Source organism: Hyperolius riggenbachi, chromosome 10, assembly GCF_040937935.1.
Source record: "Hyperolius riggenbachi isolate aHypRig1 chromosome 10, aHypRig1.pri, whole genome shotgun sequence".
Classification (NCBI taxonomy): domain Eukaryota; kingdom Metazoa; phylum Chordata; class Amphibia; order Anura; family Hyperoliidae; genus Hyperolius; species Hyperolius riggenbachi.
In genome coordinates, this window is record NC_090655.1 from 150997743 (window position 1) to 151552443 (window position 554701).

The following is a 554701-nucleotide window of genomic DNA, read 5'->3' on the forward strand; positions in this document are numbered from 1 at the left end:
CCGTTTAGCGGCGCGATAGCGGCGGTTTAGCAGGGGCACACATGCCCCTGCTAACTATGAGCTCTGAAGCGAGATTTATTCTTGCTTCAGAGTCTCTTTAACCACCCTGGCGTTCTGATTAAATCGCCAGGGTGGCTGCGGGAGGGTTTTTTTTAAATAAAAAAAAAAACTATTTCATGCAGCCAACTGAAAGTTGGCTGCATGAAAGCCCACTAGAGGGCGCTCCGGAGGCGATCTTCCGATCGCCTCCGGCACCCAGAATAAACAAGGAAGGCCGCAATGAGCGGCCTTCCTTGTTTTGCTTATATCGTCGCCATAGCGACGAGCGGAGTGACGTCATCGACGTCAGCCGACGTCCTGACGTCAGCCGCCTCCGATCCAGCCCTTAGCGCTGGCCGGAACTTTTTGTTCCGGCTACGCTGGGCTCAGGCGGCTGGGGGGGACCCTCTTTCGCCGCTGCTCGCGGCGGATCGCCGCAGAGCGGCGGCGATCAGGCAGCACACGCGGCTGGCAAAGTGCCGGCTGCGTGTGCTGCTTTTTATTTGATGAAAATCGGCCCAGCAGGGCCTGAGCGGCGACCTCCGGCGGTGTTGGACGAGCTGAGCTCGTCCAGACCGCTCAGGTGGTTAACCTAAAGAATTGAAGTCGCTTTGTTTCCCTGTACAGCAAGTGTTAAAAGACTTCAGAGGCAAAATGAAAAATCTATGTATTACTCACCTTGGGCTTCTTCCAGCCCTGAGCAGCAGTCTCAGTCCCTTGCCACAGCCCCAGTCCTCTTTGGTGTACCTGCTGACCGCCCGCAATGAGGACAACCCCCGGCAGGGATGGCTCTTCTGTGCATCCACGTCATCTGGCGCATACTGCACACAACTACAGCGCAGGCGCAGTATGCACCAGATTACGATGCGCGGGCACAAGTGAACGCGCAGAAGAGCTGACCACACTGGCGGGTCGCTATCATTGTGCACGGGCACACCGAAGAGGATCGGGGCTGCAGCAAGGGACTGACTGCTGCTCAGGACTGGAAAATGCCCCAGGTGAGTAAAACAGATTTTTCATTTCACCTTGGAAGTCCTTTAAGGTGGCCATACATCAGGAGACTTGGCGGCTGATTGACCAACCAATACAATTACAATCAGATGAAAATCAATGCCGCCAAGTGCATGCCAGATCGACAATGCAAACAATTTCAGGCCTAAATAAATTGGGCACAGTCGATCAGACATGATGCAAGAGGGCGGGCCATCGTGGTCAGTCGGGTGTGCGGCAGTAACGGCAAGCAATATAACTCCTGCCATTAATGTATAGATGTGTGTAGGTGTATTTATACATTACCTGTCCTGTGTCGCAGTGCCTGTCCTCTTCTGAATCTGCCGCTACACTTTCCATACACGCTGCCAAAGTCATCACACATGCCACTCTGTCAGTCTTCAAATACATTTTTACCTATACACGCTGGTCACAGGACAGGTAATTTAGAAATACAATTATACACAATTACAAATTGGTGAGGCGACAAATGCAGCAGGCTCAGCCGATTCTTGAGAGATTTCATGCACAAATTGGATCGGGAATCAGCCTGCAGTGTATGAGCAGCCAACAAATCTCTCTCTAATCAGGGTTGATGAGAGAGATTTGTCTCTTGGTCGAGTCTGCCCACCATTGTTAAAATGTATGGGCACCTTTAACCACTCTGCGACCGCCAAACGCAGATGAGTTGCTGCACAGTACCTCCCCCAGGACCCCCTAACACCGATTGGCATCAAGAGCAGAGGGCATAGATTAGCAGGGAATGTACGCACATATATCCCCACTGAGATACAGCTTCATAAACATCCGCTGCCAGCCACGATCAAAGACGAAAGGCTGCAGGGACAAAAACTTCTTTTCTTTCCCTTTTTTTTGTACAGCGCTGTACTGGGGACAGCCCTGTCACTTGGCTGTCCCCTAGAGTGGCTCATAATCTGATTCCTCTCATAGGCAGATGCCTATGAGCGGTTATCGTAGTGCTGCATCTTGGAGGGAAGGACTTATAAAACTTTTTTTTACATAATATAATAAAATAAAAACTCATCACAGCAGCAATCAGATGCCACCAACAGAAAGCTCTATTGGAAGATTCATTTGTGTGCTAAATTGTATGGCCATGCAGTGAACTGTTAAAGCTGCAGAGTGCTGAAAGGACCAATATTGCGAAATTTCTAAAAAAAATTAACAGTTGTAACATTCACGCTGAAGTGAATGTTTAAACAGCAGGGGGATTTATTTTTTAAACTAATTCCTAACTCTTCACTATCCCTTCTAGCATTATTTCCAGAATACACATTTATTTTTTTTTTTTTTTTTAGAAATTTAGTGGTCCTTGAATTGTAAAAAAAATGGCCTGGTCACTAGAGGTGTAAGCCTGTGTAAACTAGTTCTGTTATCTATGAGAATGAGGCAGTCAAACAAAAGTCGAAGGACATAAAGTGCTGCACCTTCAATAACCGTTTCACTACATGGCCATGCAGCAATACAAATGGGAGTGTCTTGTCTGCGGAGTACTGAACAGTGACTTTGGCTAATCATCTAAAATGCATAAGAGGTTAGCTTCCCCACCACCCTACCATTCTAAATGCTTAAGATGATGAAAAATGTCTGCTTTTCACATAACATATTTTAATTTAAAAGTACAAGATGCCTAACAGTACAATACAGTAAATCATTAAATATAATCTGGTAACATTTAAATACAGATTTGCTTTAAAGCCCCACTAAACCCTGCCAGTGACTGCTTCCTAATACTATGGTGAGACTGCGAAATGTCTTTTTTATGGAAAACATAAAAAAAAATGGGACTACAGACCACACAACTGTGGAAATGCCCATTTGGGAGCATACCAGACTGCTGTAGTGCATTACATGCAGCACCCCAAGCTCCCATTCACCTGCATTAAGATGGACACAGGAGACAGATCACTGCAAGCTACCTGGAAATGGCGATCACTACAAAGGTCTGATGTGCTCCAACTAGTCCCTTCCAGTGTTGTGCCCTCTGCATTCCCGATTTTTATTGATTTAAAATGATACCCAGCAATTAAGATCTGATTACCATTAAGGATGGTCGATGAGATGTAAATACCAAATCAATGCAGGATTATATATGCCAATTTATGCAGCCTGAAATGGGCCAACTGAATACCACCATAATGGGATTGGATTGTTTATTTTCAAGGTGAATACATTTCTATAATCCAGCTTCAACTCAGATTAGCATTTCATTGACCACCCCTTACCATAGCAAGGAATGGAGGGCAAACAAAGTCAGCAATTTTGCAGCAGGGACTTACTAGGGCTTTAAAAAGTGACAGTGACTCATGTTGATCAGGCCTGCATAGGGCTCTCAATGGGTGTCCAAGATGCATTCCAAAGTCTTTCAAAAACAGTGTTGGAGGATTACATCATATCCATGTTATCCTTCTTCAAAGTTTTCTTTATCTTCCACAAAGTAGTAAGTCCACTTCAAGGCTAATCCCCATGACTAGATTGCCCACAAAGACAGAAAGCAGTTCATGTCACAGATAGTAAATTGGCTCTGTGCAGTCCAAGAGGTGTTTATAATGACAGCCGTGAGAACGATCCTTTGATGTGTTCCCAGTTGTTATATAAAGCATAAAAACTTGTGAGAGCCAAACCAGCAAGTCCACCACGTGCCACTCCTCGTAATCCAGCTGTGGGAAGAAAATAGATTAAATTATTCAAACTGATCAAAATGTGGATTCCCACAAAACCACTAACATAGGCAGTACAACTCAGCAAATGCATACCCTTTACAAAGAGGGCCCTTTTTATACTGGCACATATTTTGCGGCATTTTACCGCACTGCTACCACAGGGCAATCAAAGTCAATGAGTACTTTCATATTACTTGCAGTGCGGCGGAAGTGCTCAATTTGACGCACTTCCATAACTACGTTGACGCGTGTATCTGCGTTGACACGCGGTGGACTGGAAGTCATGCAAGTCTATGGCAACGCAGGGATTTTAAAAAAAAATGTTGGCGGTGACGCACCAATGTTGCATTTTACATTACACTTCTGTGCACCCGAAACAGGAAGTGACCGCAAGCACGTGTCACTTTCAGTTTGGCCGGATGCCAGAAGGGAAATACTGCATAGTAACGCGGCATTCCCTGAAGGCCTGTTTTTTATGGCGCGGCCACTACGCTGACGCCAATACGCAGCCGGCCTGAAGCATTCTCGTCAGTGCAAGAACACAGTTTTCATTGATGTTGTTACATAATCACACAGGCTTGAACTCGGCTGAGGTGATCTTTGTCTGCCACAGCTGACTAACCAGTGCATATACACACAGCTGCCTGCTTAGCAATCCCCTGAGCACTGCATGCTCGCATTGTTCTTCATTCCCCCAGTAAACTGCTCCATCTCAGGGTGGCCACTAATGATCCAATCTTTTTCATCCAATCTTACCAAATCTATGTAGTAGAAGAGTAAACTGATGGAATATATTAATTGGATACTATAGGCAGTTCCCTTATATTAGATAGAAATGGTAAGATTGGATGAAAAAGATTGGATCATTAGTGGCCACCATTAGTCCTTCTGCCACAATATTCCCAACAACAAGCCCTTGTTGGCACTCTTCAGGGGTACACGTTTTGAAATAGACTGGAGGATGGTGTGGGAAGCCTCTATACCTATTTCCCAGAAAATAAAAAAAAAGTGTCAAATTTTTGCTCCAAAAGATGTGCTAGGGATTATTTTCAGGGGATGTCGTATTTCTATCCGGAAGTGTCTCTCAGCAGAACATTTCCTGTTACTTTGTACTGTGCGTCGTCCTGCCTTCCCCACTGTGCCGCCTCTTTCTCTGCTGCTTCCGAAAGTATGCCCCTGTACTGATCAGGCACCTGCCCTATCATTCTTGCACACAGCTGATAACCTTGCTGTGTGCTGGGATGACAAGCCTGGTGCCCGATCGGCACTGCTCTATGTCCCCGCTCACTGGCTTCCTCTTCCTCCTCTTTAGCTACCACTAGGGCTTATTTTCAGGGAAATACTATAAAGTAGAATCCCTTTATAGTAAACTCCAAGGGACCAGGAAAAGTAGTTTATATAATGTATGACCAATTCTGATGTAGTAAACAGAAGCCTTTCCTGGGACCTATGACCAATTCTGATATAGTAAACGGAAGCCTTTCTTGGGACCTGTTTACTATATCCAGAGGTTTACAGCTACAGTTTATAGCAGAATTTACTATAACGAGATTCTACTGTAAGTATCCAGAGGGTTCCCTCTAAAGGCCCATACACACGTTGGATTTTCCCGGACGGGTCGTTTGAACGTCCCGTCGTTCAGGAAAATCCGATGTGTGTATGGGCCTTAAGGCAAGTTTTTTTTTTTCTGTTTTTACTTTGACGCCTCAGGTACATTTTAATGCTAACAAACCTTAAGTGTTTTTTTTTTTTTTTTATCTTACAAGATATTAAAATAGAAAACCCCACTTCGTAATGTAAAATGATTGCCAGACATTCCAGGGTACAGAATTATATTTAAACACTTTCTGTAGTAGGTCAAGTAGAATATTATCTGGTTTGTTCCCCTTTACAGCTGCTCAGCTGTACTTTTCACTTAAAGGCAACACCCAGCCTGGATATTTATCACATGCTGACATAGCTAAAAAGTTCCTATGTTTGGTGATAAGCCATGTCTAGAAAGCCTTGGTTATGGCTGTCCTTATCACTGGAACAAGGAGCAGTGTGTGCAATATACAGCTGTCTACGTGCAATCATATTTTGTGTTCATGCTGAGTAGACAGCAGCTGCAGCAGCTATGAAAGCAATGAAAAAAAATGAAGTGACCATAAAACAATCACCAGTTATCTGAACTGAGTAACTTCTGCCTATAAAAAACTTACAACTAAAGGGGCCCATACACTCAGCCGATTTTTGGACGATCTATCAAAATCAATCGATTTGCAATCGACCGATTTCAATCGATCTGGCAGGCTGGAAAATCTAGGTCGATCTGTTGAGATTGCTTATCATTTTGCATTGGCCCTAATGGAAATCTGATGGCAAAAAAATGCCATCAGATCGATTTTCAATAGATTTCAAACTGAAATCTGTTGGAAATCTGTTCCTAAACACATCAGATAGATCAGAAATCTATCTGATGATCTATCTGCTGCTAATCTAACAAGTGTATGGCCACCTTAAATGTATGCGTTCCCTTTACATGTACTATGCCCTGGTATACAGGAAATAGATGGACAGCATTGCATTGCTTCACATCAGCTGTTCTCCGGTGATGGCCGACAACATGCACCAGTGCTGCTATTGTAATTATTATTATTTATTGTATTTATAAAGCGCCTATGGTATTCAAGGCAGGGGGATGTGCTAAACAGAATCAAATAATGTACTACAGCACTGAATATCATGTGACCTGCAGCAGATCCACCTGGTGAGGATATGAGCGTCAGTGAGTGTATCACTGTCCAAGGCCACTTGTGCATATAATAAGCACCTGTGCTAACACAGCCCAGCAATTTACACATGAACATTTCACAATCAATTTCTACAGTTCTCTGCTGTATCCAATAAGGCTATCCTACCTAATAAAAAGGCAAGTGTCCTGGCGTCCCATGTCCATCCGTCAGTGCTTTTTGTGCACTGCGCATGTGAAGGGACGCAGAGACACTGCTGAGAGCCAAAGGAGGACGAGGCCAAAAGGGGTGGGTGTGTGTGCGTCGCACGCAACGGGTGCGCGGTGCATTAGGGACAGACCTAACCCGTTTTTAAACAGGCTAAGTCACTAGTGTATCTGTAATTATTGCCAGGCAAATGTACCTGCATGCCATTTTTAATAGATTACACATTCAGACAGATGAGAACATTAAATTAAAAAAGATGATCAAAAACTATGGTGGGGGGTAGGGAAAAGGGGACTGGGTGATCTCTGACAGCCACAGTTTTGCGCTACATTGAAGAGACACTGAAGTGTCAGAAAAATCATTTTTTTAATTTAAAAAGTGTGAATGGAAACCGCATTTAATGAGATACTTACCCATGGAGAGGGAAGGCTCTGAGTCCTATAGAGCCTTCCGGCTCCTCTCCTGATCCCGTCGTTCCGGTGCTGGCTCACCCGGTAGCAGTATTTGACTAAATCAGTCAAATACTGCTTTACCCAGCCGAAGGAGGCTTCAGAAGTCTTCAGGGAGCCTGAGCGCTCCTGAAGAAGGGCGGCCCTGTACAGCGCCTGCGCAAGCACGCTCTCCACGCTCACGCCTGTGCAGTATGATGAAGCTGCACGTCTTTGGGAGGACACTGCTCCCGAGGACTTCCAAATAACCTTTCGGCGGGTGATTGAAATGGGGGGGGAGGGGGGGGAGCCAGCACAGGATAGAGAGCACCGAGAGAGGAGACAGAAGGCTCTATACAACCCAGAGGCTTCCCTCTCCTTAGGTATTTGCTTCATTTTTTTTTTTTATTTTTTTTTTTTGTAAATGCAATTCCCATTCACCTTAACATGCTAGCCCTAACTAAACAGCCGCATCCCCGCCGCTAAAATCTAACTAAATCCCCCCCAACTCCCCCCTCCCTCTCCCCCGCAAAATCCACGACTGTCTTGGTCGTGGATTTTGCTGCTATAGGAGGAAGAGCTATTATCCGCAGCTCTGCCTCCATTCGCATCTATCAGCAGCGGATCTCCGCCTCTCCCCCTCAGTGAAGGAAGACAGAGGGGCGGGGGAGAAGCGGCCATCCGGGCTGACAGGCGCGCTGAGAGAAAGAGCTGTGGCTCATAGCTCTGCGTCCCACAGAAGCGCTGCCCGGATTGCCCCCGGGGGGAGTTAGGGGGGGGATTTAGTTAGATTACAGCTGCGGGAATGCGGCAGTTTAGGTAGGGCTAGCATATTAAACATTTTTTAAATAAAAAGTTGATTTTCTTGAGACTTTAGTCTCTTTAAAGTGAACCTAAAGCCATAAAAAAAAAAAAAATGAGATGAACTCACCTGGGGCTTCCCTCAGCCCCCTGCAGCCGATCGGTGCCCTCGCAGCTCCGCTCCGATGCCTCTGGACCCGCGGGCGACGACTTCCGGTTTCGCCGTCAGACAGGCATAGGAACGCGAGTGATTGTTCGCGTTCCCAGCCTGTATATTGCCCCCTATGCTGCTAAGGAGCCGCAATAGCAGCATAGGGGGCGATATACAGGCTGGGAATGCAAACAATCACTCGCGTTCCGGTTTCGCCGTCACCGGCCGACAGGCATGGGAAGTCGGCGGGTCCAGAGGCATCGGAGCGGAGCTGCGAGGGCACCGATCGGCTGCAGGGGGCTGAAGGAAGCCCCAGGTGAGTTCATCTCTTTTTTTTTTTTGACTTAAGGTTATCTTTAAGCACCACAGAAGATTCTCAATTGTTGCATCTGATTAACATTTCATCAAATTTCTGTTCTTAAATAACAATGCAAGGAGTTGACCCAAGTAAACTATATCAGGGACAGATTGTTCATGTTACCTGATTTATGAAAGATAAAATTGAATGATCTTAGTTTATGATCACCTTGATGTACACCGATTGCATTTTTTATTCTATCGAGGGCATTTATAGCCACTAGATTCAGGTAAACATGCTGTAAGTAAGAGCTAAATGAAAATGTTCCAAGCGACAAATATTTTAAACATGTGAGCCATTTGAGTTGCAATAAAGTGTTTGCATACTCGGCACATTCCCGTTGTACCACAGAGGCCCTTCACCTACATATGACAGGTTTGTTAACTGGTATCTACCTTGGTATGCAACCATAAAAAAAACCTGTGCCCTGCCTTATTCAACAAATAGGAAACCTTTCATTGCAATAGAAAAACATTTTTTCATAATGCCAGGTTTTAAAGCACTGAACAATAAATGAGCTGACAAGTGTATCAGCTCTAGGCCTGGGACCCATATGCAGCGGTTTTCTAAGCACTTGTGATTTATAAAGTTCTTGCTAATGTAATTATATAGGTAATTTAAAAGAAAAAAAAAAAAAAAAAAAAAAAACACATCACTCAAGTGGGAACACATCCAATTGTGCATTTTGGGGTGTGTTTTCAGGCATGCATTTTTTGGGAAAGTAGTGTAGTTTGTATCTTTTTTGAACGCTATGTGGAATCGCATATGCCTCCAGAAAACCTAACACCATAGACTATTACATGCATTTTTAACGTTGCAGATTTTCCCCAAGTGTGACCCCTGCCTAACAGAAATTAATATTGCAGCAGTGATTATAATTTGCGGGCCCGTTTCCACTATCGCAAATCTGCATGCGTTTCCTGCATGCAGATTTGCACAGCCAATACAAGTGGATGGGCCTGTTTCCACTTGTCAGTTTTGCTGTGCGTTTTTCTGTGCAGGATTTTTCTGCACGGCAGAGCCCTCAGAATTCGCCTGCATGTGGAATGCAGGCGAATCGCACACAATGTATTTAATAGGGAAATCGCATGCGTGTTCCCCATGCGTTTTTTGCCGCAAATTCGCATAGGTATCAATGTTAACTCACACAGGCAGTGACATGGTTAAAATCGCATATACCCTCACCTATGTGAATTCGCATGCGAATTTGCGGCAAAAAACGCATGTGGAATCGCATTCGCATGCGATTTCATCAGCGGTGGAATCCAGGCGATTCCGCACCGCAATAGTGGAAACGAGCCCTTAGTGCAAATAAGTGTTTCATAACCATAGGTTTTAGTTTAAATGAAATCTATTGGAAAGCTCTCTGGTCTGACACCAGCTCTCTGGTCTGACACAAAAACTGATCCATGTTCTCTAGAACAGAGGCTTAAAAACAATGCTGAGCATTAACTGGAAATTGCCAAACCTCTAGCAATGCAACTCATCACTTCTCACTTCCTTCTGTATAGTAGAAAATAAACAATTGGAGGAAGATTCAGTTCCTTATGTAGCTTACAATATCAGCATGCAGGGAAAACTCACTGACAAAATGAAAAATCCCACCAATGACAACTCCCCCCACTCCATTATTTCCTATGTACTGCTCCGTTTCTTCCCAGCTAAGGCCGTATTTACATAACACCATATGCACAGAAAATTATATGATGCTAGTAATATTCCACTAACAGAATTGGTAGTAGTAATATAGTAAAATCCCTTAATAGTAAACTCCAAGAGACCTGGATAAGTAGTTTACTATACAGCAGCGGTGGCGAACCTATGGCACGCGTAGCATAATTTGCTGGCACGCCACCGCTGCTTATGAACTGGCCGCAGCGCCTACTAGACGCCGTCGCGCCAGTTCATAGCCCGCAGCCCCGCAGTCTCCCGGGAGGCAGACCAGGGCTACGGCAAGATGGCTGCCGAAGCCCTGTACTGGAGACTATTTGTGTCTTCAGTACAGGGCTTCGGCGGCAGCCATCTTCCCGTAGCCCTGCACTCTGCCTGTCAGCGGCAGCGCGGGAGACTCAGCTGCAGAAGATCCGGGGAAGATGCGCACCAGAGCCCAGCCGAGAGGGAAGACTTGTCAGGTGAGTACATTACTTGTTTTTGCAGGTGAAATGCGGCCCGCTGCGTATGTTTTCTGGTGAAATGCGGCCCGCTCCGTTTGCTTTCTGGTGAAATGCGGCCCGCTCCGTTTGCTTTCTGGTGAAATGCGGCCCGCTGCGTTTGCTTTCTGGTGAAATGCGGCCCGCTGCGTTTGCTTTCTGGTGAAATGCGGCCCGCTGCGTTTGCTTTCTGGTGAAATGCGGCCCGCTGCGTATGTTTTCTGGTGAAATGCGGCCCGCTGCGTATGTTTTCTGGTGAAATGCGGCCCGCTGCGTATGTTTTCTGGTGAAATGCGGCCCGCTGCGTATGTTTTCTGGTGAAATGCGGCCCGCTGCGTATGTTTTCTGGTGACATGCGGCCCGCTGCGTTTGTTTTCTGGTGACATGCGGCCCGCTGCGTTTGTTTTCTGGTGACATGCGGCCCGCTGCGTTTGTTTTCTGGTGACATGCGGCCCGCTGCGTTTGTTTTCTGGTGACATGCGGCCCGCTGCGTTTGTTTTCTGGTGACATGCGGCCCGCTGCGTTTGTTTTCTGGTGACATGCGGCCCGCTGCGTTTGTTTTCTGGTGACATGCGGCCCGCTGCGTTTGTTTTCTGGTGACATGCTGCCCGCTGCGTTTGTTTTCTGGTGACATGCGGCCCGCTGCGTTTGTTTTCTGGTGACATGCTGCCCGCTGCGTTTGTTTTCTGGTGACATGCTGCCCGCTGCGTTTGTTTTCTGGTGACATGCTGCCCGCTGCGTTTGTTTTCTGGTGACATGCTGCCCGCTGCGTTTGTTTTCTGGTGACATGCTGCCCGCTGCGTTTGTTTTCTGGTGACATGCTGCCCGCTGCGTTTGTTTTCTGGTGACATGCTGCCCGCTGCGTTTGTTTTCTGGTGACATGCTGCCCGCTGCGTTTGTTTTCTGGTGACATGCTGCCCGCTGCGTTTGTTTTCTGGTGACATGCTGCCCGCTGCGTTTGTTTTCTGGTGACATGCTGCCCGCTGCGTTTGTTTTCTGGTGACATGCTGCCCGCTGCGTTTGTTTTCTGGTGACATGCTGCCCGCTGCGTTTGTTTTCTGGTGACATGCTGCCCGCTGCGTTTGTTTTCTGGTGACATGCTGCCCGCTGCGTTTGTTTTCTGGTGACATGCTGCCCGCTGCGTTTGTTTTCTGGTGAAATGCTGCCCGCTGCGTTTGTTTTCTGGTGAAATGCTGCCCATGATTTTCTGCTGAAAAGTTGCACACATTGCGTTTATTTTCTGGTGTCTGGGGTAACTGTTGCTGCATTTATTATTAAGGGCTCATTCACACCATAGAACGTATGCACGAATGCAATTTCATGCATGCGCTGCCAACGCAGTGATCGCACGGAATGCACATTGTGGTGTGCTAAAGCGTGGACGTCGGCAGCTGTACCCATCGGGGAAACGTATGCTTTGTGCGTTAAAATGTTCCCAGATGTGTTACAACGTAACGCATGGGAACGCACACCTGTAGTGTGAATGGTAACATGGAAGTCTATTGACTTTCATGTTACCATATGAATCTTACATTATGTGCGTTGCGTCAAAACTGACCGCACAGCACAGTGTGAATGAGCCCTTAATGGTCATAGTTAGCTATATTTGCTGCTTTGAGGTTACGGCGAGTATAAATAGCATCATACAGCTTCTGCACACCCATGATGCGAATCCTCGTTTCACCACATCATGGCGGAAACACTGCTTTCTTATGCCTCGCTGTTACATCATTACGCTAGCCCCGCCCATACAATATCATGGCCATGCCCATTTTTCACCGGGGCGCTCTGCGCGCGCCGCAACCCCTTCCCCCATTGGCACTCGGAGATAAATAAGTCGATCTTAGGTCGCAGTTTGGGCACTCTGCCTCTGAAAGGTTAGCCATCACTGCTATACAGTATCATAAGTTTACTATATCAGAATTCATCACATGTATATTTATACAGACACATGGCCTGGACCTGGGGACTGAGTTTACTATAGCCAGAGGTTTACTATATCCAAGTTTACTAGAACGAGATTCTACTGTAGTCTAATAAGATAATTGGTAGCCTGTTGCTCTATACAGAAATGGACATACTGTAAATGGGTAAAAGCTGTGCACTTCCAGACTATTGCCAGACAGCAATGGGAAGCCATCAGCAGTTTCAGAAAAGCACAGTGCAACTTCACAGAGCTTATATGTCACCAGCCAGCGACACTGAAGTCTGATGGTAAGCAGCAGCACATCTATCTGCCAGCAGTGTACACAGCCACAGGTATGGAGGAAAACCTGGACAGCTGATAGCTGCTGGGGCCTCCACACAACACACTTTTGTGCCGAGGATCTGTTAGGTAACAGCCCACCGGGTTGACAGAAATAACATGAACCAAGGGAAAAAACAAAACAAAAGCAGTACACCTCAGTAGGGAGTTGAAGGGAATTGTTGGAAGAGGAACTAATTAAAAAACAAATAAATATACTTACCCGGGGGCCTCCTCCAGCCACAGCTCCATCCCCGCAGGTGGCCCAGGGTCCCCTTCCGGTGCAAGATGCTGACCTCTGCAGGTTGGCAACCACTGAGCGAGAGTGGTCACGCTGACATCATGTGGGTTGTGCGGCGCAGAACAACTACGCAGTACACTCCAGGTGACATCAGCGATACCACGAGCGGCTCTCACATAGGCACAGTGGATGCCGACCTGCGGAGGGTCAGCATCTTGCACCGGAAGGGACCCGGATCACCGGTTGGAAGCAAAACTGCGGAGAGGGCACAGGACGGGTGACGGGCTGGAGGAAGTCCCGGACATGTAGATTTTTTTTAAAGTTATTTCTGCCTCGGACATTCCCTTTAAAGACCCTGCAGTCAGCTACATTTAGGGCTATCAAGAAGATTTCTGTGTCCTAAATGGAAAAAATGAGCCATACCTGGAGATTTGTACAGCATCCCAGTCATTGTGCCCGCTGCTATAGTGTTCAGGTCATCTTCTGCACCTCTGCTCTTCTCTATTATGACCCCAAAGGCACTGTACAATAATGCTGAAACATGAAAGAGCACTTACATTTAAACATTTTGATAATCCTGTAGAATATTTACAAAGTAATTCAATGGCAAAGCTTTAATCAACCACTTTTGCTAAAGTATAAATTGTGCAATACCAGCAATTTTGTAATTCCAAAGCCCTTCACTAGTGTCCCTTTATTGAGAATCTGTAAGGGGGGAAAAATTAACCATATAGGGTACTTAACTTGGGACAGACTTGGGGATCAGCGCTGACAAAGCCCCCGAAACTTCGGGCAAAAAGCTTGTTTGCAAGCGTTGTAGGGGCTTCAGTGCACAATAATATTTACCAAGGCTTGCTCCTGCACTGCCACATTTCTCCTTGGACTGCCAGAAATGGAGCCAGATCTGATCCAGATCGGGCTCAGCTATTTCCGCTGGAGCCCTAGGGGAAGCTTGTACTGTGCAGGAGTGAGGATTGATAAATATTGCTGCATGCTGTTTGGGGGCTGCTAGCGCTGGATCCCTGAGGCTGAATTGGACAGGGGAAGCTTCATTAGGATCCCAAGTACCCCCCCCCCCCCCAAGCAGATTCTTCTTTACATGATCCCTTCAAAGCAAACTTTATGTTTGGATACTTACCTTCTCTTTTGGATCCTCCAGAGGCTTTCCCTGGCCTCCTCCGCCAGACCATTTCATCACCGAGACTCCCGAAAATCGGGGCAGCACTGGGCAGAAAAAAACTGAGCCCGATCAGGTCAGAGCTACTGCGCAGGCACAGATAGCTTTTGAATGTGCAGTAGAACTAACCCGATTGGACTTGGCTTTTACCACTGAAGCTCGAGCAGGTCCTTGCTACTGAGCATGCCTGAGCCGTTGGCCAGCCGTGGAATGCAGCACTAGAATGGCTCAGTGGAGGGGGTTGGGAGAAGCCTAGAGGACCCAGAGGCTTCCCTCTCCTGAGGAGAGTACCCATTTGGAGCACTTTTGTTCCCTACAGGAAAGTGGAGGGTGAAAGGAGAATGGTGTCCTCATGGGTGGAGGGTGAGTAGCTAAACAAAAAGAAACTGGCTGGGGAACGGTCGGGGCTCAACATTCCTATTTCCCTTGTGCAGCATGGGTGGATGGGTGCAGAGGAATGAAGAACACACACACTGAACTGCCACCTGAAATGATCACAGAAGAGTTGCTCAGTTAGCCTACACAACTCTTAACCCCCCCAAAAAAATGATTTTTAGTACAATGCAGTATGCAGCACAGGTTACTATATACCAGAACAGTCATGTGCCAGTCTGCCATTTTCTTAGAATGATGAAAGTGTAAAATATGTGCCTCTCAGCCAGCTGCCATGAATTAGTGTAGTGTCCGCTCTGATGATCCACTGTGGTCCGGCTGCAGTCCGGGGCAGATGTGTTATCCCCACAGGCTATATGGAGAATGCATCTGCACTCAAAGCTGTGGAGTCGGAGTTGAAGTCGAAAAAATTTCGGGTACCTAGAGTTGGGGTCAGTGATTTCACAAACTGAGGAGTCTGAGTCGGCAGTCGGATGATTTTGTACAAAATCCACAGCCCTGGTAAATATTAGACTAAGGAGTCGGAGCCATTTTGGATACCCGGAGTTGGAGGTTTCATAAACTTCAGTGTGAGTTGAGTTGGAAGATTTTTGTACCGACTCCACAGCCCTGCACTTTTGGGATTATCGTGGACAGAAATGTGCTTACTGCAACCAAATCCATTGCAGAGCGACAAGTGTGAACGACCACTACATATAAAATAAGAGCTGTTCACTGTCAGTTTTGTGGAGAACGGACCAAAAAAAATAAATTTGTTCTCTGCTCAAGTGGGAACACATCCTAATGAACAAAGGTGTAGAGCAGAACAGAAGAGGATTGCTTTTTTTCTTCTCAACGCATTGTACTTTTTGCTTAAAAGCAGGCCTGTATGTGCATGGTTTCCAATTCATGTATAGATCTGCAGCTACCGCATTGATCCTGGGAGTTTTTCTAGAAAGTTTGACAGTACAGAGACTATTAACTCTTCCTTAGAGGCAGCTCCTTATCTAAATCGATACTTGTGCAGAAGTATGAAAGTGTTGGTGTTTAAATTCAGAAGAGCTTTTCAAATTCACCCGAATGCCACACTTCCTCACCCTGTCTGCAGGTTCAAGGCTGAATGGTGCTGAAGAGTTTACTCACTTCTCAGTGCATTTAATTGCGAGAAAGTATCGGAATCATGTGAAACACACTGTGACGTGCAAGTGACTCTTGCAGGTTCACTGCTGAATGGTGCTTAAGGCCTCTTGCACACTGCATGCATTTCCGATTCAGATTCCGCTTTTTAATCGGTTTTTACATCCGATTCTGATTCAGATTTTTAATCTTTACTGCATGCTGCGTTTTTTGATCCGTTTTTCTGTTGAATGTATTCAGGGAAAATCGGAATCAAAAATCGGAATCAGAATCGGAAAACGGATTTGCAGTGTGCAGGGAGCCTAAGTGTGGTGTTCAGGTGAATTTAAAAACAATGTTCTGAATTCAAACATAACACGAGCATGTATAATAATTGGGTTCCTAGACTGAGAGAATCTGTCATTAGAAAGTTACCTACCTTCACAAAACATGACATTTCTTGTCACCCAAAGCTTCAAAGTGATTGGAGCTTCACATTTCTTTAAGGTGAATGCAGTAAGATGAAAGTACAGCGATTGCTGCCACAATCAAATTGCACCTTTATAAATCAATCTACTTGCGAAGAAAGAAGTTACAATCTGCAATCAGATCACCACGTCTTATAAGTATTTATGCTTGTTGGCCCATTTTATATAGAACAGGTCACAGGCCACCCACTTGAGTGAGGATACTAACACAGAGTAATTTCTAGAGAAAACTATCTGTTAAAAATTGGATGTAAAGTGTGAGATGCTGGCTCTGGTGTTGGAAAGACCTTTGGCACTAGAACAGAAAACAGTGTTGTAATGAAAGCCTTAACCAAACACAGCTGGTGATATGACCACAGCATGTCCTAGGGCAGTCATGAGAGCATCACACTGGGTCATGCAGGGCAAAGGTTTAAATAAAGCCATCCCAGTGCAAACAGACAAATCCAGGTTATACTTACTAATGTTCTCCTACCTAATGCAAGAAACATAAAAGATGTATGCTTCCAAACTAGCAATAAACAAACAAGTGTTCAGCGCACTCTCAAGGAAGCATGCCGTCACCTAATACTAGTGCCACACTACCAGAACGGAGAGTGTGGCAGCCAGTATAGAGTGGCGACGCCTTTATCTTCCAGCGGTGTAACACAGTCCCAGGCACAGGGCGGCACTGGACAGCTGACTACCGCTGGCACAATGCACAAGCTTAGGATTAGAACACTTACCTAAAGACCCCAGAGTGTTGGCCCACATTGCACCTTGCCTGGTGACCATGTTTAGAATTCTAAACAGAAAAACAGGATAAAAAAAACACAACCATTTAGAATGAACCTTTTACTTTCTCACACACCCTACAGCAAGCTCACATTCTGAAACCCAAGACTTTAGTCCAGCTGGTTTGCAGTATCCATGTAAAAACATGTACTTCCTGTTTTGCCACAAGAACAACTAAAATCGCTAGGCATAGGGTGACTAGGAGCAGCACACAGAAGGTAAGCGGAGGAAGGAGGCAGCCAGAGCAGCTCAGTAAGGCTAGACCTGTGTAACTTTACAGATAAGTAGAGGAGACAGATAATTCTATTCCACTTAGTTCACAACCGCACTCTTTTTGAATTCACTCTGCATTAAAGGGAAGGTCCAAGCAAAAAAAAAAAAAATGAGTTTCACTTACCTGGGGCTTCTACCAGCCCCATGTAGCCATCTTGTGCCCTCGTAGTCACTCACTGCTGCTCCAGTCCCCCGCTGGCAGCTTTCTGACCTCGGAGGTCAGGGCCGCATTGCATACATTTTTACGCATTCCAGCTAGTGCAGGAACAAAAATGTATGCGTTGCACCACTAACGCGTAAAAATGTATGCAATGCGGCCCTGACCTCCGAGGTCAGAAAGCTGCCAGTGGGGGACTGGAGCAGCAGTGAGTGACTATGAGGGCACAGGATGGCTACATGGGGCTGGTAGAAGCCCCAGGTAAGTGAAACTTTTTTTTTTTTTGCTTGGACCTTCCCTTTAACCACTTCCCGACCGCCTAACGCACAGGGGCGGCCGGGAAGTGGAGCCCTGAAGGACCGGCTCACCCACAGAGGCGGCGGTCCTTCTAAGGGCATGGGCGGAGCGATCGCGTCATCCGTGACGCGATCCTCCGCCGGCGCCTGTCACCGCTCGCCCGCCGGCTATACGGAAGCGCAGGCGGGATGTTAACCCCGCGATCGCCGCATACAAAGTGTATAATACACTTTGTAATGTTTACAAAGTGTATTATACAGGCTGCCTCCTGCCCTGGTGGTCCCAGTGTCCGAGGGACCACCAGGGCAGGCTGCAGCCACCCTAGTCTGCACCCAAGCACACTGATTTCTCCCCCCCCTGCCCCAGATCGCCCACAGCACCCATCAGACCCCCCCCCTGCCCACCACCCAGACCCCTGTTTGCACCCAATCACCCCCCTAATCACCCATCAATCACTCCCTGTCACTATCTGTCAACGCTATTTTTTTTTTATCCCCCCCCCCTGCTCCCTGCCCCCTCCTGATCACCCCCCACCCCTCAGATTCTCCCCAGACCCCCCCCCCCCAGACCACCCCCCCTGTTTACTGTATGCATCTATCCCCCTGATCACCCGTCAATCACCCCCTGTCACTGCCACCCATCAATCAGCCCCTAACCTGCCCCTTGCGGGCAAACTGATCACCCCCCCACACCAATAGATCGCCCGCAGATCCGACATCAGATCACCTCCCAAATCCATTGTTTACTTCTATTCTCTCCTCTAAACACCCACTAATTACCCATCAATCACCCCCTATCACCACCTGTCACTTTTACCTATCAGATCAGACCCTAATCTGCCCCTTGCGGGCACCCAATCACCCGCCCACACGCTCAGATTGCCCTCTGACCCCCCCTTATCAATTCACCAGTGCATTAATTACATCTGTTCTTCCCTGTAATAACCCACTGATCACCTGTCAATCACCTGCCAATCACCTATCACCCATCAATCACCTCCTGTCACTGCCACCCAACAATCAGCCCCTAACCTGCCCCTTGCGGGCAAACTGATCACCCCCCCACACCAATAGATCGCCCGCAGATCCGACATCAGATCACCACCCAAGCGCAGTGTTTCCATCTATTCTCTCCTCTAAACACCCACTAATTACCCATCAATCACCCATCAATCACCCCCTATCACCACCTGTCACTGTTACCCATCAGATCAGAACCTAATCTGCCCCTTGCGGGCACCCAATCGCCCGCCTACACGCTCAGATTGCCCTCAGACCCCCCCTTATCAATTCGCCAGTGCAATATTTACATCTGTTCTCCCCTGTAATAACCCACTGATTACCTGTCAATCACCTATCAATCACCCATCAATCACCCCCTGTCACTGCCACCCATCAATCACCCGCTGTCACTGCCACCCATCAATCACCCGCTGTCACTGCCACCCATCAATCAGCCCCTAACTTGCCCCTTGCGGGCAAACTGATCACCCACCCACACCAATAGATCGCCCGCAGATCCGACATCAGATCACCACCCAAGCGCAGTGTTTCCATCTATTCTCTACCCTAAACACCCACTAATTACCCATCAATCACCCCCTGTCACTGCTACCTATCAGATTAGACCCCTATCTGCCCCTAGGGCACTCAATCACCCGCCCACACCCTCAGAATGCCCTCAGACCCCAGCCCTGATCACCTCGCCAGTGCATTGCTTGCATCTATTCCCCCCTCTAATCACACCTTGAGACACCCATCAATCACCTCCTGTCACCCCCTAGCACACCTACCCATCAGATCAGGCCCCAATTTGCCCCGTGTGGGCTCCTGATCACTCGGCCAAACCCTCAGATCCCCCTCAGACCCCCTTCCGATCACCTCCCCAGTGCATTGATTGCATCTATTTTCCCCTCTAACCACCCCCTGAGACACCCATCAATCACCTCCTGTCACCCCCCCCCCCCCCCCCTAGCACTCCTATCCATCAGATCAGGCCCAATACAACCTGTCATCTAAAAGGCCACCCTGCTTATGACCGGTTCCACAAAATTCGCCCCCTCATAGACCACCTGTCATCAAAATTTGCAGATGCTTATACCCCTGAACAGTCATTTTGAGACATTTGGTTTCCAGACTACTCACGGTTTTGGGCCTGTAAAATGCCAGGGCGGTATAGGAACCCCACAAGTGACCCCATTTTAGAAAGAAGACACCCCAAGGTATTCTGTTAGGTGTATGACGAGTTCATAGAAGATTTTATTTTTTGTCAAAAGTTAGCGGAAATTAATTTTTATTGGTTTTTTTTTCACAAAGTGTCATTTTTCACTAACTTGTGACAAAAAATAAAATCTTCTATGAACTCGCCATACACCTAACGGAATACCTTGGGGTGTCTTCTTTCTAAAATGGGGTCACTTGTGGGGTTCCTATACTGCCCTGGCATTTTAGGGGCCCTAAACCGCGAGGAGTAGTCTAGAAAACAAATGCTTCAAAATGACCTGTGAATAGGACGTTGGGCCCCTTAGCGCACCTAGGCTGCAAAAAAGTGTCACACATGTGGTACCGCCGTACTCAGGAAAAGTAGTATAATGTGTTTTGGGGTGTATTTTTACACATACCCATGCTGGGTGGGAGAAATTTCTATGTAAATGGACAATTGTGTGTAAAAAAAAAAAATCAAACAATTGTCATTTACAGAGATATTTCTCCCACTTAGCATGGGTATGTGTAAAAATACACCCCAAAACGCATTATACTACTTCTCCTGAGTACGGCGGTACCACATGTGTGGCACTTTTTTACACCCTAAGTACGCTAAGGGGCCCAAAGTCCAATGAGTACCTTTAGGATTTCACAGGTCATTTTGCGACATTTGGTTTCAAGACTACTCCTCACGGTTTAGGGCCCCTAAAATGCCAGGGCAGTATAGGAACCCCACAAATGACCCCATTCTAGAAAGAAGACACCCAAAGGTATTCCGTACGGAGTATGGTGAGTTCATAGAAGATTTTATTTTTTGTCACAAGTTAGCGGAAAATGACACTTTGTGAAAAAAAACTATTAAAATCAATTTCCGCTAACTTGTGACAAAAAAATAAAAACTTCTATGAACTCACCATACTCCTAACGGAATACCTTTGGGTGTCTTCTTTCTAAAATGGGGTCATTTGTGGGGTTCCTATACTGCCCTGGCATTTTAGGGTCCCTAAACCGTGAGGAGTAGTCTTGAAACAAAAATGACCTGTGAAATCCTAAAGGTACTCATTGGACTTTGGGCCCCTTAGTGCAGTTAGGGTGCAAAAAAGTGCCACACATGTGGTATCGCCGTACTCGGGAGAAGTAGTATAATGTGTTTTGTGGTGTATTTTTACACATACCCATGCTGGGTGGGAGAAATACCTCTGTAAATGACAATCTTTTGATTTTTTTTTTTTTACACACAATTGTCCATTTACAGAGGTATTTCTCCCACCCAGCATGGGTATGTGTAAAAATACACCCCAAAACACATTATACTACTTCTCCTGAGTACGGCAATACCACATGTGTGGCACTTTTTTGCAGCCTAACTGCGCTAAGGGGTCCAAAGTCCAATGAGCACCTTTAGGCTTTACAGGGGTGCTTACAATTTAGCACCCCCCAAAATGTCAGGACAGTAAACACACCCCACAAATGACCCCATTTTGGAAAGTAGACCCTTCAAGGTATTCAGAGAGGGGCATGGTGAGTCCGTGGCAGATTTCATTTTTTTTTTGTCGCAAGTTAGAAGAAATGGAAACTTTTTTTTTTTTTTTTTTCTCACAAAGTGTCATTTTCCGCTTACTTGTGACAAAAAATGATATCTTCTATGAACTCACTATGCCTCTCAGTGAATACTTTGGGATGTCTTCTTTCCAAAATGGGGTCATTTGGGGGGTATTTATACTATCCTGGAATTCTAGCCCCTCATGAAACATGACAGGGGGTCAGAAAAGTCAGAGATGCTTGAAAATGGGAAAATTCACTTTTTGCACCATAGTTTGTAAACGCTATAACTTTTACCCAAACCAATAAATATACACTGAATGGGTTTTTTTTAATCAAAAACATGTTTGTCCACATTTTTCGCGCTGCATGTATACAGAAATTTTACTTTATTTGAAAAATGTCAGCACAGAAAGTTAAAAAAAATCATTTTTTTGCCAAAATTCATGTCTTTTTTGATGAATATAATAAAAAGTAAAAATCGCAGGAGCAATCAAATAGCACCAAAAGAAAGCTTTATTAGTGACAAGAAAAGGAGCCAAAATTCATTTAGGTGGTAGGTTGTATGAGCGAGCAATAAACCGTGAAAGCTGCAGTGGTCTGAATGGAAAAAAAGTGGCCGGTCCTTAAGGGGTAGAAAGCCCTAGGTCCTCAAGTGGTAGAGAATCTGTAATGTAAAAAAACCCTCTGGGGGATACTTACCTCGGGAGGGGGAAGCCTCTGGATCCTAATAAGGCTTCCCCCATCCTCCATCCCTCCGTTCAAGCGCCGGGACCCCCCAAAGTGCAGCGAGGTAAATATTTACCTACGGCGATCCTGCGCAGGCGCACTAGGGGCTCTCCATTAGGGGAAGGCAGAAATAGCCAAACCCGACCGTATCAGCTCTACTGCACAGACGCAAGTCCTTTGCGTCTGCGCAGTACAGCGGATACGATTGGGCTCCAGCAGACGCCGGAGAGATACATAGAGGGTGCACTTCTCTTGTGCAGACTGACCGCAACTGGCTGAAGTTACGGGACCCAGTACCGGAGCTGGAGAAGGCCGGCGGCGCGGGAGCAATCCATACGGATGGGGCTGGAGGAATCCCCAGCTATGTATAAAACTTTTATATTATCTCATCTCCGGTACACTTTAAAGTGAAGGTTTTGGAGTGGCCATCTCAGTCTCCTGACCTCAATATTATTAAAGGTGCGTAGACACGCACTACCAGTGGCAACGACAGGTCCGTCAGACCCTCCCGCTGGGCGGACTTTTAGCTGACAGTGCGTGTGTACGCGCTGTCGGCAGACTGATAGGGCCCTTTTCCACTAGAGCGATTGCTGAATCGCAAATCGCTAGTGATTTTTAAAATCGCTACGGTTGTTACTTTATCATAGAAATCACGAGAAGTATTTTCCACTACAGTGATTAGATTTGGAAATCGCAAATCACAATCGCTTTCTGGAGCGATTTTTACAAGGATAATGCAATGCAAATTAAAATCACAAATCGCATAACAGAATTAATGAAAAATCGCAATCGCTGGCGTTTGTGCTTGCGATTGCTAGTGGAAATGGGCCCTTGAGGCTGTTTTTCAGCGGATCGTTCAGAAACAGCCTTATCTGCCAACAGTGCGTACACACACTTGCTACTGTTGGCTGAACGTCTGGCCAGCGGGAGGGTCTGACGGGCCCGTCCTTGCCGCTAGTAGTGCATGTGTATGCACCTTAAGCCACTCTGATGAGACCTCAAGACAGCCTAAAAATGTATGGGAACTGGAGGCTTTTTGCTTGGAAGAATGGGCAGCTTTACAAGAGCCTCATTCACAAAAAAATTCGAGCTGTTTTTGATGTTAAAGTAGGTACACTACACACCATACAATTTTCTGTTCGATTTACCTGCCAGATCAATTTTCCGATAAATTTCCGTTCACTTCTTAATTGCAATCGATTTTTCAATCGATTTCCATAGATCGGACATGTTGGAAACAAATCGATTCGGTAGGTAATTTTAACAGAAAGTTGTATGGTGTGTACCTAGCATAAGATCTTGGTTATGTAAACTTTTGATCAGGGACTAGTGTTCTCCCTAGATATTTTTTCCAGCCGGGTGGCATGAAAAAGTAGCCGGGTGGGATGCGACTGGGGAATGCAGAGCGGGTGCAACTCGACTTAGGGCGATGACAAAAGAGGCAAGCTGATGATAGCCGGGTGTTCACCAAAATTAGCCGGGTGGAGCACCCAGCTAAAAGAGCCTGGAGAGAACACTGGGTAGTTTGTGTCGCAATGATTAAAAAAGTTAAACAGTTGTTTGACAAATAAATGGCATCAGCCACTAACCACAAGTAAAAGAAAAGTTTGTGCTATCATTCATTTTCTATGAAAAACTTAAGAAATCATGAATTCTGCCAAGGTATGCAAACTTATGAACACAACTATATCAATAGTTTAGATTTTAGCAATGCCCCCCCCAAGGGGATATAAGCAAATTAAACATTTTTGATGCACTGCACAACTTTGTCACCAGTAATAAAGATAAACTTCTTTATCCCTGGATATTGTAAGTGAATTTTATAAACGATGTACACTTCCAGACTAGCACCAGCCTCAGAAATCTGTGGCCAGTGCACTCTCGAGGAAGCACAGCACTACATAATACCAGTTCCACATTACCAGGACGGTGAGTGGTACATGATATAGAACAGCAGTGCGTTTATCTGTCAGCGGTGTAACACCATCACAGGCATGACATGGCACTGGACAGCTGACAACCACTGACACCAAGGATTCCCTATATTATAGGTACTGAGTTATTGAATAGATAAAGTGTGACCAGGCTGAAATCAAACAACTTATTAGGAATTAGGTTTTCAATTAGATCCAGCAATTCTTTGAAAGCTGCTGTTTAGCAGCTACATAGTTGGATGGATGCAGCAACCTGGGGAAGGTACTAAACCAGGCCACAAAAGTCTGAATGACGCCGCAGACCTCCAGATTTTACGCTATTAGTATACACCAGTCCACAAAAGCTTGCCAAAAACGTCACAAAAATCACAACACCAAATGCATTTCAACTGATGTAAGCTCTCTCACTCTTGCTTCTTGGAATTTGTTACACATTTTATTCATATTACTTTTGACAGTTATTACCAACTCTATTTTGTACCAACTCTGTATTTTGAATATTGGTGCATACCATTGTCTATTATTTTGTACCCCATGTTTGTTTCTTAATTTGTACAGCACACCATGGAAAATATTGGTGCTTTATAAATCGATAACTGGTAAATATGGATCATTTGTTGCATGAAGAGGTAGAGAAGCAGATGCTTTAAGTACACCTGTAGCTGGAAAAATAAAGAGCTACACACTTATGTCAGCGGAGAAGGGGGGGGGGGGGGGGGGGAAGAGTGGAGGGAGTCTCCACTGTAGGCAGAAGGGTCGCACTAAATCACGTATGAGCGCAGTGGCACTGTGTAGGCTCTAGTGGGTTTGTGTCTGCGCCGGAGCACAGAGCCACTTATGCATGGATTTAACCTCCCCCCCACCCCCTGCCCAAAAAACCCGAACTACCAGCTACTGCACAGGCCATAATTTGCAAACGTGCAGCGTGGTTGCGCTCATACATGGAGGAGGGTGCGTCCGCAAGCAATCTTCAACATTAAAGTCGATGATTGTTTTGAGGGTCACAGCTCATCGCATGAGGGGCATTCAGATATAGGGGAAGCCTCTGAACGATCCAGAGGCTTCCCCTACTGAGTTAAGTATCTAACTTTCATTTAAAGAGGAACTCCAGTGAAAATAATGTAATAAAAAAAGTGCTTAATTTTTACAATAATTATGTATAAATGATTTAGTCAGCGTTTGCTCATTGTAAAATCTTTCCTCTCCCAGATTTACATTCTGACATTTATTACATGGTGACCTTTTTACTGTGGGTAGGTTAAGTAGCTGCTGCTAGCTGTTTTGGCAGTTGGATACAGCTGTAAACAGCTATTTCCCACAATGTAACGAAGTTCACAAACAGGAAACTGCCAACAGTACCACGGTCCTACGAGCTTCTTGTGGGAGGGGTTTCACCACAATATCAGTCATACAGCGCACCCTGATGGTCTGTTTGGGAAAAGCAATAGATTTCTCATGTAAAAGGGGGTATCAGCTACTGATTGGGATAAAGTTAAATTCTTGGTTGGAGTTTCTCTTTAAATTAAAAAAAGGACTGAGCAGTACAATAAAACAGGCAAATTAACTTATCTGGGGCTTCCTCCAGCCTCTCGTAGTTGATGTCCCTTGGCGTCCTCCGGCTCCTCCCAGCTCTGTTAAAGCAGCGACGTCGGCAGAAGGCATGAGCCAGTGTGCACGTGCCGTAGGCACTCTGCCCACGCACAGTTCATTGCTTTAAGAACTGCGCATGCGCAATCGCTTATAGCAACGGGCGTGTGAGCGAGATGGGCCACAGATGCGCACTGGCCCATGACTTTGGCTGAAGTCGCGGCTGTAACGGAGCTGCTGGAAGCAGAATGGAGGGAGCACGGAGGACGTCAAGGGACAAACTACGAGGGCTAGAGGAAGCCCTAGGTACGTTTATTTGCCCGTTTTAGTGTACTGCTCTTGAAAAACTATCCATTGATATATTAAAACAACATTTTTAATTGAGAAAAAAAAATGAGCATTTTTAACTAAAAAGGGTTACAAAAATGGAAGTGACATTTCTCAAAACTAGATTAATCTGGAACTCACAACTTTCTGAAGGGCATTATATTCAAGGACACAAATGTCTGACTGCCATCTGCTGGCAGCAAGTAGAATTACTACAGACTGCCTAATCCGAAGTACACACTATTTGTTTTAATAGCATGAACATTTTTAAACTGCCTAAGATCCAGGGCTTTGGAGTCGGAGTCTGAGCAGTTTTGGGTACCTGGAGTCGGAGGTTTCATAAACTGAGGAGTTGGATGATTTTTGGACTGACTCCACAGCCCTGCTAAACTATGCATTAAAAGTTTATTTTCAACCCCAGATTGGCCATGCCACCAAGAATTTGACTGATACCGCCAGAACCGTCAAGGACAATAAGATTTGAGCAGTTACCCCTTTTTTCTCACAATTATAAAGGGAGTATTCATTTTGCAACCAACTGACATCACAATATGGGTCAATAGAATCATTTATACTCTATGGTGTACTAGATACTTTGTTGAGAATAGTGTGTGGCCACCTTGAGGGCCCATTCACACTACAGCGTTTTGCCGCCATTTCGGCAAAATGTTTAAACGCTAGTGTAATGAAATCGTATGGGCCGGCTAATCGCCGCAAATGGCCCAAAAACCTGAAATGCGTCGCCTGCACCATTTTCAGTTGATTTCCCTGCGATCGCTTTTCAGTGCTAAAGAAGCGCTAAACGCGATCGCGGCAAAATCGCCGCAGTGTTCAGTGATTTTTCACTCCTGCAAAACGCCAACAAAAATCACTGGCGTTTTGCATTTCTAAGTGTGAATGGGGCCTGAGTCAGATCAAAAAACACTGCTGTGTGACCTCTCAGATGAATGAATGTAAATAAATCAAATAAATTCATAAAAAAATGAAGAAGCTTGAATATTAATAAGGGCCCAAGAGCCATTGTTGTAAATTTGTGTTAGAACTACAAGGATCGGCAGCTGTGAACAGCAGTAGCTCACCCGCTTCCCCATAAATCATTACAGGTTTTAAACTTCGGCCCCCCGGAGCCATTTTTATTCTAAGTGTTCCGAATCTCTGTGGCCATCCCCACCTGTATTGCCACGACCCGCCCCCAAGCTCAGCAACTGTCAATTATGCCTGCAGCTGCCTAGCAACACAGGTGGGTAGGTAAAAAAAAAACACACCATAGTGGTTTTGCTGATGGAGGAAGCGGACTTTCAGACCTCTAATGATTTATGGGCAAGCTATGGCTGCAGATCCGTGCTGCTCTAACACAGACCTTTACGTTTAAGCTTATTAAAATTACAAACTTGGTACTCTTTAAAGGACAACTGTAGTGAGAGGGATATGGAGGCTGCCATATTTATTTCCTTTGGAGTGTACCAGAGCTGACAATCTAAATGTTTTATACATACCTGGGGGTTTCTCCAGCCCCATCCGCACGGATCGCCCCTTCGCTGTCCTCCGCCTTCTCCTGCACCTTCCTCCAGTCGCAGCCAGTCTGCGCAAGAGAAGTGTGCCCTCTACGCACCTCTCTAGCAGCGCACTACACTTGCATCAGACTGGCCACAACTGGAGGTAGTTGCGGGACCCGGTAACGGAGCAGAAGGCGGAGGATGGCAAATGGGGCTGGAGGAAGCCCCAGGTATGTATAAAACATTTAGATTAAGCCAGCTCTGGTTTTCTTTAAAGCAATACCAGTTGTCTGGCTGTCCTGCTGATCCTCTACCTCCGATACTTTTAGCCATAGACCCTGAACTAGCATGTAGCAGATGTGTTTCTGACATGGTCAGATCTGACAAGATTAGCTGCATACTTGTTTCTGTTATTCAGACACTACTGCAGCCAAATAGATCAGCAGGACTGCCAGGCAACTGGTATTGCTTAAAAGGAAAATAATATGGCAGCCTCCATATACTTCTTACTACAGATGTCCTTGCAGCTACACTAGGTATAGATTTCCCAAGCAATCCTTCAAAAAGAAAAAATCTGGATCTTGATCTGTGCAATAATAAACCGAAAACAACATGTGTTGGAGGAATGTATGAGGACATTTTTCAGTTAACTGCAAATTCGTGTTGCCAATTCTGACTGATAAGCTCAAAAAAGCACTCTAGATTCAACAAGAAAGAAAATAATTGCCAAACAATTTGTATGGTCACCTCATATCCGCCAGTAATGTCTATAAAGAACCATTATCCCATGAACTACCATCATAACAACTGTCCCTCATTTCACAATCATTTATTCAGATTTCACTTACTGAACATTTTTGGGCTTGGACCAGACCATATTCCGGGTTTCGTTTAATCCAAGACGCAAACCATTTAATGCTCCAAATGCAGCTCCTAAAAATCAAAAAAATTACCACCTGTTAAAAATCAGGGCAAATATAAACCTATTCCAAATATACTAAAATAGCTTTTTAACAAAATCAGCACAGCTTATTGAGAACCCTCCAACTAAAACATATTTTGATGCTGGGTACACACCATACAATTTTCTGTTAGATTTACCTGCCAGATCGATTATTTCCAACATGTCCGATCTGAATTTCGATCTACTTTTCGATTTTCTGATCGCTTTTTAATTGTGTTTTCAAACATTTTTTAGATTGATTTTCGTTTAGTTCTATGAAAATCAGAAAAAAAAAAAAAAAGATTGAAATTCAGATCGGACATTACCTAGCATTACTCTCAGTACTTTTGTATTGCAAATGTATTTTGGTAGGAGCCAGACAGTATTTGTTTTCCAAAGAAGTCGATAGTAGCTGTGGGGGAAGGATTCAGACAACCTCTTAGGCTACAGAAAACTGCATGAGAAGCAATTTTGCTTTTCAGAAAGAAATTCATTTTGGGATAGTTGAGGCTGGTTCAGAAGGATGGCTGCCAGCATTTGTCCTAGTCATTTACTGCTGGGATCGAACTACCCCAGCATTGAGATGAACGGCAACATTTATCTCAATGCATTAACCATTGATTGCATGAGCTCCATGGTCAATCAAAATTCCTGAGACACCATGTGTAAAGTCCAGCAGTTCCATATACCCCTATAGGGTTCAAACTGCAATGTGATGATGGAATGCGGCACACACGATGCCGGCAGTCGTCCACATAAACTGGGCCTTAGGTTGCCATACACTAGTCAATGGCCACCAGAATGAACATCTGATAGAACCCTCTCTGATGAAAAGGCTCCATTACCTGCTCACACAAAGATTTTAGCATGAAATCTATTGGATATCTACCTAGTGCTGCCACGCCTAAGTCGATTTATATAACGGTTCTGTATGTAACAACTTCTATAATACTATATACATAAAACGAATTGTGAATCATATCTAATGTTAAGCCTTGTGAAAATGAAAAGTATGTTTCTCAAGCACTATGCAACTTCTAGTTTTTTTGCACAACTCATAGGGCCCAATCCAATACATGTTTTCTCCTAACTTTTACCATCGGATATAATCATTCACCTTCTGTTTAAAATAACTTTTCATCCAAAACTGCATATTTACCTGTACATTTTTATTATTCATTGTATTTATAAAAGCACCAACATATTACGCAGCACTGGACAATAATATATATATATATATATATATATATATATATATATATATATATATATATATATATATATATATATATATATATATATATATATATATATATATATATATATATATATATATATATATATATATATATATATATATATATATATATATATATATATATATATAAATAAATTACCAAGGGGTGAGCAGCACAAACCAAATTTTTTTTTTTTTTATGCAATTCTATGCAAAGCATGCACGCAGCGCTGGAGGTCCCCAGACTTCATAAGAAATATATACCGTATATACTCGCATACAAGCCGAATTTTTGACCCCCAAAATGGGGGTCAAAAGTTGGGGGGTCGGCTTGTATGCGAGTCTTCCCTGGTGGTCTAGTGGTGGGTGGGTGGGTGGTCCGCGCCCCGCTCCCCCTTCCCCGCTCCCCCCCGGCCGCCGCTGCTAATACCTGTTTAGGCAGCGGCCGCTTCCTAATCCGCGTTCCTCTTCTTAAGTGTCTTCTCAGAGTATCACAGCAGCGCGCCCGGCGCTGCTGCTGTGACGATGCAGGGGGCAGGAAAGAGCGGTTCCCTTGGCAACGGCGATACATATCGCCGCTATAGGGAGCCGCGCTCTTTCCTGCACTGTACATCGTCACAGCAGCAGCGCCGGGCGCGCTGCTGTGATACTCTGAGAAGAAACTTAAGAAGAGGAACGCGGATTAGGAAGCGGCCGCTTCCTAAACAGGTAATAGCAGCAGCGGGGGGCGGGGGGGCGGAGCACTACCTACCTATGCTGGGCACTAAACTTGGCACTATACTGGCTAAACTGGGCACTATACTGGCTAAACTGGGCACTATACTAGCTAAACTGGGCACTATACTAGCTAAACTGGGCACTATACTGGCTAAACTGGGCACTATACTGGCTAAACTGGGCACTATACTGGCTAAACTGGGCACTATACTGGCTAAACTGGGCACTATACTGGCTAAACTGGGCACTATACTGGCTAAACTGGGCACTATACTAGCTAAACTGGGCACTATACTGGCTAAACTGGGCACTATACTAGCTAAACTGGGCACTATACTGGCTAAACTGGGCACTATACTGGCTAAACTGGGCACTATACTGGCTAAACTGGGCACTATACTAGCTAAACTGGGCACTATACTGGCTAAACTGGGCACTTTACTAGCTAAACTGGGCACTATACTGGCTAAACTGGGTACTTTACTAGCTAAACTGGGCACTATACTGGCTAAACTGGGCACTTTACTAGCTAAACTGGGCACTATACTAGCTAAACTGGGCACTATACTGGCTAAACTGGGCACTATACTGGCTAAACTGGGCACTATACTAGCTAAACTGGGCACTATACTGGCTAAACTGGGCACTATACTGGCTAAACTGGGCACTATACTGGCTAAACTGGGCACTATACTAGCTAAACTGGGCACTATACTGGCTAAACTGGGCACTTTACTAGCTAAACTGGGCACTATACTGGCTAAACTGGGCACTTTACTAGCTAAACTGGGCACTATACTAGCTAAACTGGGCACTATACTAGCTAAACTGGGCACTATACTAGCTAAACTGGGCACTATACTGGCTAAACTGGGCACTATACTGGCTAAACTGGGCACTATACTAGCTAAACTGGGCACTATACTAGCTAAACTGGGCACTATACTGGCTAAACTTGGCACTATACTAACTAAACTGGGCACTTTACTAGCCATACTGGGGCACTATACTAGCTAAACTGGGCACTATACTAGCTAAACTGAGGCACTACCTACCCATACTGGGCGCTATACTGGCTATACTGGGCACTATACTGGCAATACTGGGCACTTTACTAGCTATACTGGACACTACCTACCTATACTGGGCACTATACTAGCTATACTGGGACACACTGGGGGGCTGCACCAATCCAGCATTTCCTACCCCCGGCTTATATGGGGGTCAATCATTTTTCCCTGTTTTTTCAGGGAAAAGTTGGGGGGTCGGCTTATATGCGGGTCGGCTTATATGCGAGTATATACGGTAAGTACAGAGGGGCTGCAGCACACAACAGGAAAACAGTGACAGGGGCTCTTGGTTACGCTTTAACGCGCTTAAGCTCACCAACTGCGCCAAAGTGTCCCCAATCTGGTGAGTCCTACTCTACCATGCAAAATGCCAGTTTTTATAAGCATTTTAGTGGGAACTAAACCAAAAACCCTAAAATGTCAACTAGATGGGAAAAATTAAATTACCAAGGGGTGAGCAGCACAAACCAAATTTTTGGTTTGTGCTGCTCACCCCTTGGTAATTTATTTATAATTTTCCCCTGTGAGCCTGCATGACCACGCCCACCTCTAGCACAGTTAAGTATATAAATGAGTGCTTTGCACATGTTAAGAGAGTTCGTTTGGTAGCTAGGTGAAGGGTGAGGTGTTTTTAATTTCCTTTTTTCCCATCTAGTTGACATTTTAGGGTTTTTGGTTTAGTTCCCACTAGACTGCTTATAAAAACTGGCATTTTGCATGGTAGAGTAGGACTCACCAGATTGGGGACACTTTGGCGCAGTTGGTGAGCTTAAGCGCGTTAAAGCGTAACCAAGAGCCCCTGTCACTGTTTTCCTGTTGTGTGCTGCAGCCCCTCTGTACACACATATATATTATATATATATATATATATATATATATATATATATATATATATATATATATATATATATATATATATATATATATATATATATATATATATTTATATTTTGATACAAGAATGACAGACGTAACAAGGTCAAATGGAACAAAAGTTATACAAAGCAAACGGTACAAGATACAGGATCATGCGATTATGGGCAAGTTAGGTAGGCCCAGTAATACAAGTACAGGCTGTTATAGGAAAGGAGCACACAATCATGTATATAGACTACACTAGGGAAGGGAGGACCCTGCCAGAGGCTTTCAATAAACATTTTTGAAACTAAAATAACTTTTCCACACTCTGGAATAAAAAAAAGTGGTAGATTCAAAAGTACTGTCAATAGTATTTTCTTGCTTGCTGGTGGCTTAAAACGGATTTTATTTATAAGATGTAAAATATCCCTTAGGAAAAAGAAAAAAAAAAAAAACTTCGAAAAAGTGAATTGGACCATGCCCATTGTGAATTAAGAGGATGAGAAAGGAGAAAAATTAAAGTAGCCAGACTGTTACTAGAAAAAGTATTCTGGTGATGGACCTGACTAAATACATATATACAGTGGAGGAAATAATTATTTGACCCCTCACTGATTTTGTAAGTTTGTCCAATGACAAAGAAATGAAAAGTCTCAGAACAGTATCATTTCAATGGTAGGTTTATTTTAACAGTGGCAGATAGCACATCAAAAGGAAAATCGAAAAAATAACCTTAACCTGCCTGGCGTTCTATTAAGATCGCCAGGCAGGCTGCGGGAGGGGTTTTTTTTAATTAAAAAAAAAACTATTTCATGCAGCCAACTGAAAGTTGGCTGCATGAAAGCCCACTAGAGGGCGCTCCGGAGGCGTTCTTCCGATCGCCTCCGGCGCCCAGAATAAACAAGGAAGGCCGCAATGAGCAGCCTTCCTTGTTTTGCTTACATCGTCGCCATAGCGACGAGCGGAGTGACGTCATCGACGTCAGCCGACGTCCTGACGTCAGCCGCCTCCGATCCAGCCCTTAGCGCTGGCCGGAACTTTTTGTTCCGGCTACGCTGGGCTCAGGCGGCTGGGGGGACCCTCTTTCGCCGCTGCTCGCAGCGGATCGCCGCAGAGCGGCGGCGATCAGGCAGCACACGCGGCTGGCAAAGTGCCGGCTGCGTGTGCTGCTTTTTATTTGAGCCAAATCGGCCCAGCAGGGCCTGAGCGGCAGGCTCCGGCGGTACTGGACGAGCTGAGCTCGTCCAGACCGCCCAGCAGGTTAAATAAAAGATAGCAACTGATTTGCATTTCATTGAGTGAAATAAGTTTTTGAACCCTCTAACAATAAAAGACTTAATACTTCGTGGAAAAACCCTTGTTTGCAAGCACAGAGGTCAAACGTTTCTTGTAATTGATGACCAAGTTTGCACACATTTTAGGAGGAATGTTGGTCCACTCCTCTTTGCAGATCATCTCTAAATCCCTAAGGTTTCGAGGCTGTCTCTGTGCAACTCTGAGCTTGAGCTCCCTCCATAGATTTTCTATTGGATTAAGGTCTGGAGACTGACTAAGCCACTCCATGACCTTAATGTGCTTCTTCTTGAGCCACTCCTTTGTTGCCTTTGCTGTATGTTTTGGGTCATTGTCGTGCTGGAACACCCATCCACGACCCATTTTCAGTTTCCTGGCAGAGGGAAGGAGGTTGTCCTTCAGGATTTCACGATACATGGCTTCGTCCATGTTCCCGTTAATGCGATTAAGTTGTCCTGTGCCCCTAGCAGAAAAACACCCCCAAAGCAAAATGTTTCCACCCCCATGCTTGATGGTGGGGACGGTGTTTTGGGGGTCATAGGCAGCATTTTTCTTCCTCCAAACACAGCGAGTTGAGTTAATGCCAAAGAGCTCTATTTTGGTCTCATCAGACCACAGCACCTTCTCCCAGTCACTCACAGAATCATTCAGGTGTTCATTGGCAAACTTCAGACGGGCCTGCACATGTGCCTTCTTGAGCAGGGGGACCTTGCGAGCCCTGCAGGATTTTAACCAGCTGGGCGGTATGGACGAGCTCAGCTCGTCCATCACCGCCGGAGGCTGCCGCTCAGGCCCTGCTGGGCCGATTTGCGCCAAATAAAGAGCAGCACACGCAGCCGGCACTTTGCCAGCCGCGTGTGCTGCCCGATCGCCGCCGCCTCTGCGGCGATTCTCGCGAGCAGCGGCGAAAGAGGGTCCCCCCAGCCGCCTGAGCCCTGCGCAGCCGGAACAAAAAGTTCCGGCCAGCGCTAAGGGCTGGATCGGAGGCGTCTGACGTCAGGACGTCGGCTGACGTCCATGACGTCACTCCGCTCGTCGCTATGGCGACGGTGTAAGCAAAACAAGGAAGGCCGCTCATTGCGGCCTTCCTTGTTTATTCTGGGCGCCGGAGGCGATCGGAAGAACGCCTCCGGAGCGCCCTCTAGTGGGCTTTCATGCAGCCAACTTTCAGTTGGCTGCATGAAATAGTTTTTTTTTAATTTAAAAAAAACCCTCCCGCAGCCTCCCTGGCGATCTTATCAGAACGCCAGGGTGGTTAATCCATTGCGGTGTAATGTGCTTCCAATGGTTTTCTTGGTGACTGTGGTCCCTGCTAATTTGAGGTCATTCACTAACTCCTCCCGTGTAGTTTTAGGATGCTTTTTCACCTTTCTCAGAACCATTGACACCCCACGAGGTGAGATCTTGCGTGGAGCCCCAGAGCGAGGTCGATTGATGGTCATTTTGTGCTCCTTCCATTTTCGAACAATCGCACCAACAGTTGTCACCTTCTCTCCCAGCTTCTTGCTAATGGTTTTGTAGTCCATTCCAGCCTTGTGCAGGTCTACAATTTTGTCTCTGACATCCTTGGACAGCTCTTTGGTCTTTCCCATGTTGGAGAGTTTGGAGTCTGCTTGATTGATTCTGTGGACAGGTGTCTTTTATACAGGTGACTAGTTAAGACAGGTGTCCTTAATGAGGGTGACTAATTGAGTAGAAGTGTCTAACCACTCTGTGGGAGCCAGAACTCTTAATGGTTGGTAGGGGTTCAAAAACTTATTTCACTCAATGAAATGCAAACCAGTTGCTATCTTTTATTTAAGGCTATTTTTTCGATTTTCCTTTTGATGTGCTATCTGCCACTGTTTAAATAAACCTACCATTGAAATAATACTGTTCTGAGACTTCATTTCTTTGTCATTGGACAAACTTACAAAATCAGTGAGGGGTCAAATAATTATTTCCTCCACTGTATGCAATAAAGGAACAAGTCTTTTTTAACAGATAAGGCTAAATAAGGGATTTGGCTTTGGTCTAGAATATACGGCTCTAGTCATATGTATACTGTTATGTAATATGTTTGGTGGTCCGGATCAAACTAGTAATTCTATACAGTATAGGAGTCGTCAGCTCCTCCTCTATACACTTGAAAAATAATTAAAAACAAATAGGAGCTGATTGACAAGCCTTCTTGCGCAGAGAGAGAGAGAGAGAGAGAGAGAGAGAGAGAGAGAGAGAGAGAGAGAGAGAGAGAGAGAGAGAGAGAGAGAGAGAGAGAGAGAGAGAGAGAGAGAGAGAGAGAGAGAGGAAAGGAAACACACATGTTCCTATCCTCCCTGCACCAAAACAAATTGCTTTAAAGCGTTTATTTTGTTTTGTGAAGTGTACAAGACAAGAACATTCCTTGCTTTACTGTCCCAGAAATGGTCTACATGAAAAACTGTGCAATTCCAAACTAGCACAACACGAGAAGACTGTGAAGCGCACTCTCAAGGAATCCCAACACTACTAAATGCTAGGGTCACATGTCACCAGAACAGTAACAGTAGACCCAGCATAATGCAGTAGTGCCTTTATCTACCAGCAGGGTAACGCCATCACAGATATGGAAAACACCGGACAGCTGACTTACTGCTGGAAAAGCGGGCAACTTCTAGCGGACAATCATTCTCCTAGTTCATAGAATACCCAGATAGCTCATGGTGATCCAGTACTACCAAGATGCCGTCTCCACGGGGTGGCTGAAGTGCCTGAGGAGAATGCATTGAGACCCTTATGCTGCACTAAGCAGAAGGAAAATCATGTATTTGTTATCTGCTAAATGAGTAAGCATTAACTGCTAATTGTTTGTAAAACCTAAAGACCTGTACACATCCCAAGTGAACCCGAGGTGAGTGATATCGAGGCTGCCATATTGTTTCCTTTTAAACAATACCAGTTGCCTGGCAGCCCTGCTGATCTATTTGACTGCAGTAGTGTCTGAATAACACCAGAAACAAGCATGTAGCTAATCTTTTCAGTTCTGACAAGATTGTCAGAAACATCTAATCTGCTGCATGCTTGTTCAGGGTCTAGGGCTAGAAGTATTAGAGGCAGAGGATCAGCAGGATAGCCAGGCAACTGGTATTGCTTAAAAGTAAATAAATATGACAGCCTCCATCTAATTTTTACCTCGGGTTCACTTTAAGTCCGCTGAGACGGCTGATAACTATCATCTCAGCCAATAATCAGGCACGTGCGTACACCAGCCCCCGACACCCAAACCGCAAGCCATCCCCTGGCAGATTTACTTATTCCCCAGTGATGCCGATCACATTGCTCCCCCGCGTGACATCACAAACGTGCCGCTCTTCATCCCTCCACCGTCTACCTTCCCCACAAGCAACCTTTAAGGAAACCAGAGATTTGTTTAAAAAAAAATAGAAAAATGTACACTTCAAAAAGGGGATTGCGGACACAAAGTAAAAAAAAAAAAGGGTCATGGGGCGGCTGGAGACATGCTACTTTCTCAAGAGATGGCCCTGACCAGCCACCTCAGTTGATAACACTAGCAAGAGCACTGGTCTGTAGACTGATGACGTTCATCAGCTCTTCCATAATAATGCATCTAACTGTAAAAAGAGTGTTCCGACATCAGCCAGTCTTCTTGCAACACAACTGCAGAAGCCAAGAGTTTTTCTTCAAATCCCGTTTCCATATTTCTCCTTCAAATTTGCCCCCCCCCCCCCCCAAAAAAAAAATAAAATAAAATAAAAATAACACAAAACAATCACCTCCTAACTAAAAAAAAGGCTCTGTCCCAGCCAATTATTGGGTAGGATCAAATGATGGATTTCATTATGTAGAACTGTACATATTTGTATTTCTTCAAAAAGTTTCAGATCACCCCCACTCCTTTTTTTGTACCACAATAGTCTTTTCCCAGCAGACTGAAGTCTTCCAGAGACCCCTTCTGGTGACTATAAGCATTGGGAATTTGATTTCTGGCCCTGTCAAAGACACTCCCTTGCCTTCCAAAAGCACAGACTAGGATGTTCAGGACATTGCAAGCATCTTAGGACATGCCTAGAAAACACCTGGAACATCTTCACTGCTATCACCGAGGCAGCAGGATAGACTGCTGAAGAAAGAAGAGGGGAACTAGAGATCAGAAGGTGCATTTCTGAGACAGTGAATATGCTTTTTTTCCCTACAGATCTATTTTTATCTTTAGCACGGAGTTCAGCTGCAACACAAGAAGCCAACTCTCAGAGTCTTCATAGTGACTTGCAGAACTGACTAGAATATATTAATGTATAGATGTTATATCAGAAGATCAATTTGTCGTAGAAATGCAAGTTACATGCAGTACAGTATAAACCAAATTTACGAACACCTCCCTGAGCTGGACATCAAAGTATAATTTTGCCTTCTTAAAACAGAAGGTATTTGCAATAATGCAGCTTTATATGAGCAAATATGGTTTCCTATGATGCATCACTCCAAATGTGCAAATGATCTCTTTATGCCCCCTAGAAGCCAAACACATCCAGAACCATTGGTGTATAGCAAGTTCTCCCCAGCTTCTTTTAGCCAGGTGCTGCACCCGGCTAGTTTTGGTGAGCACCTGGCTGTCATCGGCTCAGCTACTCCTATGCTGTAAGAAGAATTGCGCACAGAACCACTGGCCCTGCATTCTCTCATATCGCCCCACCCCCAGCTACTTTTTAATGCCACCCGGCTACTATTTCATGCCACCCGGCTACTATTTCATGCCACCCAGCTGGAAAATTATTGGGAGTACACTGAAGCCTATAGCTTGCAAATGTTACAGAGTCGGTCACTATTCACCAGCAGTTCAGGATGTGAGCCTGGCTTTTAGAGGCGTAAAAAGATGATTTGCATATTCATGAGAGAAGCATCATGGGAAACCATACTTTCCCACAGTTTAAAGAAAACCTTAAGGGCTGGTGCACACCAAAACCCGCTAGCCGATCCGCAAAATGCTAGCAGATTTTTAAACGCTTTTTTTTATTTTTCTATGGCGTTTTGCGGATTGCTGCTGCGGTTTTCAGTATAGTAGATTTCATATATTGTTACAGTAAAGCTGTTACTGAACAGCTTCTGTAACAAAACCGCCTGCAAAACCGCTCTGAACAGGCGTTTTTCAGAGCGGTTTGCGTTTTTCCTATACTTAACACTGAGGCAGAAACGCATCCGAAATCCAAAAAATGCCTCACCCAGGCATTTTTCGTTTCTGCAAAACGCCTGCCGCTCTGGTGTGCACCACCCCATTGAGATACATTGACCAAGCAGATCCGCAGCCGCAAGCGGATCTGAAAACGCCCAAAAAGCCGCTCGGTGTGCACCAGCCCTAACAGAGGGATATGGATGTTTCCTTTTAAACAATGCCAGTTGCTTTTCAATCCTGCTCATCTCTTTGGTTGCAGTAGTGGCTGAATCACACACCTGAAAGCAGCATGCAGCTAATCCAGTCAGACTTGAGTCAGAGCACCTGATCTGCATACTTGTTCAGGGGCTGTAGCTAAATGTATTAGAGACACAGGATCAGCAGGAGAGTTTAAAAGTAAATATCCATATCCTTCTCAGCTTAGGTTCGCTGTAAGGCCGGCTTCACACTGTAGATTGGCGGTGCAGGGGCCACATCACCAAGAACAGGCCTTCAGGGATTACCGCGTTAGAAGTGTGAACTCCTCCATAGACTTTCATTAGACTGTGGTAAATTCACTGCACCGCCTCAGTGTGAAAGTGCCCTAACGATAGCAAAATTATATTATAGAAGGATATGGATATTTACTTTTAAAATACCAGTTACCAGTTGCCTGACTCTCCTGCCGATCCTGTGTCTCTAATACGTTTAGCTACAGCCCCTGAACAAGCATGCAGATCAGGTGCTCCACCACTCTAACCACCTTTGAAATCTTTAAAGGCTCCCTCAAAACCCACCTTTTCTGACAAGCATATTCTCTAGCTTAGGCCATGCACCCCTCAACCTCGCATTTACTCCTCACTAAATAACCCAATCACGTATTGCCTGTACATATACTTCCCCCACTTTGTTTCCACCCCATTCCTTTAGATTGTAAGCTCGCAAGGGCAGGGCTCTCACCCTTTTGTGTCATGGAATGTTATTTTAATTGCTTGCACTGTTGTACATTTTAGTCATGTTAAATTTGCTATTGTAATCACCACCTGTTCAGTATTTTGTACCAGTGTTCATATTTGATGTATATCATTGTATCATTATGCATCCATTGTTGGTTTTCTAACATTGTACAGCGCTACGGAATAGGTTGGCGCTTTATAAATAATTATATTTAGTATCAAGTTTAGTATTTTTAGGCTTTTTTTGACCCAATAAGCCCCTTATACTCTCCAAAGGTTTTGAATCACCATAAGCTTCCTGGGAACTCTAGTGGTCAAAAGTAAGCCTGATAAAAAAGATATGGGAGCTGTACAAATGTAAAGAAAAAAACCACAGGGACACCGGGAGCCCTTACAGTGTATTATCTTCGGATAAATGGTCAAACGAAAAAGACTACTACTACTCACAAGAGTAGGTTGCTTTAAAAGGTCCGTACACACGTCGTTGCCTCCAGTCCGGCGTGTGTACGGACCTTAAAGAGGTAACCACTCAGTCGCGCATGTGGGGAAGTGCCGTCCCCACTCGGTCTTTTCCTAGGATCGGTCGCCGCTCCTCAAATAATTCTTCACGTCAAAAGTGTCGTGAAGGCCCCACGTAGTGAGGTAATAAACCAGGATGTGGAAACAGTAGGAGGCGCCCTTGTGTTTGTATATACTTTCAAGGTATATCTATATATAAATATATAACTATATAACGATGTTCGCCTACCTTCTATATGGAGACTTCCAATTTTGTAAAAGATATAATTATTTTATTGGTAACAAGCACTTCAGTCTAAAGTGCTTGTTACCAGAAGTGCTTGTTACCAATAAAATAATTATATCTTTTACAAAATTGGAAGTCTCCCTATATAAGGAAGGCGAACATCGTTATATAGTTATATATTTATATATAGATATACCTTGAAATTATATCCAAACAAGGGTGCCTCCTACTGTTTCCATAGAGCTGCTAGAAGGGAAGAATTGAAGAAGCTCTCAATCACAGCAGATCATAATGGTTTCTGAAAATATCAAAGAGGATGCTCTGCCTGGCATAATACTACAGCAATAAAGGAGGTCAATGTCACCTTGATGGGTTCTAATGGAGCTGTTTTACAAACCTGTCATGCAGCATCCCCCAATAGTGAAAAAGGAGAGCTCTAGTCTTCCTCTAGTCTTGTTTGCTCCAGTAGGTAAAATAAATTCATCTGAGTCCTAAGAAGAGATAATTTATTAGGGATTCTCTAGTGTATAATTAAGCATACAAATTTACAGTTATCAAATTTTGATAAAAACACTATTCCCAGATAGAATAAAATTCTTTGCCCAGAAAATTGTTATTAAAAAAACAAAACAAACAAACAAAAAAAAAAAACAAAGATTCAACTATGCTACCAGTGTCAGAAGAGAAAAAAAAAAAAAGTTGATTCCAGTATATAATAATCAAGTGTCAACGGTTACGGCATTACTAAACCTTGCTCTCAGTACATTTGACTAAATAATAAAGAAAGAAAAAAAGGGTATGCACACAGACTTGTACACACACTAGACCGGGGGTGGGCAAACATTCAATTGTGGGCTGCAGTCCTCTTCTCCCTTCCTGCACAGATGCGAGTGGCGCATAATACACGCCGGCTAAGTGGAAGCCGGCCCCTCACCCAATGTCCAGGAAAACAGCAGTGTCCCATGACACGCTGGCATGTACTATGGTGGGTCACATGACACCGCTGTGGAGATAGCAGCTGTAAACTGCAGTACTATATCTAACTGGAGGCGAACAATGTAGAATAAAGGTTTATGGTATATCCACTATTATTTATTTATTAATTTATTGTATTTATAAAGCGCCAACATATTACGCAGCGCTGGACAATAAACACTACAAAACCTTTGTAGGTATCCTACCTCGGGGATGCTGCGATCTGGACAGAGGATCGTGGAGATCGGGATAAAATTCAAATAGTTTTCAAAGAGGACCTGAACTCTTGCATAGGACTGAAGGAAAACAGAGAAATGCACCCTGAATGTATTTAGAGAGGGAATTCGAGTATTAAAACAAAAAAAAGTATTTGGTGTGAGGAATGCCCTATAAGCAATAGGAAAGGAACACAATTATGCAATGAGTAAAAGTTCACCTCAGATCCACTAATTCCCCCTCATTTGTATCTAATCACAAGTTGTAATTTGATCCTCTCCTGTGTCACATGACTGGATATGGCAGATAAGCCCATTTGAAAGCACAGGCTGTAAACAATATGTCTGCTTCCATGAATCAGAAAGTGGAAACTGAGCAAATTTATTTTAGGATGTGTATCAGCTGTAACAAAGTGCAACTATTAGCCATACTATGCCAGGGAAAAAAAAAAAAAAAGTCATTTAAGTAGATACTTACTTGCTCTACTTGCATAACAGATGTATTGCACTGTCCACGTTTTGATTTCAATGTATTTTATATAGTGAACTGGCCAGAATTCTGTCCATGGCAGGGGCCATCTTGGGTCCCACAGGTTTCAGCATCCGCCTCACCCCCTCGCATCTCCTCTCCGCACTATTACAGAGCTTAGCGGGTAGTAATAAAGGCAGTGGGCGCAGATTCATCTGCTCATGGTGGCACTGGAGTTCCCGTCTATACACTCTGCAATAACGCCGGTGGTAGCGCAGAGTGTATAAACAGGAACTCCAGCATGTGGAACCCTATGGAGGAGAGTCTGAGCGCACTGCTTTTACTCCTCCCTGCTTTGCTGAGTAATAGTGCGGGGAGGAGATGGGGGGGGGGGACATGGCAGGAGTGCAGAGAGGGGCACACAACAGGAGGGTGGCCAAGGACAGTGACAGAGGAAAGCTTCCGGCCCCGTCCCTGCGTCCTAGTAGCTGCAAGTTACCAAAAAAGAAGGTGGCCAATCAGAGAGGAACGGAGGTGAGGGACAGAGGCTTCAGCCAATCAGGTTTGATTAGCATGCATTACAACTTCTCTTCTGTGCCCAAGCATACGATAAAAGAGCTTGGGGGTATGGGGACTAATCTATTTAAAAAAAAAAAGTGAAATTGATTTTAAACTTTTGAATTGCCTTGTTAGGAACTTTTTTTTTTACTTAACAGTTTGTAATAGAGAATTGATGATGGATGTTATGCCTGACAGTCTTTAAAGGTTATTATGCTGCTGTATATCTTTTAGAGCAGAGAGGAGTTCTGAGTTTAGGTCCACTTTAATATTAGCACTTGACAGCTGTAAACTGCGATTGGGCGGTTTCCAATTAGCTGGCTTGCGTCATTATGCATCAATCATAACTGTGCAGGAAGAGAGAAGGAATACGGCCCTCTTTTGGCAGGCCAGATCCTGCCCCCAAGCCATAGTTTGCCCAACGATGTACTAGGTAGGACCTGGCTAAGGCAACCATCTGGGCTGTGGAGTCGGAGACATTAAAAGAGTACAGACTCCTAACAAATTTCAACTTTAGTTAAAAGAAAAAATTATAACTTATTGTATTTATCAGGTAAAAGTCATAATAAATAACTTTTATATACATTAATAGAAGTGATTTCTCCAAATTAGGGACATGTATACTTTTTGCAGCATTATAAACCAGTTGGGACAGAGAAGCTCTTGTATATGATCAGAGGGCCCATGTGGTGGGGAAGAGAACGCGAGAAGCCTCTTGTACCTAAGTAAATAACATTTTTTCGGACTATAGGACACCTTTTCTCCCTCAAAGGTAGGTGTGTGTGTGTGTGTGTGTGTGTGTGTGTGTGTGTGTGTGTGTGTGTGTGTGTGTGTGTGTGTGTGTGTGTGTGTGTGTGTGTGTGTGAGGGGGGGGGGCGGGGAGGGGGGGGGGGGGGGGGGGGGGGGGGGGGGAGTCTGCGACTTATAATGCGAATGTACAGGTCAGTAAGTGGAGAGTCTACAGCACACACAGCCGGAGCACTTACCTATCTAGCCGGCATATTCCAATTTCTCTCCTCTTCGTCTCCAGCCACAGAACAGGTCCCCGCTGCTCCTAATCCTCTTATTATTTTGTATTTATATAGTGCCAACATCTTCTGCAGCACTATACAGAATAAATTGTCTTGCCACTTAACTGTCCCTCAGAGGGGCTTACAATCTAATCCCTACAATAATCCTATGTTTATTTTGTGTATGTATCGCAGTCTAGTACTGATTTAGGGGGAAGCCAATTAACTTATCTGGGAGAACATACAAACTCCGTGCAGATAGTGCCCTGGTTGGAATGTGAACGAGGGAGCCAGCGTTGCAAGGCAAAAGTGCTAACCACTATGCCACTGTGCTCTTATGCGTCCTTCTGTTCAAGCAGGCAGCTCTGCCGGTATGAGCCAATCAGATTCTAGCCACTCATTTTACTCTGCTAGTAGTTTCGATGCTACTGCAGGCGGGACAAAGGAAGTAGAGCTCCTACTGATTCTTAACCAGTGGCGAGTCGTCAGCCAATCACCACAGAGGACATTCACATGCTCCATCCAATGGTAACCCATTGAGTTCCACTCAAACTAGGAAGCAACTGTAACAATGTGCTGGTCACTATCTACAGGAATATCCAATAAGTTCACTAGCTCTAAATAGGCTGAGGCCCCATTCACACTTAGAAGCGCAAAACGCCTGTGATTTTTTTGCCGGCGTTTTGTGGGAGTGATTTTTCTGCGATTTTCACGCGGGGGGGGGGGGGGGGGGGGGGGAAATCACTGGACAGTGCAGCGATTTCTCCACGATCACGTTTAGAACTTCTATAGCACTGAAACGCAATCAACGGGAAATTGCATGAAAATGGTGCAGGCTACATGTTTGCGTTTCGCGTTTTTGGGCGATTTGCTGCGATTAGTGCAAATTGCCAAGTAAGATCGGGCCCATAGGGTTTTATTACACTAGCACTTTCAAAAGCGCGAGCGTTTTGCCGAAATCGCTGGCAAAGCGCTCAAGTGTGAATGGGGCCTTAGGCCACGTTCACATTTGCAGACGCTGACGGCCTTGCTTACGGAACGCAACCAGTGTTCTCCCCAGGCTTAATTAGGTGGGCGGGCCGCCCGGGTGTTTTGAAACCCCGCCCGCCTGTTGGTATGCACCTCCGTAGCTAGCAAATGTCACTGCTGTAATCTGCAGGCAGGAGCGCCCCATAGCCTGCTATCAATCAGCGCTCGGCTGGGGCACTGTAGCAAAAGCCATCGCTTTACAGTGCAGGAGCGCTCCTCTGCCTGGGTGACCTCACCTTCCTAGTGGAGCTGCGATTGGCTGGGCGGGTTGTAAGGGGCGGTACTTGGGCAGCACGATCAGACAAAGCAGCCGTCGGAATACACATCCTGGCAGGCTAATGCTGTGTGACTTGAGGCTGGGGAGAGAGCCTGGGGCTGCAGGCAGACTCTCACTCCCCAGCAAATACGGACATTGTGTTTCCTCTGCCCTGGGCTGGCTGCATGAATGTCAGCAGCCAGTCCCTCTCCAGGCAGCTCCGAGGCTGACTCGCATGATCAGGCAGGGCACGGAGTTCTGCCGCCCCGCCCCCTTTTTCCCGGCTGCTTGACTTCAACACACAAGCTCTTCTGATGCGGAGGGGAGAAGTTGTAAACTCTGCAGATAAGTAATGATCTCCCTTCCACTGGATGAGATCTCTGCTATTGTCCTCTAACCAGCAGGAGCACTTTTAATCTGATTTTTCAGCTTGTGAGAGGACAGGGAGCTGTCAAGCTAGGGGACCTGATAAACCAAACATGACTGCATTGACCTGCAATTTAGATTAGCTGACTTGAAGGGGATGGATGGAGGCTGCTGCTGACTCGTTTCTGTTTTAACCCCTTATTATTATTATTTGGTATTTATATAGCTCTAACATCTTCTGCAGTGCTGTACAGAGTATATTGTCTTGTCATTTAACTGTCCCTCAGAGGGGTTCACAATCTAATCCCTACCATAGCCATATGTCTGTGTATGTATCATGAAGTGTTTTTTGTAGTCTCGGGCCAATTTAGGGGGGAGCCAATTAACTTATCTGTGTGTTTTTAGGGTGTGGAGGAACCCGGAGTGCCCGGAGGAAACCCACACAGACACTGAGAGAACATACAAACTCCTTGTAGATAGTGCCCTGGCTGGGATTCAAACGGGGGACCCAGCGCTGCAAGGAAAGAGTGCTAACCACTACACCACCGTGATGCCCAAACCAGTCTCCCCATGAAATGCAACTGTAACACCTATTTGTAGTGTTCTTCCCAGGCTCTTTAAGACAGATGCTTCACCTGGCTAATTTTGAGGAGCACCTGCCTTGACTCCTCATTCTCCTCCTTATACTGTAAGCAGAGTTGCATCAGCCTTGCATTCCCCCCTCGCAGCTCGCATACCACCCGGGCTACTTTTTCATGCCACCCGGCTGGAAAAAATTTCTGGGGAGAACACTGCAACGCATACAAATGCACGCCATCCGCGTTTGTATGCGTTGCGTGGCTGATCCCATTCACTGAAGTGAATGGGTCAGCTGCGCGTTTCAGCAAAAAATGCGTGCAGCATGCGTTCCCGGACCGGAATGGTCCGGAACGTAAGCAGTGTGAACATCAGACAGCACAGTCTATGCACCGTCTGATGTCGTGCGTGTCTGCCTCCTGCACGCGTTCCCGAAACGTGGATGGGAACGCGTGCAGTGGACTTCTGATGTCAGTTTGTTATTAGAGCAGGTGTGGATGTGTGCATGTTAATAAGGAGCCCTCCATGTTGTATACCATTTGCTTTAAAGTGGACCTGAACTCTAGCACAGCACAAAAGGAAAACAGAGAAACGCACCCTGTATGTATTTAGAGAGTTTAGCATGTTTAATTCCCCCTCATTTGTGTCTAATCACAAGTTGTAATTTGATCTCTCCCGTGTCACTTGACTTCCTAATGGCAAAAAAAAAAAAAAAAATTGGCAGATTTGTATAGCGCTTTTCTGTCGGACTCCAATCACTCAAGAGCTGCAGCCACTGGAACGCGCTCAGGAGCAGGGCTGTGGAGTCTGAGTATTTTTGGGTACCTGGAGTTGTTGGTTTCATAAACTGAGGAGTCAGAGTCAGGAGTCTGAGTCAGATGATTTTTGCACCAAATCCAAAGCCATGCTAAGCATTAGGGCTCGTTTCCACTATCGCGAATCTGCATGCGTCCAACGCATGCAGATTCGCACATGTAATGCAAGTGGATGGGCCTGTTTCCACTGTAGCGTTGTTGAGGTGCGTTTTTTTCAGCGGTAAAAAAACGCACAAAAGAGCCAACGAATTCGCCTGCGAGTGGAATCGCCGCTAATGTATTTAATAGGAAATTCGCATGCTGCTATGGTATGCGAATTTTCATGCGAATTCGCATAGGTACCAATGTAAATTCACACAGGCAGTGACATGGTTAAAATCGCATATACCTTCACCTATGCGAATTCGCATGCGAATTCGCGGCAAAAACGCATGGGAAATCGCATCCGCATGCGATTTCATCAGCGGTGGAATCCAGGCGATTCCGCACCGCAATAGTGGAAACAAGCCCTTAGACTAAGGAGTCGGAGCCATTTTGGGTCCTTGGAGTCGGAGTTGGTAGTTTAACTGAGGAGTCGGAATTGGATGATTTTTGTAATAAACCCACAGCCCTGATCAATAGGCCACCCTGCAGTGTTAGGGAGTCTTGCCTTGAACTCCTTACTTAATAGGTACTGACCCTAGTTAGGATGATAAGCTCATTTGAAACTACAGCTTGTTAGCAATATGTCTGCTTCCATGAATCAGGAAGTAGAAAGTGCAGATCTATTATAAAACTTGTATCAGCTGAAACAAAAATGTTTTTTGTTTAAATGTTATTATGCTGTTGTGCGTCTTTTAGAGCAGAGATAATGTTCTGAGTTCAAGTCCGCTTTAACTAAGGGTGGATCTGGTAATTTTTGTAGTAAAATAAATGATGTCACATGCTCAAACTTTCAGTACTGCTATAATCATGAGAGGAGTACTCATAAGAGTTAAGTTTAAAGCGGATCAGAGATGAAAAACTAACTACAACAAGTAACTTGTCTATATATCTTATCTAAAGTTTAGCTGGTTTACACAGCAAATCTAGCTGCAAACAGCTTTAATAGAATATGATTATGTCTTCCTGTGATACAATGACAGCAGCCATGTTGTTTGTAAACATTACAAAGAGGCAGGTTTATCTGCATCTTGAGCAAAGAAACCTAATCCCCCCCCCCCCTTCGCCTCTGAAATCTATGGCTAGTAACACCACCTCCTCCTCCTGCCCAGACTGAGCTCCCATGAACCCTTGCTACTGCCAAGGCTCTCTGAAAACCTGTGGGCGTGGTTTATTTAGTTTATAGGGCATTAGAGTATTAAAACAAAAAAGTATTTGGCTTGAGGAATGTCCTAGGAAAGGAACACAATTGTGCAATGAGTAAAAGTTCACCTCGGATCCACTTTAAATTGGCATCCTTACACTCCCTTCAACTTTGCTTTGGGGAGGAGTTCCTTAGGACCAAAATAAATAGGGAGACAGGGATGATTAGGCGGCTGCTGCTGGAAATTCCCCCCCACTACCATTTATAAAGGGCAGTGTAGTTTCAATAGACAGCTTGGGGGGATAAGATCCATAAGACACACCTGAATGCACAAGGCTTAGTATATTTGTGTCCATTTTTTTGTCCTCTAAACCTACATCTCATAGTTTGAAAAATATGGTATTTAACTTTTTTTCTGCCACCTCAGGTTCAGAGTCTGAAGCGAGAATAAATCTCGCTTCAGACCTCATAGATAGCAGGGGCATGTGTGCCCCTGCTAAACCGCCGCTATCGCGCCGCTAAATGGGGGTCCCTTCACCCCCAAATCCCCTCGGTGCAGCGGGGAGCGCTTCCTGGTTGGGGCAGGGCTAACCGTCGCAGCCCTGCCCCCCGCGCGTCTGTCAGCGCATATCTCCGCCTCTCCCCCGCCCCTCTCATTCTTCCTTCACTGAGAGGGGCGGGGGAGAGCCGGCGATGCGCCGCTGATAGACACGACTGGAGGCAGGGCTGCAGCCATTAGCCCTGCCTCCAGGAACGACCAAGTCTTGCGGGGGTGGGTTTGGGGGTGAAGGGACCCCCGTTTAGTCGCGGGATAGCGGCGTTTTAGCAGGGGCACACATGTCCCTGCTAACTATGAGCTCTGAAGCGAGATTTATTCTCGCTTCAGAGTCTCTTTAAGGACTTGCATTCTGTCCAACTGGTTTATAATTCTGCATTCAGCAAAAAGTATATGTTCCCCTTAAAGAGACACTGAAGCGAAAAAAAATATATGATATAATGAATTGGTTGTGTACTATGAATAATTACTAGAAGATTAGCAGCAAAGAAAATATTCTCATATTTTTATTTTCAGGTATATAGTGTTTTTTCTAACATTGCATCACTCTATAATATGCCCAGATTACACAACACTCAGCATTCAAAATGAGTCTTTCAGAGCAGTCTGTGAAGTAATAAACTCTCCTCTGCTAGAGGAAAGTAAACAGTTCAATTACAGTTGAGATAATAAAAGTCAGATAACAGCCCTCTCCACGACCAATTGGTCGGAGAGCTTAATAGCTTTTTTGCATAGAGATAACAACTGGAGTTTCTCAACTCTTCCTGCACTGGAAACAATTACACTGATGTATCTGATCTTAATGTTTTTTTTCTTAGCTGTACTACACATACAAATCATAATATCATTTTTTTTTCGCTTCAGTGTCTCTTTAAAATGAAAGCATTACAATAGAAACCAACCATATTACTTGAGTTATCTCTACAAAGCCTGTAAAAACGGTACTTCTAATATGCAAGTCCCAAAGGGTCTGTACTTCTATAAATGAGTAACATTCTGCTTTAGGTCATTTATAATCTATGATTTATGAAAACACTTACTTGCACCAAGTACCTTGGATCCACATTCAAATAAGGAGAAAGGGGACTCATCCCTGTTACTAAAGAGGAAAAACATTTTATTACCACTATATCACAGATATGTAGCCACTTTAATATTTTTTATTACATAATAAGTATACACATGTACACAACCTCAAGTATTTTGTTTCCTGAAATACATTGTCAGGGCACATTTCTACTACGGTAGAATACACAGCGTTTCCCCGCATCTTTAAGTTATACATTTTGTGTTTAGGGGCCAGTGAAAAAGCCTTGGTGGGCCAAATTTGGCCCACGGACCGTAGTTTGAGGACCACTGCTCTAGAGAGTCTTGACGGTTCTCAGCGGGAGACAGCTAATACAGATCACCTCTACTTAGAATCTGTTACGTGTAAGGCGGCAACATGCTGAAAAGGTAGATCCCTCTCTGATCGACATCCGTCCCGAGATGGAGCAGTTATCACTGAACACTGCACATCATTTCATAGAATTTAGCATGAAATTTTACTACAGTAAACAGTTTACTACAGTTGCATTGATGTTTGCAGCTGGGTGCCCTATTTCTTACAAATTAGTGGTTGCAACCAAATTACCCTGAGCAGGAATCAGCCATGGTTGCCTTCAACTAGACTAGCTTTGATTGACAGCCCATAGTGTTGCTCTGCATCAAACAGTATACCACTTCCGTTTGTTAAGAGTTCCTTGTAACAGCAACACCCAAGCGCAGGGGCACCCCTCCAACACTCACTAATTCGGGAACCTTGCGTCATACAGACTTGGAACCTGGTGCAAATCAAAGCCAAGACTTTCAGCTTTATTCAATCTGACAAGGGAAGTAAATTTATTTTATCAGGAGACTGCCAACTGTGGTTGACAGCATAATACATAAGTACCAATTGTATTTTTATATACATTTCTTGCTTAAATCTATTAATAACCTAAGCCAAATGTGTGGAAGGATTCGATCCCTCTGAAGGTAGAATATGGTAGCCATTTACTACTCTATGGCCACCTTCAGGCTGGAGGTGACCTGACCCTTCGACCACCTTATACTTACACGGCACTCCCGCCAGGTCAGCATGGGAGTAACCCGGAGAGCCGCCAAATATGCTCCCGAGTCCCCCCCGGCCGCCCGGGTGGTTGTTACTGTCCATCGCCCCGGCAGCTCAGCCTCGTGTCTCCGAATCACCCGTGTGACCTAACAGCAAAAGACGTAAAAAGACCGCTTCCGGCCAGGCCACGCTCTCTTCTTACAACTTCCCTTTAGCGACAGGCCCCACTTTACGGCTCTGACACCGTACTGTCTTGTTGTGTAGCCAACAGCAATCGATGCGCCTTGTGCGCAGCCGTATGTCAGAAGTGCGCACGCGCACAGGCTTAGGGGGCGTCACTGAAGTTGGCAGTCTCCGGGAAGCGAAGACAGACAGACAAGCTGCTGGATTGTATTGTTGTATTGGGGTAGTGTGCCAGCTCATGATGAGGAGACCTAACACGGCGCTGTGCGGGCAGCAATGAGTGAGGGCTCTGAGCTGGACGGAACAGAAGAACCCCTCAGCAAGAGAGCACGCCTACAGGAAGCACAAGTAGTCAGACAGGAGCCGGAGGCAGAGAGGGGCCCCCCGGGAAGCCGGGGCCCCAGCACCACCGTGGGGAACAGAGGTGAACCTACTGCGCTGATCCTCATAGCGTGTCAGCTGTTTTTAGTTTAAAATAAAGCTCCGTTTTAATTTGGAACCTTACAAGCACTTGGTTCAGTCTGTGCAGTGAAATGATTCCAGCAAACCTACTTTCATTTTCTTGTCTCGTTGTGCTCAGGGCTAGATATGTGCAATGGCCACTGTAGGTAGTAGCCTGGGACAGTAGGAGGGTTTTGGGGTGGTTTCCTGGCCCATTTTTACGCAAGCTGTTGCATGATACTGTCATAAATATTTTCTTATTGCCTTGCTCTGTGCTTTTTGGCATACAACAGGCTCAATCTCCGCACCTGCTCCACATTTCAGCTTAGAGCCAGTTACTGTTGTTTTTAGCTCGCTGTCAAATACTGTCACCCATTTATCTGCCCAAAGGTAACTCCGCCACCTGCCCTGGCCATTCCTTGTGGAGAATGAGTAGGTCCAGCTGTAGAGGGGGAGTGGTCATGTGGCACCATTGAGCTGGACAGATGGAAGGTTCGAAACCCTAGGGTGCATGCATGGGCTTCCAGAAAAAAAACAAAAAAACAGGCAAATGCGAGTGAGAAGTCTGACTTAAGATCAATAACTCTTAGTTCTAGAGCAGCTAATCTCATTTTTTCTTCAATAGTAAAGGCCCATACATATGCATTATTAATACAGTAAGTATTGCACATTAGGGTTGAGTTCAATCCTGAAACAGTGGGAAATGAGTGCTGTACAGATACATTGGGATTGGGTATATGCAAGTGGCATGCAATCTTTCTTTGGAGGAGATGAGTGCCTGGTGCACGTTGCAGATTTCAGCACGGGTCAGTGCTTGAACGTAAATATCCCTTATGCAGGATGTTAAGCGACATAAGGGGACAACTGTACAATTGATTCATCTGGGGTATGCATGAGGCTTAAAGTTACTGTTTGACTCTTGCAGGTGTTTATGGGAAGGTGGGTAATGTTGAGCTACAGGGGTGAAAAGTATAAATCTGACCCTGGTTCTGCTGTGTTCATCGGAACTGTAGCGAGCACGAAGGAAGTACTAAATGGGAGAGGATTTTATACTTCCAAAACAGATGGTGGACTTACAGGGAACCTGAAGACAGAACACTACTCCTGAACAATACCAGTTGCTTGGCAATCCTGCTGATCCTCTGCCTCTAATACTTTTAATCATAGATTCTGAACAAGCATGGTGATTAGATGTTTCTGACCAGATTAGTTACATGCTTGTTTCAGGTGTGTGATTCAGACACTTCTGCAGCTAAAGAAACCAACAGGACACCCAGGCAAGTGGTATTGTTTAAATGAAACCTTAACTGAGAGGGATATGGATGTTTCCTTTTAAACAATACCAGTTGCCTGGCAGTCCTGCTGATCTCTTTGACTGCAGTAGTGGCTGAATCACAGACCTGAAACAAGCATGCAGCTAATCCAGTCAGACTTCAGTCAGAGCACCTGATCTGCATGCTTGTTCAGGGGCTGTGGCTGAAAGTATTAGAGACACAGGATCAGCAGGAGAGTCAGGCAACTGGTATTATTTTAAAAGTAAAAACCCATATCCTTCTCAGTTTAGGTTCCCTTTAAAAGGAAGTCAGCATGGCAGCCTGCATATACCTTTTACTTTAGGTTCCCTTTAAAGTTCAACTGTTAGCATAGGAAAGAGCTTGATGGAGCACTCAATGTACGTTCGTCATAAGACTTAATTTTATTCAATTAACAATATAACTGCTCACCATACAATTTCATGGGAACAGAATTAATTCCATAAACTGGACATATGCCATACTGTGTCACAGAGGAGGATAAGGAGGTGAACGGTAGTTGTTTGTTTCGCACCACAAAGAATACTTTCTCAAGACAGGCTTTGCTGCTTACAAGCATTGTAAGTGGATACAAACAATAATTGGTCTTCCGTTTACCTGAAATGTAGTCCCTTTCACACAAAAATCATTTATATAAAACCACCAGCATCTAGAATGCTGGCAGAACAAAGTATTGTTGTATATACAAGAGACCTCCTAGAAAAAGTCCAGTAAAGATAAGCTTAGGAAGAAGCTACATTCAACCCCATAGCCATGCCCTTGCGTGTACAAAAAAAAAAAATCCTCAAAGTAAAAAAAGTCTGGGGGCTGGTTCACACTTGCTTTAAAAATGTATCAGTGGGATACATTATTAAAGCTTTGCAGTGGAGCCTATGTTAAAAATTAAACCCATTTCCACTTGTGCAGAAACTCTGATCACACACGGATCTGCTTTGCATGGAAAGAAAATGTAACGTAGAGTCCTGATTTTACAGAAGCATGGGGATTCTCCATTGGGCTGCAATAGACCAATGGGAATCCTCAGCAACAGAAAGAATTCTCATTGGCTCATGTTGAACCAATCAAAATTCTCACTGTTGCTAGGCAGAATTGGCCTGTTGCAGCCTATGGAGAGTCATGCTTCTGCTGGCCTCCAGGCTGTGGAAGGGACTGAGCAGCGGGACAAGCTGTGGCGGTGAGACGTGTAAGCAGCCAACGCGTACGTACCGACGTGATGAATCACGGATGCGGAACGTGTATAGGCATCCAGATCAGATCCGTGTCAACTAATCAGTTTGCAGAAAAAAAGGGATCCGGTTGACACAAATCCGATCTGTAACCCGACAAGTGTGGACCGAGCTTTAAAGAGGAACTTTACTGAATATAGCCTAATTAATATAATTGCTTGTTTTTTTTACAATATTACTTAAACATTGTACAGTGTTCTCCCCGAAATTTTTGCCAGCCGGGTGGCATGAAAAAGTAGCCGGGTGGGGCGAGATGACAGAATGCAGGGCCGATGCTTGTCTGCTTACAGCAGAGGAGGAGGTGAGCCTATGACGGCTGGGTGCTCACCAAAACTGGCCGGGTGGAGCACCTGGCTAAAAGAGCCTGCAGATCACTGATATACAGTGGGAGGCGAAAGTTGGACAACGTTGTTAATCGTCATGATTTTCCTGTGTAAATCGTTGGTTGTTACGATAAAATATGTCAGTTAAATATATCATATAGGAGACACACACAGTGATATTTGAGAAGTGAAATTAAGTTTATTGCATTTACAGAAAGTGCACAATAATTGTTTAAATAAAATTAGGCAGGTGCATACATTTATTTTATTGATTCCAAAACATTTACAACTAATTATTGGAACTCAAATTGGCTTGGTAAGCTCAGTGACCCCTGACCTACATACACAGGTGACAGGGGCGTAGCAATAGGGGTTGCAGAGGTTGCGACCGCATCGCTGCCTTTGGGCCAGAGGGGCCCCGAAGGGCCCTCCCTCAACTACAGTTTTAGCTCTCTATTGGTCCTGTGGTCATAATAAACACTTCTATAGATACTTTGAATAGTGGTAATCATTAACAAGCTGTTCCCCATCCCCTTCTTGCACCTCTGACACTGTAGTTGCCATTGGCAGGTTTCGGTGCGCCGTATCAATGTATAGAGTGCTTGGGGGGCCCCATTGTAAAACTTGCATCGGGGCCCACAGCTCCTTAGCTACGCCACTGACAGGTGAATTCTATTATCAGAGTATTTAAGGGAGTCTTTCCCTCCTTTTAAATTCCTCTGAAGAGTAGCAACATGGGGGTCTCAAAACAACTCTTAAATGACCTGAAGACAAAGATTGTTCACCATCATGGTTTAGGGGGAGGATACAGAAAGCTGTCTCAGAGCTTTCAGCTGTCTGTTTCCACAGTTAGGACCATATTGATGAAATGGAAGACCACAGGCTCCGTTCAAGTTAAGGCTCGAAGTGGCAGACCAAGAAAAATCTTGGATAAATAGAAGCGACGAATGGTGAGAACAGTCAGAGTCAACCCATAGACCAGCACCAAAGACCTACATCATCTTGCTGTAGATGGAGTCACTGTGCATCATACAACCATTCGGCACACTTTACACAAGGAGGTGCTGTATGCAGAGGAAGCCTTTTCTCTGCACACAGTACAAACCGAGCCGCTTAAGGTATGCTAAAGCACATTTGGACAAGCCAGCTTCATTTTGGAATAAGGTGCTGTAGACTGATGAAACTAATATTGAGTTATTTGGGCATAACAAGGGGCGTTATGCATGGAGGAAAAAGAACCAGGGCTGTGGAGTCGTGGAGTCGGAGTCGTGGAGTCGGGCAATTTTGGGTGCCTGGAGTCGGAGTCGGGAAAAAATGCACCGACTCCTAATGAATTTGTAACTGTAATTAAAATAGAAAATATGATAAAATGTTCTATTTCTCAGATAATAGTCATTAAAAATAATGTATATATACAGTAATAGCTGTGCTTAGTCCACAAAAATGAAATAAACCAATCAAAATTAGTTACTTGTGCTGCTTCAATAAAGCAGTCCCCGTAGTTTTAAGGTCAGATATACATATCTGATTGTGACTGTATATATGGTGTGTACACAGGAATCTCTTATATATACTAAATAACATTATGCTGTAGGAATAAAGCCTGATGTGTAGCTGTGTCACTAATAGAGATGGTCAATGAGATGGAAATAATTCTGCATTGATGCTGATTTATGCAAATGTATGCACTCCCTTTGCTGATGAAATCAAATAATTTGATATGTTGTTAAAATTTGGTTTGGTGACTACAAATTAAAGGGTACCTGAGACGGATGAAAAGTAAAGTTTTATACATACCTGGGGCTTCCTCCAGCCCCCTTCAGGCTAATCAGTCCCTCGCTATCCTCAACCACCCGGATCTTCTGCTATGAGTCCTGGTAATTCAGCCAGTCAGCGCTGTCCGGCCGCATGCCGCTCCCACAGCCAGGAACATTCTGCACCTGCGCAATAGTGCTGCACAGGTGTAGTATGCTCCTGGTGGCAGAGTGTGTGCATGCGCACTACGCCCGACTGGCTCAAGTACCTGGACTCATAGCAGAAGATCCAGGTGGTGGAGGAGGACAACAAGGGACTGATTATCCTGAAGGCGGCTGGAGGAAGCCCCAGGTATGTATAAAACTTAAATTTCATCTGTCTCAGGTTTACTTTGTTACACATTAGTACTATACTCTACATATGCACTCTCCACAGAGCTGCAGGGAATCCACTGAGAATGTTGTGCACATTGAACACAGAGGTGTTGTCTGTCACCCATAAACCTTGTTCAGATTGTGCATGAAGAATGTGTAATAGAGGAAGAAGTACCCACAGTACCCACAGTCACATTGCCTAAGGCCTGATCCATGTTCAGATGTGTAATAGAGGAAGAATCTCCTCATTCCCCTGCAGAGTACATGCACATCACTCTTACATGTACCCACACTTACATTGCCTAGGGCCTGATAGATGTTCTTTGTTCCGGTTTGTACCTTTTACAAGTACTGTTACCAAGGACTAGTTTTAGTCTAAAGGGAATAAATATAGTAGTCTACATATCCTTCTCACTTCAGTTGTCTTGTAAAATTCCTAAGCATTGGCAGTTAAGAGACGAATTTCATGTTACATACTTTTAATCAACAAAATTGTAATATGCAAATTAGAGGAGTCGGAGTCGGTGGAATTCTAAACTGAGGAGTCGGAGTCGGTGGATTTTTGGACCGACTCCACAGCCCTGAAAAGAACACAGCACTCTAAGAAAAACACCTGCTACCTACAGTAAAATATGGTGGTGGTTCCATCATGCCGTGGAGCTGTGTGGCCAGTCAGGGACTGGGAATCTTGTCAAAGTTGAGGGATGCATGGATTCCACTCAGTATAAGCAGATTCTGGAGACCAATGTCCAGGAATCACTGACAAAGATGAAGCTGCGTCCGGGCTGGATCTTTCAACAAGACAACAATCCTAAACACTGCTCAAAATTCACTAAGGCATTCATGAAGAGGAACAAGTACAACATTCTGGAATGGCCATCCCAGTCCCCAGACCCGAATATAACTGAAAATCTGTGGTGTGAGTTAAAGAGAGCTGTCCATGCACGGAAGCCATCAAACCAACCTGAATGAACTAGAGATGTTTTGTAAAGAGGAATGGTCCAACATGCCTTCAACCAGAATACAGACTATCATTGGAACCTACAGTAAACGTTTAGAGGCTGTGATTTCTGCAAAAGGAGGATCTACTAAATATTGATTTCATTTCTTTTTTGTGTTGCCCAAATGTATGCACCTGCCTAATTTTGCTTAAAGGATACCACAGCCCACAGGTTGTGGTAAAACAAATGCTGCTATGCATAGAGGAAAAAAAGGACATACTCCACCGCTTCCCTCGTTCCCTGCCGTCGGCCCTCGCTCGGTTCCTACAGCTGCCGGTACCGGCCGACTTTCCTGACCCCTGACCCAGACATACTGCGCTGAGCATGCACAATATGTCCTGTAATCGTCCGTTCTGCCATCGCAGAATAAATGTATAAGAACGAACACTCCCCCGCCTCCTCCCTTCCCAGCGTGTGCGCTCCACTAATAAAGCTAGCGTGACATGCTAGCTGGAGTCGCGCTGGGAGCGCCGATTTGGAGAGAGAGCGGAGGGGGAGTGAGTTAGGATGGACAGGGGAGCACTTCCCCTGTCCATCCCAACTCACTCCCCCTCTGCTCTCTCTCCAAATCAGTGCTCCCAGTGCGACTCCAGCTAGCATGTCACGCTAGCTTTATTAGTGGAGCAAACACGTTGGGAAGGGAGGAGGCGGGGGAGTGTTCGTTCTTATACATTTATTCTGCGACGGCAGAACAAAAGATTACAGGACATACTGTGCATGCTCAGCGCAGTATGTCCGGTTCAGGAAAGTCGGCCGGTACCGGCAGCTGTAGGAACCGAGCGGGGGAAGCGGTGAGTATGTCCTTTTTTCCACTATGCATAGCAGCATTTGTTTTACAAGGCCTATGGGCTGTGGTATCCTTTAAACAGTTATTGCACACTTTCTGTAAATCCAATAAACTTAATTTCACTTCTCAAATATCACTGTATGTGTCTCCTATATGATATATTTAACTGACATAATTTTTTTTTTTTTTTATCGTAACAATCAACAACCAACGATTTATACAGGAAAATCATGACGATTAACAACGTTGCCCAAACTTTCCCATCCCACTGTAGTTGTTTCCTCATTGTAAAATATTTTCTCATCTTGATCTACATGTACAAATTATCACTGGAGGCAGCATCTTTTCTGCTGGCAAGGTGGTTCACTGTGGAACATTTGTTTTTTGTTCCAATAGTGGGAGAAGGATTTGAGACAACATAGCCTAGGCTTAGCTTCACTGGATAATAAAGCAGCATAAAATTGGGTAACATAAATAATGTATTACATTCTTCTATATGTCATTTTGGCGCCTCTTAAGTACTACTTTAAGCAATTTTAGCAGAACCCCTTATACGATTATATTGCTGGATACACACCATGCGTTTCCGCGTTCGATGCGTCCGTCGATACACATCGATTCTATTATTTCCGGCATGTCCGATTCAAGCTGCGATGGATCGTTAGGTCGATTTGCCATACTTTACATGGCAATCGACCTAAAAATCATCGAAATGCGTTCGGAGATGCTCGGAAATAATCGAATCGACGCGTATCGACGGACGCATTCGACGCGGAAACGCATGGTGTGTATCCAGCATTAGAAAGATCAGCATGTGTCATCAGGAACCAATCCACTGCCACTACACCCCCACCATGAGCAATGGAGGTGCAAAGGCTTTCTACACCCAAAGTAACCATCAACTCCTCCCTGAAGGGGGGTGGGGGGAGTTGGAGGCTGCCATATTTATTTCTTTAAAAAAATTATACAGTATAATCTTGTTTATAGTGAACTCCAAGAGACCAGGAAAAGTTGTTTTCTATATCAGAAGTTTACTATATTATATTTACTAGAAATAGTCCTAGAACTGCCCCAACATGCCATGGTATATTCTCTGCTGCAAAAGACTGGTTCTGTCCTCTTATTGGAGGTACAGTACAAGCACTTGCACATTTGGTGAACTACAAAGTTAAGTATACCTTAGGGCTGCATAGCCAGGTTGAAGAAATTTCTGGTACAGTTGCCAGGGCTCCCTTAAAATTGCAGTCGTCACTGAATAGAGGCAGCCACTCACTAACTAAGTGGCTCCGATACCTCGGCAGACAGGACTTGCAGCATGTGTCCTGCAAAACTTTCTGCTCACACTTGAGCCAATCATGAAGCTTCTCTTCTAAATACAGCCAGTCATGATAAGCCACTCACATCTGTAATGCAAGTGGCTCCGATATCTCAGCGGGCGGGACTTAGCACTCTCCTCTCCACTCTCCTTAGTTTTGCAGCAAGTTACTTACATAGACCTATATTGGAGATTGGCCGTGACCTGGAAAGGTAGTTTACATCATGTCCCCGGTGTCGCAAGGGAGAAGAAAATCTGCTGAGACACGGGAGCAGACACTGGGGAAGCGATCAGAGGTACGTGATGAGGGATCAGTACGCCAAAGGTGAGTATAAGACCCCACCAAGTCTCCCCCTTGTGCATGATGCAGGGTGCGCATTGGAAGCTAAACTTCCAATCGTCAGTTTCTATGCTAAATTGCTTCCAGGGGAGGGTGTAAAATTGCACCTCCTACCTGTGGGCTCGAAAACTTTCGTGATGCAGTATCTAGCCCCACCCCCGTATAGGTAGCCAGATATAGTTACTGCCAGTATATGTAGCCAGCTGTAGGTGTCGCAGTATAGGAAGCCAGATATAGTTACTGCCAGTATATGTAGCTAGCTGTAGGTGCCACAGTATAAGTAGCCAGGTATAGGAGTAGCCAGCTTTATGCCAGGGTATAAGTAGCCAGGTATTGATGTAGACAGGTATAGGTGTAGCCAAATTTATGCCAGAGTACTTCCACCTCCCTCCCCAGAGATCCCCAGTGCTCTGCAGTAAAAAAAAAAAAAAAATTCTCACCATGGCCTCTGGCCAGCTGCAATCACAGATCATCCACCACGCGTACAGCGCCCTCTACTGTATATAGTATTGAGACTCCGCTGGATGATGTCCTCAAGAATAGATGGGAACACCAGCACTTGGATCCATTAGTAGGTGAGTCTGTGCCTGCTGCGCTTTTATTCCTCCCCGCTGTGCTCAGAATGTTTGCGGGGGATGGGGGGGGGGGATGTTTTAGCCGGAGGACACAAGATGGCAACTGCCAGGACTAGGATTATATATTATTAATATTTTAAAAATCACTAAAATCCAAATATAGACATATGGCAATGGTAGATTTAGATTGTGAGCTCCTTTGAGGGACAGTTAGTGATAAGACAATATAAATACACTGTACAGCGCTGCGTAATATGTCGGCGCTATATAAATACTAAATAATAATAATAATTAAAAAAAAAAACGTGGACAGTGCAATACATCTGTTATGTAAGTAGACAAAGTGTTTATCTACTTACATATGTGTTTTTGTTGTTTTTTTTTTTTTTTTGGGGGGGGGGGGGGGGGAGGGCATATTATGGCTAATAGTTACTTTAACCAGTTCTCTATCCACATACACACATTTTCTCCTAGTCCCCGTATCCTCTGCACTAGGCTGTTGTGGGGAAGGGTGTCAAAAGCCTTTGCAAAGTCCAAGTACATTACATCTATAGCTTTCCCAATATCTACATTTTCATTCACCACTTCATAAAAGCTGAGCATGTTGGTGAGACAGGACCTGTCTTTAGTGGTTGCTTGAAACTTCTGGTTAAAGAGAACCTGAGGTGGGTTTTAAGAATATTCTCTGCATACAGAGGCTGGATCTGCCTATACAGCCCAGCCTCTGTTGCTATCCCAAACCCCCCTAAGGACCTCCTGCACTCTGCTCCCTCATAAATCACAGCCACGCTGCTGACAAACAGCTTGTCAGAGCTGGCTGTGTTTATCTCTATAGTGTCAGTCTGCTGCTCTCCCCGCCTCCTGCAGAACTCCAGTCCCCGCCTGCATCCCTTCCCTCCCTGCTGATTGGAGGGAAGGGACGGGGGCAGGGACCGGAGCTATGCAGGAGGCGGGGGAGCAGCTGAGACTGACACTACAGATGTAAACACAGCCTCACAGCACGGCTGTGATTTATGAGGGATTGCAGAGTGCAGGGGGACCTTAGTGGGGTTTGGGATAGCAACAGAGGCTGGGCTGTATAGGCAGATCCAGCCTCTGTATGCAGATAACATTCTTTAAACACACCTCGGGTTCTCTTTAACTTAGCCGTTTCTCCAAGCACTCTCGTTTCCTTTCACATCCCAGGAGGAATACTGATACATTGAAAAAATAAATAGAACTCTATTCTGATCCACATGCAGTAAAAAAGCAACAACCACTACCACATGAGGTGACACATTTCAGACCAATAATTCCTTGAAGCAAACCTGTGAGGAAATGTACTGGCAGAAGATGAAGAGGGATGCAACGCTGGAACAGTGAGATATAGGAGGATGTGATGTAAGTATTAATCTTCTTTTTTGCTTCATGCATGCTTTAATCATAGCCATAGGGATATTACTATACAGTGTTCTCCCCAGGCTCTTTTAGGTGGGTGCCCCACCCGGCTAATTTTGGTGACCACCCGGCTGTCATTGGCTTTCCTCCTCCTCCTATGCAGTAGGCAGTGTTTCACTGGTCCCCATCATGCCCCAAATGGCTACTTTTTCGTTCCACCCGGCTGGAAAAAAATTCTAGGGAGAACACTGCTATATTTTACCTCTATTGTGGTGAACACCCACATGCATACAAATACAAACTTTTAAAGGACATCTGAAGTGAGAGGAATATGGAGGCTGCCATATTTATTTCCTTTCAAGCAATACCAACTGCCTAGCTATCCTTTTAGCCAAAATCCCTAAACAAGCATCTGCAGATCAGGTGTTTCTGACGTTATTGTCAGGTCTGGGCTGTATGCTTGTTTCTGGCGTTATTTAGACACTACTGCAGCTAAAGGGATAAGCAGGACTGCCAGTCAACTGGTATTGTTTAAAAGGAAATAAATATGGCAGCTTCCATATTCTTCTCACTTCAGTTATCCTTTAAATGAGAGCCATACCCCACTGTGAGGATGATCTAGACCACAGGTCTCAAACACAAGGTCCACGGGCCTAATGTGGTCCTCCTTGCCATTGTATGTGGCCCTCAAGAGATTCCAGTGTGCATCATTGTAAACAGCAAAAGAAAGCCCATGCACTGCCTTCCTCTCTGAAGGAGCACACTGGTGACCATGTTTGTAATAGGGTACACACACATCTCCCCACATTGCAGAGGAGCACAGCAGAGCTGTGTAATATTTAACTGCTCCAGTGCTGCATGTCTCTTCTGTTTTTCCTAGCAGCTGCATGCGCCATGCTGCATACCTCCAGCTCCTGAACATGTCGTGCATTCGGAGCCAGAGGTATGCAGCATAAAGCATGTGGCTGTCAGGAAGATCAGAGGAGACCCAAAGGAGCACTGGAGCAGATAGATATTGAACTTCTCCACTACAGTACTCTGCAGAAGGGAGGAGCAGGCCCCCCATAGTTACACCACTTAGTTTTAGACTGTTCAGTAACAGTTAAATCGTTAATAAACAATTTGGCCCTCAACTTAGAAAATGTTTTAAGTTTTGGCCCCTTACATGATTGAGTTTGACACCCCTGTTCTAGGCAGATTAACCTATGCATGACTCACAAAACAGGTGGACATGTTAAAAGCAACAGTTTAGGAAGAGAAAACGGCAATTGTGAATGAAAACAATGGCAATAGTCACAAGCTTTATGCAACAAATGTGAAAAATGTAAAAAAAATAAGTGAAATGCACAAAAGGAAGCAACAAACTAAGGCCTCTTTTATACAAAAGGCTGACAGCAGCACACACAACTAATAGTCAGCTGCTCCTATTTCTGTGCAGGGTGTATGCAACCAGCTGCAAGCATCTAGTGCTTACGATGACCACTACATGTGCAACTGAACCGCCTTTAGCCAGTCCTGGATGCTACATTGGGTTGTTTTTTTTTAATGGCTGAAAGAGCCATTTAACATACAGAGCATGTTATACATGGGTTACTCTGTCTAGATTGATTTCATAGGGTGGGGTATGGCTGTCAATGAAATGTTTGTATTTGTGTTTTTTCACTAGCACAGGTTGGCTGTGATTAAAGCACCTGAAGTGAGAGAGATGCGGAGGCTGCCATATTTATTTCCTTTCCTTTACAATTTCAGTTGCTTGGGAGCCATGCTGATATTTCATGCTGAGCCACACACCTGATACAAGCAGGTGGCAAATCCAGTCAAACTTCAATCACAGCGCCTGATCTGCATGCTTGATCATGGTCTGTGGCTATAAGTATGTGAGGTAGAGGATCAGTAGGACAGCCTAGCAGTTTGCATTGTTTAAAACAATATAAATATGACATCCTCCATATCCCCTCTCACTTCAGTTGTTTTTTTAAAGCAGTAGTATCAGCCATACTATGCCAGGGGAAAAAAAAACACATATATAAGTAGATAAATACTTGATCTAGTTACATAACACATGTATTGTACTGTCCACGTTTTTGATTTCAGAAAATGTTATATAGTAAATGAAGAGAATTCTGTTCCTGGTGGGAACCATGTCTTTTGCCCATAGTTTAGGCTAAATCCTGATTTCATTTCTGCCCTTTACCTTTTGTTCTTTTCTCCTACAATCGCTGAGTCACCTCAGCCTTGCTTGTAAACTCAAGTGAGCAGGGGATCGTGATTCAGATAAACAGCTAGGCAGGGAAATAAATGGAAGAGGAGGAATATATTATAGACAAAAACCCCTAGCATGCAACTGTTTGGCACTGACTACTAAAGGGCCAATGCTCCTTAAGTATGTGATAACTCCAAATCATAACAGCAGAAAAAGTTTTGAATGCAGGATTAGCATCTTTATCACTTAATACACTCAGACCAGTTGCTGTTGAAATTTGATTTTTACAGTGACAATCCCGCTTTAAGTCCTGTTGGTTTGAAACATGCCAGCTCCTGTGGTGTTGATCATGTTTTTTGTTGTTTGTTTTCTCCTGCTTGGGGATCAGAATAAAGTTTATTTCTTTTTGCAGAGTGGGTGCGGAACTTTATTCAATTCATTTAGAAATAAGTGCACATATTGAAGGTGGAGGCAGAACGGAAAGGTCTTTGTGAGTGGCAGATCTTGAATTGTATCATAGCTACATTTGTCTAGATTAATTATTGTGGTTGTTTTTCTGTACTTCACAGTTCTCAAACAGAGGACCCTCCATTCCTGGTTAGGACATAAAGGACGACGAACAGAAGAGCATAAAAGGTAATTATTTTTCAATCTACTATATAATCATATATTAATTTTTAGATTATTACACTTAATTGTACACAAATTGGCAGGAGGTGCCCCAAAAGTGAATGTCTTACATCAGTCTGAAGTTACAGATATTAATTTTATTTTGATTGACACCAGAAAATACGACGCGTTTCACGGCATCTTCCTGCTTATTCAGGTCTACAGTACATTGTCTTAATGCAGCTGCACGCACAGACTTGATGTGCCTATGCATAAGACACTGTTCTATAGACCTGAAGAAGTGGGCAGGTCCCGTGAAATGCATCATCCTTTCTGGCGTCAATCAAAATAAAAATAATTTCTATACTTTCAATCTGAATTGATTGCATGTAACATTTGGGGTGCCTCCTCTCAACTTGTGTACAGTTTAGGGGCTGGTTCACACTGTAAGAGTTTTTTTAAAAGCTAGTGATTTGAAAAGCTCTTGCTAATGCAATGCTATGGGGTAGTTTTACAAAATCACATCACTCCAGTGAGAACACACATATGATTACATTAGCAAGAGCTTTTAAAATCACAAAGCGTTTAGAAAAGCTCTTGTGATGTGAACTAGCCCTTACCCTTCCCTTGTAAGTAGTATTTGTTTCATTTATTATCCCATTGCCTGAAAATACTACACAATTTGGTGCTCCTGGAGTTCTCTGGTTTTTGGGGTTTTTTTTGTGAGTCACCTGAATTTCATCCAACAGATACCCTTCCCTTGATTGGTTCAGTTTCGAGTCAGAGACAATTTGCATGGAAACAGAATTCAAGATCATCTGTAAGAAGCTTGCCATACTTTGTCTGGCATCGTGCTGCTTTCTGCATTGCGGGACAGCAAGTAAATATGTAACTAGATGAAATTACTTTCAGTGGTCCTCTGCAGACACGTTCAGTTTCCATTTTCCATTTGCGTATAAGCTGAGGAACCCCTTTTTCCTTCAGAAACCAGAAAAAGTTATTGACTTGCCTATAAGCTCCCTCCCAGTATAACCCCCTCCACAGTAGCCAGATGTGCCCCCAGTACTAGTTATCACACCTCCCCATAGCCAATTTCCAGACAGGAATAATCCTTGATCATTGCACAAATGACACAATGCTGCACGATCGACTTCACAAGCCAGAAGACACAGGTAGTCTTGAGCAGAGCATTCTGCACACCATGTTGTAGGGGATGGGGGGCAAGGACACAGCAGGGAGCCAGCTGACAAGAGCAGGATCACTAGCGCAAGATCCTTACGCTCCTCTGCCTGTAACGAAACCTACTTCGCTATCGTTCTACTCCACTGACTCGCATTTAAGCCAGGGGGTAACTTTTCAGCACATTTTTTTTTTGTGCTGAAAAATTAGGCTTATACATGAGTATATAAGGTATTTCTTACAATATGCTAATCAGATCACTCTGTTCACAGTAGATAAACTGCTAGTATTGTTCATTGACCGATTTAAAAAAAACTTTCACAAATATAAAATGATAAATTAAACACAAATCAGGGTGACCAGTAGGTGTTCTTCAGGTTATATAGTCTGCTGTATGTCATTCTGGACCCTGGACAGAAGCTGATCAAATCTGAAACAAAACACAAATCCATGACAAATAGAACAGTAGAGGCAGGAAGAAAAGAAAAAAAAATACTTAACACCCTCACAGACCTGCAATGCATGAAGAACTTCTCGAGTGCCTCTGGAGTTCCTGGCCTCATAAACTGTGCTCTTTATGCCAATTTCTGTGGCAATGGGTGGACTTGCCACACCCTGTAGGTAGGCGTGGTCTGCTGATCTTCATGGTATAAAAAGAATAAGGGATACCAACTCTAGACATTATTTGAACAAACTAGTATCCATGTAAAAAAAAAAAAAAAATGCCACAAAAATGAAAACCGTTCAGAGAAAAATTCTACCAGAACTTTTTGCACAACTGGTATTTGTATATCACTTGTCTACACAAAGAGGGAACATTTAACACCCAGACTCCTCCCAAGATAATAGTAAATACAGAACTATACTGTGAAAAACTTTGGAGGAAGTTTCATTTAAAAAAATAACTCCAACTGAACTGTTAGGGCTTGTTCACACTATTATGATTATTATTATTTAGTATTGATATATTGCCTACATCTTCCACAGTGCTGTACAGAGTATATTGTCTTGTCACTTAACTGTCCTCAGAGGGGCTCACAATCTAATCTCTACCATAGTCATGTGTCTGTATATGTATCATAGTATGTGGCCAATGTCTTTATAGTGTGTTAGGGTGAAGCCATCTAACTTACTTACTTACTGAATGTTTTTTGGATGTGGGGGGGGAAACCATAGTGCCCAGAGGAAGCCCATGCAGACACTGGGAGAACAAACTCATTCCTTACAGATAGTGCTCTGGCTGGGAGCCCTGCAAGGCGAGAGAGCTAACCAATACACCACTATGCTGCCTGTACCACTGTGTCAGCTTTAATGCAATCTGCAACAACATATGAAAATCCATACACTTTGATATTTGTATTAACATCTGTGTTGTGCATTGTGTGTGTATTCCTTATGGAAGATTTGGCAGAAGGATGATCTGGTTGCCCTAAAGCCATGTGACTTAATATATGCAGTGGCTGGATAGTGTAGTGGTTAATGGCTCTGCCTCTGACACTGGTGACCTGGTTTCGGCTCTTCCTGTTCAGTAAGCCAGCACCTAGGATCCTTGGGCAAGACTCTCTAACACTGCTACTGCCTATAGAGCGCACCCTAGAGGCTGCAGCTCTGGTGCTTTGAGTCTGCCAGGAGTAAAGTGCAATATAAATGTTCTGTGTCTTATAGAGTAGACAGAGAAACCATCCATTTATGTGCAAAAAGAGGTTCAATCTTGAGTATAAGTAGTTTCAAAAACAAAATCAAATCCAAAAAGTTTCAGTAAAAAAAAATGTAATTTTTCTCTTTCTGCCAGGTCACAATTTCCACACCGTTCAGCTTTTTGGAAGAAAACATGCACATTTTCACATCCTTGTTTCCAGAGCATGCAAACATTTGCATATGAATGAAAATTTTAATGCGAATAAATAAACATGCTGTAAAACGGAACCCTGCCTTAGAACAGCTGGACAAGCCTGACTTGTCTATACTGTTTCCGGCTATTTTTCCCTGGATGAGTCCATACCGCCAGGGAGGTTGAAAGGCCATCTCAAGATATAGGTGTGCTTTATATCTTCTAATGGTTCAGAAATTTGGAATAAAATGTTACTTTTTGTGTTAAATAAAACTTCTGCATCTAATAATCCTTGCCCTAAAAATGTATTTATGTGAACCGAAACGGAGGAATTGAGGGAGCTAGTACCATGCTCTGCGTTTGAGGCTGCTGCTGCTTGGATTGCATACTCCTGCTGTTCATAATAGCAGGCACAGGCTGAGCCTCTCTACACTCTAGTCTGTGGGGCTAGAAATGAACAGGTTTTTGGGTGCTGATCAGGTATATTAATTTATGTGAAATCTGTTAATCCAAGAATTCCTGAACCGTTAAACTGCATATATCAAAAAAGTGTGCTGCAGTGATTTTAGCGCCGGGGATAACCTCTAGTAGAATATTGGTAAATTATCAATATTCTCCTGTTGGGCTCTACCTAACTCTAATTCTGTAAGGTTTACCAATATTTTTTTTGCTGTTGCCTAGCCTAACCATATTCTCACTTGAACCCTCCCTCTTACCATGCCTAACCTACCCACTGCGCCACAATCTCTGCAGATATAAGTGACACCTTTTGTTGCTTAAAACTCCCCCCAGCATTTGCACCACCTAATTATAATCATCGGGCACTGCCAATGCTCACAATACCCCTTGAGAGCTAATAAAACAGCAGTTAACATTGCAGTCTATGCAGCGCCCATTTTACTGGACGACTGTTGGTGCCAAAGTTGCCTGTTTCGGTTAAAACCATCTCTGCCAGTAAGTGGACAGGATTAGGAAAATGCTTGTGCCTGGAGCGGAGCTTCTTCATTATGTATGTCTGCTTTCTTTATATCTAAAGTTGGCTGTAAATAGAGGATGAGCATCTCGTAAAAACTTTTTACTTAAAAAAAAAAAAAAAAGTTGAATAAATGATTGGATGACATGGACAAATGTTCAGTGTTTGACATTACCGATAACCACAACACATTTTCATACTTACTAGATTCCTCTGGCCAGCATTGAATAGTGGATGGAGCTGCTTATTAGCCAAATAATATGCACGCGATGGAATGATTACTCATTTAGGGAGAATTCTTTACACTTTAATTTTAGTGTGTGTGTGTGTGTGTGTGTGTGTGTGTGTGTGTGTGTGTGTGTGTGTAACCATGGGTCATCTTGGGTAGGAAACTTAGGTCCCATAGTCTCCAGTATCCTGTTATACTATTTGTATCTCTTCGTAAAAAGCTTTGACAAAAAAACCTTGTTGTGCTGAAATACCAGACTTATGTGGCACTCTGAATGTGTTACAGAATAATGGCAAAAATGAAGCAATACTATTAAACTAAAATAACAAATCAGTTAACCCCTCAAATATTATATACCTCAACTAATTGTCGCAGTATTTAGTGCTTGTCTGGCATGATATAGAATATCTAAATCATGAACACTACAAATGACACAAGCCAACGCTGATGACATTTATCTGTACATTTACTATGGGTGCTACATGTGCACCATCTGATGTTTGCACTTAGAAGTGTGGGAAGAAAAATAAACGTTTCTAGATCTAGCAATTGTAAAACTGAGAAATGGGATTGAAATAAGACCCTTAGCCTACAGCCTGGCATTTGCAACAAACTAGATGACTTAGGGCTGGTTCACACGGACGTCTGTCCCGCATTTACCACCGGGGTCCGGGATTCGCTGTTAAAGGGAGCATTAACTTAGAGGTATATGGATGTTTCCTTTTAAACAATAGCAGTTGCTCGGCAGCCCTGCTGATCTCTTTGGCTTCAGTAGTGGCTAAATCACACACCTGAAACAAGCATGCAGCTAATCCAGTCTGACTTCAGTCAGAGCACATAATCTGCATGCTTGTTGAGGGGCTGTGGCTAAAAGTATTAGAGACAGGATCAGCAGGGGAGTCAGGCAACTGGTATTATTGTAAAAGGAAAAATCCATATCCTTCTCAGTTTAGGTTCCCTTCAAACGCTCCCATTCATGTGAATGGAAGTGTTTGTACTGGGGTTTTACTGGTGTTTGCATGAACGCGACGTTCTGATTCCGATTTTCCCCTTTTGAGGTGCTATTTCTAGTGTCCAGGGTTGTTTAACCACTGGGGACAAAAAAACGTAGATTGCGACGGGAAGCCACTAAGAGCTGTCGAAAGCACAAACACCACACCATCGAAGGAGACGCCCAGTGCAGTCCATGTGAACCAGCCCTTAAAGTGGGAGTTAGTCTTTCATAACATTGTATACTTGTTTCCCTACATTGTATTACCCATAGAGTTATCCTTACCCCATTTTTTTTACAAAGTTATGTCATCTGTAAAACTCACAAGTCCTCCAGCACAGAATGTCAGAGGGGCTGGGAACGGTCACTGCAGGAATAAATTATGCTAAATTCATTCAGAGATCTTTTAGAGTGAGGAAAACATTCTACTTCATGTTTACAGTCACACTGAATCCTGCAAAAGAGAAATAACTTTTTTGCATTGTAATCAACTGCAATTAGTACAAAGACAATTGAGGAAGCATGTAACTGATTAGCTTTTGAGCAAAATGGAATGGAACTGTACACCTTTAATGTGTGAACCAAGCCATAGAAAACTAATACAACACTAACAGGATAGGACTGGAACAGAAATGTACAGATTTATGTATGAACCAAGCCATACAAGACTGATGCAAACTGAGAAAAAAGTGACTGGACAGAACTGGAACGAAACTGTACACCTTTTATACATGAACCCAGCCTATCGCTGTATGCTGAAAAACTGATGCGTTTTAACTCATTACTTGTTTGGAGCAGTGCACTATTGTATCAGCTTTCAGTTAAAGTGTGTAGATATGAACTGACCCATAGGGAAAACACTACCTTCACCTGCTTATCATTTTTCCATTCAATTATAACTGACAGATACTGATTCAGTCTGAAAGGACTTGAGGACCAGAGATTTATACCCCCCTACTGACCAGGCCATTTTTTACAATTCGGCACTTCACAACTTTAACAGTTTATTGCTCTGTCATACAACTTAGCACCCAGCATCGCTGACCGACAGGCTAAGCTCCCGTCAAATCATGCTCCTTGCGAGATTACTCCATATGGCAGCATGGAAGAACAACAGAGCCACTGGGTGGCGGTCGCAGGGTGGTTAATCTTTTCAATAAATATACAGTTAATAATTGTTTATGGAAGCTCTTAAAGAGACACTGAAGCGAGAATAAATCTCGCTTCAGTGCTTATATTCAGCAGGGGCATGTGTGCCCCTGCTAAAACGCCGCTATCCCGCGGCTAAACGGGGTCCCTTACCTCCCAAATCCCCTCCATGGTGGCCGGGGATCTCTTCCTGATTGAGGCAGGGCTAATGGCCGCAGCCCTGCCTCACGCGTGTCTGTCAGTGCGTATCTCCGCCTCTCCCTCGCCCCTCTGTCTTCCTTCGCTGAGAGGGGCGGGGGAGAGGTGGCGATGCGCCGCTGATAGACGGCGCTTAGAGGCAGGGCTGCAGCCGTTAGCCCTGCCTCAACAGCAGCAAAATCTACGACCAAGTTGGTCGTAGATTTTGCAGGGGTGGATTTGGGGGTGAAGGGACCCCCGTTTAGCCGCGGGATAGCGGCGTTTTAGCAGGGGCACACATGCCCCACACGAGATTTATACTCGCTGCAGTGTCTCTTTAAGGGTGTGCTAAACTGTTAGAGCAGAGCTGACATTTTGACTATACTTACACTTCCAAGATTGAGCATGTGTGCCCTCTAAAGGTCCCCATTAACAGTACAATGTTTTTCACCAAATACGATCTTTGGACGAATGCGATCTTTGGATTTTTACGAACGAAAATTAGCAGTTTATGAATGCAATAAATAAGGAATGATTCGTTGGTTGATTGCTAAATAGGATAAAATCGATCCGAAAGTCGGATTTTATGATCTGTTTGAAGAAAGAATCGTTCAGTAAATGGCGATTTAGTTACGATCCTTCAAACCGCATCAAAAGATCGCATTTAGAGAAAAATTGTACCGTTAATGGGCACCTTTAGAATAATGTCCACTGGTGTATAGTCTATTCGGATGCCAAGAATTGGCTGAATTTATGCGACACATTTATATATGGACAGCATGTACTATTGTTCAAACCGCCTGCCTCCCCCAAGTGCTGTAATAACAGCGCAGGAGATTTGGGCACAGCTGGCGCCACCATAGACCGTAATAGGAATTACGGCTATAGCAGTGCACAGTGAGTAATTTCTGTGCCGTCAGAAGACGGAGCGGAAGTTACTTTTAAAACACTGTAATTCAACCTCCAGCAATAGTTAGAAGCCGAATTTACATCATTCCCCATTATCCACATGGACCTAGAGGGGGAATAGTATTTAACGCCGCCGGAATCTTGTGCAGCAGCAGGGTAAGCCATCCCGGCGGCGAGATCACAGGCATGCGCCTCCCCTTACCAGCAGCAAGTGCAACTTACTAGCAGCACGTGCAACTGTTTGATATACAGCCTGTCGTGTTGCCTATCTGTAGATCTGGATTACAGAAGCTGCTCATAGTACCAGTGCACACCAAAACCCTCTAGCACAGGGGTCTCAAACTCGCGGCCCGGGGGCCATTTGCATCCCTCGATACAATATTTTGTGGCCCTCGCCGGCAAAAGCTTCCTTATAGTTCGCTTCAGTGCTCCCAAGTAATCCGCTGCATCCCCGCCGCTAAACAAGGGCTGCAGAACCCCCAAATCGCCCGAGGGGCAATCCGCCGGCATTTCCTGGAAGGGGCAGAGCTTTCAGCTTCAGCTCTGCCCCTCCTGACGTCAATCGCCGCACGGATCACCGCTTCTCCCCGCCCCTCTATGAGAAGATCAGAGTTTTTCTTAGTCACTGTGCTGGGTTTGGATTCTAGAATACTCAACCCTATACCTAACAACATCCCTGTAGTAAATACTTTGTGGCAACAGACTACCCTCAATGTTCTGGTATATTTGTGTTCTTCTGTTAAATTTCTATTCTACTTACATACTGTCCAGTGCATGTGACCTAGATCCAGTTCTGATATTTGATTATGTTCTCTTTGCTTTATTGTTTCAATGTTGTTATATGATGAATAATTTGTTCAACATTAAACAAAAATGTGTAAGACACCCCAGCCATGTGAAAATGTTGCTGGCGCTGCTGGGTAAAGTCATTTATTGTTTTATCGTCATGCAGGTGTCATAGTAAAAATACCAATCACCATATATGTATGAAGATGAGTTCAGATGAAAAGGGTGAAGTCCATCTGCAAAGCAACATGAGCAAAGAAAAGCAAGCTTTGGAGAGTGTTACCTCGGTAGGTACAGAAAATAAGACTGAAGATCACAATTTAAACAGTGCTGAAATTGACAATAAATATGAATCTTCATCAGATAATGATGTAATCTGTCTAGACAACGAAAGTAATATAACAATGACCAGATCACCTCCAGATCAACCCCTTACGAGCAATCCCACATCTCCAAATTCTGAAGTGTCAGATAACAGCCAGATAGACTGTGTACCAGAGAGTCCCCTCTCAGACCAGTGTGGTATAGACTCAGGAGCAAGTGTACAAGACACCGAGGCTTATGAATTTGAAGATTTACCATTTTCAGAAGATCAGGAAAGTGAATCTGAGACCTCCACAGAAGGGGACAAGAAGAGCAGTCGTGGTCCTAAGGTTGAACATGAGCATTCACCTTTAACAGAAGATGACCAAGAAAAAGCCAAGACCGTTCTGAAGTCTGAAATTAAACATGACTCTAGAGCTAGAGAACACACTAGTGAACACAAGGAGCGTAAAGCAAAGGACAGTGAAAGACAGAGAGTTGCCAAAATATCTGATCATCTCTTTCCTGGGAAAGAAGGGGAAACAAGGTAGCGTGTTTGTGTTTAATTCTCATCAGCATGCAAGCATGAGCATGTAATAGATTTGCAACAAGTGTAGGTATTATGATTGTGGTTTTATGATATGCCAATGATTTAACTCTGGTCAGAAACCTTGTCTTAATTAAAGAGGCCTATAAAAGTGTTGCTGAAATATTACAGTTATCTCTTTGGCAGTTGTTTGCTGGCTTTCCTTTGTCTTGCCTCTGAACGTGTGAATGTTGATTGTAACAATTAATTTTTTTAGGAGAATCTTATCATTGACCACAGCTCTGTAGTGAAAACTTGCTGCTAGTGGAATGTGTGGGTAGTGGTTGTATTATGCAAGTAACTGATCAATTTAGTAATGGTTTATAACACTTTCCATTTAGCCCCGCTGACTTTATGCAGGTTTTTCCAAGTGTTTGGCCATAGGTCCTTTAGAACTAGATATCATTTGATCTACATTTTAAATGAATCCATGAGCAAACATAATTACTGTAGTTTTGTTTAACCTACTGGTTTATTGGAATTTGTGTATTGGAATCTGTATGTTTGAAATTATGTATACATTGGCAAATGGACAGTTTTTAAGGCCAATGTGAACCGGGCCTTAGCCATTTGTTAGTACTTGATGTGCAGTTCTGTGTTGTATTATGGTGCCACTGTTTGGTGGCAGGATTTGAAGCTTAAGCACAGTTTTGTCACAGGTCCTTCTCGGCATGGTACAAAACTTTCATTTAATACTGATACTGACCGACAATAGGTCTTACTGATACCATTTCTATGTGCCCAATTGTGACCTTTAACCAACTCACTAACTATCCTTGCCCATAACCAATCCTAGATGCCCTACTATTGCAGAAATACTATTGAACACAAGTGTCGCACAAAACATTTTTCCTTCGTTTGAGAAGTATTGGGGGCATGGATTGTCCATGGCAAGTTTCAACTACTTTGGGATAGTCTTGATTGTTCATGAAAAAAAATCACTGAGAATTAAGGCAAAGGTGTTGTTCTAGAAACTATGCATATGGATGTTTCTTTCCTCCGAGACTTAGCACAGTTTGTTAAAGATTAATGACTAGAAAAGAAGACCCATAAAGAATAGCACCAATCAAGAGTATAGTTTCAAAAATATGTATACACATTTTTATTGTATACATATTTCCATTGAAAAGTGGGGCGAAGCCCATGGAACTAGTGGGACTGTCTTGAGGGGATCCCAGTCACTCCTTTGCTGCGCTGCCCATATCTGCTCTTACACGCTCTTTATTTCTCTATGCAGTTTATCTATACAGGCTGCTCCTAGGTTTATTTGAAAGTGTAATATGCAGTTTGCCACATTTTTTTTTTTTTTTTTTTTTTTTTTTTTTTTTTTACAGGATTGTGTTTTTTCTTTGCACTATAGCACTTTATTCATGGTTTATTTTATGGATATTGTCATAGCTACACTAAATATATATTTTTGAAGGGTATATGTTTATCACTTGTTATAGCACTTTACTGAACCCGAGTTCATCCACCTGTGAGTTCCTTATTGGAACCCATTAGGTTGGTTATTCTATATTGGCTTCTCCTATATACAACTTTGTTATTGGGTGTACTTATGATATGTTGTTTGCAATATTTATCATATTCATTTGCATGAGCATGATTGTTAGCAGCAAAGTGATTTAGGACGACAGGGTCTGTTTTACATAGTTACATAGTTATTTTGGTTGAAAAAAGACATACGTCCATCGAGTTCAACCAGTACAAAGTACAACTCCAGCCTGTTTCCTCACATATCCATGTTGATCCAGAGGAAGGCGAAAAAAACCCTTACAAGGCATGGTCCAATTAGCCCCAAAAGAGAAAAATTCCTTTCCGACTCCAGATGGCAATCAGATAAAATCCCTGGATCAACATCATTAGGCATTACCTAGTAATTGTAGCCATGGATGTCTTTCAACGCAAGGAAAGCATCTAAGCCCCCTTTAAAGAGACTCTGAAGCAAGAATAAATCTCGCTTCAGAGCTCCGTGTTAGCAGGGGCATGTGTGCCCCTGCTAAAACGCAGCTATCCCGCGACTAAACGGGGGTCCCTTCAACCCCAAACCCACCCCCGCCGCAAGACTTGGTCACAAGTTGGTCGTAAAATTTTCTCTTCCTGGAGGCAGGGCTAATGGCTGCAGCCCTGCCTCCAGTCGCGTCTATTAGACGCGCATCGCCGCCTCTCCCCCGCCCCCCCGCCCCTCTCAGTGAAGGAAGACTGAGAGGGGCGGGGGAGAGGCGGAGTTACGCGGCTGACAGACGCGCGTGGGGCAGGGCTGCGGCGGTTAGCCCTACCCCAACCAGGAAGCGCTCCCCTGCTGTACGGAGGGGATTTGGGGGTGAAGGGACCCCCGTTAAGCCGCGGGATAGCGGCGTTTTAGCAGGGGCACACATGCCCCTGCTAACTATGAGGTCTGAAGCGAGATTTATTCTCGCTTCAGACTCTCTTTAAATGTAGGTATAGAGTTTGCCATAACGACTTCCTGTGGCAATGCATTCCACATCTTAATCACTCTACTGTAAAGAACCCTTTCCTAAATAAATGGCTAAAACGTTTTTCTTCCATGCACAGATCATGTCCTCTAGTCTATTGAGAAGGCCTAGGGACAAAAAGCTCATCCACCAAGCTATTATATTGCCCTCTGATGCATTTATACATGTTAATTAGATCTCCTCTAAGGCGTCTTTTCTCTAGACTAAATAAACCCAGTTTATCTAACCTTTCTTGATAAGCGAGACCTTCCATCCCACGTATCAATTTTGTTACTCGTCTCTGCACCTGCTCTAAAACTGCAATATCTTTTTTGTAATGTGGTGCCCAGAACTGAATTCCATATTCCAGATGTGGCCTTACTAGGGAGTTAAACAGGGGCAATATTATGCTAGCATCTCGAGTTTTTATTTCCCTTTTAATGCATCCCAAAATTTTGTTAGCTTTAGCTGCAGCGGCTTGGCATTGTGTACGATTATTTAACTTGTTGTCGATGAGTACTCCTAAATCCTTCTCCAAGTTTGATGTCTCCAACTGTATCCCATTTATTTTGTATGGTGCTAGACCATTGGTACGACCAAAATGCATGACTTTACATTTGTCAACATTGAATTTTATCTGCCATTTATGTGCCCATATAGCCATCCTATCCAGATCCTGTTGCAATATGTGCCTATCTTCCTGAGTTGATGATTCTGCACAATTTTGTATCATCTGCAAAAATAGCAACATTGCTCACTACTGCATCTACTAGGTCATTAATAAATAAATTGAAGAGCACTGGACCCAGTACAGACCCCTGTGGGACCCCACTGCTAACAGTCTCCCATTTTGAGTACGATCCATTGACCACAACTCTTTGTTTTCTGTCCATTAGCCAGTTCCCTATCCATGCACACAGACTCTTCCCCAGTTCTTGCATCCTCAACTTTTGCACCAGACTTTTGTGGGGAACAGTGTCGAAGGCCTTTGCAAAGTCCAAGTATATCACATCTACAGCATTCCCAATATCCATATTAGCATTCACTACCTCATAAAAGCCGAGCATGTTAGTCAAACAGGACCTGTCTTTAGTAAACCCATGTTGATGCTGAGAAATAAGATTATTTTCTACTATGAAGTCATGTATAGTATCTCTTAGTAACCCCTCAAATAGTTTGCATACAACTGATGTTAAGCTTACAGGTCTATAATTTCCTGGATCTGATTTTTTGCCCTTCTTAAATAGTGGGAAAACGTGGGCTGTACGCCAATCCACTGGGACTCTGCCAGTTGAAAGAGAGTCACAAAAGATAAGATAAAGGGGTTTATCTATAACTGAACTTAATTCCCTTAGGACCCGAGGATGCATGCCATCTGGGCCAGGTGCCTTGTCTATTTTTAATTTATTTAGTTTTTCCTTCACTTCTTCCTGCTTTTAATTTTGGACTACCAAAGGTGTCATATTAAATTTTTGTAATAAAGACAATGGTATTCATATTTTTGAAACTATCCTCTTGAGTGGTGCTGTTCTTTAAGGGTCTTCCTTCCTAGTTCCTAACTTATGGTTTTGGACTCTAGCACGCTCAAATTGCAGGTGTTGCAGACATTTCCTTTTGGTTACAGTTTGTTAAAGAGCTCAAGGAGGAAAATAGCAAAGTCAGACGCCAGCTTTATAGTCTTTGAAGAAGGTAAAAGAAAACCCGCCAATATACTGGTGTTCATTTTAATAATTCAGTGGCCCTCTTGGAGAAATTTGCCAGTGTCGCCCCAGATTCTCATTCCTCACTCAAATCAAGCTGATGCATATTGATCAGGTGATTAGCATTCGCCACAGTTTTTCTGCAACTTTCCAACTTTGCTCTCAAATCGATAGCTATAATTAAAAACAGGTCGTGGGAAAATTGTTTTAACCTTTATTGAACTAAGTGGCATAACGGTAGCCATTCTGCAGAGTAGCTCAGTGGATCTGTTTAATATTTACTTGCTCCAGTGCTGCTTCAGGTCTTCTCTAACTTCCTGCCAGCCACACACACACTCTATGCTGCATTCTTCTGGCTCCTGAGGCACATCATGTGATCAAGAGAAGAAGGTATGCAAGCACAGAACATGCAACTGCCAGGAAGAACCAAACATGCACAATGCATCGCTGGAGCAGGTAAATATTACTCTGCTCTGCTGCACTACTCTATGTGGGGAAATGGTGGTGGGGGTGTGTTTTACCAGCCACTTGGGGGTTGGGTGTATTGGATCCCAGGAGGGGGTCCCATACTAATTTTGTTGTGGGGGGATGGGTTATTTCTGCCCCCAATTTAAACTGACAATGTTACAATCAGTATTGCTAGCTAGTCTGCTCCTCTAGACAAGTGGCATGCTGTCGTTTTTTACTGCTTGCAATGATAGACATTGAAAGGGCCACATAAAATGGCAAGAAGGGCCTCATTCGGCTCATGGGCCTGTGCTGTATGCTATACAAGAGATTTGATGAATTATTCTGCAACACAACTGATACGTTGTGAATGCACTCTGAAACTTTCTAGTGTGGTTGATAACCTGCAGTTAAGGCTGATGCACACCAAACCTAGCATGATTCCATGACTTAGACTAACAGGAGCTTCACATGTCAAAATGTGATGTATTCTCTCCTGCCAGTCATGTTTCATTCCAAAGCCAATGGTATCACTGATCTATTTACTGTTGAACTTCTTACCATTTTGCACTATTCGATATAAGATAAAATTTCAACAGTAATCTAATGGAACGTCAAATGCTCCACTGCCAGTTTTTTGTATTTGCTAGATGCAGTACAAAGCTGTGAAGCAGTTTGTTGTGTACAAGTCCTCCATCTTATCCTGTAGGTACAGATCAGATACAGGTCAAAAGAAGCATTTAGCCAGAAAATCTTGTTAGGCTATCTCACGGAGTTGAAAGCACAAGTAAATATTAAGACTTTTAATTTCCATCAGACTAATACTTCAGTATAGATGCAGTATAAGAATGAAGATTTAAATCGATTCAAATTTCAGCATGTAAAAGGTTTACTTTTAGGTGTAGAAATTTGCTTTGTTTTGTAGTGTTCGGTATTATACAGACTACATGTATTTTATATGTTAAATCTTATAGTAAACTTATTAAAAGTTTAACAAAGTCTGATAAAACTTTACAGGTAATGAGGCTGTCAAGGTGATATAGCACATTATTGGAATTTCAAAGTACAGATAAAAAGTATCGCCTGAAAATAGCAATATAACAAAATAACACACAGTGAAGAAGAAAAAGCGCAGTAGATTAAGCAATTAGCTTGTATCAGGATTATGGTGGAGGGTGACAAACTATAACTGTGTAGATTGAAACCACAATATGGTAAAAGTCATAGAAAAGATATCCCTTGCAAGGCAGAGAAAACAGCCTATGATATATCGTGAACTGAGTGCATTATGATTATACACGTGTTGAGGTATTACAGTGTTACCAATTCTATGGTTGGTGAAATCTATCAACATGCTGAAATTAATGCAATGTTCTCAGATAAATTGTTCGATTATAATGGAAATAGTCAGAGGCGGAACTAGGACACTTTAGTCCACTGAAAACAGAGATAACCTAACATTCAAGAATAACCTAAGAAACTGTTCAGAGAGAGCGGATTCATTTTAGAATAAGGCCCGATTCAGGCATTTCATTAAAATGATTTTTTTGTAAGCGTGCAGAAAAGTAGTTGAGACCTTTTGGTGGCAATCCTTGTTTTTCACCTCCTCAGAGGGTCATTTGAGGTGACCCTGGTTCACCTCAAACAATGGCAAAATAGGGATTGAAATGCGGCTTTTGCATAAACAGTGAGAAACGATGGTACTGTCACTTAAAGGAATACTGTATAGGGGGTCAGGGGAAAATTAGTTGAATTTACCCGGGGCTTCTAATGGTACCCCGCAGACATCCTGTGCCCGAGCAGCAGCTCACAGATGCTCCAGCCCCGCCTCTGGTTCACTTCTGGAATTTCAGACTTTAAAGTCTTAAAACCACTGAGCCTGCGTTGCCGTGTCCTCGCTCTCACTGGTTTCACCAGGGAGCGTACTGTGCAGGCCCAGTATGGTCTGTGCCTGCGCAGTATGCTCCTGATGACATCAGTGGGACCGAGGACACGGCAACGCAGGCGCAGTGGTTTTCAGACTTTAATGTCTGAAATTTCAGAAGTGAACCGGAGGCGAGGCCAGAGCATCCGTGAATGGCTGCCTGGGCACAGGATGTCTGCGGGGGACAATTGGAAGCCCCGGGTAAGTTCAACTCATTTCCCCTGCCCGATTTGACGTCCGGACGGCTGAAAGACAGGACGTCCAAACGATGGGTCGTTTAAAAAAATCCGACGTGTGTATGGGCCTTTAGGCATAAAAAACATTTAATTCTCTATTTCTATCTGGTGATCATATAAAAGGAATGCTAAAAAGGCAGTGCATAACTTTAAAATCAATCTTACTTTTTTAATGCAGAGAGTAATCCTCCTGTCCCCAGCTCCTTAGTACGCAGCCAGTAATCAGCCGCAAAAGAGAAGTTGCAGTGCAGGCTAGGACGGGGGGAGTTTCTGCACAGACGCAGCTAGTTCAGCCTGATTGGCTGCAGCCTGTGTCACTCTCACTCCTTTTCCTCTCATTGGCTGCCTCCCATGACTATCCGTGTCTGCCCCCTCCCCACACTCCAGCCCGACAGGCATCTCCGCTGATTCATGTGGGCAGTGGCTGCTACCACTGCATCGCATCCGTGGGGACCCCGTCCCTGCTACAATTTCCTTAAGGATTCACTGCATTTACAATCAAGGCTTGCTATTGGTGGGGGGAGTAAGTGAGGAAATCACCTCACCATTGGCTTCAGCTGGAGGGAGTAAAGATGGCCCCTGCCAGCGAACAGAATTCTCTCCATTTACCTTTTCTTATTTTATAAAGTTCACTGAAATCAATACTTGGACCGTGCAATACACATGTTATGTAAGTAGAGCTAGTATTTATCTACTTATATATGTTGTTGTGTTTTTTTTTTATCTGGTGTAGTATGGCTGACAGCTCCTCCTTTAAAGAGACTCTGAAGCGAGAATAAATCTCGCTTCAGAGCTCATAAATAGCAGGGGCACGTGTGCCCCTGCTAAAACGCCGCTATCCCGCGGCTAAACGGGGGTCCCTTCACCCCCAACCCACCCCCCGCAAAAGTGTGTCGTAGAAAAAGTCGCTGGCTGTCTCTTCCTGGAGGCAGGGCTAACGGCTGCAGCCCTGCCTCCAGTCGCGTCTGTCAGCGGCGCATCGCCGCCTCTCCCCCGCCCCTCTCAGTGAAGGAAGACTGAGAGGGGCGGGGGAGAGGCGGAGATACGCGCTGACAGACGCGCGTGGGGCAGGGCTGCGGCGGTTAGCCCTGCCCCAACCAGGAAGCGCTCCCCCGGTGTATCGAGGGGGATTTGGGGGTGAAGGGACCCCCGTTAAGCCGCGCTATAGCGGCGTTTTAGCAGGGGCACACATGCCCCTGCTATTTATGAGGTCTGAAGCGAGATTTATTCTCGCTTCAGACTCTCTTTAAAGGGTCACTTAAGGGTAGAAAAAGAGTTTTACTCACCTGGGGCTTTCACCAGCCCCCTGCAGCTGTCCGGTGCCCACGCAGTTTAGCTCGGATCCTCCTGGCGCCGCCAGCAGCTACTTCCGTTTTTGGCAACAGGCGCTGGCAGGCCTGGGAACGCGAGTGATTCTTTCGCATTCCTTGCCGCAATAGCAGTATAGAGGGCGCTATTGCGGCCAGGAACGCAAAGAATCACTCGTGTTCCCACGCCTGTTGGCGTCTGTCGCCGAAAACTGAAGTAGCTGCCGGCGGGGCCAGGAGGATCCGAGCGAGACTGTGTGTGCACCGGTCAGCTGCAGGGGGCTGGTGGAAGCCCCAGGTGAATAAAACTCATTTTTTTTCTACCCTTAAAGAGACTCTGAAGCGAGAATAAATCTCGCTTCAGAGGTCATAGTTAGCAGGGGCACGTGTGCCCCTGCTAAACCTCCGCTATAGCGCCGCTAAACGGGGGTCCCTTCACCCCCAAACCCCCCACTGCGACACTTGGTCGCAGACTTGGTCGCTCCTGGAGGCAGGGCTAACGGCTGGAGCCCTGCCTCCAGTCGCGTCTATCAGCGGCGCATCACCGCCTCTCCCCCGCCCCTCTCAGTGAAGGAAGACTGAGAGGGGCGGGGGAGAGGCGGAAATACGCGCTGACAGACGCGCGTGGGGCAGGGCTGCGGCGGTTAGCCCTGCCCCAACCAGGAAGCGCTCCCCCGCTGAAACGAGGGGATTTGGGGGTGAAGGGACCTCCGTTTAGCGACGCTATAGCGGCGGTTTAGCAGGGGCACACGTGCCCCTGCTATCTATGAGGTCTGAAGCGAGATTTATTCTCGCTTCAGACTCTCTTTAAGTGTCCCTTTAAGAAAATCAGGATTGCGTAAGTATTGTTGTTGTATTGTACAACAAGGCTTTTAAGCAGGGAGAACAAATATACTGTATATGTACATCTACTCAGGACTTACCAATCAGAATCAAAGTTAATGGGAGCAGATTTATCACAACCAAAAGAAAATAAAAAGCAGCACACACATCAACTTTTGCTATTGATTTCCCTCCATTTTGCATGCACTTATGTTGATAAATCTGCCCCATTGTCTTGTACTTGTCTGATAATAAAATCCTGTATTTAATTATTCTTATCATATGCAGCAAACACATACCTGTGTGTGCTAGATGGCTGTGGATGCAGCTACACTGGCTGTCAGCAGATCTTGTCACATGTGGCATGTGCTTTTTTATCTGCCATGTGCTTCTCTGCCTCCTCCCTCCAGCTTTAGAGAACATACCAGAAAATTCTCTAGCTCTTGTCCTATCAAATATCCCCAGTCACTAACAGGACCAGTGCACACCAAAAACCTCTAGCAGATCCGCAAAACACTAGAGGTTTTTGAAGAAGATTTCAGAGTGATTCTAGGCATGTTAAGAGAGGTTTTCTAAACATGCCTAACATTTTTTTGGAGCGATTTTGTGTAGCAGATTTCAAATATTATTACAGTAAAGCTGTTACTGAAGCTGTTGTCGGGCATTCGAACGCCGCTATCGACGCACACCCGACCCGCTGGCGATCAAGCAAAATCTTCCTCATGGATAGGAACGACGGGAACGATCGATTTTGGTCAGAAATCGATCATTCGGTCAACGTTTGCGCAACGATTTCACAGCAGATTCGATTATAGTGATCGAATCTGCTGTATATCGGCGGGAAAATCGTTAGGTGTATGGGCCTCTTTAAGCTCCCTGAATGGACAATATTTTGGAGAAGCCTGTAATAAATTGTATACGTCGCAGATTCATTAATCTGTTTTGTTGGTCATGCTCTTTCATTACTTCTGTTATAACTGCAACTAACGAATTAGATATTTGCAAATTAGTCATAATGATCACATCACAACACTCACATGTAAGTAACAAGACAATATACTCTGTACAGTGCGGTGGAAGATGTTGGAGCTATCTAAATACTAAATAATAATGCTTCGTCTCAATAAATTTCTCCTCTAGGGACATGTAGGACATGATGACTGACGAGTGATCTGGAGAACACTCCTGTGATAATGTATTACTTGAGACTTTTAACCCTCACGGCACTGATCAGTAAAGCAAAGGCACTTAAAATATATTATGCTAAAAAAATGTTTTATATAAAGCATAAGTCCAAATACACAGAGGTTTACCTCGGTATCAATCCAGGTCATGTATAAAAGTGAATAGCTATTTATTTTTATGGGCAGTTTTTTTCAAGAGAAAGGGCTTGATTCACTAAGACAAATAGCATGCCTTATCAGAGATAACACACCTTATCAGAGTAGCATACCAAACTTAAGCCTGCTAGTTGGCAATGACGAGAGCTCCACTCGTCCTGCCCTGAGCGGGTTCGTAGTGCTCGCTATGCTACTCTGATAAGACATGTTAACTTTGATAAGGCATGCTATTTGTCTTAGTGAATCAAGCCCATAGTGTTAAGAAACTACTTTTGCCTCAGTTACCGTATTTTCCGGACTATAAGACGCACTTTTTCTCCCCAAAAGTGGGGAGAAAAAAATCCCTGCATCTTATAGTTCGAATACAGGGATTCCCTGACTTACGATTGCCTGCTGATACAAACCCCTGACCCACCGCAACGTCGGGGATTTCCTGTGTCCTGCTCTACCCCTGCAGAAGAAATCAGCGGCTGCTGCTATCAGGGCTGTGGAGTTGGAGTCGGGGTTGAGGAGTCAAAGTCGGAGCAATTTTGGGTACCCGGAGTCGAAGTCTGAGTCGGTGATTTCATAAACTGAGGAGTCGGAGTCGGATGATTTTGCACAAAATCTACAGCCCTGGTAAGTATTAGACTAAGGAGCCGGAGTCTGAGCCATTTTGCGTACCCGGAGTTGGAGTTGGTTGTTTCATAAACTGAGGAGTCTGAGTTGGAGTCGGAAGATTTTTGTACCGACTCCACAGCCCTGGCTGCTATCACTCACCTTATCCAAAGAGTTCCTGCGGCGATCAGCTGCTGTTCCCTCCTTGTCGCTGGTCTTATCTGGGTCCCTGATGTCCTTAACACTCTTACTCTGCAATCAGAAATTAGCGGCTGTAGCCACAGTTATCACTCACTTCCTCTTTTGAGCCTGCGGCGATTGGCTGCTTCTGTCTCTCTCACTCTTTCTCCTTAGCAGCAGCACTTCCTGGTCAGACGCGACCAGCCGATAGGGAGAAGGAGTGCGAGAGACAGAAGCAGCCGATTGCCGCAGGCTCAAGAGATGATGTGAGTGAGAACTATTTTCTGATTGCAGAGCAGGAACGTTGAGGATATCAGGGACAAGAAGGGAACACACAAACAGAAGAGACGGCACACCACTGGCTGCAATAAACTTTGCTGTATTGGAACAAGTGTACACTTGTTCCAATACAGCAAAGTTTATTGCAGCCAGTGGTGTGCCGTCTCTTCTGTTTGTGTGGAGCTATTCTGAAGCCGTGGGAGCAATCCGGCTGAGACTAGGGGACCCTTATACAGTTTTCTCCAGGCATCCAGTGTGTTTGACAAGGAGGGAACAGCATCTAATCACCCCAGGAACTGTTTGGATGAGGTGAGTGATAGCGGCTGCTGCTGATTCCTTGTGCAGGGGGAGAGCAGGACACGGACATGGAGGGGGGCGGGAGTCAGAGTGGGGCCACCTGGATCGAGATGCAGAGGGGGGACCACAGTGGTACCGGAGGCAGCCACAGAGGGGGACAGTTACAAACACAGAGGGAAAGGAGGCAGCCACAGGGGGATAGGAGGCAGACAGGTGACAGACACAGGGGTACTGGAGGCAACCAGGTGATAGACACGGGAACAGGTAACAAACACAGATGGACCGGAGGCAGACACAGAGGGGACAGGAGGCAGACACAGGGACAGGAGGAGGACACTAGAGGAACAAGAGGACAATATTGGGGGGAAGAACATCTATATGGCGCCCCTGGACAATAGACGCACCAGGTGTCAGGAACCGGCCCGCGGCACGCCTGCGTATACGGTTCCCGACTGCGGGTTTGACCAGACTGAGAGGGGAAGCAGCCTTAGTCAAGCTAAAACAAGGCTGGGACCCCTCAGAACACCTCTCACTGCCACCACTAGCGGTTCGCTAGCCACTTCCACTCTGCTGTCGAGTCCTCAGCGCGCACTCCGCGTTTTCGTATTTGGGTCAGCTTTGCGCTTAGGCCGAATACGAGAACGCCACGCACCCACACACACAGTACAGTTGTACAGTAACACAGCACAATCAGACACTGACATGTAATGCGAGTTACACTGTCGTGCAGCAAAACCACTAACAGTCGTTCCGAACGATACTGTTAGCTACTCGCACTGGCGGCTCGTACGTTGGGTCAGCTGCGCGCTTTAGGCCAACGTATGACAAACGCCCCCACACACACAATGCAATTACAATTTCATATGGTAGTGTTGCTCAAACATACAACTAGGCACGGACTTATACACAGCTACACTGCAGTCTCCTTTAGGCTATGAGTGTTAGTTTAGTACGGCAGAAGTCAAGCTTATTAAATAATAATTTAATATTCCAGAAAAACATAGAACAGTGCAGAACTTAATATATACAAAAGATTACAAAAAACAAAGTAAAAATAGTTACAAGATAAGAGTTACAAAGATACCACACACGGATATTTGCGTAAAAATAAAAATGGGGATTAAAAACGTTACCAACTTGAAGGTCTCAACGTTGTCGGCAGGAGCATGCCGCTTGTTCGACCAGAAGTCGAGATCAACTCTAGCTATGCGCTAACTCCAAGAGCAGATCTTTATTAGGTATCTGCCTCTGCTTTTTATACTCTGAAGTGTCCCCTGGGGCATTTAATGTCCAGCCCCCAGGAACTAATGCAGTTTCCTCGTTTGTGACATCACCGAACGCTTGTCATAATCTTTCTTGTGATATGCAAACTTCAAAGGGGTTCCTGTTTTAGCTTCTTGAAGTCTGCAGAATTCAATAGGTGAGATTGTATCCTACCAGACATCAAAAAGCTTCCTCCCCATTATTTCCTTGGTTAAAGTGTATTCTAGCACATACATGAAAAGATTGAATTTTGGTTACAGGTAGCAGTTTGCCTGTAATTGCCTGTAGACAGACGCAGACAATCACACCTGGGACAGCAGATCAAAAGTGACTGCTAGTGGCTTAATGAGCCGCTTCCTTGCCTATTGAAGGTGACTGGTCTTATTCACTGAAGACCTCTTTAGATGCAAATGTAGGTCTAGTGACCCACCCACACAAATACATGAACAGTCCATGAATCTAGCCTGCATATCTACTCCTTTGACATACCACAGCAGATATAAAAATGATAGAATATGTTTATGTATTCCTAACATTATAAGCACCCCAATATATCACCACACCAGGTTTAGTAATTTTTTTCCCCCTGGTTTTTGCTCTCTAAACCTATGTGCGTCTTATAGTCCGAAAACTACGGTAACTGCTTGACTATCAGTAGCGACTCACAGCAGGCTGAACAAAAATCCGCTTTTAGGAAGAATAGACATTGGAAAACTATTATGATATGGATGTCTGCTTTTATAATATGCAGATAGTGTCATATTTATAGGGAATATGCCATAAAGATTTTAGGGAAGTCAAAAAATGTTATAAGATTTAAAGGAGAACTCCACAAAGCTTTACATAAAAGAATTCCCTTAATTATCTCATTTATAACAACTAGTTTTGAATATCTGTTTTCTCTTACTTATAATTAGATTTAAAAGTTTACTGAAAACAGGTTTTATAGCTTCTTGTTTATTGCTTGAATTTAAATAGACTTTGTGAAGGTGTTTATGCTACCTTTTTATATTCATGATAAATAGTTTTCATGAAATAACCAAGCCACTCTGGCATTTAACTCAATTGTCTTTGAAAGAGCAGTATAACCTATATTAATGCTGCATAAATTATTTTTATTCATTTAATTAAATTGAAAAATTACCCTTTCACTTCAGTCTGTAGCTGCTATATATTTTGTAAAACTGATAAAATCTTTATAGGCTCTTTTTAAAATAAATATGTTAATTTTAGTATAGAACTTGTTTGATTTCTTATATTTTTTGTTTGTCACTTTGGTTCAGGGTTTACATAGAGGTCTAAACAAACTACCATGATCCATTCATTATATAGGAAGGAAGTGCGTTCATCTGAGGGGTCCACTAATAACTGACACTTCTGCCAAGAAAATATTGTAGAGCATTATATGGTCAATTCCTTAAAGGAAATTTTAGATGTGGGGGAAAAGTTGAGATTTGCTTACCTTCCAGCCCTGTAACCACTCAGGTCCCTTTCAGTCTTCCGGTCCGCTACTTTATTGATTTACCGGCCTTGTGTATCTCCTTGATTGCGAGCGTTCTGCGTGAGCAGTTCATAAAACTTGCTGCTGCGCAAGGCACCACCACTTGCACGTGGCTGGGGCCCACACTTGCGCAGTACCCTGCAACTGAGCCAGTCACAGACTTTAGTTGGGGGCATAAGCAACACAATGGTGTTGACCGGGAGAACAGCAAGGGACCTGGCTACGGGGTGCTAGAACAATCCAAGGCAAGTATATCTCAACTTTTTTAGCTCACTTAAGATTTCCTGAAAACAAATATGCTTATGTGACGTATCTTGTGAGTGATGTGTTTTGTCAATGCTTTAAAGTATACCTGACTTGAGGCAGCATTGTCCGTTCCTTTCCTCCTTCCATCTCAGCCCTGAGGGAGGGAGGGAGAGAGGAGGGGCGGTCAATGCACAGAGTTATGCGGCTCCAGCATGAACCTACCTCTGTGCTTACCTTAGGCATCTTGTCTCAGGTCAGGTGTCCGTTTAAAGATAGTACAAGATGTTAAAATGCAAGGGTTTTTTTTCTCTAATTATCTCTAACTCTCAAAAAGCACAAGCTAGGCACCTGCTTCAAGAGCAATGTTTCAATGTTTGCAGCTAATGTTTGAAGAACAAAAATCATTTGAAAGTTATACATTACAAATGTAATCCCTATTCCGTGGCCAGACCGTTATGAACATCTCCCTTATGGTGGCCATACATGGTACAATTTTTTCATACAATCATACCATTTCTATGTAATATAAGGGAACTGCCTACATTATCCTTTCAGTATATTCACTTAATTTACCCTTATACTACATAGAAATGGTAAGATTGTATGAAAAAATTGTACCATGTATGGCCACCATTAAAGTGAACCTGTGTGAAAACATTTATACACATGGCACATTTATGATTGCCCCATGTCTGTATTCAGTGTAACTTTTTTCTCTGCTCTGAAATAATATTTTTTATTGTCTATATGGAGTGAGATTCAGACCGGATTAGTAAAATGTGCCCACTCTTCTTTGCATCACTCATTAAGCTGCTCCCCTTTGCCAACTGTCACCACCTGTAGTTTTGTGATCTTGATAACACGATTGATTAGTGGATGTGAACCTCAATTAGTAGAAGTGAGATAGGAATTTGTGATTGTTGTCCATAGCAAACAGCCGTATTTTTTTCTTTTCCAAATGAGCCTTGTAAATATGTCAGTTGATAGCAGTACAAACATTTCAGGGGAGTTAAATGACCATGATTGCAAAAAAAAATAAATTGAAAGATTTAAAATGCATGTAAACTCATACAAATATTTCTTCCAGATTCAAATGAGCCAGAAATTACTTTTCTCCTATGTTGCTGTCATTTACAGTAGTTAGTAGAAATCTAACAGAACTGAAAGGTTTTGGACTAGTCCATCTCCTCATGGGCAATTTTTAGTTTTTTTTATTCTTTACAAAAGCAATCACTGGAAGGGATATATACAAATATGCTGGCTGCCCCCAACCTGTTTGCACACTATTTTAGCAGTTGGGCTGAGCAACTGCCATTCATTAAATGCTTTTGAAATAAAGACAGCCATGAAATTCCCCCTTGAGCAGATGAGCTAGTCCAAAACCACCATAGGAAAAAAAGTCATTTAGAGCTCGTTTTACTCTGGGAGAAATGTACTTCTTGGTTATATGTTTACATGTATTTTAAATGTTATTTTTTTTGCGATAGTAGTCCTTTAACTGTGTCACATATAGAGAAGGTAGATGCCAAATAAGAAAACGGATTATCCTTATTATCACCCAGTGTGGCACGGCTGTGGAGTTGGCAAATAATACTTTCGATTCCAAATCCAATTCCTTTATTTTTAATGTAGTATTTTTAGTTGTAAGAGCACAATATACAAGGCATTTTATTGCTTTCAAATGCAGAAATTTGAAATCTGCATGAAGATTGGTAGCCATCCAATCCAGGCACTGCCAATCTAAATGAGAATACAGTATTGACACACTTTTGATCTAAAATCTATGGCAAAGCCCTTGTCATTGTGGTCCTTTTTTATTTAATTTGTTAAAGAAACTGAAGACATTCATTAACCCTAATATTTAAACAGAAACACATTAAAACATAAAGGATATACATTAGTTAAAAATAAAAAAAACTATGAAGCATTGTCCTATGTAAAAGGAAAGACGTTTATCAGTAAGAAGTCAGCTTAGTACAGTAGATGGAGGGGAAAGGGAAACTCCAGGAGGTTTGGCCTTCTAATTGCTTAGTAAATGGTGGTGTGCAAAAGCTAAGCACAGGTTGCAATTGAAATATGTCAGGAGACTTTTTACCTGTTTGTTCTGCTTACTGTATTGAACTCCTTTGTGGCACAGGTTTGCTTTAAGTATGTTCAAGAAGAATCACTCGGGAAGTGTGTACATATCTAGAACTATTTCTCATTTAACATGCAGTATTTATTAAAGGGTATTGTAATTATTTCCTTTGTCCTGCTGAGTTTGTGTTGCTAGGATTTGTAACAGGTTTTGGAGTAATGTACTGCTGTTATAGTTTAGTGCCCCAAAGATCATGACTTCAGAGAACAGTGTTTAGTTTGTTGGTAACTAGGAAGTGGATTTACTTTGCAGTGACTTGTGTGCGTTATGTCCTCACCAGATGATAAGGTATGTTGCACCGTGTGGATTAGCATTCTTTGCCATCCTGGAAGCTGAACGTGGAATATGGAAGAAACCTAATGCTTTTCAGAGAGTAGAATGTTCCTTCAGCAATGTGTAAGTTACTGCTGTAGAGGCTGAGCTTGTTTCTTGTATGCAAGACTAACCATTTTCTTAAGAACTTGGAGGTTTCCTCCCCTTTGTGATAAGATATCTGACATTAACTGCGTAACAGATTAATATTATAACTGCATGTAGAGTGCATTCCTTATCTAACCTAAGTTAAACCATAGTTAAACGTTATTTAAAACTGAGCCCTCCTAGATTTGAATTACCGTAAAGGTAGCCATACACTTGTCGATTTGCCATCAGATTCGACCAACAGATAGATCCCTCTCTGATCGAATCTGATCAGAGAGGGATCGTATGGCTACCTTTACTGCAAACAGATTGTGAACCGATTTCAGCCTGAAACCGTTCACAATCTGTTGTGGTGGTGGTGCTGCCGCTGCTCCCCCCCCCCCGCCCGCATACATTACCTGCTCCGCCGGCGCGACTCCCGGGTCTCTCTCCGCTCTTCGTCTCCGCTCTGGTCTCCGGCTCCAGCATGCTTCACTTCTTCCTGCCCGGCAGGAAGTTTAAACAGTAGAGCGCCCTCTACTGTTTAAACTTCCTGCCGGGCAGGAATAAGTGAAGGCATGCCGGAGACCAGAGCGGAGAAGAGCGGAGACGAGCGGGGGCAGTCGCGCCGGCGGAGCAGGTAATGTATGCGGCTCTATTGCGTCGGTCGTCGGGCACTCGAACGCCGCTAGCGATGCGCTCTTTACCCGCGGGCGATCGACGGTAATTTTCCGCACGGCGCGATCGACGGGATCGGACGAAATGAATCAAAATTCGGCGTGTAGCTCGAACGATTGGCAGCAGATTCGATCCCAGTGATCAAATCTGCTGTCGAAACGGCGGTAAATCGGGCCAGTGTATGGCCAGCTTAATGGTTACATTTGGGATCGGTTTGATTGCCTCTAAATTGTCATTGTTTTGTGCATCAAATCCAGAAGGTTTTGTGTTCAGTACCACTTTAAAGAGACTCTGTAGTACGAAAAAGGCTCCTGGGGGGTACTCGCCTCCGGACGGGGAAGCCTCTGGATTCTATCCAGGCTTCCCCTGTCCTCCTCCATCCCACAGCAGTCTCACTCTGGCCCACAGAAAGCACAGACGACAATTTGTCAGGCTGTGCAATATTTACATTTACCTGTTCCAGCGGGGGCGCTGTTTTGGCTCTCCACTCGGAAATAGAGGATCTGAGTCGGGTCCGCTCTACTGATTAGGTGCAGGAGACTTGCGTCTGCTCAGTAGAGTGGACCCTACTGGGATCGACTATTTCTGCCTGTTTCGGAGCCGCTACTGCGTCTGTGGTGGAGCCAGGAAGGTAAATATTTACATGGCGTTATTCCTGGACCTGCAGCGAGACCACTGTGGGACGAGGGAAGCCTCAATAGGATCCAGAGGCTTCCCCCTCTCGAGGTGAGTACACACCCCGCTGAGCGGATCGTTCAGAAACAGCCTTATCAGTCTGCAGACAGACTGTACACACGCACTACTGTCGGGAGAACTCCCGCCCAGCGGGAGGATCTGATGGACCCGTCCTCTATAGTAGTGCGCGTGTACGCACCTTTAGGGCTGGTTCACACGGACGTCAGGTGGCGTTGGGGCGGCCGGAAGCCGTGTAGTCCTGTGACATTTCGTTCAGGGGGATGCAGTATCATATAAGCTTCATACAAATTCTATATGGTTCTCTGAGAGTTGGGGCCACCTCTGCCAAGAATGTAGTGTGTGTACAGCAACTCCTGATCCCCCAAGGCACACCAGTGATTTATTTGCACGGTAAATCGACTCTGCCAAGTGCTGGCTGTGGGCATTGTTCTTTCTCACCTCTGTCATGTGCCACACTATTGGCCCTCCTTCCCCCTCCATAGCAAGAGAATGCATCTACAGTCTTGGTCTGTGTAAACTATCTAAACTTTAGATAAGATATATAGACAAGTTACTTGTTACAGTTAATTTTTTTAATCTCGGATCCGCTTTAAGTTGTTAATGAGGCTTAACCATGTCCAGCAAGTACTTCCTGTTTGACGTGCTTTTCATCAGTATGCGTTTAGTCATTCTACCACAAAGGGAAGTGGGGACTGCTATAGGGAAAAACTATTGTATCTATATCTTGTATAGGTCAGAACTTGGATTTTTAGGCTTATTTATTCATAAATTATTTGAGTAATAATCATCCTTCAATGAAGAATTAATGTTGTCACTTGCATTGCTATGCGATTTCCCCCCCCCCCCCCCCCCCGATTGCGATGCAGAGCCCATTGATTTATAATGAATGTAGTAGCACTGTGCATGCGTGAAGTTGCATGCAGCCATGCGTTGCGTTACCATGTTGAAATGCGCACCATTGGAAATATTGAGACTGCGCAGTTGTGCACTTCTGATGTTCTTCTGGAGCACATCCATTGAGCATTGCTGAAAAAGCAATCGGCAACATGCAAGTGGGGAATGGGTCAAGGGAATGCTGTGCAGGTGATTGCAGAATTATGCAGATTTATGTAGCTTCAAAATGGACCCATTGATTGAATGAAACCAAGATAAGATTCAATTTTCAAGCTGCATACATTTGTATAAAAATCTGCATAGTTCTACATCCACTCAGAAAATGCATCTCACTGACCATCCCTATTTGTAAACAGTATGCATTTATGTAGGGAAAAATTAGCAAAGTTTAACCATGTCTGGACTCTAGTCCTTGATGGGTTCTATTGGACCAAATGTATGGGGATTAGCTTGGGAGGCACAGCAGATCTTATGTTATACCAGGGACCATAAGGGAGATCAGTGTTGGTAAAGCTCTTGCTGCTAATTGGAGTGCCTTGTGTTTCCATGCTTGGATTTTATCAACTGAATGTGAATTTCGTTGCATGCGTTCATGAAGTAATTGTAATAGTTCTACAACATGGCGGTCCCCCACTTCATTTTGAGTTATACGGGCAACCACAAAGTAGCTTCAGGCAGAAATGGCCACCTGGTAAAGTAGTAAGGCCCGCAACTAGTGAGTATTGTATGCCTATGTAAAAACATTTCTGCCTTCATATTTTTCTTTTTGACATTGGCTTGAGTGGGGTTTTTAGCCTGATGGAGACTAGCAGCAGCAGCACAGGAGTCTGTAGCACCTGGAGAATACAGGAGCTAACAGTGCACACCATTGGCTTTGCTGGAAATGATCAAGCTTTACCAATTTAATTGATGTTTGGTGGAGTATCATTATATGAACTGACTACTTCTCTGTGCATCTGTTGCCACAGGCAGTGCCTCACATATTGTGTGGTGAGTACAGCTCGCCCCACTTGTTGTTGCACCTGGGAAAAGTAAATGGTACTGTATTCCAAGCAGATATACTGTACTGTATAAATGGGCTATACATTCCCAGTGTTCTATATTTTTTATGTACTTTGGGGGGGGGGGGGGTTGCCTTTTTGTATCTAAGAATAAGGAGAGAGCGTGGCAATTTACTGTTTGAACGTTGAGCCCTTTTTCCTGAAAGAGGCAGGGAATTTTTATTTGCCAGACCAGGTCCTCCCACTAACCCATCATTTCCTCCATCATTTCCTGGTCAAGTTTGTGGAGCAGTTGCTGAAAGGGAGCCTCAGACAGTCTTTCCTCATGAGCACGGAGCAGATCACCTGACTCCTTCTACCTCCTCCTTATGCTCTTCAGAGATTAACCATTTGCCACCTGCATTGCAGATGTAGCTCAGCAGTCTTATTGTCCTGTTCTTGCTCATTGAGTAATAAAGCTATTATCCCTTGCCACACCCTCTAGTGCCCTAGTGCCCTTATCAAAAGGTGACGTAAAGGGCAGTGAGAAACGTTGTTTTAGAGCAGGGCAATGAGGTACATTTGGCTTTTATGGACACAATGTGAGGGTTTGGGAAGGGTACTGCTTAAGCGCTTTAAGTCCGCCAAGAGAAAAGTGCGATATGAATATTATGTCTTTTCTTTTATTGCAAACTGTACAAGGAGACAGTGGGCAGGAACGTGAAATTTTACTGAGCTGCAGTGCTTTCCACAAAGAGTAAAGCTATGTACATGCTTGAGATTTTTCCTCAGAAGAAGCAATCTTTCTTAATCATTTTGTCCAGAAATGTACACTGTATACAGGCATCTCCTGATTGTTCTGGCTATCTAGTGATATGCATGGATGGATTGCTTTACCTGATGCCTTTTGTTGCTTTCAGGAACTTCAGTGGAAGCAACATGTCTGTATAATAATGATTCTAAAGCTGCCAGCTGAAACAGTCTCTTAAGATAATTTCAGGCTACAGTTTCAAGAGTGTGAGTAGCTTTTGAACTGTAAAAACTACAGAGGCAGATGGGTGGGCTCATGTTCTGGCTCTGTGCTAGGGGTTACCTACTCCTTTGTCAGCTTCCAGTTTTCTGAATGGACCCTTGGTTATATGACTGACTTTATTTATGTCATGGATGTGAGTCTGTGTATGCTTAAATGTGCTTCTCTCCTCATCTGCTAAATATCCTATTTCTGTTTTGGCGTGTATATCCAGCTTTAAAGTGAACCCAAGGTGAAAATAAAGTGATGAGATAAACAATTGCATTTATCCCCCTACTCCTAAAAATGACCTTTTTTAGATATCCCAGCCTGTTAAGTGTCCCTTAATGAAATACATGAGCTGTTGACCGTTTTCTATCTCCCACTACTCTCAGAAGTTGTATTCTGCCAGGAAAACATTTGTCTGTAATTTGCTTATCAGTGATGCTTACTAACTATATTCCCAACAAGGTTCCAACAAGACAGAAGCTGTCACTTTTTTGTGCCTAAAAATTAACTCTTTCAGGCAGCAAAATAGAACAGCCTGGTTATTAATGTTTTGCACTGTACACACATGCTTATCTCATCATGTCACATGTCACTTCGGGTACAAATGTCTTGCATGTGGCTAGTTTTCTCTTTATAAATATGTACTATTGGCATGCCATTTATTTTTCCATTTTATAGCATCCAGTTCATTTATTTGCTCTTCTCCACTTTGTGTTTGACTGTTAGTCACCAACTGCAGTTTGTTTTAAAAACAGAAAAGATCATTCAGGCCAATCTACCAAACACTCTTTTTCTGACGTAAAATGGCTCGGAACGCCACTGGAAGATATGAGAAGGATGCCAATGTGTCAGAGTCATCAGCCACCATTGTTGCCTTCGGCTAATCACACCGTTACTATAAAGGTAAGATGGTGAAGCAGCTCTCTGCTGTATATAGGAATGCCTGGGCAACACACACCACCCAGCATTCACTTTCAAATATGTCTATAACTGTTTATTATTGTAAGAAGGAGATATTCTATTTTTTTCACTTGGGGTTGCACTGACCAGTAGTTTGGGCTTCTACACCCTTAAGATGTCTGATAATTGTAGTGTAGTGACACCTGTTGAAAGTTATGAACTTTTATAAGAAAAAAGGTATCATGGTACTTACCATTTTACACCTTTTGGCTTTTTTCCCCCCTGAAAATCATAATTTTTTTTTTTTTGTAGTTTGTGCGATGTTTCAGTTGTTTTTGATTTGGTAACTATCTCTGTAGAATGTGTTTTGTCTGACAATAAAGTTATCGCTTGATCTTTACCCTTTTAGAAGCCAAATAAAGTAAAACTTTATTTGGCTGTAGGGCCGAATTATTCCTGCCACTGGGGAAGTGTGCCTTCTGCAGCCTGACGGTATGCAGAGCGGCGCAACTTTTAAGTTACCTGTTCCATACACTGCACTGGCTTCCTCTCTTCATCCACGTGCTACAGTACACTCCCAGCATCCTTCTGACCTCCGATCACGTTATTACATGTGATCGGGCTCAGCAGATAGTGTCAGCGGTGCAGCGCCACCAGACTCTTCCATCACCCCCTTCCACAACCGCTGACATTATCCTCTGAGTCCCAATCACATGTAATAACGTGATCAAAAGTCAGAAGCGGATGTCGGGAGAGTATCGCCGTGGGTGGAGGAAGAGGAGAAGCCAATCAAGCCACTCGGAAGAGGTAAATATGAAAAACGCTCCCTGCGCTGCTGTGGCAGCATCTCTACTTTCTCTACTTTTGCTTTAGTTTTCTGAGTACTCCTCTTGATGAGACATTCCCAAACTGTGTGGTTCATAGGAACATACTAGTGTGACGGTGTCCTAAATAAGCATATAGTTTGTTTTCAAAGTTATTAAGTTGCATACAAATTTATGACACATAGAAGAAGAGTTATGAGCGTGGGTGGGAAAAGGAATTATCTCTGTTCGGTTACATTATTTCTTATTGATCAAACCTGACATGAAAGCAATACAGGGAGTGCAGAATTAGGCAAGTTGTATTTTTGAGGAATAATTTTATTATTGAACAACAACCATGTTCTCAATGAACCCCAGAAACTCATTAATATCAAAGCTGAATATTTTTGAAAGTAGTTTTTAGTTTGTTTTTAGTTTTAGCTATTTTAGGGGGATATCTGTGTTTGCAGGTGACTATTACTGTGCATAATTATTAGGCAACTTAACAAAAAACAAATATATACCCATTTCAATTATTTATTTTTACCAGTGAAACCAATATAACATCTCAACATTCACAAATATACATTTCTGACATTCAAAAACAAAACAAAAACAAATCAGTGACCAATATAGCCACCTTTCTTTGCAAGGACACTCAAAAGCCTGCCATCCATGGATTCTGTCAGTGTTTTGATCTGTTCACCATCAACATTGCGTGCAGCAGCAACCACAGCCTCCCAGACACTATTCAGAGAGGTGTACTGTTTTCCCTCCTTGTAAATCTCACATTTTATGATGGACCACAGGTTCTCAATGGGGTTCAGATCTGGTGAACAAGGAGGCCATGTCATTAGTTTTTCTTCTTTTATACCTTTTCTTGCCAGCCACGCTGTGGAGTACTTGGACGCGTGTGATGGAGCATTGTCCTGCATGAAAATCATGTTTTACTTGAAGGATGCAGACTTCTTCCTGTACCACTGCTTGAAGAAGGGGTCTTCCAGAAACTGGCAGTAGGACTGGGAGTTGAGCTTGACTCCATCCTCAACCCGAAAAGGCCCCACAAGCTCATCTTTGATGATACCAGCCCAAACCCCAGTACTCCACCTCCACCTTGCTGGCGTCTGAGTCGGACTGGAGCTCTCTGCCCTTTACCAATCCATCCATCTGGCCCATCAAGACTCACTCTCATTTCATCAGTCCATAAAACCTTAGAAAAATCAGTCTTGAGATATTTCTTCGCCCAGTCTTGATGTTTCAGCTTGTGTGTCTTGTTCAGTGGTGTTCGTCTTTCAGCCTTTCTTACCTTGTCCATGTCTCTGAGTATTGCACACCTTGTGCTTTTGGGCACTCCAGTGATGTTGCAGCTCTGAAATATGGCCAAACTGGTGGCAAGTGGCATCTTGGCAGCTGCACGCTTGACTTTTCTCAGTTCATGGGCAGTTATTTTGCGCCTTGGTTTTTCCACACGCTTCTTGCGACCCTGTTGACTATTTGAATGAAATGCTTGATTGTTCGATGATCACGCTTCAGAAGCTTTGCAATTTTAAGAGTGCTGCATCCCTCTGCAAGATATCTCACTATTTTTGACCTTTCTGAGCCTGTCAAGTCCTTCTTTTGACCTATTTTGCCAAAGGAAAGGAAGTTGCCTAATAATTATGCACACCTGATATAGGGTGTTGATGTCATTAGACCACACCCCTTCTCATTACAGAGATGCACATCACCTAATATGCTTAATTGGTAGTAGGCTTTCGAGCCTATACAGCTTGGAGTAAGACCACATGCATAAAAAAGATGATGTGGTCAAAATACTCATTTGCCTAATAATTCTGCACTCTCTGTATAAACCGCTATCACTACACGCTTCTAAAGAATACTGGTTGCCTGGCTGTCATAACTATGTTTTGGCTCTAGTCATTTCTGAGTCACCTGCCAAGCAAGCCAGTGGCGTTCCACAGAAGCCAGGAAACTGGTATTGTTCAAAAAGGAATAAAGATGGCATGCTCCATTTTCCCTTCACATACACTTCAAGAGACACTGAAGCGGCAACATTTTTTTTTTTTTGATGATTTGTATGTGTAGTACAGCCAAGAAATAAAACATTAGGAGCAGAGACATAAGTCTAATATTGTTTTCAGTACAGGAAGAGTTAAGAAACTCCAGTTGTTATCTATGCAAAAGAGCCATTGAGCTCCACGACTTTCAAAGACGCAGAGAGCTCTGTCTTCTGAAGCTTGCTATCTCAACTGTCAGTCATTGTATTTTCTTTTTCTCTGCAGAGAATGGTTCAAAAGTTCACTTGCCTGCTCTGTAAAATCATGTAGAATGCTGAGTATTTTGTAAACTGCAAATATTAGAGAATAATGCAATGTTATAAAAAAAAACATTTTGTTATGTACCTCTCAGACCCGTGGTAAGTGTGCAGTGTAGTTTTGGGTAACCTTGCTGCTGGTGTGCCGCCTCCTATGTCCCAATTCTTCACTTCATTACCGCTGGGGGTGCCTGTACTCCGTGACCCCAGCCGCATGTTTATGACACCACATATATGCGGTGGTGTCACGGGATACAGGTGCCTCCCGGGGGTAATGAAGATAATATATGTGTAAGAGGTCGTTCCTCTCGGCTGCAGTATGGTCTGAGGCAGCGACAGAGGTAGAGTCAGCTGACACTCAGGCGGGGGTTTATGTAAATATTATTAAATATTGGTTGCTGACCCTGCCTGGGATTAAACCCTGGTCTCCCGCATTGGAGGTGGTGCGCTTGACCACTGTGCTATGGCTGATACTGTCAGGAAGTTTTGCTGGTCAGTACTGGGTGGGTCAGCTGACCTGTTGTGGTCATCTAGGTCAGCTGATCTCGCTGTCAGCTGATTGATGCCTGCGTGTTATTAGCTGTTGTGTGCATGTGGCCGGCCACTGATTGGTTGCATGTAGTATTTAAACCTGCTGAGTGCTTTCTGTCATTGCTCGTGATAGCTTCTAGCTCTTGTTTGCTGGCTACTCTGTTTACCTGTTCTTGTTATTGGATTACCTGGATTTCGACCTCTGCTTGTTCATTGGATTTCCCTTGTCTGCTGCCTGCACCGACCAATTGCCTGGATTACCGTTGCGACTGTTTGCTGCCTGCCCTGATCTCGGCCTGTCTGACTACGCATCTGTATTGACATTCTGCACCTTGATTACCTCAGCTCTATAGGTCTCAGGTGACTATTACAGGTAAACTGTATTGTATCCATTGCTGCCGTGGTGTCTTGCTATCTGGCCAGGTCATATGTGACATCTACCTGCAGGGGGTTTAGTTTGTTGTTAGGAAGGAGCTTTGCGCAGGTGTTAGGGCTGGATTAGATGCCAGTCATATGAGCATACGATCTGACCTATAGCTAGTACCTGGCAAGCCTGACAATATGGCACATAGGAGAGGTGCAGCAGACAGGTGAGCCAAAACTACACTGCATGCTCACCATGAGTCCAGGGGATACATATTACATAGGTGAGGGAGATCGGTAGGGGAATGCCAGTTGTCAGGAAATGGCATGCCACTACCGGCGTGTACCTGAGTGCATTCAAACAAGACATTTCCTGCATTCCAGATCGATAATTTAGGCCAGAAATCAATCAAAACAACAATTGGGCAGCCACAAATAGAGTAATGTATGGGCACCTTCAATCTAGCATAAAGTGAGAGCCATTGCCAAGGTTGTCAAAGCAAGCAAGGTGGCCATATAATACAACCAAATCATTATATTTTTACGTTTCTTATTTTTTTTCACTAACATGATTGACTGTATAAAATAAATTGATCTATGAATTTTGCAGAAAATTCAATAAATGCCTAATTAGGCATGCTGAAATATTCTGTTGGCTGGTTCTGTGAAATCAGTACTTTAAAAAGAACAATAGAGAAAAACGGAAGCAACATTATATGGTTACCTATAGTTCTGAGAATCTGCTGTGGCCAAAAGTGTCCTAGGTCTTACAATGAATTCTTTCAATCAGAACTTTAAAAGCATAAACAGGTTCAGTACTCTGACCTTTTAAATGTCATGGAGTTTATGGTGTGTATTTCCCTGGTACTTGTGGCTGCCTAAAAGAGATTGTGACACCAATCTGAGTCCATGTTCACAAGGACCTTTAAAGTGAACCTAAAGCCAGGGGGAAAAAAATGAGATTTAATCACTCGGGGCTTCCCTCCGCCCCCTGCAGCCGATCAGTGCCCTCGCAGCTCCGCTCCGATGGTCCAGGACCCGCCGGCGAACACTTCCGGTTTGGCCGTCACCGGCCAACAGGCATGGGAACGTGAGTGATTCTTTGCGTTCCCAGCCTGTATATCGCCCCCTATGCTGCTATTGCAGCCAGGAGCCCCGGGTGAGTAAATCTCATTTTTTCCCCTGACTTTAGGTTAACTTTAAGTTACACTCATCTGTCTATAAACATGCGTCTTAATAAAATCACATTATCACTTTATGGTTATAAGTTAGCAATGGTTATTTTATTGGTTCCGGCTATCTTAACTACTGTTTTTTTTCAGTATAACAGGTTGCAGGAAGATGTTGTGCCTTTACCCCATCCGGTTACCTTCTCAGATTCATGGGACAACACATTTGTCAAGATGCCCTGTTCAAGGAACAATGTTTATCCAATGGACGACCATGTGAGAAACCTTTAAAAATGAAAATTATCATGGAAATGCATGTTATGGATCTATTTTAATCTTTATCTTTTTAACTTTGCAGAATGGTGAAAAGATACTTGGAAGCCGATGGAAAATCATTGAGTCATCTTTGAGAAGCAACATAAAAAATCCACTTGACTTAAAGGTATTTTCTAGTTCTAAACTTCTATATCACGAATGTTCACTTTCATTGCTTGATATGAAATTCCAATTTTGGCTTCAACAAAATATTTTGATCGGAGGACCCTCTACTCTGTAACTCGCATTCATTCATATGAGATGGCCTAATGAATTAGGAGCAGGGTGGAGTTATTCCGACTAACTTTAACAACATGGGGCTGTTACTTCTCCATGCTACTTTATATCACTGGTTCTAAATTTGACATGAATTCACTTCCTCCCAGCTTGATGCCAATTAGTTATTTCCATAGCAATCTTGGGCAGTATTCACACAGGCAGTTGACAGTGGTCCATTCACTGCCTGTCAAATGCTCCCATTAATCCGCTGGCTTCTTGCAGGTAGGTGTTTGGCATGGGAAATGAGGTTGTGTCCATTCTATCTATGCATGCATACCTGAACAGGCTGCAGCATCCTCTTGCTAGAAGTTATAAGCTGTGCTTCTCTACTGAGTAATAACCACACTGCATGTCAGCTGCTGATTGGTGTGGTTACAAGCGCTGCTTTTTTGTTCCTTTGCACAGTAATTCAGATGGCTTTTGTTTCTTGGCTTTATAAGCGGATGGCAGAGTAGGAAGGTTGCTGATTAACATCAGTTCTGGAGTTCTGAAAATGCCAGTAAAGATGACTATACAGCTAGCACACACGCAACAGTGTGTGACATTGCAACAAACCCCGGCCGCTGTCTCCACCCACCTCCCAAATATAAATGTGTCTCCATGCTCGAGTCTTGTAAATCTCACCTGCTCCAGCTGCGGTGACACACGGTCTTATCCATTTTCTCACCTGAGCGCCACCAGGCGCATGTGACGTCACACACACCCCATGTGCTATATGTGCCACCAAGTGCTGGGGCTCGGTGTGCCGAAGGCGCTTTAGGAAGAAAGCTGAGACCACCAGCAGTCAGTGCAACTGGAGCAGGTGAGGTTACAATGCACAGCCACCTGGGGTTGTCATTTACATTTGTAAGGACAGCGACTAGGTGGCAGCGGTAGCATCACAAGGCAGATTCCCAGGATCGATTTCTTGCTGAAACCGATCAGGAATTGACCTGTGGTGCATGGTCAGCCAACAGATCTTTCATCGATCAGATTTGATCTTAGTCGATCTGCCCATACATGACTAGATGTATGGGCACCTTTTATGCCCCATGTACATGATACAATTCTTTGTGCGATTCGATTACAATTCTATTTACGATCCGATTGAATCGACATGTCCGATCAGGATTCGATTCAATTCGATTTGCCATTGTTTTGCAATGGCAAATTGAATTGAATCAGATCCCGATCGGTCATGTCGGATTTAATCTAATCGTAAATAGAATTGTAATCGAATCACACAAAGAATCGTATCGTGTAGATTGGTCTTTACAGTACTACTGCCTTATCTCTTCCTCCATTAACACATTTGCTGTTAACAGCCCATTGATTAACATGAGGTGCTAGATCTGATGCTTTTTTTTTTTTTTTTTTTTTTTTTTAACAAAAGAACGCATAAAAAAATCATCTTGTGAAAATGAACCCAAAATAATCTTTTTAGCTAGACCATGCATTACTGGGTCCATAGTAAAAAAAAAGTGTTCTTGTTTTACTCCATTTGGCAACACAGTAGTGATAAATGCTGTCATATGACTGATCCAGTTACATTTCGGATGACTACATACATTATATGCCCCACAACATTGTTTATCAGTTACCTGTAACAAATTACTAATCAATAAATGAGCACTGTTTGCTCACTACTCTTCAAAGTCTCACTTGATTTTCATTGGCAAAAACGATTGTTTGTGACTCTTGTATCGGTGCAGGTGATGCTCAATGTCAAATCACAATCTACTGTGCTTTATTTCAAAGTGACCAATGAGGGCTATTGGGGCTATTGTTCAATACATTTTGGCCACTAGTATTTATCATTCTATAGCATGCTTTCTCAACTAGGGTTCCTTGAGTACTCTGCAAGGGTTCTTTGGCATCGTGGGGGGGGGGGGGGGGGGGGAATAATAGAGCACACTATAATAGGGGGTACTGTAACAAGAAGCACTAAATTGGGGGCTCAGGAGACAGTATAATGTGTTGCAGTGTAATAGGGGGCAGTGAAATAAACAGCCACACATACTTTTGAAGAACAAAAGTTATTTGCAGGGTTCCTCCAGGGTAGAAAGGTTAAGAAAGGCTGTTCTATACATATGTGGTCTCAAGTCATGTAATCGTAGGATTTCGTAGAAGTAGAGGTCACATTTTTACACCTTTATTGAGAAAAAAAAATTCATCTTAAAATTTAAAATGCTTTCATCATGAGAGTTTACTCAACAAAATGAGTAGAGCAGTTATTTCTATCTTTACCCATCTCTAAATACCTGCTAACGTGTGTCAATTAACATTTTCATACTGGTGTCCAGCAGATGGCGCTTTTGTACTTTCTTTTCAAGCCAAACTCAAATTCTCTTACGTTTTGTCACTTTACAGGCAGCAATTCTGGCATATAACTTGACCTATTCCAAGAAGTGGGACTTCACTGCTTTGATTGACTTTTGCAATAAGGTAATGCATGCTTTTTCAATACATTTTTTTTTGCCTGTAGACATACTTTACTGCAAGGTGCTCCTGATATATATATGTATAGTTGTCTCTAGCATGGCTATACAATACAATAACATTTCGATAGAGCTTTTCTCCCATAGGACTCAAAGCGCTTAGGCTCTCTCAGATTCAGTAGTTGGTAGTAGGATGAAGTATTCACACAACAAAAGTTATATTCCTGCAAATGCCAAACTGAACAGGTGGGTTTTCAGTCTGGATTTAAACACGTCCAGGGATGGAGCTGTCCTGATCTGCTGAAGTAAGGAGTTCCAAAACGTAGGAGCAGCATGACAAAAGGCTCTGGGACCAAAAGTTTCCAAGTGGACTCTGGGTAGGACTAGATTATTAGAACCTGTAGATCTGAGATTGCAGGGATTGCTACGCAGCTGTAACATTTCTTTCATGTATCCAGGGCCCAGAATATTTAGTGATTTAAATGTCAGTAGGCCGAACTTGAATAAGACTGTGTACAAACCTGGAAGAGCTGTTATCTTGCATTAAAGTGAATGTGTACCGCTTTAAAAATAAAAAAGTCAGATACTCCCCTAAGGAGAGGGAAGGCTCGGTCCTAATGAGCCTTCCCTCTCCTCTCCCGGTCCCGCGCAGGATCCCCCGCAGCAGTATTCAACCAGTTCGGTCAAATACTGCCACTTCCGCAGCCGAAGGGATGTTTCGGAAGCCTTTGGGAGCACTCGGGCTCCCGAAGACGGGCCGCTCCATACTACGCATGCGCGAGCGTCCTCTATGACGCAATCGTGCGTGCGTAGTATGGAGCGTCCCGTCTTCGGAAGCCCGAGTGCTCCCGAAGACCTTCGAAGTCCCTGCGGCGGCGGACGGGAACGGAGGAGCCAGCACAGCACCGAAGGCACCAGGAGAGGAGAGGAGAGGGAAGGCTCATTAGGACCAAGCCTTCCCTCTCCTTAGGTGAGTATCTGACTTTATTTTTATAGCGGTACCCATTGGCTTTAAAGATCCATGATCATTCGGTGCTGGAAATCTAGTGTACAGGTGTCTCCGGATGTTTCTAGCCTCCTCTGTACCACAATATATATTGACACAGACAAGACACGGAACATTTATATTGTGCTTTTCTCCTGGTGGACTCAAAGCGCCAGAGCTGCAAGCCACTAGAACGCTCTGGCGGGATGTTAACCCCTCGATCGCTGCCATACAAGCGTATAATACGCTTTGTAATGTATACAATCGAGGGACCACCAGGGCAGACTGCAGCCACCCTAAGTTGCACCCAAACACACTGATCTGCCCCCCCCCCCCCCTGCCCTCTGATCGCCCACAGCACACCTCAGACCCCCTCCCCTGCCCAGACCCCTGTTTGCACCCAATCACCCTCCTAATCACCCATCAGTCACTATCTGTCAGTGCTATTTTTTTTATTAGGTCCTAATCTGCCCCCTGGGGGCTTCTGATCACCCCCCCCCCCCCCCCCACACACACACACACACACACACACACACACACACACACACACACACACACACACACCCTCAGATTCTCCCCAGACCCCCCCCCCCCCCCTCGTGTACTAGATACATCTATCCTCCCCTGTAATCACCTGTCAATCACCCCGTCACTGCCACCCATCAGATCAGACTCTAACCTGCCTAGACTACTCCTCACGGTTTAGGGCCCCTAAAATGCCAGTTAGTGGAAAATGACACTTTGTGAAGAAAAGAAATCAATTTCCGCTAACTTGTGACAAAAAATAAATCTTCTATGAACTCACCATACTACTAACGGAATACCTTGGGGTGTCTTCTTTCTAAAATGGGGTCACTTGTGGGGTTCCTACACTGCCCTGGCATTTTAGAGGCCCTAAACCGTGAGGAGTAGTCTAGAAACCAAATGACTCAAAATGACCTGTGAAATCCTAAAGGTACTCATAGGACGTTGGGCCCTTTAGCGCAGTTAGGGTGCAAAAAAGTGCCACACATGTGGTATCGCCGTACTCAGGAGAAGTAGTATAATGTGTTTTGTGGTGTATTTTTACACATACTTATGCTGAGTGGGAGAAATATCTCTGTAAATGGACAATTGTGTGTAAAACAAAACAAACAATTGTCATTTACAGAGATATTTCTCCCACCCAGCATGGGTATATGTAAAAATACACCACAAAACACATTATTCTACTTCTCCTGAGTACGGCGGTACCACGTGTGGCACTTTTTTGCACCCTAACTGCGCTAAGGGGCCCAAAGTCCAATGAGTACCTTTAGGAATTCACAGGTCATTTTGAGACCCTTGGTTTCAAGACTACTCCCCACGGTTTAGGGCCCCTAAAATGCCAGGGCAGTATAGGAACCCCACAAATGACCCCATTTTAGAAAGCAGACACCCCAAGGTATTCCGTTAGGAGTATGGTGAGTTCATAGAAGATTTTATTTTTTGTCACAAGTTAGCGGAAATTAATTTTTATTGTTTGTTTTGTTTCACAAAGTTTCAATTTCCGCTAACTTGTGACAAAAAAAAAAATTCTATAAACTCAACATACTCCTAACGGAATACCTTGTGGTGTTGTCTTTCTAAAATGGGGTCACTTGTGGGGTTCCTAAACTGCCCTGGCATTTTAGGGGCCCTAAACCCTGAGGCGTAGTCTTGAAACCAAATGTCTCAAAACAACCTGTGAAATCCTAAATGTACTCATTGGACTTTGGGCCCCTTAGCGCAGTTAGGGTGCCACACGTGGTAACGCTGTACTCAGAAGTAGTATAATGTGTTTTGGGGTGTATTTTTACACATACCCATGCTGGGTGGGAGAAATCTCTCTGTAAATGAACAATTGTGTGTCAAAAAAAAAATCAAAAAATTGTCATTTACAGAGATATTTCTCCCACCCAGCATGGGTAGATGTAAAAATACACCCCAAAACACATTATACTACTTCTCCTGAGTACGGCAATATCACATATGTGTCACTTTTTTGCAGCCTAACTGCACTAAGGGGCCCAAAGTCCAATAAGCACCTTTAGGCTTTACAGGGGTGCTTACAATAAGGCACCCCCCAAAGTACCAGGACAGTAAACACACCCCACAAATGACCCCATTTTCGAAAGTAGACACTTCAAGGTATTCAGAGAAGGGCATGGTGAGTCCGTGGCAGATTTCTTTTTTTTTTTTTTTTTTTGTCACAAGTTATCATTTTCCGCTAACTTGTGACAAAAAATAAAATCTTCTATGAACTCACCATGCCTCTCAGTGAATACTTTGGGATGTCTTCTTTCCAAAATGGGGTCATTTGGGGGGTATTTATACTATCCTGGAATTTTAGCACCTCATGAAACATGACCGGTGCTAAGAAAAGTCGGAGATGCTTCAAAATGGGAAAATTCACTTTTTGCACCATAGTTTGTAAACGCTATAACTTTTACCCAAACCAATAAATATACACTGAATGGTTTTTTTTTATCAAAGACATGTAGCAGAATAAATTTGGACAAAAATGTATACAGAAATTTTACTTTATTTGACAAATTTTATCACAGAAAGTTGTCATTTTTTTGACAAAATTCATGTCTTTTTTAATGAATATAATAAAAACTAAAAATCGCAGCTGCAATTAAATAGCACCAAAAGAAAGCTGTATTAGTGACAAGAAAAGGAGGGAAAATTCATTCAGATAGTAGGTTGTATGACCGAGCAATAAACCGTGAAAGCTGCAGTGGTCTGAATGGAAAAAAAGGCTCTGGTCCTTAAAGAGAAACTCCAACCTAGAATTGAACTTTATCCCAATCAGTAGCTGATACCCCCTTTTACATGAGAAATATAATGATTTTCACAAACAGACCATCAGGGGGCGCTGTATGACTGATTTTGTGCTGAAACCCCTCCCACAAGAAGCTCTGAGTACCGCGGTACTCTGGGCAAACTGCCACAATGTAACAATGTTCACAGACAGGAATTAGCTGTTTACAGCTGTCTCTAACAGCCAAAACAGCTAGGAGCAGCTACATAACCTGCCCACAGTAACAATGTCACCATGTAATACATGTCAGAATGTGAATCTGGGAGAGGAAAGATTTTACAATGAGCAAACACTGACTAAATCATTTATACATAATTATGGTAAAAAATGAAGCACTTTTTTTTACTACATTATTTTCACTGGAGTTCCTCTTTAAGGGGTAGAAAGACTGTGGTCCTCAAGTGGTTAAAGGATGTTCCTGCAGTGTGAAGTCATGTGCAAGTAGCCCCTCTCCTTTCCATAGAGCAGAACACACTGCGCGGCCATCAGCAAAGTTACAGATCTAGAGGAACTTTTATTTTCATTTATAGTCCCATAAATTGATTTTTAATAAAAGTGTAATACATAAACTGCATGTATGGAATCAAGTAATGTTTTAACATGCATGCAATGGCTGGACACTACCCATCATCTGCCTGTGGCCCACTAGTGAGGTCTGTGCAACAGCCTTAGAACCACTTTTCTGTGTGACGCTAGCCCTGTGTGACGCTAGCCCATGTGATTAGTATTTCTGCAGACTTCTTTCACCATTTTCACTGCCTACTTACATGCACATTCACATACAACCAAGTGGCCTCCTGTTGCAGCTTTGCTTAGCATGAGATTGATGATGATGATGAGGTTATTATTATTATTATAATTATTGCAAAAGGCATGTTCAAATCTTGATACAGAAAACTTGCTATAAGTGAGTTGTGGTAAGACTGAACTCACTGTGTGAAAACAGGCAGAATCAGGTAAGTGGTGATCTCTGTCACAAATATTGTCACACTGTCCACTTTAACCTCCTGAGCGATAATCCCGAGCTGAGCTCGGGGTATGTCGCGCAGGAGGATTTCTCAGGCCCCGCTGGGCCGATTTGCATAATTTTTTTTTTGTTACACGCAGCTAGCACTTTGCTAGCTGCGTGTAACTTCCGATCGCCGCCGATCCGCCGCTACCCCGCCGTTCCGCGCAGCCCCCCCCCTCCCCAACCCCTTGCGCAGCCTGGCCAATCAGTGCCAGGCAGCGCTGAGGGGTGGATCGGAACTCCCTATGACGTCACGACGTCCATGACGTCGGTGACGTCATCCCGCCCCGTCGCCATGGCGACCAGGGAAGCCCAGCAGGAAATCCCGTTCTGAACGGGATTTCCTGCTTACTCTGATCGCCGAAGGCGATCGGAGTGGGTGGGGGGATGCCGCTGCGCTGCGGCTATCATGTAGCGAGCCCTGGGCTCGCTACATGATTTAAAAAATAAAAAAAATTAAAAAATAGTGCTGCGCCACCTCTTGGGCGATATAATTGTATCGCCCAGAGGGTTAAAGGTGCGTAGATACACACACAACACAACGGTTGTCATCCGAAAGGATGGGGACTTGATCTCTCCTTTGATGTCAGAGCTGTATAAATACTGAATAATAATGTAGAGTACCTACACACCTTTGTGACGCATCATTGATATCCTTTTTATGCGATTGAGCTGTCCTGTCTGAATGCACTCTACGATTGTGCTTTCGTTGCTGGGAGGTTCTGCGCATGCGCAGTTCTCAAAAGAATGAACAGCGCGTGCGCAGGACACTGGGCGACAGGAATGCAATTATGAAGCGTGTGCAGACCGAACTGGGCATGCACAGTGGAGACCATTTTTTTATGCTCAACCAGTGCAGTTTTTTCTGCTCAACCACTGAAGGATGATTGATGATGATTTGAGCCATGTGGATCAATAGGAAGCAATCACTTTGAAAGCTTTCAATTCAATAGTGATTACATTATGGCTTTGCATGCATTGTGTTTGTCCATTCCAATACCTGTTGCAAGGCCACTGAATGTGATTAGAGTTATTCAGGATAGAATTCTAAAAATAGCCTTCACTATGGTTGCAGTTTTAATTTCAAGTGTGCTTTTGGTCCCAAGGGATTTAGTAGTGCCATTTTGATATATGGTGTTATTAACTAAAGCTGTAAATCTCTGGAAGAATGATTTTTGCTTCTATTTAAGGTCTGTTCTCTTTTAATAAAAGACTTTTGTATTTTTCTCAAGTCATTCTTTGTTTTTGCTAGTTTCATTCTAAAATTATTTTCAGGTGTGTAATAAGAGTGTTGAGTTCTGGATACATTGTCGATGCAATATTAAAGCGGAATATAACCCTGCATTTCAACTTTGCTCTAAAACATTATTTATAGCATATTATATGCAAAAAGCATTTTTTTTTGTTTTACTAGACCAGCATTGGAAGGGTTAAACACAGACGTTTCAAGTTCCGTGGAGAGATATGTAGAAGTTCAGATTATTACATTCTATGTATCTATTGAAAAACAGTTACACACTCTTTGGCTGTCCTCCAAGCTCCTTCTCAGTGAGAGAGATGAGTCACATTCAACACTTAGATACATTTATGTAAACAAAATGTATCTTTTTCAGGTTAGGATGCGTCTGCAGAAATCTCGAGGAACTTTAAAGCCCTGTGTAACCCTTCCAATGCTGGTCTAGTAAAAAAAAAATGCTGGTTGCATATAATATACTGTAAATAATGTTTTAGAGCAAAGTTGAAATGCAGGGTTATATTCCGCTTTAAGTAATGCTAGGTGCATTAAACTGAAATGGAACAGCATTCAGAAATGTAATGTATTTAACTGTACAACAGATCACATCTTTTTACTCTGTTAGCGGAATGTACATTTTAGTTCAAATATGTAGCATATGGCTTCATGGTTACAGTTTGCCTAAAAACACTTTAAGGCTTCTTTTACACTGTATATCGCAATGCCAATTTGCGATTCTGATTTGCAACTTTCACTGCATGCTAGCAACACAGGAAGAAAAACGCAGCAAGCTGGACTTTTTTTTTTAAAATCACATTAAAATCGGAATTGCGTGTAGTGTTAAAGAGCCCTTACATTAAGTTCACGTTCACCCTATCTTGTACCTTCAGACTGAGTTAATTCAAATGGCAATTAAATACAATTTGGAGATTAATCCTATGTATTATTGAAAATGTTGGTAGTCCTCTGTATTTGGTCTTTTTAGGAAAACATCCGTTCTCAGCCCCAACATCGGGGGAGGGGGTAATTGCTTTCAAGTCTTTTGTGGAGACCTTAAAGTGAACCTGAAGCAAAAAATTAAAGTCAAAATAACCATTTTTACCTCCCATGTAGTCTACTTATTAATCTCTTTCTCCTCTCCTGCGTCCTGTTTGTACGCTGTGATCAATTGAATTCTCCATCCTCCATTTTGAAAATGGAAATGACCCCATTACAGCTTCCTGGCAGCACACTGTTAAACTGTAATATCACCCACTTGAGCCATAGGGAAACATGGACATTATCTTGCTCATCAGCAATCCTTTCAGTTATAACTGACAGCAACTGATATATAACTGACAGCAACCATTATATTTCAGCTCTGACAAAATCTTGTCAGAATTGAAAGAAATCGTTGTAAGAAGAAAATGGTGAGCTTCTGAGAGGAACTGACGGCGAGGGAATTATGTAATATTCATTTGCAGGTACATCATGGGTTTTCCTCCAGCCCCATAAGCACGGATGCGTCCCTCGACATCCTCCCGTTGTCCTCCGTTCGTCCACAATCATCCCTGGTATCTGTCTCAGTTAGCTCCAGTCTGGCTCAGTGACGTCAGCCGGGGTCTTCTGCGCATACGCAGGAGGTCTACGCTTGCACAGAGAACCCTGACTGACGTCACTGAGCAAATACCAGGGCCAATTACCACTAAACGGAGGACGGCGAGGGACGCACCTGTGCTTATGGGGCTGGAGGAAGCCCCAGGTAAGTAAAAAAAATAAAAAATAAAAACTTCATACCACGAGATCTTTGAGTCTCTTTAACGCAAGTCTGAAGTGAAACTAAATTTCTAAAATGAAATATTCCCTGGACAGCTCACTTAAAGCTTACCTACATTGCCTTATAATCCACAAACATTGCCTTGTTTTGCTAGGAGCCCACTGTGAAAATGAGCACTTGACCTTACTACTACCTCCTGCAGTCGACCTGTGCCCCTGCTGGTACTAAACGAGTCTCGGGTTCCCCGCCGCAGGTTAGTTTTGGTGACTGGCTCTGTCGCCGGCCACTGCACCTGCATGGCCCTGGTGCAGGTTTGTAACACGTGCGGCAAGTGCCGCAGACACAGTGGCTGGTGACAGAGCCAGTCGCTAAAACTAAGCTGTGGCGGGGGACCCGAGGATCGTTTAGTAGCCAGCCAGCTGGAAGTTTTCACCCCCATATAGTTGTTGGAAGTACTATACACACGGTCTTCTGCAGACTTATTATCGTAAGGTGTAAAAGTGCCTATTCACTAAGCAATTTTTCCTGTCAATTCCTGGCAGATTCGATCACAGTGATCAAATCTGCTAGAGATCAATGGCCCCCTGATTGTAATTTTGATCAGTTTTGTTGGTGGGGGTACAGCTCACACTGCAGCAGTAAATGGTAACTTTGTATGCAGTGTTCAGAATGTTCCACTGCTGTATGACACAGGCTGTATCCTATCTAGAGCTGTGCATGGTAAAGGAATCGCCTTTCCCCACCCTCCACATTCATTTTGAATCATTCCAACCCATCCTAAGGATTGGAGCAGATTCAAAATGTACAGGGATGGGTGAAGGTTCTATGCCTGCACAGACCTCTAGTACCAGCTGCTGCAGTATAAACTGAGACATCCCACTCAACTCTTTAAAATAGAATAGGCAGTTGGATGGATGGTGGTCAGCAGTAGGACTACACACTGAGCACGTCTTTTAACTTCCCTTGTGAACTAGCCCTTAGGGTTACATGAAGCCAGTGTTGTAATTCAACCTAAAAGCATTGGTTTGAGTATATACATTAGTCTCAGAACACTACACCATTTGATTCACATCTGTCATCAGAATTATGTTTTATTCTTTGATATCTACATCAAAAGACCCAACTTCGACTAGATCTTTCACAGGAAACCGCTTAAAGGGAACTTTAACTCAAGTTAAAAAAAAGTTTTACTTACCTGGGGCTTTTACCAGCCCCCTGCAGCCATCCTGTGCCCTTGAAGGATTTGTTTTTTTTTTTTTACTTGAGTTAACCACTTCGGCCTATCTATATATCCGTCCAGATAGACTACACAGCTGCTGCCACCATTCGCTACCCCTGAGATCAAAGAATGGGAATACAGATCCCATTCATTGATCTATGTCCCCCTAAGAAAAAACGACGGCTTAAGGCCTCTTGCACACTGCAAGCGATTCCGATTCAGATTCCGCTTTTTAATCAGTTTTTACATCCGTTTCCGATTCCGACTTGCCGTTTGCTCCCTGCACACTGCAAATCGGAATCTGAATCGGATGTAAAAACTGATTAAAAAGCGGAATCTGAATCGAAATCGCTTGCAGTGTGCAAGAGGCCTTACACGTCACCCCTTCTGTTCCTGAAAGCGAGAGCGCTCGCTTGCAGGATGGAAAATCAAGAACTCACTGTGGCCAAATAGTAAAACTACATTTGCATCATTTTTTTTTTTTTAAATATACACAATAAATTTAATTTAAAATCCCCTATTTACCTCCCCACTCCCAATAAAAATTTTAATGAAAAAAAAAATTACAATAAAAAAAAACCATAAATCGTTACCTAAGTAAGTCAAGCGAGTGTATTACTATACTTCTTTAAATTATAAGCTTGTAAATAGTGATGGACGCAAATTGAAATGGGGACATAATTTTAAATGGTGTAATAACCGGGACAAATGGGCAAATAAAATACGTCTGTTTTAATTATGGTAGCATGTACTATTTTAAAGCTATAATGGCTGAAAACTGAGAAATAATGATTTTTTTCCATTTTTTTCTTAATATTCTCATTAAAATGCATTAAGAAAAAAAAATTCTTAGCAAAATGTACCAACCAAAGAAAGCCTAATTGGTGGCGGAAAAAACAAGCTATAGATTAATTGTGATAAAGTTATTGGCGAATGAATGGGAGGTGAACGTTGCTCGGATGCATAAGGTGAAACGACACTATAGGCTGAAGTGGTTAAGGTTCACTTTAAGCAGGGCTGTGGAGTCGGTACAAAAATCTTCCGACTCCTCAGTTTATGAAACCACGACTCCGGGTAACCAAAATGGCCCCGACTCCTCTGCTCCGACTCCTTAACCTAATATTTAACAGGGCTGTGGATTTTGTACAAAAATCACCCGACTCCGACTCCTCCGTTTATGAAACCACAACTCCAACTCCGACTCCGGGTGCCCAAAATTGCGCCGACTCCTCGACTCCGACTCCACAGCCCTGACTTTAAGTGCGCTTGTTTGTGAGTGTGTGTGTTTCTTTTGTAAGATTATCTTCCATTTCATGTCCATATAGGATGTATGGTAAATTACTTCAACAAAGATCAAGGTGACTGAAGAGAGTAAAATTCAGAGAAGTTAGAACTTTAGATTTTTATATTGACTATCACTTTTTTTTTTTTCCATCGACACACTTTAGAACAGGGGTCTCAAACTCAATTTTACCTGGGGGCCGCAGGAGGCAAAGTCATGATGAGGCTGGGCCGCATAAGGAATTTCACAATCGCGGCGCATCGCCGCCTCTGCCCGCCGCTCTCACTCTTCCTTCACAGAGAGGGGCGGGGAGAGGCGGCGATCCGTGCGGCGATTGACGTCAGGAGGGGCAGAGCTGAAGCTGGAAGCTCTGCCCCTTCCAGGAAATGCCGGCGGATTGCCCCACGGGCGATTTGAGGGTTCTGCAGCCCTCGTTTAGCGGCGGGGATGCGGCGGATTACTTGGGAGCACTGAAGCGAACTATAAGGAAGCTTTTGCCGGCGAGGGCCACAAAATATTGTATCGAGGGCCGCAAATGGCCCCCGGGCCGCGAGTTTGAGACCCCTGCTTTAGAACCTCTGGTTTCACTGGAACAGGATGTGAAGGGACTTCTCCGAAATGTAAATGCAAACTGAGATAACATTGGCAAAGTTCTAAGCTTTGTCCACTATATTCAAGGCTTTTTTTTTTTTCTTTTTCTTTTTTAAGTTTTAGCACAAGTTGGGCTTTTAAGAGAATCTGTACTCTAAAATTCTTACAATAAAAAGCATACCATTCTATTCATTATGTTCTCCTGGGCCCTTCTGTGCCCAGGAGAACTGTTTCTGCCACTCCCTGCTGCGATCCTGGCTTGTAATTGCTAGTTTAATTGCAGTGTTTACAAACAAGACATGGCTGCTAACCAGAGTGTGATAGGCTGAGAGGAGCTCAGTCTGTAAATAAAACACAGAGCCTGCAGGGGGCGTGGAGAGGGTGTGTATAGCTTCTATCCTATCACAAGCAGAACAGCACATTCCTGCCTGAGTACCTGAGCCCGACAAAGCCGTCAGAGGAAAGAAGATTAGATTATAAAACAGAGATAATACAGCCACTGTGCAACTAGGAAACGCTGCAGTAAGACAGACCACATTAGAACCGGTATAGGAACTTATAGGAAAGAAGAAAAAAGGCTGAAACTTTTGTTACAGAGTCTCTAATATATTTTTCCTGCTGCTGTTTCTTGTAAGCGCACTTTAAGCAGAAAACCTTTCCAATATCCCTCCGTCCTTCATAGGAACATATGAGGTAAACATGATTGATCTGAACGCTAAGGATATGTCTCGCTCAATTAGATAAACTTGATGAATGAACAGTGGCTGTGTAACAGCCATCTACGGCTATGACAGATCATCTTGTTTTCTTGTTTTGAGCCCGGGATTGTAGTATTGTGATGTGCAGTATTCATTGATAACATAAAGTACAAGATCACAGCATGCCTCAGGGATTTCTTGTAAAGCACAACAGGGTTATTTGTCTTCCTGGTCTGCTGAAAGACTTAAAATAAGGAAAAAGATGTTCAATTAATGAGAAAGCAGAGGGCCCTGACATCCTTAAATATGGCGTGAATGATGAAGTGATGGTTTTCCAATAAAGTAGCTCACAAACCAGTATTGGAAATCCTTGGGAAAATAATGTACTACATGTGTAAGCTTTGAAGTGTAAGCATAATTGTATCCCGATAAGTTAAATTAAACTCTTACTGTAGCAACTGAAAATATCTTAAAGACCCGCCTTTCAGGAAGTATTTTAATTTCTACAAGCCAAAAAATGTTATGTCTCGTACGGCCTTTATGTACCGTATGCCAATCCATTGCATCTGGGAGGCAGTGTTCAGAAGGAGTATTATTATTTTTATTATTATTACTTTACTATTTATATTTTACTAGCATATGCTTTGTTGTTTTACAATAAGAGAAAACCGAGTTTAAAGGGACTCCAAGCAGTGCAGAAACTATGGAAAGATGCACATCATTTTAAAGCTCTCTTTCTCCTCTTTCCAATGATATATAAACCGCCGCCCTACGCCTTTTAGTTTTCGCTATTTTCACGATTGAAATTGCAGCGGCCGCGATTTCGATCGCGAAAATAGAGAAAACTAAAAGGTGTAGGGCAACGATTTAGGTGTCGCCAGAAAGAGGAGAGAGCTTTAAAATGATATCCATCAAGCCATAGTTATATTGTATTACACAGGACGAAACTTTCCCCAGTGTCAGCAGCTCCATTTTGCTGAATGCAGCTGCTGACTTTGACAAAAAGTCGCCCTGTGTAATACAATATAACTATGGCTTGATGGATATCATTTTAAAGCTCTCTTTCTCCTCTTTCTGACGACACCTACATCGTCGCCCTACGCCTTTTAGTTTTCTTTATTTTCGCGATCAAAATCGCGGCCGCGGCAATTTCAATCGCGAAAATAGCGAAAACTAAAAGGCGTAGGGCGGCGGTTTATATATCATTGGAAAGAGGAGAAAGAGAGCTTTAAAATGATGTGCATCTTTCCATAGTTTCTGCACTGCTCGGAGTCCCTTTAATGACCACCTCCAGTCAAACAAAAGTCTGAATGGCAATACATATATGTAGTCTAGGCACTGTGTGCAATTAGATGAACAAATAAAGTTTACATCTGGTACATCATATTTGATAGAATAGACCTACATTTATATCTGTAAGTAGCGCTTCCTTATTTCTCTTGAAGCTGAAAGCATTGTGCACACCTCTTCAGCCTGGTTAACTCCCCTGCCCCTCGCTTCCCTGCTGTCTGCCTGGATCAAATTACTGCTCTTTTCACAAACTGTAGTACAGAGAAAAGACAGGAAAACTTCAGAATCCTGTCTTATCAGGTCTGTTTGCTATAATTCTTAAGGTGCCCATACACTGTGTCGAATTCCCGCCGATACACAGCAGATTTGATCACTGTGATCAAATCTGCTGTTAAATCGATAATGCAAACACTGAGTGATCGACCGATTTCCATCTGGAATCGATCAATCCCGTCGATAATTTTTCTTGATCACCGGCGGGTTGGGAGCGCTTTGATGGTGGCATTTGATTGGCGGACGACCGACAAAGGAATACATTACCTCTCCACCTGCGCGAATCCCCGCTGTCCCTTCTCCGGCTGGCCATCTTCTCTTCACTTCCTGTTCCGTCCTGTCAGGAGGTTCAAACAGTAGAGCGCCCTCTACTTTTTGAACTTCCGCTGGTCATAGGACGTAACAGGAAGTAAAGAGAAGATGCCCAGCGCGGACAGAAGGAACAGCGGGACTCGCGCTGGCAAAGAGGTAATGTATTGCTGGGAGCGGCGGGCAGCTCCACAGATGGTGAATCGATTTCAAGCTGAAATTGATTCAAAATCTTTGTGCAGTGTATGGACAGCCAATAGATCCCTCTGTGATCAGATTTGATCAGAGAGGGATCTATCTGTTGGTCGGTCTGGTGGCAATCGACCAGTGTATGCCTGCCTTTATTTCAGATGTCTGTCTGCATAGATTAGATCACATGGACATGAGGGATGGAGTTATGAAATCAATCCCCCAGCATCCTTTGCACCTATAGTTTGGAAAGATAAAAAAAAATGCCCGGGCCCAATTTCACATTGGGGGATTTCAAGACCATATGGGGAATACGGACCCTGGAGTTGAGAAAATTACTCTTTTATCATGTGTGAGTTTATATATCTTGGCAACTTATTAGGTTTGAAGCAAACTGTAATTTTTAATTTAGGTACTCTTTAAAGTTACAAAAACAGTGATGGGATATCATATGTAAAAGAACAACCTTATTGAACAGGTCAGCTAATGGATTGTCCATAGAAGTGGAAAAAATATGCCCACATTAGCCAGCGGGAAAACACACAAGGGGAGAGTGCCAGGCAAGTTTGTGCCTGCATCCTAAAGGTGCGTACACACACACACTACAAAAGGAAACGACTGGTCCGCCGGACCCTCCCGTTGGGCGGACTTTAGCTAACAGTATGCGCGTGTGTACACGCTGTCGGCGGACTGATAAGGATGTTCCTGAACAATCCGCTCAGCGGATCATTCAGAAACAGCCTTATCAGTCTGCTGACAGAGCGGCTACTGTCTGCTAAAGTCCGCCCAGCGGGAGGGTCCAGCGGACCCGTCGCTTCCTTTTTTAGTGCATGTGTACACACCTGTAGGGATTAAAGGAGAGCACAATAGGTAATGGGAAGTGTTATACAAGAATCTTTCTTCCTGATTCTTTGTAGCTGCTCATTATCATTGTGGTGCTGACCCCTTTGTAAGTTTCTTGACTCTCAAATTAACCACCATCTCTATTAAATATATATTGTTTAAAAACAGGAAACGGGCAATAAGTTCTGAAACTGTGTACCAAGGCTTCATTGACTCAGACTAGGTAGGAGATATGAAGTGGAATATATTATTTAGTATTTATATAGCGCTGGCATCTTTAGCAGCATTGTACAGGGTATATAGTCTTCTCATTTAACTGTCCCTCAAAGGGGCTTCTGATCGAATCCCTGTCATAGTTATATGACCATCATAGTCGAGATCCCATTATCATACAGAGGCCACAATCTTGGTTTTCAAGTCGTCATAAAATTTACCCTTCTACTCAACATCTGGAGCCCATTTTGGAAGAAAACCCATTCTAATATTTAGTTGGTGGATTTGTGGAATAAACATATTTAGCTGCATTTAAAAAGTTTGGGGAGGGGGGATTTGGGTAGTTGCCATATAAAGAAGAGTATCCTCTGGCGTCTTTGTTTGGAAACTATGGATTACTGTATTTCTGTTTGTTTTTTTTCTCCTTTAGATTTTCAGTTTAGATTGATTGGTTGACATTAATCCAGATATGTGTTATAACACGATCCAAAACATGAATAACTTTAGCTTCTTTTCTTTGCTATCTCCATAGGTTCTCAACATGTGGTACTCCTGGGAGTACTTGGGTTTAATGTTCCTGAAAAACGTATAATAGTTTAAATTATCATAATGAGTCTCCTGATTGAAAAAAAAATTATAAATCCTGTATAAATACGCATGAATAAATATTTTTAGTTTATTAAAATAAAGGAATGTCTGAAAAGCATTTACATACACTTTGAATACATACACACTGAATACTCCTAGCAACATATATATTTTAAGGGGTTCTGGATATTATATTCACAATAGAGGATGTCTCTCATTAAAGGGACTCCGAGCAGTGCCTGTGGGTATGCCTTTAAGCATACCCACAACTAATTAATTATATCCTCACACCTACCGGCATGATGTTTGGAATTATATCCCCCTGGGTTCCTTGTATTTCATTGCATTGCACTGAATGGAGCTGCCGACACTGGGGAAAGTGTCGTCCTGCATAATACAATGCTGAATAAGGAATCCAAGATGGCGGACGCAAAAATAACGAAAACTAAAAGGCGTATGGTGGCGGTCTATATATCATTGGAAAGAGGAGAAAGAGAGCTTCAAAATGGTATGCATCTTTCCATAGTTACTGCACTGCTCAGAGTCCGGGTACATGTTGTTATAATGATGAGAAACACTGTCCTAGAGGCTTCCCCTTGGAGATGAATGTTGATGCAATTATTGCTCCAACTACAGCGTCTGACTGTAGTGGCCCTGTCTATGTCAGGGGTGAGAGATTGTACCTGCATTTCTACTGTCAGGTATTGTGGACTGTAACTGGAATGTACTAACTCTTATAGAGGAATAAATCTAGCAAGGAGCTAAAATTAAAAGCTACTTTAGGCTACATCTAATGCAGGGTATATTGTTCATGTTTTTAAGGACAGTTTATGTTTAATTTTTAATGCAAACCTGAACTGAGCACAGCATGAATAGCACTATTGCACACTCCCTTTTGAAAAGGCCAATTGCGTAGATGTTATGCTAATATTTTGTTTTGTTTTCTGAATTCCTGACCCAGAATGTGCATGCAGATGAGGATTTCTGACTCTACTGTGACTGCATTTTGTCTACAGGTTTTTGACTCCAGCTACTGAAGCTAACAGCATTGTAGCTATTTTCCTGGCTATATAATTCTATTTAATAAAGCATAGGGTAGTTCTGGGAGTATGATATTGTGAATGTCTTTACTAATATCATCTACAGTCAAATGTCTCCATGTTAAATATCTATCATGGTTTTAGAAGTGACACCTTTTCTTCCTGGACTTAAGCTGGCCATATACTAGGCCGATCAGATCGACAGCAGATTCGATCACTGGGATCGAATCTGCTGTCACATCGTTCCCGCAACATGCCGAATTTCGATCCATTTCGTCCGATCCCGTCGATCGATCCGTGCGTAAAATTACCGTCGATCGCCCGCGGGTAGGGAGCGCGTCTCTAGCGGCGTTCGATTACCCGACGACCGACGCAATAGAGCCCGCATACATTACCCGCTCCGCCGGCGCGACTGCCCCCGGTCACCGCTGCTTCGTCTCCGCGCTGGTCTGGTCTCCGGGTTCGGCATGCTTCACTTCTTTTAGCCCGGCAGGAAGTTTAAACAGTAGAGGGCGCTCTACTGTTTAAACTTCCTGCTGGGCAGGAAGAAGTGAAGCATGCCGGACCTGGAGAGCGGAGACAGAGCAGCGGTGACCGGGGGCAGTCGCGCCGGCGGAGCAGGTAATGTATGCGGCGGAGGGGGGGGGGGAGCGGCGGCAGCAGCACCACCACCACAACAGATTGTGAACGGTTCCAGGCTGAAATCGGTTCACAATCTGTTTGCAGTGAAGGTAGCCATACGATCCCTCTCTGATCAGATTCGATCAGAGAGGGATCTATCTGTTGGTCGAATCTGATCGCAAATCGACCAGTGTATGGCTACCTTTAGAGATGTTAGTTTGGGACATCCTTTGTGTAACATGGCATCTCACTAAAATCTAAAAAATAAACGCACACACACACAATGAGATAGGCAACAGTATGTAGAATAAAATAATGGTGAAATGTTTTTTTTTTCTTGACTGTAATTTTTCTAAATACATCAAGTATTCCAGTTAAATATCTTGACACAGCAAAATACAGGAAAAAGAAATTCACTGTGTTTTTGCATGCTGTATGCATTTTTCGGCTTGATTACTGTATTCCTCCTTGTGTGATGGATAGCCCTGTCCAGGATCATGCGTCATGTGTTAGTTTTGTATGATTTGATGAGCTGTCAGGGAGAAGGTTTTTTATTTTTAAATAGTGGCTGGTGCCATCCCCCGCATCTTGTTTTAGACTGTCAGGCAGGCTTGATCATTACCTCGGAAGGAGCAGTGTGCACTGAGGCTGGGTCATTACTTATGACAATATTTATTCCATCCTCTGTTAATTCAATGAAGTCATTCTTTCTACCTCTAAAAGTGCATATCCAAAACCATATTTTACAGCATCTGTACATGACATTTTAAAATCTTAAGAGATAAAAAAAAACATTCATGCTATTTGGCATACATAAAAAATGATGAATATTTACTGTTTATCAGAAAAATGAACTGCCCAGATTTTTGGTTTGTAGTGAATGGATCATAGGTGACTAGCTGCAGCTCCTGTATAGTCCCTAACAGCAACTAGCCATTAGACACAATGGTTGTGTTTTTTTAAGTCTTCTCCAGAGATGTCTGTGAATTTCCTGCACAAATAGTAGACCTTATCCAGCAACTCTATTCTGAATTAAAGAGAACGTAAAATAAGAGGTGTCTCAGGTTCCATTCTTACTTAGGGCTTAAGCCCACTTGAGGCCCCTTGTCCCTCGCCATCTCCCTGGGGGTGCTCATGTTACCCACAGTAGTGCCCGAAAGCCTAGCTTCAACACACATGCGTGGCCAGGCACGCTCCCTCATGGCGCTCTCATCTCTGGGAGTACTGCGCAGAACGCTCCCAGCCCTGGAAGCACGCCAGGCCATGCATGCTCAACTCAGCGAGGCTTTCAGGCAATATTGCGGGTGACAGAAGCCACCCGGGGAGACGGCAAGGGCCGAGCAGGCTCAAGGGAGCTGAAAGGGTCACTTAAGGCAAAAAGAAAAAAAGTTTTGCTCATCTGACGCTTCTACCAGCCCCTGCAGATGTCCTGTGCCCACGCAGTCTCGCTTGGATCCTCCTGTACCTGCCAGCAGCTACTTCCGGTTTTGACGACAGGCCTGGGAACGCGAGTGACCCTTCGCGTTTCTGGCCTCAATAGCGCCCTCTATACTGCTATTTCAGGCAGGAACGCAAAGAATCACTCTCGTTCCTGTCTCGAAAACCAGAAGTAGCTGCCGGCGGGGGACAGGAGGATCCGAGCGAGACTGCGGGGGCACGGTACAGCTGCAGGGGGCTGGTTGTTTTTTGTTTTGTTTTTTTAAATCATGTTGCGAGCCCTGGACTCGCTACATGATAGCCGCTGCGCAGTGCCATCCCCCCACCCCCTCCGCTCGCCTTCGGCGATCAGAGTAGGCAGGAAATCCTGTTCAGAACGGGATTTCCTGCTGCGCTTCCCCGGTCGCCATGGCGACCGGGCGGGATGACGTCACTGACATCATGGACGTCGTGACGTCAGAGGGAGTCCCGATCCACCCCTCAGCGCTGCCTGGCACTGATTGGCCAGGCTGCGCAAGGGGTCGGGGAGGGGGGGGGGCTGCGCGGCACGGCGGCGATCGGAAGTTACACGCAGCTAGCAAAGTGCTAGCTGCGCATAACAAAAAAAATTAAGCAAATCGGCCCACCAGGGCCTGTGAACTCCTCCTGCGCGACATACCCCGAGCTCAGCTCGGGATTATCGCCCAGGAGGTTAAGGAAGCCCCAGGTAAGTATGGTACCTGAGACGCTTCTCGTCTCAGTTACACTTTAAGAATTCTTTACAATTAAGAGCTTTTTCACACTTACGAACAACGTTATTGCAATGCGATGATAATCGTATGTAGTGATCTGCTCACGAGTAGTTACCTACTCTAATTCGGGATTCAAATGAGGCTTAATTGCCTCAACTGTGTGGCTGGGAGAGAGGGGGTTACTTACCCATAAGTCCGTTGTCTTCTATGCGTCCCAAACGTCTTGCACACATCCTATGGCCCGCGTTGCAAGACTCGCTACCGCACTTCCGGCTTGAAGTATTGAGTATTGCAACTCATTCCATAGGCCGCATGCAAGACTTTTGGACCGCATAGAAGACCACGAAATTCTGGGCAATTATCCCCCCCCCTCCCCCCATCTCCCATGCACACAGCTGAGGCAATTAAGCCTCATTTGAATCACAAATTCGAGCAGGGAACTACTCGTGAGCCCATCACTAACTATGGGGCTTTGACACAGCATGCTGTGCGTTTAGTGGGAGTGAGGCATACTTTCATTGTACTGTATGCCTCACTGTATGGTTGCACCACAACGCTACTGCTCAATACGTTTTTTCGTCTCTTGTGATTTAATGATTTAATCGCAATGCAACTTACACCGTGTGAAAGAGCCCTTAAAGAAAATCTCTAGCACAACATACAGGGTGTCAACCCTCTTTCAATTATGAAACTTGAGATGATCATGTCTGTTTTATTTCATCAAAATAGTAAAAATGGTGTACTATTCTCATTAGGTAGAATTATATTTGTTTGTTCTATAAATCGCTTTTAAAATGGGAAACCACTCATGTTTTCTCTGGATTTCATTTTAGTATGTTGTCAGTGTTAGATTGTGGACTAGAGCTCTTCTGTGTTGTCACTTCCTTCCATGACCAGGGTGACAGTCTATATTTTGATGAATACAATACTCTGGCAATAAAGCATGACAGCCCTCCTATTCATATGTCATTTGCAGAGGCTTGGTGTCAGACCCCAGTTATACAAGATATTACTTATCCTGACAGCTAGCAGTGGTCTGTGATTTAATATATTTACCGTATGTTGTCATGGATCCTTTAAAAATGCATTTCTTTGGTTTCCTTGTATTTTTTTTATTTTCAAGGAAAAAATGTAAAGGTTATGCTTATAAGCAGCACAGTGACAGGCTTGGATAAGAAACCAGCTGTGTTTCCTATCTGAAGTTCTTAACACATGAAAGCTTTGCAAAGTTTAGCTGGAGCACATTGTGTGTTACCCTAAGGCTGAATTCAGCGTATGAGAGAATTCACCGCCAGGAGATTTTGGCACAGGATACAGCCTATATACGGCTTACCCTGCTCCTGCACAAGTCCCGGCAGCATTAATTACTATTTCCCCTGCAGGTCTACGTGGATGGTGGGGAATTATGTAATTCGGCTTCCAGCTATTTCTCCCGGCCGAATTAGTGTTTTAAAAGTAACTTCAGCTCCGTCCTCTGACTGTGCCGAAGTTACTCACTGTGCCGCTATATCCGTATTTCCTATTACGGTCTATAGTGGCACCGGCTGCGCCCAAATCTACTGCGCTAAAATCCACATGCTCGGTCATTCACACTGGAACTAGTGATTTCAGCTTGTCTGTAAATCACCAGCACTTGAAAAAGCTTTATGGCAATGGAAATCAGTGGTAGTTTTCACACTGTAGCGATCACCTGTGATAAGTGATATGCTGAAATCTCAAACTTGGTGCGTTCAGCATTTTTGGAGCCATTGCATTTCAATGTTAAAGAATCATAAAACGCAATCACTCCAAAATCACTTTCCAATACAATGAAAACTCGCAGGAAAATCGCTTTGCAAAGTGCTAGTGATTATTTTCTAGCGTTTTGAAATTCCCAATGTGAATGGGGCCTTAAACATGTAAAACGTCCACTTTCATCCTGCGTTGAGTATGATGCAGATGCTATCAGCTTACATGTGTGTAATGTGACAAACAGAAAATGGCCGCTCTCGTATCACAGGAATAAATGATCATAAATTGTTGAAGCTGTTTGCAGCTTGACTTAATGTGTAAACTATCTAAACTTTAGATAAGATATATAGACAAGTTACTTGTCATAGTTAGTTTTTCATCTAGATATCCACTTTAAGGTGCATACACGCGTCTGATTTTATGCCGACTGCCATTCAAACCGGACGTTTGAATGACTTGTCATTCAAACAAAAAGGCGTTCAGACTCCTTGTACACACAGATGACAAAACGTTTGAAATGCTAATTACAGCTAATTTACATATCGCTTGACAGGTCAATGGACTTAATAGAACAATGGACTAGATCAAATGACTGATTAAACGACTTGTTGTTTGAAAGTCTATAAGTGATAGACTTTCAAAAAGTCGTTTGTACACATGTATGGACCTAACTGTCTGTTGTACGACAGTGCATGGATCCGCCAAGCGGATCAGTCAAAACTGCTGCTTTCAGTCTAATGATCGTCCATACACATGCCAAACTGTCGTTCAAACCGGTCATTTGAACGACAAGTCATTCAGAAATATCAGACGTGTATACCTACCTTTACAGACTGAGCAAATAACTGTAGTAGATTCTCGGTTTCCATTGTGCCCTCCCCTTCATGACTGTGGGCCAGGCAAATCCAGAGTATGCTCACTACAGGCTGTATGCAGACTCCGCTTCTAGCAGAAGGGGAGTGAAAATGTTATGATCTCCCATAATCCTCTGCCCACTTCGGCAAGGAGAAAAGGCCAAGGACCTTTTCTTAAGGAGGTGGAGCAACACAGGTGTACTTTATAAAGAAAAAACAAAAACCATCTGCGACATTGAGTTAACAATTAATTCATTGTAGATATATACTATTGATTTTTTACACTAGAGGTTCACTTTACTACCACTCCCACTCCTACTCAGCAGCTGAAGTAACATCATGGTAAATTAACATCATCCTATAGTCATAAAACATTTCCTAAATATTCTCCTCTTCTTCTAATGTGTAAACTACATCTCTGTATTTCACAGTGTTATATAGCATTCAGTTATAAAATAGTAGTAACATGTTTAAATGTGTCCCTATAATACATTGCAGTTAACGATAGTTTTGTGTATTTTTCTTCTGATGATACAGGTGATGGAAGAAGCTGAGTACATGCATCTGTTCAATTCCATTCTTCCTGACATGGTTTCCTTGGCCCTGAGACTGCCCAAACTTTGCACACAGGTAAATAACAAAAACCCATAGCCATGTCAACTTGGTGATCATCAAAATTAGAACTGAACTCTCTAGTATTAGGTTACTGTTTTCTCTTTACATGGGATTATTGCAAAAACAGACATATCAGTAAACACTTTTCTTTTTGCGCTTTGCAGTATAGAAAATTCTGATCAGAAAAATTGCTTCCATAACACGCTTGCAAGTTCATTTATTGAAAGCGGACATACAGTGAAAAAAATATGGATTTAATGATTAATCTACTATCATAAGTTTCACTGCTACTACAAAAGCTAAGTGGAGTAACTATAGCAAACAAGTGGGACAGCAGCTCCTCCCCCTGCTCTGTGGACCAGTTTAATATTTAGCTGCCTGAGTGCTACTTCTGCAGAAAAGGATCAAGGTGAAATGTGCTCCAAGGCAAGATTCTAGCCATGGGTGTAGCAGTCAACCCGTGACCTCTGCCATCACAGGGGGCCCAGAGTCCCTGCCACCTCCTCCCACCATGCAGAACAGCGAGTAGTTGTAATTTTTTTTTTGCTTTCAGATGCTGCTTCACAGCAGAACATTCCCTGCTGCCATTCGCTGGCTCCCAATCACATGACCCTCATGGGGTTTGGATACCAAGGGGGCTCCCATGCTATCATTTTTGCAGGGGGGCCCTATCAAGTCTAATTACGCCCCCTGATGATAGACTTAACTTCCTATAGTCTTCTTGTTAAGTGTGTGTGTGGGGGGTGGGGGGAGTTGGTGTTTTACTAGCCACATGAGGGGGTTTGGATCCCAAGAGGGGGCCCCATAGTAATTTTGCTAAGGGGTCCCACGGGTTGTTGCTGCACCCCACTTCAAACTGATAATGTTTCAACCAGAAATGCTGTCACTGCTGGTGTTTTCCTCTAGATGGGAAATGTGCTGTCTATTTACTGCTTACAATTATGCACATTGGAAGCTCTGGAGGGCCACATAAAATGGCAATGAAGGCCACATTCGGCCTGCGAGCCTTGTGTTTGACCTGCGCCGTAGGGAGTTTTTAGGATTACAGTATGTTTGAAACGTTGAGTTGTAAGGGTCCCTTTCAAGGTTTGTAAAAAGATGAATGTGTTTTGTAATGCAATTCAAGAGGAGATGTAGCTGTTTGCCTGTGAGAGGAGAAGATTGTACCCTTGCCTGGGAGAAGAGAAGTTTGTATCCCGTGTGCCTGTCAGAGAAGAGGTTTGTATACCCGTCTGGCTGTGAGAGAAGTTTGTACACCCTTTGCCCATGAGAGGAGAAGATTGTACATCCATTTGCTCATGAGTTTGCATACTCATTTACCTGTGAGAGGAGTTTGTATACCTGTTGTCAAGAGGAGGAGATGTTTGTATACCTGTGAGAGAAGTTTGTACACAAAATTTTAGACTGAAATGATAGCGAGTTCAAAACTTAAGTATTAAGGTGTTTTAGGGGGTTTGAAGTAAAAAACAAAGCAATAACACTAATTAAATGTGTTTGCAGACACTCTTTGGCTGCAGAAAGAGTCTATACAAAATTATTAGGAAAAAGCAGCACAGGCTTGCCAGATCTTTGGGATACTGGGTGGTTAAAGATGCGAGGAGGAGTAAATGTAACATTGTATTTGGTAGTTATGAAAACTGGGCAATTTACTTTTAAGGACCATCTATATGCAGGGGTAATGGTGTAAAAAATACGATATTGCTGAAAATACTGCCTCGAAAATGGGATATTAATAAAGACAATACCGATTTCTCGTAAGTTCTAGGTGGTCGTTTGGCAAAGAAATACACATCAACAAGAGTATAAATAAAGTTTATATTGCAAGTGGTATTTGTGATACAGGTACAGATATTGATGCATTACAGTAAGCGACAAGTACAGAGAAATTGGACCATATAAAAACATAAAGCTTAGGAAACAATACCCACAATGTATACCTTAATACATAACATTAATGCAGCTTCCCGCTAAATCTCTTCCTTACAGCCCACATTACGCAGACCCATTACAGCCTTACCACAGATCCAAAAAGCCACTTCTCACCCCCGCAGATTCCAGCAAAAGACCCCCTAACCACATGGTCAAAGACTCTATATACTTCTTGACTCCACCCCCTCACCACACATCACTTCCCTGTGAGAAGGCTCAGTGTGATTGGCTGAAAGAAAGCTTTTCAGCAGATTTGAACTTTATCCCCGCCCAGGTCAGTTAAACAGGAAGTGAGTCTTTTGTCTCAAAAACATGTGCTCTAAGAATGGTGCAGTGCCTGCTCCACAAAAGCAAGCAGTGAAACACACAGTCCATATCTTACAATCCCCCACTTGAAGGTGATTGAAATTTATGAGAGAACCTTCACCAAAATGTAACAGTCCATAGATCCATGAATGGGATTAAATTGGATTCCAGTGTCCATATAAGAGTCCATCAATGTAAGTTTCCCACAAAAACAGTCCATAAAGTTTTCCTTTTATGTAAATATTTTCCAAATTGCAGATTTAAAAGTTCATAACGACTCCAGTGGTGATGCATTCAGTCTCTTGCACAGTCCCAGAAGTTATCAAGACGTCTGCACATAGCACATCCGGCTCAAGGTTCCAGCACACTGGATTCTTGGTTAACCTACATTTGCGCAAAATAACAGAACACAAAACAACACAGTTCACAGAATCACAAGTCCTACCCTATTATGTACTTAAAGCAGCTTTGATAGGACTTGATTGAAAATGACAATGATATATCAAGACACTGCGTGGGACCCATACAAATTTTCCAAAATTACCAATTTGGAGACTAGCACATGCTCTGTCCACTACTACTCCAAGATCAGGCCATGCCTAGAATGCAAACATCTGCCATTATCTGCCCAGCTCACAGTCTCAGCTCTCTGATCACTCACTACTCTGGGTGGTCACACTCCAGCTCTGTGTGGCTTCTGCTGCCGAGTCCCTCTCCCAGCTCATAGTGGTTCACAGTGGTTTTGCGCGGTTGCTGAGATTTGGACTTAGACATCCATGGCAAGTTACACCTGCCTCTCCACTTACTCAGCCCGCACTGACAGTACCACATCATACTCTGGCAGCACTCAAGCATGCCACTTACCAAGCCAGGATGGACTCATGATGCTCCCCCACTCAGTTTGTGAGGCACACAGCACCTTATATGCCACATGCACTGGAAAATTAGCCAAAGAGCTCTCCACTCCGTGATTCTGAAACACAGGTTAGCAGACAAAGCACAGCAATGGAACCTCATTATGATTTCATAGCTTCAAAAGCATATGCGTGAACTATATTACCCACTAAGTACAATAGTACTGCAAACTGATTTCAATCACTAGGGTCACCCATGTCTCTGTACATCAGCATCATCTCCAATTGTGACTCTGTAAACTTGCAACTCATAGAAAACATTATAAAAAACATAACAGACTTTGATATCTGGACTGTAACACTCTAATTGCAATGCTATTACAACTATCTGGAAAAGGATCTCTGTTAGATGTAGACATACACAGTTCAATCCCATTACACAGTTTTACAATCTTGTGGACCTTTGACTGCATTTATAAAAACTTTCATGGGTGAAGACACTCATAATGAAAGCACATGGGGCTTTCTTAGATGTGGTCTGCATATTGTATCTGTACACTTAATTATTTGGGCATTTACATTAACAATAGGGACAGTTTAATTTGTGCTTTCTGTAGTATAACATCTGTACTAGAGCAAACATCCCCCACTTGACTATCTATAAAACCCCCAATCCAGTAAAGGGATTGAAAGCAAAAACTGTTGTTGTGTGCTTTGCAGTTCTCAAGTATATGCAAAGTACCTGAAACAAAGCTCACAACCAGAAACAAAAACTCCAGATTGAGCAAGGCCTTACCATTTGTTCATTAACATAATTGACCTTACATTACAAATTTTATGGCATTTTAAATCTGGTTTTCCCGAAATAAATTGTTGCCTTTGTAAAACGCTAAATTTAAAAAACATGTCAATGGCCAGCAACTTTGTGCACGGATCCTTACAAGAGGTGAGAAAACAAAAATTCAATCTCACCTGCCATGCCTTCAGGCCATTCACAAAACCCTCTACTATAGTAAAGTAACAAAGGCAACCCATTCAAATTTACATAGCTACGGTCAGCACCTGCAACTACAAAAGTAATTTAGCATTTGACTTTTTTTTGACTGTAGATAAAATGATCAGTTAAATTAAGAGGCTTACTCCTAACTCTACCTCTTCATACATTAACACATACATAGACAGACAAACAGCAAAACACAGCTGGGATCTTCTTCTGCTCCTCGGTTTCCTACGAAATAGAAACTGAAAAACCATTATTAACATTTGACAAAGTTCCTCCTAGGAAAACTGTGTTCTGGAATGTTCATCATTGTTCTACATTCCAGCATCTCCTGCTTTATTTCACTAACCTCCTGAGAAAATTTCCCTCGAAGCCAACTTACCTCAGCTTGTAATTGCTCATTCTGTGATCTGAGAACTTTGTAAGGAACCCAGGCCCTGTCCTGGCTCCTCTGCCTGCTCTCCCACCTAGGAGAGTACACCTCAGTTTCTCTCCTCCTGGTAAGGAGTTTGTTACCTCTGAAATAATTCTGTCTGTCTCTCCCAAGTGATGGGCAAAACTGTTTTAGGTGGCCCTGCTCCCCACATTGAAAGCACCGCCAGGTCTCATGCCTTCTCTGGGGCTTATTCACTATATGTACAGCGCTGTCCCTTACAGGCTGCACAGCAAACACCTTATTGAAATTTCTCTTGTGCTGCACTGACGATTTGAAAGGGTTCCTATTCAAATCATCTCTTGGACTCTCTAAAGTCCTGTTCCATTGAATGGGCCTTTCCAGAGAATGCGCCTCCTGCTTGCTCTCTGGCAACTCAATAACTGAACAACCACTGCATTCAGAAGAACTACTATAATCAGCATCACTTTCACTTGGACACTGATTACCTGCTTCACTACTGGAGGACACAGACAATGTTTCCAACTTGCATTGTGCATCCTTCAACTGCTCAGTCAGACCTGCATTCTGACGAAGCAATCTTTTATTTTCCTCAACAATTTGTTGCTGGGTAATGGCAACAACATTGGTCTCTTCAGCAGCAATTGTTAAAATGGAGACTGCACTTTGTAAGTCTTTACAGTGTCCTTGAGCCTCTGAACTTCATGTTCTAGGTTTGATTTTTGTTCAACACCCCTGTATTTCTCTGCTATCCATTGCGCTGCAAAAATAAGCATAGCTTTGCCCTCATTTTTCTTCAACTTCTTATTATTTATCAGATCATGCACATACATCTGGGCATGCTTCCATGGATTTACAGAGCTTTGCAATATATTCACAATACCTTCCTGGTTCTTTACTTTAGTCTGTTTTAAAAGCAACAATTGCACAGAGGTCTCCATTTTGTTTACCCCTAAACAACAAAATGGACAGTCTATTCAATGCAAACACTTTGATCTCTGCACACAACAATAGGCAGAGTTTACACTGAAACTCACTTGGCTACCTCACAAGTCACAACATGGCTGCTTAAACAGTTTCTCCCAAAATCTGTCTGCAGTATAACCTCAACATCAAACCTAAATCACAAATCCAACATCCAATATTATACAGTTATTAATATGCTTTCCCGCCAAATCATAACACACCTCCTACCTGGCTCACCATTTACGTAAGAAATACGATATTGCTGAAAATATTGCATCAACAATGGGATATTAATAAAAACAATACCAATTTCTCGTAAGTTCTAGGTGGTCGTTTGGCAAAGAAATACACATTAACCACAGTATAAATAAAGTTTATATTGCAAGTGGTATTTGCGATACAGGTACAGATACTGATGAACTACAGAAAACAACATGTACAGAGAAATTCAACCATATGAACACATAAAGCTTAGGAAACAATGCCCACAATGTATACATTAATACATAACATTAGTGCAGCATCCCAATACATCCTAACATACAGCCCACAATGCGCAGATACAGCTTACCCAGCCATGGTTTCCAGCTAACAATCTCACCAGCACATTCCAGAAAAAGCCCCCTCACAGCACATTGTCAAAGACCATATACCCCTTGACTCCACCCCCTCACCATGCATCACTTCCCTTTGAGAAGGCTCAGTGTGATTGGCTGAAAGGATGCAGATTTAAACTTTATCCCCGCCCAGGGTCAGTTAGCAGGAAGTGAAGTCTTTTGTTTTAGAAACATGTGCTCTAAGAATGGATTCCAATTCTTACAATGGAATAGTGAGTTTTAAAAGTAAAAGTCTAGTCTCACTAATTCCTTTAGACCAGGGGTCTCAAACTCGCGGCCCGCGGGCTATTTGCGGCCCTCGATACAATATTTTGTGGCCCCCGCTGGCAAAAGCAAAAGAGACACGGAAGAGAACTATTTTTGCCCATTTTACCTTATAGTTTACTTCAGTGCTCCCAAGTAATCCGCCGCATCCCCGCCGCTAAACGAGGGCTGCAGAGCCCCCAAATCTCCCGGGCAAACATCCACGACTGCGCTGAGGGGCACAGCTTCCAGCTGTAACTCGGCCCCTCCTGACATCAATCGCTGCACGGATTGCCGCCTCTCCCCTCCCCTCTCTGTGAAGGAAGAGTGAGAGAGGCGGGCAGAGGCGGTGATCTGCCGCGATTGACGTCAGGAGGCGCAGAGCTGAAGCTGAAAGCTCTGCCCCTTCAAGGAAATGCCGGCGGATTGCCCCCCGGGCGATTTGGGTGCTCTGCAGCCCTCGTTTTGCGGCGGGGACATGGCGGATTACTTGTAATGGGAGAACTGAAGCGAACTATTAGGCAAAATAGTTCGCTTCAGTGTAAATTTGATTTTGAATCGAAATAAAAATCAATGCAAGGGACTGGGGGCGGGAGCTGCTGATTGCGGAAATGACATGCCATCATAACAGTTATATGGGAAGACGTTCTGTGTGCACAATTAGCTGCTAAGGCAGATAATTAGAATTAGAACAGACACAAGGGAGAGAAGGACTATTTTGTGAAATACCTTATGCGGCCCAGCCTCATCCTGACTTTGCCTCCAGCCGCCCTCAGGTAAATTGAGTTTGAGACCCCTGCTTTAGACTCTGACAGCTTAACATATCTAGAGTTCATATTTCCATAAAATATGTCTGACCAATACCCAACTATTCATTTCCTGTGAGAGGGGTAGAATGAGGAAAAAGTATATTTTGGAAAGAACAGCACGGCCTTCCTGATTTATGAATGTACAAATAAGCATTGTGTGCTAGAATAAGTGCTACTAGAGGATGTCTCATAAATGCGTTATGCTCATTTTTAGCTAGAACAGGAAAGTTATGAGGAATATAAAGCCCTGCTACTCTACTTGGGGACACATAATGAAAAGTTGTCCCATGCCAAGTGAATTTTCTTTTCTGGTGAAATGCTCTTTTTTTTCTACAATCCTTCAGGGCAAAGGTGAGACGTCGACCTATCAGGCACAGGAACATTCAGCACCTCCCCTATAAAACAATGACATAGTCAGTCCACCCACAGTGCTGTTTGTTCCTGCATCTAGGCAGGTTGGCATTTCCCCTCTGGGTGAAGCCTGTGTGCTGGGCTGCAGGTGGATCTCTCTGGGGGGTTGAGGCTGCGGTACTGAGGCAGTCTGGCCGTGCACCCCGGGCTGGAGCTTTTCCTGAGGTTTGCCTACCTTTCTCTCCAGCTTCCAGGGAGAGCAGGTGTGGAAGGCGTGGGTTTCACTTGGCGGCCTTGCGGTGGAGCGGGCAGGACGGAGGTAAGCCAGCGGCCATGTGCAGCGTGGACTGCATGGGGGCCGTTGGACGCGTGGCCGCGTCTGGATGCGTAGTTTCCGGCGGGTATGCCGGATGTAGTAATTTATAGAGGCTGACTTGGGACTTCCTCGCAGGCCAGATATGTTTAAAGGGGAGGCCAAGCGGGCCTGTGTAGCAATGTTGCTTGGAGGGAGTTTTTCCTGCGCTGGATTTGTCCGTTGGTAAGCATGCCAGACGCTGAGAGGATTGAAAGCAACCAGGCCACCAAGAAGGTGAGATAATGGCTTCTCTTTCTGGGCTGAATGTGCTATGGTTATGGACAGAGTTTCATACCTTGTTCTTTTTTTTGTTTGCAGGCCAAAACTGAGGCTGCTGCTAAAACTGCTGATGCTGCTGCTGCAGATAGGCCTAGGCCCCCTCCTAGTTATAAGGGATGCCCTTTGTGCAATTTTAAGCTGATGTTGCCCTATGCAAAGACTCTGTCAGTTGTGCATAGAGAGGGTTATGGGGGAGGAGCCGGGTCACTCTGTTCAGGATACTTTGAGATCCTTTAGAGAGGAGATTAATGCTTTAGAATCATTTAAGTCCTCGTTATTGAATGCTAATCCATCTACTTCTCAGGTTGCTGTATCTAGAGTATCTGTGACTGAGGTTGATGTTAGTCAGGCTAAGGTAGCAGCTAGTTCTGAGGATTCAGACGCTAGAAAAATAGAATCTGAGTCTGCCTCAAAGTTTAAATTCCATATTGAAGATACGTAGGCATTATTTGCTGCCATTAATGACTTCTTAGAGTTAGGTAAGGATGTGGGGGCTAGTTTGTCTATTCATGATCAATTATACAAAGGTATGGAAGAAAAGGAGGGTCCTGTTTTTTCTGTTCATAATGCTATTGAGCAAGCTATTATAAAAGAATGGAAAGAGACAGAAAAGAGATTGCTGTTGTCTAAAGCTATTAAGACTGTTTCCTTTTACTGCAGAAGATTCGGCCTTGTGGGATAAATGTCCTAAACTGGATACCCCATTTTCCCAAGTGACTAAACAAGGGGACTTGACGTTTGAGGATCTTGGGGACCTAAAAGTTCCACTTGATAAAAAGGTGGATGCTTATTTGAAAAGGTCTTGGGAGGCTAGTGCGGCTGCGTTTAGGCCGTTGAATGCCCCAAGAATATTGACAAAGATTCTGGGAGAAGCATTCATTCCATTAAGGGAACAGTCGATTTTAATCATTCCGTATTTAGACGACTTGCTTATTCTAGGAAGTTTAGCAGAACAGCTGAAAAGCCATTTAAATCTGGTATCGGTACATCCCCAATCCCTAGGTTAGATTATCAACCTGGAGAAGTCCTCTCTGATTCCAAGTCAGATAAGTCCCTTTCTCGGCATGTTAGTGGATTCAGTAAAACAGATGATTTTCCTTCATCCAGAAAAGATTCTAAAGATAAGTTTGGCAGTGAAATCATTACAGGGGGAAAACAAAGTTTCCCTAAGAATGATTTCGTCTGTGTTGGGATTAATGTCATCCACAATGGTGGCAGTTCCCTGAACGCTGGCGCATATCAGGAAGTTACAGAGTTTTCTTCTAGAAAATTGGGACAGTCATCCACAAACATTAGTTTCAAAGTCACAATCCCTCAAACTATTGTGTTGTCTCTGCAATGGTGGTTGGAGGAATCCAACCTTGTGAAGAGCAGGCCTTGGAAGGAGCCTGTAGACAACGTAATAACTACGGATGCAAGCGCTTGGGGCTGGGGAGCTCATATAGCTCACAGAGCCTTTCAGGGGAAATGGACAAAATCAGAGTCTCAAAGGTCATCCAATTGGAGGGAATTAAGAGCAGTAAGGCTGACTTTATTTCAGGCGCAATCGATACTGTTGCAGTCCAATGTTCTGATCCAGTCAGACAATGTTACAGCAGTAGCGTTTATCAACAAACAGGGAGGCATGAGATACCTGTTGTTGCAGGAGGAAGCAGAGGAGATCTTGTCTTGGGCAGAAAAGAATGTGTTATCCTTTAAAGCTGTTCATCTCAAGGGAACACTCAATATAGAAGCAGACAAACTGAACAGAAGCAGGATTCTGTCATCAGAATGGTCTCTAAACAGGGAGGTGTTTGCAGAAATCGCAAAACTAAGAGGAACACCGTCAATCGATCTGTTCGCAACAGAAGACAATGCCCAGATTCAGAGTTTCTTCTCTCTCAATCCAAGAGAACAAAGCCTGGGGGTGAATGAATTCATTCAAAAGTGGAACTTTCCACTTCTGTATGCATTTCCTCCTCTCAATTTGATTCCAGCAGTCATCAGCAAATGTAGAGGTTGTCAAAATTGGATGATTTTGATTGCACCTTGGTGGGAGAAAAGAAGCTGGTTTTCAGCTCTCAGGAGGTTAGTATCAGAAGACCCTTGGAGACTTCCTCGCAGGCCAGACACACTGTTGCAAGGGAACCTGTGGCATCCACATCCAGACAGATTGAATCTGTCAGTCTGGATCCTGAATTAACTTTACTCAAAAAGTTGGGAATATCTGACAAGGTGGCCTCTACACTGATTGGTAGCCGTAAAGAAGTTACTAGGAGGTTCTATTTGAAATACTGGAAGACTTTCCATCTTTGGTTATCTGGTTCTAAGTTTGATAGCTTGTCAGTCCCAGCAGTCCTGGATACTCTTCAGGACGGTTGGGATAAAAATATTTCTGTAAGTACGCTTAAGGTGCAGATTGCTGCTTTATCTGCTTTTTCAGGTATCCCGTTGTCTTCCTCTCCTTTGATCGTGAGGTTTCTGAAGGCTCTTTCTAGGAAACTGCCAGTTTACAAACCATACGTTTCTCCTTGGGATTTATCGGTGGTGTTAAAGGGACTGTCCAAAGGTCCTTTTGAGCCGCTAAAGGACAGTTCTTTTAAATTTCTTACATTAAAGACTGTATTTTTAGTAGCCATCACTACAGCCAGAAAGGTCAGTGAACTACAGGACTTGTCTATGAAAAGTCCTTATTTTCAGGATAGGTTAGTGTTACAGCCAGATCCAACGTTTTGTCCGAAAGTTATGTCTAGGTTTCACAGATCGCAGGATATTACTTGGTCTACCTTCTGTGTGAATCCAAAGTGTGAAAAAGAGAGGATTTCCCACTGATTAGATGTTAGAAGAAGTATTCTGGAATACTTGAGCAGAACTGCAGATGTCAGGAAGACAGATTCCTTATTTGTATTATTTTCAGGGAAAACTGTAGGACAGAGAGCTTCTAAAGGTGCGTACACACGCATTACTAAATGCAACGACTGGTCCACCGGACCCTCCCCCTGGGCGGTCTTTAGCCAACAGTATGCGTGTGTGTACGGGCTGTCGGCGTACTGATAAGGCTGCTCAGCGGATCGTTCAGAAACAGCCTTATCAGTCCGCCGACAGCGCGTACACACGTGCATACTGTCTACTAAAGACCTTCCAGCGGGAGGGTCCGGCGGACCTGTCGTTGCATTTAGTAGTGCGTGTGTACGCACCTTAGATCTACTATAGCTAATTGAATTAAGTTGGCTATTATAGAAGCTTACAGAGTTATGGGAAGTGAGGCTCCTGCCTCATTTAAAGCTCATTCTACTAGAGCTATGGCAGCTTCTTGGGCTAATAATGCACGGGCTTTATCTGAGCAAATATGTAAAGCAGCAAAGTGGGCAAGCCTTTCTACAATCATCCGTCATTACTGAATTGATGCGATGTCTGCACATGACCAGGCGTTTGGTAGAAAGGTTCTTCAAGCAGTGGCCTCACCCTGAGGTTGTATTACTCGTTAATCGTCTCACCTTTGCCCTGAAGGGTTGTAGGAAAAAAACAAGGTTAGTACCTGCTAACGTTGTTTTGAATAATCCTTCAGGGCAACAATCCCACCGGGGTGTAAATTGTATGTGTCTGAAAGTTGCACGGTTATGGGTTAGGGGAATGCTCACCTGTTGGTACTTGGCTAAACACACTGAGGGTGGACTGACTAGGTCATTGTTTTATAGGGGAGTTTATAGGGGAGGTGCTGAATGTTCCTGTGCCCGATAGGTCGACGTCTCACCTTTGCCCTGAAGGAATGTTCAAAACAACCTTAGTAGGTACTAACATTGGTTTTCCTCAATAAGTTGGTGAGCAATGCTACATCTCCACAGATTCAATTTGATGGATTTTGGGTGTCTTTGGCGCCTATCTACTGCATCTCTTCATGATCTCTGATGACCATAGAATTTAGTGGACATTTTTCTTGTTTTCTGCTGTAAATGCTATTGCGTCAGGGAAGACGGGGCTCTTTGTTTTTCCCTGAGGTTTGCTCCAAAATGTAGTTTTCGCCAAAGGTCAGTACGTGCATATTGTTTTTAAATCTGTTGCTCCATTTCTTTTAGCTAAAAAAAATGAATGGCACAGATTGACCAGTAAGCTCATGGTGAACCAGAACTTCTAGGAGTGTGTAAGGGGCTAAAGGGGACCAAAAAGCCATCTTATTAAAATGCTATGCAAAACAGAAATTTAACTTCTTGAAACAGAAGGCATTTGCAATTATTCAGGTTGGAGTGAGCGCCTGAGGTGTCCCGCAATGCATCCCTGCTGAATATGCAAATCAAAGGGATGATTTGCATATTCAACAGTGATACATTGTGGAACATCTCAGTAGCTCGCGCCAACCTGAATAATCTCAAATACATTCTATTTTAGGAAGGCACATTTCTGTTTTGCATGGCACATGTGTAAATGATTAATAGTTGGGGTGATAAAAGTGCAAAGTTCAAAAGGTTGTTTTCAACTGGATCAAACTGTGGAAGGCAAATTTAATATACTGTTAGCTATTTAGAACAGATTACATTGCCATTTTCTGGTGTCTCTTCCCATCGACGCAATTCATTTCCGTTGTTCCAAGATAATGGCTTTTACTTCCCCACAATTGCAACCTGTTCTCTCTTTATGGAGAAAAAATAATACAAATGTAATACTTTATTTGTTCTATCTTCAAGTATATCTATTTCACAAAATATTTTCACTTCTTAAGAGCTTAATTTCTGTTCTTCAGTACAGCATCTATGCAAATGTTTTCCCATATTTCAGTGTTAATATACATATTTTATTTGCTTATTCAAATCACTTCTGTCAGAATGGGAGGAAAACAGACAATTAGGAAGTTGGAGAATTTGTTGGCACAGCATCTGATTCAGGGATCACCCAAGTAATTTTCCCCATGCCTGACACAAGCTAATGAAGCATGAGCCCTTTTTGTGATTTAGGTTACCATTTCACTGCTGGAGTTACTGGCTTGTCAATATGCTGTCTGCGGTTTTCTGGGTTTGTTATCTCTTTCATTCTGACACATGAAGAGAATCCATCAGGTATGAACTCTGCTATCATAGGGACTCAAGTCACACTTGAAAGACCATTGAGTATACAGCATAACTAGCATACTGTTGTCAGAAAATCACAGAATGGCTTAAAGTAGAAGCAACACAATGAGCTTTGTGTGTTAAAGCGAATCACAAGGAACTCAGAATGTGGTACCTGTAACAGCCTGGTATTGACAACAAGGTGGATAATTCTGACGCTAGCCGACCTTGACAAAAACAGCCCCAACCTAACTTTGGTAAGTTTCCTCTCCTGTGATTGGTGGAATGTTTTTTTGTTTTCTTTTTGTTAGGTTTTGTTTCTTGGATACACTGGCAAAGTAAATTAGGTTCTGGAATGGCATTGCTTTTTATATAAACCAAGTATGTAGTGACTCTGATCAGTATCGGAAAATTTAACAGGCAGCTTTGCACATGAATCTAAAGCCGATCTATCTAAAGCAGGCTATACACATACATTTTCCTGTTAATTCTATAGCACAAAATGTAACATAAATTGGAATCACATTTTTATTTTTTTTCAAAAAAGCAGTTGAAAGTATGATCAAAGTGATCAGAAAATATAGATCTAACGGGCCAGATCTAAGATCTACAGTGATGTGAAAAACGATTTGCCCCCTTCCTGATTTCTTATTCTTTTGCATGTTTGTCACACTTAAATGTTTCTGCTCATCAAAAACCGTTAACTATTAGTCAAAGATAACATAATTGAACACAAAATGCAGTTTTAAATGATGGTTTTTATTATTTAGTGAGAAAAAAACTCCAAATCTACATGGCCCTGTGTGAAATTGCCCCCCCTTGTTAAAAAATAACTTAACTGTGGTTTATCACACCTGAGTTCAATTTCTGTAGTCACCCCCAGACCTGATTACTGCCACACCTGTTTCAATCAAGAAATCGCTTAAATAGGAGCTATCTGACACAGAGAAGTAGACCAAAAGCTCCTCAAAAGCTAGACATCATGCCAAGATCCAAAGAAATTCAGGAACAAATGAGAACAAAGGTAATTGAGATCTATCAGTCTGGTAAAGGTTATAAAGCCATTTCTAAAGCTTTGGGACTCCAGCGAACCACAGTGAGAGCCATTATCCACAAATGGCAAAAACATGGAACAGTGATGAACCTTCCCAGGAGTGGCCGGCCGTCCGACCAAAATTACCCCAAAACTCATCCGAGAGGCCACAAAAGACCCCAGGACAACATCTAAAGAACTGCAGGCCTCACTTGCCTCAATTAAGGTCAGTGTTCACGACCCCACCATAAGAAAGAGACTGGGCAAAAACGGCCTGCATGGCAGATATCCAAGGCGCAAACCACTTTTAAGCAAAAAAGAACATTAAGGCTCGTCTCAATTTTGCTAAAAAACATCTCCATGATTGCCAAGACTTTTGGGAAAATACCTTGTGGACCGACGTGACAAAAGTTGAACTTTTTGGAAGGTGCGTGTCCCGTTACATCTGGTGTAAAAGTAACACAGCATTTCAGCGAAAGAACATCATACCAACAGTAAAATATTGTGGTGGTAGTGTGATGCTCTGGGGTTGTTTTGCTGCTTCAGGACCTGGCGGGCTTGCTGTGATAGATGGAACCATGAATTCTACTGTCTACCAAAAAATCCTGAAGGAGAATGTCCGGCCATCTGTTCACCAACTCAAGCTGAAGCGATCTTGGGTGCTGCAGCAGGACAATGACCCAAAACACACCAGCAAATCCACCTCTGAATGGCTGAAGAAAAACAAAATGAAGACTTTGGAGTGGCCTAGTCAAAGTCCTGACCTGAATCCTATTGAGATGTTGTGGCATGACCTTAAAAAGGCGGTTCATGCTAGAAAACCCTCAAATAAAGCTGAATTACAACAATTCTGCAAAGATGAGTGGGCCAAAATTCCTCCAGAGTGCTGTAAAAGACTCTTTGCAAGTTATCGCAAACGCTTGATTGCAGTTATTGCTGCTAAGTGTGACCCAACCAGTTATGTTCAGGGGGCAATTTCTTTGTCACACAGGGCCATGTAAGTTTTGAGTTTTTTTTCTCACTAAATAATAAAAACCATCATTTAAAACTGCATTTTGTGTTTAATTATGTTATCTTTGACTAATAGTTAACGGTTTTTGATGAGCAGAAACATTTAAGTGTGACAAACATGCAAAAGAATAAGAAATCTGGAAGGGGGCAAATAGTTTTTCACATCACTGTATATATAGTTCTAAGTGGCGGTAGAGTGAATGCCTGTATAATTGCATTGCATTGAACAGTGCAACACTGCAGTTCAATAGATTTTAAAAAGATTTCATGCTGAAATCTGATGAAAATCTATGTGCAGTGTGTGGGAGATTCAGATCATAGAGGGATAAATCTGTTTGACACTGAGTGGCAATCTACTGCATAAGTGTATTTCAACCTAAAGATTAAGTTTACTCTCATGCTTTAACCGATTTCTGATTTATTTATTTTTTTCTTGGTGGAGTTAATTTATGAAGCATTGGGGCTAAGAAAACTGAAGAAATGCAGCACTTTACCTACTACAGCATCCCTGTTGTTTTGATAGCTGAAACCTTATTTGACTGCTCAATGTAAAAGCTTTACTTTTGCTCAGTCATTCCTTTCACATTTTTTTATAAATTGTGTTTCGGCACCTGGCAGCGGATTCAGCCCATGTATTAACAGGATACAGTCAATGTTCCAACAGAAAGGGAACTGACACAACTCCAGTTAAAAAGTATATAATGCTATGGAGGCATCAACATAAAGCTGTAAAGTGGCACACAAAGCAGACATTTTAGATCAATTTCAATGAATAAAAATAAAAATAAAATAAAAAATTGAATAAGAAATTTAAACTTTTTTTGTATGTGGCCACTATTGTAGAGATTTGAGAATGTAGAAGTAAGGAAGTGATGTCTTTGTTGTAAATGTTGAAAAATCTTCCGCACACCCTTCTTTGGATAAAACCATAAATCCTTTTATTTGGTCACCATAGAAAAAATGGCAAAATAGGGCAGCATGCAAGCTGACGCGTTTCTGAACCTTCCGGGTCCTTAGTCTTAGGTATTGTGACATGCTCTAGTTGGTCTTAAATACACAGAGACCACGCCAGCGAACATTGCTAAGCACTTTCGCTCCTGCGATGGCGGAGATCTAAGTCATTTTTCTTTCTCCCATCGTCCTCCAGGATGGCTGCTGCTGAGATATTGCTTGTCCCTTCCCGAACGGAAACACCTGTAAGAGTAATCAATTTAAAAGAACCCGCCCTTATATAAGGACTCCTCCTCCCTCACCAACTCAGTTTTTGTTTGTTTCCCATCACCTGAGGATACACCTGTAGACCTTTCTTGTTTTAAGGCATAGGTTGGCCTGGGGCGCCTATGTTGTCAGGCAGGGTTTTTCCTGGATGGCGGTGGAAACTGTGAGTAGGATGCCCCAGTTTTAACCTGTGTGCGGTGGGGGCAGAATGTTACCTGGCTGCAGGTTGTCCAAAAGGATCGCCGCCATTACCGCCCTTCTTGCTGCGTCCATGTGTTACAGAGCAGCTAGAGATGTTAGAGGTTATGACATAGGATCTCCTGGTCCCGCAGGTGTCACTTCTGCTAGCCGCTGTTTGGCCAATGAGGACAGGAAGTGGGGCGGTGTCTTCAGAAGCCAAGAGAAGCGCGGATTCCACGCTCTCTACACGTGGGACGCCAGCAACGCTGCCATGGAGCAGAAGCAGTCCTCCGCAACAACAGCCTCTGATGCCCGACCGAGACTTTCTCTCTCGGAGGAATTGGCACAGGTACATATATGAGAAAACGATTGCTATCTATAAATACCTCTAGCAAAATGTTTTTCTGAGCAGTGACTCTTCTTTCACGGTTTTGCAAAACTTGCACAGCAACAGCCTGAGAGATAGAGATGCCAAAAGTGTAACATTAGATTACATGATAAGAAATAGAACTGCTCCTCACGTTCTCCACTATGCTGGAAAGATGGGATCACAGACAATAGGCATCCCAGCCTGTTCCAGCAGCAAAGGTGAGTGCACTGATGGTGCATTTTTTGCAGGAATATACACTCCTATGGTTGAGATTGCAGTGTGATTTCCCCTGTGTTTTACCTTTTCCCTTTCCCTCTATAACCTAGCAAGCTAAAAGTGCATGCAAAGCAGAGGGGGTATCGGATAGGGTTGGAGAAGCTAATATCTTAGAAATGTTGCTACTGCAACATTGGGCTTCCCCAGCAATATAACAAAGAATTGTCAAGCCTGCACGAAATCTGTGGTAACTGTAGTGGTTGACAATTTACATAAACAGCTAATGGAAACTTTCAGGGTAATAAGGAATCCCTGAGCAGTTTCAGGGAGTGATTGGTTTTCCATTTTTGATTGTTAGGTTTGCAGTAAACCTATACTAGCTGTAGAGACTGAGGATTGTTTGCAGGAATATGCACTTACATGATTGATTGTTAGTGTTTTTCCCTTGTATGGTTTATACTTTCCCTTATCCTCTGTGTCCATGCAATGTAACAGTGGGTGCAAAGCATGAGTGAAGGGGAATTGTTGCCATTGCGGCTGTAGGTTTCCCCAGGGTTATAATAAGATTGGTCAAGCCTGAACTGGAGCGATGGTGATTGACAATCTATGTAAATGAGAAATAGAACTTTTCAGGAAGTGAAACTCTGGGTAGTTTCAAGGAGTTCCTTTTTTTTCAGATCTGTTTTGCATTTGCATTGGTTCAGATCTGTTTTGCATTTGCATTGGTTCAGATCTGTTTTGCATTTGCATTGGTTCAGATCTGTTTTGCATTTGCATTGGTTCAGATCTGTTTTGCATTTACATTGGTTCAGATCTGTTTTGCATTGGCATTGGTTCAGATCTGTTTTGCATTGGTTCAGATCTGTTTTGCATTGGTTCAGAACTGTTTTGCATTTGCATTGGTTCAGATCTGTTTTGCATTTGCATTGGTTCAGATCTGTTTTGCATTTGCATTGGTTCAGATCTGGTTTGCATTTGCATTGGTTCAGATCTGTTTTGCATTTGCATTGGTTCAGATCTGTTTTGCATTGGTTCAGATCTGTTTTGCATTTGCATTGGTGTCAGATCTGTTTTGCATTTGCATTGGTTCAGATCTGTTTTGCATTTGCATTGGTTCAGATCTGGTTTGCATTTACATTGGTGTCAGATCTGTTTTGCATTGGCATTGGTTCAGATCTGTTTTGCATTGGTTCAGAACTGTTTGCATTTGCATTGGTGTCAGATCTGTTTTGCATTTCATTGGTTCAGATCTGTGTTGCATTTCATTGGTTCAGATCTGTTTTGCTTTTGCATTTGTGTCAGATCTGTTTTGCTTTTGCATTTGTGTCAGATCTGTTTTCATTTCCATTGGTTCAGATATGTTTGCATTGGTCAGATCTGTTTTGCATTGGTTCAGATCCGTTTTGCATTTGCATTGATTCAGATCTGTTTTGCATTTGCATTGGTTCAGATTGGGTTTGCATTTGCATTGGTTCAGATCTGGATTTGCATTTGCATTGGTTCAGATTGGGTTTGCATTTGCATTGGTTCAGATCTGTTTTGCATTGGTGTCAGATCTGTTTTGCATTTGCATTGGTGTCAGATCTGTTTTGCATTGCATTGGTGTCAGATCTGGTTTGCATTGCATTGGTGTCAGATCTGGTTTGCATTGCATTGGTGTCAGATCTGGTTTGCATTGCATTGGTGTCAGATCTGGTTTGCATTTGCATTGGTGTCCGATCTGTTTGGCTTTTGCATTGGTGTCAGATCTGTCTTGCATTCGCATCGGTTCAGATCTGTTTAGCTTCGGATCTAATTTTCATTTGTTCTACATCTGTTTTGCTTTGGTTTTGTTTTGTTTTTTCAAATCTGTTTGCATTTGCTTTGGTTTTAGACCTGTTTAATTTAACATTTGTATTGGTCTCAGACCTGTTTTGCTTATGCATTGGTCTCAGATCTGTTGTGCTTATGCATTGGTCTCAGATCATCTGTTTGTTGGCATATGTTTCAGATCTGTTTTGCTTTGGCGTTTGGTTCAGATCTGTTTTGCATTTGCATTGGTTCAGATCTGTTTACAGTTGCATTGGTTCAGATCTGTTTTGCATTTGCATTGGTTCAGATCTGTTTACAGTTGCATTGGTTCAGATCTGTTTTGCATTTGCATTGGTTCAAATATGTTTTGCTTTTGCATTGGTATCCGATCTGTGTTGCATTTGCATTGGTTCAGATCTGTTATGCATTGGTTCAGATCTATTTTGCATTTGCATTAGTTCAGATCTGTTTTGCTTTTGAATTGGTTCAGATCTGTTTTGCTTTTGCATTGGTGTCAGATCTGTTTAGCTTTGGATCTATTTTTTCATTTGTTCTAGATCTGGTTTGTTTTTGAATTTGTTTCAGATCTGTTTTGCATTTTGCTTTGGTTCTAGACCTGTTTAGCATCTGTATTGGTTTCAGATCTGTTTTGCTTATGCGTTGGTCTCAGATCTGTTTCGCTTATGCGTTGGTCTCATCTGTTTCGCTTATGCGTGGGTCTCAGATCTGTTTCGCTTATGCGTTGGTCTCAGATCTGTTTCGCTTATGCGTTGGTCTCAGATCTGTTTCGCTTATGCGTTGGTCTCAGATCTGTTTCGCTTATGCGTTGGTCTCAGATCTGTTTCGCTTATGCGTTGGTCTCAGATCTGTTTTGCTTTGGCGTTTGTCTGAAATGTTTTTCATGTGTTGCAGATCTGTTTTGCCTTTGCGTTGGGTTCAGATCTGTTTACCTTTTGATACGAAGGTGGAGGATTTCTGCTCTCTCCACCCATCGGTGTCAGGGAACAGATTGGATGAGTTATTAGTGGACTGGCTGAGCGGTCTCCTCTACACATTTCCACCATTCAACTTCACTCCCAAGGTGCTGAGAAAGATGGAGGTTGAAGGGCAACAGTGATATTCATAGGTCCCTGGTGGCTGAGAAGGGCATGGTTCCTTATCTGTTGTCTCTAGTCCTGAAAGGCCCATGGCATCTGGAAAAGACAAGACCTGTTAGTTCAGGGGTCAAATGTTCATCCTAATCTCCAGATGTAAAAGTTGATAGCCTGGGTATTGAGGAAAGAATCCTGGTAAGACTGGTTTTCTAAAGAGGTGGCATCTACTTTAGTTAACTGCAGAAAGATTTCCACAAAGAGGAAATATGCAAAAATTCGGAACGCATATTCTTCCTGAAAGGAAAGGAATAATATACAGACGGATGACCTTAAGATTATTTTGGGAATTGTTATGGGGCTGAAGGTAAGCGCCCTAAGAGTCCACGTATCGGCCTTATTGGGTTTTCTTCATACACAATTGTCTAAGAAGATTTTTTGTTAAGTCTTATTTTCAGTAGCGAATTTCCGACCAATGCCAGGGAAATTAGTTCCCCCTTGGGATTTATCTTTAGTTCTAAATTTCGTGACTTCTGATAAATTTGAACCTATTGCTCAGACCCCTTTAAAGAATCTAACATTAAAGGTAGCAATAACGTCAGCTAGAAGAATTGGGGTCATTCAGGCATTATCCATTAACGACCTTTTGATATGGTTATTCATTCAGAATTGTGTTCAGACCGGACCTAGCCTATCTTCCAAAGATCTCTTCATCTTCTTTAATCGTTCACAGGAGATTGTTTTACCGTCTTCTTCTCCCAAGCCGCAGGATGTTAGAGGAGCAGTGAAACAGATTAATGTGAGAAGAGCTATCATAGTTTATTTAGAAAGGACAGCTCGGTGGAGAAGATCTAGCCATTTATTTGTATCATATATGGGAGCCTCAAAAGGATTGCAGGCATCAAAAAGCGCCATAGCTAGACGGGTTAAGGAGCTAATAGGTTGGGCTTACAGGGAATCGCAGGAAATATTCCATACTAGAATTGCGACACATTCTACTCTATCCTTGGCAGCCTCTTGGGCAGAGAGGTTGTGAGCAAGCCTGGAACAGATATGTAAAGCAGCTACCTGGTCGTCACACACAACTTTTGTGAAACGCTACAGAATTGAACTACTGTTAAGCCAGGTTCAGAGTTTTCTTTTGGAAGAAAGTATTACAAGCCATCATCCCTCCCTAAGAAAAATTTCTCGCTGGTCTCAGCAGCAGCCATCCTGGAGGACGATGGGAGAAAGTCCCAGCTGCTTACCTGTAGCCGTGTTTCGGCGAGTCCCCTAGGATGGCTCCTGAGTTCCCATCCCTATTGTAATATAGTTGCTAAGTTTGATTTATGTTAAAGGTGATGTACTCTTAATAACTGAGTTGGTGAGGGAGGAGGAGTCCTTATATAAGGCGGGTTCTTTTAAATTGATTACTCTTACAGGTGTTTCCGTTCGGGGAGGGACAAGCAATATCTCAGCAGCAGCCATCCTGGAGGACTCGCCGAAACACGGCTACAGGTAAGCAGCTGGGACTTTCCAGGGTTTGGAGAGTGTTTACTTGGATAGCAAAGGTGGGGACTTGGAAAATAAGTTATTGGAACATGAAGTACGGTGGATTTTCAACTTGGGAACTAGGGAACCAAGGTGTTTGAATCACAGATGGGATGTTAACCTTTTTGTTTGAATTCTATATGTTTAGGTAATGTAAGGTCCTGGGAAGGGTCTCTCTGATACTTGCATGGTGCTCCTGGCCTGCGTTGATGTGTTGTATTACATGTGTTGGATCACATCTGTGTCCAACTGCTAGAAGTTAATAGTCCACATGTCCTCTCTATCGCCATGCATTATTTCAAAATAAGAGATGTCGGGGACTTCCGGTTCCGGCGCCCGCATGGAAGGAGTGTAGGAAGAAGAGCTCCGGCGGATCACGGGCCAAACCACCCTCACCACACAGCTAAACCCCTTCTAATTATAGCAGATCGGTGCGGAAACAAGCAGGGGACACGGAGGACGAGTAGCGCATGGAAAAATACCTCACCCGAGCACAAACGCAGCCCCGGGCAGAGGCGGACCCCACGCAGACCAGCATGGCGGGCGGAAGAACTGGGCCTAAAGCTACTCCTGCACGGCAGCAACAGCAAAAAGGGACACAGAACACGGATGGAGCAGACTGGGACTCAGATGCCAGCGAGACTCGCAGCAGGGGTAAGAGCCCAGATCGGCAAATTGACTATCAGAAAATAGCAGCAGCTGTTAGCAAGGCCCTGAAACCTGAAATACAGGCCACGATTGAAAAGGCAATGGCAAGCGCACTAAAACCGCTTAGAAAAGAGATAAATGAGCACAACAAACGCTTAACAGAGGCAGAAAAGAGAGTAAACACTTGCGAGGAAGATCTAGCGAAAGCAAATATCACGATTGAGAAACTCCAACATGAGAACTCTGTGGCTTATAGTCGCATAGAAGATCTCGAGAACAGATCACGCAGAAACAATATCAGGCTTGTGGGGATCCCTGAGAGTGTTCAAGCCTCTCAACTGCATACGCTGTGCTCAAAAGACATTCCTTCCAAGTTAGGACTGCCAGACCCCTTGAAAGTGGAGCGCGCACACCGAGTGGGGCCCCCACGGGTGAAAGGAAAGAATCCACCTCCCCGCATGGTCATGGTGAGATACTTGGACTATGCCGATAAAGTCACACTAATGACAGCACATAGGGCACAAGGCCAGGACTTAGAAGTCGAGGAGAGCACAGTCCGGCTGTTCAATGATTTTTCGGCTGACGTCTCTCTGAAAAGGCGCGCCTTTAACAAAGTATGCTCTTCACTCTATAGCAAGCAGATCAAGTTCTCGCTAATGTACCCGGCTATACTTAAGATCACAGACCATGATAACAAAGTCCTAACATTCTACTCTCCTGAGGAAGCACAAAGCTACTTACAGAAAGGGAAAAGCACCCCCAGGGAAGATACGGCAAACTCAGAGGAACCATGCGATTCGCAGGATGATGACTGAGGATATAGCTCACGTATCACCAGCTATCTTTTTCAAGCCAGGAAAATAGCATTTTGGCTTCCCCAGCATAGATACGAACAGATGACTATTCTAAAGAAAAACACAATAGACCCTTTTTGTTTTTCTCTTAATACTTTTGTCAGAGCTCCTTTATAGCGCAATTTAAGCTAACGTCTAGGATCTGCTAATGTTAAGGTTAAAAACCCTGCATGAAAATCTATTTTTCTCAGAAATGTATGAGGGTGAGTTACAAGGTTTTGGCTCGGATCTACGGAGAAAGGGCAGGTAAAAACTGTCGAGAAATGCGGGAAAGAAGTGAAGTCCGCACTAATATGGTACAGGTTATGGTAGGGGTATGGGGAATAAGTTTGGGGGGAAAGTGGGAGGGGAAGGGGTTAGAAGGGGTTTTCTTCTCTGGGCAGAAAAATACTTGGCTCAAATCAAAACACAGGAGTGGCGGCACTGTCCTCGGCCATCTCACATTTAGTTAAATGAAAATGAAAATAGTATCATGGAATGTAAAAGGGTTGCAAAGCCCTGGGAAAAGGTCCAGAATATTGAGGCATTTGGGTAAATTTAAGCCAGATGTGTGTTTCATACAAGAGACACATTTAAAAGAAGATCAATACAAATTTATGAAAACATTTTGGGTGGGAGAAGTGTATGGGTCCCCGGCAGTACATAAAAAAGCAGGAGTTCTAACCTTGATCAATAAACGGTTACAATGCAAAGTCACTGCTCATTCAGCAGACAAAGAAGGCAGATGGTCAAGGCTACAGCTCCAAATTGCAGGAGAAACGTTAATATTGTACAATGTTTATGGTCCCAACCAAAATCATGCGATTTTCTATGATAAAATGCAAACACAGATAGCGAGAGAATCCTCGTCATCGGTGATAATAGGAGGAGACCTAAACACTGTCCCAGACCACTGGGAAGACAGAAGTAACCCGAAACGAGCTTTGAGCAGCAGAGACAAGTACTTGCACCCGCTCATGCAAGCCTGTGGACTTATTGATCCATGGAGATACTCACATCCACATGAACATGAATTTACATATTACTCCCCAAAACATGGATCTTTTTCCAGAATTGATCTGTTCCTTATTTCAAAGGCACTCGGAGTAAGGCTTTCCAAAGCCTTCATTGCTGATCTAATTATCTCGGACCACGCCCCAGTGGGACTGATAATAGAGGATCTGATCCCACGAGGCACAGATATATTGTGGCGATTTCCTACAAAACTATATGGCAATGACAAATTTGAGGCCATGCTGAAACAGTGGTGGATGGAGTATGCCCAGGACAATGAGCCCCATAAAAACGACCCGATATTATTCTGGGAAACTGCAAAGGCAGTGCTAAGGGGAAAAATCATTTCCTATACCTCAGCAAGAAAAAAGCAAGCCCATATACATTACATGTCTGAGACGGAAAAAATAAGAACAGCTTTTAAAGACTTTAAACAAAATCCCACCCTAGAAAACAAAAAAAAATGGCTAGAGGTGAAATTAAAAGGAGATTTATGGTATAAACTACATGAAGAACTACAAAAACCATACACGCAATTAACGTTCCATAAGTACGGGGAGAAGGCAGGGAAACTACTCGCCAACACGGCAAGACATAAAAAAGGAAATCAGGAACCTTGCGTACTTAAAGACGCAAAGGGTAATATGGTACAACACCCCCAAAAAGTGAACCAACGCTTTAAAGAATTCTTTGCACAATTGTATAGCTCCACTACGCAATTAGATCCAAACGACCTACAATCTACCTTTCAGAAAACCCCGGTCAGAAAACTCACAGAGGAACAAGTAGGAATTTTAAATAGGGAAATTGGGATGCAAGAGGTCAGGGAGACAATCAAAAACTTATCCAACCAGAAAACACCAGGGCCCGACGGTCTATCTAGCGAATTTTATAAAATTTTGCAGGGAGAAGTAGCAGAAGACCTGACCAAGCTATACAACAAAATCTTAGCTGACTCAATATATCCGGACTCGGGAAATACAGCATATATAAAACTAATACCGAAGGAAGGCAAGGACTTAACTGAAGTAGCCTCCTACAGACCAATCTCACTTATAAATCAAGATAGCAAAATACTATCCAAAATACTAGCAGACCGATTGGCGCAAATACTCCCATCCCTCATACATACAAACCAGGTGGGCTTTGTGAAGGGGCGAGCAGCGGTCACAAACATCAGAAGAGTACTGACAATCCTGGAACATGTTCGGGCCTACCCAGATACATATAAGTCAACAGGCCTTCTGGTGCTAGACGCCGAGAAGGCCTTTGACAGTGTAGAATGGGGCTGGATGTTGGGTTTATTGACCACAATGGGCTTTGAAGGAGCTTTTCTTAGAGCAGTTCAAGCAATATATAGAACACCTAAGGCAAGGATTGCGACGGGTGGATTCCTTTCGGAACCCTTTCCTTTAAAAAGAGGTGTGAGGCAAGGTTGCCCCCTATCCCTACTCCTATTCAACATTGCCTTGGAACCCCTGGCCATAGAACTGCGCTCGCTCATAAAGGGAATTGAAGTGGGAGAGGTATCAGTGCAACAAGCGCTTTTCGCTGACGACGTCCTCCTCTTTCTAAAAAACCCCATAGAGCAAATCCCACAGGTGTTCCAAATCCTTAAAGACTTCGAATCCAGATCAGGCTTAAAAATTAACAAAGACAAATGTGAACTCATGCCAATCTCAGAGAATGGCAAGGCTTGAGGGTCCGCTTAGTCACAACCTCCATAAAATATCTAGGAATTAAAATACCAAGAGACCCGACACAAATTTACACGCTCAACTATTCTGACCTTTTTCAGAAAATCAAACTGCAATTGGAGAGGTGGACTACCCTTCCAATTGGACTAGCAGGGAGAATAGCACTTTTAAAAATGACAACAATGGGTAGACTACTCTACCCCATGCAAACAGTCCCACTACTCATAAAACATAAGGACATCAAATCCCTAGAAAAATCCTTCACAAAGTTCATTTGGCAGGGCAAGAGGCCACGGGTGGCACTTTCAAAACTCCAAAAATCAAAAATAATAGGGGGAATGGGCTTACCGAACATAAGACAATATAATCTGGCTTCTCTCATGCGCCACATCCAAGACTGGATCAAAGGCACAAGCAAATACTCTAACCTAAAGCTAGAGACAGAAATAGTTAAACCCTGGTCCCTCCTAGGCCTCCTACACTCAAAAATATTTGAATTACCTCTCCGCCTTAGACAAAACGCTATCTTCAGAGACACTGTACAAACTTGGAGAGCAGTACGCAAAAAATTACGTCTCCCATGCCTTGTTTCCAAATATATGCCCATATCTGACCTATCAAACTACTTTATCAACAAAATTACAACAATCCGGAGGGATATTTCTCTCCTCCACTCTATCGCCCCCGCCTCCCCACCACATCCGACTCCTGCCTCTTTCTCCTCCCTTACCTCCTTCAATCCTGTCACGGTGGAGGAAGTCAACCAGCTGCTGGCAACTTCACCTGCCACTTCCTGCCCCCTAGATCCGGTCCCATCTGATTCTCTGCGCCCACATTTTTCTGATCTGGCCCCTGTCCTCACCCATCTGTTCAACCTCTCCTTCTCCACCGGCATCTTCCCCTCCATATTCAAACAGGCCACTGTGCTTCCCCTGCTAAAGAAATCTTCACTTGACCCTGCTCTGCCATCCAACTACCGCCCAATCTCTCTCCTCCCTTTTGCCTCAATAATTCTTGACCGCCTGGCCCAACAACGCCTGACCAACTTCCTTAACTCCAACTCCCTTCTTGATCCCCTGCAGTCTGGTTTTCGCACAGCCCATTCTACAGAAACAGCCCTCACCAAAGTGGTAAACGACCTTGCCCTTGCCAAAGCCGAAGGTAAATACTCCATCCTGCTCCTCCTGGACCTCTCCTCGGCATTTGACACTGTCGACCACTCCCTCCTCCTCCACTCCCTGCAGCTAATGGGCATTCAGGACCTAGCCTTAGCCTGGATCTCCTCCTACCTCTCCAACCGCTCCTTCACAACATTTTTCAATGGCTCCTCATCCGCTCCTACACCCCTCTCAGTTGGTGTTCCTCAAGGTTCCGTCCTAGGACCACTCCTGTTCTCACTCTATACTGCCTCAATTGGTAAAATCATCTCCTCCATGGGTTTCAATTATCACCTGTATGCCGACGACACCCAGATATATCTCCACACCCCAGATCTCTCCTCCTCTACCATGGACAAAGTCTCTGCCTGCCTCACATCCATTTCCTCCTGGATGGCTGCCAGGTACCTGAAGCTTAATTTGGACAAGACTGAGCTTCTAATATTCCCACCCCGCACAGCTGCACCCCTCCCAGATCTGCACGTCACTATTGAAAGTACTACTATCCACCCTACCTCCCAAGCCCGCTGTCTAGGCGTTACTCTGGACTCTGAACTTTCCTTTACAGCCCACATCCAAGGTATTGTCAGATCCTGCAACTTCCACCTCCGCAACATCTCCAAGATCCGCTCCTACCTGTCACTTGACACCACTAAACTCCTTATCCATGCCCTTGTCATCTCCCGCCTAGACTACTGCAATTCTCTTTTATCTGGCCTCCCCTCTAACCGTACTGACCCACTTAAATTGGTAATGAATGCGGCAGCCAGACTGATACATTCTTCTCACCGCAGTGCCTCTACAACTCCGCTCTGTAAAGCACTACACTGGCTCCCCATCAGCTTTAGGATCAATTTCAAAATCCTGTGCTTGGCCTACAAATCAGTGCACAAGACCTGCCCGACCTACATCTCTGATCTGGTCCACAGGCACATACCAGCCCGCCCCCTCCGATCCTCCAATGACCTGCGCCTAGTCGCACCACGCATAACTCAGTCACACGCACGATTGCAGGACTTCACCAGGGCTGCCCCTACTCTCTGGAACTCTCTCCCACCAGCCGTCAGACTCGCCCCCACCTTTAATACCTTCAAACAAGCTCTCAAGACTCACCTCTTCACGCTCGCATACCCCCCTACACCAGTATCATAATATGTTCTGTTAGACCCCCTCTCAAAAGACGCACCTATTGTCTCCACCCCACCCTTTAGATTGTAAGCCTCTGGCAGGGCCCTCCTCCCTAATGTATCCATCTTGATTATGCAATCTTACTCACAACCACCCTTCTTGTAGACTCGAACAGTCTCTATCTTGACCTATGACACTGTATTGTTATCAAATCATTTGCATGATCTTGTTTTGTTGTGAGTTTCCGTATGTTCTACCTGTATGTTAACCCATTTATCTATTGTGCAGCGCTGCGTAATATGTTGGCGCTTTATAAATACAATAAATAATAATAATAATATGGGGTAACCCTCACTACCCATCAAGCATCTCCCAGCAACAATTCTCAAATTGGGACTACAAAGGAATAGATAAACTGGGGAAACTGCTAAATATAGAGGAAGGGAGATGGTTAACACTCAGAGAGCTTGTGGAAAAATACAATATCACAAAAGCTGACTTCCTTCCATACATGCAATTACAGTCTATGGTCCACTCACACATAACCAATGTAACCAGTGTGGCCCTGCCCACGACATTTGATAAAATAATAAATCCAGGAGGCCCTCTTAAAACGCTAGCAGACTTTGCAAAGGCCTTAGCACAATTAGAAGAAGAACACTTCAATAAAATTGCATTCGGAAAGTGGCGTGGTGATTTGGAGGAGGAGCATATTGAGGATAAAATAATACAAGGGTTGCAAATCTTTAGAAATCAAATTAAAAATGAACAATTCAGAACATCACATTTATTATTTATGCATAGAGCAAAATATGCGTTCAATATCAAGTATCGGACCCCTCCAACTCACTATGTTCCAGAATGCCCCAAGTGCAAGCATCCGAATGCAAATTTATTCCACTGTATCTGGGCATGCGAGTTTATTGACCATTACTGGGGAAAAGTCCTCACTTTTGCGAATAATATGTGTGGAAAATCAATACAAAAAAATGCAATGTTATGTCTATTTCACTACTCTGATGAGAAAGATGACACCAAGGAGAAGAAACCATCCGCTCTGTTTCATATCATAATAGCTTCTGCTCGGAGAGGATTCTTCCAAAATTGGATTTCTGCACAACCGCCCACGATATCAGCACTAAAAAAAGATCTAATGGTAATATTTACTTTGGAAAAACTCAATACGCTGCAATCTCTGGAACTGCGCACAAAAAACTTCTTCAAAACTTGGAAAAAATTCATTCTTCACTCTTTCACCCCAACTGAACTTAATATACTGATGGGACATTTCTCGCTAACGTCTTGGTACTGTTTAGAAGATTTGGGAGGCACTTTAGGGGCTCTTGAATACAAAAAGACCTAACTATGGGATCCTCAGAACTCTGGCCTCAGCCAAGGACAGCAGCTTAAACCCTAAAAAATTTACAATCTCAAATAATACAAGATATTATTTTTTGTTGTAGGCCCAACAGAAGTGTAGCCAGGTCACACTATGTAAAGTACAGAGAAGAGGGGGGGGGGAGGGGGGGAAAGGGTACCCTGTTTTTTTTATTTTTCTTTTCTTTTTGTTTTTTTTCCGTTTTAAGGTTTACTAGGAATGTTGAATGGTGAGCTACAAATGTTTGCATTCTTAAAAATTTTGTAGAAATGAAACAAAAATTCACCATGTTATATCTAACCGGATACAAAAATGCTTGTAAATCTGTGGGATGAAAATTTTTGAAAATCTCTCAATAAAATCTTTAAAAAAAAATAAAATAAGAGATGTCTTTGGTTAGGGAGTTCTAGTGCTCAATGTGCATAATTTACATCCTTTTTCTTGACCCTTTCCCCCTTCATATGATCTTTTCTCTGGGGTATAAAGTATTAAAAGATTGGCCTTACTTTATTGTTGTCTTTTAATGTAATTTTATGTATAAGTGTCTATGTAAATGTAAATTATTGTGCAACACTGGAGTTCACTCTCCTTCCTACCATGGGTTGTTTCCCTTTAAGAATGTCACATTACCTGACTAGGTGTGGTGGGTAGGGGGCGTGGTCTCTGGGTATTTAAGACCAACTAGAGCATGTCACAATACCTACGACTAAGGACCCGGAAGGGTCAGAAACGCGTCAGCTTGCATGCTGCCCTATTTTGCCCTTTTTTCTATGATGACCAAATAAAAAGATTTATGGTTTTATCCAAAGAAAGGTGTGCAGAGGATTTTTCAACATTTGTATTGTTCCAGGGCTGGCTGCCCTTACTCCAGCACCCTTTCATCGAGCACACTGCACTTACATACAGGTGAGGTTGAGCTGTCAGTTTTATGTCTTTGTTATAGTTTTGTCGGCGATGGTCTTTAAATGAGGTTAATAAATCCTTTGTGCAGGTGGATCTTCCTTTTATTCTTTTGCTTTTAATAGTTTAATTCTTGGTATATATGCCCAATAATGTAGGAAGACCAAATGGACTGAAAAGTCTCCCCACCTATCTTGTATGTATCAGATGAACCAAAGAAGGGAACAAAAAACAGAGTTTTGCTTGCAGATTTCTATTACTCCCAATATTACTGTTTAAAGAAACGACTTGAATGATATCCGATAATATCGCAGCTCAGATTTATCTGACCTGCCAATTTTCTCCCCAAGGTGGTGCTAATGTTCTTCAGGCCAGCATAAATGTCTGTGCAATAGTATGCACAGATGTTGTAGTTCTTCCCTGCTTCAAGTGACACATAGCTGAAACCGTAAATACAGTGTTCAAAACCTACTGAATATCCTGACTACTGATGTTATAGTGTGCGACGTTCGTTTGTGATGAGGCTAAAAAAAAAAAAAAAAAAAAAAAAAAAAAATCAGATTGCAGATTTACAGGAGAAAAAAAAAAAAAAAACAAGCTGCATGATTTACTTGTCAAGGGCCATCAGGAAGTCACCACATGATTCCCATCTGTCACCATGCTCCTTATACAGGTAAAAACGTTTTTTTTCCGGGACAAAAATAGACTAGGGAATATTTTAAAAAAAACTTCTTGCAAGCTCGAACAAATAGAAGTATTTAATGTAAAAGAATTATTAATAAAAGAAAACCAGCATAGCCTCCTGCCCCAACGTGTCCATATTCTTATCCATCCCATCTCTGGCATGCAGGTTAGTTGTGGCTAAGAGAAAGAAACCTGTGAGAATTAAAGTTCTGTCCCTGGGACAGTACCAATCCACATGACTTTTGACCTTGCAAAAAGGGGGGGGGGGGGGACCTCTCTCTTAAATGACAGTGAACACTAAAAACAACATGATAGGTAAGTTAAATAAATAACTAATTTCTTATTGGATGATTTATTTTAATGTTTTCAGTTAATATGGAGTTTCATCCCACCTTAAATCTTTCCTGATACCTAACCCTAATCTCTCCCTAAATTAAATCTTTACTAATATGTTACCGTATCCTCCTCCCAAATATAAACAGTCCTTTAATACCTAATCCTAATGCTGGGAATACACGGCTCGATTCTGATCCATTAAGATGGCTCGATAAATAATTTCCGACATGTCCGATCTCCCGCCCGATCGATTCGTTGCTCAAGTCCGCATTAAAGTGAATGAAAAAAGATAAGAAGGTCGAGCGGAAGATAAGAGAATCGCTTGCGGAATCGAGTGGGGAATCGATCGAGAGGGAGAATCAATCATCAAAATCGAGCTGATAGATGGCTGATAGATCTATGAAGGATATGGTGCCGCTGCCTGTATACTGTAGTTTTGTTTTTATCTCAAACAATAGCACTGAACTCAGAAAAGAAAGCTCTTTGACCAAAGCTGACCATGCACACATCATTTTTTTTTTTCTGATTGACCTCTGACCAAATTGCTCACATTGATTAAATCTTCAAGTCCCCTATTGATCCTAAGTATCTGATCAGTTCACTTTCAATCAACTGGGTGTAGTTTATCAACTGAAACCTTGATCAGACATGTTGGAAAATCTCCACATAAGGAGTATGTGACAGAAGGGATGGGGGATCCATGGGCCGATAGTGTTACACTGCATCAAATAGTAAAACACTTGCGATTTGAATAAGGTTTAATAGACTTCTGGTGAAATCTATCAAAATTGGGTCTGCCAGTCGAATAGAATAGTAATTGATTTGCTTTGCATAACGAGTCATAAACAACCGAAGTATAGCTAGCTTAGGAAATACTTCACATAGTATGGTTGGAGGCACACATGCAAAAACGGCACAGGGCAATGGCCAAAAATGGCTCACTCTGCTCCTCCAAAAGTCTTGGTGGCATTGATTACTATTCCCCCTCCAGGCAACCATGGATTTAGAGAGAAAGATGTAATTTATAGTAGCATGGGCTCTGTCCTTTGACGGTTCCCAAATTGGCCGTAATTTACATTCTAGCCTATGGTGGTGCATGGTGCACCACATTTCCCTGCACCGATTTGGGCTTTCTCTTGGTTGGAGTGCTGTGCAGATAGAGGGAAATAGAGCGAGAGAATGAGCAGGATTTTGCCAATCTTGTGTGCATAATGCTGAAGTAACAAGTAAGATAACAGGAGCTATGTATACAAAACTAGGCAGTAGCTATGGGAAAGAAGAAGCAGTGAAAACTCTGTGGTAAATGTGTCTGTTACTTCAAGATGCAGATAGACAAGACGAGACAAATAACATTTATATTGTGCTTTTCTTCTGGCAGACCCAAATCGCTTGAGCTGCAGCCACTAGGGCTCGCTCAGATTGAGGCCCATATGCAATTAATTTTTTCTCCTGAGTTTTCTACTAAGGCCTCGATTCATAAAGCATTACCTCATGCGGTAATGCTGAAAACAGCAGACTTTACTGACCACTTAGCAAAATGTCAATTCATAAAGGCTGTTACCGCATGAAAAGCTGACATTACCGACCAGGGAGATAAATTACCGACTTGGCTGTAGTTACCGACAACACATGTCAGTAAATTGTCAGCAAATGTCAATTCATAAAGCCTGCAACTAGCGGTAAGCCTGGCGGTAGTTACCGACACCTCTGGTGAGGTCTTAACAAGTTACCGACAGCTCTGATGAATGCAAAGTGCAGAGAGCTGAAGTCTGTTTGATTCTTCTGTGGCGAGAGCCAGAGAGTCCTCTGTGTGAATCATTTGAGCAGGCAGGGAAAGACTGTGTGACTCATCTGTCTGAGTCATCAGTGGAGAGAGCCAGAGAGAGCCGTCTGTGTGATTCATTTCTGCAGGGCAAAGAGAGGATCGAGACACTGCTCTACTCTACCGCTCAATGGGCTGCGGTAATTTACCGACCTCCAAGGGCAGCTGGGGAAATCTTTATGAATTAGCACACAGACCGGGATAATACCGAGTGCGGTATTTTCCCGACAAGATTTTTTTATCGCACTGCTGTTTATGAATCGAGGCATAAGTGATATTTTTAAATTTGTCATTAAAATACCCAGGAGATAAGGGGTAGGACACCGCGCTGATCAGGAAACGTTTGGCCTAGCTGGATGCCTGTTTTATCCATCCAGCCATTGGCTCCTGCTGCTCCACTGCAGCAGGGACACCTCTGGTTCAGCACCTGTATGATGCCAGCCACTAAACCGGAAGTAAGGGCCACAGCAGCTGGATGCTTCTGTGAAAGCCAGATTATCTGCTGAATGCTGCCCAGGAGCCGCGACCCACCACAGAAATTAACACTACTGCACCTTTTGAACTGGAACACCTTGGCCTGCACTGCCAGATTTCAGCAATCAGGATCCTCAGCAGCATCAGCCATCACCGCAGGTTGCCTTCATGAAGTCATCACATGGGTCATTACTGCTGAACCTTTGCCTCCCTCTGTCCCCCTCCCCATGTCTCCTTAGAGAAGACAGATTACTGCCAAGTGCGACTGGTGGCGCTGTTGTATGGCAGCCTCAGCTCTTGGCTTTCGGACATTATCCACCATCCTTCCAGAGCATGTATGAGCCGAAACCAATTCCAGGTACAACCCCCCTTTTGTACTTTGTGAAATAAATGACTCTGATTCTAAAATGCCTTTAAATCACCAGCAAGCAAGTAAATACTATATTTTCGGCTTATAACATGATCTGGACTATAAGAGGGACCTAGGTTAAGCTGACAAAAACCAGGGGGAAAAAATATATATATAGTAAATCTGGTGCGTCCATGGTCCAGGAGCATCTTGTAGATGTTCTCCCACAATTATTGTTTCCCCCATTTGTCCTCTTCTGCCCCCCTGTTTGTCCTCCTCTGCTCCCAGTGTATAAGTATATGCAGCAGCAACACTGCTTACCTTATCCATGACGCAATCAGCAGAAGCCGACACTAGGGGAGCTGTAATGATTGGTGTCAGCACGCAGAGAGAATTTGATTGGTGATCTGCAGTATCACCAAAAATGCAGATATATACCTGATTATTGATGATCTGCAGCATCACCGATAATACAGATATATTGCTGACCTCTGGACACCTATAGGTATGTGACTGTTTGGTGTAACAGTAATACTTTGAGCAATGCACCAACAGTGCTGGAATACTGCTCGGGAAGGCACAGGAACCTTTCAGCAGCCTGAGGCTCTCCAAGGGGAGGAGTCAGGCTCGAGGTAGGAAGGACCAGGGAGTGAGTGACACCCGATGGTGGATGTCACTATCTGGTCTGTAGACTCTTTCTTAAGGGGAGAGATAGCTCTCGAGGTCGGGCACGCCTGGTCGTTAACACACTGACAGATAAAGTACAAAGACAGAAGGCTGATTCGGTATCCAAGGCAAGCAGGGTCTGGCAACGGTATATCAGATATGCGAGGTACCGAATCAGAAGACAGAGGAGTAGTCAGAAAAGCAATAAGTCATAACAGATATCAAACAATGCCTAGTCTGAGTGCGAGGTCCTTGGTCTCAGCACCCTGGAACTAGTCTGAATAAATACACAGATTAACAGTACTAGTAAACTGGCTAAGTGTGAATTCCCAGGTCCACCTGGTTCTAACACACTGTAGGATCTGACTAAAGGTCTGAGTGCTTCCACGTAGTGATCGCAACGGCAGACAACCAGCAACTGACAAGCAAGTAGTATATATAGTTGCAGGACTCTGCCGCCCCACCCAAACCACTCAGCTAATCAGGAGTCCAGCAGGAATCAGCTGATCATCCTGATCAGCTGACACATCTCCTGCTGGCATAAAGGTCCTGACTTCTGGCGCGCGCGCGCGCCCGTGCGTAGCTCTAGACCTGTGTGAACTAACAGGCTCAGGCACACCAGCTGCACGCTGCTGCGTGCAAACCGCCGCGCTGGGCGCGGAATCAGCCGCCTGACTGTAGTTGCATGCGGCGGGTTTTCCGCGTCCCGCTCTTCCGCCAGATACACGCTTCCGCGTGCAAACCGCCGCACTGGACGCGGAAACAGCCGCTTGCTCAGTAGCACTCGCGGCGGCTTTTCCGCGATCTCTCACAGGAGCGTAGTCACCTACACCATGCAGAGGTACCTCAGTATTCATAGGTGTCCCAACTCTGACCCTGTAACATGCATAGTGCAATCACGCAAACATTCACTGGGGTGCCCAATAATTCAACCTTTCAGGATGAGGGTGATTGCGGTTATTTAAGAGGTGACTGGAGTGGAACTGGAATCTACACCTTGGCAGACCCTCTTTCATTTAGCTCCACTAATGACTAAAACATATAAAAATACAATGATCCCCTTCCTACTGGATGCAGCAAAGAGCTCAATCCCTTTGGAGGGCAACCTCTCCCCCGACAGTTAAATATTGGTTCTCAATGTTCAATGGCATACAAGAAGCGGAAGAAACTATCCTAGCAGGGAGAGATACATTTGAAAAGTTTAAGAAAATATTGCTCCCTTGGATTATGTACCAGAACTCTGCACATTATAGAGAGGCCCTGAGTGGAGATATAGGAATGCCAGAACACAGTTGAGAAGAGGTAACTGGATTTTATACCAGGGAAATGAAGAATCACATGATACTCTAGGAGCTTTTTTATTTTTCTCCACATGGGGAAGGGAACGGTGGGTCATCTGGGGACAAGTGTCAAAGTTATACTGGGTTTGTTATTGTTCTGGTTAGTTTAGGTGGTAGACCCACATAGAAAGTGAGGTAGCTATCAAAGTATTGATAAGCAAAGGGCCAAAACATCTATCCTATTCAAAGAAAGTATTGAATGTATAATGATAGCCCTATATTTGTCTATAGATACAGACAGAGCTGTATAGATTGCACTAAAACAGATCTGAAGTGCTATGTATAATTATGATACTGTCAAACCCTGCTTTGTATGATGTGGCCTGCAAGGAAATGGAAAGATATGATGTACCAGCTTGTTGTGATAAAATAACAAATATATATATATATATATATATATATATATAACAAACATTCACTGCATAAAACCTATCCACAAATTAGACACAGTGCACCAAACTAATCCCACAAGGGGGCTAACACAAGTTTTCCACGTGCACCATGCACACACCAGCATAAGCTGTGTGCTTACTGACAATAGTTACAGACAGGGGAAGGAGAGACACTCTGGCCTCACACATATCCAGGCAGATCCTCAAGTTAGGACATTTTAAATATTAGGAAGGCGCTAAAGAGGGTTTTGCCAACTAAACAGAAAAGTCCATTAACCCTTTGCGCACACTTATGCAAATGCGTTCGCAGAGATCAATTATCCAGGAACCACAGCCCCTCAGCCAAGCCAAAAGAATACATTACCTTGCGTAGTCACCTACAGTGCGCAGAGGTACCCCAGTATTCTTAGGTGCCCCAACTCTGGCTCTGTAATAATAATTGGGCAAAAAATGGAGTCAACCCACAGGCGACATTCAGTGATTGATTTAGGTATTTTCTGTCATTATCAGCCTGCAATATCAATTGTAATGTGCATTGTAGGCTGATCGGCATTGCAGTTGAATAGTTTATGGCTAGCTTTAGTCTGCCAGGTGCTCAGATCTTTGTGCTTTCTCCTATACTGACTGTGATTTGTATTTAACCCTCTCGCTGTAGCTGTTTAAGACAAATTTTCACTACAGCAGATAATTGGTACAGTAGCCATATACTTTACAATTGCCCAGTTAGTTTTTGGATCATATGAAAATGTTTAACCACTTCACAGCTTCAGTACAGTATATCTACTCCCCTGCAGACTTCATTTAACCGCCCAGGGGAGTAAATATACGTACTCCCGCTGCTACCACTGCTGTACGCGCTCCAGCTTATTTGTGCGCTCGTTCATGTTGCCATCTGCCCGCCACTAGATCAATGAATGGGAAAGCAATTCCTAATCATTGATCTAAGTCCCCGTAGCAATGATCGGCGCCTTTTTATGAGAAGCTGCACGATCATTCTAATAAATAAGTTACTCATCCTCAGTACACTTCCTGTAAGCATACATATTTCGCTTACAGGAAGCATAAAAAAAAAAAGACTGAGGCCATCTTGTGGCCAAATAGTAAAAGAACATCTTAAAGCATTTTTTTTAAATGCAAAGACCTGTTTTTACATTTTAAATTAACCTCTTACCTCCCACACTCCCCAATAGTTACCAACATTAATTTTTTTTTTGTAAAAATAAAATAAAATAAATTTACAATTAAAAAAATACATAAATAGTTTTCTTAGGGACTGAACTTTTTTAATATGTATGCCAAGAGGGTATAATACTGTTACCGTATATACTCGCAAGCAAGCCGAATTTTTGACCCCCCAAAAGTGGGCCAAAAGTTGGGGGGTCGGCTTGCTTGCGAGTCATGTGTGGGTGGGTGGGTGGATAGGTGCTGTCCCTCCCCGCTCCCCCCGCGGCCACCGCTGCTATTACCTTAGGCGGCGCCGCTGCCTCTATCCCCGTCCTCCTCCGGTAACTCATTCACAGCAGCGCGCCCCCCGCTGCTGTGATGACGCAGGAAACCATAGAGAGCGGTTCCCATAGTAACGGCATCGCGCTACAGGAAGCCGCTCTCTATGGTTTCCTCGTCATCACAGCAGCGAGAGGCGCGCTGCTGTGAATGAGTTACTACCGGAGGAGGACGGGGATAGAGGAAGCGGCGCCGCCTGAGGTAATAGCAGCAGCGGCGGCCGCAGGGGGAGCGGGGAGGGACAGCACCTACCCACCCACCCATACTGGGGCACTATGCTAGCTATATGGGGCACTATACTAGCTATAATGGGGCACTATACTAGCTATACTGGGGGCACTATACTAGCTATACTGGGGGCACTATACTAGCTATAATGGGGCACTATACTAGCTATAATGGGGCACTATACTGAGCACTATACTAGCTAAACTGGGGCACTTCACTAGCTATACTGAGCACTATACTAGCTATACTGAGCACTATACTAGCTATACTGAGCACTATACTGAGCACTATACTAGCTATACTGAGCACTATACTAGCTATACTGGGGCATTTTACTAGCTATACTGAGCACTACCTACCTATACTGAGCACTATACTAGCTAAACTGGGGCACTTCACTAGCTATAATGAGCACTATACTAGCTATACTGGGGCATTTTACTTGCTATACTGAGCACTACCTACCTATACTGGGCACTATACTAGCTATACTGGGACATACTGGGGGGATCACGCGGCCAGCGTTTCCTACCCCCGGCTTACATGAGGGTCAATCATTTTTTCCTGTTTTTTGGGGTAAAAGTGGGGGGTCGGCTTACATGCGGGTCGGCTTGCTTGCGAGTATATTATAAATTATGGGCTTTTTATTAGTGATGGATGCAAAACTGAAAAAATGTATCTTTATTTCCTAATAAAATATTGGCGCCAGAAATTGTGATAGGGACATCATTTAAATGGTGTAATAACCGGTACAAATGGGCAAATTATGTGGATTTTAATTACGGTAGCATGCATTATTTAAAAATTATAATGGCCCAAAACTGAAAAATAAGGATTTTTTTCCATTTTTTTTCTTATTTTTCCATTAAAAACATTTAGAATAAAATAATTCTTGGCATAATGTACCACCCAAAGTAAGCCTAATTAGTGATAAAAAAAACACACATTTAACATATTTCATTCTGATAAGTAAAGATAAAGTTATTGGCAAATGAATGGAAGGAGAGCTGAAAGGTGAAAATTGCTTGGATGCTGAAGGGGTAAAACCCCTCAGTTGTGAAGTGGTTTTAATCAATCGGAAATTGAAGTGGATTTAAGAGTTCACAATTGCAAGGTTGGTTTTTGTTCGATCGTAATGACATTCGGAGTTACGATCAAAAACAAAGTTGTACAGTGAATGGCCAGCTACTACACCACCTATTGAAAATGTTTGTTTGCTTGAACCTTAAAAGGACTGGGAGTAAAATAGTGTGGTTTAGATGGCCATTCAGTACATGCAGCAATCGGATAAACCTAAGTACGCCATAATGAAGATAAATGAACAGGTCAGCCAACCTCTGATCTGAACACGGATTGTCAATGATCCATTGATTTTTTCTTTTTAGACTGTTATGATGTTTTGTTTTTTTTTGGTTTTTTTTTTAGTTTTTTTTACTATTAACGTTTATTAAACATATTAAAGTCAGACGAGTTAACAATTCTCTGCGAGCGTTAGCAGGCGGAGCCCAAAAACATGAACATAATAATTACTTACAGGAATGCAACAGGTTAGATAATATTATGGGTCTAGAATTGAGATAATTAACCAGTTAGTACTTTATGCACAAATGTTTATTGATAAGCAGTTATGTTCTTAAAGAAAGTATATTGTGTACATAGCTAAAACCCATAGTATGGTCAGAATAAGCTATTTTGGCACATGCATTAGTAATGTTTTAGCCAGGTTTAAGGTTGCCTGGTCTCTCTGGATACCCAAGGGGGAGTAAGGGGGGCAGGTAGGGGGTAAGGAGGGGGGGGGGAGGCTAGCCCTGAGTACCTATGGAAGGTGGGGGTAGAAATGTTTGGTCCTTGTATGTTCCGTGTTCTACATAGTCAATCAAGAGTGTATATCTAGATAGTTAGGTTCCCATCTGTATGTAGATTGGTATTATATGTCTATTGGGCCATGAGCCTTTTGTATTGCTCGGAGCATTGAAATGACTGTTATGTTTTTTTATTCCAGTTATCTGATTCAAAATTGGCAAAAACATTGGCTCACTGAATATATATATATATATATATATATATATATATATATATATATATATAATATTTTTATTTTATTTATTTTTTTATTCCTCACAGATTACAAACTAGAGGTAGTAAATAATAATGTCCATATATAATTTCATTGTAAAGATCACAGAGCACATTAGGTAAGCTATAGTAGCCAATATGTGGGTTGTATATTAAGTGATGAAGTACATGAACCGTATATAGTTAGAGCCTGTACACACAGCCAATATTTTATCCCCATCAATGAGCGATTCAGTCAGCATGATTAGGCTGTGTTGATCGGGAATGTTATTCTTCTACCAACCAATTCTTAAAACTGAAGCTGAACTAGCATTTTCATCACATGACAAATTCTAGCTGGAGAATAATAGTAATACATACAGTATAAAATTTGGAACACTTACTGTAGATTACAAAGGCGAAAGTATACCTGCTGCACATCCGCTGTGATTGTGCCGAGGAAATAAAAGCCTATTTCCAAAGGTGAAAAAAGGCATGCACCATACGGCACTACTCATTTATCAAATGCAATATCAATAGCTTTATTCAACAAATCAAATCAGAGAATAAAACCATTAAAAACAATATTAATCATACCACTCACTCAGTAGCCATAATTAATGATTACATGCAAATAGAATAAAAAAAACACAATTACGATATTTCACTAAATTAATGATGTATTACTGGGTCACACACACTACTTAGTAAGTTCCTCAGTGGTAGAATCTGGGTTCTATAGAAATATGGGAATGGTGTGTAGGACAGAAGCATTGGCACTGCAGTGCCTGAGGAAGATAGGGATCTTGTCAGTTCTGTACTATTCACCAGAGTCTGCTGTATATGAAGCTTCAGCGTGCTCTGGCCATCTAGATAGCTATGTGCAGTAAAGAACAGAAATGGAGGTTGGCACTGCTGCCATTAGCTTTAATCCAACTCTTGTTGCATAAAAAGACATAATTATGGTATCATTTTTTACTGCCCTCTGTTTATTTAACACATTTCTATAGAAATGCAGATAGTGCAAAATGTCAGTAAGGCTATTCAGTGCCCTGCACCCACCACACCCTACTTGTTCACTGCAGGCTGGTATATGCACTACGTATTTTTCTACATGCAGCACTTGTGCCATTGGCTAATGTCTTTTTATGCAACGAGTTGGATTAATGCTAATAGCAGCCGTTCCCACCTCAATTTCTGTTCTTTACTGCACATTTCTGTAGAAATGTGTTAAACAGACGGCAATAAAAAGACTACCGTAATCGTGCTCACATATAAACAAAAATGCAGCATAGTGCCAAAAAATGTTCAAGAGATGCTAATTTGGCTCTAAGGCACATCCATGTGGAAAAAGATAGAAAAAGGTGTTTGCTAAGTAGTTCAAAAACGTGGATCCAGGTATGAAAGTGTCAGCAGAAAAGGAGTCCCTGCTCAAGAGCCATAATTAGTTGGTGCAGATAAAGTTATATTATATCCTTTAGGGCTCAGTGGCGAAACTGCACACTGGCCCCATGGTTAAGTCCCCTCACAAAACGGGTCCCATTATCACAATGATCATGCTGGGGGTCCCATTATCACAATGATCATGTTGTTACTGTGATCATAGGGGAGCTGCAGGCTGGAAACTATCTGTAGAGAGAACAGATCGTTGCTAGTTAGTAAAAAAAAACAAAATAATAATAATTAAAAAAATAAATGCGTAATTAAAAAAAACATAATTAAAAAAAAAAAAAAAAAAAAAACATAACTCTTGCACAGGATGGAAGGAAAACAGAGAAATGCACTCTGTATGCGCAGAAGACCACGTCTGAGCCAGTTACCGAAGCTAATTGCGGCTGAACGGCAGACTGCGGGAGGGCAGTGAAGGACTCAGATGTGCTTATGGGGCTGGAGGAAGCCCCGGGTAAGTATTTTAATCATCCTGTCTCTGGTGCACTTTAAAGTATGCACAAGCTTTCCATTCTCCATGTTTCCAGCAGGTTTTCATGTTACTGTACTTGACTGGCTATTGTAACAATCTTCTTTTCTATGTTTATGGAAAGCCACTCTGTACAGATTCCTGGCTTGCCAGTGTATGGGTGAATTTAAAAAGGCAACTTCACTTTTCTTAAAGGAGAAGTATTGCAAAAAACTTAAAATTTTAAATACATACATATAAATGTACATTTCATGTAAAATGCACTATAAATGTACTTTTTTTCCTATGTTGCTGTCATAGCAGTGAAAATAATTTATTTTGTTTTTTTTAACTAAGGATGATTTTTGGTTTTTTTTGAGAATGAGTAGTTATGTTTTTAGTTAGTTGAAAGCTAACTTGTGTCCTGTTATGGAGTGCATCGGGCCTTACCAGTAAATTATACCTGCCCTTTCCACCCTCACTAAGCTGCATCCATTGCCCAGCTGTCATCTCTAGTCACATGAATTTGGTGACTGGTTTAGTGGGTACCAATCTAGTAATGGAAGCAGCTCCGTGAAGGAGAAAGGGATGTGCATAATTATCTATTCTGGACTTAGTCTTAATCAATAAGCAGTTTTTTAGATCACCTTAGAATGTATGCAAAATCAAGGGTTAGGTATAGACATAGTTTGCCAATCTGGGTGATTGCATCTGGATGAGGTAATACTCTTTGGGCTTGATTCACTATGCGGTGCTAACCTACTTAGCACTTTTAAAGTCTTTAGGCGCGCGCTAACCAGGGTGCTAAGTAGGTTAGCACCGGTTTTCTCAATCAGATCGCGCGGTAAGTACCGCGCCCAAAGCTTTGCGCGCGCAAAGTCCTATGCACGCGCTAAGTCCCATAGGCTTTAATGGGCACTTCGCGCGGAGCGCTCTGTGCAGTGCGCGTGTAAAGGTTTACGCGCATAAAGTTTTGCGCGCGTAAAGTTTTGTGCGCGAAAAGCTTGTTTAGACGTGCTAAGGGGGTTTTCACAGGCGTGCTAACAGTTAGCACCGCTTTGTGAATCAAGCCATTTGTCTATTAAAATTAATTTTGAAGTTGGAGGGGGTAGATTTTCTTAGTATTCATCTTAGTCTAAAGGTAGCCACACACCATACAATTAAAAGATCCAATTTTACACCAATTTGCTAAATACAATCAGTTGTCTCAAGGAATCAAAGCCTTTTTTTTTTTTTTTTTTATTTATTCGTTTGAGAAATCTGAATTTACCATTTTTATTTGATAAAAGATCTGGAGTTTTGGATTTTTCTGATCATTTTTTCTAAAAATTTAATGGTGTAGGGTAGGTTGTTAATTACTTGATGTACAGACCCAAGCAATTTTTTCTGAGTTTTCAATCATTGTTTTTTCATAATTGAGGAAAAACATATGTATGTGGTACATTGGTCAGATTTTTGAATTCTTACAATCAGTAAAAAAAATGGATTGCAATTCTTGCATTGAAACGATATTTAAAAAAAGCTGTGATGTGTGGCCACCTTTAGAAGACTGTGATGAAATGAGACCCACCTAATCCCTGAGGGATCAGGAGCCTTGTAGAAGGGGGCGATCTGTGATCCTATAACTTATTTTAAGAGGAACATTTGTGCGATTGTGTAAGTGTGCACTCAATTCAGGCAGATTAGGACATCTAGTAACACTACAGGTAGAAGAGGTGTACAGACAGCACTTTTGAAGAGAAAGGGGTCACTAAAGACATGGGAGTAGGGTCATTGCCATACATTATATGGACACTTAGAATACGTGGCCCTTTGATTTCAGGGAATATACTGGATTTTATAAATTTAAATAAAGCTAATTGGTAAACACAGGATGCTAACCTTATGGCTGCTTCCATGAAAGCAGAAAGTAGACACATTGCAGATTTATTGCAGGATTTGTATCAGCTGTAACAAAGAAACCTTTTTCTTTAAAGGTTGTGACCGGTATGCTGTTAGTTATCTTTTAGAGCAGAGGGGAAGTTCTGGTCCACTTTAAACCGCATAGAGAGCTCACATTGCAACTCAGTAATGCAGACCAATAATGTTCCCATGGCAAATTGAAAATAAGCTTATTAAACCTTGCTGCTTGTTTTTTTATTATTGTTTTTGATACCAGATGGAATGTATTGATTAAATCACAGTATTAAAACTAAAATTCCTATTTTTTTGAGAATTGTGAAGTCAGTAGGGTGATATATTGATACCTTCTGACATATCGTAATATTTTCCTGTCCTAAAATATTTGATATTTTTATGAGCTGTAAGTGTATAGCATAAGTCTATTCTGATCAATAACTCCAAGGTCTTGTATTTTTTTATTGATTGTCAATCTGCAATTTGTCATGCCAAAACCGTTTACCAATCACACAGGATGAATGGCTCTTCTGTGAATTGGGTCTGCTGATTTAAGCACCAACAAGAAGTAGCCCATTACTCTTGATATAATCTGGTGAATTCCATCCTTTATTTATGATTGGCAGACTGGGAAATTAATGATCACTGACCTCTCTTTATTCCTCTTGCAGCCCATTCCCTTGCTGAAGAAGAGAATGAATCATTCCATCACCATGTCACAGGAGCAGATAGCCTCTCTGCTGGCCAATGCATTCTTTTGCACGTTTCCACGACGCAATGCCAAGATGGGGAAATCTGAGTATTCTACTTATCCAGATATAAACTTCAGCAGGTAGCATCATATAAATATATATCTGCGTATCTGAAAAGTGGTTTTTTTTTAACATACAATTTACAATAGTTCATCACTTCAATCATGGTGCATAACCAAGGTTAAAAAAAATCATGTTTTTGGGGGGGTGTGATCAATACAAAAGCATTCAGCAGAGTACTATCAGTCTACCTAGATTGGTATGTACATTATTTTTACACCGTGAAACGAATACCCAAGTGTAGTGTTGCAGTACATTTTGTGTACTGCAATCCAGATCTGCACTAAAGATTTGTGCAAAAGTTGTTGAAATTTCATTATCTCTAGCCTTTAACCACTTCCCGACCGCCTAACGCACAGAGGCGGCCGGGAAGTGGATCCCGCAAGGACCAGCTCACCCACAGAGGCGGCGGTCCTTTTAGGGGCATGGGCGGAGCGATCGCGTCATCCGTGACGCGATGCTCCGCCGGCGCCTGACTCCGCTCACCCGCCGCAACATCCCCCCGGCCATACGGAAGCGCCGGCGGGATGTTAACCCCGCGATCGCCGCATACAAAGTGTATAATACACTTTGTAATGTTTGCAAAGTGTATTATACAGGCTGCCTCCTGCCCTGGTGGTCCCAGTGTCCGAGGGACCACCAGGGCAGGCTGCAGCCACCCTAGTCTGAACCCAAGCACACTGATCTCCCCCCCCCCCCCCTGCCCCCTGAACGCCCACAGCACTCCTCAGACCCCCCCTGCCCACCCCCCAGACCCCTGTTTACACCCAATCACCCCCCTAATCACCCATCAATCACTCCCTGTCACTGTCTGTCAACACTATTTTTTTTAACCCTAAACTGCCCCCTGGGGACTCCTGATCACCCCCCACCCCTCAGATTCTCCCCAGACCCCCCCCCCCCCCCCTGTGTACTGTATACCTCTATCCCCCTGATCACCTGTCAATCACCCATCAATCACCCCCTGTCACTGCCACCCATCAATCAGCCCCTAACCTGCCCCTTGCGGGCAATCTGATCACCCACCCACACCAATAGATCGCCCGCAGATCCGACGTCAGATCACCTCCCAAGTGCAGTGTTTACATCTGTTCTCTACCCTAAACACCCACTAATTACCCATCAATCACCCCCTATCACCACCTGTCACTGTTACCCATCAGATCAGACCCTAATCTGCCCCTTGCGGGCACTCAATCACCCGCCTACACGCTCAGATTGCCCTCAGACCCCCCCTTATCAATTCGCCAGTGCATTAGTTACATCTGTTCTTCCCTGTAATAACCCACTGATCACCTGTCAATCACCCATCAATCACCCCCTGTCACTGCCACCCATTAATCACCCCCTGTCACTGCCACCCATCAATCAGCCCCTAACCTGCCCCTTGCGGGCAATCTCATCACCCACCCACACCAATAGATCGCCCGCAGATCCGACGTCAGATCACCTCCCAAGTGCAGTGTTTACATCTGTTCTCTCCTCCAAACACCCACTAATTACCCATCAATCACCCCCTGTCACTGCTATCCATCAGATTAGACCCCTATCTGCCCCTAGGGCACTCAATCACCCGCCCACACCCTCAGAACGCCCTCAGACCCCAGCCCTGATCACCTCGCCAGTGCATTGCTTGCATCTATTCCCCCCTCTAATCACACCTCGAGACACCCATCAATCACCTCCTGTCACCCCCTAGCACACCTACCCATCAGATTAGGCCCTAATTTGCCCCGTGTGAGCTCCTGATCACTCGGCCAAACCCTCAGATCCCCCTCAGACCCCCTTCCGATCACCTCCCCAGTGCATTGATTGCATCTATTTTCCCCTCTAACCACCCCCTGAGACACCCATCAATCACCTCCTGTCACCCCCCTAGCACTCCTATCCATCAGATCAGGCCCAATACAACCTGTCATCTAAAAGGCCACCCTGCTTATGACCGGTTCCACAAAATTCGCCCCCTCATACACCACCTGTCATCAAAATTTGCAGATGCTTATACCCCTGAACAGTCATTTTGAGACATTTGGTTTCCAGACTACTCACGGTTTTGGGCCCGTAAAATGCCAGGGCGGTATAGGAACCCCACAAGTGACCCCATTTTAGAAAAGACACCCCAATGTATTCTGTTAGGTGCATGACGAGTTCATAGAAGATTTTATTTTTTGTCAAAAGTTAGCGGAAATTGATTTTTATTGTTTTTTTTTTCACAAAGTGTCATTTTTCACTAACTTGTGACAAAAAATAAAATCTTCTATGAACTCGCCATACACCTAACGGAATACCTTGGGGTGTCTTCTTTCTAAAATGGGGTCATTTGTGGGGTTCCTATACTGTCCTGGCATTTTAGGGGCCCTAAACCGTGAGGAGTAGTCTTGAAACCAAATGTCGCAAAATGACCTGTGAAATCCTAAAGGTACTCATTGGACTTTGGGCCCCTTAGCGCAGTTAGGGTGCAAAAAAGTGCCACACATGTGGTATTGCCGTACTCAGGAGAAGTAGTATAATGTGTTTTGGGGTGTATTTTTACACATACCCATGCTGAGTGGGAGAAAGATCTCTGTAAATGGACAATTGTGTGTAAAAAAAATTAACAAAATTTCATTTACAGAGATATTTCTCCCACCCAGCATCGGTATGTGTAAAAATACACCCCAAAACACATTATACTACTTCTCCTGAGTACGGCAATACCACATGTGTGGCACTTTTTTGCAGCCTAACTGCGCTAAGGGGCCAAAAGTCCAATGAGCACCTTTAGGCTTGACAGGGGTGCTTACAAATTAGCACCCCCCAAAATGCGAGGACAGTAAACACACCCCACAAATGACCCCATTTTGGAAAGTAGACACTTCAAGGTATTCAGAGAGGGGCATGGTGAGTCCGGGGCAGATTTCAATTTTTTTTTTTGTCGCAAGTTAGAAGAAATGGAAACTTTTTTTTTTTTTTGTCACAAAGTGTCATTTTCCGCTTACTTGTGACAAAAATTAATATCTTCTATGAACTCACTATGCCTCTCAGTGAATACTTTGGGATGTCTTCTTTCCAAAATGGGATCATTTGGGGGGTATTTATACTATATGGAATTCTAGCCCCTCATGAAACATGACAGGGGGTCAGAAAAGTCATAGATGCTTGAAAATGGGAAAATTCACTTTTTGCACCATAGTTTGTAAACGCTATAACTTTTACCCAAACCAATAAATATACACTGAATGGGGTTTTTTTTATCAAAAACATGTTTGTCCACATTTTTTGCGCTGCATGTATACAGAAATTTTACTTTATTTGAAAAATGTCAGCACAGAAAGTTAAAAAAATCATTTTTTTGCCAAAATTCATGTCTTTTTTGATGAATATAATAAAAAGTAAAAATCGCAGCAGCAATCAAATAGCACCAAAAGAAAGCTTTATTAGTGACAAGAAAAGGAGCCAAAATTCATTTAGGTGGTAGGTTGTATGAGCGAGCAAGTGCCTGGTCCTTAAAGAGACTCCGTAACAAAAATTGCATCCTGTTTTTTATCATCCTACAAGTTCCAAAAGCTATTCTAATGTGTTCTGGCTTACTGCAGCACTTCTACTATCACCATCTCTGTAATAAATCAACTTATCTCTCTCTTGTCAGCCTGTGTCTGGAAGGCTGCCAAGTTCTTCAGTATTGTGGTTCTGTGATGCATCTCCCCCCTCCAGGCCCCTCTCTGCACACTGCCTGTGTATTATTTAGATTAGGGCAGCTTCTCTCTTATATTTTACAAGCTGGATAAATCGTCCTCTGAGCTGGCTGGGCTTTCACATAGTGAGGAATTACATACAGGCAGAGCTGTCTGCACTCTGCAGGAAGAAACAGCCTGACACTTCAGTGGAAGATAGCACAGGGGGAAAGAAACAAACAAATGATCGCTTGAGATTCAAAAGGAAGGCTGTATACAGCCTGCTTGTGTATGGATGTATTTTCTTTGTGTGGACATACTGTACATCAACCTACTTCCTGTTTTGGTGGCCATTTTGTTTGTTTATAAACAAACTTTTTAAAACTATTTTTAAAGACTTTTAATGCGGCGAGGAGCGGCGAAATTGTGACAGAGGGTAATAGGAGATGTCCCCTAACGCACTGGTATGTTTACTTTTGTGCGATTTTAACAATACAGATTCTCTTTAAGGGGGGTAAAGCCCACGGTCCTCAAGTGGTTAAGTATAGTTTGAGCTAAAAACCTTATTTGCTTCTTAATTCTGTCCTAGTACTTACATACTATGTAATGGTGGCTTTTGAAGTCTCTTCTTTAAATATCAGTATACAGGTAGACCCAACTTAGGAACACCCGACTTTACGAACAACCTGCCCATATGACAAAGACAAGACAAATAACCTTTATATTGCGCTTTTCTCCTGGTGGACTCAAAGCGCCAGAGCTGCAGCCACTAGGACGCGCTCTATTGTCAGTGGCAGTGTTAGAGAGACTTGCCTAAGGTCTCCCACTGAATAGGTGCTGGCTTACTGAACAGACAGAGCTGAGATTCGAACCCTGGTCTCATTTATCACAGGCAGAGCCCCCATTACACTATGGCCTGAAAATGTGAAATTTCAGTCTGTGGAAACAAGTGATTCTTTTTTGATTTTTTTTTTCAAAAAGACCTTGTTTTTGATACTAAAAAATTGTTAAAAAAAAGAGGGGACATTGAAAGGCACAGTGGAACAGAGGGGGACACTGGAGGCACAGGTGAGAATAGAGGAGGTACAGGGGAGATAGATGGCACAGTGTTTCAACTTGTGCACAGATTCAGTTTAAGAATGCACCTACAGTCCCTATCTCGTTCGTTAAATGAGGACTACCTGCTTAGGTCTTTTGATTTTAGATGTCATAAGTTATTCATTTTTTAGACCAGATGGCAACACAAGTGTAATTTCAGTAGGAATATGGCAGAGTACAGAATCATTTTCTATCTCAATATGCAATATTACATAGCACTCCAGATTTCCCCACGCGTCCTCCACTACAGTTATTGGTATTATGTATATATAGGTATATATTATATGCTTAAGTGTACTATTGCACGTGATTGTATGTGTTGAATTGCTGCATGTGTTTGTACCATCTCCGCCCCTGTATGAGCCAAAAATAATTCCGGGTACAACCCCTGTTGTACTTGGCGAAATAAATTTGATTCTGATGCAATCAGAAACAGGACTTGGCTGCAGTCTCCTTCTTTCCATCTTCCAGCACTCCACCAGTGGCCACCGTGGCACCCAGTTCACAGTGGTGAAGCAATGGTTGGAATATACTGTCTAATCCTCCTCTATAATGCTTCTGCCTGCTGTCACCATTCTATTAGTCCTGTTCCCTCAAGGGAAGATCTTGTTAACCATTGTGGACACTTCCCCTCAGAGAAGATGCTGCATAAGCATGGCCCAGTCGGAAACAATTTGCACTGAGAAGTTCACTTTTAATGTTTGTTTAAAGTGAAGAATCTTAGTTTACAATAAATTGCAGCATAATACACAAGCTGACTAACCTTATATTTATGTTTAAACTGTTCCAAGAAGGAAAAATGCCCCTAATAACGCACTAAAATACAACTTTTATGAAGTCATTATAATCTGAGGCAACAACATTAAATGGTATTTTGAACTTCATGTCTAGTACTTAGGCCCTACACGCTACTCCAATAGATACTAGCGTGTGAACCAAACACCACATATGGTATACTAAACTTTAAATGCGTTGATATTCCACAGTGTTAAAATTATCACTCGCTGGAATATAGTCACAGGCAAACAGTATCAGGGTCTGCATTCCACCATTATCAATCGCATTTAGTAAGGCACATTGGCTTCAATTCACTAAGCTCATCTCCTGTCTTTAATAATGTTTCTGAGCTGTTTCTAGTGTTATCACCTAGATTATCTAGTGTTAGGCATGTAGTATTCACTAAAAGATTTACCCCAGGCAAACCTAAAGTTAAGGTTTCTGTCTTTACGTTAAGATTTCTAAAGTTAACTTTTCAATCCTTAAAATAACTACAGAATTCTAAAGTTAAAGACAGGCTGGAATGCACGTGTAACGTGTGGGAAAAGTTATCACCTGGCCTAAACTGTCATTAATTGAAGTGTTACTACAGATTGCAATGTAAAGTGAAACACTCTGAGCTGTCTGCTTTATTATTTACTGGTTTATGCAGACGTGGACTCTGTGTGCCCGCTATGTATATTTCTCTTTATACAGGGGGGGGGGGAGAGAGAGAGACACCAAGCATACACACACCCACGCGGCTGGAGGAGTACATTTTGTCTGCTTTTGCTCCTCTCCTCACTATATGCTGAATGTGAAAATAACTACATAGGTGATCATTTATCTCTAAAGTGCCTCCATGTCACTCTCGTTACAGTTGTCCTTTAACTTCTTGCCGACCGCTCCACACCAGTTGGCGTGAACGCGGCGGCAGCCCCAGGCCCACTCCACGCTGATCGGTGTGAATGGTTAAGGGCAGGGATTGCAAGGGATCATGTGAGCCGATGCGCATGCATCACTGCTGGAGTGACGGAGCTCCACTTCGCTATCAGATAGGAGATAGGAGTGATCAGTTGTCATAGGTTGATGCCTATGACAGCTGATCACGGTAATTGGCTGGCGGGGGGGAGGGAGGGCTGGGAAAAAAAGAAAAATGTATTAGTAAAATAATAAAATAAATATTTATAAAAAAATAAACATTGAGGGAGCGATCAGACCCCCACAAACAGAGCTTTCTGTTGGTGGGGGTCTGATCGCTCCCTCAATGTTTATTTTTTTTATAAATATTTAAGAGTTGGGGGATCACTTGTGTGCTGACATGTACGGCTCTGCAGCAAGGCCTTAAAACTGCAGTGGCCTATTTAGTAAAAAAAAGGCCTGGTCTTTAGGGGGGTTTAACACTGCGGTCCTTAAACTGAACCAGAGACACCTGTCCTCTATTTCCTCACTAAGCACTTTCTCCTTTCTAAAGTGGAAATACAAGCTTGACGACAGAGAGGTATATACATACCTACAAATAACACACCTGCATAAATCATCCCCAATTAATTTCAAGCCTCTTCCCAAGAAAATATGGGAATTAATCTCTCCACACAACCAGCCCATAAAGCCTAAGGGACAGATTTCCATTTACTATAAATTCTTAATATCCTCCACAGGAAACCCACTCCAACAACCATTAAAGAGGTGGGATTTAGACCCACAAGATCCAATAACACAAGACTGTCTTAGGAAAGCCTTATCGGATCTAAAACATAACTCTAAATGCATCACACATCTAGAAACCACTAAAAAAATATTGTTTAATTGGTATCTGACCCCAACAACATTGTCCAAATTCTCATCCCAGTACTCTCCCCTATGCTGAAGATCATGTAACCAACAAGGTTCCTTAGTCCACATACTATGGGATTGCCCCTGCATCACACCATTCTGGTCCCAAATCTTCAAAATAATATCTCTAATTGCATCCCAGGTCACCCCCCAAACCCTTTGTTAGGATTGTTGCTAATTAAAGTGGAAACTTTCCCGGCTGCACATAGAACAAAAATCACCCACATTATTTGTGCGGCCCGTCAGCTAATACTCTCCAATTGGGGTAACAACCAAATCCCATCATTAGCTCAACTTCGTAACCTGGTGGACCATAACTTAAACATGGAAGTCTTCTTCATCAAACATTCCTCCCCTGGGAGACTAACTGATCACCTGCAGATCCCATGGGAAGTGATATCCCCTCACCTGTCCTCAAGATTGCTCTTAAATCCCTCAGGAAGGATTGCCCCAGAAAGATAAGACACACAGGAAAATTGGAAAACCCAAACTTCACTTATTAACTCAAAATAAAGTGAAATATGGATTCCTGGTCCACCCCCCTTCCTCCCCTGACTAGATAGACCAATCTAAAATGCTGCCAATCGTGTCGGGTAAAGGACATGTCCTGGTGCAGCTTTTCTACTTATTCATAATGGTTGCTATTTTCTAGCAGTAGTGATATTAGTTAACAGAGCTTAAACTGTCTTTGGTTATGTTTTGTAATATTATTCTTGGTACTGTATTCTCCATTATTGAGCTACCTTCTTATCCGCTTTCAAAGTTTGATGGTACAGCACGTCAGAAGACTGACATGCCTTGTTGTATGTGATTACCCAACATGTAACTCACTTATAGATCTATAAGACTGTGTTGGTACTGTTGTACTGTGTTGTATTGTTTTGTATTGTTTGACTTAACAACTCAATAAAACTATTGAAATTAAATTGAACCAGAGAAGAAGCACCCTCATGTATTTTACCATATAAGTGGGAACATTAGAGAAAACACCTACCCTGCTCTCTGTTTAATTCTTCACTTCTCAGCTTGCTTCTAATCAGCCCTGATAAAATCCCCAACTGAGCATTCAGTCTGGCTTAGGAATCATTATAGCTGAGTCATTATAGCAGAAGGGATCAGGCTTGGGCTTGAAAAGACATCACAGAAACAGCTATAATGATTCCTGAGCAAAGCCAGACGGAATGCTCAGTCGGGGATTTTATCAGGGTTGATACCAAGCAGGCTGAGCAGTAAAGGATGAAACAGATAGCAGGGTAGGTGTTTTTTCTAATGTTCCCACTTATATATATGGTAAAATACATGAGGGTGCTTCGTCTCGGGTTCACTTTAAGTGGTTAAACAGATCATTCAGGACCTCCTTGACCGAGAATCTATTGTATTCTCAGGTGTCTCATTTCATCATTTAGCAGTCTACCGTGGTGGATTACTAAATGACAGGTGACAAATATGCAGCAATCTTTCACTTCTTGCATTGCAGGACCTTGCTCGCTTATTCTCTACCCATCATTCCTTCTCCCTCTGCATGGGTCAACAAGCACTACTCATCCATAATGACCAATGTATCCATACAACTCTTGTTTCTCTGATGGAAATTGAGCATGCGTTGGACTAATGTTGGTGTAGGTGTGAGGTTATCTTGCTCACTCAGAATGCTGCAATCTTTTTGTTGTAAGATCCCTAATTTTAAATGACATTTGCAATGACCGCCTGGTTGCAAAGGGTTAATATAACTATGTGCTGTTCCAATATGCAACCAACTATGATTTTTATAACAGCAGTCAATGGGGGTGACCATTTTGTTAAAACTCCCGCAGCTGATAAAAAATTCAGTGTTGCTGTATTTTTTAAGCCTGCAGTAGAAGCCATACACCATTTAGGGACTATGAATGAGAAAACTAATCAAATTATAGATTTTACTACTCCAGTCACTTACTGTATAGAAGTTGGTTCAGTGCATTACTTAGTAATAAAATGTCAAAGTGATTTATAGGAGGAGTGGCTTAGCATCCGGTTTTAATTTTGTACAATAATTCTGAAAATCCTCCAGAACCCATTAGCACAAATATATGAAGAGATTTTCTATGAGTTGAGCCGCTCCTGTTTCTAGAAGTGTAGAAAGATTTTATCAAAATTCTGCTTTTTGTATGCACTGCAGATTAGTGAGTGCCTAGTTTTACATGCATACCCAGTGACCTATACAAACACAATAAATAACTAAGATTCCATATACCATATATTCACCCGTATAGGCCCATTTTTTCAGAAAAAAAATGTGCTGAAAAGTCACCCCACTTGGCCTATATGCGAGTCACCAACTTCCTAAGTTGGTGTCTGTGGTGAGGAGTTGACCAGGCTGACCTGCGGAGAGGATCGGAGAGCGTAGCGGTGAAGGTTTGCGGGCTGTGCAGGGAATGGCGCACAGTAGAACTACCTGCACTGTGGGTGGCCGAAAGGGAGCGTAACAGCTAATCTGCGGGCAGATGCCCGGGTTACCGAATGGCAGGCGCAGTCAGATGCCAGGGGGAGAATGCAACAGGAGTGATCAGAAGCCTGGGGGAGAGCAGATCTGGATGGATGGCCAGAATCATACCAGGAGCGCTCCTCCATACACATAATCTCGCGCTTTCTGCTTTCTCTGTACAGTTGGAAGCGCAAGATTACGTGTACAGATGAGCACTCCTGCTATGATTCTAGCTGCACTATATGCAGTGCATCAAAACTCACTGCATCTCAGTGTGAATGAGGCCTTAACCTCCTTGCCGGTTATCCCGAGCTCAGCTCGGGGTAACCTGCGCAGGAGGATATCTCAGGCCCCGCTGGGCCGATTTGCATAATTTTTTTTTGTTACAAGCAGCTAGCACTTTGCTAGCTGCTTGTAACTTCGATCGCCACCGCCGATCCGCCGCGCCGAGTCGCTCCCCCCCCCCCCCGCCCCAGACCCCTGCGCTGCCTGGCCAATCAGTGCCAGGCAGCGCTGAGGGGCGGATCGGGATTCCCTGTGACGTCGGTGACGTCATCCCGCCCCGTCGCCATGGCGACCGGGGAAGCCCTGCAGGAAATCCCGTTCTCAACGGGATTTCCTGCATACTCTGATCGCGCGATCGGAGAGGGTGGGGGGATGCCGCTGCTCAGCGGCTATCATGTAGCGAGCCCTGGGCTCGCTACATGATTTAAAAAAAAAAAAAAAAAAAAGTGCGGCGCTGCCTCCTTGCCGTATTTTTTAGACCGGCAAGGAGGTTAATAGGAACTTAAACTGAAAAAAAAAAGTTTAACTTACCTGGGGTTTCTAGCAGCCCCCTGCAGCTGCCCTGTGCCCGCGCTGTCCTGGAACAATCCCCCGGTCTCCCACATTAGTTGATTTTGGCAACAGAGTCAGTCGCTAGCCACTCCGCCAATGTGGCCCTGATGGCGCGCGTCCTCTATTACGCTCCCGCCGCTGGGAGTGTCCTGTGCATGCACAGTACGGGATTTTCTCTTACTGTGCATGCGCAGGACGCTCCCAGGCAGTGTGAGCGAGATCGAGGTCACGTAACCAGGACCACACAGGTGCAGTGGCCGGTGACTGGCTCTGTCGCCGAAATCGCAACTCAGCCACTGCAGGGGACTGGAGGATTGTGCTAGGATGCCGCAGGCACAGGGCATCCTGAAGCCCCAGGTAAGTTAAACTTTTTTTTTTCTTCAGTTTAGTTTAGGTTCCCTTTAATGCCTGGACAACTGACACTTTTTTTTTTCTTTTGCTTCATAGTGGTCTTCTAAGGGCTTAGTAAGATTACCTCACTTTAAATTTACATCAAGCTTTCTGTAGAACTTTTGAAACCCCAACTATTATAGACTGTATATAGTGTTTATAACCTCTCATTTACTTCTGTATTAGGCTGTAAATATATAAAGTAGACTCTAAGTGACCCTGAGATGGTGCACTGGGCTTTATTTATACTTACCTGGGGCTTCCTCCAGGCCCATGAGCACCTTGGTCTCTCTCACCGTCCTGTCCGTTCTTGCAGTATGCCTCCCGGTAATCCGGCCAGCTGCGCTCTTCTGTGCATACTTGGCTGTGCGCGCTCCCCTTGTCGCAATCCCGTGGCTGGGAGTGCGACTGTAGTACTGCACAGGCGCAGAACACTTCCGGGGATGGGGACGCGCGTGGCCAAAGCCACACATGGGCAAAAGCACACAACTGGAGGACAGTGAGAGAGGCCACGGTGCTCATGGGGCTGGAGGAAGCCCCAGGTAAGTATAAATAAAGCCCAGTGAACCATCTCAAGTACACTTGAAGCCTGGTGCACACCTACACACTTTCAGTTTTGATTAGCCAGTGAATTTCCAATTTTACCACCTCCATGGAGTATGAGGGTCAACAGATTTTGAATATTATGAACAGATTTTGTAGGTAAGATTGTGTAGCATGCTACATGGAGGTGGTAGAATTGGTCAGTCATTGGCCAATCAAAATTGAAGATGTGTACTAGGCTTTATCTTATTTCCAGTGTCCAGAATTGTAACGTTGCATGTAGCTGACCGAGCGAAATCTTTTCAGCATGCCAGATCAGTTGCCTGATTTCGGGCGGCCACGTTGTAGCCATGATTTCTGGCTGATTGAATCTTGCTGCAAACCAAGTAATGTATGGCACCTTTAACCTCCCTGACATTATGATTTTTTCCAGATGTAGGGTCTAAAAACTGCAATTTTTTTCACAAGTTTTTAGACCCTAAAAACAAAAACAAAAAGTACTGTAGAGAGATCTGCAGCAGCCCCAGCATATAACTCACTCGGGCACGGGCTTAGCGCTCTGAGCTACGGATTTCCGGCGTGAGCCTGAATCGGGATTACCGCTGCTAAGAAGGCTAAACTGCACAAGTAAACATGTAATGCTTCCCTGCAGTGTGGTAATTGTAATACTTTTTGTAAAGGTATAACAAATGATATAAAACAAACAGAGAACAAAAACCAGTATATGCTGCTCAAAAACCACTTTATTAGAGAATCTTTTTAAAAAAAGCACACACATATGGACCCCATTGGAATAAATTTTGGGACACTTTGCAGCGTTTTTGGCCTATTCTATTAAATGATGTGAAAATAGCTGGAATAATAGGCCCACGACCCTTAATTACTGCAAGACAAAATAAAAATCTCGCAGATATCCTCACTCAATCAGAATGTAAAAATAAAAAAAAACCTTTTTTTAAAAAACTTAATGGAATGACACCTTGTAAGAAATGTTCAGTGTGCCAATATGTGGATAAAACTGATACTTTCACTAATTCTGCAGGAGATAGGACATATACTATCAGGTGTCCCGTTGATTGTTTGAGCACATATGTCGTATATCAGATGACCTGTCCTTGCAAGAAGCATTATGTGGGTAAGACAGAAAGGGAATTACGCACTAGAATACAGGGCTGTGGAGTCGGTCCAAAAATCTTCCGACTCCGACTCCTCAGTTTCTGAAACCACGACTCCAACTCTGTCTCCGGGTGCCCAAAATTGCCCCGACTCTGACTCCTCGACTCGACTCCTTAGTCTAATACTTAACAGGGCTGTATATTTTGTACAAAAATCATGCGACTCCTGACTCCGACTCCTCAGTTTCTGAAACTCCGACTCTGGGTGCCCAAAATTGCCCCGACTCCTCGACTCCAACTCCGACTCCACAGCCCTGCTAGAATACAGGAACATGTAAGGGCTATAGTGGACTCAGCAAAGGAGGAAAAAAAAAGAGACAAAACTCCAATAGCTTCCCACTTTGCTGAGTTCCACAATTTTGATCCAACTGGGCTAAAATTTAAGGCTATTTACCGCTTGGATCCAGGTATGAGATATTGCAATATGAGAGCCCAACTCATTAAAAAAGAAAGTTTTTGGATATACCAGTTAAAAACCCTGGTTCCTATGGGGCTAAATGTTGATTTAAATCTGAAAGTATTTTTAAAATAGGATATTATATGATAGATTTGCCAGTCAATTAATGTGGTGTCAATTCTGGAACATGATCTGCAATGCCTTGGTCAATTTCGTGTGAGGCTATGATATGAGGCTGTATTTCTGAGGCTGTAGTATGGGAATATGACCACAAGATGTCTCCATAATACACTGTTAGCTGTTACCTGATCTCCACCACTAGATGGAGTCTTTTTGGAATATTGCCAATGAGACTGGGTGATATAAATTCAGGGACATTGGGACAGCTTACGTGATGACGAAGCTCCGGTGGGCGGGGCGAAACGCGTAGACGTCATGCTACGCACTTTACTGTTGGGAGCCGTGGTTTGACTGAAACAGGCTGCCGCCATTACCACATGTGGGAGTCCTGACTGGTCGTCATATTGGAGCCATTACGAGCTGCTTTTCAGTTCATTCAGCTTGCGGCATTGAGCTACATTACCGGATCAGATAAGTGCAATCTTCAGTATGCATGGGACATTGACCTTAATACAGTGACTCTGTATCTAGCCGCCCTCTTGCGGCATCTATTACATTGTGCTGCAGCCCAGGCGGTTTTGATGTGACCAGGATTCTATAGCCATTTAAAAACTGTGTGGCTTAGTCACTACAATATGCCATATAGGCACTAACAGCTGATAGTAGCACTTGTAAACCAATGTGTATCCTGCTGGCAGTCTAAACGCATGTGTTACCTTTGGTGGAGCATGACGGATGTTCTGCACAGACTTCCTTGCATACTTCAATAATGGGATCTTTGAATGGAATATGTTCTGTTCCGGATAGCTCTATTCCATACACTGCTTTATGTATCTGAAATTTGCTTTATTACAACAATACCGGACTGAGAACTTTGAGTCATATGAAATGACATCACGCCTTCTTGGTGTTACAATGGAAGCAGTACTGTCCAATTAACTATACTGTGACAGGATTCAAGTTTGCTGGATTGATGCTGAATGCGGTTTCAGAACTTTTTCTTGCAGCTGCGGATATACGAGAGTGTATGGCTCTTAATTGGCGACCACCCTGTTTGATATTTTCATGTGGTTCTGGCTATATGTATAACAGTGGCTCATATGTACTATTATCAGTCTCCCGGCTTCCCTATATAATTTATGAATAGCTAATTTTAGATCATATTGGTCACACCTTTCTATCCTCTGTGAGTAGTTTAAACCATATATTTTTAACCCCTCGGTTTCCTCACAGTGATTGGCTATGGTGTCCTCAATATTCCTATTATGAATAGATAGATCATGGTTCCATTCTGACTTTAACCTCTGTGACACTGGTAGTCCTATTAATTGATCATATTGGTTACGCCTACTCTTGCCCTCTGTGAGTGGTTATGACCTTGTTGTGTTTAATATCTCCTCACAAGAATACAACTTGGGCGTCACCAAGGTTTAACAATATTTGCCCTGGGCTTTGTGGGTAGATCTATATCCAACCGTATGGTCATACGCTTTTTCTTCCCATGATATTGTTTTTTTCAAATACCTAGTACCAGTGTTGGTTCTTTCCTAGATCATTTTGGGGGATATGCTAGCCAATGATAGTCAGATGTGACCTGATCCTCAATTTAGGAAATGTGCTATTCATTAAGGGACTCTCTCCACTGTCCTAGACAGTCGCAGCACATAGTATTGTATTCACCAATACTTTAATAATTGTATGTCAGGTTATTCCCTGACATTCTTGATTATATGTGTGTGCTTTTTTTTTTTAAAATTCTCTAATAAAGTACAGTTTTTGAGCAGCATATACTGGTTTTTGTTCTCGGTTTGTTTTATAAGTTTCTAGCTACCAGTGCTGGTACCTGCACATAAGGCCACACTTCAAATATTCAACTTTCATTGTTTTTTCAATAACAAATGATATCACTGCAAATTATATGATTGCATTCTCTTTGTGATTCCTATATACAGTATATTATATTTGATAATTTCATCGAATAGGATAAAAATCTGTGCCCAAACAAGCATGCTCATTCGACGATTTGAACCATTTCAGGCCGAAATCGGTCAAATACATTGATCAAACATGCTGGGAAATCTCAGGCCGATGTCTATCAGGTGCACTACAGTAACAGCGTGTGATATTGCGGCAACAAATGAATGTGACAGAGCCCCCCCACTGCTGTCCCCCTTTAATGTAAATGTGCCCCAACCCCGGTGCTTAGGCATTCAGATCTCACCTGCTCCAGCTGCCACAACTGTCCAGCTGCTCTGTGTCATGTTCTCAGCTTGTCGGAAGCAGCGGACAAGATCAGGAGCAGCTGGTCAACCACAGCAGCTGGAACAGGTGAGATTTTAATGCACGGCTATCGGGTCACATTAACATGGAGAGCATTCTGAGAGATTTCATTCTTAAGTTTACTGAGAATTGGCCTGCAGTGTATGGGCAGATCTATCTCTGATCAGAGAGAGATCTCTCTTGTTCGATCTGCCCGTATATCCCTAGATGTATGGGCACCTTTAAAGGCCCAGATTCAATTATTATATTCATTATATGTCCTGGGAGAAATCTCATATCCAAACACGATATTTCACTACCTAGCAATTTTTTAAAAGTTGCTACGACATTACAGTTTTTTGCTTGCTGGGGGATGAAAGGGTATTTTATTGATCTGGTGTGAAAAGCAGCATGCTGTCTGCAAATTGAACTGAACACCACATAGGCACGCAAAAGAGCAGCTTCCAGTGCTAGATAAATGTGACTGGGAAAATTAAGATTTTTACACAGAGATTACGTTTGGGTCAAGGGCAGGTTGGATAACTATATTAACTGTATAATCAGTAAGGAGATGGGTCATCTGTTTTGAGATATGTTATGTCATACTGCTATCACATTATAAGTAACATTTAAGAATTCTCATCCTTTATCAGCTGCAGAATTGTTTAATATTCCTGCCTGTCTAGTTATCCATTTTATTGAAGAATTGGCTGTACTCTCAGATAATTGACGGGCAGCTTCAGAGGCAATAGAGTGGGCTTGTTCTGCATGGAAACTATCTCTTGTCTTTGCTGATCCAGCTTACTAAGGGCTGGTTCACACGGACGCTTGGCGGCGTTTATCGGCAAGCGTTCAGGACTCTGCTAAATGCTCCTATTCAAGTGAAGGGGAGCATTTAGCATCGCAGGGTTACCAGCGATTACCGTCGGTTGCGCGGACTTGGCGTTCCGATACCGATTAACCACTTCACTGCAGCCAGCTCTAGAAGCTGCATGCGGCGTCCAGGGTTGCCTAGCCGCCGCGGCTTCATGTCAAAACGCCAATCACGACGGGAAGCCGCCGCTCGCCGTACCGCCGCCCCCCAAATGAGACGTCACAGGACGACGCAGCTTCCGGCCACCCAACGCCGCCTGCCATCCGTATTAACCAGCCCTTAACCACTTATGTACCCGACGGCTCTGGTCCCTTATGGACCAGAGCCATCCTTTTCCTATTTTGCAGAGTGGTTACTGTGATTGGCTCACAGTATTCATGCTGTCAGGAGCCCATGAAATTGACCTGCCCAAGATACGGCAGCTCTGCTGTCAGCGTAACTGCAGAGGGAGCGGGCTGCATCAACGACTGAGCGGTGCGAACGGCAAGAGCGATGGGTCCGCGCAGCAAGAGTGATTAAAATATACAGTGGTGTTAAAAACTATTTGCCCCCTTCCTGATTTCTTATTCTTTTGCATGTTTGTCACACTTAAATGTTTCTGCTCGTCAAAAACCGTTAACTATTAGTCAAAGATAACATAATTGAACACATAATGCAGTTTTAAATGATGATTATTATTTAGTGAGGAAAAAAAAATCAAAACCTACATGGCCCTGTGTGAAAAAGTGATTGCCCCCCTTGTTAAAAAGTAACTTAACTGTGGTTTATCACACCTGAGTTCAATTTCTGTAGTCACCCCCAGGCCTGATTACTGCCACACCTGTTTCAATCAAGAAATCACTTAAATAGGAGCTATCTGACACAGAGAAGTAGATCAAAAGCACCTCAAAAGCTAGACATCATGCCAAGATCCAAAGAAATTCAGGAACAAATGAGAACAAAAGTACTGTAATTGAGATCTATCAGTCTGGTAAAGGTTATAAAGCCATTTCTAAAGCTTGGGACTCCAGCGAACCACAGTGAGAGCCATTATCCACAAATGGCAAAAACATGGAACAATGATGAACCTTCCCATAAGTGGCTGGCCGACCAAAATTACCCCAAGAGCGCAGAGAAAACTCATCCGAGAGGCCACAAAAGGCCCCAGGTCAACATCTAAAGAACTGCAGGCCTCACTTGCCTCAATTAAGGTCAGTGTTCACAACTCTACCATAAGAAAGAGACTGGGCGAAAACGGCCTGCATGGCAGATATCCAAGGCGCAAACCACTTTTAAGCAAAAAGAACATTAAGGCTCATCTCAATTTTGCTAAATAAACATCTCAATGATTGCCAAGACTTGTGGGAAAATACCTTGTTGACCGCCGAGTCAAAAGTTGAACTTTTTGAAAGGTGCGTGTCCTGTTAAATCTGTCGTAGAAGTAACACAGCATTTCAGCAAAAGAACATCATACCAACAATAAAATATGGTGGAGGTAGTGTGATGGTCTGGGGTTGTTTTGCTGCTTCAGGACCTGGAAGGCTTGCTGTGATAGATGGAACCATGAATTCTACTGTCTAACAAAAAATCCTGAAGGAGAATGTCCGTCCATCTGTTCATCAACTTAAGCTGAAGCGATCTTGGGTGCTGCAGCAGTACAATGACCCAAAAGACACCAGCAAATCCACCTCTGAATGGCTGAAGAAAAACAAAATGAAGACTTTGGAGTGGCCTAGTCAAAGCCCTGACCTGAATCCTATTGAGATGTTGTGGCATGACCTTAAAAAGGCAGTTCATGCTAGAAAACCCTCAAATAAAGCTGAAATACAAACATTCTGCAAAGATGAGTGGGCCAAAATTCCTCCAGAGCGCTGTAAAAGACTTGTTGGAAGTTATCGCAAACGCTTGATTGCAGTTATTGCTGCTAAGGGTGGCCCAACCAGTTATTAGATAATAGGATAACAGAGGTGCCAATAGGATAAAAAACACTAAAAGAACTTAAAAACCCATCTTGGTAATAGAGGAGGCAGTGGTGGACTCACCCCCTCCAAGCAGAACACACGACTGTGGATTTTCAGTCAGAACAATTTTATTGGATACTCCAAATAAAGTGCAACGCGTTTCACGGGATACAAACTTGCTTCATCAGGCAATAACAGATAGGAGTAAACAGCTGTAACAGAGACAATAGAGTAAATGAAACTGTAGTGCTTTGGCAAAATTCATTCTGATTATTCGGACATTGATTTGGCTATGAATATATTTCAATAGTGGCATAAAAATATGTTGCATAAATCTGCATGCATATGCATGAACCTGTGTTTGAAGTACATGCAATCGACAGAGAATTGTGGTATACAATAGCAAAGATTATTGGGGGGGAAAAAAAAAAAAATGTGCATACCTATACATAAACCTGTGTTCGACAAACATACAATTGACAGAGGATTGTGGCAGGAATTAGTATCCAAACTATTGCTAGTTTTAGTGGAGGTATGAATCGCACAGTGAATTATACATTTAAATAAAATAAAATATATATATTTTGTTGCATAAATTTGTATGCATATACATAAACCTGTGTTCAAAATACAGTTGACAGAGTAGATGGGGTAATGGGCAGGATTCAATGGGAAAAGGCCACGGTGGACAGGAAGTGCATTCATTTGGCTATGAATATACCTCAAGAGTGGCATAAAATACGTTGCATAGATTTGCATACCTATACATAAACCTGTGTTCGACAAACATACAATTGACAGAGGATTGTGGCAGGAATTAGTATCCAAACTATTGCTAGTTTTAGTGAAAGTATGAATCGCACAGTGAATTATACGTTTAAATTAAATAAAATACAATAGCAAAGATTTGTAACCGAGATTAAGCTTATATAAAAGGACTACTGAATATGGAATCTAGTAATTAGAACCAATATGTAATAGTACCCAAAAGGTATTAAAATGTGCCTGTAGAGGTAAAGGAAAGATAGGACTTACCATCTGCCAGTATTATCAACACTGAGCGCCTCTGTGCTGGTTGAGGACGCTTTAACATGTTAAATAGAGGAGGTAATGGACGGGAGCCAATGGGAAGATGCCACAGTGAATCAGGAAGTGACGTCAGGAATGAGACAGCAAAAAAATTAGATGGACTGTGTGATGTGCCGTTAAAGTCGCACCGGCAGTGGATAAGATGTATGGGAAGGGTGTGCCGATAACTGTGCATTAAATTAAAAGAAATCATCTTATCCACTGCCGGTGCGACTTTAACGGCACATCACACAGTCCATCTAATTTTTTTGCTGTCTCATTCCTGACGTCACTTCCTGATTCACTGTGGCATCTTCCCATTGGCTCCCGTCCATTACCTCCTCTATTTAACATGCTAAAGCGTCCTCAACCAGCACAGAGGCGCTCAGTGTTGATGATACTGGCAGATGGTAAGTCTTTAGTGAAAGTATGAATCGCACAGTGAATTATACGTTTAAATTAAATAAAATACAATAGCAAAGATTTGTAACCCGAGATTAAGCTTATATAAAAGGACTACTGAATATGGAATCTAGTAATTAGAACCAATATGTAATAGTACCCAAAAGGTATTAAAATGTGCCTGTAGAGGTAAAGGAAAGCCTTTACCTCTACAGGCACATTTTAATACCTTTTGGGTACTATTACATATTGGTTCTAATTACTAGATTCCATATTCAGTAGTCCTTTTATATAAGCTTAATCTCGGGTTACAAATCTTTGCTATTGTATTTTATTTAATTTAAACGTATAATTCACTGTGCGATTCATACTTTCACTAAAACTAGCAATAGTTTGGATACTAATTCCTGCCACAATCCTCTGTCAATTGTATGTTTGTCGAACACAGGTTTATGTATAGGTATGCAAATCTATGCAACGTATTTTATGCCACTCTTGAGGTATATTCATAGCCAAATGAATGCACTTCCTGTCCACCGTGGCCTTTTCCCATTGAATCCTGCCCATTACCCCATCTACTCTGTCAACTGTATTTTGAACACAGGTTTATGTATATGCATACAAATTTATGCAACAAAATATATATATTTTATTTAATTTAAACGTATAATTCACTGTGCGATTCATACCTCCACTAAAACTAGCAATAGTTTGGATACTAATTCCTGCCACAATCCTCTGTCAATTGTATGTTTGTCGAACACAGGTTTATGTATAGGTATGCAAATCTATGCAACGTATTTTATGCCACTCTTGAGGTATATTCATAGCCAAATGAATGCACTTCCTGTCCACCGTGGCCTTTTCCCATTGAATCCTGCCCATTACCCCATCTACTCTGTCAACTGTATTTTGAACACAGGTTTATGTATGTGCATACAAATTTATGCAACAAAAAAATATATATATATTTTATTTAATTTAAACGTATAATTCACTGTGCGATTCATACTTCCAGTAACACTAGCAATAGTTTGGATACTAATTCCTGCCACAATCCTCTGTCAATTGTATGTTTGTCGAACACAGGTTTATGTATAGGTATGCACTTTTTTTTTTTTTTCCCCCAATAATCTTTGCTATTGTATACCACAATTCTCTGTCGATTGCATGTACTTCAAACACAGGTTCATGCATATGCATGCAGATTTATGCAACATATTTTTATGCCACTATTGAAATATATTCATAGCCAAATCAATGTCCGAATAATCAGAATGAATTTTGCCAAAGCACTACAGTTTCATTTACTCTATTGTCTCTGTTACAGCTGTTTACTCCGATCTGTTATTGCCTGATAAAGCGGGTTTGTATCCCGTGAAACGCGTTGCACTTTATTTGGAGTATCCAATAAAATTGTTCTGACTGAAAATCCACAGTCGTGTGTTCTGCTTGGAGGGGGTGAGTCCACCACTGCCTCCTCTATTACCAAGATGGATTTTTAAGTTCTTTTAGTGTTTTTTTATCCTATTGGCGCCTCTGTTATCCTATTATCTACATCAAGTCCACCCTTGGTGGAGGGTTGTACCCTTCCTTCTTCAACTACAGAGAGCGACTTTTTAATCCTGAGTGGGGTCAGGACAATCTCCCCACCTGCTTTGACAGTGGTTGCCTACTTGGTAACCCTGGTTTGTGAGTATTAAATTAATATTATTACTCTATCAATTATACCTTACCAGTACATACTACACTATATTGGGCTCTTGGTGTTCTCTCTTTTTCTCAACCAGTTATTAGGTTCAGGGGGCAATTTCTTTTTCACACAGGGCCATGTAGGTTTTGAGTTTATTTTTCTCACTAAATAATAAAAAACCATCATTTAAAATTGTGTTTTGTGTTCAATTATATTATCTTTAACTAATGGTTAATGGTTTTTGATGAGCAGAAACATTTAAGTGTGACAAACATGCAAAAGAATAAGCAATCAGGAAGGGGGCAAATAGTTTTTCACTCCACTGTACACCATGGCAGGAATAACAAGACACAAGCCGAGCATATTTTTTTAATTAGCAAGGATTTTTGTTTTTTAAATGGTACAGACATTTAACAGAAAATGACATTTAGGTTTAGTGGCCACTTGCTTCCCTTCAGCTTTGAAGTGGTTACTCTTTGTATATCAGTAGTCAGCCTGTTTTAAATACTGAATTAAACTTTATGGCCTCTAATGTTGGGGATCTATGCCCTTTTGTTCTGGCTGTACTTTAGTATTCTGCATGGCGAAGTATCTATTAAAAGATCTGTGATTTGATTAGCATCGATTTCCCCTGAGATATGGAAGGCTGAAGATAAACAGTCTCTTTCCTTGGCTGGCGGTCGGGATGCCTGCATCTGTCTCCCTGTTAATATGTAGCAGAGTTACGTGGCAGCTTGACAGAAGCCCTTACAGAAAGTGAAATAAATACAAAGAGATGTGACTCACCAGAGGAAAAATCTTTCCTGCAAGCCATTTGTCAATGACTTAATTTCACAAGAAGCATTGCCTGGCTTGCTCCCTTTACTTAGCAGCATTTCTTAATTGGATCTGTACTGGATATCTTTGGCTTTCTTACATGTTTGTAACTAAACATGTGTTACATGTAATACATCTTTAGTTACACAGTGTATTATTTTTAGGGCCCATTCACGATTTTTTCATTGCAATTTTGCAGCAATTGTATGTCAGCTGCACTTTGCAGGCCTGTTGCAGGATTGAGAATCAATAGCGACCCAAAAATGCCACGCATTTGTGATTCATGCAAAGCACTGCACAATTGTAGCCTGCACATTCGCTTGGCCATGCTACTACGCAGGAGCATGTACATGTACATGTGCCTGTGCAGTGCAGCCATGCTCTTACATGGAATGGTGCATGGCCATCTGACCAAATGTGACTAGCCTTTTGTCAAATGTATGCAGAGGGTCCCAGTGCTGCTGGTTTGGTGGGGTCGTTGAGGAGGATGGGGAAGCCTATCGACTATTCAGCAGCTTCCCACTACCAAAGTAAGTTTTACATTTTCTTTCATTTCTCCCTTCAGGTTCACTTTAAATATGTTGCAGGGCTCTGAGAAAAGGGTCAATCTCACCCAAGTCCTCCAAAAAAGCTGTTGCAGCTAGCTAAGCAAATGTTTGGTAATCCTATATATTGACCACAAGTAAAATTCTCATCCAATTAGATTGTTCCTTGTCATAAAAACAGGCTCAATTTAAAGTTTACTGTACATGATGATCATTGCTTAAATGAAACCTGATAGACAATACTGCAGTTTTTAAACTTACCTGGGGCTTCCTCCAGCCCCATGTGGTCTGTGGGCTCCCTTGCCATCCTCCCCAGCCACTCCGTTATCCCATGGTCACTTGAGGTAATTTCACCCGTCGCAACCAGTTGTGATCTTCTGCACATACCCAGCAACGCACGCGATGGTCGGCCACCAGTGCAGCTGGGCCGTGCATGCAAGGAAGAGCGTGACTGGGGAAATTACTTGAGGTGACCAAGGGACAACAGAACGGCCGGGTAGGACAGCAAGGGACACCATGGGGCTAAAGGAAGCCCTGGGTAAGTATACATACTGCAATATTGTCCATCTCGGGGGGGGGGGGGGGGAGGTTAAGCAATGATGATGTCATGATATACAGGGCTGATGCAGGGGAGTACAAAGAGCCTCCCACTAAATAAAGCTAAATGCCTTTTTTCTTCAAAATGAATCCTGGCTTCAGCCAGTTAACAATTCAGCAAGGAGTCCTTGGGAAGACTCCCTGACCCTCCAGGGAGGCCTATTGAGTGCACCTTTAGTTGGCTGCAGCTATTGCATGGGACAGATCATTTTAGCACCCGCTACAAAATCGCCTTTATTTGGGGCCAGCAATAGCCGGATTTATAATTACGTGCAGTAGGGAGGAAATTGGGTAATCAGTAAGTGAATATAATACATATATATATATATATATATATATATATATATATATATATATATATATATATATTCCTCAAAATTTACCTAGTGCAGAGAGAGTTGTCGTTAGAATCAGAATCATTTATTTTGCCAAGTATATGCAGAATTGGTTTTGGCTCATACAGGTTCTGGAAGGTTGGGGGCAGGCAATAATGTCCGAAAGTCAAGAGCTGAGGCTGCCATACTACAGCGCCTCCAGTTGCACATGGCAATCATCTGTCATCCCTAAGGAGACATGGGGGGGGGGGGGGGGCAGAGGGAGGCGAAGGTTCAGCAGTAATGACCCAGTTCTTCATAGAAACCTGCGGTGATGGATGACACTGCTGAGCATCCCTATTGCTGACATTTGGCATCTGGCAGTGCTGGCCAAGGTGTTCCAGTTCAAAAGGTGCAGTAGTGTTAATTTCTGTGGTGGATCCCGACTCCTGGGCAGCATTCAGCCAGGGCTGGTCAAGATAATCTGGCTTTCACAGAAGCATCCAGCTGCGGTGGCCCTTACTTCCGGTTTAGTGGTTGGCATCATAGAGGGGCTGAACCGGAGGGTTCCCTACTGTGGTGGAGCCGCAGCAGCTGATGGATGGAGCTGGCATCAAGCGAGGCCAAAGGTTTCCTGATCAGCACAGTGTCCTACATCAGTGGAGCCCTGATCTCCTGAGTATCAGCGGTGGACTCCACAAGGCCTGTATCTGCACAGACAACAGACCCAGGCAGCGACAAGGTAAAAAAAAACTCCAGGTCCTGGACTCCTCGCACCAATGTATTAGGCTACAGTGGACCACACTGCACACCTTCAGAGGGGTAAACGAGATGAATTGGTTGGAAAAAGGGAAGAAAAACAAGAAAAAGCCACAACTCTGTGGCCATGGCTGCCAATTAAGGCACCATCTATAGGCTTCTCCATGCACCCAAAATGCACGTGGCCAAAACATATGCACTCCTCCTTTAAGTCCGCCAAGAGAAAAAGTACTATAGAAATATTAAAAATTATTAATATTAATAATAATAATGTTGGTATATAATGAGTCAGACAGTCACCACTGTTCACATAAGGTCTGCCAATAATATATGACTGAGCAAGTATAATGATAGGAATGGTCTCACCAAATCGGTTGTTATCCTTTGTGGCTGTGAAGTATATGGCCTGCAGTCCTTAATAACTCCCTCTGTAGTCGCATGTCCATTCGGAATCCAATACATGTTTTACAGTGTTAATAGTCCAAACATTAACCAGTAAACAATAATGTTTCATTGACATTTATTTAATACAGAACAATGCTGACTTCAGTATTACTGCAGTTTTAGGTTTCTGTATTTTGTTAACTCTATATCTCTTCTTGATGATGACTTGGTTATGGGAATTCAGAAATATCATTTTTAGCTGAATTTTCTTCTTTTTCGATTGAATTGAAAAGGGTGTTACCATGTGTACTACATTCTGTTCCTGAATGACACCCCAAACCATTTTTCCCTCTTTTACTTGTGAGACCTCGAAGTTCTCTTTTACTGCTCTGTTATATATGTGTTAATATAAATATTAATATTAAGCATACTCAAATGGTTGGGTTTTTTTTTTTTTACATTAACTTTGGCCTTAATTTTGAAAGCATGTAGCTAAAAGATTCTGAACTTCCATTGTGTGTACTGCACTTTGCACTACACTTGTACATTTATGCTTACAGGTACTTTTATCCTCATCGTGTCCCTGAGGCATCTTTCTTCTAGTAGGAAATAAAAATTGAGTGGGTTGCATTATTCTAGTTTAATCTTGAATGCACATAATGTAGTTTGTGTTATTTACTACAAGGATAGCCTACTAACCTCGGCTGTAGCAAAAGGATGCAGGCAATAAATGACAGGCATTGTGGACAATAGAATGTACAGAAAGCTTTCTGTTTGACAAAAGCCTCTCTCTCTTTTGTAGACGTGCTGTCTACTGTTAATAAAGCTGCAATTTGGGCATTTTCTAAAGCTCACATACATAACATTTGTCTGATTTTATGATTTTTATTCTTGAGAGTAGATTTCTTATGTAACTGGTATTACAGAGGGTTGGCAATATATGCTTTTAGGTGCAGTTGCAACTTCAAGTTTTTCAAGTATTTGTTTTTGTTTTTAGGTTGTTTGAAGGTAAAAACCCAAGGAAAGCAGAAAAGTTGAAAACGCTCTTCTGTTACTTTCGCAGAGTCACAGAGAAACGTAAGTTTGGAATCCGGTTAGAAGCTTCTGTTACACAAATAATTGGAGGCATTTTGAAGGTTTTTTTTTTATAGAAACACAAGCTCATCTGTTTGTTTTCCTTTGCTGCCATGCTCTCTACTCAAAAATAATACGATGGCATTTTAATCTCTTATTGATAAGGCAGTGTGGGAGTATGTTTAGTATTCAATTTTAAAACCACTACAGGGAGATTTTAGACTTGAAGAAACATTTATAGAAAAAGAGCAGAGCCGGATTAAGACTGAATGGGGCCCTAAGCAAAGTAGCAGATTTGGGCCCCCCTCTGAATATTATATACATATGAACAGTAAATATATATATATACACACACAGTATATGTTGTGTGAACATTGAGTGAGGATGGAAGGAAGCAGTTTTAGAACTGAGGAAAAACAGCCGGGGGAGGTATACAAATTGAGCAGGGCAGTTAAAACTGAGCATGCAGCCAAAGTTGGGGTGAGGAAAGAAAATATAGAGGAGAGCAGGCAGAAGCAGTGTTGTGCACTACAAGTAGCTAAAAGTAGGTAGCTACTCATAATCAAAATTTAAATTTGATAGCGCTGCCTGCGGCAGAGGGGGGTTAACTTAGCCAATGCACTCCATGTCGCTCCCATGCTGTCCTCTTCTGGGTTTAAAGAAAGCAAAGGAGTGACACGAAGTCGAACGCATCGGCAGCGGCATGGGTAAGTTAAACCTCCCCTCTAGTATGGGCAGCGCTAATTTAAATTTCGATTACAAGTAGCTACCTACTTGTAGCTACTCACAGTGTACAACGCTAGTCAAATGTGAGGTAGTGATCAGGATGAAGTAAATCAGATAGAAGGCAAAAATGGAGGTGCTAGCCATAGGAGGCGGGGCAGGGTGTCAACAACGTGGGTAGTGGGGGGGGGGGGGGAAATCAGGATGGATTGAAACAAATCAAAGTCAGCTGCAGACAGTGGGGAAATGAAAGCACAACTTTCAGCTCAGGACAAACTATACTCACAAACATGCACAGTGACAGCACTCACAGCAGGCATTCTATTCTGCAGCTGCCTGTTGCATGGCCCGTGGAGTCTCTCTCTACTCCATCCCCACGCAGTGAGCTGATGTTAGGAGCAGGGGGAGGGGCGGGAACTGCAGTGTGAGCCCTCTGTCTGTCTGGCCATTTGTTGAGCCCTCCCGTCTTTCCCTTGTTTTGCAGTTGCGTCTGAAGTGAGGAAAGTTTAAAATCAGCTGCTGTTTCATTCCTTCTCCTCCAGTGCATTGTGCACAGAGGTCTTTCCCTGCTCTCATGGGGATTCTGACTTGCTGTCACTGAGACTCCCCATGCGTCTGTTGCCTGCTAAACAGCTGATCTGATCAGCTGATCACTGTAACCGGCTCCCAAGTCCCTCCAGCTTTCTTTTAGCTGCCCGCTATGTCTATGCATAGGAAAGCGGGCAGCTGCAGGTAAACTTTGCAGGGGCTGCTGAGCGTGAGGAGGAACAGTGAAGGGCCGGATTAGGTGCTGATGGGGCCCCTTAAACTCTGACTGGGGCCCCAAGCAGCTGCTTGAGGTGCTTAGTAGGTTAATCCGGCCCTGAAAAAGAGCCACTTCTTTTGTTATTGGGCAGACTGTATTTTTCTGCTCCAGTATAATCAAATAGCTTCCCAGCAAGAATTGTTTCACTTTTTATGGTGGAAGGTAGACAAAATGAGTGGCATAAGAAAAACTGGATCACAGCTAGTGCTGCTGCATGCTAATGATGTATCCAAACATTAGGTTTCCTTGGACTGGTAAGATCTTCTACATTAACTGCATTTTAACATTGCCTTTAGCCATCTAAAATTTAGCTTTACGTCAAGTAATTTTTTTTTCCCTTTTCCAGGACCCACAGGTTTGGTAACATTCACAAGGCAAAGTCTAGAACGGTTTCCTGAATGGGAGAAGTAAGCAGGCTCTATATTTAATAACACCTAAGTGTATTCTCTGGACTTGCTTAAGGAGTTAGGGACTTTTTCCACTACACAGTTGAATCGAAAAACCACAAATCGCTAGTGATTTTTAAATCGCTAGGGTTGCTACTTTATCATAGAAATCATGAGAAGTATTTTCCACTATAGAGATTCAATTTGCAAATCGCAGTCGCTTTCTGGAGCGATTTTAAGAGGGATAATGCAATGCAAATGAAAAATCGCATAACAAAATTAATGAAAAATCGCAATTGCTGGCGTTTGTGATTGCGATTGCTAGTGGAAAAGGGCCCTAACTTTGTTTTGTTTTTTACAATTACAATTAAGGAAATTACAATTAAGGAAAAACTTTAGTTTCTTATGGTGTAGTGTTAAGTAAACGTGAGGATTTTATTACTGTCTCTGTTCCCACCAGTGACCTATTCCCTCATATCCTGCTCTTCTGACAATTTACACCATGTTATTGAAGAGCGTTCCAGCTGTCACCAGAGCAGGAGTTGATGGTAAATCTCTGAATGGATTGCTTTTTCGGGTGTCAAAATTGGTTCCCCACCTCCATTGAATTAGACCTGAATTTTTGCACTGGACAGAAAGAAAATAGAGAAATCTATCCTGTATGTATTTAGAGAGTTTAGCCTGTATAAGGGCCTGTACACACTGATGCGCTTTTAAAATCGCATGCATTTTTAATCTCAAGGTCTTTTGAAAAATCATGAAATTCATGATGTACACACTGGTGTGATGCGATTTTGCTATTTTCATGAAGGCTTTGTGATTTAAAAATTGTATGCGATTTTAAAAACGTAGCGCAAGCGTAGCAGTGTGTACAGGCCCTAAATTGCCTTCATTTGTGACTAATCACAAGTGTAACTTGATCTCTCAGCTGTGTCAGCAAACCCGCTAATTTTTAAACACAGCGTGTTAACCTTATGTCTGCTTCTATGAAAGCAGGAAGTAGACACATTGCAGATTTATTGCATGATTTCTATCAGCCGTAACAAATATTTTTCTTTGAAGGTTATGCTGTTACTTATCTTTCAGAGCAGAGAGGAAGTTCTGAGTTCTGGTCCACTTAAAATGAAGCACTGTGAGCACTTCTTGTCTACCCAACAGAAGTGGTCATATGCACTGATTTATAGTGTAATGACTATAGACAGTGGGGCTGGCTGCAGAGAAAAGAGAGTACTTTGTTCTTGGATGCTTCAGAGATAAAACCTAAATATTTAAAGAGGAACTCCAGTGAAAATAATGTAATAAAAAAGTTTTACAATAATTATGTATAAATGATTTAGTCAGTGTTTGCTCATTGTAAAATCTTTCCTCTCCCCAATTTACATTCTGACATTTATTACATGGTGACATTTTTACTGTGGGCAGGTTATGTAGCTGCTGCTAGCTGTTTTGGCTGTTAGAGACAGCTGTAAACAGTTAATTCCTGTCTGTGTACCTTGTTACATTGTAACAAACTGCCAAAAGTACAGCGGTCCCAGAGCTTCTTGTGGGAGGGGTTTCAGCACAAAATCAATCATACGGCGCCCCCTGATGGTCTGTTTGTGAAAAGCAATATATTTCACATGTAAAAGGGGGTATCAGCTACTGATTGGGATAAAGTTCAATTCTTGGTTGGAGTTTCTCTTTAAGCCTCCATAAAGAAGACTTCCCATGTATGTTGTAGCAGGGGGTATATTTGGTGAAGCAGGTGGTTTCGGCGCACAAGCTCACCGCCTGGCGCCGAAACCAAAGTTTCCATAGCAGCAGTATAATTACATCACCTTTCGAGTTGCGACAACTCGGAGGGGTAATAGTATTAAACGCTGTCAGGGAGTTTTGCAGCAGCAGGGAGAAACCGCTGCCCAACTCACAGACAGCCATACAATACGTACGCATATTTGGTTCCTTGTAGGAATAATATTAGAAAGGGGTGAAAATTTGACATTTTAATAAATTGTAACAATGTAGTAGAAATGATGCACAAGACCAATGGACACGGCTCTCCGGAGTGCTCTAATCCAAAAACAGTTCCGACATACCTCAAAGTATAGACAAGAGCGGCTGGACACATCCAGTTAAAAACGCCATTTATTGAAAAATTGCTAAAAAAAAATAGAACAATACAACAGCATCAGGCCACTCAGAGAGAGAGGGACAAGCATGCAGGATTATCGACAGCTGTTTCACACTCTACCTAGGAGCGCTTCATAAGGACATCATCATCGTCCGGATGAAGCTCTCCTAGGTAGAGTGGAAACAGCTGTCGATAATCCTGCATGCTTGTCCCTCTCTCTCTGAGCGGCCTGATGCTGTTGTATTGTTCTATTTTTTATAAATTTTTCAATGAATGGCATTTTTAACTGGATGTGCCCAGCCGCTCTTGTCTATACTTTAAGGTTTTAATAAATTGTATACTGCTACCTACCCCTCTACACACACTCCTTTTTCTCCTTTACACCCATGCGCATATAATACTTCTCCTACATAAGAATCACACACAGTAAAGCCCCGTTCACACTGATGATCGCAAAATGCTAGCAATAATCACTAGCGCTTTGATGCTGCAATTTTTTTAGCAATAAATGCAAAAAAAATCACTGTACAGTTTTTTGCTATTTTTGAGCACTCACGATTTGTGTTTTAAATGCATTGCGATCAAAAAAAGCTCAACGTAGCGTGTTTGCGTTTAGCAGAAATCGCCGGTGTTCACGGCAGTGAGATCACTGCCATATAGTTTACATTGCACTAACACTACTGACCACCACTCCTGCATAAGAATCACATACACTAATAATTGGGGCATGATGAACACATGCATAAAAGTACCATTACGCTACATATTTAATGCACACACTAGACACTTCACATATATTGGGGAATTTTTATGGTAAAATTAAAAAAATGACTAAAGCCGTTTAGGGTAGGATGCCTGTAGGTTAAAAGTTACCCATAACCAGAAAATCTCTTTAACATAAATCAGACATTAAAGGAGACATTAGATTAAACAGAATGGGAGGCTAGGTCCTCTTCATTTTATACCACAGAGTTTGTATGGAGAGGATTGGGGAATGTATTTCCGTAGGTAAATACTGAACACAAATCGTAACAATATCAAACATGCAAAAACAAAGGGTGTTTTTTTTTTAACCAAGATTCTTGTAGTTTATTCTTTCTCAATAATCTCTCCAAATCGTGGACTCATTACATGGGCACGAAGACCAGACTTCCACTTCACATGCAAAGACTGCCTGACACGTGTTTTGCGACCAAAAGTCGCCTCCTCAGAGGCACATCGTCTACAAACATCTGTAAAATAGCGAAAGATAACACCACGATCTGGAGTTTCAAATGGAGACTGCACTCAGCGGCGCTGTCTGCACACTCCTGTGAGTAGCAGAGCTTCTTTTGCTACTCACAGAAGTGTGCAGACACCACCGCTGAGTGCAGTCTCCATTTGAAACTCCAGATCGTGGTGGTATCTTTCCTTCGCTATTTTACGGATGTTTGTAGACGATGTGCCTCTGTAATGAGTCCACGATTTGGAGAGATTATTGAGAAAGAATAAACTACAAGAATCTTGGTTAAAAAAAAAAAAAAACTTTGTTTTTGCATGTTTGATATTGTTACAATTTGATAGGGGTGGACCATACTACAAACTTTTTATCGTATTTATGAGACTAAACACAAATCATTTTCTCATGTCCTACTTATATGTACATTTATAATCGCCAGCTAATAAGACTGTAAATGTTCATTTGTTGATCACACTATCATGCTTGTTAAAGTAAACACGAGGTGAGTGACATGAAAACTGACACATTAATGTCCGTTTAAACAATGCACATTGCCTGGTTGTCCTGCTGATCCACTGGCTCTAATACTTTTAGCCATAAATCCTGAACAAGCATACAGATCAGATGTTTCTGACAAAATCTGATAATTGGCTACATGCCTGTTTCAGGTGTGTGATTTAGGAAACAAACATGCAGCCTCCATTTGTGTCTCACCTCTTAAAGAACTTGTCTCAGTTCCTTCTCTCCTTTACTTTAATCACTTGTTGGTTGTACATTTATGACTAATGATCTTCAACTCTTCTAGGTCAACCAAAAAGCTAAGAAGGCTGCATATTACCCATGAAGGTACAATTGAAGGCAATGGACACGGAATGCTTCAAGTAGGTATTGTTTGTACTGGTGATTTATATTCCTTTGTAACTACTTGCACATGTAACGGCACTTTAAAAGAAACCTATACTTAAATGTATACCCCCAATGAAAAAAAATCTTGAACAGAACAAAATAAATATTTTAATACAAAAATAAATTTAATTGATCTGATAGGAAGTATTCCTTGTAAAAGTAGGTTATTTAGTTTTAGCTGGACTACACTGAAATCCAGGGCTGTGGAGTCGGTCCAAAATCCACCTACTCCGACTCCTCCGTTTAGGATTCCACCGACTCCTCGACTCCGACTCCTCTAATTTGCATATTACAATTTTGTTGATTAACAGTATGTAACGTGAAATTCGTCTCTTAACTGCCAACGCTTAGGAATTTTACAAGACAACTGACGTGAGAAGGATATGTAGACTACTATATTTATTCCCTTTAGACTAAAACTAGTCCTTGGTAAGAGTACTTGTAAAAAGTACAGACCGGAACAAAGAACATCTATCAGGCCCTAGGCAATGTAACTGTGGGTACATGTAAGAGTGATGTGCAGGTACTCTGCAGGGGAATGAGGAGATTCTTCCTCTATTACACATTCTTCATGCACAATCTGAACAAGGTTTATGGGTGATAGACAACACCTCTGTGTTCAATGTGCACAACATTCTCAGTGGATTCCCTGCAGCTCTGTGGGGAGAGCATATGTAGAGTATAGTACTACTGTGTAACAAAGTAAACCTGAGACAGATGAAATTAACGTTTTATACATACCTGGGGCTTCCTCCAGCCCCCTTCAGGCTAATCAGTCCCTCGCTGTCGTCCTCCGCCACCTGAATCTTCTGCTATGAGTCCAGGTACTTGAGCCAGTCTGGTGTAGTGCGCATGCAAACACTCCACCGCTGGGAGCGTACTACACCTGCGCAGCACTATTTTGCAGGTGCAGAATGCTCCTGGCTGTGGAAGTGGCACATAGCCTGCTCTGACTGGCTGAATTACCTGGACTCATAGCAGAAGATCCAGGTGGTGGAGGAGGACAGCGAGGGACTGATTAGCCTGAAGGGATTTGGAAGAAGCCCCAGGTATGTATAACACTTTTCTTTTCATCCGTCTCAGGTACCCTTTAATTTGTAGTCCCCAAACCAAATTTTAACAACATATCAAATTATTTGATTTCATGAGCAAAGAGAGTGCATACATTTGCATAAACCAGCATCAATGCAGAATTATTTCCATATCATTGACCATCTCTATTAGTGACACGGCTACACATCAGGCTTTATACTTACAGCATAGATGTTATTTCGTATATATAAGAGATTCCTGTGTACACATCATATATACTGTACAGTCACAATCAGATGTGTGTATCTGACTTTAAAAATACGGGAACTGCTTTATTGAAGCAGCACAAGTAACTAATTTTTATTGGTTTATTTCATTTTTGTGGACTGAGCACAGCTATTACTGTATATATACATTATTTTTAATGACTATTATCTGAGAAATAGAACATTTTATCATATTTTCTATTTTAATTACAGTTACAAATTCATTAGGAGTCGGAGTCGGTGCATTTTTTCCCGACTCCGACTCCAGGCACTCAAAATTGCTCCGACTCCGACTCCACAGCCCTGCTGAAATCTCTACTATTAAGCTGAGAAACGCGACAGACCCTGTTAAGCCAGTCACAGGTGGTAGGCATTGGTTTTTCCAGCGCATGGAGTCTAAGTGGCCACAGGCCTTTACCAGAGCACCTCGCAAGAGATGATGGGCTGCTACCCCTAGCAGGCAACTGACTACTTTGCTGCCTGGTGGCCACTAGGTTAGGTCCCCTGGGATTGCCCCACCAGAGAACGTTGAGAACAGGTGATGCCACGATGTAGAGTCGCTTAGATTGAGGCGGATGGTAGCAGTCGATGGTCTCAGAGCCCAAAGGTCAGGGCACATGGAGATCTGCATAGATAAAGTCACAGAGCCAAAGGTCAAGGCAGGCAGAAATCAGCATAGTAGAGGTCACGGAAGCCAAAGGTCAGAATGGGTAACTTCCAGAAAATGGATCCAAGGCACGAGGTACACCACAACTGGCTTAGTCCAAACTATCTGAATAAACCACACTGCCAGTGTGGAGAGGAGGCTATTATAGGGGCGGTGTGTTTGAATTTAACACCAGGAATGCTGCACATGATTGGTCGTACACACCACCTGCTCGTGCATTGTGTAATATCAAAAGGCATTACACAGTCAGAAAAAGCCGTGGGTGGTCCACGACACGTTCAGAAGTCTGTGGGATCCCTAAATGTGAGTGTAACATATACTATCCCATTTCTGGCTGAAATTATACTGTCTATATAGAAATCTTTAAAAGACATTTAACATTCCCATTATCAAAACAGTTTGTACATGTGCTTCTTATTTTTGAATCAGCCGCCAGTGCCCAGACATTTGTAGCTGAGCGGCATCCATTATATGGTTTTAAAAAATTACTAGTGACCCAGATTTTTGCTTTCTGACTAAAACTCCTGCCCCATCCCCTCCATGCGTCCAGTGGCTGCTCAGTTGATCTTTGCCTCTCATCTGAGCTGCAGCTATAAGCAGTATTTTTTCTCAAGTGAAATTCTAGTAAAGTAACATGCACACACAGGCAGTACCCAGGTTATAACTGAGATCGGGACTTGTACCTATTACTCTGCTATTTTTTGTGCTTCCGTGACGCCTTTTGTGCCCCTATGCCCTTTTTTGTGCCTCTTCAATGTATGCTGTGCGGTCAGTCCCTGTTTGCAAGTACAAGTTATCTTTAACTTGGAACTTTTTAACTTAGGGTCTCCCCTTTTTTCCATAAGATACATTTTTACTTGCCTTGAGCTTCTAGTCCCCGTAACAGGTCCCTCAGTTTCCTCCCAGTCTTTTCGATTGTACCCCTCTGAAAGCGCACTTTTACTAATTGTGCTTCCATGGCCAGGAGCATGATCAAGAATGAGGCATAAGGTCTAGGTCACGTATGCACAATAACCAATGATGGGCGATCTTTCAGAGGGCGGCAGCGGCACAACATAGCAGATCGTGAGGAAACCGAGGGACCCGTTAGATACAGAGGGCTGGAAGAAGCCCCGGGTAAGTAAAATAGAACTTGTTCCCCATGTCCCAGGTTTACTTTAAAGTATGCATGCCATTAATGGCTTGTGTACTAGGACATTCATTTTTACATTAGATTTTTTTGGGATATGGAGCCTGGAGTCAATAACTGATTTCTTTGAACTTCATGAGAGGTTGGCTGTTACCTAACCTGTTGCCTTGCACACTTTGGGCCTGATGCACCATCTAGCAGTAAGATTGCTTTGCTAAAGTGCTTGAGTGCTAAACCTAGGGGAGCACTGCCAGTTAACCCATTAGTGCCAAGTGTGTTGCTATTTAACTACAATTGGTGCTAATGGGTTAACGAGCAGTGTTCCCCTAGTGTTAGTGACAGTGTAACTGCCTGCGCTCAGCAATCTTACCGCTAGTTGTTGCTTCAGGCCCTTTATGTTTGCATTGAAAACTGTACGAGCAATCCCTTAAGTTTTCTATTCCAGTCCAGTTGTAGATCAGGCAGTTTTTTGTTCACCGTAGTATTTATTTTGTGTGAGAACAAATGACTCATGGGTATGTGTATTGTAATGTTAAATTATGCAAATTACTTTTTCTTTTTCTGCTCTGATGACTTCTAACTTTCTTCGAAAATGTGTTAATATGTGTTAAATGTGTTAATATTAGATAATGTAGCTATTGCACATCCTATAGACTTCTGATGTCAGTGTAGTCTTTGCACAAGAAAACCAGCATAACAAAATAAAGTTTTGCAGTAAGGCCTAGTCCACACTAGGTCCGGAAACGTATCCGTGGCTGCGTTTTTCAGCCCTGATGAAAAACGGAGTCCCGGATACTAATGTTAAAAATAGCAGCCATCCTCACCCAAGAAAAAAACGGATCCGTCTGCGTTTGCGGGGACCCGGTTTCAATACCTGAACGGAAGGTCCGGACCTGCTGCATTTTCACGGACCACGGATACACGGATGGGTAGTGAAAAGCAATGGGAAAACGCAACTCCATCTCCACAGGCAAAATAGCACCAAAAACTTATGAAAAACTGATAGCCTGAACTTTATTATTGGCCCAAAAAATCCTTCCACTACCTTCCTAATGATAGAGACGTTTTCTGTCCGTAAAAACTGAACGGAAACTGATGCAAAACTGATACACTTTGATCAGTTTGCGGTCTGGTGGTACTTCCCCTGATCTTCCCCTGATCCCGGACTGCAGTGTCCGTCCTGCAACCGTGCCTAGTGTGGACCTAGCCTAACACAAAACAGACTTGTGAAATGATGTTTAAGATTGTTTTCCCGTCTCACCTGGAAGCTTGTGACAATGAGTACAGTACAGTTTTGCTGCCATTACTGTAATGTTTTTGTTTCCCATAACGCGCAGTCTGAATTCTTGGCTAGACGCTTAACATTAAATTCTGCTCTCCAGCTGCTGTTATTTAATGATGTCTTGTACATCAAAATAGAATAATATATTCCCATTTGGAGAGTTTTGACAGGGTTGGAGTGTCCCCGGGACCTGTTTTCCCACCGTGTGTTGTAGGCCAGTGATCCTTTGCTGATATATGACACAATGTGGCACAGCACGGATGACTAAAGGTCAATAGGTTTGGTTGCTGATGGAAGATTGATTGATCTGCCTTTCCAAACTGTGTTTATCAGGGCATGAAAGTGTGATATGAAACATAAAGGCATTACTGACAGATGAGAAGCATCCTGTTCCCGGGTAAAAAAAGATTTCACCTGAAGGCAAAATGTTGTTTAACTGTAAAGTTTGTGGGGTGGATGCTTCTAGTCCCATTCTGTTTATTATTTGCACTTTAGAATATACACCCAACCTCCCCTCCCACGTTTTAGTGTGGCTGTAGGATCTCATGATCTCCATACAGAAAAAAAAACAAAATATAAAGTCTTGTGAAGTTACTTGCCCCTTCCTGATTGCTTGTTTTTCTGCTTATGTATAGCAGGTATTGTTTTTTTTTATCGCCAGATAATTAAGTGTAATACAAAAAAAGACAACCTGGGCTAATTAATACACAGTTTTCAAATACTCACTTGGTTTACTGAAAGAAGAGTATTCCTGTTCTTCATATCAGCAATTTGAAAACAGCAATTACACCCTTAGTTGCTCAATAAACAGTTTATTCAATTTGTAATTTTTTTTTTAATTGAATAAAATTGGACTAGGCACACCATAGCCTAATTGTTACTTGCTCTGTTGGATCCTTTTGGACTTTACTAGTTGACTGACTGACATTATTGTTAGTGTGTGATCCCAACTATTGTTGTTTCTTTGTTTTTGAAAGGTGGATTTTGCTAACCGCTACGTTGGTGGGGGTGTGACTGGCAGTGGTCTTGTTCAGGAAGAGATTCGTTTCATCATTAATCCTGAGCTGATAGTCTCTCGACTTTTTACAGAGGAATTGGATTATAATGAGTGCCTTATTGTCACAGGTAAGTGTCCTCACATTGTACTGAAGAGACTCTCAATGAAGTGCTTATTTAGCTGCATTGGTCTCATGAAGCAAATCTGAAGTTTAAGTAAACTTATGAGCAGGGCCGGCCCGCCCATGAGGCGGGGTGAGGCGGGTTCCTCAGGCGGCAGGAAGTGGAGGGGCGGCACCAGACATAGAGAGGAAGTGACTGGGGAGAGGAGAGAGAGAGTGCAGGCTGCAGTGCAGACGAAGTCCGGCTGATCCTGTGTGGTGCCCGACCTGCCTCCGACCTCGTGCCTGCACACACACCGTGAGTGATCCTCCCCAGCTCCCCTCCGGCTCCGTCGAGGCCACCCGGACTGTCTGTGAACTTCTGAGACCCGCCCCCCATTAGGCTGTGCGCACCTCCCGCCCGCCACCCACATGATGCCGCCGGGCCGGCCTCCGAGTCTGACGACTCTCCGAGCTCAGCTCTGCAGCCTGCGGCCTCTCCTGTTTGTATGTGACGCTGCCTTTGGCGGCGGATGCCGCCCGCTCTGCCTCTGCTGCCCTGCGGCTGATTGTCACGCACGGGCGGCGACGTGACCCGACCGTGAGCGTGACAATGATGAGGCTGGCTCTGGCTGGCTGCCGTCTGTCGCCTCCGGCCGCCGCTCACCAGCCCAGGCCCAGCGCGAGATCCGAAATGGTGGAGGCGGAGCATGCCCGCCGCAGGCCTCAGGCAGCCGTCTGTCCCCTGCCTGCCAGTGCAGGATCATGCATGCGGTGCGGATGCCCGCCCTTCGCCGCCGCCACAGATCCCCGGTGAGTGAGTCAGACTCAGTCACTCACTTGTCACTTACTTTGTTTGCTGCATCACTCAGGGCAGGCTTTTCTTCACGGTCGATTGTGTGGGGGATGATGTAATGTTATAATGTAGACATTAGGGGGGGGGGGCTTGGCAAGGGGAAAAGAAAGAAGCAATGAAGGGGATGACAAAGTCGGGGCAGGGGGGGGAGATGGGGGGCTTGGCAAATGGCAAGGGGAACAGAATCAATGAAGGGGATGATAAAGGGGCCGGGGGGGGGGGGGGCGCCTTCACGATCTTTGCCTAAGGCAGCAGAAAGTCCAGGACCGGCCCTGCTTATGAGATAATGAATTGTATGTGTAGTACAAATAGTAAATAGAAGATTAGCAGCCCACCTCCAATTCACATTGATGGTACGGAAGTGGCTAGAGTGCCTTGCGCCCGTCTCCTGGGCACTACCATCTCCAGTGACCTCAGGTGGAGGCCCAACATCACTGCCATCCAAAGGAAAGCCCAGCAGAGGCTCTACTTCCTCCGCCAGCTGAGGAAGTTTGGCATGGCCCCAGAGATTTTGACCAGCTTCTACTCCGCCACCATTGAATCGATCCTCTGCTCTTCCATCCTGGTCTGGTACACCGGCGCCACCGCCAGCAAAAGGCTCACGCTTCAGAGGGTCATCAAGGCAGCGGAGAGGGTCATTGGAAGTCCCCCTACCCTCACTTGACCTCCTTCACAAAAAAAGGCTGAGATTGAGGGCGCTGAGGATCGCTAATGATCCTTCCCACCCGGGTCAGCGCTACTTCTGTCAGCTCCCACTGGGACGGAGGCTTCGGGCCATCGCCACGAGGACTGCCAGACACAGTAACTCTTTCTTTCCCTTGGCCATCAGCCTCCTCAATTCCCTCCACATACTCCCATCAGCACATAAGACTAATTGACGATTAGCCATTTCTATGACTTTTGAAACTGTTAGGGGTAAGGTAAACCGCTGCTCTAGTATGTAACGCAATGTATTAGCAATGTAATGTAAATGTAACTTCTTGTCCTCTGTGTATAAGTGTTAACTTCTACTCTTGCTGTCCTATGCTACCTATCTGTCTCCTTCTTGAGCTATATGTACTAGGCCAAACCCAATTCCGGGCATGACCCAGTCATGCTTAGCGAAATAAAGAATTCCTGATTCCTAAAATAAAAAATGATCATATTTTTATTTATAACATTGCATCAGACTTTTACAGATTCAGTTAAGAATCCACACTGTATTTTAAGCTATATAGCAAAGCAGAGCTAATGATCCTTTAAACTTTCCTGCAGTAAAAGCTTATTTATCTCAAGCTGCCTCTCACTATTTCTTGGCTTTTTAAGTTTTTTAGAAAATAGGACTGAGTTCACCAAGTTAGTCGACTAGCACTAGCTCATATAAGCTTTTTTTGCATAGATAATGCAAGTGTTTAACTCTTCCTGTACTGGAAAATATGATACTCTTTTCTTTGCTACTAATGTTCTATTTATTATCCATACTGCACATACAATTCATTATCTCATAAGTTTTTTTTCCCGCTTCAGATTTGCTTTAAGCCCTGAGAACGTCAGTTTAAATTCATGAATGTTACTTAGTTTTAAGACTAAAGCAAGGGTCACACTTGCCTGTTTTTATGCACTTTTTATGCACAGAAAAATGTATTTAAAGTGAGAACATGTTAATGGGCTAGTTCACACTTGAATGCATTTTTGGCGTGTAGAAAAAAAACTGACATCCTGCAGCATAATTCTGCACATGGTATGCAGAAAACGTGCAGAAAGTAAAACACTTAAAGTTCAACTCTAGTTGCAAGAGTCCTTTTTAGTTTTGAAAAGTGTGGTGAAGGGCTAGGACATCTATCTCTCAGGCTTCTGTTTCTGTCTGTGTCCACCATTGCATAGATGTTCCTTTCGGAGATATGATCTGTCTCTTATCCCTGGTGCTGTGTATATATGAGAGATAGGTAGATCAATATTAGGAGAGATGAAATGGGACAGTTGTGTGGAAGAATAGATGAGTGGTTGATGAGGCAGTGACCAGAAAGCAGATAGAATGACTGAATGATAGATGGAGGTGGATGAGGATCAGGATAGGCAAGTAAGAGGTGGACACAATAAGGTGGAATGATAGATGAGAGCTGGGTAGGGGAAGGGTGTTTAAGTGTCAAAGGAGGTGTTCAAACAACCTCTCTTGTGGTGTCCATTGCTGTGTCTTTTTGTCTGCTACCCTTGTGTGCTCTAAGCTTGACTGTTTTTTGTCCCCATTGCTTCCCTGGATTGCCTAACCCTGCTTCCTGCAGGGAGCGCTGTAATAATGAACCATCACAGCTGCGCCAGGTCTCCTCTTCCTCCTGGCAGCTGCACACTTTGTGCTTCCCACCTCTGGCTCCTAACCGCATTGCACGTGATCGTGTGCCGGAGGAGGGTAGCGTAGAGCGATTGGCTGCTGGGAGGACTTCCGATGCTGACTGGTCAGGTAAATATGTCCACACAGCACCGATGAGCTTACTTTGCTTAGGGGCAACAAATGTGATGGGGGCCCCATTATGATTTTGTCTGCGGGGGGCTGTTGATACACCCCTTTGCTTATACTCTAGTTTGCCTAAAAGCATTGCAAAGGATTTGGGGTACTTGGGACATTATGTAGTGTATCAAGAGAGTTGCATTTCCTCTATCTTTGAAGTTGGAAAAATAAGTAGTTTAGAGCTTTGCAAGGTCTTAGGTGTTTGGATTGTATGTACGGTAATTTTTGTAGTTCGATATAGTAGGTAATAGTGCTACATACTGTAGTTAAGGGTATTTACAATGTCTGTTTAGTGAAAGGAAATACCAAGGTTACATAATCTCATGTTTGCCAATTTTTGCCTCACATTTACTTTACATTTACAATTCTTCTATAATTTAACTGTAGTTTCTCCATGATTTTGAGGACTTGTAGCTGCAGTTGTAATATGAATGACTATTTTGGATGATAATTGCATCCTTAATTTAAGTATATTTTTTTTCTCAAACCACTTTAGTTTATTAGAATGTCTGCTAATGAATTACAGTGACGTGATGTTCTGTTCCATTAATGGGAATGGCCATTTCATCATTCCTGTTATGTGGCTGGCCATCTTCCATCTTTCTTCTCTGGCCAGGCCTCTCCTTCTGCCACACGTTGTAGTCTAGATAAATTACAATCCTCCTGACTGAAGCTTCGTGACTTTACGCTAATGGATGGAGCTATGCAGCTTTAATTTGCTCAGTAGCTTGAGCTATTGGATAGAAATTGAATTTGCTGTGATTTTTGCTGCATCTGCTTAGCATCCACTTAGTAATGGTTATTGTAGTAGTCAGTCTTTTAACATCAGCTACGAGATGTCCGAGCAGCAGTCTTAGCAAGTCTTTAAAGGGGAACTGAAGTAAGAGGTATACGGAGGCTGCCATATTTATTTCCTTTTAATCAATACCAGTTGCCTGGCTTCCCTGCTGGTCTATTTCTCTGCAGTAGTATCTGAATAACACCAGAAACAAGCATGCAGCTAGTCTTGTCAGATCTGACTTTAAAGTCTGAAACACCTGATCTGCTGCATGCTTGTTCAGGGGCTATGGCTAATAGTATTAGAGGCAAAGGATCAGCAGGGCTGCCAGGCAACTGGTATTTCTTAAGAGGGTAGGATTTTGTTTACAAGCTTATTCAAATATATACAGATTATTAATATGTATAAAGCTCTGGGGAACTTTCTAGAGTATATAGTCTTATCACTAAATGTCCTGAGAGGAGTTCACAATCTAATCCCTACCCTAGACAGTAAGTTGTTTCCATATTATTATGTATTATATAGCGCTGACATCTTCTGTATTGCCTCACAGAGTATATGTAGTCTTGTCACTAACTGTCCCTCAGAGGAGTTTAAAGACTAATCCAGGCATGGGTAAACTTGGCCCTCCAGCTGTTAACGAACTACAAGTCCCACGATGCATTGCAGGAGTCTGACAGCCACAGTCATGACTCATAAAGGCAAATGCATTGTGAGACTTGTAGTTCCGTAACAGCTGGAGGGCCGAGTTTGCCCATGCCTGAACTAATCCCTACCATAGTCATATATTCATTGTAGTTTAGGGCCTATTTAGAGGGACGCCAATTAACTTAGCTTTATGTTTTTGGGTTGTAACTTTACTGATGCTACACTTACGTTATTTGTGAAAAGCACACATTCATTTTTTTTTTCATCACATAAAATAGAACTATGCTTAAAACAATCCTAAAGACGTAATTTAGAAGACATCCGAGGTGAAAATAAGCTAATGAGAAAAACAATTGTATCTATCCTCCTCCTCCGAAAAATGACTTTTTTTGATATTCCAGTTTTATTTTATATTTAAATCTAGTTTTTATTGTTTCATTGATACCAGAGCTCGAATTATTGAACCTTTTTATCTCTTTCCTGCTCTTAGAAGACATTTACTGACAGGAAAGTTTTTTTGTTTTATGGCTGTAATTACTTATCAGTGAGGGTTATGCTATAGTCTGACCCAGTCCGACCCGGTCAGAAACTATCACTTGCATTCCTGATGTTTAACTCTTTCACGCAGAGAAAGAAAAAAAAACACAGCCTAGTTATTTGTGTGCTTGGCACTGTACATACACATGTCAATCTCATCACGTCATGTCACCTCGGTTGTCCTTTAAATAATGGACATGAGCTACATCTTGAAGTAACAGACATGCTTTCCACAGTTAAGGCTTGTGCATACTCTAGACTCAGGAGTAGAAATGTAAATTGCTTTATTAAAGGACTTCCGAGGCAACAAACATAATCTATTTTTACTCACCTGGGGCTTCTTCCAGCCCCCAGCAGCCTTAACCCCAAACCTCCTAGGTGTCCTCGCTGGCCTCCCACAATGATCACGACCCGCCGGCAGGGTCGGCTCTTCTGTCATCCGCTGCGTTCTGCGTAGTAGTTATGTGCAGGTGCAGTATGTGCCAGATGATGTGGATGCACAGAAGAGCCAACCCTGCCGGCAGGTCACAATCATTATGGGCGGCCATCGGGGGCTGCGGCGAGGGACTGAGACGGCTGCTGGGGACTGGAGGAAGCCCCAGGTGAGTAAACAGATTTTCATCCTCCCTCACCTCAGAAGTCCTTTAAAGGAGTTATCAGGCAAAAATTAATAAAACAAGCACTACTTACCTGTAGCTTCCTCCAGCCCCAAGCTCCCAGCATTTCCCTCGCCGCAGCTCTGCACGCAGCCGTTCACCGCAGCTCTGTCCCGGTCCCCAGCGATGACGTCAGGCCGACCTCCAGGTCTGCCTATACTGCACCTGCGCGAGCGGCACTGTCAATCACTGCCACGTGGACCAGAGCGGACTGCACAGGCGCAGATCTACCTGGAGGTCGGCCTGACGTCATCGCCGGGGCCGGGACAGAGCTGCGGCGAACGGCTGCGTGCAGAGCTGTAACGAGGGACATGCTGGGAGCTTGGGGCTGGAGGAAGCCCCGGGTAAGTAGCGCTTGTTTTATTAATTTTTGCCTGATAACTAAATTTCCCAGCAAAATAAGCACAAGTGTTTATGGTCTGTCCCCCACTTGTTGCTCTGAATCTCATCACCTGGACTAGGCATGGCTGACTATATGCTTTCTTCCCGCTAGTTCCAGGCACTCCCAGTACTCTAGGCTTTTTGCACAGCATTCTCTCATTTCCACATCAGAGACTAGTGTTGGTATTCGAATTTCGGAGCCTGCATTCAGAAACCTGATTAATGCCAAACACAGTGGACTGTGACCCTGTCCACTAGCTTGGGTGCTGAAGTGCTTTGCTTAAATATGGTGTTCGGCATAATTCAGGATTCCGAATGCTGGATCCCGAATTCGAACTCCAACTTAGTGACTCAATAGGCGTTCTAGCCTCTGTGTACTTTAAAGTGTTCCCGAAACCACATAAAAAAGAAAATGTATACATACCTGGGGCTTCCTCCAGCCCCCTGAAGGCTGATTGGTCCCTCGCCTTCCTCCTCCACCCTGCCTCGACACTTGGTGCATGCGCAGTCCAGCCGAGCGCGCTCCCTCATCTTGCTCCTGTGGCTGGCAGGGTTCTGCGCCTGCCCAGTAGTACTGCGACGGGAACGCAATGGGGTGCACTTGCGTGCGCACTACACTCTGACTCGGTCACTTACCGCACCCATAGTGAAGGATCCAGGCAGCAGAGGAGGACAGCGAGGGACTGATCAGCCTGCAGGAGGCTGGAGGAAACCCAGGTATGTATACATTTTCTTTTGTCTCCGGTTTCCTTTAACAAAGTGTTACTTTTTGGAAAAAGAAAAAAAATTGCATTTGACTAACTGTACTTGTGCCTAGGTTGGTACAGACATGGTACCGGAGTTATCAGAGTGGGTCCAGGGAGTATCAGAACTTATCTTAGCCTGTCTGTTAAAGGGAAAATGTTCCATATTAATTGTTTCAATGTATATTTTGCCTAGAAAACTTCTTTAACCACTTCACCACTGAGGGGTTTTACCCCTTGAGCACCAGAGCAATTTTCACCTTTCAGTGCTCCTTCCATTCATTCGTCTATAACTTTATCATTACTTATCACAATTAAATGAACTATATGTTGTTTTTTCCGCCACCAATTAGGCTTTCTTTAGGTGGGACATTATGCCAAGAATTATTTTATTCTAAATATGTTTTAATGTGAAATTAGGAAAAATGTGGGAAAAAAATTCATTATTTTTCAGTTTTCGGCCATTATAGTTTTTAAATAATGCATGCTACTGTAATTAAAACCCATGAAATGTATTTGCCAATTTGTCCCGGTTATAAAACCGTTTAAATTATGTCCCTATCACAATGTTTGGCGCCAATATTTTATTTGGAAATAAAGGTACATTTTTTTCAGTTTTGCGTCCATCCCTAATTACAAGCCCATAGTTTATAAAGTAACAGTGTTGTAACCTCCTGACAGAAATATTTAAAAAGTTCAGTCCCTAAGGTAACTATTTATGTATTTTTTTTTAATTGCAAAAAAAAAAAATGGGGAGTGTGGGAGGTAATGAGTTAATTTTTTGTGTATAAGTAATGTATTTGGATGTGAAAAATGCTTTAGGGTGTAGTTTTACTATTTGGCCACAAGATGGCAACAGTAACTTTTTGTTTAATGCGACCTCCAAGCGTCCTTCCAGACGCTTGGAGGAAGTACTAGGAGACTGGGAACGTTTGTTTTTTTCACAATGATCGCGCTGCTTAGCAGAGAAGCAGCGGATCATTGCGGGGCTTAGATCAACGAGCGGGAATGGATTTTCCCGTTCATTAATCTCCGGGCGAGCGGCCGGCGGCCTGTTTACCCGCGGGAGTGCGCGCTAGAGCGAGCGGGAGCGCAGGCAGCGGCGGGAGCGCGGAAATCCGTCCCTGGGGGTTAAAGGATGGAAAAAGGGATGGAGAAATTCGTACGGGCGGGGGTAAAGTGGTTAAAGTGTTAAGAAAAGGTGAAATGGACAGTTAAAATTGTTTTTTTTTGTTCTGTTTTTTTGCCGGTACAGGTGCCGAGCAATACAGTGAATACAAGGGATATGCAGAATCCTACAAATGGGACCGTGTTCATGAAGATCTAGCTCCTCGGTATGTATGTTTTTTTATTATTGATTTTTTGTTTCACAGTATAGATTTCAGCTAATATGATTGAGGAAACTAGTAAAGTTTGGGTTTTAAATTTATAGCCAAGCCTGTGATTGTCTTTTTATCTTGTTTATTAAAGTAAACCTGTAATGAAGAAAGTGCCCCTAGAGGGTGCTTATCTTGGGAGGGGTAAGCCTCTGGATCCTAAAGAGGTTTCTCTTGTCCTCCCGTTCAACCTCGGTCTTGCACTGGGACCCCTGAACACTCCAGAATTATAACAAGCGGCTCACTTCTCGGACTCTAACAAAAATAGCTGAGCCAGATTGGTCCGCTCTACTGCACAGGCCGAGCTGATCGGGCCAAGCTATTTCCGCCAGAGCCCAAGTGGTAATCCACTAATTGCGCCTGCGGGAGGCGTGTCACGTGCTTGTTATGATTCAGAGCTTCTGGTGCCCCTGGGTGTACTTGCCTCAGGAGGGGGAAGCCGCTGGATCCTAAAGAGGCTTCCCACCTTCTCTCGTTCATCCGCGTTCCTCCGCTGGGACCCTTTCGAAAGCATGTTGACACACAGAGACCGCACGTAGCAAGGGCTCTTCTAGCCCTTGCTATGTGCGGTCTCTGTGTGTGAAAATAGGACTAGTGGTCTTACCTGGCTTCATGTTGTCCAGATGTTACTTAAAGGACAACTGTAGTGAGGAGAATATTTAGGCTACCATATGTATTTTCTTTTCAACAATACCAGTTACCTGGCTACCCACGCTGATATATTTGTTTGCAATAATGTCTGAATCACACCAGAAACAAACATGCAGCTAATCTTGTCAGATCTGACAATAATGTCAGAAACTCTGCATATGCTTGTTTAGGGTCTATGGCTAAAAGTATCAGAGGCAGAGGATCAGCAGGACAACCAGAGAACTAGCATTGCTTAAAAGGAAATAAATATGGCAGACTCCATATCCCACTCACTTCAGTTGTCCTTTAAGATCATGCAGTAATTTTCCACATTTGACTTTATATGTGGAGGCCTGATGAAGGGTCTATCCCGAAACAAGTCAACGTTGTCGCCTCAATACTTACAATTGCACTAATCTTGATGTTAATCACTGCTGTATGTTTCCCATCATCGGCTATGAAATATGCTCCTTGAAGCATACCTTTTATGGATATTTTGCACGACTTTTGTCTTCAATAAAGACTTTTTGTATTTTTGCATATAAACCTTTTTTGAGTTTCTTTAATATCTTTTATACATATCCTTGTATTGGTATAAAGTTTATGTGGGTGTTGTGGCACACCTTTAAAGATATTGTCCCTCATATCTCCCTCTATGCAGAATATGGTTAACAAGGCAGCGACAGAATGCTGTTTTGAAGGGCTCTTCCTCCGCAGCAGCTTGACAAAGAGGGAGAGCCCTTCAAAACAGCAATCTGTCCCCTAATCTCATCATCTGGCGTTGTTCTTTTGCAGCAGATGTGACAGGGGTTACACAAGTATTCAATAAAAGGTAAGTATTTGTGGTCTTATCCGTCAGTGTCTGAAGTAAAGCATTTTTAACACCACAACCAACCAAACTGAACACTATTTTGATGTATGGAATAGGGCAATTTGAATGTGGGTGAGGTAGAGTAAAAGAAACTCCCTTTGTTAAAGGCGATTTGAAAATATTGTTTGTGCAAATGCTGTAAATTGGAGAAACAAAATAAAGATGCATCTTGGGCAATTCTGCAAACAAAACAAATACTATGATGATACCTTGTTCTCCAGTTGAGCCAGTAACTCTAGATACCTACCGTATTTTTCAAACTATAACACACACTTTTCCTCCCCCAAAAGTGGGGGTAAAAAGTCCCTGCGTCTTATAGTTCGAATACAGGGAGACCCGGACTAACGCCCGATGATACAAACAGATGACCCGCCGCAATGTCAGGGACTCCCTGTATTGTCCCCATGTCCTGCTGTACAATGTTAAAATGAATTATTTGCACCCGCTATTACTCACCTCATCCTAAGAGCCTGCGGCGATCACCTGCTTTCCCCCTCTGCGTGCGCGGTGTCCCTCCCATATCTCGGTGTCCTGAAGCTCCCGCAAAAGTAATTAGCAGCAGCAGCAGCTGCACGCAGTTATCACTCATCTTCATTCCTTAGCCTGTGGCAATCGGCTGCTTCTGTCTCGCACTCCCCCTAGCTCTGGCACTTCCAGGTCAGACGCGACCAGCCGCTAGCGAATGAAGGAGACAGAAGCTGCTGATCGCCGCAGGCTCAAGAGAGGAGGTGAGTGATAACTCCGCGCGGCTGCTGCCGCTAATTACTTTCACAGGAGTGGGAGTTTCAGGACACCACGGCCACAGGAGACACACCGCGTACACGGAGGGGGACAGCAGCTGATAAACGCAGGCACTTAGAATGAGGTGAGTAATAGCAGCTGCAGCTAATTCATTTTAACAGGCAACACGGGGGAGACACTGGGGACATGGAGGGAGAAACGGGGGGACATGGAGAGGGATACAGGGGACATGGAGGGAGACAACGGGCACATGGAGAGGGACACAGGGGACATGGAGGGGGACAAGAGGTAGGCACAGAGGGGGACAAGAATCGGACCTAAGGGGCACACAAAGTGGGACAGGAGGAGGACACAATAATTGGGGGAAGAACACCCACATAAATGGGGGGGGGGAAGAACACCCACATGACGCCCCTGGACCATAGACGCACCAGGTTTTGTATATTTTTATTTATTTTTTTTGCCCTCTAAATTTAGGTGCGTATTATAGTCCAGTGCGTCTTATGGTCCGAAAAATACGGTATTTATTTTTTTAAAGAAGGTTGGTCTTTTTTTTGTTTGTTTGCTTTTCAACTCTGTTCTTTTCATACACAGGGACAGCTGGCAGAGACGCACAACTGAAATTGTTGCAATTGATGCTATTCATTTCCGACGTTATATTGATCAATTTACTCCAGAAAAAATAAAAAGAGAGCTGAACAAGGCAAGTTAACTCAATGTTCAGTTTAATTTTGCTAATCAACTTTTTGAACTAATTATGTTCTGTGACTTTTATTAATTAACAATATAAGAGTATATAGCATTGTATACTGTGAAGCAGACAATGAAAAATTTGCTTCACCATAACCATTAACACTTAAGATTGGTGGTAACACGCTGTATACGTTGCATTACCATGCCGCAGTCTGTTGTACAGCACTGTGAGTGTTGCATTAGTGGAACATTGCAGTGTGGCGAGCCGCATTACAGAGCCGCCGTTATGTCGCACTGCAATGCACCGATGTAAATATGTCCGGGATTTGGGCTATAATGGAAGCCTGAGATGTATATACTGTTGTATTTATACTTACCTGGTGCTTCCTCCAGCCCCATGAGGACGTGGGCTCCCTTCCTGTCCTACGCGGCGCTCCTTTGTTCCATGGTAGCTTCTATTATCTTCAGTCGGGTTCTTCTCCGTTTGCGCGGACCTGCTTCGGATGTTCCCTGGAGCATGACGGAGGCTCAAGCGAGCCGGGACCTGCATGCGTCAAACACCACAACTGAAGAAGATACTGGAGGTGACATGAGGCACCAGAGCAGCCGGGGAGGATGACAAGGGAGCCCATGATCCTCATGGGGCTGGAGGAAGCCCCAGACAAGTGTAAATCAGGCACAGGAAATCTACTTTAGCAGAGAAGACATTTTGGCTGCAATTTCCTATAAAATGATGTTCAATTTTCTAAAATGCCACTGCCTATCTGTATACCTGAGACGGTATACGTTAAATAAAGCATTGTACATCTAGTACAAACAGATAGGCAGTGGCATTTTAGAAAATTGAACATAATTTAACCACTTAATGACAACCTGACTTATAAAAACGTCCTGCTAGAGTCGCTTAATGGCTCCCGGACGTTTTTATAAGTCAGACAGTGCTGCTGCCGCTGTGCGCGTGCACGTAAAAATAGTCGGGAAAACAAAGCCCACCAAAGAAAAAATACACCTTTGTTTCCAAGTACTGTATTGTCACCATACTTTGTACTAGGGACATAATAAAAATCTTTTGGTAACCAGGACAAATAAGCAGATAAAATGTGTTGGTTTTATGCACAATAGCGGCGTTTATAGTAAAACTATAGGGGATGACATTGGAGAAATAGTGTATTTTTTCATTTTTTCCTTGTTTTTCCCTGTAAAATGCATAGAAAATAAAATAATTACTGAAAACAAATATCAACCCCAAAAAGCTCAATTGGTGGTGAAAAAAAACAAGATATAGATCATTTCATTGTGATTAGTAGTGATTAAGCTATTGGCAAATGAAAGGGATGAGCACTGAAAGGTGAAAATTGCTATTGTCAGTTAGGGTAAAAACCACTTTTGGGTGAAGTGGTTAATATGAAATTGCATTCAAAATGTCTTCCCTGCTAAAGTAGATTTCCTGTTTCATTACAGAGTCAGAGGCCTGGAACCCACTACAAAGCGCCATCGCTAATCGTAATCGCTAGCATTTTTAATGAGCGTTTTGTAAGCGATTATGAGTGTTTTCTGGCAATTTTGGTAGCGATTTTAAAAAGTGTGTTTTGCCAGTGATTGTGTAGCGATTTGCGATTAGCATTTTTAATTCTGATTGGTCCTTTCAGTTTTAATTTTTTTACAGTGTGCAGTAATTTAAAAACGCTAACAAAATCTCTCTGTGTAGGTTTTGACGAGCGATTACGCCAGTGTTTATATACTTTATATCACAGAAATGCTAACTAACTCTAAACGCTAAAAATGCTGGATGTCCTGCGTTTGCGACATTGGTAATCGCAATCTCTCTAGTGGAATTTGGCCCATCCATAAACATTTGATGAGCGTTTAGAGAGCGAAAAAACTCTAGTGATTTCCTTAAACGCTCAAAAAATTGCTCTAGTGGGTTCCAGCCCTAAAGCTTGCCATCCACTACTCAATGTGGCCAAAAAATAGATCCCTTTCAAATCATAATGTGATCTGAGAAGGATCTATCTAATGAATCCTTCCACACACTGCACATACATTGTTAATAGATTTGAGCATGATCTCTATTATAATACATTGAACCGCACAGTTCCACTGTTCGATGCAGTGCAAAGCTATAGGCCGTCGATCTGCCACAGTTCCTGACCAGCCACCAATCTATATCTTCTGCCTGGTATGATTGACCAATTCGATTGATTTAGGATGAAAAGCGATCTGATGATCAATCAGGCCAGCATGTTGGGGTATCAGTTTGTAGCAGATCAATTGAATGATCAAATCAGCTGGAAATCAGACAAGTTGATGAGTGTATTATCACCATTAGAACAGAATCCAGGTTTAAGTATTTAAAATGGTTAAAATATCTCTTTTCTGAAGCCTTATCATACGGTTACATCATCCAGAGGTGTACCAAGGCACACGTCTTCTGCTAGGAAGGAAATATTCTTTGATGTAGGTAGAAAGAAGAGAAAATTAACTCCTGTTTGCAAAAGTAAATGGAAGGAAAATTCAGGATGACCGCTTTCTGACTGCACTGATCATAAGTGGAGGAATGAAAAACTTTCTACAAAAAGAACATTACTTTTTATCCATAGGCATCTAAGACCACTTTATGGACAGTAAGAAGTTAGGATGTCATGTCAGATTAAGCGTTTATGAAAGGAGCACAGAGTAACAAAGCAGCTCGGGTGACCCAAACCACTAGCAATGTATAGCGGGATAAAAGAGACCGAAAAGCCCTCCTACTAATAAGAAATGCTTGGTGAAATTTTCTTTCTCAAAACAGAAGGAAATTTGCAATAATTCAGCTATAAGTGAACATTTGTGGTTACCCACAATGCACCACTACTGAATATGCTAATTATCTCTTTTCGCCCCTGTAAGCCAGGCACGCATCCAGAACCGCTGGTGTATAGCAAGCCTATATATAGCTTTAAATATTACACATCCCCACATGTAGACAGCCTGTTTCGGGCTTTTGACCCTCATCCGTACATGGCAGGGATTGATATGGCTGTATGGGATAGGGCTTGGACCAGTACAACAGAGTAACCGAGCAGCTCGGGGTGACCCAAACCACTAGGAATGTATAGGAGCACCAAACAGAGAAATACGGAGGATGTCATCTTTATTTTAGTTTAAAATGTAATGCCAGGCGCAGTTGCATTTCCCATGTATTTACAGTCTCCATCTACCTAAGCTTTGTTCAGAGGAATAATTTGCCTGTTATGAGACTATTCATGTAGTCTGTGTGGGTGCAGCAGAAATATTACAAGTCCAGATTCTTATACTTCAGGCTGCAGTTAGGTCCTAATAGCATGCCTGGTAAAGCATCTATTCCATTTAAAGTCTGCCGCTAACTTGTTATTGTGTCCATGTTTCAGAGCAAGGCAGGAAATGATTTTGCCTACACCTTATGGTCTTTAATTACAATTTTAAATAACTGGCAGGCATGAAATATGCTTTGTTATGCCCCTGGGCATTCCTCGACCCCCTCTTTTATGACCCCATAGAGAACACTCCCTTGAATCAGTCATCTAGTTGCATCATGTTCGTTGTGGAAACATTGATTTTCATTACTCTTTTCCGCAGGTAAAATATTGGCCTGCGTAAAGTATAGAAATTCCGTTCTAATCAGTCAGCAAGTCTGTGTGAGAAGTACATTTCCATTTTCCAGCTATTGCTTTGGTTAAGATAAATTTGGTTTTGAGATTTTGCGTGACTTTAATAACAGCACATCGATCATCCAAAAAAATGGTTCTAAAAAGAAAAGGCATGAAAAGGAAGGTGCAGGAACAACTTATCCATTGAAAGTGTGCTTGTGACAGCTTAATTGGTAGAACAGATTCCTTAACAGTTAAATACATCTCAAGTCTGGCTAGGAAATTTCAGTCGCCTAAACAACTTACCTGACACAGGCTCGTTATTTAGACTGAGATTATTTAGAAAATGGATAACTTTGACTCTCCACCGAGTTTTCTAGACTTGTGTTTTGAAATATATATACTTTTATATTAAAAAAATAGTTTTCCTCTATTGTGAAAACTATTACCTGCAAGGGGTAAAGTAGTTTGTTATCTAGGAAGTCAAAATAAAGCTGTGTTCTGTTTCTGCTAGTATCTTCAGATTGTGTTTTCCTTAATATCTTTTTTTTTTTCCTATAAAATTCTTTTCACTGAAAAAGTACTCATTTACAGAACAAGTATTTTATAGTCACATGACAGACCAAAGTAATTAAAGCCTTTTTTTATTGCAGTTGAAGTAAAAAGTCTCATTGGAGGCTAAAGAACTGGCTTTGCTGCAGGTCGCAGCAATGGGGGGTTAATTGGAGGGGATTGAACCCCCAGGGTGGGGGGATGCTTCATTTGTTTTGGGGGGAGGAGAGGTTATTCAAAGCAACACTCTAAGGCCACATACACACATCAGACCATAGTCTTTGGAAAATGAAAGATCACAGACCAATCTTACCACCCTTCATGTAGTATGAGAGCCATACCTTCCCAGTCTTTTCTATGGAGCTGAACTCCCCATCAGAAAAAATCTTTGCAAGATGCTGCACACACAGATGCTGTACAGACACAAAAGATCAGTATCTGCAAAAGATCTGTTCCTGCCAAAAATCCATTCCTGCAAATTGCAATGATAGTCTATGAGATCTGCAGATCATCATACACACATGATTTAACTGACATTCATCTGCAGATCTGCAGATCTGAAAATCCATCCTGGTGGATCTGATCTGCAGATGAATGTCAGTTAAATCATGTGTGTATGATGATCTGCAGATCTCATAGACTATCATTGCAATTTGCAGGAATGGATTTTTGGCAGGAACAGATCTTTTGCAGCTACAGATCTTTTGTGTCTGTACAGCATCTGTGTGTGCAGCATCTTGCAAAGATTTTTTCTGATGGGGAGTTCAGCTCCATAGAAAAGACTGGGAAGGTATGGCTCTCATACTACATGAAGGGTGGTAAGATTGGTCTGTGATCTTTCATTTTCCAAAGACTATAGTCTGATGTGTGTATGTGGCCTTACAGTCACATCCTTGCGTTTTCAAGGGGGTTCTGCTACAATGTGAATATACTGTAGATAGGTTACAAAGTGGTTAAGTGAGATTATACTCAAAGTAATTTTTCCCTCTAAAATATTACACACTGTAAAAAATGAATATGAAGCAGTGAGACTTTTTGAATGCATATTTGCAGCTCACTGAAGCTAACTGATATCATTGTTGACTACAGGACATATTACCAGATATACTCCTAGTGAAGTAACTAGAGATCAAATAAAGGAGAGAAAATTCTCCGCTTCACCCTTTTATACAGCAGAAACCTTTCTGCCTTATTTGCACAGTGTATAGGCAACCAGCACAATCTGATAATTGTGGTCGGCAAAGGTAGGCTTATCAATTAGCAGCTAAATTTAGAGGGAAGACAGAGTTTTAACCCTTGAAAACCAGTCCAATGGTTTTAGCTGTTAAATGTAATCTAAAGTCTAAAGCACTAAGCATAAAATTGAGTATAATACCAATTTAGTGCAACATCAATATTTTTACTCATACACTTTCAGTACAGTTTAGCCAAAGACAATTTTGATGTAATTTATCACTTTCACCAGCTCTCCATCTCAGTAGTGATAACATAACCATCACATTTTTACCATTCATTGCCCTGTTGTAAATTGCACATTGACTGCACCGCCAAGACTTTAGCCATTTGTTACCATTGCAGGTTATTGTCGCTACACTCACAACCATAAAGTGATCACTATTGGTCACATCAGGATTGTAGTTTGTGGCTTTGTTGTTCATTATAATATAAACATTTAATATATATACAGTAAAACCTTGGATTGAGACTAACTAACTAGATTTGAGATCGTTTTGCAAGAAAGCAAACATTTTTATGAAAATTTGACTTTATAAACAAGCAACGTCTTGATATTCAAGCTCCGAACCAATACATGTGTCACAACATCACAACTGAGCCAATGGTTCTTCTCCCTTTGATACTGCAGGATTGTACTTAATCTGAGTGCAGGGACTGTACAATGTCACATTTCCGTGAAATCCCTAACAGGAGGCAAAAACATCTGTTTATTGGATAAGTTCCTTGTTAAAGCCACACAAAAAAAGGTTTGGGTGGGCCAACAGATAGCAATGATTCTGTTCGTTATAGTGAAAGTCGACTTTACATTTTTATTTTATAAAGTACTTTGTATCAAATATTTTCTATAATTGTTTTTGGGCTGTGAAGTAAATCATCTGAGTTTCCATTAATCCTCATGGGGAAATTGGCTCTTGAAGTGCTTTGGATAAAAAGCATGTTTCCGGGAACAAATTATGCTCGCTAATCAAGGTTCCATTTTACCCAAATAAATACAAACCAATCTGAGTTTGTTTTTTTTTTGTTTTTTATTTAAACTATTTTTACCAGATAGAATAGGCAAAAATGGTTACCGCTTATAAACCACTTTACACTCCCACAAGCATGCAGGTTCTCCTGTCGGTACTGCCTCCACTTTTCCGCATTTGCTAGTGTGATTCCCCCCTTCCCAACAGCCAATCCTGCTGCTATCTTGCTGCTGTTATCTTGCCAGTTCCCCTCTCCCCGTTATCCAGTATATTAGCAATGCAGACCAGTGTGAGTTTGGAGTGTGGCGACAGTTGGAGAGGAGCCTAGTGGTGGAGCACAGGAGAGATAAAATATAGTGTAAGGATGGGGCGGGAACGCACCGCTGCAGAGATGGACACCAATAGCTGTGAGATCAGCAGGGAGTGTGATGCTCCACTGCATATTCTCCATTGACCAGAATTTAAAACCAATATTTCTTTGAAGAGGCCATTTTGGGGCTAAGAAAATCTCTGTTCATATTTGAATGAATATGTCAGTTAAAAATATATTTGGTAGCACTGAACAATCTTTCTTTTTTTATTAGGCTTACTGTGGGTTTTACAGAGAAGGTATCCTACCTGAGAGCCTTTCAGCTGTGGCAACGGGCAACTGGGGATGTGGAGCTTTCGGAGGAGATCCCAGGTTAAAAGGTGAGTAGGAAATGAAAAGTAACATTTATTTTTTAAGTATGTTTCAATGTAAATTTGCGGCTATTTGAAACATTATCTAAAGGTGCTGTTGGGAGGAGAGCAGTGGGAAAACTTTGCTGGTCTTGCTCTCTATGAAGCTGAAAATACACTGGTCGAAGTGGCTAACAGATTGATCCCTCTTAGATCATAGTGGGATCTATTTGATTGAATCCTTCCACACACTGTACAGATATCCAATGGATTTCATCATGAAATCTATTGAAATCTGAGGAGCTGCGCATTGCCTGCCAGGCTTCTAGCGATATAGCTTCTCAGCTATATCCTCCCTCCCCTGGGCGTGCAAAGTGCAGGCAGCGGAACTTACACCCACCTGTCCGCCATTGCGAGTCTTCCTTCTCTCCACAGTCGCCACAGCGCTCCTCCCTAGGACATACACATCCCATTGAGCTTTATCCTTAGTTGTACACCTTAACCCAACAACCTATTTTTCCACTCATCTGTACATAGTTTAAATCAAATCCCACCTATCATTTCTAGCTGTACAAGTATATCTACTGAAGAGTTACACTTTCTAGTTTCAAAATTGGGTTCTCTTGCTACCATATATTCTTTTATTTTATCATTATTCTCTCTTGCCATCGTATGTATATAGAGTGCTCTTCTTTTCCTTGTAATTTATCAGTGTGTATTTACAGTACTTTTTGGCTCCTGGACAATGGCCGTGCCAGGTTTAGTATATTTTTTCCCCCTGGTTTTTGCCCTCCAAACCTAGGTGCACCTTATAGTCTTGAGGTCCTTATATGCCAAAAAATATGGTAGGTATTGCATGGGGAGAAGGAGAGGGCAGCTCTTTTAGCCAAGCCGCACCTGATATATCCTGGCTGCAAAAGCCACTTAGCCATTTTAAAGACACATCAAGCTATAACCGTTTTACTGTCACCAGACAGTAAGACATTAGTTCCATATATTGCAATACATGTTGTGCAGGCTGTGTCATGTCCCCTTTTGAGATAAATTGAAAATAGCACAATGATTTTGGAACCCACATGCAAATTGTGACTTGGGAGCTAGCTTACCAGAAACGAAATGGTGCAGCGCAGCCAGCACGTCATGTGCTCTCACCACCTGGGGGCATCACCTACACTGCACCCCAAAAAAAGGAACAGTACAAATTGCATGGGGAGAAGGGAATGGCAGCGCTCTTAACCAGCAACAATTGATTTATACTGGCTGATGTTGTGCCTTCCTGTCAGCTCCGATCATTTAACTGCCTCCTCTGGAAACTGATGAAGTATGTAGCTGATGGACTGGCTTTTACATATCATTTTGCCTAGCAGGTAGACTTTAGCCTGTGGAGCAGGGCTGTGGAGTCGGTACAAAAATCCACCGACTCTGACTCATCAGGTTAGTATTCCGCAGACTCTGACTACTCTAATTTGCATATTACAATCTTGCCATATTTATTCCCTTTTAAACAATACCAGTTACCTGGATATCCGGCTGATCTTCTGCCTCTAATACTTTGTCATAGACTAAAACTAGTCCTTGGTAAGAGTACTTGTAGAAGGCACAGACAGGAACAAAGAACATCTATCAGGCCCTAGGCAATGTAACTGTGGGTACATGTAAGTGATGTGCAGGTACTCTGCAAGGGAATGAGGGGATTCTTCCTCTATTACACATTCTTCATGCACAAGCTGAACATGGATCAGGCCCTAGGTAATGTAACTGTGGGTACATGTAAGAGTGATGTGCAGGTACTCTGCAGGAGAATGAGGCGATTCTTCCTGTATCACACATTCTTCATGTACAATCTGAACCAGGTTTATAGGTGATAGACAACGGTAACAGTAAAAAAGGGCGCAGGTGGCTAGTGGACAAATCGGGCGCCGCTATTCACTCCCATAATAATCATCGTTTACTGGTCGCCGAACAGGAAAAAAGGGCGCCCGAGAATAATAACGTTTTCCAACGGCGCCCGAAGATTTTTCATGTTTTATAACTGCTTGTGATGATTTACGTTTCCTATTTCAATAAAACATTATTTTAAAAGTTATCCCTTAGTGTTTGTAAAACATTATTATTCACGAAACAAAGCGATCAGTACGTAACGTAAATTGTACTATACTTACTGTTTTTAAAACATTATTCTACACACAATACAGTGATCACTAAGGAGGGTCTTAGGTTTAGGCACCAACAGGGGGGTCTTAGGTTTAGGCACCAACAGGGGGGTCTTAGGTTTAGGCACCAACAGGGGGGGTCTTAGGTTTAGGCACCAACAGGGGGGGTCTTAGGTTTAGGCACCAACAGGGGGGGGTCTTAGGTTTAGGCACCAACAGGGGGGTCTTAGGTTTAGGCACCAACAGGGGGGTCTTAGGTTTAGGCACCAACAGGGGGTCTTAGGTTTAGGCACCAACAGGGGGTTCTAAGGGTTAGGGGTAGGTACAGGGAGGGTTACTTAGTAATTTTTTTTTTAAACGTTATTATACGTTTCACTATTTAAACGGAAGATTAACGTTTTTACAATTGCCGATTTCATAAATGATTTATAACTTTATAAAACATTAATTTTAAACGAAATACAGTACAATTCATTTTTAAACGTTATCCATGCTTATCGTTTAAAACCCCGCGCCCTTTTTTCCCAGCGCCCTCTGTGTTAAATGTGCACAACATTCTCGGTGGATTTCCTGCAGCTCTGCAGGGAGTGCATATGTAGGGTATAGTACTACTGTGTAACAAAGTAAACCTGAGACAGATGAAATTAGTTTTATACGTACCCAGGGCATCCACCAGCCCCCTCCAGGTTAATCAGTCCCTCACTGTCCTTCTCCACCACCTGGATCTTCTGCTATGATTCCAGGTACTTGAGCCAGTCGGGCGTAGTGCGCATGCACACACCCCGCCACCGGGAGTGTACTACACCTACGCAGCACTATTGCGCAGGTGCAGAATGCACATGGCTGTGAGAGCAGCATGCGGCCGGACTGCGCTGACTGGCTGAATTACTGGGACTCCTAGCAGAAGATCCAGGTGGGGGAGGACAGCGAGGGACTGATTAGCCTGAAAGGGGCTGGAAGAAACCCAAGGTATGTATAAAACTTTTCTCTTCATCCGTCTCGGGTACCCTTTAATTCGTAGTCATCAAACCAAATTTTATCAACCTATCAAATAATTTGATGTCCTGAGCAAAGGGAGTGCATAAATTTGCATAAACCAGCATCGGCGCAGAATTATTTCCATCTCATTGAACATCTCGATTAGTGACACAGCTACACATCAGGCTTTATTCTTACAACATAGGAGTTATTTGGATGTTATTTAGTATATATAAGAGATTCCTGTGTACACATCCTATATACAGTCACAATCAGATATGTATATCTGACTTTAAAAATACGGGGACTGCGTTATTGAAGAAGCACAAGTAACTATTTTTTGATTGGTTTATTTCATTTTTGTGGACTAAGCAGAGCTATTACTGTATATATAAATTATTTATGATGACTATTATCTGAGAAATAGAGCATTTTATCATATTTTCTATTTTAATTACAGTTTAAATTCATTAGGAGTCCGACTCCACGGCTGAGTACTTTGGTGTTGTCTATGCTACCTTTAAAGGACTTACGAGCTGAAGCAACAAAAAAAAAGTTAATTACCTTAGCTGAATGTCAGACCTCAGGGCAGACGGATCGTGTCTCCCTTGCTATTTGTAGACCCTCTGTTATGTTAATCCAGCTATCATTAGTGGCCCCGACCCTGGCCAGGGTCGCCTTAGCTCATGACGATTAGAATCGCCGCTTTAAAACTCCTCTGCCTACAGCCCTGGGAGCGCACATCGTCGCTCGGTATACTGTTATACGTCATGTGGGTGTCACCACATGACAGCCCACATGACTGACTGCACTTCGAGCCAGCCGCGCCCCCTCAGCACAGAATACCAGCGCTGAGCGAGGGAGGACGTTACCTAGCTACAGGATTTGTTTACTGCAGATTTGCAGAGTACTTTATTTTATTAAAATCTGCAGTAAACAAATCCTGTAGCTAGGTAACGTCCTCCCTTGCTCAGCGCTGGTATTCTGTGCTGAGGGGGCGCGGTCGGCTCGAAGTGCAGTCAGTCACAGTGACACCCACATGACGTATAACAGTATACCGAGCAACAATGTGCGCTCCCAGGGCTGTAATCTTGCGCAGCCGCAGTACTGCGCAGGCAGAGGAGTTTTAAAGCGACGATTCTAATCGTCATGAGCTACGGCGACCCTGGCCCGGGTCGGGGCCACTAATAATAGCTGGATTAACATAACAGAGGGTCTAAAAATAGCAAGGGAGGCACGGATCGTCTGCCCTGAGGTCTGACATTCAGCTAAGGTAATTAACTTTTTTTTGTTGCTTCAGCTCGTAAGTCCTTTAAGATACTTTATAAAATATTTGGGAGCTTCCACACATGATGCAAATTGTCACTTACATCTCATTTACCTGTCTTACAAATCCGAGTATATAACAACCAGGCTATAGTGCAGACAGTGATATAAATGTGTTTGTGTTTTGATGTTCTGTATAAATTAGTAAGTTTAGGGTCTGATGGTAGAAAGGGTTCAAATGTGTAAAATTTAATATAGGAAGAACATAAAATACAATTCATTGCATATATCAGCTTACTTTGTCCTGTTTTCGTAATGAAAGGCAGCACTGTAGGTCAGATTATTCAATAAGGTCATGGAATATGAGCGTAGAAGGAGAAATAAACCAATCCACAGTGATGAGTTGAGTCTCTAGAGAGGACGAGAATTCCAATCACAGGATGTCACTGACAAGCTCTGTGGTTGATGGGTGTTAATCTGCTTGTGTTATTGTTCATATTGATAAGATAGGAAGTGTGAATGAAGTAAAGCCAGCTGTAGACATCAACATTTGGTGATTGAACTGTGGTGTCCTAGTCATTAACAGGTTTGACTGTGGACTTTAAATATTGACTAGGGAGAAGTAACATCACCCCATCAGCCACAGGCAGATTATTTGATGTTAGATCTGAAACAACCCAGCTTCTCAAATAAACTACTCCTGGCCGTACATTTGTTGATTTTTGCGGCTGTTCGACCACTCGATTCAGATTAACATCGATTCGGATGAAAATTGGTGCCGCAACAAGCATGCCTATTCGACAATTAAACCAATTTCAGGCTAAAATTGTTCCTGTGCATCGGTCAGAAATGTTGGGCAATCATTGACTGACGTGGTTGACTAAATGTGCGCAGGTAATTACATGCAGTATCGCTACGAATGACAAATGAAACGGAACCCCCAGCTGATGTCACCCCAAATGTTAGCTGTCCCCCTGGTGCTCATGCATGAAAATACTTTATCTGTCTGCTTTCCACGAGTGTCTGCGCTGTACTTTCGCGTTTGCGTCCAACTTGACTACCGGCATGACCAGTGTGACGTCACACACCCCACGTGGTATACGCTAGCAGCCACGTGGAGAGCCAATGCGGAAGTATGGTAGATACTCAGCGGTAGCAGTCGGGTAAAGTATTTACATACGCGAGCACCGGAGGGACATTACCATTTGGGGTCAGCGGTGGTGCCGGGTCACGAGGCTGATTGCCAAAAGATTTCATGCTGAGATTGATTGAGAATAGGCCTGTGGTGTATGGGCAGCCAACATATTTCTCTCTGATCAGAATCGATCAGAGAGAGATCTGTCTCTTGATCGAATCTGCCCATGCATCGCTAGATGTATGTGCATCTTGATTGACACTGGGCCACTTTAAGTTTGGCACAAATATTAAATACTTGTATACTCTATTTCCTTAAACAGGCACTGCAATGACATATAGTAGAATGTAGTAAATTATTATTGTCATGCTAAACTTCTGGCTGTAATACTTGAGTCACTGTCTTGTGTACACGGTACCAATATCCAGACATGTGCCAGAGATGCTTGATGGGGTGCAGTTCTTTCCTAAGAGATGCTCTGTGAACACTTGGTGGTTTTCCTTGCCCAGAAGCTTACCATGGCTGAGGAAAACTACAGTAGGTTTGAAAGAGAGTGCCTAGCTATCAAATGGGCCTTATGGTGCCCATACACAATACAATAAAAACGTTCGATTTTTCCCAAATCGAATGACAGTCAAAAATCTTTTTTTTTTTTTTTTTTTTTTATCAAGAAATTCAAACGATTATCCCGTTTTTTCAAGAAAAATCTGATCGGACATGCTGGAAAAATGTTGATGATGTGTGTTGTAATTCTATCATGTATGTTAAATTGTATGAAAAGATCTTTTAGATCCTAAATCCTAAAAGACTGTAATCTTTATTTGCATTGTCTTCATGACAAGATTAAATATTGAAGTATATGTATGATTATTATCATTTTATTATAATTATATATTTTTTTACTAAAGTAAAGTAAGTTTGTCCTCATCAAGGAGAATCCACAGGCACAATGCAACTGCAATTTTGTCCTTCTTCCTGTTAGTTATTAGAGACATTTGTAATCGTTCTGTGGTAAAAATTCCCTTAGCACAAAAAAAAAAAAAACACCAACACTGTGAGGTAAAACACACCTATATAGTTGTTCTGAGGTAATGTTAACTTCACAATAGATAAATTGAACCACTCAGAGGAAAAATACAGCTCAATAGATGCTTTGAGCTACAACTGCCGTCTGTGTTAACTATCTGAGGTAAAATACAGTTCGAGCTGAAAAAAAAAAAAAGAGATTCCAGTTGAGAAAAATGTCACGTCCGATCGAATAAACCATTGGATCGAATACTTTATTTTGTATCTTGATCTTTTTTTCTTAATTTGATGTTTTGGCATATTTTATCATTTTCCCCGGATTTTCAGCCTAATCGAACTTTTGTGTATGGTACCTCGAAAACAACTATGCGATTTTTTTTCCAATGTAACGGGATAATCAAACTAATTTATCTAATTGAAAAAATTGTACCATGTATGGGCACCATTAGAGGGACTACGGTAATATTTTATCTAGTGACTGACTACTCTCTCAAGTTGTATGTCTCAAGTGAAAAGGAATGCTTGTGTCACTCAGTGCTTTCAGCTTTAGAACATTTAAAATTCATGGTAGAGCACAGAGCTGAGAAGCTACAAGGTAATTTGGATGTAGTCTCCAATATGTTTGCCCATATAAGATTAAAAATAAGGTAGTTGATATGTAGAAGAGGATTTAATTGCCTCGTTTTGGAGCCAAGCTTCTGGCACCTCAATTACTGTACAGTAGTTCTTTGATGCAATTGTTGATTAACCACTTTACCCCAAGGCGGTTTTTACCCTAACGGACAAGAGCAATTTTCACCTTTCAGTGCTCATCCCTTTCATTTGCCAATAGCTTAATCACTACTAATCATAATGAAATGATCTATATCTTGTTTTTATCACCACAAATTGGGCTTTTGGGGGTTATTTGTTTTCAGTAATTACTTTATTTTCTATGCATTTTAAAGGGAAATACAGGAAAAAAATGAAAAAATACACTTTCTCCAATTTCATCCCCTATGGTTTTAATATAAACACTGCTACTGTACATAAAACCCACACATTTTATCTGCCCATTTGTCCTGGTTATCACAAGATTTGAATTATGTCCTTAGTACAAAGTATGGTGACAATATATCGTTTGGAAATACAGGTGTATTTTTTTTCGGGGGTGGTTTTTTTTTTACAATTTTCATGTGCACGGGGATGCACGTGCACCCGCGGGAGCGCGCACACGCACAGCGGCATGAGCACTGTCTGACTTATAAAAACGTCCTGCTAGAGCCTCTTAAGTCAGCATGTCATTAAGTGGTTAAACTGCACTTAGGTGAAGCCTATATTGGAAAACTTCTCTACAAGACACTCGTTAGTCTGGGACTGGAAAGAAAAGACTAAGGCCTCCTTTCCACGGACTGTTGATAGGCAGTGAAATGCCTCTCAAACTCCCTCAACTGCTCACTGCTGCCTGGAAACTGCTTGTTGCTGCATAACTGCTTACTTATGCCTGGTAACTGCTTGCTAAGCACACAGCTCAACAGTCCGTGGAAAGGAGGCCTAACTGGTATATTTATTTATTGTATTTATAAAGCGCCAACATATTACGCAGCGCTGGTTTAGGTTACAGACAATATTTAGGCGTGACATAGAGCAAAATGACAGTACATGAATACAAGAAAGACCACAGAATGAGTACAAGGTAATGTTTAGTCACTGGAGGGGAGCATGGAGATTAGGCAAGTTAGGCTCACTCAGATGCATAGCATGGGTTCACAGTAATGGAGGTGATCATGATTAGGTAGGACACAAAAGGAGGAGGGCCCTGCCCAAAGGTATACTGAATGGTCAATAAAATAACAAGTTTGAGTTTATGCAAGACTTATGCTAATGTTATGTAAATGTATGCCACTTGGCAATGGACCAATCAATTGCAGCAGGTGCTGCATACATTTACATCAATATGACTTTATCAGCATCTTATTGACCATCCTTGGCGTTTTCCAGGACTGTTTCTGAAATACAAAGATGTGTGTGAGTTTCAGGACAACCCAGAGAGTCTCTGTGAGAAGGTAGACAGGACCTGCACAGATTGAGGCAGGTAACTCTCTCACGGGGAAAATGTTTTGCCATTTTAATTACTGCCTTTTAAATTGCTCAAGACGACTGTACAACTTACATTTTTATGTAATAATGCTTCTGCATGTGTTACCTCTCCATTAGTGCTCCTTTGTGTCCCTCCCAATTAATTAATATTGTAATGTGCAAGAACATAACTATACCCCTCCAACCCCCCAGCAAACAATCATGGGGCTCCCTGCAGCAAACAGCCCCACCCCCCAGGAGGGTTACTGTCCCTGTAACAAACGTATCTGGTGTTGTCTCTGATAGTGTGGAGCAGCTGGAGGAAGCTTCCTCTTCCTCTTTGGTCAGTCGCATTCCAGCCTCCCCTGTAGATGTGAATTCCTAAATTCACCTCATTCTCCCGTTCACATTCCTCTCATCCACTCTTGGAGGAATGGATTTCTGACATGCAGACAGTCTGGGCTCAGGTAAGAGAAAATTTGAAAGGAACGGTTGTTCAACAAAAATCTCAGGCTGATCGTCATCGGTCCCGAGTACGAGTTTTCACCTGGAGATATGGTATGGGTGTCTACCCGCAACATTCCTCTCTGTCAGCCATCTGCCAAGTTAGCGCCCAAATATATTGGTCCTTATCCTGTTGCTAAGAAAATTAATGATGTTGTATATCGGGTGACTTTGCCTCAGTCTATGACGGGAGTAAGATCTTTCCATGTATCTTTATTGAAACCAGCAGCCAATGTTTCTTCTTCTGATCCTCCTCCACCTATTGAGGTGGATGGGGAACCTGAGTACGAGATAGAAAGAATTTTCGTAATTCTCTACAATACTTGGTGTATTGGAAAGGTTATGGCCCAGAGGAGAAAAGTTGGGTTCCTGCACGGCAAGTCCTGGCCGATGAGTTAATTCAGGAATTTCATTGTTGACATCCTGATATGCCAGGTATGGAGTGTTCAGAGTCCACACCTCGGGGGGGGGGGGGAGGAGGTAATGTAACAAACTTATCTGGTGTTGTCTCTGGAGGCTGCTCTGATGTGTGTAGCAGCTGGAGGAAGCTTCCTCTTCCTCTTTGGTCAGTAGCATCCCCGGCTCCCCTGTAGACGTGAATCAGCATGTTCGCATCCCCGGCTCCCCTGTAGACGTGAATCAGCATGTTCGCATCCCTGGCTCCCCTGTAGATTTGGGTCAGCATGTTGTTTCTGGCAGTCTCCCTAGGAGGACACGCGCAGCTCATAGCTGCCTTTAAAGGTTAAGGAGGCTTGTCTGAGGTGTGTCAGCTGATTCCTGTAGTCAGCTGACACTTGCTACAGGGATGTTGCTGATTGGTCAGATTTTCCTGGGGGCTTGGTCTGTGCTGTATTCCTGCTATATAAGCCCTGGGCATTCAGCTACTCGCAGTCCGTTATAGCTATCAGTTCGCTGAGCGCTGGACCTTGTCTTGCTACTGTGCCTAGTCAGCTAGTTTTCAGATATATATATCTATATATATATATATATATATATATATATATATATATATATATATATATATATATATATATTTGTATATTATTCTGATTGTTATTCTGTGTATGACCCCGCTAAACCCTCACTCTGATTCTGTCTCCTCCTTGTCTGTACCTCAGCCATCTGATCTAAGTGTATGACCTCAGCCTTTGCAGAAGGCTGAGACAGAGACAACGTTTTTGTCTCTGTCTCAGCCTTCTGCACTATAGCCATCTGACCACCTGTGTATGATATCAGCCTGTTATTGACCTAGCCTTGCCTCAGTCCTATTGTACAGTATTTCTGACTACACGTGTATGACTTTAGCTGACGATCTGGCCACGATTTATCTATTCAGTAATTATGACTAATACCCAACATCACAGCCCCATCCCCACTAGAAGTAGTGCACCTCTGTTTTCCTACCCCTATAACTCAGGCCTCTCTTCCATTGTATGTGCTCCTATTTGGAGTAGTTATTTTTCCACCTTATGGCTTGTTCACACTCAACATGTGGCAGAGGTGTACACGGCTCTTTTCACAGCCCTTTTCTCCATAGATAGGTGAATTGGGTCCCATCACACCGCAGTTGGCAAAAGTGTTGTGCTATGTATCATGTAAGGAAGTTGTAGTTCATGGATTGTACATAAAATAATTGATCTCTGAGCCATAGTCTTGGCTTGAGAAGGATTATGCCCCTACATGACTATACAGGTAATCCCCGGTTTACGAATGCCCGACTTACGAACAACCCGCCGATACGAACGCCACGACTATAGCTCCGCCCTGTCGCAATGACGTTGCACCGCCGGGGACTACCTCTTCTGCGCTGTTTTAAATGCAGAGTAAGCGCAGCGGAAGGTAAATAGAGGACATCTCACCTGATCCTCGGCGGTAGAAGGTCCCATCGTGGTGCCTGGAAGCTGCGCAGCCTGTCCTCTCGCTCCATCCACTGTTCCCTGGTGGCTTCTTATGCGTCGCATAATGACGCAATCAGGAGAAGCCCCCTAGTGGCAGCGCCTGCTAATGCGTCATTATGCGACGCATGTAAAGCCGCCGGGGAACAGTGGACGGAGTGAGAGGACGGGCTGCGCAGCTTCCGGGCAGCACGATGGGACCTTCTACCGCCGAGAATCAGGTGAGATGTCCTCTATATACCTTCCTCTGCGCTTACTCTGCATTTAAAACGGGGGCAAAGGTGGCTGTCCCGACTTAAGGACAGATTCAGGTTAAGAACGAGCGGACAGTCCCTATCTCGTTCGTTAACCGAGGACTACCTGTAGTAGAAAAAAAAAATCCTTTGGGCTATTCACAAAACGTCTCATACATGACTTATTTATCACCTGATTAATAAAAAAAAATAACCTTTCAGCACATTTACAAGCAAAATAATCACTCAAAGTAAGTTGTTCCTGATTAACTTCATTTCATGATTACCTTTCTTACCTTAATTACAGTATAGTATATTTTTGCTCTTTGGGAGCTTAAAAATCTAACATGGGTAAGGTGAAAAGGCTCCTGAGGGGGCTCCCCAATGCTGTCTTCTATAGGGCTGTGGAGTCTGTACAAAAATCTTCCGACTCAGACTCCCCAGTTTATGAAACCACTGACTCCAGGTACCCAAAATTACTCCGACTCCTTAGTCTAATTTTTACAAAAGCTATGGATTCGGTTTAAAAATCATCCGACTGCTCACTTTATTGAAAACTCTGACTCTAGGTACCCCAAATTGCTGCAACTCCTCGACTCCGACTCCACAACCCTGGTATTCTATTACAAGGTAGTGTGAATATGTGTATGAATGTGTGGGCATGAGTGTGCTGCTAAAATAACCCTATGGGTAAAACATGCCAGTTATAGATTATTTGGGGTTTGCTTGAAGATGATTGAATTTAAAACTGGTGGCAGAACTAATTTGCCAAATGTAATCTGTTGTAGTGAGGTCCTGGTCTGGCTTACTGGCAAATTTGAGGCCGTTTGTGGATGTATGTCTATAACTTTTTGTGCAATATAGTTGTGTTAGCATCGTGACTTGTGCAATTTTATTCATGATCAAATGACATAATGCCTGGCATTTTTACTGTCCAGCTTCCCGTGATGAAATAATGTTGTAGAAAATGAGAACATATTTAATATATTCTTATAGCTTTTCAAACGAAGTATTATTTCATGTCAGTGCAAGTATTTGCAGTAAATTATAGTTTGTGACTACCTCATTTTAATATCATTCCAATATCATAATTAATTGTTTGCAAGTCTCTTTCGCCCATGCATCTGAGTTCATTATAATTGGGATTACAAATGAAAGCGATGGTGCTTGGCTAAATTAACATCTCTTTTAAATGATGTCTTTGAATATCTCCTCAATTAATCATAGCTTATTGGATTATGTTATGTCAGTCAAAAGTTGCTAAATAGTTATTGAGATTGGACATGTCCATCAGTCCGATCTTTTGAACCTCACTATACCTTAATCCTGAGAGCCAAGAGGGCTAGAAACTCTGACTGCATCAAGTGATCACCTTACTACACCTAGGAAATCCTATGTGCCCTTCAAGGTAAGAAAAGCATCCAATCCCCTTTTAAATGCAAGTATAGAATTTGCTATAACTGCTTCCTGTCATAAGACTAGATCTAGGGGGAATGCATTGAGCATTAATAACGATGCCCAATTATTTAATGGACAACTGACAAAAACCTGTATTCTTTAACCACTTATACAAAATCTGACAGCATATCTATGCCCAGACTGTTACCATTCCAGGGGTGTAGATATAAGTCTCCTGTCGCGATCACCGCTGTGCTTGCTTCCACCAGCGTTCTCGTCTCCGCCACACACAGTTCCCATTCACTAATCTAAGTGCCTGTGATCAATGATCACCTGCATCAATGAGATGGCGGTGGTCATTGTCAAAAGTGATAGTAAAGCATACACTTCCTGTAATGCGTATATGCAGTAAACAGAACACACTTGGAATAAAGTGAAGTAGACCTCTAGTGGTCAAATAGTAAAATTACTCCTAAATACATCCCATTAAATAAAAATACATAAAATACCCCATTAATTAACCCATTACCTTCCCTCCAATTATTATCAAAATAAAACCCTTTTATAACAAAAAAAGGATGTAAAAAAAGATACATAAATAGTTAGCTTAGGGACTCAACTTTTTTAATATGTATGTCATGAGGGTATATTACTATTATTTTTGCAAATAAGGGCTTGTAATTAGGGACGGATACAAAACTGACAAAAAGACACCTTTATTTCCAAATAAAATGTTGTAGCTGTACATTGTGATAGGGACATAATTTAAGTGATGTAATAACCGGGACAATTGGGCAAATAAAATGTGGGTTTTAATTACAATAGCATTTATCTTTTTAAAACTATGACTGAAAACTACTGGCTGCTGGTAGTGGCCTGATCTATTTATTAAGCTACCTTGGTATGTGTAATATGTGATGTTTTATAATGGATATACTTTAGCACTTTAGGCACTCTAGGCACTTTGGTTACCCCTGACGAAGTTTCCAATTAAGGAAACAAAACATGTAGGGTTGTGTGTGGGGTTCTTAATATACATGCATTGTGAGTTTGAAGTAGAGTCTGACAGACAAATTACCTTTATCCCCAACCCAATGTATCACTTTTTACACTAAGGGGTAAGATAATTTGTTCAAATGATCTCTATTAACCCGACTTTATTAAAAGTTATGTTTTATTAACATTAACTAATCTCTAAATCAGGGTTTATTGAGTGTTTGTTCTGTGGAGTAGGAGTCAGAGAAATTTTGGGTACCTGGAGTCGGTGGTTTCATAAACTGAAGAGTTGGAGTCAGATGATTTTTGTACCGATTTCACAGCCCTGCTCCTATCCCCTGTAATACTGTGCACCATAAAAGTGGGTTGGGCACAGGGGGTGCTTACATCTATATTCTATATTCAACACACTAACAAGTAAGGAATAAAACTGTGTGTGTGTGTGTGTGTGTGTGTGTGTGTGTATATATGTATATGTGATATATATATATATATATATATATATATATACTATTATTTATTATTATTTATTGTATTTATAAAGCGCCAACATATTACGCAGCGCTGAACATTAGTTTAGGATACAGACAATATTTAGGGGTGACATACAGCAAAATGCCAATACAGGAATACAAGAAAGACCAGATCATGCAGCACAGTATGAGTACAAGGTAATGCTTAGTCAGTCACTGGATGGAAACATGGAGATTAGACAAGTTAGGTTGACTCAGATGCATAGCATGGGTTCACAGTAATGGAGGTACATGATCAGGTAGGACACAAAAGGAGGAGGACCCTGCCCAAAGGCTTACAATCTAGAGGGAGAGGTAATGACACGAAAGGTAGGGGATCAGAGTTCAGCTGTGGGTTTAGAGCACTTGTGAGGGGTAGTAGGCCAGAGTGAAAAGGTGAGTTTTGAGGGCCTTCTTGAAGATGTTGAAGGAGGGGGCTGCCCTAATGGGGGGAGGTAGGGAGTTCCATAGCGTTGGAGCAGCTCTTGAGAAGTCCTGGAGGCGTGCATGGGACTGGGTGATGTGGGGGGCGGTCAGGCGAAGTTCATTGGAAGAGCGGAGTGAGCGGCTAGGTGTGTACGATCGGAAATGTAGGTTGTAAGATCGGAAATGTAGGTTGGACAGGTTTTGTGGACAGATTTGTAGGTCAGACACAGTATCTTGAATCTGATTCTGGACTGGATAGGAAGCCAGTGGAGGGATTCAAGAAGGGGATCCGCCGTGGTGGAGCGATGAGAGCAGTGGATAATTCTGGCTGCCGCATTCATGATGGAATGCAGTGGGGATATTCGGGTCATGGGGAGACCAGACAGAAGGGCATTGCAGTAGTCAAGGCGGGAAATTATGAGGGCATGGATGAGGAGTTTGGTGGTGGCAGAGGTCAGGAAAGGGCTAATCTTACAGATGTTACTAAGGTGGAAGTTGCAGGACTTTGTGAGGTTTTGGATGTGGGGAGTGAAGGAGAGTGCAGAGTCCAGGGTGACACCCAGACAGCGGGCTTGAGAGGTAGGGTGAATGGTAGTGTGGTTAACAGTGACATGCACATCTGGGAGGTTCATGGATGGCTGGGGTGGGAAGATCATAAATTCCGTTTTGTCTAGATTTAGTTTCAGGAACCTAGCAGACATCCAGGAGGAGATGGCTGATAGGCAGGAGGAGACCTTGTCCATGGTAGTGGTGGATATGTCAGGGGTGTGGAGGTAGATCTGGGTGTCATCTGCATACAGATGATAGTTAAAATCCATGGAGGAGATAACCTTGCCAATGGAGGATGTGTATAGGGTGAACAGTAGGGGGTCAAGGACCGAGTCTTGGGGGACCCACACCGAGAGGTGGTTGGGGGTGGACGAGGACTCATTGAAGGCGGATGTGAAGGAGCGGTTGGAGAGGTAGGATGAAAGTCAAGTCAGGGCGAGATCATGAATGCCCATGGACTGGAGGGACTGGAGGAGTAGGGGATGATCTACTGTGTAAAAAGCTGCTGAAAGGTCAAGGAGGAGGAGAATGGAGTATTTACCTTCAGATTTAGCTAAGGCAAGGTCATTGACCACTCTGTGGTAGAGGCGGATGGTGTGGGCCTCGAATGATGTGAATTGTAGGGAGGTAGGTGGGGTGAGGACACGGAAGGTGCAGGATGGGGAGAGGAGCAGACTCACCCCTCCCCCATTCCTGTTGTCTGGTCTGGGGGTGTGACTGAGGTGAAGCCCACCATAGGAGAGGGCAGCCTCTGTTTGTGGGTGGGATGGATGGAAATAAGGTTGAGGCGAGGATAGATGTTTACATTATTTGTGGACAGAGGGCTGAAAAGTGTGTGAAGCAGGTCAGCAGGGGATGCTTGTCTGGCAGCAGGCTGTAGCCCAGGATTGGGTGATATATCACCAGCTGCAAGTAAGAGTAGGAGGGAGAGAGTAGGCAAATGTGAATGGGATTTAAATGTTTGTGAGGTTTTTGGGCTGCTGGGGGAGCAAGAGATTTCAGGAGAGCTAACAGTTCACGAGAAGCTGAGCAGAGCAGGTGAAATTAACCACTTCCCGACCGCCGTATAGACAATTGGCGGCCGGGAAGTGGACCCCGCAAGGACCGCCGTATTGTCAAATGGCGGCGGTTCTTGTAGGGGCATGGGTGGCGCGATCGCGTCATTTGTGACGCGATCGGCCGCCGGGGACTGGCTCTGCCCACCTCGCGCTGTAACCCGCCGGCCTTTTCGGAAGCGCCGGCGGGTTACTAAACACCGGATCGTCGCATACAAAGTGTATAATACACTTTGTAATGTTTACAAAGTGTATTATACAGGCTGCCTTCTGCCCTGGTGGTCCCAATGTCCGAGCCATGTCGCACCCAAGCACACTGATTTTACCCCCCCACCCTGCCCCAGATCGCCCACAGCACCCCTCAGACCCCCCCCCCCCCCTGCCCACCCCCCAGACCCCTGTTTGCACCTAATCACCCATCTGTCACTATCTGTCAACACTATTTTTTTTTATCACCCCCCCACCCCTCAGATTCTCCCCAGCCACCCCCCCCCCCCCCCCCCGTGTACTGTATGCATCTATCCCCCTGATCACCTGTCAATCACTTGTCAATCACCCATCAATCACCCCCTGTCACTGCCACCCATCAATCAGCCCCTAACCTGCCGCTTGCGGGCAATCTGATCACCCACCCACACCAATAGATTGCCCGCAGATCCGACGTCAAATCACCTCCCAAGTGCAGTGTTTACATCTGTTATCTACCCTAAACACCCACTAATTACCCATCAATCACCCCCTATCACCACCTGTCACTGTTACCCATCAGATTAGACCCTAATCTGCCCCTTGCGGGCACCCAATCACCCGCCTACATGCTCAGATTGCCCTCAGACCCCCCTTATCAATTCGCCAGTGCAATATTTACATCTGTGCTTCCCTGTAATAACCCACTGATCACCTGTCAATCACCCATCAATCACCCCCTGTCACTGCCACCCATCAATCACCCCCTGTCACTGCCACTCATCAATCAGCCCCTAACCTGCCTCTTGCGGGCAATCTGATCACCCACCCACACCAATAGATCGCCCGCAGATCCGTCGTCAGATCACCTCCCAAGTGCAGTGTTTACATCTGTTCTCTACCCTAAACACCCACTAATCACCCATCAATCATCCCCTATCACCACCTGTCACTGTTACCCATCAGATCAGACCCTAATCTGCCCCTTGCGGGCACCCAATCACCCGCCTACACGCTCAGATTGCCCTCAGACCCCCCTTATCAATTCGCCAGTGCATTAGTTACATCTGTTCTTCCCTGTAATAACCCACTGATCACCTGTCAATCACCCATCAATCACCCCCTGGCACTGCCACCCATCACCCCCTGTCACTGCCACCCATCAATCAGCCCCTAACCTGCCCCTTGCGGGCAATCTGATCACCCACCCATACAATAGATCGCCTGCAGATCCGAAGTCAGATCACCTCCCAAGTGCATTGTTTACATCTGTTCTCTCCTCCAAACACCCACTAATTACCCATCAATCACCCCCTGTCACTGCTATCCATCAGATTAGAACCCTATCTGCCCCTAGGGCACTCAATCACCCGCCCACACCCTCAGAACGCCCTCAGGCCCCAGCCCTGATCACCTCTCCAGTGCATTGCTTGCATCTATTTTCCCCTCTAATCACACCTTGAGACACCCATCAATCACCTCCTGTCACCCCCTAGCCCACCTACCCATCAGATCAGGCCCTAATTTGCCCCGTGTGGGCTCCTGATCACTCAGCCAAACCCTCAGATCCCCCTCAGACCCCCTTCCGATCACCTCCCCAGTGCATTGATTGCATCTATTTTCCCCTCTAACCACCCCCTGAGACACCCATCAATCACCTCCTGTCACCCCCCTAGCACTCCTATCCATCAGATCAGGCCCAATACAACCTGTAATCTAAAAGGCCACCCTGCTTATGACCGGTTCCACAAAATTCGCCCCCTCATAGACCACCTGTCATCAAAATTTGCAGATGCTTATACCCCTGAACAGTCATTTTGAGACATTTGGTTTCCAGACTACTCGCGGTTTGGGGCCCGTAAAATGCCAGGGCGGTATAGGAACCCCACAAGTGACCCCATTTTAGAAAAAAGACACCCCAAGGTATTCTGTTAGGTGTATGACGAGTGCATAGAAGATTTTATTTTGGGGTCATTTGGGGGGTATTTATACTATCCTGGAATTCTAGCCCCTCATGAAACATGACAGGGGGTCAGAAAAGTCATAGATGCTTGAAAATGGGAAAATTCACTTTTTGCACCATAGTTTGTAAACGCTATAACTTTTACCCAAACCAATAAATATACACTGAATGGGGTTTTTTTTATCAAAAACATGTTTGTCCACATTTTTCGCGCTGCATGTATACAGAAATTTTACTTTATTTGAAAAATGTCAGCACAGAAAGTTAAAAAAATCACTTTTTTGCCAAAATTCATGTCTTTTTTGATGAATATAATAAAAAGGTAAAAATCGCAGCAGCAATCAAATAGCAACAAAAGAAAGCTTTATTAGTGACAAGAAAAGGAGCCAAAATTCATTTAGGTGGTAGGTTAATATGAGCGAGCAATAAACCGTGAAAGCTGCAGTGGTCTGAATGGAAAAAAAAGTGCCTGGTCCTCAAGGGGGGTAAAGCCTGCGGTCCTCAAGTGGTTAATATGGAGTGTGGTACACTGGGAGGAATGCATGACACACACACACACACACACACACACACACACACACACACACACACACACACACACACACACACACACACACACACACACACACACACACACACACACACTTTTTGATACTGAAACCAGGAAATTTACCATAAAAGTGTGTATCCTGAAAAATGTACTACTATATACAACTACTGTGCCTTTTTAAAAGTCTTGCCTTCACATACACCAGTTGGTGTTACTAGCAGTTATTGAGGCTGTAATTACCCTGCGACCATGACTGACAGATTGCCTGTTCAGTAGAACAAGAACTGTGATTTATGAAATTGGCATCACCTGTACAGGGATTCACATTTACTTTTTTGCAGACTCCTGGGAGCAAAATGATAGGTCATTGGTTACCATGAGCAGTAGCTGCACATTTTCTCCAAATTTCATTAATAAATCTTACTATAAATATCACAGGTACTCTCAGTACAGAGAAGTTGCATGAGAACATGAAAGTGCTTGTGCCTCACTATGGCAGATATATGAAAAGCAACGAGGGAGATTGTCGCTGCTCTTCACAAAAACAAGTATAATACAAGGCTGTAAATCACAGTTTAGAGAAGAGAGGCTGATGATTGATCTGTCCTTCATGTAAAATCTGTTCATCAAGCCATGCATTGGAAGTTGTTTATAGATTATTGTAAAACACCGTGACATCTTTTCAAATGTTGCTCAACGTAATGAGGTGTAGACAAAACAAAACAGATTTTAGATAGTGATCCCAGTATAGCCTTGAGCTTGGGGATTCAGCCATTTCACCCTTAGGAAAGCCATAATTTGACTGTGAAATATCGCATACACTTCTACATTTTTCCTATGGTATACTGTAAATATTTTCTTCTCTGGAGCATCCAAATTTATAATTAAATACTGAATGCTTTCACATATAGAAAATATTGTATCCTACTAAGCAGCTAGTTCTCTAGTGTGAGTGCTTGGCTGAGAGTATGTAGTCTTGTCACAGACTGTCCCTCAGAGGGGTTCACAGTCTAATCCCAACCCTAGTCATACGTCCATCATAATCTAGGGACAATTTTGGGGGGAAACTGTAAACCTGTCTGTACAGGGTAGGCCATTTATATGGATACACTTTAATAAAATGGGAATGGTTGGTGATATTAACTTCCTGTTTGTGGCACATTAGTATATGTGAGCGGGAAACTTTTCAAGATGGGTGGTGGCCATTTTGAAGATGGCCATTTTGAATTCAACTTTTGTTTTTTCAATAGGAAGAGAGTCATGTGACACATCAAACTTATTGAGAATTTCACAAGAAAAACAATATTGTGCTTGGTTTTAACTTAATTTTATTCTTTCATGAGTTATTTACAAGTTTCTGACTACTTATAAAATGTGTTCAATGGTGCTGCCCATTGTGTTGGATTGTCAATGCAACCCTCTTCTCCCACTCTTCACACACTGATATCTACACCGCAGGAGAAATGCTAGCACAGGCTTCCAGTATCCGTAGATTCAGGTGCTGCACATCTCATATCTTCACAGCATAGACCATTGCCTTCAGATGACCCCAAAGATAAGTCTAAGGGGGTCAGATCGGGAGACCTTGGGGGCCATGCAACTGGCCCATGACGACCAATCCACTTTCCAGGAAACTGTTCATCTAGGAATTCTCGGACCTGACACCCATAATGTGGTGGTGCACCATCTTTCTGGAAAAACTCAGGTAATGTGCCAGCTTCAGTGCATAAAGAGGGAAACACCTCATCATGTAGCAATTTCACTGGCCCCCAAGGTCTCCCGATCTGACCCCCTTAGACTTTTATCTTTGGGGTCATCAGAAGGCAATTGTCTATGCTGTGAAGATACGAGATGTGCAGCACCTGAAACTACGGATACTGGAAGCTTGTGCTAGCATTTCTCCTGCGGTGTTGCTATTAGTGTATGAAGAGTGGGAGAAGAGGGTTGCATTGACAATCCAACACAATGGGCAACACATTAACATATTGAACACATTTTATAAGTGACAGAAACTTGTAAATAACTCATGAAAGAATAAATTTATGTTAAAACCAAGCACACCATTGTTTTTCTTTTGAAATTCCCAATAGGTTTGATGGCACATGACCCTCTTCCTATTGAAAAAAACAAAAGTTGGATTCAAAATGGCCGACTTCAAAATGGCTGCCATGGTCACCACCCATCTTGAAAGTTTCCCCCCTCACATATACTAATGTGCCATAAACAGGAAGTTAATATCACCAACCATTCCCATTTTATTAAGGTGTTTCCATATAAATGGCCCACCCTGTATAATGTTGGGATGTAGGAGGATGTGGGAGTGCTCATAGGAAACCCTGGGAGAACATACAAACTCCATGCCCTGGCAAGGATTTGAACTGGGGAGTGGGGACAGCAAGGTGAAAGTGCTATCCACTACATCACTGTACTGCCCATATAGTGAGATCTCCTGTTCACACACAAAAAAAGCTAGGAGGAGAAGTAGAGTTGGAATCTTCTAGTCCAATGTTTCTCAACATTATTTTGGTGTGTATTCCTAATAAAAGTCTGTGCTTGCCATATAGTCCCTCATACAGGGAAGATTATCTCAAGTACCCCATGACACATAAAGTTTTTAAAGGGAAACTAAGGTGAGTGTGTAACCCGATTTATCCGTTATCACTCGGCCCGACTGAGAGCAATCCACCAGACACTGACTCAGATGCGATTATCAAAGATTTATTTGTGACCTGACAGTGGTCACTGGTAACTTTCCTCAACCAGTAACACTTTAATAACAAAATACACTTCCCTTGCACATCATAGATCAAAATTATACAATCTTCTCTCCAGCTGGTGCTCCTGTAAAGGCTGCGGAATAAAAAGGTTAAGTTACACAAACTTTTAGATGAATGTTGAGCTACAACACGTCTTCTTGTACAATCATCAACCACTTTACAATACAACACCTTTAAATCACAGTACCATAACTAAGGTATAGGGGCTTGGGCAGGGACAGGTATACTGAGCAATTCAGTTCCTATACAGTCTCAGTCCCTTGTAGCCAAGTCCAAGCTATATTGCTCAGCAAAACCTTAGGGGATCAGTGACTCTCTTCATTATGGTACCGAACAGTTTCCACAGTTCGTTGGTTGGCAATATGGCATCCAAAAGAATGTTTACTTTACTCAGAAGATCTCTCAGACTCTTACTCTTTATACTGTATTTCTCAACTCACTATACTCTTGAGCACCGCTTGTTTGGATAGGGCTTCCCAAAACAATAAACAAAATAAAGAAAGAATCAAATAATCAAAAAGGGTTAGAGAAATGAAAATAAATAAAACAAAAGCACAAAACTGACCAATGCACCCAGCTATACCACCAACATCTCACTCCTTTAAAGTGGTCTAACACCCAGCATTTTAACTTTGCTTTAAAAGATTGCTTACAGCTTATAAACTATTATGCCAGATTTTTTTTTTAGCAGAAATTCACTGAATGGATTAAACATGACATTTTAGTGCTGCATTTAGCTAGAAATCCTCCTCCGTGCTTGCTTGTTTAGTTACAAATGTATCTATCTACAATGTAACAAACAAACACTGCTTTGAGAGAACAAAGAGGGCTTCCCCGGCAGGCTTTTCAAAGGTCTATTTGTATTCCAAATAAAGATACATTTGTAACTAAAAGATAAGAACGGATGCGGATTCCTAGTTAAATCCAACACTAAAATGTCATGTTTAACCCATTCAGTGAATTTCTGCTTTAAAAAAAATCTGGCATAATAGTTTGTAAGCTGTAAGCAATCTTTTAAAGCAAAGTTGTAATGCTGGGTGTTAAACCGCTTTAATATAACTCTTTTCTTATGCTGTTTGAACTTTATGCTGAATAAGCTCTGATTTTGTTATGTTGCAGAACTTGTAAACCTTACTTTGTTGACTCTTTATCTCTGTCAGATGTCACTCCACTTTTCACTGTAGTTCACTTTAGTAACACAAGATGCAGTGAAACTCCTCCTCCACTTCTCTTCTTTAATGCTGACAGGTTAACAGACTCAATTATCTCTCACTGACAGGTTTTCTTTATCTCCGTGGCTTTTATTATCTTTCTCTCTCTCAGGCCGTGCACTTGGATAACACAAATCACACTTTGGTTCACTTCTCATATCAGGCTTTTAGTGAACACTGCAGAACACATCAACTCATGAACTGATAAACTATGAACTGATGAATGGAAGCAGGTTGACAGGAACGATGTCTTTGAATCAGGATTACTGTGAATGGCTAACTGTGTCAGTTCTAAGGGGGCTTAATGGAGGCTGATCACTTTTCTGGTGACAGAAAGGCACTTGCACTTAATACACTCAGCTGCACATTATATTCTGGCTGGGCAGCACTATCTTGCATCAATAAACTGATTATCATCACAATGTCACTGTCTCTTTAAGGCTTTATCAAACAAGCAGATTTTAGTCAGACCACTTTCATCAGAATATGCCTCTTCAGTAGCTTAAGTTAACTGTCTCTACACTCAGCAAACCTCCACTGAACGCTGGCCCTTTTCTGAACACACACACTGTGGCTTGTAGCTGGCGCAAGGCCTATACTCATCTGGCCTGTCAGAGTCTCTCTCCTTCCGCGCTAGCTCAGATCTTGCCTGCAAACACTGTACTTGGCCTCTGGTAACTGTCTGGCTTTGTTACCGCTGCCCTCCTTTCTCTGCTGGTGGTCTCTGGGTTGCCGCCTGTCCCCTCCTTTCCTCATGGGGTGACTGCTGCGGACGTGCTCTCCTCTCCCGCTCCCCATCGCCTCCTGACTCTCCTACTGACTGACTGGCGCGCTGAGGGAAACTGGCTAAAACCAGTTCCCTCTGGCTGTGTCTTGCGCGCTCTGCGCCTGCCCTGTGCTCTCTGACTGGCCGCGCGGAGCTTCCAGAAGGTTCTACTGCTTTATATACATGGTCGCCTTAGCAACCAGTCTATGCGGCCATCTCAACGCTTAGGCGTCTCTCTCCATGTGCCGTTTTAGTTCCACTATGCTAATTTCTGCCTTGGATGCCAAGTTTACTTTACACACACAGAAATACATTACACAGCATATTATCCTCTTTAAGAGGGTTACAAGTGTAATATGGAGGCTGCAGGTTCCCTGGCTGCCCCCCTGATTCTGTGTCTCTGAATACTTTTAGCTATTCACAGTACATATGAGGCAGTCCGTGCACAGCTTCCTTAATTCACGTTTATTTTAACATTGACTTTCGCCAGCAGACATAACAACATGAGACGCAGGTTCACAACATGTGTAAAGCGGAACGATCTGACCTGTATCGAAGACGGGTACGGGAGTGTGACCAGGGGATGAGAGGACGGCGTAACAGCCGTTTTGCGGCGGTGTGGCGCTTGTTCACGTGCGTATGTCCTAGGGCAATGGCGGCGTGTCCGGGCTTCCGTGATGTTGACAGGAGGCCCCACCCACCACGCTCGCCATTGGCCCATGGAACCAGGAAGTGATAGTGGTAGGGCTGAGGAGGAGGGGACTAGCCGTATTACACGGCATGAGTGACAGGGAGAGCTTCCTTCAAAATGACTCATACGTAGTGAAAGGGGGAGGGTCGCCTTGCCCGGCGAATACAATAACATAGTGCTTAGTGGGAGCATCAGTACGTCACAAGGGGAAAAAGATCCTCAGAGATTGGTAGCACACAGCGGTCCATGCGAACCCACCAGGAGCCAGGCGGGGGCACACTGGGCACGACAGTGCATGCAGGGAAGGATTTGTGCTCCAGGGGGGACAACCACCAGGGCAGTTCCATCTCCCCTCCGTGGTGTCCACTCCTCCCCCAGAGCAAAAAGAAGTGGCATTGCCGTCAGTAATTGGGCGGCATTTCCTGTCCACAACCATCCACGCGAAATTGCACCTGCATACTTTTAGCTATAGACCCTGAACAAGCATGCTCAGGCGCTCTGACTCAGGACTGACTGGGTTAGCCACATGCTTGTTTCAGGGTTGTGACTACTGATGCCAGAAGATGAAAAGGTCTGCTATGCAACTGGTATTGTTTAAAAGGAAATTGATATAGACGCCTCCATATCACTCTCACCTCTGGTTTATAAATTATTTTCAAGCATTCACTATTGCTTTTAATTGGCTAACATACTAAACTGGTCTTGTTAATATAGGTTTTATCAATTTATATGACTTTAATTTTGCTGTAGGTAATTAACTACGTCAAGCCCAAATACCCCTTGAACACAATACCACATGTTCGGAACCTGGTGTCTAGTCAGGGTAGGGCTTTCTCCAGACTGTTACGGACTCTCCCCCTGCTAAGCAGAAGTCCCGCCTACTGCCTTCTTCCTAGCTTTTTAGGCAAGGGAATGACATAATTGTCAGTGTGGATTGATTGAGCACTGGTTTGCAGTAGCCAGAACAGTATACAGACATCCTAACAGGTGATCCATTTTCACTTATTGATGCACTCTGAAGGACAAACCGATAACTGTGCTTATGTGTATAGGTAGAGTTACTCTTTAGATTTAACAGGTAATTGCTCCTCTTTAACAATATTCTATATGTTTGTTTTACAGCCTTAATACAGCTTCTAGCAGCTGCAGAGTCTGGCCGGGATCTTGTGTATTTCACCTTTGGAGACAAAGAGTTAATGCATGATGTTTATAAAATGTATAGCTTCCTCTTCAAAAAGAACAAAACAGTTGGTGAGTAACTTTTGTAACCTTTCAAAGTTTCATTTTCCAGTTAATGATGTTTCCTATTAGTATAGTCAAAAACCACCTTACAGTGGAACCCATCTTGGTTTGCGGGCATAATTTGTTCTGAAAACATGCTTGTAATCTACAACACTTATTCCGAAGCAAATTTCCTCATCAGTATTAATGGAATCTCAGATGATTCTTTCCACAATTCAAAGAAAGTTATAGAAACATATTTAATACAAAAAGCTGTATTATATAAAATTAAAAATGTAAACAAGACTTTCCATATAACAGAATCATTGCTATCTGTTGGCTCACTACAACCTTTTTTTGTGTTGCTTTAACAAGGAATGGCAGTTGCTTTAACCTACTTTTAAAGATTTCATAGAAATGTGACATTGTACAGTCAACAAAAATGCTGCATTTGTAAAGGGCTTTTTTTCCTGTAGGACCCAAAGCACATAAGCTTGTATTAGATCAGTACATAGTGATGTGTACAGGGGGAAAAAGTTATGTGATCATAAATGCCAGATTAAAGAGGTGGCTTTTCTGTTTTGATTTAATCAAGTCCAGGGTTGGAGCTGTCTTGATTAAGTTTGGCAAGGCATTCCAAAGAGTAGGGGCAGCATGACAGAAAACTCAGGCTCCAAAGGTCTTTAGTTAAAGGCTGGGGGTTGTCAAGTTACTGGATCTTTTTGATCTGAGGTTGTTGGTGTGACGCAACAAATCCTTCAGGTATTCAGGGCCTAGGTCATTTAGGGATTTTAATGTTAGCATGCCAATTTTGAAAAGCATTCTCCATTTTATGGGTAGCCAGTATAGTTAGCAAAGAATTGGTGTTTGTGAGAAAACGCGGAAAAGCCGCCGCCAATACTCTAGGTGAGGCGGCTGATTCCGCGTTTGACACGGCAGCTGGGGCGTAGTCGGAGCGCGGAGAAACCGCCGCATGCTCTAACTACAGGGCAGCGGATTCCGCGTCCAATGCGGCTAGTTGCTCGCATAGGCCTGCTTCTCTCAGTAAGGTGGAATGCGGAGGAAACGCCGCACACCCAGACAGCGTGGCGGCAGATTCCGCATCTAATACAGCAGAAACATTACAACACATGACTGGTGTGGCTGGGACTGATAGTCCACACTGGTTTAGGAGGACGCGCGCGCGCAGAGAGGCAGGGCCTTTATGGCAGTCAGAGGAGGGTCAGCTGACCAGGCCGGTCAGCTGACAATTGCAGCAACTTCCATTGGTCCAGCACTTAGGGGAGGCGCTAGAGAGCGCTGGTGTATATATACTGGGTGCTGGTAATTTCTCTGGTGTCTCAGACCTTGTCAGTATCTGTGTGTATTAGTCAGTTTTCAAAGGTGTTGATGATCACGGAGCTCACACCTTAGCCTAGGAATTCTGTTACTATCTGTATTGTTATCTAGACCAGTTTCCAAGGTGTTGACGGCCATGGAACTCACACCTTAGTCTAGGATTTCTGTACCATCTGCATTATTTGTATTATCTAGTTTAGTTCCTGGAGTGTGAGAATCTTGGAGCTCACACTCAAGCTTAGGCATTGTTGATTATCTGTTATGACCTTCTGCATTCCTGACCATTCTCCTGATCTCTGATTTCGTACCTTGTCTTTCTGATTCTCTGTTGCCGACACCTGGCTAGTCTCTGGATTCTGTATCTGCCTACTGTCTCTGTACTTTATCTGTCCGTGTGTTTACGACCTGGCTTGTCCGACCTCGAGAACTATCTCCCCTGTTAGGAGATAGTTCACAGATCTGTCAGTGACACTCCACCACTGGTGTCACTCACGTTCTGTCCTTCCCACTGTCTCAGCCTGGCTCCGCCCCTTAGCGAGCAGCAGGCTTGTGGAAGGAAGCTAACCCTTTACAGTAGATCCTACTGTCTTGCTCCCATTTTCCGGGTGCTTTCCTCAAAGTATTACTGTTGCACCAAACACTCTCATCTCAGGTGTCCAGAGGTTAGTAGATATATCTGATTATCAGTGATACTGCAGATCATCAATAATCGGGTATATTCTGCATTCTCTGTGATACTGCAGATCACCGGTAATCAGACCCTCTCTGTGTTACACCGATCGTTACAGTGTTATGTGGCAATGGCGAGGTTGGCTTGTTAACAGTCTTGCAGCAGCATTCTGTTCTAGCTGTAGACGGTGTAGGTCTTTATTTGGAAGGCCTGCATAGAGGACATTGCAATAGTCCATCTGTGATGTGATGAAGGCTTGCACTTGGGTGGGAAGATCCTCTGAAGGAATGAGGTGCTTCATTTTTGCAATCTCCCTTAGGTGAAAGAAGGAACGTTTTCCAACAGCTGAAATGTGATTCATGAAGTTTCATTCCCCATGAATCAGTAAACCCAAGCTGCATGCAGTATTGGAGCTAGTAAGGTCTGAGCTTCTTACCCTCAGTGGTGTTGGCTGTGTCTGTAGCTGCTTTGCTGCTGGGCACTAACCTCCGAAGACAAGAACCTCAGTTTTGTCAGCATATAGTTTAAGCCAGTTGTCGTTCATCCATTCCTGAACCTCAGCTAAGCATGTGTTTATTTTTGTAATGGGGTCTGTCGTGTCAGGGTTGTATGACAAAAATAACTGGGTGTCATCAGCATAGCAGTGGTACATGCTTGTATATCAAGACGTTGCTTGCTTATCAAGTCAAATTTTCATTAAACATTTTTGCTTGTCTTGCAAATTGCTCCCAAACCAAGTTACTCTCAATCCAAGGTTTTACTGTACTAGTTTACGATTTTGTAATTTGTTTTATTTTATTTTTTGCAGGTGACGTTTATACAATGCTGATGGATTATTACTATGAAGAGTGCAGAAACTCTAGTACAGCAAGACCAGAGACAAAACTTTATACCTTTATATTCAATTCTTTGTAGTCCCGGAGACTCCTGGCAACAATTTCCTGTCAGTGAAGCAAGATACTGCTTTTCAGCCACACATACCTGTTAAATCTACTGGTTGTATAAGGACTAGTATATCCAGTATATAAATATAGCCGTACATTTTAGTCCTTATGTGCATTACATGATGAGATACTTTTGAGCTTTGTTTCTATGGTTTGATTTTTAAGATGTACTATGCTTGACTTGGGGGAAAAAAAACTTTTTTTTTCTTATATTTCAGAGTTCTTAATTATTTTATTAGTATTGACAATGATTATGAATGCATTGCTGTGCCATGCCAACCTTTGAATGTCACTAGTACTCTTGTGATTGTAGCTTTGTCACTGCTTCATCTTGTGGAATCTTGAAAGGGGGTCAAGATCTTACAAACTGATATGGGTAATTGTATTTCCCATAATGCTTAGCCATCGATTATCTAATTATTATAGCGAATGAAGCAAATCAAAAACAATTGCTGCCGGCTTTCTAAATTCCCTGTATACCATCTCGTTTGTAGATGGTATAGCAGAGCTTGTCTAAAATATACATGACTGACCCCTATAGTGCAAGAACTTATGACATTCGCCAGTATGCTAAACTGTAGTTGGTGTTGCACACTTTGCAGAGTTTTATATCAAACATAAAAGTACTGTGCAGAATACAACAGTTACAAGTTTGCCTTGGTGATAAATAAAACTTAAGAATTTGAAGAAACTTTGACTCTTTTTTGTCCTGTTTTTACTGAATGTTTGTCTTCAGACAATTATAAGTCGCATCAGCTGAACGCCTTTCTGTACTCTAGACCAGTGCTGTCAAACTGGCAGCCCACGGGCCGCATCCGGCCCGCCAGGCCTTCTGCTGCGGCCCCCCTGCTTTGGCACTGTTAGTTCCCAAGTCCCCAGAGCTGAGGGGACTTTTTTTTTTTTTAAATCTTTTTTCCCCCATGTTTTCCCCCATACCTTGGCTGCTGTAATTTGAATTTACAGCCCCCCTCCCCTTCGCTCCCCCTCCCCGTGCTGCCACCGCCGCCTCACCTCAGAATAGATTGGCGGCGGGCAGGAGATAGGAACCAACCACACTGGCGCATGGCAGCCGCACAGGGGATTTTAAATGCTGGACGTGACAGATGATGTCACTTCCTGCATTTAAATTCAGCGCGCGGCTGCCGTGCGCTGGTCTGGCTGGTTGCTATCTCTTGTCAGCTGATCTGAGGTGAGGCGGCGGCAGCAGACGGGGGGAACGAAGGGAGGGGGGCTGTAACGATTCCATTGTAGCAGCCGATCTGAGGTGAGGCGACGGCAGCAGCTCGGGCAAACGAGGGGAGGGGGGCTGTAACGATTCCATTGTAGCAGCCGATCTGAGGTGAGGCGGCGGCAGCAGCTCGGGCGAACAAGGGGAGGGGAGCGGAGGGGTGCTATAAATATATAGCAGCCGATCTGAGGTGAGGCGGCGGAAGCAGCACAGGGGAACTAGGGGAGGGGAGCGGAGGGGGGCTGTAAATATATAGCAGCCGATCTGACGGCATTTTGTATCCTCAGTGTATTTTGTGGGCAAATCTGCAGCCAATCCTCAGTGCATTTTGTGGGCAAATCTGCAGCCAATCCTCAGTGCATTTTGTGGGCAAATCTGCAGCCAATCAACAGTGCATTTTGTGGGCAAATCTGCAGCCAATCAGCCAATCCTCAATGCATTTTGTGGGCAAATCTGCAGCCAATCTGAATGCGTTTTGTGGGTAAATCTGCAGCCAATCTGATTGCATTTTGTGGAGAAATCTGCTCCCAATCTGATTGCATTTTGTGGGGAAACTGCTGCTAGTCCCCCCCATTATAAAAAAAATGTCTGTAATTGAGACGCTATCTACATCAGGGGCACTTAGTAAGCAGCACAGTAGCGTTGTGGATAGCAATCTTGCCTTGCAGTGCTTTTTTCCTGGTACAAAACCCAGCCAGTTCAAGATGTATGTTTCCCTATGTCTGTGTGGGTTTCCTCCAGGCATTCTGGTTTCTTCCCACATGCCAATAACATACACATAAGTTAATTGCCTTCCCTCGAAGATTGGCTCGACTACGATGGATGGATGACTAGGATACGGATTGAATTGGGAGCACTTTTGAGAGACAGTTAGTGACTTGACTATGTACTCTGTAAAGTGTTATATATGCTAAATACCGCATTTTTTGAAGCATAAGACTCACTTTTTCTCCTGGGGCAGGGGGTCACTACGTCTTATGGTATGAATTTTGTCGGGTGTCTGCCCCCCCTGTCCTGAGTCTCCGTGTGTCCCCTTGTCTTCTGCCCGGGATCCCTCGTGTTCTCCATCTCCTCCCCGAGTCCCCCGTCCTTTGTCCCCTGTCCTCTGCTCTGTCCCCATGTGTGTCTCTATTAGCATCCAGTGGCATCCGTGGAGAGTGTGCAGGCTGTGGCTTACCGCATAACAGTGCCACAGTGCAGAGATAAGTAGCGGTAATCCTCCTTAGGAAAGCTGCTGAGGGTTCGTGTATGCAGCTGAAGTCTCTCTCCCTTCACTTCCGTATACAACACTAATGCGGAAGTGAACAGAGAGGGATGCGTGCACGGATCACCCAGCGGCTCTCCTAAGGAAGATTACCGCTACTCATCTCCGCACTGTGACACCTTTATCGGGTAAGCCACAGACTGCACACTCTACATGGATGCCGTTGGATGATAATAGAGAGACACACGGGACAGAGCAGAGGACAGGAGACAAAGGTTCGGGGACTCGGGCAGGAGACGGAGGACACACTGGGGCAGGGGACAAAGGACTGGACTCACGGTGACTCGGGCAGGAGACGGAGGACGCACGGGGACTCGGAACTGAGGGCAGAAGACGGGACACACCGGAATCGGGGCAGGAGACGGGAGGGACGCGGGGACTCAGGACAGGGGGCAGAGAACAGGAGACAAAGGATGGGACACACAGGAACTTGGGCACAAGACACACGGGGACTCGGGCAGAAGATAAGGGACACTCAGGACATGGGAGGATAGGAGACAGAGGGGGGCACATATGAGGACAAAAGATTAATACAAAAAGTACAAGGGGAACACAGGGACATAATTGTAGGGAGGGGGAGAGAGCGAGAGAGAAGATCCACAAAGAAGCCCTGCACCATGGATGCACCAGGTTTAGAATATTTTTTTTCCCCTGGTTTTTGTCCTCTAAACCTAGGTGCGTCTTGTGGTCCAGAGCGTCTTAAGGTCCGAAAAATACAGTGATGGTAAAATTAGGGGTACATACTGTAACAACATTACCAACAATGTTTTCGAATATATTTTGTCACCCTTGCAGAAGACTCATTTCATTGTAATAAGGTGAAGAAGCCATCTACGTGCTTATGTACAGGTAATTAATTTGCTCCAGCCAACAGTCAGGGCTGCTTCACACTGCAAGAGCTTTTTCTAAGCGCTAGTGATCTGAAAAGCTCTTGGTAATGTAATGCTACAAGTTTGTTCTCACTTGAGCAATGTGATTTTATTTAAATCACCCATAGCATTGTATTAGCAAAAGAGCTTTTCAAATCACTACCGCTAAAAAATGTTTTTGCATTGTGAACCAGGCCTCACTTACCCCAGTCAACAATCTTACTAATTACTTATACAAATGTTACTTACTAATTACCCTTACAAGTGTCCGGCTAAAGATGTGTATTTTCTGTAAAATACACTGATTAGGTAAGGTTGATAATTTAATAAACAATACTTATCTTCAGCTAAGTACTTAGAAGTGAGAGTGATATGGAGCCTGCCATATTTATTTCCTTTATACAATGCAAATTGCCCGTCTGTCTGCTGATCCACTGCCTCTAACACTTTTAGCCTCAGACCCTGAAGAAGCATGCAGAACAGATGTTTGTCTGAAGTTTGACTAGATTTGCCTCATACTTGTTTCAGGTGTGCGATGCAGACACTACCGCAGCCAAAAAGATCATCAGCCAAGCAACTGGTATTGTTTAAAGAGAAATAAATATGGCAGCCTCCATATTCCTTTAATTTTAGCTGTCCTTTAACATCTGCAGAATGAGTAATTAGCAAAACTCTTCGGTGAAGCAAGTGAATTACCTATAATTATGAGTATCTAGGTATGTGCTTTAATACACTGTGGGAGGCGCCCTTTTGTTTCGAAGTATATCAATGCACGTCTAGCGATTAAAGGTAAGAGTGGAAAATCTTACCTGGTATGAAGACTCATACACATAGTAGTATTGATGATAAAATTCAGTTTATTAAGCACTAGGGACAACGCGTTTTGCGACCAAGTCGCTTCTTCAGGTCAATATCATAATAAAAAGCAAAGATGGCGCTCAGACTAAAACATCTTTTTCTTAAAATGATATTCAATCAACATAAAATCAAATACTTTTAAAAACTTTTAAAAATGTACAATTATAGAAGCTTATTTTTCCACTAAAAATACACATAAAAATACAGAGGGTGCAATTCTGATCTGTAACTTATGAAATGATCAATCAACATGAGAAGCTGTGGATATGACAACTATATAGTGTTAGACAATTAACTTCCAATATATATACACGTAATTGGTACATTGGGTGCCGTTCTGATCAATAGTATATGAGTGTGTGACGTGACAATTTCATCAGGGAAACAATTGGAGCACATTTAAAGAATTACCCCAATCTAAACTCTACATGGGGTAGTTATACGCATTGTTGTTGCTGCCTAGTATATATGGTGTTGTAATTAATATGCAGTACATGGGGCCTCTATCGGTTTAGTACATATTTGGGTTTACAATGCAATGAGGGGAAAATTTACTGGGCTACAGATTCTGATGTGACAAAGAGCTCCGTTACTAGGTGTATTTGTTTGAATAGTGCGGACTGATGCTCCGTGAGGGGCGGTTTGGATATTGGTGTAGGTGTGTGGTGAATCCAGGAGCATTTATAGCGCCAATGCGTGGTGTATTGTTGGCTGCACCTGTGCACTGGGGAAGGGGTGTAGACATGCCAGACGGCAGCTTACCTATAATATAGCTGATGAGTAGCGTGGGCGCCATATGCGCGGACCGATGCTGCACTGTTTAAATGTGCATTCGTCCTGACGGGTAAACCCCTAGGGCAGAGTCGCATGGAGAGGGAGTCCCGTGACGTGGGATCCGGATGGGTGATCGTCCCATCCGGGGGAGTGGTTCCGCAGCCATCTTGTATGAGGCTGAGGCGGGCGGCAGCCATGTTGGTAGAGCCAGTTCTGTTAGAGACGGCCATGTTGGTGGTGGCTATGGGGGAAGGTGGAGGCCATATTAGCTGAGGCAAGCGGCGGCCATAATAGTAAAGCATGTTCCAATGAGAGAGGCCATGTTGGAGGTGGCAGCCGGCGGCCATGTTAGATGTGGATGAGATGTGAAGGTCTCAATCATTGGGTGGAAAAGATCAGAGGCCACATTTAAGGGGGACTCGCCTGTGAGAATCTGAGAGATATATATCTATATAGGGCTATATGAAAAATGTTGAATATTCAATAAATATGTAAGATAGTGTGTTTGTTATAATGCAATCTGCTTATAAGTGTGGTATGATGAACTAAGGAGAAATGGATTGATTGAATTCACACCCATTTTAGCTGGGTTGTTTTATGCCAATGGAGGATAGTATCTCGAGGGGTGGTTGAAGAATGTGGCTGCCAGGGGCTCTGATCGCAGATGATATTTCTAGGCTGCGAGATGCAGATATTTGATTGTCAACCGTAGAATTTGGCGGCCACAACCTTGGTCCATGTGGAAGAAAGGTGGACAGATATATCCACCATACCACGGGGTAAAAGATGGGGGATGGGGGATATCTAGGGACTGTGGGGGACTAGGGTGGTCATGTGGGTGGACCTAATGGATTGAAACATCCAAGGGTCACTAGGGACTGGGGGGGAATTAAGGTGGTCTTGTGGGTGGACCTGGTGGATTGAATAATCCGAGTGGTGTATCTCCTCCGTATGTACTATCTTTCTATGTGTAGAATGATGGAGGAGGAGTATACAAGAAGAGAACCCAATTATGATGGGGGGCGATGAGGGTGAGGCGGACTATAAAGATGAGGAGATGAACAAACTAGTTATATTTATACCATGCAACTTCATAGACTGATAGCATAATACAAACAGACCAAAAATGGTCCAATTTAGCTTGCCTGGTGCTAGTGGGAGTCCAACTATGCTTGAATCCATTGTCTCAATTACAGTTCTAGCTTACAGGTTATGCTCTAGACAGATGTTTAGTCCTTCAGGGTGTAAAATTCTCAATTTGAACACCCAGAACATTTCCCTCGATGGTATGTGCTTTGCTCTCTGAAAGGAATAAAAGATTTTCCAGAACAGAAAAAATGGTGTCCAGTTGAATCCAACTTTTTTTTTTACTTAAACCGAGAAAGTCTGCTCCACATCAAAGTAGATGGTCTTTTCAATCCTTTTTGTGAAACCTGCAAGAAGACAGACTGAAGATGGTGCATTATCCTGGTAAATGGTACCACCACCTAGAACACCGTAACCCAAAGTGTCAGCACGGCATCTGTGTTTAGTGAGGGTGGAATTGCACTGACAAGTGTACAGGGAGGGCCATTTATATGGATACACCTTAATAAAATGGGAATGGTTGGTGATATTAACTTCCTGTTTGTGGCACATTAGTATATGTGAGGGGGGAAACTTTTCAAGATGGGTGGCAACCATGGTGGCCATTTTGAAGTCAGCCATTTTGAATCCAACTTTTTTTTTTTTTTTATAGGAAGAGGGTCATGTGAAACATCAAACTTATTGGGAATTTCACAAGAAAAACAATGGTGTGCTTGGTTTTAACGTAACTTTATTCTTTCATGAGTTATTTACAAGTTTCTGGCCACTTATAAAATGTGTTCAATGTGCTGCCCATTGTGCTGGATTGTCAATGCAACCCTCTTCTCCAACTCTTCACTCACTGATGGCAACACCACAGGAGAAATGCTAGCACAGGCTTCCAGTATCCATAGTTTAAGGTGCTGCACATCTCGTATCTTCACAGCATAGACAATTGCCTTCAGATGACCCCAAAGATAAAAGTCTAAGGGGGTCAGAACGGGAGACCTTGGGGGCCATTCAACTGGCCCACGATGACCAATCCACTTTCCAGGAAACTGTTCATCTAGGAATTCTCGGACCTGACACCCATAATGTGGTGGTGCACCATCTTGCTGGAAAAACTCAGGGAACGTGCCAGCTTCAGTGCATAAAGAGGGAAACACATCATGTAGCAATTTTGCATATCCAGTGGCCTTGAGGTTTCCATTGATGAAGAATGGCCCCACTATCTTTGTACCCTATATACCATACCATCAATTTTTTTGTTCCAACAGTCTTGGAGGGATCTATCCAATGTGGGTTAGTGTCAGACCAATTGTGGTGGTTTTGTTTGTTAACTTCACCATTTACATAAAAGTTTGCCTCATCACTGAACAAAATCTTCTGCGTACACTGAGGGTCGAGTTCCAATTTTTGTTTTGCCCATTCTGCAAATTCAGTGCACCAATCTGGGTCATCCTCGTTGAGATACTGCAGTAGCTGGAGTTTGTAAGGGTGCCATTTGTGATTAGCTAATATCCGCCAAAGGGATGTTCGACTAATGCCACTCTCCCGTAACATACGGCGAGTGCTACGCTGTGGGCTCTTGCTGAAAGAAGCTAGGACAGCCACTGATGTTTCTTCATTAGTGACAGATTTCATGTGTCCACATTTTGGCAAATCCAACACTGAACCAGCTTCACGAAACTTAGCAAGCAGTTTGCTAACTGTAGCATGGGAGATGGGTGGTCTCGTAGGGTGTCTTGCATTGAAATCTGCTGCAATAACCCGGTTACTGCGTTCACCAGACATCAACACAATTCCTATCCGCTCCTCACGTGTTAATCTTGGCGACATGTCAATGGCTGTAAACAAAGAGAAACAAACTTTGTTTGTAAATAACTCATGAAAGAATAAAGTTACATTAAAACCAAGCACACCACTGTTTTTCTTGTGAAATTCCCAATACGTTTTCCTATTGAAAAAACAAAAGTTGGATTAAAAATGGCCGACTTAAAAATGGCTGCCATGGTCACAACCCATCTTGAAAAGTCTCCCCCCTCACATATACTAATGTGCCACAAACAGACAGTTAATATCACCAACCATTCCCATTTTATTAAGGTGTATCCATATAAATGGCCCACCCTGTACATTGTTTTACAACTTTGTATGAGTATGCATGGTCATCAGGTTTGGGCTCCTGCAGCGTCCTGCAATCTGCCTATCGTCTGATTCCTCCCTGCACTCTCTCATCCTCTAATACTATTAGCCATAGCCCCTGAACAAGCATGCAGCAGATCAGGTGTTTCAGACTTTAAAGTCAGATTTGACAAGACTAGCTGCATGCTTGTTTCTGGTGTTATTCAGATACTACTGCAGAGAAATAGACCAGCAGGGAAGCCAGGCAACTGGTATTGATTAAAAGGAAATAAATATGGCAGCCTCCGTATACCTCTTACTTCAGTTCCCCTTTAACAGCCACACTCTGGTTATCTCCGCCCTGCGCATTTTGTCAACACCTTCACACTCGTTAGGGGACCCTGAATAGTCTGTTGGTGATGATGAAATGCCTATACAGAACACATCCATTCTTTGACCTGTGGAATTATTGATGGTAATAAACATTGGAGTGATGTTATCTCCATTCATTCAAATTTTACTACCAATCTGCAGCATTTTATAATTTGTTTTCAAGACTTTTCTTCTTCCTTGTGTAATTATCAGTCCTATGTAGATTTCTATGAAAACAGGCTAAGGTAAACTTTGCAGCCTCCTTAGATTGACTGAAGTAGACTAGGAAAAAGGAGAGTGCACCACCCCCTATTAAATCACTGAACCACTCACAATCAAAGACTAAAGGTAGCCATACATCTAGCGATTTTGATTCAATCAACAAAGCGATCAACTTTATTGGGGAATCAACCTCTGTATAGTTGATTGAAAGTTGATAGACTAGTGACACACACACTACAAGCGATTCCTATGCGATTCACCTTCAATAATCGATCTGACCAATCTTGTGTCTCCATGCTCTGAATGCTAAAAATGATCGAATGATATGTGAACAGTAGCAGTTTCCTGTGTGATCGACCGATATCTTGCATCCTGCTCGATCGAGTAAGCTGGTCGATTCGACATATCAGCTACTTTTCATGGATTGGGAATTCTGGAACACACTCGATTCTCTCTCGATTTGATAAAATAATCGAATGGTCGATCATACTGCAAAATTGCTAGATGTATGGGCACCTTAAGAGTAACCAAACCAAAAATTGTACAAATGCTTGCCCACTTAAAGATGTACAGGCGCTATATCCGTGTTCAGTACAAAAGCTCTATAAAGTCACAGACTGCAAAATGCAGTGGTACATAAACTCCCTCAGAACCCACTCCAGCTATCACACCCTACTTAAAACATGCTCCCAAAAGCTATAAAGAGCAAGAACTCCAAACAATAACTACTGAGACTGAAGCCCAGGGCCAGTGCCGCACACACACCATCAGCCACCACCAAAACGGCCCAAGGCTACAAAGGTGAAGCTTGCTTAGTTCTAATACTGTTCCCATTACATGAACTAGGACTACTTCGGAGTCTCGGCTGAGATACATGAAGGTTGGAAGTTAAAAGTACACTTTAAAATATATGGTTGCTTGCTTCCACCTTTTACCTCTAACTTTTTGCCACCAAGAGAATGAGGGTTCCTTTCCTACCCCAGAGCATATCTTCTTACCATGCCCACTGCCTTCCTATGCTTAAAGTTATGTTGGGGATACATGGTACGTTTCTGTACCGTGTATCTAGCCGCTGATGCTCCCACCTGATAATTTCCGACAGGTCCGATGACCCGCTGGATCGATACCCCGATTGATCCCCGCGGGCGGACAATAGCGGGGAGTCGAGTGGAAGATAAGGAACCACCCACGGGGACGAGCGGGAATCGATTCCGGCGGCTAATCGAGCCGCCGGGTCGACCCATGTATGCCCAGCATTAGTGGCTAGCCCTGCAGCTAAAATTATATCTCCTCATTGTGCAATAAAATATTTAACCCTTCAGTTAAACCCTTAAAGAGGAACTCCAGTGAAAATAATTTAATAAAAAAAGTGCTTCATTTTTACAATGATTATGTATAAATGATTTAGTCAGTGTTTGCTCACTAAAATCTTTCCTCTCCCAGATTCACATTCTGACATTTATTACATGGTGACATTTTTACTGTGGGCAGGTTATGTAGCTGTTGCTAGCTGTTTTGGCCGTTAGAGACAGCTGTAAACAGCTATTTCCTGTCTGTGAACATTGTTACATTGTGGCAGTTTGCCAGAAGTACCGCGGTCCTCAGAGCTTCTTGTGGGAGGGGTTTCACCATAATATCAGTCATACAGCGCCCCCTGATGGTCTGTTTGTGAAATGCAATAGATTTCTCATGTAAAAGGGGATATCAGCTACTGATTGGGATAAAGTTAAATTCTTGGTTGGAGTTCCTCTTTAAGTAACATTATCCCCAGTGTGTTTATAAAATCCATGTGAATCTCCTATTACTCTTTCCTGCTTCCAATAAGAAAGTTTCTTACTTCTCTTTTATTTTTTTCCTTTTAAAATGTCTCCTCGCCTCTCTCCCCCTCCCCCCTTCCCACAAGCAAAGTGCAGCAGAGCTCACCTATTAGACAGGCGCTTCAAATCTGGATACCCGTCTCCTCCTCAGTCCTTCCTGCTTTCCTGGGTCACGCAGCGCATGTGAGCTGCGAGCACAATGGCTCTTGCTGGGAAGATGGCCAGAAGCTGGTGGAGGGTTGCAGGCGCTGTCCTACTAAGCTCTGCAGCCAATCAGAGCTGATGCTGTGGATGACCTGGGACCATGCGGCCTCCGTCTCTGTCTCCGGCTCTCTATGCTGGGGAGAAAGCAAGAAGCTGGTGAAGGGTTTCAGGGCATTGTTCAAGGACAACGCCCACTGATGCCTGATAGGTCCCTGCTGCTCAGGGAGAGCATTAATTGGCTGCAATAATGGAGCCTGGTCCCACCGGGGAGACCATCAGGTCCAATCTCTGTGAAGGATTCTCCTCTGCCTTGCCCCCCCTCCCCCCTCGGCGGCATGGTCCCAGGGCATCTACCGCATCAGCTCTGATTGCCTTCAGAGCTTAGCGGGACAGCGCCTGCAACCCTTCACCAGCTTCTCGCTTTCTCCCCAGCATAGAGAGCCATCACCGCAGATGGAGGCTGTGTGGTCCCAGGGCATCCACCACATTACCTCTGTTGGCTGAAGAGCTTAGTGGGACAGCCAGGCAAGAGGAAGGTTGGTGGCTGGCGGCAGGGGAATGGGTGTGGAAACAGCAAGCGTCCATTATCAGGGGACAAACATGACAATAAGGGGACAAAGGGGTTACGGGGGGGGGGGGGTAAAGGAGAGCAGACAAGGCCAAAACAGGGACGAAGGAGGTCACAAGGGGGGCAATAAGGGGACAAAGGAGATCACAAGGGGGAGCAAAGGAGGACTGAGGAAGACACGGGGGGGGGGGGGTAAAGGAGAACAGCAGCGGTCACAAGGGGAACAAAGGAGGACTTAAGAGGAAAAGCAGGACACAAGGGTGACAGAGAAGGTTGCAAAAGGAGGACACAATATGTACAAGAAAAGTACAAGGGGGACTTAATAATTGGGGGAAGAAGATCCCTGCACCATTCACCCACCAGGTTTAGTATTTTTTATTTTATTTTTTTCAGATCTTTGTCCTCTAAACCTAGGTGCATCTTATGGTCCTAAAAATATAGTTTATGGGGCTGCTTACCTAGCATCAAAAGACTATATGTCCCGACATACATTGCAGTGGCCAGGAAGGAGCAACACCACCGCGGGCACCACAAAATACTGCAGCTCCAGGCCTCACTGGAGAAGGTGGTGGATTACATAAAAATGGGGGGGGGGGAGGGGGGAGGATAGGAAGCAAATGTAAGTAATGTTAGGTTAATTTTATATATTTTGTAAAATAGGTGCTTAGTTCCTTTTACGTTTTCTGTGGACTGCAGGAAGATTTGCCCTCTAGCCAGCTTGTTGAAGGCTGCTAAGACCCAGGTGTTGGATATTCCTCATGGCAATCTGACAAGCAGATCACAATTTTCTAACTGAATATCCCATATGTTGCTCACTAATTGTTTGGCTTCATGGTTTACAACAGATCTTTGATCCTGTAGGACATTTCATCCCTGACCAGATTATTTGGCATCAACTGCTGCGTATGAATAAATAATTGCTGTTTCAGAGCTTAGCAGACATGAGTCTTTAAAGTAAGCTGGCCTCCAGTGGTGTGAGGCTCTGGAGATCACAGCAGGAGGTCCTTTACTGGTGCTGTATGAGGCCACCAGGCAATGTGATGTCTTTTCCAAATTTGACCTTTATTTCTGCAGCAAAATAATGAAAAAGTGCACCAGTGAATAATAGTTTGTGATCATTTCTTTTTCATGAATATCATTTCTGCCTTTATGTAGTTTATTTAAACAAAGTTGCTCTATTTGTAGTAATTCTATCAAATGTTAACTAGGGTATAATTGTATTTTTATTATGATATAAATAAACGCATATAGGTTCTACCAACTATGTTCAATTAGAAAAGAAATAAAAGCACAGTAACTGCACACCTACAGATAACCTTTTGAGACCCCATTCACAGTGGGGTGTTGCAGTGCATATTTACAGCTGTATCTTAAAGCAGAAAAGTCACACTGCATTAGTAAATCTATGCGCGATGTTCAGAGTGCATCCGGTGCAATGCGATCCGACAAACTACAATATCTCAATGCAGTGTGTTTGTGATTAAGTGTACCCGAGCCAAAGCTCGGGGCAGGGATCGATGCGTGCGGCGCTTTCTGTCGTGTATTGAGGATGTGGCCTTGGATCATATCCAAGGATACTGTCGTGGGAGTAACAAAAAGGTAAGTATTTATGGTTAATTAAGATTAATAAATGTTTTCTCGTGGTTGCATTTTTATTTCATTTTAACTTTTTTCTTTGAATGGGTAAGGGATCCGGGCTCTGCATTCTGGCTATCTCAGCCTGCATCGGTGACAAGGGGTTAATTTTTTAAAGAATGTAGTAACCTTTTGATTGGCCAAATCATAGCTACATTTGCCAGAGGTCCTTATACAGCAATATTGCGGCTGTACAGTGATCCCTGGCCAAAGCGTTGCAAGTTCCACTGGAGTTTCCAGGTGGTCAGTACATACTGCATACTGAACACCTGGAAATCCTGGCATGACATGTATTGCTCTTTCTTTTGATATATGTAAATTTACACTTTTGATAGGTTGATATATTATATATTACTATAAATTATCTATTACTGCCATTTAAAGGACTGAAGTGAGAAGAATATGGAGGCTGACATATTTATTTCCTTTTAAGCAATACCTGTTGCCTGGCAGCCCTGCTGATCTATTTGGCTGCAGTAGTTCTGAATAACACTAGAAACAAGCATGCAGCTAAACTTGTCAGATTTGACAATAATGTCAGAAACACCTAATTAGCATATGCTTGCTTAGGTCAATCACTATAGTACACAGAGCTTGGGGAGGGGTAGAGAGGCTGGGGGTAGAGCATCACAGTACACAAGATTCTGCTGAACACTGAAAAGGGACTGTACAAATCTTTGTCTGCAACACAGATGCGATCATTAGAACAATTGTGCAGAGAGCAGAACGTTTTTTTCTCTCCGTGCCCTTAGATGCGGCTGCATCCCTTGCAGAGTCTATTATTACACGCCTGGTATAATGAATTGTATGTGTAGTACAGCTAAGAAATAGAACATTAGTAGCAAAGTGTTTCCAGTACAGGAAGAGATAAAAAAAAAACCCTTCAGTTGTCAGTGAAAAAGAGCTTTTCTGAGCTCTCCGACCCAACTTGGATCAGAGACGGTCCTATTTTCTGAAGCACTTATACATCAAAGAAATAGTGAAACGCAGCTTCTGATAAGGTTTTACTGCAGGAGAGTTCAAAGGGTCATTAGCTCTGCTCTGTTTCATAGTTTAACCTTTTCGGGACCACGTGCATGAGATCCGACGCCGCACTTGTGGCTGTTCTAGCCTGATGCGGCGTAGGATCTACGCCGGCCCACAGTTTCCGCTCCCGATGCGATCGTGCGCACCCGGAGGGGGAGATTAAGCTGTCATATGACAGCCGACATCTCCCCCGAGTGATCAGCAGCCATCGCGTATGGCTGCTGATCACGGGATCACTACGATTGCCGTCCGATCGTAGTGATCAGTTTGACAGCTGCGGCGGCAGGGGGGAAAAGAAGAGGATCCACTCACCTCCCTGCCGATCCCGCGACGATCGGCGCCCCATCTCCGCTCTGGCCGGCATCTCCGCTCTGTCTGACGTCAGCACCGGGTCCCGGCTTGATGAATCAAGCCGCGACCCGGAACTGATCGTCAGACAGAACGGAGATGCCGGCCGGAGAAGAGTGAGTGAAGGCTGCTGGCAGAAGGGGGGGCACAGGCCACCATGGGGGGGACACAAATACAGCCAGCCACAGACGGGATCCGGCCATCTGACCCTCCCAAACGTGCGCACCCCCCTCCCGCGCAAAATGCCTGGTCCTTAAGGGGGGTAGGCGGCCGGTCCCGAAAAGGTTAAAATACAGAGTGTTGTTTGTAATTGCAAATATGACAGACTGATGCAATGATATATATATAAAAAAAGCTATATAACAAATACAAATATGAGACTTTTCTTTGCTACTAATGTTCTATTAATTATCTGTACTACACATACAATTCCTTATATCATAAGTTTTTTTTTTCACTTCAGTGTCACTTTAAATTAGAAAATGGCTTCTGTGGCTATACCTTTTGTAATATAACATCTTTGATGAAAGAGGAAGCTTATTTTCCATACATTTTACATAAATGCCAATAATTGGATGAACAGAAAGCAGATTTGTCTGTATAAGGCCCCATTCACACTTAAAAGCGCAAAACGCCAGCAATTACCGCCGGCGTTTTGCGGGAGTGATTTTTCTGCGATTACACGTGGAAAAATCACTGGAGAATGCGGCGATTTTCCCGTGATCGCGTTTAGTGCTTCTATGGCACTGAAACGCGATTGCCGGAAAATCGCCTGAAAGTGGTGCAGGCTACGCGTTTGCGTTTGTCGATTCCCGTTAATCGGCGAAGTAAGAACAGGACCATAGGGTTTTATAGCACTAGCGCTTTAAAAAGCGCTAGCGCTTGAGTGTTTTGCCGAAATCGCCGGCAAAACGCTGTGTGAATGGGGCCTCACTGCTGCCTTCCTAAAAAAAAAAAAAAAAACAAACATATTTTGTGATCATGATTATTATGAGCTATGAAAATCATCTGGCAGTGATAGGGTTACACCTCAGCCCCATGTGCAGCATAGTCCATTAATCATACAGGGACACAGCCCAATTTAAGACTGTGGCAGAGTAATTCCATTACTAAACTACATGTCCAGCTATCTGGTCATCTCCCAATTGATTTCTTGTACCCACATTCAGTAGCAGTGCATTGTAATGATATTTAAAAGAGTTGCTTCTAAGCAGTCTTAAAGGAAGGACCTCTGCACCATTTGTTTGGTTTTTTTGACAGGCTTTTCATTTGCAACGCACTTTGGCTATTCATGATGCATTTCCACATTTAATCAACTCACAGATATAGTTCAAGGCCCTGCTTAACATTCCTGCTATCCAGATATTGCAACATTTAGCAAAACCTTTTCCAATCAATGTGACCCTGATGCAAAAAAGGTCCCTGTTTTGCAATAAGTCATTTCGCTCCAATAGCTGATGTCATTAAGCAACAACTGCTTGTAAATTCTCATCAGCACTTCAACAAGGATTATTGAGTGCAAATCATTATTATTACTTTCTTTATTAAAACAGATGAAAATATTATTCATGAATGCAAATCACTGTTATTAGTGAACCATCATGATAAAATTCATTTTCACTATCACGCTAGATGCTATGTGATACAATACACAATGGATGCGACAGACGTAGTCGGTAACAGGCTAGGGTCATACATGTTAGATCAGATGGCTGCGGTACAATGGAGTAGGCAGACTCTGAGTCAGTAACAGGCTAAGGTCATGCACGTTAGATCAGATGTCTGCGGTACAATGGACTAGGCAGAATCGGAGTCGGTAACAGGCTAAGGTCATACACGTTAGATCAGATGGCTGTGGTACAATGGACTAGGCAGAATCGGAGTCGGTAACAGGCTAAGGACTAGGTCATACACGTTAGATCAGATGACTGTGGTACAAAGGACTAGGCGAAAGAATGGTCAGTAAGCTAAAGTCATATCTAAGTCAGTCTGGTAGTCGCATTGAAATACAATAATTGAGTAATGAAAGTCGCATTGAAATACAATGGTACTTATCCGTTAGCCGGGCGCATCCTCTAGGTGGCGACAAAACACCAGAGTTACATCTTTCCCTACTATCCATGTCGGCCTGGAGGAGGAATAGTAATTAGCGCCACCTGCCGGATGCGCCCGGCTAACGGATAAGTACCATACAATAATTGAGTAATGAAAGTTGCATTGAAATACAACAAGTTTATCACAGAGTGACAAAGTGCCCAGCAAAACCAGCATACTGATTGCTATCACGGGCAATGAGAGACTGCAGCAAGGGAGTTTAAGTACAGACAGCAGGGAACATAGACCAACCCCCAGGAGAAAACAACCAATCAGAGCAAGGTGTCAGCTGACAAGCATGTCAGCTGACTCTAATTACTCATGGCCCATCTGAAAGTATAAGAGCCTCTCAGAGACGCGTGCGTTTTCCTGGGGAGACTGGAAGAGCACCCAGTCACGACCGCAGGGGAGCCGTGGATGCCGCTGCAGGAAGAAGATTGCGAAGTTCCGTTTCCAGAGCTGTCTGCGACCTCGCTGGAGCCACTGACAGGTAAGATCGTTATATTACACACACCCCCCCCCCCCCCCCCCGGTCTCCGAACACTCCCTTATTATTAGGATGTTAGCAATGAATTTCATGGACCAACTCGTCAGCATGAACCTGTCGTGCCGAAACCCAGCATCTCTCCTCAGGACGATACCCCCTCCAATCAATTAAATACTATAATGAATTCCTTAACTTCCGAGAGTCAAGTATTCTTTCTACCTCAAATTTAGGTTCGCCATCAATCTCCACTGGAGGCGGTGGAAGAGAAGTCTGAATAACATTAACCGCTGGCTTCAACAAAGTGATGTGAAAAGAATTTACCCCCCGCATGGACTGACGCAAGGTGACCCGATAGGTAACATTATTAATCTTCTCCAGTACAGGGTAAGGGCCAATATACTTGGGTCCCAATTTGGAAGAGGGCTGACGCAGAGGAATATTTTGCGTAGAGACCCAAACAAGATCCTCAGGAGAGAATTCAAACTCTGGAGACCGATGAAGGTCAGCATAATGTTTTTGTTGGGAAACTGCCTTCTGTAAATTTTGTTGAACCTGCACCCAAACAGAATTCATTTGAGTGAACCAATCTTCCAATGCGGGAAAAGTAGAGGGTGAAACAGACAATGAGGAAAATGTAGGATTCAGACCAGTGACTATCTGGAAAGGCAATAACTTGGTGGAAGCATTAGGCAGATTATTAAAAGAGAATTCAGCAAAAGGCAAAAATTCCGACCATGATTCTTGACAACTTGAGACAAAACAACGCAAGTATTGTTCTAAAGTTTGGTTGGTCCTTTCGGTCTGATCATTGGTTTCGGGGTGAAATCCTGAGGAAAAAGAGCGCAATTCTAGGCAGAATCGGAGTCAGTAACAGGCTAAGGTCATAGACATTAGATCAGATGGCTGCGGTACAAAGGACTAGGCGAAAGAATGGTCAGTAAGCTAAAGTCGTATTTTAGTCAGTCTGGTACTCGCATTGAAATACAATAATTGAGTGACAAAGTGCCCAGCAAAACCAGCATACTGATTGCTATCACGGGCAACGAGAGACTGCAGCAAGGGAGTTTAAGTACAGACAGCAAGGAACATAGACCAACCCCCAGGAGAAAAGAACCATCAGAGCAGCATACAGTACCCAGCTGACCAAAAGCAATCTCCAAGCAAGGTGTCAGCTGACAAGCAGGTCAGCTGACTCTAATTACACATGGCGTGTCTGAGAGTATAAGGGCTGGTGCACACCAAAACCCGCTAGCAGATCCGCAAAATGCTAGCAGATTTTGAAACGCTTTTTCTTATTTTTCTGCAGCGTTTCAGCTAGCGTTTTGCGGTTTTGTGTAGCGGTTTTGGTGTAGTAGATTTCATGTATTGTTACAGTAAAGCTGTTACTGAACAGCTACTGTAACAAAAAACGCCTGGCAAACCGCTCTGAAGTGCCGTTTTTCAGAGCGGTTTGCGTTTTTCCTATACTTAACATTGAGGCAGAAACGCATCCGCAATCCAAAATCTGCTGCAGCCCGGGAGTATGCGTTTCTGCAAAACGCCACCCGCTCTGGTGTGCACCACCCCATTGAAATGCATTACCCTAGCAGATCCGCACCCGCAAGCAGATCGCAAACCGCAGCGGAAACGCTCCGGTGTGCACTAGGCCTATGAGCCTCTCAGAGACATGCGCGTTCGCCTGGGGAGACTGGAAGAGCGCTCAGTCACGACCGCAGGGGAGCCGGGGATGCCATTTCAGGAAGAAGACTGCTCTGTTTCCAGAGCTGGCTGCGACCTCGCTGGAGTTGCTGACATTCACAAATATTAAAACCCCAGTCATACCTAGGTAAAGGATAAATATTCCCTTAAACTGAAATGGATCACACTAAATTTAACCATTTGGCCAAAGTGAAAAATTCATACATGGATAGCTTGCAAACCCTGCATTTAAATCATTTAAAGGACAACCGAGGTGACATGTGACATGATGATAGACATGTGTATGTACAGTGCCAAGCACACAAATAACTAGGCTGTGTTCCTTTTTTTTCTTTCATTGCCTGAAAGAGTTAAAAATCAGGTGTGCAAGTGGCAGTTTCTGCCTGGGTCGGGACTGGGTGAGACTAGCATAACCTCACTGATAAGTAATTAAAGCCATAAAATACTTTCCTGTCAGTAAAAGGCTTCTGAGAGCAGGAAAGAGATAAAAGGGGTCAATAATTCACAGATTTGAGCTCTGGCATACTTCAAAGAAGGTGTCATTGAGCAGAGAAAATGAAACTGTAAAAGCTTAAAAACTAGATTTAAATATAAAATTAAACTGTGGGGTGTATAAAAAAAAGTCATTTTTAGGAGAATGAGGATGAATACAATTGTTTTTCTCATCAGTTTATTTTCAGCTCGGATGTCCTTTAAGCTATCAGAATACCAGTAAGCAGGAACACAGACAGGGCAATTTCCAATAAACAAAAGAAGCTAGCTGGTGTCTCTTCTCTGCATTTGTGTTATGAAGGTATTGATAGTTACACTTGTGTTATGGGAATAACAAAACTGGCACTTGTTATGTAGGGGTAATGATGATTTCACTTGTAATGCAGGAGTAATAATACCTGCATTTGTTATAAGGGTTTGATATTATGCCTTCACTTATTACATGGAAATAATGATGCCTCCACTTACCGTATAAAGGGCTAATGATTACTGCACTTATTACATAGGGTCATTTGTACTTATGTGAAGGTAATGATGGTTACGCTTGTTAATAGAAATAATTGCACTTGTTTTGTAGAGAAAGGAAAAATGGTGTTAAATTGGAAATTATATTTGCACTTAAATGCCTGTATTTGGTATAAGGCTGGTTTCACAGTGGGATGTTGCGTTTTAGGGGACGTTATGGTCGCATAACATGCCCCTAACGCAATGCCTGGTGGTGTTGGAGCAGGACGCTGCCAAGAGCCGCGTTACAAGCAGCTCTTGGTGCGCCTGCTCTGTCGGAGGCACTGCGGAGACTAAGTGAGCGGAGCTCTCCGCATCACGTGGTCCCGCCAGCCAATCCGCGGCCGCTCCAGGATGTAAACACTGCAAGTGCAGTGAATAATAAGTAGCCATGTGCCTGGCTACGTAGCGGCCTCTCCCCGCCTCCTCCGCCCATAAAATGAAAAAAAAAAAACCCTACTGAGCATGCTAGGGTTAGCCGCGTGTAAAGTACTGCATGCAGTACGTTATGTAGACGTGCTGCGTTACAATGTAACGCAACAACGTGGGCACTGTGAACAGCCCATTGATTTATCATTGCCGTGCGGTGGGGGTGCGTTACAGGCTGCTCTAACGTGCACCTGTATCGTCCCACTGTGAAACCAGCCTAAGGGTTACTTATGATGTCTGTACTTGTTCACTGTGATAAAACTACATATCATGAGTTGTAAGTATAAATTTCCCTAAGGGCTAGGTTCACAGTACTCAGTTGCGTTGCAGAATAATTCTGAATGCCAACTCACTGCCTATACAGTTCTATGGGGCTGTTCACAGTACTGCATTGTAACGGATCCTGTTATTCTAACTTGCTGCATGCAGTCTTTGTATTAAAGTCTATGTCCAGTCTTCATTGCAGTTCACATTCATTATAATGCGTGCGTTATGCAGCTGACCATTGTGAATACAGTCTAACAGCTGAAATGTTTATGAAAGGTATCTCCAAGATAAGAAGGTTAAGAAATGCTGTCCTAAGTTAGAGAATGACCCGACTGTTTCTCCACAAAGTATATTGCAGGGGCATTCCTAGGGTCCTTGGAGATCGGTGGCACCTGGGGGCACTAGGTGGGTACTATGTGCGCCGCGGCAAAAAATGGGCATGGTCCTGCAGTGAGTGGGCGTGGCCATGGGTGGGGCCAATCACACATGAGATTAGGCCAGTGGTGGCAAACGTTTTGGAGGCCCAAACTGCAACCCACAAGTCACTTATCTATCGCAAAGTGGCAACAGCAATTTAAACTAAATACTATACAAACGTTTTAACACATACATGAACAATATGGAAAATTGAAGTCGAAAAACTGAAAAGATAAACAATTTCATCCATCCTACTCCTGAAAAAATATACTTATTTTTTTAGAACCTCCCAGTTTTATTTTCTGTTTTAAAAAGCTAAAAAAGTAGGTTTAATGCTATTCAGGGGCGTAGCAATAGGGGGTGCAGCGGTAGCAACCGCATCGGGGCCCTTGGGCCAGAGGGGCCCCGAATGGCCCTCCCTCAACTACAGTATTAGCTCTATATTGGTCCTGTGCTCATAATAATCATTTATATATATACTTTGAATAGTGGTAATCATTAACAAACTATTCCCCATCCCCTTCTTGCACCTCTGACATTGTAGTTGCTATTGGCAGCTTTTAGTGCGCCGTTTCAATTGCTATGTATAGAGTGCATGGAGGCCCCATTGTAAAACTTGCTTCGGGGCCCACAGCTCCTTAGCTACGCCACTGATGCTATTGTCTCATATGATGATGATTCAGCTTTTCCCATAGTCTCGCAGTTAGCAATCATGTGACCCCCAACAAGACAAATTCAGCAATCATGAGGCCCCTATCAAGACAAATTCAGAAATCATGAGGCCCCCAACAAGACAAATTCAGCAATCATGAGGCCCCCAACATGACAAAGTCAGCAATCATGAGGCCCTAACAAATCATGAGGCACCCAACAAGACAAATTCAGCAACCTTGAGGCCCTCAACAAGACAAATTCAGCAATCATGAGGCCCCCAACAAGACAAATTCATCAGTCATGAGGCACATAAATAGACAGCATTTCACATAAATAGGCAGAATGCCCCCTTAATATGGTAGACACCTCTCCCCTGGCTTCTGAATTCTCCTGTACTGGCTGCTGTACCTGGCAATACTGTTTTTGGCTGGATTGGGGATGATGTGTGAGCTGAAAGGCCTGGCAGTGATGCTGTGGCCTGGCTGGCGGTGATGCTGTGGCCGATGTTGTGGCTGGGTTGGTTGGCAGTGATGCTGGGCTGTGCTTAGCTGGTTGAAGTAAATGCTGGCCTGACTGGTGGTGATGCTGTGGCATTTTTGATAGTGATTCTGGGCTGGTTGGCTGGTGGTGATGCTGGGCTGGCTGGCCTGGATAGTTTAGGTAGCGACAGGTGCCCCCTAGTTAAGGTAGCGCCAGGAGTACCCCAGTTTAGGTAGGGACAGGAGCCCCCCAGTTAGGTAGTGACAGGCACCCCCCAGTTAGGTAGTGACAGGCACCCCCCCAGTTAGGTAGTGACAGGCACCCCCCAGTTAGGTAGTGACAGGCACCCCCCAGTTAGGTAGTGACAGGCACCCCCCAGTTAGGTAGTGACAGGGACCCCCAGTTGGGTAGTGAGTGACAGCAGGGACCCCCGTTAGGTAGTGAGTGACAGCAGGGACCCCCGTTAGGTAGTGAGTGACAGCAGGGACCCCCATTAGATAGTGAGTGACAGCAGGGACCCCCGTTAGGTAGTGAGTGAATGACAGGGACCCCCGTTAGGCAGTGAGTGACGGGCGCGCTCCCCACCCCACCTACCTTGCCGCGTCAGACCTTAGGATCAGCGGGCGACCCGACCAGATAGAGCGGGCGCCGGGCACAAATATGCGGAAGTGATGTCACTTCCGCATATCATCGGTGTCCGCTAGGTCCTAGCGCCCGCTCTATCTGGTCGCCCGGCGCTGATCGAGGTCTGAATGGCAGCGGGGACAGCGGAGCTGGGAGATCCGGGCCCCCCCAAAATAGGGCTAGCGACGCCCCTGGTATATTGTAGCCTTATAGGGCTACCTTGAAAATATCTCCTGTAGATAATGTTTTTCTTTACTCTTGGATTTTCACCTAGGCATCAACCCACTGCTAAAGCTAAGTTCATACTGTGTTGCCCAACACCCCCACTACAGTGCAGGCATAACGCAATGCACATATGGATAAAAGATGAGACGGCACACCACTGGCTATGCAAAACTTGCTGTGTATTAATCGAACAAAACACTACATGTTACGGATATGACATCCTTCATCAGGTGTATAACAGCAATGAAGCGTGTAAGAACAAATATAAATACACATTTAAGTGTGGACCACCACACCCTTAACCACTCCGCCCACTTAAACATTAACCCATTAGTCCATAGTACATAGTTCAATTGGTGCAGTTTCCCTTTGTACAATGTCGGTCAAATGGCACTCCTATTCGGCTACCAATATGTATAAATTGTACACTGACCGTACTCCTGGCACTTCCAATCAAGGACTGCCACAGAACCACCTATGAATTAAAACATGGAATTAAAACTTATGCATATACCAGCCATAAATAAATCTGCATAACTCAGCATAGTGTTACATCTTCTAAAAAATATTTGAGGGGTAATTTTTCATTCATGCCTCTAGGGGCTACCACATCCATATCATGGATCCATCGTGTCTCTTTTTGTTTTAGTAACTTCTCCCGATCTCCCCCTTTCTTAGATAGACCAACCGACTCTAGCACACACCACCTTAATTGTGCAGCATTATGTCCTGCTGCATAATAATGTCTGGCTACAGAAGTGTCATCATTTTTACGCTCTCCTTCTGCATACTTAGTGACAGCTCTTTTGTGCTCCTGTATGCGGGACCTGACTGCTCTGGTGGTCTCCCCCACATACATGAGCCCACACGGGCATTTAAGCCCGTATACTACCCATGCAGTGGAACAGTAGTGTCTACCTTTGATAACAACATCACGACCTGTGTGAGGATGCCCAATTTTTCCACCTTTAATGATGCCATTACACACATTGCAGTTCAGGCACGGATAAGTCCCTGCCTTCCCTGTAACTGTGTTGGCATCCTTTGGGGCCGTATCTGTATGTCTCACTCTGTCATATACTGTCTTACCTCTCCTTATTGAAAACAGGGGCTCATCACGAAATAATGGACCCAATTCATGGTCATTCTTCAAAAGTGGCCAAAACCTTCGTATTGTTTTCTTAGTCAGATCTGTGTTTTTACCTAAACCTGTGACAAAGGGTATAGTTTTCGGCTTTTTGTTATGCTCAGCCCTATGTAGTAAGGTGGACCTATCAATTTTCCCAACCCCCTGACTAATGGCTGCAACATTATGTGGACTATATCCCTTCTGTATAAACTTTGAGGTCAACATTTGACCTACCTTTGAGTAGTCCTCATCCTTCGCACAAATTCGTCTGGCCCTGAGGAACTGCCCCCTTGGTATGGCTTTCACGACATGCCTAGGGTGGTGACTGTCATGTCGCAATAAATGATTGCGATCAGTTGGTTTGCGAAACAATTTCGTGACAAACCGTCCATTGGAAATTTTGAGAGACACATCCAAAAAATTTATAGTGTCCTTGGATAAATCTAGTGAGAACTTTATCGTTGGATGGACCGCATTTGCTTCATTCACCATCTCATGGAGCAGTTCCTCAGGGCCCCTCCAAAGGAGCAGTACGTCATCCACAAATCTGAAATATTGACACTTCTGTAGCCAGACATTTTTATGCAGCAGGACATAATGCTACACAATTAAGGTGGTGTGTGCTAGAGTCGGTTAGTCCATCTAAGAGAGGGGGATATGGGGAGAAGTTGCTAAAACAAAGAGAGGCAGGATGGATCCATGGTATGGATGTGGTAGCCCCTAGAGGCATGAATGAAAAATTACCCCCCAAATGTTTTTTAAAAGATGTAACACTATGCTGAGTTTCGCAGATTTATTTATGGCTGGTATATGCATAAGTTTTAATTCCATGTTTTAATTCATAGGTGGTTCTGTGGCAGTCCCTGATTGGAAGTGCCAGGAGTACGGTCAGTTTACAATTTATACATATTGGTAGCCGAATAGGAGTGCCACATGCTACATGAGCTGTACGAGCAATCCAGCTGATGCAAGGCACCGACACGTGTTCAGGTAGTCAGAGACCTGAGTAAGCTGCTCTCCATACACAGGATTGGTGTATAACGCAATGCACACTCTGTGAGTTAAAATGTGCATGTTGTCACAGCATGAATAATTGCTGAAGTGCACACAGTATTATGCACGTTATCTTGAAATGCACTATAGAAAGTGCACAGAGATACACACACTCTGCAAATCTCAAATTCGCTCATCCCTAATTTCCACTACAGAATCACGTCTTCCTTAAGGCTCAACGATCATGGACATCTAATATTGCTTTTTGGCCTTGTTATTTGCATACAGAGATTTCTATAGATTATCTGAATCTTTTACGGCCGGTTCACATGGCCGACTGCCGGCGTCTTCTGCTACTGGCATTGGTTCCAGTTGTTCCATCATTACGTTTTGAGCTCCTATGGGGATATGGAACTGCGATCCTATACGACACTAGATGCTACAAGCTGCGCCTCGGAAAATGTGATGGACTGCAACGCTCACACAATATTCGGCAATAGCCAGTAAACGCATGGAGATGAAGGCTCCAATGTGGGATGCGGTGGATCCCAGCGCTAAACAACGTTGAAGGACGCTGAATAGGTCCTAAATTATACTATTGTAACAATCTGCACATGCAGATCTTTATCATGACAAAACAGGAACAGAAGGTCACTTTACAGAAATTGGAAATGGATTGATAAGTGGATAGTGAATTTATTACAAGTGTGCAATATATACAAACAATATGCATACAATTAGAAACATGTGGTGCAGATCTCAGATTAACCACCCTAACTAACTAGGCAATAATATACAATGGCAAATATACACAGAACACACAATATATGTACAATGGCAAATATACAGGAGCAAAGATCACACAATACATGTATAATGGCAAATATACCAGAGCACTGATCACAGAATATATATGTACAGGAACGTATAAACATAATTTGCATGCAAGAGAATCATCAGACAGGCAAGGGTCAAAACCAGTATATCAGATAATACAGTAAGCAAGAGGCAAGCAGGAGGTCAATGTCAGGGAGTCAAATATCAAGAGGAGGGCATAAGACGCTGGAGACAAGGACCAATGAGCACGATCATATCGGGACAGTTAAAAATGGCGCACAGCGCCAGATGAATAAGAAGGGCGCCCCATAGACTTGCATTATATAACGCTATTTAGCGTTATAAGTGTTAAAAAATGGCGCAGGCAGTGTGCCTTACACTTATAACGCTAAATAGCGTTATAAAGCTTAAAAATTTCTGAGGACAGAGGGGTCGGGGGGAAGAGAGAGGCAGCGGACACTGGAGGGCATAGGCAGCGGACGAAGATGTGTGCAATATGCATACATTACCTTGTCCCGGGCCGCCGATCGCTCCTTCCCTCCGCTCCTTCACTTCCTCCATTCGTTTACTGTAGTCCTGCAGCCGGCCAATCACCATGCGGTTTCATTCTCCGCATGGTGATTGGCCGGCTGCAGGACTACAGCAAACAAACTAGGAAGTGAAGGAGCGGAGGGAAGGAGCGATCGGCGGCCCGGGACAAGGTAATGTATGCATATTGAACACATCTTCGTCCGCTGCCTATGCCCTCCAGTGTCCGCTGCCTCTCTCCCCCAACCCCCGCTGCCTCTCTCCCCCAACCCCCGCTGCCTATACTAGCGACCCGCAGCCCCCTGCTTGCTTTAATGGCGTACCGTGCTGAAATAAATGTAGCATAAAACACTATTTACCGTTTTAATGTATTTTCGGTAAATAGCGTTTTATGATACATTTATCGGCAGAACGGTGCGCCATTTTTCTCCCTGCGCCATTTTTAGATGGACCCCGATCATATGGCTACTAACACAATGATCTAGTAGTGTATTGGTGGCAGAAGCAGCCTTAAAAGTGCTGCAAGTTCATCATGTGACTGTTTACAGAGTTCCACATGCAGGTGAGCCAAAAGCTATATAGTTCCCAGAAAGAGAAGAGCCATCTGCTGGTGGACAGCGGAAGTCCATGCAACATTCACAAGTGCTGCCACCAGCAGGAACTCAAAGGAACAATTTGTAACAATTATGCACTATACATGATAGAACTGTTATCGATCAACAGGGATAAAACAAATGTGTTTTTGTTTAAAGGGGATCAAGGCCTTCACTCAGTAATTGAAGAGTGTAAATGTAAAGTAAAATTCCACTCTAACCTTTGCACGGAGTCACCTCTTATTTCCTGCAATGGTGTGAGTTTCTGCAAGTATGTACATACGCCACTCAGAGGCTTGATGTGGACACATAACAATTTATGCACAGATCAGAATCCCAGGGCATGGTCACTTATCCCTTTTTGCATGTCCGATAGAAACAGGGTAGCGACATTTTAAAAGTGAAACTTCAATTATTATTTCAACATCTACTGAGAGCGCACATATCTGAGGTGTAGCTCAGAGATTACACAGAAGAACGGAAAATATTATAACCAACAGTAAGTTCAGATTCATGAAGGGAAGCTATTGGCAAACTCTTTTCCTAGTGACTTTATAAGAAATGTTTAACCAATGTTCTGGCTCTATGCATTATATGTTTGGACTTTGAAAACGTATTTGAGAAAAGATCAACATGCCAGCCAGACAAGTGGCATTTTTTTAAATTAATCTCTGCAATTGCAGAATGCACAAAATGTAATGTAACAAAATCCTTGGTATTTCCCAATTACAAAGTATGTAGGCAGGGCAGTTTCTAGGCTAAATTGCACCCAGGGCAAGGGTGTAAAAATTGCACCCCCTTCCCCCCCACCCCCATGGACTTGCGAACCATTACTCTTTAGGGACAGTCACACAGCCACAGGTCACAACTAGATCTGCCTACTTACTAGTGACCAGCCGCTCATCCAGGAGGAAGCAGGAACAAGGAAAAGACACAGACAAAGACAGTCCGGAAAGCCGACTCCTCCATGGGCGCCCCGCACTGACAGCCCGCAGTACCACTACAGGACATCAGGTGTCATCACGAGGTGGTGACGTTATGATGACGACGTCGGACGCAGGCAGCCCAGGAGAAATCAAGGAACGTGATTGTGTTGGTAATCTTCTTTCTTCTTCCATTTGGCTGCACCGCGCATCACCAGCTCCCTAGCGGTTATGTCCCTCTGCCTGCGCCCCCCTTCTTCTACTTGCTGGTCTGCGCCCAAGGTGCTCGCCCTGCCCGCACTGCCCAAGAAACAGCCCTGTAGTTGATAAAGTCAGCTACTGGGCAATTATGTGACAAAAGAGATATAATGCTAATAAATACTGAATAAAGTTATGAGTTGGGATCTAGAAACGTGCAGGCAGCAATTTTCTGGGTGGTGATGAAGGTTATGGGTTTCCTTGAAGATGATTGTTTCATTGCCACCCTGCAATTCTATTCTGTAGCTTCTTTTTTGCTATTCAACACGGTAACTACATTCAGATCTAGATTTCTGTCAGCTGATTTGTGCAATACTTATGAAATACTTCACACCGCATGCCTAATTGTGATGAAGGCACATACAAAGTTAGGTAAACAAAACAATGTATTGCATATATAGCATTGCAGATCAATTAATAGTCTCAGTATCATCAGTTTATGCACGCAGTACCTTCTTCAAGCAGTCTAGATCAATGTGGAGTGTATAACTTATTGTGATGTCAGGCTCCTATTTCAGGCTCCATTCTGCACTTTATTTATGTCCCTGTTCATATATCACAACTTAAGTGAGCGTGACCTGAACGACACACTAGAGGCGTCTCTGTGATTGCTCAATTACTTCAGCACCATAAAATGCTGTATAAGGCTTAAGGAACTGACTTCTTATGATGTTTCGTGGACTTCAACCCTATACTAACATTACAGTGTGCTAATAGGTCTGTTAACAGCTGGATATATATGTATAATAAAAATAGAAGAGCAGAAATGGAACACCTGACTTAGGGCCATTTCATACAGGCAGCTGATGGTGGTGAATTCACCATCTACCAGCTGCTTTCTTGCACCGGTCAGGCGCTTGTTAGTGCTCGGTACCAACAGTAGACAGGTGCCCCCTCATGTAGCCAAATCTGAGTTCAGCTGAAGCCATGCTCAGACATGACATGTTGATGTTCTCTGCCGCATAGTAATACCACCGCTTGCCAAGCACTGACTTGCGTAGTGTTACTAACACTGCTATACAGCTACATTTTTGCACCTGAATGGTGCTTGTGGGTGGCAGATGGGATGCTGAACTGCCCAACAAGTGAGCAGATCAATCTCCCATCTGAAAGAGGTCTTACTTTCTTTGGATGCATAATTGTGGAGAACTCATGAAGTAGTATTATTCTGAGAAAGAGCTGTTACCATCTCACCACTTCAAATTTCCCCCAAAGCACCTTCTACCATATTTGGGGTTCTCCAACAGTTCAATGATTCTGTTATAAAGTTAAAAAATAATATGTCCAAAATAAATATAAAAATTCTATGCGATTTTTGCCTTCCTCTCGATAAACATGGATATGCAAGGGTGTAGGCAAGTGTTGTACCATATTTTCTGGTTGAACTTGATGGACAGATGTATTTTTTCAACCCAACTAACTACGAAACTGCTTTATGACTTCTTCCCATACATAAATTGCCTACCAGGTGTTTTCATAGTAAACTGACAAACAGGTTTGATGACAATAGTGTGTTTTTTTTTAAAGAAAGTGGTACTTCACTTTTAAAAAAATCAGTTTTTTTGGCACTTTCAAAGCAGCATATAAGGGTCTTCTAGAACTATATATCTATGCTCAAATGTTTCCATTTACAAAGGGTCAAACAAGTTATCTTGTGCTTTGAGAGTGATTATGAGAACTGACAAAAATGGCTTTCATTAAAAAAATAAAAAAAAATAAAGCTACTGTCCAAAAAACTATGGCCCATGCTAATTACCATGCAAAATCAGTGCCAACATCATCTTCCAGACCTCCGATACCAGCACCATTGGGCACTCTGTTTATATTACCTATTAGCACTGTTAAATGTAGTGACTGAAGCAGAGCCGGGACAAGGTCCTCCAGCACCCAAGGCTGAGACACCAAAATGCGCCCCTCCATCCCTGCCACCCCAGCCGTCACACACTGATTGCTATTAGACTAAGAGGCGCCACAGGGCCCACAACCTCCCCAACACCTTAATATCTAGTTATATGGCTTGCAGTCACTGCCATGTATCCCCTTTTCTTATTTCTTTCTGCTTCAAACACAATTAGGAATGACAGCTGAATGAATTCTGCGCCCCCCTCCTACACTGCGCCCTGAGGCTGGAGCCTCTCCAGCCTATGCCTCGGCCCGGCCCTGGACTGAAGTAGTGGTTGTGAGCACACAATTACAGTTTGTTCTGCTTTGCGTTTTCTGGCAACAATACTTGCAGCTAGGTGATGAGTAGGGATGAATGGAAAACTCTCCTAGCTTGCAAATGTCTACTGGCCAGTGATAACCGTGTTAGCAAACAATAGAGATGGCCCAAATGGTTCACCGGCAAACCAATTTGCGCGAACTTCCGTGGTTCACGTTCGTGGTTAACCGTGTACTATATGCGAGTTCCCCTATACTACATCATTAGGCTCAAATTTGACCCTCTACATCACAGTCAGCAAACACAGAGTAGCCAATCAGGCTACACTTCCTCCTGGAGGCCCCCCCCCTTTAGAAGGCAGGAAGCGTCAGCCATTTCCCTCACTCGTGTGGCTGCAGTAATTAGAGAAGGGAGAGTTGCTGCAGAGACATAGGGAAAGCTTACTTAGGCTCTTGTTAGGCTTGTCAACTTGCTCCTGCTGATACTTATTGCTAAAAAGCACCCCTCAACATCTCTTTTGAGAGCTAATGTTGTTCTTGTGATCTATTTTTTTTTTTTGTGTGTGTGTCCCACTGACACTTATATATACAGTCCTGTCAGTCAGTCACAGCTGGCCCTTGGCCCCTTGCTAATTCCTACTGTGCCACTGCCAGGCCCAGCACATTCAGTGCCTACCTTTTCACTGCACGTGTGTGACAGGCAGCTGCACATTTGTAATACCAATAACTGTATACCTGTTCATGTTTACTGCACCTGCATGACAGAAGCACGCAGTGTTATATACCAGTCACTGCACCTGTTCACGGTACCTGTGTGTGTGACAGCTGCACATTTGTAATACCAATCACTGCATACCTGTTCTTGTTTACTGCAGCTGCGTGACAGAAGCACACAGTGTTATATACCAGTCACTGCACCTGTTCATGGTACCTGTGTGTGTGTGACAGCTGCGCATTTGTAATACCAATCACTGCATACCTGTTCATGTTTACTGCAGCTGCGTGACAGAAGCACGCAGTGTTATATACCAGTCACTGCACCTGTTCACGGTACCTGTGTGTGTGACCACTGCACATTTGTAATACCAGTCACTGCATACCTGTTCATGTTTACTGCACCTGCGTGACAGAAGCACGCGGTGTTATATACCAGTCACTGCACCTGTTCACTGTACCTGTGTGTGTGACAGCTGCACATTTTTAATACCAATCACTGCATACCTGTTCATGTTTACTGCAGCTGCGTGACAGAAGCATGCAGTATTATATACCAGCCACTGCACCTGTTCATGGTACTTTCGTGTGTGACAGCTGCACATTTGTAATACCAATCACTGTATACCTGTTCATGTTTACTGCACTGAGTGACAGAAGCATGCAGTGTTATATACCAGTCACTGCACCTGACAGGGGTATTGCTTGTGGGTGGTGTTGGGGCTTGAATCCTGGGTATTTTTATGGGGGGATGCACTTTGGGGCATACACCGTATTGTCTTTTATAGATTATTTAGTAATAAATGGATTTATACTTTTGCAATTATGGGTTTTTGAACTTTTTTTCATTAGTGTTATAGTGTGCCCAGCACACAATTGTATGTGAATTTTTGGTTCCTGTGGTATTCTTCGTGGCTGGGGGGGAGGAGGAAAATTTACCTGACATCACTGAGGAAGAGCAAGAGGAGATGGATAGTACGTCTGCATCCAAATTTGTGCAGATGGCGTGTTTCATGCTGTCCAGCCTGTTGAGGGACCCCCGTATAAAAAAACTCTAGGGGAATGACCTGTACTGGGTGGCCACGCTACTAGACCCTCGGTATAAGCACAAAGTGGTGGAGATGTTACCAACTCACCTGAAGGCAGAAAGGATGCAGCACTTGCAGAACAAGTTGGCAACTATGCTTTATGTTTAAGGGTGATGTCACAGCACAACGGAATAAAGGTACCACTGACAGTAATCCTCCCATGTCCACGCAGGGAAGGACAGGACGCTCCAGCAATCTCATGGTGATGTCGGACATGCAGACATTCTTTAGTCCTTCCGGATCCACCCTCCACCAACGCCTCGACCGCCAGGTAGCCGACTACCTGGCCTTAAGTCTGGATGTAGACACTATGAGCAGCGATGAACCCCTGGACTACTGGTTGCGCAGGCTTGCCCTGTGGCCAGAGCTTTCACAATTTGCCCTCCAATTTCTGTCTTGCCCTGCCTCAAGCGTCCTGTCAGAAAGGACCTTCAGCGCAGCTGGAGGCATTGTCACTGAGAAGAGAAGTCGCCTAGGTCACAAAAGTGTTCAGTACCTCACCTTTATCAAAATGAATAAGGCATGGATCCCGGAGGGCTACTGCCCGCCCGAAGACTAAGTCGGTCACCACACAGCATCTCTGCCTGCAGGCCGCTTGACTGCCTTCTCTGCCACCACCAACAGGGTCCAGGACTCCAGGCGGATTCCTGAATTTTTAAGGCCGCTGCTAGCATCGGCCACTATAATAACTTTTCTGGTGCGTGTACATGCCTGCCTAATTTTTCTGGCTGCACTGCAGCTGCAACAACCAAACAAAAGGCATGTACATGTGTCAATTCCCCTTCGTGATCGTTACCTTGCTGCGGTGAAGGGGCTTGTGTATCACAATGAAGCAATCACCGCCGGCTATATGAGTGTCTCGAGGGGGGCACACCCAAGATAATAAGGTCATTGCTTCATTGTGGACAGACCAAATTCGATCAGCTGGACAGTCACTGTTGTTCTGTCATTGAGCTACCTCAGCCCGGCGACCATATGGGCTTGAAAACCGCTATCGCCTGCACTCTGGCCATTGTGCGCACCAGTCCAGCACGGCCGTCACTACACAAACAGCTGTTTGCGGTGCATTACGCAGTGAGTTTGGTGCGTCAGTGTGAAGCAGTACACTAATTACACTACCTGATTGATGTATACACGCAAGATGTTTTCAAGCACTTTAGTCCTCCAATTTAGCATGCAATGTGATTTCTGCCCCTCCAGGTGTTAGACCCCTTGAAACATCTTTTCCATCACTTTTGCGGCCAGCATGAATGTTTTTAGTTTTCAAAGTTCCACTCCCCATTGAAGTCTATTGCGGTTCGCGAAAGTTTGCGTGAACCAAATTTTTGCGGAAGTTCGTGTTCGAGGTTCGCAAACCAAAAATCGTAGGTTTGAGCCATCTCTAGCAAACAACATTGCTATCTTCAAACCCTTTAGCTGACAGCTGATTAAGTAACCCATTGAGATTACCCTTGGTGCCTTCTCCTGTGACAGTAAAGGGGTGTGCACACCTATGACGGGTCCATCTAAAAATGGCGCAGGGAGAAAAATGGCGCACCGTTCTGCCGATAAATGTATCATAAAACGCTATTTACCGAAAATACATTAAAACGGTAAATAGCGTTTTATGCTACATTTATTTCAGCACGGTACGCCATTAAAGCAAGCAGGGGGCTGCGGGTCGCTAGTATAGGCAGCGGGGGTTGGGGGAGAGAGGCAGCGGGGGTTGGGGGAGAGAGGCAGCGGACACTGGAGGGCATAGGCAGCGGACGAAGATGTGTTCAATATGCATACATTACCTTGTCCTGGGCCGCCGATCGCTCCTTCCCTCCGCTCCTTCACTTCCTAGTTTGTTTGCTGTAGTCCTGCAGCCGGCCAATCACCATGCGGAGAATGAAACCGCATGGTGATTGGCCGGCTGCAGGACTACAGTAAACGAATGGAGGAAGTGAAGGAGCGGAGGGAAGGAGCGATCGGCGGCCCGGGACAAGGTAATGTATGCATATTGCACACATCTTCGTCCGCTGCCTATGCCCTCCAGTGTCCGCTGCCTCTCTCTTCCCCCCGACCCCTCTGTCCTCAGAAATTTTTAAGCTTTATAACGCTATTTAGCGTTATAAGTGTAAGGCACACTGCCTGCGCCATTTTTTAACACTTATAACGCTAAATAGCGTTATATAATGCAAGTCTATGGGGCGCCCTTCTTATTCATCTGGCGCTGTGCGCCATTTTTAACTGTCCCGCCTATGACTTATGTAGCCTGTCTGGAATGGGGAACCGATCCCCTTGGGTGACGTCACTGGGCCAGCAAGTACAGTAGTGTGTAAGCTGTGTATCTGACAACATGTTCTGTTGCTATGCAGGGGATGGGAAGGAAGGTTGACAGAAGGATGATGGAGTGGCACGTATGTGACGTCATACGGTGGGCGGGGGAGCAGCATGGACAAAGGAGATGGCCATCACTCAGCCAAGTTGATCACTTATGGAGCAGTGGTTGGGGGCTACTGTACACATGGCTGACTATCAGCTAAGGTGTTCTTTAGTAATGTGTGTGTAAGAGCTTTAAGGCCTCTGATTTGACTAGTATGTACTAGTATGAACTCTGCATATTATTGAAGAAAGGTTGTGAGCAGCAGCCATAACCTAACAAGGGTATTTCATCATTCCTTCTATTTTCCTTTCTGTAAATGCTGAAAAAAAGTGTTATAGCTAGATGATCAACATTGCACATCCAGATTACAAGCATTACCAGAAGGAGTTGAACAGTGACTGTCCCATAGTTTTTTCAGGGCAGGTGTACTTAATCCCCTGTCCCGTTTACACTTCTACGTATTTTATTGACAGTGTATTCAGTTAACTAGCAAATACCACAGAACTGACCGGCTGACAAGTTTTTAGGCAACAGGCATTTTCCCATTGCAAATGTGAAAGATATAATCAGCTCTCCTTAATATTGATTGAGCATAAATGTAATTTAAATAAATTAGAGTTATCACACAGCGTACTCACAGCTTCAGAAAAGCAAACAATATTACCAAACAAATTCCATCAGCGGAACTAGAGTTACGTTCATCAGTTAAGTGCTTATGCACTAAAGTAATTATACTGCTGAAGTTTTGTGTGCCATTTCTGATGCCGTTGCCTTAGGGGCCTTCAAAAAGAACAGAATTAATAAGATGCCAAAAACAGGAGGTTCTTAACTTCATCTCTGTCATAAAGCAGGAGTCACATGACTGGCATGACATTTTCTTTCATAATTGCATGAACCGCCTGACTCTGAGGTTATATCAAGTGTATTTTTTTCACTCTGTTTAGGAGCTAGAATGTGGGGCTAGTAGATTATAGAATCATCTTGTAGGATTTCTGATTAGAGATGAGAGAATCTGGATTTCTGAATTACACTGTCCATAACTGTTTGATGGAGTGCAACACTAAAGGTGCCCATATCTAGTGGTGCATGGGCAGATCGACCAAGAGGCAGATCGACCAAGAGACAAATCTCTCTCTGATCAAATCGCTCTCTGATCAAATCAAATCAAATCTTTTTTTTTTTTTTTAAAGATTCTTTATTTAGTAAGAAAGAACATTTTATACAGAGCAGCCAAAGTAGCATACTGTAAACGCGTATGAATAATTACAAATAACAATTGCACTTAACCAGAGAGAGATCTGTTGGCCGCCCAAACACCACAGCCTGACTCCCGATACATTTCAGCATGAAATCTCAAAGGGATTGGCCGCATCTGCCACTTCCCTCGCTGCCCGCAAATGTAAATGTGCACCCGTGCATTCAAATACTTTACCAGTCCGCTGTCCCCGTCACAGTTCCCATACATCTTCAGCTTCCACATTGGCAGCCCTTTGTGGCTACCAGCATATAGCACATGGGGCACGTGTGTCACATTGCACACGCACCCCAAATGTGTGACGTCACATGCGCCACACGTGCTATATGCCCGCAGCCACGTGGGACACCAATATGTACGTGGAGGATGTATTGACACCGTGGTGGGTGCCAGTGGACAGGTAAAGTATTTTAATGCACGGGCATGAGGGGCACAGAAGTCAGGGGTTCTGTCGCTTTCGTTGTGTGTCTTGCTAAGGTACCCCGTTACTGTCATGCACCAGATTGACCACGTTGGCCCAAGATCTTCCGTCTTGTCTGATCAATAATTTTGATTGTCAAAAGTCGATTGATCGGACATTTAGGGGAATCGATTCCCTGTGGATTGCTCCACTCTGCAGAGAATTGAATGGAAAGTGTTTGGGCACCTTTACAGACGCTTGTGAGCAGAACATGATGACCCATTTCTGATCGCTTACAAACTGCTTACCTCTTGGGCAAATACCCATCTTGAAATTCTAAAAACACCTCTCATTACAATTTAGCCGGATGTCTGAGTTCAAAATCTATCTTTACTGGTGTCACTAATAAAGGTGGCCATACACTTATAGATTTGCAGCAGATTTGACCATCAGATAGGTTTCTGTCATATGCCTGTCAAGTCGCATCTGACAGGAATCTATCTGATGTGTGCCACACACTAGGAACAGATTTCCAATAGATTTCAGAATGAAATCTATTGGAAATCGATCTAAATGCCGTGTTGAACCATTAGATCCAATGCAACTCTATGGGTCATCGATCTGTTGCCAGCAACAGATCAACCTAGATTTTCCACCCAGTCAGAAAGATCAAATCGGCCCCAAATCGATTGTTTGGCTAATTTGATAGAATCGATTTCCGATTGATCAATTGATTCTATCGAATCGATCGATGGCTGTAATCGACCAGTGTATGTGCCCCTTAAGACCTTATAGTGACACATTATACTGGTGGATCATGGGACCACAAGGATTGGAATGATAACATCAAGGTCTCACTCCCTCGGCTACCCTCTAGTAAAATGAACCTTGGATTGACCAGTTACATTCTATACAAGTAAACGATTGGCCAAACTACTGGTTGGTCCTTTTTTTTCTTTTTAAATAGCATGGCTATTCACAGGTTGGTTTATCCAGAACCCAACTTAGCCCTGACTAAGTCAATCAGGGATGCCAAGAGGCAAGAGATTCTGTGTATACCCTGAGCACATGCCCTCTGCACTATATTATGTATACTATGGAAAGAGGCCAATCATGTGCCCCATATTGATGTATATTGACAAATTGGTCATTCCTTAAAATTGCTTGTTTTCACAAAATTGTAACATTTCATATTGCACATTTGAAATTGAAAGCAATTTTTATTTTTCAAATTTCACCCAATCCATTTATGATGCTGAGATCACTGGGCAGTAAAAAAAACCTTGGCCCGTATGCAATTAAATTTTTCACCTGAGTTTTCTCCTAGGTGATATTTTTAAAATTGTCAATAAAATGCCTTTTAAGCCACCAGCAAGCAAGAAAATACTCAAAATAATTTTGATAATACTTTTGCACTTACTTCTCAGTACTTTTTCAGTTGAAAAGTGCTGGAAAATTATTTAAAATAGAAGATGAAAAATTATCTCCTAGGAGAAAACGTAGGAGAAAACTGGAATTGCATATGGGCCCTTTTTTGTCAAATGCATATGTATCAATGCATAATACTGTTGTGGTAGTGCACATAAAAGTAAAAAAAAAAAAAAGATTAGGGAAAATTCTATTATTTCTTTCTTTACTTCGGCAACATCCATACCCATGGGAGATGGTTTGTGCAGCATCGGTTTTCCTGACTGCCAATATCCTTATAATAGAGTTAGATGAGTATAGCCATCTATAGATGTTTAATAACATATTGTTTAATATCATATCATATCATGAACCTGAAAGTCTTGTGTTTAGTTATGTCAGGGGCATTGCTAGCCCCAAAGATCAGTGGCACATGCCCCAGATCTATTCTGAGGTGCCCCGGATGTCCCAAAGGCAGAGTCAGCTGTGGTGCCCCAATTGCGGGCATGCAGGGACCTGTGGTGCATAAATTAAGGTTATGCTGGGTACTGCGGTGCCTCTATGTAGCATACCCCCCAACTTTTTGAGATAAGAAAGAGGGACACTTAAGCCAGTCCCCTGCCACACCCCTAATCACACCCCCTGCCACACCCTAGTCACACATAACATAAAGATTTCATAAGAAAAATATGTTGTTTTAGAATTCAAACCACATTGGTCCTTTCTATCCTGGTTCATTTTCTTTCATATTAACATTTTAAAATTAGTAATATATCAATTTAAAGGATAGGAATAAAGTTTAGAGTCAATGAAAGACGTTTTTTTAGTAGAGATATATACAGTGGTGTGAAAAACTATTTGCCCCCTTCCTGATTTCTTATTATTTTGCATGTTTGTCACGCTTAAATGTTTATGCTCATCAAAAACCGTTAACTATTAGTCCATGATAACATAATTGAACACAAAATGCAGTTTTAAATGATGGTTTTTATTATTTAGTGAGAAAAAAAACCTCAAAACCTACATAGAGCTATGTGAAAAAAGAAATTGCCCCCTGAACCTAATAACTGGTTGGGCCACCCTTAGCAGCAATAATTGCAATCAAGCGTTTGCGATAACTTGCAATGAGTCTTTTACAGCGCTGTGGAGGAATTTTGGCAGAATTGTTGTAATTCAGCTTTATTTGAGGGTTTTCTAGCATGAACCACCTTTTTAAGGTCATGCCACAACATCTCAATAGGATTCAGGTCAGGACTTTGACTAGGCCACTCCAAAGTCTTCATTTTGTTTTTCTTCAGCCATTCAGAGGTGGATTTGCTGGTGTGTTTTGGGTCATTGTCCTGCTGCAGCACCCAAGATCGCTTCAGCTTGAGTTGACAAACAGATGGCCGGACATTCTCCTTCAGGATTTTTTGGTAGACAGTAGAATTTATGGTTTCATCTATCACAGCAAGCCTTCCAGGTCCTGAAGCAGCAAAACAACCCCAGACCATCACACTACCACCACCATATTTTACTGTAGGTATGATGTTCTTTTGCTGAAATGCTGTGTTACTTCTATGCCAGATGTAACGGGACACGCACCTTCCAAAAACTTCAACTTTTTGTCTCGTCGGTCCATAAGGTATTTTCCCAAAAGTCTTGGCAATCATTGAGATGTTTTTTAGCAAAATTGAGACGAGCCTTGATGTTCTTTTTGCTTAAAAGTGGTTTGCACCTTGGATATCTGCCATGCAGGCCGTTTTTGCCCAGTCTCTTTCTTATGGTGGAGTCGTGAACACTGACCTTAATTTAGGCAAGTGAGGCCTGCAGTTCTTTAGATGTTGTCCTGGGGTCTTTTGTGGCCTCTCGGATGAGTTTTCTCTGCGCTCTTGGGGTAATATTGGTCAGCCGGCCACTCCTGGGGAAGGTTCATCACTGTTCCATGTTTTTGCCATTTGTGGATAATGGCTCTCACTGTGGTTTGCTGGAGTCCCAAAGCTTTAGAAATGGCTTTATAACCTTTACCAGACTGATAGATCTCAATTACAGTACTTTTGTTCTCATTTGTTCCTGAATTTCTTTGGCTCTTGGCATGATGTCTAGCTGTTGAGGTGCTTTTGGTCTACTTCTCTGTGTCAGATAGCTCCTATTTAAGTGATTTCTTGATTGAAACAGGTGTGTCAGTAATCAGGCCTGGGGGTGACTACAGAAATTGAACTCAGGTGTGATAAACCACAGTTAAGTTATTTTTTAACAAGGGGGGCAATCACTTTTTCACACAGGGCCATGTAGATTTGGAGTTTTTTTTTCTCACTAAATAATAAAAACCATCATTTAAAACTGCATTTTGTGTTCAATTATGTTATCTTTGACTAATTGTTAACGGTTTTTGATGAGCAGAAACATTTAAGTGTGACAAACATGCAAAAGAATAAGAAATCAGGAAGGGGGCAAATAGTTTTTCACACCACTGTATATATTTACATAGAAAGAGGGACAAATGAGGTGGAAGAAGGGACAGAGGGACAGGGCTCTCAAAGAGGGTCTGCCCCTCCAAAAGAGGGACAGTGCGGAGCTATGATGTAGGTATACTGGGTGCTGTAGTGCTATGCTGGGCACTATGATGCTGTTAAGTTCATGTAAATTTGTCTCCACCGATGACCACCACACCCTTTTTCCATCTAGAGTGCCTAAAAGTGCCCCAGTGCCTAGAGTGCCTTCGGATCCTAGCAAAAACCCTGAGTTCTGCCATACTGAGGCACCAGGAAAAGTTTATAAAGGAAAGGATATTTAAAAATGTGTTTTCCTACTTTTTATTACCCATACAGTTACCATATTTGCTTTTGTGCACAAGTAATATAGCCTTTTTACAAATTACAAGTTTCCAACGTACAGCTTATCTGCTCTGAAAGCTGCCATTGCATTTTATTCATGCTGCTTTTTATTATATATTAAAATCTTCTAGTGAGCTGTTCTGAACTGTGTGCATGCTTGAAGCAGAGAGAGCTTCACAGAGAGCTCATTTTCTGTTGTTACATAACAGGTAACACGTGTGGAATGTAAACAAGATATACTGTTATCTCCACTTAGAATGGATCCTAAGCTGAAGGGGCTTTCCATGGCAGGACAAAAATTTGTGTTTAACTGTTTGAATGCTGTTCTGCTACAATTTTTTGTGATAGTAGCTTTAAAGCTGTAAGGAATCTTTTAGAGCAAAGAAGAAATGCTGAGTTTCAGACCACTTTAAAGATTGCCATCATATGGGTGTCCCAGAAAGCACCTATGAAGCACTACCTCTGATCCTCAGCCTGCGCTACAGTAGAATCTCGTTATAGTAACATCAAGTAAAATAGAGAACATCCTAGTTCTAAACAGGATTGGGAGTGTACATACTGAACATGTTTATCTCGTCATGTTACGCGTCGCTTAAAGGGAACCTTAACTGAGAGGAATATGGATGTTTCCTTTTAAACAATACCAGTTGCCTGGCAGTCCTGCTGATCTCTCTCAGGTATGTCAAACTGGTCCTATGAGGGCCAGGATCCTCACACATTTTTGATACAGCTCAAGTGTTATTGATGGGTCTGAATCAGGAAAGGTGTGGTCCATCAGGTAGAACACATTCCTTTCTTTCTCAGTCCATCCTAAACACTGGCATGGATCTGGCCCTCCAGGCCTGGAGTTCGACACGTACTCTAGCTGCAGCAGTGGCTGAATCACACACCTGAAACAAGCATGCAGCTAATCCAGTCTGACTTCAGTCAGAGCACCTGATCTGCATGCTTGTTGAGGGGCTGTGGCTAAAAGTATTAGAGACACAGGATCAGCAGGAGATTCAGGCAACTGGTATTATTTTAAAATGAAAAATCCATATCCTTCTCAGTTTAGGTTCCCTTTAAGGTAACCTTTAATTAGATTTATGTTTATAGCCAAGTTGGTAATTTGTTTTTGTTTTTTGATCAACAAAACACTGTTTATTAATTGAAAAAGTGAAGCAATCATGTCAAATAATACAAATTAACATACAAATAACACAAAATTCCATCATATGGTATCATTCAGGAACTACAGTGTGCCTCCTTGACACCCCAGTCCTTGAAAGAGTTTGATCGCTAACCAAATCCAGAGCAACGTAATCATTGGCTGCGAGCCAATTACACCACATTTATTCAAATTTAGCAGAGGCATTCCTATGTGCGTAGATAACTTTTTCTAATTTCAGCGCATCATTTATTTGTTTAATCCATAGAACAGGGTTCAGAGACGCACAACAGCTACCCTTACATGTTCAGATGTATTGCCATCCTCAAATGCATCCAAAACACATACCAAGGCGGTCCTTGGGACCTCTAATTTTGTCATTTTTAAAATGTCTTTTGTGCGTGATGCACTGTGCATCTACCAGTGAATAATGAAATAAAAGCATTACTATGGTAGGGTCTGGTGTATTCAATGAGCACAATCTACATCTGCTATATAATCCTAATATAAACCACCCAGAAAAGAAACCGATGGGATGGATCTAATTCTATGCGCTGTTGTAGCTTAGCGCCATTTAATAGGTCCTCTGTGATCTACAAGAAGTCGTATCTTCCAGGGTTGTTTGCGTAGGATGATTAGAAGGTTTTGAATGATTTGGTTTTGTCCCATAGGTGCCCAGGAAGTGTTTTACTTACTGAGCAAGGCTCCATATCCTTCCTTTTCTGACACGCGTTGGGGAAAAAAAACTGCAAGTGCATAGGAAATAGAGGTGATTTATTGAGCATGTCACCATAAATGCTTCTCAAATCCAATCAAGTTGATGCATTAATGGTTTTGATGCTGATATGCAATCACTGCTCCAAGACATTTAATTGATAGGCTAGGTTTCAGTCTGCTAAAAAGGAGCACAATGTTTTCTATTAACCCTATGATTTTTGTTCTGATGGCTGCAATATGCATGCATAGGATTCACAGCCATCTGTCACGTTGGCATCTGTATGAAATATGGTATTTCCCCACACAGCTATATCATCATCTATTGCATACTATTTCAAGAGCTGCTGATTCTTTTTTGGTTTATTAGAAATAAAAATTGAAGCAGTCATGATTTAAAAAATAGTTAGTTTGTCTGTCTGTATTCTGTAGGAGGCTGTTCTTGTAAACCCTCCAACTTGCAACCCCACCAAAATCCAGAATTAAAAAAATAAATGTTTCTACACACCAACCTGTGGAGGCTAGTATCCAAATCTACTGTTGTTACTGTCATCTTTGCTCCCAGCAACCTTTTAATTCAGGCAAACTTAAGCCTCGTACACATGCCTGATTTAAGTCAGCTGAGATGGCCAATAATGCCCTCCTTAGCTGATAATCAGAAATGTGTACGGAACCCGATGACCCCTGACATCCAACACATGAGCGATTTGCCAAATGCATCTACCCAACCCCAGTGACGCTGATTCCCATGCAGATTCCATTGTTCATTGCATTGTGACGTCATGCATGTGCCACTCGCCCCCCCCCTTTCGCATAGCAACACTGCAAGTTGTCTGACATGAGTGTGTGCAGCCCAGTACAGTGATGTCGCCCAAGGGGATCAGCTTCTGATCCCTGACGGGCGACATCAGTTGGCTGTGTATATATATGAGCCCTTAGTGTCCATTGACCTTCCAAGTACACGGAACTAGTGCCAATGTTCCAGATTCTTCATATTACGCAGATAGCACTTAATTTCCACTCCAAAAGACATAAAATGAGTTCATTCATGATTACAATGAGTTAGCAGCTAATGCTGCTATACATAATAGGTGGTGCAGTGGATAGTGCTCTCACTACGTCGAGAGGTTGAAACAGAACCTCCCCTTGAATGACTCATAAGCTGTTAGGAAAGGTCTCAAGGCCGCCACCAACTACAAGCCCCCACCTCAACATGTGACACCTAGCACTGAGCTAGCCAAGGAACTCAGTAACTGCAGGTTCTACAACCTGTTTGAAGACCAGGCTGCAGGGCATCCAACGCCACATCCCCAACTCCAATGACAATGTCCCAAGTCTTAGCTCACACCCTCCAGATGCGAGCGAGGCCAATGTCCTGCACCACCTGTCAATGTTGAACGATAGGAAAACCTCTGGCCCTGATGTGTTGTCACCAGTCTGCCTAAAACCTTGTTCACGGCAGCTTACTCCCATTCTCACCTACATCTACACCAAATACCTACAGGAGGGCAAAGTCCCCACATGCTTCAAGAGGTCCACCATCATCCCTGTACCTAAAGAGCAAGGAGTCTCCAACCTTAACAACTTCAGGCCCATTTCCCTCACATCTGTCATCATGAAGACCTTTGAAAGAGTGGTACTATCCCTCCACAAGCTCTCCACGATAGCTCAGTTCAGTTCAGTTTGCATACAAAGCAAACAAGTCCACCAATGATGCCATCAATATCTGCCTGGAGCTCATCAGCGATCACCTGGACAGACAGTACTCATATGCTGGGATCCTCCTTTTAAACCTCTGCTTGGCTTTTTATACCATCAGCCCCCCGCATACTACAGGAAAACCTTGTAGTACTTAAGGTCCATCCTAGCTTATGCCTGTGGATCACAGATTTCCTCACCAGCAGGTCCCAAGTCATCAAGCTGGGTGCTTTCTCCTAACAACCAAGGGCTACCAACATGGGTGCACCACAAGGCTGCACCTTGACACTGATCCTGTTCTCCCTATATACAAATAACTACAGATCCACAGCAAATTTTGTCAAGGTCATCAAATTTGCTGATGATACCACCCTCGTTGACCTTGTTACCAAAAATTAGGAGCAGGAGCAGGTTGAGAGAATATGCTACTGATGCAGGGAGAACAACCTGGCCCTCAATACAGCCGATAAGATGATCATTGACTTCAGGAAGCATGCTCCCACCCCACCTCCAATCTACATTAACAGCATGGAAGTCGAAAGAGTATCTTGTGTCCGCCTCCCGGGCACTACCATTTCCAATGACCTGAGCTGGAAGGCCAACACCGCCATCACTCAGAGGAAAACCCAGCAGAGATTATTCTTCCTTCACTAACTGAAGAAGTTCGTTCCCCCCCCCCCCCCCTCCAGCACCTCTTTTTATCCCCACTTATGGTTGCGGACGCTTGCCACTGTTGCCGACAATGTCTTCTCACTGTACCAAGTGCTTACATTGCTGTATATTGTGTTTACTCTGCTGAATATTGTGTTACTCTGCTGTATATTGTGTGTCCTCTCCTATTTCTTACCTAAGTCCTGTATGTGCCAAATCCAATTCCGGGCATGACACAGTCATGCTTAGCGAATACAATTATTCTGATTCTGACTTTACAGAGCTAGAATCCCAGGTTCAAATGTAGTCCAGGACACTATATACATGCAGTTAGTATGAACTCCCCATTTGCACTGATTTCCTCCGGATGCTCCAGTCTTTTTTTCCACATCCCCCAAAAATTGGTAACTTAATTGATTCCTCCAAAATTGCCCTTACACTATGGCAGAGACGTGAGAGTTATGCTAAGTACACACAATTCAATTTTCTGGTAGGTTGACAAGTCAAAACTATTACTTCCAGCATGTCCGATCAATTTTGTTCAGTAGTGATCAGAAAATTGATCCTGTTATCAATTGGAAGCTGATTATATATGTCAGAAATATGTGTTTCGACCCGTCGATCTGCCAGGAAATTTAGTGGTGTGTACCTAACACAAGGGCTAAACTCACGAACCATTCATGGGGCCATATGCAATTCAACTTTTTCTCCTGAGGTTTCTCCTTGGAGAAAAAATGTCATCTACGATTCATAATAACTTTTTAGCACTTTGCAATGGAAAAAGTACCAAAAAGTAGGTGAAAAAAGTAATATCAAAATTATTTTGAGTATTTGTTTGCTTGCTGGTTGTTTAAAAGTAATTTTATTGACAAGTTTGAAAATTTCACCTAGGAGAAAACTTAGGTGAAAAAGTGAATTGCATATGGGCCATGGTCTTCATGGAGTATTTCTAATCTCCAAAGTATTTCTAAACACTTTAACCTATATTGGTATAGTAGTGGGAGGGTGCTATTACATTGGTGTCATATTGTGGACTAAAATAAGGTTGTGCTTCGATGTTGTTAAGCCAGACTTAAATGCATAGCTAAAGAAGCACTCTAATTACATAAAGTAGAATGCAGTAAATTATTCAGGATACCCACTTTTACGTTAATTTTCCTGGTTTCAGCATCAGAAATGCTTCCTATATCGTTATATTGCTGTTTATTAGTATATAGCCCTGCCCTCTGAGTAAAGCTCAGGCTAGGCTGTTTAGCTATTTGGAATTCTCTTCCAAGAGCATTCTGGGAGGCCAAGAATTATTATATATACAGCTGCACCTTACAGGACTAAAGATGTTAGCACCTGTAATAAATTTCAGAATGTAAATCAGAGTGAGAAATTATTTTACAATAGGCAAACACTGAAAAATTATTTAAAAATGAATTTTGGAAAAAACAAGCAAATGTATTCATTAAGTTATTTCACTACAGTCCCTCTTCAACCACTTGCCGACCGCCCACTACCAATAGGCGGCGGCGGCAAAGTGGCACCTCCAGGACCGCGTAATGCCGATCAGTGGCGGCACCTGGGGGACTAATTAGCCAGGGATCGTGCACAAAGATGCGTAAGCATCCGCTGGCATTAGGCCCTGCCCACCTGGGACATCAACCCGCCGGGCATTTAGCAGCACCGGCGGGTTGCAAAAAGCCCAATCTCCCCTGCAAAAGTGTATAATACACTTTGTAATGTATGCAAAGTGTATTATACAGGCTGCCTCGTCCCCTGGTGGTCCCAGTGATCGAGGGACCACCAGGGGAGGAGGCAGCTGTGTATGTAAGCACACACACACTGATCCTGTCCCCCTGCCCCCCTGATCACCCACAGCACCCCTCAGACCCCCCCCTCCCTGATCACCCCCTCATACCACTGTTTGCACCCAATCACCCCCCTAATCACCCATCAATCACCCCCTGTCACTATCTGTCAACGCTATATTTTAGATTAGGTCCTAAACTGCCCCTGGGGGCTTCTGATCACCCCCCCCCCCCACACACCCTCAGATCCTCCTCAGACCCCCCCCCCCCCGTGTACTGTTTACATCTATTCTCCCCTGTAATCACCCACTGATCACCCGTCAATCACCTGTCAATCACCCATCACTCACCCCCTGTCACCACCTGTCACTGCCACCCATCAGATCAGACCCTAACCTGTCCCTTGCGGCCACCTGATCACCCGCCCAAACCCTCAGATCGCCCGCAGACCCGCCCTCAGATCACCTCCCAAATGCATTGTTTACATCTGTTCTCCCCTCTAATCACCCACTGATCACCTAACAATCACTCCCTGTCACCACCTGTCACTGCTACCCATCAGATCAGACCCTAATCTGCCCCTTGCGGGCACCCAATTTTCCCGCCCACACCCTCAGATCGCCCTCAGATCCCCCCTGATCACCTCACCGGTGCATTGCTTGCATCTATTCTCCCCTCTAATCACACCCTGATCACCTATCAATCACCCCTTCACCACCTGTCACTGCTACCCATCAGATCAGACCCTAATCTGCCCCTTGCGGGCACCCAAACCCCGCCCACACCCTCAGATCGCTCTCAGACCCCTCTGATTACCTCCCCAGTGCATTATTTACATCTGTTCTCCCCTCTAATCACCCACTGATCACCCATCAATCACCCCCTGTCACCACCTGTCACTGCTACCCATCAGATCAGACCCTAATCTGCACCCAATTACCCGCCCACACCCTCAGATCGCCCTCAGACCCCCCCCTGAACACCTCGTCAGTGCATTGCTTGCATCTATTCTCCCCTCTAATCACACCCTGATCACCTATCAATCACTATGTCACCCCCTGTCACCACCTGTCACTGCTACCCATCAGATCAGACCCTAATCTGCCCCTTGCGGGCACCCAAACACCGCCCACACCCTCAGATCGCCCTCAGACCCCCCCCTGATCACCTCCCCAGTGCATTATTTGCATCTGTTCTCCCCTCTAAACACCAACTGATCACCCATCAATCACCCACCAATCACCCCCTGTCACCACCTGTCACTGCTACCCATCACATCAGACCCTAATCTGCCCCTTGCGGGCACCCAATCACCCGCCCACACCCTCAGATCACCCTCAGACCCCCCCCCCCCCCGATTACCTCCCTAGTGCATCACTTGCATCTATTCCCCCCTCTAATCACACCCTGAGACACCCATCAATCACCTCCTGTCACCCCCTAGCACACCTACACATCAGATCAGGCCCTAATTTGCCCCGTGTGGGCTCTTGATCACTCGGCCAAACCCTCAGATCCCCCTTAGACCCCCTTCCGATCACCTCCCGAGTGCATTGATTGCATCTATTCTCCCCTCTAATCACCCCCTGGGCCACCCATCAATCACCTCCTGTCACCCCCTAGCACTCCTATCCATCAGATCAGGCCCTAATCTGCCCCCTGCGGGCTTCTGATCACCTGGCCAAACCCTCACCCGCCCCACCGCGGTGACACAATTTTTTTTTCTGATCACTGCTGGTCTCTAAGACTTAATTGTGGCTGAGACCAACCGTTATGCCACACAATACGCAACCGCCAATCCAAGAAGCTACCATGCCCAGCCTTTTCGGTGGAAACCACTCCAAGTTCCCGAACATAAAATTTTTTGGGGCCTTCTCCTTAACATGGGTCTAGTCAAAAATAATGTATTGCGGTCTTATTGGACTACGCACCCAATACATCACATGCCCATGTTCTTTGCTGCCATGTCCAGGTCACGATTTGAGAACATCCTGTGCTCCTGCACTTCAGTGCCAATACAACCTGTCATCTAAGAGGCCACCCTGCTTATGACCGGTTCCACAAAATTCGGCCCCTCATAGACCACCTTTCATCAAAATTTGCAGATGCTTATACCCCTGAACAGTCATTTTGAGGCCCCTAAAATGCCAGGGCAGTATAAGAACCCCACAAGTGACCCCATTTTAGAAAGAAGACACCCCAAGGTATTCCGTTAGGAGTATGATGAGTTCATAGAAGATTTTTTTTTTTGTCACAAGTTAGTGGAAAATGACACTTTGTGAAAAAAAACAATAAAAATCAATTTCCGCTAACTTGTGACAAAAAATAAAATCTTCTATGAACTCACCATACTCCTAACGGAATACCTTGGGGTGTCGTCTTTCTAAAATGGGGTCTCTTGTGGGGTTCCTATACTGTCCTGGCATTTTAGGGGCCCTAAACCGTGAGTAGTATTCTGGAAATCAAATGCATCAAAATGACGTGTGAAATCCTAAAGATACTCATAGGACGTTGGGCCCCTTAGCGCACCTAGGCTGCAAAAAAGTGTCACCCATGTGGTATCGCCGTACTCAGGAGAAGTAGTATAATGTATTTTGGGGTGTATTTTTACACATACCCATGCTGGGTGGGAGAAATATCTCTGTAAATGGACAATTGTGTGTAAAAAAATAAAAAAATTCTCCTTTACAGAGATATTTCTCCTACCCAGCATGGGTATGTGTAAAAATACAACCCCAAACACATTATACTATTTCTCCTGAGTACGGCGATACCACATGTGTGACACTTTTTTGCAGCCTAGGTGCGCTAAGTGGTCCAAAGTCCTATGAGCACCTTTAGGCTTTTACAGGGGTGCTTACAATTTAGCACCCCCTAAAATGCCAGGACTGTAAACACACCCCACAAATGACCCCATTTTGGAAATTAGACACCCCAAAGTTTTCAGAGAGGGGCATGGTGAGTCCGTGGCAGATTTCATTTTTTTTTTTGTCGCAAGTTAGCAGAAATGGAAACTTTTTTTTTTTGTCACAAAGTGTCATTTTCCGCTAACTTGTGACAAAAAAAATAAAATCTTCTATGAGCTCACTATGCCTCTCAGTAAATACTTTGGGATGTCTTCTTTCCAAAATGGGGTCATTTGGGGGGTATTTATACTATCCTGGAATTCCAGCACCTCATGAAACATGACAAGTGCTCAGAAAAGTCAGAGATGCTTCAAACTGGGGAAATTCACTTTTTGCACCATAATTTGTAAACGCTATAACTTTTACCCAAACAAAAAAAAAATCCAATAAGTGTCAATTTATTGATCAAAGACATGTAGCACAATAAATTTGGACAAAAATGTATATAGAAATTTTACTTTACTTGAAAAATGTCAGCTCAGAAAGTTAAAAAAAAATCTTTTTGTTTACAAAATTCATGTCTTTTTTGATCAATATAATAAAAACTAAAAATCACAGCAGCAATCAAATAGCACCAAAAGAAAGCTGTATTAGTGACAAGAAAAGGAGGTAAAATTCATTTAGATAGTAGGTTGTATGACCAAGCAATAAACCGCTAAAGCTGCAGTGGTCTGAATGGAAAAAAGTGTCTGGTCTTTAAAGAGGAGCTGTCAGCCATACTATCTCAGGGAAAAAAAACCCAAATATATAAGTAGATAAATACTTGCTCTACTTACATAACATATGTATTGCACTGTCCACGTTATGATTCCTGTGAATCTTATAAAGGAAAAGTAGAGAATCCTATTCTAGACAGTTTCCATATTTACTGTGGCTATTTTGAAGCCAGTCCTGATGTAATATCCGCCCTTAGTCTCCTCTGCCTGATTTGTCCGCCCTTCACTATAGAAAGTGCATTGTTTCAGCCTGAGAAATTTTGGCCAATCAGAGAGGAACAGAGGTGTGGGAGGGGAAAACAAGAGGGAAAGAGGTTTCAGCCAATCAGGCTGCATTAGTTAAGTCTGAGGGGAAGTAGAGAAGCAAAAAAAGACAACCCAGCATGCCCTGCAACTTCTCTTTTGCGTACCACATTTTCTGTGTACCAAATAAGAGTCATGTAAACTGGGAAATGATTATTTATCAACAAGAAAAATAATAGTGATTTTAACTTTTGGATTGCCTGATTAGCGTCCTTATTACTTGTTTGCCAGATAAAAATAAAGAAGTGATTTTTTATTTTATGCCCGACAGTTACTCTTTAAGGGGTTTTAAGACTGCAGTCCTGACTTCCGGTTCCGGCGCCTGTATGAGCGGATGGAGGTGAACGAACTCTCCTAGCCACCCATCCATAAAGACATCGGCAGCTCAGAAAAAAACCGACAAAAATGTTAAGAAGACTCAGCACGCACTCAGCTGAATCCCGAGAGGCGAATGGATCGATACCTGACACGAGCGGCTCGTAGGTAACAAGACACACCGAAGCCGCCACGCACATCCAAAATGGCGCAGAGCAAAACTCGAGTATCACAGAGCCAGGCGGAGACCTCTCCCTCACATACCTGGGAGAGCATGGAGGAGGAAGCATCCAGGGGCATAAGCAGCACCGACCTCAGAACACTGGCGAGAGAGGTGGCTATGCAAATCGCACCTGATCTGCAATCCATAGTGGAAGCGGCAGTGAAAAAGTCTTTAGGCCACATCTCTAAGCAGCTACAGGAGCACTCAAACAGGCTGGGGGGAGCGGAACACCGCATCCAGCGGGCTGAGGCAGACCTGGAAGATGCTACCAAGCAGCTAGAGGAATCTCGCAGGCTCAACGCAATATTCTATGACAGGCTGGAAGAGATGGAAAACAGGTCACGGCGCAACAACCTGAGGGTTATAGGCCTAGCGGAAACACACCGGACCACTGGCATAGATGACTTCTGTGAGAATACACTCCCAGAGCTGTTAGGCCTGAATGCCATATTTAGAGTGGAGAGAACTCATCGAGTAGGCCCAGCAAGGCGAGAAGGGGATAAGAGACCGCCGCGCATGGTGATGGCCCACTTTCTGGATTATAAAGACAAGCAGAAGCTACTTACTGCTTTTAAAACGCGCAAAGAAGATCTGATCTATGAAGGACGTAAGATCATGCTGTTTAATGATTATTCCATAGAGGTAACAAAAAGGCGCCAAGCCTTTAGCCAAGTATGCTCGGAACTAGTCTCCAGGAACATACGCTTTGCGCTACTATATCCGGCGACTCTGCGCATCACAGATAAGGAGGGGGAGATCTTTATCTACAAGCACCCCAAAGATGCTGAAAAATACCTGAATGCCCGGGTATAGATCGTAGCCTGCGGAGGGCCCCTAGCCCGCGGGAGGAAACACAGGCGGCGGAGCAACAAGAGACCGATACTTGAAGCCAGGCCTCAGACCAGATAAGTAATGCTTGCACAGCAAGAAAGTTGTTAATATGTTCGGGACAAAGTTAATACCCAAAGTTCTACATTGAAGTTGCTATAAGTTCACGTTAAGTAAAGTACAGTAATGGATGGGAAATGGCTACCTGGGGATTTTGCACCAGTACGGGGAGGATCGTCCGCAAAGGATACAGGGAAGAAGTGGAGTCAGAAGGCGTACGACTCTGGACACTGGGCCAAACTATCCTGCTAATCCTTCTAACATGTCACAGTTATAAAACAATAGGGCCTAGTGAACTGTCCAGCAAAGGGGGGGAAGGGAATCGAAGGGGGAAATCACTCTCTGGTCGGGAAATGTATAGTAGGAGAAATGTATTACTGCAACTGCTTGTCAGATGGTACTTGCTTATCTTCTTGCTGTTGTATGATCTAATGCCCGGTCATTTGCCACATAATCACATTAAAGACATGAAATGCCTATTAAGGTAGTTTCGTGGAACGTTAAAGGCCTGAGATCTCCGAATAAGAGATTGCAGGTCTTACATCATCTAAAAAAATTAAAGGCGGATGTAGCTATGCTACAGAAGACCCACTTGAAATTAGTGGAATTCAAATACATGCATAAAAGCTGGGTTGCAGCCTGCTTTGGCTCCCCAGCAGTGGATAGAAAAGCGGGTGTGTTCATATTGGTGAATAAAACTCTAAAAGCTACAGCAGACCTTATTCAACATGATGATGGTGGCAGATGGGTGGGCATAAACCTGCACCTACCGGGGGAAACTATGGTACTATTTAACATATATGGCCCAAATACGGAGAATAGCAAATTTCTAGAAGGGGTCCAATGGCAGATAGCAAAATACCAAAAACAGCCATTAGTGGTGGGAGGAGATTGGAACGATGTTAGCTAAACACAGGAAGACAGATCCACTAGAGAAGAGGCCACTCCAAAATGCCGGGCAGCTAAAGCCACAAATCCGGGCAGGTTTAAAGACACTCTGCATCTCACGGATACATGGCGTTATCTACACCCCTGCGATCGGGAATTTTCGTTCTATTCGCCAGTACATGGTACTTTCTCAAGGCTTGACTATATATTTTTAAATGACATACTAACAACTAGAGTAATAACGACGGATATTAAGGATATGGTAATATCTGACCATGCGCCTGTATCTGTTGAGGTATATGAGAAAATCCAACGTGGCACCGATATACAATGGAGGCTTCCCTCTCATCTGTATGGAGACGAAGATTTCCATGTATTATTGAAAGGATGGTGGCTAGAATTCAGAGAGGACAACGTAGCGCAGGCGGGCAACTCCCATCTCCTCTGGGATACCTCAAAGGCAGTTTTGCAAGGCAGGATCATGGCGTACACAGCCACTAAAAAGAAACAAACAGCCCAATTCTATAGAAAGGCGGTAGACAAGGTTAGGGCAGCCTACAGAGAATTAAGACGCAATCCAAACACGAGTACAAGAGCGGTTTGGCAAAAGACAAAGGCAGAGTCAGATCGATGGTTTCGGGAAAGGGAAGCAGTGTTTAAACCATATCAAGACCCTAAATTTTATAAACACGGGAGCAAGGCAGGAAGACTGTTAACCATGATGGCAAAGGGGCATTTCTCACCAACAACAATCCATGCTCTTAAAACCCCAGATGGGAAATTAATGCACCGCCCCAAGGATATAAATGCGATTTTTGCAGACTTTTATAAAGATCTCTATACAGCACCACAGGGGGAGGATATAGGGAAGATGGATAACATCTTACAGGGAATTGATCTTCCTAAGCTTAATGAAGAAGACCTATTAGAATTAAATGCTGCCATAACAGAGGGAGAAGTTCAGCAGACCATCCGGTCCCTGGCCAACCATAAGGCCCCAGGCCCGGATGGCCTGCCGGGGGAATATTATAAAATTTTGCAAAACGAAGTTCCCCCAATTCTAACAAAGGTATTCAATAAAACCCTAAAAGGAGAGGCACTACTGGCATCGGGGAATGAAGCTCACATCAAATTATTGCTAAAACAGGGGAAAGCTCCACATGACCGGGGGTCATATAGACCAGTATCCCTAATTAATCAGGATATGAAGATAATGACAAAGATAATGGCAAATAGACTAGCATATCTAATGCCAAAATTAATATATAAAGAGCAGGTGGGCTTTATTAAAGGGAGAGCAGCAGTGGCCAATATCCGAAAAGTGCTATCGATATTGCAACAGGTTAGGGCATATCCTAAAACATACCAATCTAGCGTCATCGTCACATTTGACGCGGAGAAAGCTTTTGATGCAGTTAACTGGTCATGGACAGCCAGGGTGTTGGAAAAAATGGGCTTTATGGGAACATTCTTGAACATGTTCTCTTTAATATATAAATCCCCACAAGCCAGGATCTGCACTCCGGGTTTCTTATCTCAACCATTCAGCCTACAACGTGGTACTAGACAGGGGTGTCCCCTATCCCCGCTCCTTTTTAATATCGCTCTGGAGCCGCTAGCCAGGAAACTGCATGATGAACTAAGGGGTATCCAAATAGGACAGGTAAAAGTTATTCAAACTTTGTTTGCTGATGACCTCCTGCTATTTCTTACAGACCCTATCACGGAGCTGCCAAGGGCCTTATCCATTATAAAAGAGATAGGACCACACATTCAGGTTTTAAGATCAACATGACCAAGAGTGAGATTCTGCCTTTGTCTAAATTAGCCAATGTACGGAACCTCGGGGGCCTGGGACTTAAAATTGCAAAGGGAAAAATTAGATACTTAGGGATAGAGATAGGGAGAGATCCATGCTCACTATATGACTTAAATATATCCAGGTTAATTAAAGGGGTAATATCCCAAATGCAGGGATGGTGTAATATTCCGCTGGGGATATCGGGAAGAGGGGCTTTATTAAAAATGATTAGTTTTGGGAGACTGCTATATCCTATGCAGGTCCTTCCGCTCTTATGGAAGCATAGGGACGTGATTTCTCTGAATAGAGCGTTTACAAAATTCATATGGAATAATAAGCTCCCGCGTATCAAGTTGAGCAGACTGCAGATCCCAAAGGAGATGGGAGGGTTAGGCACCCCTAATATCAGGAAATACAACCTGGCATGTGTCTTTAGACATGTCAGAGATTGGGTGGCGGGGACGGAGGAGTTCTCAAATACTGAACTGGAATGCCATATTGCGGAACCCTGGAGTCTCACAGGTCTACTACACACAAATTGGCCAGAGCTACCGCTTCACTTGAAACATAATCTAGTTTATAGAGATATGTTATTAGCATGGAGGGAAGTGAGGAAACTCTTTGGGCTTCCTTGGAGGATATCGAAATACACTCCCTTTGAAGGAAACCCGGGGTTTAAACCGGGGCTAACACAGGAAAACTATATGAAATGGAGGTAGAAGGGTATCACCAAATTGGGGAACCTGTTAAATTTAAAAACACACAAGTGGTTAACTTTTAACAGAGGTGACAAGACAATATGGCATTCCAAAATCAGATTTCTTAGCATATGGACAGGTTAGATCGTATGCAAAAGCAAGACTACGCCATAGCCCATATCACAGCCATAGCCCAAATCCTCCCATTTGATAAATTCTTAAAGGGAAGGTTCAGGGAAACGTTTAAAAAAATAAAAATCCATATCCAGAACTACTGCGCCTGCGCAGTACAGCCCGGAGGACGTCCGATGACGTCAGCGCGCCCGCGTGGGACGCAGAAGAGCCCGTCCTTGGAGCGCAGAAGAGCCCGACCTGGCAGCCGGCCTGGCCAGGTCGGGTCGACCACCGAAGACGACCGGAAGCCTCTGGAGTGGCGGCGAGGGCACCTCCTGCCTGCCACGGGCTGGAGGAAGCCCCAGGTAAGTGGATATGGATTTTTATTTTTTTAAACGTTTCCCTGAACCTTCCCTTTAAGACCAAGGGGTGAAAGGAAGTCCCTTTCAGAGATACAGAAAGAGCTGGCAGATTTGGGGGCACAGAGATTAGCCATTCGAAATATGTCCTCATGGAATAAATACTTTACAGAACAAAATTTAGAACTTAAGATCCTAGAAGGTAATGCTAGAGTCAGGCAATTAATTGTGAGCGAAACGTGGAGGGAATCACACCTGCTAATGATCTACCAAGCCAAATATGCTTTTAACATACACTATCAGGTACCCAGGCCGGGATATATCAACTATTGCCCTAAATGTAGCCTACGTCAGGCAGACATGTTTCACTGTATATGGGACTGCCCTGTTATCCAATCCTTTTGGGATAAGACACTAAGATATGTAAACAAGATAGGTCACTTGAACATACCAAAAGATCATATGCTTCTCCTGTTTAATGCCACTCAAAAGGATGCTGAAACCAAAATATCTGATCTGCAACATGTAATAATTATTGCGGCCAGAAAGACTATATACAACAGATGGATATAATCTACCCCGCCCTCAATATGGGATCTAAAAGAAGAGCTAAGACACCTGATGTCGCTGGAAAAGCTGGACGCTACTATGCACAAAGACATAGGCACAAAAAAATTCTTTAAAAAATGGAAAACTTACTTGCTGGACACTTTTTCCCCGGAAGAACTAAAGCGTATTGTGACTCCTTTCAAATATACCAAATGGTATCTTAAGGCGCATATAGCAGGTGCCCTGGGCCCCCTGGACTTTGGACTATGAACCTGGCTTAGGCAGTTGTTGGCTTTATTGGCATTAGAAGCAGTCAAAGCTGAATATCAATAGATAGAATGATCAGAGAGTGATTGGGGTGGGGGTGGGGGGGGGGGGGAGGGATAGGGGAGGGGGGAGGTGGAAAGGGAAAAACTGTTACTACTTTAGTTCAGCTAAATGCATATGCATGGATATTTCAACGTGATGTTAATGCACCATATGTGGATTAAATTTGCTGTTAAAAAAACATTAAAAACACTTTGAAAAAAAAAAGACTGCAGTCCTTAAGTGGTTAAAGATACTGTAAAACAGTCAGTTTCCTAATACAAGCCTTCCTATAATTACCCATAATGAGAGGTGTGCTAGATAGTTTTGGAACGATGCAGATGGGGCACCTGGATCATTAACTTTGTATGTTATTTTAATATCTAGCACAGAAAGACAATATTCTTACTATACCAAGACTGGCAAATGTATAGCAATCTATATCTAGCAAGCCTTACTACAAATATTTAGTAAATGGAAGTAAGCGAGAGAGAAACCTTAGTCATTGTAGACAACACGGTCAGGGGGATTTCCTGGGAGAGAAAAACAGCTTTTAATCACTGCATGATGTTGATTAGTGCAGGAATTATGTGAATATAATTATAATTAGACGCTGAAAGAGCTTTGAAAGCCTCCCTAATAAGAGACCCCTAACAGTACTCCTTAACTGCCTGTTTGTAAATAAGCCAACACAATCACTGTTGTTTTCTCAATTCAGTATTTTAGTTTAAATCATATCCTAAATAAGAATATACAAGTAAATTTAAAGATTTCGCAACACTTAAGGTATGAGTTTGGCCTTCCTAGACATGTGCTATTCCGCTAAGGTATGTGGTCCACGCACAGATAAGATTAGCCGGGATCACACTAGATCCATCAGAACTTGTGCTGATGCTTTTGAAGAAGGATGCAACAAAACAAGTGTCAGGTTTTTACACTTTTTAATGGCTGGCCAGGGTAAACAAAAAATCAAATCTATTCAGGATTGATGGCTGACTTCTGACCCAGGTCTGACACAGGCAGATCGGTTGGAGTTTGAGGAGGTTTTTAGTAAAATGATTATAGCATCTCAGGACAGAATCATACACATTAAATGGTATCACCAAGCATATTTCTCTCCATTCAGGCTTGCAATGAATGTTATACATGATGCTTGCTGTTTTAATGGACAACTGTAGTGAGAAAAAAGACTGACATATCTATTTCCTTTTAAACAATGCCAGTTGCCTGGCAACCCTGCTGATCTCTTTGTCTGCAGTAGTGTCTGGATCACACCAGAAACTAGCATGTGGCTAATCTTGTCAGATCTAACAATAATGTTAAAAACACCTGATCTGCTGCATGCTTGTTCAGGGTCTATGGCTAATAGAATTAGAGGCAGAGGATCTGCAGGATAGCCAGGCACCTGGCATTGTTTAAAAGAAAATAAATATGGCAGCCTCCATATCCCTCTCATTACAGTTGTCATTTAAATGTAGATCATACAATGATGACTGTATACATTGTGTGTGGCTCTGCCCACAAATAAATAAATACTAGAAATCAGTAACTCACTTTCTGCAGGATGTACAACGATTACCTGTCACTCTTGATTTGAAGCTATGTATGCTGGGAATTTGGGGGAACATTTAATGTGGTAAATATATAAAAAAAAATCCTTCTTCGAATCCTATTATATTATTCCAGGAAACCCTTAATCATAAAATGGGAGTTTTTTGCAGTTCTGTCTCTAGCTGACAGGATGAGGTTGGTTACCTGGCACTCCCACTTTATAAGTTGTGAGCAGGGAGACGAGGAGGCTGGCACTGCTGTTCACACGTTTATTCAGGGATAATAAAAAGCCCTTACATTTGCATGAACCAAGTATCTACTACATGCGACTGTGTGGGCACCAGGTTAGGAGATCTCCACTAACGACCATTTTGTGCCGATGGCATTTGAGCACTGCAGGATCGTGACGGGGGTAGGCCACTACAGCGTGAGTTAAATGACTCACACATCAGCGCCACTTTCACCTACATGTCATGCCTAGCCCCCAGTAACCTTGACAACCAAAAGACACCCAGACTGCCGCATGTAGTAAATGTCATGTGACATACATCAACCATCAACACATATAATCTAACAGGATTAGCAAGTCACCTATCACCATTGCACAATTAAGGATGCATCGGTCTCTATAGTTACCGATGTAGGCCAAGCCAGACTCAGATGGGTGTGGTTTACATCGGTAACTATAGAGACTGATAAATCCTTCAAGGACCCCTGTTGGGAAAATCTTAAAATTTAAAATACATGTAAAGACATACAAATAAGAAGTACATTTCTTCCAGAGTAAATTGAGCCATAAATTACTTTTCTCCGATGTTGCTGTCACTTACAGTAAGTAGTAGAACTCTGACATTACAAAAGGTTTTGGGCTAGCCCATCTCTCCATAGGGGATTATCAGCATGGCCATTATTCTTTATAAAGACACTCCCAGAAAGAGATTTATACAAAGATGCTGGCCAGCCTGCCTGATCACCGTACACTTTTTTGGCAGTTGGACTGAGCAATTACCATTCACTAAGTGATTTTGAAAATAAAGTAAACCCTGAGAACCCCCCATGAGGAGATGGGCTAGTCCAAAACCTGTCGGTTCTGCCAGATATCTACTACTTACTGTGAGTGCCAGTAGCATAGGAGAAAAATGTATGGCTCATTTCACTCTGGAAGAAACATACTTCTTATTTGTATTTGTTTACATGTATTTTAAATGTATGATTTTCGCGACAGAGGTCCTTTAAGATTGTAAGTGTTGATGTATGTCACATGATATTCACTCCGTGAGGCAGATCTCCTGACCTGGCGTCCACACACCTGCATGAAGCTCCCTGGATCATGCAACTATAAGTTCTTTTTATTATCACTGAATAAACTTGTGAATGGCAGTGCCAGCCTCCTCCTTTTCCTGCTCACATTTGCAAACATGTTTGTTCAGGGCTAGAGCACACCCCCTAACTTCACTACAGAGCACAGCAGAAGGAAAATAGATCTTATGGACAGTACCTTCCCCTGCATAGATACCCTGGAGTGCGGAAACTGAACTGATTATTTCCGACAGATTCGATCAGACTTTCTTTGGTAATTTGGGCACCGCCATAGACCACACTTGTAATTGCAGCTACAGTGGTGCCTAGTGTATAATTTAGGCACTGAACCTTAGCATATAGGAAGGTAATGCTGCGGGGGTGGGGGTGCATTGGGTAGTGTTAGGCGTAGGGGTGGGATAACAGCAGGGTTTGTTTTTGGAGTAGCTATGGGGGTAGCGATAGTAGAATATCAGGAGTATTGCTGAAATTCTACTATCGGCTTCACCTGTCGCCCTTTCTAATGTACTTTCTAATGTTGTTCTGTATTATAACATATGTTAAATGTTACCTTAGTGATCTTGTTCTACATTTCTCCAGCTGTTTAAAAAATGGCATTATTCAATGTATGTATTTATTTTTGCAGTCAGAACAGCCTCCCAGCTTTAAATGGTATTTTCGTTTAACTCCCATTACCTCACTACCATGTTAGACTTTAAACTTGTTTACATAGGGGATAGAGCCACCTCTTCCGAATGTGTCATGGTATTGCTGTAATTTACGTTATCATTCAGCTACTTACTTTTACCATGTACTTAATTTCTCTTTTATTCTTGTTTATACAGTATCTTGTGACGGTATGTACAGTTTTTTCTACTGCAGTTATAAAGTGCCATGAAATATGCTGTTGCTATAAACCTTTCATAATAATAATAATAATAATAGAGCACAAGCAGTGCAGCCATGTTTTTACAGCTCTGTCTTCATTTTGCTCTATACATTTTATATTATAGTACCAATAATTTCTCCTTTAAATGTTGGCAGAAGTGGGATTGTGCATACCAACTGGTTTCATGGCCAGGAAGATGGGTCCTATTTTACAGTAGGTGGATGGTACCATCAGGGTATATTGAATAACTTACAAAGTCACAGGAAGTAATCTGTAATTCCCAGTTCAATTATTTATTAGATTATAATGGATCTAATAAATAATTGAACTTTGAAATTGAGAGTGCTTACTGGGTGTTTATTATTTGTTTTGTTTGCATTTAGGGCATCAGTTCAATTGCCTGGCCTTCATTAAATGTCAGATATAAGTTTCTTTCATAGTCACCTCTCTAAGTCTCTGAATGTCTGGACACAATCCCTTGATGGCATCTAGTCAAGACACTTCCATTTCCTGTTTTTTTTTTTTTTGCTTCATGTTGTTACTTGAGTGGCAATGTTCATGCCTGCAGATGGGGGAGAGGTATCTGAAACAAGATGCTGTTATACACTGTCTACAGGAGGTGACAGGGCCCTTGCTACAGTAAAGAGTAGTACAGGTTGTAACAAGAAAATGTACTGGATGCAGGAGCACTGTATACATGGGAATGGACATATTGCAACTTTAGGGCTGGTTCACACGCCGCATTCAGATGCTAGCTTTTGAAGGCTTTTGGGAAGCCTTTAAGGCTAGCGGTTCGTGTATATACACCTGTTTCCTGGTGTTTACCGCCTCTAAAAGCAGCATGTTGCTTTCGAGACGATAAGTGATGCTGGGATCTACCGCCAGGCTTACATGAAAGCCTGCAAAAGCTAGTCTCGAATGCTCCCATTCACTTGAATGGGACGGTGGTAAATCCCGATAAACATTGCGTCTAAACACTGGCGGTAAACGCCGGGAAATTGTCCGTGTAAACCAGCCCTTACGATTAAAAAATTGCACAGGAAAGAAACTCCAGGTTCTAAAATAATGCTAGTATTGGCAGGATGACAATTATTTTTATTTACTGGATTTATCGTTCCAATAAATTAAGTGTTACGTAAATGGAAATTGCAGGCCCTAGTAATGGTTTGGATGTCAGGGGTGAAGAGCGGGGCTGAGTTCAGGGTGACACCCAGGCATGCGTGCGTGTGCGCGTGCGTGCTTATAATTGCTGCTGGTGGATAATGTGGGATGATCTTCCCACCCCGGCCATCCACGAACCTCCCAGATGTGCATGTCACTGTTAACCACACTACCATTCGCCCTACCTCTCAAGCCCGCTGTCTGGGTGTCACCCTGGACTCCGCACTCTCCTTCACTTCCCACATCCAAAACCTCACAAAGTCCTGCAACTTCCACCTTCGTAACATCTGTAAGATTCGCCCTTTCCTGACCTCTGCCACCACCAAACTCCTCATCCATGCCCTCATAATTTCCCGCCTTGACTACTGCAATGCCCTGCTGTCTGGTCTCCCTATGACCCGAACAGCCCCACTGCAGTCCATCATGAATGCGGCAGCCAGAATTATCCACTGCTCCCATCGCTCCACCACGGCAGATCCCCTCCTAGAATCCCTCCACTGGCTTCCTATCCAGTCCAGAATCAGATTCAAGATACTGTGTCTGACCTACAAATCTGTCCACAAAACCTGTCCAACCTACATTTCCGATCTTACTCAGAGGTACACACCTAGCCGCTCACTCCGCTCTTCCAATGAACTTCGCCTAACCGCCCCCTGCATCACCCAGTCCCATGCACGCCTCCAGGACTTCTCAAGAGCTGCTCCAACACTATGGAACTCCCTACCTCCACACATTAGGGCAGCCCCCTCCTTCAACATCTTCAAGAAAGCCCTCAAAACTCACCTTTTCACTCTGGCCTACTACCCCTCACAAGTGCTCTAAACCTACAGCTGAACTCTGGTCCCCTACCATTTGTGTCCTTACCTCTCCCTCTAGATTGTAAGCCTTTGGGCAGGGTCCTCCTCCTTTTGTGTCCTACCTGATCTTGCACCTCCATTACTGTGAACCCATGCTATGCATCTGAGTGAACCTAACTTGCCTAATCTCCATGCTCCATCCAGTGACTGACTAAGCATTACCTTGTACTAATACTGTGCTGTGTGATCTGGTTTTCTTGTATTCCTGTATTGTCATATTGCTGTATGTCACCCCTAAATATTGTCTGTAACCTAAATTAATGTTCAGCGCTGCGTAATATGTTGGCGCTTTATAAATACAATAAATAAATAATAATAATAAATAACTGAGTGGCAGATGAAAAAGTGAAAAAGGCATACCTGCCATTGCTGGACTTTGGGGAGTGCATAGTTTTTGTGGGGAAATCCTTTGTATTATCACTGATCTTTATGGCCGGATCCACACTATAAGCGTTTTTTGTGAGCGCTTGCGTTTGATTAGCGCTTGCTGAGTGCTTGTTAAAAAAATCTCTCCCATTCACTTTCATTAACCTCTTGCCGACCGCGTCACGGCAGTAGGCGTGGCCGCGGCGGCAGCCCCAGGACCGCCTAACGCCAATTGGCGTAAAGTCCTGGGGCTCTGTTTTGCAGGAGATCGCGCGCAGGCTGCGCGCGCATCTCCTGCTTGGGGGGCGGAGCTCCGCCCCGCCTTCAGTCTCCGAGCGGCTATTGCCGCTCGGGAGACTGTTAGACGGCGTAATCGCCGTCTATTTACTCTGTGCAGCGCTGCGATCAGCAGCAGCGCTGCACTGGGGACAGCCGTGTGACACGGCTGTCCCCATGGGGGACAAGAGAGCGATCGGCTCTCATAGGCAGAAGCCTATGACAGCCGATCGCCGTAATTGGCCGGCTGTGGGGAGGGAGGGAGCGAGGGAGGGAAGGGATTTAAAGGAAGAGGGTTTTTTTTTTAAAAAAAACGTCAACACAAATATTTATTAAAAAAAAAATAAACATGGGGGGAGCGATCAGACCCCACCAACAGAGAGCTCTGTTGGTGGGGAGAAAAGGGGGGGGGATCACTTGTGTGCTGAGTTGTGCGGCCCTGCAGCTTGGCTTTAAAGCTGCAGTGGCCTTTTAAACTAAAAATTGCCTGGTCACTAGGGGGGTTTAGCCCTGCAGTCCTCAAGAGGTTAAAATCATGGTAAAAATCGATGTGATCGCATACGTTTTTTGCATACACGATCAAGGCAACCGCAGCAATTTGTATGCGATTTTTACCCCGATTTTAATGAAAGTGAATGGGAGTGATTTTTTATCAAGCGCTCAGCAAGCGCTAATCAAACGCAAGCGCTCACAAAAGCTCACAAAAGCGCTTATAGTGTGGATCCGGCCTATATGGATGTGCATTTGTGCAGCACTGAGCCAGGTGATACCCTCTGAGGAAGGGAACCCCCGAAACAGCCGCTGTCAGGGTATACCATTCATGTTGTAACTGCACAATTGTTTGACTGTATCCCTTGCTACCTTACCACTTGTATGTATTGCATTCATGTTTAAAACTGTGCTTGTGTTTTTTCATTGCTGCTCTTAAAGGGATACTGCTTGTGCAGTCATTTACTTCATGTTTTGCTGACATATACCATTATGCTGTATTTCTTTTGACCGGTTGGTCTTTTGTTGCCAATACACTTATGTTATTTGTGCATAGTGCATTATTTGCACTTGTTTGTATATAATCAGCCGTTGTGTTTACAATACAATTTTGATGAATCTCATGCTGGTGTGCGAGTCCTTTTGTATATATATTGTCTCTAGGGCTTTTTAGCCTAATTACAGACTCAGCACCCATTGTACCCAGTGCATCAATTTGCATACATAGGGTGTGCAGTACCTTCTTGTAAATATAGATGTGCATTTGTGCTGATGGTTAACCTCCCTGATGGGTCATTTCTTTCTGGATTGATGAGTCTAAAAGTGGTACATTTTTTCAAGAATTTTAGGCTTCCAATTCTCATAACTCACCAAAATATGTCAAAATAAAGGTCTTGTAGACATCTCGTGTGTAATAAAAGACTAGAACACAAAATTTTTGAAGTAATTACATTTATGAATTAACTTAAAAAATAGTGAAACTGTACAGTCTGGTTTCAAGGTGCATACCATTTGCATTATATTTGCATTATATTTGCCCTGCCCCTCATCTGCCACACCTGCTAGAATCACTTGTATGACCATTTCCAATCTTTGCCTGCTAAAATACTGATCTAGAATGTACTAAATTTTATAGATTTTAATAAGAAGCCGTGTTTATATCAGACATAACGTCTAACCCTCTATACACTTCAGTGTATCATTTGTAACGATTGTGGAACTTTCTCCGTGATCAGCGCACAACGCGTGCACTGACACGGCGGAAATCCTCCACAAGCGTATATTTGCAGGCACCTGTCACGGTCAGTTATCTGTCTAGGCGAGGCGGCTGGCACATACGGATGTCGGCAGGCGTCCGGGGCATGGCGTTGGATCTCCACTGTTGGGGGTCTGGCGTTGTGCGCTTGCGCGCGCTGCGTTGCGTTGCGTGAGCACTGCCGCCGCGAGGCGTTGGGGTGAGCGCTGCGCATGCGCGCGCGTGAGGGGGCGTCTGTTTGTGCATCTTCTGTGACGCGCGTGACGGCGTGCGCGCCTGTGTACGTGATGGTGTGTGCGCCTGTGTACGTGACGGCGTGCGCACCTGTGCGCGTGCGCACGCTGCGCGTCACGCCGTTCGCGCCCAAACGGCCTATTTAAGCCTAGAGAGTGACACTCTCTGGTTGCTGTAGTATTGCAGCAGTGTGCGTGTGTTTCTCCCGTGAATTGACTAGTTCTGCCCGTGTCTCCTGAATGTTGATCCTGGCTCGTCTGACTACCCGGCTGGTTACCGACTTCTGCTATGTCCGAGTGCCTGATCCGTTGCTGACCTTTGCCTGCCTGAGAACCTGCTCCGTTGCCGAACCCTTGCCTGTCCGAGTACCCGATCTGTTGCCGACCTCTGCCTGCCCGAAGACTATCCTAGTACCTGCATCTGTGAACTTTGCTGTGGGTTTGTTGAGTCATTGCAGTACCCGACTCAACCGGCGGGAGCTTTGCGCTGCCTGTTGTTCTACATCTTTGGTTACGCAAGCGCTCCTGCCCCTGGCTAACTGGATACCCCTGTTTCAACCTCAGGGCATTCAGAGAGCAAGTCGCAAGGGTTGCTGTCCTCAGCATATCGGTCTCTGGCTAATCAGGTCTGTGACAGAATACTACAGCCACAAAATGGAGACCGCTGAGGCAGCAAATGTATTAAGCACCCTGTGCAAACAAATAACAAACCTTACGGAAGCTATTAAGGAGTTACAAGCTGGACATTTGCAACTACAGGGTCAAATCAACACCTTAGCTGTTACGGCGACTGCCTCAAACCAGCCCGCTCCACCTGCTCCACCTGTTCAACCTGCTGTTCCACCCGCCGACCCAATTAACCTAAACCCAGTTGTTGTACCTCCTGTTCCGGAACCCCGAGTACCAGTCCCTGATCGCTTTTCTGGTGATCGAACCAAGTTTCGGGCATTTAAACATTCCTGTCAACTTTATTTGTCACTGCAACCCCGAACCTTTACTCAGGAAGGCACCAAGGTGGGTTTCATCATATCTTTGTTACAAGGGGAACCCCAGTCCTGGGCCCACCAGTTGATGGAACAGGAGCATCAATGCCTAACCTCGACCGAAACTTTTTTCACGAGTATGGCAGTACTATATGACGACCCTCAGCGCCAGGCTACTGCAGAGGTCTCCTTACGAAATTTACGTCAAGGTCGTCGCCCCGTTGAAGAGTATACATCAGAATTCCGGAAGTGGGCCACAGATATTGACTGGAATGAGTCTGCTCTACGTCATCAGTATCGCCTGGGACTATCAGAGAATTTGAAGGACGAATTAGCCCGCATTGGAATACCCGCTTCATTAGATGATCTGATTCTAAGTGCTATACAAATTGACCGCAGATTCCGGGAACGACAATTGGAACGTGCTACCACCAACTCTGCACGATCATTTTGGGTACCAACTGGTGCACACTCCCCCTCGGCATCTGCCTCTGCCTTAGACCAACCGGAACCCATGCAACTTGGTGTCATCCGCTCAGCCCTGACAACAGAAGAGAGAGCTAGAAGAAGACAGAACAACTTATGCTTCTACTGTGGTGCAACTGGACACTTTATTCACTCCTGCCCCATTAGACCATCGGGTAAGAAAGATTTCAGTAAATCACCCGTCCCCATACCAATTCCATCAGTCTCTAATCATTTTACTATCCCAATCTCTTTACAGCTCCTAGGAAGAACCATTGATACCCATGCCATCATCGACTCCGGTGCTTGTAGTTGCTTTATGGACAATACATTCTCCACTTCTCATCAGATCATCACTCAACGTCGGAAGGAACCCCTACATATCCACCTAGCCGATGGCTCAGCAATAAGCTCGGGTCCTGTTGATCAGGAAACTGTTCCTATTCTTACTTCTATTTTCGGAACACACCAAGAATTTCTCACATTTGATCTAGTGTCCTCTCCAATGTACTCAGTGATTTTAGGGCTACCCTGGCTCAAGGCGCATAATCCTGCGATTAATTGGTCTACGGGTCAAGTTACCTTCAATTCATTATATTGTGGGAACTGCTGTATTCCAGAAAGGCCTAGTCATGCAGGACCTCTGTTATGCACCTCATTACAAAATCTGGTGCCTACTCAGTATCATGAATTTTTGGACGTCTTCGATGAAAAGGGGGCAGACCTGTTGCCTCCTCATCGTCCATATGACTGTCCAATAGATTTATTACCGGGAGCCGCAGTTCCTTTTGGAAAGATGTTTCCCCTGTCTGAACCCGAACAAAAGGTGCTTAAACAATATATTGAAGAAAACTTGAAAAAGGGATTCATACGACCCTCTAACTCACCGGCAGGCGCAGGTATTTTCTTTGTTGAAAAAAAGGATAAATCACTTCGGCCCTGTATTGACTATCGAGAACTGAACAAGGTAACCATTAAGAATCGGTATCCGTTACCATTGCTACCAGAATTGTTTCAACAACTGCGGGCCGCCAACATATTCACGAAACTCGATTTAAGGGGCGCATATAATCTAATAAGAATCAGAAAAGGAGACGAATGGAAGACGGCGTTTAGATCTCGCTATGGCCATTACGAATACCTAGTAATGCCCTTTGGTCTCTGCAATGCCCCAGCCACCTTCCAATACTTTATTAACGATATCCTGAAAGATTTCATTGATGTATTCCTCATCGTGTATTTGGATGACATCTTAATTTTTTCCACATCACTGGAAGAACATCGTTATCACGTGGCACAAGTCTTGACCCGTCTACGACATAATCAATTATATGCGAAAGCGGAGAAATGTCAGTTTGAGCAAAGTTCTATTCAATTTCTAGGCCTCATTATCTCTGCTAACGGCTTTCGCATGGACCCTCAGAAAATCCAAGCCATCCTAGATTGGCCAGCCCCTTTTAATAAAAAATCAGTTCAAAGATTTATTGGATTTGCAAATTTCTATCGCAGATTCATAAGGAACTTTTCAGCCGTAATTTTACCAATTACACAACTCACCCGTAAACAAAGTCGGTTTGTTTGGAATACTGAAGCACAAAAAGCATTCGATAAACTGAAGCTTATCTTTACTACCGATCCTATTCTCAAGCATCCGGACCCAGCATTATCTTATGTTCTGGAGGTGGATGCCTCAGAAGTCGCAGTAGGGGCAGTGCTCTCTCAGAGGCAAGGACTCAAGGCGTTACTTCACCCAGTTGCCTATTACTCAAGAAAATTATCAGAGGCAGAAAGAAACTATGATGTCGGCGATAGAGAACTACTGGCGATCAAAGATGCTCTGGAAGAATGGAGATACTTGTTGGAGGGCGCTGCGCATCCAATACTTATCTATACTGATCATCGCAATCTGGAGTACCTCAAAACGGCAAAACGGCTGAATCCTAGACAGGCCAGATGGGCATTATTCTTTTCCCGCTTCAGCTTCCACATAACTTACCGACCTGGATCAAAGAATACAAAACCGGATGCATTATCCCGCATGTTTCCTGATAATGAATTCCAAACCACACAGGATACAATCCTTTCCAGTCAAAACTTTTTTATGATACAGCCTGAATTTATTGACCAGTTTCGACATTCCAACCTCTCTTTGCCTGAAAGAATCAAGGCCTCACTTACACAGGAAGACGGCCTTTGGCTACGAGGAAATAAGATAGTGGTTCCCGAAGATTTCCGTGTATCGGTCCTTAAGTCATGTCATGATCATAGATTGGCTGGTCACAAGGGGATTTTTAAAACACAAGAACTAATTCAGCGTTATTTTTGGTGGCCTGAATTGAAGGAAGATTGTAAGGCATACGTGTTATCTTGTATAGTCTGTAACCAATCTAAAAGCTCCAGGTTAAGGCCATGGGGTTTGTTGAATCCTCTTCCGGTTCCTCCAAGACCCTGGTATTCCATTTCCATGGACTTCATTGTGGAACTACCAGATTCTGATAATCATAATAGTATCTTTGTGGTGGTGGATCGGCTGTCCAAAATGGCTCATTTCATACCAATGCAAAATACTCCTTCATCACAGGAAACAGCACAAATTTTTATTAAAGAAATCATTCGTCTACATGGAATTCCTGCGGATATCGTGTCGGATAGAGGCACCCAGTTCACTTCCCGATTTTGGAAAGCTCTCTGCAAATCTCTGAACATTCAACTTAACTTTTCATCCGCCTATCACCCACAATCCAATGGTCAGACAGAACGAACCAACCAAACCCTCGAGCAATATCTCAGATGTTTTTCCACTTTTTCACAAGATAATTGGGTCAGTTTACTTCCATTAGCTGAATTTTCATATAATAATTCCATTCACGCCTCAATCCAACAGTCACCATTTTTTGCCAACTATGGTTACCATCCATCCATTTTTCCCAACCTTGTCTCTGAATCATCGGTACCAGCTGCTTCTGACCTGGCTAAGTTCCTGTCTGATAATTTTCAAGTGCTACAACAAGCAATGTCTCGAGCTCAATCATCATTCAAGAGGAAGGCAGATGACCGGAGGAGGGGTGACAAAGAAATTGGAATTGGAGAACTGGTCTGGTTATCAACCGTGAACTTAAGATTGTCATGTCCTTCCAAGAAATTAGGCCCGAAATTTATTGGGCCATTCCCTGTCAAAAGGAAGATTGGTCAAGTGGCTTATGAATTAGAACTACCCGGGAGTTTGAAAATTCACCCAGTATTTCATATCTCCCTACTCAAACCCTCACTGGTGGACCCATTTGTCAATCGGAACTCACCTCCTCCATCGCCCATCTTAGTGGATGGAGAAGAAGAATACGAAGTCGAAGAAATCTTGGACTCCAGGAGAAGGGGCAATCGGGTGCAATTTCTGATTAAATGGAAAGGCTATGGACCAGAAAATAATACATGGGAACCAGCATCCAATGTACATGCTCCTGTATTGGTGAAGAAATTCCACATCAAGTTTCCGGGTAAACCTGTACCAGTAGGCATCCGGAGGATGCCCTTTGGGGGGGGGCATTGTCACGGTCAGTTACCTGTCTAGGCGAGGCGGCTGACACATACGGATGTCGGCAGGCGTCCGGGGCATGGCGTTGGATCTCCACTGTTGGGGGTCTGGCGTTGTGCGCTTGCGCGCGCTGCGTTGCGTTGCGTGAGCACTGCCGCCGCGAGGCGTTGGGGTGAGCGCTGCGCATGCGCGCGCGTGAGGGGGCGTCTGTTTGTGCATCTTCTGTGACGCGCGTGACGGCGTGCGCGCCTGTGTACGTGATGGTGTGTGCGCCTGTGTACGTGACGGCGTGCGCACCTGTGCGCGTGCGCACGCTGCGCGTCACGCCGTTCGCGCCCAAACGGCCTATTTAAGCCTAGAGAGTGACACTCTCTGGTTGCTGTAGTATTGCAGCAGTGTGCGTGTGTTTCTCCCGTGAATTGACTAGTTCTGCCCGTGTCTCCTGAATGTTGATCCTGGCTCGTCTGACTACCCGGCTGGTTACCGACTTCTGCTATGTCCGAGTGCCTGATCCGTTGCTGACCTTTGCCTGCCTGAGAACCTGCTCCGTTGCCGAACCCTTGCCTGTCCGAGTACCCGATCTGTTGCCGACCTCTGCCTGCCCGAAGACTATCCTAGTACCTGCATCTGTGAACTTTGCTGTGGGTTTGTTGAGTCATTGCAGTACCCGACTCAACCGGCGGGAGCTTTGCGCTGCCTGTTGTTCTACATCTTTGGTTACGCAAGCGCTCCTGCCCCTGGCTAACTGGATACCCCTGTTTCAACCTCAGGGCATTCAGAGAGCAAGTCGCAAGGGTTGCTGTCCTCAGCATATCGGTCTCTGGCTAATCAGGTCTGTGACAGCACCCAGCAAAAGGTGCTACGCACCTGTAGAGGGAAATTCCTGTCGGCAGATGGCGCTGGGGAGTGCAGAGGAACCAATCCTCTGTACCTCCACAAGTGCCAGACAGGAATTGTACGAAGCGCAGAACGCAATCGCAAGAGAGGCGATTGCGAATGAGATTGAGCAAAGGGACAGGTTGAATATGTGTGCGCCAATCCAGTCGCCACCCCGCACACACAACAGCAGATACGAAATAGGAACGCGATCGCGAGAGGTGCGATCGCCAGACGTGACACAAGGCAGATCAGAATAGAATACGAGGGTAGCAAAGGCACAGCAAATAATACAATAAGGAGATACGGAAAAACAAACGCTAGCTAACCGCGAACACCGCACTCATTCGCAACAGTGCACGCGGTTATGCGCGATCTCCACGTGATAAGCACAATAGAGAGAAGCACGCCTAACTAACCATTAACAGACAAACATGAAACAGAGGACGCGAGCGCTTGCTTAACGGTTACCTCACCGAGCCTCCAGCAAGCGTAGCGGACAAGACAGACACACGAAAACAGGGACAAACGAGAGATAGGATCCACAGCACTAGCGAAAAGTGGCTAGCGTGATCCAGGTACAGAGTAGTAGAACAGAAGGATCCCCAGCGCTAGCGAAAAGTAGCTAGCGCGATCCCAGAAGACAGAACAGAAGGATCCCCAGCGCTAGCGAAAAGTAGCTAGCGCGATCCCAGAAGACAGAACAGAAGGATCCCCAGCGCTAGCGAAAAGTAGCTAGCGCGATCCCAGGAGACAGAACAGAAGAGATAGCTGGTAGCAACCGCTGCACCAGCTATACTCCAAGAACAGAGATCAGAACCATTTCCTGTCGACCACCATTGGGACAGGACAATGGCAACAGGAAAGACAAGACAGAACAGGCAATACAGATAATACAACCTGACTGGGCTAAAAGGGGAGCCTAAAGCAACCCCCAGGAATTAACTGTACTAGATAGCAATGGCTGACACTCCAGCAGTGTCCATCAGGAACAGACCATGGAAAGGAAATGACCAGCAAAGCCTTCTGGGAAACATAAAGCTCTTATAGTGCCAGTCATCAAAGAAGGCAGGTAGGGGATTTGCATAACGAATGTATGCAAATTCCCCAGCAAGAGAACAGACCAGAAACTTGCAATGGAAAGACAGGTCTCTGTTCCAGAGACCTGCAGCCCACAGACTAGAGGAATGGACAAACAGCTGTCTGCCTGTGCAGCCAGCTGAGCGGATCATCACATCATTAGCTTACATCATGTGAGGCTATAAAATACTTTTTTACTTCTTCTATTTGTGGTTTATTAATGTACATGCTACATTTCCTGTATCTACAAATTAATAAAGCCATTCCATAAACTTTATCTGTCTAGACAAGGTTCATGTACTGAAAATAAATAGTTTTATTTATACTCACTCCATTTACAGCTGTGCGTGAAAGAAAGGTCCTCTAATTATTGCATATTGCAGGTTTGACAAGCCACTTCTTACATTCTCTACATTAAAATGAAAAATATAACAAGACAAAATTTAATGGATCTGCTTATGCAACGGCTCCGCTTCACTATAATGAATCACCAAAGTGGGTGCATTGTAAATGCCATACCAAATGTATTAAATGCACAAATGATGCCATAACTGCTAAGAATAAAACTAATATTTGAAAAATTTAGCAAAAGAGTTTGTAGTGTAAACTTGTATTCATGTAGAACTGCAGACATCACTTCATGCCCAAATGCCACGAAGCCTATGCAAAGGGTCTTTTTCTTAGTAGAAACTTAAACATTTTTGGGCATGGCACAGGCTTATTTGTAGTAGGACACATAGTTCACTGCAGTGTGGTTTTGCAGGCAGCGATGAGGTGATGGTCAGGGCCAGTTTTCTGGAAAGGCCACAAAGGGCCATGGGCGGAAGTCGGCCAAGGGGCGGCTGAACATGAAAGAGTGATTTCTTCATATGGAAGGAGAGGCTGTAGTTGGAATACAGAGGTTGCAAATAAGGAACAACACAGGAAATTAAGAAGCTGCAACCCAAGGGATCTGTATATAACTGAAGGAGGCTGCTGTACTTGAATGGTAGACATGGAAGAGAGGGCTGCACAAGAAATAGGAGGATGCTGCTGCACATGGAAAGAATGCACCCAAAGAAGTTGGCCTAGGGGTGGAACAAATATAAATCAAGCTTTGGTGACTGTACAAGGAGAAAATGAGTTAAAGCACACCTAAACTAAGAGACTAAGAGGGATATAGAGTCTGCCATATTTATTTCCTTTTAAACAATACCAGTTGCCTGGCAGTCCCGTTTACCTCTTTGGCTACAGAAGTGTCTGAATCACACAGCTCACATGAAACAAGCATGCAAATAATTTAGTCGGACTTCAGTCAGAAACACCTGATCTGCATGCTTGTTCAGGGTCTATACTCTATAGAGTAGAGACAGAGGCTCAGCTGGACAGCCAAGCAATCTACATTGTTTAAAATTAAATAAATATGGCAGCCTCCAAATCCCTCTCAGTTCAGGTGTGCTTTAAAGAGGAATTTAACTTAAACTAATCAATAACATTTTTTTTTTTTTTTTTTTTTTACAATATTAATTTGTAAATTAGTCAGTGTTTGCCCGTAATATAATCTATCCTCACATTTACTTTCTGAATGTATCGTTACTGCTGACAGGTGCATCACTGTGGAATGTTTGTTTACTGTTTGCTCCAAAGCCAACAGAAATAATACCTGGTCTCCTAGAATGCTATGGGGGGAGAGTTCTCCATATTTTAATAGCCTGGAAGGGTGGAGTTACAGCCAATATACAACAATATATAGATTTAGAAAGTGTTTCCAATGCTGAAACCAGGATAATGAACATACAATTGGTTATCCTGAATAATTAACTACATACTACTATATATCACTAGAGTTTGTCCTTAAGTGCTTAATAAGTGGGCAAGCACAACTACCGACTCTATATTCAACCTGATATAACAAACCCTTCTCCAACAATAAATGCTAACTTAGCAAAGCTACAGGAATCAATGAATGACAATTGGCTGAAATAAAGTGCTAACAAAAGGAGCAATTATTTTCATTGGAGGTAAACAGCTCACTGGTGATTGTCATGTCTAGGAGAACTCATGGAGAAGAATGTGATCAGTTTGGTCAGGTGCTGCATGTGAAAGTGTCTGATTTGCTAGTTATGATCATGTGCCAAAGCAAGATGTGAGCAAATCAAAGCTTAGCAAATCTATTAGCTGACCAAACAATCACATGCTTTTTCATGAGTTCTCGACATGACCATTACTAGTAAGCAGGGCCAGGGCTACCATAGAGGCAAAGGGGGCAATTGCCCCAGGGTCCCAGAGCTTGTAGGGGCCCCCAGTGGCTAGAAGAGGACATTTTTTTTTTTCAAAAAGATCTTATAGTTTTTGAGAAAATCAATTTTAAAGTTTCAAAGGAAAAAAAATACACATTTAAAAACCTTCCGACTTTAACGGTTAATAGCAAATCTACCTTAAATGCTAGAAACCCTAAATTTGCAGGATATGTTAATGAGATCATTGGGAATAAGAGGAAAAAAACAATTTTTCAAAAAGAGCTTATAGTTTTTGAGAAAATCGATTTTAAAGTTTCAAAGGAATAAAGTATACTTTTAAATGCGGTAAATGTAATAGTGTAGTGTAATTTTACATGCATCAAAAGAAAGAGCAATAAATTTCCTGACAGGGATTCCCGAGAGTCCATACGCAGCCGCAGCGCTTTGGCCAGGGATCGCTATACAGCCGCAATATGGCTGTATGAAGATCCCTGGCATTTTTTCCTATTTTCCCAATATTTTTTTTTTATGTTTAAAGTGTGGGAATTTTTTTTTTAATGATGTGGGGTCCCCCCTCCTGAAACTTTTTAACCCCTTGTCCCCCATGCAGGCTGGGGTAGCCAGAATGTGGAGCTCCGGCCGATTGGGGCTTCACACCCTAACTATACCAGCTGCAAAAAAGGTCCCTTAATGCCGATTTTTGTTCCGGGGTATCTGTTGGGGGGCCCACCAGCCAGGTTTATTTTGCCCTGGGGCCCCATTGTTGCTTAAACTGGCCCTGCTAGTAAGCAGGGCCAGCCTTAGGTTTCACAGCGCCCTGAGCGTAACCAGATTTTGGTGGCCCCCCAAATCATCCTCTATGCGCGTGCACGCACACACATGCCAATGTGCAAGATCCCCTTTAGTGTATATAGGCAGATTCCCTACCCCCCTTATTGTACAAAGGCAGATCCCCCTGTAATATATATAGGCAGATCCTCCACTTTAGTGTATGTAGGCAGATTCCCCTTTAGTGTATATAGGCAGATCCCTTTTGGTGTATATAGGCAGATCCCCCCCCTCCTTTAGTATATATAAACAAATCCCTCTTTTAGTGTATATAGCTAGGCAGATAAATAGTGTATAGTATACAAGCAGATCTCCCTTTAGCATACATATGCACCCCCCTCCCCCACTTCCCCAACCGGGAGGCAGTTGGGGATCGGGATCCTTTCTTTTCTGCTTGTAGCTGGGGACAGAAGATGGCCAGGAGTCAGGAGTGACAAGCAGGTCTCTCTCTGATTACTGCGCAGCACAGACATCGCCTGTGAGCGAGGGATGGCACTACTGGCACGCACGGCTCACACAGACTCCGAAAAAGGCAGCAGCAGGTTCCTGGAGTCTTCGCCCCATCACCTTCAGCGGCACCAGGGGACGGAGCTACCACTCATAGCAGCCACAGACGGACTCGGAGCCCGCAGCCAGCAGGTAGAAATGCGGTCAGGGCCAGTTGAATGCACATGATGTGCGCCCCACTGGAAGCCGGCGCCCTGCTCAGGTCAAAGGCCGGCCATGCTAGTAAGAACCAGCGAAGGTAGAGAACTCTGGTGTAAAACAGCTCTAATGGGGTCTTCAGAAATCAAATCTCTGATTTTATACTTCCCTACTTTCACCTTAGGAACATTCCAAAAATGAAACACCTCACCTCCTGAATATCTCCTAGACATAATTCATGCTATCACATCACCGACAGCGATAGTCAATGAGATGACATTAATTATGACTTCCATGCATCGTTAATACAGATAATGTGTAAAGTGCATTCAATTGGCCAAATTCTAAGCTGAGTAAACCTGCATTAAATTTGCATGTGAGCCTGAATTGTTTGCTTCTCAGTAACCATCTCTATTTATGGACTATTGCAATGCCCTCTATACAGGCCTTCCCACTAAAATTCAGTTACATATGGCTTATACAGTATTATGAGATTATAGCTAAATAGATTTTTGTACTTTAAAGCGGAATATAACCCTGCATTTCAACTTTGCTCTAAAATATTATTTACAGCATATTATATGCAAAAAGCATTTTTTTTTTTACTAGACCAGCATTGGAAGGGTTAAACGCAGAGGTTTAAAGTTCTGTGGAGAGATATGCAGAAGTTCAGATTGCTACATTCTACTTAGTTGAATGTATCTATTGATAAATGTTACACACTCTTTGGCTGTCCTCCAAGCTCCTTCTCAGTCAGAGAGAGTGAGTCACATTCAACACTTAGATACATTTATGTAAACAAAATGTATCTATGTAAGCTTCCGATGCGTCTGCAGAAATCTCCAGGAACTTTAAAGCCCTGTGTAACCCTTCCAATGCTGGTCTAGTAAAAAAAAAAAATGCTGGTTGCATATAATATACTGTAAATAATGTTTTAGAGCAAAGTCGAAATGCAGGGTTATTTTCCGCTTTAAAGGGCCTTGGGCCTGATATGCTGAACCTCTTTATTCGCTGTAACAAATAATTTTATCAGTTTTTCATAGGCTTCTACTAATTGACTCACTTATATTAAACAGCTATGAGAAAAATGTTGTATATTATTATTGTTATTTATTATATTTATAAATCGCCAACATATTACGCAGCGTTGGACATTAGATAAGGTTACAGACAATATTTAGGGGTGACATACAGCAATAAGACAATACAGGAATACATACAAACCAGATCACACAGCACAGTATGAGTATAAGGTAATGCTTGAAGATTAGGCAAGTTGAGTTCACTCAGATCCATAGGATGGGTGTACAGTAATGGAGGTGTGTGAACAGGTAGGAGACACAAGGAGGGGGACCCTGCCGAAGGCTTAAGGTGCGTACACACATGCGACTATAGTCGTTTGTAACGATCGTTCCCCGATCTTTACCAACGACGATCGTTACAAAAAACGAACCACCGACTATTAAGGCAAACGATGAACGAGCCAAATCGCTACAAAAGAAAGTTCTGTCTCGGCGGATTTTAACCAACGGCGATCGTTTGCAAAAGTAGTACATCGTTGGAAACGGTCGTTCGTACTAGGCTTGACATGCGCATTTCACTATTTCTCCGTGAAACTTCTCATTTTTATGTGCAGGCGCAATAGTTGCTTTACGTGACAAGACAATATATATATATATATACACTGTACAGCACTGCGTAATATGTCGGTGCTATATAAATACTAAATAATAATAATAATACGTGATGTAACGTTCGTTCTAACGATCAGATCGTTACACACCTTTTAAAACTAACTTTACTTAGGTCGTTCTTTCATCAATTAAAAGTTCGTTCGTCGTCCTCAACGAACGATCGTTGTCGCATGTGTGTACGTAGCATAACAATCTAGAGGGAGAGGTAGGGACACGAAATGTAGGGAATAAATGTGCATAAATGAACACACCTAAATTAATATTAAAGGGGGCATCCAGATTCTACATCAGTAGCCCCCCCCCCCTTTTTTTACCCCCATAAGCCTCCAATATTGGAGAGCGGTGCTTTAAAAGTGGTTGGGGTGTTTTGTGCACTTTATGTGGCACGACAGTGGCCAAATATGCCAAACTTTAATCTGTAAAGTCTGTGAAAGGAAGTTCAACTAATAATAATAATTATTGTTTATATCAGTAACTTTACCTTTCCATACATCAAAAGTAATTTTCATGCCAGCTGAGTCTTCCTAACCATAAGCACACTCCCACAGAAAATCCCTTGTCAATCAACGAATCATCAATGACCTTCCTCTGATATCTTTGGTCACCAAAATGACCAATTTTCTCCAGGGACATCTTATTAGTATCAGAACATAGCCGAACTAATGTTTTAGATTGATCATGCGATGCAGTTCCTATTATAAGGCAGTTGTCTATTTAATAATGCATGCAGTAATTAGAAAAACACGCTGGATTGTAATGTTCAGCACCAAGGACAGCAGCCACACATCTCCAATAACTTGCAGTGTTAGCGCGACTCCCACCCACCCACTCACCACCCTCCCTTCTGTGTGTGCGCCGCACGCCAGTCTTTGTGACGTCAGAGAGCCTGCTAAACACAGCCTTCTATCGGGGGTCCTGATTACACTGGCACATGAGCCATCCTCAGGTAACAATCATGCCACGTCCTCCCGGAAACGGCTGACGACCTCGGGTCTATAGAAGATGTCATGTTATCACTTTGCTCCTTGTGTGATCCTAAGTAGCCCTATAGCGCTGGAAACTGCCTAATGTCCGCAGCGGCTGCATCACTAGCCTTGTTTACACGGCTGTTCATGTTAGAGGTTGCGTTTATTACATAATATACTAAAGTTAAGGCGTGTGTATGAAAAATCATGGATAGTGTGCACGTTTGTGCACTTTGAATAATCGTTAGATAGTGAGAAAGTGCTGGAATGAGACTTGCTTATTTTAGCATATCAGCGTCTAACTTGGCAGGTGGTAACTGAGCTAAAGGCAACGTGTTAAATAATGCACGTAAGCTGCAGATCATAGAGATGAGTGCATTGCAATGTAATATCTAGAACAGAGAACATGGTGGAATTTATGAAACTACTTGTATTCAAAGTGCAAACCTCGTGTAATACAAGAGCTGAGCAAGCGCTGAGAAAATATACTGTCTCTCTTTCCTGTCCAAGGTAGTATGTGTTTACATTTTGTATCAACGTGAAAAAATATAGTTTATACATATAAACATAAGCACATGTAGACTTCGCTTTAGATTGCTGTTTATCACCCATCTATTACATTGTTTATTATATTTTACGTTGCGAAGATGGACAATATTTGTGTTTCAAGCACTCTATCATAACACTATTATGAGATTTTCAGTAGATTTTTAGCCTATCCCCTACTTCCCATTGAGTCTTTGAATAAGGTAAAAGGTGTATTCGGGGGAGGTCAAATTGCAACTTAACTTTATTTTATAAACGTAATCGCTTTGATGTGACCCGAAGCTCTAGGCCAGGATGCCATTGAGATGCCTTTCACACTATAAACAGTATGTTGTGAGGCAATTATTCTTAAAACCCACCGCAATGTTTCAAAAAAGTTGATTTGCACCATCAATGAAATATTGAGGTTCGATTGAAGAATAATAAATACTATACAGTACCATGCAAGTATGCCTCACAGCCAAAGTAAATGCTCATGTTACCCTATAAAGCAAATGCATCCACTGCGTTATCCCGATGGAATCTGTCTACGCACACTGCAATCAGTGAGATTGCTTCATAGGTCTATTGTATATCTGATGCAATGCAATTGACAAAGTGTGAAAGGACCCTCACTCTCCCTAAGGCTACTTACACACTAAGACGTTGCGTTAGGTGCTACGTTAAGGTCGCATAACGTGCACCTAACGCAACTCATGGTGGTGGTGGCAGAGGACGTTAGCAAAGAGCCGCATTAACCCCCTTGGCGGTATGAAAAATACCGCCAGGGGGCAGCGCAGCAGTTTTTTTTCAATTATTTTTTTTTAAATCATGTAGCGAGCCGAGGGCTTGCTACATGATAGCCGCTGCTCAGCGGCATCCCCCCAGCCCGCCGATCGCCTCCGGCGATAGGCGATCAGGAAATCCCGTTCAAAGAACGGGATTTCCTGGAGGGCTTCCCCCGTCGCCATGGCGACGGGGCGGAATGACGTCGGGACGTCATTGGGAGACCCGATCCACCCCTCGGCGCTGCCTGGCACTGATTGGCCAGGCAGCGCTCGGGGTCTGGGGGGGGGGGGGGGGGCGCGCGCCGCACCGGATAGCGGCGATCGGGCGCGCGGCGGCGGCGATCGGGGTGCTGGCGCAGCTAGCAAAGTGCTAGCTGCGTCCAGCAAAAAAAAAATTAAGTAAATCGGCCCAGTAGGGCCTGAGCGGCACCCTCCGGCGGCTTACCCCGTGTCACACACGGGGTACCGCTAAGGAGGTTAAGCGGCTCTTTGATGTGTCCGTGATGCGTACTATAGTACGCATGCGCTGGTGGAGACCACGTGAGCGTAACACTCCGCATCACGTGGTCCCGCCAGTGACGTCAGCACAGTGCAGTGAATATTAATAAGCCATGTGGCTAATCACTGCGCCTGTGCAAGCAGGCTAACACGGCAATGCTGCTCTAACGCTATAGCATGCTGCACTCTAAGATTGACGTGCAGCGTTACAATGTAACGCAACGTGGGCACTGTGAACAGCCCATTGCAGTTACATTGCTGTGCGTTGGGGAGCGTTACAGGCTGCACTAACGTGCGCCTGTAACGTCTTACTGTGAAAGCAGCCTAATGGTGGACACTAATGATCCAATCTTTTTCATCCAATCTTACCAAATATATGTAGTATAAGGGTAAATTGAGTACATACATTGAATGGATAATTTAGGCAGTTCCCTTATATTACATAGAAATGGTAAGATTGGATGAAAAAGGTTGGATCATTAGTGGCCACCTTTAGGCTGGATCCACACTAAGCACTTTTCTGAGCACTTGTGATTGCTGAGTGTTTTCTGAGCGCTTTTTAAAAATCACTCCCATTCACTTTAATTAAATTGCGGTAAAAATCACGTAAAAATTGCATACGGCGTGTTTTTGTATGTGATTTTTACCACAATGAAAGTGAATGGGAGTGATTTTTAAAAAGCGCTCAGAAAAGCGCTTAGTGTGGATCGTGTGTGTGTGTGTGTGTGTGTGTGTGTGTGCGCATTATAGAGGAAGGGGGATTTGAAGAGGTGAGGGTTAGTTACGAAATTCCATTCCTTGATATGGTGTGATGGTGGCCAGCTATATAGGATACCTCACTGGGTGTCATTGTGGGTTCAGTCTTCGATGCTTCCCTATAGTAGGCTATAGAGAAGCTTGGCTTGGAGGACAGGTGGAGGCAACTGGCAGCCCCCGTGGCTGGTTCAGGGAAGAGCTAAATGGTCTACTCAAGCGTGATTGGCGAGTTGCATGGCACCCAAAGTTTAGAATTTTGAATTAGCTGTCTAGGTGCATCAGCCAGGCATTTCCTTTGGTCACAGAGTCGGCCCTCAATTTTCCATATGACAGTGTAGAGAAGGGTCTGGTGATGGCTCTGTGCAGAGAAGGAATCTTCCACTCTATACCTTATGTGCAGATCTTTGGGTCATGTGACTTTTCCAAAAGGCAGTTCTCTGGAACAGCGGCATCGAATATGAAAATTGTAGGAGTAATGGTGTAGGTCTTCTGTTCCCTTGTAAAAACAATGAGTCTAGTAGGGCTGAACTAGGGCTTTTAATAGACTTTCAGAAAATGTTTTCTCATTATGTGTTAATAATTATGAGCAGCTTCTCCCAGACAGAGCCCATTGAGTCTGTCATCTTTAAAAATCTAATATTCTATTATCTCTGGAGCAGTTTCTTTGCTTTTCTCTTATACTCAGATGGCATGTATTTTAAGCAAGCTATAGATGGAGTTTGAGGGAAGTTAAAGAAAACCTGCTAGCACACTCCTTTTATTTATACTTTAGTGGAAAATGGAGCTTTCCCATGAATGTTTTTTTTTTTTTTTTTTAATTTATTTAAGTTTTGTATGCAATCGATTTTTTTCATCTTTATGACAATATATCAACGCAAATTAGTGGTGGTGGCGCTCATTATCAGTCCATGAGTATATAAAACATCAAGCTCTATGAGGTCCCCCCTTCATAGAACGACTCACCAGGTGGTGCGGCCAGCCCGGCCCGTCGGTGTTTCTGGGGTATAAGGCCTCCCCATTGTCTCCTATAGCAAGACCACCGTCCGTTTAGAACCCTCTATAAGCAGGAAAAGAGGCCTCCATCGCGTAAAAATATTTTGATTTTATTAAAAATTGGTGACATACACCTTTCAAGGAAACCTAAACTGAGAAGGATATGGATTTTTCCTTTTAACATAACACCAGTTGGCTGACTCTTCTGCTGATCCTGTGTCTCTAATACTTTTGGCCACAGCCCCTCAACAAGTATGCAAATCAGGTGGTCTGAGTGAAGTCAGACTGGATTAGCTGCATGCTTGTTTCAGGTGTGTGATTCAGCAACAAATACAACCAAAGAGATCCGTAGGGCTGCCAAACAACTGGTATTGTTTAAAAGGAAACATCCATATCCCTCTCAGTTAAGGTTCCCTTTAAAAGCAGATTCCTCTAGTGAAATGTACAGCAAGACCCAATGGGTCACTCGCAATAAGTGGCAAGACTGTGCGTGAGATATAGCTCAGGCTCACTGCGATAACCGCCGCTCTCCATCCGCTCAGTCCCTGCTGCCAACTTCAAACTTTAGTTTATGACGCTAGCCACATCCAACTAGCTTCACGTGATTTGATCATCGCTCCATAGCTCCTCCCTAAGCGTTACTTTGCCTTAGCAACTCATCAGGGGCAGCCCTATTTTTTTTAATAAAATCAAGATATTTTTACGCGATGGAGGCCTCTTTTCCTGCTTACAGAGGATGCTGAACAGGCGGGGGTTTTGCCATAGGAGGCAGTGGGGATGCCTTATACCCCAGAAGCGCTGACAGGCCGGCTGGCCCCACGGTTTGGTGAGTTGTCATATGAAGGGGGGACCTCATAGAGCTTGATGTTTTATATACTCCTGGACTGATATTAAGCACTACCACTACTAATTTGAGTTGATTTGTGAAGATATAGCTTGTATCTGAGTGGCAAGAACTGTGGTGTTATTAATCCACTCTTATGTTATATTTTATCCTATTTCATGAGGATTTGTTACGAGAAGGTGTATTACTGAGCACTGTTATCAATTGTATTAGTATGACAATGTATCGCCACATAATTAAACAATAAAATGGGAACAACTTCCAACAGCAAGAGATTTTTTTAGTTTATTAGTAAAATTATATTATTATGCGTACAATTATAATAAGTAAATTACCAGAAGGATCATATATATATATATATATATATATATATATATATATATATATATATATATATATATATATATATATATATATATATATATGTGAGTATATGCCTGTGTATATCATTGTATGTATATCATTGTATGTCGGGTGTATTGATTGCCCTTTGCCATGTATTAAGCTGGATCATACATGAGACTGCTATTACTTCACAGGGCTTGGGAGGTGATCCCTCGGGTGACATCTTGTGGACGAGGCTGTACTGACACATCCCTAGCCAGCAGGTTAGCGACTTGTTCTGTCACTATGTGGGGCAGTGAATGGATGATGTGTGGTGCGCAATGGAGGGGGTTGAGCTTGGTACATAATGGGAAAGAGAGCAAATCAAAAGAGCAGGCACTCTGGAACAACTGCAGCTGAATCAACACCACGTTTCCTGTGCTTTTTTTCCTGTGCTGGATAAGTAACAGGTTCTTCACGGTGTGCTGTGAGAGGTGAAGACAACAGTTGTTGCATGGGAAGAGGAAACGGTAAGCTCTCAGCACTGCTGTGAGAGTTATTGGATCCTTTTTATCTGAGGTTGTGGGAGGTGTGAAGCAGTTGCAACCAATACTTCAGGTATCAGGGCCTAGGTCGTGTAGTGATTTGAATGTTAGCATGCCAATTTTGAAAAGGATTCTCCATTTTATTGGTAGCCAGTGTAGTGAGCAAAGGATTGGTGTTATATGGCAATGCAGGGGTGTGCTTGTTAAGTCTTGGGGCAGCATTCTGTACTAGCTGTAGGTGGTATAGGTCTTTATTCGGAAGGCCTGCATAGAGGTCATTGGAATACTGCAACCGTGATGTGAAGTGTGAACTAGGGTTGGTAGATCCTCTGAAGGAATGAGGTGCTTAAGTTTTGCAATAAAGTATTTCACCACAGCTGAGATTTGATTCCTGAAGTTTATTTCCCCATCACAGAAGGCATAAACACAAGTAGCACATACCGATTCCAGCAATTGGCTGTAGGGTGGCATCAGTGGGGCCAATATACAACAGGCGCGCCAACCAATAGTGTTCCGGGCGCGTTATCCAAGCCCCGCCCCCCGCACGCTCGCCCGAGGGAGGGGGCGGGAGAGGCCAATCACAGCACAGAGCGGCCGGACCAGGCGGCGGGGACAACAGATAGAAGTGTCAAGCTGTAACAGCAACTTCTATATGAATAAATCAGCACAGTTCAATGTAAACAAATCATATGAAAATTAAAGGGATACTGTAGGGGGGGTCGGGGGAAAATGAGTTGAACTTACCTGGGGCTTCTAATGGTCCCCCCGCAGACATCCTGTGTTGGCGCAGCCACTCACCGATGCTCCGGCCCCGCTTCCAGTTCACTTCTGGAATTTCTGACTTTAAAGAGACTCTGTAACATTCAAAAGATCCCCTGGGGGGTACTCACCTCGGGTGGGGGAAGCCTCCGGATCCTAATGAGGCTTCCCACGCCGTCCTCTGTCCCACGGGGGTCTCTCCGCAGCCCTCCGAACAGCCGGCGACTGTGCCGACTGTCATTTCAATATTTACCTTTGCTGGCTCCAGCGGGGGCGCTGTGGCGGCTTTCCATTCCGAACTACACGGAAATACCCGATCTCATTCGGGTCCGCTCTACTGCGCAGGCGCAGGAAACTTGCGCCTGCGCAGTAGAGCGGACCCGACGGCGATCGGGTATTTCCGTGTAGTTCGGAGCCGACAGCCGTCAGAGCGCCTGCGCAGGAGCCAGGAAGGTAAATATTGACGTCACCGCTGCCCGGACTCCACGGAGGGCTGCAGCGAGACCCCTGACGGATGGAGGACGGCGTGGGAAGCCTCATTAGGATCCGGAGGCTTCCCCCACCCGAGGTGAGTACCCCCCAGGGGATCTTTTTATGTTACAGTTCCTCTTTAAAGTCAGAAAACGACTGCGGCTGCGTTGCCATGTCCTCACTCCCGCTGATGTCACCAGGAGCGTACTGCGCAGACACAGACCATACTGGGCCTGCGCTGTGCGCTCTTGGAGACATCAGCGGGATCGAGGACACGGCAACGCAGGTGCAGAGGTTTTCAGACTTTAAAGTCTGAAATTCCAGAAGTGAACCGGAGGCGGGGCCGGAGCATCAGTGAGTGGCTGCGCTAACACAGGATGTCTTCGGGGGACCATTAGAAGCCCCGGGTAAGTTCAACTCATTTTCCCCTGACCCCCCTACAGTATCCCTTTAAGAATAACAAAGGAGCGGCACAACCAATAGCAAAAAAAAATGGATATAATATGCCCCAACAACAAGAGATGACTAGATGACAGTGCCAAGAGTCAATCCTGTGAGGCACGTCCATAAAGTGGAAATAAGATTGAATTTGCCACCATGAGATATTTTGAAGTGTTTGGCTACCCGAGTAAGATTCAAACTCTGACTTTTAATACTTGTGATATGTTGTGAGATTCTCGAAACTCATTTTTGGTCTTGCCCACATAGAACGCACCACGTGGGCATAAAAGTAAGTAAACCACTAAGGGTGTACTACAATTCACATAATGCGGTAGAGACCAATTCCTCCCATCCAGTAGCCGAACTGACTTACCCACCTGAATATAGCGGCACATAGAGCAGCCACCACAGGTATAAGTACCTGTGACCCTGCAATGTTTGGTAGTAGCTTGGGGATCCACAAAATGACTGTTGACCAAAAGATCGCGCAGAGAAGGTGCCCTGCGGAATGAAAAAAGAGGGACTTCTGGAAACTATGGTGCTCAGGATTTAAACAATGATGCTGGCCAGCTTCCCTGCTTGCTACACCGTTTTTTGGCATTTGGACAGAGCAAATGCCATTCACTAAGTGCTTTAGAAAATAAATACAGTGATGTGAAAAACTATTTGCCCCCTTCCTGATTTCTTATTCTTTTGCATGTTTGTCACACTTGTCAAAGATAACATAATTAAACACAAAATGAAGTTTTTTAAATTATGGTTTTTATTATTTAGTGAGAAAAAAACTCAAAACCTACATGGCCCGGTGTGAAAAAGAAATGATGTCCCTTTAAGTTGTATTTGACTTATACGCACGCACGCACGCACGCACGCACGCACGCACACACACACACACACACACACACACACACACACACACACATATTAATTATACAGTGGGTTGCAAAAGTATTCGGCCCCCTTAACATTTTCCACATTTTGTCACATTACTGCCACAAACATGAATTAATTTTATTGGAATTCCACGTAAAAGACCAATACAAAGTGGTGTACATGTGAGAAGTGAAACAAAAATCATACATCATTCCAAACATTTTTTACAAATAAATAACTGCAAAGTGGGGTGTGCGTAATTATTCGGCCCCATAAGTAAATACTTTGTAGAACCACCTTTTGCTGCAATTACAGCTGCCAGTCTTTTAGGGTATGTCTCTACCAGCTTTGCACATCTAGAGACTGAAATCCTTGCCCATTATTCTTTGCAAAACAGCTCCAGCTCAGTCAGATTAGATGGACATCATTTGTGAACAGCAGTTTTCAGATCTTGCCACAGATTCTCGATTGGATTTAGATCTGGACTTTGACTGGGCCATTCTAACACATAGATATGTTTTGTTTTAAACCATTCCATTGTTGCCCTGGCTTTATGTTAAGGGTCATTATCCTGCTGGATGGTGAACCTCCGCCCCAATCTCAATTCTTTTGCATTCTCCAAGAGGTTTTCTTCCAAGTTTGCCCTGTATTTGGCTCCATTCATCTTCCCATCAACTCTGACCAGCTTCCCTGTCTCTGCTGAAGAGATGCACCCCCCCGAGCATGATGCTGCCACCACCATATTTGACAGTGGGGATGGTGTGTTCAGAGTGATGTGCAGTGTTAGTTTTCCGCCCCACATAACGTTTTGCATTTTGGCCAAAAAGTTCCATTTAGGTCTCATCCGACCACAGCACCTTCTTCCACATGGTTGCTGTGTCCCCCATATGGCTTGTGGCAAACTGCAAACGGGACTTCTTACGCTTTCTGTTAACAATGCCTTTCTTCTTGCCACTCTTCCATAAAGGCCAACTTTGTACAGTGCATGACTAATAGTTGTCCTATGGACAGAGTCTCCCAACTGAGCTGTAGATATCTGCAGCTCATCCAGAGTCACCATGGGCCTCTTGACTGCATTTCTGATCAGCGCTCTCCTTGTTCGGCCTGTGAGTTTAGGTGGATGGCCTTGTCTTGGTAGGTTTACAGTTGTGCCATACTCCTTCCATTACTGAATGATCGCTTGAACAGTGCTCCTTGGGATGTTCAAGGCTTTGGAAATCTTTTTGTAGCCTAAGCCTGCTTTAAATTTCTCAATAACTTGATCCCTGACCTGTCTTGGACCTTGATTTGGGGTTTTATCTCCAGAGATGCGGAGCTTCCATGGGGGCGAAATTTTCCCCCTCCCTTGCCAACCTCTATATGGGGTGGTGGGAGGAGCTCCGCATCTTTGGGGATGATAACCCCTTCGCTTCCCATATCATTTGGTATGGCAGGTTTATAGACGACCTTCTTTTGGTGTGGGGAGGCCCTCCGGCCCTCCTGGAGGAGTTTTTGATCTATGTCAATACTAATGATCTTAATTTGAAATTTACTATGTGCTCGGATCCGGTCAAGATAGACTATTTGGATATTACCCTTAGAGGGGACCCTGCATCTCATTCAGTTACCACCCGTACTTTCCGAAAGCCCACGGCAGGTAATTCTATCTTACTTGCCAACTCATGCCACCCTAGACACACCATTAATGCCATCCCCACGGGTGAATTCATTAGGGCCAGGCGTAATTGCTCAGATCCGTCTGATCTTGAACAGGAACGTAATCTAGTTGAGACCAGACTTAAACAAAGAGGCTATACTGCTAGACAGTTGGCAGTGGGGCGTCAAAAGGGCACCAGGAGACCGCGTTCGGACCTACTGGAAAGCAGGTTGGGTGGTGGAGCCGGAGAAGACCGGGTTACTTTTGTCACCGGCTACAGCCTTGAGTTCAATAAAATTACAAACATTGTTAAAAAATATATCCCTGTGCTGTATCCTGATACAAAACTTAAAACCATCCTTGACAGAGGGTGCCGTTTTTCTGCTAGGAGGGCCCGCACTTTAGGGTCCATTCTCTCACCTAGCCTTTTCCGGTCCCCCTCCCTCCCCCGCACCCCCACATGGTTGGCGACAGTTGGCTCCTACCCTTGTGGGTTTTCCACATGCAAGTATTGCCAGTGTCATAGAACTAATAATTCCATATTTTCTTTTGCACACAATAAGAGCTTTCCAATAAAGCAGTATGTGAATTGCAATACCAAAAACACAATTTATGTCATTTCTTGCATGACATGCCGTGTACAATATGTGGGGTGCACCACTCGTCATCTTAGAGCCCGCATAGCGGAACATTATTGCGGCACAAATTGGAACACATTCCGCAAATCTGCGGTTTCCAAGCACTTCGAGATGGTACATGAGAAGGATTTATCCTCCTTTGTTTTTCAGGGGGTAGAGCTGGTGGTGTGTCCAGTTAGGGGTTGTGACATGCAAAGGTTGTTGCTGAAACGAGAAGCGTTTTGGATCCACAGACTGGGCACTCGTGTACCACATGGTTTAAATAAAAAGTGGGACTTGAGTCTAGTCTGTGCATATTGAAGCTTTATATGTTTTTTACTATTTGATTATATATACATCATGTCTACTTAGTAACTTGTATGTATTACCATTGCTGCCCCTGTTCCTTATGCCTATACTTACTTGTGTATTTATATTTATTCCAGCAGTCTTCAATGATAACATTTTACATCTTTTATACGATATTTCCAATGCTATTATTGTAACTTTCTTATTGTATTTCTTGTGGATGTATGCTCCTTTAAGAGGTGGTTTGTGTGTTTCCGGGGGTGGAGTTTTCTCTCCCCGGTCTCATATAAATTTCCTCCTGTGCAGGTTCACTTTTAACTACGACTAAGGGCAGATGGTAGGACCGATACGCGTCAGTTGATCCTGTGTTTTTATTTCATTTCTTGTGGATTTTTTCAAATACATTTTTCAGCCTTTTTCACTTCAACCTGTCTTGGTCTGCGGATCCTTCCTTGCTCACCTGTCTTGGACCTGTCTTGTGTGTTCTTTGGACTTCACGGTGTTGTTGCTCCCAATATTCTCTTAGACAACCTCTGAGGTCCTCACAGAGCAGCTGTATTTGTACTGACATTAGATTACACACAGGTGCACTCTATTTAGTCATTAGCACTCATCAGGCAATGTCTATAGGCAACTGACTGTACTCAGATCAAAGGGGGCCGAATAATTATGCACACACCACTTTGCAGTTAATTATTTGTAAAAAATGTTTGGAATCGTGTGATTTTCATTCCACTTCTCATGTGTACACCCCTTTGTGTTGGTCTTTCATGTGGAATTCCAATAAAATTGATAGCTTATTAATTATCTATCTATCTATCTATCTATCTATCTATCTATCTATCTATCTATCTATCTATATATAATCTCTTATTAATTATATGGGTTCTTCAGGACTATGAATTTGCATGTCAATTAGCACTTATTTGATTTATGGATTGTTCTCATGTTTAGGTTTATTTATATAATCTAGATTAGACTAGAAATAACATTAATAATATGGTGGCATGGCATCCAGTATGTTGGAGCAGTGTAGTGGAGGCTTTAGGTATTTTAAATACTACTGTAGGACGGGTAGGGTTAAAACGAGTTGAACCTACCCGGGGCATCTAACGGTCCCCCAGCAGACATCCTATGCCCACGCAGCCACTCACCGATGCTCCAGTCCCCGCCTCCAGATCACTTTGTGAACTTTATTGTGACTTTAAAGTCAGAAAACCGCTGCGCATGTCCGGCTGCGTTCTCGCTCTGCTGATGTCACCGGGGGTGTACAGCGCAGGCGCAGACCGTACTGGGCCTGCGCCGTATACTCCCGATGATGTCAGAGGGAGCAAGGACGCGGCCACACAGACGCAGTGGTTTTGCAACTAAATTCGCAAATTCTGTAAGTGAACCAGAGGCGGGGACCGGAGCATTGGTGAGTGGCTGCATGGTCATAGGATGTCTGTGGGGGACCATTAGAAGCCCTAGGTAAGTTCAACTCGTTTTCCCCCACCGCCCCAAAGTACTCCTTTAATTGATTCTATATGGATTTCTTTTCTATTGTGAACTTTTTTAATATTTTGAATAAATTAAAAGTATAAATGATATGGTAGTGCTGTCCTTTTTGTTTAGGGATACTCTAGTTTACTCTAGTTTCTCTAGTTGTTAGTTCTCTAGTTTTTGTTTTGGGTGAGATGATCTGGCATGCCCAATCTCTAACTGACATATCAGGGCCATACACACACTACATCAGGGCTAGGAAAACTATGGCCCGCTGCTGGTATGCGGCCCGCCCAGCAATAGTGGGATTCTGTTCCCCTCTCCTTCTCCCTCCCTCCGTCCCTTCAAAAATACATGCAGTGTGCAGGCAAGAGAAGCAAGTTACCCAATCACACTCTCCTGCGCCAATCTCCATGGCAATGTAGCATCATGTTATGTCAGTACGTTCCAGCATGTCACATGGTGCCGCCATCGCCATGGAGTTCGCCGCTGGAAAGTGCAATGGGGTGTTACCACCCAATCTTTCACCGTGCGCTCATTTTCCAAAGGGAATAAGTGAGGGAGACACTCAAGCTGCGGACCGCATTCTAGAAGGATGCAGCCCGATCCAAAAAGAGTTTGCTCATCCCTGCAGGCCTGCACTGGATCCTCTCCCGTGGCTGTCTTTAGTGGCCGCCTAGGCCAAGTTTAATATCTGCATTCTGATTACTCTGGCCAACAGCAGGGTGGGAAATCGAGTGGAAAAACGTATCGTGTGTACCCAGCATAATACTTTTATCCATAGACTGTGAATAGGCATGCAGGTCTGAGGTTAGACTCAAGTTTGACTGCATTTGCTGCATGCTTGTTTCAGGAGAGTGATTCAGACTCTACCGATGCACGAAAGATCAGTAGGATGCTAGGCAACTGGTATTATTTAGGATATAAAAATGGCATCCTCCATATTTCTGTCACTTCAAGATAACATGGGAATCATCTCCTAGGAGAAAACTTAGGAGAAAAAGTGAATTGAATAAGGGCCAAAATGTTAAAAAGCCACACATTCATATTAAAGTTATTTATGCACAAAATGCTCACCTATGCTCTCTGGAAAGATCTCTTTCAGAATGTATACACTGCTATAAAAAGCTGTCGACTGTACACAGTTTGCTGTAGGAGCATAAAGTACTCATAAACACTGATATCTAATATGTGCCTATGTAAATGTTCATCAGAGTTCGCTAACATGTATATTTCCTGAGTAGCAGTTGATGGTTAAGCTGGAAATAAAGCTGTATTTTCCTTCTTTTTACAAATCTCTTGAAGCACAGAAGGAGATTATGAGCAAAATGATGTTATATTTATTCACAGAAATGAGATGCAGTGAAATACAGGAAGATCAGACATGGCAGGGTTTGTCATAATTTGTTGGTATGTTGCTTCTGCTATTCCATGTATTGGACACACTAACTGTTATGCAAGAGGCTGACCTATTGCCTGGTATGCACCAGTGTCTTTAACAATTCAAAGAGGCAATATATCCAAGACAAAATGAAGTTGTTGGCTACTAGAGATGGCCTGAACCTCTGATTTTAGGTTTGCGAACTTCCACAAAGGTTCGCGAACTTGCAAACTTTTGTGAACCGCAATAGACTTCAATGGGGAGGCAAACTTTGAAAATTAGAAACATTTATGATGGCCACAAAAGTGATGGAAAAGATGTTTCAAGGGGTGTAACACCTGGAGGGGGGCATGGCGGAGTGGGATACACGCCAAAAGTCCACGGGAAAAATCAGGATTTGACGCACAGCAGCGGTTTAAGGGCAGAAATTACATTGCATGCTAAATTGGAGGACTAAAGTGCTTTAAAACCTCTTGCATGTGTATACATCAATCAGGGAGTGTAATTAGTGTACTGCTTCACACTGACAGACTAAACTCACCGTGTAACGCACCGCAAACAGCTGTTTGTGTAGTGGCAGCCTGGTGCGCACCATGGCCAGAGTGCATGCGATAGCGGTTTTCAAACCCATATGGTCGCCGGGCTGAGGTAGCTCAATGACAGAACAACACAGTGAAGAACAGTGAAGTACAGTGACTGTTGGTAGTAAATATCACACTCTGTGCGCTCCCGTAGGTAGGTGGGTGCACTGAACAACAGGTAGGTATATGCAGTGATGGGTATTACAAAAGTGCACCTGACACACACACACACACACACACACACACACACACACACACACACACACACACACACACACACACACACACACACACACACACACACACACACACACACACACACACACACACACACACACACACACACACACACACACACACACACACACACACACACACACACACACACACACACACACACACACACACACACACACACACACACACACACACACACACACACACACCGTGAACAAGTACAGTGACTGGTGCTAGTAAATATCACACTGCGTGCGCTCACGTAGGTAGGTGAGTGCACTGAACAACAGGTAGGTATATGCAATGCTGCTGGGTATTACAAATGTGCACCTGTCAATGACTGGTGGTACTAACAATGCGTGCATTCACGTAGGTAGGTAGGTGCACTGAACAGGTGCAGTGATTGGGATTACAAATGTGCAGCTGCCTGTCACAGACACAGGTAGGCACTCACTGAATGTGCTGGGCCTGGCAGTGGCCCAGTAGGAATTACCACCAAGGGTCCAAAGGCCAGCTGCGACTGACTGACAGGGCTGTATATGCAAGTGGGCCACACACACACAAAAAAAAAAATAGATCACAAGAAGAAGATTAGCTCTCAAAAGAGCTGTTGAGGGTTGCTTTTTTTAGCAATAAGAATCAGCAAGGAGCAAGCTACCAAGTCTACAAGAGCCTAAGTAAGCTTTCCCTATGTGAGTCGACAGCAGCTCTCCCTTCTCTAATTACTGCAGGCACACGAGTGAGTGAAAAGCCTGACGCTGCCTGCCTTTTATAAGGGGGGGGGGGGGGGGGGAGGGACTCCAGGAGGGAGTGTAGCCTGTTTGGCTACAATGTGCCTGCTGACTGTGATGTAGAGGGTCAAAGTTGACCCTAATGATGCACTATGGGGGCAAATCGAACTTTTGGATCGCGAGCCATCTTCATTGGCTACACAGTAATGGGAACAGAGTATTATAACTCTGCATATTTCACAGTCCAAACACTCCCACACCTTTTAAACCCACTCCTAAAATGTGTGAGTGAGCGACTATTTGTGGCAAGCTTCAAACACTGCCGCAAGGTACCGTAGGTTGTTAGCCAATATAAAGTGTTCTCACAGCACTGTCCACTCTGCAGTGAACATCCTGCTTTTCCACAGCAATCTGAAACAGCATATCTGGAAATAAAGTATTCAGGATATCTGCATGATATAGGCTGCAGTGTTCTCCCCAGAATTTTTTTTCCAGCTGGGTGGCATGAAAAAGTAGCCGGGTTGTGTGCGAGCTGCGAGGGGGGAATGCAAGGCTGGTGCAACTCTGCTTACAGTATAGGAGGAGAGCCAAGTGATCATCAAAATTAGCCAGGTGAAGCACCCGTCTTAAAGAGCCTGAGGAGAACACTGCATATGGGTGTTACAGTTGTATTTGATACTGGGGTGATTATTGCATTTAGAGTGGTTAAACTATGGAAGAGTTTGGGCAGCATGGTGGCGTATTGGAAAGCACTCTTGCCTTGCAGCACTGGGAGTACATTTGAAATCGGCGCCGGTAGACTTGGGCGCAGGATACAGCGGTATATGGCTGATCCTGCTTCTGCACAAGCCCGGGCCGATTTAATTACTATTCCCCCTCCAGGCCGCCATGGATAGTGGGGGAATGAAATAATTTCGCTTCCAGCGATTGCTGGAGGCCGAATTATTGTGTTTTTAAGCAACCTCGGCTCTGTCTGCTGACGGCTCCGACGTTACTCACTGAGCGCTGCAATAGGAGTGATTCCTATTGTAGTCTATGGAGGCGCCAGCTGCGCCCAAATCTAGCAGCGCTGAAAAGCACTGCTCCGCAGCACTGGGGTCCCCGGTTCAAATCCCAGCCAGGTCACTATCTGCACGGAGTTTGTATGTTCTCACCATGTCTGTGTGGGTTTCCTCCCACATCCCAAAAGCATACAGATAAGTTAAATGGCTTCCCCCTAAACTGATCCTAGACTACGATACATACACTCCATGTATGACTATGGTGGGAATTAGATTGTGAGCTCCTGAACCAGCAATTTCAGGCCAGCAATTTCAGGCCAGCAATTTCAGGCCAGCAATTTCAGGCCAGCTTCAGTTGGTATAGTGGATAGTGTGCTTGTCCACCATACATTGAGACCCAGGTTCAAATCCCAGCCAATGTGAGTTGGCTTTTATGCTACAAATCCTTAAAGGGAACCTAAACGGAGAAGGATATGGATTTTTCCTTTTAAAATAATACCAGTTGCCTGAATCGCCTGCTGATCCTGTGTCTCTAATACTTTTAGCCACAGCCCCTGAACAAGCATGCAGATCAGGTGCTCTGACTGAAGTCAGACTGGATTAGCTGCATGCTTGTTTCAGGGTGTGATTCAGCCACTATTGCAGTCACAAAGATCAACTGGACTGCCAGGCAACTGGTATTGTTTACAGGAAACAGCCATATCACTCTCAGTTAAGGTTCCCTTTAAAGGAGAACTGTAGTGAAAGGTATATGGAGGCTACCATATTGATTTCCTTTTAAGCAATACCAGTTACCTGGCTATCCTGCAGATCCTCTGCCTCCAATACTTTTAGCCCTAGACCCTGAACAAACAACAGTTTGACATTTTTGTAAGATCTGACACGATTAGCTGCATGCTTGTTTCTGGTGGGATTCACACTACAGTGGCTGGATAGTGTACTGGTTAAGGCCTCTGCCTTTGACATGGGAGACCAGGGTTTGAATCCTGGCTAGGTCAAGTACCTATTCAGTAAGGAGTTCAAGGCAAGACTCCCTAACACTGCAGCGTGGCCTCTTGAGCACGTCCCTGTGGCTGCAGCTCTTGAGCGCTTTGAGTCTGACAGGAGAAAAGCGCTATACAAATGTTTGGATTATTATTATTATTATTATTATTATTACTGCAGCCAAATAGATCAGCAGGGCTGCCAGGCAACTGGTATAGCTTAAAAGGAAATCAATATGGCAGCCTCCATATACCTCTCACTACAGTTCTCCTTTAAGAAACCTAATGGTTCTATTGCATTGAGCATTAATGGTACATTTTCGGCTAGCTTCACTTACTACTGTAGTGGTACAGTGCTTAGGGTGACGTGTCCACTACACAGTGAGATCTGGGTTCGATTCCCAGCTATGGTATGATGTATACTGGCTTTTAAAGTAGTATAATTCCCTGCCAGGAGGGAATAGGTTGAAGGGTTGAAGGGTTGAAGGGAGGTGGGAGGAGGGAGGAGGGAGGAGGGAGGAGGGAGGAGGGAGGTGGGAGATTAAAATTTTCCTAGCAGAGTGTGTAGCAGCTGTCCCATAACTAATTAGTGTAGATAGGCAAATGGTATAAAGGACCTTGCTGGGAGGGGGGGTGGGTCCTCCAGCAGAGATGTGTATTTCACTCAATTAGGTGTGGCTCCAGGTATTAGAGCTTTTGAAACATGTTTTCTATCATTTTTCCAGCTGATAGAAACTTTTAAACTTTGAAAGTTCGCCTCCCCATTGAAGTCTATTGCGGTTCGCGAACTTTTTCGCGAACCGAACCTTTTGCGAAAGTTCGCGAACAGGGTTCGCGAACTTAAAATCGGAGGTTCGGCCCAACTCTAATTAAGACAGGTCACAGCGTGCATTTGTAATGTTGTGCTAAAACAGGAGACAATCTCTGGAGCTACCTAAAGGCTATCCTGAGATTTTAATTGGCAATAAGCTTGAGTGAGGAAAGCCAATGCTTATTGTTTATAGTATAGTATAACAACTAACCGAAAACAAAAAACATAACGTAGAATGGAAAAAACAAAAAGAAATTAGACTTGTTGGTCACCTGATCCCCAGTATCCTAGATCATGTATAGGAATGGAAGAGGAGGAAAGGTTTTATATCTAGTGCAGATAAGTGGTTGGGTCTAATAAGCCCAAAATGTTTACTAAAAGGCACCCAGTTGGCCTCTTACACCGGGGGGTGACACCTTCTGTATCCAGGGGAGCCAGATCCTTTCAAAATGGTCAGTTCTGTCCAGGAGGTTTGCCTTAATTTTTTCATTTAGCATTGTAATATGTATACGATATAATACTCTACTGAAGAGTAGCTTAGGTTGACGCCACTGCGAAGCTATATAGGTTTTGGCTGCATTCATAGCGAACTGAATAAGCTTGTGCTGCGCGAACGTAGCATGCTTGGGTTGTAGGCCTAGCAGGCAGGTGGCAGGATCTTGGTCTATACAGATCAGTAAAATATTTTTGAGCTTTTGGATAATCTTTCGCCATACAGAGGCAACCTCCGGGCAGACCCACCATATATGATATAATGAGCCCACATCTGGACACCCCCTGAAACAGAGATTGGATTGGTCAGCATAAATGCGGTGCAACCGTTCAGGAACCATATAGGTCCTATGAAGGAGTCGGAGTGAGACTTCCATATCAGTTACATAAAGACTACCTTTAGAGAGTGTATCAAAGCACTGGTCCCAGTCTTCATTATCCAGGGTTTTCTGCAGGTCACCTTCCCAAGCCAGCTGAAAGGAATATTAAAAGTCCTGAGGTTTAACGTTCAGCGTGGAGTATAATAGGGACAATATGCCTTTACGTAGTGGATCTGACATGCAGATGGATTCAAATGGTGATAAGGAGATCCTTTGGCCTTCTTTAGCCTGTGAGACTAGGTAGTGGTGTAATTGGTGTAGTCGGAAAAATTCTGTTGGCGGAGCGAATAGGTCCGACAGCATGGTTTGTTTAGAGGGAATCCTACCGTTATGCAGTAGATGCTTTATAGAGCTTATATTATTACCAGTCCACCATTTGAAGTTACGGCCTTTTAGCCCCTCTAGGAACTCAGGGTTATGTAGAATTTCAGCTAGCTGAGAAGAGTCAGGCTGCAATCGGTATTTAAACCTCACCCTTTTCCATATTGTTATTGTATGGTAGGAGAAAGGTGATAACTGCTTAATTAGGGAATTATTCCATTTTTTAGCCCATAAGATACCTTTCCAAGACAGGCAAGCCATGCAATCGTTTTCCATTTTTATCCATAGCGGTGTATGTTGACCTGAATAGATTGTTGGGATAAAAGCCAACTGGGAGGCCTGGTAGTATTTAAACAGGTTTGGCACAGAAAGGCCCCCTTCCTTTTTGTGATGCATCATGGTGGTCCTAGTAAATCTGTTTTTTTTTCCTGCCCAGATAAATTGGTTTTTGCAGAGGCTCTAGTTCTTTCTTGCGTACAGGTATAGGGAGGGTGCGAAAGTAATATAATATTTTAGGCAGTAAGGTCATTTTGATTGCGGAAACTCTACCTGCCCAGGAAATATTATAGTTCATCCAGGACTGGATTAGCTTTGATAGGGCTCTATAGAGGGGGGTATAGTTCCATTGATATAGTTGCAGGGGGTCTACCATTATTTGAATGCCCAGATATTTAAGGTAATCCGGCTGGTATTTAAAGTGAAAGATGTCGCTAATGTAACTGCCCATTCCCTTAGGGAAATTACTGAACATTGCTTCCAATTTAGAGAGGTTAAGCCTGAGTCCTGACACCCCCTCGAAATACTTAAGTGATTTCAGCAGATTAGGGAAGGAGATCACAGGGTTAGTCAGTGTCAAAAGTACATCATCCGCGAATAAGCTTAATTTATATTCCCGGTCTCCAATCCGATATCCCTGAATATCTGGGTTGAGGCGAATAGAGTTTGCAAGGGGCTCCATTATCAAGGCAAAGATTGCTGGCGACAGCGGGCAGCCCTGGCGTGTGCCTCTGAATAAAAATGGGGTCTTTAGCATTTCCTGGTAATTTTAAGGTAGGCCCTGGGTGAGGAATATAGCTGGCGAATTATATGGACAAATGCCCCCTTAAGACCAGCATGATGCATCACTTCATGCATATATTTCCAGGAGATGGTGTCGAAGGCCTTTTCAATGTCCATGGCCAACGACACCACCTGAGTCCCAGAAACCTTGGCATGATGGAGTATATTAATAGTTTTGCGGATATTATCCGCCACTTGCCTAAATGGCACAAACCCCACCTGGTCACGGTTTATCAAGGCCGGAAGCACTTTGTTAATGCGAGCAGCTAGTATGCTTGTTAGTATTTTATAGTCCTCATTTAATAAGGCTATGGGCCTATAGTTTTTGGTGTTGAGCTTATCACGATCAGGTTTAGGGAGAGTGGTTATATGAGAGTCCAGGAATTCAGGGAAGCCCAGGGGTTTAGTTCTTAAGGTATTGAAACACTTAGTGAGAAAAGGGGTTAATGTCACAGAAAACTTCTTGTAGTAAATGGAGCTTAAACCGTCTGGGCCTGGGGCCTTATGGAGTTTCGTTTTTTTAATAACCTCTTCAATTTCTTCATCAGTAACAGTGTTCTCCCCAGAAATTTTTTTTCAGCCGGGTGGCATGAAAAAGTAGCCGGGTGGGGTAAAATGGGCGTGGCCATGACGTGTGCTGGAAAATGGGTGGAACCATTACATGGGCGTAGCCAACTGTAATGTAACGGTGTCGTAGGTAAGTAGGTCAAGCTGTGGCTAGTGAGGTGGGTGGGTAAGTAGGTCAGGCTAGTGGGGTGTAGGTCAGGCTGGTGGCTAGTGGGGTGGGAGGGTTACTAGGTCAGGCTGGAGGCTAGTGGGGTGGGTAGGTAGGTCAGGCTAGTAGTGGGGTGGGTGGGTAGGTAGGTCAGGCTAGTAGTGGGGTGGGTGGGTGGGTAGGTAGGTCAGGCTAGTAGTGGGGTGGGTGGGTAGGTAGATCAGGCTAGTAGTGGGGTGGGTGGGTAGGTAGGACAGGCTAGTAGTGGGGTGGGTGGGTAGGTAGGTAGGTCAGGCTAGTAGTGGGGTGGGTGGGTAAGTAGGTCAGGCTAGTAGTGGGGTGGGTGGGTGGGTAAGTAGGTCAGGCTAGTAGTGGGGTGGGTGGGTAAGTAGGTCAGGCTAGTAGTGGGGTGGGTGGGTGGGTAAGCAGGTCAGGCTAGTAGTGGGGTGGGTGGGTAAGCAGGTCAGGCTGGTGGCTAGTGGGGTAAGTGGGTGGGTAAGTAGTTCAGGCTAGTGGCATTGGTGAGTAAGTAGTTCAGGCTGGTGGCTAGTGGGGTGAGTGGGTGGGTAAGTAGTTCAGGCTGGTGGCTAGTGGGTGGGTAAGTAGTTCAGGCTGGTGGCTAGTGGGGTGGGTGGGTAAGTAGTTTAGGCTGGTGGCTAGTGGGGTGGGTGGGTAAGTAGTTTAGGCTGGTGGCTAGTGGGGTGGGTGGGTAAGTAGTTTAGGCTGGTGGCTAGTGGGGTGGGTGGGTAAGTAGTTTAGGCTGGTGGCTAGTGGGGTGGGTGGGTAAGTAGTTTAGGCTGGTGGCTAGTGGGGTGGGTGGGTAAGTAGTTTAGGCTGGTGGCTAGTGGGGTGGGTGGGTAAGTAGTTTAGGCTGGTGGCTAGTGGGGTGGGTGGGTAAGTAGTTCAGGCTGGTGGCTAGTGGGTGGGTAAGTCGGTCAGGCTGGTGGCTTGTGTGGTGGGTGATTAGGTAGGTCAGACTAGTGGCTAGTGGGGTGGGTAGGTAGGTCAGACTAGTGGCTAGTGGGGTGGGTAGGTAGGTCAGACTAGTGGCTAGTGGGGTGGGTAGGTAGGTCAGACTAGTGGCTAGTGGGGTGGGTAGGTAGGTCAGACTAGTGGCTAGTGGAGTGGGTAGGTAGGTCAGACTAGTGGCTAGTGGGGTGGGTAGGTAGGTCAGACTAGTGGGGTGGGTAGGTAGGTCAGACTAGTGGGGTGGGTAGGTAGGTCAGACTAGTGGGGTGGGTAGGTAGGTCAGACTAGTGGGGTGGGTAGGTAGGTCAGACTAGTGGGGTGGGTAGGTAGGTCAGACTAGTGGGGTGGGTAGGTAGGTCAGACTAGTGGCTAGTGGGGTGGGTAGGTAGGTCAGACTAGTGGCTAGTGGGGTGGGTAGGTAGGTCAGACTAGTGGCTAGTGGGGTGGGTAGGTAGGTCAGACTAGTGGCTAGTGGGGTGGGTAGGTAGGTCAGACTAGTGGGGTGGGTAGGTAGGCCCCCCCTCTTAGATACCATGGCAGCAGATCACTCCTCACATTCATCCTCGGCTGTTCCACAAAGGTCTCCCCGAGCTTCAGAACCTGCTCCGTGCTGCGAGACAGGGCACAGCCCTGCTGATCACCCGGAGCACACCATCCACCTCTGCCAGCCAGCGCCGCGCTGCCAACCACTGCGGGCCGGGTATATATATATATATAATCTCATAGCCTGCATATGGAGCAAGATGGATATTCATCTGTCAGTGAGCTGCGCACATGCCTCTCTCTCCACAAACGTCCCTGCACAGCTCACAGACATGCACGGATTGCACGCGGCACACGGCTCTGCAGAAGGCGGCTAGCTCTAACGTCATGCCGGTTTGCTACGCCTATCAAAGCACGAGCTCGCCGGGAAGCGCGAGATCTCGAGTGTAGAGGGGAAGCAGCGCATCTCCGCATCTCTGACAGCCGGACACTTGCGGCTCGCGAGGGACGCGCAGATTTATCAGCCGGGCAGTAACTTATTTTACTTGGGCTCAGAGACAACGGGACATGCAGTCTCAGAGACAACGGGACATGCAGTCTCATCAGCCGGTCGGTAATGAAACTTACCCGGGCGCTCCGCTCCGAAATTTTTTGTTAATTTCCTGGACGGCTTTAGTAGTACGTTTGGGTAGGTTAAGAGATTCGAGGAAATCGGGTACATTTACCTGTGCAGGAGATAAATGGGTTGAATATAAGTCAGAATAACATGCATGAAAGGCTTGATATATTTCATCAGGGTTACTAGTGACGCGCCCAGAGGGCGTACGGATCTTATTGATAGTGTTAATTAAATTTTTTTGGTTGCGAAGTTTGGCAGCTAACCAGGAATCTGGCTTATTTGCGTATCTGTAATAGCTGGCTTTGGTTAATCTAAGGGCCCTTTCAGTGGCTTTTGCTAATATGACATCTAGCTGCTCCCGCGTATCCCTTATTTGTTTGAGGAGAAAGAGGGATGGCTCTTGTTGATGGATACGTTGAAGTCTAAGTAATTTAAAGTGTAGGTTGTCAAACTGCTCTAGGGAGCGCTTCTTGATACGAGAAGCTGTCTTAATTAGGAACCCTCTCACAGCAACTTTGTGCGCCATCCATAGAGCGACTAGCGATATGTTGTTAACATCATTTAGGTCAAAGTATTCCCCAAGGAAATCTGAGATTTGGGCTCTAGTGGACTGATTAATGACCAAAGATTCATTTAAACGCCAATAGGGGCGTGAAGATGTTTGAATGTGAAGGTCTATGCTAAAGAGCAAGAGGTCATGATCTGAGAAGGTGACTGGGATATGCCTTAGGTAGCGTAGAGATGGTGTAAGTGAGGATGTAACCAAAACGTGGTCAATTTTTGCATGCCATGAGCGCTAGAAAAATGCGTATACCCTCTCTTTTCACCGTATAGTTCTCTCCAGACGTCTACCAGGAAGTTATCTTCGATCATTAAAGATAATTGGGAGCGTTGGGTTTTAGACAATTTATCTGGTGATGGTCTGGATTTATCAAGCCTCTCATGCATAGTTAGGTTGAAGTCTCCGCACCATATAAACATTGTTGGGCCCTATCTCAAGACCATTCTGTATCTCTGTAAATACCTGGAGTGCATTTTCAGGGGGAGCATAACAGTTAATTAAATATAGCTTTTTGTCATAGAATGAACCTTTTAAAATGATGTAGCACCCTTCAGGGTCTAGTTCAACCGATGATATATCAATAGGTAGCGTATTCTTAATTAATACCATTACACCACTATGCTTTTTATTAGCTCTGGCATGAAAGACATTTGTGAAATGTTTGTGGAAAAAGCTGGGACAGGAGGATTCAGTAAAATGCGTCTCCTGTAGACATATGATATCTGGCTTATGTTTCTCCATTTCTAGAAATGCCTTTCTCCTCTTCATTGGAGAGTTAAAACCTCTGACATTGAGGGATATTAGTTTCAAAGATTCCATGAGGTTTAATTAGGTAGGATCTATTAATATGATCTATAATGATGAAGATGGGAAGTTTTTTGGTGGAACAGGTGACAAACTTTGAGAATAAAACAATAACAAGCTTTGAAAAAATAGCAGGAGATTTGCAACCGAGCAAATTCCTGAACCTTGAGAAAATAAAGTACAATATCAAGAAGGCAGTATAGGGGAACTTACGAGTTCCCCCCATCATCTGCCTCAGGTCAAGGGGAACAGCATATTTAACCTGAGTGAGGCGAGGCCAGACAAAACGGCTACGAGGGAGGTTACCCTTGCCTCAGTCCATCCAGACCCGTCCTCCTGGAGGCAAGAAAAACAAAAATTTGCTTTCCTAAAACAGAAAGAATTTGCGATAATTCAGGTTGGAGTGAGCTCGAGATGTCTCCCAGAGCACCACTGCTGAATATATGCAAATTAACCATTGTACCCTTAGAAGCTAAACACACCTCCAGAACCGCTGGAATGCAATGATGTGTCAGCTTGTTAAATTGTACAGAGCCTCCTGCCTCCTGGAGGCAAGGGAGCCCAGAGAGGGAAAAACAGAGCCCGCCACTGCACCCGGACGTCAAAATCGACAGTCCGGGCGCAGTAGCCAGCCAGATCCCACACCGAGCGACCCCCATCCAGAGTTGAGGGGCCCAACAAAGGACACATAACATGAGTAGAGAGGGGTTTTCAGTAAGTAACAACTGATTGAAGAAACTCAGCTATACTGAAATCAGATCAGACATTACATCAAAGTTACGCTGGCTCTTCATGCGGAGAGCATCTGCGAGGCCTGGGACAAATATAGCAGAATAACATATATAGTAGAGTCTTATGTATGGCATCACTAGCATTTTCTTAGGCAAAAACAAGCAGAGTGCTAGCAGGGAGAATCTAAACAGGGCAAAAGAAGTTGTTGCTGGTAAGGACCTGAGTAGTTACATCTTTCCCCTAGCCCGGTGTGCCAAAAGCATGTGTGGTACACGAATAAGTTTACCAGGCCATACAATGGCATCCCCCGAGGCCGTAGAAAAGTCACCCAGCGGGCTTGCATACTGAGAGAGTCAGTCCTTCCGACCAGAGGAGTTACAATAGTATAAGGCGTCATCTTCTATATTTTAAGGTAAAATGGAAAAACAAGTAGGGTAAAAGTTAGGAAGTTTACACTTATCTTGGAGAAGAAGCCGGTGACCTAGAAGCAGAACCCAGCCTCCGTCCAGCTGGCTGCCATGTGCGTTCAGGGCGTTGTGCCCTGGGAGTATCCGAAGCTTGGGGTACAGGCACTGTAATGTTCGCCGCCTCTAGGGTGCGCTTGCCTTCCTCCATTGTGGTAACACGATGGGATGTCCCTTGTAAAGTAAAAATCAGGGAGCACGGGAAACCCCATTTATAGCGAATGTCCTCCGTTAACAGGGCTTGTGTCACCGGCCGGAACGATCTTCGTTTTTGTAGTGTTAGCGGTGAAAGGTCAGCGTAAAGTTGTAGGGACATCTGGCAATGCAGTTAGGTTCCGGGCAGCCGCCATTATCTGCTCTTTTGTTTCGTGATAGTGAAACTTTAGAACTACGTCACGAGGCAGGTCCGGGTTCCGCGGCCTTCCCAAAGCTCGATGTATTCTGTCCAGGCGTAATAAAGATGGGTCTAGTTGCGGTAAGATTGCAGCGAACAGGTTCGTGGCTACTGCACGGACGTCCGTAAAAGACTCAGGCAGGCCCCGTATTCTGATGTTGGATCTGCGGGCCCGATTTTCCTGGTCCTCTAACCTAGCTTCCAAATCTTCGATTTTTTTGCTCGTGTGCGTCTAGGCGCTTCTTGTCATCAGCCAAAGCGTCTGCAAAAGAGTCCAGCCGTTGCTCGACCATGTGAACTCGCTCACCCAGGTCACGAATATTGGTGTTAATGCTCGTAACTGCATTATCCAGCTCCTTCTTGAGCATTTTGTGAATAGAGTTCAGTAGAGCTGAATTATCTTGCTTCGGAGGAGTGATGCTGCCTGGGGAGCTCCTGCTCGACTGAGGCGAGGACTCTGCCGATGGGCTGGGCGTCTTGTCCGACGTGGTGGCGGCCATCTTAGGACTGAGGCCTTCTGAGCTGCGTGAGAACAGTTCGGGAATAGTGCTCTGCCGGGCCTTCTTTTCCTTTCCGCTCTTGCCTCGCTTCCTTGTGGACATGTCTTGGGGGCCACTCCAATAAGTTCAGTCCGTTTGTGGGATTTAGATTGCTCTAGATAGCCTCATACCGTTCACTCAGGCACGGAGCTCGGCTGACCTACATCCGATGACGCCGCGCATGTGCTCCTGTATGGCCACTTTTAGAAGACACATGGGGGACAGATCAGCTAATCTAAATTGCAGGTCACTACAGTCAGTTTGCTTTAACAGGTCGCCTAGCTTGAAAGCTCCGTGCACTCTCACAAGCTGTCTCAAATCTAAAATTAAAAAAAAAAAAAACAGAACAAAAACAACAGAAATCCCATCATGCTTTGCACAGCATCAGGGGAAAAATGCCCGGGCAGTTTTCTTCTGTGCAGCTAAAAATGTGGCTTGGGTAAGAAAAACAAAGTTCTGATGCTGTGAAACTGTTAAACACCAAGCCTTTTCAGTGCCGCTGAGTAGATTTTTAGTCTGGAGATTCACTTTATTAGATATTTTTTTTTATTAGCAGACTATGAAATCTACAAATAAGTTTCATTTTTCGGAGCTCAGCCATTTGCTTTGGCTGATAAAGTGTCAGACCCAGGGGCGCCCCACATTCTCATCAACCACTCCTCTGCTGGTCAGGACCCTACTTTACTTTGCGGCCTGCACAGGCCTGCTCAGTAGCATAAACTGCTCAAGAGTGGCTTCAGCTTACTGCGCAGGCGTTGCTTTAGTCGAGTATGCAAAGATGGCCGCAATCATACACAAAGGGAAGTGCGTACATCCAATAAAGGCACAAGGAAAAGTGTGCTCCAGGAAATGATAGTACAATATCTGTAATTTTACTATTACCGATAGTAGAATATTGGTAATTATACAGATTTTCTGCTAACCATCTGTACTTTCATTCTCACACTCACCCTCCCCTAACTATGCCTAAGACTAACCAACCCCACAGACACATATAATTTCATCCCTTTAATCTATTTTGTTGCCAGTTTTTTCACCTTTTCTCAAACTGCAATATCCTTCCTCTAATGCAGTGCCTAGAACTGAATTCCATATTTCAGAAGGGGCCTTACTAGGGAGTTAAACAGGGGCAATATTATGCTAGCATCTCGAGGTTTTTATTTCCCTTTTAATGCATCCCAAACTTATCTGCTTTAGCTGCAGTGGCTTGGCATTAAATACGATTATTCAACTTGTTGTCGACAAGTACTCCGAAGTTCTTCTCCAAGTTTGATCTGTGTCCCATTTATTTTGTATGGTGCTAGACCATTGGTACCACCAAAATGCATAACATTGCATTTTTCAACATTGAATTTCATCTGCTATTTATAGGCACATGTAGCCATCCTATCCAGATCCTGTTGCAATATGTCACTATCTTCCTGAGAGTTGACACAATTTTGTACCCCCTGCAAAAATAGTAACATTACTTTTTACTTCACTTACTAGTTCACTTCAAAATTATATCAAAATGGGTTAACTTCTGCAGAAAGCCTTGTATCCTTAAGATGATATTATTAAAGGAATCGTCAGGCAAAAAAAAAAAAATTTCACTTACCTGGGGCTTCTACCACCCCATGCAACCATCCTGTGCCCTCGTAGTCACTCACTGCTGCTCCTGTTCCCCTCCGCCAGCTAGTTTCGTTTGCCGACCTCGGGGTTGGCGGGCCGCATTGCGTACAATTTTACGCATTCCCGCTGGTGCAGGAACATTAAAGAGAACCCGAGGTGGGGATCGTACAAAGAAATCTATACACAGAGGCTGGGTCTGGCTATAGTGCCCAGCCTCTGTTGCTAGTTGAAACCCCCCCCAAGTGCCCCCTGCGCTCCGCTCTCCCCCCTAAATCACGGCCGCGCTCTCAGGCAATGTTTACCTTACTAATGTCACTCACGCCGCTTCCCCCCACCTACTGCAGAGCGCCGGTCCCCGCCCGCGTCCCTTCCCTCCAATCAGCGGCGAGGGAAGGGACGTGGGCGGGGATCGGCGCTCTGCAGGAGGCGTGGGAGCGCCGTGAGTGACACTAGTGAGGTAAATACAGCCCGCTGCGACACGCTGCGTGTCGTCAGCGTGGCTGTAATTTATGGGGGAGAGCGGAGCGCAGGGGGGACTTAGCGGGGATTCAACTAGCAACAGAGGCTGGGCGCTATAGCCAGACCCAGCCTCTGTGTATAGATTTCTTTGTACGATCCCCACCTCGGGTTCTCTTTAATGTTCCTGCACCAGCGGGAATGCGTAAAATTGTACGCAATGCGGCCCGCCGACCCCGAGGTCGGCAAAAATGAAAATAGGGGGACTGGAGCAGCAGTGAGTGACTACGAGGGCACAGAATGGCTGCACTAGGCTGGTAGAAGCCCCAGGTAAGAAACTCATTTTTTTTTTTTTGCCTGACCATTCCTTTCAAGAGACACTGAAGCGAAAAAAAAAAATGATATGATTTGTATGTGCATTACAGCTAAGCAAAAAAACATTAGCAGCAGAGACACAAGTCTAATATTGTTTCCAGTAAAGGAAGAGCTAAGAAACTCCAGTTATCTATGCAAATTAGCCATTGAGCTCCACGACTTTCAAAGTCGCAGAGAACTCTGCCAGACACTTAAAGAGAGACTGAAGCGAGAATAAATCTCGCTTCAGACCTCAGAGTTAGCAGGGGCATGTGTGCCCCTGCTAAAACGCCGCTATAGCGCGGCTTAACGGGGGTCCCTTCACCCCCAAATCCCCCTCCGTAATGCGGGGGAGCGCTTCCTGGTTGGGGTAGGGCTAACCGCCGCCCTGCCCCACGCGCGTCTGTCAGCGCGTATCTCCGCCTCTCCCCCGCCCCTCTCAGTCTTCCTTCACTGAGAGGGGCGGGGGAGAGGCGGCGATGCGCGGCTGATAGACGCGACTGGAGGCAGGGCTGCAGCCGTTAGCCCTGCCTCCAGGAGCGACCAAGTCTGCGACCAAGTGTCGCAGTGGGGGGTTTGGGGGTCAAGGGACCCCCATTTAGCGGCGCTATTGCGGCGGTTTAGCAGGGGCACACGTGCCCCTGCTAACTATGAGCTCTGAAGCGAGATTTATTCTCGCTTCAGAGTCTCTTTAAGATAATAAGCTTTAAAAGACAATGTATCTTTTTTTTTTTTCCTCTGCAGGGAAGATTTTACAGAGCAGGCTAGTGAACTTTTGAACCCTTTTAGAATGCTAAGTAGTGTGTAAACTGCAACTATTAGAGAATGATGCAATGTTATAGAAAACACTATATAACTGAAAATAAAAATATTAGAATATTTTCTTTGCTACTAATCGTCTAGTAATTATCCGTATTACACAACCAATTCATTATATCATAATTTTTTCTCGCTTCAGTATCTCTTTAAGTTGGCTGCATGCCTCGCTGCAGCATGAGTTGGAATAAAATGCTTTTAATATATATATATATATATATATCCTGACATTTCCTAATGACCTTGAAAAGGAGACACATTTACTTAATATCCATTTGCCCGAAAGAAAATAAATTCACTTGTACTTACCTTATCCATGACTTGGCACATTTAGATAATGAAATCAAATTAATTTTTCCTCTAGTGTAAGCTAGGCTTGCCATTTTTAATCGTAATGAATTTATGTCATTTTATTATTTTAGGCACACCATTCCAGAAAAAGGAAAAAACGTTGCCAGAAAATTGCCTAATAAATATAATATATGAAAATGGATATTTTGGCAGTTCTGTGCTGCGTATATAAATTCAAGAGTTTTAATTAGTGCAGATGGAGCACATTCTAAGTAACAGCATCATTATTTAACTAGTTTACAGTTGCCAGGCCTGGGAGTACAACGGCGTACACGAGGGTCCAAACTGTACCAAATATAAACACTTGTCTTGTAGAGAACGCTTTAGGTCTTTTATAGACTGCTTCAGTGATGGTTCCAGACATCTTTTGGTGTGGCTTCAATATTTTCTCAAATTGATCTCTGCTTGTGAGCTAGTGTTCTCAGACACAGAGGGACACACTTTACCTCTGTGTGCAGCCCATCCCCTGGCCTGTGGTTACAGAAGCAGAATGGCTTGCATTTCCTCTGTGTGCATTCCATACCCTGGCCTGTGGTTACAGAATACTGATGCAAACCACAAGAGGCCAAAAAGAGAGTAGAGTTCTCCTCAGAAGCAGAGGGATATGGTTTACCTACAATATGTGTGCATCCCATCCCCTGGCCTGTGGTTACAGAATACTGATGCAGAATACAAAAGGCGAAAATGATCAGCAGCGTTCTTTGCAGAAGCAGAGGGGCCTTTCCTCTGTTTGCTCATTGTAAAATCTTTCCTCTCCCTGGTTTACATGCTGACATTTATCACATGGTGACATTTTTACTGCTGGCAGGTAATGTCAATGGAAGGAGATGCTCCTTGCTTTTTTTGGCAGTGGTAAACAGCTGTTATTTCCCACAATGCAACAAGACTCCCAGAGTGTAATGTCAGTACCTCAGTGCTGTGAGGCGCTGACATCATTTGTGGGAGGGGTTTCACCACAAAATCAGCCATGCAGAGCCCCCTGATGATCCATTGCAGAAAAGGAATAGATTTCTCATGGGAAAGAGTGTATCGGCTACTGACTGGGATGAAGTTCTTGGTTACAATTTTTCTTTAAGGGGTCTATCGGCTTTCCTAGGTCTTGGCCTACTGATTCTTAGCCCAGGAATGGGAAGCCTACATGCAGCAATAATGTGTTGCTATATTTACCATACCAAGAATACTAACAATTCGTCTGGGTCAGTCATATTACAGTTCTGAGCTCTAGGAGCCAAATATCAGTGTCTTCAGTCCCATACTTAGAGCATCATCATCTGTGGTACACTTGCTAGCAGTTCACTCATGTTTTAGTTATCCCATACTACAGCAAACAACAGTAACAAATGAAGAATACAGTCCACTCATTGGTCCTTATTCAATTCATTTTTTTCTCCTACATTTTCTCCTAGGTGATATTTTAATACCAAGTAAATACTCAGAATTATTTTGACAGTACTTTTTCACCTACTTTTTGGTATTTTTACAAGTGCTGAAAGTAATTTTAAACAGAATATGAAAAGTGATCTATTAGGAGAAAGCTTAGGAAACAAAGTGAATTGATTCATGGCCAAACAGTGAAATTTAATCTTCATTCGTTATAAAGTTTGCTGTAGTACAGACTATACTATAGAATGGCAGAACTTGTTTACCCTTTACCAGAGTTATTCCTTACTATGAGGGGTACCGTTACGACCCTTTGATCATTCAAATATAATTTAGTAATGAAATAAAAGTTATTCTTATGGAACACAGCCATACATTTTGAGGAAATTGCAGTTGTTTACTTTGCTGTTTTTCTTATGCTTTGCAGGTGGGCTTTACAGCAAGACAAAATGAGCCATCTCAGGTCACTTGCTGTTAAACTGAAGCCATGTACCTTTGGCTTGCTGGCAAGATCCAACATAAACTCAGTGATAAGGCTGCCAAGATGCTGTGTTTATTCTTCTGGAGCCAAAGAGCCATTCTTAAGTGGAAGCAACTCCAGTTACGTTGAAGAAATGTATTATGCATGGCTGGAGAATCCAAACAGTGTCCACAAGGTAAATGGCTCTTACTGTTCAATAAGACTTCCATTACAACAGCTTGTGTGTCACAGAAAGCCGCCCTGTCTTATATTTTATTATTGTGTTACAGCAGGACAAAAGCCTAATCAACATGCTCCGCATTAGACTCGTTGTCGTACAGCTGCGTGCGTACTGTATGTATCCACCCTGAAATCTATTATGATTAGGGGCCCTTTTCCACTAGCCGCGATCTGCTTAAAAAAGCAGATCGCCTGCATCTTGCCGATCGCTAGTGCACCGTGATTTAAATGTAAAACGTGATGCACTCTTCCACTGGTGTGTTTTCGATTTTTCGCGAATTGCAATTCTCAGGCTGCACGATTATTGATGCAATTGCGTTTCGCTCCTGATGGTTCACATCGCAATTGCAGCTAGAGGAAAAAGAAGCTTTTGCAAGTGCAAATACATTTGGGATTGCGCTTGCAAATGGAAAAGGGCCTTTAACCACATTTTCTTGTAATGAAAGAACTTGTTTCAATGGGACTGAGTTATCAAGACAGGTAAAAAGCAAGATCAGAAGTGGAGCAATTGTTCAGAGCAATCGGCTTCCTTTTTGTTTAATGCTGGGAATACACCATAAGTCTTTTTCAGCAGATAGATGGTTCGATAATTTCCGTCATGTCCGATCTTATTTTCGATCGTTTTTCTGATCGATTTCTCATAGAAGTGAATGGAAATTGTTAAGAAAATTGATCAGAAAAACGATCGAAAAGAAGATCGGACAATAAATCGACTGAAAAATCTCATGGTGTATTCCCAGCATTAGGGAACCTGAAGTGATAAGCATATGGAAGCTGCCATACTCATTTCCTTTTAAACAATACTAGCTGCCTGGCAGTCCTGCTAATCTCTTTGGCTGCAGTAGTGTCTGAATCACAAACCTGAAAAAAAAATATGCAACTAATTAGGTCATACTTTGATCAAAGCACTTGATGTGCAAACTTGTTCAGGGTCTGTTGCTTATGGCATTAGAGGTAGAGGATCAGCAGGACAGCCAGGCAATTTGTATTGTTTAAAAAGAAATAAATATATTTACCTGTATTCAAGTGTGCTTTAACAGCTGAAACCTGATTGATTGTTTTGGGCTACTGCTCCCTTTTTTGCATATTATTTTTTTTTTTTTGGGACCTGCCTTCGTAAATTAACCTTGGTGTGTCCTGTTACTTCTGGAGGTATATATAGATGTACCTGAATTCTTTGTAAGAAAATATTTATTTTTTAATCGAAATTGTTTATTGCTGCTTTAGAAGCCTGTTGATATCACCTAATATATGCACTCGCTTGCTGTATGGAGTGTATCTGTCGGAGGTACCTTGCCGTCTTCTTTACAACCAAAAGATATATATTTGTATAGCAATTAAGAAACCAATTTGAAAAATCTTCTCCAATCTCTTTATTCATACCGAAAGTTATTGTATACAAAAAAAAATGGATCAAAAAGTGATCGATAATCTTCTTTAGGAGTCAAAATCTGCAAAGGTTTAAGTGTTAGACAAACACAAATGATCACTCCAAGAGAGCACTCTGCCATTTATATCAGTCTGCAGGCAGCCAATAAAAGGTGCAATAGCTCAAACCTATAGAGGCCCATACATTGGTCGATTTCACCCATCAATCGATCGATTCTATAGAATCGATCGATCAGAAATCGATTCTAGCCATTCGATCGATTTGCGGACGATTTCAATCGTTTTGATCTATTTGACAGGATGGAAAATCTAGGTCAATCTGCTGCTGGCAGCATATCAATGGCCCATAGAGTTGCATTGGATCTAATGGTCCAATAATGCATTTAGATCGATTTCCAATAGATTTCATTCTGAAATCTATTGGACATCTGTGTGGCACACATCAGATTCCACCTGACAGGCATCTGACAGAAATCTATCTGATGGTCAAATCTGCTGCAAATCTATAAGTGTATGGCCACCTTTAGTGTTAGGTCAAAGATAACATCTGCAATTTTGTTGGTGACAAAGCCAGCTTCAACAGGCCCACAAGACCATCAATAATATCTGGCCTCTTAGGATATAATACATGCGTCTACAAGGATAACGCCTTAGGGCTCGTTTCCACTAGTGTGGCGTATTGGAAGGTTCCAGCCGAATCGCTACAGCAAGCGATTCCGCCGGTGGCACCATTCTCCCCTATGGCAGAGTTTTCCCGTGCGATTCATGTTCGGGGAAACTGCAGAATCGCGGGCCCTAATTCATTTAAAAGGTACCAGCAAGGGGGTCAATTTATAGCAATATAAGACCACTAGATAAGGACACCCATCCAGGTAGTGAGAGACAAAAGCAGGACATGTTCAACCCAGGGAAGTGTGCCCTTGTGGGGCAAGTCATGTGGCCCATATACATGCACAGTATATACAGGATCATCGTATTTCTGCTTGGCTCCAACTAAAGGATGAAAGGGGTGTGGCAAGGAGCAAGGCGCTGCTGGAAAGATTGCACATTCTGCAGTAGCCCCTGTTTGACTAGCTAGGGCTTCCTAATACAGGTAGTCCCCGAGATGCAAAATGCTCAACATGTGAATGATCCACTGATTCTGCTGATTCTTGCTGATGTAATTTCCGCCATGAGGGGAGTTTAAAGATCAGCTTTAAACCTCCCTCTGTCTCGGCGTTCGTCCCCTTTCTATACTTCCCCCAACCTAATTTATATTGCTGAGCAAGTTGCAGCAGAAACAGTGCTGCTTTCACCTCCCAGCTGAGTCCACCGCTGTGCATCCTGCTCTCTCCACCTCCAGCTCGCTGTAGTATCCGGCATCTCTTCCTGTATGTGGCGTGATGCAGAAGATGTCAGCATTAGAGGGAGCCGTGAGTGGAGTGGATAGATGCTTAGTGCTGGACTCAGCTGGAAGGTGAGAGCTTCTGCTGCACCTTGGTCTGCAATACTTATTAGGCTGGGGGAGCACAGGCAGGGGAAGAGGTGGCATGGGAGGCAGAAAGAGGTTGCAGCAACGGTGGACCCTGGAGGCACAGAGGAACAGAGGGGGACACTGGTGGCACAGAGGGACACAGTAGACAGACGAGGGCAGAGATGAAGCGGGGGGCACAGTGAAAGCAAAAGAGAGGAACAGGAAGAACACTGGATGCAAAGGGGGGCACAGAGGAGGCAAGGGAACAGATGTGGAACAGTGCTCCGACTTACAAACGGATTCAGGTTAAGAATGAGCCTACAGTCCATAGCTTGTTCGTTAACCGGGGACTACCTGTACGGGAGGGGGGTACCACTGGCTACATATACTGGCTAATTAATAGTTGCGGTACTTCCAGCTACCTATACATCCGTATTTAGGTTAAATTGCCATGTTGGAATGTCTGATCTTGTCTCTAAAAGGTTCACCATTACTGGGCTAGATTGTTAATTGTAAATCCAACAGCTGCAAAATATAATATATTTTGCTTTTTTGTTTGTGTGTATGATGATTCCTTTGAGTGAGCATCGGAACACTGTGTCTATATATAAAGTTTAAGATTTGTAAAGGAAGGCCAGAACATAATTATGTGACTCAGAGGGAGGTTGCAAAAGTTAAGTATATTTTCTTACAGCTGAAGATAGAGCCACAATAGAGTATGTACCTAAAGAAATCCACCCTACTTTCAACAGAACCAGAATGTATTAGCAAATGATTTTGTATGGCATTAATGTAAAATAATTTTCTGTTTGGGTTTCTTTATACTGTAGTTAGAATAAACCATATTCAGGACCAGATATAGTATTGCTGTTTCTATCTGACCTCTGTTTTTTTTTCTTGTCTCTTATCTTCAGTTTTGCAGCAACAACCATCAAAGCTGTTAAAATGAAGTTTCATTTTCATTAAAATATATCAGTTCTAAACATATATACATATGTATCAGCGCTGCACAAGTTATTTTGTGATTTGTCATTAAATATTATCTTCCCATTTGAATTTGTAGCTAGCTTGGATTTTGTGAAAATGCCAGGGTAAATTTGGTATTTCAGCCATTGCAGCTGTCCCTGGTTAGCTGTACTTAATGCTAAGAGAACGGGCCTTAAATTGAAAGTGCAGAAAGCCTTGCCTCTCTTTTTATTTTACAACTGGCTTAGTTGAGTGATTTTAGCAAGTGACACTCCCAACCACAGTGTTTGTATATGAAAATAAAAATAAGGTCAGAAGCTGAAAAAAATAACTGCTGAAATCTTTGCAGAGTATACAGATTACATTTTTAAAATGTTCCTGAACTCTTGATTTGTTTTGTATTATAAGGCATTTGTTCCTCTGTAGCATCATTTTTTTCAGTGAAGTCTTGATCCTCTGAAATTTCCACTCCCTGCCTGTGTACTTGCCACTAGTCTACAAGGAGAAAGTAAGAATATCTGAGGAATGGACCTTCACAAGGCAACATAAAGGTGTATATTCAATCATACATCAGAGGATCACATGAAGGCCTTTAGTTTGTCTCTGTAATGTTCCATTGCGATTTACATTAAGACCCGGTATACACTTGAGGTTAAATCAGTCAGTTTCATAAAATGGTTCATTATGGGCCAACAGACATGTCAACCTATCCAATGTTAAAGTGTACCCAAGGCGGATTTCCGGAAGGCAGATGGGACACTGAGGCATTTTCCTTGCTCAATGACATGGCTCTCTGCTCTGCATTCCCACTTCTCTCTGCTGTGCCTCCCCAAAATTGTTGACAAGCAGCTTGTCACTGGTTAGAACAAGGAAGGGGGGGTCCTTTTGCAGGAAAGACATTTCTGCAAAATGTCCCCTCTGGCATCTGGAACGCCCCTTCCTCGCCATGCCATACCTCTTCACCACCTCTGTTTGGCCTCTTCACCTCTTCTCCTTACCACTCCTCTCTGTTCTCTCGTAAGAGAAGCACAGAGCTGACCTGCTTTTTTGTAAAACTAAACTACGCTACCTAATCACCTAATCCGGCTAGTGACCTTCCCCCCCGTACCCCCCCCCCCCCCCTTCTCCGCACACACACTCATATTTTTCAGTTCAGGAAGTATTTTTTTGTTTTGTTTTGTTTTTTGTAAGGTAAGCTACCGGCTTGGGCTTACTTTAAGCATAGGAACCGTTCTGTACTAGCAATGGCATGTCCATCATTGAGCCACTTTGGGGAGACCTCAAACATGCAAAGGTATGCAAGACAGCATGAGAATTTATGGGAACTGGAAGCTTTTTGCCAGGAAAAATGGGCAGCTTTACAATTTGAGAAGATAAAGAGCCTTATCCACACCTACCACAAAATATTTCAAGCTGTAATTGATGTTAAAGGGGGCAATACACCATATTACAAACTGGAGTATGTAAACTTTTGATCAGGGTAATTTGGGTAGAAATTATGATTGTAAAAGAGTTAACACAGTTGTTTGACAATACATGGCTTCATTCAACCACTAACCATAAGTGAAAGAAAAGTGTTTGCGTTGTCATTCAAATCCTATGAAAGATGGTTAAGAAATCATATATTCTGCCAGGGTATGTAAACGTATGAGCCTAACTGAAGCTAATCATGGTTCAGGAAAAAAAAACCTTATAAATGCATTTAATTGAAACAAAAAGCCATAGTTCAGGAACACTTTAAGTAAATGGTTTTGTCCTCAAAAGTGGATTTTAAGGTGTGTGTGTGTCAAATGCAGACGTACCGCAAGGTAGATGAGTGTTAAAGGAGAGGAGTAGAGGCAGAGAGGCTGAACTGACAACCGGGTGGAGGAGAGGAAGGGAAGAGCAGGCCACCTATGCCATTGCGATTCTCCGCAGGCTTACGGTTTCTTCCGAGAGGAAGGGGAGAGCGAGCTCGGAAGAAGCCACAAGCCCGCGACGAGTCACGATGGCGTAGGTGGCCTGCTCTCCCCTTCCTCTCCTCCACTCGGTAAGACCCGGTTGCCAGTTCAGCCTCTCTGCCTCTACTCTTCTTTAACATTCATCCACCTTGTGGTACGTCCGCATTTGTTTACACATTTTCCGCATTGTCTATGCACTTTTCTCATTTGTCATACAGCGCTGTCTGCACATTTTTTATATCTGGGCCTGGCTTTTTTCCTTCCCAGTCTATATACACTATACTATCCACTCATCTTGTCACTTTCTGTGCCAACGTATCACGATATATATATGTGTATATATATATATATATATATATATATATATATATATATATATATATATATATATATATATATATATATATATATAATATACTCTTATTGACAATTTTCTATTGCTTGCATTAATTTTCACCTTGTTTGGGGTAGTGCAGTATTATGCATTAGACATTTATTCTTCTTTATAGTTACAACTTGGCCTCTTGAGGTATTTTCTGAGCCTGTTTTTTTATATCTTCATTTATGTTCATGTACAATTGTATACTTTCTTACCTTTGTGGCTGGATGATGTTTACAATTTGTTATTTATCTTATGTCATTATGTGAGCATGGTTCAACTGGAATCTGGCTTTTAATTGCTTTCATACTGGACGTTTTTGGTAGTTAAACAAAATGGGATCTTTTTTGCATTAATCTGAGTGGTGCGGTGTTTATCAGATCTACCTTTTTGTTTTTAGCTAGTTGTATTACGCTTTGATCTGTTCTGCATACTTGGTACCTATCTATATGGCTGGTGTTTGGTGCTGACCCTACCCTTTTTTAGTTTTGCATTATACAATATGATAGCTATAGTGCACATTTTACATATAGAGGGTTTTACTGCTTTGGGAGATTACTTTTGCTTTTTTTGGATTTATAGGCTTTATTTTACTGGTTAATAACCACTGAATGTCAGTGCTTGGTCATTTTCATTGTCTGAATATAGGTAGCGACCTTTACGGTATTTGCAAAACATACATTTACTATTAATTAGTGGAAATTAGTCTATATGGTACCCATATCTGCATTGTCTCCTTCATATAGATCCAGTTTATTGAGTAACCTTTATGGAGTGAGTTTGTAGTTCAGGACATTTTATCCAGTGTCTTGCCTTTTATGCCAGAGGCATTTCCAGTATTGGAATTATTCTCTTGAAAGCTTATGCTTTAAAGTATTTCAGGCCTGATGGCAAAATCTTCCATTAACTCTATTTATGACAGTGATGTATTTCTGTCTCAATGATGCCACAATTTCATGAGCCACTCAATGTGACTTTAAACAGTTTCATTCCAGCAATCCTTTGTCTGGGGCATATTAATTCTATTTGGAGACATGATTAAATCTAGTAATCAATCTTTGCAGCTCAGAAAGCTCCTCTATTTCACTGAATTATGTGTTCCCAATTCTTCAACTTGATCCTTCCAACATGAGGATATTGTGTAAATACTTTGTAAGTTATAAGCTCCGAAAGACACACAGGACTTATCTAGTGAGACCATGTAAGAACCTGGTACTGATCCAACTCAAATCAGTTGCTATGACTGGTTTATGCTGCTCTTTCAGTGAATTTACAACTTGTACACCCACAATTCATAGTTTATTAGATTAGCAGCACAAATTGAACACAGTGAATGGCATTTCTTGTTTTGTGTACTTTGAAGGAGGACAGACAGATTTATATCCTTTTTATATTCGAAGACCAAGAATTGTGTGAAAGTTGGTTGTTTATTTTGCTTAGTTTGGAGGGACACCAATACCACCTAGAGATCATTTGGGCACCCCATAGCTGTGTTTTGCCTCACGGGAAGGGTTTTTAAACTCTTTATCTTCACTCACCACCGTAGTGGGTAAAATGAATTGCATCAAAACATGAGGAAAGGCTCAATAGTAATATTTATTGAGTTACAATCATGTTATAATAATTATCTAGGCTTGCAGAATCATACTTACATTGTATTTGAGTAATTGAGTATCAATATTATTTCTTACCAAGTATTGCAGCATAAACCAGAGAAGATTAAGGGACCTCAGCAACCTCGAAGGGAAAATGTCTGCTTGTTCTTCGAGAGTCCCAACTCAAAAGTATTTTCCCTCCTTTATATAGACAGAATTCAATAACTGCGCAGGCGTAGAACATGTTTCATCAATGCGCCTGTGCAGAATTGCATATAAGGGTGCGTGATCACCATGCACTTGTGTCAGTACGCCTGTGCAGACAAGACACATGACTGCGTGATCACAACGTGCTTTAGAAACGTCAAAGAACACGTCTGACTATTGTTGCTTATGTGAGAACTTCGCACAACATCTCATATTTTGACTAGTGTTGGAGATAGCAACATTCTCATGGTCAGTTGGCCATGAGAATGAAAAAACATGTTTAATCATCCTGGCTGTATGGACGAGCTCAGCTCGTCCATTACCGCCTGAGGCTGCCGCTCAGGCCCTGCTGGGCCAATTTTCTTCAAATAAAAAGCAGCACACGCAGCCGGCACTTTGCCAGCCGCGTGTGCTACCTGATCGCCGCTGCAGCGCGGCGGTCCGCCGCGTGCAGCAGCGAAAGAGGGTCCCCCCAGCCGCCGGAGCCCAGCGCAGCCGGAACAAATAGTTCCGGCCAGCGCTAAGGGCTGGATCGGAGGCGGCTGACATCAGGACGTCGGCTGACGTCCATGACGTCACTCCGCTCGTCGCCATGGCAACGAGGCAAGCAAAACAAGGAAGGCTGCTCATTGCAGCCTTCCTTGTTAATTCTGATCGCCGGAGGCGATCGGAATTACGCTTCAGGAGCGCCCTCTAGTGGGCTTTCATGCAGCCAACTTTCAGTTGGCTGCATGTAATAGTTTTTTTTAATTAAAAAAAAACCCTCCCGCAGCTGCCCTGGCGATCTTAATAGAACGCCAGGGTGGTTAATAAAATAACCACTAGTGTTGTGACTAGCAGCATTTCCTGGTCAATCTTCCACGAGAATGTTATGGTTAGCAACCTCTCATAGCCAGTTTTCGATGGGGATGAACAAATGTGTTATTTTGAATTATAACTGCCAGTGTAATCGCACATCTAGTACTTATGAAAAAAGCTAACATATATATCGTGGACACCAATCTTATCAATCAATCAATTAATCAATCAGACATTCATGTCACTTTTGTATCTCAAGCTGCTCATTCAAATATCAACTTGGTCGCCCAGGGTGGATTGCCGTGTGTGTGTGGGGGGGGGGGGGGGGGGAAGGAGTTGAGGTTAGCTTTTGAGGTGGCAGTTAAGGTTACCTGTGTGTGTGTGTGTGTGTGTGTGGAGGGGGGGGGGGGTAGGGTTTAAGGTTAGCAGTGGGGTTAGGTGATTAAGGTTTGTTGTGGTGTTTGCTGGTTAAGGTTAGCCTTGGGGTTAGATGGTTAAGGTTAGGCATGAGTAGAAGGAGGGTTCAGTGTAAGAATAAGGTTAGTTTAGGTAGTAAAGATGAAAAAACTTGTTTCAACTCACCGGGCACCTTTTTTTCCTCAACACCATTTTTGCATTGGTGTGATCCAACATGTTGGATCCCACTTTTCAGGCTACTATTGTTATACTGTGGTAGTTCCCATGGTGAAACACCTGCTGCTCATCCTCTCCTCTACCTTTTCCTTAGACCAGAACAGACTGCCTGTACAACAATTGCTACTAAATTATTACCTGAAATAGTCACTAACAATCGTTGTGAGTGATAGTAATTGAGCTTGTATACAAGGATTTAGTATAACTTTGTATATGGTCCCATTTCTTTATTATTCCAATTATTAGAGTAAGTTCTTTTTCTATATGAAAATCTGGGCCGGTTTGTGCAAACTGTCTGTACTCCTCAGTCAGATTGGAAGATCACATTGGGCTGTGATGATAGCTTAGCCTAGCGCACAAATGAAGGGGAAAGGAGTCACTTAGTTCCTCATACTTGCTTATATATCAGCTTAAGTTGCTTCAATGTAAACGGAACAGAAAGCTACAGGTCAGACAATGTTGCTTATTCATAATTGGGATGTCTCTTGTCTGAAAACCATTTATCAGTCTTATACATAAGTAGTATGACTAGTGAGTCCATTGCTCCAGGCAGAGAGGTTTAGTAATTACAGTAAGCGCATCAAGGTCTGCTAATGAAAAACATTTTTTATAGAATGCAGTCCAGCTAGTTAATGTTTTCTTGTTTTTTACCAGGAAAACCATTTTGAAGGACTTTGAACTCCTTAGCCAAACTTCTTGACTTTATAGACTATTTGCAGAACCTTTTATAAACATTGTTCTATCCAGCCCTCTACCTGCCGTAGCAAAAAAGCACATTTTTACAACCACTGTCAGCATGCAAGTAAGAAACCTGAACATTAAGAATTTTGCTATTACATATACTGGGATTTATTTCTTTATGTTGTCTAAACAAGGACTCATGAATTTAAGAGACTGAAACTACTGGAACTCAAGACTTTTAGGGTCTTGTCACACAGGTGATTTAAATGATACCTGAAGGGAGAGGGATATGGAAGTTGCCATATTTATTTCCTTTTAAACAAAACCAGTTGCCTAGCATCCTTCTGATCGTTCATGCATCAGTAGTGTCTGAATCACACACCTGAAACAAGCATGTGGCAAATCCAGTCACATATCAGAAGGATGTGATCTGCAGAACAGCCAGGCAGTTTGCACACACAGGCATCTGTGCTCATCACTGTGCGTAATGTGATCATTGTGATGTGATATGTGACGGGCAGTCTAACACTCTGGTGCCCAATCTGTTTTCTGACCTCCAGCACCCCTTGCCCCCCACCTTGGCACCAATTGGCAGCAGGAAGCATGTGTAATCGTCTTTCTCCTCCCTTCTCTCCTCCCCCGGCTCTTGTATCTGCATTACCGGGTCTCGGCTTGATGACTTCAAATACTGAGATCCGGTGTCTGCAGAAACTAGAAGGCTGCGGTGGAGGGAAGAGAAGGAGAGAGCTGATCAGTGCTGGATCCAGGAGAGTGAGCTATGATTACATATGCTTCCTGCTGCCAACTAGTGTTAGGGATGGTGGTGTCGGGGGATCACCACTAGACCACCACGATAAAGATGGACCACATTATGTCACCATGGGTCTTTTCAAGGGTAAGGTGGCACCACTAGACTACTAGGGAATTCTTAAAAGGGAAGGGGCGTCCAAAATTATCAGGGGACCCTAAAATGGGGGAGGGGTACTATTAGACTACCAGAAGACCCGGAAAGAGATAGGGGGGTATCACTAGACCAGCAGGAAATCCATAAAGGGGAAGGGGCGGCACCATTAGACTACCAGGGAACCCCATAAAGAGAAAGAGGGGAGGACCACTAGATTGCCACAAAAAGCTATTGGGGGGAGGGGGTTGGGGGAACTAGACTGCCAGGGAGATCTGTATGAAAAAGGGTGCCCACTAGACTGCCCAAAAGGGAAGGTGGACTATTAGACTACCAGGGCCTACCTTAAAGCAGTAGAGGGGGAGGACCACTAGACTACACATAAACAATTACATGAAGGGGAGGGGAATCACAAGACCCCAGGGAAAAATAAATGAGAGGTTAAACCACTAGTTCATCAGAGTACGCTATAACAAAAGGGGGGGGGGGGGGCAATTACCAATACTTTGAAAATGTCTTTTATCCACGTCGAATAGCCCTGCCCACTTTTGAAACCATACCTTCTGCATATAAAGCAATTAATTACACTTTCTACACTTTTTATTTTCCCCATTAGTGCAGAAAGATATACCTTTATAATAGAAATTGAATATCATCGCTATACGGTACATTGTGGCAGCAACAAACTCTAAGTATAAGCATAATAAACTGGGTAAATAGCCCGGTTTAATTAGGGTTTATTATCTACAGTAGCACTTTTGATTTTAAAATAATAGTTGAAAACTGAGAATTTGTGTAATTTTTTTTCTTCTTTTTCCCTTTGAAATGCACAGAAGATAAAACAATTCCTGAGGGAAAAAAGAACTCAACGAAAGTCTAGTTTCTACTGAAAAAAAGATCCATATATTACTAAGGTGTCAGAAGCAGTAGTACAGTTATTTGCAAATGAATGGGAGGAGTGTGGAATGTAGAAAATTACTCTAGTTTTTAGGGGAAATAACCTAAGCTAGGGAAGTATGGCACCCTCCATATCCTACTCCCTTCAGGGGTCCTTAGAGCCAAACTTTACTTTCCAAAAGGAAACAAACCATGTGCATCAAGAACAACGTACTGAACAGAGGTACCAGTATAGGGTAAAAAATTTAAAAACGGTTTAAAAAGGGAGGTAGTGGTGGACTTACCTCCCCAGAAAGCAACACAGTTTATTATATCAAAATTCACTTTATTGGTGCTCCAAATGTTGCAATGCGTTTCGCGGGGCGCAGCCCGCTTCCTCAGGCTATAGCAGGAGCACTGGTTTGTAGCCTCAGCTTGTATAAGCGCCTCCACATCAAATCGTGTCTGTATAGTTTTAAGTATTAAAAAAAACCTGAATTACAGACATATACCTGTGATTACTCTGTTTCTCAGGTCACTATTCAGGTGCTTTGTTAGTTTCAGTGTGAAAGTTGATTTGCATGGCAGTATCAGCGGATGGAAGTAATTACTTCCAGCTATGCTCGCACATGCACAGTGCCCCTTCAGAAGTGCTGGATCCCTCCTGCCAGCAGATCTGAATGTGTCATTGCAAAAAACCCAGCAAATCGGGCAGGGTGTGAAGGGATATTAAAGGAAGCCCAAGGCAGGATGAGAAAGTTGTTTTTACTTAACTGGAGTGTCTTCCAGCCACCACAAATATTACAGAGCCTCCAAATAGCATCACCCCAATAATACCTTAATGTTCTCCCTTCCTTTTTTTTTTTTTTTTTGTACTTCCATACACTAGATCTGCATCATGTTTTCTACAGTTCCATACATGTGCTAGACCACGGTCATCGAAATGAACTATAAATGCTGAGAATAAAAAAAAAAAATCCCAGCGATGGTAAAAGGCAGTGATTATCATCCATGTAGACCACATGTGTCGAACTCCAGGCCTGGAGAGCCAGATCCTTGCCAGTGTTTAGGATGGACTGAGAAAGAGAGGAATGTGTTCTACCTGATGGACCACACCTTTCCTGATTCAGACCCATCAATTCATTTGAGCTGTGTCAAAAATGTGTGAGGATCTTGGCCCTTGTAGGACCGGTTTGACATTCCTGATGTAGACCGATCCATTCTGGCAGGTTCAGGTGATAATGATTGCTAGTCATTAGTACCAAACAATTGTTACGTTCAAAGTACTTACATGTGGCAAATTTTGCACTCCTCCTATTCGTGCTTCCTATAACAAACTGATTGGCAGACCGTTGTGGCGTTACTGAATTCAAATGGTCACTGAAGTGCTTTACTTGTCGTTAACCATTGAGAATCGCTTATTTTCTGGTTTGCAGGTTTAGATACAGCTCTCTTCCTTGTAACCATTTACATGTTTATAGCTGGTGGTATCTGCATATGTGCTAAGTAAGGTTTCTGCATGGAGTTCAGCTTCATGCGGATCAGGACTGGGGCATCATACAAGGAAAAGAGTACTGATATTGCTGCCATGTTTAAAGTGTGCCTTTGGGATGTGCAGGAGGGTTGGTTAAGATTTTACCCCAAACTATTATTTAATTTTGTTTTGAAGCATATCTGATATGCCCATGATAGGAATTTCTGTGTTTACAATTAATCATTACTCTCAGCAGTATTACTCTGAGATGTTACCTTCCTAAGACAGGCTTCATAACAAACTCATGAGGACTAAGGATGTAATGGGATTTCTAGTTGGGAAAACTGTCATGATCTGCTTGTGGTGTCATTAGTAATCAACATCTTCACAGTGACAGTTGTTATCTCCACTACAAATAATATAGTACAGATCTCTATAAAGTGTGAGGTTAGGCATCGTCTTTTTAAAACAGTATATATTTACACCTATCCCCCTCTATATGTCAGTGAGCAATCTGCCTGGCAGATGGAGTGGGCAGAGTTCAGGCACTATTCTTCTACTGAACCCAATTGGTCCGCGTCGATCCATTGTGTGCTGTGCCGTAGGCCCTCCACCCTCTTTATTGCAACATAATGCATTGCTAGCCTGGGGGCATCTGTACAGCATCGGGCCCAAAACTTTCGCCAGAGGGATAGAGTCCCGACCCCGGCGGATGAGTGTGAATGTCTGGGCACACCAAAACTGTGGTCTGTAGCTCAGAATCTGTGCAGCTGTCACATAAGTTACCTAGGTAAGCTCCTTGCTTTGTTTACTTTACAAACAGTCCTATCTGCTGATGTCTGTATATCAAAGAACAATTTTCTGCAGGGCAGGGAGAGCTAAGTAGGCCAGTTTCGGAGTCTGAGCAATTTGAGGTACCTGGAGTCGGTGGTTTCTTAAAGCGGAATATAACCCTGCATTTCAACTTTGCTCTAAAACATTATTTACAGCATATTATATGCAAAAAGCATTTTTTTTTACTAGACCAGCATTCGAAGGGTTAAACACAGAGGTTTTAAGTTCTGTGCAGACGTTCAGATAGTTACATTCTATTTAGTTAGATGTATCTATTGATAAACAGTTACACACTCTTTGGCTGTCCTCCAAGCTCCTTCTCCGTGAGAGAGATGAGTCACAATAAACACTTAAAAGATACATATTTGTAAACAAAAAGTATCTAACTGAAGTTCGGATGCGTCTGCAGAAATCTCTAGGGACTTTAAAGCCCTGTGTAACCCTTCCAATGCTGGTCTAGTAAAAAAAAAAATGCTGGTTGCATATAATATACCGTAAATAATATTTTAGAGCAAAGTTGAAATGCAGGGTTATATTCCGCTTTAAACTGAGGAGTCGAGTCGGAAGATTTTTGTACTGACTTTACAGCTCTGCGTTAAGCAATGGTACAAAAAAAATAGTAATGCAACAGCAGTGTTCTCCCTGACTCTTTTACCCGGGTGCTTCACCCTGCTGGTTTTGGGGAGCACCCGGTTGTCATCGGCTCACCTCCTCCTATGCTGTAAGGAGAGTTGTGCAGAGACCCTGCATTCTCTCATCACGTCCCACCCGACTACTTTTTTATGCCACCTGGCTGTAAAAAAATTTCTGGGGAGAACAGTAAACAATGGTGCGCAGAACACAATGGACTCTATTCACAAAACTTCTCATAAATTACTCATTTATCACCTAATTAATAAAAATAACCTTTTAGCACATTTACAAGCAAAATAATCAAAGTAAGTTGTTCCTGATTAACTTAATTTCAATATTACTTTTCTTACCTTAATTATATTATATTTTTGCTCTTTGTGAGCTTAAAAAAGTAACATAGATAAGGGGAAAACAGAGGACAACAGGTGAAAAAGCTTTATGAATCATGCCCATTGTAGGGGTAAATATAGCAGGCAAGTCACTGAGCCCACATTGTGGTGGAGAAGAGCAAACTGGTAGGAGGGCCCTGACAAATACATTTCCCATGTATCTTAAGACTGATATCTTAAGTCAGGTACAGTAGTTTTTCTGAAATAATGAGTGCCCAGAGTTTTTTCGTTGTAATCGGTTGAACTGCTTCATTCATTTAAGCTTTAACCTACATTAAGCAGAGTGCCATGATTTTTAAATACAGATAAACACATACAAATAAGATGTACATTTCTTCCAGAGTAAAATGAGACATAAATTACTTTTCTCCTATGCTGCTTTCACTTACAGTAGGTAGTAGAAATCTGACAGTGCCAACAGGTTTTGGTCTAGCCCATCTCCTCATGGGGGATTCTCAGGGTTTTCTTTATTCTCAAAAGCTCTTAGTGATGGCAGTTGCTTTGTCCAACTGCCAAAAAAGTGTATAGTGAGCAGAAAGGCTGGCCAGCATATTTTTACAAATCATTTTGAGGGATTGTCTTTATAAAGAATAAAGGCCATGCAGAATATCCCATGAAGAAATGGACTTGTCCAAAACCTGTCGGTTCTGTCAGATTTTTACTACTTACTGTAAGTGACAGCAACATAAGAGAAAAGCAGGTTATGGCTCATTTTACTCTGGAATAAATGTACTTCTTATTTGTATGTGTTTTAAATTTTACTAATTTTGCAATAGTGGTCTTTTAAGTAAAGACTTGCCGTTTGATTTGGGGTTGTTTTAAGATTCTTTTGTGAATAAAAAGCTTCCCTAATAAACTGCCGACTGTTGGAAATGCAGTAAAACAAGAGCAACAATTCACCAAATTAATCAGATTGCAAAGAGTTATTCCATGTTGACTCTAGATTGTATTCCTATTACCATTTTTATTTCTTTACATCTAGACTTTATAAACTTAAAGCAAGTCTGAAGCAAAAATAAACATATGAGATGATGAATTGTATGTGTAGTACAGCTAAGAAATAGAACATTAGTAGCAAATAAAATAGTTTCATATTGTTTTCCAGTACAGGTGTTAAAAAAAACTTCAGTTGTTATCTATGCTAAAGAGCTTCTCTGAGCTCTTCGACTCTTTGGGTTGAATACAGTCCTGACAGCTTAAGAAAAGGTTTTACTGCAGGAAAGTTCAGAGTCATGAATTCTGCTTTGTTTTATAGCTTAAAATACAGAATGTGGTTTCTAAACTGCAAATATGACAGAATGATGCAATGTTATAAAAAAAAAGCTATATAACTGTAAATAGAAATGAGACTTTTCTTTGCTACTAATGTACTATACTGTACGTTCTCTGTATTACATATACTTGTAATTGTAATTCATTGTATCTTCAGTTTTTTTTTTTTTTTTCACTTCAGGTTTGTTTTAAATGATATAAAAATGCACACTGTAGCCATCATCATTTAATAGAAAACAAATACCGGTACTGTAGACATGTACATTTCACAGAATATAAGGACCCGTTCGCACTTGAGCGATTAGCGGTTGATTTCCGTTAATCGCCAAAGCGCTAGCACAATATAAAGTATATGGCAGTGATCTCACTGCTGTGATTGGTGCCGATCGTAAAACACATTAAATGCAGCATTTTGCCATGATTCTGAAGCGATAGCGGTACAGTGCTTATTAAAGCGCTGATCGCGATAGCTGTGAATCACGGAAGTGTGAGCAGTGATTTACCGCGGTAAAATCACCCGTGCAAAACAGTTTTGCGATTTATAGTGTGAATGGGCCCTAAAGTACTAGCACAATTAACATTGCTACTACTATGAAGTATGTGGAATGCATAAAGCATATCCTGTATTTCCCTATCACCTGAGTGGGAATAACACAATCTTTTCTACTCAACATAGTAAAAAGAAATACAGTAGTAATATCATATAATAGGACAGGAAGTAGAAATTACTTTAGGGCTTAAATGAGTTATGGGCTTGTTCACACTATGAGCGCTTTTTGTTTTTGAGCACTTGAGAAATGTTTCTCAATGTGTGTATCATCACATGAGCAATGAGCGTTTGCGCTTCAATACAAGGTATAGGGAAATTGAAAAGCGATTTGGCGAGCGCTTAATAAAATATATACATTGTATTTATTAAGTTTGAGCTCAAAGAGTTCACTTCCTGATTGTTGTCAGGAAGGGAAAAAAAATTGCCAAACAAAAGCACTTAGAAAAACTCAATTCGCTCTAAAGAGTGCAGGAAAAAGCTCTTACAAAACCGCTCACAGAAGTGCTTGTGATTGCGCTGGCGATTTCTAATGTGAACTACGCAGAACTAATGCATTGGACAAACAGGAAAAAATTTAACACAAACTTTCCACTTCCCTAACCAAAATCTAGACAACACGGAGTAGGATTACTTTATAGTGTACTGTAGACATGTTTCTTGTTGTAGAGAATCACTGTACAATAGTACATATGCTTTAATATATCCCAGTGTCACCAGCATGAGGTAGTCAAAGAGAAATCATCTGCCCACTTCCACTTCCTCCCTCTGCTGGTAAAAAGGTAAACTCTTTGTGCCCAGCACTGCAGCTAAAGTAAAGTCTCATAATGATAAGAATCTGCTGTAGCTGTAATAATGGCCACAAAGCTAATCTCTAAGCAGCATACAGAGGAGGTGATGTGGGACGGAGGAGAGGGGGGGTACAGTGTGGCTGCTAGGGAAAAGCAGGTCTTCTTGTGTGTAGATCCTCTGTTACAAGTACATACTAACCACTGAAGTTTGTCATGATCTTTTATGAGTATTTCATTCATTTTTGCAGTATGATCAAGTTTATTAAACCATTCTCTGATGGATGGGAAGGAAGTTTCCCTGCAGTGTAATGAAATTAGATATTTTACTGTGTTAATTAAATGTGCCGTTAGGGAGAATTAGTACTTCTGGATGGAGATTGGTTTGGAGTGAAGGATGGAAGTGTCTGAATGGACTAAAGGACTTTTAGATCTTACAGGATAAATAAAAATGATAAATATAAGCCTGTGTCTAGTTTGGCACAGCCCTGCCGCTGCAATATTTTTATGATGTGCCGAGAACCACAATAGTACTGTGTGTATGTGTGTGGAAATGTTGCAGCTCATCACCTGCAATCACACTTTATAATCAGCAGGTCAGCTTCATTGGCTATAAAATATGTCCTGTTGCCATGTAATGTGATGCTTGTACATGCCCTAATCATCTCCCGCCTTGACTACTGCAACACCCTACTCTGTGGTCTACCAAAAAGCAGACTGGCACCTCTCCAATCCCTACTAAACTCTGCGGCCCGTCTCATCCACCTCTCTTCTAGATCCTCTGAGGCAGCCCCTCTCTGCCAATCCCTCCATTGGCTACCAGTTGCCCAAAGGATCCAGTTTAAACTTCTCACACTTGCATACAAAGCTCTATACAAGCTATCGCCTCCATACATTTCCTCTTTAATCTCCAGATACCTTCCCGCCCGGACCCTCTGTTCCTCACAGGAGACCCTTTTGTCCTCCAGCCTAGTCACCTCGTCTCACTCTCGCATCCAACACTTCTCACGGGCTGTCCCTCTCCTTTGGAACTCTCTCCCTCAGCCGGTTCGTCATGCCTCAAGTCTGGAAACCTTCAAACGTACTCTGAAAACACACCTGTTCAGACAAGCCTATAATTTGCTATAGGCAGCACTGAAGGCACACTGGCTCACCCACTAATCCTTGTGTTTCCTTCCCTTTTGTTTCCTCCCCACTACCCTCTAGATTGTAAGCCCGCAAGGGCAGGGACCTCCTCCTAGTGTTTCTCATACTGCTGTTATTTTAACATATGTACATGTACCAACCACATATCAACTATGTATGTATCTGTATTTACTCTATTCAATGTCATGACGGTACAGTGTCTTGTGTTTCTTATGTATATTTGTTCCCCATTATTTGTTTGTACTATGTACAGCGCTACGGAAGATGTTGGCACTATATAAATAAAAAATAATAATAATAAAATAATGCTTGATGAACCCATTTGAATGAATTCCCTGTTATTTGGTGACAGGAGTGCTGTGAAAATGGAGATGTGAAGCACCCATCTTCCATGCACAAATTGAGCAAAGAGGTAGGTGGGTAAGCATCTAGGTTACACTATATGTGGGCAGGGAAGACGGCTGGCATAGCATGGAGGTCAAGCAATAGCCCAATGATCTTACAGGTTTTTTCCAGAGCTGTACTATTGAGGAGGAAGAAACTGATTTCGTGAATTGTGTGCACAAGCATGCATTTGGGGACATCTTTCTTTTTTATGCCACTTTAGTTAATATTATTTCACAAGGCAGAGTTTTATTGAAGACTTGTTTAACTCCATAACATGAAATTAAGGTTAATAATATAACTTAGATCACAAAAATCTTAAAGGATATGTCCAGGCATTTTAAAAAATAAAATTCCATTTACCTGGCCAGGTCAGCTCCTAGGTAGGCTTCTTGTGCGCTCCAAGGCGCGGGTCACGTGGTCTGGCCGAAATCATAAGGATTGTACTGCGCAGGTGCAGAACTACTGCGCCTGCACAGTACAGTCCTGATGACGTCGGGCAGACCACGTGACCCGCGCCGTGGAGCGCACAAGAAGCCGACCCGGCGAGGTCTACTTCTGCAGCGGAGGACAGCGGAAGCCCCTGGAGCTGCGGCGAGGGCACAGGACGGCTGCCAGGGGCTGGAGGAAGCCCCAGGTAAGTGGAATTTTATTTTTAAAAAGTCTGGACATATCCTTTAAGTTTTACTCAAATTGGTTGAAGCAAAAATTAATTAGCATTAATACACCCCACAACAAAAACGACTACATCTAGTATTTTGTATGACCACCGTGATTTTTAAGGATAGCACCAAGTCTTCTAGGCATGGAATGAACAAGTTGGCAACATATTGCAACATCTATCTTTTTCCATTCTTCAAGAATAACCTCTTTCAGAGTCTGGATGCAGGATGGAGAGTGATGCTCAACTTGTCACTTCGAAATTCCCCACAGGTATTCGATTGGGTTCAGATCAGGAGACCTACTTGGCCATTCAATCACCTTCGTCCTGTTCTTCTTCAGAAATGCAACAGTTGGTTTAGATGTGTAGGAACAAAAAACAACGAACAGGATATTAACCTAACACTATATAGCAATATATAGCGCCCGTCTCACCTTAATAGTCAGACAATGCAAAAGTATTCAAGAAAGGGAGCTCTGGGCTAACTTCCATATAATTCATATAATTTATTGATAATTCATGATGCAAAAAAGACAGACAAACACTTATAAAACAACCCCCATAAAACAACAAGTCCAAACTGGCCAGCAAATTGCATGTGTCCCTATGTAGGTTTAGATGTGTGTTTTTGGATCATTGCTGTGTTGGAAAAGTGCACATCGACCAAGTGCACGGAGTGATGGCAACATCTTCTCCTTCAGCATAGAGCAGTTCATGATACCATCAATGAAATGCAGCTCCCCAACACCAGCAGCATTCATGCAGCCCCACATAAGGACACTGTAACCATCATGTTTCACTGTAGGCACCAATGTATTTTTCTTTGAAATCCTGACCTTTACGACGCCATACAGTTTTGAAACCATCAGTTCCAAAAACAGTGATCTTTGTCTCATCACTCCAGAGTATAGAGTCCCAGTAGTCTTCATCTTCTTCAGAATGGGCCCTAGCAAATTGTAGGTGTGCTTTTTTGTGCATGGGCTTTAGGAGAGACTTCCTTTGTGGTCGATACCCATGCATGCCATTCCTCTGCAGTGTGCGTCGTATGGTGTCATGGGAGACGGTCACTCTAGTTTGGCTTTCTGCTGCTTTAGCTAACTGCAGTGAACTTGCATGGCAATTTTCTTCAACCCTTCTCATCAGAAGACGCTCCTGTCGATATGCTAACTTCCGTGGATGGCCAGGACGTCTCTGTAAGATGGTTGCACTTCCATCTTTCTTACATTTTTTGAGTACTTTTGCTACAATATTTTAACTAATATGTAAAGCTTTGCTGATCTTCTTGTAGCCCTCAACTTTTTTGTGTAAAGTAATGATTTTACTTTCTCATTTGACATTTCTCTTCTATGTGGAGCCATTGCTGACAGCATGAAATGGGAAGGGCTTTTCTTTAAGTAATGCCCTTTTATAGTCACCTGTCTGCTGGACACCTCTTAAATGAATTATTAGACTCACCTGTGGTATGCCTGTTAATTAGAATTTTGTAGTCTTAAAGGCCAACTGAAGCAGGAGGGATATGAAGGCTACCATATTTATTTCCTTTTAAACAATACTAGTTGTGGGGCTATCCTGCTAATCCTCTACCTCTAATACTTTTAGCCATAAACCCTGAACAAACATGCAGCAGATCAGGTGTTTCTGACATTGTCAGATCTGAAAGATTAGCTTCATGCTTGTTTCTGGCATTATTCAGACACTACTGAATGCTAATAGACCAGCAGGACTGCCAGGCAACTGGTATTGTATAAAAGGATATAAATATGTCAGCCTCCATATATTTCTCACTTCTATTGTCCTTTTAAGTGTTTTTTCTTCTAAGACTATAATTGGGGTGTACTCATTTTTGCAACATGAGTTGAATTAATTTGTTAGGAAAATCTCTTTTTTGTGTGTGCAAATTAACAAATTGTGTTTGCAATCAATGGCCCACATTGGTGGAGGTGTTTTGTAGTACAGTGTCTCATAGAAAATGTTGATACTGAAAGGAAACTAAAGGTTTTCTGACAAATGTAGTGAAGTGTACTCATGTATGCATCTATGCTGAGCACTGTGTGTGTGTACAATATATACACACACACACACACACACACACACATACACACACACACACACACACACACACACACACACACACACACACGTGTATATATATATATATAATGTGTGTGTGTGTATATGTATATATATATATATATATATATATATGTATATGTGTGTATGTATATGTGTATATGTGTGTATATATATATATATATATATATATATATATATATATATATATATATATATATATATATATATATATATATATATATATATATATATATATATATATATATATATATATATATATATATATATATTACAGTGGAGGAGATAATTATTTGACCCCTCACTGATTTTGTAAGTTTGTCCAATAACAAAGAAATGAAAAGTCTCAGAACAGTATCATTTCAATGGTAGGTTTATTTTAACAGTGGCAGACAGCACATCAAAAGGAAAATCGAAAAAATAACCTTAAATAAAAGATAGCAACTGATTTGCATTTCATTGAGTGAAATAAGTTTTTGAACCCCTACCAACCATTAAGAGTTCTGGCTCCCACAGAGTGGTTAGACACTTCTACTCAATTAGTCACCCTCATTAAGGACACCTGTCTTAACTATTCACCTGTATTAAGCCGCATCTACACGCGTAGATGCGGCCGCGATGCTCCTTATCAATCGAGCCGCTGATGCGGCTCGATTGATAAGATCCGACAGGACGGATCTCCGCACCGCCGATTCCCTGCTCGATCCACCCGAGGGGACAATGGCAGGGAATCGTGCGGGAGATAAGCGGCGCCGGCGGGGACGAGCGGGCACGAGCGGGGAATCGAATGTGGCGCACGCGCGGCGAGCGGGGACGCGCAAGAGGCCGCCGATCGCCACAACATCTCCCCAACATCTCCCCGTGTAGACGGAGCTTAAAAGACATCTGTCCACAGAATCAATCAATCAAGCAGACTCCAAACTCTCCAACATGGGAAAGACAAAAGAGCTGTCCAAGGATGTCAGAGACAAAATTGTAGACCTGCACAAGGCTGGAATGGGCTACAAAACCATTAGCAAGAAGCTGGGAGAGAAGGTGACAACTGTTGGTGCGATTGTTCGAAAATGGAAGGAGCACAAAATGACCATCAATCGACCTCGCTCTGGGGCTCCACGCAAGATCTCACCTCGTGGGGTGTCAATGGTTCTGAAAAAGGTGAAAAAGCATCCTAGAACTACACGGGAGGAGTTAGTGAATGACCTCAAATTAGCAGGGACCACAGTCACCAAGAAAACCATTGGAAACACATTACACAGCAATGGATTAAAATCCTGCAGGGCTCGCAAGGTCCCCCTGCTCAAGAAGGCACATGTGCAGGCCCGTCTGAAGTTTGCCAATGAACACCTGAATGATTCTGTGAGTGACTGGGAGAAGGTGCTGTGGTCTGATGAGACCAAAACAGAGCTCTTTGGCATTAACTCAACTCGCTGTGTTTGGAGGAAGAAAAATGCTGCCTATGACCCCCAAAACACCGTCCCCACCATCAAGCATGGGGGTGGAAACCTTTTGCTTTGGGGGTGTTTTTCTGCTAAGGGCACAGGACAACTTAATCGCATTAACGGGAAAATGGACGGAGCCATGTATCATGAAATCCTGAACGACAACCTCCTTCCCTCTGCCAGGAAACTGAAAATGGGTCGTGGATGGGTGTTCCAGCACGACAATGACCCAAAACATACAGCAAAGGCAACAAAGGAGTGGCTCAAGAAGAAGCACATTAAGGTCATGGAGTGGCCTAGTCAGTCTCCGGACCTTAATCCAATAGAAAACCTATGAAGGGAGCTCAAGCTCAGAGTTGCACAGAGACAGCCTCGAAACCTTAGGGATTTAGAGATGATCTGCAACGAGGAGTGGACCAACATTCCTCCTAAAATGTGTGCAAACTTGGTCATCGATTACAAGAAACGTTTGACCTCTGTGCTTGCAAACAAGGGTTTTTCCACTAAGTATTAAATCTTTTATTGTTAGAGGGTTCAAAAACTTATTTCACTCAATGAAATGCAAATCAGTTGCTATGTTTTATTTAAGGTTATTTTTTCGATTTCCCTTTTGATGTGCTATCTGCCACTGTTAAAATAAACCTACCATTGAAATGATACTGTTCTGAGACTTTTCATTTCTTTGTAATTGGACAAACTTACAAAATCAGTGAGGGGTCAAATAATTATTTCCTCCACTGTATGTATGTATATATATATATATATATATGTATGTATATATGTATATATATATATATATATATATATATATATATATATATATATATATATATATATATATATATATATACTGATAACAGCCGGGTGCTCCCCAAAATTAGCCGGGTGGACCACCCAGCTAAGAGAGCCTGGGGAGAACACTGTATATGTATATACGGTATATACTAGCTGGTGACCTGGCATTGCACGGGTATATATTTGGCTGGTGTTAGTCCGCCCACTTTTTCTAACCCTAATTCACAATTGCTCAATTACTTAATAATCTAGTTTGTGAGCTTCACGATTTTTGGCATCAATAATTTGCATTGAAATGAAACAAATCTGATTGGTTGTGGCTCCACCCCTTTTCTAAATTTGAACCCAAGTCACCCAATGACCAACTGTACCAGGTTGGTGGATTGTGTCATTAACAGTGAAAGAATGGCAGCAATTAAATATTCCCCTTGAAAATCAATAGGTCAATTTTGATTGACTTTTATAGGCTCCACCCATTTTTCTGAATATTAATCCCAGTCACCCAGTGACCAACTGTGCAAAGTTTGAGAACTCTACCGCAAACAGTGTAAGAATGGCTGCAGTTTATATTTTCGTAGTGAAATTTGTATTTCTCTCCGCCCACTTTTTTGGTTATGGGGATAAAAAGTATCCTATATATTATTCCAGGTAATGTACTATGTGTGTGCCAAATTTCATTCAAATCTGTTCAATCAATGCTGCGTGATTGAGTAGCAAACATCCAAACTTTCACATTTATAATATCTGTGAGATATAAAACAACCAGTTAAAAGAGCTTTCTCCATTTCATTTTATGTTTGCTTTGACTGGTCAGAGGTATTAAAAGTTTGTTATGGAGAGCTAAGCAAAGAGAATCTAAACTATACCTTATAAGTAAATTAGCCTTTTAATAATCTTAATGCATTGCAGATCTAGACACACATTATATTTGTCACGCTGAGTCATAGATTTTGCTTGTCTTGCAGCAATGCCTTTGAATTTGTTCTTGTCTAATCTTCGTAATGGACATCTTTATGACGAATAATATAGCTTTCAGATAAAAATCACGGTTAATATACATTTTAGTACCCCTTTAACATTTACAAGCCAAAGTTGTTGAAATGCTTTGCTGTAAGGAGTTAACATAGTTTCTACCAGGGCTGTGGAGTCGGAGCAATTTTGGGTGCCTGGAGTCCGAGTCGGGAAAAAATGCACCGACTCCGACTCCTAATGAATTTGTAACTGTAATTAAAATAGAAAATATGATAAAAGGTTCTATTTCTCAGATAAGTCATTAAAATAATGTATATATACAGTATATTTACAGTAATAGCTGTGCTCAGTCCACAAAAATGAAATAAACCAATCAAAATTAGTTACTTGTGCTGCTTCAATAAAGTAGTCCCCGTATTTTTAAAGTCAGATATACACATCTGATTTTGACTGTATATATGATGTGTACACAGGAATCTCTTATATATGTTACGGCCAGAACCCGAAGTTTGGCCACTTCTAGTTCTGGCCGGCCACTTCGGGTTCTGGCCGGCCAATTCGCGAAGTGGCCGCTGCGCTGCGGCCAATGTTAGAAACGGATCGTTTACTCTGATATGAATGTATCTTCTGGCCGCAGCGCAGCGGCCAAACGTATTAATTTGTTGCAATTTTTAAGCCGGCGGCAATGTAACGATTCAAGCCGCCGGCTTTTTCATCTGCCTCATCTCTCTCCCTCTCTCTTCTTATGGCCAGCCGGCAGGGGGGGGGGGGGGGACACACGCGAGTCCCCCCGGGAGTCGTTCGTCGCAGCAGGGGCAGCAGAGCGGGGAGGCTGCAGACATTGCTTCTGCCAGCACCCGCTCTGCAAGAACGGCAGGCTTCCCTGCCGCGACGAACGACTCCGGAGGGACACGCGTGTCCCCGCCCGGCTGCCCATAAGAAGAGAGAGGGAGAGAGATGAGGCAGATGAAAAAGCCGGCGGCTTGAATCGTTACATTGCCGCCGGCTTAAAAATTGCAACAAATTAATACGTTTGGCCGCTGCGCTGCGGCCAGAAGATACATTCATATCAGAGTAAACGATCCGTTTCTAACATTGGCCGCAGCGCAGCGGGCACTTCGCGAATTGGCCGGCCAGAACCCGAAGTGGCCGGCCAGAACTAGAAGTGGCCAAACTTCGGGTTCTGGCCGTAACATATATACTAAATAACATCTATGCTGTAAGAATAAAGCCTGATGTGTAGCCGTGTCACTAATAGAGATGGTCAATGAGATGGAAATAATTCTGCATTAATGCTGATTTATGCAAATGTACGCACTCTCTTTGCTCATGAAATCAAATAATTTGATATGTTGTTAAAATTTGGTTTGGTGATGACTAGAAATTAAAGGGTACCTGAGACGAATGAAAAGTAAAGTTTTTTTTTTTTATATATACATACATGGGGCTTCCTCCAGCCCCCTTCAGGCCATTCAGTCCCTCGCTGTCCTCCTCCACCACCTGAATCTTCTGCTATGAGTCCTGGTAATTCAGCCAGTCAGTGCAGTCCAGCCACGTGCCAATCCCACAGCCAGGAACATTCTGCACCTGCGCAATAGGCTGCACAGGTGTAGTATGCTTCCGGCGGCAGAGTGTGTGCATGCGCACTATGCCAGACTGGCTCAAGTACCTGGACTCCTAGCAGAAGATGCAGGTGGTGGAGGAGGACAACGAGGGACTGATTAGCCTGAAGGAGGCTGGAGGAAGCCCCAAGTATGTATAAATCTTTAATTTCATCTGTCTCAGGTTTACTTTGTTACACAGTAGTACTATACTCTACATATGCACTCCCCACAGAGCTGCAGGGAATCCACTGAGAATGTTGTGCACATTGAACAGAGAGGTGTTGTCTGTCACCCATAAACCTGGTTCAGATTGTGCATGAAGAATGTGTAATAGAGGAAGAATCTCCTCATTCCCCTGCAGAGTACCTGCACATCACTCTTACATGTACCCACAGTTACATTGCCTAGGGCCTGATCCATGTTCAGATTGTGCATGAAGAATGTGTAATAGAGAAATAATCCCCTTATTCCCCTGCAGAGCACCTGCACATCACTCTTACATGTACCCAGAGTTACATTGCCTAGGGCCTTATCCATGTTCAGATTGTGCATGAAGAATGTGCAATAGAGGAAGAATCTCCTCATTCCCCTGCAGCGTACCTGCACATCACTCTTACATGTACCCACAGTTACATTGCCTAGGGCCTGATAGATGTAAGTACTCTTACCAAGGACTAGTTTTAGTCTAAAGGGAATAAATGTAGTAGTCGACATATCCTTCCCACTTCAGTTGTAAAATTCCTAAGCGTTGGCAGTTAAGAGATGAATTTCACGTTACATACTTTTAATCAACAAAATTGTAATATGCAAATTAGAGGAGTCAAGGAGTCTGAGTCGGTGGAATCCTAAACTGAGGAGTCGGAGTCGGTGGATTTTTGGACTGACTCCACAGCCCTGGTTTCTACAGTATTGTACATTTCTTTCTGCAATAGTCTTATTGAAATAAAGAAAGTTTGGCATTGTAACCATCTACAACAGCAAGTTGATAAGTGTAGAGATTGGTATTTCTAACCAGTCACGAGTTACAAATCTCAGACTAACTAGCTTTGTCTTTCTCATCAGTCTTGGGATGCTTTTTTCCGCAATGCTGAACCTGGTATCGCAGGTGAAACCAATCCCAGGGAAAAAGTAGATGATATACAGTACAGATCATCACTGACCCGTAGCCAAGGCCTGGCTATGGCACCGGCCAAAGCAGAGAAGCTTGTGGAGGACCATCTGGCAGTGCAGTCATTAATCCGAGCCTACCAGGTATGACAACTACAAAGAAGTAACTGGAATCTGATAACTGATACTTTAGTTTGCAGTTCTGGATGTATTTGTTGTTTGCACTTTCCAGATGTACTTTTGTATGAATGTACAAGCTTAGTGATGAATGAAAAAATCCCCTGAAGTGCTTACTGTTAGTGTTACTCAGGGCAGAGGTTAGGACAAGCAAACTGCTGCTGAATAATAATAAATAATAACACGGTTAACCCTTTTCAATCCTGTTAGACTTTGTCTGACTTTGGCCTTTTCCTGTATAGGCCCAGTGTCAGACAGAGTCAGGCATAGGAAAAATGGCTGCCTCTATTTGGGGCGGTCACCAAATAAAATCCGCCACAGTGTTGGCCCCTTTAGATCATAGAGCGCGGACCAAATCCGACACCTTGCTCACCACCAGCCCCATCTTCTGCAGTAGAGGCATGTAGTTTAAATATTAAAGATAAGGAAAAAGATTACCAGCATCAAATGCAGCTGGATCTGGATATCCACATGCGCCAAAGGTTAACAGTAACGTTTTCTTAGTAGTGAATACAATTCATGAGGAAGAGGACAGCGAAGGCACCGCTCCTCAAAAGACCTTTATTGAGACAGGCGTCACTTCTTCAGAGGAAGTAGAGTTCTGCTGCCTCTGAAGAACTGATATACCGTCGCGAAACAGCTATCGGGCCTACCTGACACTCACTCCACTCACCCCCCCCCCCTTTTCCCCCCGGCTCTATCTGTATAGACCCCTGTCACAATAAAGGTCTATTATGGAGCGGTGCCTTTGCTGTCCTCTTTCTCACTATGATCCTCTTCAGTACCATGATGTGCCACGTAATATCGTTATTACGCTGTCGCGCATACCATATGGGTAGCTCGCCATCCATGGGCAGATTCCTACCAGAATCACTTTTAAAGGGACACTTAAGTCAAACAAAAAAATGAGTTTTACTCACCTGGGGCTTCCAATAGCCCCCTGCAGCTGTCCGGTGCCCTCGCCGTCTCCATCCGATCCTCCTGGCCCCGCCGGCAGCCACTTCCTGTTTCGGTGACAGGAGCTCACAGGCTGGGGACGTGAGTGATTCTTCGCATTCCTGGCCACAATAGCGCCATCTATGCTGCTATAGCATATACCATATAGCAGCATAGAGGGTGCTAATGTGTCTGGGAACGCGAAGAATCACTCTCGTCCCCAGCCTGTCAGCTCCTGTCACCGAAACAGGAAGTGGCTGCCGGCGGGGCCAGGAGGATCGGAGGGAGACGGCGAGAGTACCGGACAGCTGCAGGGGGCTATTGGAAGCCCTAGGTGAGTAAAACTCATTTTTTTTGTTTGACTTAAGTGTCCCTTTAAGTAAAAAATTGTAAAATGTGTGTATTCTATTTGTAGGGATATGGTGATGTAGTGGTAGCGTAGTACTAAAGTCTTAGGTCTGAATCTCCTCCAGGCCTCCAATCTGCATATATTCTCTCAATGTTTGTATGGGTTTTCTCTAGGCACTCTGATTTCCTTCCACATCCTGAACTCATTCTGATGAGTTAATTGCTTCCCCTCTAGAATTGTCCTTAGTACACATATGGCAGGACAATGGTAGGGATTAGATTTTGAGCTCCTCTGAGGAACAGTTAGTGAAATGACTGCATGCTCTGTAAAGTGATGTCAAACATTTAGTAGTTGTCCTGTATATTGTAACTACACTGAGCACATAAATCAGTGGTTCTTAAAGGGGAACTGAAGAGAGAGGTATATGGAGGCTGTCATGTTTATTTCCTTTTAGACAATACCAGTTGCCTGGCAGCCCTGCTGATCCTCTGCCTCTAATACTATTAGCCATAGCCCCTGAACAAGCATGCAGCAGATCAGGTGTTTCAGTGGTTCAGACTTATAAGTCTGATCTGACAAGACTAGCTGCATGCTTGTTTCTGGTTTTAATCAGATACTACTGCAGAGAAATAGACCAGCAGGGCTGCCAGGCAACTGGTATTGATTAAAAGGAAATAAACAGGACAGCCTCCATATACCTCTCTCTTCAGTTCCCCTTTAAGGTAGCCATACATCTATCGATGATGGGCATATTTGACCAAGAGACAAATCTCTCTCTCATCGAATCTGATTAGAGAGAGATGTGTCAGCTGCCCATACACCACAGGCTGATTCCCGACCAATTTCATGCTTAAATCGATCGGAAAATGGCCTTGCGATGCCGCAACCGTTGCTTCGCCAGCCCAATGCTATTCCCTCTTTTTTCCAGCGTGCCCCCCGGTGCTCGATGCACTATACTTTACCTGCCCTATATTCATCCCATGTGGTTGCTGGCGCACATGTCGGCGCATGTGTGGCATCACACGCGCCCATGTTACTCGGGCAACTACACTGGGGGAGTGCATGGAGGGAGCCAGTGGCAGACACGGACAAGTAAAGTATACTGCACGGGGGATGGGGGGGGGGCACATTGGCCATTAGGGGGACAAAGGCCGGGGGTATTGTCGCTCCCCCGATATTGCTCGCTGTTACTACACGCACACACTGTATATGTCCCTCGGCCTGACTTTAACCATTTCTGCCGCCAGGACGTGATGCTCACGTCCAGGCGGCTGCTCTGCCGCGGTGCCGCACTTCGCCACGCGCGATCGCGGGCGTGCCCCCGTGCTGTCCTCCAGTAGTAATTATGCATTTGAAGGGAGTATAATACGAACATTTTTTAAATCATAGGCTTGTAAATAGTGATGGACGCAAAACGGAAAAATGCACCTTTATTTCCAAATAAAATATTGGCGCCAAACATTGTGATAGGAACAAAATTTAATTGGTGTCATAACTGAGACAAACGGGCAAATAAAATACATAGGTTTTAATCATGGTAGCGTGGATTATTTTAAAGCTATAATGGACGAAAACTGAGAAATAATGCATTTTTTCAATTTTTTTCTTATTGATCCTGTTAAAATGCATTTATAAAAAAATAATTCTTAGCAAAATGTACCACCCAAAGAAAGCCTAATTAGTGGCGGAAAAAACAAGATATAGATCAATAAATTGTGTGATAAGTAGTGATAAAGTTATTAGCGAACGAATAGGAGGTGAAAATTGCTCTGATGCATAAAGTGAAAAATCCCCGCGGGCTGAAATGGTTAATCAAGCCAATACCCCCACTTTTGAGACACTTTTTTGGTCACCAAACTTTGGCTTATATTTGTATATATATGGTAAAGTCACAAAATATGTCTTGTTGGTGAGGCTTGACAACAAGTTTGAAGACCTCTTTGAATGAAAGCAGAGTCCTGTTGCTAAAAGACAAGGATATTTTACTGATGGCACCGTGCAATTATTCCTGTTACTTTTTCTCGTGCACTGTAAGTATATAATTGAATGACCACTGATAATGAGGTGTGCACTTCAGCACTAAGCACAGCAGTAAAATGTTTACAGCTGCTTCAGTTTAGAAGCTTCATTTAATTAACATGGGCACCTACATTTTCTTAATTAAATAACCAGCTTGTGGGATGATTAACCTCCCTTTTCACCGTCCCTTGTCACTGCTCTTTAGTTGAAGTGAAAATCTTTAGAGATCTTTCTTAGCATTGTTTCTGTTGAATGTATATTTTTGAAGGCCTAGTCTATGGGAGCTGAGTAGGCCCTGCTGTCTGTTGTCCTGCCGCTTCCACTAGTTGTGGGGCTGCCCCTAACCCATTTCAAAAAGGATTGTAAAAAGCAAAAATAAACTGGGAGAGCTGGATTATTAAAAGATAATTAGGTCTTTATTTAGTCCCATTCTTGTTAAAAGGTCAGGGGATTTATTCCCAATGTAAATTTCTAAGTCACAGATATTGGAGCTCTGCAAACTATTATCAATTCAGAATACAATAAATGGAGTGTGTACTGTTTTCCACAGCAAACATTTTTAGAAACATAGAGCCCAATTAAGCAGTCATATCTAACAACAATTAGGCAGCATGTTTCTCCGAAAAAACATTAGGCAGATACCCCCCCCCCCCCCCTTTCACCACAATATGATTAGGCACAATATCACCCAAAAGAATATAACTGAGCAGATTGTGCCCTTCAAAAACATAATTAAGCATAAAGAAAGAGAAGAAAACACACTACCCTCTCTTAAAGGGACGGTTACTAGGGAAAAGCAGTGCAGACTGGCTAGGCTCAACACCTGGAACATAGAATACAAAACCTATGGCTATGAATAAGGAGATATGAGCCCGCTGCATGTTAGCGATTTTTACCTGCTGATGGAATCAATAATGGAATATTGCTCTTCAATTGTGTGTGGACAACTTTTGAACTTAACATGTATGGAATCTCCTCCATACAAACTTTGGCAGCATGTACAGTCATGGCCAAAAGTTTTGAGAATGGCACTAATACTGTTTTTCACAAAGTTTGCTGCTTCAAATTTTATGATGGCAATTTTGCATATATTCTAGAACGTTATGAAGAGTGATCAGATGAATTGCTAAGTCCTTTTTTATCATGAAAATGAACTTAATCCCCAAAAAACAATTTCCACTGCATTTCAGCTCTGCCACAAAAGGACCTGCTGAGATCATTTCAGTAATCTACTCGTTAACACAGGTGAAGGTGTTGATGAGCACAAGGCTGAAAATCATTCCATCATGGCTGCTTTAAAAGGAGGGTGATGCTTGAATCATTGGTCTTCCTTTCTTATCCATGTTTACATTGTAAAATTGTAAAAAAGAAATTAGGCTGGCAAAGATCGAAGCTAAAAATCAAATCGCTAGGGATATCAAATCTAACCCAAAAAAGTTTTACAAGTACATCAACTCTAAAAAAAAGAAAGGTTGACTGTATAGGACTGCTAAAGGATGAGGTTGGGAACTCAATGGTGGATGACCAAGGTAAGGCAGAGTTATTAAATGCTTTCTTTGCTTCTGTCTTCACAAAGGAAACAGCACTGTTGCAAATTACAGAGGCAGAAGAGTCTCAATCTTCTAACTGTAATATTCAATACTTAAAGGAATACTATCGATTCACATATTTTTTTCAATTCACACAGGAATTGTTTGGGAAGTGCTGCTAAGTACTGGTGTATACATTTTAGTAGCAACTTCTTTGTTTACTGTTAGCAAAATACATTCAAAGTTTACTGACACCAAAACTGACGGCTGACTGAGCCATGAGGAGAGGGGAAATTCCCCTCACACTTGATCAGTTAACTCTGTGTAGCCTTGTGTGTGACAGAGACAGGACACAGGAGCTGCAACTGTTGGGAGCTCTGTTTCTGACTGAAGTGTCTGAAGAGAGCAGAGGAAATGTAACTAATTCTCACAGCTTTTTCATATTGTTTTTGCTTTCAGAGTTTGATATGTTTGATATTTGCTTTCTGTAGTCTGATATGCAACTCTGGCTGTGCATTGAAGCAGACACCCCTTCTGCAATTGATTTGTCCCAATATAGCTAAATCCTACCCTCAATAAATTACAGCTTTTGCCTCTGATATTTAACATGAAAAGTAGGAAAATGTTTACACAGCTACTTAGACATTATTTGTACATTGTCATTTTAGAACACTTGGGTATCGATAGTATTCCTTTAACGCAGGAAGAAGTGAAGGCAAGACTAAATAAATTAAAAATAGACAAGGCACCTGACCCGGATGGCATGCATCCTCGGGTTTTAAGGGAATTAAGTTCAGTTATAGATAAACCCCTTTATCTTATCTTTTGTGACTCTTTCAACTGGCAGAGTCCCAGTGGAGTGGCGTACAGCCCACGTTTTACCATTATTTAAGAAGGGCAAAAAATCAGATCCAGGAGATTATAGACCTGTAAGCTTAACATCAGTTGTATGCAAACAATTTGAGGGGTTACTAAGAGATACTATACATGACTTCATAGTAGAAATAATCTTATTTCTCAGCATCAACGTGGGTTTACTAAAGACAGGTCCTGTTTGACTAACATGCTCAGCTTTTATGAGGTAGTGAACGCTAATATGGATATTGGGAATGCTGTAGATGTGATATACTTGGAGTTTGCAAAGGCCTTCGACACTGTTCCCCACAAAAGTTTGGTGCAAAAGTTGAGAATGCAAGGACTGGGGAAGAGTCTGTGTGCATGGATAGGGAACTGGCTAATGGACAGAAAACAAAGAGTTGTGGTCAATGGATCGTACTCAAAATGGGAGACTGTTGGCAGTGGGGTCTCACAGGGGTCTGTACTGGGTCCAGTGCTCTTCAATTTATTTATTAATGACCTAGTAGATGCAGTAGTGAGCAATGTTGCTATTTTTGCAGATGATACAAAATTGTGCAGAATCATCAACTCTCAGGAAGATAGTGTCATATTGCAACAGGATCTGGATAGGATGGCTATATGGGCACATACATGGCAGATGAAATTCAATGTTGAAAAATGTAAAGTCATGCATTTTGGTCGTACCAATGGTCTAGCACCATACAAAATAAATGGGATACAGTTGGGGACATCAAATTTGGAGAAGGACTTAGGAGTACTCATCGACAACAAGTTAAATAATCGTACTCAATGCCAAGCCGCTGCAGCTAAAGCTAACAAAATTTTGGGATGCATTAAAAGGGAAATAAAAACTCGAGATGCTAGCATAATATTGCCCCTGTTTAACTCTCTAGTAAGGCCACATCTGGAATATAGAATTCAGTTCTGGGCACCACATTACAAAAAAGATATTGCAGTTTTAGAGCATGTGCAGAGACGAGCAAGAAAATTTATACGTGGGATGGAAGGTCTCACTTACCAAGAAAGGTTAGATAAACTGGGTTTATTTAGTCTAGAGAAAAGACGCCTTAGAGGAGATCTAATTAACATGTATAAATACATCAGAGGGCAGTATAATAGCTTGGCGGATGAGCTTTTTGACCCTAGGCCTTCTCAAAGGACTAGAGGACATGATCTGCGCATGGAGGAAAAACGTTTTAGCCATTTATATAGGAAAGGGTTCTTTACAGTAAGAGTGATTAATATGTGGAATGCATTGCCACAGGAAGTGGTTATGGCAAACTCTATGCCTGCATTTAAAGGGCGCTTAGATGCTTTCCTTGCGTTGAAAGACATCCATGGCTACAATTATTAGATAATGCCTAATGATGTTGATCCAGGTATTTTATCTGATTGCCATCTGGAGTCGGGAAGGAATTTTTCCCTTTTGGGGCTAATTTAACCATGCCTTGTAAGGGTTTTTTTTTTTGCCTTCCTCTGGATCAACAGGGATATGTGAGGGAGCAGGTTGGAGTTGTACTTTGTACTGGTTGAACTCGATGGACGTATGTCTTTTTTCAACCAAAATAACTATGCAACTATGTAACTTGCAAGGCAATAGGTACAGTCATTGCGTTGCCTAAAAAGGCTTTCACATGCAAGGATATTGCTGCTTCTAAGATTACATTTAAATCAACCATTTATCAGATCATCAAGAACTTCAAGGAGAGAGGTTCAATTGTTGTGAAGAAGGCTTGTGGAAGCCAAAGACAGTCCAGCAAGCACCAGCACTGTCTCCTAAAGGTGGTTCAGCTGCAGGATCGAGGTGCCACCAGTGCAGAGCTTGCTCAGGAATGGCAGCAGGCAGGTGTGAGTACATCTGCACACTCACTGAGGCAAAGACCTTTGGAGTATGGCCTGGTGTCAAGGTCAACAATGAAGCCGCTTCTCTCCAAAGAAAAAAATCAAGGACAGGCTGATATTCTGCACAAGGTACAGGGACTGGACTGCTGAGGACTGGGGTATAGTAATTTTATTTGATGAAGCCCCTTTCCAAAAGTTTGGGGTATCTGGCAAAATGATGGTCCGGAGAAGAAAAGGTAAGTTCTACCATCAGTCCTGTCTCATGCCAAACAGTAAAGCTTCCTGAGACCATTAGTGTTTGGGCCTGCTTCTCATTCAAGGGAGTGAGCTCACTCACAATTTTGCCTAAGAACACAGCCATAAATAAAGAATGGTACCAAACATCCTCATACAGCAACTTCTTTCCAACCATACAAGAACAGATTGAAGAACAGTGTCTTTTCCAGCATGATAAAGCACCGTGCCATAAGGCTAAAGCAGTAGCTAAGTGGCTTGGGGAATAAAGCATTGAAATTTTGGGTCCATGGCCAGGAAACTCCTCAGATCTTAATCCAACTGAGTACTTCTGGCCAGTCCTCAAGAGGTGAGTGGTCAAACAAAAACCTACAAATTCTGACAAGAAAATCTAAGCTTTAATCATAAAAAAATGGGTTGACATTTGTCAAGATTTGGCCCAGAATTGATTGACAGCATGCCGGGGTGAATTGCAGAGGTCTTGAAGGGCGAACACTGGAAATATTGACACTTTGCATAAACTGGATGCAATTGTCAATAAAGCCCTTTGAAACTTATGAAATGCTTGTAATTATATTTCAGTACACCACAGAAACAACTGACAAAAGGATCTAAAAACACTGAAGCCGCAAACTTTGTGAAAACCAGTATTTGTGGTATTCTCAAAATGTTTGAGCATGACTGTACTTACAAATAACTTTAGTAGGCAGCATGTCCTCCCCAAACATTTTTAAGCTGAGTGTTTCCACAAACAATATAGCAAAGCAGCATTTCTCCAAAACAACTAAATCGATAGTGTTCCCCAAAACATAATTAGGCAGCATGTCTTTTAAATCATTAATAGGTCATGTGACCCCACCAAATTATAATTGGGCAAGGTTCCCTTCAAATTAAAATTGGGTATGGTATTCCAGATAACTGTTGTTCACTAGGCCTATTTGGAAAGGCTCAGATGATGAGTGGTAGAAAGCACATGCAGGACTGTGGAGTCGAAGAGTCGGAGCAATTTTGGGTACCTAGATTTGGAGTCGGTGGTTTAATAAACTGAGGAGTCGGAATTTGAGTCTGATGGTTTTTGTACCCACTCCATAGCCGTGCAAGGGATGTGAAGTCGGAGTTGAGGTGTTGGCGCAATTTTGGGTACCTGGAGTTGGAGTGGGTGGTTTCATAAACTGAGAACTCGGAGTTGGAGTTGATTAATTTTGTACTGACTCCACAGCCCTGAGCACATATCACTTCACATCACCCTAGTCTGTCATAGACAGAGTTAATATTTGAGAGAATGCTGCTAGGCTTTCTGGCCAAACATAGAAGATCTAGAAGCAGGACTATTTAGTCCATACAGAGAGACATAAGCCTGGGCCTGTATGGATAGTATGATAGTTTGTTAACTTTCCTTCAGGTATGGAGTTATCAAGCTCTTACCTGGGGCATCTTCTGTTTGTTGTAGCTGAGCTGCAGCCAGAAAGTGCTAAATTCCATGCACGCGGGCTGCTGCAAAATTTTGCATGCATTTGCAATGTCAGCCAGCCGTCTTCAGAGTTGCACAGGAATAATTAATTACTGTACAGCTGTGGTGGAATTTGCATGTCTGTTCTTATTGATAGCAAGAAGATTTAAATCCGGATGATACCATTGATTGGCTAACTAAAAATGAATAAAAATAAGCAAGCTTTCTTTTTAGTTAGCCAATAAATGGTATCATCCTGATTTAAAACTTCTTGCTTTTACTGATGGCTAACACGGTATAACACCCTACTGTTCTTATTGATGTCCACAAAAAACCCTCTTGCTGCTTAATCACTTTGCCTGTCATAGTGATCAGCTTACCCCATAGCTGCATTACTGGATCTTGTGTGATTACTGTTTGTTATTTTGCATTGTTCATGTGTAAACATGTGCTATTCATGCAGTGGCACATAGCAACGTTCTCTCCAGCCTTGTCGTGTGGATGAACCATAGCTGCAGTTCCTATTGGTGATGGGCCTTCTAGTCCTGCCTGTCTGGACGTCTCCATCGTTGCGGGTGTGATTGGCAGATGCTCCTACTAGTCCTGCCGTGTGGACATTAAAATAGCTGCAGTTGCTATTGATAGCGCTTCTTACTGTCTTGTCCAGTATTGCTATTTCTCTTTACCAATGCTATATTAGCGATTGGATTGGTAAATGCCCTATCCTGTCTTGTCCAGTTCATTGTGGTGGTTACCAGAAGCTCGTAGCAGGGGTCGCTCTGAGCAACTATCCTTGTCTTTTTACTTGTGGCAGTTATCAGAAGCTCAGAGCTGCAGTCGCTCTGAGAAACTGTCCTCCCTGTTTCTTGTCTGCTGTGTTCCAAGTAGGCTGCTACTCATTGCTTCTAGCACTAGCACTACCAGCATTGCCTGTCTTTGCCTAGTGAGCGCTGGTGGTACTCTTGTCTTCCCAGCCTCAGCCTCTATACCTTGCACGCTAAGTCCTGGGGTTAACCATAGTTGGGTAGGTGCAACTTGTCTCACGTTCATGCGGGGGGGGGGGGGGGGGGCTTGCCTTAAGATGAAGAGTGTGGTGTCAGATTGGGGTATAGAGGCTGAAAGAAGGCAAGAGATTTTTGCCGGACCTTTCAGGTGTCTGTCATCTGTGTTTATTCCCAACTGCTATAAGCAGCAGTGCTGCTCATTACTTTTACAGACCTTGTAATGTGCTCTGGCCTTTGCTCCAGTGAACTCGCCTGCAGACAGTGGAGAACCCACAAACACTTGTCTGATATAAATAATCTCACAGGCCTAGAATAAGAAAAAAAGATAGGATTCAGACGTAGGCCCTTATTTAAATCACTTTTTCTCCCAAGTTTTCTACTTGGCCATATTTTCAGAACTGATCAATAAAATGCATTTTAAAGGGAGTCTGAAGTGATCTTTAAAATAAAAAACAGATACATAAGGAGAGGGAATGCTCTGGGTCCTCCAGAGCCTTCCCGTTCTCCTCCCACTCCCCGTGTTCCCCTGCAGACTCCCTCGTTTGGTCATAGACTGCTCTCTTCCGGGTTGGGCAGGCTTCTCTGTTTGAATCTCCCGCCGCATGATATTTCCGCAGTCTTCCAAAGCACTGTGCAAGTGCAGTACAGAGCCGCAAGTATTCAGGAGCCCGAGTGTTTCCAAAGACTGCAGAAGTCTCCCGTGGCTGGAGATTCAAATGGAGGAGCCTGCAGGGGAACGAGGGGACCGTGAGGAGAACGAGAAGGCTCTATAGGACCCCAAGCCTTCCCGTTCCTTAGGTGAGTATCTATTTTTTATCTTTATAATCGCTTCAGACTTGCTTTAAGCCACTAGCATGTAAAAATATGCTCAGAATGCTTTTGACAGGACTTTGTCACCTTCTTGATGGTATTTGTTTAATTGAAGAGTACTGAAAATGTATTTTAAAGAGAATCTGTATTGTTAAAATCGCACAAAAGTAAACATACCAGTGCGTTAGGGGACATCTCCTATTACCCTCTGTCACAATTTCGCCGCTCCTCGCCGCATTAAAAGTGGTTAAAAACAGTTTTAAAAAGTTTGTTTATAAACAAACAAAATGGCCACCAAAACAGGAAGTAGGTGGATGTACAGTATGTCCACACATAGAAAATACATCCATACACAAGCAGGCTGTATACAGCCTTCCTTTTTAATCTCAAGAGATCATTTGTGTGTTTCTTTCCCCCTGCAGCTATCTTCCACTGAAGTGTCAGGCTGTTTCTTCCTGCAGAGTGCAGACAGCTCTGCCTGTATGTAATTCTTCAGTATGTGAAAGCCCAGCCAGCTCAGAGGAGGATTTATCCAGCTTGTAAAAGATAAGAGAGAAGAGAGAAGCTGCCCTAATCTAAATAATACACAGGCAGTGTGCAGAGAGGGGCCTGGAGGGGGGAGATGCATCACAGAACCACAACACTGAAGAACTTGGCAGCCTTCCAGAGACAGGCTGACAAGTCTGACAAGAGAGAGATAAGTTGATTTATTACAGAGATGGTGATAGTAGAACGTGCTGCAGTAAGCCAGAACACATTCGAATAGCTTTTGGAACTTGTAGGATGATAAAAAACAGGATGCAATTTTTGTTACAGAGTCTGTAAGACAAAGATGTAAAATGATCTCTTAGGAGAAAACTTAGGAGAGAACGCTAATTTAATAAGGGCTATAGCCCCCTCTGCAATTGAAAAAGTACCAAAAAGTAGGTCAGAATTATTCTGAGTATTGTTTTGCTTGTTGGTGACTTACTGGTCACTTACTAATAACATGTAAAAATATCACCTGGAAGAAAACTAAGGAGAAAAAGTTAATTGCATAGGGACCATAATCTTCAATGCAGTAATATCCACTTGAAGGTCGCAAACCAATTTTGCAATGTTTTAAACAAAGTTGAATAGAAATAATGTAGGGTTCAGCAATATTTTTCAATACAAATGTATTATGGGTTTTAAAATGATAACGCTCACAAGTAACAGCATAACTGGAAGCGCCTATCCAACAAAATTTTGGGCATTTACTTGAGAGATAGTGGAGAGGATGGAGTCATTTCTGAATGACTCATCAGCCTGCACTGACAGATAATTTCTTCGAACAATAAGTCATAAACGTGATTGTTTGAAGTTTTACCTGCTGCTTTCATGTGGTGCAAAAGGCATATTAATGAGTGATATTTTATATATGCTTGCTTTCGAAATACATTAGGAAATTAAGTATATCAGAACAGCTCACAGAGTTTAAAGGGGCAATATGGCAAAAACTGTGCTGTTCTAATATCTCGAATATCAGTTGTGTGAATTTAGAAATAGCAGAATTATTTAAATTTAGAAGCCACTAAATAATTTAGAGCAAGACAAAATTAAACCTGCAAAGTCTTAGTTGGGAGGCAGAAGCTTTACCTCTGAACCATTGATTCTGCTGTTAAACTCAGTATCAAAATTGTATTTGGCTTTAATGGCTTGTTCACACTACAAGAGCCTTTCTAAGCGCTTTGTGATTTTAAAAGCTCTTGCTAATGTTATCCTATGTGAGTGTTCATACTGGAGCGATGTGATTTTGCAAAAATCCCACAGAGCATTGCATTAGCAAGAGCTTTTAAAATCTCTAGCGCTTGAAAAGCTCTTGCCGTGTAAACCAGCCCGAGGTTGTTAAGCTGTGCTTTTCAGTCTTCTTCCTCCACTACAGAGGTACTGATCCTGCCTCACAACCAAGACTTTGCATGTTCAATTTTGGCTTACTCTAAATTATTTAGCTGCCTCTAAATGTACACACTTTACTTATTATTATTTTTTAGTATTTATATGGTGCCAACATCTTATGCAGCGCTGTACAGAGTATATTGTATTATCACTTAACTGTCCCTAAGAGGGGCTCACAATCTAATCCCTACCATATTCATATGTATATGTATGTATCGTAGTCTAGGGACAATTTAGGGGGAAGCCAATGAACTTCTTTGTATGTTTTTGGGATGTGGGAGGAAACCGGAGAGCCTGAAGGAAACCCACACAGACACAGAAAGAACATACAAACTCCTTGCAGATAGCGCCCTGGCTGGAATATGAACCGGGGAGAGCCTTTTTCTCTTGAACTTCAGATTGCGGTGACATTTGACTTTGGCCTATCGGATGTTTGTATACGATGTGCCTCTGAGGAAGCGGCTTTTGGCCGTGAAACACGTGTCAGGCAGTCTTTTGTGTGAACTGGAACTCTGAATTTGTATCCATACGACATGTCCGCAATTTGAAGACTTTATCAATGAAGAATACATAAGAGAACTTTTAGTTCCAAAAAAACCCCCCTATTATTTGTCTGTTTGATATGAACCGGGGACCCAGCGCTGCAAGGCGAGAGCGCTAACCACTATGCCACTGTTCTGCAAACAGACGTAAGAGTGTGTGAGTGAGAAATCAGCTGCATATTACAGCATCTTTGAGCAGAGAGGGAGAGGACACCACCATGATGGCGGCAGCTTCCTTCTGACTGGAGTTCAGCTGTAAGGTGAGGAAAAGATACTACTTGTGGGCATTACTTTAAACATAAGCCCTATGCTGAAATTTATACTGTCCCTATTACACAACTGAAAACAGGGACATTAGAACAGCAAAACTTTCGCCATTGTGCCTCTTTAAACATACCGTCACGTATCTGGGATGCATGAATCCTCTGTGTGGCTGGGTTGGGCGCAGCCCTGGAGTCCAGGTGGGTCCGCCCGAAGGCGACTGCTGAGTGCAACTGAATAATCTGATGCGAGGTACAGGTACAACAGACAGTAGACGTAGTCAGGGATAAGCCAGGAGTCCGTTAACAGGGAATCAGTTTGAAATAGGTGAGGTACAGGAACGGAAGTCAAACGGGTGGTCAAAGTATTGCCAAGGATCAAAGCCAGGGTATCAGTTCATAAAGGTTAAAGTCTCTCGGGAACTCAGGGAACAGGTACTCAAGAAACATGATGTGATGCTCAGGCAACCAGCCTGAGAGTCGGAGACCAGGAAGTGCTTATAAAACACTAGTAGACCTAAGCCTGTTTAAAAAACGGGCTCTAGGTCTGTCACTGCCGCATGTCAGCCGGACGTACGCACACACACCTGGCCCTGTCCTCCTATCCCAACGGCTGTCTGTGCTGCACATGCACAGATACAGGGACAGGAGGATGCAGCGACACAGGGGAATTATTGTATAGGATAATGCAGGAAGTGAGCTCATCTTCTCACATGCAAACAGGGATGCATAGCAGATTCCAGCCACTTGATGGTGCGGGGATGGCTAAAGGTCCTGGAAGGGAAAACAGTTCTGTAGTCAAAATCCTGAGCTGGTGGGTTGCCATGGGCAACCAATTGCCGAGGCATGACACATACATGGCAATGGCCTTACTGGCCAGAATTAATCAGCTTATCTTTGCACCATTTTAAAAAAACAAGTCCTTATATGAACAGTAAAAACTTTGATGGTAACTGTATTCTTAACCTATCATATGTAGCTTCTCTGTTTATATAGAAAAACGTTTTGATATCTGTATAGAAGAATGATTGACAGAAGACTAATCCAACAGCGAATGAGTTAGTGGCTTTGTCCTTACTTGCAGATCAGAGGGCATCATGCTGCAAGTCTGGACCCATTAGGCATTAATCAAGTCTTTTTTAATGGTTCCACCGATGAAGATGCAGTGGGGCACACAAATATTGGTGAGCAGTATTTTTACCCTTTGATGATTTTTTTTTCTTGTGATTTTGTTTTCTTTGGCTTACACCTTCAAATTGGATAGATCCGTGGACATCATGTGTCACAGCTGGACCCTCTAGGAATCCTGGATACTGATCTGGACTGTTTTGTACCATATGATCTTATCACCACAATTGATAAACTGGGTGAGAATTACCAGAAGGTAGAGGTCGGATGTTGGCTTTATGTGTCATCACATTAGCTTTTAGTTTTCTTTGTCCTTCACCGCTTACAGTGCATGAATTGTCCGAAATCCCCACTCTTGTAATGCATGTGTTAAATGTTACATTATTTTGATTGTGTATGCCTACAGAGGTGGTCTTTCTCAGAATCAAATTAAGGCTATTGCAATTATGTGTTGGTTATTAGTTCATACTGATTATTTATATCTACAAAAGAAATATTACTTGTGCCATTTACTCAGCTGCAAAGTTACGTGTGCAAAATAATTATTTGGGTAAAAGTAATATTTCTTCTGAAGTGACAATGGCTACCTCTGTATTACTCATAATAGCATGTTGTGCAATCCATCAAGCTGTATTCTATTGTGTTGTATTCCCTGTTTTGTAGTGATTTATGTTCTGCCTTGGACATGTTCAGTTGACAGTTTTACATAATTTTGAACGTTTTCATGAGTAGGCTAGCTGATTTTTATTTATTTGCATTTCTTTCTAATATTCTTGTAGAGTTGAACTCCAGGTAGGAATGCTATTTTACAAGCTATTTTTTTGTAGCTTTGAAATGCGGCAGCTATGCTGTGAAAGTGCCAGGATCCGTATGGTTGTGTAGAAAACTATTACCCAGTCTCTCACTCCCCAAGACCTTTTGTTAACCACTTCTCTCTCTCTGATGCACTGCATTATGGAAAGCTCAGTCTTGCTGTGTTTTGGATGCAATGGCGGAGAGTTTTTAACATTTTACAGACTGAGTCTAAATTGGGGCAAATCTAGAGCATTTTTTTGGAAACCTGGAGTTAAGCTTTAATACTATGAAAGGAGAATTTATATTATATTTATACTTTTCTACATTAAACTTTTACCTTTTTTGTTTTAATGAAGCCTTATGATAAGTTCTGACAGGGCAGTTTTGTGATGTGTGTTTAATTGTTCAAGGATCACAATTAGTGAACAGAGGCGCCAACAGGATAAAAATGGCTAAAACTTTAAAATTGGTAGGGAGGCAGTGGTGGACTTACCTCCCTGAAGCAGGCATGAAACTGTCAGTTTTCAGACATAACATTTATTGACATACTCCAGAAAATAAAGCTGCAACGCGTTTCACGGGTATAATACTGCTTCCTCAGGCAATAACACAAGGGAGTATCTAACAGTATAATGGCAAAATGACGCCCAGCGCCTCTGTCCGCGAGACAGAGGAGCTGGGTGTCATTTTGACATTATACTGTTAGATACTCTCTTGTGTTATTGCCTGAGGAAGCAGGAATATACCCGTGAAACACGTTGCAGCTTTATTTTCTGGAGTATGTCAATAAATGTTATGTCTGAAAACTGACAGTTTCATGTCTGTTTCGGGGAGGTAAGTCCACCACTGCCTCCCTACCAATTTTTATCCTGTTGGCGCCTCTGTGCACTAATTGCAATATCTGTGTCCACACCTGGTGGAGGGGTGATATAAATACCCCCTTCTTTCCGATCTACAGGGAGCGACTTCATAATCCTGAGTGGGGACAGGTCTTAATCTCTCCACCTGCATTTACAGTGGTTGCCTACTTGGGTAACCCTGGTTTGTGAGTACCAATTTACGTATCTAAATTTCTTCATACTACACTATACTGGGCTCTCGTGTTTTCTTGTTTTCTTCTTTTTTTAATTGTTCAAGGTTTTATTTACAAGGCTGTGGAAAATATATAGAGCTATAGACAGGGGTAATGATAATAGTGGCTTCCCCCCCCCCCCCCCCCCCCATTATTTACCTACAATCTCTAAACCTATTAGGTGTGAGAATACAGTTCCTGTAAAGCTGGACATGAGCCTGTGGGCAGAAGAATCAGGCCTAGCCAAACATCTTCCGATGTTTTCGGTCATAAAAATTGTGGTTCCTCATGAATAAGCCAGTGCCAGGTGTGTCTGACAGAGACGTCGCTCAGGTGATCTAATTTGATACGTTTTTCTGGCATGTGACCAAAAGGCATGCTTTTAACTAATCATTGCATACTTGAATTGTTAAGCACGCTGAAAATTGGACACCATGTGGATGAGACCTATCTTTGTCCTACAGTACAACTCTGGGCGCTTTGAGTCAGCAAGGAGAAAAGCGCAATATAAATGTTATTTGTCTTGTCTTGTCTAGAAATGGCATACCGAAAGTCAATATGGTCATAATCAACTAAGTAAAAATCAAAGATACAATGCAGTGTGGGGCATAGATATTAGACATTAGGGAAACTGTATCAAGACACAGTCCCTTGCACAGTAATATGCATAAAATATGGCCCACCTACCACCAAATATAGCCATTAAAATCACAGCCAACTTCTGCAAAGAACACTTTTTGTTTCAATCCTCTCTTTCCACCCTTACCTGTCCTATCCCCACTCCCAGTGGAACTTAAATAGATGAAACAAAACTCTCGTCTAGAAGCTACTAAGTCAGAGACAAAATTAAAGGTGCAATTGTAACTTGTGTACATAAAACAAGCCCTTGGATAGCCAGCACCTCAGCCTGTGGGGCCTAGAAACAATAAGTACGGCATATAAATCACAAACGCAGAAGGCCTTTCCCTTCATATGATTCCTTGTAGACAGACCATAGCAACCATGAGGATGATTGGTCAGCAGACCTATTTTAGGACTTCTTCACCCAAGATTCCACTGTATATTATCCACATCCTGGAACCAATATGTAATTGATGGTGGAGTTGATCTTTTCCAACATTTTGGAATAGATAGTTTAGCAGGTACAAGAAAAGTGTGTGTATTGAGCATTTTTTTAACCTTTTTTTTAACTTTTTTTTTCTTTTTTATTTTTTAAATGAAGAGTCTCATGACCTCTACAGCAGAGGCAGGTATGAGGATGTAACAAGGTTTGCTAAAATGCTTTCAGCTGGCTTGGATGGAAACGAGTTTCTTTTTCAATGAAGTTAAAGTTATACTTTAACTGTATTATACTGAAATAAATTATCTTACTTCTAGTATCCAAGTTTACCTGTTATTACCTCTAGTAGTTAAACATGGCAAGTTTGTCCTCTAGTGCCTGAGTTAAACTGGTCTTAAAGCAGCAGGGTTAGCCATACAATGCCAGGAAAAAAAACATATGAGTAGAAAATGACTTGTTCTACTTGCATAATAGATGTATTGTACTGTCTACATTTGATTTCCGCAAATTTTATATAGTAAATAAATTTGCCTTCTTGATTCCCTCTGACTGAAGCCAATCCTGATGCAATTTCCTCCATTACTCTTTTTTTTCCCTCCTAGAATCTGCCCTGTCATAGCTAGCTTGCTTTGTAAGCATGTGAGCACATCAGGATCAGATTTCAGCCTCATGTCATACTGAACTGCCCTCGGCCAATCAGTGAGGAGCAGGACTGTGGGAGGGGAGATGACAAGCTTCCTTCTCACCGACAGTGTACCAAATAGAGCCAGATGAGATTATTACAGCAGAAACATTTCTGAATAGACTGGAGTGCTTGCAATTTAGGGTGGGGTTCCAGGCTGCATAATGAACACAGTGCAGTGGGTAAATGGAATTTGATTTTGTGGCAGACTATCCCTCTATGAAATGTCTGATGGACAAAATGATCATTCTCCATCATTTCAGCCCTGATCTATACAGGTACCCCCTATTTACTGTGCCCAACTTTGGGGCTAGATCTTTATGGCCTATTGCGTTCTCCTCAAGGGTGCCTGGACTTTCCTCCACCTCCCTTCTCCATAGAATATTGAAATATGCACTTCCTGCCTGCCACTGGCCTCTCAATTAATGTCTACTGTCTGTATGGGCTTACATTGTCTCATGTTTAGGGCAAGCTTTTTGCCTTTGAATGAATAAGCCCAGAAAGGAGATGAAGCCCTCTTTCCAAGGGAAAAGCGAACAAATGCTCTGTACTAATAGCAGACGAGACAAACAAATAACAAGTAAAGCATTATTAGTGGAGAGTCTGAATAATGCAAAGGCCCATTCTTTGCTTAATTACGACTGTTGTACCGTTATTGTAGTGTCTTGTTCTCATGCTTCGAGGAAGTGATTGCCTTGGTTTTATAGGTTTTATATCCATTGTAGTGATTTAGTAATGGGCCTTACCATACTTTACCAGCGCATTGTAAATGGACTTTCTATAGCGGTGTGCCATGTCTTGCCACACCTTAGTCACTGGCTCTGTTGCTTTTGTTTATAGTTATTTTAGGATGTCTCACTATTCAGAATAGTTGAGGCTTCTGTAGCCCCCAGTCTATTATTTCTCAGGGCTATGAACTGTCTCATTCTCTGAAGCCCATGTGAGTGATTGATGGCTGTGTTTTTGAGTGTAAGGTATTGCATCTGTCATGAAGAGGTGGATGATCTGCAGCGCCTGAATGGTATCACGCATAATAAACCTCTGGATTAATGAGCTCCAGCTGCTTACTGCGCTCACAGAAGCTTTGTTGTTTTTCATTTCACCCACTTCATTCTTTTGATTTTTAAAAACGTTGATCTATGGTTTTACTCCTCACTGCTTAGCTTGGCGAGTCATCGTGCAGCTTTAGAACACAACATTTATTCCTCACATTTAAAATGAACAAAAAGAATGTTGTTCTCTTATAGCCGGGGAATTTAGTTTCATGTATCTTTTCTGTCCTTAGTTAAGCTTTTTATATGTATGGTGTATTTAATTGTTCACTTTGTACCTCTTTGCAACACAACATTTCTATTAATTATTGCTGAGGTTATAGAGCAGTGTTTCTGCTGCTCAACAGTTTTTTTTTTTTTTTCAATTTTGTATTTAAAGGAAGTTTTTCTGTTTTTTTTACATTGCTTTTTGTGCTGATTAGATTTTTGCTAAAAATCGTTTTGCAGAACTTTTTTGCCTGTTACGGTTAATGGAATATATTCAGTGCCATATCTGTTTATTATCTTCATTATTTTAAATACTGAGGCTATGAGCAATGTTGTCCCGGTATTGATCGCTTTGTGCTCGGTTTTAAGAGGATAGTAATTCATCGTGTATTTAAACTGTCATATTGAGTCACTTTCCATTAGGCGTTGACCTTACGGTTTTCCTTTTTTTTTTTTTTTTGCCTTTCTCTTAATCCTAGATTTATAAATCTGGAGACTTGTACTTATGAAATTCTCTGTGTCCTCTTTCTGTCTGTATGTATGTAAATGTCTGCTCAAGCCGACATTAATATTCCAAGCATGGAAATATCAGTTTAAGCTTCAAAAACATATCATACAGCTAAGTCAGGGTAGTCATGGGGAAAACTTGTATAGAAGACAGATGCTTCTGGATTGTCTCAGCCCTTGTAAAACCTTGTAAAACAGTTCAATGATTTTGTGCTTGTGTAGCTGTCATTGCCAATTGCCCACTGAATTAGATTATTTGATTATGTTTCCCTGTCACAGCTATTGCATCTTAAATTTATTAGCTGATATTCCACATGTACTGCGCATGCTCAGATCAGATGTGATATTATCATCAGTTCCCATACTTTTATTAATTCTTAAAGGAAACCTGAAGGGAGAGACATATGGATGCTGACACAATTATTTCATTTTAAACAATGCACTTTGCCTGGTTGTCTTGATGATCCCCTTCCTCTAATATTTATAGCCATAGACTCTGAGCAAGCATGCAGATCAGTTGTTTCTGACAAAAATCTGACAAGGTTAGCTGCATGCTTGTTTCAGGTGAGCGACTCAGACACTGCAGACCAGAAAAAGCAGCAGGACTGCCAGGAAATAAATATAGCAGCCTCCATAGGTCTGTCACCTTGGGTTCCTTTTAAAATCAGTATAGTGGACTTGTTTAATAGCCTGTAGTGTGTTTATATGCCTGCTTAAAGCAGCATTAGTTATCAATGTTGTGTTGCTTGTCTGTAAATCTTAACAGGTTTCTATGGATTACATGAAGGAGATCTTGACAAAGTTTTCCGACTTCCAACTACTACATACATTGGGGGTGATGAAGCTTCCCTGTCATTACGAGAGATCATTAGGAGATTGGAGGTAAGTGTTATCCTTTAAAGGGAGGATTCAGTTCTGACAAAGAAAGTACCATATATTAAACACTCAGACAAGGTGGTTCATTAAAGCACAACTGACATGAGGCAAAGCTACCTAAGATAAACACAATGCATGTGAGGCCTGGTGGATTTTCCGCCTTCTGATCAGTTCCTATGCCCCAGTGTCCTCCACAGCCTTCACCTTATGTAGCGCGTCCGGCATAGGCTGGGTCCACACTTGGCACGGTTGCAGGACTGAGCCTGTCCGTGATCCTGGCGGTCCGTGATGCTGCTAAACCTGAACGCAAATGGAGCCATGCTGCCCTTTTGCAGCAAACGTTTTTGATCCGTTTTCGTGTTTGTTTGTTTTTTTCCCTCTCCCCAGAAACGGATGGCTGCAATAGGTGTCCCCCAGGTAGCCTGAGGGGGTAGCAGCCAGTACGGGGGGTAGCGGGCACAGCAACGGGGTGGGGGACCCTCACCTGGGTCCCCCGTCCCCACTTCCCCTCCAGCTATGTGCCACAAAAGTATATGAGCGAGCGGGGAAGCAATTACCTTATACTTTCTCTGCTCGCCGTGACTTCATGCAATGCCGTCCTCTATGAGATGATTGTTCACATTGTCTCAGCACTCGGTTACACCCAGGCCTTTAAGTGTGTAAGGTAAAGGAACTGCATGAAGACAGAGATACCACCGAAAACAGAGATACCACCAAATTTACAACGGGGAACACTGAATAAATAATTTTTAAAGTAATATTGTATTATTTTCAGTACAGCTTCATAAATCAAGTTTTTGGACAGGAAGAGGCAGGCTTGCTGTGATGTTACCGCCTATCACTCTCCAATTCCATCCTCTTCTTCACCCCATTCACTCCCCATTAAGAGCAGAGAATGGGAGGGTGATAGGAGGGAGCAAGCCTGCCTTTTTCCTTTTGAAAAAAAATTCAAGTCAAATTTTTGTAGATGTGATTACAGGGCCCAGGGGGAATGGGGAAAGGGCAACACACATACAAATGTTTATAAAACGTTTATACCACTATAGTTTATTACTTATATCTTAGGCCCAGTGCACACCAAAACCGCTAGCAGATCCGCAATATGCTAGCGGTTTTAGGAGCTGATTTCAGAGCGATTCTAGGTATGTTTAGAGAGGTTTTCTAAACATGCCTAGCGGTTTAGGGTGCGTTTTTGTGTAGCAGATTACACATATTGTTACAGTAAAAGCTGTTACTGAACAGCTTCTGTAACAAAAACGCCTGGCAAACTGCTCTGAAGTAGCGTTTTTCAGAGCGGTTTGCCTTTTTTACCTATACTTTACATTGAGGACAAAACGCTTCAGAAAACCTCAAACCGCCGGTGTGCACCATCCCATTGCAATACATTAGCCAAGCGTTTTTACAGGCGGATGCGGCCGGCGGATCGCTCCAAAAACCGCTCGGTGTGCACTAGGCCTTAGTTAGCTGATAAAATTGTCAAATGACCCTTTGTCTTTTACTATAAACTCTTATTCTTTCTTAAAGAATTCTTATTGCCAACATATTGGACTGGAGTTCATGTTCATCAATGATGTAGAACAGTGCCAGTGGATCAGGCAAAAGTTTGAGACTCCTGGTATCATGAAATTTAGCAATGATGAGAAAAGAACACTGCTAGCAAGACTTGTGCGTTCTACAAGGTAGAGATTATTAATTATTATAGTCATATTTATTTCTAATGTAGCTTAGATAGTGCCCAACATATTAATTCCTGTATAAACCCAATGTTAAGTTTGGGTTTATACCCAAACTTAACAGTAAATTGCACTATAAATTACTTTTTTCCTATGTTGCTGTCAGTTAAAAGTAGGAAGTTAAAATCTGACAACTATGATAGGTTTTGGACTAGTATATATCCTCATGGGAAATTTTCAGGCCTTTCTTTATTTGCAAAAGCACTAACTGAACAGCAGTTAGCCAGTCTAACTGCCAAAACAATGTGCTACAAGTAGGGAGGCTAACTGGCATTTTTGTAAAGATCTTTTTCATGGAGTGATTTTGTAAAGCATAAACAAAGAAAATACTGAGAATCCCCCTGAGGAGATGGACCAGTCAGATTCTTACTACCTACTGTAAGGGCCCGTTTCCACTAGTGCCACGTGCGGCTGGGAGACGCGTGGCAGCACTTCCTCATCTGCAGGAACGCTAACAAATCCCATAAGCCGCGCCATGCACGGCTATGGGATTCGCAGACTCCCGCACGGAAACTGATGGCAATGTCGGCTAAGGTAAGCGATTCGGCTGGTGGCGCCATTGTTTCCTATGGCAGAGTTTCCCTGCACGATTTGCCTGCGGGGAAACTCTGCGGATTCCGTCCGGTTTCTGCGCTAGTGGAAACAGGCTCTAAGTGATTGTGACATAGAAAAATGTAATTCATAGCACATTTTAGCCTGTGGAAAATGTAAATGTTAAATGTATGTATTTTAAATGTTAAAACATTTCATGATGGCGGTTCTTTAATAGAGACTGTAGCTGGACAGGGAGGGACTTTAGCAATTTGTGCATATAGAGTTGGTCCAATATACAAGCAAAAATGACAGGAGGATATAACAGAACACTCTGAAAGTAATCATGTGTAGTTAGTTGTACTGGTAAAACAGAATGTTGGAATTTAACCACTTCACCCCAAACGCGTTTTTACCCTAACGGACAAGAGCGATTTTCACCTTTCAGAGCTCATACCTTTCATTTGCCAATAACTTAATCACTACTAATCACAATGAAATGATCTATATCTTGTTTTTTCACCACCAATTGAACTTTTTGGGGTTGATATCTGTTTTCAGTAATTACTTTATTTTCTATGCATTTTAAAGGAAAGGAAGGAAAGGAAGGAAGGACAAGGAAAAAGTGAAAAAATACACTATTTCTCCAATTTCATCCCCTATAGTTGTAATACAAACACTGCTACTGTGCATAAAACCCACACATTTTATCTGCCTATTTGTCACAAGATTTTAGTAATGTCCCTAGTACAAAATATGGTGACAATAAAGTATTTGGAAATAAAGGTGTATTTTTTCTCTGTCCCCCCCCCCCCCCCCACTATTTTCACGCGCACGGGAATGCACATGCACGCGTGGGGGTGTGCACACGCACACAGCGGCCGCAGCACTGTCTGACTTATAAAAACGCCCTGGAGCCATTAAGAAGCTCTAGCAGGACATTTTTATAAGTCAGCTTGTCATTTAGTGGTTAAGGATTATATTCCTGAATTCTCGGCCCTCAGTTACTTTAGAGCAGGGCTTTTCAACCTTTTCACTAATTGTACCACTTTTATCGCCTGAAAAATGTCAGGTACCACCACTGTGCCTGTGCAGTAGATCTGACCCGATCAGGTTCGAATGTTTCCGCCGGAGCCCAAGCGGAGAGCCCCTACTGTGCATCCGCTAACGTCAACAAGGAGATCTTCGGGGGCCCAAGCGCTGGAGCCCCTTTACTGAGGAGGAAGGGCGAAGCCTATTTAAGATCCAGAGGGAAGTACCACACAGGGGCACTTTTTTCTTACAAGTACACTTTAAGAAAGGGAGGGTGGAGGCATATGGGAGGGGAATTGCAGGAGGCATTGGTGGGAAAAAAGGACTAAAATTAGATTGCTAGCCTACAGATAGCAAATATAGGTAGCCTTTCCAGTTCCTCAATCCCTTCCCTGCTTCAGTATAGGTAGTCTCCCCCACCACCAAATACCTGGGCAGTGACTCACCCCAAAGTTCAGTTCCCCCTTACTAACTCCTTGCGGTGCTGCCCTGCAGAATAGTTCAGACCTCAGATCAGTAGGAACCCGGTCACAGTGTAGAGATAACCGGGCAAATGGTGCAGTAATGGTATGTATACTTCAAATACAGGAAGTAAGCAGTGATGTCACTTCCTGTATTTGAAGTATACTCGCCATCACTGTGCACCATTCACCTGGCTGTCTCCTCATTGCTGATCTGAGGTTTGAATTATGTTGCAGGGCAGCACAGTGAGGAGAGAGCACGGGGTAGTCAAACTTTGTGGAGACAGGACGGGACCAGGACAAGCAGCAGGCAGGCAATTAAGTGGCAGTCAAACTTTAAGTGTACCACCTGGCCAACAGCAAAGTACGACTGGTGGTACGCGTACCACAGGTTGAAAAGCCCTGCTTTAGAGAACTGCTTTAAATAAAAAGACTTTATATGCAGAGTGACCTTTCTAGAGAAGCACAATACTGAAGGGTTAGGAACATTTGTTTATATTTCACAAAGGGCACAACTTATCTGCCCTGGGCCCAGACATTCAGTCCAAGGAGGTATAAACAATTTCTAGCCAAACAGAAAACATTGTCAGCAAAAACAGAAAACATTCAGCCAGGACATATTACCTCATTTGGGGGTATTAGGAAGGAAGAGCCTTATTTGGCTCTGGCCAATTGCGCAGGTGCGAATAGCTGTCTTAACGTCACATATCGCATGCTCTTATCAGCCAATTGCAGGCCTAGAATGCGATGTTTGACTGGTTCGCCCCTGCCGGTTGATGTCAAAGTTAACTCTTTGGTGGCTGCTATATAACGAGCCACCTGTAGGCTCCTGAGTTTCACTTGTAACTTCTTCTTACTTCCTTAATCTTTCTGTCATACGCCTAGGAATCAAATCTCAGCTGTTGTGAAACATTCCTTCTTTCACCTAAGGAATATTGCAAGGATTAAACACCTAATTCCTTCAGAGGATCTTCCAACCCTAGTTCATGCCTTCGTCACATCAAGGTTAGACTACTGCAACGTCCTCTACACAGGCCTGCATAAGAAAGACTTACGCCGCCTGCAATTAGTACAGAATGCCGCCGCAAGGCTGTTAACGAGCCAACCCCGCCATTGCCACATAACACCAACCCTGAGCTCACTCCACTGGCTACCGTTAAAATGGAGAATTCTGTTTAAGATTGGCTTACTAACATTCAAATCCTTGCACAATCTGGGCCCTGGATACCTGAAGGACTTGTTGCAACTGCATCACACCCCCTACAATCTTAGATCAAAAGGACGCAACACCATGGTCACCCCCAGAGTCCACCTCAAAACCTTTGGAGACAGAGCCTTTTGTCATGCTGCCCCTACACTTTGGAACTCCCTGCCACACCCAATCAGGACAGCCCCATCCCTGGAAGCATTTAAGTCTAAACTGAAAAACTACCTTTTCAGTCTGGCATTCATGAACATCTGACTATCTCCTCTGTAACACAACCCAGCCTGAAACCCTGTATTAATCTGAGACACAGCTATGCGCTTTGAGTCCTATGGGAGAAAAGCGCTTTACAAATGTTATTGTATTGTATTATTGTATTGTATATGCTATTGTATCTGTCTTAGTGCAACGTAGCATAGATGTTCTTAAAGGGAAGATCCGCGCTAAAAAAAACAAAAAAAACCTCCACTTACCTGGGGCTTCTTCCAGCCCCTGCCAGTCGATCTGTGCCCTCGCCGCAGCTCCTCTCACTCCCGGTGTCCTGCGCTAAGGAAGCCGACCTCGCCAGGTCCGCTTCCGGGTCGGCTTCATGTGCGCTCTACGGCGCGGGTCACGTGGTGTATGCGACGTCATCGGGACTCTACTGCACAGGCGCAGAACTACTGCGCCTGCGCAGTAGAGACCAGATGACGTCACGTGACCCACGCCGTGGAGCGCACATGAAGCCGACTTCTTCAGCGCAGGACACCGGGAGTGAGCGGAGCTGCGGCGAAGGCACAGATCGACTGGCAGGGGCTGGAAGAAGCCCCAGGTAAGTGGAGTTTGTTTTTTTCAGCGCGGATCTTCCCTTTAAGAGAAACTTAAGTTATTCACAAGGACTAGCTCAAGCACCATGAAACTCTTAAGATAACTTACTACAGATTGATTGCTTTGCTAAGATAACTGAGGCACCCATCTGTATGACTTTATTTGCCAAATAAATTCCTTAGAGCAGTGGTCCTCAAACTAAGGCGCGCGGACCGAATGTGGCCCCCTGAGGCTTTTTTACCGGCCCCCCATGCACAAAATGTATTACTTATACTGTAGATGCGGTCAGCTCCATCTTTAAATATTGGTGGTTCACATATAGAATAGCAGTGCTGGCACCACCCATCCACATGGCAGCCAGAAAGCAGTTAATCAAATTAAATTCCAATTGGACTGCAGGTTGTCACCTGGGTATACTTTACTGTCTGGCCCGCAAAGGCTTCTACATCATTTTATGTATACTCCGGCCCCCCCAGCAGTCTGAAGTATGTTGACCCGGCCCTCGCCCCAAAACGTTTGGGGACCCCTGCCTTAAAGCTTTAAGGTGTCTGGCGATATCTGCGGGTTGCGAGTGTGTCTTATCACTGGGCGCAGCTATTCTGCTATTCTAAGCTGCTGGTGCCAAAAAAGGTGTATGATGTTGCCCCTAGCAAATACCTAATTACTTTTTAACACAGAGCAATCTCCTGGACCTGGCAAAAGGCTGTACTGGCTGTTATGTGGAGGCTGCTATCCTAAGATTCCCACTTCAATTAGTTATTTTAAAATAACATCACAAAGAATAGTGAAACTCCAAAAATTTCCATCGCCACAAATCTTCCAGTATGTGTTACTGCTTGCCTGATCTTGGAATTCCCAGGAGGAATTTATCCAGCATGTTCTGTTCTATAGTGTTTACATATACAATATAAAAAAGAAGTACTGTGACTTATTTATTTCACTGATGGCTCCTACGGTACAATACTTCACTGCTACATATGCAAAATGTGATTCATGTTTTTAGTTTTCCATTGATACATTGTTTCTTTATCTACGTTTTAAAGATTTGAAGACTTTCTAGCTCGCAAGTGGTCATCAGAGAAAAGGTTTGGTCTGGAAGGCTGTGAAGTAATGATCCCAGCTTTAAAAATGATCATTGATAAGTCCAGTGAGATGGGGCTTGAGTATGTAATTCTGGGAATGCCTCACAGGTAGGGTTATACATAAACTCCTACACCATGTTAATAGGAAAAACACATTTAACGGCTCATAAATGTTACATTTGTACGAGCATGTGTATTGATTTTTAGGATGACTTGAAATAACTATTGACCTACTTACACACGAGTTGTGAGGTAGTTTTTGATTTATAACACAAATTCTAGAGAGAAAGGAGTTTAACTATGGGATGATGATAACCAATAATGTAATGAGGGTTATGCGGAACTATGTGCATATATGTAAGTTTCACCTTTTGATTTCTTTTTTGCTTTGTGTTTTCTTACATAGATAAGGAAGGTTAGTTTTACTTATATGCAGTGGAAGCTGTATGTGCAGTATAATAAATATAAAATGTACCTTAAATAATTTAAACCTGAAAAAATAATTGGAACCCATCATTGTTCATTCGGTATTTAACAAAAATTAGACTATGTTAGAAAATAAAAACAACAAAAGCAGCATGGATAAATATACCTACGTTTTTTTTGTTTATTTTTGCACAGTTGTTGCACAGTTGTTAGGATTGCTGCACCCTGTTTAATTTGGTAGTATGTGTTTTCCTTGAGCTCCAGTCCTTTACCAGTCTGGGAATATGAAGGTTCTGCATAGTGTCTTAGCTGTTTCAAGCATTGCACTCTTTTGGGCAGTGATTATTCTGTTATTCCTAGGATCTGTTGGAGACACTTCTTCAGCTCAGGTGTCACTGCCCAAAGTGCTCCTAATACTACTGTGACCAATTCAGCCTTTACTTTCCACATCTTCTCTAGTTCATCTTTTAGGCTCTATTATTTCTCCAGTTTCTCATAAACAGTCTTCCTGATGTTGCCATTACTTGGCACTGCTACATTTACCACCATTGATGTCTTTTGGGTCTTGTCTACAGCCACAGTGTCTGGTCGACTAACAAGTTCCTGCCTGGCCATCTGGGTATGAAAGCCCCACATGGTTTTATATCTGTTATTCTTCATGAGCTTCTGTGGAACATCCCACCTGTAGCCCATATACTGGTGCACATGGTCCTGTACACGATGCTAGCTATTTGGTTGTACCATTTAGTATATGTCCTTCCAGCTTGCATGTAACGCCCTACCAAGTATTGGAATGCCCTTCCAAATCACTGGATTCAGGTTTTTGAGTCCCTTCCATGGCCACAGGTATGTAAAATGAAGTACCTAGACATGTAGACTGGTTTTACAAATGTTTGTGGAAAAAAAACAGTTGCTCTAAGGAGCTTAGTGTAATCCAACATGTTTCAGTGTCCATTCATTTAATATTCTTGCTACTAAATACTCCACGATAAACTGTTAGTGGTGTTATAACAAAGTAGAGACAGTTGGAAACAGCAATTCAGCCACAAAGTGGTAGGTCACATAAAATTAAAAAGTGAGGACAGCACATACTAAGGCGCATAGAAGTTGCCAACTTTCAGGAGAGTCAATATCTACAGACCTTCAAACTTTGTATGGCCCACAGATTAGCTCAAGATCATTCCTTCTAGAATATTTCAATCTTCATGGAAGAGTTTTCTATGGTTGAGCAGCTGCATCTAAGCCTTACATCACCAAGTGCAATGCAGAGCATCAAATGCAGTGGTTTAAAGCACACTGCCACTGAACACTAGAGTAGTGAAAACATGTTATCTGGAATAATGAATCACGCTTCTTTGATGTATGAGTCTTGGCTTGGAGGATGCCAGGAGAAGACATGGATAAACGTGTTTGGTGCAGAGGAACCTAACTGGTTTGTACAGAGCCCTGTCTGCAAACAAATAGAGCACGTACTGTATAAAATGAATTGGAGTGGAGACTGCATTTAAAGCAAACCTGAACTGAAATTAAATGTCCGAGTCAGTGATTTGTTTGTGGAGTAGCAGAGATATATAGAACTTTTCTAGCGACCCATACTGTAAATGTCATTGTACGGGGTTACATTTTTACTGTGAACTGTGCACAGCAGCCATATCAGTTTAAACTAAAACCTGATTCATTTAGCTTCTAGCAAAAATAATTATCTTTGAAATCTGACACCACTCTTTTGCTATCAGCAATGTTTGTACAGACAGATTTGTCTTTTTAGGAGAGCCTAGGCTGAATTTGAGTGCTGTTAAGGTATGTACACAAGTCTGATATTTCTGAACGACTTGTCGTTCAAATAGGTCGTTTTGAATGATGGTTTTGCATGTGTATGAATGATCGTTAGACTGATAGCAACAGTTTTGACTGATCCACTTGGCGGATACGTGGACTAAACTGTCATTCAAGCGACAGTTTGGTCCGTACATGTGTACAAACGACTTGTTGTTTGAAAGTCTATTACTTTGACACTAATAGACATTCAAACAAGTCATTTGATCACACATTTGATCTGGTCCATTGTTCTATCCAGCAAAAATCTATTAACCCTTCGCACTCTTGCATGCAAATGTTCAAACAAATGCATCACAGATTCACTCATCCAGGCACAACTGTTATCCCTACAGCTAAGTTAAAAGCCGGGGTTTTAGTTAACAGAAGAATGCATTCTTATGCTTAGTCACCTATACTGCGCAGAAGTACCCAGGTAAACATAGGTGTCCTAACTCTGGCCCTGTAACATGCATAGTGCAGACATGCAAACACATTCATTGCATCAAACCTATCAATGGATTAGGAGCACACATCCTGACGTCCTCTCCTGGGACAGACAGTGCATCTTACCAATCGCACAAGGGAGCTAATGTTATGTGTCCATGCACACCATGCACATGCACCAGCATAAGCTGTGTGCATGCTGAAAAACACAGACAGGGGAAGGAGGGAGTGCACTGAATTAGACCCTAGCCACAGGGGTCAGTAACAAGAAAAAAATACATATATCCAGGCACATCGCCTCTAGTTAAGACATTAAATAAGTTATTAAGGAAAGGGAGGCGCTGAAGGGTGTGTGGCTAGAAAACAGTAAAAATCGATCAACCCTTCGCACTGTTCAAACAATTGCATTCACAGATTCACTCATCCAACACATCCTGACGTCCTCTCCTGGGACAGACAGTGCATCTTACCAATCGCACAAGGGAGCTAACGTTATGTGTCCATGTGCACCATGCACATACACCAGCATAAGCTGTGTGCATGCTGACAAACACATACAGGGGAAGGAGGGAGTGCACTGAATTAGACCCTAGCCACAGGGGTCCTTAATAATGGTGCACATGGACACATAACGTTAGCTCCCTTGTGCGATTGGTAAGATGCACTGTCTGTCCCAGGAGAGGATGTCAGGATGTGTGCTCCTAATCCATTGATAGGTTTGATGCAATGAATGTGTTTGCATGTCTGCACTATGCATGTTACAGGGCCAGAGTTAGGACACCTATGTTTACCTGGGTACTTCTGCGCAGTATAGGTGACGAAGCATAAGAATGCATTCTTCTGTGAATTAAAACCCCGGCTTTTAACTTAGCTGTAGGGATAACAGTTGTGCCTGGATGAGTGAATCTAGGAATGCATTTGTTTGAACATTTGCATGCGAGAGTGCGAAGGGTTAATAGATTTTTGCTGTTTTCTAGTCACACCCCTTCAGCACTTCCCTTTCCTTAATAACTTATATAATGTCCTAACTAGAGGCGATGTGCCTGGATATATGTATTTTTTTCATTGTTCTATCCAGTCCCTTGACCATTCAAACGACATGTAAATTAGAGGTAATTAGCATTTCAAACGTTTTGTCGCCTGTGAGTACAAGAAGTCTGAATGACTTTTTGTATGAATGACAAGTCTTTCAAACGTCCGGTTTGAATGACAATCAGGCATAAAATCAGACGTGTGTATGCACCTTAAAGGTGTACACACACACACACACACACACACACACACACACACACACACACACACACACACACACTGCCAAGGGCGGGTCCTTCAGACCCTCCCGCTGGGCGGACGTTTAGCCAACAGTAGCATGTGTGCATGCTGAGCGGATCGTTCAGAAGCAGCCTTATCAGTCTGCCGACAGCGTGTACTCACGTGCTACTGTCGGCTGAACTTCCACCCATCAATTGCGGCGGTAGTGCGTGTGTACGCACCTTTAGACTATTTCATTTGCATACATAAAGCACTGGGTTTTTATTAACTCTTGCAATAGAAAAAATAAAAAGTGAACACGGGCAATTCTTTCTGAGGAAACTGTTGTTAGCTGTGGCCTTTTTTGACCATTATCCAGTTGGAATACCAATAACATTCATTTTACTCCAGTATGTCTTGATAGTCTAGAGCAGTGTTTCTCAACATTTTCTTGGTGTGTACCCCTTTTAAATCCCTGTACTCACCAAGTACCCCCTAACATAGTAAACATTATCACAAGTACCCCTTGACAAATATATATTTAGTCGTAGTACATTACAATTGGCTCTAAACAATTTCTAAGCATTTTCTGTTGCTTTTAACTAGCTAAATCACTAATTTGGTGTTCTTTAAATAAGCTTTATCATATTCTAAAACTCTGAATTTGTTTTTCTTGGTTAAGTATATCAAGCCCGAGTACCCCCTGGAACCATCAGAAGTACCCCCTGGGGTACGCGTACCACACGTTGAGAACCTAGGGTCTAGAGAAATAATTGTTTCCCTAATAGACTCTAGGCACCTCATGCTAGATGCAGTGAAACTCTCAAGACTATCAAGACATAACTGAGCCTACTCTGTTTCATATTTTTCTGTGCTTTAAAAGCTTTATTTTTGGTCTCTGGGTATAGAGCTGATGTGGCATATGAAAAAGCTTCAGTTTATCTCATCTGTCCAGTGGATATTCTCCCAGAAGCATTGTGGCTAGTCAATATGCATTTTAACAGATTGCAGTCTGGCTCTATTGTGTTTTTCTTGCAATAATGAAGTCTTTCTGCATCATTTTCTATTAAGTTCACACTAACTCAAAAAGCATCAAATGCTGCTGTCAGATAAAGAGGGGTGCTAATTCCAGCAGAGCCCTGTCTTTTTGCCTGATTGCATTACGTGTTGTTTGTGAGTCGAAGGGGTTAATATTTATAGATGCTGCAGTCAGACAATTATGGACCTTGGAGTTCAGCTTTTGTTGCTCTTGCCCTTTTGTCTACCATTCTCACTATCCTGCCTATTCTGGAGTTGATTTTTCCCTCTTGCAGTTGCTTCCATGGAGGTTGACTACAGTCCCATAGGACATAACTTCTCAGTAATAATTACAGTTGCCATAGGAACATGCAGCTGTTTGCATATGGTCATAGCCTTTGCCTTTAAAGTGCTCATCTATAATTTCCTTTCTAATCTTCCCCAACAACTCTCTCCTTGGCTTGCTCCAGTCTGTGTTCAATGTGGAACACATGGTGAAACTAAACAGCAGAGTGATGCTTTTCTTCTTTAAAAAAAAAAAAAAAAAAAGCTTAATGACTAATTGCATGATTGGAGACACGTGTATTAATTGAAGGAAACCACTTTTTTGAAAACCGTTAAATAATGATCTTTTTTAGGGATACTTACAAACATGTCTGGGCCATGTTAGAATATCTTTGTAGGATAAGCAATACTTTGTCTCTTTTCACACTTGCTTTACTTTATTCAGAACATATCTATAGCTTTCAGGTACTCATAGAACAACTGATTTTCATTTAGGCATGACCCACACTTTTGTTCACGGAAAATGATTGTGGTTTTCCACGGACAATTTTTCAGGTATATTGCACATTTCAGTGTGAATGTTACCTACCATCAGCAGCTGACACCTGATGGCTTTCTATAGGAATCGCACCCTGTGTGTGATATTATGCAGGAGGGACGCACAAATGTACACTCACAAATGTTTTCTTTTGTAGTTATTTCTTTCTACTTTAATTTTAAGTATATTTAAATCAGTATTGAAGCAACCGTGAAAAAATAGTTAGGTACTCAAGTAGAAGAAAGACTCTGGATCCCATATAGCCTTCCTGGTCTTCTCTGCATCCCCTCGTTTAACCGCTGCCCCCCCCCCCCCCCTTTGTTGAAAATCATTGACCAGTCAAATATGCCTTTGTGAATCCTCATGAAGGCTTCAGAAGTACTTACATCCCCAAGTACTTTTAAAAACAAGCGGGTCTGTACTGTGCACATGCGGGTTTGGACACGTCCATGCGCAGTATAGACACATCCTCAAGTGCTTCTGCAGCCTTCTGAGGAGTCCCAAAGGCATGAAATTTCAGCGGGAGATAGCGGTGGACCAAGGGCATGGAGAGTTGACTGGGAAGGCTCTATGAGTTCTAGAGCCTTCCCTCTACAGAGGTAAATGACGAGTCCCTTCAAATTTGGTTTAATGTTACAAATATAGAAATAAATATCAGTGATGTTGCGTAGTAAAAGTCACCTCTGAAATCTGTGTTATGCTTTGTAATATGTTGGATGTCTCTTATGAAAATATTTAAAGTAAATACTTGAACCAGAAGACTCACTTGTTTAACAAATAGTTGTTGCTGTTGCTTGGTGGCTATTATGACCACAGACAGGTTTGTGTGTTTAATGCTAAAACTAAGAAATGCTCTTCGTATATCCATCTCCAGATTTTTTTAGTTTTGCTTTTGAGACCACATTTATACTGGATATGCTTTTACCACATGTATAATTTGTTAGCATATACATGAATATGGTGCTTTACATCCTATCGTGAGTTGCATTTATCATGTGCTATTTTACAGGGGAAGACTTAATGTCTTGGCAAACGTGATCCGTAAAGATTTGGAGCAGATCTTTTGCCAGTTTGACCCTAAGCTGGAGGCTTCAGATGAGGTAACAGTCTTCTTTGTGACAGAGGAAATATTTATTTGTAGCATCACAAGAAATTAATCTTTGTACTCTTCCTTCTGTAAATGAATTACTGTTTTCATAGCACTTAAACTTACAGTCTTTAATCTAGACATGAAGGTTCAGCGGTGCAAAGTAAAATAATAAAAACATTTGTAATGTGGCAGAAATCTCCACACCTAAAAGTTGTAAATAGAGTTTAAAAGGACTACTTTAAACATGACTTTTAACTTAATCGTTATTATAATTATTGATTAATACTCGGTCCACACTTGCCCGGTTCCAGATCGAATCCATGTCAAACGGAACGTTTTTTTCTGAAAAACTGATCTGTGTGCCATGGATCTAATTTGGATAGGGCACGGTCCGTGTCGATCTCATCGGCTGCTCACGTTGTCTTGCCGCCACTGCTCATCCCGCCGCTTGTCCCACAGCTCGGTCCCTTCCACAGCTTAGAGGCAGGGCCGGCGCTACCATAGAGGCAAAGGGGGCAATTGCCCCAGGGCCCAAGAGCTTGTAGGGGCCCCCAGTGGCTACAAGAGGAAAAGATTTTTCAAATCGACCTTATAGTTTTTGAGAAAATCGATTTTAAAGTTTCAAAGGAAAAAAAAAACACATTTAAAAACCTGCCGACTTTAATGGTTAATAGCAAATCCACCTTAAATGCTAGAAACCCTAAATTTGCAGGATATGTTAAGGAGATCATTGGGAATAAGAGGAAAAACAATTTTTCAAAAAGACCTTATAGTTTTTGAGAAAATCAATTTTAAAATTTTGAAGGAAAAAAGTATACTTTTAAATGCGGTAAATGTCACTTTTAGTAGCAAACCTAACGGTAGTGCAATGTTTCATGCATCAATAGAAAGAGCAATACATTTCCTGACAGGGTTTCCAGGGGGTCTATACGCAGCCGCAACGCTTTGGCGGGTTTATTTTGCCCTGGGGGCCCATTGTTGCTTAAACCGGCCCTGCTTGGAGGTCAGCAAAAGCACTGCTCTCCATAGGCTGCAACAGGTCAATTCTGCCTAGCAGCAGGGATAATTTTTATTGGTCCAACATGAACCAATGAGCATTCTTTCTGTTGCTGAGGATTCCCATTGGTCTGTTGCAGCCCCATGGAGCATCCCCATGCCTCTGTCGGCCTCCGGGCTCTTCAGAATAGACTGAGCCGTGGTGATGGATGGCAGGGCGCTCGAGTACGACATCACGGTGGTGACGGGGATGAGGCTGAAACGTGCAACACGGATGCGGCGACTAGCCTAGTGAGAGCAGACAGTGTCCTTTCTCATAGGCTTGCATTGAACACGTTTTCCTGTACAGTCTGGGAAAAAGTGCCAAATCTGGACTCTCCGTGATGTTTTTGATCCGTTTGCGCACTTCTGCACAAGTAAAAGCGGGTCCTATTTTTAACATAGGATCCGCTTCCTGCCTTTTTTCAGAGCTTTAAAAACGTATCCGACGGATACGTTATTAAAACAAGTGTGAATCAGCCCTTATAAAAGACCAACATATTCTGTGGCACTGTATGGTATAAGAAACACAGGTATAATACAGACAATGGTATACCCAACATATAAATATTGGTACAGAATTGGTAGACATAGTAATTACAGCGAGAGATGTAACATGTTGAACAAAATGTATAGCAGACACTAAAACACAAAAAACTGAGAGAGCCCTGCCCTTGGGAGCTTACTGTACAGTATAAAGGAATAGGGAGGAAAGATGTGGGGTTGTATGCAATATGTGTACATAGACAGCGACCCATATGCAATTAAAGGACAACAGTAGTGAGAAGAATATGAAGGCTGCCATATTTATTTCATGTCTAATAATACCAATTGTCTGGCAGTCCTGCTTATCTATTTAGCTGCAGTAGTGTCCAAATAACACCTGAAACAAGCATGCAGCTAATCCTGTCAGATCTGACAATAATGTCAGAAACACCTGATCTGCATATGCTTGTTCAGGGTCGATGGCTAAAAGTATTAGGGTACGTAGGGCCGAACCTCCGATTTTCGGTTCGCGAACCGGGTTCGCGAACTTTCGCGAAAGGTTCGGTTCACGTTAAAGTTCGCGAACCGCAATAGACTTCAATGGGGATGCGAACTTTGAAAAAAAAAATAATTATGCTGGCCACAAAAGTGATGGAAAAGATGTTTCAAGGGGTCTAACACCTGGAGGGGGGGATGGCGGAGTGGGATACATGCCAAAAGTCCCCGGGAAAAATCTGGATTTGACGCAAAGCAGCGTTTTAAGGGCAGAAATCACATTGAATGCTAAATGACAGGCCTAAAGTGCTTTCAAACATCTTGCATGTGTATACATCAATCAGGTAGTGTAATTAAGGTACTGCTTCACACTGACACACCAAACTCATCGTGTAATGCACCGCAAACAGCTGTTTGTGTAGTGACGGCCGTGCTTTACTGGTGCGCACCATGGCGAGAGTGCAGGTTTTGGTGGCTTTACAGCCCATATGGTCATCTGGCTGATGTAGCTGAATGACAGAACAGTGACTGTCCAGCTGATCAAATTTGGTCTGACCACAATGAGGCAACGACCTTATTATCGTGGGTGTGCCCCCCGAGACACTCATCTAGGCGCCGGTCATTGCTCCATTGTGATACGCAAGCCCCTTCACCACGGCAAGGTAATGATCACGAAGGGGAATGGGCGCATGTACATGCCTTTTCTTTTGTTGTTGCAGCTGCCCGCAGTGCAGCCAGAAAAATTAGGCAGTCATGTACACGCACCCGAAAAATTATTACAGCGGCCGCTGCTAGCAGCGGCCTAAAAAATTCAGCAATCCGCCTGGAGTCCCGGACCCTGTTGGTGGTGGCGGAGAAGGTAGTCAAGCGGCCTGCAGGCAGACATGCTGTGTGGAGGGACTGGGAGCGACTTAGTCTTCTTGGGGCAGGCCAGGCAGCCAGTCACACGGCGTGCAGGCAGAGATGCTGTATGTGCGGGGACTGACTTAGTCTTGGGGCGGGCAGCAGCCCTCCGGGATCCATGCCTCATTCATTTTGATAAAGGTGAGGTACTTAACACTTTTGTGACTTAGGCGACTTCTCTTCTCTGTGACAATGCCTCCAGCTGCGCTGAAGGTCCTTTCTAAAAGGACGCTTGCGGCAGGGCAGGAGAGAAGTTGGATGGCAAATTGGGACAGCTCTGGCCACAGGTCAAGCCTGCGCACCCAGTAGTTCAAGGGTTCCTCATCGCTGTTCACAGCAGTGTCTACATCCACACTTAAGGCCAGGTAGTCGGCTACCTGCCGTTCCAGGCGTTGGTGGAGGGTGGATCCGGAAGGGCTACGGCGAGGCGTTGGACTAAAGAACGTCCGCATGTCCGACATCACCATGAGATCGCTGGAGCGTCCTGTCTTTGACTGCGTGGACACGGGAGGAGGATTAGTGGCAGTGGTACCTTGCTGGCGTTGTGCCGTCACATCACCCTTAAAGGCATTGTAAAGCATAGTTGACAGCTGGTTCTGCATGTGCTGCATCCTTTCCACCTTCCAGTGAGTTGGTAACAGGTCCGCCACTTTGTGCCTGTACCGAGGGTCTAGTAGTGTGGCCACCCAGTACAGCTCATTCCCCTTGAGGTTTTTTATACGGGGGTCCCTCAACAGGCAGGACAGCATAAAAGACGACATCTGCACAAAGTCGGATCCAGTACCCTCCATCTCCTCTTGCTCTTCCTCAGTGACGTCAGGTAAGTCAACCTCCTCCCCCCAGCCGCGAACAATACCACGGGAAGGTTGAGCAGCACAAGCCCCTTGCGATGCCTGCTGAGGTTGTTCTCCTGCCGCTGTCCCCTCCTCCTCCTCCTCCTCCCCCAAAGAAACACCTTGCTCATCATCCTCTGAGTCTGATTCGTCTTCTGCACACGACTTCTCTTCTTCCTCCTCCTCCCCCCTCTGTGCTGCCGCAGGTGTTGAGGAAACAGCTGGGTCTGATGAAAATTGGTCCCATGCCTGTTCCTGCCGTAACGGTTCCTGGTCACGCTCATTCGCAGCTTCATCCGCCACTCTACGCACAGCACGCTCCAAGAAGTAAGCGTAGGGAATTAAGTCGCTGATGGTGCCCTCACTGCGGCTCACCAGGTTGGTCACCTCCTCAAACGGCCGCATGAGCCTGCATGCATTCTCCATCAGTGTCCAGTTGTCGGGCCAGAACATCCCCATCTTCCCAGACTGTTTCATTCTACTCCAGTTGTAGAGGTAGTGGGTCACGGCTTTCTTCTGTTCTAGCAGGCGGGAGAACATGAGCAGGGTCGAGTTCCAGCGAGTCGGGCTATCGCAAATGAGGCGTCTCACCGGCATGTTGTTTTTGCGCTGAATTTCCGCAAAGCGTGCCATGGCTGTGTAAGACCGCCTCAAATGCCCACAGAACTTCCTGGCCTGCTTCAGGACATTCGCTAAGCCAGGGTACTTTGCCACAAATCTTTGAACCACTAGATTCATGACATGTGCCATGCAGGGTATGTGTGTCAGCTTCCCCATATGCAAAGCGGCAAGCAGATTGCTGCCGTTGTCGCACACCACGTTGCCTATCTCCAGGTGGTGCGGGGTCAGCCACTCATCCACCTGTTTCTTAAGAGCAGCCAGGAGAGCTGCTCCAGTGTGACTCTCCGCTTTGAGACAAGCCATGTCTAAGATGGCGTGACACCGTCGTACCTGGCATGCAGCATAGGCCCTGCGGAGCTGGGGCTGTGTAGCTGGAGAGGAGAACTGCCACTCAGCCAAGGAGGAGGAGGACAGCGAAGAGCATGTAGCAGGAGGAGAGGAGGTGGCAGGAGGCCTGCCTGCAAGCCGTGGAGGTGTCACAATTTGGTCCGCTGCGCCCTGCTTGCCATCGTTCACCACCAGGTTCACCCAATGGGCTGTGTAGGTAATGTAGCGGCCCTGCCCGTGCTTGGCAGACCAGGCATCCGTGGTCAGGTGTACCCTTGACCCAACGCTCTTCGCAAGAGATGACACCACTTGCCTCTCAACTTCACGGTGCAGTTGGGGTATGGCCTTTCTCGAAAAATAAGTGCGGCCTGGCATCTTCCACTGCGGTGTTCCGATGGCCACAAATTTACGGAAGGCCTCAGAGTCCACCAGCCGGTATGGTAACAGCTGCCGAGCTAACAGTTCCGCCACGCCAGCTGTCAGACGGCGGGCAAGGGGGTGACTGGCCGAAATTGGCTTCTTCCGCTCAAACATTTCCTTCACGGACACCTGACTGCTGCTGTGGGCAGAGGAGCAGGAAGCGCTCAAGGGCAGAGGCGGAGTGGAGGAGGGTGCCTGTGAAGGTGGAAGGGAGAAAGCGGCAGAAGCAGATAATGCACCTGATGGAGGAGGAAGAGGAGAAGGAGGGTGGCTTTGCTTTTGTGTGCTGCTGCTGCTTTTGCTCAAGTGGCCATCCCATTGCTGTTTGTGCCTTTTCTCCAGGTGCCTTCGTAAGGCACTTGTCCCTACGTGAGTGTTGGCCTTTCCACGGCTCAATTTTTGTTGGCAGAGCGAGCAGATGGCTTTGGTCCGATCTGAGGCACACACATTAAAAAATTTCCACACCGCTGAGCCACCCTGGGATGTGGGCACTATGGGGACCTCAGCAGCTGATGCTGAAGGGCAAGTTGGCTGGCTGTACATAGGTGGCAATACATGGTGCCGGACACTGCCACCAGCTGTTTCTGACGAAGAGCTGCCCCAGCTTCTTTCTGCAACTTCTCTCCTCCTCCTACTCTCTGACTCCCCCTCTGAACTGTCCCCCTCTTCATCTCCTCTATTGGGTACATACAGTGGATCCCTATCATCGTCATCATCGTAATCATCCTGCCCAGCTTCGCTTGCCTCAGACAAATCCAAACATGCACCAACATCAGTAGGTCCTTCATCCTCCTTACACGTTACATCCATAATGTTGCCGCGTAACTCAGACATATGAGCTGGTGAAAATTCATCTGGCTGTAACAACAATGGCTGTGCATCAGTGATTTCACCACTAAATAATTCTTGCGAAGTGTCAAATGCAGCGGAAGTGGTGCTAGTAGTAGCACTGGTGGCTGAGCAAGATGAGGTGTTCTGTGTCGCTAAATACTCAACCACGTCCTGACAATCTTGGGAGGTGATGGGACGTGCCTTCTTCCGAGCACTGTACTGTGGGCCAGGTCCACACGAAATTACATTTACACGACCTCGCGCAGACCTGCCGGGTGGCCTTCCTCTGGCTCTGCCACTACCTCTTCCTCTACCTGTTTTGTCCATATCGGGTATGCACGGAGTGGTATATCACACTGCGTGCACTCACGTAGGTAGGTGGGTTCACTTAACTGCACAGGTATGCGCACTGATGCGGTGGGTTCACTGAACAGAACAGGTATACAGTGGCGGGTTCACAGAACAGGTATGCAGTGGCGGGTCCACTGAACAGAACAGGTATGCAGTGGCGGGTTCACTTAACTGCACAGGTATGCGCACTGATGCGGTGGGTTCACTGAACAGAACAGGTATGCAGTGGCGGGTTCACTTAACTGCACAGGTATGCGCACTGATGCGGTGGGTTCACTGAACAGAACAGGTATGCAGTGGCGGGTTCACTTAACTGCACAGGTATGCGCACTGATGCGGTGGGTTCACTGAACAGAACAGGTATGCAGTGGCGGGTTCACTAAACTGCACAGGTATACAGTGGCGGTTCACTAAACAGAACAGGTAAGCAGTGGCGGGTCCACTGAACAGAACAGGTATGCAGTGGGCGGGTTCACTAAACAGAACAGGTATGCAGTGGCGGGTTCACTAAACAGAACAGGTATACAGTGGCGGTTCACTAAACAGAACAGGTATGCAGTGGCGGGTCCACTGAACAGAACAGGTATGCAGTGGCGGGTTCACTTAACTGCACAGGTATGCGCACTGATGCGGTGGGTTCACTGAACAGAACAGGTATGCAGTGGCGGGTTCACTTAACTGCACAGGTATGCGCACTGATGCGGTGGGTCCACTGAACAGAACAGGTATGCAGTGGCGGGTTCACTAAACAGAACAGGTATGCAGTGGCGGGTTCACTTAACTGCACAGGTATGCGCACTGATGCGGTGGGTCCACTGAACAGAACAGGTATGCAGTGGCGGGTTCACTAAACAGAACAGGTATACAGTGGCGGGTCCACTGAACAGAACAGGTATGCAGTGGCGGGTCCACTGAACAGAACAGGTATGCAGTGGCGGGTTCACTTAACTGCACAGGTATGCGCACTGATGCGGTGGGTTCACTGAACAGAACAGGTATGCAGTGGCGGGTTCACTTAACTGCACAGGTATGCGCACTGATGCGGTGGGTTCACTGAACAGAACAGGTATGCAGTGGCGGGTTCACTAAACAGAACAGGTATACAGTGGCGGTTCACTACACAGAACAGGTATACAGTGGCGGTTCACTAAACAGAACAGGTATGCAGTGGCGGGTCCACTGAACAGAACAGGTATGCGCACTGATGCGGTGGGTTCACTGAACAGAACAGGTATGCAGTGCCGGGTTCACTAAACAGAACAGGTATACAGTGGCGGTTCACTAAACAGAACAGGTAAGCAGTGGCGGGTCCACTGAACAGAACAGGTATGCAGTGGCGGGTTCACTAAACAGAACAGGTATGCAGTGGCGGGTTCACTAAACAGAACAGGTATACAGTGGTGGTTCACTAAACAGAACAGGTATGCAGTGGTGGGTCCACTGAACAGAACAGGTATGCAGTGGCGGGTTCACTAAACAGAACAGGTATGCAGTGGCGGGTTCACTTAACTGCACAGGTATGCGCACTGATGCGGTGGGTTCACTGAACAGAACAGGTATGCAGTGGCGGGTTCACTTAACTGCACAGGTATGCGCACTGATGCGGTGGGTCCACTGAACAGAACAGGTATGCAGTGGCGGGTTCACTAAACAGAACAGGTATACAGTGGCGGGTCCACTGAACAGAACAGGTATGCAGTGGCGGGTTCACTAAACAGAACAGGTATGCAGTGGCGGGTCCACTGAACAGAACAGGTATGCAGTGGCGGGTTCACTAAACAGAACAGGTATACAGTGGCGGTTCACTAAACAGAACAGGTATACAGTGGCGGTTCACTAAACAGAACAGGTATGCAGTGGCGGGTCCACTGAACAGAACAGGTATGCGCACTGATGCGGTGGGTTCACTGAACAGAACAGGTATGCAGTGGCGGGTTCACTAAACAGAACAGGTATACAGTGGCGGTTCACTAAACAGAACAGGTATACAGTGGCGGTTCACTAAACAGAACAGGTATGCAGTGGCGGGTCCACTGAACAGAACAGGTATGCGCACTGATGCGGTGGGTTCACTGAACAGAACAGGTATGCAGTGGCGGGTTCACTAAACAGAACAGGTATACAGTGGCGGGTCCACTGAACAGAACAGGTATGCAGTGGTGGGTTCACAGCACAGGTATGCAGTGGTGGGTTCACAGCACAGGTATGCAGTGGTGGGTTCACAGCACAGGTATGCAGTGGTGGGTTCAATGAACAGGTATACAGTGGCGGGTCCACTGAACAGAACAGGTATGCAGTGGTGGGTTCACAGCACAGGTATGCAGTGGTGGGTTCACAGCACAGGTATGCAGTGGTGGGTTCACAGCACAGGTATGCAGTGGTGGGTTCACAGAACAGGTATGCAGCCAGACAGGAACAAGCTAAGCCTAACTAATCTTTCCCTGAGAGACAGTCTGCAGCAGCTCGCCCTACTCTGACTAATGCAGGCACACGAGTGGCCTTAATGGCCGCCGCTGCCTGCCTTATATAAGGGGGGGTGGGGCTCCAGGGGCTAGTGTAGCCTAATTGGCTACACTGGGCCTGCTGACTGTGATGTAGAGGGTCAAAGTTGACCCTCCATGTGCATTATGGGGCGAACCGAACTTCCGCAAAGGTTCGCCTGCGGGACGCGAACGCGAACCACTGAAGTTCGCATGGAACCGTTCGCAGGCGAACCGTTCGGCCCAACTCTACAGACATACGATAACGATCGTTCGTTCTGAACGACGAACGATGTTAAAGGAGGTATCGGCCAATGATCGTTTGAGAAAAGGCTACTTTGAACATCGTTCGTGTATGAACGATCTTGGAACGAGCGTTGCGTGCGCAACATGATTTATAAACTGATTTCAAACACAAGTGTCAAAAAGAACTGTTTCGAGCATGTGCAAAGCTTTGAGAATGAACGATCAACGACCGATCGTTGTACAGACATTACTTTTTGAACGATGGTCGTTGGAAAAGATCTGGCAGAATGGATTGTTCTTTACCAGCGACATATCTCGTTGGTCGGTCGTTTTAATGATCGTTCGTGCACTTTTTACGAACGATCGTCGGGCAATGCCGTCGGTAACGATCGTTTTAAACGACTATAGTCGCATGTCTGTACGCACCCTTAGAGGCAAAGGATTAGCAGGACAGCCAGACAATTAGTGGTGCTAAAGGAAATAAAAGTCAACCTCCATATCCCTATCGCTTCATTTGCCCTTTAACTTTTTAGTTAGGTGATATTTTCACACTGGGGGGCCATATGCAATTAACCTTTTCTCCTGAGTTTTCTCCTAGGATAATTTTTCATCTTCTATTTAGATTAACTTTTCAGCACTTTGCAATGGAAAAAGTACCACAAAGTAGGTGGAAAAAATACTATCAAAATTATTTTGAGTATTTTGTTGCTTGTTGGTAATTTAACCACTTCCCAACTGAGGGGTTTTACCCCTTGACCACCAGAGCAATTTTCACCTTTCAGCGCTCCTTCCATTCATTCGTCTATAATTTTATCATTACTTATCGCAATGAAATGAACTATATCTTGTTTTTTTCGCCACCAATTAGGCTTTCTTTAGGTGGGACATTATGCCAAGAATAATTTTATTCTAAATGTGTTTTAATGGGAAAATAGGAAAAAATGTGGGAAAAAATTTAATATTTTTCAGTTTTCGCCCTTTATAGTTTTTAAATAATGCATGCTACTGTAATTAAAACCCATTAAATGTATATGCCTATTTATCCCGGTTATAAAACCGTTTAAATTATGTCCCTATCACAATGTTTGCCGCCAATATTTTAGTTGGAAATAAAGGTGCATTTTTTTCAGTTTTGCGTCCATCCCTAATTATAAGCCCATAGTTTATAAAGTAACAGTGTTATACCCTCTTGACATAAATATTTAAAAAGTTCAGTCCCTAAGGTAACTATTTATGTTTTTTTTTTATTGTAAATTTTTTTTTTTTTTTTTAATTACAAAAAAAAAAATAAAATTGGGGAGTGTGGGAGGTAAGGAGTTAATTTTTTGTGTAAAACAAGTTTATTTGTGTGTAGAAAATGGTTAGGGTGTAGTTTTACTATTTGGCCACAAGATGGCAACATTACCAATTTGTTTCATGCTACCTGCAAGCGTCCTTCTGGACTCTTGCAGGAAGTAGAAAGAGGCTGGGACTTTGTTATTTTTTCACAATGATCGCGCTGCTCAGCCGAGCGGCAGCAGGTCATTGCGGGGCTGAGATCAACGAACGGGAATGGATTTTCCCGTTCGTTGATCTCTGGGCGAGCGGGCGGCGGCGTGTTTACTAGCGGCGGGCGGCGTGTTTACGAGCGGGAACGCGGACAGCGGCGGGAGTGCGCAAAGTACGGATTTCTCCGTCCCTGGGGGTGAAAGGATGGAAAAAGGGGCGGAGAAATCCGTACGCGCGGGGGTAAAGTGGTTAAAAGGCATTTTATTGACAAGTTTGAAAATATCAACCAGGAGAAAACTCAGGTGAAAAAGTGAATCGCATATGGCCCTGGGACCCATATGCAATTCACTTTTTCTCCTGAGTATTCTTCTAGGTGATATTTTCATGCCTTGCTATAAAATTTTAAACCACCAGCAAGCAAGAAAATACTCAAAATAATTTTGATAGTAAATTTTCATGAACTTTTGGGTACTTTTTCAATTGTAAAATGCCTAAAAGTTATTTTAAAGAGAATATAAAAAATTTCTCCTAGGAGATAACTCCAGAGAAAAAGTGAATTGCTCCTTGTGAGTAACAATAACATGCCTTGTAATGCACGTGGAAGCAAAACTATACTCAAGATAATATGATAGTACTTTTCACTTACTTTTTGGTACTTTTTATTGTAAAGTATTGAAAAGTTATTTTAAAAAGAACTTAAAAAAAAATCTATAAAAAAAATATGAGTTTTGAGGAACGCTTAAAGGGACTCCGAGCAGTGCAGAAACTATGGAAACTATGGAAAGATGCATATCATTTTAAAGCACTCTTTCTCCTCTTTCCAATGATATATAAAATTTCCGCGGCCGCAATTTCGATCGCGAAAATAGAGAAAACGTAGGCTTAGGGCCGCGGTTTATGTGTTGTCAGAAAGAGGAGAAAGAGAGCTTTAAAATGAAATCCATCTTTCCATAGTTACATTGTATTACACAGGGCGACTTTTTCTCAAAGTCAGCAGCTCCATTTAGCAGTAGTAGCAATAGTTTTCTCTATTTTCGCGATCGAAATTGAGGCCGCAAAATAGCGAAAACTAAAAGGCGTAGGGCGGCGGTTTATATATCATTGGAAAGAGGAGAAAGAGAGCTTTAAAATGATATGCATCTTTCCATAGTTTCTGCACTGCTCGGAGTCCCTTTAAACCTGAGACAAAATAACTCTGGTCGAGTCGCACTTTGACACGTGCACATCCCAGCCACATCCCCGTCCCTGTCACGCTCCTGTAGCTGGTAGTAGTATGGACTTTTTGGAAATCCCCCACAATCCTATGCGGGAGTAGTTCGCTGTGAAGAGCTGCTAATTACTCCAACATACTTTACAGGCACAGAATAATGGCAGTATTTGTATAGCGCCTTTCTCCTGTCGGACTCAAAGCGCTTGCGAGGCAGCCACTAGAGCGCACTCAGTAGGCAGTAGCAGTGTTAGGGAGTCTTGCCCAAGAAACTCCTTACTGAAATAGGTGCCGGCTTACTGAACAGACAGAGCCGAGATTCGAACCCAGGTCTCCTGTGTCAGAGGCAGAGCCCTTAACCATTACTCTATCCAGCCAAACAAATAAGCAAGCTGAAATATTGCTTGCAATTACTCATCGCAATGTATGATGGTAAACTGAAGTTACTTTTTTTTTCTAATCAAAATTAGGCTTTTAGTTTAAAAATTTTCCACTGGGTAAAGCTAAGAATATTAACTACATTACGTTGTTTTCATGGTTTCAGGGCTCAGGGGATGTAAAGTACCACTTGGGAATGTACCACGAACGCATTAACCGAGCCACGAACAAGAAACTCACTCTGTCTTTGGTTGCAAACCCTTCTCATCTTGAGGCAGTAGATCCTGTGGTTCAGGGGAAGACCAAAGCAGAGCAGTTCTATAGGGGAGACAATGAAGGAAAGAAGGTGAGTTCACTGTAAAGGCACCATAGATTAACTTGTTTCTGATGGAAGCTATTCCCATTGTGACAGCCAAGTGACTCTCTTCCCCCTTTCATGTAGATCAGGGGTCTCAAACTCGCGGTCCGCGGGCCATTTGCGGCCCTCGATACAATATTTTGTGGCCCGCGCCGGCAAAAGCTTCCTTCTAGCTCGCCTCAGTGCTCCCAAGTAATCCGCCACATCCCCCACCGCTAAACGAGGGCTGCAGAGCCCCCAAATCGCCCAGGGGGCAATCCCCCGGCATTTCCTGGAAGTGGCAGAGCTTTCAGCTTCAGCTCTGCCCCACTGAAGCGAACTAAAAGGTAAAATAGGCAAAATAGTTCGCTTCAGTGTGAATTTGTTTGATTTCGGTATAAAAATCAATTTCAAGGGATGGGGGCGGGGGGATGTATTCGGGAGCTGCTGATTGTGAAATCCCTTATGCGGCCCAGCCTCATCCTGTCTTTGCCTCCTGCGGCCCCCAGGTAAATTGAGTTTGAGACCCCTGATGTAGATTGTTCATTACACCTCTTCCTAAGCTAGCAAAGGCCTTGTTAGGCATTAGGTGAGGTAGGTTAGTGTTCAAAACTTTAAGGGGAGGATACGTGTGAGAATGGGTACCAGGTAAGTCTATAGTACAATATTGGTAATTTAAATTAACAATATTTTTACTTCACACATTGGCGGTACAACATGTATGCCTTGTGCATCCCCTGACCAAATAAGGAGAAATATGGCAGCAGCAGTGATACAGATTCAGCATTTTCTGCAAGACATGTGAGATAGATCAGATGACACTCTATTACTGCTATATAACTTATGTATGTACGCCATACAGGAAGGTAATCCAGAAGATAAAGGTATTGCCCAGGTTTGCTTTAAGTACATAGCTTGTGTGCTTTATAGCATATTTGTATTTAAATACTTAATGTCCATCAGCATGTAAAGGTGGAATTAAAGCCTTAGTTCAAGTTGTTTTTTTTTTAATGTATATGGTGTGGAATATATCATAATTTGTAATACACAAACTTTGTGCAATGGACCTAAACCATTTTTTGCATTTTTATGACTTAGTTTGCAGTGCTGACTTTCTATTCTAATGATGTATACTACTTGTCTGAACTGAATTGCAGTCTGCGTCTCTCCAAATTCCACCCCCATCCCATCATTATCTAAGGGAGGGAGTCAGGGAGCAACAGACAGTTTTTTCAAGTTAATGCATAGCTGACCATGCCCACAGCATTTTTGTTTTATTATTTTAGGTGATGTCTATTCTAGTTCATGGAGATGCAGCCTTTGCTGGACAAGGCGTTGTATATGAGACTTTCCATCTTAGTGATCTTCCATCATATACCACCAATGGAACCATTCATGTTGTAGTAAACAACCAGGTAAAATAAAGAAAAAAAACCCATAATTTTAATTATGAGACTATTGTGAGAACTATGTGTGATGCAGGAATGTGTAATCAGAACTTACTTAAAAGGATACTGTAGGGGGGTCGGGAGAAAATGAGTTGAACTTACCCGGGGCTTCTAATGGTCCCCCGCAGACATCCTATGCCCGTGCAGCCATTCACCGATGCTCCGGCCCCGCCTCCGGTTCACTTCTGGAATTTCAGACTTTAAAGTCTGAAAACCACTCCGCCTGCGTTGCCGTGTCCTCGCTCCCGCTGATGTCACCAGGAGCGTACTGCACAGACCATACTGGGCCTGGGCAGTACGCTCCTGGTGACGTTAGTGGGAACGAGGACATGGCAACGCAGGCGCAGTGGTTTTCAGACCTTAAAGTCTGAAATTCCAGAAGTGAGCCGGAGGCGGGGCCGGAGCATTGGGGAGTGGCTGCACGGGCACAGAATGTCTGCGGAGGACCATTAGAAGCCCCGGGTAAGTTCAACTCATTTTCCCCCGACCTCCCTACAGTATCCCTTTAACTTTAGAAGATTTTTGTTATAAGATTTGCCTCCTGTACATCAAAAAAAAAAAAAAAATGCTTGACTAGTCTGGCAATATCATGGTGTGCCAGTATTTTTAGCACGGGGGAGTTTTTTTCAGATTGTAATCACTGCATTTCTACACTGTCACTTTTTCCTAAGTGATTTGTTGAGCAGTTATGATGTAAGATAACTGCTTTGTGCATTAAATTTTCAGATTATTACACTATTTTAGATCAGTTTACTTCGATTTCTAAAGCAATTGGTGTCAAAATTTGACTCATTATCCAGTAATGGTAAATCTGTATTCTGTAATGCCTAACCTGCCTCTTTTCTGCATTAAATCCAAAAGGATCTACAGTAGGTCCTTCTGCATGTGTTCTTCCTCTAAATGAAGCTACACGGCTTCAATTGTAGTGATGCCCCCACCCCTCCTTACTCATTAAACCCTACACTAGCCTCTGCATTGGAGCAGAGACCGGTCTACATACAGTGGGTTGCAAAAGTGCTCGGCCCCCTTGAAGTTTTCCACATTTTGTCACATTACTGCCACAAACATGCATCAATTTTATTGGAATTCCACGTGAAAGACCAATACAAAGTGGTGTACATGTGAGAAGTGGATCGAAAATCAAAAATCGAAAAACAAATGAATAACTGCACAGTGGGGTGTGCGTAATTATTCAGCCCCCTGAGTCAATACTTTGTAGAACCACCTTTTGCAGTAATTACAGCTGCCAGTCTTTTAGGGTATGTCTCTACCAGCTTTGCACATCTAGAGACTGAAATCCTTGCCCATTCTTCTTTGCAAAACAGCTCCAGCTCAGTCAGATTAGATGGACAGCGTTTGTGAACAGCAGTTTTCAGATCTTGCCACAGATTTTCGATTGGATTTAGATCTGGAATTTGACTGGGCCATTCTAACACATAGATATGTTTTGTTTTAAACCATTCCATTGTTGCCCTGGCTTTATGTTTAGGGTCATTGTCCTGCTGGAAGGTGAACCTCCGCCCCAGTCTCAAGTCTTTTGCAGTCTCCAAGAGGTTTTCTTCCAAGTTTGCCCTGTATTTGGCTCTATCCATCTTCCCATCAACTCTAACCAGCTTCCCTGTTCCTGCTGAAGAGATGCACCCCCCCCAGCATGATGCTGCCACCACATTTGACAGTGGGGATGGTGTGTTCAGAGTAATGTGCAGTGTTAGTTTTCCGCCACACATAGCGTTTTGCATTTTGGTCTAAAAGTTCCATTTTGGTCTCATCTGACCAGAGCACCTTCTTCCACATGGTTGCTGTGTCCCCCACATGGCTTGTGGCAAACTGCAAATGGGACTTCTTATGCTTTTCTGTTAACAATGGCTTTCTTCTTGCCACTCTTCCATAAAGGCCAACTTTGTACAGTGCATGACTAATAGTTGTCCTATGGACAGAGTCTCCCACCTGAGCTGTAGATCTCTGCAGCTCGTCCAGAGTCACCATGGGCCTCTTGACTGCATTTCTGATCAGCGCTCTCCTTGTTCGGCCTGTGAGTTTAGGTGGATGGCCTTGTCTTGGTAGGTTTACAGTTGTGCCATACTCCTTCCATTTCTGAATGATCGCTTGAACAGTGCTCCGTGGGATGTTCAAGGCTTTGGAAATCTTTTTGTAGCCTAAGCCTGCTTTAAATTTCTCAATAACTTGATCTCTGACCTTTCTTGTGTGTTCTTTGGACTTCACGGTGTTGTTGCTCCCAATATTCTCTTAGACAACCTCTGAGGCCCTCACAGAGCAGCTGTATTTGTACTGACATTAGATTACACACAGGTGCACTCTATTTAGTCATTAGCACTCATCATGCAATATCTACAGGCAACTGACTTCACTCAGATCAAAGGGGGCCGAATAATAATGTACACACCACTTTGCAGTTATTTATTTGTAAAAAATGTTTGGAATCATGTATGATTTTCGTGCCACTTCTCATGTGTACACCACTTTGTATTGGTCTTTCACGTGGAATTCCAATAAAATTGATTCATGTTTGTGGCAGTAATATGACAAAATGTGGAAAATTTCAAGGGGGCCGAATACTTTTGCAACCCACTGTATAACCAGAATAAAATATTGTGGAGTGGATGAACTGGGAGTATAATAATGTCTCTAAAGCACCACTCACTCACATGACTATAATCCAGCCCTTGCTTTAATGAGGAAGCTAGAGTATAGTCATATGGGCAGGCAGGGGAATAGCTATGGTCGCAACGATCTTACTTCACTAACAGGGAGTACAGAAACAGAGGCCTTTCACAGCTTTTCTGCATTGACCACATAGTGGATAGTAAGACTGCGGAGATTGTAGGCTTACCTTTAGTGGACATTGTATTACATTTAAATTGTTGTTATAAGTAATGTGAACATAATGTAGTTTTCTTTTTTTTTTATTGTGATCACATATATGTATATTTTTATAGATTGGGTTCACCACAGACCCTCGTATGGCTCGTTCCTCTCCATACCCAACTGATGTGGCCCGAGTGGTGAATGCACCAATATTCCATGTGAATGCAGATGATCCTGAAGCAGTTATGTATGTATGCAGTGTGGCTGCAGAATGGAGGAACACCTTTCACAAAGATGTTGTGGTAGATCTGGTATGTGTTTGTATCATATTACACCATTTATGTCTTATTTATCACCTAGTAACTCATCATATTGAAATTACTCTAATAGGATTAATTAGAAAATAATTAATTAGAAAATAAAATAAAGCAAAGGGCAGATCGGCTAATTCACTTCACTGATTCACTGTTTAAATTTATTTACAACAATTTTTAAAAATATTACTCTAGGTGGCTTCTTGGTAGGCTAGCTGTGAAGGCTGCTTTATCTATTTAGCAAGATGGTGAACGTATCCAAAAATAGAAGAGACTGAGCAGAAAGCATAGAAAATTCACTTAATTGTTACTACTGCTAGCTTTGTATTGATCATTGCAGTACAAAGCTTTGTAGCCCTAAAAAAAAAAAAAATCTTTATCACATAACTTTTCAGGCAATATTTTGATTGAGATACAAATCCGCTTCACAGCTGTGCACTCCTTATAATCTGCTTATCCAAAAAAACATGAATCCCACACAAATTGCTTACGGTTAGGGTCACACACACGAGCATTAGTCATAGCACATTTCTATGCATATGTTTGTGCAATTAAAGGTAATCTTACCTCAACCCACCCTTGCAATATTTTGATTTACTAGGTCCCCAGTTTTTAATCATTTTCTCCTCAATTCAGTGTTTTTCCAGACTTAAAAGTCTAATCAATTAAATATTTTGGACAATGTATAGCTAGGTTTAGAACTGTAAATTCCATCCATTATAAACTGTACGAATTAAAAATGTTTATCTTGTTATAATTGTACAGGTTTGCTACCGCCGTAGTGGTCACAATGAAATGGATGAACCCATGTTCACCCAACCACTGATGTACAAGCAGATCCACAAACAGGTCCCAGTCTTGAAGAAATATGCTGATAAGCTGATCTCTGAAGGGATTGTTTCTTTGCAAGAGTTTGAGGTACGGTGCTATGATACCTGCAACAAGATTTTTTTTTTATTATTTTTTTTTTACAAATCCAGGCAACTGGCATTTATTTTTGTAAAAAAATGTATTTTTCTTTGGGTGAACGGAAGTATAGCATGTCACCTGGTGAGTTGGGTAGAGTGCAAATATTGGAAATCATTTTTTTTTTTGCCAACACGTTCCTATTAACTTGCTTGGCGCCCATTCTCACACTAACCCTCCCATCTAATGCTTACACTAGCCCTACTTCTCCTAGTGCCTAACAGTACACCACTCCCACCACCACCGCTGTTTGGTTATTATTAATAGCCTAATAGCTGATAGACTAGTATTTAATGTAAGAAATGCAGTAGCCAATTACATGGCTATTAAGGTGGGTTCCCATATGAACTGCTTTGTGCACGTGGGATGAGTATTGTAAACATAACACTCCCCTACAATAGATTTTAATAAGTAAAGAATAGGCAGCTAACATTTTTCTTCAGCACAAGTCAAACTTTCAAGTTATTTTACAGAGCATTAGGATCCTGAAATTATCATCAAAAACATGAAGGTTATGTTTATAATAATTGGATGGTTTAACACATGCTATTGTATTGTATTTTTCCCCCTTTTCTTCATTTCTGTTGTTTAAAATAAAGATAGTGTTTATATCTTTATAAAACAATGTATGCTTTTGGAAGAATTATTGTGCTCCTACAATCTTAAAGGACCACTATCGCGAAAATTTTAAAAATGTAAAACACGGGTGTACATATACTTATGAGAGGTACATTTCTCCTAAATTTAAAATGCACTAGAAATTCATTTTCTGCCACATTGCTGTTGCCTACAATAGGCAGTAAATATCTGACAGGTTTCGGGCTTATCCATGTCCTCGTGGGTGATTGTCAGTATCTTCTTTTTTTTGTACAAAAGCAATCCATGGAAAGATGTCAACCAGCTTCCCTACTCACATGCACTCTATTTTAGCAGCTGGACTAAGTGAATGCTGTTCAGTAAGTGCTTTTGAAAAGAAATAAACTCCTGAGAATTCCCCATGAGTTGATGAAGTAGTCCAAACCTGTCAGATCTGTCACTTTATTTTTACTGCTTACTGTAAGTAACCGCAACATATGAGAAAAGTAATTTATACTGAATTTTACTCTGGGATTAATACTCTTCTTGTGCATATGGATTTTAAATTTTAATTTTTTTTTCGCGATAGTTGTCCTTTAACAAGACCATGGCAGGTATAAAAGGATCCTTAACCCATTCAGGTTCCGTGGTTTTCACGAGAGAAATGTTCACCTCCCATTCAGTAGCCTATAACTTTATCACTACTTATCACAATGAACTGATCTATATCTTGTTTTTTTCCGCCACCAATTAGGCTTTCTTTGGGGGGTACATTTTGCTAAGAGCCACTTTACTGTAAACGCATTTTAACAGGAAGAATAAGAAAAAAATGGAAAAATTCATTATTTCTCAGTTTTCAGCCATTATAGTTTTAAAATAATACATGCCTCCATAATTAAAACTCACGTATTGTATTTGCCCATATGTCTTGGTTATTACACCGTTAAAATTATGTCCCTATCACAATGTATGGCGACAATATTTTATTTGGAAATAAAGGTGCATTTTTTCCATTTTGCATCTATCACTATTAACAAGTTTAAAATAAAAAAAATATAGAAATATTTCATCTTTACATTGATATTTAAAAAGTTTAGACCCTTAGGTAAATATTTACATGTTTTTTTTTATTTTTTTATTGTAATGTTTTTTTTTTTGTTTTTTTTAGTAAACATTTTATTTGGGTAGTTTTAGGAGGGTGGGGGGTAAACAATAGATTTATAATGTAAATGTGTGTTCATTTTAATGTATTTTTATTTTCAGTTGTAGTATTACTTTTTGGCCACAAGATGGCGGCCATGAGTTTGTTTACATGACGTCACTCTAAGCGTAACACACGCTTAGAGTGGCGCATCGGGCAGGGAACGGCCAGAAAAGGCGCTGCTTCCGAGAGAAGCTGTTGCTTTTTCAGCGGGGGAGAGGAATCAGTGATCGGGCACCATAGCCCGATACATTGATTCCCTGGCTACCGAATCCGCGGCCGGGAGTGCGTGTGCACGCGCGATCAGCTGCGGGGGCGCGCGATAGTGCACATGGTTCCTGGACGTAGTTTCTATGTCCAGGAACCAAAATAGGTTAAAGGGAACTTAAAGCAAGGGGGCTATAGAGGTTGTCATATTTATTTCTTTTTTTTTTTTCTTCGAAAATCATTTTTATGAAGGTCAATAAAGCAAAGAAAATAACAAGCATTTGTTGTATGAGCACAAGCCGAAGAACGTGAAAAACAGGACTTAAGCGCCCCCAAAAACTGTTTATCTTAGACCTTATTATCACAGGGAAGAAGGGACGGGGTGGGTAGGGGGAGGGATAAAGATAATGGGGAGGGGAAACGGACAGAGGGTAGGGAGGAGCAGGGAAGGGGAGAGGGAAGAGGGTTAATGAGGCATCAATCAAGAATATAGCTTATGACAATATAAAAGAACTATTACAGCTTAATATTAGAAAGAACAAAACATATCACAGCGTTATGTGGTGTACAAAAACCTGTCTCAAAGCAGACCCTTTGAAGCCTTATATTCAGTAATACGTATTTCTTCCAATGTGGCTCATTCCGAAAGCGTTAACATTTGTGGAGATAGCCAGCGAAGGGAGGGAGAAATGAAGGTACGAGTGTAATAGAACACAAATGGACCTCAACAGATAAGACCAGTGAAATGGAAAAGACCAGCATTTGTCCAGAGGAGAGGTGCAGGGCCTATGTAGAGTGGAGATGGCCTCAATCTCCAATGTGATAAGTTATATGTATTTCTTTTTAAACAGTGCATTGCCTGGCTGTTCTGCTGATCCTCTGTCTCTAAACAAGCATGCAGATCAGATGCTCTGACTGAAGTCTGACTGGATTAGCTGCATGCTTGTTTCAGGTGTGTGATTCAGACACTATTGCAGCCAAATCAATCAGCAGGATAGCCAGGCAACTGGTATTTGTTTTAAAGGAAATAAATATGGAAGCCTCAGTTTAGGTTCTCTTTAAAGAGACTCTGAAGCCTCTTTAAACAATCAGTTTTTAGCTTTTATGTTAAAGAGGAACTCCAGCCTAAACAAACATACTGTCATTAAGTTACATTAGTTATGTTAATTAAAATAGATAGGTAATACAATCTCTTACCCACCCTGTTTTAAAAGAACAGGCAAAGGTTTGTGATTTCATGAGGGCAGCCATCTTTTTGGTTGAAAGGAGGTGACAGGGAGCATGAGACACAGTTCCAACTGTCCTGTGTCCTGATCACCCCTCCCAGTTGCTAGGCAATGAGAACAACAACATCATAAATTCCATCATGCTTTGTATAGCTTCAGGGGAAAAAAGCCCAGGCAGTTTTCTATTATGGGGCGGAGCTTAGCTAAAAATGCAGCTAAAAATGACACTTCTATAAGAAAAAACAGTTCTGATGTTCTGATGCTGTGAAACTGTTAAAGAAACACCAAGACTTTTCAGTTCTGCTGAGTAGATTTTTAATCTGGAGGTTCACTTTAAAGGGAACCTAAACTGAGAAGGATATGGATTTTTCCTTTTAAAATAATACCAGTTGCCTGACTCTCCTGCTAATCCTATGTCTCTAATACTTTCAGCCACAGCCCCTGAACAAGCATGCAGATCAGGTGCTCTGACTGTAGTCAGACTGGATTAGCTGCATGCTGATTTCAGGTGTATGATTCAGCCAAATAGATCATCAGGACTGACTAGCAACTGGTATTGTTTAAAAGGAAACATCCATATCCTTCTCAGTTTAGGTTCCCTTTAAGGATCTATGCCAGACCTAAAACGTTGCTATCCCGCGGCTGAACAAGGGTTTTATCACCCTCAAATCCTAGGGCAAAAATCCACGACTTTCTTGGTCGTGGATTTTGCTGCCCAGGGAGGCAGAGCTGTAGCTCTGCCTCCATTTGCGTCAATCCACCATTTGCGTCAATCCAAGATCAAGAGGGGCGGGGGAGAGGCGGCAATCAGCAGGATTGATGCTAGGAGAGGCAAAGCTACTGCAGAAAGCTCTGCCTCCTCCAGGAAATGCTCCCTAGTTTTTGCCCTGGGGATTTGAGGGTGATAAAACCCTTGTTCAGCCACGGTATAGCAGAGTTTTAGGTCGGGCATAGATCCTTAAAATAACAGCTAAAAACTGATTTTTAAAGAGGCTTCAGAGTCTCTTTAAAGGAGTCATCAGGGAAAACTTACTAAAATAAGTGCTACTTACCGGGGGCTTCCTCCAGCCCCAAGCTCCCAGCATGTCCCTCGCCGCAGCTCTCCCAGCAGCCGTTCGCCGCAGCTCCGTCCCGGTCCCCCACGATGACGTCAGGGCGACCTCCAGGTCGGCCTGTACTGCGCCTGTGCGAGCGGCGCTGTCAATCACCGCCACGTGGGCAGGAGCGGACTGCGCAAGCGCAGTGCAGGTCGACCTGGAGGTCGCCCTGACATCATCGCCGGGGGAACGGGACGGAGCTGCGGCGAACGGCTGCGCGGAGAGCTGCGGCGAGGGACATGCTGGGAGCTTGGGGCTGGAGGAAGCCCCCGGTAAGTAGCACTTATTTTAGTAAGTTTTCCCTGATGACTCCTTTAATTCTTCCCAATTGTCTTCAAGTTTAAAGAATGCTTGGATCTCAGAAATGATGTAAGTTAAATATAATGTTGGGCCTGATTTATTACCACAAATCAGTAACCCTTCGCACACTCGCATGCAAATGTTCAAACAAATGCATTCACAGATTCACTCATCCAGGCACCACTGTTATCCCTACAGCTAAGTTAGTCACCTACACTGCACAGAAGTACCCAGGTAAACGTAGGTGTCCTAACTCTGGCCCTGTAACATGCATAGTGCAGACATGCAAACATTTATTGCATCAAACATATCAAGGGATTAGGAGCACACATCCTGACGTCTTCTCCTGGGACAGATAGCGCATCATACCAATCGTACAAGGGAGCTAATGTATCCATGTGCACCATGCACATACACCAGCATAAGCTGTGTGCATGCTGACAAAAACACAAACGGGAAGGAGGGAGTGCACTGGCCACACCCCCTTCAGCACCTCCCTTTCCTTTATAACTTATTTAATGTCCTAACTAGAGGTGCCTGGAAATATGTTTTTTTTCTTGTTGCTGACCCTCTGTGGCCAGGGTTCTAATTCAAAGCACTCCTTCCTTCCTCTGTTTGTGTTTTTGTCAGCATGCACACAGCTTATGCTGGTGTATGTGCATGGTGCTCATGGATACATTACGTTAGCACCCTTGTGCGATTGGTATGATGCACTATCTGTCCCAGGGGAGGACGTCAGGATGTGTGCTCCTAATTCCTTGATAGGTTTGATGCAATGAATGTGTTTGCATGTCTGCACTATGCATGTTACAGGGCCAGAGTTAGGACACCTACGTTTACCTGGGTACTTCTGCACAGTGTAGGTGACTAAGCATAAGAATGCATTCTTCTGTGAACTAAAACCCCGGTTTTCAACTTAGCTGTAGGGATAACAGTGGTGCCTGTATGAGTGAATCTGTGAATGTATTTGTTTGAAAATTTGCATGCGCGTGTGCGAAAGGTTACAGATTTTTGCTAATTTTCTGGCCACACCACCTTCAGCACCTCCCTTTCCTTAATAACTTATTTAATGTCCTAACTAGAGGCGATGTGCCTGGATATATGTAGTTTTTCTTGATTTATTAACACGTCTCCAGAATTCTTCAAGCATTTCCAAAAATAATCCCATAAGTTGCAGATTTTGGCTGCATTTTTTTAATATGAAAAATGCAGCCCTCTCTCATGTTGGAATCTGATGTTGGTTCCTGAATGGCTTGTAAGTAGACATATAATGATGAAAACATATGATTAAAATAAATTCAAGCTGCCCTGTATTTATTTAGGAAAACAAAATATTTTGTTGAAGATGCTGCATGCAACTGTGATCACACAACCATTAAACAGCAACCTACACTCATTTGAACTTGTCAAATTTTTAACCATTAAAGCTAATGGGAATCCGATTTTTCTTTTTTTTTTTTTTTAATAAAAACATGTCTTTGTTGCAAATTAAAAACAGTATCTTACTGGTATTTTTGCCGCTCCCCGGCCCCTGGATCCGGTAATTCAGCCCCATAATCGGTTCCCCCGCTTTCCAAGATGGCTGCTGACCTTTTCTTTATCATCCGGGTCAGCAGCCTTTTTCTATGTGCAACGCAGCGCTTGTAGCTGCGCGAGATTTGGCTCTGCGAGAGGAAAGAAGTGTGCAGTGCAGCCATGTGCTCGTGTGCGAGCGTGTACTGTAGAGTGTGCACGTGTCACAGCAGTGTGTAGAGAAGCTTCCCGGTATGATGTCTTGTCTCCCCAACATGCTGCCTGTGTAGTGCAGCGTCTCAATTTGCATCTCTCGGGTCTCCAAGATGCAGAGCGAGCAGGAAGACGTCACTGTGTGCGCTCTGTGAGGGAGACCACAGAGCCGCGCATTCATGTGAATGCGGACAGGAGGGGAGGTGAACAGGGAGGAGAACGTCAGACATGACGGAGGAGTGACAGAGCAGGGGAAAGAAGCTCTGCCTCCTCCAAACCATCAGTTTTCCACCGACACTGTCAAAATCAATAAAAGCTGATTTCTGCACAATTCTGCAGCAAGAGAAGGGGTAAGTGGATACATTAGAAGAGGAAAAAAAAAAGCTAAAAGGTCCTCTATTCGAATGAACTTTTAAAAATCAGTTCCCATTCACTTTAAATAGAAAACAATTCTTAATTAGTCCAAATTAGGTTTGTTAGATCATCTGCTAATGATCCCCCTCACTGGAGATATCTGAAATTCTTTGGAGATGTATTAGTATATCAGGCCAATTGTTTTTTGCATTTTGGAATGGCATGTATGGCTGGCCTGATATTATTTTTAGTCAACAACTTTTAGTATATTCCAATATAATTAATTTAGGTTGTATAAATAATCAGAAAACTTAGTATGATTAGTACTTCAATTGAGTACTGATGGTGGAAGTCATTTAAAGTGACACTGTAGCAAAAAGAAACTCATGATATAATGAATTGGTTGTGTAGGACAGATAATTAATAGAACATTAGTAGCAAAGAAAATAGTGTCATATTTTTATTTTCAGGTATATAGCTTTTTTTATAACATTGCATCATTCCCTAATAATTGCAGTTTCCACAATACACACAACATTTTAAATGATTTCACAGAGCAGGCTACTGACCCTTTGAACTTTTCTCTGCAGAGAAACTATAAATAAGAAGAAACAACTAGAGACCGTTGAGATAAGTGCTTTAAAAGACAGTGCTGTCCACGACTTTATAAAGTCGCAGAGCTTTCAGAAGCTCTTTTGCATAGATAACTGAAGTCTCTTAACTCTTCCTGTACTGGAAACAATATGAGACTCATATCTGTGCTAATAATGTTTTATTTCTTAGCAATACTACACATACACATCATTATACCACAAGTTTATTTTCACTTCAGATTCCCTTTAAATACTTTCATGCTGTGAGCAGAAGTCTTGACCGTAGACGGCCCTATTTCATTATTGTGAAGAATAAATGAGACTGTGTATTCCTTGCTAAAATTGTCTCATTTATCATAGTTACATTTGTTGTTGCAGGAGGAGATTGCCAAGTATGACAAAATTTGTGAAGAAGCATTTACACAATCTAAAGACAAAAAAATTCTTAACATCAAACACTGGTTGGACTCTCCTTGGCCAGGTTAGAGGAAACTGTATTCTGTTGATTAGCACTTTATGGTCCACTTGATGTAAGTGATAAGATAAGATTATTCTTGTAGGTTTCTTTACACTGGAGGGAGAACCAAAAAGCATGACCTGCCCTCCAACTGGAATTCCTGATGATGTGCTTACTCATATTGGCAATATAGCCAGCTCTGTGCCAGTGGAAAATTTTAAAATCCACGGGGGTAAGTTACCATTCTTTAAAGCCCTTATTCAACCATCCAATTTTAAATGCATGAGATATTCAATAAATAGCAATGTGCGCAAGGGTACAATTTACTAATAATAATTAAAAGCACAAATATTGGTTGCATATATCTGCAATTGCTGTATCCACCTTATGAGGTACATAGAATTTGGGTTAATATAGGTACAAACTTACCTAGTGGCTCCTACACCTTCCTTTGGTTTATGCCAGCCTAGAATCCACTGCAGTGTTTTCTACTCTGTTCCATATGTCCTAATGGGGGTACTGATATTGTTTTTAGTACATGCTGTAGGTAATACAAAAGCTTTGATGAAGTTCATTTTTTTATCTCTTATAGTATATGTGCAGATATGTGCAACTGTTCTCAGTGTAGTTGATTATAGTTTATAGATTTGGTAAAGTCCATAAGAGTGCAAGACAGTTGCATAACAATCTAATTTTTTGGCAAACCACCAATGTAAAAAAAAAAAAATATCCAAAAGGTGCAATAATCACAAAAAGGAGGCAATGTAAAAAGAGCCCATCACAACTGCAGTGTGTTTGTGATACCAATCGCCTATTTACTGGAAAATGGTCTTCGTTGCGTTATTCCAGGATTTATGTCCATCCTACCTGGATGAATGTAGGGGTATAACAGGGATGTGTATTGTAACGGTGAAAATATAAGGCATAATGATATTTCTACAAAGTCTACATTAACCTTAATTAAATAATTGTGTTACCAATACCTACACAAGGCCTTTTAACTAATTTCACATGTATACGCAAAGGCAGTTAAGCTGTGTTCTAATATAATAGAATTACTAACAAGTTTAACAATGCAGTAAATATCTCAGCAACCATTTTTGGTTAGAATGTCCTCAGGCTTATTAAGTAATGGACTGGAGATCATGTTCCATGTTTATTTAATGAAATTGCTTCAACATATTAATAATTACAAAATCTTTGAGGTTTATGGACCTTTTAACAACTGTGGCCTTTTACTAGCGATGAATTATAATTTAAACTCTGTATTCTTGCATTCTAAACTGAATAGCACATGTGGCTTATCACAAAGGTAGACATTTATAAAATAATCCTTTGTCTAATTTATATTTGCATTACTTTTTTATGGAATACTGTATATGGTCATTGTTTGAATAGCTCTTGAGTTGATCCCTGAAAGCTTAATTCTAGTCATGCTAAATTTTGTATGACCTGCACCATTCTAAACCAGCACCAACAATGGCAGTCCAAGGCAGTCCATACACCAATTGCTTTCATAGCAAATGCACAAATGCTACTAATAATCACATAACTATTTAGTCATGCAATACCCATAGAAAGGGTCCCATAGTAGTGGCGTAGTTTGCTACGACTCTACCTATTCTCCTTGTACAAAGAGGAAAGTGCAGAATCATACAAGCACAATACATTTATGAAAAAGTGATTCTCTTGTTCGTCTCTAAAGTTGGAATCACATGCCTGCATTCTTGTGTGTTCTCTACCTGCCTGCTCTAGGTGTAAAATAGAACACATGTTGCCGTCCACTTGATCTTGTGCGTGTTATTTGGCATGTTAACAGGTTGGGTGCCTCTTGTTTCTGCAGTGGTCTGGCTCATAGGTCTTCTGGGTTAGGTCTGTGGACTTCTTAGGACTGCATGTTTATTTTTCCTCAGAAAGATAAAAAGATGGTGTCATTTTGAAGTGATCTTTTTTATATATAATACTACCTCTGTAGAATAAACAAGATTGAGCCTCTGATAAAAAAACAGTTGGTTTGACCCTGAAATATAAGTAATGGGTAAGAATGAAATGTGATTTTACATGTGTAATTAAAGCATGCCTGAACTGAGAGGGATATGGTGGCTGCCATATTTATTTCCTTTTAAAGGGAATCTGAAGTGTCATAGGGGGTACTTATCTCAGGAGGAGGAAGTCTGTGGATCCTAAAGAGGCTTCCCTTGTCCTCCTCCACAGCCCTATTCCAGCAGGAGGACCCCCAAAAGTCTCCATGACAACTCTTGTCGGTGCCTCGTGCATTTCTGCTAGCTCTGTCCTGCTATGCTCTATTTGGCAATAACCAGGCTGAATCGGGTCCACAGTAGCCCGGACCCAATCAGACTCGGCTACTTTCCCCAGAAGCCCGAACCCAATCAGGCTCGGCTACTTTCCCCTGAAGCCCGAATGGGACTGTGGCACACAGAGGCCACACTTCAGGGGTCACAGTGGGGAAGGAGTCTGCAGAGTCTTGCCCCTCCTGAGGTAAGTATTAATAAATATACATTGTAAATTTCCCAGATTTGCGTTAAACAATACCAATTGCCTGGCAGACCTGCAGATCTCTTCAGCTGCAATATTGTCTATCTGAAACACGTGGTTAAACCAGATAGACTTCACTCAGAGCACCTAATCTGCATGCTTGTTCAGGTACTATGGCTATTACATCTGCATTATTTAAAGGTAAATAAATGTCAGCCTCCATATCCTTCTCAGTACAGGTGTGTTTTAAGTTTTGATGTCATAAACGTTCTTTTTCTCCTTAATTGGCTGCTGAAAAAATACAATTTCCCATTCATCCTGGCAGCAGTACCATCTTGCAGGAAGAGTTGGGAACAGGAAGTGTGTGTTTATGGCATGGACTTTACTGTATTGACTCTCTGTTTCATTCAGAGCCATTATGTGGAAAGAGTTGGGCCGGATTGGAAATGGCAGTGGGCATGCATAGTCCAGCTTGCATTAGTTTATTCATTGCCAACAGTCTGAACTTTTAGGTGTGGCAAACTCACTTCAGTCTGTAAATATTAAAAGCACTAAAAGTAAGTACATCAGTGCACAGAGCTCACCATTTATGGATGGTCTCACTATATTGCATAGTGAAAGCATGGGACCTCTGTTTTTAGGAACTGAAAGTACAGTAGTTGCATATCGAACTAATGCGAATTAATCTGTGACCAGACATTTCTGCACTTTCTAACCACACTTGGATATGCCAACCTTTAGTTCTACTTTAAGTTATTTTAATGATAGAATCCCTTTTTAGATACATTTATTTTGTGCATGTAGGAATTTTTTGCAAATCCATTTACTTTTTATGTTTAGGGATATGCCATGTGTAAGTGTAGTGCCTACGACTAGCCAAAATAAATCATTATAATTAATGAATCAATCAATTTCTAGTCATTGCAGCCATTTCAAACTCACAAATATGGTGATTTATTGTCTCTATTAAAATATCGGCGCCAGCAAACAAGACAAAGCATCGAGGCAGCTTACCCTTTGGTAATATTCTGTCCAGCTTGCTTAGGAATTCTGTAGCTATATATTTCTTGTGTAAAAGCTGCTTGTCCACTAAATTTGTATTCTTTTATTTAAAAGTATAAAAAGGAGAAATAATTATTGGCACAAAAATACTTTACGTTCTCTTGTAATGGATAATCATTGTATATAGCTGTTCTATGTATAGCTGTGTGTGTTATCACATAAAGTGGGATTATAATGTGTCTGGTTTAGGTCTTTTACATTTAAAAGACAACTGAAGTTAGAGAGATATGCAGGCTGCCAGAGACATTTCCTTTTAAACAATACCAGTTGCCTGGCATCCTGCTGATCTTTCTGGCGTCTGTAGTGTCTGAATCAAATGTCTTCATATCCTTCTCACTTCTGTTGTCCTTCATATGTACCCTGAGATTTTCACCTTCTGTGTTAAGTATCTTTCCATCAAACCCTTTCATACTCTGTCAGTGATGACTAACCTTGGCACTCCAGCTGTGTTGGAACTACAAGTCCCATGAGGCTTTGCAATATTCTGACAGCTCTAAGCATAACTCAGGGAGGCATGATGGGATTTGTGGTTTTGTCAAAGCTGAGTGCCAAGGTTAGCCATCACTGCTCTATGTAGTGCATGTCATCCTTTACTTTGAAGAATGAATGGTCTTGTCATCTCTTCAAAATTGGACACTCATTTATGTACTCGGCTCTAGGGATGCAAATAATTCTGAGTTGATGCATGATTATGCAGAACTTGTGTGCAACTTTATGTAGCTTGAAAATGAAGCAATCAAATCCTGTCAAGGTGGATTTCGATTGTTCTATTTCCAACTGCATACATTTAAATACAAAATTGCATTATCCTTCATCACATCAATTAGGAATTATTTGCATTTTATTGACTATCTCTATTCAGCTCCTGTAGGGCACAGTTTAATGTTAGGTTTACATTTGTCCTTTCTCTTTGTATTTTATACAAGGATGTATTACATCTCACAAAGTGTACATACTGTATGTGCAGCATCTCCCCCCCCCCCTTTTTTTTTATAATGAAATTACGTTCTATTTTGTTACTTTGGCCCTGATTTCCTAAGGTTTTCTATGTTTAGAAAACTTTGGAGACCTTGAGTGATCCTGCAAATGAGGCTTGGATATTATATGCTATTAAAGAGACTCTGTAACAAAATTTTCAGCCTTATTTCTTCTATCCTATAAGTTCCTATACATGTTCTAATGCAATCTGTCTTACTGCAGCCTTTCCTAGTTGCACAGTGGCTGTATTATCTCTTATTTAATCTTCTTTCCTTTTCCGGCTTTGTCGGCTCAGGCAGGAATGTGCTGCTCTGCTGTGATAGGATAGAAGTTATGCGCACCCTCTCCATTCCCCCTGCAGGCTCTGTATGAGTCACAGACAGCTTCTCTGAGCCTGTCACATGCTGTTTAGCAGCCATGTTTTTTGTTTGTAAACACTTCCTAAAATTTGCAATTACAAGCCAGGATCTTAGCAGGGAGTGGCAGAAACAGCAAAGGGGGACCCAGGAGAACATAATGAATAGAATGGTATGCTTTTTATTGTAAGAATTTTAAAGTACAGATTCTCTTTAAGCAGCTTACTGCCATGTAGATCCTGTTAGAAAAAAATCAATAACATTGCTAAGTATTTAGTGAAATAATGGTCTTGACAATAAGAATTTTCTATAATAAACAAAAAATTCGACCTGCACATTTTTTTATGTGTACCATGATACAACAACTGGCCTTACAGCAATTAGTCTTAACCTCCCTGGCGGTAACCCCGAGCTACACTCAGCTAGCCGCCACAGAGGATCACATGGCCCTGGGAGGATTTTTTAAAATAAAATGTGCTGTATATGCTTAAGCTAGCACTTGGCTATCTAACCATGTCCCCCAAGTTTTGACGCTCTCCACCGATCCCACCCAATTGCCGCCGTAATACGTACCCCCCAGGGATCCCGCAATGGCACAGCCTCCCAATCAGCTCCAGGCTTCGCTGTGGGGAGGATCGGGACTGCGCATGGCGTCATGTCTGATCGTCGCCATAGCGACGAGGGAAGCTGAATGGTGAAGTTGCGGCTCTCGCGGGATCGTGGAGGGGTAAATATTGCCGGCGGCGATCGAGGGGGTTTAGTTAGGTGCGGCGGGGCTTGGGGGACATAATTAGCTAGCAAAGTGCTAGCTAAAACATAAACACATTTTATTTTTTTAAAAATCCTCCCGCGGACGCAGCCTCTGAAACTGCATACCGCCAGGGAGGTTAATAAAGGTTACAAACTTCCTCTAAATCACTTCCCGACCATAGGTTATTTTCCCTTAAAAACCACAGCAATTTTCGCATATCACTCTCCTCTTTCATTCGCCAATAACTTTATCGCTACTTATCACGCCAAATGGATCTATGTTTAGTTTTTTTGCAGGACAAACTAGGCTTTCTTTGGGTGGTACTTTTTGCCAATAATTATTTTATTCCCTATGCATTTTAAAGAGATTCAGAAAAAAAAATACAAAAAGTCATTATTTCTCAGTTTTTAGCCAGTACCATAGTTTGCGACGGTACATCTACGTCCCGCAGGACTTCAGTTCCTGTCCAGGGACGTAGATATTCATCAATGGCTGTGAGTGGCAGCTGCTCGCTCCTGCGTGGGTATTCGCCACCGCCCATTAGTGAAGAGATAAATGAATGGGAATGCAGTTAACTAATCTAATGCTTCATACACACTTGAGATAAAAGTCTTTGGAAAAGGCAAGATCACAAACCAATTTTACCCCATTCCATGTAGTATGAGAGCTATACTCTACACAGTCTATTCTATGGAGCTGCACTCCCCATCAGATAAAATCTTTGCAAGATGCTGCACACAAAGATGCCCGTACACACTCGAAAGATCATTATCTGCAGAAGATCTGTTCCTGCAAAATATCCATTCCTGCAAAATGCATTTATAGTCTATGAGATCTGCAGATCATCATACACACCTTGTTTAAAGCCCCATCTACACCATACGATTCTTTGTATGATTCGATTACAATTCTATTTACGATCTGATTAAATCCGACATGTCCGATCGGGATTCGATTCGATTCAATTCGATTTGCCATTGCAAAACAATGGCAAACCGAATTGAATCAAATCGAATCCAGATCGGACATGTCTGATTTAATCGGATCGTAAATAGAATCGTAATCGAATCGCACAAAGAATCGTATCGTATCGTGTAGATGGGGCTTTGCAGACTTCATCTGCATATCTGGCAATCATCTGCAGATCTGAAAATCCATCCTGGTGGATCTGATCTGCAGATGATCTGCAGATGATTGTCTGTTAAACCAAGTGTGTATGAGGGTCTGCAGATATCATAGACTATGAATGCATTTTGCAGGAATGGATCTTTTGCAGGAACAGATCTTTTGCAGATAATGATCTTTTGAGTGTGTACGGGCATCTTTGTGTGCAGCATCCTGTAAAGATTTTATTTGATGGGGAGTGCAGCTCCATAGAATAGACTGTGTAGATGTAGAGTATGGCTCTCCTACTACATGGAAGGGGGTAAAATTGGTCTGTGATCTTGCCTTTTCCAAAGACTTTTATCTCAAGTGTGTATGAAGCATAAGTCCCCATGTTAATGATCGCCGCTTCAATGAGATGCCTGTGTCATTGTATCTTCTGGAGGAACGCGTCCACGCATTACTTCCTGTTTAGCATACTTACAGTACATAGTTACATAGTTACATAGTTACTTTGGTTGAAAAAAGACATACGTCCATCGAGTTCAACCAGTACAAAGTACAACACCAGCCTGCTCCCTCACATATCCCTGTTGATCCAGAGGAAGGCGAAAAAACCCTTACAAGGTAAAAATTCCTTCCCGACTCCAGATGGCAATCAGATAAAATCCCTGGATCAACATCATTGGCATTACCTAGTAATTGTAGCCATGGATGTCATTCAACGCAAGGAAAGCATCTAAGCCCCCTTTAAATGCAGGTATAGAGTTTGCCATAACGACTTCCTGTGGCAATGCATTCCACATCTTAATCACTCTTACTGTAAAGAACCCTTTCCTAAATAAATGGCTAAAACGTTTTTCCTCCATGCGCAGATCATGTCCTCTAGTCCTTTGAGAAGGCCTAGGGACAAAAAGCTCATCCGCCAAGCTATTATATTGCCCTCTGATGTATTTATACATGTTAATTAGATCTCCTCTAAGGCGTCTTTTCTCTAGACTAAATAAACCCAGTTTATCTAACCTTTCTTGGTAAGTGAGACCTTCCATCCCACGTATCAATTTTGTTGCTCGTCTCTGCACCTGCTCTAGAACTGCAATATCTTTTTTGTAATGTGGTGCCCAGAACTGAATTCCATATTCCAGATGTGGCCTTACTAGAGAGTTAAACAGGGGCAATATTATGCTAGCATCTCGAGTTTTTATTTCCCTTTTAATGCATCCCAAAATTTTGTTAGCTTTAGCTGCAGCGGCTTGGCATTGAGTACGATTATTTAACTTGTTGTCGATGAGTACTCCTAAGTCCTTCTCCAAGTTTGATGTCCCCAACTGTATCCCATTTATTTTGTATGGTGTTAGACCATTGGTACGACCAAAATGCATGACTTTACATTTGTCAACATTGAATTTCATCTGCCATGTATGTGCCCATATAGCCATCCTATCCAGATCCTGTTGCAATATAACACTATCTTCCTTAGAGTTGATGATTCTGCACAATTTTGTATCATCTGCAAAAATAGCAACATTGCTCACTACTGTATCCACTAGGTCATTAATAAATAAATTGAAGAGCACTGGACCCAGTACAGACCCCTGTGGGACCCCACTGCTAACAGTCTCCCATTTTGAGTATGATCCATTGACCACAACTCTTTGTTTTCTGTCCATTAGCCAGTTCCCTATCCAAGCACACAGACTCTTCCCCAGTCCTTGCATCCTCATCTTTTGCACCAGACTTTTGTGGGGAACAGTGTCGAAGGCCTTAGCAAAGTCTAAGTATATCACATCTACAGCATTCCCAATATCCATATTAGCATTCACTACCTCATAAAAGCTGAGCATGTTAGTCAAACAGGACCTGTCTTTAGTAAACCCATGTTGATGCTGAGAAATAAGATTATTTTCTACTATGAAGTCATGTATAGTATCTCTTAGTAACCCCTCAAATAGTTTGCATACAACTGATGTTAAGCTTACAGGTCTATAATTTCCTGGATCTGATTTTTTGCCCTTCTTAAATAATGGGAAAACGTGGGCTGTACGCCAATCCACTGGGACTCTGCCAGTTGCAAGAGAGTCACAAAAGATAAGATAAAGGGGTTTATCTATAACTGAACTTAATTCCCTTAGGACCCGAGGATGCATGCCATCCGGGCCAGGTGCCTTGTCTATTTTTAATTTATTTAGTCTTGCCTTTACTTCTTCCTGCGTTAAGTATTTAATATTACAGTTAGAAGATTGAGACTCTTCCGCCTCTGTAATTTGCAACAGTGCTGTTTCCTTTGTAAAGACAGAAGCAAAGAAAGCATTTAATAACTCTGCCTTACCTTGGTCATCCACCATTGAGTTTCCACCTTCATCCTTTAGGAGTCCTATACAGTCAACCTTTCTTTTTTTAGAGTTGATGTACTTGTAAAACTTTTTTGGGTTAGATTTGATATCCCTAGCGATTTGATTTTCAGCTTCGATCTTTGCTAGCCTAATTTCTTTTTTACAATTTTTATTGCACTCCTTGTAATTGCTGAGTGCAGCCTCGGACCCCTCCTGTTTTAGGACCTTATAGGCATTCTTTTTCCTCTTCATTTTATCTCTAACCTTTCTATTCATCCAAAAGGAAATAATGCGCGAGGATATCTTGCGGTGAAATAGTAAAATTACACCAAGATTCATTTTTTTTTCCTTTTAATAAAAAGACCCACCATTACATTTAAAATTAACCCCTTACCTCTCTTCCTCTTCCGTAGTTACAATACCTAAATAAATGATATGCTTGTCAAAAAAAACAAAATGACTGACTAAAAAAATTCCATAAATAGATACCTTAGGGACTGAACTTTTTTTTTAATATGTATATCAAAAGGGTATATTAATGTTATTTATGAGATTATGGGCTTGTAATTAGTGATGGAGGCAAAATTGAAAAAATGCACCTTTATTTCCAAATAAAATATTGGTACTATACATTGTACTTGGGAAATATTTTAAATGTTTTAATAACCAGGACAAATGGACAAATATAATGTGTGGGTTTTAATTATGGTAGCATATATTATTTGAAAAATATAATGGCCGAAAACTGAGAATTTTTTTTTTCAGTTTTTTTTTCTTATTTTTCCCATTAAAATGCATTTAGAATGAAATAATTCTTAGCAAAATGTACCACCCCAAAAAAGCCTAATTGGAGGAAAAACAACAACAAGATTTTCATTGTGATAAGTAGTAATAAAGTTATAGGCGAATGAATGGAAGGAGTGCTGAAAGGTGAAAATTGCTCTTGTGCAGAAGTGGAAAATCCCCCGGTAGTGAAGTGGTTAAAAATAAAAAGTGCTACTGTAGATAAAACACACACATTTTATTTGCCCATGTGTCCTGATTATTATAACATGTAAAATATGTTCCTAGTATGTGTGGTGACAATATTATTATTATTAATTTAAACATATTCCATGGCGCTGTACAAAGTAAGAAAACAAACAATGGGTAGATAATGATACAGACAATGATATACATGAAATACGGACACTTTTTCAAAATACAGAATTGGTGATTGGTGACAATGACAAATGTAACATGATGAATAAAAGGTATAATGGAGTACAAGCTACAAAATGAATAATAAATTCCAAGACCCCAAATGGTGAGAGAGCCTTGCCCTTGCAAGCTTACAATCTAAAGGGATTTTTTTTATATAAACTGTATGTATATATCGATAATTACAAGCCCTTATTTTCAAAAATAACAGTCATACACCCTCATGACACACATATTAAAAAAGCTGAGTCGCTAAATATTTATGTATTTTTTGGGGGGTAACTATGGGGGAGGGAAAAAGAAGGGGATAATTAATGGGGGATTTTTTTTTAATGTATTTTAATTTATGTAAGTGTATTTTTTATTTTGTCCACTAAATGTCCCCACACTATATTCTGTGTAGTGTGAACAGTACACAGGAAGTGTTGTGTATGTGATTTTTACATTCATTTTATGAATGACCACAGGCATCTCGCTGATCGGTTTTGGAAATACATGTTCCAATTCACCGATTACAGACTGGCGGGACAGGAACAAAGACAAATAACATTTATATTGTGCTTTTTTCCAGGCGGACTCAAAGCGCCAGAGCTGCAGCCACTAGGACGTGCTCTATAGGCAGTAGCAGTGCTAGGGAGATTTGCCTAAGGTCTCCTACTGAATAGGTGCTGGTTTACAGAGCAGGTAGAGCCGAGATTCAAACCCTGGTTAGAAGTACGTGGTCACACGTGGTAAGAAAAAACAGAGTTTTCAGGAGTGTAGATATGCACCCCATGGATCTGGAACTGGTTTAACCAGTTCACCCCCAAGGGTTTTTACCCTAACGGACCAGAGCAATTTTCACCTGTCAGTGCTCCTCCCTTTTATTTCCTAATAACTTTATTACTACTTATCACAAGAAAATTATCTATACCTCATTTTTTTCGCCACCAATTAGGCTTTCTGTGGGTAGTACATTTTGTTAAGAATTTTTTTATTCTAAATGCGTTTTAATGGGAAAAATACAAAAATAATGGAAAAAAAATAATTTCTTCTCAGTTTTCAGCCATTATAGTTTTAAAATTAAACATTCTCCCTTGGATAAAACCAACACATTTTATTTACCCAGTTGTCCCGATTATTAAGCAGGAATACTTTACCAAGCTCATCGCAGCACAAGCTTCCAATCCCCGGCGTCTTTTTAGCACCTTCAACTCCCTGCTTAAACCCACCCCCCCACCTTCTGTTTCCTCCCTCTCTGCCACAGATTTAGCCACCCACTTCACCAACAAAATAGTCTCCATCCGTCAGGAAATATCCAATCTTCAATCTTCACCTCCCACCTGCTCACAACCTACTCCTTCTCCACCCTATCCTCCCCTCACCTCCTTCACTCCTACTACCACTGAGGAGGTCAACCACCTACTGCAGACTTCCCATACCACTACCTCCCCCCTTGACCCTATCCCTTCTGATCTACTTCAGCCTCACTTCACGGATCTGGCTCCAGTCCTCACTACCATGTTTAACCTCTCCCTATCCACAGGCACCTTCCCCTCAGACTTCAAGCAGGCCACTGTACTGCCTCTGCTCAAGAAACCCGCCCTCGACCCCTCGCTACCCTCCAACTACCGCCCGATCTCCCTCCTCCCCTTCGCCTCAAAACTCCTTGAGCGTCTGGTTCACAAACGCCTGACCCAGTACCTCAATGCCAACTCACTACTAGACCCACTGCAATCTGGATTTCGGCCTGCCCACTCAACCGAAACGGGTCTCACCAAAGTGGTCAATGACCTTGCCTTAGCTAAAGCTGAAGGTAAATACACCATTCTCCTCCTCCTTGACCTTTCAGCAGCTTTTGATACAGTAGATCATCCCCTACTCCTCCAGTCCCTCCAATCCATGGGCATTCACGATCTCGCCCTGACCTGGCTTTCATCCTACCTCTCCAACCGCTCCTTCACGACCTCCTTCAATGAGTCCTCGTCCACCCCCAACCACCTCTCAGTGGGAGTCCCCCAAGGCTCGGTCCTTGGCCCCCTACTGTTCTCCCTATACACATCCTCCATTGGCAAGGTTATCTCCTCCATGGGTTTTAACTATCATCTGTATGCAGATGACACCCAAATCTATCTCCACACCCCTGACATATCCACCACTACCATGGACAAGGTCTCCTCCTGCCTATCTGCCATCTCCTCCTGGATGTCCGCTAGGTTCCTAAAACTAAATCTAGACAAAACGGAATTTATGATCTTCCCACCCCGGTCATCCCTGGACCTCCCAGATGTGCAGGTCACTGTTAACCACACTACTATTCACCCTACCTCTCAAGCCCGCTGTCTGGGTGTCACCCTGGACTCCGCACTCTCCTTCACTCCCCACATCCAAAACCTCACAAAGTCCTGCAACTTCCACCTTCGTAACATCTGTAAGATTCGCCCTTTCCTGACCCCTGCCACCACCAAACTCCTCATCCATGCCCTCATAATTTCCCGCCTCGACTACTGCAATGCCCTTCTGTCTGGACTCCCTAAGACCCGAATAGCCCCACTGCAGTCCATCATGAATGCGGCTGCCAGATTTATCCACTCCTCCCATCGCTCCACCAGGGCGACTCCCCTCCGTGAATCCCTCCACTGGCTTCCTATCCAGTCCAGAATCAGATTCAAGATATTGTGTCTGACCTACAAATCCATCCACAAAACCTGTCCAACCTACATTTCTGATCTTACTCAGAGATACACACCAAGCCGCTCACTCCGCTCCTCCAATGAACTTCGCCTGACCGTCCCCCGCATCACCCAGTCCCATGCACGCCTCCAAGACTTCTCAAGAGCCGCTCCGACACTATGGAACTCCCTACCTCCACCCATTAGGGCAGCCCCCTCCTTCAACACCTTCAAGAAGGCCCTCAAAACTCACCTTTTCACTCTTGCCTACCACCCCTCACTATTGCTCTAAACCCAGCCGAACTCTGGTCCCCTACCTCTCGTGTCCCTACCTCTCCCTCTAGATTGTAAGCCTTTGGGCAGGGTCCTCACTCCTTTTGTGTCCTACCTGATCATGCACCTCTATTACTGTGCACCCATGCTATGCATTTGAGTGAACCTAACTTGCCTAACTCCATGCTCCCATCCAGTGACTGACTAAGCATTACCTTGTACTCATACTGTGCTGTGTGATCTGGTTTTCTTGTATTCCTGTATTGTCATATTGCTGTTTGTCACCCCTAAATATTGTCTGTAACCTAAATTAATATCCAGCGCTGCGTAATATGTTGGCGCTTTATAAATACAACAAATAAATAAATAAATTAAACAGTTTAAATTATGTCCCTATCACAATGTATGGTGACAATATATTATTTTGAAGTATCTGTGTTATTTCTCTCTTTTTTTTTTTTTTTTTTTCTTTGTTCTGGCCATAATGACAAGCCCCTATGTAATAAATTAAAATTAATTTTTCCTAAGGCAACTATTAATTTTAAGCTTATATTTTTTTTTTTACAAGTGTTTTTTTTTTTTGGGGGGGGGGGGGGGGGAGGGTTGGAAGTGTAATTTTATCAATTTTATTAATGTGTATGTACCTGTATATGTATGTGTTTGTGTGTGTAATATACTTTTTAGCCACAAGATGGGGCTAGTGAACACTCCCGTTATAGGAAGTGATCACTTTTTTTTTTTTTTTTTTACACTTTATTTATTTATTTGTTCGCGGTCACGTCCATTCACTCCAGGCATTGCGATTGGGTAGAGGACCGCTCGGTCCTCTTCCCCAATCACTTAACACGGGATCCCAATGGAAACGGCGGCGGTAGCGGTGCGCACACGTGCGGAGCAGCGGCGGGATCGCGCGACGTATTAAAACGTCATGTTGCCGTTAATAGGCTAAAGCATGACGTTTTAATACGTATGCTTGTCGGTAAATGGTTAAAAAAAAAGAAAAAAAAAGGGATCACCCAAACAGGAATTGGTCATCCACAGGTTACAGTTCTTGTTCAAAAGAGTTCAGGAGATATTTAGAGGTAAGAAGGGGTAGGGGCAGGAAATTACAAAAAAAGGTATACTGACTACAGTGAATCCTCTTCATTCCTCAGCTCTGCACCCAGTCTCCACACTGCCACTGCTATGAAAGTGATCAACCTGTAAGATCTGCCTGGTTTTGCCCACTCTAGCCCTGTAACTGCACTGCAGGTGCGCTCTGTCCTGGCTTGTGACTATATGCTGACTTTTACATTGTTGCAGAGAGCCAGGCATAAGTATGTGCTTAGTGGTGGTCCAGAACTAAACCCCCATGTGACCACACCAGTGTTCTCCCCAGGCTCTTTTACCCATGTGCTCCACCCGGCTAGCTTTGGTGACCACCCGGCTGTCATCAGCTCACCTCCTCCTCTGCTGTAAGCAGAGAAGCACCAGCCATGCATTTTACCATCTCGCCCCACCCGGCTACTTTTTCATGCCACCCAGCTGGAAAAAATTTCTGGGGAGAACACTGCACACTACCACCCAACATGGCATGAGAATTTGTAAGAGCACACTGAGACATGGGGGAGGGGACAAAAGTTGGAGGATGTAGGTAGAAGAATAAGGAGCAGTGAGGGAAGGATTGCTGAGCTGCTTAAAGTGAATAGGAACCGCATTTTAAAAAATGAGATAGATACTTACCCAAGGAGAGGGAAGGCTCTGGGTCCCATAGAGCCTTCCGGCTCCTCTCCTGGTCCCGTCATTCCGGTGCTGGCTCACCCGGTAGCAGTATTTCACTAAATTAGTCAAAAACTGCTTTACCTGGCCGAAGGAAGCTTTAGAAGTCTTCAGGGAGCCCGAGTGCTCCTGAAGAAGGGTGGCCCTGTACTGCGCCTGCACAAGCACGGTTTCTTGCACGCTCACGCATGTGCAGTATGTAGCCGCACGTCTTCGGGAGGACACGGCTCCCGAAGACTTCCAAATACCCTTTCAGCGGGGGATTGAAACGGGGGGGAGCCAGCACAGGATAGAGAGCACCGAGAGAGGAGACGGAAGGCTCTATACAACCCAGAGCCTTCCTTCTCCTTAGGTAAGTATTTGCTTCATTTTTTTTTAATGCGGTTCCCATTCACTTTAAAGGGAATCTGAAGTGAGAGAGATATGGAATCTGCAGTTCTACTGCAGATCTGAGCACTAGTCAAAGCAGCTTGCGGCCCTAGCGTTCACGACAATGGCACTTTCCCCACTGGGAGACCATGGCACCACTGCGCCAGTTGCAGTTCAGGAAGCAGAAGTTCTTAAGCTCCTCTTTACACGCAGCTCCAGGAAAGCCTCTGGCCCTGATGGTGTGTCATCAATCTGCCCAAGAACCTGTGCGGATCAGCTATCCCCCATGCTCATCTCCTTATTCAAGAGGTTGCTATCACAAGGTACAGGTCCCTCCGGTTTCAAGAGGTCCACTATCCTAAAAAGCCAGGAAACACAGATCACAACAACTTCAGACCTGTGGCTTTAACCCCCACCATCATGAAGATCCTGGAATGACTAGTCCTTGCCCACATGAAGCGCTCCACCAAGGCCCTCCTTGACTCACTTCAATTCACGTACAGGGCTAACAGATCGGTAGAGGATGCCATCAACGTCAGCCTGGCATAAATCATGGAGCACCTCGACAGACTCGACTCCAATGCCAGGATCCTGTTCTTGGACTTAAGCTCTACCTTTAATATGATCTGCCCAGACATACTGCTCGACAACCTGGTGCAGCTCAGTGTTGACACTACTCTTTTTGCAGGGGTCAAGAACTTCTCAAACAGAATGCAACAGGTCAAGCTCGGTAACTGCTCCTCCAGCGTGAAAACTACCAATTCCAGGTGCTTCACAGGGGTGTGTACTGTCCCCGCATCTGTTCTCCATGTAAACCAATAACTGCACTTCATCCACTGACTCTGTCAAACTCATCAAATTTGCTGATGATACCACTTCCATAGGACTAATTGTCAGCAACGGAGAGCATGATTACCACAGCGAAATTGGGAGAATTTGCAACTGGTGTGCAGATAACAACCTCATCCTCAATGCAGCAAAGACTGTTGAACTGATTGTTGATTTTAAGAAACACCCATCCACACTCCCTCTAGTCCTTACAGGCAAGACCAAGGTCTCCAGGGTATCATCTGTCTGGTTCGTTAGCACAACCTTAACTAATGACATAATGTGGGGCAGAACACCATAAAAATTCAGAAGAAGGCACAGCAGAGGCTTTTCTTCCTGCAGCAACTGAAGAAGTTCGGTATATCTCTGGAACTGTTGACTAGCTTCTACACCACTACCATGGAATCCATCCTCTGCTCCTCAGTCATAATCTGGTATGCTGGTGCAAAGGCTAGCGACAGGTATAAAATGTAAAGATTATTTAATAATGCAGAAAAGATCATCAGATCCCCTGCCTCCTCTTGATCTCCTCTACACTGCCAGGTTGTAAGACGAGGGCCACCAGGATCTCCCATGATCCCTCCCACCAAGGCAGTTGCTGCTTCAAGTGCCTCCCACCTGATAATCTTTATAGAACTATCACATCCAGAACCACTAGTTGCAGGAACAACTTCTTCCCCCAAGCAGTTCTGTTAAAGGAGTCCGCAGTCAATATGTCCTACCCCATGAAAAACTTACCCGGGGCTTCCTCTAGCCTTTTTCAGCTGACATGTCCCACGCAGCATCTCCGCTCGCAGCTGCCGGCCCGGGTCACCACCGGTGCAGAGGACCACCTCCTCTACTGCGCCTGCGCGAGCGTCAAGTCTATGTTGTACGCATATGTTGTCCGCAGTGTACTGCACAGGCGCAAAACTACTGCGCCTGCACAGTACACTGCAGACAACGTGGACTTGGCTGACAGTGGCGCTTTACGCAGACGCAGTAGAGATGACCTTGAGGTCGGCCTCTGCACCGGCGGGGACCCCAGGCCAGTGGCTGCAAGCTGAGATAGTGTATGGGGCATGTTGTCTGCAACGGGCTGTAGGAATGCCCGAGTAAGTATTTCATGGGGTAGGACAAATTGACTGACGCCTTTAAATGCCAGATCTAATCACTACCATATTCATGTGTCCGATGGTTCAGATACTACTGCAGCTGAAGAAATCAGCAGGACTACCAGGCAACTGGTATTTGTTTAAAGAAAATAAATAAAGTGGCCTCCATATACCGTATTTTTCGGAATATAAGACGCACTTTTTCTCCCCCAAAAATAGGAAGAAAAAGTGCCTGAGTCTTATATTCCAAAGGCAGGGAATCCCCGACTTCAGAACCGCCTGCCGATGCCAACCGCCGATCCGCCGCATTGTCGGGGACTCCCTGCCTTGTCCCCCTGTGTGGTCTGCCGGGTCCGCTCCCCCGGTAACAATAACTGCAGAGCAACTCGCCTTTCTATGGATTCCAGCGCTGTGTAGTCTGCTGTGTGGTCCTCCGCCTCCAGCATGTCAGCTACACCTGTAAATGAAAAAGTTAGCGCAGAGACGCTCACCTACACGGCGGCAGCCGCGGCGGTGGCAGCACGATCTGCAGACATCTCTCCCGGGAGGCTTTCCCTAGTGACTCATTGAGTCATGGGGAATGACTCATTGAATCATTAACAGGAGCCGTCACTAGGGGGAACCGCGCAGCTTCGCCTAGAGACGGCTCCTGTGAATGATTCAATGAGTCATTCCCCATGACTCAATGAGTCATTAGCAGTAGCCGTCACTAGGGGAAGCCTCCCGGGACGAGATGTCTGCAGATCGTGCTGCCACCGCAGCGGCTGCCGCCGTGTAGGTGAGCGTCTCTGCGCTAACTTTTTATTTACAGGTGTAGCTGACATGCTGGAGGCGGAGGACCACACAGCAGACTACACAGCGCTGGAATCCATAGAAAGGTGAGTTGCTCTGCAGTTATTGTTACCGGGGGAGAGCGTCGACATGAGGGGGGGGGACAGAGGACAGGATGGGGACTGGGGGGGCACACACATGGACATGCACAGGAGGGGGCACACACAGGAGAACAGGAGGGGGGACACAGGGACTGGAGGACCACACGGGGGGGTGAAGGGGACACAGAAACACACACAAGGGGGGCAGGAGGGGACACAGACACACACACACAAACTGGGGGACAGGAGTGGACACAAGGGGCCTGGAGGACCACAGAGGGGGGCTGGAGGAGACACACAGGACATGAGGGGACACATGGGGCAAGAGGATCACACAAGGTGGCAGGAAGGGATGCTACACACAGGGGGACAGAAAGGGACACATAGTGGACACAAGAGGACAATGGGGAGAACATGTACTGTACAATACGCTCCTGGAATATGGACGCACCAGGTTTAGTATATACTGTATACATTTTTTCCCCAGATTTTTGCCCTCTAAACCTAGGTGCGTCTTATATTCCAGAGCGTCTTATATTCCGAAAAATACGGTACCTTTCACTTGTGGTTCCCTTTAAATGCAGACTTACTATGGTTTGCAATTGATAAAAACCAATACAATTTCTCTTTAACATTTTCAGTGTTTTCCAACAATAGTGAACAGTGTTAAAACCCACACACACCCACGCACACACGTAAACACACACACCATACAATTTTTACAGCACAAAAGGGAACCTCTGATTACATTGAATGTCTTTAGCAAAATTAAATTTAGTATCTTGCAACTGACATTGAAATGTGCACTGTTATTTATTTCTGTCGCCAGTAATTCAATGTTCTTTTTTCAGGTCTCTCTAGGATCTTGAAGGGCAGATTGGAAATGACAAAGAATCGGCTGGTAGACTGGGCTCTGGCTGAGTACATGGCATTTGGCTCCCTGCTGAAAGAAGGGATACATGTCAGGCTGAGTGGCCAAGATGTTGAAAGGGGGACCTTTAGGTATGTTTTCTTTACACCTGAACAGAATTAGAACTGATATTCATTTGTAGATTTTCTTAGCTGCACCCAGACTGCAAACTGTAAAAATATAATAGGAGAACAGAGGGAACAGATGATGTGTGGGCCAGTGGATGCAGATTTCACAGCAGAAGATCAGAGAAGAAGAGATAAAGGTTCATATCCTATTCTAGGTGATAAGTAGATGGAGCATGCAAGTTACTTATCACCTGGCCATCGTACAAGGATTACCAGCAAATCCAGTTGCCAGCATCGCTCGCTTGTGCAATGGCAAAGCATTATAAGTGTTACTAAGGCAAATCGTTGCTATTCACCTGACCATTGCTCCTGAGTGCCAGGTGATGGGGAACAAGGTTTTGTGCTGTCCTTCACCATGATGGCACTTCTGCCATGCTCCTCTCGGAGATGCAAGCACACTCATCCTTTTCACTCCAAATTCCGGCGCTAGAGCCACAAAGCTCCCTGCCACTCACCTGATGTCTGCAGCTACATACCAAGCTCCACTGGCACCATTGTGTCTGGTCAGTCTGCATCAGACCCGCTGGGACCGTCAGTGCTGCTCTTTCTTACAGAGTCCCCCATATCATGTACCATGTGGGCTGGTATAATTAGTATGATGGAACCCCATGCAGGTTGACTCCGTCATCCTGGCTATACCAACCTGCATGAGTGACTAAGGGTTAGTGAAAGTTTAATTAGGAGGAACTATGCCAGTTATTTTCATAAAAAAATGATAGAAATAAGGTATCCCCCCCCCCCCCCATATTTCTTTTCCACATCTTTAATTAACCTCTTGTCACTCATACAGTTAAGCAATGGGAATCTTATGAGACTATTTCTAAGGTGGCACACAACCTGATTGCCAGAAAATTATAATTATTCTGGCAGAAATAGCAACTTTTTTCAAATTGACATAGTTGTAAAAGTGATGATGGGCTGAAAAGATCACCTTTTTGGGCTAGTTAGCCACTTTTCTGCAATTACCACAATTGCTGTGATTTAACAATTTTGTAGTTATCTTGTGGATTGCCAAAGTATAGAATTTTATGAGCTACATTAGAGAAAAGTGCTGTCTGTTTTAGACATTTGCTCACTCATTTGTAATTGCCACTTTAAGAAGTATGCAAGTCAGTGGGACTCATACTGCTTCTCTTTCTGAACTGAATTAACGGTTGTGGCTCATGATTTGTCTTCCGTTAAAATGAATGAAGCTGTGGATTGCGATGTTAGAATAAGAATGGTATGATGACCAAAGCAGCTATCACCTTACCTCTATCAGGTTTTGAGTCAACCACTGAAGGCTCAAAAACTAAAAGGTGAAGCAGAAATGAGAAGCTGACCAAAGTTTCAAAATGTTGGTCCCACTCCATGGTGGCTGTTTCCAAGAGTAGCCTCTCTACTACTGCTCAGTTATTGAAACTTCTGTAGAGTTGTTACACAGGGCTTACTTTCTTTTCTGGTACTTGCCCATAACAGCGCTTTGAGTCCCCAGGGAGAAAAGCGCTATATAAATATTATTGTTATTGTTATAAAAAAGTTATTTTAGAGGTTGTGGCTAAGAAAGTAATATTGAGTAGATACATACTGTATGTTGGTTTTGCCCTATTGTAACTGGATTTTGGCTAGAGATTACTAGGCTAAATTAATATAGTGATTATTGCTTATTGGTAATAAACCAGAAGGCATTTCTCTGCCTACTTATAGACTTTTCCAGTATATAGTCTCCACTGCCATATCACATGTGGCTTTACAATGGCTACAGCCCACTCTATGTGTAAGTCAGGTTGAACAGAAAGTAACTAACATTATAAGGTATTGCCAGTAAGATAAAATACGCTGCCTTATGTTTTCACAATATGGTCATCCTGGCTATCTAGAGGTAATAATACTGACCTAACGCATAAGATCCTGCAGCATTTAATGTATGTAGTAATATCTTGAGCATCACCCTGTCTCGTATATTCATGTCTATTTATTTTTCACACTGTTATTGTTCTATGTTTAAGGTATATGTGCCCACATCTTCTGAACTGATATTGTACTAACATGTTGTATTTATCTCCAAGATGGATGTTGTTTTTTAATTTTTTCCTTACCTATTAATTATAATATGTAATTTCAATAAATAAAACCGCTGAAACAAAAGCACTGGTCAGCCATTTCTAAATGTAGCCTTATGACAGTGGTAACTGGACTTTCAAAAGTAGAGAATAGTGATATTGGTCTTTTATCGAATTGTCACTTTTTTATGAGTGGACCGTTTTGTAAAGTGTGGACCGATGATTTGTAATGACTCTCTAAACCGGCATTAGAAGAGTCTGAGACACACCCCTCCCATTACTATCTAAGGTGAAAAGAGGTTGGGGAAGAGCTGTTAAAGTGGTCTGAAACTCAGAATTTCTTCTTTGCTCTAAAAAGATTCCTTACAGCTTTAAAGGGACTTCGAGCAGTGCAGAAACTATGGAAAGATGCATACCATTTTGAAGCTCTCTTTCAATCTCTTTCCAACGATATATAAACCGCCGCCCTACGCCTTTTAGTTTTCGCTATTTTTGCGATCGAAATCGCGGCCGCCGCAATTTCGATTGCGAAAATATCAAACTAAAAGGCGTAGGGCGGCGGTTTATGTGTCGTTGGAAAGAGGAGAAAGAGAGCTTCAAAATGGTATGCATCTTTCCATAGTTTCTGCACTGCTCGGAGTCCCTTTAAAACTATCACAATTTTTTTTTGTAGCAGAACAGCATTCAAACAGTTAAAGGGAACCTAAACTGAGAGAGGTATGGATGTTTCCTTTTAAACAATACCAGTTGCCTGGCAGTCCTGTTGATCTCTTTAGCCGCAATAGTGGCTGAATCACAGACCTGAAATAAGCATGCAGCTAATCCAGTCTGACTTCAGTCAGAACACCTAATCTGCATGCTTGTTCAGGGGCTGTGGCTGAAAGTATTAGAGACACAGGCTCAGCAGGACAGCCAGGCAACTGGTATTATTTTAAAAGGAAAAATCTATATCCTTGTCAGTTTAGGTTCCCTTTAAACACAGCACTTAGTCCTACCATGGAAACCCCTTCAGCTTAGAATCAGATCCGGAGAGGAGATAACAGTATCTTTTGTTTACATTCCTCAGTTGTTACATTGTGTGAAACAACTGAAAACGAGCTCTCTGTGAAGCTCTCTCTGCTATAGCTCAAACCAGCTCACTAGAAGACTTTAATACCAGTATATAATAAAAAGCAGCTTGAATAAAATGCAATAGCAGCTTTCAGACAGTACAGTACTTTGGGAATTTGTAATTTGTAGACAGACAATATTTCTTGTGCACAAAAGCAAAAATGGTAACTGAAGGGGAAATAAAAAGTAGGAAAATGCATTTTTATTGCATGTTATGTCACAGTGTCAGACCACTTTAAGTACTGCTGTTTCTGCATGTTAGGATTTTTTTCTTTTTACAACCGACATAACCTAGGTGGGAGAGAATGGAGTCCAGAGTTCATCTTGAAAAGAATAACTAGTTGTCTATTTAAAATATGCTTGATATACACTTTTGCTCCAGACTCGCCCTACTGTAGGTGCATAGCATAGCAATTTGAACCAGAGCCCTTAGTCTGGTTTATTATCTGGTATATTATAACAGCCATTTCTGGGTATGATTGAGAATTGTCTGATGTACAGAGCTGTGCCTATAATTTACTTAACCCTGTTCCATGCCACCTGTCTTTAATTACACTATTAATCGGCACATGTTTGAGAGGGCAATTTGTTCCTGACATACATTACGGCAGAGGAGGGTGCATGGAGACCATCACTTTTACTCTGTTTGACACTGGCAGCTCCGGAGCAAGTAATCCACATAATGGGTATTATCAGTGTAATAGTCCATTTTGCCAGGGCGCTTGCAGGGCTGAACATATTGGTGTGATTCAGTCAGTTAGCCTCACTCATTACTCAGAGAGTTAATGGATTACAGTAATTGCTTCAGTCATCTCTGTTTTCATAATGTGCCTCTGCGTCCCATTCTAATGCTGATTAATGAACCCGCTGAGCTGTGGAAGGAGGAGGTGTAGTGGAAATATCCCCAGCTCTCATATATCCATAGCAGGCAACGGAAAAGGCCATGCAAGATGCTTGTAATACTGCACTGCTGGTTAATGAAATGCTGGTGTCAGTGCTGTGTGTTACAGGGTAATTGGGCTCGGTCTTCTTTCATTAACAGGTTTTTTTCCCAGTGCCAGGCTACTGTTAAATGCAGCCTATTACACTGTACAGGATACATGCATTCACTGAGCAAGCTTTACATTGAACAACCTCATTACTTATGCCAAATATACTTGGCAGGCTGGATTTTTTTTTCCTTGATGGGTTTGCAATAACATTTTAGTGTGCAGGATTTATAAAGACTTATAAAGGTCATGTAAACATTAATAGAAAAAAAATGAGTAGGCTTGAGAGCTAATTTATTAACACTAGCCAAAGTGATTTATTGGGGGTTGGGGGCACTGTAATGCTTTGTAATGCATTCAGTGAAAATATCCATGTTGGAGCCGAGATTCCTTGTTTTGGGTAACATTTTAAGCAATAAAATGTTTCTAAACAATCCACGACTGAAAAATGGAATCATCATTTAACAGAAGTCAAATCTTGTTACAAAAAAAATTGCCTGTGAAAAGCTGAAGTACCCGCTGAACCCATCAGAAGTACCCCTGGAGGTACACATACCATATGAACTTGGGGTGCGTATGCACGCACGCATGCACACACACACTGCTGCTCATAAAGATTGGGACTCAATTCCTCTGACAGTAGTTTATCTAAAGAACGTATTAAAGCTCAAACTTTGGTTGATTGGATATATTTGTGTGCCAATCTGGGGCCCACCATATCATTACCCCTGTGACTGGGCAGCTGCAGGTTTCAGTAGGATGAAGTCTGCATACATTGACCTCCTCCTCCCCCACTTAATGGTAGTCACAGCAGGGAGTTTGCAGGCTCACAAAATAAGAGCACTAGCATCTTTCTGATGGCCACAAGCCTGGACTTTCAGCTATCAGACAGAGCGGCAGCTTATTCCTCTTCACAGAGTATAAGAATATTCCACTTACCATCAACCGTCTGCATATTCATATTTTTAACAAACTGATTCCAGTCATCTACTGTCGTTGACAGGGTGAAAACTGGAGGTTTTTCTAAATGGTGGCATTTTTCTTTTTTAAATGGCCTTTTGCATGTTTAATAATAAACATTCTGCAGCAGAAATCATCATTTTGTAGTGCTGGTCCTTTAAGATTTATTCAGCTATAAGACGGCAGCAGTCCTCTGTCTGATGATGAGATCATGTCTATAGATGCCCACAGTAACAGCCAAGAATACAAATGTGTGTTACGCTCTGCGGCACTCTTTGCATCCTTTTTTTGCCAAGGGCAGTAGAGTTATACCTACTTGTCTAATTCTCTAATGTTTGAGGCCTTCTTTAGTCACTTTAAAGTTGTACTTAATTAACCAGACTTATGCTGGGAATACACGGTGTGATTCTGCGAGTCTATGCGAATCTGGATGCAGGAAACGCATGCAGATTCGCTCTAGTGAAAACAGGCCCTTACTGGCCGATCGATTTTCCAATCATTTTTCCGATCGATTTACTATTGGTTTTTCTGATTGATTTCCATTCACTTCTATGAAAAAAAAATTGATCAGAAAAATAATCAAAATCTGATCGGACCTGTCAGAATTGATCTATCTGCCAAAAAAATTCATGGTGTATTCCCAGCATTACTGCATGTCATTAGGACTGTACACCATGTGCTAGCAGACTACTCTACTGTGAAATATTAAGTAAACATTATCCTAATTAATAACTTGGACACCCTCCTCTCAGCCACTGTGCCAACATGCTTTGAATTTCCATACTCTGCAGTGACACCTTCTCAGCATTGGACTGTAAAGTTGTTTGGTTGAGTAAAGGTGCCCATTAAATTCTTCAGATGCCATCTTTCGACACACTGTTTACAATTGAATTGTACAGAAAACTGCTCAATGTGTTCCAAAAATCAATGTAAAACGATTCTGTGGTCGATTGGAACAGAAAATGTAATCAATCCGAAAGTTGGTTTTTACGATCGTATCTGAAGAGAGAAAATGCCCTAATTCACCCATTTATGGGAACAATTGATAATTACCTATGGGGAAAATTGATAATTACTTAGGATCGTAAAAAGTGTATCGAAAGATCACATCCGCTGAAAAATTGTACCATTAACCCTTTCCACTTTGAGTTTTTTTTCCTAAAGGGAGTCGTTTCTACTCAGTTTTTTTTTACAGAAATGCACTCTCCCTCTTACTCTCTCTCCCATTCTTACATGGAAGGTAACACAGTAACATGGTAAATCTTATTTTAAAGAACACATTATAACGTTTAATTTCATACCTTATTTGGACAGTTTGGTGTCTTCTATTGACTGGTAGCAGAGAAGTTGGACAAAGTATGGTACACTTTAAAACAATTTCCTGGGTGTAATCCTGGCCTGCATGAGCAAGTTTCACAATAATAGGTGGTTTTTCGCCTGCCACCTGGTGTCTTCCTGTCACTGCACACTGTGCAATCATTGGTGTTTCGATCGGGATTATTAGCAATAAAATGCTGGATGCCATTTAGGCGCTCCTCCACGTCCAATGAAGAAGGGCGGCCATATCTCCGCTGAGGCCTAGGGGCTTGTTGTTCGCGAACCAACTTAAGAAATAGGTTCTTGTGGTAGCTGATATGATCCTTTGGTTCATGTGGATGCAACTGGTTGTAAATTATGAAGCTATTCACTACTGCCAGCTCCAACGACCAAAAAAAGTCTTCCTCCACCACTTCAGTGACTTCCTGTTGAAAGAGTAACTACTGGTGTAATGATCAAATCAGTCAACCGCTCCCATGTGTTTAGTATATTCTACAACTGCTGTGGGCTTCTCAACATTTTCAGTCACTCTACCTTTCATTCTTCTCTGCTGTGTTGTTGTGGTAGCAGGGTAGAAAGTGCTAAGCATGTGTATAATACGCTTATCCTTCCATGCCAATACCATCTCTTCACTGTCAAGTTTCCAATCTTGAACTTCACAACTCTTCAGTTTCAGTTTTTTTATTTCACTTGGTAGACCTTTACGATTGGGCATGACCCTTCCAGTTATGTAAATTTTTTATTTTAGTAACTCTTGAGCCAATATGTGACTGGTATAAAATCGATCTGTAAATACATGGTATCCATGTCCAGGAGTGGCTTGTTTCAGATTTGTACAAAGATGAAGGACAATGCGAGCTGAAAATGGCAAGTCTGGCCTTGGCAATCTTTCCGTAGTTGCACATCCATAATACGGTTCAAACGCAAAGAGGTATCCAGTCTCACAATCCGTCATAGAAAACACTTGTACGCCTAACTTGCTTGGTTTCTGAGGATTGTACATCTTGTACTTTGATCTTCCGTTGAAACTAATTGTGCTTTCGTCAAATCACTACATTCCTATGGGGTATGAACAGACTTCTGCATCTTTCTTTCATATGTTCTGTCGAGTTCCTGACCTTCTAACCACTAGTTTGAGGGCCTTCAGGACCACTGATGGGTGGAGAAACCATGTAGCATCCAATGAATCTGACTAAATCGCTCACGAGAAAAAATATCTCCAAAAAAGGGGGTGTAATTGATCCACCGAGTTGAGAAAAAATCCTGGATAGATCCCCTTTCTTGCAGTGCCATCCTAAGAATTACTCAAAAGTACGCCTTTATTTCCTGCATTGTAACATCAGTCCAGCTCCTACAGATGGATCTGGGTAAAGGAGGGTTATTTTCTAACTTCTTTTTAGGCATAATCATTGCTTCATTAATAATTTCTTCTAAAAGGGCAGGTGTAAAAAAAAAAAAAAAAAAAAAAAAAAAAAAAAAAAAAGCTAAAAAAAACCACTGACCGTTTCTGGAACATTAGCTGCAGGCAGTTGTACCCCTGCATTACAAACAGTGAAGGGAAAATTATGCAGCAAGCAGTCACTGGTAGGAGAGAAGCATTCCCATTTTCTGTGATCACCATCACCCTCCCCGCTTTCATCAGCTTGTCCACCTTCATCAGCCCCGTCAATATCAGTGTCATCACTGTAGCAATAATCCTCATCAGTGACAGTATAGTCACTGTCATCACCAGAATCCTGCACATCTGATTCTGAGCTGCTGTCATTCCTAATCCGCTGTGCCACCTCAGCCACTGTCATTTTTCTTTTACGTACTGCAGATCGCCCACTTCCTGTGTAGGGGAGGGGGGTACCACCTGTGTGGGCATGTAGTTTTACATGCCCACTAAGTATAGGGACAGAGATCAGGCTTTCCGTGCGGCCAGATGCGCTGCAAACCGCCGCTGAGAAAATGTCCCGCATAGCAGGACATACGACTGGAACGCGGATTTCGCGATGTCCCGCTATGCGGGACATACGAGTGGAGAGGGTTGAAGGGCACCTTTAGACTGACTAACTCTGGCTGCAGTAGTGATAAGGAAAGCACACGGTTAATACTGATGCCTGCGTGTTGGACTGCACTCATTCTAGGACTGACATCTTTTTGAGGTGGCAATTATTGGAAAATCATTCTTAGGCTTTTTATTGAACTATCTAACAGAGTCTCTCACTCACACCTGATTGTCATCCCTTTGACTGAAAATACCAGACTCTAATTTGATCTTAAAATATTCTAATTGATTCACTTACCTTGGCCACATGTAGAAACGGTACTTGAAACAGAAGGTATTTGTGATAATTCAGCTTTAAGCAAGCAACAGGGGTCTCCCATGATGCATTACTCCAACATATGAAAATCCTCTTTTTATGCCCTTGAATGCAAGGCTGCACACCGAGAACCGCTAGTGTATAGTGAGCCTGTAGCTAAATTTTACAGAACCACACCAATCCAACATTCAGCCTGTTTTGGACTGTTAAGCTGGCCACTAACGGTCCAATTTCTAGCGAAAATCGTTAGAGCGATCAGAAATTCTGATCGGACGAAAAATCGTTCACTACACCATCAACTAACCAATCATTGCTTCCTATCTATCACGACCACCAAGAAAATTCAAATTTTCGTTCGACGAAAATTCATTCGGGCGACATTTTTTTCACTTGTTCATAATCGATTGTGTCCACCAATGGAGATTATTTACAACCAATCCGATCAGAATTTCTGATCGCTCGAACGATTTTTCGCTAGAAATTGGACCGTTAGTGGCCAGCTTAAGTGACAGGTAACGGGTTAAAATAAACATGTGCCACACTACATCCAGTACCTGCTTAGGGTACAACTAATTGCATATATCCTGCCATACTCTGAAGAGTGCCTGTTTTGAAATGCTATTAGTGTTAGTCTGTACCCCCTTGTGCAGTAGGACTGTACCCAGCTGACCGATCTCTACATTGGAGCAATGGCTGGTTCACAGTAATGAGGGTGGAATGTGGGCATGCCCAACAAAGTCACAACCCTGTCTGTAGGGATCAGATTAAGGATTTACTTGGTGGGATGTGAACATGGCCACTTGCCTCCCACATGACTTGGCTTTAATGCAGAGCTGACATATGGTCAGGTGTGCAGGTGGCTGGTGCAGCAGGACTGTAAACACTTTTGAAGTTGGAAGTAGTAAAGCTGGTGACACCTTCCTATAGACACATTTTGTTTGTGAGCTGTGCTTAGAAATATAGCTTTCTTGTAGGTAGGTAATCACTGAAGATAACTAATGGTTTTTATAAATCATGACAACTGTAAGAAATGTCGTTTTTCCCTTTTTTCTTTTTTTAAGCTTTGTATATTGACATTACTTTCCTGTTTTTTTGTAAGCCACCGTCATCATGTACTGCACGATCAGGATGTGGATCGCCGAACCTGTGTCCCAATGAACCACCTTTGGCCAGACCAAGCTCCCTACACTGTGTGTAACAGTTCGCTGTCTGAATATGGAGTCCTAGGTAAGCCACATCATCTGGCTTTGGCTTCACTGAACAGTAGCATAGTAATCTTATCATAGTAATCTTCTAACAGTACCCTATGTCTGTATGTACAACCACAAGGATTTTTGGAAACATTTCTTGAGATTCCTTTACTTTTATCTGCAGAGGATTGCTAGCAGCAAACTACCTGATGGATATTGCCATTTCCCAAGATTACTTTAGGTGTGCAGGAAATGCTGCAGTTTGTCCTGCGTTGGTAGGTGAATAACTCAGGCAGGAGAAGAGAAGTTACTAAATAGTCTGTTCTTTAGATGAGTATACAAAAAAATTATGAAAGCCATGGATGAAAATAAACTTAAAGGGGAACTTCAGCCTAAACAAGCATACTGTCATTAAGTTACATTAGTTATGTTAATTATAATAGATAGGTAATATAATTTTTTACCCACCCTGTTTTAAAAGAACAGGCAAATGTTTGTGATTCATGGGGGCTGCCATCTTTGTCATGGGGGCAGCCATCTTTTTGGTTGAAAGGAGGTGACAGGAAGCATGAGACACAGTTCCAACTATCCTGTGTCCTGATTACCCCTCCCAGCTGCACACACTAGGCTTCAAATGTCAAATTCAAAATTAAAAAAAAAAAAAATTTGCACCAAAACCGCAGAACGAGAGCAACATCATCAGAAATCCCATCATGCTTTGCACAGCATCAGGGGAAAAAAGCCCGGGCAGTTTTCTTCTGTGCAGCTGAAAATGAGGCTTGGATAAGAGAAACAAAGTTCTGATGCTGTAAAACTGTTAAAGAAGCACCAGGCCTTTTCAGTGCTGCTGAGTCGATTTTTAGTCCGGAGGTTCACTTTAACATTTCTGAACACTTTGGTATATTTGTGGCGGCATGCCAATTGAAATAAAAGGATATATGTTAGCAATCACAGAAAAGTTAACATTTCTAAATTACTCTTTCTAATAAGGTTGAATTTCATGAAACCAAAACGACAGACAAACATCATCTTCCATTTCAAATGTTGCCATGTATATTATAAAAAGATGAAAAAGAAGCCCGGAATCACTGTGAGCTGTAAAACTGAGTAAAGAATGGTGTGTTTTCTCTACTTGCATCTATTGTTTTTGTATCTCAAATCATGTCTCAAGACTGTCCCAGTAGCCTTGTGGAGTTCAGCAATGTGATGTCATGACTTAACTCCTCCCCCAGAGCTGCTGTAAAGTCACTTTCATTCAGATGGATTACTGCACAGAGGGATTACTGCAGACTCTGTCTATTAGGAGGATTGATATGCAGCATATTTTTAATCTGGGAACCTGGATGATTGCTGAGCCTTATTAAATCTCAGTAACCTTAGCTTGCAGTGTGCACCTACCACTTCCTTTACCAAATTAATGTCTGCACTACATTAAAGGGTAGCTAAAAAATTGTTAAAGGGAACCTGAACTGAGTAAAATTATTTAAAATAAACACATGAGTATTACATAGTTACCTTGCCATCAGTTCCTTTCAGAAGCTCACCATTTGCTTCTTACAGTGATTCCTTTCAGTTCTGACAACATTTTGTCAGAACTGAAATATATCAGTTGCTGTCAGTTATCAGTTGCTGTCAGTTATAGCTGAGAGGACAACTGATGTACCAGGTTATGTCCATGTTTCCCTATGGCTCAAGTGGGCTATATTACAGTTCAACAGTGTGCTGACCAGAAAGCTGTTATGGGGTAATGTCCATTTTCAAAATGGAGGACAGAGAATTCCATTGATCACAGTGGACAAACAGGATGCAGGAGAGGAGAAAGAGATTGAGGAGTAGACTACACAGGAGGCAAGTAGGACCTGTGTATGTTTATTTTAACTTTTCATTTTCAGTTCAGGTTTTCTTTAAGGCACATATGAATGCTTCACAAACCATGTAATATAAACTATCTGTCCATGTACATCTGCAGTGGCTGTGACTTTAAAATACAAGTAAAACATTAATGGCAAACTTTCTGGAATCCAGGGCAAGAGTACATGTTGTGGATAGTAAAAGTGTGCAGACCTCTGTGAAAATGCCAGGTTTTCATAATATAAAAAAATGAGATCACAATAAATCATTTTTTAAAAATGTTTTTCGCTTTTAATGTTATATAAGAGAGAACAGAGGCGCCAAAAGGATAAAAGGGGTTTTAAAGGAGCTTAACAGCCAAAACTTGGTAATTAGAGGAGGCAGTGGTGGACTTACCCCCTCCAAGCAGACACAACACGACTGTACATTCAGTCTATTTATTAACGAACTCCAGATAAAACAAAGCAATGCGTTTCACGGGTCAGCGCCCGCTTCCTCAGGCAATAGAAAAAGGAGTTACAGCATCTAGCAAAACAAACGACACTCAGCGCCTCTTCGCTTTTAATGTGACTTGTAAGGCATTCAAAAAATAAAGATGTTAGGAGGAAAAATATTTAAAAACATTAAAAACCTACAATAAGCTGAGTGCATATATTTTCACACCCTTAGGGCCTGTTTCCACTAGAGCGAATCTGCATGCGTTTCTTGCATGCAGATTCGCATAGACAATATAAGTAAATGGAACTGTTTCCAGTTGTCAGGATTTCTGAGCGTTTTTCTGTGCAGAAAAAATCTGCACGGCAGTGCCATCAGAACTTATTTCATAGGAAATTCGCATGGGTTTTCGTATGCAAATTTTACCGTGAATTTGCGGGCATTTACACATAAAATCAATGAAAAAGCATACAGGCACTGACATAGTTAAATTCGCATACTCATTAACATATGCGAAAACGCCCACGAATTTGCGGTAAAATTCGCATCTGCGCGCAAATTCGTTTTTGCATTTTCTGCTACTAATTCGCACCGCACAAGTGGAAATGGGCCCTAAACTAATACTTTGTTGAAGCACCTTTTGATTTAATTACAGCATTCAGTCTACTTGGGTAGGAGTGTGGCACATCTTGAAATGGCAATACTTGCCCACTCTTCCTTGTGAATGCACTCTAAATCTACTGTATCAGGTTGAGAGGGAGTCTCCTGTGCACAGCTCTCTTCAGGTCACTCCACAGATTTTCTATTGGATTTAGGTCTAGGATTTGGCTGGGCCGCTTGTAAATTCTATTTTTAGTTAAAGGGACTCCGAGCTCATCTAAAAAATAAAAGTTGTACTTACCCGGGGCTTTTTCCAGCCCAGCGCTGGTCGGTAGGTCCCACGACGGCGTCCTGGCTCCTCTCCTACTCCCCGCTCCGGAATGGCTCACTGGCCGCAGCCCGGGCGACACTCGGCCGAGTGTCGGGCTGCTCCTTCCGCGTATGACGCGGCTGATGTCACACGCCGGCCGCCTCGCGTCATCACGGCGGCTGGCGTGAACGTACTGCGCATGCGCGATTAAAGCGCGCATGCGCGGTACTGCCACGCCGGCCGCCGTGATGACGCGAGGCGGCCGGCGTGTGACGTCAGCCGCGTCATACGCGGAAGGAGCAGTTCGACACCCGGCCGAGTGTCGCCCGGGCTGCGGCCGGTCAGCCATTCCGGAGCGGGGAGAAGGAGAGGAGCCAGGACGCCGTCGTGGGACCTCCTGACCAGCACTGGGCTGGAAAAAGCCCCGGGTGAGTCCAACTTTTATTTTTTAGATGAGCTCGGAGTCCCTTTAAGTGAGAGAACCTGGCAGTAGGCGAGTCAGGGAAAGATACCTGTAGGCTCATCTAGGTGCCAGTCATAGGATCTTTGCTGTAGTGATCTTTGCAGTTACATGTGCATGATAAATAACTGCACTGTCTAAAACATAAATTCTTTAACTTCTTCGAAATAAACTTGCTGGCCTGCAACACTTGCCCCATTAGACAGTGGAAAAGGCAGTAAAGATGTGTAAACTAAGGAAGAATAAACAAACAATGGGGTTTAATTTCAATTGAATTGAATGTGATAAACTGAAGTATGGTTGCTGTGGAGTAATAGACTTTGAGCATAGTCTTGCTGCTTTGTTTTCATTGAATAAGCTAATGTGTGTGCTTTTCTTCAGCAAGAAAAAAAATGGTTACCACTTAGAACAGTCTACATTTATCATGGAGCCTAAATAAAGAGCAACATATGTGCAGATAAACCTCCAACAAATTAGTCATATTGCAAGTTTCTCAGCCATGTCTCCCAAGCACCACAAATGGGCTCGTAATGCCAAAGACAAAATTAGACTTGGATTAAGAGCTACCAGGGGAAATTTCACTTTGTATACCCTGGGAAGCAGAATGCATTAAGTACTGCATAACTATACATATAGGAAAGATATCCTTTCTGTTCTGTGACGGCATGCATCAGATGGAAGATGAAAATACATCAGGAGATCCCAGTGTTTGCTGGAAGCGTATTTCTGAAAGAAAAACTTTTTTTTTTACCGTGAAGTGAAAACAAAAACAAAAAAGATACTTTCTCCACATAGAGGGAAGCTTCTGGATGGTCCACAGTCTCTACGTGTCCTCCTTGACTCTAACACTGATGGCCAGAACCATCTTCTTATTTGCGGGCACGCTCCACTCTGTGTACGAGCAGAGCCATACTGTGCATGCGGTCATACAGCTGCCTGTGCAGTAGCATGAGGTGGCTTTCGCAATATGGCTGATCTTGTAGATGCACAGATCGAAGTATGGCCACTAGTACATATCCAATAAGCTCTTGTCGGATGTTTTTGAAGGAACCCTGCACAGCAGTGGTACACCTAAAAATGGATCAGGAAACTTGTGGATCCTTTAAAGTCTTCCCACTATGTGGGTAAGTATCTAACTTATTTAAGTTACAGTTTTTCTGTAACGTTTCTTTAGGGCTCGTTCACACTGAGAGCTTTTCTAAGCGCTTGTGATTTTAAAAGCTAATGTTATCCTATGTGAGTGTTCATACCGGAGCGATGTGATTTTGTAAAAATCACCCATAGCATTGTATTAGCAAGAGCTTTTAAAACCTCTAGCGTCCCTTACACAGTCATGCAAATGTGTTGTATAATTGACCAAAGTCTGTAGCACTCCTTTTTGTTTACATACAGCTGCAACATTAACGGCACAACGGCATTAACTGCACAACATCTGGGCGGCAATGAATATGCTGACATTGAGCAAGAGAAGGAAATCCAGCCCAAATTGGTTGAAATTTATCATGAGTAAATCAATCAGATAGTTTGGGGTAAAAGATGTCTATAAGATTAAGTTATCGAACTGGCTGGAAAGAATCGATAAATCTATGGCTACTCTCGCTCTACACTAAGGGTTCAATTCATAGAAGGCTGTGCAGAAAAAAAACCTGGTCGGGAAAATACCACATTCGGTATTTTAGACTTTTGTGTGCTAATTCATAAACATTTTCACAGGTGCGGTAGCAGTTCAGTAAATTACCAAAGCCCATTGACAAAATCCTGTTCATAACAGTACAAGAGAGTGGAGTGTCTCTGTGTTGTTACAAGCTGTTCCATTGTTCCATGCAGTGAGGGCATTACGATAGTAAGGCATCCCAGACATCAGTTTAGATGTACATGTTTTGTTATACTGCCTCTGCTTGCTCTGAATCTGCTCCGCATCTGTCTATTAGTCTTTCTTAACATTTTATTTATTTGCCACAGCTTAGATTAACTTCCAAGAAACTTTACACATGCCATACTTAGGTGATTTTCTCCACTAGCTCCTACACATCTTCAAACTGGAACCCAAGAGGTTAAAGGGGAAGCCTATTTTGTTCTGTTCTCGCTCTGCTGCTGCCTGGGGGGTTTAAAAGTTTGTCCCACCTGAGAAGGCTGCAGGGTCCTATTAGATTCCATCATCCAGACTTGAAGACAGGGGTTGTTTCTATTGGCTCCCTGCTTTTGTCAGTTACTGCTCTCACTGCTTCAGCTTGTGAGTCACGGCTCCTAGCAAAGTCTCCTCACTCTTTTCACCACTTCAAAGCAGACAATATTTTTTTGGGGCTTTACTGCATGTTGTAGGCTTTATGAATTGACATTTACTGACATGGGTTGAAGTATTTACCACACAAGTCGGTAATTTACCTCACTGCTCTGTAATTTCAGTTTTTCATGCGGTAACAGCCTTTATGAATTGACATTTTCCTAAGTGCTCGGTAAAGTCAGCTGTTTTCTGTATTCGTGAATGCGGTAATGCTTTATGAATCTACCCCAATGTGCAACAGTACATAAAATGCAATTCCAGAACATTTCATGGTGATTCCAAATCTTTCTAGAATACAGAATACTGAATATATAGATTTGAAGGTGGTATCCGAAAGTGAACACAGCATGAGAATTTCTGGACTGGCTTTGTGACCTTCGTGTACTACTATTTATTGTAACTTTTATTGTTAACATGCAGAAAAAGCTCAGTGTTGTCTTCTAATGCAGTGTTTTTCAACCAGGAACATTGCTTGGTGTGCCGTCCTCTTCTCCCCCTCCCGTCCGTCCCCGCGGCTGCCGCTGTTATTACCTTAGCAGCGGCCGCTCTCCCCTCTCCAGCGCATGTGTTTATTCTAGCAGCGTATCTCCGGCTGCTCTGTGTGATGCGGAAGGAGGCAGGGCTCGGTTACCATAGTAACGGCGATACATATCGCCGTTACAGGAAGCCGCTGCCCTGCTTCCTTCCGCATCACACAGAGCAGCCGGAGATACGCTGCTAGAATAAACACATGCGCTGGAGAGGGGAGAGCGACCGCTGCTAAGGTAATAACAGCGGCGGCCGCGGGGACGGGCGGGAGGGCACTATACTGGCTATACTGGGGCACTATACTGGCTATACTGGGGCACTATACTAGCTATACTGGAGCACTATACTGGGGCACTATACTGTCTATACTGGGGCACTATACTGGCTATACTGGGGCACTATACTAGCTATACTGGGGCACTATACTGGGGCACTATACTGTCTATACTGGGGCACTATACTGGCTATACTGGGGCACTATACTGGCTATACTGGGGGGGCTATACTGGGGCACTATACTAGCTATACTGGGGGGCTATACTGGGGCACTATGCTGGCTATACTGGGGCGCTATACTGGGGGGCTATACTGGGGCCCTATACTAGCTATACTGGGGGGCTATACTGGGGCACTATACTGGGGCACTATGCTGGCTATACTGGGGCACTATGCTGGCTATACTGGGGCACTATACTGGCTATACTGGGGCACTATACTGGCTATACTGGGGCACTATACTAGCTATACTGGGGCACTATTCTGGCTATACTGGGGCACTATACTGGGGCACTATACTAGCTATACTGGGGGGCTATACTGTGGCACTATACTGGGGCACTATACTAGCTATACTGGGGGGCTATACTGGGGCACTATGCTGGCTATACTGGGGCACTATGCTGGCTATACTGGGGCACTATACTAGCTATACTGGGGCACTATTCCGGCTATACTGGGGCACTATACTGGCTATACTGGGGCACTATACTAGCTATACTGAGGCAACTAAACTCCCTACACTGGGGCAACTATGCTAGCTATGCAGCCGCACCCCAGATACCCCCCCCCCCCCCCCCCGCGCCGTTCCCCGGAGAAAAATTTGGTCAGACAGTGTTCCCCGGGCCGGAAAAGGTTGGGAACCACTGTTCTAATGTACTGGGATAGTTTGAAAACTTTATTTGATGAAAGATTTGATTTTTTTTAATTAGGTCATTCTTTCTTGTGACTAACAAATCAATTACTTTGTAATCATTTCTTTTTTCACAAGAAAAAAAATCCAATTAGGTGCATACTGTATATCGTTGGATATAAGTTGGAAAATTTAAGTTTGACTCGCTAAATAAAATTATAGGGGTCCAAAATTCTGACCCATAGCTGGGACACACCTCTCTCTCTCCCTTTAAAAAGAGCTGCAGCAACCAGCATGCTTTACGATCCCTTCTCACCCCCACCCATGTCACGTTACATCGGGAGGTGGAGGGGGTGCTGATGTACGCTGACCAATATAAGTGAGGGAGATAAGAGGTCTTAGCACTGGACTTGGTATATGGCTTCTGCAGTTGTGCTCTGCAATAATTACTCACATGGGGCAAAGAGAGAAGCAGGTGAGGGAGGGGACATCTAGAAGCATGGTGGCTTCAATAATAGGGTGGGGGGGGCATTTGGGGATGCTCAACAATTAACAAAGAAGGGGAGAACACAGATCCCGGCAACCCTGATAACGGGTGGGGGGGAACAGATTCCTGCTGCACTGATTATCACATTTGGGGGGGTGGTGGTGTTAGAATCTGGCTGCACTAATTACCCGGGAGGGGAAGAGGTGACAAACACATGCCACACTGATTGCGGGGGGGGGGGGGGGGAGCTAGAGGGAGGAGGCGATGCTAGCAGCAGTGCCACTAATTACCTGGGGGGGGGGGGGGGGTAAATAAAGACAGATCATGGCCACACTGATTACTGAGGGGGACAGGGGGCACTGATTACCTGTAGCAGGTGGAAAATGATACTGGCCACACTGCTTACTAAAGAGGGGAGTGAAGCGGCACTCGGGGGTTAATAGCTGCACCTGGAGACCTGGAATTGTTATTGACTGCACTTGAGAGCCAGGAGGGGTTACTGGCTACAATTTCCCAAGTGAAACTCCTCCTGGTCCACTAACTTTGAATCATCAAAGAATCCCATCTTAAAAGGGTCAAATATCGGGGTTGACTTATGTTTGAGGATATATGGTAACTAAAATGTAACTATTTTACTGTTTGCCATAACTAGCACATAAATAAATAGAAACGTACTAAATTACACACATAATTATGTTCTGGGGATTTTTCCTCTTATGGGGAAAAATACAGGGATGACAAATCTGGGATATGTTCTCATTTTCATTTTATATGTATTTTCATAGATCTTGTGTCAGATTTCATTGCTTGAGCTGACATAAAACTGGTGATAATTATACATTAATAAATATATTAAATCATAGCTATGCAAATATTTTAGACAGCCAATTTGTCTTTTTCTAACTGATATATTGGCAGATGGAACCATGCGCAATGATAAGTATACAATTGTTCGTTTTGCTAACCAAGAATACTGTTTTACCTTCCTCTCCAGCTGCTACATAACGACCTCATACTAAGGAATTAAGCACCAAAAGACTACTGTGCTATACAAGAAAGAATCTATGTATTTGTCTTCCGTTTACAACTGCATTCACTTATAAGAGAAACTTCTTCAGCAAGAGGGATGATGAGAGGTATATGGATGCTGCCATATTTATTTTCTTTTAAACAATACCAGCTGCCTGGCAGTACTGTCGATCTTTCTGGTCAGTAGTGTCTAATTCACACACCTGAAATAAGTATGCAGCTAATCTTGTCAGATTTTTGTCAGAAACATCTGATCTGCATTCTTGTACAGGGTCTATGGCTAAATGTACTGCATTAAAGGCAAAGGATCATTAGGACAGCCAGGCTATGTGCATTGTTTAAAAATAAATAAATATGTCATCCTCCATATGTCTAACACCTCAGGATCCCTTTAAACTAGTCATACTCGTATGGTTTTGATTGTATAATTTTACTGCATCTTGTTGAGCATAAGCACAGACAGACTGATAATATTCTGAACAAACTTGTAAGCTTGCATTGAAGGAGGAAGTAAAATTGGACAGAATTAGGCAAACATATTTTTAATTATGGGACATTACCTAGTAAATACCACTCATGCTTTGCAGCGCTAGGCTCCCAGGTACAAACATGGCCAGGACACCATCTGTATGAAATTTGATCAGGTGGTCCGGTTACCTCCCATATCCCTAAAACCTACTGGTAAGGCTGCAATGGCGGTAGACTATGGTACAGACATTAGACTATTCTCAAACCCTAAAGAGCAGAAAGCAGGCACTCTGGAAACTCTGCAGTATTTTACGGGAATACATGTATGCTTGACAGGACGTGGACACTCCGGGTAACACTCCACTGGTCCAGGTATGCACTACTTATTGTTCATCAGAACTTTTAGTTGGAATTAAAAGAAGATACACATTATTGGAAGCTGCAGTGCTTGGAGTTGCATATTTTTTCTATTAAAGCATGGTAGAGATTAGATTGTAAACTCCTCTGAGGGGTAGTTAGTGACATGACTATGTACTCTGTAAAGTGCTGCTGAAGATATCAGTGATCTACAAATTTACAATAATAAGCATGCCCATAAAATAATTGTTTGTCGTTCAGAGCTGTCAGATTGAGAATACCTGCTGTGACCGCTACATACCAACTATATTATTTACAGTGCATTTTACTCTGCATCATATGTACATCTTGTATGTATGTGTATACACAATTCTGTGGGAACAAGTAAAAAAATGTTTTTGAAATTGGATTTGTAGTTTTTGAGAAAGTCGATTTTAAAAAATTAAAAAAAAAAACGGTGTTTAAACTTGTATAAGCAGGTACAGGGGGCAGAGATGACCCGGGGGGGGGGGGGGGGGGGGGTGAGTGGAGACACAGGAGGGGACAGAGGAGGTGCAGGGGACAGAGATGGCATAGTGTTCCAACTTAAAAACAGACTCAGGTTAAGAATGAACCTACAGTCCCTATCTCATTCATTAACCGGGGACTACCTGTAGCTGGGTTTGCAAGACAAGCAAAATGTGACCAAGAGCCTGATAGTCACTCTGTCAAAGCTCCAGAGGTTCTCTGTGGAGAGAGGAGAACCTTCCACAAGGAAAACCATCTCTGCAGCAATCTACCAAACAGGCCCGTATGGTAGAGTGGCGGAAGCCACTGCTTAGTAAAAGGCACATGGCAGGCCGTCTAGAGTCTCCCAAAAAGCACCTGAAGAACTCTGACCATGAGAAACAAGTCTCTGGTCTGATTAGACAAAGATTGAACTCTTTGGTGTGAATGCCAGCCATCACGTTTGAAAGGCAACCAGGCACTGCTCATCTTCACGCCAATACCATCCCTACAGTGAAGCATGGTGGTGGCATCATCATGCTGTGGAGATTTTTTTCAGCGGCAGGAACTGGGAGACAGGATAAAGGGAAAGATGACTGCAGAAATGTACAGAGACATTTTGGATGAAAACCTTATCCCGAGCACTCTTGAACTGGGGTTACGGTTCATCATTCAGCAGGACAACAACCCTAAGCACACAGCCAAGATATCAAAGGAGGGGCTTCAGGACAACTCTGTGAATGTCATTGAGTGGCTCAGCCAGAGCTCAGACTTGAATCCAATTGAACATCTCTGGAGAGTTTTTAAAATCGCTAGGCACCGACACTTCCCCTGCAGAGTACCTGCACATCATTCTTACATGTACCCACAGTTACATTGCCTAGGGCTTGATAGATGTTCTTTGTTTTGGTCTGTACCTTTTACAAGTATTCTTACCAAGGACTAGTTCTAGTCTATGACTAAAGGGAATAAATATGTCAGTCTACATATCCTTCTCACTTCAGTTGTCTTTTAAAATTCCTAAGCATTGGCAGTTAAGAGACGAATTTCATGTTACACAATTTCAATCAACAAGATTGTAATATGCAAATTAGAGGAGTCGGAGTCAGTGGAATCCTAAACTGAGGAGTCGGAGGATTTTTGTACTGACTCCACAACCCTCGTTGTCATTATGGGGTGTTTTGTGTAGAATTCTGAGGAGAAAATTGAATGTAATCCATTTTGTAATAAGGCTGTAATGTGGAAAAGTGATGTACTGTGAATACTTTCTGCATGCACCATAGATATGTGACAACTAAATGTGTGAAGGACCTATGAATGGGGCACAGAGATGTTTTTCTTACTTGCCTGGATTTAGGCTGTAAGCTGTGTTGCAAACTGTTAAAGGGAACCTGTACTGAGTAAAATTATTTACAATAAACACATGAAGTAACTTCAAATGAACATTCCATAGTTACCTTGCCATCAGTTCCTCTCAGAAGCTCACCATTTTCTTCTGATAATGATCCCTTCCAGTTCTGACAACATTTTGTCAGAACTGAAATATATCAGTTGCTGTCAGTTATATATCAGTTGCTGTCAGTTATAGCTGAGAAGACAACTGATATGCCCGGTAATGTCCATGTTTCCCTATGGCTCAAGTGGGCGATGTTACAGTTTAACAGTGTGCTGACCAGAAAGCTGTTATGGGGTAATGGCCGTTTTCAAAATGGAGGACGGAGAATTCCCTTGATCACAGCGGACATACAGGACGCGGGAGAGGAGAAAGACACTGAGGAGTAGACTACACTGGAGGTAAGTATGACTTGCGTATGCTTACTTTGACGTTTAATTTTCAGTTCAGGTTTTCTTTAAGGTGGGAAGTGAGCCAGTTCTAGCAGCAGGGAGTGAAATTTCTTTAAAGGGAACCTGAGCTCAAGCTAAAAACGCAACTTGGACTTACCTGGGGCTTCTTCTAGCCCCCCGTAGCCCGCGTGGTTCCCCCGGCGTCCTCCTGGCTCCTCTTCCGGTGCCACTGGTGGCTCCATTATTTGGCTGGTGTGAGAGTCCTGCGCATGCGCGGTCCTCTAAGACTGAACCGCGCACGCGCAGGACTCTCGCTGGCTGGTGTGATGATGCTTAGGGTGACTTCAGGCCAAAGTCGGCGGTTAACTGAGCCGCCAGTGAGACCAGGAGAGGAGTCAGGATGATGCCGGGGGATCTTGCGGGCTACATGAGGCTGGAGGAAGCCCCAGGTCAGTCCAAATTGCGTTTTTAGCGTGAGCTCAGGGTCCCTTTAAACACCCAACCATAAAATGAAGAATATTGCAATGTTGTCACAGAAGATTATTTTTTGGCAGGTGTAGAAAAGTAGGGATTGCTGTTAAAACAGGGAGGAAGGCCATTTTTAATAATGATACGTTACAAAACTTGCTCCGATATAGCAAATAAGTATTATCAATTTTCAACAAGACTGGAGTTTTCCCCCCAAAATGTTTGTAATATTATTGTTTTTTTCAATAAGCTTGTTTATGAATAAGGAGAGAGAATCTTGCTAACATCATACTGTATTTCTTTCTATTTTTTTTTGTGTGTGTCCATTTCCTTTTGTGCTCACTAAACTTTGTGCCATTTGAGTGGTGAGATAAACACTCCCAGGTCGCTTTTCCCAGAGGGGATTTGACCGGTAATAGTAGAAATGACAGGTACATGACATCTGCCAGTGAAAGCTTAGTGATGGCTTTCACTGGTGTCCGGCTGTGTGTGCGGAATAACAAGGAAGCCATACCCTGCCTGTCATCCCTGGGCAGCATGCTCTGCTCTCTCTGTTAGATGGCACTAATTAAAAAGATACTGCTACACTCCCAGCAAGAAGCCTTAGCCTTACATGAAGATTTATTCTAATGTGTGTGTTTTTTCAACTTAAGCTCCTTTGCTGGGCATGGCATTATTACCGAAACTTGCATATCGTTTATTGCACTATTTTTACACCGCATTGCATACTTTTATTTTAGAGTTGTGATTAAATGTTCAGATTTTAGATTAGCAATAGAAAATTACATAGGATTGAGGATCTTTTTATATGCTTTGAAATTAAATAGGCTGTATGTTATTGAAACTGAACTGGCATTTTCAATATTTGAAGAGAAATAAATTAATTGTTTGAAAAGTTTAGCCCACTGCAAGGCTTTAGCGGCTGCATCACTTATATTCTATTGAGTTACGCAGATGTATCTTGTACTGTGCAGATTTATACTTGTCCCTCAGGAAATGTCATTGTTTCCAAGTGGCCCTCTTTCTTTATACTAAGTACAGGGTTATCACACCTGCACGTCATACCCCAGAGTATCTCTATGCCTGTCCTGTCTGCCTCGTAACAAGACACACCCATCTTCCATATTTCTCCTTTTCATTCTTTTGGAAGCAAACCTGAGCTGAAAATAAACTAATAAGATAAACAATTGTAGCTATCCTCCTCCTCCTAGTTGTAGCCACTAATGATGCAATCTTTTTGTCCAACCTTACCAAATGTATGTAATAGAAGGGTAAACAGAGTGACTATATTGAAAGGATACTTTACGCAGTCCCTTATATTACATAGAAATTGTTAGATTGGACCAAAAAGATTGGATCATTAGCAGGCACCTTAAAATTACTTTTTTTAGAATCCCGCAGTTATTTTTTCTGTTGAGAAGCTGAAATGGTAGGTTTAATGTTTTGTTGTCTGAGGCGGCTGATAGTGATGCCACGGCCAATAGACAGGCGTGTGTACAAAGGCTCCCGACCAGCGATGGACGCTCAGAGATTTCACCCAAGGGAATCGGGTCTTGATCCCCAATGGGCGACATCAGTTGTTGTGTGTGTATATAACTTTACATAGTCTTTCACGCAATCTGAGTTTAGAGCCTCAGTCTATAAACGATAGACTTCTTTAATGGAGATAACACATGTGGATAGTGGGTAAATATATGAAACTAGTGTGCTTGATCAACTGATTAGTTCTAAAATAAATACATTTATTTATTCAGTTGCTTTAAAGGGTACCTGTAACCTTAAAAAAAAAAAGTTACTTACCTTAGTAAGGGGAAGCCTCTGGATGGTCTACCACAGTTCCCCTATGCCCCTCCCTCCTGGACTGTGATTGGACCCTCTAAACCAGGTATGTGAAACCGGTCCTATGAGGGCCGGGGTCCTCGCACATTTTTGACACAGCTCAAAATTGATGGGTCTGAATCAGGAAAGGTGTGGTCCATCAGGTAGAACACATTCCTCTCTTTCTCAGTCCATCCTAAACACTGGCATGGATCTGGCCCTCCAGGCCTGAAGTTCGACACATGTGCTCTAAACAACCTTTCAACATTAAAGTTGAAGATTGCTTGTGGTTGCACTCCACTATGTGTACAAGCACAGCTGCACTGCACAGGTGCAAAGTACATGGAGCCACTCGTGCATGGCTTTTTTTCCTCTATGCACAAGAGATTCCATGGTACTGCACAGGCATCGGCGCAGTGCAGCCACGCTGGTACACAGAGGAGAACACGGCCGCAGAGATGAAGAGGGACTTGTTTTGCAGCTGAGGGGTCGCGAAGGATCAGGAAAGCCTCAAGAGCATCCAACTGCTTTTTTTTTTTTCTAAGTTGCATGTTTAATTTTAATAGTCATAACAGTCCTATTTATCAATTTATAGAAGCTAGGTGATGGTCCCAGACAGAACTATTTCATAGCTTTTCTTATCACCTACTTTCCACTGTAGAAGTGTGAAATCATTAATCTACCCATTTGTGGTTTGTTTTTCTTTCAGGCTTTGAGCTTGGCTTTGCCATGGCTAGTCCTAATGCCTTGGTGCTTTGGGAAGCTCAGTTTGGTGATTTCCACAATACGGCACAGTGCATAATCGACCAGTTTATCAGCTCTGGGCAAGCAAAGTGGGTCCGACACAATGGCATTGTGCTACTCTTGCCGCATGGTATGGAAGGAATGGTGAGTGGACCCTGGCAGAACATCTGTTCATCATAGCGAGTAGCTGAGTGATTTATACAGCGGCATGCTTAATATTCAACGCCCTGGGAGAGTAAACTCATGAATAATTAATCAGCTGATAGTTACTGTTCTTCCAGGCTCAGATTTGTGTATGTTTTGTCTTAACGAGGGTTAAAAGGTCTCTTACTGTAAAGTTGTTGCTTATTGGATAGAGAAAGGGAATGTTAATGAACATATACTTAAACTGAGACACAAACTGATGATATTTTATTAAATGTTTGGAATAAACCACCTTACATGCTACTTATTTCTTATGTAAATAGGAGCCCAGCGGGTCCTCTATTATTTATGATTTCTCCTGTTAAGACACAGTCAGTTCCCTTTTCATCTGCCATCAACTGGTTGTATGAAACAATATTTATCTGTAGCTATTCTCGATGGATGCCTCATGCCGGTGGATTAGTACTGTTAAAACTATAATCGGTGGTGGTTAGTGATATAAGGAGTTAAGAAATACTCCTTATTTATTTAATTCCAGTATACAAAGTGCAATAAAATGTTTGCACCTTATGTACCTGGTATACTGCCTTAGGTTGTTCTGTATATTACAGGATCATTGCCCTTGGCAAATTCAAGTGCACCAATCACAAAGCTTGGCAATCCAAAATAAACATAACATGAATACAAATGAATTTTCAGTGTCTAACTGCAGGGAAAAATGCATATCAGGACCATCATTTGATCGATATGCAGGCGATTCATGCCAGACTTGCTGCCAGTCTTCAGGCAGGCAGTCATAACACCAGAGGCGTGGGATTTCACAGAGAGAAAGTACATTTAGCTAGCTAATCATGCCTCAGAGGAGCACAAATACAGTTTAGTTAAAAGATCCAGGTATACTTTTAGAAGAGCACCAATCTGTTATTAATAAATCTTTATTAGCAGCTCCAAATTTGTTTAAAAACGTCAAGGTAGTTGTGAAATGATTATCAAAAGGTAAACTGTAATGTGCAAAGAGCATTTACCCAAAACAAAAAGCCAGAAATTATGTTTTTGAGAACCAGCTATAGCTCATGGTAGTTTTATCTATTGCCTTGTGAAAACTGTGCCTATTGAGGCTTCCAGGAGAGTTTATTTTTTTCCCTGGATTTTTTGTCTCTTTTACTTGCTGAATATCAGTAATTCCTTTTGTATTGCATCACTCACTTTGTACATAAATTTGCCTACAAAATGTGCACATTCCTGCGTCAACTCATACCGATATGAATCTCATTTACGTTCCCTACCACAAAGTTCCTGTTTTAGCCTCCTTGAATGTAACTCCTTTTTGAAAATCGCCCTCCATGTCTGATGTCACAATTCATAGAAGTTTAGTGTATTCAGGGTTGGATTTCTGGAAAGGCCACAAAGGCTTGGGCCTTGGGCAGCAGCTGGCCAAGGAGGCGGCTGGACAGAGAGTGGTTGCTGCATATGGAAGAAGAGGCTGCTAATGGCACAGAGAGGATAGAAATAAAATAAACAAGGAGCTGCAGCCCAAGGGATCTGTATATAACTGAAGAAGGCTGCTGTAGATGAATGTTACACATGAAAGAAGGGGCTGCACATGGAAATGGAGGGAGGCTGCTGCACATGCAAGAAAGTTTGCCTAGGAGCATAAAAAGTATAAATCTGGCTTTGAGTGTTTTCGTCATAAGCTGATGCTACAATTTTAAAAAAAAAATTCCACTGGGGAAAAAGAAAAATCATTTTTGTATAGTATCCTTGACCACCCATTCAGACTGATGTTCATATATCTTGAGGGACATTTCCCATTGCACAGAATAAATTGCTTCTCAGAATCCTCTAATGCTGTTCTTTCCCCTTGCTATCTAATGTAATTCAGAGGCAAGCATTTCTGAACTCTTCTGCCTAATTTTATTACCAGGGGCCTGAGCATTCTTCAGCCAGACCTGAAAGGTTCCTGCAGATGAGCAATGATGACTGCGATGCTTATCCTGTAAGTTGATTTGTCTAACACCGTGCTTTGCTTTATCTTGACCTCATTCTCTGATTGTACCTGTTCAAGAATCAGATTTTTTTTTTTTTTTTTTAACGTGGGCTGAGGAACAGTTTGTGTGCTCATTATTTCCCTGCTCTCCTTCTGTTTAATGTATAATGGAATTAAGGTTATGACTTGTGCCCAGATTTAAATTATATGGAGACACTGATGCATGATCATGCGCCATGTTAATTAGTCTAATGTAAATATATTGCAGAGGCGACTAGACAGAGGCTCTGTGTATCTTTGAATTTAGGTAGCATGTCATTTGTTTTTTGCTTTCTTCAGTTTTTTTTAAGAAGTGGACAAGTATATGTGATCCATTCATCAGATATCCCAGCCTTTGTGTGCTGCCATAGCAATATTGTTAGCTTGTAACTCATCCTGTAGCAGTATTGCTAGAAACATGTAGGCAGACAACTATAATATCAACAATAAAGCTCAGAGAATAATGGTAAATATAAAGAGGGTGTGCAGAAAGGAAGAAGAAATACGACAAAACCAAAAGGAGTTTATCAAAGTCACCCATATCCTATTCACCTTGCTGCAAGGCACTGTGTATTGACCTGAGGAAGCGGGCTAGTACCCTTGAAACGCATTGTCTATTTTTGTCTTCTGAATAAATACTTTTCCAGTACTACTGGTATTTTTGCCGTCAGGAGAGGGAAGAGATTACCTCTCATTCCTATTTTAACTATTAGTTTATAATTAGTTTATTTTTTGCAATTGGGGCCTCCATCCCTATGAGTATGTTAATACACTTAGATTTTACACTAATTTTATAATACTGGCATGTCAGTATGTACACATTGTTGATTATCAGGGACGTTAGAAAAAGATGCCAAATTGCAATTATTATACCACACTGCAATTCACTCCTGATTCCCTTCCTGCTCTTCATATACAGTAGAATCCCTTTACAGTAAATTCCAAGGGGCCAGGAAAAGTAATTTACTGTATCAGAAGTTTACTATATCAGAATTGGTTATACATTGTATAGTTATACCAATGCATTTGCTGGGACCTGAGGACTGAGTTTACTATATCCAGAGGTTAATTATATCAGAGTTAAAGTGTACCAGAGTTTAGGACAATAAAGATTTATACATACCTGGGGCTTCCTCTAGCCCAGGGGTCTCAAACTCGCGGCCCGCGGGCCATTTGCGGCCCTCGATACAATATTTTGTGGCCCTCGCCGGCAAAAGCTTCCTTATAGTTCGCTTCAGTGCTCCCAAGTAATCCGCCGCATCCCCGCCGCTAAACGAGGGCTGCAGAGCCCCCCAAATCGCCCGGGGGGCAATCCGCCGGCATTTCCTGGAAGGGGCAGAGCTTTCAGCTTCAGCTCTGCCCCTCCTGACGTCAATCGCCGCACGGATCGCCGCCTCTCCCCGCCCCTCTCTGTGAAGGAAGAGTGAGAGGGGCGGGCAGAGGCGGCGATGCGCCGCGGTTGTGAAATTCCTTATGCGGCCCAGCCTCATCCTGACTTTGCCTCCTGTGGCCCCCCAGGTAAATTGAGTTTTAGACCCCTGCTCTAGCCCCTTGTGCTCCGATCGCTCCCACGCCGTCATCCTCAGTCTTCTGCAGCGCTGGTACCGGCTCCCCGCAATTCCGTCAGTCGGAGCGTATGGGGCTGGTGGAAGCCCCAGGTATGTATAAATGAGTCCCTTTAACTATAATGAAATTCTACTGTAGCAAAACACTTGTCTGTCCACGTATGGAAAAGTCACACAAAATGAATATGAACAATCAGTTTAAGTGATCATTTTTGAAAGTCTAATAGACCTAGGTAGGCCTAGTAGAATACCAATCTAGTGATGATTAATTTGGTAGTGAAGCAGTTGACATAATGCTGTTTTACCAAGAGTAAAATCAGTAATGCAAGTATATTGCATTATTGATGAGCACCTCATTTTAAGACATTGTACCCTACTTGAAGAGACACTGAAGCGCAAAAAAAAATATGATATGATTTGTATGTGTAGTACAGCTAAGAAATACAACATTAGGATCAGAGACATAAGTCTAATTGTTTCCAGTACAGGAAGAGTTAAGAAACTCCAGTTGTTATCTCTAGACAAAAAAGCCATTAAAGAGAACCCGAGGTGGGATTTTATTATGCTAGTGGGGCACAGAGGCTGGTTGTGCACACTAACACCAGCCTCTGTTGCCCCATGGTGTGCCACCAAGACCCCCCTGCGCGCCGCTATACACCCGCAGTGCTGGCGACACGCAGCGTGTCGCCAGCACATTGTTTACCTAAGCGCTGTCTGTCAGCGCCGCTCCCCCGCCTCCTCTGCATCGGCGCTACCCGCCTGTGTCCCTTTCTTCCCGCTGATTGGAGGGAAGTGACGCGGGCGGGTAGCGCGGATGCGGAGGAGGCGGGGGAGCGGCGCTGACAGACAGCGCTTAGGTAAACATTGTGCGCAGCATGTCGCCAGCACTGCGGGGTATAGCGGCGCGCAGGGGGGTCTTGGAGGCACACCATGGGGCAACAGAGGCTGGTGTTAGTGTGCACAACCAGCCTATGTGCCCCACTAGCATAATAAAATCCCACCTCGGGTTCTCTTTAAGCTCTACGGCTTTCAAAGTTGCAGAGAGGGCTGTCTTCTGAAGTTTATTATCTCAGCTGTCAGTGAAGAATTTTCTTTTTCTCTGCCAGAGGACAGGTCAAGAGTTCACTGGCCTGCTCTGAAAAAATCATTTAGAATGCCGAGTAGTGTGTATACTGCAAATATTAAAGAATGATGCAGTGTTATAAAACACACCATATAACTGAAAATAAAAATATGTGAATATTTTCTTTGCTACTAATCTTCTAGTAATTATCCGTACTACACAACCAATTCATTATATCATATATTTTTTTCGCTTCAGTGTCTCTTTAAGCACTGTATGACTTCACAAACATTTTAAATGTATTTTTTTGAAAATGTGAAATAAAGCATACTATTATTCTTACTTAGGAAGCACCAGTAAAGAAATGTGTGAGCTTGCATAGTTGGCTAGAGCAGTGAATTTTGTGAAGCAAAATGCCTGCTGAGAGGCATAATGTTTCACTAATTAAAGTGATTAACTAACATGCTACCTTGACCTAAAGCTGTTAATGTTTTAATTTCTTAAACGAAAGATGTGCAGTTTAGACACAGGCCTCAGTTGGCTTTCTGCCTTTGGTTTTGCCTGTCCAGACAGCATTTGCATCTACAGTAGGTTTTAAGAGCAATAGAGAAATGGCCGCTGAAGTAAATAGAGAAAAAGTGCACTTCTTCAGCCATGTATAGATGGACAATATTTTTAAAGTGAACCTAAACTGTAGTGAATAAAAAGAGTTTCACTTACCTGGGGCTTCTACCAGCCCCCTGCAGCTGTCCTCAACCATCCTCTGTTCCCACACTGCTGCTTAGGTTCGAGTGGTCCATGCATCCTCATACGCATTCACGTAGGCAAGAGCGTCCCGTACTTTAAGTTCACTTTAAAGAGAACCCGAGGTGGGTTTGAAGAATATTATCTGCATACAGAGGCTGGATCTGCCTATACACCCCAGCCTCTGTTGCTATCCCAAACCCCCCTAAGGTCCCCCTGCACTCTGCAATCCCTCATAAATCACAGCCATGCTGCTGACAAACAGCTTGTCAGAGCTGGCTGTGTTTATCTCTATAGTGTCAGTCTGCTGCTCTCCCCGCCTCCTGCAGAACTCCGGTCCCCGCCTGCATCCCTTCCCTCCCTGCTGATTGGAGGAAAGGGATGGGGGCAGGGACCGGAGCTATGCAGGAGGCGGGGGAGCAGCTGAGACTGACACTACAGATGTAAACACAGCCTCACAGCACAGCTGTGATTTATGAGGGTTTGCAGAGTGCAGGGGGACCTTAGGGGGGTTTGGGATAGCAACAGAGGCTGGGCTGTATAGGCAGATCCAGCCTCTGTATGCAGATAACATTCTTTAAACACACCTCGGGTTCTCTTTAAGGGCTGGGACCAAACTAAGGGCACTTTGCAGAATCACAAAGCATCCACGATTTCCTGTAGTGATCGCAATTTGGCTTCTGTAGCCACTGATGCGATCGCTCTAGGATCACTCACAAAATGCTTTGCAATTGCAACACTGCTAGTGTGACCACCCATATGGATCCACTGGCATAGTGTTTTGCCGATTGCCGGCTATTGGCAAGTCCTGCCAAAGCGCTCCTAGTGGGTCCCAGCTCTCATTCTGAACAATCATTGTTGATCTTTGAGCATGACCGTTTTTAGTAACAATTGCTATAGACACACACTGCTTGACAATAGCCTAATAGTCCGTTCTGTTTTATGAAGAGAGCAGACGGCTAATGAGCAAGCAGCGTTTTGGTGATAAGAAAATGTGCTCATTCGTCAGTTGCTAAGCAATCTGTCATGAATTATTTCTACTGACGCTCTTACTCTCTTTAGAAAGATGTGTTCTCTGGATTGGGTGAGATACGATTGAGGGCCCTTTTACACATTTGTGCTACGGTAAAGTTGCAGTAAGCGATTTTACCGTATTAGGCCGCTAAGTAAATGAAAGTCTTTGGGGACTTTCATACTTGATGCAATGCGAGGCGGTGCAATGTAAGTAGTCCAATCACTACAATACTGATGCAAAATCAACAGTGCATTACCGCATGATTCGTGCCTACTGCAGGTATTCTGCAGTAATACAAGTCTATAGCGACACAATAAGTGTATACCACGGAACGCAGTACAACGCAGCACATATGCGCAGTCTGGCAGGAATCTCGGTGATGTACTTCCTGTTCAGCAGGGAGTATGTTACTGAACAGGAGTGGGCCTATGCATATGACCCGGTCAGGGCACTCTGCCACAGGGTCATATGAAGTTTGGTTTTGTGCAGTGATCCAACAGCAGGCTCCCCTGCCATGGGTTCACTGCACCGCACAAATATAAAAGCCGCCTCAAGGTGTGATGCACTTGAAACAAAAAGAAAAACCGAGAGCCCAATATAGTGCAGTAAGTCTAACAATTGTTGGCGAAATAATTAACAGATGTGGATATACTCACAAACACGGGTTACCACATAGGCAACCACTTGAAATGCAGGTGGGGAGTATTAGAACCTGACCCCACTCAGGTTTAAGAAGTCGCTCTCTGTAGATAGAAAGAAGGGGACAGTCCCCTCCACCCAAGGTGGACTATATACTGTGAAAATTTGGACAGAGGCACCAGGCAGGTTAAAATGATCTAAAAACAACTAAAAAGGAGGAGTATAGGTGGACTTACCTCCTGAAATGATGGACAATCGAGATTGTTCAAATCGCAAATAACAATTTATTTTGGCACTCCGCAACGCGTTTCGCAGGTATAACCCGCTTCATCAGGCAAGGAGTGCAAGCTAAAAATCAAGCATACAAACCATAAACGATATACAATAAACAAAACTCGACCCTAGGAGCTTGCCATCATAATACAAAAAGCAAAAATGACATATGTCTGTCACAGAAGGGGCGATCTGCTGTGACAGGAGACGTGTAAACACCAAGGGCCTGATTTACCAAAGGACGATAAGCCGCTTTGCATGTCTAATTGTTTGTTTGCTCCTCCAAACAACCGCGAGAGCTATCGCGGGCGCCCGGACGCAATGCGCTGCCCCGGACACGCAAAGCCCATAGACCCGTATTGGGCTCCGCGCATCCAAGAAGACGCACCCCGCGCAAACGCAGCGCGTGCAAATGTATGCACGTGCAAAAACCGCTTAGCGTGAAAAAATCGCGCCAAGCATTAGCAAATCAGGCCCCATGTGTAATGAGGAATGCGACTAAAATAGTACAAGAATCTATCATGAAACAGCACATAAATAACTTTTCATTCAATTGTCAGCATAAGGTATTATATATATATCAGCGTAAGTTATTATATAGTGACAATACCTGTGTGTCCATAGTGGTGTAATAACTATCTACATAGCCGCAAAAGTATCATCTATAAAAGTGAAGTATAGCTCTTTGAATAAATAGGGAATTCCATCTTACCTCAAAAAGGTCCAATAGTGGCAATGCGCCTCTGTAACTCGCGCTGCTGCTGTCTGCTGTTTATAAAGGTTTCTATGTGCCTAAATTAAAGGTAGGATGTCAGGTGAGTACAGCGTGACATCGCATCCCCCACACTGGGCTTATACGGGAAGTGATGCTGGGAAGCATGGGCGAGGTGGCGTCGGCCATGTTGATTGTGGGCAATTTTGCCAGTAGCTGTAAATATGTATAAAATGTGGTGTTTTTGCCACACTATGCATCTCAACAATATTTCCATGCCTATGCGACCATATAGTGGCACTGATAGCGTTACTGGCTATCATTAGATTGTGATCTCTATTTGTTGTTCCTGTATTCATATAGTCTATGTAGTATATATATGAATGCTGCCATCTAGTGGTCAGAATATGGAATAGCAGGTAAAAGTAGTTCTACTCCTATACAAATGCATAAAACTGAATTAAATCCAATAACAGAGATAAAACAACAGTGTTAATATGGTTAAGAAGAAGTAACATCAATAAAATATTTAAAAAGAAAAAAACAAAACATAAAAATATGCTTATCTAATATAATAATTTTAAGAAATGTATAAAAAATAAAAGAGAGGACTATCATAATAAAACATTGTTTGCTATTAGCAAGCGACTGTTTGGAGTAATAATAAATAATTAATCATTAAAATGCTTTTTCTAAAACCTCATTCAGACCATTGGGTATCAGGCACTTTAGAATTTGTATCCAATAAATTTCCTTTTGGCGCAGTATCTCGAAAGCATTTGTGTGGGATGGGGAAACTGATTAGATGAAAGTGATTTTAAATAAGAGAGGATTATTGTTGTGATGGATACCAAAATGTCGAGAAACGCTGTGTAAATTGTAATTATTTATGATGTTTCTCTTGTGCTGGCCAATCCTGCTGCGAGCCTCCTGGGTCATACGACCAACGTATTGAGGCCCACATGGGCATGAAATAAGATAAATAATGAAACAAGAGTCGCAATCGATATGTTGCATGATAGGATATTCAATGTTTGTAGTGTGGGACTGAAAGGTCTTAGTGTTCACCACAAACTGGCAGGCTGTACATCTCGCTTTGTGGCAGGCATGTGATCCTGGTGGTAGGCGGGGGCCGGTGGATTGGGAGAATGTCCTCAGTTTGCTGGGAGCTAATAAGTTACGCAAATTAGGTGCACGTTTAAATGTGAGTGTTGGTTTGTTGGGTAATAATGGTTTAAGATAGGGATCTTGTGTTAATATGTCACATCTAGACTGCAACGTGGTTCTAATAATATTGTGTTGTGAACTGAAGCATCTGATACACCTGGGAAATGGATCGTTAACGTTAGTAATATTGGAGTTAGGGGCAGTCTGGGATGTAGTGGTGGGGGTGTGAATTGCTTTGTATTTGGCGTCTTTGATTAATTTGTTTGGGTATTTTCGTTCGGAAATTTTTTTTGTCAATATTGTCGACTGTGTATGGTAGTCATTTGTCAGTACAGTTCCGGTAAATCCTTTTATATTGGCTGTACGGGGTGTTGGTAGTCCAAGGTCGATGATGGTGACTGTTGAAATGAATGTAATTGTTGGCATCGACTTTTTTGAAATGGGTTTTGGTTTTTATATTGAGTAATTCGATGAACAATACCAGGTCCAGATATTCTATGGTGGTGGGATGATATTGTAAAGTGAAAAGTAGGCCAGCCGGATTGTTGTTGAGGTATTACACGAATAGAGGAATATTGTTGGGGTCGCCTTGCCATATGAAAATCAGATCATCAATATATCTACGATAAAATTTAATGTTCTCTGTAAAGGGATGCTGGGAATGGAATTTTAATTGCTCTAGGTAACCCATGGTGAGGTTCGCAAAGGACGGAGCAAATGAACTCCCCATGGCTGTACCTGTACGTTGGTGGTAATATTTATCCTGAAAACTGAACGTGTTATGTTTAAGTATGAATTCTGCACAGTGAATAATGAAGTTAATCTGTGGATGAGGCATGAGCGGATTGTTGTTTAAGAAGAAAGATAAAGCTGTAAGACCAAAGTCGTGTGGTATATTGGTGTAAAGCGAGGTGACATCGCAGGTTAACGAGTAATAATCAGATTTCCAATGGATATTTTTAATCAGATGAATGAGGTGTTGGGAGTCTTTTAAAAAAGATGGGAGGGACTGGACATGTGGTTGTAAGTGTTTATCTAAAAATACAGATATATTGCTGGTGGTGGAGTCTATGCCCGATATGATTGGTCTACCCGGTGGTCTGATGAGTGACTTGTGTATTTTAGGTAAATAATAAAAGAAGGTGGTTTTTGGGTGTTGATTAATGATGAATGCCCTTTTGTTTTTTGTGAGAATCCCCTTAAGATAATGCTCATTCATAAAGGTTTTTAATTTTAGTTTCAAAAAGTTTTATTGTTAAGAATTATATCAAATATAACAGCATTTAGATGGACCCTTGACAAAGGGCCATGTTGCAGTTAACATTTAAACATGGTAATGAACATTAGTACAGATATAAACAGTGACAGGTCAGATGACAATTTATATGGAGATATAAAAAGAGAACAATACGGGTAGTATCATTTGGAGTGGATTGTCCCTAGAAGGAGAGGGCACAGGACCGCAAGGCTAGAGTTGATGAGGCCGAGAGCCATGGTTGCCAGGTTCGTGTAAAGGGCAAGGTAGCGTCATTAATTATTGCTAGTAGCCTTTCAGATATTAGGATCTCCATAATAATGGAATCAGTCATTTCGAATGACAGGGTGGGTTTCATCCATTGACGGGCAATGTGGAGTCTAGCCGCTTTGGCTATATGTTGTGCAAGTCTATGTTGCGGATATTTCCACTTTGGCGGTTTATTTCCAAGCAGTAGTTGAAATGGATCAGGAGCAAGAGGTAGCTCTAAGGCTGTGCCTATAGCTGATGCTACTTGAGACCAATATGTTTTAGCTACAGGGCAGAACCACCAGATATGGGCCATGTCGCCTAGTTGCCCGCAATTTCTAAAACAGCTAGGAGATTTGTCTTTTGAAATAACCTGTAGTTTTTGTGGGGTTATGTAAGTGCGATGGAGGATTTTGTAATTTGTTTCTATATGGGAGAAATAATTACTCCCTTTAGTTAGAGTTAGGCAACATTTGGTCCATTGTTTAGGGGTGAGAGTTGTTCCTAAATCATTTTCCCATGCTCTCATAGATGCTAGCTTACTATTTTCTAGGGGTTGAGAGATGACCGAGTATAGATAAGAAATGAGGCCTCCCTCCAAGGGTCTCTGGTCACACCAGTGTTCAAAAGTAGTGCGCTGTAATATAACTGGCGCAGAGTGGTTCAGTGTATTAAGAAAATGATGTATCTGTAGTGCCCTGAAATGTTCTTTAGGTGGGAAAGATATGTGGGCACAAAATGCCGTCCAATTCGGGAAACTATTGTTAATCAGGAAATTGGAGACAGTCGTGAAATTATGTGAAATCCACCACTGGAAGGGTCGTGATTCCCAACCCGGCGGAAAATTGGGGTTTCCAAAGATCGGGAGTTGGAGGGGAACGGCAGATTGTAGTCTCTTTACGAATCTTACTTTATGCCAGATGGCCAGAGAATGGGCAGATAGGGGTGATTGTGCTTTGTATTTAGCAGGGGAGAGTTGTGGAGACCACTGGAGGGCTACCAAGTTAATTGGGGCCAGGAGATCATTCTCAATGTCTGCCCAAAGAGGTCGGTTGTGAGTAGCGTGCATCTGTGCTAATTGTGCGATTTGGGCAGCTCTATAGTAGCTATAGAGGTCAGGTACACCTAGACCTCCTCTTTCTCTATTAAGATACATGACATTCTGTCTTATTCTACTTTTTTTATTGTTGGCTATAAATTTAAAGATTGAGGACTGTAGGTCTTTAAGGGAAGCTTTAGTTAGATGGATAGGCAGTGATCTAAAGAGGTAAAGCAGGCGTGGTAATAAGTTCATTCGTATAGAATGGATGCGACCAGACCATGAGATTGAGGGAGAATTCCACTTGTTCAGTTCCTGTTTCAGCTCTGACAGCATCGGCCTATAATTTAGCGCGAATAGATCTGAAGGGTTTGTTGATATTTTAATGCCTAAGTAGGTGATGTATTTTGATTGGTAGGAAAGACCCATCTTATGCGCTAGGGCCTCCGCGATGTGTTTGGGCATATTTGCAAAGAGAATCTCAGACTTATTTAAATTTAGAGTGAGTCCAGAGATTTGACCGAAGTGTTTTACTAACTGGAGCAAATTAGGGATAGAGGTGTGAGGTGATGTGAGGGTTAATAGCAAGTCATCGGCGAATAAATTGGCTTTGTAATCAGTGTTTCTAACCTTTATGCCCTGGATATCAGTGTTGGAACGTATCATGTTAGCTAAGGGTTCAATTACTAAAGCAAAGATTGCTGGGGAGAGCGGGCACCCTTGTCTTGTTCCTCTCTGAATGGGAATCGAGACTGGGGAATTGGTGGGGAGTTTGAGGTAGGCTGTTGGGTTGGAATAAAGGCATTTGACAGCTTGTAGGAAAGGGCCGTTGACGCCTGCTTTAAGTAATGTGGTTTGCATAAAGGTCCAGTCTATTGTGTCAAATGCCTTTTCCATGTCGAGGGACAATAGAGCGAAGGGAGCTTTATTGGATTTTGCTACATGTAGTAGATTAATAACTTTCCTGACATTATCTGGGGCCTGGCGAAGCGGGACAAACCCGACTTGGTCTTTGTGAATGAGCGGTCCTAAGACTTTGTTCAGTCTAGCTGTTAATATGGCTGTGAAAATTTTATAATCAAGGTTTAGAAGTGATATGGGTCTATAATTTTTAATATCAAGTGGGTCTCGCTTAGGTTTTGGTATGACAGCAATTATGGATTGTAGAAATTCTGGGGCGGGAGTTTTGCCTTCCAGGATGGAATTAAATAATTTTTTTAAGTAAGGTGTAAGGGGCTTCCTAAATTTTTTATAATATGCGGCCGACAGGCCATCTGGGCCGGGTGCCTTCCCATTCTTCAGAAAGGTTTTTAATTTTGAGTTATACTCTTCAGTGGGATCATGATCAAGTACGGTGTAATGTAGGGGGTCATCAAGTAGACGCGAAGCTTCTTCGAGGTAGTCTACTTTGTTCAGAAGGACAACCCTCCCTCCCTTGTCCGCTGGTCTGATTATTATATCATAAGTACGTCTGAGGGTATGGAGTGCATCGCGCTAAGCGTTTTTGCACGCGCATACATTTGCGCGGGGTGCGTCTTCTTGGATGCGCGGGGCCCAATACGGGTCTATGGGCTTTGCGTGTCCGGGGCGGCGTATTGCGTCCGGGCACCCGCGATAGCTCTCGCGGTTGTTTGGAGGAGCAAACAAACAATTAGACATGCAAAGCGGCTTATCGTCCTTTGGTAAATCAGGCCCTTGGTATTTACACGTCTCCTGTCACAGCAGATCGCCCCTTCTGTGACAGACATATCTCATTTTTGCTTTTTGTATTATGATGGCAAGCTCTTAGGGTCATGTTTTGTTTATTGTATATTGTTTATGGTTTGTATGCTTGATTTTTAGCTTGCACTCCTTGCCTGATGAAGCGGGTTATACCTGCGAAACGCGTTGCGGAGTGCCAAAATAAATTGTTATTTGCGATTTGAACAATCTCGATTGTCCATCATTTCAGGAGGTAAGTCCACCTGTACTCCTCCTTTTTAGTTGTTTTTAGATCATTTTAACCTGCCTGGCGCCTCTGTCCAAATTTGCCTCAAGGTGTGAGTTCCACTTACTTTTGTGGTCATACTACAGAGATTGTATGCTGTAACACAGGCTTTCTCAACCAGGAACCAGGGTTCCTTGAGTACTCTTCAGGGGTTCCTTGGCATTTTTCCTCATTGTGGGGGAAGCATAATAGAGCACATTATAATAGGGTAGAGTGACCAGATTTTTGTAGGCTCAACCTGGGACGGGGGGGGAATTGTGGGGGTGGGGCGAAAAATAGGGGGTGCAGCGCGCCGCGCCGACAAATGTGGTGTTTGCAGCGCGCGCGAAAAATGGGCGTGGCCATGACATTCTATGGGCGGAGCTAATGTAATGATGCAACAGCGAGGCATAAGAAAGCAGTGTTTACGCCGTGATGTGGTCAAACGTGGATTCACATCATAGGTGTGCAGAAACTGTGTGATGCTATTTAATAGTATGCCATAACCCCAAAGCAGCAAACACAGCCAACTATGACCATTAAATAATAAATGCAGCAACAGTTACCCCAGACACCACAAAATAAACGCAATGGGCAACATGTCAGCACAAAATAAACGCATTGCGGGCAACATTTCAGCACAAAATAAACGCATTGCGGGCAACATGTCAGCATAAAATAAACGCAATGGGGGCAAACATGTCAGTACAAAATAAACGTAATGGGGGCAAACATGTCAGCACAAAATAAACGCAATGGGGCAAACATGTCAGTACAAAATAAACGCAATGGGGGCAACATTTCAGCACAAAATAAACGCACTGCGGGCAAACATGTCAGTACAAGATAAACGCACTGCGGGCAAACATGTCAGTACAAGATAAACGCACTGCGGGCAAACATGTCAGTACAAGATAAACGCACTGCGGGCAAACATGTCAGTACAAGATAAACGCACTGCGGGCAAACATGTCAGTACAAGATAAACGCACTGCGGGCAAACATGTCAGTACAAGATAAACGCAATGGGGGCAAACATGTCAGTACAAGATAAACGCACTGTGGGCAAACATGTCAGTACAAAATGAACACAATTTGGGCAAACATGTCCGTACAAAATGAACGCATGGCGGGCAAACATGTCAGTACAAGATAAACGCACTGCGGGCAAACATGTCAGTACAAGATAAATGCACTGCGGGCAAACATGTGAGTACAAGATAAACGCACTACGGGCATACATGTCAGTACAAGATAAACGCACTGCGGGCAAACATGTCAGTACAAGATAAACGCAATGGGGGCAAACATGTCAGTACAAAATAAACGCAATGGGGGCAAACATGTCAGCACAAAATAAACGCAATGGGGGCAACATTTCAGCACAAATTAAACGCACTGCGGGCAAACATGTCAGTACAAGATAAACGCACTGCGGGCAAACATGTCAGTACAAGATAAACGCACTGCGGGCATACATGTCAGTACAAGATAAACGCACTGCGGGCATACATGTCAGTACAAGATAAACGCACTGCGGGCAAACATGTCAGTACAAGATAAACGCACTGCGGGCAAACATGTCAGTACAAGATAAACGCACTGCGGGCAAACATGTCAGTACAAGATAAACGCACTGCGGGCAAACATGTCAGTACAAGATAAACGCACTGCGGGCAAACATGTCAGTACAAGATAAATGCAATGCGGGCAAACATGTCAGTACAAGATAAACGCACTGCGGGCAAACATGTCAGTACAAAATGAACACAATTTGGGCAAACATGTCCGTACAAAAGGAACACAATTTGGGCAAACATGTCAGTACAAAAGGAACACAATTTGGGCAAACATGTCAGTACAAAATGTACACAATGTGTGCAAACACTTCACCTGCAAGAAAAAGCATTTACTCACCTGGCAGAAGACGTCCCCTCACGCAGCCAGCCTCTGGTGTGTGCAGCTCCCCCTGGCCTGGACGATCTTCAATCTCCCGCTCAGCCTCTCACAGGCAGAGCAGGGCTACGGCAAGATGGCGTCCGGAGGCGGAGCCCTGTACTGGAGACACAAATAGTCTCCAGTATAGGGCTCCGCCTCCGGACGCCATCTTCCCGTAGCCCTGCTCTGCCTGTGCCTGCCGGAGGAGGACAATGCAGGCTGGAGCGGGGCTGCGGGGAATGAACTAGCGCAGCGTCTAGTAGACGCTGCGGCTAGTTCATTGTACGGTGGCCAGAGTCCCGAGGCCGGGACGTCCCGCTGCTAAAAACGGGACGTTTCCTGGGACCTCATGCAGCCTGGGACAGCGCCCCCCGAAGGCGGGACGCGTCCCGGGTAAAGCGGGACGTATGGTCACCGTAAATAGGGGTACTGTAAAGATAAGAACTAAGTATGGAGTCAGAATAATAATGAGCACATTTAAAAAAGCATTAGGATAAGGAGACAGTAAAATGAGTGGCACTGTAATAGGGGGTAATAAAATAAACAGCCTCACCTACTTTTTACAACCATGCCTCCTGCAAAATAAATGCAGGGGTTGCTTGAGATTCAAAACTTATTTTCAGGGTTCCTCCAGGCTACAAAGGTTGGGAAAGGCTGCTGTTGCCCTCAGTCCTGGCTTCTGAGAATAAGGGATAATTGGCTTAAACAGCATAAATGTGTTTATTTTATTGCCTTTATTCTGATGCCCATATTTTTGGAGGTGTTGTAAGGACAGAGCTATGCAAAGTGTTCACAGTGTATTAGCCAAGTTACAATTTTTGAGACGCTTCATGGAAAGGTTTTCATCCACACAGCTGTCAAGTGCCAAGCTAATCTGCCTGAATATACAGACTCAGGCCCAGTGCACACCAAAAACCTCTAGCAGATCTGCAAAATGCAAGAGGTTTTAGAAGCAGATTTCAGAGCGATTCTAGGCATGTTTAGAGACGTTTTCTAAACATGCCTAGCGTTTCTTGGAGCGATTTTGTGTAGCAGATTCCAAATATTGTTACAGTAAGGGCCCATTCACACTAGAAATCGCTAAACGCTAATGCAAAACGCTGAGCGTTTTTCTGGCGTTTTTTCCTAACGATTTTTCACTGTATAGAGAGCGTTTTTCCAGCGATTAGCGTTTTGCGATTTCTAGTTCAATTCAAATACTTTATTGAATTGCTAATCGCTCCAGAATCGCTCAGAAAACGCTGCATGCAACGAGTTTGCATTTCAGCAAATCGCTAAACGCTTAGATGAGAACACTTCCATATACTTTCATTGTGCACACGTTTTTCAAATCGCTAGCGATTTTCAGCAAAGCTGAAATCGCTCTGAAAACGCACAAGTGTGAATGGGCCCTTAAGCTGTTACTGAACAGCTTCTGTAACAAAAACGCCTGGAAAACCGCTCCGATGTAGCGTTTTCCAGAGCAGTTTTCCACTTTACTATACTTTAACATTGAGGCAGAAACGCCTCAGAAATCTAAAAGATGCTGCAGCCCCTGAATTTGCATTTGTGGAAAAAACGAGCCACTCTGGTGTGCACCATCCATTCACTTTCATTAGCTAAGCGGTTTCCCCCCTGCAAGCGTTTTAAAAAACGCTTCAGAACCACTCTGGTGTGCACTAGTGTTGGGCGAACAGTGTTTGCCACTGTTCGGGTTCTGCAGAACATCACCCTGTTCGGGTGATGTTCGAGTTCGGCCGAACACCTAATGGTGTTCGGCCAAACTGTTCGGGTTCGCCCAAACTGCTCAATGGCCGGCCGAACAGGGCCCCTGTTCGGCCGAATACGGCCCCCCTATGGGGTCGCAGGCATAAGGGGGGAGCATGCCCCGATCGCGGGGGGGATCGGAAATTCCCCCCACCCCCTTCGCTAGCGCTCCCCCCTCTGCCCGCTTCCCCATAAAAAAAGTTTAATGCAAGTTAAATAGTACCGGTGGCTGGCAGTGGAGTGAGGAGGAGGAGTCCGAGTAGGAGAGTGACGCGTTGAGGCTGGGCAGCAGGCGGTTCAGCGGTAGTACCCTTGTGGTACTTCCGCCCTTTCTCTGACCTCACGTCCTCTACGTGATGACGCATACGATGGTACGCGTGACGCGTACCCTCGTAAGCAGAGGACGTGAGGTCAGAGAAAGGGCGGAAGTACCACAAGGGTACTACCGCTGAACCGCCCGCTGCCCGGCCTCAACGCGTCACTCTCCTACTCGGACTCCTCCTCCTCACTCCACTGCCAGTACTATTTAACTTGCATTAAACTTTTTTTATGGGGAAGCGGGCAGAGGGGGGAGCGCTAGTGGAGGGGGTGGGGGAATTTCCGACCCCCCCCCCCCCCCCGCGATCGGGGCATGCTCCCTCCTTATGCCTGCGACCCCATAGGGCCCCAAAAATGGCTTCCATTGAGTTCGGGGTTCGGGCCGAACATGCCGAACATCTGGCCCATGTTCGGCCCGAACCCGAACATCCAGGTGTTCACCCAACACTAGTGTGCACCAGCCCTCACTCAGCTACAAGCACATGATACCATACTGCAACTGTTAAGCAAAAGAGCCACAAAGAATGGTGCAATCATCTGTGTGAATTAGCCCTCACTCTATTGCTTTAGCTAAATACGGACATATGGAGTCTGTTTTAGGGCTCGTTCCCACTGTTGCGACGCGATTTCGGCCGCATTCCGACGCTTGTAAAAACGCATGCGGATGCGTTTCCACATGCGTTTTTACCCGCGATTTCGCCTGCGATTTCGCATGGCAGGGTGCCATGCGAAATTAACCATGACACTGCCAGGGCTAAATAAAATTGAAAAAGGTGCGAAATCGCACGCGAAATCGCGGGTAAAAACGCATGTAACAAACGCATGCGTTTTTACTATTAAATACATTAGCGGCGATTCGCACGGATTCCCGACGCAGGCGAAATCGTTGGCTCTTTTGTGCGTTTTTTTACCGCTGAAAAAAACGCACATCACCAACGCTACAGTGGAAACAGGCCCACCCACTTGCATACCATGTGCGAATCTGCATGCGTTGGACGCATGCAGATTCGCGATAGTGGAAACGAGCCCTAATGATTCTGATCTATTAGTCATATTTAACACATTAGACAGTAGATTTGCAAAAAATTAAATCTCACAATCTATTAAAAACTAGGCCCCTACTGAGAAATAGAAACCTAAAAACCATCAACGTTTGATCATTTTTGTTGTTCGAACATTGATTTGGAAAAGCTATTCTTCCTGCAGCAGATCAAAGTTTTGGAGAACAGCAGGTAGTGTTGATCGAATGTGGCCATCTTTTTACCACAATGTGTGAGAAAATTTCACATTTTCCCAGAGATGAGTATTTGCAAAAACATAAGACCATGAAAAACTACATTTTTCAGAATACAAGCAAAACATTGAGGCTAAGTTCACAGTGGGACGTTAAAGTCGCGCGTTAAAACAACATTTAACGCAGAATAACTCACTGCAATGAAAAATCAATGCCCTGTTCACAGTGCACACGTTGCGTTGGTGTCTAACGCTGCACGTTAAGTAAAAGTACTGCATGCAGTGCGTTATACACGTTATCAGCTGCGTTGGACTGTTTGCACATGCTCAGTAATGACTTGGAAGCATACTTTTCATTGCCTGTATTTTTTACTGTATCTGCTGTATGCGACGGTAATGCTGCGTTGCCACTTTTTGGGCGTGTTGCGTTGTAAGCTTGCGGTGCGACTTTAACGTGGCATCAAAACGCAACGTCCCACTGTGAATCTAGCCTGAGACATGCAAAAACACAATTCGCCAAATGCATTGAAGTCAGTAGACTTGGGAAAAAGTCATTTTTTGCAGAAATAAAAATACTTGCAAAAAAAAAGTATGAGCATAGGGAAACACATTTTCACAGAATGGGCTTGATTCACTAAACCGTGATAACTCATATCATGGCTGCGATACTGTTTTTGCATGCAATTTCACGTTTTTGCTTGCAATTGCAAATTTGTGCCCGCGTTTGCGTGCGGAAATTTGCTAAAACACGAAATTGCACGTGAAAACGCTAGCGCGTCCATGATATGAGTTATAGTGAATCAAGCCCAATGTGTGAAAATAGGGATGAAAAAACACCTTTTGAGGAAGGTTCTCATTTTTGCAAAAGAAATAAAATGTATATCTTTAGAAAATTTTATAGATTTTCCCAAAATTTTTCAACAGGCCAAAAATGTAAATTTCAATGTGAAAATGACTTTGGAAAAAGTTAAGCTTAATCCTACTTCTGAGATCTGATCTAAGATTATTTGTGTAAGGTTGTAAACAATCAGATTTAAATTGTTTACTACGTCTTATAGTGTATGCCTAATTTAGTAGTCCGATTTAGCCCTGATCTTAAGATTTTGAATGAAGTTCAGTCAATTATAAGGAGCCCATTAATCGTAAAGTTTTCTTGTAGAAAAAACTTTCTAATCCTATAATAGCAATCAGATTGGTTTTAATGAGAGAGTGTTGATGTTGGTAATCAACAAAAATGACCGTATTATTGATCGGTGTTCCTGCCAGTGGTTGATCCATTTTGCTTATTGAATTAATCTGAAATGATCAAATTGTTTTTCAGATTTCATCCCATTTGTATCTGGAGTAAGGCTTTACAATCTTTTCCTTCCGCAATTATTGGATTGAAAAGTTAATTGAAACAGAAACTTGTTCTGTTAATGGACACCTTAAAGGAAATCTGAACTGAGAAGTATATGGAGGCTGCCATATTAATCTCCTTTTAACCACTTGCCGACCGCCCACAGCCCATGGGCGGCGGCAAAGTGGACGCCTAAAGGACCGCAATACGCCTTCAGGCGGCGCGTCCTTTAGGCATGCCGGGGGAGCGATCGCGTCATTGATGACGCGCGCTTCCCCCGGCAACTGGCTCCGCCCACCCGCCGTAACATCCCGCCGGCCATACGGAAGCGCCGGCGGGATGTTAACCCCGCGATCGCCGCTACAAAGTGTATAATACACTTTGTAATGTATACAAAGTGTATTATACAGGCTGCCTCCTGCCCTGGTGGTCCCAGTGTCCGAGGGACCACCAGGGCAGGCTGCAGCCACCCTAGTCTGCACCCAAACACACTGATCTGCCCCCCCCCGCCCACTGATCGCCCACAGCACCCCTCAGACCCCCCCCTGCCCACCCCCCAGACCCCTGTTTGCACCCAATCACCCCCCTAATAACCCATCAATCACTCCCTGTCACTATCTGTCAACGCTATTTTTTTTTTATCCCCCCCCTGCCCCCTGCCCCCTCCTGATCACCCCCCCCACCCCTCAGATTCTCCCCAGACCCCCCCCCCCCCCCAGACCCCCCCCTCCCCCCCTGTGTACTGTATGCATCTATCTTCCCTGATAACCTGTCAATCACCCGTCAATCACCCATCAATCACCCATCAATCACCCATCAATCACCCCCTGTCACTGCCACCCAACAATCAGCCCCTAACCTGCCCCTTGCGGGCAATCTGATCACCCACCCACACCAATGGATCGCCCGCAGATCCGACATCAGATCACCTCCCAAATCCATTGTTTACATCTATTCTCTCCTCTAAACACCCACTAATTACCCATCAATCACCCATCAATCACCCCCTATCACCACCTGTCACTTTTACCTATCAGATCAGACCCTAATCTGCCCCTTGCGGGCACCCAATCACCCGCCAACACGCTCAGATTGCCCTCTGACCCCCCTTATCAATTCGCCAGTGCATTAATTACATCTGTTCTTCCCTGTAATAACCCACTGATCACCTGTCAATCACCTGCCAATCACCTATCACCCATCAATCACCCCCTGTCACCCCCTGTCACTGCCACCCATCAATCAGCCCCTAACCTGCCCCTTGCGGGCAATCTGATCACCCACCCACACCATTAGATCGCCCGCAAACCCGCCGTCAGATTACCTCCCAAATGTATTGTTTACATCTGTTATCTTCTCTAAACACCCACTAATTACCCATCAATCACCCCCTATCACCACCTGTCACTGTTACCTATCAGATCAGACCCTAAGCTGCCCCTTGCGGGCACCCAATCACCCGCCCACACGCTCAGATTGCCCTCAGACCCCCCCTTATCAATTCACCAGTGCATTAATTACATCTGTCCTTCCCTGTAATAACCCACTGATCACCTGTCAATCACCTGCCAATCACCTATCACCCATCAATCACCCCCTGTCACTGCCACCCAACAATCAGCCCCTAACCTGCCCCTTGCGGGCAAACTGATCACCCACCCACACCAATAGATTGCCCGCAGATCCGACATCAGATCACCACCCAAGCGCAGTGTTTCCATCTATTCTCTCCTCTAAACACTCACTAATTACCCATCAATCACCCATCAATCACCCCCTATCGCCACCTGTCACTGTTACCCATCAGATCAGACCCTAATCTGCCCCTTGCGGGCACCCAATCACCCGCCTACACGCTCAGATTGCCCTCAGACCCCCCCTTATCAATTCGCCAGGGCATTATTTACATCTGTCCTTCCCTGTAATAACCCACTGATCACCTGTCAATCACCCATCAATCACCCCCTGTCACTGCCACCCATCAATCACCCCTGTCACTGCCACCCATCAATCAGCCCCTAACCTGCCCCTTGCGGGCAAACTGATCACCCACCCACACCAATAGATCGCCCGCAGATCCGACATCAGATCACCACCCAAGCGCAGTGTTTCCATCTATTCTCTCCTCTAAACACCCACTAATTACCCATCAATCACCCCCTATCACCACCTGTCACTGTTACCCATCAGATCAGACCCTAATCTGCCCCTTGCGGGCACCCAATCACCCGCCTACACGCTCAGATTGCCCTCAGACCCCCCCTTATCAATTCGCCAGGGCATTATTTACATCTGTCCTTCCCTGTAATAACCCACTGATCACCTGTCAATCACCCATCAATCACCCCCTGTCACTGCCACCCATCAATCACCCCTGTCACTGCCACCCATCAATCAGCCCCTAACCTGCCCCTTGCGGGCAAACTGATCACCCACCCACACCAATAGATCGCCCGCAGATCCGACATCAGATCACCACCCAAGCGCAGTGTTTCCATCTATTCTCTCCTCTAAACACCCACTAATTACCCATCAATCACCCCCTATCACCACCTGTCACTGTTACCCATCAGATCAGACCCTAATCTGCCCCTTGCGGGCACCCAATCACCCGCCTACACGCTCAGATTGCCCTCAGACCCCCCCTTATCAATTCGCCAGGGCATTATTTACATCTGTCCTTCCCTGTAATAACCCACTGATCACCTGTCAATCACCTGTCAACCACCCATCAGTCACCCCCTGTCACTGCCACCCATCAATCACCCCTGTCACTGCCACCCATCAATCAGCCCCTAACCTGCCCCTTGCGGGCAAACTGATCACCCACCCACACCAATAGATCGCCCGCAGATCCGACGTCCGATCACCTCCCAAGTGCAGTGTTCACATCTGTTCTCTACCCTAAACACCCACTAATTACCCATCAATCACCCCCTGTCACTGCTACCTATCAGATTAGACCCCTATCTGCCCCTAGGGCACTCAATCACCCGCCCACACCCTCAGAATGCCCTCAGACCCCAGCCCTGATCACCTCGCCAGTGCATTGCTTGCATCTATTCCCCCCTCTAATCACACCTTGAGACACCCATCAATCACCTCCTGTCACCCCCTAGCACACCTACCCATCAGATCAGGCCCTAATTTGCCCCGTGTGGGCTCCTGATCACTCGGCCAAACCCTCAGATCCCCCTCAGACCCCCTTCCGATCACCTCCCCAGTGCATTGATTGCATCTATTTTCCCCTCTAACCACCCCCTGAGACACCCATCAATCACCTCCTGTCACCCCCCTAGCACTCCTATCCATCAGATCAGGCCCAATACAACCTGTCATCTAAAAGGCCACCCTGCTTATGACCGGTTCCACAAAATTCGCCCCCTCATAGACCACCTGTCATCAAAATTTGCAGATGCTTATACCCCTGAACAGTCATTTTGAGACATTTGGTTTCCAGACTACTCACGGTTTTGGGCCCGTAAAATGCCAGGGCGGTATAGGAACCCCACAAGTGACCCCATTTTAGAAAAAAAGACACCCCAAGGTATTCTGTTAGGTGTATGACGAGTTCATAGAAGATTTTATTTTTTGTCAAAAGTTAGCGGAAATTGATTTTTATTGGGTTTTTTTCACAAAGTGTCATTTTTCACTAACTTGTGACAAAAAATAAAATCTTCTATGAACTCGCCATACACCTAACGGAATACCTTGGGGTGTCTTCTTTCTAAAATGGGGTCACTTGTGGGGTTCCTATACTGCCCTGGCATTTTAGGGGCCCTAAACCGCAAGGAGTAGTCTAGAAAACAAATGTCTCAAAATGACCCGTGAATAGGACGTTGGGCCCCTTAGCGCACCTAGGCTGCAAAAAAGTGTCACACATGTGGTACCGCCGTACTCAGGAAAAGTAGTATAATGTGTTTTGGGGTGTATTTTTACACATACCCATGCTGGGTGGGAGAAATTTCTATGTAAATGGTCAATTGTGTGTAAAACAAATCAAACAATTGTCATTTACAGAGATATTTCTCCCACCCAGCATGGGTATGTGTAAAAATACACCCCAAAACACATTGTACTACTTCTCCCGAGTACGGCGATACCACATGTGTGGCACTTTTTTGCACCCTAACTGCGCTAAAGGGCCCAAATCCAATGAGTACCTTTAGGATTTCACAGGTCATTTTGCGGAATTTGATTTCCAGACTACTCCTCACGGTTTAGGGCCCCTAAATTGCCAGGGCTGTATAGGAACCCCACAAATGACCCCATTTTAGAAAGAAGACACCTCAAGGTATTCCGTTAGGAGTATGGTGAGTTCATAGAAGATTTTATTTTTTGTCACAAGTTAGTGGAAAATGACACTTTGTGAAAAAAACAATAAAAATCAATTTTCCGCTAACTTTTGACAAAAAATAAAATCTTCTATGAACTCACCATACTCCTAACGGAATACCTTGGGGTGTCTTCTTTCTAAAATGGGGTCATTTGTGGGGTTCCTATACTGCCCTGGCATTTTAGGGGCCCTAAACCGTGAGGAGTAGTCTGGAAATCAAATTCCGCAAAATGACTTGTGAAATCCTAAAGGTACTCATTGGACTTTGGGCCCTTTAGCGCAGTTAGGGTGCAAAAAAGTGCCACACATGTGGTATCGCCGTACTCGGGAGAAGTAGTACAATGTGTTTTGGGGTGTATTTTTACACATACCCATGCTGGGTGGGAGAAAAAACTCTGTAAATGGACAATTGTGTGTAAAAAAAATGAAAAAATTGTCATTTACAGAGATATTTCTCCCACCCAGCATGGGTATGTGTAAAAATACACCCCAAAACACATTCTACTACTTCTCTTGAGTACGGCAATACCACATGTGTGGCACTTTTTTGCAGCCTAACTGCGCTAAGGGGCCCAAAGTCCAATGAGCACCTTTAGGCTTTACAGGGGTGCTTACAAATTAGCACCCCCCAAAATGCGAGGACAGTAAACACACCCCACAAATGACCCCATTTTGGAAAGTAGACACTTCAAGGTATTCAGAGAGGGGCATGGTGAGTCCGTGGCAGATTTCATTTTTTTTGTCACAAGTTAGAAGAAATGGATTCTTTTTTTTTTCTTTTTTTTTGTCACAAAGTGTCATTTTCCGCTTACTTGTGACAAAAAATAATATCTTCTATGAACTCACTATGCCTCTCAGTGAATACTTTGGGATGTCTTCTTTCCAAAATGGGGTCATTTGGGGGGTATTTATACTATCCTGGAATTCTAGCCCCTCATGAAACATGACAGGGGGTCAGAAAAGTCATAGATGCTTGAAAATGGCAAAATTCACTTTTTGCACCATAGTTTGTAAACGCTATAACTTTTACCCAAACCAATAAATATACACTGAATGTTTTTTTTTTAATCAAAAACATGTTTGTCCACATTTTTCGCGCTGCATGTATACAGAAATTTTACTTTATTTGAAAATTGTCAGCACAGAAAGTTAAAAAAATCATTTTTTTGCCAAAATTCATGTCTTTTTTGATGAATATAATAAAAAGTAAAAATCGCAGGAGCAATCAAATAGCACCAAAAGAAAGCTTTATTAGTGACAAGAAAAGGAGCCAAAATTCATTTAGGTGGTAGGTTGTATGAGCGAGCAATAAACCGTGAAAGCTGCAGTGGTCTGAATGGAAAAAAAGTGGCCGGTCCTTAAGGGGTAGAAAGACTGTGGTCCTCAAGTGGTTAAGCAATACCAGTTGCCTGGCTGTCCTCTTGATCCTCTACCTTTAATAATTTTAGCCATAGACCCTGAATAAGCATGCAGCAGATCGAATGCTGCTGACAATGTTGTCAGATCTAACAAGATTAGCTGCATGCTTGTTTCTGGTGTAATTCAGACACTACTGCAGCCAAATAGATCAGAAGGGCTGTCAGGCAACTGGTATTGTTTCAAAAGGCAATACATATGGAAACATCCCTATCATTCTTGCCTCAGGTTCACTTTAAGACCTTTGAGTTTATTTTTTTTTTTTTCAGGTGGCTAGTATTGTTTTCCCGAACAATGAGTGGTCCACTGTATTTTCTGATCCTTTCCCCTGTTCTCTTTAGATAATACAGTCCATGCTTTTTCAATATTTCTAGGAAACATTTTTTAACTGAGAGATCTCGTCTTTTCTCTTTTCAGGAATTCACAAAGGATTATGAAGTTACCCAACTCTATGACTGCAACTGGATTGTAGTCAACTGTTCTACTCCTGCCAGTTATTTTCATGTCCTCAGGAGGCAAATATTACTGCCATTCCGGAAACCGGTAAACCTTATACTAGAATTAAATTATATACTCAGATAATTTTCTCCCAGCTCAATTTGCATGTCTTGTCATATTTCAGCTCATTATTTTTACCCCCAAATCATTACTGAGACATCCAGAAGCGAAATCCAGCTTCGAAGACATGAAAACAGGTTGGTAAGCATATGTGTTTTATCGTACTTTCCTTCAACTTCTTGCAAACGTGCGGATTGCAAATAAATAATATGGTCACCGCAAGGTGCTAGCCGCTTATGTGACTTTAAAATTGATATCACTTTAAACGAGTGTCTTTGCAGACAGTACCATTATCACCTGCCCCAGCACTTCCTGGATTTTTTTTGCCTGGGTCTGGCTTTATTCCTGGGTTTGGGGCCTTCTGAGGAGCTAAAACACTGTGAACTTGGTTTAGCATTCTGGCTTTAGGTATATTTGGAAAACCTACCTTTCTAATCCTTAAAGTGTACCCGAGGCGATGTGTGACATGATGAGATAAACATGTGTATGTGCAGTACAAAACATATTAACCTCCTTAGCGGTAATCCCAAGTCAGGCTCCGGGCAGAAATCTGCAGCTCAAAATGAGGGAGTTATATGCAGGAGCTGCTGCAGATCTTTCTGTGGTATGTTTTTTTCCCCTTGTTTTGGGGGTCTAAAAGCTCGTGCAAAATTGCACGGCTTTTAGACCCTAAATCTGGAAATAATCATGACTCCCAGGGAGGATAACCTTTTGGTGATCTACGTAGTTTGAATCTAGCAGCCGCCCTGACTGGACATTGATTCAACGTCCGCGCTACCGAACCGTCGCAACGCGATCGGGCGCACCGGAGAGGGGAGATTAAGCTGTCATATGACAGCTGACATCTCCCCTCAGTGATCAGCAGCTATCGCGTATGGCTCCTGATCACGTGATCACTATGATCGCCGGCGGATCATAGTGATCACTTACAGAGCTGCGGCGGTAGAGGGGAAAGAAGAGGATCCACTCACCTTCCAGCCGTTCCCCCGACGATCGGGGCTCTCCTTCGCTCTGGCCGGCATCCCTGCTGTATTGACGCTATGGGCCAGGTCCTGGCTTGATGACATCATTAAGCCACGACCTGGGACTTAGCGTCAGTACAAGCCGGGAAGAGAGCGGAGGTGTCTACAGCTGCTCATCGCTGGAGCCTGGGAGGTGAGTAATGGCTGCCATCAATACAGGGGACACCTGGCCACCAAGGGGAGACCATACCTAAGTGCCCACAGTAGGGATCTAGCTGCCTGGCCCCCCAAACGCGCCCCCCCTTCATGTAAAATGCCGGGTCCTTAAGGGGGGGTAGGCAGCCGGTCCCGAAGGGGTTAATAACCAGGCTGTTTTACTTGTTTTATTTTGCTGCCTAAAAGAGTTAATTTCTAGGCATGGAAGTGACAGCTTCTGTCTTGTTGGCACCTTGTTGGGAATATAGTAGAAATCACAGATAAGCAAATTACAGCCATAAAAGTTTCCCTGGCAGAATACAACTGATGGCAGGGAGAGAGAAAAAAAATCTATAGTTCATGGTTTTTATAACTCTGAGACACTTAATAAGCTGCCACTGTATAGAGACAGTAAAACATTCAACCTACTTTGTAGTAATTTTTTTGAGTAGAAGAATAAATATAATTGTTTATCCCATCAGTTTATTTTCACCTTGGTTTCACTTTGACAAAACAGTGCTCTGGGGAAAAGCTACAGTAAGTTGACATCTTAAGGAAAGTAAAGAGAAATGATTATCATTAGTAATTGAAGTATGCTTACCTCGGTCACCAGGCAACACTACCTAACATAATTATATTAGCTACTTATGTTTGTGAAGTAAACCTTATTAGTTATTTGTGTATTATCTTCATTAGCATGAACTTACTATTATTCATTTTTTTTTTTTTTGAATGGTAGTGGGCCTGTCTTGCCTCATTTGTCTGTACCCACAAATACACATGCTCTCTGTCTGCATTCACATTGTAAGGCTGTTTTTATTATAGCAGGTGTAGTCAGTATGAATAGAGATGTTTGTTAGACATTGAGCATTAACCATTAGGATTCCTTTGTAACACAAGGTGCAGTGTTCCAGCGTGTGATTCCGGAGAGTGGAGCTGCTTGTCACAACCCTCAGGATGTGAGACGGGTCATTTTCTGCACTGGGAAGGTTTATTATGAACTTGTCAAAGAAAGGCATCAAAAACAGCTGGAAAAGCAAGTAGCAATCACACGGCTGGAGCAGGTAACATATTCTTCAGTATTAATCTGTAAAGCACAGAATAGTTTGACAGCCAGTTGTGTTACAAAATGAAAAATCAGGATACAGTGACATATTCTCCTTGTCACACTGATAAAATATATGGGGAATACATTAATAAAGCAAACCTGAAGTGAAAAGGAACCTATGAGTTGATTAATTGTTTGTTTTCTACTAAAAATAAATTAATTATAGAAATAACTCATATTCCAAAGGCTTCATTTTAAGACTTCGTTGTGAACGGCAGCTTTGACAAATCTGCCTTTCTGTATGAAATAACAAACAAAAAGTAAAGATCCTTTAAACTTTCCAGCACTAAACACTCATCTCAAGACTCCTCTCACACTTTCTCAGCTGTTTTGGCTTCTATTTACTTTTCAGGAAACCAGACTGAATTGACAAGCTATTCAACAACCTCATTTGTATATATAAAATATCCATTGTTTTAACTTGCTTAACTGGAAAGCAGAAAGGGGCTTTAAACAATATCTTAGTAGGGTATAAATACCCTTTATGCAGGCATAGTACAGGACAGTGATGGCTAACCTTGGCACTCCAGCTATGGTGGAACTACAAGTCCCATGAGGCATTGCGATACTCTGACAGCTCTAAGAATAACTCGGGGAGGCAGAGGCATGATGGGATTTGTAGTTTTGTCACAACTGGAGTGCCATGGTTAGCCATCTCTGGTATAGGAGAACAGAATAATAATGTAAACATTTTTCAAATTTATTTAATTATAATTTATTGAATTTATAATGACAGACATGATGAACATATGTACAGTAGAGGAGAGCTAGATTTAAAGACATATATATATATATATATATATATATATATATATATATATATATATATATATCGCTTTTTTTCCTGGCGGACTCAAAGCGCCAGAGCTGCAGCCACTAGGACGCGCTCTGTAGGCAGTAGCAGTGTTAGGGAGACTTGCCTAAGGTCTCCTGCTGAATAGGTGCTGGCTTACTGAACAGGCAGAGCTGAGATTGGTCTCCCGTGTCAGAGGCAGAGCCCTTAACCATTACACTATCCAGCCACTACTTACACTATCCAGCCACTACTTACACTATCCAGTGAGACTTGGATGTTGATAGGTTTATAAGTGGAAAGAGTCTCAGAAGAGGGCACTGAACTCAATAGCTAAACAAAAAAAACATTGCTGTGAGAAATAGTTGTCTTGTGATGTGCTCAGCAATCTGACATGTGATTCAGAATTCAGTGTATTTCAAAACTGGCTTATCAGATTAGCCATTGAACAATATCAAAATATGCTGTATGAATTGCAGTAGGCCAATTTAAAAGGAACCTGAAGTGAGTGAAATACAGAGCCTGCCTTTTTAATTCCCTTATTCTAAATGCCATTTGCCTGGCTGCAATGCTGAGTTGTTTGTGAGTCGCACACCTGTAACAAGCATGCAACCAGGGAAGTCAGACTATAGAGAAAGCATCTGATCTGCATGCTCATTCTGGACCATTGACTTAAATTATCAGAGGTAGCATATAACTCAGGCAACTGCCATTGTTTATTAGAGCAGGAAGATTTTAGCCTCTGTATTCCTCTCACTTAAGGTTCACCTAAAAGGACACATGAGCCGACCTAAAAAAGAAAATAAAAAAAAAGTTTTACTCACCTGGGTACCTGTACATGCATATAACAAGCTCACCCAGCCAGGTCGCCGGCCATTATGGAGGGAACAGCTAACGAGCTATGCTGAGGGACCCTGGCTGGAAGATACCCCAGGTGAGTTGAACTTTTTTTCTAGCTTAGCTCATTTATTCCTTAAAGGACCACTATCACGAAAAAAAAGTAGGCAGTTAAAATCTGACAGAACCGACAAGGTTTGTGCCAGTCCATCTCCTCATGGGGCATTCTCAGGGGTTTCTTTGTTTTCAACAGCATTTCCTGAACAGCAGTTGCAAAATCTAACTGATAAAATAGTGTGCAAGTGAGTAGGTAGGCCGGCTGGTATCTTACTATTTTGACAGTTAAACTGCTATTCAGGAAATGCTGTTGAAAACAAACAAAACCCTGAGAATCCCCAATGAGTAGATGGACTGGCCCAAAACCTGTCGGCTCTATCAGATTTTAACTGCCTACTTTTTTCGCGATAGAGGTAGTTTAACAAGAGCCCATAATTAATCATTAAAGTCCATGTGATCATTAATTACACTTCATGCCTTTCTACAAATCCAGCTAAAGGGGAAAATTAATGAGGCAGGGAACACACTTGACTTTCAGTTTTCCGCGCGCGTTTTTCTGCATACTTTTTCTGCACACCAAGTGTGTTTCCAGCTTGGAAAACGCGTGCGTTTTTTCACAGTAGCTGATGTAATTGATAGAGAAAACTGACAAAATGTGCAGAGTCATCATGCAGAATGTCAGTTTTTTTTCTGCGTGCGAACACCATAGTAAGTGTGAACTAGCCCATTGATTAACATGAGTTCTCAGTTTTTCTGTGCAGAAAACGCGCACGAAAACAGTCAAGTGTGTTCCGTGCCTCAGAGTAGCAGAAGACAGAATGTGGGCAAAGGAGAACGTTATTAAAAGGTTATTCGGTCATCACAGGCACAGGACAAAAAGAATCAGGCATGAGATGAATGTGCAAATGAAGTTGAACAGGGTTTTGAAGAACACTAGGGAGTTCCATCAGCAGGTGGCTAGGCAAAGAAGGGGAACAGCTAGGTATAAAGAGAGTACACAAGAAAAAGAGGTGGATGGATGATGATATGATGGTACTAGGGCACAGGAAGACAAACAGGTGGTTATGGGGAAGAGCTGGTAGTAGGGATCATAAGGCAGTAAATGGATGCAATGAGGGAGTGATGCAAGGTTAAATGTTGACTGTGGTCTCCCTGGAATGGTCAGCTGTATAAAATCTTAGAAGAAAGGAAATATGTCAGCCAGTACTGTTAGCCTGCGGATTTATTTGTCTTGGATGTGGGGTGGTGGAAGAGAGACAACAGCATTCTGGGTAGCCCTGTATGAGAGAGCACGCAGACTCCATGAGACTCCTTTGCTCTTCCACAGAAGAAATAATTTCTACCCTTGATATAATAGTCTACTTGTTTTACAGGTTTTACTGTTTTGCAGTATTAAAGTGGATCCGAGATGAACTTTTACTCATTGCATACTTGTGTTCTTTTCATATAGTTTATAGGGCATTCTTCAAGCCAAATACTTTTTTTGTTTTGTTTCAATACTCTAATTCCCTATAAACTAAACAAGCCTCGCCCACAGCTTTTCACAGTGCCTTGGCATTTTCAGACAGTAGCAAGGGCTTACAGGAGCTCAGTCTGCGCAGGAGGAGAGGGAGGTGTTACTAGCCATTGATTTCAGAGGCAGAAGGGAGGAGGAGAGGGGACTAAATTTACACAGAGGCAAGCTGATAGCATCTCCTGATAGCTGATAGCAGCCTGTGACAAACAGAACATGGCTGCCCTCATTGTATCACAGGAAGAAATAATCATATTCTGTTGAAGCTGTTTGCAGATAGATATGCTGTGAAAAACTTTGGGTTTTGGGTGGACTTTTAATAAGAATTCTGTGCACTGTATGTAAACTTTAAGTGACATATATAGACAAGTTACTTGTTCTAGTTAGTTTTTCATCTCGGATCCGCTTTAACTACTTGAAGACCGCCCCATGCCAATGGGTGTGGTTGCGGCGGCAGCCCCAGGACCGCCTAACGCCGATTGGCGTTAAGTCCTGGGGCTGCATTTTGCAGAAGATCGCGCACATCTCCTGCTTGGGGGGGGTCAGTGCTCCGCCCCGCCTTCAGTCTCCAAGCGGCAATTGCCACTCGGGAAACTGTGAGACGGCGAAACCACCGTCTTTACAGTTAGTACAGCGCTGCGATCAGCAGCAGCACTGTACTGGAGACAAGAGAGCGATCGGCTCTCATAGGCAGAAGCCTATGACAGCCGATCGCCAGGATTGGCTGGCTGGGGGGGAGGGAGGGGTTTAGAAAAAAAAAAAAACATGACATATAGTAAAAAAAAAATAAACAACATAAATATATATAAAAAAACAAAAAACTCGGGGCATCACTTGTGTGCTGTGTTTGTTCGGCCCTGCAGCTTGGCCTGGGGGACAAGAGAGCGATCGGCTGTCATAGGCAGAAGCCTATGACAGCCGATCGCCAGGATTGGCTGGCGGGGGGGGGGGGGGGGGGGGGGGTGAGTGGTTTAGAAAAAAAAAACACAGCTCGGGAGACTATTAGACGCCGATCACGCCGTCTGTTTACACTGTGCAACGCTGCGATGAGCAGAAGCCTATGACAGCCGATCGCCGTAATTGGCTGGCTGTTTGGAGGGAGGGAGGGAAGGGTTTTAAAGAAACAGGGATTTTTATTTAAAAAAAAAAAAAAATAATATTTATTATAAAAAAAACAAATATGGGGGAAGCGATCAGACCCCACCGACAGAGAGCTCTGTTGGTGGGGAGAAAAGAGCGGGGGGGGGAATCACTTGTGTGCAGTGTTGTGCGGCCCTGCAGCTTGGCCTTAAAGCTGCAGTGGCCAATTTTACTAAAAATGGCCTGGTCACTAGGGGGTTTAGCCCTGCAGTCCTCAAGAGGTTAAAGCTGCAGTGGCCAATTCACAATAAAAAGGCCTGGTCTTTAGGGGGGTCTAACACTGTGGTCCTCAAGTGGTTAAGCTTGCTGTTTTGCTAGTATGTTGCATAATTTTATTTATTTTTTTACTTTTGTTTTACTTTTTTTTTTTTTTTTTTTTTTACTGAAAACTTTGGGTTTTGGGTGGACTTTTAATAAGAATTCTGTGCACTGTATCTGATTCAAACCTGCACTGAAAAAGGTTTGATAAGAAGTTTGAATCTGGGGGAATACGGACAGTTCCTATTTTTGATATGGTAATAATCACACACACCTTTTTTGAAAACTACAACTAAAGCAAACAGGCGACTGTGTGAGTATAATCTGGTATTTGGGCTTATGGGCCACACAGGCAGTAATAATTGCAGACACCTGGGGACCCAAGTCCCATTGATGGTAAAAGATCATAAATTATCAATATCTCACATAACTGCTTGTATTGGTCCACAGCATCCAGTAGTGTTCAAACTTTAATTTTTCTGCATTTATTTCCAGGATAGATCTTAGTCTAGCTGCCTGCTAAAGAGCTATCTTTTGAAAAATGAATTAGACTGACTGAAGCAGAATATTTTATAAATGTTTTTATTTGAGGACTGCCAATGACTTCATTGCAGATATCCCCATTCCCATTTGACTTGGTTAAAGAAGAAGTTGAAAAATACCCCAATGCAGAATTGGTCTGGTGCCAGGAGGAGCACAAGAATATGGGCTACTACGACTATATCAAGCCACGTTTTCTCACCATCCTAAACTACACAGGACCAATCTGGTAATCTTTTCTTTTTTAGTTTTTTTTTGTTTTTTTACATGAATAAGTAGTCATGCAGTGGATTGAATGTGGTGGTAAAACTACTCACTAAACTAGCTGCCTGCGAGGCCAGTTTTCCCAAAACAGAGCCCCTGAGGTTTACCTGAAGTTGAATGAAAATCCAAATTCATTGTGGACTGCAGGACTGCTCCCATCCCTTGAGGATGCCCCTGGCCTTTGCATCCGTAAAGATATCAGGCACGATGCAACAGGAATACATGGCTGGGCTCCAACACCAGGAAATCCATCGAACCACAAGAAAGCGGTGTATAAATAAACTAGACAGGCATGATGATAAAAGGTGCTTTGTAAGCAGCTGCATTATTATTATTATTATTATTTAGTATTTATATAGCGCCGACATCTTCCGCAGCGCTGTACATAGTATATAGTCTAGTCACTAACTGTCCCTCAAAGGAGCTCACAATCTAATCCCTACCAGAGTCATATGTCTATGTATGTATTGTGTGTAGAGTATGTATCAATTTATATGGGTATGTATCAATGTATCTAGGGTAAATTTTTTAGGGGGGAGCCAATTAACTTATCTGTATGTTTTTGGGATGTGAGAGGAAACCAGAGTGCCCGGAGGAAACCCACGCAGACACGGGGAGAACATACAAACTCCATGTAGATGTTGACCTGGCTGGGATTCGTACTGGGGACGCAGCGCTGCAAGGCAAAAGCGCTAACCACTACGCCACCGTGCTGCCCTGCACCTTTATCACCATTCCTACAGTCCATTGCAGGAAGACTTTATAACCACACATTATTAATTTTATCCAAGCTAATTTGAAGTGACTGATCTGTTCACGAAAGACTGAAGTTTCCTTTGTAAAGGTTACATCACTGCAGTGATATTATAATTATTATTATTCCTATTAAATAATAATACTAATCCTGTAGTGCCATACACATAAATAGTATATACAGTAATACAAAATGTTTTGTGGACAAAAACAAGTAATACCCATAACACAGAGTATAGCACAACTTTATACATTCTAAATATAATAGTAATTCAGAAGTAAATATAGTTAATAAGAAACAAAAGGAGAGAGAACTCTGCCCTTACAAGCTTACAATCAGAAACAGGGTGGACACAAGAAGTAAGAGACATTTATCATCTGTCTATAAGGTAGTAGAGCTTGGCAAAAAAACAATGGTGTGTCAGCAACTGGCTACAATGTCCTAGGTCATATTATATGGACCTGACTGAAGACGTGGGTTTTTAGATTGTGTCCTAAGATTTCAAAGACAAACAGTCTGCAGTCAATTCCATTGTGGGATTTGCATTTGAAATCTGTTGGCGTGAACTCACAATATGAGTTTCAAATAGCTGACAAAAATTAAGCAAGCCATCTACAAGCTAAAAAAATAAACACATCAATGACTCTGCAGAAACTTCAGCCAAATCAACAATTTGGCATATTATATGGCAGGACTGAACTAGTCAGCACTAGTCCAGCTCCTTTTGAAAGCATTTAGATGGGCTTTAAAATATTATTTTATTACCAAAACTAATAGTATTTTACTCCCAAAACTAAAATTCCAGTAACTACATAAAAGAACATTTGAAATTATTCCCAAGCCTTACCTATATCTAAAAACATTTATTTTCACTGCAGAGAGAGCAGTGCAAGATAGCTTTTCTTTGATTAACAAATGTAATAGTTGCCATCTGATGCTCCCTGTGCTTGTGTCTTCACTCTGCCCCCTCCTTTGCTGCTGAAATGACTCAGCTGTTGCCAAGGCGATATGTTTATTTAGCAGAGGGAGGGGTCAGAGTGAAGACACCTGTAGCCAGCAAGCAATGATTAGATTGGCCTTTGACATTGACCAGAGATAAGGAGCTGTTATTGCTCTCTGCAGTGAAAATACATGTTTTTACACACAGGTAATACTTGGGAATACTTTCAATTTTTTTTCATGCAACTAAAAGTAGTACTTGAAATTGTAGTTTTGAGAGTATAATCACACTTTAAAACATCAATATTATTTGAGGTGTGGGAAGAATAAAGGCAACTGAAAGCAGCCCTACTTCATTGTGTCCTTGATGGGACTAAGGGCTCTTTTCCACTATGAAATGCGATTGCGATTCCGATCCCAATCGCGTTTCAATTTCCACCATGCGATTGCGATTGAGCTACTATACTCATTATAGTCCAGCTCAATCGTATACAAAACGCGGCAGGACGACGATTGCGCTTTGACCAAAATCGTATCGCAATCGGATCGCACTAATGGAAATTGCTGCTGCAGTTTCCATTAGTTTAATGTACCTTGCGATTTGCGATCAGAAGCAAATCGCAAATTGCAGGCTAGTGGAAAAAGGCCCTTAAGCTCAAAACTCTAGAGGAGCATTGCAAGGGGCTAAATATTTAGCAGCTGTGTCTGCATCCCACATGTATAGATGAGAAGCTTAGTAAGAAGCACAATGTACCAATAATATTCAGGTTGGGTAATATAATGCTAGGGACACATGCAGTTTGAAGTAAATCGGGCAGATGATCAATATCTTCCAGATATTGATGGTTTACCAGGTCTTCTTGGTAGACAAGATTATTGGTTACACTCAACTGCTGCAGCTGATACCATAATGCTTGATGCCTTTCAAAGCTATGCAAAATGTTTCTTTCATACCACGCCCCCCACGCTTCTGCCAACATTCATCAGGGAAAAAAAAGCTGATCTGATCCATATTTGATTAATATTTCAGTTCCAATATTGTCAATCCCTAGTTTTAATAGACATTTATTAGATTTGATGTTTATATGTATTGATCTTCATTAAAATACTAAGCATTGTGAGCTGATGCAAATGTATGCAGCTTGGAAAAAAATCTGTAAAATGCAGCATAAAAATTGCATCAACTCAACATTTTTAGAATCTGATTAAGCATCCCTATTTATATTGAAGCTAACGTGTAATCTGTTAAGTTTTGTGTAGTGTATGCCTGCCTTAACCACTTCGTGTTCCATGGTTTTTACCCCTTAAGGTTTACCTGAGATGAAAGCCATCCCAGGTACCATACTTCCATGGGGCTTCTCTAGGCCTCTTTAGGCTGCTCATTCCCTCACTGTCTCCCCAGGTGGGTCCTGGGTGGCCAGGCTTTCAGGCAGTAATGTGGGTGACACATTACTGCCTGAAAGCCTAGCCGAGTTGCGCTTCATTGCATGTGCATGATCACGTGCACGCCTTGCGGCGGTTTTTAATGCAGCACATAGGTTCTACGTCGTAAAACCTACAGCAGCACTAATTAGGACTTAGAATCTACATACTAAAATGGAAAGTAGTACGGGTACCTGAAGAGACTAGTAGCTGGAAGCCTCTGAATGGTCCAGAGGCTTCCCAGATCCTCCTACAGCCCACCATTCTAACGCAGGGTCCCTCCATAGCTCTTCAATGAGTTGAATAGTTTTCTTCTGGCTGCGGTTTCAGCTGTGGACAAGCACTTCCAGCATGCTTGAATAAGGTTAACTCTCCCCCTCCCCACTTCTGGTGTACCTTAAGCAAGCCATTGTGCACTTCTATCTATAAAGATAGTTGAGCGTTTTCATTCTGCTCCCTAGTTGTCCACATTGACTGTTCTAGCACAGCTGAATTATTGTTTGCTGTATGAATGTATTTAATGTATTGTTCACCCTCTCTGTTCTTAGGTATGTTGGCCGGGACCCAGCCGCTGCTCCAGCTACAGGCAACAAAAACACTCACCTGGTGGAACTGAAGAGGTATTTAGAGGCAGCGTTCAATCTGCAATTTTTTGAAGGAAAGACCTTCTGATTATATAAATTCAGTGAAAATTTCACTGCCACTATAATATAGTATCCTATTAATAACAAAGTACTGAATACATCTAAATAAATCTGTTTAACTACGAAGTTGTTTTTGTTGTGGCTTACTTAATTTTGGTTTGCATATAAAATGGTTTGCTTACTAAGAAGAAAATTGTATTCTAAAGTGCTGTTTTCTACTGTTTAGAAGTATTAGCTAGAAAAAAAAATCCATGTGGTTCCCTCTTTGTGTAACCACTAAATCATCAGAATGAATACATTATAACCACTTTATTCTTCTAACCCATATGCCTTGGTTGTTTTTACTCTGAAATCATTCACAAAGTGAATCTGCCTCAGGTCTAAAGCTACTTGCTAACACTAGATTCTATTTGCCTGAGATGGCCCTTCATGATCACTTTAGACAAAAGTCTAGCGTCAGTACAGGTACCTCACAGCACTGTTTAACGAGAACCCGAAGTGGCAGAAAAAAAAATACTTTAGAAGAGTGGATCCTCTGTGTACAAGTGGCTTCTGCTTACTGCACAGGTTCAGGGGGTCTGCCGGAGACAATGGTGGGGGACAGTAGGGTGTGGGAAGCCTTTGAAGGATCCAGAAACTCTTCATAGGTAATGATCTATTTTTATTTTTTTTTATTCACCTTAGGTACACTTAAATGATCTCTTGTGCTGGATGATATGAACAACCACGCTAGTTCAACACCTTCTGATTTTCCTTTAGTTGTCCTTGCTCCTCCTCTCTTGATAATGATAATTTCTAAAACTTTCACATAAAACAATCACTGATGATCATTTCAGTGACTGATTTCATACAGTGCCTAGTACAGACAAATATACACAGGTATCCTCCAACTAAATACCTCTAATTTAGGCTCCTTCGTTGTGCTCAAGATGCATGTTCGCTTCAGGGCAGTCACCTAATTTATCGTGAAATTCCACCTTTGCAGAGTAATAAGTAATACTTTCAGTTCAGTTATACAAACTGCTAGGATTAACATTACACATTATTTAAAATTGATTTTATTTTATATTTGAATTCAGATGCTCAGCTACTAACTGGATTCGACTCTGTTAAGACTGAGAGTGCCAGAACTCCCTTCCAGTCACTCAGTTTCAGGTGATTAGTAAAATAAGCAACGACTTTTCCCAGTGCAGCTAATTACCCATGTAGCAAGAGGTATATACTTAGGGTATTGGTACTGAAATTGGTGCAATATATTGTAGATTCCAGACTCCAAACATAATGCAACCTGGACTTACAGTCAGTGTAAGGCAGGGGACACACTTGTCTTTCAGTTTCCGCATGCTTTTTTCTGCGTGCGTTTTCTGCACACAATGTGTGTTTTTGTATGCAGAAAAACGCATTTTTTTTTTCACAGCAGCTAATGTAGTTGATAGAGATAACTGACAAAATTTGCAGAATTATCCTGCAGAATGTCAATTTTTTTTCTGTGCGCAAAAAGCGCATTAAGTGTAAACTAGCCCATTGATTAACATCAGTTCTCAGTTGTTCTGTGCAGAAAACGCGCACGAAAACAGTCAAGTATGTTCCCTGCTTAAGGAGCTAGCCAATGTAAGGGAATATACCAAATATATTACCCTACTGATAACCTAATTTGTGTCCCTTCAGACACATCATTTGGGGTCTGCGTATTGCCAGCACCTGAATTACAGTGATTTTATGAGAAAATCCCACAGCACCGCTCAAGCCATAATTAACATTACGGTCTGTGGCGGTGCCCAAGACAGGCTATATGCGGTGCCATGCAGATGACCTGACCCGTACTTGAAGTGCTGTGCTGGCCTGGCCTGGCCCCTTCCCTCCTCCCATTAGACACTAAATCCTCCCATTGTACACTTAATCCTCCCATTAGACACTGCATTAGTGCACCTGGCAGATCTGTTACTTCCCACTTAAAGAGGAACGCCAGTGAAAATAATGTAATAAAAAGTGCTTCATTTTTACAATCATTATGTACAGTATAAATGATTTAGTCAGTGTTTGCCCATTGGAAAAATATTTCCTCTCCCTGATTTACATTCTGACATTTATCACATGGTGACATTTTTACTGCTGGCAGGTGATGTCTGTGGAAGGAGATGCTGCTTGATTTTTTTTGGCAGTTGGAAACAGCTGTAAAAAGCTGTTATTTCCCACAATGCAACAAGGCTCCCACAGTGTGATGTCAAAACCATGGTCCTGACATCACACTGTGGGAGGGGTTTCACTATAAAATCAGCCATGCAGAGCCCCCTGATGATCCGTTTGTGAAAAGGAAAAGATTTCTCATGGGAAAGGGGGTATCAGCTACTGATTGGGATGAAGTTCAATTCTTGGTTACGGTTTCTCTTTAAGGCTGTCCTTGCCCTTCTTATTACTGCTTGACAGCCCTGGAGCACACTGTCATCATTCATGTACACAAAGGAGGTGCTTGAAGAAGAACAATCATGAAGGACCCCTGAAGAAATGTGAGTAGGTGGAGTCAATGAGTACAATGAGGATGCTCAAAATGATGGCTAAAGTCATGTTTATTCCATTGTCAAGGTAGGTATGCTCTACCCAAGTTTTTTGAAATGGAACATTAGATATAAACATTGACGTGATGAAAATCTATAAGAACAATAAGAACGTTTTGATTGATGTTCCCCATTTTACTGACTGAATATTGATTGAACATATCCATTCTTTATCGCATTGAGCATTGAGTGAGGGTCGCTTTAGAAAGATGTATGCAATCACCATTAACATAGCTTTGTACTACATTGAACACCTAATACTGAACATCCATCATATGGTGTACTCTTAACTTTACAGTATTTATTAGCCACTAGCTGAAGACCTGGCGTTTCTTGGGTATGTAGCTTTGGGGTCCTTGGCATCAATAATGTGAGAATGAAAGCAGTTTATCAATCAAACAAATCTAATTGGCTATTTGTGGCTGGTCCCATTATCTAAATTTGGACCCTAATCACCCAATAACCGACTGAAGCAGGTTTGAGGTCTCTGCCATTAACAGTGTAATGGTGCATACACACATGCGACTATAGTCGTGTGAAACGATCGTTCCCCGATCGTTTCAAACGACGATCGTTTAAAAAAAAGCAGCCAACGACCATTAAGACTAACGACGGACGAGCTAGATCGTTAAAAATGAATGATCTAGCTTGGCGGATTTTTTCCAACGACGATCGTTTGCAAAAGTAGTACATCGTTGGAAACGGTCGTTCGTACTAGGCTTGACATGCGCATTTCACTATTTCTCCATGGAACGTTTCATTTTTATGCGCAAGCGCAATAGTTGCTTTCTGTGATGTAACGTTCGTTCTAACGATCAGATCATTACACACTTTTAAAAACTAACCTTACTTAGGTCGTTCTTTCATCAATTAAAAGTTCGTTCGTCGTTTACAACGAACGATAGTTGTCGCATATGTGTACGTAGCTTGAGAATGGCAGCAATTTAAATGTTCCCCTTGAAAATCAATAGGTGAAATTTTGGTTGGCCATTGTAGGATCCACCCACTTTCCTGAATATTAATCCCATGTTGTCACATCCATATGCCACAGATATCTAAAAGCTTTTTAATACAAAAACTACTTCTGCCTGCAGAAGTCTACATGCATTTTTGTGTCCCTATATTTCTTTACCATAGACTTCTAAAAGGTGTTTTGTACAAAATTTCTGCTTTACTTGAAGTAAGCAAATTATTCTGAGTAAATGCAGGGATGTGCAAATGTTACTGAAAATCGTGTGCATGAAAAAAGGGCACTGTGAAAAAGGACCTGGCTGGATAATGAAATAGCGCCAGTGGATAACGAAATCTGATAACGATAAACATCGTTGTCAAACTTGGTTGACGATAAATACCATTGTAAAAAAAGATAGTAACTAATAACGAAAAGATATTAAGTTAAAAATCGTTACGTAATTCAACAATACAGCTTAACCCAACCCTACTCTCACACAGAACCCTCCCCTGATGGTGCCTAACACCCCCCCCCCCCCGGTGGTGCCTAACCAAGCCCCCCCCCCATAGCTCCCCATAGCTCCCAATTGTCCCATCTTTTGGAGCCCTGTCCCTCTTTACATCGTTGTCAAACTTGGTTGACGATAAATACCATTGTAAAAAAAGATGGGAACTAATAACGAAAAGATATTAAGTTAAAAATCGTTACGTAATTCAACAATACAACCTAACCCAACCCTACTCTCACACAGAACCCTCCCCTGATGGTGCCTAACCCCCCCCCCCCCGGTGGTGCCTAACCAAGCCCCCCCCCCCCATAGCTCCCAATTGTCCCATCTTTTGGAGCCCTGTCCCTCTTTACGCCCCATTTGTCCCTCTTTCAGGACTTTGTCCCTCTTTCTATGTAAATATATATATTTCTTTACTAAAAATGTTTGATTGACTCTAAACTTTATTCCCATCATTTAAATTAATACATTACTAATTTTAAAATGTTAATATGAAAGAAAATGAACCAGGATAGAAAGTACCAGTGTGGTTTGAATGATAAAACAATTTCTTATGACATCTTTATGGTATGCGTGACTAGGGGTGTGATGGGGGTGTGGCAGGGGCATGGCTTAAGTGTCCCTCTTTCTCATTTCAAAAAGTTGGGAGGTATGCCCCCCCTCCCCCGGTGTTGCCTAAAACTAACCGCTGCCATGGTGTGCTTAACTCTAACCACTCCCTCTGCAGAAACACCCGTTTACACATAAAAACAATATCTTTGATAATGTAAAATCTGTACATACAAACTAAATATGACAAAAACTATACCGTTGCAAGCTTCCAAAACGATAACATACTTCAAAAACTGTAATGTTCTAATGATAATGATATTTATTGCGGTGCCCTTTTTTGTGCTTTTTTTCGCCGTATTAACCGTAATTGTATTAGAGACTGGTGGCGCCCTTTTCGTCCACCCTCAGCCGGCTCCCTTTTTTCCTGCTACCCTGAAAATCTATGCAGTCTGAATATGGACCAGTGAAATGCTTTTGTTGCAATATTTGAATAGCTCAATTCTCAATCATCTCAAATTTATTTGTACCTCAATGACAATCCTTCTGCCCACTTTGGACTTTGGTACATACAGATTTGAGCAAGACATTTAATAAGCACAATACAAACATAGCTGGCACTGGCGTGTTGCTTTTGTAGCTGGCAGACTAAGGGTCAGTGGCGTAGCTACAAACCTCTGGGCCCCGATGCGAAATCTGGATGTGGGCCCCCCCCCCCGGCAACAACAGCCCCCCCTCCCCCGGCAACACCCGACGCACACACATATCCGAATCCCTATAGCCAACTATAGGTCCCCCCAGTATAGGTAAGCCAGTATAGTTGCCCCCGGTATAGGTTAGCCAGGTAGGTGCCTCCAGCATAGGTAGCCAGTATAGTTGCCCCCAGTATAGGTTAGATAGGCAGGCGCCACCGGTATAAGTTAGATAGATAGGTGCCCCCAGTACAGGTTAGCTAGGTGGGTGCCTCTAATATAGGTAGCCAGAATAGTTGCCCCCAGCATAGGTTAGATAGGTAGGTGCCCCCAGTATAGGTTAGTTAGGTAGGTGCCTCCAATATAGGTAGCCAGTATAGTTGCCACCTGTATAGGCTAGCTAGGTGCCCCGTATACAGGTTAGATAAGTAAGTGCCCCCAGTATAGGTTAGATAGGTAGGTGCCCCCCAGTATAGGTTAGATTAGGTAGCTGCCCCCCAGTATAGGTTAAATGAGGTAGCTGCCCCCCAGTATAGGTTAGATGAGGTAGGTGCCCCCCAGTATAAGGTTAGATGAGGTAGGTGCCCCCCAGGATAGGTTAGATTAGGTAGCTGTCCCCCAGTATAGGTTAGATAGGTAGCTGCCCCCCAGTATAGGTTAGATTAGGTAGGTGCCCCCCAGTATAGGTTAGATTAGGTAGCTGCCCCCCAGGATAGATTAGGTAGCTGCCCCCCAGGATAGATTAGGTATCTGCCCCCCAGGATAGGTTAGAGTAGGTAGCTGCCCCCCCAGGATAGGTTAGGTAGCTGCCCCCCAGGATAGGTTAGGTAGCTGCCCCCAGGATAGATTAGGTAGCTGCCCCCCAGGATAGATTAGGTAGCTGCCCCCCAGGATAGGTTAGATTAGGTAGCTGCCCCCCCAGGATAGGTTAGGTAGGTAGCTGCCCCCAGGATAGGTTAGGTAGGTAGCTGCCCCCCAGGATAGGTTAGGTAGGTAGCTGCCCCCCCCAGGATAGGTTAGATTAGGTAGCTGCCCCCCCCAGGACAGGTTAGGTAGGTAGCTGCCCCCCCAGGATAGGTTAGGTAGGTAGCTGCCCCCAGGATAGGTTAGGTAGGTAGCTGCCCCCCAGGATAGGTTAGGTAGGTAGCTGCCCCCCCCAGGATAGGTTAGGTAGGTAGCTGCCCCCCCCCAGGATAGGTTAGGTAGGTAGCTGCCCCCCCCCCCGGAATGGTTAGGAAGGTAGCTGCCCCCCCCAGAATAGATTAGGTAGCTGCCCCCAGGATAGATTAGGTAGTTGCCCCCCCGAGGATAGGTAGGTAGCTGCCCCCCAGGATAGAATAGGTAGGTAGCTGCCCCCCAGGATAGGATAGGGTAGGTAGGTGCTGTATATGGAGGGGGGAGCCGCGGGGAGGGCAGCCCGACCTCTCCCTTCCTTCCTCTCCCCGGGCCCCCCCCCCCCCTCAGATGCAGAGTGAGCGTGCACGGAAGTGCTGTAGGCAGAACTCACCTCCGTCCCTGCGCCGCTGATCTCCTCCCGCTGTATAGATGCTGATACACACTGCTTCCTGTTTAGCCGGAAGCAGTGTGTATCAGCTTCTATGCAGAGAGGAGATCAGCGGCGGCGATTGGGACGGAGGTGAGTTCTGCCTACTGCGCTTCCGTGCGCACTCACTCTGCATCTGAGGAGGGGGCCCCGGGGAGAGGAAGGGAGGGAGAGGTCGGGCTGCCCTCCCCGCGGCTGCGGCTCCCCCCTCCCAATAGCGCGCACGGTCGGCACTCCAAACGGACATGGGCCCCCCGGGCCCCTCCCCCGCCTCTTCAGGAGTCGGGCCCGGTCGCCACGGCTACCGTTGCGACCGCGGGCCCTACGCCACTGCTAAGGGTTAAACAGCACAGTGCATTTGGTGTCTCTAAACTGCTTTGCTGCCTGCATTCCATATGTACATGGGCACTACCTTGCTTTACTTATAAAATTGCAGAATGGTCTGTCTATTGATTACATGATAATAGTGTTTTAAAGAAAGATGAGGTACATGTGAAATGTATCTTATAGCCATATTTTGTAGCATAGCGTTACGTGTAAAAGAGCCTTCTGTAATCGCAAAAACTGTTCATTTCATAAAGAAGTGAAATATTATCCATACAGTTACTGCTCGTTACCAGCTAGCTGACAACTTCAATATGGTCTGTTTTGAATCTGAAGTTCTGCAATAAGCCATTAGTGGTGGCTCAGATTGAATTATTTGTTGCAGGTAATGGAATGGAGGAGTATAATGGGTGTAATGTACAAGTTGTCATTGCTAATTACAGCTATTTTGTTTTTCATCTTTTGAGAGTGATTCTTTACAGTAGTGCATTGCTTTATGAGTTACTGAGTGTTTCCTTGTTTTGGGCTTTGATAACACCATTGCACTGCAAAACTGGGGAAATGCCAGATTTTTTATATTGGAACCCTTTCTTTGGAAGTACATTGAGTAGAAATGACATGAGAAGAATTCACCTTACAGTCATATTTACTGTTGCATAATGAGTTTACGATACAAAGATTGCATTTTTTTTAAAGAACAAAAAATATTAAACAAACAAAAGCAAGGGCTGTGTTCTCCTGTGTCACAATCTATACTTGTTCCGCATGAATGTGGGTATTTTTCACAGCCTCTTGTAGCATACAGTGTTAACATTGTAGTTTATGGAAGTCTGTTACCTTTATGCTAGGTACACACTATGAGATTTTCTGTCAGATTATTTCCAACATAACCGATCTGATTTCCGATTGTTTTCCGATCGATTTCTGATAGAAGTGAATGGAAAACACTTGAAAATTGATCGGAAATCAGATCGAACATGTTGGAAATAATCGATCTGACAGAAAATCTCATAGTGTGTACCTAGCATAAGTGTTGAGCCACTTTAAAGACCACTGTGCTCTTTAAAGTGACATTATAGCTTATGTTAATGATATATAAATACAGATAATATAAATAATATTTGAATATTTTTTTATCAAATTTAATTATGTAGTAGCTACTAAAAGTAGCTATGCAGGTAGTAAGAGATGAGATTTGAAAATTTTGTTCTGTTTTCTTTGAAGTGTACTGTTTGTTGCAGCGCCATAGGAGTTGGATGGTGCCGCTAGTAAAAAAAATATTGATCATTTACATTACCAATATTTCACTATGCACTTACTCAGCATCAATCTCACTCAGCCCTCCCTTCCTAGTGTCTAAAATAGAATCTCCAATCCCCCCCCCTTCCCCTCACCACACACACACCTAATGCCTTACACTAAGCCCCCTCCTCTTCACATCCTCTGTTTGTATGGGTACCTCACGGCTCTGTCCTCGGTCCCCTTCTTTTTTCCATCTACATGCACGGTCTTGGTAACTTAATCGACTCATTTGGTTTTCAATACCAACTATATGCAGATGATGCACAACTGTACCTCTCGGCCCCAGACCTTAACGCCCTCCTCACACGGGTTCCTGGCTGTCTGTCCACTATATCCTCTTTCATGTCCTCTCGCTTCTTAAAACTTAATATGAATAAAACAGAACTAATAGTCTTTCTACCATCTCTGTCCACCTCTTTGCCTGATTTTACATTAAATGTTAATAACACGCCTATAACTTCAGTTCCCAAAGTATGGTGCTTAGGGGTAATATTTGATTCTTCTCTCTCATTTATTTTTCACATTAACTCCCTAACCAGCTCCTGTCATCTCCAACTCAAAAACATAGCACGCATCTGACCTTTTCTCTTTCAGGACGCAACCAAAATGTTAGTACATGCTCGTATTTGTTACAATGAAATGAAATCAAAAGTCCATGAACACTAACTGCTGAAATCAAATTTTAGAATACAAGATATAGAAAAGTATAGAATAGAAAAACAAAAGCTATGTACAAGTTTGATGCGAAAATTCACTTGAAAACCACTAACTGCTGGTGCTTTTCAGTGTGAAATAGCTCTTAAATAGAATCTTAAGTGAAAAAATAAAAAAACGTTTAACTTACCTGGGGCTTCTTGCAGCCCCCTGGAGTCAACCTGTGTCCACAACGTGCTTCTTTGTCCTACCGACCAGCAATGGCAAAGCTGGCCCATCGCCCACTACTGCGCATGCGCGGCTCTGAACTGTGCAGCCCCTCATCGCACTCTCATGGCCAGTAGCATTTGAGGCATACACAGTGCTCAAAAATCACTACTGCGTACGGCCAGGGCCCTCCGAACCATGGGAGTGCAATCAGGGTGCGCACGGCTCTGGGCCGCGCATGCGCAGTAGGTGGCGATGGGCCAGCTTTGCGGGGGTCGCTGCTGCTAGCCGGAGGGACTCAGAAGCACATCATGGGTATAGGACAGGGGTCGGCAACCCGCGGCTCCGGAGCCGCAAGCGGCTCTTTTTCACCTTTGCCACGGCTCCTAGGCCGCGGCTCAGTCGCGGCTCCGAGCTGCAGGGCTGCCCATTCTGACACTAAACCGGTAGTGAGTGTCAGTGGCTGCGGCGCGCTTGTTACATGTGCGCGTGTGACGCCAGCTGGCCGGCAGCCTATCAGAGAGGCCGCCGGACCAGTGCAGGGCTTCAGGCGGCCATTTTCCAGTAGCCCTGCAGTGTAGTGCAGGCAGGACGTGACGTCGGGAAGGAAGGAAGAGGAGCCGAGGGAGTTGCGCGCCACAAGGAGGTCGGGACCGGCGGTCGGGACAGGAGGAGATCGTGACAGGAGTTCTTCTGACTAGGTGAGTAAATGGGTTTTTCTTTTCAGATCTGCTGAAGGATTTGTGCATATTGGGGTCATTTCTGCTGTAGGATTGTGCATATTGGGGTCATATCTGCATATTGGGGACATATCTGCTAACGATTTGTGCATATTGGGGACATATCTGCATATTGGGGTCATATCTGCTAACGATTTGTGCATATTGGGGTCATATCTGCTAACGATTTGTGCATATTGGGGACATATCTGCTAACGATTTGTGCATATTGGGGTCATATCTGCATATTGGGGTCATATCTGCTAACGATTTGTGCATATTGGGGTAATGTCTGCTAACGATTTGTGCATATTGGGGTGATATCTGCTAACGATTTGTGCATATTGGGGTGATATCTGCTAACGATTTGTGCATATTGGGGTCATATCTGCTAACGATTTGTGCATATTTGGGACATATCTGCTAACGATTTGTGCATATTAGGGTCATATCTGCTAACGATTTGTGCATATTGGGGTCATATCTGCTAACGATTTGTGCATATCTGCTAACGATTTGTGCATATTGGGGTCATATCTGCTAACGATTTGTGCATATTGGGGTCATATCTGCTAACGATTTGTGCATATTGGGTACATATCTGCTAACGATTTGTGCATATTGGGGTGATATCTGCTAACGATTTGTGCATATTGGGGTGATATCTGCTAACGATTTGTGCATATTGGGGTCATATCTGCTAACGATTTGTGCATATTGGGGTGATATCTGCTAACGATTTGTGCATATTGGGGTCATATCTGCTAACGATTTGTGCATATTGGGGTGATATCTGCTAACGATTTGTGCATATTGGGGTCATATCTGCTAACGATTTGTGCATATTGGGGACATATCTGCTAACGATTTGTGCATATTGGGGACATATCTGCTAACGATTTGTGCATATTGGGGTCATATCTGCATATTGGGGTCATATCTGCTAACGATTTGTGCATATTGGGGTAATGTCTGCTAACGATTTGTGCATATTGGGGTGATATCTGCTAACGATTTGTGCATATTGGGGTGATATCTGCTAACGATTTGTGCATATTGGGGTCATATCTGCTAACGATTTGTGCATATTTGGGACATATCTGCTAACGATTTGTGCATATTGGGGTCATATCTGCTAACGATTTGTGCATATTGGGGTCATATCTGCTAACGATTTGTGCATATCTGCTAACGATTTGTGCATATTGGGGTCATATCTGCTAACGATTTGTGCATATTGGGGTCATATCTGCTAACGATTTGTGCATATTGGGTACATATCTGCTAACGATTTGTGCATATTGGGGTGATATCTGCTAACGATTTGTGCATATTGGGGTCATATCTGCTAACGATTTGTGCATATTGGGGTCATATCTGCTAACGATTTGTGCATATTGGGGACATATCTGCATATTGGGGTCATATCTGCTAATGAAATGTGCATATTGGGGACATATCTGCTAACGATTTGTGCATATTGGGGTCATATCTGTTTTATAATGGTTTTGCGGCTCCCAGTTTTTTTTCTCTTTTCGGAAACGGGTCCAAGTGGCTCTTTAATTCTTAAAGGTTGCAGACCCCTGGTATAGGATGACTCTGTGGGGCTGCAAGAAGCCCCAGGTAAGTTAGACTGGTTTTTATTTTTTAACTTAAATCTCCCTTTAACTGCAGCAAAGTAGGGAACAGGGTGTTTGAAATGAGCACCACTGTTTATTGTTTCCTATGTTGTTCACTACAAGAAAAAGTGTTGAAAGCCATTTAATGACCATAAAGTGGCAGTCACTCTGATTGCAATTTTATAAATAAATTAATCGTGAGCAACAAACATAAAGTGGCAGTCACAGAAAAGTGGCGGAGCCCAATAGAAGCAGTGGTAATTTAACCACTTCCCCTTCCCCAGTACGAGTATCTACGTCCCTACAAAATCCCACACCAAGCATGGACGTAGCTACTACGTCACTTCCCGTGGCACACCTCTGCTTGTCCCCCCGTGCACTCCGACGCTAGTTATTGCTGCCGATTGTTAGATGGGAGATCAATAAATGGGAACATAGTTCCCATTCATTCATCTAAGTCCCCGTGTGAATGACCACTGCCATCAATGAGATGGCGCCGTCATTCGCAAGAGCCGATACTTACACGTCCACGCATTACTTCTGTTTGTTTAATAATACTACACACAGGAAAGTTATGCGCAAGGACATCTTGTGGCCAAATAGTAAAATTAAATCTACAAACATTTTTTTTTTTATTAAAAAAACATTTTGTAATTCATGATGGATGCAAAACTGAAAAGAATGCACCTTTATTTCCAAATAAAGTATTGGCGCCATACATTGTACTAGGGAAAAATGTTAAACATTGCAATAACCGGAACAAATGGGCTAATACAATGTGTAGGTTTTCATTACGGTAGCATGTATTATTTTAAAACCATAATGGCTGAAAACTGAGAAATAATAATTTTTTTTACTTTTTTTTCCCCCTCATTTTTCCTGTTAAAACACGCAAAAAGTACCTTCCAAAAAAGCCTAATTGGTGGCCAAAAAAAAAATCTAGATTGTTTCATTGTGATAAGTAGTAATAAAGTTATAGGTGAATGAATGGAAGGAGTGTTGACAGGTGAAAATGTCTTTGGTTTTTTAAAGTCTAACTGTCGGGCCTAAAATCAGATGGATTTAAAGGTATGCTGCTGTACTGATCAAACACCTGCCCTGTCATCCCTGCACACAGCTAATAACCTTGCTGTGTGCTGGAATAACAGGACTGGTGCCCATACGGCACTGCACCGCTGTGCCCCCGCTTGCTGGCTGCCTGTTCTTCCTCTTTAACTTCGGCTAGGGCTTATTTTCGGGGTAGGGCTTATATTTCAAGCATGCTCAAAATTCCAGCTAGGGCTTATTTTCAGGGTAGGTCTTATTTTCAGGGAAAGAGGGTATATGTGTTTTTTACTGAGATAGTATGGCTAAAAGCTCCTCTTTAAGGGAGCTGAAGTGGTTAAACTAAAAGCCACTTTTATAATCAGAAAAGTGCTATGATTTTAAAGAATGAATTGTATTTTTTTTTAAATTCTTTATTTAAAATGTTTCATTTAAAGAACAACAGGTCATACAAAACATGCTGATGGCAAAGTGAGAAAGATCATTAAAAAAAGAACATCATCTAATAACTAAGAAAACAGACATGTATAGCATACAACAAACTTGCAATGAGTAGAGTACATCTGGTGAGATATTGGTAATAAGCTCTATATAAGGTGGCAAACCAGCGCCACCAGTGGTTAGAACAAACTATGTCTCTATCTCAGTGAACAGGAGTGCAATCAAACCCTAGAGTAGGGTAAGGAGGAGAGGCAATCTTAATATAAGAGAGGAAGGTGTAAAGGAAATCTAATTCACGGCCTTCAGGTAAGAGACAAAGCTTAGAGAGAGCCCCTGGGGCCCAGAGGGATCATTCCACCAAGGGCACTGTAGGCATATCTTGGAGGAGGGTGTGGCTGGGTGCCTCTGCCTTTCCCCACTCTATAGACAAAAAAGAGGAGAGATTTACCGTCTATATTAAGGTTTACTGTCTGGTACAGGAGGAGGAGAGCGGCATCTGCAGGGAGGGAGCCCAAAAAATTGGTCTCCCCGCCAATCCAGTATACCACTGAAAGTAATTAGAGAGGGTATAGAAGAAGAAGAGGGGATAGAAGGGGTACTGGGGAAGAAGGAAAAGAGAAAGGGAATCCCTCTAGCCCACTAGGTCCCTGGGTTACCCTGAGGTTCCTCCCCATGAGGTGCTTAAAGTTAAATGTATGTCTCATATTTTGCAGTACTGAACGCCAGAGGGGTGAGGAGCGATCAAAAGAGTAATGTTAGGTAATTGCCATGGCCTCCCTGTATTCTGAAGTTCCCACACACATGTTCCAATGTATGCAGGTCTGTTTGTCTCTTCTTTATGTGAGTGTTGTTTGTTAGTGTGAGTCATAGATTCCATGAGGCTGATCGTATTTATTTCGGTAAGCCATTCAGAGATAGAGGGTGTATTAGTGGATTTCCAGTGGCGAGTGATACGTATTCGAGCTGCCTGTATTAAGTGTTTGGAAAGTGACTTTTTGGATGGGTTTGGTTGTATGATGTAGCAAGTAGTAAGCAGGATCAGGGTTGGGGTCCCCATCTGTGAGTATTTAATATATTTCTGTACTTCCTGCCAGAAGAGGGTGATCTGGGGACAGCTCCAGAATATGTGTAGCAATGTACCTTGGGCTGAGCCACATCTCCAGCCGAGGGGGTCAGCAGTAGGGAACATACGGCGTAGTTTAACTGGTGTGTGATACCATCTACTGAGGATCTTGTAATTTGCTTCTTGGACTCTGGCTGAAATGGATGATTTCTGGTTGAGCAAAATAATTTTTTACCATTGTTTATCAGAGAAAGAGGATCCCAAATCCGTTTCCCATTTCTCTTTTAGTTGCGTAGACCAAGAGTCATCATTTATGAGCAGTTGGTAAATTTGTGAGAGGGATTTTTTGATCATACCAGAACCCATGCATAGTTATTCGAATAGAGTCAGATTTTTAGACAATTGGCTCTTGGAGCCAAGAGAGCGTAGAAAGTGTTGGAACTGGAGTAAGCTCCAGCTGTCAAGGTGAGGACTATTTCTGGAAGACTGGAGGGTGGCCAGATGTGTCCAATGCTCACTTGAGATTAGATCTCTTGCACGTAAGGGGGGATCCAATCTCCAGTTAGGATAGCCTCGTGGGTGGCATCCCATGGGGAACATGGGATTATTTAGAAGAGGGATCAGAGGGGACTGCCATGGAGAGATAGCTTGTATGTGTCTGTTTTTGGAGAAGATGGAGAGAGAGTGGAGGAGGGAGAAACAGTCTATTGAGACTTTTGGGGAGAGCTGAGGAAAGACAGCTAGATCCTGATTTAAGAGGTCATGCTCTAATTGTACCCATCTCTTATATATCTTATGACTGATTTGTATTTTTTCATAGTGAATAGTTTGTGCCTTTATAAACAAACCCATGTGTTTTATGAACCTTTAAGCTTCATGAAGTTTTTTCATGAACCTTCCATTTTGGGGTATTTGCATGTGATGTGGGGTGTTTTCCTGTGTTAATGCACATTTGGTCCCATTTTTTTCCCCGGTGAACTGAAATGGGGATTCCACACCAGCCTTATTTTGTTTTAGGAAAAATCTGAGAAGCTAGAAGTTTCTGAATGAGAAAAAGTTTTGTAGAACAAATTAAATCCATCAGCACTCTTGGAAGGAGAACCTCTGTCACATCAACAACCTTTTATAGGGTAATTACTTTGTGGAGGCTTTAAATAATTACCAACAAGAAAAATTGCAAGGACTCCAGTTACATTTTCCTTCTGGAAAAGAAGTTTGAAAAATATGTTTAATATTTTATTTTTGTTTTTGCTGACAAGTTGTAAATTACTCCAAAGAAAATGTGCTTCATACTGTGTTGTGCTGTCGAGACAATGTTAATTATGCCTTTACGCTCAGATCAAGACAGTCTATGTTTGAATACAAAGCACGTAGTCATTTTTGCTTTGTTGAGACATATTTGCTAACACAGATCTATTGTTTGAAATAGTTACTTGTTGGAATGCTGATATGTTGACTGTTTAGATCCCATGCTTAAGTGTGTGTGTGAGGGAGGGTTTCTAAGGAGGGATCTAAATGTACTGAAAGTGTTCCAGTGCTGGCTTAGGGAGCTTTGACATTTATCCTGATTGGAGGGTCCTGAAGTCTATCATGGGTGATGTGACGTCCAGCAAATCTACTCTACTCTGATGACAGATATGTGCATGACCATTGCTATGTTGTGTTTGATAAATGGGGAGCAAGGAAGCAGTGTCTTGGTGCTGAAGGACAGCATCACAGCATAAAACTTCGCTCTCCATCGCCCAGTAAAAGGGAGCATCGCTCAGGCTTTTGACTAAGTAATGCGCCCTAATGATCGGCCATTGCACAAAGGAAACAGACAATAGGATTTTTGTAAGGGATTGCGGAGATGCCGCCGCATCAGAGAGTGACATGGCGGCTATCTCCGCGTCTCAGCCGGCGGTTTCCGCCGAGCAGATACATGATGGAAATATGCCTGGGATTTTGGGGAATGAGGAGGAAGCCGAGTGGCATGGCGGCTGTCCCCGCGTCTCCGCCAGCGGCTTTCGCCGCATGGTCGCATGGTGGAACTTTGCCTGCTCCTTCAGTCGCACATAGACTGAGGTCTACACGCACAGACAGGATCTTTATGCAAGCAGAAGGGGAGTCAGCTGATCAGCCGGTCAGCTGACTCCAGCACTGATCCTGATTGGCTGACTGGGGCGGTGTTTAGGAGCGCTCCCGGTATATATAGAACAGGCCTGTCAGTTGTTCCTCGTCTGCTGTTGCATATGCTACATGTTAGCACTCAGACCCATAGTCAGACCCAAAAGTGTGCCTAGAACCAGCAGGAGCTGGGGATCCACACTTATACAGATTCTGTTGATAGCTTAAAGTACTAATTGGATTGTATTATTTGTTATGACCCTCTGCTAGCCTTGACTACTCTTCTGTCTTGTGATTCTGTGCATTTGCCTATCTGATCCAGTTGCCGACTTGCCTATCCCTCACTCTGATTCTGTCTTCCGCCTTTGCACCGTATCTGTCCGTGTGTTGCCGAACCTGCTTGTCTGACACTTCTGCCCTCACCAGGGAGCTAATCCTGGTGAGGGGTTCTTAGAGTAGTAATCACCTGCTCCTCAGGTTGATAGCTGCAGTATAGTCTGAATCACCTGCTCCTCAGGTAGATAGCTGCAGTACAGTCTTAATCACCTGCTCCTCAGGTGACTAGCTATCATTATATGCTGTCTGCGTCTCCTGCCCCTCAGGGGATCACCTGTTGCAGTACAGTCTGAATCACTCGCTCCGCGAGTGATCTCGCTACATTGTCTTACTGTGCATCACCCGCTCCTCGGGTGAACCAATCATTACTCCTCTGAGTCTCCAGCTTGCTGGAATACTGATTACTGTGTTGATTAGAGATACCCCCTTCACCAGCTCCTCTGGACAGTGGGTATCTCCATCTATATTTACTGTTGCACCAAACGCCATCTTACATCTTTGTATCCTGTGTGTCTTGCTATATGTGTATTATTGGTGATTCTGCAGATCACCACATAATCAGGTATAACATCTGTATTATTGGTGATACTGCAGATCACCAATAATCAGAAAATCTGTTCTGGCTGACACCGATCGTTACAATTTGCCAGTAATCCTTGTGCGATGGCAAGGTGATAAGTAGCTCGCATCTGCACGCTACAAAGCTACAAAGAAACGTTGGTTATTATTCTGTTTTGTATCTTTTAGAGCAGTGAGGAAGTTCAAGTCCGCTTTAAGGGGAAAAACCTGAGGTTGGGAAGTGGTTAAAACACAATTGTATGACCTGACCAAAGGAACTTTTGGCACTAAAAATATTTCTTTTAAATGTCTTCATATTTATCGGGAAATATTATGCATCACCAAGGGAAATGTGATTTTACTGTCAACATTTGTACCTTCGCAAGAAATACCTTTTATTCCATTGGAGATTTGTTTGCTGTAACAGTAAAAAGAAATGTATTTATTCTCTCAGAACATTACAAGGTGTAGGTAGAGAAACATTGATTTATAATAAAGGCCTGTCACACTGGATGGTATACATCGCTCTGAGTGGCTTTGTCACTGCTGTTGCTCAGACATGTTCCCCTAACCACATACTGTCATTCACACTGCATAAAAACAGGGCTGGTCATGGTCATGATTGGCTGTATTTTTGACACATAGCCACCATTCATTCTCAAAGGCCAACTATCAAAGTTAACAAATTATATTTCAGTAATTACTAGCAAATACCTATACAAACGCTTTTTTTTTTCATCTTTACATTTTTTATGTGAAGAAAAAATGACATCAACAGGGAACAGTTTTCACTGTGGCCATTACTATGGAGGACTGTGTCCAGCACATCCAGCATACAGAAGCAATCTTCACTGGCTGTAATACTGTGACTGGAATTTCTTCAGAATGATAGAAAGCAGAAATATAGTTTCAAAT

General features: G+C 43.3%; 3 protein-coding genes and 3 non-coding genes across 13 annotated transcripts; 2 read left to right on the top strand and 4 right to left on the bottom strand.

Moving 5' to 3' along the window:
- Positions 1 to 2638: 2638 nt before the first annotated feature.
- On the bottom strand, positions 2639 to 50895 carry LOC137536577 (mitochondrial import inner membrane translocase subunit Tim23). The gene is made up of 7 exons (XM_068258825.1): positions 50654 to 50895; positions 49597 to 49655; positions 40844 to 40937; positions 28348 to 28432; positions 16905 to 16963; positions 13450 to 13560; positions 2639 to 3710 (listed from the first exon to the last, which is right to left on the bottom strand). The coding sequence occupies exons 1-7, from the start codon at positions 50748 to 50750 to the stop codon at positions 3595 to 3597; spliced, it is 621 nt and encodes a 206-aa protein (XP_068114926.1). The 5' UTR covers positions 50751 to 50895; the 3' UTR covers positions 2639 to 3594.
- Positions 16675 to 16872, bottom strand: LOC137537381 (small nucleolar RNA SNORA74). The gene has a single exon (XR_011024616.1). It is a non-coding gene; the product is annotated as a small nucleolar RNA SNORA74 (small nucleolar RNA).
- LOC137537384 (small nucleolar RNA SNORA74) lies at positions 23984 to 24183 on the bottom strand. Its single transcript, XR_011024619.1, has one exon. It is a non-coding gene; the product is annotated as a small nucleolar RNA SNORA74 (small nucleolar RNA).
- LOC137537386 (small nucleolar RNA SNORA74) lies at positions 36036 to 36235 on the bottom strand. Its single transcript, XR_011024621.1, has one exon. It is a non-coding gene; the product is annotated as a small nucleolar RNA SNORA74 (small nucleolar RNA).
- LOC137536576 (poly(ADP-ribose) glycohydrolase-like) lies at positions 50881 to 256397 on the top strand. Of its 6 annotated transcripts, XM_068258820.1 has the most exons (19): positions 50881 to 51255; positions 64431 to 64497; positions 72861 to 72981; positions 90596 to 90711; positions 95736 to 95883; positions 101214 to 101336; positions 101419 to 101502; positions 104004 to 104078; positions 126326 to 126418; positions 171036 to 171196; positions 197091 to 197170; positions 199042 to 199102; positions 203216 to 203291; positions 208670 to 208817; positions 217129 to 217207; positions 220086 to 220194; positions 227130 to 227235; positions 252656 to 252784; positions 255571 to 256397. In XM_068258820.1, exons 1-19 carry the CDS (start codon positions 51108 to 51110, stop codon positions 255675 to 255677), a joined length of 2031 nt encoding a protein of 676 aa, XP_068114921.1. In that variant the 5' UTR covers positions 50881 to 51107; the 3' UTR covers positions 255678 to 256397. The 6 variants fall into 6 exon arrangements, with proteins under 6 accessions (XP_068114921.1, XP_068114920.1, XP_068114923.1 ...); XM_068258819.1 differs by lacking the exon at positions 90596 to 90711 and having other exon boundaries at positions 50882 to 51255; positions 72861 to 73544; XM_068258822.1 differs by lacking the exons at positions 72861 to 72981; positions 90596 to 90711 and having other exon boundaries at positions 50884 to 51255.
- Positions 256398 to 333546: 77149 nt separating this feature from the next.
- OGDHL (oxoglutarate dehydrogenase L) lies at positions 333547 to 536740 on the top strand. Of its 3 annotated transcripts, none has more exons than XM_068258826.1 (24): positions 333572 to 333618; positions 338581 to 338649; positions 365152 to 365380; positions 393334 to 393522; positions 408570 to 408672; positions 414575 to 414690; positions 416209 to 416363; positions 421496 to 421642; positions 428323 to 428413; positions 440671 to 440850; positions 442128 to 442256; positions 445247 to 445426; positions 446195 to 446347; positions 454053 to 454155; positions 454235 to 454363; positions 473108 to 473258; positions 483118 to 483245; positions 498413 to 498591; positions 500516 to 500587; positions 525048 to 525173; positions 525253 to 525325; positions 527246 to 527409; positions 532666 to 532820; positions 536519 to 536740. In XM_068258826.1, the coding sequence occupies exons 3-24, from the start codon at positions 365174 to 365176 to the stop codon at positions 536640 to 536642; spliced, it is 3054 nt and encodes a 1017-aa protein (XP_068114927.1). In that variant the 5' UTR covers positions 333572 to 333618; positions 338581 to 338649; positions 365152 to 365173; the 3' UTR covers positions 536643 to 536740. The 3 variants fall into 3 exon arrangements, with proteins under 3 accessions (XP_068114928.1, XP_068114927.1, XP_068114929.1); XM_068258828.1 differs by lacking the exon at positions 408570 to 408672 and adding an exon at positions 408390 to 408489 and having other exon boundaries at positions 333577 to 333618; XM_068258827.1 differs by lacking the exon at positions 338581 to 338649 and having other exon boundaries at positions 333547 to 333618.
- Positions 536741 to 554701: the final 17961 nt, after the last annotated feature.

Excerpts from the sequence above, each read along its gene's own strand:
- LOC137536577 (XM_068258825.1), bottom strand. The coding sequence starts at position 50,750 with ATGGACAGTAACAACCACCCGGGCGGCCGGGGGGGACTCGGGAGCATA. Across the intron at positions 49,656-50,653 it reads TGACCTGGCGGGAGTGCCGT|TAACAGGGATGAGTCCCCTT; the intron begins GTAAGTATAAGG and ends TTTCCTCTTTAG. Across the intron at positions 3,711-13,449 it reads GATGCTGTACAAATCTCCAG|CTGGATTACGAGGAGTGGCA; the intron begins GTATGGCTCATT and ends TTCTTCCCACAG.
- LOC137536576 (XM_068258819.1), top strand. The coding sequence starts at position 51,108 with ATGAGTGAGGGCTCTGAGCTGGACGGAACAGAAGAACCCCTCAGCAAG. Across the intron at positions 208,818-217,128 it reads TGAGTGCCTTATTGTCACAG|GTGCCGAGCAATACAGTGAA; the intron begins GTAAGTGTCCTC and ends TTGCCGGTACAG. Across the intron at positions 252,785-255,570 it reads CAAAAAGAACAAAACAGTTG|GTGACGTTTATACAATGCTG; the intron begins GTGAGTAACTTT and ends TATTTTTTGCAG.
- OGDHL (XM_068258827.1), top strand. The coding sequence starts at position 365,174 with ATGAGCCATCTCAGGTCACTTGCTGTTAAACTGAAGCCATGTACCTTT. Across the intron at positions 393,523-408,569 it reads CATTAATCCGAGCCTACCAG|ATCCGTGGACATCATGTGTC; the intron begins GTATGACAACTA and ends CAAATTGGATAG. Across the intron at positions 408,673-414,574 it reads CACCACAATTGATAAACTGG|GTTTCTATGGATTACATGAA; the intron begins GTGAGAATTACC and ends AAATCTTAACAG.